The following is a 576,716-nucleotide window of genomic DNA, read 5'->3' as shown; positions in this document are numbered from 1 at the left end:
TTTAAATGTTTTATTCTGCCTTTTACCTTCCACATGGTTAATTCGAACTTAAGGCCTCTCATAAGTAGATACCATTTTTACTTTTCTGATTCCTCACCTGTAAAATGAAGACAATAGAAAGAATTATTTCAAAAGACTGTTGTTAGGAATAAATGTAAAACACTTAGAACAATGTCTAAAATATGGTAAGTGTTCAATAAATACTCTATTTATAGTAATATCTCCAGCTTCGTGTCCTTGCAGTTCCTTCTCAAATGTAATTCCATTAACTCCATGTCTTTGTGCAAGCTGTTCTCCCTACCTGGAATGCCTTTGATCCCTTAGCAAAACACTATATATTTCTTAAGATCAGGCTCAAATGTGAAACCCTCCCAGGTAACAACCAGAAGAATGAAACTGTATTCCTACCACAGGTCTAGTCATAGTTGTACAAATTTTCTATGCATTTGTAGTAATAGTGCCACAAGACTGGAGTTAGAAATAACGTTTATTTAATTTGGTATCTCAAAGCCTAGCCTACTGACATAGAGCACTCAACAGAACATACTGGATAAATGGTATTATTTCCTCATTCGTGTTTCCTCTAGCGGGGGAAGAGAGAATAGATATTTTCTTGAACCAGTCATAAAATACATACAGAAATGTATTCATCCAGCAACAGTTAAATTAGAAATTATATGATACTGAAGAAATGGAATCACCTCATTTATTCTGTCCTATGCTTGCTTCCTCCACCCCACTTCTTTACTAAACAACGTATCTTGGGCATTGTTGATGGGGGGGGAAGTCACATGAGTCCTGCAGTTGATAATACCTTAAATCTAATTTACTGATGCAACATAACTGTATTCATAGGTAAATAAAGAACTATATTTTAGTCCAGGCATGGTGGTTCACGCCTATAACTTCCTAACACTTTGGGATCCTATCTCTACAAAAAATTAAAATATTAGCCAGGCACGGTGGCGCACACCTATAGTTCCAGCTACTCAGGAGGCTGAGGTGGGAGGATCACTTGAGCCCAGGAGGTCAAGGCTGCAGTGAGGCATGATGGCACCATGTACTCCACCATGGGCCACAGAGCGAGCCTGTCTCAAAAAGCAACAACAAACCATATTTTAAATAAAATATTACCAGGGATGAACTAGAAATTTGGTGTAAAATGTTAAGATACGACATTCTCTCTTTCAATAGTCTACGAGTTTCTCAACAGCAAAACTCTTGTCTAATTTACTTTTTAGCTTAACATCTGAAAACCCAGCATCTGGTACATAGCGAGCACTTGACTTTGACTTGGTGGCATGATCTTTGGGTTGTTCTTTTTTTGAGTAGTTCATTGATTTCCACCTGCCTATCTCAGGCCAAGCTACTTTCTCCAGCCCTCATTCTGGAAAGAGGAAAAAAATCTGATTTTATCTCAAATTCTTCTTTTTTGCATTTTTCTTAGCCACACCTCCAAGATAAACTGAAGAATGGCAACAACAATGAATTTTTAGTCAGAAGTTTGAGTTTCATGCAAGCTGATATGCAGTATTTTTATAGGCAAGATAAAAGTATGCACAGTAAAAAGGAAATACACATTCAAATTTCAGAGAAGTTAAAATGTGAAAAGAGACGCTAAAATGTAAAAAAAGTGCATCTTAGATTCAATAAAATATGACACTAATGATAAACACTAGAAAAAGTGTTTTCTCCCTGCCTTCTTCTAGTTATTCAAATTTCCATAGTGTATATTTAACTTTGATAATGCAAAAATGTTTAATTTTTAAAATTAAAGTTGCATTTAATTTTAAAGCAGCTTTTTAGGTGTAGGCCTACTCACTAAATTAACAAACATTTACAGAATTGTTGTTCTTATCCTCTGAGACACTATGTGTTAGTCTGTTTTCACCCTGCTGATAAAGACATACCCGAGCCTGGGCAATTTAAAAAAGAGGTTTAATTAGACTCACAGTTCCACGTGGCTGGGGAGGCTTCACAATCACAGCAGAAGGCAAGGCAAGTCATACTTTATGTGGATGGTGGCAGACAAAAAGAGCTTGCGCAGGGGAACTCCTCTTTATAAAACCATCAGGTCGCACGGAACTTATTCACTATCACTAGAATAGCACAGGAAAGACCTGCCCCCATGATTCAAATACCTCCCACCTACCCCTCCTACGACACTGGGAATTCAAGATGAGATTTAGGTGGGGACACAGCCAAACCATATCATTCCAACCTGGCCCCTCCCAAATCTCATGTCCTCACATTTCAAAACCAATCATGCCTTCCCAACAGTCCCCCAAAGTCTTAATTCATTTCAGCATTAACTCAAAAGTCCACAGTCCAAAGTCTCATCCGAGACCTGCCCATTAGCCTGCAAAATTAAAAGCAAGTTAGTTGCTTCCTACATACAATGGGGGTACAGGCATTGGGTAAATACAGCCATTCCAAATGGAAGAAATTGGCCAAAACAAAGGGGCTATAAGTTCAGAATCTGGCAGGGCCGTCAAATCTTAAAGTACTAAAATGATCTCCTTTGACTCCATGTCTCACATACAGGTCACACTGATGCAAGAGCTAGGTTCCCATAGTCTTGGACAGCTCTGCCCCTATGGCTTTGCTGGGTACAGCCTCCCTCCTGGCTGCTTTCACAGGTTGGCGTTGAATGTTTAGTTTTCCCAGGCACAGTGCAAGCCGCTGGTGGAGCTACCCTTTTGGAGTCTGGAAGACAGAGGCCCTCTTCTCATGGCTCCACTAGGTGGTGCCCCAGCAGGGATTCTGTGTGGGGGCTCCAACCTCACTTTCCCTTCCACACTGCCCCAGCAGAGGTTCTCCATGCGGGCCCCACCCCTGCAGCAAACTTCTGCATGGGCATCCAGCCATTTTCACACATCCTCTGAAATCTAGGCAGAGGTTCCCAAACCCAATTCTTGACTTCTGTGCACTTGCAGGCTCAACACCACGTGGAAGCTGCCAAGGCTTGGGGCTTACACCCTCTGAAGCCATGGCCTGAGCTGTACCTTGGCCCCTTTTAGTCACAGCTGGAGGAGCTGGGATGCAGGGGACCAAGTCCCTAGACTGCACACAGCAGAGGGACCCTGGGACCGGCCCACGAAACCAATTTTTCCTCCTAAACATCCAGGTCTGTGATGGGAGGGGCTGCCACAAAGGTTCTCTGACATGCCCTGGAGACATTTTCCCCATTGTCTTGGTGATTAACATTTGGCTCCTCATTACTTATGCAAATTTCTGCAGCTGGCTTGAATTTCCTCTCAGAAAATGGGTTATTCTTTTCTATCCTATTGTCAGGCTGCAAATTTTCTGAACTTACATGCTCTGCTTCCCTTATAAAACTGAATGCCTTTAACAGCACCCAAGCCACCTCTTGAATGCTTTGCTGCTTAGAAATTTCTTCCGCCAAACACCCTAAATCATCTCCCTCAAGTTCAAAGTTCCACAAATCTCTAAGACAGGGGCAAAATGCTGACAGTCTCTTTGCTAAAACATAACAAGAGTCACCTTTGCTCCAGTTCCCAACAAGTTTCTCATCTCCATCTGAGACTACCTCAGCCTGGACCTTATTGTTCATATCACTATCAGCATTTTTGTCAAAGCCATTCAGCAAGTCTCTAGGGAGTTCCAAATTTTCCCATATTTTCCTGTCTTCTGAGCCCTCCAAACTGTTCCAACCTCTGCCTATTACCCAGTTCCAAAGTCGCTTCCACATTTTCAGGTATCTTTTCAGCAACGCCCCACTCTACTTGTACCAATTTTCCATATTAGTCTGTTTTCATACTGCTGATAAAGACATACCCAAGACTGGGCAATTTACAAAAGAAAGAGGTTTAACTGGACTCACAGTTCCATGTGGCTGGGGAGGTCTCACAATGCTGGTGAAAGGCAAAGAGAAGCAAGTCACATTTTATGTGGATGGCGGCAGGCAAAAAGAGCTTGTACAGGAGAACTCCTCTTTATAAAACCATTAGCTCTCATGAGACTTATTCACTATCACGAGAACAGCATGGGAAAGACCTGCCCCCATGATTCAGTTACCTCCCACCAGTCCCTTCCACAAGGGACCATATCATACTACGTCTCATGTTGCTTACTTCATACATTTAAGAAACTGTATAAATATTTTTAAAATAGTGACATGCAATGATACATTACATATATATATCACATATATGATATCAACATAACATGCTGACTACATTATTATTTACCTAGAGCAGTTGCCTCATTCTACACAGTGCTTTTTAATGCCAATAGATGTATTAATAAAGTATTAAAGTCAAAATAATTTCAGCATAGAGTAAATCATACAATCCACTTTTATGTCATAATAGTACCATTATAGTGGTGAGACGGCTACATCTATTTACAAATATCAAACTAGCTGACTATGCTTTGATGAGCTTTATTTTCAATTTTATACTTTATTAACTTAACTGCATTCACTCAGGCCTGCTAATCTAGCAAACCGATAAGAAAGGTGTGTTTAAAAACAAAAACACTTTTCCATTTCTCAATCTTGTGGCAAAAAAAAAACCACAAAAAATAAACAAAACACCTTTCAGCATACTCCTTCTATTTTACCTAAGAAGGCTTCAAACCATCTTAATATTTATAATAGTTCCCATTGCATCACATAAATAGCAGTTATCCAAAGAATTTTATTCTTAAGTTTATAGAAGGCTATATTCTTGACAGAGATGCCTAAAACAAAAGTGACTTACCCTTAAAAAGAATATGATGAAAGCCATGTTTTAAGCAAGGGCCTGATGCCTAATTTTATGTAGAAATAATACAAATGCCATTTCAAACAACAGTTACATAAAAATCTTTCGAAAAGAAATAACAGGGCCAAGCACAGTGGCTCATGCCTGTAATCCTGAAACTTTTGGGAGAACAAGGCGGCAGATCGCTTGGAGGCTAGAAACTCGAGACTAGCCTGGTCAACACAGTGAAATACCATTTCCCATAAAATTGTATTTCATTTAGCATATATAATTCCAAAGAAAATGCAGGAAGATCCTATCTTTTTCCTTCATAATTCAAGTTCATATTACATTGAAACAGATTAGAAGGTGATGATATTCATCAGGTCATGGATGAGTGTGATGTTGATCCTGGGGAAAAAATGACAACTTACTTATCTAAATGGGCAGTATGGCATGGGTACTTAGAAAGAAGTGGTAAATTTTAGGAGCAAATATGAATTCACCAAAAAATTATGTCAGACTAAGGTCATTCTTTGAAAGGGATCATGAACTTTTTGTAAATTTTGTTCACTATGCTACAAGGCACTTGATGATAAACAAAATCAGAGTTTCTGCCCTTTCCATGTAAGAGATCAAGGCCACATACAGTTCTAACGTCTATCTTCACACCTCTATGACCAGGAAAGAAAGCCCCTTCCCCACACCAGCTCCAGCAGAAATATCCCAAAAGAGGATTCTGGCCCAGTATGGATCAGGTTATGGATATTGTCAGAAAGCCAGGTCTACTATCAGAAGGAAATGTGTGAAAAGGTGCTGGTAAGTTAAAGATGAGAGCCAATACAATAACCAAAGGGTGTTAATTAATAGAAAGATTATAGTGGTGTAAACATACTGTTCTATACTCAGTCCTGCCCAATCAGTTTTTTAAGTTTCTTAGGAAAACATACAGAAGGAATAGTAATTAATTGTGCTGATCAAAAAGTTTCAGAGGGAAGAAGTAATGTGTCCAACCAAAAATAAGTATAAAGACCTGCACCCAGGTTTAAAAAAAAAAAAAATCAGGCTGGCCGCAGTGGCTCACACCTGTAATCCCAGCACTTTGGGAGGTCAAGGCGGGCAGATCACCTGAGGCCAGGAGTTCAAGACCAGTCAACATGGTAAAACCCCATTTCTACTAAAAATACAATAAAATTAGCTGGGTGTGGTAGCAGTTGCCTGTAATCCCAGCTACTCGGGAGGCTGAGGCAAGAGAATCACTTGAACCCGGGAGTCGGAGGTTGCAGTAAGCCAAATTTGCACCACTGCACTCCAGCCTGGGTGACAGAGAGGGACTCTATCTCAAAAAAAAAAAATCAAACACATCAAGATGAGGAGGGGGAAAGAAACATTGTGTAAGCTAAATACAAGTGAAAAATATCTGAGTCATAAAAATGAACGTAACTTCATGCTATTTTAATGAAAGCTTAACATCTTAGGATCTTTAATGAAAGCTTAGGACAAGGCAGGTCATAGTTCTTTTCTAGTGTGTCAGTGAGAAGACACTTTGAATGCTGGATTCCATTTAGCACTGCCTCTTTAAAAGGTGGAGAAATAAAGACTGTCATATTCAGGAAGCAATAACTGAAAAAATACAGAAACCTAAAAACCATGTCACATAAAACTAACTTGAGATACTTTCCAACTCTGAAAGTAAATGATTCTATCAATTGAAAAAGGCTTCTTTCGGGAGATTGTCATGGGTATATCTGAGGAAATTAGGAAGGCTCGGGAGGTTTTAAGAAGCTAACAATGGTATGTTTTGTTGTCCTTTTAGTTTTCTCTTAGCAAGCATAGGAATGAGAGCTACCTTTTATTTACTGAGCACTGGGTAAGATATTTTCTCCATTAATCCTCACTTAACTGCTGAGTGAGTGAGTAAATACTACTATCTCTGTTCTACTGAGGTTCAGAAAGGTTAAGTAAATTGACCAAGGTCACAGATCTGGCAAATGGCTAACTGAAAAATTGAACCCGTATCTGACTCTAAAGACTATTCTTTAACACTATGCCAAACTGCCTCCATAATAAACATCAAGTTGCTGCATATAAAAATGTTCATTTTTGCAAATTATAAAATACATGCAAATTAAAATAATCTTTCAAGACTATTTTGCATCTGTAAAGTAGAAAAAAATTTAAATATCCCCTAATGATGAGTAGGTAATTAAGTTAGCATTCATTCATGGTATTGCAAATTGGCACAACTCATGAAAAGTAATACATCAACCTGTGTAGTTTAAGAATACCCATGGTTTCCACAAACACTAAGGAAATTCATAAGCCTCCATTCATTAATCCTATTTCTGGCAACTTATTCCCAGGAAGTTATTCGGCAGAGATGAAAATGTTCACTTGCAAAAATACACAGTATAATCCATAAAAATTCCAGAGGCAGTCTAGATGCTCAATAGCTAACAGTAAAATAAACTAAGATATAGCCACACAGAGGAATATTTATATATTTCTTTAAAAGTATAGTTATGAAGGTCATGTATAGGGAAATATAGGAAAGAGGTATGCTTTAAATGAAAATAGCAAAACATGTACATTATAACTATGTAAAAAATGCACATAAATACAGAATAAAAGGAAATAAAAATAAAACAATTATGTGTATTATGGTTATAACATTATGAATGATTTTTAATTTTCTTAAATTGTCTTTAATGTTTACACTCTATAAACTGTCAAAAGCAGGTGATGATAATGATAGCATTTTTTTAAGTTTCTGAGACTTGCTTTACCTGTACATATAGGAGGTATAAGTGGTCCAGCTCCTAAAGAGCTCATAAATACACTAAAGATAACATTTCATTTGTAACAAAAAGAATTTGTTATTTAAAACGATAGTAACCACAGCCCCCAAGAAATGAGCATCTCATTTGTTGTTGTAGAGTCAAACAAGTATGAGTGTCTACTATATATGTCAGTCACGGTTCTAGTCACTGGGGCTATAACTGTGAACAAAACAGACAAAAATTCTTGCCCTTGTGGAACTTACATGCTAGCAGTATGTATATACTGCAAACATATACAAAAGACAAGATAAATATGTAAAATATATAGCATATTTTATAGTGATAAGTACTAAGGAGAAAAGTAAAGCCAGGAAGGTAGACAGGATGTTATTTTAAATTGAGTGGCAGGGGCCAGGCACAGTGGTTCCTGCCTGTAAGCCCAGCACTTTAGGAGGCTGAGGTGGGAGAATCACTTGAGCCCAGGAATTCTAGTCCAGCCTGGGCAACAAAATGTGACCTTGTCTCTACAAAAAATAATATTAGCCAGGTGTGGTGGCATGTGGCTGTAGTCCTAGCTACTTGGGAGGCTGAGGTAGGAGGACTGTTTGAGCCTAGGAGGCAAAGGCTGCAATGAGCCAAGATCGTGCCATTGCACTCCAGCATGGGTGACGGAGTGAGACCCCGTCTCTAAATAAATAAATAAATAAAAATAAATTGAATGGCAATAGAAGGTCTCACTAAAAAGATGTCTGAGAAAAGACTGAAAGAGCACAGAGAGTAAGCAATGTAAGTATCTGAGGAAAGAGCACTTCAGGCAGGGGAAACAGCAAGTACAAAAGCCTTGAAATAGAATGCCTACCCAAGGATGCCAATGTGCCAATAACAGGTACACACAATTAATTAAACAACCTGTAGTCAGTTCCCCCTAGCAGACCACAGATAGCTCCACAGTCCTCAGAACATTGCTCTGGGTCTGATCTGCCTCAGTTGGGTTCAGTACACAGCTACTTTGGCTGGCAAATTCTTCAGTGCTTTTTTTTTCCATCCAAGGTTGCTTAAGCATCTCTTTTCTATTTTGAGGATCCAAACCGGGCCAGCCCATATAACATCTACTCATGGGTCACTGTAAGGGTCTCAAGCAGCCCTAACCCCTCACATGACTCATGCTTGTACTGTGCAAAACACCCAGTGCGCCTGTGAAACTGAGAAAAGTCAAGCCAGCCTCTTCTAGAGCTTGATTGGAATGGGGGCAGATTTAGGGAAGGAAAGCTGAATTTTGAAGTTTACAGGAAAGTTGTAGAGGAGTTAGCAGTAAGGTAGTGCAGGGAGTAAGAAGCTACAGATATAAGGACACCCAATGGGTAAAGAAAGGCCCAGCAGCAGGCCACAGGGCTGAGACTCAGGACAAAAAAAAAGTCAAGAAATTTCCAGTGTGGGAATGTCCAAGAAACTTCTAAATAAAAGCATTTAAGTTGTTCACTATTCTGGGATATAATCCCTACCACTCCTCCCAAATTTTCAATAAAGCCCTACTATAAATATCTGCTTTGTGACTGATTCTTGAGAGAAATCAAGGCAGACACCAAAGAGACAGGCTCAAGAGACAAGATATAAGTACCTTCTCAAATAGAGCAGAAAATGCTCCAAAGGAAGTGAAGTAAGGTGTCACTAAGAGAAACACAAGCTCCCTGAAATTCCTCAGAAATATTTAGGAGAGGAAACTGTGTTCCCACCATTTACAGATGGGGGCTTTTAAAAGCAGGAAAATCACCCCATAAGCAGGTGGATTTTGGTATACCTAGCTAGATTATACCCAGTCAAGCAATGAATAGGTAAAATAATAAAGGGATTTAAATGCATGCTTCAGAAATTTTAAAAGAGGTGATCATCATTTAGATCATCTAGAGTAGCTAAATAACACTTCATGGATGCCTTCAAGGATGACAAGAGTTGGAGAACAGGGATATCACAGAAAGATATTCCAGATATGAGTAACAGCATGAATAAAGCTCCAAAGCCAAAAATGAGTGTGGCCTGTTCAAAGAACAGTGTAGAAACTGGCCTATTTGGAACAGAGAGTACCCGTTGGCAGGCAATGGCATATAAGATTAGCCAGGTAAAATGAGACCAGATTGAGGGAGGCTCTGAAATCCAAGATGAGAAATCTGAACTTTATTTGACAAGCACTGATAAGCAGCGAAAGAAACTGCTTTGTTCTGTTCTGCTTTTTGAAGATAATAAAATACTGTGGCTATACAGACAGGTAGCATTCCCTGTCTTCTAAAATTGGCCCACTGATTTCCCACTCCCCAGGTCAGGTTATATATGCTCAGGTACACATTACTTCTGTGAAAAGAATGTTTCTGTTCATGTTGGTACTAGGCATCTCCAACTGCCTGTCAATTACCCTTAAAAGTTCTTCAACTATCTTATGTCATTTATCCTCTCCATAAACACTGTTTAACCCATGACATAGCCAAACTAGGGAATTAAAGATGACTCAGTTCATGCCCTTAAGAAACTTAGGATCTGATGTAGGCAAAAGCCAAGAAAACAAACTAATACAATACAGAGTGGTAAGTGCCAAAGTAAGGGATTCCTAGAGCAGTAGTCTCCAACCTTTTTGGCACCAGGGACCAGTTTTGCAGAAGACAATTTTTCCACAAATTGGAGTTGGGGTGGGAGATGGTTTCAGAATGAAACTGTTCCACCTCAGATCATCAGGCATTAGATTCTCATAAGAAGTGTGCAACCTAGATCCCTCACCATGTGCAGTTCAAAACAGGTTCACGCTCCTAAGAGAATCTAACGCCGCTGCTGATCTGACAGGAGGCGGAGCTCAGGTGGTAATGCTCGCTTGCACAAGCAGTGTGGCTGGGTCCTAACAGGCCACCAACCTGTACCAGTCCTCAGCCCGGGAGTTAGGGACCCATGGCCTACAGTATCATAAAAGCAGAGGACACTTACATCAGTTTGGAGATCAGAAAAAGATAGAAAACACCTAAGACAAAGTGTTGACTGAGTCTTGAAGAAAAAGAAGTATCAGCTGGGCAAGGTGGCTCACGCCTGTAATCTGCCCACCACTGAGGTGGGCAGACTGCTTGAACTCAGGAGTTCCAGACTAGCCCAGGAAACATGGTGAAAATCTGTCTCTACAAAAAATACAAAAAAATTAGCCAGGCGTGGTGGCAGGCACCTGTGGTCCCCGCTATTATACTTTGGAGGCTGAGATGGGAGGACTGCTTCAGCCCAGCAGGCAGAGGTCGCAGTGGGCAGTGACCACTCCAGCCAGAGCGAAAGAGACAGACCCTGTCTCAAATATATAAATAAATATATATCAGAACACGAGGAGACATAGTGGGGATGACAGTGATTGCAATCGGACTGCAAAGGCTAGGCAGAGACTGTCATACTTAGAGACTACAAGTTAATTCCTTATGGCTGGATGAGTGGGAAAAGTAGGCAAGGACCATACCATGAATACAGAAAGTTTGTATTTTAGAGTAGATGAATGATTTTAATGAAGGAATATTACGATCATATATGAGCTTCTTAAAAAGAGCTCCAGTGCCAGTGGAAGATGGATTGAAAGGGCACCACAAAGTTTCTTCCTATCATAAATGCAACAAAAATCTGATAAAGGATGCTGTAACAGTCACTTTATTCCAGTTATCCACTCCTACCCTCTTTCTAGGCTTAACGCACATCCTTCATGAAGCCTTCCTCAACCCTTTCCAAACACATTAATCTTGTCTTTCTCAGAACTTCTAACACACGTCTACTTGTACATTTCTTTCTCCTATCAGTGTTTAAGTTTCTCTTCCCTAACAAGAAGGTAAGCTCCCTGAGAAAACAAGTCATATATTTCTGTAATACACACACACACACACACACACACACACACACATCTTACAGCTCCCAGCATAGTAATATAACATTCTGAAATAGACACTTCCTTTAAATAGCCCTCTTTATCCATGAGTACAAAGATTCTGCTTTCCCCATAAATAATAAAATAAAATGTAAGATTAGGCAAACTAAGGTGAAAAGTTAGCATAGCAGTGGTGGGATCAGGAGTGAATACCAGGTGATCAGGAATGAATACAAGGGAACTTTCTGGGGAGAAGGAAATGTTCTAATTTGTCATAGGGATGTGTTACAGTGTATTCATTTGTCTAAAAAAATGTATAACTAAGATTTGTACATTTCAATGTATATAAATTTTATCTAAAAAAACTATAAAAATAAGGGGTGAGAGGCAGGTTGATATAGATGAAACAGGAATATAGAATGTTGCTGGTACCCCTTGGGTAAAGTGTATTGGGCAATCCTTGTATTATCCTATTTACTTTTTATACGTGTGAAATTTTCCACAATAAAAGGTCAGAAACACACACACATATGAGATTTAACTAAGTGAAAAAAATTACATCAACGAAAATTAAAAATAATCCAGAACATTTAATTACTCATTCTCCTAATGTTTGGAACAATGTTACACTGTAACTTTTAAAGTGATTTTTACTAGCTCTATTATCTGTCCAATTTTAAGGAAATACATATTCTAAAACCAACCTACTATTAACAACATAGACAAAAGAAGGCCAAGTAGCCACAGTTTCCTTAATTAAGCATCAGATATTAAAATTAATTAGTTCTGTTGCCAAAGGTATTCAAAAGGCCAGTCAAATATAAAGTTAGAATCCTCTAATCTTCAAACTGTGATACCAAAGGTGGTGACTGAAAGATATTCATAAGATTCTAGAAGTACAATATCTACAAAAATACACTCAATGCCATTTTTAATGGTTTCAAAATAGTTCAATCATTTCATCTCAACAATTTAAACTTCACAATTCTCTGCTCAGAATCTGCAATCTCCTCCAACAAAATAATGTGTAAAATAGAGGTTTTCCCCACTCATCCCAATGCAAAAGACTAATAATAATCTTTTGTTCAGTACATCTCCTGCTAAATAATTTAATCCCCACAAAAGCTCATAACATTTCTCAAAAAAAAAAAAAGGTTTTTTAAGGCATTTTACAATGGCAAATGAGCAGCTAAAATTATTTAATAAGACAAATTCTATTATATTATTTTACTTCTATCACTACTGTTTCCCATTAGATTATGTTCAAAATTTCCCTTACCAATTATCTACGGTCTTATAAACTGGTTTGTAGTTAGGTGGACTGTGACTGGATGGGGGATGAAAATTTCTGGGGCGCTAATAATGTTCTGTTTCTTGATCTGGGTGCTGATTACACGGGTGTGTTCTACTTGTAAAAATTCTTCAAGCTCTACACTTATGTGTACTGTATGTATGTGACATGTATGTGATACTATATCACATATACATATAAATGCGATACTTCAGTAAAGAAGTTTCTTTTTAAAAAATTATAAAAGTAATCCAGAACTGGCAGGGCCGTCCTCGAGTCCCCTCCTACATAGTAAAACACTTGTTCTATGCCCTGAAACACTTCTTTGCAAAAACAGAATTCAAGTTAAAGGACCTAACATCTTCTTTCTACCGGCATGTTCCCAGGTAACAGGTAACTTCTATTTGCAACTGGGAGTTTATACAAACCAACAGAAAAACTTGCTTTATATTTTCCCAAATTAATCCTTTTAAAATCAAACTGAATAGAAGAAAAATGAGTAAGCGCTGTATTGCCCAGCCTATGCTGCAAATCATTTTCAACTCTGTTAAATGGATTTAGGAAGGAAAAGAAAGATCATCACTTCAGACTCTAGTAAGATAAAAACAGAAGGCGGCTAGAAAGAACTTAATGGAAAGGGTACTATAAACTAGAAGTCTACTTGTCAGTGTTTTAGTGCAAATTTTACTACTAATTAGATATTGTAGGCAAATCAAACATGGGAGGAAACAGTACCTGCTCAGAGGAATGAATAAAATTAAATTCATGAAAGTAGTATGTCAAGATTTAATACGAAATATTCAATGACTGGCAAGAACGCTTGGGAAGTAGCCTTTTCTCATTCACTTGTCCAGCAAATAAAAATTGTATGTATGTGACATACATACCTGTATGTCACAACCATAATTCAGCTCTCTTTTTTCCTTTCTCTGATCTGATAGCCTCCCAAAGTTAAATCTACGTAATGAAATTCTCTCGCGGTGGAAGCAGTGGAGTGTCATTAAAAAGGAGCTTGATCCTCACCTAAAGCACACTCTCACCTTTCACCTACAGAGCCCTCTAAGTCCGACAGACCCGATCCAGCCTTTCCGGGATGAAATGCCAGGGCGTTCACCGACCAAAGGGTTCACCGACTCCAAGGGGTCACCACTTTAGATGGCAATCTTGCCAAGTGGACCGGGAATAGTTTCACAGGAGCCACCCTCGCGACTTTCAACAGCAGTTACTCTGGAATCGAGCCAAACCTCGTCCAAGTGACTTAAACACCAGCCTCCAGCCTGGCGAATCCAATCCCCATCCTCAATCACACATCCACGTCCCCAAAACAAATCCTTCACGGTCTGTCTGGAGATGAGATGGCAAAACCAGAACACACCCAGAAAGTTGACACAGAAGGGGGTGATGTCGGGAAGGGGGTGGGGGACACACCGTGTCCCCCTCCCACCCCCAACTGGAGGCTGCTGTCTGGGGGCTGGTTGGACGCCGGTTCGCCCGCGGGCGCAGAATTCGCACTCCCGGGGTGGAGCGAGGTCGCCGGACAGGCCGGCTGGGATCGATGCTGTCGCGGCGGGGACTCGCGGACACCCTGACATTGGAGCCCCATGGCAGTCGCGGTCGGCCCTCTCTCCGCCTCACCCCGTCGGGCAAAGGGACCGGTCCGCCGGGCGGGGAGGGAGACCGCGCGGGGAGCGACCGCTCGGGCCCGGGAAGGCGGCTCGGCTACGGGCCTTCTTACCCGTGCAGGCCGAGGGCGCGGCGCCGCCTGTGGAGCAGACAGAGTAGCAGGAACGCGGCACCAGCTAGCGAGGAGTTTCGCGCCGTCAAGTACTTGCTAAAGGCCGCCATGGCACTGCCGGTACGAGACACCCGGCGGAGGGGACGCGGCGGCGGATACCTTAGCGCAGGAAGCGCGGGGGAGACTGGGAGGAGAGCAGAGGGCGGGGCCGGCCGCGCAGGACCGCCCCCTGGCGCGCGCCGCCGCGCCGCCCGCGCTCTGGAGCCCACTTTGTACTTCGGCTCGGCGGGAGCGCGCCTGGCAGCCTCCGAGGGCGGAACAATTCCCGGGACGCGCTCTGCGCACGCGCGGACCCCCTCAGGGTCTCCGGAAACGCGGCGCGGAGACGCTGTTGCTACTCAGCCCTGCTAGGCGTCAGTGCTGCCCCTCCCTCACCCCTACTCTCCCACCCTTCGCGCGCACACCCCGGCTTTCACAAGAACTGGATGAGCGGGCCCGGCCTGCACCGAGGACCTAGTGGGCCCTGCCTCTCCACTCCCGCGGTGATGGACCGTTACCACCCTCTTAAAGGAGCCCAGGAAGGAGGCGGGCGGCCCCGTCACACAGCGTGTAGGGAAAACACAGCACAGCGATTTTTAGGACGAAGCCAAACAATCGGAACTCCGCAGTGTAGGGAGATGTGAGGAAAATGAAACAGATCAAAGAGCTTTTTCCAAGCCAGTGTTTTCCAAACCGCGGGTTATAATCTCTAGCGCATTGTGAAATCGGTTTGGTAGATCGGGATCATCACCCTAAAATTGAGAATAGAGCAAAATAGAAAGTTTCACAGTACATCACGTAGTAAAGGATTTGTTTGGAGAAATTTTGATTTCAGTGTTTTACAAGTATGTATCGCCAGCGGCGATGTAAAATGTATTTATGCAGATCTGGTAAGAAAAAAAGTTTGAGAAACACTGTTCTTTGCAAAGGGACATTCAGAAGTAACAATCGTGCGTTGTATTAATGCTGGCCTCACTCCCAGAATTAGAAGGGCTTTGCAGATTACAACATTCTTCTCCTGTCTGGCCCAATGATACAGGAATTGTTATCCCCAGCATTGAGCCTAGCATATATACAGTAACAGTGAATCGCTGTTTTCAGCCGAGGAAACTGGAGGAAAAAAAGCAAGTGTGTCCGAAAATAAGCTCATAAAACCTCGCGTAATGCACATACATATTAAAGTAGCCTACAAAGTGGTGGTGCTGTGCCCTAGGTGTTTTCTCAATGTAAATGAGCCGTTGCCTAATACAGGTTAAAAGGATCACAAAGACGAGGTACAATAATGGCAGGCGTGTAGAGGTGATCAACAGTGAATTCTAAACTATGCAAAAGTGAAGCTCCTACTAATTCACTATTTGTCAGGTGAACATTTTCATTACCTGGAGGGGCCAAGGGTCTTGGCCCTCTGAAAGTTCACTGAAAATCACTGACATGAGGCAGATTAATAGAAGAAAAAGAACGTGTATACATGGGAGCGTTCAGAATGGAGACCCAAAGATACGTGGAAAATTGTCCATTTTTGTGTTTAGATTCAACAAAGTATGAACAGCTATGTAGAAATGTGATTGGACAAAAACGGTATAATCCAATGCTAATAGACTGAGTGGGGACACCCAGCAAGGCCGGTCCAGATTCTTCTTGCCCTTCTGAGCACCATTCCTTCCTTCTCGGTATGGGGCAGGAATGGAATGGAGCTCTTACGGCCTACAGTCAAACAAGGCAGGTCAGATCATTTCTTTATGGCCAGATGTTACAGAAAAAGGTGGAGGGAAAATTAGCAAAACATGTTTAGACTTTTATGGCAGGCTTTAGGGGATAGAGGTTCTGGTTTCTACGTCTTGCCTTGAGGAATAGGGATCCTAATATTTATGGCTAGCCTGGGGAAATACGGGACTGAGAGACAGGAGTGCCCCCGTAGGGCAGAGAAGAACTTTTGCTACTGAGGCCTTCATTTTGGAGTATTGTGTTGTGAGTCCCAACGACCTCACATAATTTACATAATTGGGTACGCCTGGCACAAATAACACAAAGATGAACAGATCATGGAGATCATATTCTCCAGAGGCTGTTAGAGAAGAAAAACATGTAAAAAAAAATCAAGTATAAATGTGGTAAGTACTATATTAGAGATATGAACAAGGTGCTATGGGAACACAAACACAAAAATATTTAGTTTTGTCTAAAGCTTTCAATTAAGGCTCAAGGCTTGACAAAGATGATTCTGTAGCTAAATTCTAAAGGACCAAAGGAGTCACTCAGGAGGACAAAAGAGGAAATTACTAATTCAGTAATAAATTGCAAAGTGCTAGAAAAGAGTTGGGAACCTTATGAGAAAGTAACGGTATCATCTTAGAGTTGGTAACAATGAAGGAAGTACAAGCAAGATTAGTCTAAAACAGTCTAGAAAATAGATTTAAAAACATTCAGAGGAAAGATAGAAATGACCCATTGACAAAACATTCTAAAATGTGCCCTTGTTCAAGAAGCATGGGAGATGCTAAAAAATTACATGAGTTATTTGAGCTCAAATAATTTTAGCTATTGATAAAGCCCAACTGACAAAAATCTCCAGGACCAAATCTGTAACCCAATAAGTTATTAATTTGCTACAGCAAAAGACAGTATACAGCAGAGAAATTGTGGCCATGTCTCAAAAGAAAAAAAAAAAGGAAGAAATAAGAGTCATTATAGTATTTAGAGAAGAGAGGAGTTTAGGTAAAATCTAAATAAAGCAGTGCTTGATAGGCTTAAAGCAGATCAGATCTGTGTGTAATATCAAAACTGGACTGAGAAGCAGATTCAAGATTCTAGTTCTTAGAAACATACATTTAAGGTTAATGTAGAATATTGTTTCTGAAAATCTCTTGTCTGAACGTCTGCACTGGAAATTGAGACTGCTTCTGTAAGTCAAAGTGACTCAAAGAGTTCAAATCTGCCAAGCAAAAAAGGGATGTTCTGTTCTCACTGGTAGAATCTCAGAACAACAAACTTTCTAACAGGATTTCAAAGAACAAAATTCCTCGGTACTATGTCTTCTGATAATTAACAATGCAATTTTGCAAGTTCACACTTCGTAATATTAAATAAGAAAAACAGAAAATGTGATTTTATGGGCTCTGATTTCTAAAGAATTTGAGCTATTGAGAACAGGGAGGCAGGGCATAGGAAGTTAGTGAATCTAGAAAGCCTCTGGAAGAAATGTTGCGTTAGCCAGCCTCCAAGATTGTCCCTGGTGATCATGGTGTCCTAATATTGATGCCCTCGTGGAATTTCTCTCACATCAGAGCTGAGTTTTGTGATCAAAAGAGTATAATGAAGGTGATGCTATGTGACTTCAAAGGCCAGATTATAAAAGGCACTGTGGCTTCTGCGTTGGTCTCTTGGATTGGTTGCTCTTGGAGAAGCCAGCTGCCACAGAGAGCACTCAAAGTGCCCTGGAGAGGAATTGAGGCCTCCCACCAGGAGCCAGACCAGCTTGCCAGCCATGGAAGTGGGCCATCTTAGAAGCAGATCCTTCATCCTCAGTCAAGCCTTCAGATGACTGTAACCTCATGAGTAATCTCAAGCCAGATAGCTCAGCCAAGATGCTGCTAAATTCCTGACTCATAGAAACTGTGGAAGGTAACGTGTTTATTGTATTAAGTCACTAAATTTGGGGGTAATTTATTATGCAGCCAGTGTGATTTGAACCAAACCTTGAAAAACAGATGGAAAAAAGAGGGTTCAGAAGAAGATACAAGAGGAGCAAAGATGCAGAGACCAAAGCAGATTGAGGAATGTGATTAAGTCTGATGCAGATGGAGGCTGAGGGAGGCACGTGAAATGAGAGAAAAGTTTGAAACGTTTAACTGAAGTCAATTTATGAAGGGTCTGAAACACCAAGCTAACCAGGTAGGATTTTTATTCTGCAGGTAGAAAGGAGTATTGCAGGTTTGGGGAGAGGGTAGTGACTTCAGAATTTATTTAAGAAAGATCATGCTAGTGGCAGTGTGTAGAGTGGGTTGAAGGAGGAACTATCAAGCAGAGGGACCAGTTTGGACACATGAAATAGTCTAGGTAAAAGGTAATGATCACCTGAGTCAGGGCAGCACAGATCACATAGGAAGAAAAGGACTTTGTGAGTTCACATAAAATGGGAATAGGTGAAATAATTAATTCATGGGAAGAAAACGTTTACATTGATTCTGATATTGCCTGACTGAGTGTCTAAGAGGATGATACTATTTACCCAAGATCAGAGACACGAAAATGGTACATGCTTATCAGGAAAGGTAATGAGATGCAAACAAATTCCTTACTAGTTTCTCATCACCAAGATAAACTGCAATAGCCTTAGCATCTCACACAAACCCAGTGATGATACAAGCTCTGCCTACCTCTCTAACTCCTATCTTGGCACTCCTCCCCTCCTACAGATATATTCTACCCCTACCCCAGGAGATAGATGCCTGCTATTCACTTCTGTAGTCTTCTCTTGAACATCCTATTCCTTCTACCTGAATCCCTTCCTACCCTAACATCCTCATGTTCAACTCAGTTTATCCTTTAAAACGAAGCGTTCATGGTCTCCTACTCCGAACAGTCATCTCTGAACAGTCCCCCCTAACCCCTTCACCCCATTGCCAAGTTAATTATTATCTTCTTTGTACTACTACTGTTTCATATATAATTCTATTAATATGTAGTAGGGTGTCTTGGGAGGCAGATCTTAAATTTTTTTAGAGAACTGCCAATCATTTCTCTGGGAAGGTAAATACTTCAAGTAACTGAGAACAAATCATCTTTGCTTAGAAAATAGTCACTTGAAAAGCCCCTTTTACTGATTAGAAATGGAAGGAGAATAGGTACCCAACTGTACCAAGGAAAGGACATTCTGACAAGGCTGTTTCTTCAAATAGCCCTAGTTAACCCAAGCTGGCATTGGGGAAGTTTGCACAAGAGAGCCTCCTGGGAGGAAAGAGATTGAGATCTCAACCTCTTCCTTTTTGAGGTTCACCATTGCTAGACTTTCTGATAGACTCAGATAGTCCTGTCTCACTAGCTCAGGGTCCCAAAGAGGAACTCTTCAGAAGGAATGGAAAATCTAGGCCTGATGGCCACAGGGAGAGCTGGTTCTTGCACAGTACATGGCTAAGCCTTGAAGGCCATCCCAATTCGGTTACCTAGGAACTACCCATGTTTTTTGAGAACGATGTCCAAGCATAGGGAAAGCTTGGGAGTCGAAGCTTTCAGCTTCTCTGCAACTTATGCAGCCAGGATATCAAGGTGTGGGGCCAAAAGTGACTTTACTTTAAAAGTTAATCCACCATGTAACTTCTGACTAATCCCGAGTCCAGGAATGCCTTCAAAATGTCTAGTTGACATACCACTCTTTATGTAAGAACAACTATTCATTATAAGTTTCCCCCAAAACAAATACTGATACTGTTGCAAAAATCACAGACCACGACACCCATGGCCATTTACATATTCCTTCCAGAGCACATATACTTTCCCCAAGATATTAAGCCCTGGATCTGGAAAGTTGCAATGCAGAGATCTACCTGTACTATCGACCTGTGGCCGCCAGACCACACTTCTCTTTGTAAACTCCCCCAAATAAATCACCTTATGCTGATAAACTGGATTTGTCTGCCTCCTTCTTCAGTTTGTTGGCTCCTTTGACATGTGGGGGTCACTTTGCCTATACCGCCCTTTCCCAGAACAGCAGGGGAGCAGAAAGACTTGGGACTGAGGAGAGCCAACTTGCAATGCCAACACCAGCTAATGGCTAAAGGTTTTTGGTAGCCTCAAACCTCCTCGACAGACTACTTGGAAGCTTCAGTTCACTCTTTTGTCTGGAAACAAGTCTAACTTCTTTGGGCTGGATAGCTCCAACAGTTTTTAGTAAATTAAGTGAGAGAGGCAACCTCAAAATTTCCTAATAAAGATCTCCTAATAAGGACCCAAACTGGACAACTAATTGGAAAAATAAATACCATGTGATTTTTACCCCAAACTGTTGAATTAGGTCATAACAATTAAGAACACATATGCCACACAATTGTACTTTTTGTTTCTTTGGGGTAGGTATATCCCTGGGCCCTGATACAGTGTGGGTACATAGCAAGTGTTCGGAAAATGTGTATTGGCCTGAAGAAATTGATGTTGAGGTGCTAAGAGGAATGCCCCGTGGATGCCTCAAAGGTAACCAGAAAATTAAATTCTAGTGCTGAGGAGAAAGATCACTGCTGAATATTTATTAATATTAATTAACAGCTTATTATTAATATTAATATTAATATTAATTAACAGCTTACCACGTGCCAGGAACTAGGGCCAGTGATAAGGAAAACAGAATAGTCCTTGCCTGGAACAACCTAAAAGGGAAACAGACATTAATCAAATAAATAAATTCCAAATATGATGCGTTTCAAACAAAGATTTAAAATATATATATGTAGATATAGAGGTCTTCCATATACAAAATAGATGGAGTCTTAGAAATGAATAAAAATTTTAAAAAGAATAATGGGCAGGTGAGAAGTGGGATATAATCCTCCAAAACGTCTACATTGGAGGAATGCAGGAAGGAAAAGAAGCTAGAAGAAGAGTGAGAACAATGAAAGAGATAACATGGCATCTGGGCGCAGTGGCTCAGGCCTGTAATCCCAGCACTTTGGGAGGCCGAGGCAGGTGGATCACTTGAGGCCAGGAGTTCAAGACCAGCTTGGTCAACATAGCAAAACCCTGTCTCCGGTAAAACTACAAAAATTATCTGGGCGTGGTGACCTGCACCTGTAATCCCAGCTACTTGGGAGGCAAGGCAGGAGAAGCTTGATGAACCGAGATTGCGCCACCGCGCTCCAGCCTGGGTGACAGAGCAAGACTCCATCTCAAATAATAATAATAATAATAATAATAATAATAATAATAATACTGGAACCCAGAGGCATGTGGATCACAGACTCAGGATAAAAGGAGTTTTCAGGAGGGTATAGGAATGTTAATTGAGACTGCCAGTATTAGAGATGAATTCCTTAGTGAAGCCTCTTCTGTGCTCCCTTTTCCTCCCAGCTGTGTCCGCATCGCATCCTGCTGAGGCTTCTGCCAGAGCTCCCATAGTGTTCATTTAAACTGCAGTAACCATCATAAGGGAAAGAGGCAAATCTTATTTTTCTTTAATCCTACATAATCTGAAAAAAAAAAATTGAACACACACCTTGTACTCCAAATAAAATAAAAAGGATAAATTCAAAATTGCTCAAAGAATGAATTTTTTTAAAGGAAAAAAAGATACCATAAAAATACTAGAAGAGAAGATAGAAGAATTTTTTATGATATATTTATCTTATAATCTTGGCATGGGGAAGACCTTTCTAGGTATTAAAATCCAGAAGCCATAGAAAAAATAAATAAATAAATTTCACGACTTAAATACATTTTTTTCATGGTTACAAACAACCTATAAACAGGGTAGAAAGAAAACTGTAAGGGAAAACTGCACTTATTTTTATAGATAAGTGGTTAACTTTTCTAAAAGTACCTTAAAATTAGTAGGAAAAAGGCCAAAAGCTAAATTTTAAAAATGAGCAGAGAATATGATACAACTTACACAATAAAAAAATTAAAATGGCTCTTAAGCATATGAAAAGATTATTCTCATCATAGAGATATAAAATAAAACTACACTAAAAATCAATTTTTATCTGCCAGATTGGCAAAGACCCCAAAGTTTGGTACCACTGTGATTTTTAATTACTAGTTCTGAGAGGCAGGTAAATAAATATGAACTCCAGAAGAACAACTGGGCAATAGCTTTAAAATAGTTACAAATGCATGTACCTTCTGGCCTAGAATTCCACTTCAGGGAATTGACTCTGCAGATGTATTCTCACATAAGTGAAATGTCATAGTATAATGCATCTTTGTAAGAGCAAAGAATTGGGAACTTTTCTAAATGTCCATCAATGGAGGTCTGGATAAACAAATATAATGGAATATTATACACTCATTAAAAGAATGAAGCAATTTTATATGAACTGATATGATTTTCAAATATAATATTAAGCAGAAAAAAGCCAGTTGCAGAAGAATATGCAAAGTTTATCACCATTTGTAAAAGGAGCTAGTGGGGGAAAGTAATATATACTTATTTGCTTATAGATGCATAAAATATCTTTGGAAAAATACTCATGACATGGATAATGTTACTTGACTGCAAGAAGGATAACTAAGTGAGTAGCGGTAAGGGGTGGGAAGACTTCACTGAATAAATTTGTACCTTTTAAGTGTTTAACCATGTGAATATATTACCTATTACATCAAAAAACTTTTTTAATGAGGTGACATTCACATAACTAAATGAGCTATTTTAAAGTGAACAGTTTGGCAGTATTCAGTACATTTACAATGTGGGGCAACTCCCACTCCTACCTAGTTTTAAAACACTTTCATCATGAACAAGAAAACCCTGTACCCATTAAGCAGTCACTCCCCTTCTTACTCGCCCCATAGTCCCTGGCAGCCATCAATCAGCTTTCATCTCTATGGATTTACCTATTCTGGATATTTCACATAAGTAGAATTATACAATATGTGTCCTTTTGTGTCTAGCTTCTTTCATTTAGCGTAAAGTTTTTGAGGTTAATCTATGTTATAGCATTTATTAGCACTATACTTCATTCCTTTGTATGGATGAATAATTTCATTGTATGGAAACATCACATTTTATATCTGTTCATCAGTTGATGTACATTTAGGTTGTTTCTACCTTTTGGTTATTTGAATAATTCTACAATGAACGTGAAGGTACATGTATTGGGGGGTATATAACTAGGAGCAGAATTGCTAGGTCATATGGTAATTCTGTGTTTAACTTTTTAGTTTAAACTTTAAAAATTTTATGTTTAACTTTTTGAGGAACTACCAAACTCTTCCACAGCAGCTCAACCATTTTACCTTCTACCAGCAATGAATAAAGGTTCTAATATCTCCACATCCTTGCCAACACTTGTTATTTTTCATTTATTACTATTATTATAGGCATCCTAATTGGTGTAAAGTGAAGTGGTGTCTCATTGTGGTTTTGATTTTCACTTCCCTAATGACTAATTATTTTGAGCATTTTTTTCATGTGGTTATTGACCATTTGTATATCTTTGGAGAAATGTCTATTCAATTCTTTTGCCCTTTTATAGAGTTGATTTTTTGTTGTTGAGTTGTAAAAATTCTTTATATATTCTAGATACTAAACCCTTATCAGATATATAATTTGCAAGTATTTTCTCCCATTCCGTAGTTTGTCTTTTTGCTGTCTTAATAGTGTCCTTTAATATTAAAAAGTTTTAAGTTTTGATAGAGTCCAATTTATCTATTTGTTTCTTATGCTTTTGGTGTCATACCTGGAAATCTATTGCCAAATCCAGGATCATGAAGATGTATCCCCTAGGTTTTCTTCTTAGAGTTTTGTAGTTTTACCTCTTTCATTTAAGTCTTTGATCCCTTTTGTATCAATTTTTGCATATGGTGTGAGGTAAGTGCCCAATGTCACTCTTTGGCATGTGGATATCCAGCTGTCCCAACAAAGTTTGTTGAACCAATTACATTTGAAAATAAAATTTAAATATGAAACAAAAAACCCAATCTTCTCAGGCTTTTCCACTTTAAGAATTATGTCAAAGTTCTGGGGTCTCATACGTCTCTAGGGCATTATGGAGACTGTTCCATTTATTAATCATCTGTCTCCACTAGCTGTGACCGAAGTGTCATTGCCCCAGCCTTCATGGTTCCTTCTACGTCATGAAAGGGGTATGAAGTTTTGGGGTGAGGCTGAGATCTTCAGACTTATGCATTCAGCTGACCTGTGCACCATTCAGCTAAAGAACCCCTCTCTCCTCCAGCCTCTGTCAGGCTCTTTTTAGTTTCCGTGAACCTCAGTTTCAGTTTAAGCTTTGATAATCAAAAGTCAGGAAGCCACCTACCAACCCCAATGAAGGCGAAAAGAAGCACAGGCCTTTCTCTGAATGGGAAAAGACAAGGGGAGAATTTTGGAGAGAAAATATAAAACCGATATTTCAAGAAATTATCCTGCTACTTGTGGATTGAGAGCCAACCTAAAAGGAATTCAAAAGTAAATAAAATAGTCCTACCCTCTTGAAATGAATAATCTACATACCAAAATAATAATAACCAAACGGGTCACTGTAATAAAAATTGTGCTGGATATATAATCAAAGTACTAAGGAAATCTGTAAGAGAGTGAAACTTCCGAGCTAGGGAGTTGCAAGGAGGCAAGTTTCTGGTGACACGCATTTACTTTTATATTTATATTAATTTTGGTTCTCTTGTCCACTGTGTGCCACACTTGCATGCTCAGTTCCATTCATTTGTAAAATTTTGCAGTTATAAAGCAAATTGTAGCCACTATACAGTGTTGTCCTATTCAGCAACTCAGTGCTCAGCCATCCATCTGTATATGGAGTCCATCTGTATATCCAATCAACCAGACACAGCTCCTAGAGCTTGATAAAGCTTAGGTTGACTGGTTATTAATTGCAGTAGCACCGTTCCCATTTTAGGACCAAAGTATTGCCTTGAACCCAGCTGTGACTGGATACTTTGCTGAGCCTTATCAAGTCTCCTTCTCAGAAATAGAACTTTGCATAATACCATGCCCAGGCTGAGATGCTGCTCCCCACTGTCCTCGTGTCTTAACTGGCCACTATCTGATTCTGGATTCTGTACCACTATGTGCTACCCACCAGAGTGGAAAATTGCCAAAATCTGATGTGTCAGAAACACCACAATGATGCCATAAAGTTCTAAAATAAAAAGCTATGAAAAACCAATGTAGTCTTTATTATTTCTGTTTGTATAATTTTTAAAAGTTGTAACAAGTAAAGTTTCACCAACATAACTATATGGTAATCATACATTTCAGGATCAGAAAAATGTAAATTGGGTTATAATACAATGTGGGTCTAAATTAATTCATACTATATTGTCTCAATTGCCTATGTTATAAAATGTATCAATGATCTATCAGTGATCAATCTTATTAGGGAGAAAAGACTGAAAAAAAAAACAGTTAAAAAAAAAGATGACTTTTTATTTTAATTTTTAACTTTTGTGGGTATATAGTAGGTGTATATATTTATGGGTTACGTGAGATGTTTTGATATAAGCATGTAATTCATAATAATCACTTCAGGGTAAATGTGGTATTCATCATCGCAAGCATTTATCCTTTGTGTTACAAACAATCCAGTTGTACCCTTTTAGTTATTTTCAAATGCACAATTAAATTATTTTTGACTATAATCACCCTGTTGTGCTAGCAAATACTAGATCTTGTTCATTCTTTCTATTTTTTTATACTCATTAACCTTTTCCACTTCCTCCCCTCCTACCACCCCCCAGATGATATACGATTCAGTGTAAAAAGGACCATAGGCAAAAATGCCTTAGAAGTTATAAAAAGGAACAGATTGATAAGGGTAGAATTAGTATAAGGAAAAGAAATAGCATCGGAGTGTATAACAACATGAATGTGGTAGCCGACTTTATCAGGGTCTTGTTGCAGTTTAACATAGGAGAAAACCTTGTATTCTCTGCCTGATTCCAGGCTTAAGTTCCTCCATCCTTGTCTTTCATTGCAATCAAAACTCCTTTTATAATACACAAATATGATCATGTCAGTCTCTCATCTAAAATTCTTCAGCTACTCTCCATCACATTAAGAATAAAATCCAAACTTCTTAGCATGAGAGTATGCTTTTCTTGGTGTGGTCCTAGCCTAGCTCTTCTGCTTATCCAGCCATATGGATAATTTATCGTCTCCATATGTCAGGCTCTGCCCATTCTTTGCATTCTGATTTTTTTGTTTGTTTGTTTTTTGAGATGGAGTCTTACTCTGTCACCCAGGCTGGAGTGCAGTGGCGCAATCTTGGCTTACTGCAACCTCTGCCTCCCAAGTTCAAGCAATTCTCCTGCCTCAGCCTCCCTAGTAGCTGGGATTACAGGCACCTGCCACTATGCCCAGCTAATTTTCCTTTTTTTTTTGTATTTTTTTAGTAGAGATGGGGTTTCACCATGTTGGCCAAGCTGGTCTCAAACTCCTGACCTCAAGTGATCCCCCCACCTTGGCCTCCCAAAGTGCTGTAATGACAGGCATGAGCCACCGCAGCAGCCTTGCATTCTGATTCTAATAACCTAATCTCTGACTCTGATCCTGGTGTATATTGTCTTTCAAGACTTGGCTCAGTGAATGCTTTCTGTTATGTTTTCTCTAACTTTCTCTACCCTCAAGTCAAAATAAAATCTTCTTTGCTCATCTATAATAGAAATGACAGCTCTGTATTGTACTGGTTTATTTACTTAACTTCTGCATCTCTTAGAGAGTGAGTTCCTTCAGGAAAAGGTCTGTAAGTTTTTTCTGCAAAGGGCCAAGTAATAAATATTTCAGGCTTCATGGGCCAAAGAACCTCAGCCACCACTATTTGGTTCTGCCATTGTATCATGAAAACAACCAAAGATGACAGTGTAAATGAATTGGCATTGCTGTTTTCCAATAACACTTTATTTATGGACTCTGAAATTCAAATTCCCAATAGTTTTCATATGTCATGAAATATTATTTTTTTGTTTGTTGTTGTTTTATTGACCATTTAAAAATGTAAAAGCCATTCTTAGCTTACAGGCCACACAAAAACAGAAGGTAGGCCAGATTTGGTCCACAGGCTATAGTTAGCTGACCATCATCGCTTTAGGAGCAGGAATGAAATGATTGTAAAATGACTACCAAAAACAAACTCAGGATCCAGAGTTCCTCAGTTTTCAGTCTAGCCTGGTGTTCCTGATGAGCTGGATAATATTCACATACACAAATCACAACCAGTTATAAGATATAATGGTTGAGAAAGCCCCATTTATAATAGAAACAAAAATATAAAATGTTTATAAAAATATAAAATAAACTTACAAAAAATGTTCAAAATCTATATGAAGAAAATTATAAAACATTCCTGAAACACAGAAAAGTAGACTTGAGCAAATAGAAAGACACCCCGTGTACTTGGTAATCCCAGTACTTTGGGAGGCCGAGGCGGGCGGATCACCTGAGGTCAGGAGTTCGAGACCAGCCTGACCAACATGGAGTAACCCCGTCTCTACTAAAAATACAAAATTAGCCGGGAGTGGTGGTGTGATTCCAGCTACTCGGGAGGCTGAGGCAGGAGAAACCCTTGAACCTGAGAGGCGGAGGTTTCAGTGAGCTGAGATCAGGCCATTGCACTCCCACCTGGGCAACGAGAACAAAACTCCATCTCAAAAACAAAAACAAAAACAAAAGGATGTTTCAATATCATCAGTATGTCAGTTCTCCCTAAGCTAATTTATAAGCTTAATGCAATTTTAGGGGAAAAAAATCCTATGAGGGTTTTGTTTTGTTTTGTTTTGTTTTTTTATGAAGGCAGACAAGTTCATCCTAAAGTTTATAGGTGAAAATAAACATCAAAGAGCAACCGAAAAGGAAGGGTATAGCCCCACTGGATAGTGAAACATACTATAACCTTTTGCCTGGAATCACCATCTTCCAGTCATTCACCAAGATGATGAACACAAAGTGAAAGAGGAGAGGCACCCAATACATGTTCTTCAGGCTTTTTAGAAAACACAGCATTGCTCCTTTGGCTACACACATGCAAATGCAAATCTATCAGAAAAGTGATATCATAAACATCAATGAAATGGGCACTTGTTCAAAAAGGAATGTGGCACAAATGTTACCATGCCATAACCGGAAATCTACGATGTTCTCAGGAAGTTGTTGACATTGTTGTAAACCAACAAGTTAAGGGCAAGATTCTTATCAAGAGAATCAGTGTGCGTACTGAGCACATTATGTACTCTAAGAGCTGAGATAGCTTGCTGAAACGCAAGAAGGAAAATGATCAGAAAAAGAAGGAAGCCAAAGAGAAAGGTATCTGGATTCAACTGAAGCACCAGTCTGTTCCACCCGGAGAAACTTTGTGAGAAAAACTGGAAAAGAACCTGAGCTGCTGGAACCTATTCCCTATGAATTCATGGCACAGTAAGTGTAAAACAACAACCACCACCACAACAAAAACCCACCGGACTGTAAAAAACAAAACAAAACAAAATACTGTAAAGACTTTATCATTAAAACAGTGTGGAACTAGTACATGAATAGACAGATCAACAGAATGGAAAATCTAGAAATGAAGTCAAGTGCATATAAAAATTTACTATATAATAAAGGTAATATCCCTTCTCACTCAGGCAAATATAATTGTTTATTTGTTTTTTTTTTAAAGAAATGGTGTTGAGATCGCTGCATAACCATTAGAAAAAAAGTTAAATTCCTTCCTCAGACCATACACAGGAATAAACTCCACATGGATCAGAGATATAAATGTGGAAAATAAAATTACACAAGTACAACAAGAAAGCATGGGTAAATACCTCTGTAACCTAGATATCAGAAAAACTTTTCTATTACTAAAAATTCAAATGCACTAGAAGAAAAACTGGATAAACATAATTATTAAAGATGTCTAAACTTTGGCGTGCCAAAAAGCATAAGCAAAGTCAAAAGGCAAATAACAAACTAGAAGAAAACATTTGCAGCCTATACTGCAAATTTAAAACTCAGCATCTCTAACTTATAAAGAACTTATAAAACTTAAGGAAAAAGATCAAAACTCCTACAGAAAAATAGGCAAGTGACAAGAACAGAAAATTTACAAAAAGAGATACAAAAGCTGGTCTTTAAACACGTTGGAAGATGTTCAACTTCACTCCTAATAAAGAAATGCAAAATAAACTATACTAAAGTCAGTTTTCTACCCACAACATTAGCAAAAAAATTCAAAAGCTTAATAATGGCTGGGCGCAGTGGCTCACACCTATAATCCAAGCACTTTGGGAGGCCGAGGCAGGCGGATCACCTGAGGTGGGGAGTTCAAAACCAGCCTGACCAACATGGAGAAACCCCATCTCTACTAAAAATACAAAATTAGCCAGGCATGCATGCCTGTAATCCCGGCTCTGGAGGATGAGGCAGGAGAATTGCTTCAACCCAGGAGGCAGAGGTTGTAATGAGCCAAGACTGGGCCATTGCACTCCAGCCTGGGTGACAAGAGCAAAACTCTGTCTCAAAAAAAAAAAAAAAAAAAAAAAAAAAAAAAAAAAAGCTTGATAATGTTACTATGTGGCAAGGTATGGAGAAAACAAATACCCTCATGCATTGCTGGTAGGAATGAAAAGCAATTGAGGGGAATTTGGCAACACAGATTCAAATATAAAACTATACAGGCAATTACCCTAGAGTGCTACCTTTTGGAATTTACATATACTAGGAAGTAGATACACACCCAAAACTACAAAAATGCAATATGCACAAGACTATTTTGAAATAGCATAACATTGAGCACAAACCAACTCTTCAAGTATAGTACACTGATTAATCTTTTGTATAAACACACAATGAGTTCTATGCAGCTATACAAAATATAATAGGGAAGGTTTCTTTTCTTTTCTTTTTGTTTGTTTTTTTCTTTCTGTCTTTTTTTTTTTTTTTTTTTTGAGACAGGTTTCGCTCTGTCACCCAGGCTGCAGTGCAGTGGTGCAATATCGGCTCATTGCAACCTCCACCTCATAATAGGGAAGATTTCTAGGAACTGAAATGAAATAATTTCCAGGAGGTACAATTAAGTTTTTTTAAAAAAGCAAAAGAGCTTATGAAGGATACTAACTTTAACATATGAAAGAAGGGAAAATAAAGATATATACATATATTTATTTAACTTTGTGAAAAGAAACACTAGATGAAAAATCAGGTAACAGTGAAATTTGTGACCTACAAGGGGTTGAGGAAATAGAGTGGAAGGGACATAAAAGAGTAACATTTCTCTGAGACTATCATTTTACATAAGCTTGACTCTTGGAAGCATGTTTACATTCTACATATTCAGAAATTAAATTCAATGGATAAGAATAAGAAGAAAAAAATGAAAAACTGAAAGCAAACCACAACAAATGAAACTGATTTTATTTCAAATTAATACCATAGCCACACTGGAGAGAAAAAAGAAAAGAAGAGAGCCAAAGATGGAAGAGAGGAAATAAGGAAGGAATCCATGTAGCTTATGGACATAATATTTGATTGTACATCCTCAGTTTTGTGCAAGGTTGTGGATAAGGAAGAATTACACATGAATCCTGAACTCATTATAGTAGACTTGTTTATCCAAGTATTATGGGCAAAGTAATTCTTAAACTGTTTTAGAATTTTATTTTGGATTGATCAAATGAGCAAATGTATTGATGTTGTTGGGATCTAGAGTTGTCACTGAAGAAGAAGGGACAAAAAAAATATGGAGTAGGAGAAGACCTAAAAGAACCCTGAGGGGGATCGATTACACCTGGAAACCTCAGATGTGATTGTATAATTTGTAAAATATGTATGTGGTATGTGTATGTGTTTATATGTGATAAGTATGCATGTATATGTACTTATAGGTATACATTTGTATACATGTGTATATACATTTACTTATTTCTCTGTTCTGTCCATTGAAAAGACCAAGAAACAAAGAAAGTCTGGTAACAATGATCATACCTCATACCTAGATCTTGGTCTTTTAACACCACTTACCACTAAAAGGAACCAGGGTTCCTCAAAGAAGTGGCTAATTCCAGGGATGCAGCAGGGTAGGTATAAGACGAATATTCAGTTACATCAGAAAATAAAAAAGTTGATTAAAAAATCATAAGGGCATGTCACAGGAACACAGGAGTCATCTTGAAAGGGCTCCCTCCTGACCAAACCTGAGATAATTTGTACACCAAAATAAGTCCAGCAACAAATTATAAGCCATTGAAGAAATAGAAATTAATGAGTTCATATCTACAATAAACAAACAGACAAATAAATAATAGTGGAGAAAAGAGGTCTCTTGATTACGGGTGAATGCAAGGTCCAACTGGTAAGGAAGGAGTGCAAGTTGGAAAATTATTATTTTGTGACAATCATAGTGGAAATTGAATCAGGCACGACTCATCAATGGGTGATAAAGCTAGGAGGAAATTTTGATGAGGAACAGGTTATTTTCATAATCTTAAATTAGCTGCTGACAGACAACTGCTTATTAGTTACAATAGAGAAAACATGGTCATTTTACAATGAATAAATTGGACAAAATCTTGACTGGTCAGTGCAAATTAACATCACCAATGTAGGAAAGATGGATATCTCATGACTCTCGACATCTATGCAAGATTCCAGCCTAGAATGCATAATATGAATCTCATCATGAGGAAACATCACAACAACCTAAGGTGAGGATCATTTTGTTTAGAAAGGGAGGAAGTACTATATTCATAAAAAAATCAATGTCATAAAAGGCAAGGAAAGGAAATGGAAATGTTCCAGATTAAAGGAGGCTAAAGAAGTGACAATTAAAAGTAATAGCGGACCCTAAACGGGGTTTTATTTTTCCCTAAACGAGCATGAAGGGAGTAGAGGACATTGTTGAGGACATTATTGGGTCAATAACCAACAAAATTGGAATACTATTGGTAGGTTAGAGTTTTATACCAATGTTACACTTGCTGAAATTGCTAACTCTACTGTGATTATATTAGAGAACATTCATATTCTAAGGATATATACACTCAACTTCTTAGGATGAAAGAGGCTTCAAATGGCCCTGAGGAAAAACACACACATATATAAAAAGAGCACACACATAAATGATAAAGCAAAGGTTAAATATTTATAATTGGCAAATCTGAATAAAGGGCACATGAGTGTTTGTACCATTGTAAGCTTTGTAACTTTTGATAAATTAGAAATTATTTCAAAACAAAAATATTTCTTTAAAAAATAGAAAATTTAAAGACGTATTAAAGAATACCCATACCAGCCTTATTCATAACATCCTAAAACTGGAAACACAGTCAGTATCCATCAACAAAAGCATGGGTAAACAGGTTGTGGTATATCCAGACAATGAAACCTTACTCAGCAAGTAAGTGAGTTGCTGAAAAGTACAGCAACATGAATGAATCTTACAAAAACTGAGTGAAAGAAGACAGATAAGCAGACACACACTACTTGATTCAATGAATACAAAGTGCAAGAATAGGCAGAATCAATGTATGATAAAAGAAAGTGGTTGCATGTGGGAGTGGGGTAAAATCCCCTAGAAGGTGGCAGGAAGGAAATTCCTTGGGTGACAAAAATGTTCTATATTTTCTTTGGGGTGGTGGTTTTATGGGTGTTTACAAATGTCAAAACTCATCAAACTGAATACTTAAGACCTGTGCCTTTTATAGCATGTAAATCATAACCCCAATGAAATGAATGAATGAATGAATGAGCAAACAAGCTAATCATTTTTTAAAAAGAAAGATCTTAAAGATAAATTCTGATGGATAGAGTTGCATCTACTTAAACATCCTTGGAATTTGTTCCAGTGTTAAGATCATTTACTTGTAAACTTACGTCCTGAGAAGGACCTGAAGTATCTAAAAATATGAAAGAAAAAATATCTTAAGAAGACCTAGGGTATCTGAAAAATGGAAGGAAAATAATTTATCTCAAATGTCTCTCAAGCAACCTTTACCATAGTTAAGAATGCCCTGTGGGATTTGCAGTTAATTTCAAAACACAACTAACCAGTATGTAACTCAGAAAGATGCCTATGTTGTTATACTTGAAAGATTTCTAGATTTTGCTGATTGGAGATTGTGCTTCATATATATAAGGAGTGGCACATTCCTATAGGATTGGGGCATGTTTGGGCACCATTCCGTATTGGGAATGTTGTCCTGGTCTGCCCACACTGGGCACCAGGGCTACGACTATACATGCTAGCAGGTTCAACCAGGCTTGGGTATCTCTCTTAAACAGTATATGAAATAATTCATTTTACTCAAGCAATAAAATGATTAGTTCATGTCCTTAATCCGTTTTCTGCTGCTTATAACAGTATACCTGAAACTGGGTAATTTATAAGAAACATAATTTATTTCTTACATTCTGGAGGCTGGGAATTCTAAAGTCAAAGGAAGACATCTAGTGAGAGCTTTCTTGCTGGTGGGGACTCTGAAGAGTCCCGAGGTAGCACAGGGTATCACATAGCAAGAGGACTGAGCGTACTCACGTGCTAGCTCAGGTCTCTCTTCCTCTTCTTATAAAGCCACCAGTTCCCCTCCCCTGATAACCCATTAACACATTAATCCCTGAATCCATGAACAGATTAATCATTCAAGAGAGCAGTGCCCTCATGATCGATCCAATCACCTTTAAAGGCTCTACTTCTCAATACTACCACACTAGGAATTAAGTTTCAACCTGAGTTTTGGAAGGGACATTCAAATCATAGCAGCTCAGAAACATGAAACTGCACAGTGGTAATAATGTAAGTTTAAATATCTGTGCCGTATTTCAAGGATTCTCAGCTATCATCACACTATAGTTTGACAGTGAGCTGCAGCTCCTCTTTCTCTAGGTGCTGGTGAATCCTTCAGCGGGGAGGCACGAGGGTGGTGTCATCCCCCAATCCTGTGGCAGCTCCACCTCTTATGTCAGGCTGATACTCTTGTTCTCCTGTTCTCTTTTGCCTCAGAGTGCCACACTGGTCTAGAGAGGAGGGTGCTTCCTGTCACCACAGCTAATATACAAATTCCAGAGGTTCTCATTCTCTTCAGTTCCTCAAAGTTCAATTTCAAAGACACATATTTTACTGATGACTTTTCTTTTTTTTTTTTTTTTTGAGACAGAGTCTCACTCTTGCTTAGGTTGGAGTGCAGTGGCGTGATCTCGGCTCACTACAACCTCCGCTTCCTGGATTCAAGCAATTCTCCTGCCTCAGCCTCCCGAGTAGCTGAGGTTGCAGGCACCTGCCACCACATTGGACTCATTTTTGCGTTTTTAGTAGAGACGGGGTTTCTACTATGTTGGCCAGGCTGGTCTCGAACTCCTGACCTCAGGTGATCTGCCCGCCTTGTCCTCTCAAAGTTCTGTAGTTACAGGCATCAGCCACCACGCCCAGCCTCAGTGACTTTTTTATTGTTCTGGATGTTGTGCGTCTATTTACAACTGATGAAATCTTTGCAAAACAAGAACTTCCATAAGAAAATCTTTGAGACAGGGTCTTGCTCTGTAGCCAAAGCTGGAGTGTAGTGGCACCCAGGAAACTCCCACTCCTGGGCTCAAGTGATCCAACCACCTCAGCCTCCAGATGCTATGACCTTCTGTCTGCAAGTTTGTCTACAAATCCTTACTAAATCACTGCTGCAGCCAGAGTGGGAAGGTTTTATTTCACAGCTCTCCATGTCATAACGTGGAAAGTAAGTATTATCTGGGTGGAGTCCTCCCCCAGATAAACAAATGCCTTTCCCCTCTAACTCAGCACTGCAGCATCTGAGGTCAAAAGTGATATGTGTTTGTTTTTTGTTTTGTTTTGTTTTTACACATTATCCATGCCACACCCAGCCATAGTTGGGTTGCAGATTGATCTGAGCACGCACTCTTGAACAAAAACACCAGGAAGTAGAAAGAACAATGGGCTTGGAGTCATGAGTCTGAGTTCCACCTCCAGCTTTCTCATAAATGACTGTGTAATTTTAATCTTTGGCTCTCAACTTCCTCATGTGTGAAATAAAAGGGTCAATACTGGTTACCTCTGGGAATGGGGATTGGAATCATTGGCTACTGAGAGATTTCCAATTTAGACGTTCAAGACTGGGCTGGACAAGGACTTACAATGGAGATAGTAGACAAAGCCCTTCCATACTCACACATGCAAACACCACTGAGGGAGAGTCGTTTTTCAGATTACACGGTTCTCTACCGTTAACCAAAAATGTGGGTGCATTACTTTTATACATTTAAAAAATTCTAAAGAGTTATAAAATATAACACTTTTGAACAAGTTGACTGCTAATCTCCTTTCTGGTTTGAAAATGTTATTGTAAGGTGTTGGGCAGGGTGAAGGAATTCACTCCAAGGGGCTGTAGAAGGGAGTTTTAGGGTGATGGTACTGTTCTGCATGATACCATGGTGGTGAGCACATGACTTTGTGCATTTTGTAAAACCTACCGAACTGCGTGCTACTACATATGAGTACAACTACATACTACCAACGAGTGAAATTTACTATATCCAAGATTTTTTTTTTTTTTTTTTTTTTTTTTTGAGACAGAGTCTCACTCTGTCACTCTGTCGTCAGGCTGGAGTGCAGTGGCGCGATCTCGGCTCACTGCAACCTTGGCCTCCCAGGTTCAAGCAATTCTCCTGCCTCAGCCTCCTGAGGAGCTGGAATAACAGGTGCCCGCCACTACACCCAGCTAATTTTTTTGCATTTTTAGTAGAGACGGGGTTTTACCATATTGGCCAGGCTGGTCTCCAACTCCTGACCTCATGATTTGACCTCCTCGGCCTCCCAAAGGGATGGGATTACATGTGTGAGCCACTGCGCCCGGCCTATATCTAAGTTTTAAAAAATATATCAGGCTACCAGGAATCCCAAGATGGAATGCGGACTATGACAAATAAATGTAACTGTATACCACAACCGCATGGGGTGGGGGTGGAGCTGACCTAAGTAATTTTGGAGAACAGTGTTTTTACTGAAAACTGTTAGACTACAGTCAAAAAGAACTGAATAAAATCAGTGTATTCTCCTTACGTTTCAGACAAGAATACAGGTTAGCAATTCTGATTCTGGTTCAGAATCACAGGTTCATGATTCTGATATTATTTTATAGGTATAGTAGGGTTGAACACAGAAGTAAATAAATTGTAGATAATGGAAGTCATGTTTCCCACTGTCAGAGAAAAGAAGTTACAAATCAGCAGAAGAAGAATGGCTAGAATGAACCCTGTGGTGCTAGAATAGGGTCAAAGATAACAGTAGGAACTCATGTTGATTGATTGATAGATGATGTAGAAATAAAAAGAACTTTCATTTACCATACCTGGAACAATTTTGAAACAAACTTAGTAATGATAGTATTGGATTATAACCCAAAGAATACAATAAAAATTCATTAGTCTACACTGATAAAAAATTATGATTGAATAAATAAATGGGGCAAAGAAAAAAACTCTTTCTCACAGAAAAATTCCAGCATTCCAAAGAATAAATGTAGATGGAATGAGTGCAATAATAAAAAAAAAATTTGAACATTTCAGTAATAATTATTGTGGTTAAGACTCAGGGATGAATGCTAAAATTACTGGGCGAAATTTTAAAGAGAAACAGAATAGTAGCATAGCCTCAAAGTATCTTCCCCAAAATATATATCAAATGCTGTGGTAATTTTAATGTCCAAAAATTCTTTGATATTCCTCCCTCCAGGCAGTGTAATTTATTTACCGAGCCCTTGAGTGTTAATTGAAGTTAGTAACTTGTTTCTAATGAATAGAATATGGAAGGAAAAAATAGTAATTTTATAGTAGAGAAACCTGGCATGCACCACCTTAGCCAAGTGATCAAGGTTAAAAACACCAGGAATAAATTGATGAGCACATGTTGATATCATGTGTCCTTGATATGATGCAATGAGACCAGTACTTCATCTCCATGGCATTCCCCACAAAAGTCCATAACTCTAGTCTAATCATCAAGAAACATCAGATACACTCAAATCAAGGGATATTCTACAAAATACCTGACCAGTACTCTTTAAAAGTGTCAAGTTCATGAACAACAAGGAAAGACTGAGAAACCATCACAGATTGGAGGAGGCTGAGGAGTCACAGTGGCTGAGTGCAATGTGGGATCCCACTGGATCCTGGAGCAGAAAAAGAGCATACGTGGAAAAGCTGGGGAAATTGAAATGAAGTCTGTGGCTAGTTAGTAGTGCTGTACCAATGTTGATTTCTTGGGTTTGATAAACGTGCCATACTTAGATACAATGGTAACATCAGGGGAAGCTGGATGAAAGGTATACAAGGATTTTCTGTACTATCTGCAACTTGTCTATATATTAATAGCTAAAATTGTTTCAAAATAGCAAGTTTATAAAAAGGTTATGATAAAATGTCTTCAGTGCCACAATAAAAAAAAAAGTGTCTAACCAAGAGCTTTATTTTTGCGTCCTGAAATCAGGTAAGAAACTAGCATAAGTAGACAAATCCTTAAAAAAAAATTAAATATAAAGAAATATAGATGAATACACACTTTTTTCTTGAAATACAACATCACAGGCCTATCAGCAAAACCTGGGAAAATAGCCTGCAAATCACATGAGACTAGAACTAACTACTTTGCCATTTAGCTTGCTTTTCATATCTTTAAATGAACCTCCAGAGATCATGTGGTTCCAGGCCAGGGAACCATTTCATTCCCATCCAGGCCCATGGGCTCAAAGGAAAACATTAACATTAGTACAAAGTAACTCAATATGATTTCAGGTATTTTTCAGAGGTAGAAATGTTTAATGTTATATTTATGTGACTATAAAATTAAGAAGAATTTATGTAAAATTGTTCTATAAACACACACACACACACACACACACACACACACACACACACTTCCATTCACATTAGGAACAGTTTGTGGAATGAGAGGCAGACGAGAGGAAAGGAGATGAAGAGGAGCTTCCTATATCACTGCGTGGGCACTGACTTGATGGTGACCCCTGCAGGGGGTCCTAGAAAATAAGGTTGGATGAAGTGTTTGCTGGAAGCTCCTGAGAGTAACAGCAGTCTGAGTCCTAGTGAATGATGAATGTTAAAGTTCAGTAAGTGAGATTTTGTTGTCAGGTCCAAGAGGCGAAAGGGGAAAGATGAATGATAATCCCAGCTTCTGTTTATAGTGGTGTATCTCACTTTGTTCTCACAATAGCCCTATGAGATAGACACTATTCTTTTTTTTTTTTTTTTTTGAGACGGAGTCTCGCTCTGCCGCCCAGGCTGGAGTGCAGTGGCCGGATCTCAGCTCACTGCAAGCTCCGCCTCCCGGGTTCACGCCATTCTCCTGCCTCAGCCTCCCGAGTAGCTGGGACTACAGGCGCCCGCCACCGCGCCCAGCTAGTTTTTTGTATTTTTTAGTAGAGACGGGGTTTCACCGGGATAGCCAGGATGGCCTCGATCTCCTGACCTCGTGATCCGCCCGTCTCGGCCTCCCAAAGTGCTGGGATTACAGGCTTGAGCCACCGCGCCCGGCCATGAGATAGACACTATTCTTATCCCCTTTAATAACTGGGGAAACTGAAGCTAAGAGACATTAAGGAACTTGCCCAAGCTCACACAGCTAGTAATTGAGGAAACAGGATTGGAATCTAGGGTTCTATTGGAATCTATTGTTTGAGTTCTTAACCACAGTACAGAGTCTAAAGTTGAGCAGACACAACAACCAAGAAGGAAAGGATAGGCAGAAATAATGTGAGAGAGTTTAGCATTTGCTTCAAAAACCTGAGATCCATTTTCAATGCTGCTAGGACTGGTTTCCAGGTTTAAAGATTGGAGGAAACAAAGAAATAGCCATGGAGACAAAAACATGAAAGTGTTTCTCTCTGGCTGTCTCTCTGTCTGTGTGTGTGTGTCTCTCTCTCTTTCTGTCTCTCTGTCTGTGTCTCTTTGTCTCTCTCACACACACGCGCACACACACACACACTCACACTGTAGTCTCATAGAGGAAATGGAAATGGAATCACTACAGGTAACCACATACACCTGCAGAATTAATTTTAATGGCAAAAACAGCAATTACTTTTGCACCAACTATTTTTATTTGCTCTTTCAGATCCATTTGCCATCTCTTTGGCCCTCTGCACTGTGTCCCAGGATCCTGACCTTTATCAATAGCATTAACCAAGTCTGCAGTTGGGTTCGGCCAATGGGAAGCACTGGTAAGAGACTGGAAAATGGGAGGACAGAAAAAAGCTGATGGACTTATTCCCCTGATTGTCTCCTCGACTAGTGATAATTTATGCATTCCTATGCCAAAGGCCACGGTTCCTGCTGGGAAGTCCTCTTCCACTAGTACAGCTCTCACTGGTCTCAGTAATCTCTCCCTCTCCTGACTTTTCCAGTTTAGAAATGGTAATGGCCTCCTGCTGTTGCTAGCCCCGTGGAATTCCACCATCTCTTCTAGTTTTCATGTATCTTGTCACATGTCTGTGAACAGGACTTTCATTAATTGCCTCCTTTCATGGTTCTCTTTCCTGCCAGGCTCCTGACTGATAAAGCAATTAAAAAGGGAGTAGGATGGCTCTAGGAAACAGAACATATGGATAACCCTCTTGCTAGGGGGAATATTGAGACAAACATTAATCAGACTATGGAATGGAATGCCGAAGAAAAGCAAGGTTCAGGGGGATACCCAAGGCATTTAGTGGCTTAGGTAATAGTAAGCACAAAGATTGCATGGCCTGGGATGTCTCATCACACTGGAGAGCATATATAGAGAAAAGGACAAATGTAAGGCACTGAATGCCAGACACAGGGCATTGGTGGGAAATCAGAAAGTGTCTATTGCATTTTTAAAAGAGTCTCTTAGGTCCTATAGATACAAGACAGACATGCTTGAAAATTAAACACAGAGCCTGATTGGAAACACTGCAGAGTTGAAGGGTCCTTTTGATCTTCAGTCTAACACTCTCCGAATGGAACTATTTTGGCTGGAATGCAGTGTCAATAAAATGCACAACACTTTAGGTCTCTTGTACTAAGTTACAACATCGATAGGAAAGGAGTAGGAACCTAAGACACATGGTGGAGACATTTGAGCAAAAGAGGTGGGGCTGAGAACTTTGAATCCTCATGTCCCCTGAACATTCCTTGTCAGCACAAGCATTTTCTTCTCTGCTCTCTGAGGGAACCAGACTCCTCCTTAATAAAAATCTGCCAATGGCTACATTTTCCCATTTAACTTGTCCATTGGGCTGGTGGCAAAAGCCAAACTGGCCTTGGAATATGAATGTGGATTTTTTCAAGCTTAAGTAGGTGATGATGTCATTTGCAGTCTGGCACCTGGTGTGCAGATACTGACATGGAAAATGCTTTTTCTCCATTTCTGTTAGCAAAGGTAATCAGAAACAGTTTACTTTTACAAGGCACACCATCATTGTTTTATTTCAAGGCTATGTCAACTATCTATTCTGTCATAATAGAATCCAGAGGATGATAATATTACTGTCTCACAGATTATCATACTGGTCCATTACACTGGTGACATTATGCTAATTGTGCCTGGTGAGCAGTAAGAAACAAGAACTCTAAGTTGCCCTTGTCAATTACATGTATGCTAAAGAATAGACGAAAAATTCTGACAAAGTTTAAAGGTCTGAAACACCAGTGAAGTTTCTGTGGGTCCAGTGGTTGAGGCATACTAAAATAACTGCTCCAAAAGTTAAAAACAAGTTGTTATACCTGGCATCTTCCATCACAAAGAAAACTCTTTGCATTTCAGAGGCAACCTACACCATATTTGAGCATCCTTCTCTGACCCTGTAAGCAAGTGACACACAAGGCATTCAGTTTTGAGTGGTGTCCAGAGCAAGAAAAGGCTCTGCATCAGGTTCAGGCTGCAGGGCTAATTTCCCTGCCACATTGGCCTTGTAACTTTATAGGATCAATTGTATTGGAAAGACCTCTGTCAGATATAAATGCTATAATAGGTCTCCTGGTTGATTAAAATAATGCCAACCTGGATATACCCTTCTTTCTGAAACTTAAACTATTCTTACTGAATATATATATTCAACTGAATTTGACTTTGTGTGTGTGTGTGTGTGTCTTCAATTGCAATCTTCTTTCTTTCTTCTCTGCTCTTTCTTTTTTTGAGATGGAGTCTCACTCTGTTGCCCGGGCTGGAGTGCAGTGGCGTGATCTCAGCTCACTGCAACCTCCACCTCTCAGCAGGTTCAAGTGATTCTCAGGTTCAAGTGATTCTCCTGCCTCAGCCTCCCAGGTAGCTGAGATTACAGGCATGCACGACCACACCTAGCTAATTTTTGTATTTTTAGTAGAGACAGGGTTTCATCATGTTGACCAGGCTGGTCTTGAACTTCTGACTTCAGGTGATTCACTTGCCTCAGCCTCCCAAAGTGCTGGGATTACAGGGGTGAGCTACCATGCCCAGCCCACAGTCTTCTTTCAATCTCTTTTGGATCTTCCTCCTTCTCCCTCTCTCTGTCTTTCCCCCTTTCTCCTCCTCTTTCTCTTCCACTTTACTCTTTCTCTTTCTGAGTAAGTATGTACTGAATATATATTATGTGTCAGAGATTGTGCTAAGCATGCTATTCTTTGAGTTCTTTAGTCGAGGACTTACAACCATCTACAGTAAGACTTTTCTTTCTTTCTTTTGTTTTTTGTTGTTGTTGTTTTTGTTTTTGTTTTGTTTTGTTTTGTTTTAGATGGAGTCTCGCTCTGTTGCCAGGCTGGAGTACAGTGGTGCGATCTTGGCTCACTGCAATCTTTGCCTCCCGGGTTCAAATGATTCTCCTGCCTCAGCCTCCCAAGTAGCTGGGATTACAGATGTGTACCACCACAACCAGCTAATTTTTATATTTTGAGTAGAGACGGGGTTTTACCATGTTAACCAGGATAGTCTCCATCTCTTGACCCCATGATCTGCCCACCTCAGCCTCCCAAAGCGTTGGGATTACAGGCATGAGCCACCATGCCCAGCCTACAATAAGACTTTTTTAGACAGACTCTTTTCTTTAAAAAAAGGTCACAAATCTCTCTATAAAGACCCATATTTTCTCTGTTTTCAGATTTTAGGAGAAGGCACAGTTGTTTTCATCACTTTGATTTAAAAAATGGTCCTCTTCTGAGAGAACTACCCTCTTCCATTGAACTCTCATCACTGGGAAAGATGTATTTATGGAACAGGAACAGAGGGAAGGTACAATCACATGCCCTCTGGTGACCAATGGGATGGCAGATGTCAACATCAGATTCCCCTTATCACAAGCACTCATTTTAAGGTAAGATGGATAGAATGCTTCAAAAAGTAAAGCAAAATGTCTAACAGGATAGACTAGGGCTGTGCTGCAGTAATAAACAACTTCAAAATCTCACAGATCTAAGACAACACATATAATTTCTCGCTCATGTCATATGTTTTTTGTTGACCTACTGTGGGCACCATTCTGCATGATCCTCACACAAGGACTCAGGCTGATGGAGCTTCATCTACAGCTTTTCAGGTCACTGTGGCAGAAGGGAAATCCATGGCAGACAGTGCATTGGCTTTTAAAGGCTTCCATGGGAATGAAAACATGTCATTTCCACATGCATCCTATTGGTTAAAGCCATGTTGAGTTTAAGAGGGAGAAGAAGAATTCTATTATATGCTTCAGAGGAGAAACAGAAATGTTGTTAAATAGCACTAATTACCACTGAGGCAGGAGAATAGGGTCTGAAGGCAAAGAACCTAAGGCCAAGTCACACTGACTTCCTAGAACTAAATCTAAAGAAAAAACCCCAACTTCCCATGCTCAAGTAATAAAAGGACCAAAGGCCACTTTGCAACCCCTCCCTCCCCCACCGTTTTCTGTGTGGCAGATGAAAAATTGAAAGTACTTCTGATTGGTCCCCTCCCACAACCAATCAGGCTGGTTGTGAGCCAAGTCTTCATTTGCATAGCACTATAACTTTGTAACTTGACTTCAACCTCTGATTGGTCTCTTTCTGCAACCAATCAGATGTTTGCACAGGATGTAACTCTGTAACTTTTTTTGAGGAAAGGGTCCAAAGATTCAAGGAGGTAAAAATATTAGAGTGAATGTATTATGTGTGATCAGAGAAGCTGGCACTTGACAATGTTTCCTAGGAGGACCCAGGGGACACCTCTTTCATAAAGGCAATGAGGAGTGCAGTGCTAAGGAACACTTACTATCTGAGAAGCTTTATGATAACTGTCTTACATAGGCTGGGGTTGACAGGAGAAGATATTGCTGTGGAATTGAGATTCCTAGTATCAAAGGGATGACAGGACCTGGAATGGAAGAGGCCAAACGACAGCCCTGTTAGAGTGATGTGGACTTAGCTGTTATGACAGCTACTACAAGGCTAGGGTAGGATTCAGTATGCCTTGACCCTGAAGAATCTGCAGCAATGCTTGACAAGTCAGAGCATTCTGATGAGGGCAACAGAGAGTCAGCCAAAACGTTACTTACTCTTACTAAGTTGGTGCAAAAGTGATTGCATTAAAAATAATGGCCAAAACCAGCAATCACTTTTGCACCAACCTACTACAATAGGAGGAATACATCAAGAGCTGGTGAACAGAAACGTTTACCAGTTTTCACTTCAGAAAAACAGAGTTCTTCACCCAGTTTCCAGATAAGTTATTTCACAGACCTGGAGCCCACTCATTGAACAAGAGATGGGTCCCCTTAGGAAGGATTTTGCAATACTACTGCAAGGATATATGATAAACATTCCCCGAAAGGACCTAAGACTATTTATCAGCATCACTGTGAACCTGCAAAAAGAAAATCCTCAGACTTTTCAAGAACTGTTGTATATAAGGAACATGGCTCTGTGTTGATTCTGAATCAAGGGACCTGAAATACCTTTATTATCCTCCAGTTAGAATGGGGGCATAGAGAAGCCAAGTGATAAATGCAGCTTTAGCTAAAGTGTTTCTCATAATGGGTTCAGTAGATCTGTTAGATCTAACCCTTGTCTATTTCTCTGGTTTCTGAATATGCTGTTGGGGTATGGATAGTTACTAACTGGCAGAACCTTCATATTTTTCTCCAACCTACAGAGTAAGAGCCATCATGGTAAGACACTTGCAACTGTCTTTCTCCCGAGCCAAGTTAATATGTCTAAGTTATCATACATATGGGAGGACTTGCAGAGATTAGCAACACCATTCAACACTTTAAAAGTGCAGGAGTGGGCTGGGTGCCATGGCTCATGCCTGTAATCCCAGCACTTTGGGATGCCGGGCTGAGTGGATCACCTGAGGCCAGGAGTTCAAGACCAGCCTGTCCAACATGGTGAAACCCTGTCTCTACTAAAAATACAAAAATTAGCTGGACGTGGCAGGGTGCGCCTATAATCCCAGATACTCAAGAGGCTGAGGCAGGAGAATTGCTTGAACCCAGGGGTGGAGGTTGCAGTGAGCCCAGCTCATGCCACTGTACTCCAGCCTGAGTGACAGAGCGAGAGTCTATCTCACAAAATAAATAAATAAATAAATAAATAAATAAATAAATAAATAAAAATTTAAAAAGTGCAGGAGCATTGATATACATTATATTCTCAACCAATTACCCAGGTGACCCCTACAGGAACTCTATGGACCATGGTAATGAGGGTGAATTTAACCAAATGGTGGCTTAAATCAGGTCTGCCACATCAGAAATGGTGTCTTCTAGAAGAGAATAAGACTGCTTTTGGCACTTGGTAGGCAGCTATTGATCTGGTGAGTTTGTTCTTTCTTAATTTCCATCAGTAAGGACCAAAGGAGTTCATTTATACATAGAAAGAATGGCAGTACATATTCGCCATTTTACCTCAGGTTTTCATTAACACTCTTGTTCTCTGTCACAACATAGTCTGCAGAGATCTTGGCTATCTTGACATTCTACAGACTATAACTGTGATCTATCATATTAATAATATCATGCTAATTGGACCTGATGCACAGGAAGTAGCAAATATTCTAGCAGCTTTAGAAAGACATATGCATGAAATCTAAAATGGCTGGTCCAGGAGGAAGATGATATCAGGGATGGCCTCCAGACTAGCTGCAGCCATAAGGACTATAGCAGTGAAGGGAGTGGAATTTATTAGAACACTTTTTATGCATTGCTGAGACCAGCTCGTTCAGGGAGACCATAACCAAGCGGTGCTAGAAGAATTAAAGACACACACAGAAATATAGTGTGTGGAGTGGCAAATCAAGGGACTCACAGCCTTCAAAGCTGAGAGACCCGAACAGAGATTTACCCACATATTTATTGACAGCAAGCCAGTGATAAACATTGTTTCTATAGATTACAGATTAACTAAAAGTATTCTTTATGGGAAACAAAGGGATGGGTCTGGCTAGTTATCTGCAGCAGGAATATATCCTTAAGGCACCGATCACTCATGCTATTGTTTGTGGTTCAGGAACACCTTTAAGTGGTTTTCTGCCCTGGGTGGGCCAGGTGTTCCTTGCCCTCACTCCGGTATACCCACAACCTTCAGCGTGGGCATCATGGCCATCATGAACATGTCACAGAGCTGCAGAGATTTTGTTTATGGCTAGTTTGGGTGCCAGTTTATGGCCAGATGTGGGGGCCTGTTCCCAACAATGCATGACTTTATATCCTCTCCAGCCCTCTTAGGCATCACTGCAGTAACCAGTTTTGGAGAGGCTTCAAATAGTTTTGCACAAAAATAATCTGATAGTATTTTACCTGAGCCTACTACATTCTATAACTGTTGCTTCCTGCCCTGGAGATTCTTTAATAATGAAGTGTGTGATACCGGTAGGAAGCCACTTGCCACCACGAGCCAAATGGAAATGCAAGGTAGTTACACTAATGGTGCAAAGCATGCCCAATATGATTGGAAGCCAGTGGAGAAATGCTTTTCTCTCTCTTCACTCAGATGGGCAATTTTAAGATGCATCTCATAAGTTAGATCCTCAGAAGGTCTTCGCAGGATTGAGCAACAGTTGTCCATAATGGCTGCCAAATCAATAATGCATCATGAAATTGTTTTTTGTTTTTCCTTCCATATTTCACTCCTCCAGACTCTCACTCCTCCTCCTTAGAATACTTCTTAAATAAACTACCTGAATGCAAGACTGGCTTTTGGAAGACTCAGGCTAAGATGATTCTTCATTGTCATTGTCTGTGTCACTCCACTTGTTCGGGGGAATTCTATCTTCTATGGCCATGTGATCTGAATGGGAACTGCTATATTCTTAGACACCTTTATCTCCTTGGCCACAGTAGTTGGTCAAGGGATGAACATGGGACACAAGATGGGGCAAGTAGGGGGCTTCTCCAGATTTTCTCTATTTGGAGCTACTGGGAAAAATAGCCTTCCTTTCTAGTTACAGAATTGTAAGCGTGTAGGTTTTTAGCCACTTGTGGCATATTGTCCACAACTTGAAGAAATTGGTCTGAGAGAATAGAGCTGACATCAGAAAAAAATGGAGGGAAGGTACAAAGTGATAATCCAGAATGGCCTGCATCAATTATTCATTATCTAGCTACATATACCCTTCACGGTCATACAGCAATATATCTGTGTGTAGGTGGCAGTAAGTTTCTCTTCTTGTAGACGTTAGTTTAACTGAATTTCTTTCACTTGTAATTCAAAGGTGTTCATAGGTAAGAATTCCTTCATGGGAATTATGTTTTATTTGTAAATAAATTTCGTGTCTGTCCCTTGCTTCCATGAAATAATTTTACTTGTACTTAGTAACTATAAGTAAATTTTACTTGAAAAGTATAGCCATGTCTGAAAAACATAAATAAGAAACATACAGAGTTGAAAAGCAGTGTGGGCTTTGATATCAAACAGACCTACCCCTTCTAAATTATGTGACCCTTGAGCAAGTGACTTAACCTACCTGAGCCTTCACTCCCTCATTTTTATCGTAAGTGCTCAGGGCAGGACAATAGAAAGCATCTTGGGTATTTCAAGCAGGAAGAGATTTAGTACAAAGAATCAGATTCTTTAAAAATTATTTGCCCAGGAGGAATAAAAGTCTGGGAGGCCATCATTCACTATCACATTATAATGCTGCTGCTGTTATTCAAATATCAGAAAACTTCAGAGACCCTTGTCGAACTCAGAGCGGAAGATTGCGTAACATTGACAACGTTTACTTAACATCTTTCACCCATGCAGAATAAAAGTTGCTATTTTCCTCACACAACTATGTTTTATGAATGCCTGATCCTATATTTGAATTTTTTTCTTCTGTTAAGTACCACAATGGGTTTGGTTTTACTAAGGTAAACCCAAAATTGAGTTTGTGAAAGAGTTCAAGAAATGGAATTGTTCTTCATAATAGAAGAGTTTGGAGTTCTTCAGACCATCAAGAAGGGAAGGGGTAAGGATGAGGAGGAAAATGAGAGAAACATGGAGAGAGGAGAGAGCAAGGTTGTCAGTAGCCTGGTGCATGTGGGATGCAGCAGGGAGCTCCAAGAGCTTATAGAAATAATGGTTACCTGTTAGTGTCTTTTTAAAAAATGCCACATGGTACATCCAGTTCTAGATCCTTGAGGAATCACCATACTGTTTTCCATAATGGTTGAACTAGTTTACAATCCCACCAACAGTGTAAAAGTGTTCCTATTTCTCCACATCCTCTCCAGCACCTGTTGTTTCCTGACTTTTTAATGATTGCCATTTTAACTGGTGTGAGATGGTATCTCATTGTGGTTTTGATTTGCATTTCTCTGATGGCCAGTGATGATGAGCATTTTTTCATGTGTTTGTTGGCTGTATGAATGTCTTCTTTTGATAAATGTCTGTTCATATCCTTTGCCCACTTTTTGATGGGGTTGTTTGTTTTTTTCTTGTAAATTTGTTTGAGTTCTTTGTAGGTTCTGGATATTAGCCCTTTGTCTGATGAGTAGATTGCAAAAATTTTCTCCCATTCTGTAGGTTGCCTGTTCACTCTGATGGTAATTTCTTTTGCTGTGCAGAAGCTCTTTAGTTTAATGAGATCCTATTTGTCAATTTTGGCTTTTGCTGCCGTTGCTTTTGGTGTTTTAGACATGAAGTCTTTGCCCATGCCTATGTCCTGAATGGTACTACCTAGGTTTTCTTCTAGGGTTTTTATGGTATTAGGTCTAAACCCATTACTGGGTATATACCCAAAGGATTATAAATCATGCTGCTATAAAGACACATGCACACGTATGTTTATTGCGGCACTATTCACAATAGCAAAGACTTGGAATCAACCCAAATGTCCATCAGTGACAGACTGGATTAAGAAAATGTGGCACATATACACCATGGAATACTATGCAGCCATAAAAAAGGATGAGTTTATGTCCTTTGTAGGGACATGGATGCAGCTGGAAACCATCATTCTTAGCAAACTATCACAGGAACAGAAAACCAAACACCGCATGTTCTCACTCATAGGTGGGAACTGAACAATGAGATCACTTGGACTCGGGAAGGGGAACATCACACACTGGGGCCTATCATGGGGAGGGGGGAGGGGGGAGGGATTGCATTGGGAGTTATATCTGATGTAAATGACTAGTTGATGGGTGCTGACGAGTTGATGGGTGCAGCACACCAACATGGCACAAGTATACATATGTAACAAACCTGCACGTTATGCACATGTACCCTAGAACTTAAAGTATAATAATAATAATAAATAAATTTAAAAAAAAGAATAAAGTGTTGGGAAAATAAAAAACAAACAAACAAACAAACAAAAAAATGCCACAGTTAAGGCACCATCACTGCTTCTAGTTCCCACCAAACCAACAGTAAGTAATGATGGTATGGACTATTTCAAACTACTCAAGTCCTGTTGTTAAATACAGGCTCAGAAAAGTGAAGTGGCCCACTCGAGGTGTCAGAGTGGCAAATGGCAGAGTCAGAACACACACCCAGGCACTTGGCAATAACACTAGGGAAGGTGTCAGACTTTCCGTAAATTGTGAAATAAAGGTTCAAGCATATTTAGCAGGAAAAGCTTCACATAGAAAAGATGTTCCAAAATACAGAACCAAAGCTAAATAATTTCTGTGAGCACATCTACTGAAAAGAAAATGTTAACAAATCAAGGAGCAGTTAAACTTCTTATAGCAGCTGAAAATAATCATCATAGTCTCTCATAGACACAACTCTAAAAATTAAATAGAATAAAAGAAATGCTACTCATTGAAAATCTTAATAGACCCAGTAAATTTTTATTTTATTTTATAATATTTTCTTTTGATATGGAGTCTTACTCTGTCACCCAGGCTGGAGTGCAGTGGCTCAATCTAAGCTCACTGCAACCTCCGCCTCTTCAGTTCAAGCAATCTTCCTGCCTCAGCCTTCTGACCAGGGAGCTTTTTAGTCATCAAATACTCAATTGACTGCTTAGAAAGTTCAAATTGTTATATTTATAATTCTCATATTGACTGCAAAGGATTCAGAAAGTATAAAAAGTTATTATACTAATCCTATAGCATTTTGACTGCCTTTTGCCAAATTTATTGTATATATTGACTTGTGATATATTGACTTGTGATATTGTTATGTATGTACCTGTCTCGCTCTGTCGCCCAGGCTGGAGTGCAGTGGCGCGATCTCAGCTCACTGCAAGCTCCGCCTCCCGGGTTTACACCCTTCTCCTGCCTCAGCTTCCCGAGTAGCTGGGACTACAGGTGCCCGCCACCTTGCCCGGCTAGTTTTTTATATTTTTTTAGTAGAGATGGGGTTTCACCATGTTAGTCAGGATGGTCTCGATCTCCTGACCTCATGATCCACCCATCTCGGCCTCCCAAAGTGCTGGGATTACAGGCTTGAGCCACCGCGCCCGGCCTATGTACCTGTATTTTCCCTTCCACTGGATTAAAGTTCAGCTTTGCATTTCTGCAAACTGCCTTGTAAATAATAAGAAGTAAATATATGCCAAATTAAATTGATAGTCTAGCGGTACTAATAATGTGTAATGGAAGAGATTAAAACCCAAGTTATCTTAGTAATTTGACACTTGCTTTGAAAAGTGTAGGAATGTGTATTATTTCTATTATGAAATTAAAATATAATTTAGGAAGCCCTGAATTGATATCACACCTTTCTTCCACGGAGTCTGTTGCTCATCATGGCCTTGGAGGGCCATGATAGTTTAAGAAATAGATGGTCATTGCCAAGCCCACCACCCTTCTACCCACCCATGGCCCAGAGAGAGGAGTTCTCAGCTCTTCATCTTGCTTTGAAGGGAAATGTGGCTTTTGCAGCTCTGTGGAATTTCTTTTTTTCTTTAAAACTTACATATAAAACATATTTAGAGAGAGAGAGAACAAAGAAAGAAAGAAAGAAGGAAGGAAGGAAAGAAAGAAAGGAAGGAAGGAAGGAAGGAAGGAAGGAAGGAAGGAAGGAAGGAAGGAAGGAAGGAAGGAAGGAAGGAAGGGAGGGAGAGAGAGAGAGAAATAGATTCTAAAAGTAATCTGTTCACTTCCAAAAATTTGGAAACTATAGTATGTATCAGGTATGAAGAAGGAAGTGAATATAACCTCTATAAACTAACTTTCTAGTCTTTTTTTCTTGAGCATTTTTTTCATGGTCAAGATTACACACTGCACATTCTACTTGGTAACCTGCTATATATAGACATATATCTATATGCATTTCCCCACCATTTATGAGAATTGAAGGCAGTCCTTAGTGACACAGATAAACATCTAAAGTTGGGTTAGGGTGACAGTTCCCAAACTATGGGTAATGATTAAGTGCAGATTCATAAGTTAGACATAGGAGCTTTTAAATGTAAAGTTCTTTGGAAGATTAGCTATGCATATTTTCCGTGGACAGGAAAATGGAACTCATCTGTGTTTGAGGCCATGGCTGACACACGCAGCGTACTTCTGTACCACCAGGTGCATGACAGCCAGAGAAATGGCAACAGGTGGCAGGAAGTGGGTGTCAGTGGCTCCTGGTCAGGTGGTAAGTGCTTTGTGCAACAGCATGGGTACAGTCCTCTGGCCTCTTTCTTCTTAACTGCTCCACAGCAATTATGTTCTCTTGACACGTTTGCTCTTCCTCTTTTTTTTCTCACCTTGCTCTCTCTCTCTCTTTGCTTTGTATTCTGGAGTCGCCTCACATGCTATGAAATCAAAGGTCTCCTTCCAGGCCACAGGTGTGTTTTATTTGCTGAGGACACTTTCTAGACTTCCTGGAATGCCAGTTCCAAGAGAATCTCATTTGTTCCCTAACACTCACCTCTCGGGATGGCCACTTGCCCCTTCCATCGGCTAAGTGAATGCGCCATTCTTCACTCTGGAACAAGTCTGCCTGAGATGTTTCAGAGAGAGCAAGATTTAATCTGCCCAGATCTGGTTCCTGCTACAGGAAAAACTCAGTTCTCAGGGATTCATCTGTGCAGCTGCCACTCTACTTCCTGTTCCTGGCTGCTATCAAAGTCATTCACAACAGACATTGTTTTTTTAAAAAAACTGGTTCAGCCTTTGAGCAATGTATCTGCTCCTCATGTGTGTGCTTTAGGGCTGGGTGGGCCAGTAATTCCTCTTCTCTCCATCTCTTAGGGACTTTGGAGAAAGGCCCGGCCTTTTTACTCTAACTATACTTAGCATTGCCCCCGCTGCAGGCTCTGAGCCGCCATTCACACCTAAGAGTAGCTGTCCGCGTTGAGTGGAAACTCCCTCTGAGTTAAGAAAGCTTCTTCTCTCCCTCTGCGACGGCTTTTAGAATTTTCCTGGTACATCTGACACGGCTGGGTCTAGGAAGCACATTAAGTCCCACAATCCACCCGAGTAGTTAGGGTCTCAAGACATTATCCTTTGTTGCAGAAACATCCACAGTAGTGCAGAGATTGGCATCCACTACAAGCGAAAGGCTGGTTTCAGAAACTGTCTCTCTGAGTGATGAAGTTAAGGTGGTAGTGTTGCTTCGGATAAAAAATGGTTATATTAACTACCCTTTATTGAGCCTCTAGGATGAGTCATGTGTTATTTAATTTAATCATTTAATTATTTCTTTTTAATCATTACAGTAACTATGTGAAAATAGGTATTATTGATCCTAGTCAGAACTGAATAGAAGCTAAGATAGAGTGAGTGACTTCTCCAAAGGTACAAAACTAGTAAACGGCAAAACTGGAATTTAAACTCAGGTCTGCTTGACTTCAGATCCTAGCTCAGAGGCACCATGCTAACAGCCTCCCACAGAGAAAACACCGAGATAAACTCCACTGGAGTAACAGCATGGGTCACATCGTTATGAAACAGGGCATTTGGAATTTGCTCTAAGCAGTCAATGATTTACAGAGTCCAACTACATGCAAAGTACACTGTCAGGTCAGTGAAGGACAAGGCAAATTATGATGAGATCCTTGCCCCGACGTTAAAGAGATGACATCAGACTGAATGCCGAGTGAAAATGCAAGTGTTAAAGAGCAACATCAGTAAGCAAAAGATACCACAGGTAACTCATACAGAGAACTTACTATGTATCAGATGCTGTTTGAAGCACTTTTTTTAAACTCTATTTTTCGATGTAGTAAAAAATACTAGATAACTTATCATCGTTTAAGTGTACATTTCAGCAGAATTAAATACATTCACATCGTTTTGTAATCATGACCACTATTCATCTCCTGAACTTTTTTGATCATCCCACACTGAAACTCTGTACCCATTAAACCATGACTCCCAATGTCCCCTTTCCCTGAACCTCTCCTGACCACTATTCTGCTTTCTGTTGCTATGTATTTGACTATTCTAGACTCATCACGTAAGTAGAATCATACAATATTTGTCCTTTTGTGTCTGGCTTATTTCACATAGCATAGTGTCTTCAAGTTTCATACACGTTGTAGCACGAATCCAAATTTCATTCTTTTTTAGGAAGGAATTTCCTTTGAAAGAAGGAATTCATCAATGGATAAGGAGATAAATAAAATGTCAAAAATTATATAAACATATGTAAACAAAATGTCATATATGCATTCAACTTTTTAATCATTTATCCATTGATGGACCTTTGAGTTGTTCTAAACATCTTTATAAGAATTATCTTAGGCCAGGCACAGTGCCTCACACCTCTGATGCCAGCACTTTGGGAGGCCAAGGGGGGCAGATCACGAGGTCAAGAGATCAAGACCATCCTGGCCAACACGGTGAAACTCCGTCTCTCCTAAAAATACAAAAATTAGCTGGGCGTGGGTGGCACGTGCCTGTAGTCCCAGCTACTCAGGAGGCTGAGGCAGGAGAATCGCTTGAACCCAGGAGGTGGAAGTCGAAGTGAGCCGAGATCGCACCACTGCACTCCAGCCTGGGCAACAGAGCGAGACTCTGTCTCAAAAAAAAAAGAAAAAAAAAAGGAATTAATTTAACCTGTGAGATGACTGTCATCATTTTCAGATGAAGGAACTGAGGCTGAGCTATACCAAAGAACTGGTCTAGTAAGTGATGAGTTTGAATCCAGAGGCCTCCATAAAGAGCCTGAAGTCTTAACCATTATGCTCTGCTCTCCATATATATACATATATATATATAGGGAGAGAGAGAGAGATGGAGTCTCACTCTGTTGCTAAGGCTGGAGTGCAATGGCGCAATCTCAGCTCACTGGAATCTCCGACTCTCGGGTTCCAGCGATTCTCCTGCCTCAGCCTCCCAAGTAGTTGGGATTACAGGCACCTACCACCACGCCCGGTTAATTTTTGTATTTTTACTAGAGACAGGGTTTCTTCATGTTGGCCAGGCTGGTCTTGAACTCCTGACCTCATGATCCGCCTGCCTCGGCCTCCAAAAATGCTGGGATTACAGGCGTGAGCCACCGTGCCTGGCCCATCCCTATATTTTTTAAGTGACAGGTATAGATTACTAAACCTGTATGTTGTAAGGATGAGGAAATCCCAGCAGGTCGAATTGAGATAGGAGCTCTTCATGGAGGCTGTGGCCCTGCATCTTAAGAGACATCAAAGATTTAAACAGACAATGGGCTGCAAGAGCCATGGTGTGAAGGGTGGGGCAGGACTTGTCTGAGAGGAAGGTTATGTAAGGGCCTGCAGGACCAGCCATTTCCCAAAGAGAGACCACATGCCAAGCAAAACACCTACTTAAAAAGTAAAGCAAGCAGCTGCCCAACCACCTCCCTACAGACTGCTTGGCAGGAAACAACCTTGTCAAGACTCTGCTTCCTCAAAATTAGCCACCAGGTACAGTGGATTAAAAGGGTTTTGAAAACTCAATACATATTTTCCCTGAGACCTGTCTATACCGTGAACTTTATAATCAAATGACATTTTAAGTGCACTAGAAGGACTGGGAAACATGTCATTTATTTTTAAGCAGCACAGCCTACAGACAGTTCCTGTTTCCTTACTTTATATTTCACTGAATTATGCATCAACATCATATAATCACAATCCATCTTTTCACTTTTTTATCTCCTCAGTGATTCTTTCTGCTGAGGTCGGAGTGGGTGAAGACAACAAGAGCAGTTAAGAATTTGCCTAGAACCACTAGTATTCAAATGGTAGCACTTTGAGGCTTTAGGACTGTCAACTGCTTAAAAGCAAAACCTCTGCCTCCTTTATCTCTGTCTCCCTCTGAGCCTAGCAGAAAGTAGCTGCCCAGTGCTTTGAAAAATATAGTCTCCTGAATGGCATGTGCAAACCAAAAAATATCTGAGACAGGTCTCAATCAATTTTTTTTTTTTTTTTTTTTTTGAGATGAAGTCTGACTCTGTTGCCCAAGCTGGAATGCAATGGCAGGATCTTGGCTCACTGAAACCTCTGCCTCCCATGTTCAAGCAATTCTCCCTGCCTCAGCCTCCTGAGTAGCTGGGATTATAGGTGCACACCACCATGCCTGGCTGATTTTTGTATTTTTAGTAGAGACAGGGTTTCGCCATGTTGGCCAGGCTGGTCTCAAACTCCTGACCTCAGGTGATCTGCCCGCCTTGGCCTCGCAAACTGCTTGGATTACAGGCGTGAGCCACTGCGCCCAGCCAGGTCTCAATCAGTTTAGAAGTTTATTTTGCCAAGGTTAAGGACACACACCTGGTAGACAGGTCTGTGTCTTTCTCCAAAGATGATTTTGAGGGCTTCAATATTTAAAGGAGAAAGAGCAGATATTGAAGAAAGAGGAATACATTTTTAAAAGGTGTGGGTAGATAAGAGACAAACGGTTACATTCTTGTGAGTCTTTGATCAGGTCTTCACATGTGAGGGAGTAGAGGAATAGTCACTTATGCATTCATCGAGCTCAGTGAATCTGCATTTTTACATAAGATAAAATAAGCATAGGGCAAGAGGGAGCAATCAGACATGCATTTGTCTCAGGTAAGTAGAGGGATGATCTTGAGTTCTGTCCTTTGACCTTACCTGTGAAGATAAACTATCAATCTACATCATCAGGGTGAAATTTGACAACTGTTTTAGAGTAAAGATCTTGGGGTCCACAAGGAATTTCCTAGTGGGGGCAAACTGTGAGGGAGGTATGTAGCATTTATCGTTGAATGAGAAGCAGATTTGTGTGAAGCAGTTCCCATCTTGACTTTTCCCTTTGGCTTAGTGATTTTGGGGTCCCCAGATTTATTTTCCATTCACACATGAAATCAAAAGACAAGGACTTCTTGGAATGAAGAAGCAGCAAGTCCCTAGTTTGGACTTGGCCACCTGATGGTGTGGTAACAAGCAAAGGCCCTTAATTCCACTATCCAGAACTTTCTTCTTCAATACAAATATTGTCTAGTTTAAACTCATTTCCTGAAGAATATTATATAAATAAGAAAGCAAAAAAGTCATGAGGAGGCCGGGCACGGTGGCTCACACGTGTAATCCTAGCACTTTGGGATGGTGAGGCAGGTGGATCACTTGAGGCCAGGAGCTAGAGACCAGCCTGGCCAACATGGTGAAACCTCATAACTACTAAAATTACAAAATTAGCTGGGCTTGGTGGCACATGCCTATCATCCCAGCTACCTGGGAGGCTGAGGCACAAGAATCATTTGAACCTGGAAGACAGAGGTTTCTATAAGTCAATATTGTGCCACTGCACTCCAGGCTGGGTGACAGAGCAAGACTGTCTCAAAAAACAACAAAAAAAGTCATGAGGATAGCACATGGTATTAATACATACATGTTTGTATTAAAACCATTTATTGTGTTATCATAAAAAGGAAGTAAAGCTAACTCTTCAAAAAATGGTCACATCTTTAGGATTACACCTTTTTCAATGTGGGTAAAAATATTCTTACGAGGAAGTAGGGAAGTTAATATGGAAAAGGCTATCTATAACATTTAATAATGACAATACATGACAGATTTTTAAATTAGTTTTTGTTTTTTAAATTGTGAGTTAAGTAAATCAATTCACATTTAATAACTCAATTTTTAATAGCCCTTATAAAGAACATTGGAGTTGACTTCATTTCAAGGTAGTCATGATGGTAAGTGACACTGGAGAACTTGGAGACTTCTACCAGAAGAGATGCATTTCAGGGACTTCGGCCAGACTGAGGTGTCCAGTGAGTGACGATTTGCCCAGAGATGCAAGCGCTTGCCCTTTATACTTGCAGTGCTTTTCCTTCCCAGTACCTAACACAGTGTCGGCTGGTCAACCCACAGAACAAAGTTCATGCCTTTATTTTAGCTAAACCTCTCTTTACATTCGGTACACTAAAACAGACACATGCACAAACATAAAAGCTACAAAATAAAGGAAGCAAAAACTGATAGAATCGAAAGGAGAAATAGAAAAATCTATTGGAGTGGAGACATGAACACCATTCTCTCAACAAATTGACAGAACAAATAGAAAGTCATCAAGGATATAGAATTCAACACCATCCACCAGCCAGAACTAATAGACATTTTAACACTCCATTTAACAGAAGAATACATATTTTTTTTCCAAGTATCCATGGCACATTTACTGAGATAGTCTATATCCTGACCCATAAAACAAACCGAAACAAATTAAAAACAATTGAAAACACATAAAGTATGTTCTCCAAAAACAATGGAGTAAAGCTAGAAATGAAAAACATAAAATTAAGAAGAAAATCTCCAAACACTTAGAAACTAAACAACATACGTCTGTGTAATTCATGAGTCAAAGAAGAAATCACATGCACAAACATAAAAACTACAAAATATGGAAAACAAAAACTGACAGAACTGAATGGAGAAACAGACAAATGTATTACAGTGGAAACATTAACACCATAAACAAATAAACACGTTCATTGAACTGAATAAAAATGAGAGTACAACATATCAAAATTTGTAGTACAGAGGTAAGTAAGTACTCAGAAGAAAAAGTTTGTTTTTCCTAATACATGTATCAAATGCATATATTAGAAAAAGGGAAAAGTCTCAAATCAATAATCTAAACTTCTACCTTGAGAACCTAGAAAGAAAATAGAAAAATAAATCCGAAGCAAACAGAAGAAAAGAAATAATAAAGATAAGGGCAGAAATCAATAAAATTGAAAACAGAAAAGCAATAGAGAAAAATCAATGAAACAAAAATACTGTTTCTTTAAGAAGATCAATAAAATAGGCAATTCTCTAGCAAGACTGATGAGAAAAGGCACAAATTACAACCCATATTAAGAATGAAACAGGAGATCCGTTACATATTCTACAGACATCAAAGGTAGTGAGAGGTGAAGCCAGCTGGACTTCCCGGGTGGAGTGGAGACTTGGAGAACTTTTCTGTCTAGCTAGTGGATTGTAAACACACCAATCAGCGCTGTGTGTCTAGCTAAACGATTGTAAATGCACCAATCAGCACTCTATAAAATGGGTCAATCGGCACTCTGTAAAATGGACCAATCAGCATGATGTGGGTGGAGACAAATAAAGGAATAAAAACTGGCCACCCCAGCCAGCAGCAGCAACCCGCTTGGATCCCCTTCCATGCTGTGGAAGCTTTGTTCTTTCGCTCTTCACAATAAATCTTGCTGCTGCTCGCTCTTTGGGTCCATGCCACCTTTAAGAGCTGTAACACTCACTGCAAAGGTCCGCAGCTTCATTCTTGAAGTCAGCGAGACCAAGAACCCAGAAGGAACCCACTCCGGACACATCTTGGTGACCCAAATGGTACTATTGCCAAGTGGTGAGTAGCATCGGACCTCTTTCGCTTGCTATTCTGTCCTGTTTTTCCCTAGAATTTGGGGGCTAAACACCGGCACTTGTCAGCCAGTTAAAAGTGACTAGTGCGGCCACTGGACTAAAGACACGGGTGTCAGGCTTTCTGGGAAAGAGCTTTCTAACAACCCCCGACTCTTTGGAGTTGGGAGTGTTGGTTTGCCTGGAACCAGCTTCTGCTTTTCCTGTACTTCTGGGCTGAACCGAGGGTCGACAGAGGAAAGCCATTCAACTCCGGGGTCCCAACAAAAAGTTGGTTGACCCTGTAGCCATGAGCGGAACTCTCAAAGTCACATCACCCGAGTGAGGCTTGCCCAACCTATCTATCCTGACCCTTGCCTCCTGGGTCCTAATGCCTGTCAGACAAACTTCCTCTCGCCTCTCTTCTCCAAGGCTAGTACCACTTCTAAAAACCACTCCCTGTCTCTGGTGCTTTTCTAGTTTCTCCTATAAGAATGATTTCTAGTATAAACTTCAGGAATCTGCTCCCTTCATTAGGCACCCAGGCTCACTAGTCAGAAAGACATAATATTTGCCCAAAACCCCGTCAGGGGGGGTTTCTATCTGGAATTTTAGGATCCCTCCTCAGACTAGCAGGCCTAACAAAAGCTATTCCTGAAGGTAGGATATGGGGAGGCTCAGAAATTATATCCTTCCTATTCATATGAGGGGAAGTGAGGACAAAAGGCGTCACTCTTCCAACCCTGGAGATTCCTTCCCTCCCTCAGGGTGTGGCCCTCCACTTCATTTTTGGGGCATAACGTCTTTATAGGACAGGAGTGAGGTCTCAGTACTAACAGAACACTTAGGACTCTAACAGGTTTTCGAGAATGTGTCGGTAAGGGTCACTAAATCCGACCTTCCTCAGTCCTCTTTGGGGTCTAAGAGGAAAAGTAATGTTTCTGCTGCTGCGTCGGTGAGCGCAACTATTCTGATCGGCAGGGTCCAGGGACTGTTGTGGGTTCTTCGGCAAGAGGGGGATCTGCTGCTGTGTCGCTGAGCACAACTATCCCCTCAGCAGGGTCTAAGGACCGTTGCGGGTTCTTGGGCAAGAGGAGTTTCTGCTGCTGCGTCGGTGAGCACAACTATTCCGAACAGCAGGGTCCAGGGACCATTGCAGTTTCTTGGGTGGGGTGAGGGAAAACAAACAAACCAAAACTGTGGGTGGTTTTTTCTTTCAGATGGGAAACACTCAAGCATCAACAGGCTCACCCTTGAAATGCATCCTAAGCCATTGGGACAAATTTGACCCCCAAACCCTGAAAAAGAAGCAACTTTATTTTTTCTGCACTACAGCCTGCCCCGATATTCTCTCTATTCTAGGGGAAAATGGCCACCTGAGGGAAGTATAAATTACAATACTGTCCTGAAGCTTGACCTTTTCTGTAAGAGGGAAGGCAAATGGAGTGAAATACCTTATGTCCAAGCTTTCTTTTCATTGAAGGAGAATCCATAACTATGCAAAGCTTTCAATTTACATCCCATAGGAGGACCTCTCAGCTTACCCCCATATCCTAGCCACCCTATAGCTCCCCTTGCTACTATTGATAAGCCTTCTCTAATCTCCCCCACCCAGAAAGAAACAAGCAAAGAAATCTCTACAGGACCACAAAACCCCCCAGGCTATCAGTTATGTCCCCTTCAAGCTGTAGGGGGAGGGGAATTTGGCCCAACCTGGTTACATGTCCCCTTCTCCCTCTCTGTTTTAAAGGCAGATCAAGGCAGACCTGGGGAGGTTTTCGGATGATCCTGATAGGTATACAGATGTCCTACAGGGCCTAGGGCAAACCTCCGATCTCACTTGGAGAGATGTCATGCTATTGTTAGATCAAACCCTGGCCTTTAATGAAAAGAATGTGGATTTAGCTGTAGCCAGAGAGTTTGGAGATACCTGGTGTCTTAGTCAAGTAAATGATAGAATGACAGTCAAAGAAAGGGGCGAATTCCCTACTGGTCAGCAAGCTGTCCCCAGTATGGATCCCCACTGGGACCTCGACTCTGATCATGGGGACTAGAGTCACAAACATCTATTGATCATGTTCTAGAAGGACTAAGGAGAATTAGGAAAAAGCCCATGAATTATTCAATGATGTCCACCATAACTCAGGGAAAGGAAGAAAATTCTTCTGCCTTCCTTGAGCGGCTACAGGAGGCCTTAAGAAAATATACTCCCCTGTTACCTGACTCACTCGAGGGTCAATTGATCCTAAAGGATAAGCTTATTACCCAATCAGCCACAGATATCAGGAGAAACCTCCAAAAGTGAGCCCTGGGCCCTGAACAAAATCTGGAGGCATTATTAAACCTGGCAACCTCGGTGTTCTATAATAGGGACCAAGAGGAACAGGCCGAAAAGGAAAAACGAGATCAGAGAAAGGCCGCAGCCTTAGTCATGGCCCTCAGACAAACAAACCTTGGTGGTTCAAAGAGGACAGAAAATGGAGCAGGCCAATCACCTGGTAGGGCTTGTTATCACTGTGGTTTGCAAGGACACTTTAAAAAAGATTGTCCAACAAGAAACAAGCTTCCCACTTGCCCATGTCCACTATGCCGAGGTAATCACTGTAAGGCACACTGCCCCAGAGGGCAAAGGTTCTCTGGGCCAGAAGCCCCCAACCAGATGATCCAGCAACAGGACTGAGGGTGCCCAGGGCAAGCGCCAGCTCATGTCATCACCCTCACTGAGCTCTGGGTACATTTAACCATTGAGGGTCAGGAAATTGACTTCCTCCTGAACACTGGCACGGCTTTCTCAATGTTAATCTCCTGTCCCGGACAGCTGTCCTCAAGGTCTGTTACCATCAGAGGAATTCTGGGACAGCCTCCTCAGTTGTAATTGGGAGACTTTGCTCTTTTCACATGCCTTTCTTGTTATGCCTGAAAGTCCCACACCCTTATTAGGAAGGGATATATTAACCAAAGCTGGAGCTGTTATCTACATGAATATGGGGGAACAAGTTACCCATTTGTTGTCCCTTGCTTAAGGAGGGAATCAACCCTGAAGTCTGGGCATTGGAAGGACAATTCAGAAGGGCAAAAAATGTCCACCCGGTCCAAATCAGGCCAAAAGACCCCACCACTTTTCATTACCAAAGGCAATATCCCTTAAAGCCTGAAGCTCATAAAGGATTGCAGGATATTGTTAGACATTTAAAAGCTCAAGGCTTAGTAAGAAAATGCAGTAGTCCCTGCAACACCCCAATTCTAGGAGTACAAAAACTGAACGGTCAGTGGAGACTAGTGCAAGATCTTAGACTCATCAATGAGGCAGTACTTCCTCTGTACTCAGCTCTACCCAAGCCCTATACCCTGCTCTCTTAAGTACCAGAGGAAGCAGAATGGTTCACTGTTCTGGACCTTAAGGATGCCTTCTTCTGTATTCCCCTGCACTCTGACTCCCAGTTTCTCTTTGCCTTTGAGGATCCCACAGACCACACATCCCAACTTACATGGATGGTCTTGCCCCAAGGGTTTAGGGATATCCCTCATCTGTTTGGTCAGGCACTGGCCCAAGATGTAGACTACTTCTCAAGTCCAGGCACTCCAGTCCTTCAGTATGTGTATGATTTACTTTTGGCTACCAGTTTGGACGCCTCATGCCAGCAGGCTACTCTAGATGTCTTGAACTTTCTAGCTAATCAAGGGTACAAGGCATCTAAATTGAAGGCCCAACTCTGCCTACAACAAGTCAAATATCTAGGCCTAATCTTAGCCAGAGGAACCAGGGCCCTCGGCAAGGAAGGAATGATAGAATGACAGTCAAAGAAAGGGGCGAATTCCCTACCGGTCAGCAAGCTGTCCCCAGTATGGATCCCCACTGGGACCTATACTGGTTTATCCTTGCCCTAAGACATTAAAACAGTTGCAGGGATCCCTTGGAATCATCGGCTTTTGCCGAGTATGAATCCCTGGATACAGCGAGATAGCCAGGCCCCTCTATACTCTAATCAAGGAGACCCAGAGGGCAAGTACTCATCTAGTAGAATGGGAACCAGAGGCAGAAACAGCCTTCAAAACCTTAAAGCAGGCCCTAGTACAAGCTCTAGCCTTAAGCCTTGCCACAGGACAAAACTTCTCTTTATACATCACAGAGAGAGCAGGAATAGCTCTTGGAGTCCTTACTCAGACTTGTGGGATAATCCCACAACCAGTGGCATACCTAAGTAAGGAAATTGATATAATAGCAAAAGGCTGGCCTCACTGTTTATGAGTAGTTGTGGTGGTGGCTGTATTAGTATCAGAGGCTATCAAAATAATACAAGGAAAGGATTTCACTGTCTGGACTATTCATGATGTAAATGGCATACTAAGTGCCAAAGGAAGTTTATGGCTATCAGACAACTGCCTGCTCAGATACCAGGCACTACTTCTTGATGGACCAGTGCTTCAAATATGCACGTGTGTGGCCCTCAACCCTGCCACTTTTCTCCCAGAGGATGGAGAACTAGTCAAGCATGACTGCCAACAAATTTTAGTCCAGACTTATGCCACCTGAGAGGCTCTCTTAGAAGTCCCCTTAGCTAATCCTGACCTTAACCTATATACTGATGGAAGTTCATTTGTGGAGAATGAGATATGAAAGGCAGGTTATGCCATAGTTAGTGATGTAACAGTACTTGAAAGTAAGCCTCTTCCCCCAGGGACCAGTGCCCAGTTAGCAGAACTAGTGGCACTTACCTAAGCCTTAGAACTAGGAAAGGGAAAAAGAATAAATGTGTATACAGAGAGCAGATATGCTTATCTACTCCTACATGCCCATGTTGCAATATGGAAAGAAAGGCAATTCCTAACCTCTGGGGGAACCCCCATTAAATATCACAAAGACACCATGGAGTTACTGTGTGCAGTGCAAAAACCGAAGGAGGTGGTAGTCTTACACTGCTGAAGCCGTCAAAAGGGGAAGAAGAGGGGAGAACAACAGCATAAGTGGCTGGCAGAGGCAGAGAAAGACAAATAGAAAGAAAGAGAGAGAAAGAGGAAGAGACAATGATGGAGCCAGAGGGAAAGTCAGAGAGAGAGAAAGAGAGAGACAGAGAAGGAAAGACAGAAAAAGAGAGAGATAGAAGTAGTAAAGAAAAAACAGTGTACCCTATTCCTTTAAAAGCCAGGGTAAATTTCTGTCTACCCAGCCAAAGCATAGTCTTCTTATGTTGTGGAACTTCAACCTATATCTGCCTCCCCACCAACTGGACAGGCACCTGCACCTTAGTCTTCCTAAGTCCCAACATTAATATTGCCCCAGGAAATCAGACCCTATCAGTGCCCCTCAAAGCTCTAGTGCATCAGTACAGGGCCATACAACTAATACCCCTACTTATAGGTTAGGAATGGCCACTGCTACAGGAACCAGAATAGCAGGTTTGTCCACTTCAGTATCCTACTACCACACACTCTCAAAGGATTTCTCAGACAGTTTGCAAGAAATAACGAAATCTATCCTCACCCTACAATCCCAAATAGACTCTTTGGCAGCAGAGACTCTCCAAAACTGCCAATGCCTAGGCCTCCTCATTGCGAAAAATGAGGACTCTGTACCTTCTTAGGGGAAGAATGTTGTTTTTACACTAACCAGGCAGAGATAGTACGAGATGCCCCCCGGCATTTACAGGAAAAGGCTTCTGAAATCAGACAGCGCCTTTGAAACTCTTATACCAACCTCTGAAGTTGGGCAACGTGGCTTCTCCCCTTTCTAGGTCAAGTGACAGACATCTTGCTATTACTCGCCTTTGGGGCCTGTATTTTTAACCTCCTTGTCAAACTTGTTTCCTCTAGGATCGAGACCATCAAACTACAGATGGTCTTACAAATGGAACCCCAAATGAGCTCAACTAACAACTTATACTGAGGACCCCTGTACTGACCTGCTGTCCCTTTGACTGGCCTAAAAATTCCCCTCTGGAGGACACTACAACTGCAGAGCCCTTTCTTTGCCCCTATCCAGCAGGAAGTAGCTAGAGCAGTCATCGCTCAATTCCCAACAGCAGTTGGGGTGTCCTGTTTAGAGGGGGGATTGAGGGGTGAAGCCAGCTGAACTTCCTGGGTTGAGTGAGGACTTGGACAACTTTTCTGTCTAGCTAGAGGACTGTAAATGCACCTATCAGCATTCTGAGTCTAGCTAAAGGATTGTAAATGTACCAATCAACACTCTGTAAAAACGCACCAATCAGCGCTCTGTGTCTAGCTAAAGGATTGCAAATGCACCAATCAGCACTCTGTAAAAACACATCAATCAGTGCTCTGTGTCTAGCTAAAAGATTGTAAACACACCAGTCGGCACTCTGTAAAATGGACCAATCAGCAGGACATGGGTAGGGACAAATAAGGGAATAAAAGGTGGCCACCTTAGCCAGCAGCAGCAACCTGCTCAGGTCCCCTTCCATGCTGGGAAGCTTTGTTCTTTTGCTCTTCACAATAAATCTTGCTGCTGCTCACTCTTTGTGTCCATGCCACCTTTAAGAGCTATAACACTCACCATGAAGGTCTGCGGCTTTATTCTTGAAGTCAGCGAGACCAAGAACCCACCAGAAGGAATCAACTCTGGATGCAGTAGTATTCCCTAATTATTTAAAAGTCTATATGCATATTAACAAGTCTACATATGTAAATTTGACAAATTAGATGAAATGGACCAATACCTCAGAAAATACAAACTACCACAAATTGCTTATATGAAATAGATAATTCAGATTTGTAACTATGAAGGAAATTGAATTTGTAATCTTAAAACTCCTAAAAATGAAATCTCCACATCCAGATGGTTTCACTGGAGAACTTTACCAAACATTTAAAAAAAGAATTAACACCAATTCTATACAATCTTTTCCAGAAAATAGAAGAGGCATGAATATTTCCCAATTCATTTTAGGAGGTTAGTATTGTCTTAATACCAAAACCAGGTGAAGACAGTGCAAAAAGAAAACTAAAGATCAATATCCCTCATGATATAAACACAAAAATCCTTAACAAAGTATTACCAGTTGAATTCAGCATATAATTATCTCTCTGACCAAGAGAGATTTATACCAGGGTTGCAAGGCTGATGCAGTTTTTGAAAATCAATCAGTGTAATTTATCCCATTAACAGGCTAAAAATGAAGAGCCACATGCATATCAATCGATGTAGAAAAAACATTTGACAAAATCAGCACCCATTCATCATAAAAACACAGAAAAATAAGACTAGAAGATAATTTCCCTAGCATGATAAAGAGCATCTACAAAAAAAAAAAAAAAAAAAACCCTACAGCTAACGTTATACTTGGTAAAAACATGAGGCTTTTCTCCTAAGATCAGAAATAAGGCAAATATGCCCACCCTCACCAATCTTACTCAAAATAGTGGCAAATGTTAATAAGAAATAAGGCAAGGAAAGAAAATTTAAAAGCATTCAAATAAGGAAGACATAAATAAAACTATTTCTGTTTTTAAATTACATGATTGTCTACATAGAAGGTGAAAAGTAATCAACAAAAATACTCCAAGAAATAAATGAGTTCAGCAAGTTTGCAGGATATAAAATAAATACACAAAAATCAACCGTATTTTTATATACTAGCAATAAACACAGGGACACAGAAATGAAAAATACTTGTACTATTTATAAATTGCTCAATAAAAATGAACTACTTAAGGTATAAATTTAACAAAACATAAACAAGATCCTTTATGTTCCCAAAACTAAACAATGCTAATAAAAAAAATCAAAGAAGATCTAAAGAAATGGCAAAACAGATCTGTTTCAGCCCCTCTGAGCCAGAGGCCTCTTGCGCAGTTCCTGGACTTCACCAGGCCTGAGTGCATGCCCTTGGCTTTGTTTATAAACATTTGGGGATATTTTTGAGGTAATTTGATGTAGTTCCATGGTTTTGAACTCACAAGTCCCTTAAGTCCCTGTTAAAAATGCACATTCTTCCAAGATTGCTGAATAGGAACAGCTCCAATCTTTAGGTCCCAGGGTAATCAACATAGAAGACAGGTGATTTCTGCATTTCCAACTGAGGTACCAGGTTCATCTCACTGCGACTGGTTGGACAGTGGACAAGTCAAAGCAGAGCAGCGCATTGCCTCACCCAGGATGTGCAAGGGATCAGGGGATTTCCTTTTCCTATCCAAGGGAAGCCGTGACACATGGTACATGGAAAATTGGACACTTTCACCCAAATACTGAGCTTTTCCAAGGGTCTTAGCAAACGGCACATCAGGAGATTATATCCCACACCTGGCTTGGTGGGTCACATGCCCACCGAGCCTTGCTCACTGTTACTGCAGCAGTCTGAGATCAACCTGTGAGGCAGCAGCCTGGCAGGGGGAGGGGCATCCATCATTGCTGAGATTTAAGTAGGTAAACAAAGCAGCCCAGGAAGCTCAAACTGGGCGGAATCCACTGCAGCTCAGCCAGGCCTGCCGCCTCTGTAGACTCCACCTCTGGGGCAGGGCATAGCTGAATAAAAGGCAGTAGAAACTTCTGCAGACTTAAATGTCCCTGTCTGACAGCTCTGAAGAGAGCAGTGGTTCTCCCAGCACAGTGTTTGAGCTCGGAGAATGGACAGACAGCCTCCTCAAGTGGGTCCCTGACCCCATGTAGCCTAACTGGGAGCCAACTCCCAGTAGGGGCCGACTGACACCTCATACAGGTGGGTGCCCCTCTGGGACAAAGCTTCCAGAGGAAGGATCAGGCAGCAATATTTGCTGTTCTGCAGCATCTCCTGGTGATACTCAGGGAAACAGGGTCTGTGGTGGACCTCCAGCAAACTCCAACAGACCTGCAACTGAGGGACCTGACTGTTAGAAGAAAAACTAACAAACAGAAAGGAATAGCATCAACATCAACAAAAAGGACATCCACACCAAAACCTGATCTGTAGGTCACCAACATCAAACACCAAAAGTAGATAAAACCACAAAGATGGGGAGAAACCAGAGCAGGAAAGCTGAAAATTCTAAAAACCAGAGCGCCTCTTCTCCTCCAAAGGATTGCAGCTCCTTGCCAGCAACAGAACAAAGCTAGACGGAGAAATACTTTGGTGAGCTGACAGAAGAAGGCTTCAGAAGGTCAGTAATAACAAACTCCTCTGAGCTAAAGGAGGATGTTTGAACCCATTGAAAGGAAGCTAAAAATCTTGAAAAAAGATTAGATGAATGGCTAACTACAATAAGCAGTGTAGAGAAGACCTTAAATGACCTGATGGAGCTGAAAACTATGGCACAAGAACTGCATGACAGATGCACAAGTTTCAATAGCCAGTTCAATCAAGTGGAAGAAAGGGTATCAATGATTGAAGATCAAATCAATGAAATAAAGCAAGAAGAGAAGTTTAGAGCAAAAGGAGTAAAAAGAAATGAACAAAACCTCCAAGAAATATGGGACTATGTGAAAAGACCAAATCCACGTTTGACTGGTGTACCTGAAAGTGACAGGGAGAATGGAACCAAGCTGGAAAACACTCTTCAGGATATTATCCAGGAGAACTTCCTCAACCTAGCAAGGCAAGCCAACATTCAAATTCAGGAAGTACAGAGAACACCACAAAGATACTCCTCAAGAAGAGCAACCCCAAAACACATAATTGTCAGATTCACCAAGGTTGAAATGAAGGAAAAAATGTTAAGGGCAGCCAGAGAGAAAGGTTGGGTTACCCACAAAGGGAAGCTCATCAGACTAACAGTGGATCTCTCTGCAGAAACTCTACAAGCCAGAAGAGAGTGAGGGCCAATATTCAACTTTCTTAAAGAAAAGAATTTTAAACCCAGAATTTCATATCCAGCCAAACTAAGTTTCATAAGTGAAGGAGAAAAAATCCTTTACAGACAAGCAAATGCTGAGAGATTTTGTCACCACCAGGCCTGCCTTACAAGAGCTCCTGAAGGAAGCACTAAACATGGAAAGGAACAAACAGTACCAGCTATTGTAAAACCATGCCAACTTGTAAAGACCATCGATGCTAGGAAGAAACTGCACCAACTAACAGGCAAAATAACCAGCTAACATCATAATGACAGGATCAAATTCACACATAACAATATTAACTTTAAATGTAAATGGGCTAAATGCCCCAATTAAAACACACAGACTGGTAAATTGGATGAAGAGTCAAGACCCATCAGTGTGTTGTATTCAGGAAACCCATCTCACGTGCAGAGATACACATAGGCTCAAAATAAAGGGATGGTGGAAGATCTACCAAGCAAATGGAAAGCAAATAAAAAGCAGGGGTTACAATCCTATTCTCTGATAAAACAGACCTTAAACCAACAAAGTTCAAAAGAGACAAAGAAGGCTGTTACATAATGGTAAAGGGATCAATTCAGCAAGAAGAGCTAACTATTCTAAATATACATGCACCCAATACAGGAGCACCGAGATTCATAAAACAAGTCCTTAGAGACCTACAAAGAGACTTAGACTCCCACACAATAATAATGGGAGACTTTAACACCCCACTGTAAACATTAGACAGATCAACGAACATTAGACAGAAGGTTAACAAGGATATCCAGGACTTGAACTCAGCTCTGCACCAAGCAGACCTAATAGACATCTACAGAACTCTCCGCCCCAAATCAACAGAATATACATTCTTCTCAGCACTACCTCACACTTATTCCAAAACTGACCAGATAGTTGGAATTAAAGCACTCCTTAGCAAACTTAAAAAAAGAGAAATCACAACAAACTGTCTCTCAGATCATACTGCAATCAAATTAGAACTCAGGATTAAGAAAGTCACTCAAAACTGCACAACTACATGGAAACTGAACAATCTGCTCCTGAATGACTACTGGGCAAATAACAGAATGAAGGCAAAATAAAGATGTTCTTTGAAACCAATGAGAACAAAGACACAACATACCAGAATCTCCAGGACACATTTAAAGCAATGTGTAGAGGGAAATTTATAGCACTAAATGCCCCAAGAGAAAGCAGGAAAGATCTAAAATTGACACCCTAACATCACAATTAAAACAACTAGAGAAGCAAGAGCAAACAAATTCAAAAGCTAGGATAAGGCAAGAAATAACCAAGGTCAGAGCAGAACTGAAGAAGACAGAGACACAAAAAAACCCTTCAAAAAATCAATGAATCTGGGAGCTGGTTTTTGGAAAAGCTCAACAAAATTGATAGACCACTAGCAAGACTAATAAAGAAGAAAAGAGAGAAGAATCAAATAGACACAATAAAAAATGATAAAGGGGATATCATCACCAATCCTACATAAATACAAACTACTGTCAGATAATACTACAAACACCTCTATGCAAATAAACTAGGAAATCTAGAAGAAATGGATAAATTCCTGGACTCATACACCCTCCCAAGGCTAAACCAGGAAGAAGGTGAATCCCTGAATAGATCAATAACAGGCTCTGATATTGAGGCAATAATTAATAGCCTACCAACCAAAAAAAGTCCAGGACCAGATGGATTCACAGCCGAATTCTACCAGATGTACAAAAAGGAGCTGGTACCATTCCTTCTAAAACTATTGCAATCAATAGAAAAAGAGGGAATCCTCTCTAACTCATTTTATGAGGCCAGCATCATCCTGATACCAAAGCCTGGCAGAGACACAACAAAAAAAGAGAATTTTGGACCAATATCCTGGATGAACATTGATGCGAAAATCCTCAGTAAAATAGTGGCAAACCAAACCCGGTAGCACATCAAAAAGCTTATCCACCACTATCAAGTTGGCTTTATCCGTGAGATGCAAAGCTGGTTCAACATACCACAAATCAGTAAACATAATCCATCACATAAACAGAACCAACAACAAAAACCATATGATTATCTCAATAGATGCAGAAAAGGCCTTCAACAAAATTCAACAGCCCTTCGTGCTAAAAACTCTCAATAAACTCGGTATTGATGGAACGTATCTCAAAATAATAAGAGCTACTTATGTCAAACCCACAGCCAATATCATACTGAATGGGCAAAAACTGGAAGCATTCCCTTTGAAAACTGGCACAAGACAGTTGCCCTCTCTCACCAATCCTATTCAACATAGTGTTGGAAGTTCTGGCTAGGGCAATCAGGCAGGAAAAAGAAATAAAGGGCATTCAATTAGGAAAAGAGGAAGTCAAAATGTCCCTGTTTGCAGATGACATGATTGTATATTTAGAAAACCCCATCATCTCAGCCCAAAATCTCCTTAAGCTGATAAGCAACTTCAGCAAAGTCTCAGGATACAAAATCAATATGCAAAAATCACAAGCATTCTTACACACCAATAACAGACAAACAGAGAGCTAAATCATGAGTGAACTCCCATTCACAGTGGCCACAAAGAAAATAAAATACCTAGGAATCCAACTTATGAGGGATGTGAAGGACCTCTTCAAGGAGGACTACAAACCACTGCTCAACGAAATAAAAGAGGACATAAACAAGTGGAAGAACATTCCATGCTCATGGATAGGAAGAATCAATATCGTGAAAATGGCCATACTACCCAAGGTAATTTATGGATTCAATGCCTTTCCCATGAAGCAATCAATGACTTTCTTCACAAAGTTGGAAATAACTACTTTAAAGTTCATATGGAACCAGAAAAGAACTCGCATTGCCAAGACAATCCTAAGCAAAAAGAACAAAGCTGGAGGCATCACACTACCTGACTTCAAACTATACTAAAAGTCTACAGTAACCAAAATAGCATGGTACTCGTACCAAAACAGAGATATAGACCAATGGAACAGAACAGAGGCCTCAGAAATAACACCACACATCTACAACCATCTGATCTTTGACAAACCTGACAAAAACAAGAAATGGGGAAAGCATTCCCTATTTAATGGTGCTGGGAAAACTGGCTAGCCATATGTAGAAAGCTGAAACTGGATCCCTTCCTTACACTTTATACAAAAATTAATTCAAGATGGGTTAAAGACTTAAATGTTAGACCTAAAACCATAAAAACCCTAGAAGAAAACCTAGGCAATACCATTCAGGACATAGGCATAGACAAGGACTTCATGACTAAAGCACAAAAAGCAATGGCAATAAAAGTCAAAATAGACAAATGGGATCTAATTAAACTAAAGAGCTTCTGCACAACAAAAGAAATAACCATCAGAGTTAACAGGCAACCTACAGAATGGGAGAAAATTTTTGCAATCTACCCATCCAACAAAAGGCTAATATCCAGAATCTACAAAGAACTTAAACAAATTTACAAGAGGCAAACAAACAAGCCCATCAAAAAGTGGGCAAAGGATATGAACAGACACTTCTCAAAAGAAGACATTTATGCAGCCAACAAACACATGAAAAAATGCTCATCATCACTGGTCATCACAGAAATGCAAATCAAAACCACAATGAGATACCATCTCACACCAGTTAGAATGGCGATCATTAAAAAGTCAGGAAACAACAGGTGCTGAAGAGGATATGAAGAAATAGGAACGCTTTTACACTGTTGGTGGGACTGTAAACTAGTTCAACCATTGCGGAAGACAGCGTGACGATTCCTCAAGGATCTGGAACTAGAAATACCATTTGACCCAGCCATCCCATTACTGGGTATATATCCATAGGATTATAAATCATGCTACTCTAAAGACACGTGCACACGTATGTTTACTGCAGCACTATTCACAATAGCAAAGCCTTGGAACCAGCCCAAATGTCTATCAATGATAGACTGGATAAAGAAAATGTGGCACATACACACACCATGGAATACTATGCAGACATAAAAAAGGATGAATTCAAGTTCTTTGCAGGGACATGGATGCAGTTGGAAACCATCATTCTGAGCAAACTATCACAAGGACAGAAAACCAAACACCACATGGTCTCACTCATAGGTGGGAACTGAACAATGAGAACACTTGGACACAGGGCAGGGAACATCACACCCTGGGGCCTGTCATGCGGTGAGGGGCTGGGGGAGGGATAGCATTAGGAGAAATACCTAATGTAAATGACAAGTTAATGGGTGCAGCAAAACAACATGGTACATGTATACCTATGTAACAAACTTGCACGTTGTTCACATGTACCCTAGAACTTAAAGTATTTTTTAAAAAAAGAGCAACGGCAAAACATAGTGTGTTCATGGATTGGAAGACAACTTAATAAAGATATTGATTTTCCCTAAATTAATATACAAGTGTAATGTAATTCCTATCATGGTAAGATGTTTTTGTTGATAAATGTTTTGTTGATAGAGACAAGATTATCCTAAAATGTGTATGGAAAGGTAAAGAAAGTTGCATAGCTAAAATTACTTTGAAAAAGAAAAATAAAGTGAAAGGGCTGGGCGCAGTGGCTCATGCCTGCAAACCCAACACTTCGGGAGGCCAAGGTGGGTGGATCACAAAGTCAGGCGTTCAAGACCAGCCTGGCCAACATAGTGAATCCCGTCTCTACTAAAAATACAAAAAATTAGTCACACATGGTGGTGGGTGCCTGTAATCCCAGCTACTCAGGAGGCTGAGGCAGCTTGAACCCGGGAGGCGAAGGTTGCAGTGAGCCGAGATCGCGCCACTGCACTCCAGCCTAGGCAACAGTGAGAGACTCTGTCTCAAAACCTAACTAACTAACTAAATAAATAAAGTGAAAAGATTCAGTTTACCTGATTTTAAGACTTAATATAGAGCTACAGTAATCAAACCTGTATTGTATTGGTAGAGAGACAGACACAGAGATTAAGGAAACAGGATAGAGAACTCAGAAATACACCCACAAAATAAGCCCAACTGGTTTTTGACAAATGTACAAAAGCAATTCAATGGAGGAAAGATACGCTGGAGCAACTGGATAGACATACATAGGCAGGAAAAACAAAACCACACCTTGTCCTACATACCACATTGTATACAAAAATTAACTCAAAATGGATCATTAACTTACCATGTATAAAATTGTACAACATATAGAAAAAAAGTAAGAGGAAAATTTTGGAGTTTAGAGCCAGGCAAAGAGTTCTTAGACTTGACACTAAAAAGACAATCATAAAGGAAAAAACTGATACATTGGACTTTATCAAAATTATAAACTTTTGATCTGCAAAAATATCATATTAAGAGGAAAGACAAGCTACATAGTGAGAGAAAGTATATGCAAATCAGATATCTGAAAAAGCACTAATATATAGAATATGTAAAGAAAAAACTCAACAGTGAAAAAAAAAACCAATTCAATTAGAAGATGGGAAAAATACATGAAGAGACATTTCACCAAAGAAAATACACAGATGGAAATAAACACATGAAAATATTTTCAACATTATTAGCCATTAGGAAAATGTAAATTTAGACAACAATGAGATACTACTACATACCTATCAAAATGGCTAACATAAAAAATAGTGACAAGACCAAGTGCTAGCAAGAATGCAGAGAAACTTAATTACTCATACATTGCTGGTGGTGATGTAAAATGGTACAGCCACTTTGGAAAACAGTTTGGCAATGTTTTAAAAGATGAATCATGCAATTATCATACAACCCACCAGTTGCACTACTGGGCATTTATCCAAGAAAAATAAAAACATTCACATAAAAGCCTATTCAAAAATATTAGTAGCAGCTATATTTGCAGTAACCTCAAACTAAAAACAATCCAGATATCTTTCAAAGGATGAATGTTGAACAAATTGTGGTACATCAATACCATGAAATACTACTCAGCCATGAAAAAGATTGAACTATTTATACACTCAACAACCTGGATGAATCTCTAGAGAATTACGCTGAGTGAAAAAATATAATCCTAAAAGGTTACATTCTTTATAATTCCATTTGTATAAATTATTGAAATAGCAAAATTATAAAAATGGAGATTGGTGTTTGCTAGAGACTGGAAAGAAGAGGGTGTGGTGATAGTAGAATATGAAGGATCCTTATGATGATGGAACTATCCTGTATTTTGACTCTAGTGATGGATACAGGAAACTACATGTGGGATAAAATTGAACAGAACAAAACTTGTACACATGCACACACACAAATGAATACAAGTCAAATTGGGGACCTCAATAATATTGGTGCACTGTATCACTGTAAATATCCAGGTTGATACTGTATTACAGTTTTGAAAGATGTCAACATTGGGGGAAACTGCATAAAGGATACATGGGATCTCTTTGTATTATTTCTTACAACTTTGTCCATCTAAAATTACCTCAAAGTAAACAATTTAGTCAAGAAAGTAATAACTTATGATGGGGATGTCAACCAAAGCACCATGCTGCATGCTTACTGAAACTGCTTATTGATCAAACACGTGCCTTTAGGAAGGGAAACAGACTTAGGCAGCCCACCTACTATTATCATAATTTTTTGTATTTTTTAATTAAATTTTAATTTTAGGGTAAATAACAATCTTATGGGACCACTGTTGAATATGTGGTTCATCACTGACAAAAACGTCATTATACAGCTGAGATGGTATGGCTGTGTTCCCACCCAAGTCTCACTTGCATTGTAGTTCCCATAATCCCCTCCTGGTGGGAGGTAACTGAATCACGGGAGTGGTTACCTGCTGTTCTCCTGATAGTGAGTTCTCATGAGATCTAATGGTTTTATAATGGGCTTTTCCTCCTCTTCGCTCTGCACTTCTCCTTGCTGCCACTATGTGAGAAGGATGTGTTTGCTTCCCCTTCCACCATGATTGTAAGTTTCCTGAGGCCTCCCCAGCCCTGCAGAACTGTGAGTCTATTAAACCTTTTTCATTTAGAAACTACTCAGTTTTGGCTGGGTGCAGTGGCTCACACCTGTAATCCTAGCACTTTGGGAGGCCGAGGCAGGTGGATTACCTGAGGTCAGGAGTTTGAGACCAGCCTGGCCAACATGGTGAAACCCTGTCTCTACTAAAAATACAAAAAATAGCTGGGCGTGGTGGCACACTCCTGTAATCCCAGCAAGTCGGGAGGCTGAGGCAGGAGAATTGCTTGAGCCCGGGAGATGGAGGTTGCAGTGAGCCGAGATCACGCCACTGCACTCCAGCCTGGCCGACAGAGCAAGACTCTGTCTCAAAAAAACAAAAACAAAAGCAACAAAAAAAACTACCCAGTTTTGGGTATGTCCTTATAGCAGAGTGAGAACGAACTCATACAGAAGTGAATGACTGTACTAAAAGTAGTACAGCACAAAACCTGCATACTTTCTAATGAAAAGTATATTTATAAATTGGCCTTTTTCATAATATATTATTTTCACCTTAAATATATGTTTCATGGTGCTCAATAACAATTTCTCCTACTTTTGCATTTCAGAATATAGGTGTTTCTAAGCTTTTAAACTATTGGAGATCATGAGAAGAACCTTATAAAATCCTACTTAACATTTACCAAAGAATTTGGTCATAAACCACTTTTAAAATGGCCTCCATTATTCACTGTAGCTTGTTTAAGTGGCTTGGATACAATGTCAAGAGTTTCTGAGGCTTTCCTCTTATGCATCATTGATATGGTTTAGCTCGGTGTCCCCACCTTAATCTCATCTCAAACTGTAAATCCCAACATGTCGAGGGTGGGAGGTGATTAGATCGTGGGGGCAATTTCCCCATGTTGTTCTTGTGATGGTGAGTTCTCATGAGACCTGATGGTTTTATAAGGGACTCTTCCCACCTCGCTTTGCTCTTCTCTTTCCTGCCACCTTGTGAAGAAAGTGCCTGCTTCCCCTTCTACCATGATTGTAAGTTTACTTTTTCCTTTATAAATTACCCAGTCTTGGGTATTTCTTTACAGCATTGTGAAAATGGACTAATACAATCACACGCATTGCCTGTAATTGTAAATTGTTCACTGACATTACTGTATTACAAATTGTTCAGTCACATTACTGTATATTATTCCATTGTGTGAATATTCCACAATGTATTTATCTGTTCAGTCCTTGATAGGCATTTAGGTTCCTGGAGTTGTTTTGAAGAGTGGGTGGTACATATTGAACATTCACCAACTGAGCGCTCCGAGGGGACCAGCACCTAGGTGAAAAAACAAAAGCCTTCCTCATATGCCCTTCCAGCCAGTATACTCTGAGAGTAACTCAAATATTACTTAATTTTTAAAAGTAGTATTTGACTATTAGTTAGCGTTGTTGAGGTCAGAAGAGATCCTGACGCCATCCAAAAGCGAAATATTCTCTTCTCCAGCAAGAGTTGTGCCAGAAAATAATTTGCTATCAATGAAAGTAGATCCCCATTATCTGGAAGAGAGCATGTTAGCGCTTTGAAATCACTTGTACAGGGGTACGGGTGAGGCCTCGCTGATGAGTCAGTCTCTTTAAATCACTGAGAAAGGCTTCCTATGAGAATGGGTACAGGACCCCTGGATCTCTGAAGGTAGCTTCCTTGAAAGGGTTCACCTTTATCTCTACTGTCCAAGGAAACAGGGCGTAATCAGACCCTTTTGACTTGAAGGTTTAAATAGAAAAAGTAGCCAACGTTTATATCAGTGTTTTTCAAACGATGGGCCTTGAATCACTAATGGACCACCAGTATTTAAAAAAAATAAAATGGCAGAATAGAATAGAGGAAGATTATAGGAATGTCGATCATATGTAGTAAAGGTAAGTTTTGTGATACTTTTGTTTCAAATCTATGTATATGAGTGCCTGTGCCCATGTGTGTATACTGGATTGAGTAGATATATTTCTCACTGTGGGTTGAGAAAACTGTTCTAGGTGGATCCATAGGAAGGCAAGAGCATCAGGGTTCAGGTCTGACTCTGCTCTTCTCGGGCTGGTGATGTCCTAGAATGTGGATTTGCCTGTAATTCGAAAATGTTGCACCCTTAATGCCACAACATTCAGAGCACTGGAGAGGTGAATACTGATTGCCCTTGGCTCTGAGGGCATGGGATCATGCTCTCCGAAAGAACTAAGAAAACTGTGTAGTAACCTGTGTCAGCAAGGCCTCAGGTCAACAGTGGATAAACATCTGCTGTGGGATCATGCAGGTCTCACTCCATGTTGAGGGTATAGTGGGACAACTGTGTGAAGCCTCAGGTGGAAATCAGCCTGATCCACCCTTTACAACCTTGAAAGTGCCTGGATTCTCAGACTTTTCAACAAGAGAGATAATCCTTGGAGGAAAATACTGAGCTTCCTGCTTATTCAGCAGATGAGTGCTTAGGCAATTTCTTGGAAAAAATAAAATGATATGAGCGTATTTTCACTCTGAGATTATGAGGCTAGTTATACTCAGGAAATGTTCAAGATACAGTTCTATCTATCTATACCTATCTGTCCATTTACATCTATCTATCTATCTATCTATCTATCTATCTATCTATCTATCTATCCATCCATCCCTCTATCCATCCATCCCTCTATCTATCTGTCTATCTATCTATCTGTCTATCTATCTATCTATCTATCTATCTATTTCCTACCTACTATATCTATCTATTTTCCTACCTACTGTTTGCCTACTTACTAAGAAAAATTTAACAATGAACTCTAAGTACTGGCATTACAGGCAATTTTCACATGGTTATAAGAACAGATGCTCAATAAATATCTCTTGAATGAATAAGTGAATGACATTTCTTCTGTGTGCTTTATGTTTGATTCTAAACTCCATGAAAACAGAGACTATGTCTATTTTTGTTTGATACTGCATTCCTAGAGGCTACATATAATAGGATCTCAAAAATATTTATTGTTTGAAGAATATTTTTAAAATTTTTTAACAGTAAATGTATTACTTTTAAAATCAGAAAGAATACTATTATACAGCCATCCATTGGTATCTGTGGCGGCTTGGTTCCAGGACCCCCTGCAGAAACCAAAAATCCAAGAATGTTCCTTATATAAAATGATATTGTATTTGCATATGACCTACACACATCCTCCCATATACTTTAAATGATTTCCGGATTATTTGTAGGACCTAATACAATGCCTACACATCACTTTACTCTCATGGTTTCAACACAATGCTCAGCATGCTGCAGATTCAAGTTTAGCCTTTTGGAACTTTCTGGACATTTTTTTCAGAATATTTTTAATCCTCGGTTAGTTGAATCCATGGATGTGGAAATCACCACTATAAAGGCTGTACTGCATTATAGTATATCAGATACTACACCATACAAAAAATAATTATAAGAATAACTAAAAATGTTTATCTATAAATTGAGGATTGGTATTTCCAAAAGACAAATACATCACCCTGACTATCTCCTTAGTATTGAACTATTCCATCAAGAAACCAGGAGGACTGTCAGGGAGCAGAGCATTCTACCAGAACACATAAGCCATTCATAATTGGAGCTCCTCCAGCAATTTTCCCATCCCTATTATCACTTTTCTCTTTTATTTTTGTCTGGAGAAAATAATATTTAAATTTTAAAAATATAAAATAAAACATTTATTCTAGAGTGCACACGAAGAAAAATCCCAATCCTCTGAGCATTCTCTTCTTTACCTATTCACATAAAAACAAGACGTCTCAAGCCTCTGACCTTTATCTTCAAAGCCCAGTGTGAGTTGAAAAAGAGACATTATACTTTTTTGCACTCTAGATTCAAATGTTTGAACTGTCTGCTTCATTTTAGTTCTGTTTAAAAGGAAGCTTCAGGTGTTTATAATACAAAAGATTTGAGGAGAAAAAACCCAAGTCCTCCATGTTTAGATGTAAGGAGATCCTATCACACTTTAGATCCTTTACCACGTTAGAGTTTCTCAAATGTGAAGTCTTCCTCTCTCCCCGTCATTCAAGACAACACACCTTCTTGTTCAGATAAATCTAGAAATGAGTTATTTAACATTATTTCTCTTCTTGAGCCTTACGAAGTGACTTCAAACAGATTAGTGTCAAAAGAATGCTGCCTCAGGATTAAGCAACAGTACATGCCTGACTTAATCAAATAGAGCCACCCACTGATAACCTCTGCCTCAGATTTAGAATCCCTTTTACCTGTCCCCTAGATTCTTTGATTATTTTTTAAATCATTCTGAAAATTTGCCTAATAGTTCATTGGGAATAGTGGTAGGTGTGGAAGATGGGAGGGCTGGCAGGGAAGGTGAGTTGCTGAAGTGTTCCTATACAAAGTCCAGATCCTCTTTGAATCACAGACTAGGAAGAATGTGATCAACAGCCTAAAACTCTCAATGAGGAGGGGAGAACGGACTTCTCAGGACAAAGGGCAGGAGGAGCAGAGGTGAACTGATTGATCTTGTCTGGTAATTATGTTCCTTCCAACTCCCATGTTATACAACGAAGGGGGAAACAGTGCTGATTATCAAGGGAAGAATATATACAGCTGTGCTAGGTTCAGGAGTTTCCTATGACAACATAAGCTTTGATAAATATATGTGTGGGGGGGTGTGTCTATCTATTTGTCTATTATTGATCTTCCTATCTACCGTCTGCCTACTTACTTATCAAAATGTAGCAATGAACTCTAAGTTTTACATATATATATAATATATACATATATATCACATAGTTCCCGAGACAGGCTTGAGGAGCACTTGTCTATTTCCTCAATGGCAACAGGACTAATATAAAAGCTCCTAGTTGCTGCCAGTCAGTTCTTAGGGTCTCTCCTGAAAGGCAGGATTTGGCTCACACAATAGATGTCATTTGAATAGGGTGCCCATGTCAAGGTGCTTAAAGTACACAGAATATGAAATAAGAACTCACGTTTAACTTTTGGCTGCCTTTGTAGGTATTCAAATGGGAAATGAAATTAGATATTAATGTCTGGACTCCTGGTCCCTGCAGGTGGGCATGGGAGAGTGAAGTTTGCCTGAAGCAATAGATTTGGAGGCTAAGGAGGTCCAAAGCCTAAGTCTTGGTTGAGGCAGCCTTGAGAAGCAACGCGTAGTTAGTACCAGCTGCAATGCTTTAGGTTGCAAGTGTCAGCCCGGTGCAAAGTGATAGAGGAGTGGTTAAGTCTGTGGGTTTTGAGCCAGCTCTAGATTCAATCCTAGCTTTATCACTTAAACTAGCTGTGTGACCTGGTCAAAATATTTAAGCTCTTTGTATCTTAGTTTTCTTATGTGCAAAATGAGGAAAATAGTGAACTTGATAGGTTTGTTATAAGCTGTAAATACATGGATTTATTTAAGGTCCTAGAAGAGTGCCCAAAACTCAGCTCAGTGTATGTTAACAAGTAATAGAATTCTCTACTCAAACTGACCCGAACATTTAGAAAATGTATTACATATTTCTCTTAACAGGAAGCCCAGAGGCAGAGTGGGCACCACGGTTGATTGACTGCGCAGGATGACATTGTCGCCGCCTCTCCATTCTGCCATCCTAATGGGGGCTTCGTTTTCAAGCTGATAGCAAGATGGCTACAGAAGCTCCTAACATCACATCATGAGATAGGATGTGTTTCCTTCTGTGGCTTTCTTTTAAAAGAAAAAGGTAAGTCTGGGCACAGTGTCTCATGCCTGTAATCCCAGCACTTTGGGAGGCTGAGGCAAGAGGATCACTTGAGCCCAGTAGTTCGAGACCAACCTGGGCAACAGAGGGAGACCTCATCTCTACAAAAAGATTAAAAAATTAGCCACGCATGGTAATGCATACCTGTGGCCCCAGCTACTTGGGAGGCTGACGCTGGAGGGTCACTTGAGCCTGGGAGGTAGAGGCTGCAGTGAGTCATGATGGCACCACTGTACTCCAGCCTGGGTTTCCTCCTTAGACTTTTAAATCCTTATTGGCCAGAATTAGTCTTTTGGCAAAGGGAGTGAGTTTCCCTTAGACCAATCAATTTCACCTCTGAAGCTGGGGGTGGGATCAGCTTCCTCTCACTGCTTGGAAATAAGCGAATGTCTGAATGATGTTGCAGTTCCATCAACAACCATCCTGAAAGGGGTGGGAAAATGGTAGAGAATGAATACTGAGTAGCCAACCAATAATGACCACTACAACTATTGTAGACAAAGACTAAGAACTGAGAGAGGATGGCACAAGACAGTACAAGAGGCAGAGCCTGGAAAGACCCATTGAGGTAATTTCCTGTTTAAAGAGCCTGTCCATGGCCATCATGCTTGCAATTCCAGCACTCTGGAAAGCCAAGATGGGAGAATCCCTTGAGTCCACGAGTTTGAGGCTGCACTGAGCTATGATTGCACCACTGCATTCCAGCCTGGGCAACAGAGGGGGAGACTGTGTCCCAAAAACAAAAATCATAATGAGCCTGGCCAAGCCCACTGATGGGGAGAGAGTTGTGGAGGACAGCAAATACCACCCTAGTCCCTCATTAATCTTTCTTTTGTGGTTGGAAAGGAATAGGATTATGCTAAATTCACTTGGTGGAAAACTTTAACCCACTAGGAGCATTATGAATAAGATGGAATGATGTCAAGAGCTATGAAGTGTCTGAGATTTTACCCTACTTGCAATCTAACGAGTTAGCTTGTCATAGCTTCACAGATACTGGCAGAAGACTCGAGACTCCTGGGTCAGAGTTAAAGGCCTTATTACTCACAGTAATAACAGTAGCCAAAGTATGAGGATGTGTGCTGGTTTGCCAAGCCCCAATTCCCACAGGGTAATGCAAAAAGAGCCAGGTGTTATATGATGGATTACATCACAGAGGAGAAACCCTAAGCTCCAAGAATCCAGATATTTTTACAATGGGGGCCGGGCTCAGTGGCTCATGCCTATAATGCCAGCACTTTGGGAGGTCAAGGCAGGTGGATCCCTTGAGGCCAGGAGTTCTAGACCAGTCTGGGCAACATGGCAAAACCCTGTCTCTGCTAAAATACAAAAATTAGCCAGGTGTAGTGGCAGGTGTCTGTAATCCCAGCTGCTCAGAAGGTTGAGGTATGAGAATCGCTTGAACCCGGGAGTCAGAGGTTACAGTGAGCCAAGATCGTGCCACCACACTCCAGCCTGGGCAACAGAGCGAGGCCCTGTCTCAAAAACAAACAAACAAAAAAAACCCAAATATTTTACAATGAAATATAAGCCTGTCTACTCTTTTTCCCAGAAGCAAACATTATCTTTATTACACTGAACTGATTATTAAACTTGTCTATCTATACTCCCTGGGTTCTGTCAAAATTTCCCATGAATATGCCACTCCATCGGCCACTCTGATTAATCTGAACAATAGAGGCTAAGAGCAAATCTGTTCCATTTGTCTCATATAGCATTTAATTAAGCTATTATCAAGAGGACTCAAATCAGCAGAATGAGGCCAACCTACAAGATTGACCTTCACCATGCTGCCCAGGGTGCCAGACCGAGGCAGCTGGACAAATCCAATGAATCATCAGGGTCTGCTTTAGAGAGTCACGTGGCTTTCTCCGTAAGTTTTTGTACTGGTCTTTCCACTTGGCCTGAGACATTAATCTAGGAACATCAATATGTATCAGTGATTGCATAGGCTCTGTCTTGGACCTCAAAATGGAAATCTAGGGCAATTATATTCATAACAACCCTGGCTACTTGAGGTCAACCCAAATGCCTTCCAGGAAGGAGGCAGTAGTGTTGATCACTTAAACTAAAGTCAGGCACTAATTTATACCATGTTTTTAAACTGACTCCTGACATATGGATAATTATATACTGGGGACACATACATAACAAGGGATACAGTTATCCCTCTGGGAATCTCTCCCACATAGCCAAAAGTAGCCCTTTTTTGGGAGAGATATCTGTAGTTCAGAGGGCTATGTGATCTACTGGTGGTGCTTCTTTAAACATTTGAAGATTTCTTATGACCATTGCTAAGTCATAAGTCAATGTGTTTTCAGAAGGCAGAGAGGTTAATGCCTGAGTTCTATACAAAAAAGTGCAGTCCCAAGGGTATACATCATGTCCATGAAAAAAAAGTGTTGTTTATAATTGTTGGGGGGTCTCTAGTGGAACCTACATCATCTAGGTGAGAGGCTGACATGCCTCCAACATGACTTTTTGGCCAGTTGGTAAACTTTAAAATTTCCAGTTTAGTTTAAATGAATGAGTTTAGTCTTTGTTTTTAGAAAGACTGCCTGAGGGCAGCCGGTCCAACCTGTCCTGTTTTTCCACACCACCACCTGGGTGGCCTTTTTCCACCAGAGAAAATGACGGAGTGACAATTATGAGAAGGAGCTAGGAAAGACATCTGGAGGTGTTAGCAGATGTTTTTGTGGGAGGTACGGGAGCTGGGACCATCCGCTGTTGTTTCTGATAGACTTCTCAGTAAGTTTAAAGGAAGTGGCAGTCAAATCACAATCGGAACCATCTGGCAGAGGATTGCAGACCCAGCAGGCAGTTCCATTCAAGGACCTTCCGACAGTTTGGAAAAGCCTCGTCAGAGTTTTCCTTCATGAGAAAGGCTCCAGTGGTTGTTCTGGAAAACAAACATCATCCGAATCCCCCTCTCTTTTGTGTCTCTCAGGGTCTGAGGCACTCCTGTCTCAGGTGCTGTTGATCGTTTTGCCCTGCTTCCAAACTGGTGCATCCAATTCTAGTAGGTGCAATTCACCGTTTCTCAATTGTCCCCTAATCACACCCAGACCTTTGTTCAGAAGGTTGGACATTTTTATAGAAGTTATAGAGGCCCGTTATAGCCCCCACATTGGCCTGTGTGAGCCACTCACTGTAGGGGGATTTGGTGAGCATGTGCTCATCCAAGTGGCAATTATCATTGTAATCCAAGTCAATCCAAATAGAGAATACAGACAGCTGAACCAGAACTAAGCGGAACTCTCCCAGCCACCAGACTGGTGTGGGGTTGCTGTTCGGGAAAAGAACGATGCATCATGGCCAGGAATGATCAGGGAAACATCTCACATTTTCAAAATACGTCTACACAGCCGTCCACTCCTTTTGTCCTGGTTATTATCCAAAAAGCCACCAAGAGGAGATGATCTCTCTCTGGGGACAGCTGCCTTCATTAACCAAACTGCCTAACTAAAGTGGACCAAGAGAAGGTGAGGGAAGTAGAGTCAGATATCTTTCTGATTCCTCAATTTTTGAAGAGACCATTCCAATGCTAAATAATACCGAATACCTATGGATGGTAAGGGGTTTGGAAGGTCCATTGAATATCTGTACCATCAGTAGCAGAGGCCAGGGTAGAGAGGGAGGGAGGGACCAGAGGGCAAAAGGGGAGAGAGACTCTCCAGCAGTGAGTCTTTCAGTTTACTTTCAGTTTAGATAACATGGTGGCTGCTCATGGCTCAACCAAATGAAGTCACAATGCTTTTGGCCAGGCCAGTGCCTTCTATTGGGCAGCAAGGTCCTCATGTCTAACACCTTCTATTTCAGCCTGGGGACCTTTTGACTTAGAGTCACAGCCACACTGTTATCTGCCTAGTGTCACCAACTTTATGTCACTTTGCACTCTTGGGCTTGACTCACACAGGGAGCCTGCAACTCTTCAATTCCAACTCATAACTGGCAAAAAAATAGAGAACCATTTCATGCCTACCTGATCATAACATTTGGTCAACATGTTCACTACTGATTACCAGAGACTCCCCACAAAAAGTTTTTATTGACCTATGAGGCCCTCATCGTTCCTCTTTCACTTATCAGTCTACATCCTATAGTAGTTACTAACGCTGTCAAGAACTGTGAACATTTTGCTGTACTTATAATCTAAACTGCCACAGTTTCACAGATGCTGGCAGAAGACACAAGACTCCTAGGTCATAGACAAACAACGTTATTGCTCACAGCAATAGCAGTAGTTAGATACTGGCATTTGTACCAGTGCCCTAAGCCCTAATTGGCACAGATCAATGCAAGCAGAGCCAGATGCTACCTGCACATGTAGTGGATTGTGTTGTAAGAGAGAAACCCTGAGCTTAGGAAACCATAAACCTTTTATAATGGACAGCAGGTAAACACGCACCTTTGTTCCAGGGGAAGACACTCTCTATCTTCCAAAGTAGTTTGCTATACAAATATCCTTAAAAAGATAGTTCATAACAAAAGTGTCAGTCATCATGCTTGTAAGATGTGCAGAAATATAAGAGACCCAAGGAGATTAGTCTTTTAATAATGAATTTTAGCAACTACTTCTCTGAGTCACACCATTCCTCATAAGTCTCTTGTGAATCACAGTCTACTTTCCATTCTTGTTCTTCATAGATGGGAGATGCAATATTGGTAGAGGAAACAAAGCCAGCAATAGGGGTAATTGATAGGGGACTTTAACAGAGAGAGGCAGCAGGTATTAGAAGATTTATTAGTTAAAAGGTTTTTTTGGTTGCAAATGGCAGAAATCTACTGTGGTTAAAGTAAATAACAATAAAATTTATCACAGAACTATAGAATAGCACAGAGAAATAAAGAAAAAGTTGGACAATTTGGTCTTTAGGAGAACAGGAACCAGAGCAGATCCAGGAATCTAGATTGAGGAACTAATAAACAGTCTCTGGGTAACCCTGTTAAGATGATCCTAATGTCATTTACTCTTGTGTCACACTGCTCAAGATTCAAATTCTCATAGGACAGCATCTGATTGGCCACACTTGGGCCACATGCCCAGTGACAGATGAGAAAGAATCAAAGAGAATGCCTCTGAAAGGCCAGGCTAGGCCACATGCTCTGTGTGTAGGGGTTAGGGGTTGGAGCAAGATACCGGAGTTTTTTCCTATTTCAGAACCATAAGGTAAAATAAGGAAGGAGCATATAATAGCCATTAATAATAATAATGGCTATTATTTTTTAGTTACAGCCATTAATGGCTCTAAAGAATGCCATGAATGGCTATTACTAAAAAGTCAAGCCAGGCATGGTGGCTCACGCCTGTAATCCCAACACTTTGGGAGGCTGAGGGTGGGGGGTGGATCACCTGAGGTCGGGAGTTCAAGACCATCCTGACCAACATGGAGAAACCCTGTCTCTACTAAAAATACACAATTAGCTGGATGTGGTGGTACATGCCTGTAATCCCAGCTAGTCGGGAGGCTGAGGCAGGAGAATCACTTGAACCCGGAGGCAGAGGTTGCAGTGAGCCGAGATTGCACCATTGCACTGTAGCCTGGGCAACGGGAGCACAACCCTATCTCAAAAACAAACAAACAAAAAAATGTCAAGAAGTAACAGATGCTGGCAAGGTTGCAGAGAAAAAGGAATGCTCACATACACTGCTGGTAGGAATATAAATTACTATAACCATTGTTGAAAGCAGTTTGGTGATTTCTCGAAGAACTTAAAACAGAACTACCATTTGACCTAGAAATCCCATGATTAAATATATACCCAAATATGTTAGGCCATTCTTGCATTGCTAGAAAGAAATAGCTGAGACTGGGTAATTTATAAAGAAAAGAGCTTAATTGGCTTACTGTTCTGAAGGCTTTACAGGAAGCTTGATGCTGGCATCTGCCCAGCCTCTGGTGAGGCCTTGGGAACTTTCAGTCACGGTGGAAGGTGAAGTGGGAGCAGGCACTTCACATAGCAGAAGCAGGAGCAAGAGAGAAACAGCAGGGGGTGGAAGGTACCACACACTTTTAAATGACCACATTTTGTGAGAACTCAACTATCACAGAGACAGCACCCAGCCATGAGGGACCTGCCGCTGTGATCCGAACATCTCTCACCAGGCCCTGCCTCCAGCACTGGAGATTACAATTCAACATGAGATTTGGGTGGGGACAAATATACAAACTATACCATCAAAGAAATGTAGATCTTTCTGCCATAAAGACACATGTACATGTATGTTCATCACAGCACTATCTATAGTAGCAAAGACATGAAATTAACCTAAATGCTCATCAACAGTAGACTAGATTAAAAAAACCTGTGGTCCATATACAGTACTCCATGGAGTACTATGCAGGCATAAAAAGAATGAGATGATATCCTTTAAAGCAACATGGATGGAGCTAGAGGCTATTATCCTAAGCAAACTAATGCAGGAACAGAAAACTAAATATCACATTTTCTTATAAGAGGAAGCTAAACATTGACTACATATGAACTGAAAGCAGTGAACAATAGACTCCAGGGCCTACTTGAAGGTGTAACATGGGAGGAGGGTGAGGATCAAAAACCTCCTATCGGGTATTCTGCTTATTACTTGGATGATGAAATAATCTGTACACTAAACCCCCACAACACGCAACTTACCTATACAACAAACCTGCACATGTGCCTCCTGAACCTAAAATAAAAGTTAAAAAGAAAAGAATGCCATTAACAGTAGAAGGGGGAGAGAGTGGTATTGGGCAGAGAAAAACAACAGATGTCCTCTGTGGTCACCACTCCTACACTATCCTTCCTCCCAGTCTGGGATTTCGTATCTTGATTTGAGCACATCTGTAGGAGAAAGGAAACTAAAGGCATTGTTAGTGAACATTCATGGGAACAACAGCCCAGACCAGAGTGGGTAGTGTCCTCTGGCCACCAGAGGACAGGGAATGCAGGGAGACAGAAAATGGCTGGGCAGAGTCCTTGGACATTAATCACTGGGTGCTCAAGGCCACCTGGGGCCACTGGAAGGTACAGCTGAAGCCTGAGGCTGAGAAGTCTCATTAAATACCACCAGCCTCTCACCAGAGACCATGGAGAAAATCTGCAAGGTGACCAGGTTTGCCATTTGGGGCCTGTGGCCCATGCGTCAGGAATAGGCAAGAAGCTAACTGTCCTTCCTCTCACCCAGGGCCACTCAGGGGAAACAAGCATGGTCTAGAATATCAAGCTCACAGCACAGGTTGGGAGACGGGATTAAGAGTGAGGTGTGTCAACAAAATTCTGAAACCAGATACCAGCCAAGGACTCCTAAAGGCAAGCTGCCTGTAGTAGAGTCTGAAGATCTATTCTGAGGCACCAAAGCCAGAGAAGGGAGGCCTTTGTAGAGGAAGGAAAAGAAAAAAGTTGATTTTGAATACATGATAACTCCAAACATATAATGATTTTTTTTTTTTTTTTTTGAGACGGAGTCTCACTTTGTCACCAGGCTAGAGTACAGTGGCATGATCTTGGCTCACTGCAACCTCCATCTCCCGGGTTCAAGTGATTCTCCTGCCTTAGCCTCCCAAGTAGCTGGGATTACAGGCGCCTGCCACCACCCCAGGCTGATTTTTTTGTATTTTTGGTAGAGACGGGGTTTCACCATATTGGCCAGGCTGGCCTCGAACTCCTGACCTCATGATCCACCCTCCTCAGCCTCCCAAAGTGCTGGGATTAGAGGCGTGAGCCACCATACCTGGCCATGATCTTTTTTTCCTGTGCAAGAATAAGAGCATCAGGTATGCAGGCAAGTGATATGACTATATATTTTATATTGAATTATATGACACTATATATAATAAATTATATTATGTTAAATATAATATGGTATGTTATATGAAACTCCTGTTGGCCCACCTTGGATCTCCATGCAACTGCCATGGAAGTTACGTAGAAAGTAAGGCACAAAAGGAGAACATCTTTGCTGTTCCACGGTGTTCATGGAGCCTGTCAACATAGGTTCTCAGTCACAGTGCTCCCCACATGGGGCGTGGCTCACAGAATAAAATCTGAGAACTGTGAACAGGAAAAACTGAGATCTGGAAATCATCTGCAGACCATGGTTCAAGATATTAAGCTGTCATAAGAAAACACGTAGGGCTGGTCTGTAGGCCCTTATTCGTAACTGTATGTAGCCAGCGTTTGTACCTCATCCTTGTGTAAGAGTGAGATCTACCTTCTTGACAACCTGGCATTTAATCCAGGCTGGTTTAAAAAAAAAAAAACAACTTAGTAACCAAATCAAATGTCCATTTTCTGGGAAATGGGTAAACAAACTATGGTCCATCCGTACAATGAAATACCACTTAGCGATTAAAAAAAACAAACTACGGATTCACACAACAGCATGGATGAATTATGTTCAGTGAAAGAGGCCAGACAGAAAGAACTACACACTTTATGATTACATTTATATGAAATTCTAGAAAAAGCAGAATTACAGTGACAAAAGGTAGATTGGTGTTTGCCAGGGATGGAGAAAGTGTTAACGCTAAGTGGCACAGGGCAACTTTTGAGCGTAATGAATATTTTCTATGTTTTGATTATTTGGTGACTTTTTATTGTGGTAAAATACATATGTAGCATAAAATTTGCCATTTTAACCATGAAGTGTACGGTTCAGTTACATTAATGACATTTATAATGTTGTGCAACCGCTATTTCCATAACTCTTTCATCACCCCAAACAGCAGCTCTGTGCCCATTAAGTAATAACTCCCCATTCCCTCTTCCCCCACATGATTTTTATTGGATGTAAATTAAACCTTAATAAAGCTGATTCTACAAAGTGTACTGTCTCTCTCCAGTCCCTGTGATAAATGTCCTCCTCCTAGGTGAGGTCATTTTTTTTTTTTTTTTTTTTTTTTGAGACGGAATCTCGCTCTTTCACCCAGTCTGGAGTGCAGTGGCCGGATCTCAGCTCACTGCAAGCCCTGCCTCCCGGGTTCACGCCATTCTCCTGCCTCAGCCTCCCGAGTAGCTGGGACTACAGGCACCTGCCACTTCGCCCGGCTAGGTTTTTTTGTATTTTTTAGTAGAGACGGGGTTTCACCGTGTTAGCCAGGATGGTCTCGATCTCCTGACCTCGTGATCCGCCCGTCTCGGCCTCCCAAAGTGCTGGGATTACAGGCTTGAGCCACCGCGCCCGGCCAGGTGAGGTCATTTTTATAGCCTTTTATGCAGCAACACCCTCTGGACTCTCCTCTGTTCTCTGGACCTGAGTGCCCACGTCGCTGGCAGTCCTGCCCTTCCCAGAGCGTCCACAGATTCTACACACTCATGGTGTCCCCAGCTTGTTTGAGGACTTATTCTTTGGCCCTTGCTCTGACAGCAAGCATCCTTTCCCGCTCTCCAGCTAATCATCTCTCAGTCTTTTCACCCAGCCCCACCTACCAACATCTGTCTTTGGCAACATATACCCAACACACACACACACACACACACACACACACCACACCCCATATCTCTTCAGTTAGTCTTTTTACCCAGTTAGACTTTTTACCTAGCCCCACCTACCAACGTCTGTCTTTGGCAACATATACACAACACACACACACACACACACACACCCCGCCCCGTAATGACAGCTTCTCCCTTCAACAGTGTGGCATGGCCTGTTTCGTGTCTTTTCCACTTCCAGGCCCCTAATCCTCTTACCTTTAGCATTTTTCCCTCCCTCACAAGTCAGCTAAGTCCAACCTGGATTTCTTACTTGTATTCTTAAACAGTACAGACTGACTTCAAGGCCAGGTAAAGAGAAAGACATTGAGTTTTCTTTTAAAAGACAGGAATCCTCCTTATGTCAACCTTTCTATGACACTCTACTAATCATGCACCTCCAAGGACATGGAGCTGGCATCTTCCCAGTGTCCTGTCCCACTGATGTCCAGCAGTGGCCTCAGAGCTGACTTGTTGGTCCTGTTGTCCTTTTCAGGTGAGAAAGTAAAATGCACCTCTTCCTTTTGGCTCCCCTTCTCCTCCTTCTCCAAAAGATACGTAACCAATCCTTTCTCTCTCATTTCTCCCCACACTAAGGGCAAGGGTGGTCCTAAGTTAAAAACAGCATCCCGGCCTGGTGTGGTGGCTCACACCTGTAATCCCAGCACTTTGGGAGGCCAAGGTGGGCGGATCACCCGAGGTCAGGTATTTGAGACCAGCCTGGTCAACATGGCAAAACCTCATCTCTACTAAAAATACAAAAATTAGCCAGGCGAGGTGGCGTGCACTTGTAATCCCAGCTATCGGGAGTCTGAGGCAGGAGAATCACTTGAACCTGGGAGATAGAGGTTGCAGTGAGCCGAGACAGAGCCATTGTGCTCCAGCCTGGGCAACAGAACGAGACCCCAACTCAAAACAAAACAAAACAAAACAAAACAAAAAAATGGCATCCCATCTTTTCACAGGAGGTGCTAGAAAGCTGCTGCAGGGTAGCTCAGACAGTGGTCATGTGGGTTGGGTCCATTTCTCATTTTGTGAGGCCTGAGGGGACACAGTCTGAAAGCATGAGGTTAGGGAAAGATATTAACACACTCAGTAATAGAAACACGAAGCTAGAGGTCTGCAGCTTATGTGGGTCAGGATACTTCAAAGGGGGCTGGACCAAGGCTGCCCACTCTGGCCTCCTCCATAGTGTTTGAAGTATTGAACCCTCTCCCCACACAGCTCTGGGGAACTTGCAAAGGCAACTGTTAACTCCATCAGCGTGTGCAGGAAGAGCTCCTCTTCCCCTTCAATGTCCGAAGGAAAAGGTACTGCTGCGGTTAGGGAAGTAATCTTGGAATAAGACTGACCCTTGTGGACAAGTAGCAGAGTTTCCTTGAGAGTTGGGTTAGAAGAAGGTTGGAAGAAAGATCTAAGGACAGGGAGTCATGTTAGTGACCATGGGGCACCCATGAAGAACTTCTTATGAAGTAATTTAACTTCCCGAGTGCCTTCTGAAAAAATCACATTTAACCCTCAGTTTTAGTCCTCTTTCCCCACCATCCTATGTTATAATTCCCTTCAATTCAATGACAATTCACCCTCTCCCTACTCCCTCAAAATGAGTGATGGTATTATGGAAAATGAAGGGAGCATATAATAAACAAAGTGTGGTTTCCTCCAGACTCAGCTCAACTGGTGCCTGGTTGAAGGGCCCTCTGCAGGGAGGGGATTACGCCTAGGAACTCCAGGCAGGTAGCAGCCATGAGGTAACCAGAGCTCCACAGCAGAGGGGATAGAGGGAAGACGCACATGAAATTGAAGAGCAGCTCCCAGTAGGCATCTCTGGAACACTAGATGAATCTTTCCAAATGCTTAGAGAGGAATGTAAACTTTTATGGAGGGGAAGCTGATATTTGGGCCATGAGTGGATCAGATCTCGAATTTCACTCCTCTCCAAAGAGAAGGGAGCAAGGAGTTGCCATGTATTTTTCAAACTCTGGGTCACATTTGAATGACCTTGAATGTTGAGGTCTGTTCACTCAAGACTCAAGAATGGAGTCTTCAGTGAACAGACTTCACTCAAGTAAGCCTATACAAAAGCCACATTAAAACAAAACTAGAAAGCAACAAGCTGAGGGAGATGTTCCCATGATGAACAAAGGGTGGTGCCCTAATGTGGAGAGGAGAGTACCCACAATTCAGTTAGAAAAGCCAACATAACAAAAAAGTAAAAATGATCGTATATGGCCAAGGATAAACCAAAGAGAGTTTATTTACAAAAAAACTATTTATGTAGTTGTGATTTTGTGAAACTATGTAAGTTACCTATTACCTGTTAGCTCCAGGTAGCAGCCCCAATTATCACTTCTTGATCTGAAAAGATAAGAGGAGGGAAATGTCACTGGAGCTCAGAGGGAGAGCAGGTCTGGTCAGAAGATCATTGAGCTTTGTTCTAAAGATACAGCCCGTCAGAGGCAACCTCACAGGGAGGCACCTAATGAAATAAATACTTTGAACTGAATCCCTTCCTACCTCCAATCTCCTGCCAGGCTTTCCACTGGCTAAGCCCAGCTCGGAGCCCAAGGGCACAGGCGCCATGCTGATGAATCCCAGACAGGTCCCACTTGTAGGGCAAGAGCAAGACGGAAAATGGAGAGAGTGAATGTGAAGTGGCAAACAGGATACTCAGCACAGGAGGAAAGAATTTGAGTATGCAATTCACAGAGGAAGAGATACCCTTGGGCTTACTGGCCACTTGAGACTAGCTCAATCTCACCAGTCAGGAAAGCTCAGATTCTGAAGTCAGACTGCCTGAGTCTGTCTGTTCTACTCTTAGTTATGATGTAATCTTATCAAGTCTTGTTTTCATCCGTTGTAAAATGGGAGTAACAATAGTATCTACATCATAGGGTTATTGCAATGATCAAGTGGAGAAAGGCATGTAAAGCCCTGGGCAGTGCTTGGCGTGGAGCAAGCAAACAATACATGATATATATATCTTTTTATTTCAAATTGGTAAATGATAAAGATCTGTAGTACTTGTTATGGGCAACGTTATAGGGCAAGAGGCAGTCTCAGAAACTTTTAATGGGAGTATAACAGGTATGTAGTCTTTCAGTGGGGAGGAATAATTTGACTGTACTTATTATAATTCAAAATAGGAGTAAACAATTCCATGTCTAATAATTTATCTTACACAATTACCTTCAGGAATACACAAAAAATATATGCACAAAGATGTTTAATGCTAGATTACAATTTGGAAATAACCTACATTGACATAATGAAACTCTGTGTACCAATTTGTGTTGGCTATCTGTTGCTGTGTACAAATTATCCCTGAAACTTGATAGCTTAAAAACGGCAAAAATTTATTATCTCACAGTTTATGTGGGTCAGGAATCCCTGCATGGCTTCGCTAGGTACCTCTGGCTCAAGGTCTCTCATGAGGTTGCGGTTCTACTGTTGATCAGGGCTTTGATCTCCTCTGAAAACTTGATGGGGGAGTGGAAGGGGAAGATACAGACACACATATGTGTATTTTATTCCTGCATTGTTCTCCCCATATGGTTTGGGTGGGCATGGGCATCCTCTCTTCCCATTGGAGTGGTAAGGTCTATGTTAAGTGTTTGGACTTGGAACAGAAGGGACCAGAAGAGGCCCTCTGTCTTGCCTTGATCCTAGCCCATTCAGGCTAGTCTAACTTAGGTAAGGAGCTCGTCCTTTTTTTGAAAGGAAATGTAGTATTTGAAGCTGATGCTTGAGCCAATTGCATGATTTGCCTTGCCTTGCTTCGTTCTCTGTGAATATATTTCCCCCTGGTACCTTAGGAGAAGGGGTTGGCAGCCAAAATAGAGTTAAGACAATCAAGTATTCCAGCAGTTCCCAGCTAAATCTGTATCTCTACCTGTCACACCCTTCAAACACATGAAACTACATTCGTCATGAAGACGTTATCATGGCCCTTTTGAGTCTTCTCTCCTTGAGGTCAAACACTCCCCATTTCTTATCATTTTCCCTCAAATAAGGTAGGTTTGCTATCCCTAATAATTTTGCTCACTCTCTAAAGCATGTGTATGATGAGTGAATTCATTCATTCAATAATGAATGAATATTCTAATTTGTGAATGTCCTTCTTCAAACATTACCAGGGCCTGGTGGCACTTTAAGAGCAGTGTACCAGTTAGCATGCTTGAAACTACACAAAGAAGAAAAACTAACCTCAAGCTGATTTAAACAATATAGGAATCATTCGTTCACAAAACACGGAGCCCAGAAGCTGTAGAGATCCAGCAGAATTCGGAGAGTTTGACACTGTGGTAAAGGTTCTGGATCTCTATTTCTATGATACTGTTGGCTCAGCTTTTGACCTAATTTTCAAGCTGGGGTTTTTCCTCTTAGCAATGTACCTGCAGCTATACTATTCTTACCAGGCTCACTTATGCCCACCCAGAGACCAGAGAGCTTCCCATTCCCACAACCACCAAGCCAAAGGAGCTTTAGCTGGACTGGACTGACATAGGCCACCTTCCCAGTCCTGAACCAACCACCCCCTGTGCTGTTCAACTTGGGCTTGGGGAGGTGCATATCCTGGAGCCAGGACTGCTGCTAAGAGGATAGGACTTCCAGGCCTTCACATTCCCCCTGTCCCACTCTTTCCCAGCACCCAGAAGTGGGAAAACCTCACCCAAACCTCCTAGCTGGGAATATCAATTCTGTTAGGGGGAGCAGAAAGGGGACTTGATTCTTCCGCCATTTATTCAGCCAGTGTTCCGTGAGGACTGAGTGCATGCCAGACACTCTCCGGTGCCCTGGAAAGACAGCAGAGAACAAAATGGACAAAGGCCCTGCTCTCATGGAGGAGAGACAGAAAGAAAACACACAGAAATAAATCAGGTAGGGTAAGAACTACCAGGAACCATGAGGGTGCTATTCTGTGAGGGTTGACGAGGAGACTTCTCAGGAAAGGTGACATTTGAGAAATGCTTTGGAGAAAATAGAGAGGGAACCATGCAGGTAAGAGGATGAAGAATGAGGGCTGGGGGACCAGGTAAGCACAAAGAGCCTGAGATGGGAGTGTCCTTGCAGTATCTGAGGAACAACAAGGTGTGGGGTGAAGGGAGGGTGAGAAAGGGGTGAGGGCTGGGCGTTTGGGGCCGGGCAGGCCATGGCAAGAATGGTGAGAATGAGAGCAAGGGAGGAAATCAGCCTGGTCTTCCGTGGACAGGGGCCTGGCTTTTCAGCTGTGGCTACACTTAGTGGCTATGCCACTGCCACCCCCACCCCACTGCTTCCTTGCCACAGAGCTTACATCCCATGCAAGGCTGAAAATACCACTTAGTTGCCCTGCAGTTGGGCATGAGGAAGTGACTTGCAATCCATGTCACATAGCTTCTCTTCAGGCAGTTTGCAAAGAGGACAGACGGTGGCCAAGAGCAGTCAGGAGGCCCTTGCCAGATTCTAGGACAGATGCCGGTTGTGTCTGATTAGTGATAATGGCCATAGGACAAGAGATGAGGGTGGGCTGAGACAGAGAGGACAGAGATGAAGCAGAAATGAGAGAGGGATGAGGAAGGGCAGAGCCTGGAGCAAAAGCCATGGTGTGGTTACAAAAATGAGTTTCCTGATGTGGTGGCCCTGCCTGTCATAGCGAGAGGGAAAGAGCTCCTGTTTTTGGGGAACACCAGAAGGCAAGAATGGAAAGAAACCAGACCCAATCACAGCTCTGGTCGTGGCATACGCTATTTGTTCTGCCGAGGGTACCCTTTGCCTGGCAAACGCCTGTTTTTCCCTGTACTCCTCTTCTGTACTGGACTGCAGGTAGGCTCCTTAGGGACCAGCTTAATGCTTTTTGTATCCCTGGCTCTTAACATAAATATGTATATAAATATTAGTTTATATTAATATAAATAGGTGACTATCAAATGAGTGCTGAATGAAATACTGATAATGAAAAAAAGGAACAGGTAAAAAATGGTAACGAAAAGGGGTGAAATTGTGAAATATTTAAATTAGGATATTGAGACATTTGTAAATATTGGTGGAAGAGATGAGGCTGTACTTGGAAACTCTTAGAAGATTCTGTATGTGGAAGGAGGATATTTAAATCTTTGAGCTAATACCAAATATGAGGAGGAATTGTAACTATTAACCAAGAAGAGCCCATGAAGAAGGGTTCAGAGAAAACTAAGTGAGACCATACATTAAGTTCAAAGTCTGAGCCCACAGATAACCTGAAGGTCAAGAAATCATGAGAGTAAATCTGTCAGATGTTCTGAAAACATAGCACATTCTGTGATGTGATCATACAATGCAATCGTGAAAATCTTGAACACTCAAGATCTATTTTTCCAGAGGAATCAACATAAGGGCTGCATGCTTAGCCTGCATGACGTATAACATGGTAGTTTCATGGTACTTTTCTGGGAAATGATCTTTCAGCTAGGCCAACGGCAATGTTTCATGGTTCCAATTCCTCTTTCTCTGCCTTAGGACAACTTGGGGAAATTAACATTACACCATATAATGCTACTTTAATTTTTACCTTTTCTCAGCTATCTCATAGTGTGTTCCAACATTCAAGGTAGGAGAATCTGGGGCCTCTCCTTTGCCCCGTCTTCAGCCATCTGGCAATGTCTGGAGACATTTTTGTTTGTGATGACTGGAGGGGTGCTACCGGCATTGACTGGATAGACACCAGGGGTGCTGCTGAACACCCTGCAATGCACAGGACAGCCCGCCCACAACACAGAACTCTCAAGGCCAAAATGTCAATAGTGCCAACGTTGAGAAAGCCTGCAGTTTCTCCTAAATGCACAGCACAGATATTGTAGCAACTGCCTGGCTGGCCAGCTTTGAGATTTTGTGGTTTTGGCCGGGCGCAGTGGCTCAAGCCTGTAATCCCAGCACTTTGGGAGGCCGAGACGGGTGGATCATGAGGTCAGGAGATCGAGACCATCCTGGCTAACACGGTGAAACCCCGTCTCTACTAAAAAATACAAAAAAACTAGCCGGGTGAGGTGGCAGGCGCCTGTAGTCCCAGCTACTCGGGAGGCTGAGGCAGGAGAATGGCATGGACCCAGGAGGCGGAGCTTGCAGTGAGCTGAGATCTGGCCACTGCACTCCAGCCTGGGAGACAGAGCGAGACTCCGTCTCAAAAAAAAAAAAAAAAAAAAAAAAAAGGTTTTGTGGTTTTAACAAATGTAAAAAAATGGGAAGGATTTTCTTTTCTTTTCGTTTTTTTTGTTTGTTGGTTTTTTTTTTTTTTTGAGATGGAGTCTCGCTCTATTGCAAGGCTGGAGTACAGTGGTATGATCTTGGCTCACTGCAACCTCCGCCTCCTGGGTTCAAGCAATTCTTCTGCCTCAGCCTCCCAAGTAGCTAGGACTACAGGTGCATGCCACCACGCCTGGCTGATTTTTGTATTTTTAGTAGAGATGAGGTTTCACCATGTTGGCCAGGGTGGTCTTGATCTCTTGACCTTGTGATCCGCCCACCCTGGCCTTCCAAAGTGCTAGGATTACAAGTGTGAGCCAATGTGCCCGGCCAAAAAATGGGAAGGATTTTCTTTGTTTCCATTTTAGAGGTTAAAATGAGATGTTATCAATATCTCTCATATTGTACTTCAAATTGTATCACACCTAAAGTCCCCTTCCAATGAAAGGCTTTTCAGGTGCTTTTTTCAGGACTCACACCACTGTTTACCAAGTGCTTAGATGACATTGCTAAAGGGCTATAAGAACAGTGAAGGTTAAAAGCAGGTGGCAATAGACACTAAAATCCTGCCCAAAGTCACAGTCGTGGGTAGCGTGAAGTAGGGGTGTGTTGGGGCTCAGAAATCAATACCTCAAAATGAAGGCCTCGGAAGCACCGTAGAAGCAAAACCTTTTCCTGCCCTTCCGCCCTGTCAGTGCTAGCCCCTGCGCTAGAAACTAGGATCCCTCTGCCCCCAAGGCAGGCCATAGAAACCAGAACCTTTTCTCCCCAAAGCTAGTCATAAAACTGAAAAATACTACTTTAATTTTCCCTCCACTTTTCTGTATAAAAACAGGCTATGAATAAACTATCTGACCCACCTTGTTTGACTATGGGTCATGTGACCCCCCCATTCCAGACAGGGTCCTGCCCCATACCCAGAAGGAAGGAATGCTGCTCGGGAGGCCAAGAAGAATCCAGACAGACAGACTTTGCTGGGCGTCCCCATTCAGTCTATTAGCATTGGATCACACTCTTTTCGTCTCCATGGCTGTCCATACTGTGCTGTGCCTAAGCACTAAAACGGTCAGTTTCCCCGATATCTCTGAGTCTTCTTTCCGAAGGCGCCCATGTAGACATGTTACATAGATGTGTACGCCTTTTCTCTAGTTAACCTGCTTTTTGCCAGTTGACTTTTTCGGAGAACCTTCAGGGAAACGAGGGGAAAGCTCTCCCTCTGCTCCTGCAGTGGCTGGCCATCAGTCCCAGCTTCACCTGCCCGCTCTGCCACTGACCAAGTCACTGGCCCTTGGCAGTTCCCTCTCCGTGCTTCAGTTTTCTCTTCGGGAAATGAGGATTGTGGTAGAGGGCTTACCTCTTTGTGGTGCGAATGCACATGTGACAAAATTAGAGCAGCACCTAGTGTGTAGAAAGCTTAGTTACCAAGAGCGTGGGCATTTTCATGTACGAACCAAGGTGCTGCTGCTGTGAGGAAATAGCATAAATATAATTTATGTTTTCTTTGGCTGGCCAGCTTTAACTTTTTGTGGGTTTTTGTTTCGTTTTGTTTTGTTTTTGAGACAGAGTCTTGCCCTGTTGCCCAGGCTGGAGTGCAGTGGCACCGCAATCTCAGCTCACAGCAACCTCTGCCTCCCAGGTTCAAGTGATTCTCCTGCCTCAGCCTCCTAAGTAACAGGTGCGTGCCAACGCGCCCGGCCAATATTTTGTATCTTTAGTAGAGACGGGGTTTCGCCATGTTGGCCAGGCTGGTCTCGAACCCCTGACCTCGTGATCCACCCGCCTCAGCCTCCCACCTCGATTTCCATTTTTGATGTTACAATGAGACTTTATTGTTATTTCTCATATTACACTTTATATTTGTAAATTAATAAAACAAATTACATATATTTGCTTTGTAATTTGCTTTATTAACTTACAAGCAAAATTACTAAAAGTTATTTTTATTAATAGCCGTGATTTTTCAAGGAATCACTAATAGTTATGACAGCAGGAAGAGCAATTCCTGGGACCAGAGGCGTTATTCTGTATTTGTTGTTTCTCCCAGTTCTGTAACATACCACAGGAGGGCACCAAAAGATTCCTTTTGAACACAAGCGCCAGGCTGAAAGTTTTGTTCTGTAAGCGGTACCAAAATAGTCACAAGATGGTGCTAATACATTCCTTTTGAAAACCTAAGTGGGCAGTCTCGGTTTGGTTATTTAAATTATATAAAAACTAATACTGCAATTATCACTTTAATTAGAACAATGCAATTCATGAGGTCAAGGGCAAACTTTTCGATTCAAACGTAGACCAAATAGTCTTTGCTCTAGATCTAATCATAGGAAAGGTCTTGAAGTGAAAGTTTCTGTCTCTATTAATCAAAGTTTTAACAAAAAATGTATTTTTAACAATCATACTTAACAGGTGGCGAGTTAGCAGCCCTATTTCACAGGAAGGATGGGGCTCTTGGAATCTCCTCTAAAGAACAGAACCTAATACCTTGAGGACTGTCTGAGCGGGGAGCTGCCTTGGGGAGTTCCGGGTTCTTTTCATTACAAGTTTACTCCTCAGCAAATTAAAGACTTGCTGGAAGAAAAGTAACAGGGCATCTCTAGAGTCCTGGATTTTGTTCAAAGAAGAGCACGAAACATGATTTTAGACAACAAAAATAAAAGAGCAGGACTCTGTCGTGACTTTCCCTCTGAGCCTGAACTTACCTTCCCATGGGGCGGGATGGCCCCCAGCAAGTGGAGAAGAATGAGGCTGAGGGACACATTCAAAGCAGAATGTGTACATAACTTTTAAGAATATGATACAACGGCCTCAAGAACAGGAACTTGGGGTCATACAGATGTCCTAACAGGAGGAATCAAATAGTGGCAGCTCCTTCAAATCTGTTGGTTCCTCTACTATTTCACTTTCTCCTTTTTGTATTTATGTAGAGAATGAGAATGAAAGACTTGAGAATGATCATGCAATAATGAAGTAAGGAAAAGCCCTGAAGTCAGGAATGAAGGAATCCCACTTTTGTTATGTCAAAATTGCCAGAAGCCTAGGCTAGAAGCATGAGGGGGAGGAGAAAAGAAGCTAAGAGGGAGAAGGAGGCAATCAGGATTGAAAAACCACTCTAATCAGCAAGGTCTTAGCGCCCTCCCACTCGAAACTCATATAATTCTCAAAATAACTCTACCAGTTTGAAAGGGAAACTGAGAACGTGAGAAGGTAAGTCACGCAACTAGTAAGGGGTGGAACCAGGAGTCAATCCAGATAGCTAAGAAACGCCAAGTATGTGGAATTTTAATAAAAGCTGACCACGAATCATCCAGAACCTTTCATATTTACTCTGTGTCAGTTGTTGTCGGAGGAACATACAGAAAACAGGTAATTTGCTCTTCATTGCTGTGACTGAGGGGCAGTGACCACGGAGGATACAGATAGGACTATAGTCTCTTCCCAGGGGAGGGAGTCTGGCCCCAGGATGCTGGGTGGTTTCCAGTGGAGGATGGAAGAAGCGACTTCCATGCTCCAGGCTGCGGCCTGCCCAGCAGACACTGCCTGGCTCCCTCCAAGGTGGTAGTTTGCCTCTGTTGCTTATCGATGTGCTATAAAAAGAAAAGCGCTTGTAAACAACTCGAGTGCATGAACAACTTAATTAAAATCATTAAAGTAATAGCTTGTGAAAAAAGTAGTAAAACTAATTATTATAAAGTAGCTGTGTGGGAGGATGAAAATTGCTGACATTCTTTAGGTCTAAACTGCTCTATCTGGCACAGAAAACACAAGACAGTTTAACCATATCCTCAGAAGGGATCTGAGGTTCCCCTCTCCCAGCTTAGATTTTAATTCTCCTGTTTCTCAGTTTTTAATTTCCTCCTTGGCAACAACCACACGCAAATGACCCTCCAGTGGTTCTCATTATGACTTGTCCCTTCTAGTCAAACATCTGACTTTTTTTTTTTTTTTAGAGGGAGTCTTGCTCTATCGCCCAGGCTGGAGTGCAGTGGGATGATCTCAACTCACTGCAACCTCTGCCTCCCAGGTTCAAGCAATTCTCCTGTCTCAGCCTCCCAAGTAGCTGGGATTATAGGTGCACCCCACCATGCCCAGCTAATTTTTGTATTTTTAGTAGAGACAAGGTTTCACCATATTGATCAAGCTGGTCTCGAACTCCTGACCTCAGGTGATCCGCCCGTCTTGGCCTCCCAAAGTCCTGGAATTGCAGGCGTGAGGCACCGCGCTCAGCTGCATCTGACTTTTTTTTTTTAACTCAAATAATTATAAAAGTTTGGAATCTGAGAAGCTCAGGGCTGAAGGAACCTGAAAACCTGCTGGTAAAATTATCTGTAGGATGCATGGCTCCCTTTGCAAACGTTCCCAGAGTGTTGCCACTTGATGGTTATCCAGCCTTTGCTGGAGCCCTTTCAGTGAGGAGGAAGTGACCGCTGTGGTAGCTCCGGCTGCTGTCGAGTGCCTTTTTGTTTTAAGTTACACTCAGTCCTTTTAGTGCCCCAGTATTCCTCGTTCTCTGCTTCAAGGCCATAGAGAATAGGAAAACTGCCCCTTCCAAATATTTGAAGGAAGAGCGATGTCAGCTTATGCCTTCCCAGTGTCTAATTCAAGCACCAAACCAGCCAGGTGTTCCACGCACAGGAGCGCAGCTCCAGCTGAAAGGCCCCACAGTTTGCCTAGGCCCAGCCATGTTTACCTGAGATGGGCAGATGCAGCCCGGCTGAGAGCAGGATCAGAGTCTGCTGAGAGGAGCCACAGTCGGAGCTGAGGGAAAATCGGTGAACATCAAGCCCAGGCCTAGAATAGGGAACAGAAGGACATCAGACTTGCTAGCTCAGAGTGTCAAAAGTAGAGAGAAACAGAAAGAAGCGTCCAGAAAGGCAGTTCAGAACTAAGACCGTGAACGGTCAATTTGTACAGGAGCTCGCCTCTCCGGAGTGAGTCACGCACATCTCATGGCCATGCAGAGTGATAGCCGCAGTCAGACAGACACCTGGTAGTTCTTCAAGCATTCATTGTGTGACAGGCTTTTGCTACTCCCCTTATTAGCCATTCTATCATCTTTCAGATCATCTCATAGAATAACTGGTCATTAGTAGGTGGAACCCATCTGACACTTTTGGGTGATGGACTGAGAGGTGCTTAAAAATGTATGTCAGAACACACAGCAGACTTTCTTTGCTCAGGAAAAATCACTTTAGTGAACCGTCTTAATTATGTAAACATAATTTGATATAGGATGGGAGTTAGATCAAATTACAACACTGCACAGCCAATAACTTAAAACAAAATACGTGACATCCCTGTGTTTAAAAGTAAACTGGTCACTCTTAACCACTTGTCAGCTCTCTTTGCAGAGTTCCCTGACAACATTTCCACTTCATTTCACCGCCCTGAGCTCCTCTTTCTCACTTCCCTTCTGGCTTTCAGCCTTCAATTCTTTTTTTTTTTTCCTTTTTTTTAGGTTCAGAGGTACGAGTGCAGGCTTGTTATACAGGTAAACTCATGTCATGGGGGTTTGGTGTACGGATTATTTTGTCACCCAGGTACTAAGCCTAGTACCCAATAATAATTTTTTTTTTTTTTTTTGAAACGGAGTCTCGCTCTGTCGCCAGGCTGGAGTGCAGTGACGTGATCTTGGCTCACTGCAACTTCTGCCTCCCAGGTTTAAGTGATTCTCCTGCCTCAGCCTCCTGAATAGCTGAGACTACAGGCGCGTGCCGCCATGCTCAGCTAATTTTTGTATTTTTAGTACAGACAGGGTTTCACCATGTTGGCCAGGATGGTCTCAATCTCTCGACCTCGTGATCCACCCACCTTGGCCTCCCAAAGGTGCTGGGATTACAGGCGTGAGCCACAGCACCCAGCCAGCTTTCAATTCTTGGTACTTTTCATGTACAAATTAAGTTAGCTTTGGAGATTTCATCTTTCATATCCAAGTTCTTTTGCTAAACAAAAGGATAGTCCTCTCTATGAACAATTCTATTTCCATCTTTAAAATTAATGTTTTTAGGCCTATTACATAAATTTTCTGTACTACTTGTGTAGAATTTTAGAATCTTAGTGCTAAAAGTAAAATTAGTGCGAGAGATATTAATTGATAACTGAGTCTATTTGTGTTTTTGCCAAAGAGTGAAAAGACGCGTGTCCTCTTGGATCCTTCTCATAACTGTCTATCACTTCATGTATGATTTCAGCTCAATATAATTCAACAGTATTTATGGAGTCCCATTTAGTCCTAGACACGATACTAAGTCACTTTGGGAGATTGCAAAGAGCAGTAAAATTAGCTTCTGCTGCTAAGAAAAGGATATCATTTACCCAGAGAAAAGGCAGGACAAAATGCAGATGTGAGAGTGGGGGTGGAGAGAGATAATTAGATAGTTTTAAACATGTTTCAGTAGCACTCAATACATATTTTTGAGTGGATGAATAAATGAATGAAAAGGCAATGGTGTGAGAATTTCAAAAGGCAATTGGAAATTCCAACCTCAGAAGGATAGTCAAGGAACGACCTGCAGAGATATGATAAATAATGGCCAGGTGTGCTGGCTTTTGCCTGTAATTCTGACACTTTGAAAGTCAAAGGCAGGAGGGTCAGTTGAGGCCAGGAGTTCAGGACAAGCCTGGGCAACATAGTGAGACCCTGTCTCTACAGAAAAATAAATAAACTAGCCAGTCATGGTGGTGTGTGTTTGTAGTTTCAGCTACTTGGGATGCTGAGGGTAGAGACTCATTTGAACCCAGGAGGTCAAGGCTGCAGTGAACCTTGATCAGGCCACTGCACTGTAGCCTGGGTAAAAATGATAAATGATGGGCTTGAAGGTTTACATGAGGTTGTTCAGTACAGTGTGAGAAACTGAACCAGCCAAGTCTAGAATCCCTGGAGATACTTACAGGAACAGCCTGAGCAAAGAAAAAGACTACACAGGAACCATCAGGAAAGAGAAAACAATCCATCAATAGAGGTAAACACAGAATCACAAGAAACTAGAATAGAATAAGATGGAGAAAAACTTTCTTCTTTGGTGGCCATCAAACCAGCTGCTTCAGCAGAGGAAGGGGGAGTAGAAATCAGAGACAGGGTAGTTTTATTTATGCAGGGAAGGAAAGAAGTGGGTGGTGTTGGCTCTGCACATTGGAGGAAGAAATGCACAGAGCCAGAGAAGACTTGAGCAGGGCTGGAGGCTGACAGGAAGGAGTTACTGCAGCTGGGAGAGAGGAATGGGCTTACTGATGGAGCACCAACCTGCTGGAGATCAACCGTCAACTGCTGAATCCGTAACAGTTGGGTTCTCTGTTGCCGGAGAGGTTTTAGCCTTGGAAAGGAATGGGGCATTGTGTTCTCAGAAACAGTAGAGGGGGCTAAGAAGAGTGTGTTTTGAGGGGAGAACAGGGAAATTGAGAGTGAAACTGTCCTTCCCACGATCTGTTAGAGTGAGAGAGAGCCAGGTAGGGCTGTTGTCCTTGGAGAGTGTAAAAGTTTTGAAAAGGCAGCAGAAAGTCAAAAGAGATGACCCCAAGGAAGTAAGGAAGGCAGGTGTTCTTACCTAGACTGACTACCATTCATTCACAGCAATAGCTAATATTGGAGTTCTTATTTTTTCTAGGTGCTTGAACACAGAACATCTCACCTAACTCTTAGCACAATCCTTAAGTTAAGTTTATTAAAATTCCAGTTTTGAGATGAAGAGACCAAAGTACAGAGACGTTGAGGTGGGGGTGGGGTTGGAGATTATACCACTATGGAGCTGGGCTTCAAAGCAGGTTGTCTCACTCCCAAGCCCATGCTCAAATCTGTCTCCTACTCTAGGCTACCTAATCTTCTCCATCACTTCTTATTATATTATGTTCTTATTATACTTACTGTATTATGCTCGCTCAGCCCTGTTCATGATTCCTCAACCCTATTTCCCACTCCTGGCTATGGGCCTTCTCAGGGGCTCTTCTTGTATCAGAAACATCCTGCCTGCCCAGCAAACCATTCACTCCAAAACCTCTTCTAGGATTTCTCCATAGGTACTATTTCTGTGATGACTTATTTGTTTAAATAAATCTGAGATCAAGATTCTCTTGCTCATGCATACAATGCATTGCAATCATACAATGCTCGTGTGACAGATGCCACTAGCTTTCTGGTCATTGGATGCCTACGCTTATGGATACTTTTGCATCTACCCTGATGTCAGCACCTCCGGGGGAAAAGGATTGTTTAATCCAACTCTTCCTTATCGGTCTGTATTCTATGACGTTAGTTAATAAATGCCGTTGGCAGACTATGATGCTGTTGCTAACAGATGTCCATTTATTCATCTTCTCTATAAACTCTAGTATAGTGGCCAAATTCAAAAGCCTAAAAACTTCTATAAGAATTTTATTCAAGAGGTCACTTTTCCTAAAATTTGACTGTTTTGTCTGCTGAACTCATATATTTCTAGGTATTTGGTAATTCCACCTTGGTTGCTTTATCTATACTTTATATACTTCAATTGCTCCTGAGTTGCAAAGCTAGCATTTCTCTGCTTCCTCCCTAGTCCATTTTTTTTTTGAAAGGTACTAGATTTACTTGGCTCTGATTTCCCCAGGTATCTTTATGATTCCTAGGAGCCATCCAAATGCTGCATGAAGGCAGTATTAATCACTGCAGCTTTTTCTTCCCACGCAGGAGTTGTCTTTTCTTGAGTTATCTTAATTTATTGGAAGGGAATTCCTCATTGCTTTTAATTTATCACTCTCTGACACTGTTTCCATTTCTGGTACATTTTACTGGCGTCATGAAGGCAAGACCAAAAAATTAAACTAAATTAAAATAAACCCGAGTTTAATGTTTCAAGTTCCTAGATGTTCCTCCTTACCCACAATCACTTTAAGATATTTAAAGAATCTTGTATCATTGAGGTGTTTTCTGAGGCTGTCCTTCCATCACTGTTTACTTTTTTTTTTTTCAGTTCACTGGTAAAGCCTCTAAGTATTGTTTCAAATGCCCCCACCCTTCTCTTCTTTTTAAGTGTGCTGGTTTTATAAACCAGGAACCTTCTGTTTTCCCATGGTGACATTCAATCATCGTCTTCTGTGTGATGCTTCTTCATTTATTAGTCTGAGCAGTTAATTCATTTCCTGGACACAGGATTTATAACAATCTTTAATTTGCCTCATTATCCATTTTGTTCGCTCAATCAACCCTTTGTAATAGTATCATGTTTTTCTAATCCTACTTAGCATCTTCATTCCACTTCATTCTACGTAATCAACTCTCCCTCTTCTTTTGAATGACTTAGCTGGTGTGGTCTTGTTTGCCTTTCTCTCCATGATTTTAGCATCTTGGTTGATTAAAGAAGAACCTCCTCTTAGCTTTCCGCCTATTGATTTTTAGGACTGAAGTAAAAGACAATTTAATTCTGGGCTCACAGCACATCATCTCTTGTGCCCATAATCATGCGTGACAAACTCATCGACTTAAAATAAGCAGATTCTTATTTTTATAAAACAATCATACGTTTTTTCTATCCTTTCCTACTAGTTATAGGGCATTTCATCCCCTTAGGTCATCTCGATAGTCATCAAAATTATTTTTAAACACCTTTTCATGTTTTCCTTTAAAACATTTCATTTTCATGAACACTTTCTTCTTGGTCTTAAAACATCTGCATTTGCTGATTATTTGTGTTTTATGTGTTTCTTCTTATGTTTCTGATGGAAATATTTTGCTAATCTATAGAAGCTTAAACTTCTTCTTTTTTTCTTTTGGATGGGGGTACCTTTTTCTAAACTAATGATGCAGTCATTCTTATCTGGAATTCATCATATTCGTGGCATAATCTCAAAGACCTTCATGAATAAAGAGAGCTGCCTTGGAGTTAGACACTCCGAGGCATGAAGGGGTTAAATTATGAGCACAGTGACGGCGACTTAACAATAAGGCGGTGATGGAACCCGGAGAAGCCAGCATTCTTAAGTCACTTCTCCCTTCCCTCTTGCCCCGCCCCCGCCAGTTCATCTCTTTTGTTGCCGGCTAGCTTCCTCTGATTGTAATTAATTCTGTATTCCTTCCTGCCCCTCTGTCTTGGCTAATTGTTCTTTCCCACACTACGGGGTTTTAATTTCCTCAAGTTATCGCCTTATCACCGGAGTTTACACTTCCTCAGCTCTTTGGGGCCTCTCTGCCGCTCACTACTGACTTTTGGTGATCCTGGGCCCACCGCTCAGTTTCCACTGTACCTTAGTTTGCCGATCGCTGAAGTGGGACTGTTATTTCTCCCACTTCTCCCAAGGCGGCTGGATCAGAGTCCAGTCATTTTAGGACGGTTTTGCCAGTTAAGAACTATGTCTGAGCTCTGTGGTGATTTTCATGGACTTTCCAATGAGTTCCACTAGCAAAGCTGGAAGCTCCAACGATATGCCATCATTCTCTTCCCCAGATGACTACATTCCCCCAAACAGCCTTTTGGTTCTGTTTACCCTTATTTTTAACTTTGAAAGGAAATCTAGCAATAAAAATTCTATTTTGCTCTGAGTGGTACATTCACTGACAAGCAATTTTCTCCATGCTTTAAAAATTGGAGTGACATTTTGAGCAAACTCACTGTCTCAGAAAATGTCTTCACGACATGGTGCTGACTTAGGAATCCCGTCAAATGCACAGACTCATCAATTTTCTTTACATTAGTTTCAGAGGAGAATCTTAATTTTCTAAAACTACAATCCATGCCTTCTAAAAATCTCTTGTCATTATCACATTGTGAGGTGAGGGAATTCGATATTAAATATATACCACTTTGCATTAATTCCAGGGTGTAAAGAGTTAAAGGGAACACACAAACCCAGTGTTACTGTTTTGATTCATTTTGCTCTTACAGGATGGATCCTTCCTTTTCCTCTTAGTGCCTGGGGCTGGGGAATGAAGTGTCCTCTGCCTGAGGAGGTGGAGTGGAGGCCTTGGTTTTAAGACCAGGGTTCTGATTACACCTGACAGGGCCGAAACTTGATGCCCGCAGAGCTTACGGGTATCTTATCTTCTTCCACCAGCCAGGATCACAGCAGGAATGTAACAGAAGTTGTCACCGATTCAGTTTGTATACGCTTAGTATGTAAACAAAAAAGCAAAAACAAAATTCTCTTTTGTTCTCCTCGAAATTAGCTCCAGGGTGAGTTCTTTCCATCTGTTAAAAAATATTGGTCAACCCCGAGAGTTTTGTTCTCAAGGCTAAATCTTAATGCTCCTGCAGAGAGTCTCATAGTTGAAGAATAATCACATTTAATAAAAAGTCTGCCTCAGAGAAAGATTCACAGGACCTGAGCCATGGCAGTGATTTTGTGGTATTTGGATTCGTGTCTATAAAAATATTTGTACACCAGATGGTGGATTGTTCAACGCATTCATCCCAAACCAAAAGATTTTTTTTTTAAACTCACACACACCAAACACTGTGGGGGTTGTGGGGGGTCATTAATTTTTGTCCCAGTCATGCTGCATGAGTAATGGTAAAGGCAACAGCTAAAACAATAAGATTACTGTGTTGAATTCTTAATGCATTGTCAGGTATAAAGACTTCAAGTAGTGCTAAAAATATTTTCTCCCTCTGAACAACACATACCTTACGTACAACTCACTTTGACAGTTTACCAAGTGTACATATTTTCTAAAGCAAAATCATCCTGCTGATGGAGGAGGCTATATGGGGTGACCTACACAAGACTGGATTGTGAAGCATCCAAATCAAACATGAAGCCAACAGCCTAGGGCCCCAGTGATTCATCCAACATGACTTTTTCTCTGCAGGTTGATTTCATTTTTAACAGTCAATTCTCAACTAACTACTCTAATGGATGCGGAGGTATACATGACAAAATCAAAACAGGATAACAGAAAACTAACTATGCAGTGTCTAATGTTGGTGGGAGGGTTGTCATCTATGCCCCACACCATGGCCACTCCATGGATCTTGGGTGTTCATTTGTTGTTATGTTACAGCAAACGTGGACTATTTCCTGAAGGAAATCTGGTCCCTCCCCGTGGGTACACTGTAGTCTGCCTCCTTGAGGACGTAGGTCTATACAAGTACCTGGCTGGTTAGGAACCTTCACTTTCACAAGTGGATGCCAAGTTCTTAGGTGTAGATCTGCATCTAATCAGAAGTATAGAGTTTCAGCTGTTGGGTACCTGCCAGACAATTTATCCTTGACTTCTCTGCTGCTTAATTCTTATGGAAGTTTGATGGGAGAAAACAACATTTAGGGAGAGATGCAGGCCATCTTTTCTTTTTTCTTTTCTTTTCTTTTCTTTTCTTTCCTTCCTTCCTTCCTTCTTTCTTTTCTTTCTTCTTTCTCCCTTCCCTTCCCTTCCTTTTCCTTTCCTTTTTCTTTTCTTTCGTTCTTTTTTTTTTTTTTTTGAGATGGAATCTCGCTCTGTCTCCCAGGCTAGAGTGCAGTGGCGGTGATCACAGCTCACTGCAGCCTTGACCTCTTGGGCTCAAGCAATCCTCCCGCCTCAGCCTCCTGAGCAGTTGAGACTGCAGGCATAAGCCACCACGCCCAGCTAATTTTTACATTTTTTATAGAGAGAGCGTCTCCCTATGTTGCCCAGGCTGGTTTTAAATTCCCAAGTTCAAGCAAGCCTCCCACCTTGGCCTCCCAAAGTGCTAGCATTACAAATGTAAGCCACCACACTTGGCCTTCTTTTAGGTAGTTTAGATATTTTAAACTTTATCTGTGGATCAAGTCAGATAATAAAAGAACTTCATTTCTGAACTGCATCATGTCATTACCTCGGATAACTGAATTTTAAAGGACTTCACTTTGTCGTTAGGCCCTAAGTTGAAGGCTCCTTCAGTGATACCATAAGAAACGGCTATTGGAAACTCATCTGCTTTAAGTGTCATTCATGACATCAGTGTCCCTTTTGAGGCCATATGTAAGAAACATCTTTCAGGTCTTAAGGCTCCTGAGCCCCTGATATGTGTGCTATAAAACATCATGAATCCTGTAACTGGTCTGTTTTCTTCATTGCTCAGAGCCAAATTTGTGATCCCCCTCCAGAAACTACTTGAGTCTTTATGGTTGGAATTTCCCTGTCTTGAGTGGTTTTATTTCTTGTTTCACTTTACTGCGCTGCTTGCATTTTTCTCTTTGCTCTAATTAATTTCTTTTGTTTCAATCATATTGCATGATTTTTATGTTACCTAAAATGCATGTCAAATGAGGTGGCAATTTGAAATCGTTAAATCATCCTTATGGCATTTCCTGAGCAAATAGCAATAAAAATATACCTTTGGAGTGTCAGGGAGGAAAAATTTCTCACCCATCTCTGGGTTCATGGCTGAGGCATTTGTAACAAAAGACAGATTAACAAAAGAAAAGCATATAAATTTATTTCGTATGTAAGTTTTATATGGCATAGCTTCATAAATGAAGATCCAAAGAGACAGAGAAACCTGTAGGTTTTATGCTAAGTTTGATGAATAAGTGGAGGATTGTGGAGATGATTAGACAAAAGCTGTATGATCTAATGCTAATAAACTGGGGGGAACTTAGCAAGGCTTGTTTGTTCAGATTCTTCTCTATGTCTCTGTGTCTTCAAAGATGGGGTGTTTCTTCCCCCTGGCTACAGGGTGGGCACCTCTGGAAAGAACGTTTTATGACCAGCTTCTAAGAGAAGGGCAAGGGGAAGGTGAGAGCCACCTTCCTGCCTCTAGGGTTTTCTGAAGTGCCAGCGTGCCATATTTTGGGGTAGTGTGTCCTAAGCCTTCCCTACAAGGGGATACTCCCAAAAGTATAAATAATTTGGGGAAAAATGTAGGATGTTTTAATTATCCCAGGTAATTGGGAATTTGATATACAATAACACCTTAATGAACAAACCCTCAGGACAAATCTAGTTTTAATTAATTTGACTGAGTTGCAGAATAAATTGAAGGACATGCTGATCTCAGACAGGAAGGCACCGTCACTGCTGGAAAATGTTCCTTGAAAAGGGCCCGTCTGGGCCAAGGACTGAAACCAAGGCCTGCTTCATCTGAAAAAGTGAAGGAGGGAGGGAATTCATTCCCCCTAACACAATTTAATGCTTCACCCCACCTTTAAAAAATCTTGTTTATAGTATTATAATGCTTAAATTTAAGTAAGCCGTAACATAATCCTTCTATCCATCCTTGATGATGGAGCTTATTTATGAAGATAAAGTCTACCAAATACATTCAACAATGTGCCCAGCACTGGGGATAAATCAATGAGTCAGAATTCCTGTCCTCAACACCTGCTTTGAGCCCTTTTCTTTGTTCATTCATTCAAACAGTATTTGTTAAGTATCTGAAGGGAGGGCTATAACTGTGGGAGGGCATCTAAGTTACAATGGATGAGGGGCAGCAAAAAAAAAAAAAGCCCACCTGAGGAGGTGGCATTTAGATTGAAGTCATAGGATGAGGAGTTGGCCAAGAGACAGGGAAGGAAAATACAGTCCTGAGGAAGAAACAATGTGTGTGAAGCCCGGAGGTGGGGAGGAGACCCTGGGGGCGGCTGGAGATCCTTGTGGGAGGGTCATGGGGTGAGAGGGTGCTGGGTGAGGTCATGATACCAAAGGCATTTCCTCTTCTCCCACATGGTCTCATGGCCACACCTTTCACCTCCTCTAAGCCTTTGCTCCACCCACCTTCTCAAAGAGGCCCTGTCCCTCCCATCTCAATTGCAACACCCCTTGCTCCAATTAGTTTCCATTGCATCTATCACCTTCTAACACAGAAATAGTATGTTATTGATTCATTATGTTTCTTGTTCGTCTCCCCCACCTCACTCCTACCTCCTTCTAAGCTTCGTGGAGGCAGAAAGTTTTGTCTGCTTTGTTTACTGACCTATCCCCAACATCTAGAACAGGGCCTGGCATTCCGTAGGTCTTCGATCAATAGCTGTTGAATGGAATTGAATTGAAAGTTGATGAATGTTTTAAGCAAGGATGTGGCCTTATCTTATTTAAATTTTTTGAAGGTAACTCGAGATCCTGAGCGAAGACAATGTTTTAAATCCAAAAGACACTTTTCTGAATTGCTCTGTATCAACTCTGGAATCTAAAACCAAGGTTTGGCTAGCCAGATGTTAAGCTTCTGCCCAACCTTTCCTTCCAAGTTACCGAGTAGAGAGAGGGAAAGGCACAACATGGTTATTGTGGAGGCTTTAGGCACAGGGGTGAGAGCCCCAGAGAGAATGCCACCCACCCTATGCAGTCAGGTCAAGCCAGAAGCGCGGACTGTGTGCATGCCTACCAGCAAAGCCCAAAACAACTAGGATCAATTAAATGGCAGGTGCAGAAGTGTGTTTGTGTCTGGATTCTCCTCCTTGTTGGAGCTTGCTACTGCCTTGAGGAAAAAACTGTTGACTTTTCATATCAGGTTTAAACAATTTTTATTTTTAGGCTTCACTCAAACGTAAAGCAATTTGTACTGGATAACTCATTTTAAAGAAGTCTGTTGAGAGAAATTGCCTCAGGATGGGGCGCTCAGATCCCATTAAGAGGAGATTTATTGGTTAGCACAGGCTTAGAAAAGGTTGATTCATTCATTCGACAAATATTTATTGAACATTTTCTATGTGCTTGCTGGAGAGTTAAGCATGCAGTCCTTTTATAGATTCCTTATAAAGCTTACCTTCCAGTTGAAGAAATAACATATGTGCACAAGAAGTTAAATAGAGAGGCAACAATGCAAAATGTACCCCAAGGCAGCAAGTGATTAAATGCGAAACAGGTGGTGGAGACCAGAAGCACTGTAGACTGTCTCCCAAATGCCAGTCTGAACAGTTTTCAGTACCTCCGACAGTCATACAATTTTTTTTAAATGATTTTTTTCCTAAAGCTAAGTGAATTACATTTAAAGAACCAAGTGTTATTCTGATATTATGCCTTTCGTGCTTTTTGATTAGTAAATGTCTTTTCTAAAACAAGATATTGTGATGGTGGTAGTTGTTTTTTAAGTTCTCATTTGGCAGAGTAAAAAATTGACAATCAGATGTTGTATTTTATTATTATTTTTATTTTTTATTTTTATTTTTTTTTGAGACAGAGTTTTACTCTTGTTGCCCAGGCTGAGTGCAATGGCACAATCTCAGCTCACTGCAACCTCCGCCTCCTGGGTTCAAGTGATTCTCCTGCCTCAGCCTCCTGAGTAGCTGGGATTACAGGTGCCCGCCACCACACCCAGCTAATTTTGTATTTTTGGTAGAGACAAGGTTTCTCCATGGTGGTCAGGCTGGTCTCGAACTCCCGCCCTCAGGTGATTTGCCCACCTCAGCCTTCCTGTACTTTATTATTGTTTTTAAAAGTTTTACTAGTCCATTTCAACCCCCCTCAAGCTACAAACTGCTGCTATTGAGGCAAACAGGATTGCAGCCAGGAGGGGCTCGTGGACTGGCATGGTAAACCGGGTGGGTTTTTCATGCTCAGGATGGAGGCAAATAGACACCCTAGATTAAGTAAGTCACAGCACATTTTTGTGGAGTTGAATTTAATCAGATTTTATGTGTAGCAAAGCCACGGATGTGACAATGGGGACGGCGGGTGGGAGTCGGTGAAGAGCACCCCCTGCAAAGGGCATGCACAGATGACTCCTGAGAAATCAGGTTGAAATTTGGGGAAGATCGTGGAAAGCCTTGAATATCCAAGTAAGGACATAGACTTTGGAGATATGGACAGAATTTTATTTTATTTTTTCAGTTTTTTCCTTGAATTCTGAAATATTCCCTGATGGTCAGCATTTTAATGAACTGTTTTAAAGCAGACCAGTGATTTGAAAAAATAGTATTTTTTTTTTTCGAAACAGAATCTCGCTCTGTTGCCCAGGCTGGAGCGCAATGGCATAATCTTGGCTCACTGCAACCTCTGCCTCCCAGGCTCAAGCGATACTCCTGCCTCAGCCTCCCGAGTAGCAGGGATTACAGGCACCCACCACCACACCCTGCTAACTTTTGTATTTTTAGTAGAGATGGGGTTTCACCATGTTGATCAGGCTGGTCTCGAACTCCTGACCTCAGATAATCCACCCACCTTGGCCTCCTAAAGTACTGGGATTAGAGGCGTGAGCCACCACGCCCAGTCGAAAGAATAGTATTTTTAAAAGATTAAACTCAATGTAAACTACGGACTCTGGAGATAGTGATGTGTCAATGTAGGTTCATTGACTGAAACAAATGTACTGATGTGGGATGCTGATAATCGGAGAGGCTGTGTGTGTGTCTAGGGACAGGAGACACACAGGAACTCTTTGTACTTTCTGCTCAATATTGCTGTGAACCTAAAACTCTCAAAAAATAAAACCTATTGTAGAAAGGATTAATCTGGCAGCTGAGTGCAAAATGGATGGGGGGTGGGGCAGATCGAGAATATAAAGTCGCAAGATACAAAATTAGGTACAAGCATCTGTCCTGGAGCTTGAGATTTATTACCTACATGACAAATCCACCTTTAGTAGGGAGCGACTCCAAAGGCAGGACACCCAGCCAGGAAGCAATTGTAATGTCCCAGACCCAAAATAAGCAGGGCCTCGAACAAAGTATCAGCAAAGAAAATGGAAAACAGAGAATGAGTTTGGACATGAACAGGAAGGAAACCCCATGGTACTTGATGATTAATGAGGTCTGAGGGAAGCGAAGGGTGGGCAGAATGACCACGGGGTTTGACCAGCTGGGTGATAACTGTGCTGCAGTAGAAATAGGGAAATCAAGACAGAAAACTCTGGGCAGTGGGGGAGAGGGACACGAAACGGGGGAGGAGTTGTCTTTGGGTTAATGGCAGCCCGTCTCTGAGGAGGTGGGAGTCAGTGAGCAGCATTTCCTAAGTGCCAGGCACAGTGCGTATCCCCAGCATCTGTATGGAGGTCTGGGGTGGGAATGACTTTTTAAAGCGGAGAACCTGAATCTAAAGAAAGCAGCATCCTCAACAGGAGGATATTTTCAGTCCTATGACGTTTTCAGTTCTGTTCTACTATTGGCCCCAAGAAATCTTAGAGGAATAGAAAACTGTATTATTTGCTCCAAGAGTCAGAATAAAGACAGGAAGCGGTGGTTGCTGGTCACCTTTTCCGGGAGTGGCCCCGAGGATGTTTACAGGAAAGATTCCTTTCTGCCCTTTGACTTGTAGGACTGTCAGACTAGAAATAGGGACTCTAGCGTAGAAGTTGAGCAGATTCAGAGAATAGGTGAAACCAGGGTGGAACTCCCCAAGACACAAAGCACCCTTGCACATCCTTCAAAAAGAGAGAGAAAGAAACTGTGGCAGGGGCGAGGAGAATCTTCCTTAACATAGGAAGACATCTCTGTTCCTTTCTCCTCTTTGGCCTTGCCCTTTTCATTTTCCCCTTTCCCAGACTTCCTTCTATCTTACCAAACAAAAATATGAAGTGAGCATAGGGACAGAATAAAACCTGTAAAATAAATGTTTTCCCCAAATCACAGGTTATTTTTAAAAACCAGCCAATCATGTAATTGTTGCTATTACAGTTACATCAGGTGAAATTATAGTATTTACCAAGACCACACCTAATTTTTTTTTTTTTCTAAGACAGAATCTTGCTCCATTGCCCAGGCTGGAATACAGTGGTGCAATTACAGCTCACTGCAGCCTCAAATTCCTGCACTCAAGAGATCCTCCCACCTCAGCCTCACAACTAGCTGGGACTCCAGAGATGCACCACCACATCTGGCTAATATTTAACTCTTTCGTAGGAATGAGGTCTTGCCGTATTGCCCAGGCTGGTCTCAAACTACTGGGGTCAAGAGATCCTCCCTTCTTGGCCTTCCAAAGTGTTGGGATTACAGGCACGCACCACCACTCCTGGCTACATGCCTAATTTAACATGAGCTAGAGTTAGGTTTGGCCATCCCTAGTGTTCAGGGGAGTTGTAGAGTTAGCCTCAAATGCCAGAGTGCAAGTCCTTGCCCATCACTCCCTCATGGGGTAACCATGGTGGAGATGCCCAATTTCCTCATCTCAGAAGTGAAGATAATAGCACCTACCTCATAGAGTTGTTGTGAGGATTGCACGAGGAAACCATGGAAAGGAATTCGTAGAGTACTTAGAAAGGCAGTAAGTACAGGGACAGTTTTGGGTTTCATGGGACTTGAAGACTATACAACTTTGGAAGCCCTCTTTAATAAAAAGAAGATAAATCTTACTTTTGCAAGTTTTATATGAATATGTGACTATGTGAGCACATTGCTCAGGTCCTCCCCTCGCCCGCACACGAGGTCTAGAAAAAGCTTATTAAAGTGAGACGTCCTGAAGCTTAAGCGTCACCAGCTTCAAGTTCAACCCACCTCTGAATAAATGCTTCCAATAAATATTAGTCCTTGCTGTTATTTATTTATTTAAAAAATGTTTATGGAGCACTTACTATGTGTCAGGCTGTGAGCTTGCAGCTAGAAGCTGGGAGTGTTGCACATCTGGAAATTCTATGCCCTAGCTAAGGGAAGGTCACTAAATATCAAAGCAAACCAAACTCCTTATCTAAAGAATGTGGTTTGATTTGACAAAACATCTCAAAGCTAATAAATGGCTGCGAAGTACTTCGCAGACCTGTTTAACAGAAACATTGCACCAATGGAATAGATGAGCTATTTGTGGTTATTATTTTATTTTTTCATTTAAAAAACTGTGATAAAATGGATCTAACATAAAATGTACCATCAACCATTTTTAAGTGTACAGTTCAGTGTTATTAAGTACATTCATATTGTTCTGCAACCATCATTACATTCTCTCCAGAACTCTTTCTTTTTTTTGAGACAGGGTCTTGCTCTGTCACCTGGGCTGGGAGTGCAGTGGCATGATCTTAGCTCATTGCAGCCTCAAACTCCAGGGCTCAAGCAATCCTCCCACTTTAGCCTCCCTAATAACAGGGACTATAAGCACGTATCAGCACGCCTGGCTAATTTTTGCTTTTTTTTTTTTCTTTTTTTTTTGTGCAGATGAGGTCTTGTCATGTTGCCCAGGCTGGTCTTAAACTCCTGGGCTAAAACAATCCGCCCACCTCGGTCTCCCAAAGTGCTGGGATTACAGGCCTGAGTCACCGTGCCTGGCCAGAACTCTCTTTATCTGACAAAGCTGAAATTCTGTTCCTGTTAAACAATAACTTTCATTCCGCCCTCCTCCAAGCTCACAGCAAACCACCATTCTGCTTTCTGGCTCTGTGATTTTGACTACTTAGAGTAGACAAATACTCTAAGAATAGTATTTATATCTTAGATCTATAAGTATCCACTCATAGAGTACCTCTTATAATTGGAATCATACAGAATTTGTCTTTTTGTGATTGGCTTATTTCACTTAGTATAATGTCCCAGAATTCATTTTTGTTGAAGCAAATGTCAGAATTTCCTTCCTTTTTAAGACTGAATCATAGTTCATTGTATGTATATATCACACTTGGCTTATCCATTCATCCACCCGTGAACATTTGGGTTGCTTCCACATTCTAGCTATTGTGAGTAACGCTGTTATGAACATGGGTGTTCAGTAGATGTTATTTTTATGTTGCTTTAGAACACCTATGTCTTTATGATCACTGATTAGAATGTACTTGGATTATCGCTTTCCTCTGCTCACATATAAATTAAATAAAGCAGTCAAATACCCACAAACCAATCATCAAACTTAAGTTTGGAGAAGTCCAATGGGTTCAGGGACCTTTGAACTAAAACTTAGAAGATTTGGCTCCTGGTTCCAGCAATGCAGTCAGTGTTGGCTAACTATGTAATATGGTGGCAAGTTATTTCATCTGCTGGACCTCAGTTTCTTCACCTGTCCTGTGAGTGATTTGGACAAGGGTTTCCTTTCTAGGATGATCAGCTCAACTTGGCTTCCCAAATCAAAGAAAATCCTGTGTCCTTGGAAACCCCTCAATCCCAAGAAAACTAGGATGATTGGTCACCCTACCTTTCAACAAATATGCAAATCTGACGCCAGATTTCAAAGACATGTACTACATTTAAATGAAATTAGGCTGTTTATCTCTTCCCCACCCCCCAGGAAACATCAAAAGGGAATTCAGCAGCCTAGTCAGACTAGGACAAAATTCCAAATGTGTAATTTTTAACAGCCTTTTTTGGAAAGTGCTGATTTTAGATCCTGTTAAGAAGTCATCCCCCACAAATATTCTGGTTAGGGAGGTTTGTATGTTAACGATTAGACAAGAGCTGTTAACATTTCAGCTGAGCAACTTAAAATATTTCTTACTTTTAATCACTAGTTTGACTTCTCGTGGAACTAACTGTAAAACAGGTAGGATTTTTTTTTCCCCTCAAAGTGCACACTTCTATGTCACAGAGGGAAACCAACAACAATAAACCAACTAAATAAAACTAAGTTTGGCTCTGTCTAATCTACAACTGAAAGGAAAGATCAGCCTGGAATATGCTGAAACTCCCCTAGTCTTACACAGGAATGTGCTGATATGCCTGCCTGAAACCCCAAATAAGCCCCCTTGTCTGGAAAGATGATCCAGCCAGATTCCAGCAACCTTCAGCAAACAGGCAGGGCTGGTGTGAATGAAGTCAATGAAGATTCAGGCGGCTGGGTGCGGTGGCTCATGCCTGTAATCCCACAGAGTCAGTGTGGGAGGATCGATTGAGCCCAGGATTCCAAGATCAACCTGGGCAACATAGTGAGACCTTGTCTCTACAAAAAAAATAAAAAATTAACTGGGTGTGGCAATGTGCGCCTGTAGTCCCAGCTACTTGGGAGGCTGAGGTGAGAAGACAGCTTGAGCCCAGGAGGTCAATGCTGCAGAGAGCCATGATTGTACCACTAGACCCCAGTCTGGGCAACAGAGCAAGAACCTGTCTCAAAAAAAAAAAAAAAAGATTCAGGAACTGTTAATTTCTAGAAATGAAAAAGTAGCCTGATTTATTTGGACAAAAGCAGCACTTCAGCTTAATTCTTTTGGTTGCATATTTGTAGATTATTTGAGGCTATAAGCCTAGGTCTGTGGGCAGTTACAGTGCATTACTGATTTGACTGGATCTTGACAGAGGGCCTAAAAACAATCACAGGCCTACGAGTACGACTTTCTCCTTATAAACACAGACATGAAAAGACAATTCCCTGTACCAAGTATTATTATTACTATTATCATTATTATTATTATTGTTATTACTGTTTGAGACAGGGCCTTACTCTGTTGCCTAGGTTGAAGTGGAGTGGTGCAATCTCAGTTCACTGCAACCTCTGCCTCCTGGGTTCAAGAGATTCTCGTGCCTCAGCCTCCCGAGTAGCTGGGATTACAGGCACCTGTCACCACACCTGGCTAATTTTTGTATTTTCAGTAGAGATATGTTGGCCAGGCTGGTCTTGAATTCCTAACCTCAAGGGATCCACCCACCTTGGCCTCCCAAATCACTGGGATTACAGTTGTAAGCCACCATGTCCAGCCCTGTATCAATTATTATCTTCTATAGGCAATGGTTTAGTGACCCCTTTTTATGGTCTATCATAATAAAATCTCTATTTATAGATCAGAGTGTATTTTATAAAACCTATTCACACATATATCACCCAAACCTCATACATTAAGATAATGCATGTAAGCTGAGATATTATTCTCCTTGTTTTATAAATGCAGAAATAGAAGCCTAGAGAATTTAAGAGTCTTGTCCCCAGACACAAAATGGGTAAGTGGCTCAAACCTAGGTCTTCTGAATCAAAATCAGGAGCCTTCACCAAAATGCAAAGCAAAATGCATTGTGCTTTTTAAATATTACTCCTAGCATTTTTGCAATCTTTCTTATGCTATCATCTAAGATAATGATTAACAGGCATTTAGAGAGAATGTTAAAGTAAAAAACTATTTGGCAACACACAGGTTTAAAGGACTAGCAAGAGAAAGAGGAGCCAGCAAAGGGGTCTGAGTGGTGGTCAGGGAATGGGTGGAGGACTGGCCAACTCAGTGCTGCCTCTTAAGCGGAGGGAAAGGAGAGAGAAAACTTCATCTGTAAGTGTCATAAATGAGAAAGACCTGTGGGTTCTGTGTTCAGGGAGCTACTGATGACTTCAGGGAGCACGATTCCCCAGAATCATGGAGTCTTGGGTTCCGTTAACCCCAATACTTATTCATGGCCTCCCAGATGGCCACTGCTTGCCTAATGCAATGACTCTGAGAGGCGGCTTTCTGAAGCAGCCTTGTGCTTTTGAACATCTTTGACTCCCTGGAAGTTCATTCTTAAACCAAGTGGCTGCTATGTTTTAAGTGATACTGTTGTAAGTGTTAGGCATCAGAGTAGTAAACAAAGTGTTCAAACTTACTGCCCTCAGACACTTACCTTCCAGTGGGGAGATACATTTGATTTTATTTTATTATACTTTAAGTTCTAGGGTACATGTGCACAACGTACAGGTTTGTTACATATGTATACATGTGGCATATTGGTGTGCTGCACCCATTAACTCATCATTTACTTTAGGTGTTTCTCCTAATGCTATCCCTCCCCAAGCCCCCCACCCCATGACAGGCCCCAGTGTGTGATGTTCCCTGCCCTGTGTCCAAGTGTTCCCATTGTTCATTTCCCACCTATGAGTGAGAACATGCAGTGTTTGGTTTTCTGTCTTTGTGATAGTTTGCTGAGAATGATGATTTTCAGCTTTGTCCATGTCCCTGTAAAGGACACGAACTCATCTTTTTTTATGGCCACATAGTATTCCATGGTGTATATGTGCCACATTTTCTTAATCCAGTCTGTCATTGATGGACATTTGGGTTGGTTCCAAGTCTTTGCTATTGTGAATAGTGCTGCAATAAACATACGTGTACATGTGTATTTATAGTAGCATGATTTATAATCCTTTGGGTATATACCCAGTAATGGGATGGCTGGGTCAAATGGTATTTCTAGCTCTAGATCCTTGAGGAATCGCCACACTATCTTCCACAATGGTTGAACTAATTTACAATCCCACCAACAGTGTAAAAGCGTTCCTATTTCTCCACATCCTTTCCAGCATCTGTTGTTTCCTGACTTTTTAATGATCGCCATTCTAACTGGTGTGAGATGGGGGGAGATACACTTTAAACAATAAGAAGGGTAATATCAAGTAGGAACAAGTATTTTGAAGAAAAACAAAGCAGGGGTGATTGTGGGGAGACAGAGGGTCTTGTTTCTTAGGGAAGTTTTCTTTGAGATGATGCCATTATGGAAGATGCCCTAATGAGAGGAAGAAGCAAGCCATGTGGATGGATAACTAGGGGGAAGAGCATCTCGGGTAGAGAGTACAAAGACCTTAGGCAAGGAGAAGCAGGAGGAGGAGAAAAGGAAGTGAGATTTTCCAGAGCAACTAGAAAAGTGAAGTTGTCATTTACTGAGATGGGAAAGTCTATAGGTTTAGGGGCAAAAGCTCAGGAGCTCAAGTTTTGACACATGGGCTTCACACGTTCATTAGACATCCAGGAAGATGTGTTGAGAAGGAGATTGAGGTCTGTCTGGGGTTCAGGGAGGGGGCCCATACTGGAATTTTAATGTTTATGACTTTGCACATAGCTGGTACATAAAGCCACAGACCAAATGAGATATGGCTGGAGAAAGGATGAGGTCTGAGGCTGGAGCCCTAGGCACTCTCCCATTCAGAATTCAGGAAGCTGCAGCACCCAGCAAAGGAGATTGAGAAGGGATAGTCACTGAGGTTGAAGTACCTACAGGGAAGGATGACTCAGAAACTAATGAAGCAAACTTTAAAGAAGAATGCAGGGCCAGGCAGGACCACGGTGTGGTGGCTCACACCTGTAATCCCAGCACTTTGGGAGGCCGAGGTGGATGGATCCCTTAAGGCCAGGAGTTTGAGAGCAGCCTGGCCAACATGGTGTACCCTGTCTGTACTAAATATACAAACATTAGCCGAGTGTGGTGGCACACACGTGTAATCCCAGCTACTTGAGAGGCTGAGGCAGGAGAATCGCTTGAACCTGGGAGGCAGAGGTTGCAGTGAGCCGAGATCACATCACTGCACTACAGCCTGGGCAACAGAGTGAGACTCTGTCTTAAAAAAAAAAAAAAAAAAGAAGGAGGGGGGACATCTCTGCTCTTTTGTCTTAAGTTTGTTGTGAACCTAAAACCACTCAATAAATAAATAAATAAATAAATAAATAAATAAATAAATATGAAGAAGAAGGAGGAAGGCAGCACCAGATTTGTATGATGCTACTAGGTCAAGTAAAATGAGAACCAAGAGCTGGTCACTGGATTTGGCAATGTGGAGTTCATTGGTTATACTGACGATGGAGTTAGGGGGATGTGGAAAGATGGGGAGGAAACCCTGACTGGAATATAGTCCAGAGAAAATGAAGGAAGAGGTGGTGAAGACAGCAAATATAACAACTTTTTCAAGGAATTTTGTCACAATGAGAATCAGAAAAAAGAAGCGGCAACTGAAAGAGGATATGTGAGAGAAAGGTGTTGTTTGTTTCTTTGTTAAGGGTGGGAGATATCACAGTACATTTGCATGTTTGTCTGAATATTCCAGTAGAAAGAGAGAAATTGATGCAGAAGAGGGGATGATCATAAGAGCAAGGTCATTGCATGGGGGAAGAAGAGACACAGGGCCCAGGTGAGGGCTGGCCTTGGAGAAGAGCATAGTTACAGAAGGAGCCCTGCATTGTAATAGGAGGGCAGACAGCATATGAGGATACAGATGTGGACATTTAATGGACTTAGTGGTGCATATGTGAAGCTCTCTTATTATGCTCTTATTTTTTTCAGGAAAATAAGAAGCAAGCCCAAGAGTTAAAAGCAAGAGGGCTTTAGAAGAGAGAAGAATCAGTGAAATAATCTCTTGAATGGAAAGAGTGAATTGACTGAGGAAATCAGCTGGAATTGCCAGGCAGCATGAAGGGTTTGAGATCACTTAAAATTTGATGTTATTGTTGGGTCTTTAAGATTAAGCACAAAACTCCAGACCCCACTTTGCTCTTACCCCTCAAATGTAGTCTTCTTTAAGACATAACAGCATCATTATTTTATTTGATCTGACAAGCATTTGTGTTGCACCTATCCAAGCCTCTGGTGCAGAGGTGCAGTCAAGGGCACGTTCTCTCCAGGGACAGACTGGTCAGTGGGTAGAGACAAGAGAGAAAGAGAGAGAGAGGGAGAGAAGAAAAGGTTGATTCCATTGGGAGTTTTGCCTTCATCCTCCATGAACAGAGGGAAATCAATACTCACTGACGGCAGCAAGCTCCCTTGAGAAGGAAAGACATTAATAACTGGGAAATGTGGCTTAGATTTGACCTTTCACTTATTGAACAGCAGAATTAGACAGACTTACCCATTCAGACCCAAGCCTTAGTGAACCCTCCCAGACCTCTCCAAAGGAGGCTTCTCTGAAACTAACAGCATGGAGGACATAGGTCAGGAAATGAGTGGCTCCTTGTAGGCGCTTGCTGCCAAGAGGAGAGAGGCAAGGAAGGTGTCCCCATCTGGTGCAGGCTCAGTTCTCCTTCCAAAGCCACCAATCAGGTATGTTATTCCGTCTGGCAAGAGTGCAGTAGAAAAGGGCAAGTGGGAGAGTACAAGGAAACCAGGAATGTAACACTAGTTCATGTCCCCACATAGAAGAAAACAGCAGGCATGAGGAAGAAAGGTTCCCTCTCGTGAATTGAAAGTGAGGTCTTGGACCCTGGAAGGCTGCCCTGTCCCATGCCTGGGCCTTTGAGTCCCCCTCTCCTGCCCCCCTTTATCACTGAAGCAAGCACCAAATAGGTGAGAGAGTGAGAAATTTGAGGGTATAAACATAACATTGATTACTATGTTGGCCTTTGAAATCTGAGCTAACCAACGAGGAAAGTGAGAGAGCAAAAAGGAAGTAGGATTAATCAATTGGAGGCTCAACTGGGGTCAAAGAATGGTTGACTCAGAGGTATTAAAGGGATGGTGCTGGAAAGATCACAGCCTTTCACATATTTGAAAATTACTATGGTGATCCTCTTGAGTCCTTTTTCTCGGATTAAACATACTCAGTTCCTTTAGTGGTCCTCATAGGGAAATGTTTCCAGTATATTTGTAAAGAGCATGTTTGCTTTCTATTGTGCATGCTCCAGCATGTGCCTTTGAAAGGGTGCACCTGGACACTACTACATGGCTTCATCCAGCTGGGGGTAGGCATGGAGTGCCCATCTTCTCGGGCCTTAGACGCCCTCCTTCGCCTGGGACAGGAAGCTGAGGATCTCCTTCCTCTTCACTGTTTCCCTGCCCCACGAACTCAGCTTGAGCTCTTTGTCTACTGCAACCCCTGTGTCTGTTTTGCCTGGGTATTGCTGCCAGGTGAGGACTCCACCACCCCATAATTAGGCAGTTGTGGCAGTTTTCTGGGAACCTCATAAACACCGATATTAAATAGCAAGGACTGGAGGAGTGATTTATCTGTGGGTCATTTGAACTCTTACTAAAATTCTTAATGACATTTTTATTCATTTCTTGATCATTTAGTGTTAGTCTCAGAAGTTTTTGGTGGTAAAGGGAATGTGTCTTTACTCATATCTATTTATTCAGCAACCACAAATGTTTACTGAGAGCCTTCTAAAATGTCAGTACTGGGCTACAGACATGGCCCCTGTGTTCATGAAGTGTGCAGCATAGGATCCAAAAACATCCCTTTGTTTTGTATTTTTGAATAAGGGAGATCTCCATTTACATAGAGACCTAAACTTATCTATAGGAGTTTCTTCTTCTGCCCTCTGGTTGTAACAGAGGAATTGACTCTCATGTCTTCGAAAGCCAGGCTCTTTATTTCTACTTTGGGACCTATTGCCTCTCATTCACTCTTTCTCTCCTGCATCATCCATCCCTCCCTCTGCTCATATTTCTCACCTTCAAAATCCCCTTTCCTTGTCCCACATTCTCCCCTCTAGCTACTGATCTATTCCTTTGTACTTGTTCACAAAAAAAAAAAAAAAAAAAATCATCTATGCATAATGTGTCTGCAGCTAGAAAAAGCGGGGACATGTTTGGAACAGCTGTGAGTGTTACAGCCGAGGGCTGATAAGCGAAGAAGAGCACTTTCCAGAGTGCAAGGCACTGACATCAAAGCACTCTGCAAATATTTTGATAGGAGGCAGCTGTGTTATAGCAAAGAGGGCCCTGACCTCCCCTCTCAGAGGGCCTCTGCTGAGTCCCTCTCGCTGTTGTGATCCTGATCAGGTTACTTAACTTCTTTGAGCCTCAGTTTCCTCATCTGTCAAATGGAAATAGTTGTGGCTCTCTCATAAGTTTGTTGTGACTATGAAATAGGGATGCTTGAAAGTATGAAACAAATGTTAGGAAGTATTGTACAGCAATAGTCTCCTTTAAAAGAAAATGGTTAACCCCAGTCTGTCTGGGTGCCCCTGCAACAAGAGCCTGAGTCAATGGCTCTCCTGTTGTACACTTGGGAATGTGATCCCAGGGAGCAGGACAGAGGAGGAGGAGGAGGGGAAGGAGGCAGTCCAGTGCAAATTCGGGTCACTAAGTTGCTCAGGGCTGCAGGCAACCTTGACCCACACAACCTCCTGAAGAAACTTATGAAATGTGTCTCAGAACTGTCCACCCTGGGAACAGAAAGGGGCAGCATTTACCGGAAGGTTCCCATTACCATCTATCACGGGTGGTCCACGAGCACTGACTCCCCTCTCTTCAGGGTTACACACACATAAATGCCAAGTGGACACCAGAGAGCCTCAGGGGAGGAAGTGAAAGGTAGAAGGTGCAGAAGGAGATAAGGCCATGTCAGGTTGTACCTTTGAAACGGGCTCAAAATGGGATCCTGCGCAGTGGCTGGACTAAGAAGTGAGACCAGGAGGATTTGAAATGGTGCACAAGATACAACCCCATCCCACAGAAACAAAAACCAAAAAAATGATGACATGACTTGGCGACTTGGCTTGGGTATTTTTAGCAGGGATTATGTGCCATCTCTGTAGAAAAAGAGGGTAGGCCTTACATATTAGTTTTTAACCTGTTTTTCTAGACACTGTGTGTTTCTGCAGAATTAAGGAATGGAATCTCAAATGCCTCACCTGTCTTTTTGCATCAAATTGTAATCAGAGCCTGCATGACCTAACTGAAAGACACCCAGACCAAGATTTTGGGGAAACTGCTCAAAGTCTCTGAAGCACGGGGTGGGGAAGGGGGGTAAATTGAGAACCTCACTACTACCATCTTTCCTGCCTACTTTCTAGTGTTTTGGGGGCTTTTGTGGGGAAGGGGAGAGGAGGTTCATAAAATAACATATGAAAAAAATTTTTATAAATGAGGAAGGATTATTATCATTTGGGTATTATTAAGTATTGATGATTAAAGTCTATTTCTCCCCAGGATTGTACCACAATCAAAGTAATTTGAGTTCAGTTGAGTGAAATCAATAAGCCTAGAGCACATACTTTGTGCCAGGCCCTGTGCAATCCATTAAAGATACAAAGATCCATAAAGAGGAGGGACAGAGAGTAATGTTAATTCTTGGGTACTAGGCATGACTGCTATTACAGGAAGAAAAAGAAGGAGCATCAGTGCTTTGCTAGGCAGAACTGTACAGAAACAAAATTTTGCTTTTTCTTGCATTAAGTCTTGCTTTATAAGGCCTTTCCCATTATGAAGATTATAACTACCCCCTTATATGTCCATTTAGTACTTTTGAAATTTTGTTTTATATTTAATGTATAGCTTTTAAAATCTAACTTTTAAAATTGATGAGTTGTGGACATATAACTTTATTTTTTCAAATGGATAGCCAACTTTTCAACACCATTTGTTAAATATCTTATCCTTTCTCATCCTTTTGAAATGCTACCTTTATCTTATTTTACCCTTACACGTGGTCTTTGGTCTGTGCCATTGATGTATTGTCTCTTCCAGCAGGAATTTAACATTATTTAATTACAGTAGCTCTATAATTTGTTTGATAACTGGTAGGTAAACATTACTCCCATTTTTCTTTTCTCATTTTATTGATTATTCTCATGTATTTACTTCTCTGGGCAGTGTTTATCACTGCTTTATATTCCATTGTAAAATCCCATTGGAGTTTTGGTCATGATTTGCCCATATTTTCTAGAGGAAATATTATTCAAAGTCACATATTTAGAATAAGATAAAAAGGAAGTGATCAGATGTTTGAAGAGAATGACAATATGAAACCATTGTGGAGAGTGGAAGAGCTAGTCCATCAGATTGTCCTGTAGATGAGGAGGCAACCAAGTATTTATAGTGGCATCAATCTGCAGTTTAGGTGATTTTCATCAATGTTCAGCTACTCAGGAGCAGGCCTAAAGAATGATTTCGTTGGTCTTACACTGGGATTGGGTTTGGCAAGACAAGCATAGCAGAAGGAGAAAGGGGCACACACAAAAAATGAAGGTACTTTTATTTCTTTGTCTTCCTTTCAGTAAAGACAGAATAAAAATAATTGTGTTTTTCTTTCACCAAATAATAATATATATGAATAAATAAAGAGAGGTGTAACATTTTTGTTTTGTTGGGTTTTTTTTTGTTTTTTTTTTTTTTTTGGTTGTTGTTGTTTTGTTTCGAGACGGAGTCTCGCTCTGTCGCCCAGGCTGGAGTGCAGTGGCTTGATCTCGGCTCACTGCAAGCTCCGCCTCCCGGGTTCACATTATTCTCCTGCCTCAGCCTCCCGAGAAGCTGGGACTACCGGTGCCCACCACCACGCCTGGCTAATTTTTTTGTATTTTTAGTAGAGACGGGGTTTGTTGTTGTTTTAAACATCTTTATATAATGAAAGCGTTAACTAGTGGACAAGAAAGCTAAATTACAACTGAACTTCATATTGTATAAATAATTTATCTTGTGTATATATATATATATTTTTTACCATGTGACACTTGAGATATTTTCTTTTGACAGGAGAGCACTTTTGGTGTAAACCCCTATTTTTTGAGTGTGGATATTTTCCCCTAACATTTTCTCTCTTTGGAACTAAGCATTCTCAAATGTGTTCCCAGGGGAATCTGGAAATGTTGGTGCATATCCATTTGGCAGTTTGGAGGTTTGTTAGAGTGTGGGAAAATTCAGAGGTTATTTTCAGGTTATGACATCTGAATATTTCTTTGCAGGTCCAAAATACAGTTTATTTTTAATACTGTAAAGATACCATAGTCTTGATCCTCATTTTGAGAAGAAAATGCTGCCATCTTTAAAGAAATATAGCTTGAAATAAAATCCTGAGTTGCAAAATGAAGACCTAAAATTCAGGTGAAACGTAACAGTCTATTAATATTTAAAATTGCCTATTGGTTTATTATGTTTTCCCTTACTTAGGCAAGTAAAGTTAAGAACTATTGAAGTTCACGGCCATGAGGGCACATCCATGGATATCATAAAGCAGCCCTTGTACATTTTCTCTCTCTGCGAATCCAGCCTTCGGCAGGGTGATTAACAGCTTCAACCTGGGGAAAGAATGCAGTCTTTCTTCTGGGGCTTCCCAGACCCAAGACCCTCCCCATCCCCATCACAGCTCTCTAAGCCCGACTGCCTTTGAGGTGGGAAAAGACTCAAAGAAATGTACCAATCCTAATGATACTCAGGGCCCGACTACTGTAGGGAAGCAGAAATGATGCCTTGTAAATTGGTTATAAAATGGCCTTGTCCAAAGGCATGTGACTGCTGTTTGCATAGTTCCTGTCAGCCTCAGAAGGTTCTCCATATTTCTTTCAGCCATGGGAAGCCAGTCTCACGCAATTCTAAATGAGTCGTTGTTCCAGTCTAGACTCTCACTGAACCAAAATGTGGTCAGGCGGGGTGATTGCCTTTTTCAACAGTTGCCAGCAACCTCACATTCAACTGCTCTGCTCATGTTTCATATGTATGGTTAACCACAACTTATTCTTTGAACTTTGAGGTAAGACAGTGAAAATAAACTTGAACCATCAATGTATTCTTAGCACATACCACCAATTAGAATATTCACATTTCAGATTCTGATTCCTTTTGTCACTTCTACTCCCACTCTCTCCATTCAATCATAAATCCAGTCAATTTTACCTAAAAATATATCTATTATGTTCATCCCCCCCACCATCTATTGGCACTGCCAAGTTCTTGATTCAAGTCTTCCTCACCTCTCATCAGGTCCACTATAAAAGCCTAATAAATAGTCTTGTTCATCCTTCAAAAATATACAGTTGCTTATAATACCTCTCTGCCTAATAGTTATCTATGGCTCATCTGCCCAAATGGTCTGAATTCCTTCAAGTTCTGAGCCTTACCTGTGTTTCTTGACCCGTCTTCTGTCATTCTCTCATTGGTGCTTTGCGCTCCTACCACATAGAACTGCCTTCACTTCCAGTGCTGTTCTCTCGGCCCAGAGGTGATATTCAACATATTTAAAGAATAGAAACTGACCAATCAGAACAAACCCCATGACCACTCAGGACTGGCACACTAGAGCATCCTGGTGAATATCGGTTGAGGCTGCCATTTCCAGCACTGTGGCTTTAATTCTTTCCCCGGCATGTCTGCAGATCCTTTACATGGTCCACAGAGGACCTTTGAGGAGGGGCTAGGGGTGAGGGAACAGCGTTATTTAGAAAGGTTTAGGGACTTATACATGATTAACATTTTCAGTACCTGTGTAGAGACTGAAGTATTTGCATAGTAGGCACTATTTGCAGAACCTGAAATGACCTCTTCTGTTTTTTGAGATATTCTCAAAATAACCACCGCTTCATCTCTGGTTGCTCTGTAAACACTTTTGCCTGCTTCTGTTTCTCAGAATGTAATCAGCAAGAGACATCTACCTCTTACATAGGCTCACCAGCAGATTGGCTTTTTTAACCAGGCTCCATCTTTTTATTTCCATGCTGACTAGGAATCATTATGTCCTGAACTGCCCTAAAAGTACAAGGAGAAATTCCAGTATCTTGTCTAACAAAAAGAAAATAATACATGCTTTTCTTCAATCCAGATCATGACTGTTTGAACTAGTCATCGTTAATCAGATTTCCTGCATCAGCAACCTTAAGAAATTGTTATCAAGTTGCTACTCAATGCAAAACACTAACCTGGCATTGAGGGAAATTTAAAGCAGTAGTAGGTCCAATACCTGCTCTCCACTGCTGCGGAGCTAAGACATGAACAGCTGCAGTAATAACTTTGATTTAAGCAGTACCTTATGTGTTGCTATCAAATAATAAACACTGTAGTAGTGAAGAGGAGGAAATGACCTGTCTCTCTCCCAGTTAGGCGAGGCTTTCTGGAGGAGCTGGGTCTTGAGCTGAGCATCAAAAGATAGGTAAAGGCCAGGTGTGGCGGCTCACGCCTGTTATCCCAGCATTTTGGGAGGCCAAGGCAGGAGGATTTCTTGAGCCCAGGAGTTCAAGACTAGCCTGGGCCACATAGCGCGATCCCATTTATACAAACCAATAAAAAATTAGCCAGATGTGGTAATGCACACCTGTAGTTCCAGACACTCAGGAGGCTGAGGCCAGAGGATAGCTTTAACCCACGAAGTGGAGGCTGCAGTGAGCTGTGCTGGCGCCACTGCACTCCATCCAGCCTAGGAGACAGAGTGAGACTTTGTCCTCCCATCCCCCAGAAAAGGTGGGTAGAGTTTCAACAGTGTTGCAGCAGAGTAACCAACATATGCCACAAGCTTAGAAAACACAAAGCAAGGTAAAGCAGAGCCTTGACATCAAAATGAGGTTAGAAAAGTAGCTGGGGTCAGACTGCAAAAAGAATTGTATCAGGAAGAGGCATTTGTGTTTTAGACCACAGGTAGATCCCTTAAGTTTTGTTAGGCAGAAGCTTAACATAATCAAAGCAATATTTAAAAATATTAGGCAGTGGCAGCTGGCAAGCAGAGTGCTGGGAAGTAACACAGCATAATAGAAAATAGCAGAGCCTTAGTGGTCAAGCAGTGGGTTTGAGTCTGGCCTCACCACTTTCTAGCTGGGTGGGCTTGGACCACTTACTTAACCCCCAAATCTCCACTCACTCAACTATAAACGTGAAGATAATAATATCTGTAGGGCTGTTATGAGAATAATATTTCACATTTATGAGCACTTACTATGTATTCACTCACACTGCACTGAATCCTTTACATCTGTGGTCTCATTTAACCCTTATGTCACTTCTTTAAAAACTGTGGTAAAATATACGTAACATAAAATTTGCCATTTTCACCATTTTTAAGTGTATAGTTCAGGGGTTTTAAGTATATTCGCACTGTTGTACAACCATCACCACCATCCATCTCCAGAACTCTTTCATCTTGCAAATCTGGAACTCGGTACCCATTAAACACCAACTCCCCGTTCACCCCACTCCCCAGCCCCTGGCACCACCATTTCACTTTCTGTCTCTATGAAGTTCACTTCTCTGGGCATTTCATTTAAGTTGCATTATACAGTATTTGTCCTTTTGTGACTAGCTTATTTCACTTAGCAAAATGTCCTCAAGGCTCATCCATGTTACAGCATATGTCAGAATTTCCTTCCCTTTTTTTGGCTGGGTACGCAGGAATTTATTAATGTTGTCTGACAAGGTCGGGCTCCCTAGGTCCTTCCCTTTTCAAGGTGTCTGGTGTAGAAACGATGAGGAGGGGAGATTCTCAGTGTGGTGGAGTACTGTGTGGCAGGGACTTCCCAGCAACTAAAGGCTTCTCTCTTCCTCTCATGCTCTTGCTGGGGCTGGTGGTCTGGGGGCTCTTACTTCTTGGAAGCCATGTGGATCTTGAAGGTTATCACTTTGTTGCTGCAGCCAAATTCATTGTCATACCAGGAAATAAGCCTGACAAAGAGGCCGTTAAGGGCAATGCCAGCCCCAGTGTTGAAGGTGGAAGAGTGGCTGCCACTGTTAAAGCTGAAGGAGACAGCCTGGTGCTCAGCGTGGCCCACGATGCCCCTGAGGACCCCCTCCGATGTCGCTTCACCACTTCCTTGATGTCATCATATTTGGCTGGTTTCTCCAGAGAGCAGGTCAGGTCCATGACTGACACATTGGCGGTGGGGACATGGAAGGCCGTGCCAGTGAACTTCCTGTTCTGCTTGGGGATGACCTTGCCCGCAGCCTTGGCAGCACCGGTAGACACATGCAGGGATGACGTAATGGAGAGCCTCATGGCCATCACACCACAGTTTCCCAGAGGGGCCATGACAGTCTTCCGGGTGGCAGTGGTGGAATGGACTGTGATCCTGAGTCGCTTCATGATGCCAGAGTTGTCATGGATGACCTTGGCCGGGGGTTAGGCAGCTGGTGGTGCAGGAAGCATTGCTGATGATCTTGAGGTTTTTATACTTCTCATGGTTCATGCCCATCACAAACATGGAGGCATCAGCAGAGGGGGCAGAGGTGATAACCCTTTTGGCTCCACCCTCTAAGTGAGCCCCAGCCTCCTCCATGATAGTGAAGATGCCAGTGGACTCCATAACATAATCAGCACCAGCATCACCCTGTTTGATTTTGGTGGGATCTCACTCCTGGAAGATGGTGATGGGATTTCTGTTTTCAGCCTTGATGGTGCTGTGGAACTTGCTGTGGGTGGAATCATACTGGAACCATGTGATTCCATAGTAGACCACGTAGTTGAGGTCATTGATGGTGATGATACCCATTTTGCCAGAGTTAAAACCAGCTGTGGTGACCAGGCGCCCTGTATGGCCAGATCCATTTACTTGTTTCAGGGACTGGCTGGTGCCTCACTGAAGACTGGGGCGTCCATTGACGGGAGGAGCTAAGAGGTTGAATTTCCTTCCTCTTTAAGGCTGAGTAATATTCTACTGAATACTTTACATCACTGTTTTATCATGAGAAAACTGGATTTAGAGAGGTTAACTCATCCAAAATAACAGAATTGGTAAGAGGAAGAGCTAGGATTTGGGCCAAAGCAATCTGATTCCACAGTGCACCCTCATTTCCCTTGCATATCCCGATGCATGTAGGTTAAGGGCCTAGCACTGCACCTGGATCAGGATGGCTGTTGCAGAAAGGCATTCTATTGTTTTTAATTATCCAGCACCTCTTCCACAGCTTATCCTGGTAACACAATTCCTCTTTTCCTTGAGAAACTCTGTCTTTGATTGTACCCTCATCCCCCCCCATTACAAGGGGCAGAAAGCTGAACATGTTGCCCAGGCCAAGAAATCAGAGCCTTCCTTCCCTCCCCATTGCAGTGACAGATTCAGGAATAGTCACATGGGTGCAATCAGAGTCCTCCCTGGTGCTATGAGGAGATTGCGAGTCAGGGGTTGTAGGTGTTCATTTCAAAAACTTAGCAGGGAGATGGCAAGAAAGGTGGAGTCCTGAGCAACATCTGATCTAGACACGTCTGAAGCCAGTTGTCCCCATCAACTTCCCTACAATGTGATTCCTGGTTTTTGCTTTTAAGCTAATTGGAATTGTGCGTCTGGAACTTGCAAAAGAAAGAAATCTGACTAATTCACTAGATCAAAAGGCCCTCATGGGAATGGAAAGGAAAAAAACTAACAAGAGGTATTGTGAAGCTGTGTGACGTGAAAAAGAGGAAAACATTGAGAGTCTTTCTGAGATTCAGATACCTGGTAACCAAGAATACTGCTATTACTGAGAAGGTGGAAGAAGTTACTACTTTGGGTAGAGCTAAAAGAGAAAGTTTCTGATACTCCCAGGAGTCCAGACTACTAGTTAGTTTCCAAACGTAAAATGCCCAATCTCACTTATGTCTGGTAAGCACTTCATCCTCTTCCAGAATCTCAAACTCATTAGTGTGTCCAAGGTCTGATTGGGATAGGGCTTTTGGACTCTGATCTTTATCCCCAACCCTGCTCAGTAACCTGGTATGAATTCTCCTTCCAAATATAATGTATTCATTTATCTGTTCATTCATTAATTGAACACATGCTTGCTTATGTGTACAGAGGACCTATATGCCAGGTATTAAGCCTATATGCCATGGTAGCTATATGCCAGGTATTATGACAGGTACTAAGAACAGAGTGATGAGAAAATACATATGGTCCCCTATCTTCAAGAAGTTTGTAATCTAGTGGAGAAATCAGACATAGGATGGATTATCACCCACATGTATATAATTAAAAATTGTATTACATTCTATGAAAGTAATAGCGTTTAATAAGAGGTGTACGGGGGGATCTAATTCAGGTGGAGGAGAGTAGGATGATTAAGGGATAGCTTCTCTGGGAAAATAACATTCAAGCTAAGGTCAGGTCAGATGAGGTCAGCACTAAAATGAAAAAGAAAGGTGGAAACCAGAGGTGTTGTTCTCACCCACCCATAAGAAACAAGTGATTCACCCACCAGGAATGTGAGACGGAGAGGCTTGAAACTGGTTTCTCTAAAGTGGAGCTGCTTAAGGCTCTTAGAGCAGGGACTGGCAAATAAATTAAGTATTGTAGGAACCTCACTGCCTGTTGCCCAGTCACCTCTCTGTGACTCTGCTCATGTATTCATCCATTCACTCATGTGTTCAAGAAATAGTTATGGAATACCCACAAGTGAAGGGCATTGTACTAAATGATGAGGCTTCAGGAGAAGCAAGACAGCCTCCAGCCCAGCTCTCAGCAAGAAGGAAGAAGTACAGGTGGGCCCACCTTCAGATAGCTCCAAGAGATGCTAAGTCTTTCCCTTAGGGAATCTGTTGCACACTGGCATATGTGCATGCTTCATAAGACTTCTATCTCTAGGCCCCAATGCCTAAAAGACTTGTACACTTTTTTCTTTTATAATTCAGAGTTAAATCTAGTTCTCCCAGTAGAGGCAAAGGTCCTCTCGACACATAAAGCTAAGAAAGAGATCACATGGGACAACATGGCAGGCTGACACCAAACACAGTGTGGCTGCCCAGTCCCTCCAGATAAACATAAGGAAAGGTCATCCAAACACAGGAAGACAGCCGCCCCCTTCCCTTTTCCTTTACCCCCTCCCCTTCCTCCCTCTGGCTCCCTTATCCCCAGAGGGTGGACCCAGCCTTTCCCAAAGTTTATTCTGAGAGCTCCAGGCTCCCACAGTGGAACGTGCTGTGGACATGGGAATACAACAGCCTAGCCAAAAGGGAGAACCAAAAATATAAACTGAGATATTTAATAGATTTCTGTTCCCCCCGCCCCAACTACCGAAAAAGTTGTGGCAGAAATGTCTGGTACTACTGTTTTTACTGTCCTTGATATGTCAACCCTTCCTAGGAGGTGGTCTTCTAAAGTTTATCACATTTGTCAGCAAACACTTCACAGAGAAAAGTTAAGCTCTTTCTTAGGATTTCTGTGCCACTCACATAATCCACTAAACAAATGCAATAAATGTTAGGGAACAAAGTCCAGAAAGCCTTGCATTTCAAATGCCAGCGACGAGTTTAACAAGAGTACAAGTAACACTACAACTGAAGGAAAAAAATTAGAAGGCTGAATTTCCTCTAAATTCATGATTGGAATTTTGTAAATAATCAGGAATCCCAGAGTCCATAAATAGAAAGTCATTTTATCTTTTACTGACAAAATGATATGCTGATCAAAACAGTGGTGAGAACATAAGCTTTAGATTTTACTTGCCACTTATGAGAAAAAAGCATTAATACTGCAGGATTATTTACCTTGATGATTATAAACCAGCATTTGTGATGAAATGTGCAGTACTAATTTCAAAACAGATCCAGTGTTTGGAAGCAAAGCATAATGGTGACCTTTCTCATTAGCTGTTGCTCAAACAAAGATATGTTCCAGCAATATCCGATGCTTCCTTCCTGCCAGGGCCTCCACCCAATGCAATTTAAAACACTTGTGTTCCATCCAAACTAGAGCTGAGAATGTGGTGTTATAGCTGAGCTTTAGTAGCATTGTGTTTGTAGTTTATTATTACTTTCTAAGTTTTTAAATGTTTTGTTTCCATAAATTTATTGCCATGAGTTGGGTTTGCAAGATTAAACATGTGAAACCATATAAATGTACTTGTTATATACATATTTACTCTTCTACTTTTCCATCTTTCTATTTTTGTGTCAAATAGCATTATAGGTCCTTAAGCGTAAGAATAGAAATATAACTCATTTCTCTTTGGTAAGTGTTTTAATGAATATATTGCAGGCAAAAACAAAACCAAAAACAACTTTTAAGGATCATGCCTATCTTGTTTTGTGTAAAATGCTATAAACACAAATGTAAGGAAAGAATGTGAGAAACAAAAAGAGAGAAATTGAGAGACCACTTTAATACAGGTAATCCTCATGTCTGTCACGTCCTATGCTCCTGCAATCGTTAAAAGTTGAAAATGGTCAAAGCCGAGGCAATTTCCCATGAAACAATAAGTAATGAAGAATTTAGATGCTGAGCAAAGACCCAGTGCTCTATCTCTATAGAAAGACCATAAACACTTAGTACAGCTATAAATTATGTAGACCATTTATATTTTCTATAATGAGTATAATATGGTAATAGAAAAAAATTAAAGGCACATTATTTAAAATAATTTTGCCTCTTTATACTTGTGCAGTATAAAACTTTCTAAAGTATATGTACATAAGTTAGAAAGAGATACACACTAATCAATCCCATGAAAGTGTATTCCGGATGGTACACTGTCACAATCTATGAGAATGACAAGTATTTAGAGTATCAATATTTGCCGCTGAATATTATTTCATTTAACTGTAAAAATAAGCCAGCAAAATTCTTTTTATCATTACCATTTTGAAAATGGCATCTCAGAGAAAATCAAAATCGATAGCTTTCTCAGAAGGAGCTTTATTGGCTCATGGAACTGCAGTTTAGAGGTAGTGCTGCCCCAGCTGGCTGGATTTAGAGGTTCACTACGTTATTTGGGCTCCAAGTTCAGCACCTCTAATGTTCTCTCAGCTCTGCCCTTTTCTCTGTGGTCATCACATCCTCAGGCCAGCTCCCCTCATTGCTGCAGCCGTTCCAGGCTTCCCGTGCTCATACCACATGCAACTCAGAGGAAGAGGGAGTCCCAACATTCCCAACAAGAACCCCGAAGTTCTTGACGAGACACTCTATGTCACGTGCCCAGCTCTAACCAATCAGTTATTGAGACCAGGGAGATGGGTGACTGACTAGCGTAACCCCCACTGGAACTATCTGCCCTTCTTTAGCAATGTTGCTAAGAATGGAAGATCCCCTTGTCCCCAGAGAAAATCTGGGCACTACTAAGAAAAAAGAAAGGGGAATGGGTAGTAGAACAGCAATAAGTGACTGCCCAGTTCAGGACTTCATAGGAGTCATGAGGATCAGATAACATTACGATAGAAAGCAGTTTGCATAGTGCCCAGCTCACATAAGTGCTCAAGAAGTGTTAGCTGTTGCCCTTGGAGGCATCACTAGAATGCTGCTTTTTAACGCTCATTAGCCATTACATAAAATCTTAAGAATTGAATAATATGTGTGACAAAAAAGTACTGAGACTTTTAAAGAACTCATTGGAACACGTACATACCATGAGTATTGTTATAAAGCAGTCTTTCTGAGAGAACAAATGAGCTGTCACATGCTGCTGCCAGGCTCGGCGTGTTGTTTCACCTCTGCGATGGGTGTCTGCAGCTGCTGTCTTCTCAACATCCCTATTTTGCTTGGGAAAACTTCCTCTCACCCACCCCTTTGACACTGGAAAGCCTGTCAATTACAAGACTTCCCTCTCCTCCGTGTCCTCTTCCTCCAGGGATGGTCACACAAATCAGACCTGGCCAAAACTTTCGCCACTCTCATTCTCCCCCCACTATGTCTCAATAGATGTCTTCACAGACAAAATGAGATCCATAAAAAGCTGTCTGCAAATATAAACCATTTTCTACTACTTCTCTCTTCTCAGAATAACAAAGTTATGATTCCTATTTAAGTTCCATTCAACTATCTGAGACTTGAATCTCAGTCTCTCCCAACTTGTCAGAAATATGCATTATCAGTTTGCCCTGCTCTAGCTTGTGTCTCTAATCTCACTAGGCTGGATGTCTCTCTGTTTGCCTCTCTAGAGCAATTTTGCATCCTTGTCTACCCAGCTCTGTGTTGGGGGAGGCCAAAGTCTATATAAACTGTATCAACAGACTTCTTTGTCCTCTACTTTCTGGTGGGGTTTGTCTATGGGGAAGCCCCAGCAAGGTACTTGAGAGAAAGAAGAGCGTGAAATAAAAGTACAGTAGTTCCCCCTGATCCGGGGGATATGTTCCAAGACCCCTAGTGGATGCCTGAAAGCAAAGATAGCATTAAACCCTGTATATGCTATGTTTTTCGTATATGTACTTGCCTATAACTTTTATCTTATAAATTAGGCACAGTAAGACTTTAACAACAATAACTAATAATAAAGCAGAACAATTATAAAAAATATGCCAGCATCACCACTCTTGTGCTTTGGTGCCATTATTAAGTAAAATAAGAGTGACTTGAATACAAGCACTGCCATACCACCTCAACAGTCGATCTGCTAACTGAGAGAGCTACTAAGTGACTAGCGGGCAGGGAGCATATACAGTTTGGATATGCCGGACAATGGGATGATTCACGTCCCAGGCCGGATGGAACGATATTTCATTGTGCTACTTGGCATAGTGCACAATTTAAAACTTATGAATTGTTTAGTTTTGGAATTTTTCATTTAATATTCTTAGACTGTGGTTGACCATGGGTAACTGAAACCCTGGAAAGAGAAACTATGGATTAGGGGAACTACTATATTTATTCCTCTGCCTTCTTCCCAGAAAAGTCTTCTTGGATTGGCTGTTTCTTTTGACCAAAGTCATTGTCCTCTCAAGACAGCCTTCTTCCAGGTTCTGGTAATTGCTCTTTCCCCTCATCTTTTCAAATCTATGGTAATTGTTCCACTGTTTCTTGCCTCAGAGTTCTCTACGATCCTGTTGGTTCTCTATATTGTAACTGCACTGTTGTAGGTAGCTCCTTCCTCAGATATCCCAATGTGGAATTAGAAGATTCCACAATGTGTGGAGTTAGAATTTCACATTAGAATCAGAGTAGGTATTTCATCTGTTTCCTGCTGGCTGATACATTCTCCCTCTCCAATGGATTCATTGTGTCAACATATAAGCACACGCAAGTATCCAAGATTCACAGATCATTAATCTTTTCCTGATATCCAGTTTTTTCTAGTCTATACTCTAAATTACTTCCTAGATCTTGTCATCAATTAGAATTGTTCCATTTCTGAAATCTTAAACTACAATTTAAATTGTACAATGTCTGAGTACAATCTTCTTATCAATGTGTGTTTTTAATTGCATCAAAGTCACTAAGCCCCTTGATTCTTCTTCTACTTCACCCCAATTTCTCAGCTTCCTCTAGTTTTTATTTCCTTCTCTAGGTAGCCTAAAAACAAAGCCCCATCCTTTCAATCTTTCTCTTGCTTAACACTCTCAATTTCATTCTTCCTCATTCTTCTATATACCCACTTGGCAAAATCCCAATCCTGGTGAACCCAATTACCCACCTTCTCTAACCTATACCTGATACTGATGAAGGTAGACCAGACATTGGTACAAATTGGTATCACTATTCTTTTAGGAGCTCCAACCTTACCTCCGATCCTTCTAGTTGGCCCTAGTCAACATGTTCTCCCCTTCCCCTAGCAATACAGTTTCAAACCTTCTTCTTGAACTGAAAGGAGGGGTCTACATTTGTCATTTTACCTTTCTCACCTCTTTTCTCACCTTAATTCACTTCAATATCTTTTGGTTTCACTCTGTTCACTGAAGTTGCTTTTGCCACAGTTAGCAATAAATTCTTAATTTCTCAAAATAATTGAATTTTCAGCCTTTGCCTTATGTGGCCTCTCAAGGGCATTTGACCCTGTTGTCTGCTTTCTTCTCAAAACTCTTCATTTCTTGCCTTCCAGGATAATATTATTTTCTCAACTGCACTTATCTCTTGAATATTAGTATTTTCCAGGATTCCATCATTTTCCCTCCTCTTATCTTGTCATTTAATGATCTTGACATTTAGCCCTCTGCTCATCTTATCTAGGTGTTCTTATTCACTGCCAGTGGTCACTAGCATGAACAACCTATACTCCTATCATCACTAAGTCTAGCAGCCAAATTTTGCTCCAAAATTCTAAAGTAATATATCCAATTGCTGGCCAGGTGTGGTGACTCACACTTGTAATTCCAGCACTTTGGGAAGCCTAGGTCAAACAATCACTTGAGCCCCTGAGTGTGAGATCAGCCTGCTCAACACAGCAAGACAGTGTCTCTACAAAAAATAAATTTAAAAAATTAGCCAGGTGCTATGGCACATGCCTGTAGTCTGAGCTACTTCACTTGAGCCTGGGAGATGGAGGCTACAGTGGGCCACAATGGCACTCCAGCCTGGGTAACAGAGCAAGATTCTGTCTCAAAAAATACATACATATATATTTATATTACATATACACACGTCTGTGTGTGTGCGTGCACATATATGTATATATAATTGCTGATCCTTTTGGCTGTATGTCTGACCAATACCCACAACTCAATATGTTCCAAATTAAATGATTAATATTATCCATTCCACACTCTGCCCAAATCCTTCTCCTTTATTGAACAGCACCTGTGATATGTGAAATACATATTTGGTCTTCAGCCTATTTCTTGGCATACAACTCCTAAAATCCTTAGAAACTCTACATTGACATCTTTTTACACAGTAATGATTGACCAATGGCTGGCAGTCCCTAGATAGCTTCTGGTTGGGGGCTGGTCACCAGAAAGACCAACCCACGATTAGAGGATTGGGACTTTCAGCCTAACGCTCTAACTGGGAGAGGGGAGAGGGGCTGAAGGCAAAGTTGATCACAAGTGGCCAATGGTTTAATAAATCATGCCTATGTAATGAAGCCTTCATAAAATCCTTGGAGGACTAAGTTTGGGAGCTTCCAGATAGCTGAACACATGGAAGTTCCTGGAGGGTGGCACACCCATGGAGGGCATGGAAGTTGTATACCCTTTCCCTCACACCTCCCGCTATGCATAGCTTCATCTGTATCTGTATTCATCTGTTCTCACATTGCTATAAAGAACTGCTTGAGACTGGGTAATTTATAAAGAAAAGAGGTGGGTTGCTTCCAAGGTGGCCAAATAGGAACAGCTCCAGTCTACAGCTCCCAGTGAGATTGACACAGAAGATGGGTGATTTCTGCATTTACAACTGAGGTACCTGGTTCATCTCACTGGGACTGGTTGGACAGTGGGTGCAGCCCATGGAGGGTGAGCCAAAGCAGGGCAGGGTGTTGCCTCACCCGGGAAGCGCAAGGAGTTGGAGGATTTCCCTTTCCCAGCCAAGGGAAGCAATGAGTGGACTGTACCTGAAGGAACAGTACACTTCTGCCCAAATACCATGCTTTTCCCATGGTATTTGAAACTGGCAGACCAGGAGATCCCCTCCCATGCCTGGCTCGGTGGGTCCCATGCCCACGGAGCCTTGCTCGCTGCCAGCACAGCATTCTGAGATCAACCTGGGACACTAGAGCTTGGCAGGGGAAGGCACGTCTGCCATTGCTGAGGCTTGAGTAGGTGGTTCTATGCTCACAGTGTAAATAAAGCAGCAGGGAAGCTCAAACTGGGCAGAGCCCACCACAGCTCAGCAAGGCCTACTGCCTCTCTAGAGTCCACCTCTGGGGGCAGGGCATATCTGAACAAAAGGCAGCAGACAGCTTCTGCAGACTTAAATGTCCCTGCCTGACAGCTCTGAAGAGAGCAGTGGTTCTCCCAGCATGGCATTCGAGCTCCAATAACAGACAGACTGCCTCCTCAAGTAGGTCCCTGGAGACACCTCCCAGTAGGGACCAACAGACACCTCATACAGACAGGTGCCCCTCTGGGATGAAGCTTCCAGAGGAAGGATCAGGCAGCAATATTTGCTGCTCTGCAGCCTCCGCTGGTGATACCCAGGCAAACAGAGTCTGCAGTGGACCTCCAGCAAACTCCAACAGACCTGCAGCTGAGGGGCCTGTCTGTTAGAAGGAAAACTAACAAACAGAAAGGAACAGCATCAACATCAGCAAAAAGGACATCCATACCAAAACCGCATCTGTAGGTCACCAACATCAAAGACCAAAGGTAGATAAAACCACAAAGATGGGGAGAAACCAGAGCAGAAAGGCTGAAAATTCCAAAAACCAGAACGCCTCTTCTCCTCCAAAGGAACACAACTCCTTGCCAGCAAGGGAACAAAACTGGATAGAGAATGAGTTTGATGAGTTGACAGAAGTAGGCTTCAGAAGGTCAGTAATAACAAACTTCTCCAAGCTAAAGGACCATGTTCTAACCCATTGCAAGAAAGCCAAAAACCTTGAGAAAAGGTTAGATGAATGGCTAACTAGAATAACTAGTGTAGAGAAGAGCTTAAATGACCTGATGGAGCTGAAAACCACAGTATGAGAACTTCGTGAAGCATACACAATCTTCAATAGCCGATTGATCAAGCAGAAGAAAGGATACCAGTGATTGAAGATCAAATTAATGAAATAGAGTGAGAAGACAAGATTAGAGAAAAAAGAATGAAAAGAAATGAACAAAGCCTCCAAGAAATATGGGACTATGTGAAAAGACCAAATCTACGTTTGATTGATGTACCTGAAAGTGACAGGGAAAATGGAACCAAGCTGGAAAACACTCTTCAGGATATTATCCAGGAGAACTTCCCCAACCTAGCAAGGCAGGCCAACATTCAAATTCAGGAAATACAGAGAACACCACAAAGATACTCCTCAAGAAGAGCGACCCCAAGAAACATAATTATCAGGTTCACCAAGGTTGAAATGAGGGAAAAAAATGTTAAGGACAGCCAAAGAGAAAGGTCGGGTTACCCACAAAGGGGAGCCCATCAGACTAACAGTGGATCTCTCTGCAGAAACCCTACATGCCAGAAGAGAGTGGGGACCAATATTCAACATTCTTAAAGAAAAGAAGTTTAAACCCAGAATTTCATATCCAGCCAAATTAAGCTTCATAAGTGAAGGAGAAAAAAAATCCTTTACAGACAAGCAAATGCTGAGAGATTTTATAACCACCAGGCCTGCCTTACAAGAGCTCCTGAAGGAAGCACTAAACATGGAAAGGAACAACTGGTACCAGCCACTGCAAAAACGTGCCAAATTGTAAAGACCACTGAAGCTATGAAGAAATTGCATCAACTAACAGGCAAAATAACCAGCTAGCATCATAATGACAGGATCAAATTCACACATAACAATATTAACCTTAAATGTAAATGGGCTAAATACCCCAATGAAAAGACACAGACTAGCAAGTTGGATAAAGAGTCAAGACCCATCAGTGTGCTGTATTCAGGAGACCCATCTCACGTGCAAAGACACACGTAGGCTAAAAATAAAGGGATGGAGCAGCTATTGATTGGAATAGTTTCAGAAGGAATGACACCAGCTTCCCTTTGTAAAGGGTATTCAATTAGGAAAAGAGGAAGCAAATGAAAAGCAAAAAAAAAAAAAAAAAAAAAAAAGCAAGGGTTGCAATCCTGGGTCTCTGATAAAACAGACTTTAAACCAACAAAGATCAAAGGAGACAAAGAAGGCCACTACATAATGGCAAAGGGATCAATTCAACAAGAAGAGCTAACTATCCTAAATATATATGCACCCAATACAGGAGCATCCAGATTCATAAAGCAAGTTCTTAGAGACCTACAAAGAGACTTAGACTCCCACACAATAATGGGGAACTTTAACACCTCACTGTCAATATTAGACGGATCAACAAGACAGAAAATTAACAACGATATCCAGGACTTGAACTCAGCTCTGGACCAAGTGGACCTAACAGACATCTACAGGACTCTTCATCCCAAATCAGCAGAATATACATTCTTCTCAGCACCACATCACACTTATTCTAAAACTGACCACGTAATTGGAAGTAAAACACTCCTCAGCAAATGTAAAAGAACGGAAATCACAACAAACTGTCTCTTAGACCACAGTGCAATCAAATTAGAATTCAGGATTAAGAAACTCACTCAAAACCACACAACTACATGGAAACTCAACAACCTGCTCCTGAATGACTACTGGGTAAGTGATAAAATGAAGGCAGAAATAAAGATGTTCTTTGAAACCAATGAGAACAAAGACACAATGTACCAGAATCTCTGGGACACATTTAAAGCAGTGTGTAGAGGGAAATTTATAGCACTAAATGCCCACAAGAGAAAGGAGGAAGGATCTAAAATTGACACCTTGACATCACAATTAAAAGAACTAGAAAAATAAGAGCAAACAAATTCAAAAGCTAGCAGAAGACAAGAAATAACAAAGCTCAGAGCAGGACTGAAGGAGATAGAGACACAAAACACCCTTCAAAAAATCAATGAATCTAGGAGCTCGTTTTTTGAAATGATCAACACAATAGGTAGTCCACTAGCAAGACTAATGAAGAAGAAAAGAAGGAAGAATAAAATAGATACAATAAAAAATAATAAAGGGGACATCACCACTGATCCCACAGAAATACAAACTACCATCAGAGAATACTATAAACACCTGAATAGACCAATAACAGGTTCTGAAATTGAGGCAATAATTAATAGCCTACCAACCAAAAATGTCCAGGACCAGATGGATTCACAGCCGAATTCTACCAGAGATACAAAGAGGAACTGGTAGCATTCCTTCTGAAACTATTCCAATCAATAGAAAAAGAGGGAATCTTCCCTAAATCATTTTATGAGGCCAGCATCATCCTGATACCAAAGCCTGGCAGAGACACAACAACAACAAAAAAGATAATTTTAGGCCAATATTCCTGATGAACATTGATGTGAAAATCCTCAATAAAATACTGGCAAACCGAATCCAGCAGCACATCAAAAAGTTTATCCACCAAAATTAAGTTGGCTTCATCTCTGGGATGCAAGGCTGGTTCAACATATGCAAATCAATAAACATAATCCATTACATAAACGGAACCAACAACAAAAACCACATGATTATCTCAACAGATGCAGAAAAGGCCTTCGACAAAATTCAACAGCCTTTCATGCTGAAAACTCTCAGTACACTAGGTATTGATGGAACTTGTCTCAAAATAATAAGAGCTATTTATTACAGACTCACAGCCAATATCATACTGAATGGGCAAAAACTGGAAACATTCCCTTTGAAAACTGACAGTGGACAAGGATGCCCCCTCTCACCATTCCTATTCAACATAATATTGGAAGTTCTGGCCAGGGCACTCAGGCAGGAGAAAGAAATAAAGGGTATTCAGTTAGGAAAAGAGGAAGTCAAATTGTCTCTGTTTGTAGATGACATGATTGTATACTTAGAAAACCCCATCATCTCAGCCCAAAATCTCCTTAAGCTGATAAGCAACTTCAGCAAAGTCTCAGGATACAAAATCAATGTGCAAAAATTATAAGCATTCCTATACACCAAGAAGAGACAGAGAGCCAAATCATGAGTGAACTCCCATTCACAATTACTACAAAGAGAATAAAATACCTAGGAATCCAACTTACAAGGGATGTGAAGGACCTCTTCAATGTGCAAAAATTATAAGCATTCCTATACACCAAGAAGAGACAAACAGAGAGCCAAATCATGAATGAACTCCCATTCACAATTACTACAAAGAGAATAAAATACCTAGGAATCCAACTTACAAAGGATGTGAAGGACCTCTTCAAGAAGAACTACAAACCACAGCTCAGTGGAATGAAAGAGGACACAAACAAATGGAAGAACATTCCATACTCATGGATAGGAAGAATCAGAATCATTAAAATGGCCATACTGCCCAAGGTAATTTATAGATTTAATACTATCCCCATCAAGCTGCCAGTGTCTTTCTTCACATAATTGGAAAAACTACTTTAAATTTCATATGGAAACAAAAAAGAGCCTGCTTAGCCAAGACAATCCTAAGCCAAAAGAACAAAGCTGGAGGCATCACACTACCTGACTTCAAACTATACTACAAGGCTACAGTAACCAAAACAGCATGGTGCTGGTACCAAAGCAGAGATATAGACCAATGGAACAGAACAGAGGCCTCAGAAATAACACCACACATCTACAACCATCTGATCTTTGATAAACCTGACAAAAACAAGCAATGGGGAAAGGATTCCCTATTTAATAAATGGTGCTGGGAAAACTGGCTAGCCATATGTAGAAAGCTGAAATTGGATCCCTTACTTACACCTTATACAAAAATTAACTCAAGATGGATTAAAGACTTAAATGTAAGACCTAAAACCATAAAAACCCTAGAAGAAAACCTAGGCTATATCATTCAGGACATAGGCATGGACAAGGACTTCACGACTAAAACACCAAAAGCAACCACAACGAAAGCCAAAATAGACAAATAGGATCTAATTAAACTAAAGAGCATCTGCACAGCAAAAGAAACTACCATCAGAGTGAACAGGCAGCCTACAGAGTGGGAGAAAATTTTTGCAATCTACCCATCTGACAGAGGGCTAATATCCAGAATCTACAAGAAACAAACAAACAACCCCATCAAAAAGTGGGCAAAGGATATGAAGAGACACTTCTCAAAAAAAGACATTTATGCAGCGAACATACATATGAAATAATGCTCATCATCTCTGGTAATCAGAGAAATGCAAATCAAAACCACAATGAGATACCATCTCACGCCAGTTAGAAAGGGGATCATTAAAAAGTCAGGAAACAACAAATGCGGGAGAGGATGTGGAGAAATAGGAACGATTTTACACTCTTGGTGGGAGTGTAAATTAGTTCAACCATTGTGGAAGACAGTGTGGATCAATGATCTAGAACTAGAAATACCATTTGACCCAGCGATCCCATTACCGGGTATATACCCAAAGTATTATAAATCATGCTACTCTAAAGACACATGTACACGTATGTTTATTGCAGGACTATTCACAATAGCAAAGACTTGGAACCAACCCAAATGTCCATCAATAATAGACTGGATAAAGAAAATGTGGCACATATACACCATGGAATACTATGCAGCCATAAAAAAAGGATGAGTTTATGTCCTTTGCAGGGACATGGATGAAGCTGGAAACCATCATTCTGAGCAAACTATCACAAGGACAGAAAACCAAACACCGCATGTTCTCATGCATAAGTGTGAGTCGAACAATGAGAACACATGGACACAGGCAGCAGAACATCACACACCAGGGCCTGTTGTGGGGTGGGGTGCTAGGGGAGGGATAGCATTATGAGAAATACCTAATGTAAATGATGAGTTGATGGGTGCTGCAAACCAACATGGCACGTGTATACCTGTGTAACAAACCTGCAACTTGTGCACATGTACCTTAGGACTTAAAGTATAATAATAATAATAATAATAATAGTAAAAAAGGTTTAATTGACTCACATTTCCAGATGGCTGAGGAGGCCTCAGGAAACTTACAATCAGGGTAGAAGCAAAAGGGGAAGCAAATAACTTCTTCATACGGTGGCAGGAATGACCCAGCTAGAAAGAGCAGGGAAAACTGCCTTATAAAAGATCTCATGAGAATTTACTCACTATCATGAGAACACAATGTGGGAAACCACCCCCATGATCCAATCATCTCCCTCCCTCAACATGTGGGGATTATGATTCCAGATGAGATTTGGGTGGGGCCACAGAGCCAAACCATAACAGCATTCTTTGTAATCTCCTTTATAATAAACCAGTAAATGAAAGTGTTTACCTGAGTTCTGGGAGCCACTCCAGCAAATTAATCAAACTCAGAGAGGGTAGTGGAAACCTCAACTTGAGCCAGTCAATCAGAAGTTCCAGAGGCCTGGACTTGTGACTGTTGTCTGATAGGTGTGGCAGGATGTCCTGGGGACTGAGCCCTTAACCTGTGGGATCTAATGCTATCTCCAGGTTGATAGTGTCGGAATTGAATTGGAGGACACCCAAGGATTGTGATTGTTGTGTGAGAGCAGAGGAAAATTCAGTTTGTTTTTCCACATTTACCACATTATATTCCACTTTCTCAGTCACTGGAACCCAACTTTTGAGATCATCTTTGACTCCTAACGTACCAATTCATTTGATCACCAAAGACCTTGTTTATTCTATTTCCTTCTTAATTTTTCTGAAATCTATTCATCCTCTCTGTTTCTTCTGACCTCACTTTTTAAATGTATTTATTTTTGAGACAGGGTCTCACTCTGTCGCCCAGGCTAGAATGCAGTGCATGATCTCAACTCACTGCAGCTTCAACCTTCCAGTGTCAGGTGATCCTCCCACTTCAGCCTCTCGAGTAGCTGGGACTACAGGTGTGCATCACCACGCCTGGCTAATTTTTGTATTTTTTGTAGAGATAGGGTTTCACCATGTTGCCCAGGCTGGTCTTGAACTCCTGGTCTCAAGTGATCCTCCTGCCTTCGCCTCCCAAAGTGCTGGGATTATAGGCATGAGCCACCATGCTCAGACTAAATTTTTTCTTATTTTCAATCCTTAGTATATGTTATGGGTTGAATATTTGTGCCTTTCCCAAATTTATATGTTGAAGCCCTAAACTCCTAATGTGACTGTTTTTTTAGGCCATAATTACAGTTAAATGAGGTCATAAGAGTGGGGCTGGTAGGATTGGTGGCCTTATAAAAAGAAGAAGAAATCTTTCTCTGCCATGTGAGGGCACAGCAAGAAGGCAGCCATCTGCAAGCCAGGAAGAAGACCCTCAACAGACCCTGACCATGCTGGCACCCTAATGTAAGACTTCCAGCCCTCATAACTGTGAAGAAGTAAATTTCTATTCTAAGCTACTCAGTCCATAATATTTTATTAGGGTAGCCCATGCTGACTAAGACAGTGTATTACTTGCTGTCTCCTAGAACAAGTCATGTTCTTTCAAACTATTTTGTCTCTGTGTCCTCGCCTTTCCACCAACTGCTCACTGGGGCTTGACTGTAGTTTTTTTGTTTTTTGTTTTTTCCCAGAATCTTTTTCTGTCGTCAGGCTGGAGTGTAGTGGTGCAATCTTAGCTCACTGTAACCTCCGTCTCCCGGGTTCAAATGATTCTCCTGCCTCAGCCTCTGAAGTAGCTGGGATTACAGGCACATGCCACCACGCCCAGCTAATTTTTGTATTTTTAGCAGAGACTGGGTTTCTCCGTGTTGGCCAGGATGGTCTCCATCTCCTGACCTTGTGATCCACCCGCCTTGGCCTCCCAAAATGCTGGGATTACAGGCAAATGTACTTCTTTTTCTCTGCACCAGTACATTCCTTCTCCTTCTTCATCTGCAAACACTCACTCATCTTTTAGGAATCAACTTATGACTCACTTCCTCCAGAATGCCTTCTTTGACTCTTCCAGGCTGATATTCTTCCTCCATATATCCATAGCTTCCTGAGCTTAACTTTATTACAGCTCTTATCATGCTCTAGTATAATTCCCTATTAACTAATTTGTCTCTCGCACTAGCTTGCAAGACCTTTGAGACTGGGACTGTATTTTTTTTTAACTTGTATCTGCAGGAGTGAACACAGCACTCAACTCATTGTTGATGCTCAACGTGTATTTGTGGAATGAATGACTGAAACTCATGACTGCCTCGTTCCATACTCAATCTACAGTTAACAAAACACACTGTCCAACTCTATTCATTGCCTTTTGACACAGCTGGTTGTGAATGTGCGACTCTCACTCATGAAATTATGAACAGCTGGAAGACAATCATTTTTATGTTTTGTTTTTGTATCAGCCATGACACCTCACTCTGTGCCTTGTACATGTTATGTAGACAATAATTTTTTTGTTAAAGAAATAAGTACAGTTGACAAAAAAGCTAATGTACTCTAAACCTTCATTAACAGATGTTCAGTGTAAAAAGAGTGTTTGTACTCCTAATGACTCTTATGTGGATCAGATCACATCTGAAGTATTGTGTTCAATGCTGAGCAACAACCAAAAATTCCTTCCTTCAACAAATGTTTATGGAGTGCCTAGTCTATGTCACTACCTTTCTTCTGTGCTCAAGGCTTAGAAATCAAAGAAACTTGGGTTTTGCCACTTAAACTGTGTGTACCAGACAGGATTGGCTAGATTTTGTTACAGAAATGAGCAATCTCGAACTATCAGTGGCTTACCACCTCCTAGTTTTGTTTCTCATTCATGCTTTATGTCCATCATGGGCTGAATGCGACTTTACTCCACACAGTCTTCACTCCAGGACCCAAGCTTCTTCCATCTGGAGCACTGCTGATTTCACAGCAGACAGAAGGCATAGCCAACCGGGCATTGGCTCTTAAAACTTCTGTCCAGAAGTAACACACATCATTTCTGCTCACATTTCATTGGCCGAAGTCAGTGCTATGACCATGCCTGGATTCACACAAAGCGGGGCAAATAGGGTGAACAGTAATATAATCAACTATACTATGTGACCTAACCTGTTCAAGTCCCCATTTTATCATTTGTAAAATGATAATAATAATCTCTGCAATGAAGACTGAGGTAAGGATGCAAACTAACGTATATAAAGTGTTTGGCACGTTGTAATCTGTCAGGAAATTGTAGCTATTTCAATTTAAATTCTATTTAAAAGTTTAAAAATTCTGATATTCAGCATAAGAAATTACTGTAAGTAAAGCTCTCTAAGCACTTAACAGTCAAGTAAATTAGTTCTCCCTTCCTTTGAATTTTTTCTCTGAAAGCCCGCTTAAACTGTCTGATTTATGTTTCCAGCCCCGGTTTGATGTTTTTTTTCCCATTTCTGCCTTTCAACTTTTTGCCAGAATCAACATAACCTATGAAGAAATTGATTGGGTGAAAATTCTGTGATTTATTATTCATTTTTTTCATGTTCAAGATCTGTTTTTCAAACAACTAAGCAACTGAGTACAAGACCATTTTTCACACTTTATTGCATCACTAGAAACTAGCTCTATTCACCATCCAGAAAATTTCTGGGTACCAATAAGGATGTTTGGAAATGGGACTGGGACTTTATGCTATAATTTTATAGTATCCACTGATTTTCTAAATTTATGGCTACATTTTAGCAGTATTTATTTTTAAAGGCACCTTATTTGTTTGCTAAACTTCATACCATTTTCTACCAAATTATGCAAGAGCAAAGAGCATGATGGTATGACTTAACATACAGAGTTACACAGATCCTGGTAATATTGCTTCCAGATTCATCCACTGAAAACTCAGTGCAATAATAATTTACTGCTTTTTCATTACTCTCCCTGGAATGACTAAAAGAAATTCTAGATGCAGAGTTGAACATTCTTTCCATGAGATAATCGATTCTAGTTTTTTTTAACTATTTGGTAACCATTCGAGTTATCAAATATCAAATGCATAATTATCTAAAAAATAATTATGCAATTGGGGGCATTTTAAAATAAGTCTTTGAAATCTATTGTATACCTCATTTGAAGTGAGGGACAGGAGTGGTGCTTGGGAACGTGGGTAGCACCTTCCAAGACTTCTCTAAACCACTCAGCAGCCCTGTGAGCCACGTGTGCATGGCAACCAGGTTTTCCCTCAGCAATGTCATCTCGTGTAGAATATCCTTAATGACTGTGCAGTGTTTAGAAGATAGAAAGCAATGGTACCCAGGTGGCCATTCAAACTAATGGCTGGCTACTTGCTACAAAAACAGAGAGCCACCCTGTTTATAAGTTCATTAAAATATACTCAATAACAATAAAAAATCTTACAGAGTTGGCATTGGCAGTTTAGAATAATGCGTTTCTGTATTTTTTTTCCTTAAGGTTAAAAAAAGGTTGCTGACTGTTGGTCTATGTCTTTACTAAACTTTATAACTTGGTATTTATCTATAAAGCTCTAAATACTAGGGCCAAGACTGTCAAGAGAGTAGGAGGGAAAGACATCCTTCCTTACTAACAGAGGGAGAAACACTAATTTGAACTAGACTTGAGTTATTTAGATTCACTCAGATCTAAAGTCCTCATTTTTGCCTGGAGACAACCACATAGAGAGGGGAATCATCTTAATCAGCTTAGGCATAGCCCATTCTTAGTCCTTCTTCTGCAGTATGAAGCAGTCCATAGCTCTCTAAGCTGCCAGGCTTACCCTCTCATCATCCAGAAGAAAACCTCAGGGCCGTGGACCTCTAGGCAGAAGAGAAGAGGGTTAGAGGCCCTGACAGATACTATGGGACTCTCAAATCTCATTCCCTCCTTTTTTACTTATCTTCCATTTTTGCTACTTACTGGAAAAAATACACTTCGACCATGTGCTATGGCTCATGTCTGTAATCCCAGCACTTTCAGAGGCCTAGATAAGAGGATTGTTTGAGGCCAGGAGTTTGAGACCAGTTTGGGCAACATGGCAAAACCCTCTCTCTACAAAAACTACAAACATTAGCTGGGCTTGGTGACATGCACCTTTAGTCTTAGCTGCCTGGGAGGCTGAGGTGGGAGGATCACTTGAGCCCAGGAGGTCAAAGTTGCAGTAAGCCAAATTGCACCACTGCACTCTGGCCTGGGTGACAGAGGGAGACTTTGTCTCAAAAATAAATAAATAAATAAATAAATAAATAAATGAATGAATAATAAAGCACTATCACGTAAACCAGTGGTCCCCAAACTATTGGATTACAGAACCACCATGGAACTTTTCTGAAAAAAGACAAGGTTGTGGGCTCCAGCCCAGACTTACAAGGTCAGATTCTGGGTGATAGGGCCCAGGAATCTATGTTTTTAAAAAAATTCCTTGGTGATTCTGATTGGCTGCCAACTTCAAGGACTATGGAGAGAATTTCCAGCTGTGGGCTGCCTTGATCTCTGCCCTTGATAAAAGGGCTCAACCTATATAGTTTGAGTCATTTTGGCAATTAGAGAGATCTGGTCAGAACTGTAGCTCTCCCCACCACCCCTCTGCACTGCCCCGTCACACCTACAGCATGCTATGGTAGATGCTGAGGAGTGCAAACAAAGAATGTCCCGTGCAGGAGTCTCAGTGATTGCATGTCCATCATAATGACAGTCCTAAACTATCACATCCCCAAGGGAAACAAATATTCCCCAGCAATGCTGTCAAAACTGCACTTTTTACTCAGAATTGAATTTCACCCACCCTGGCTGCACTCTGTCCTACTGTTTACACTTTATAGCATTTGCCCAACTTCGTGTAACTGCTCTCTAATTGATTTTATCCAGAACCCCATTTTCCTTAAGTGCTTGTAAGCAGTACCTACTGGGGGAGAAGTCTGTGTGCACATAATTCAAATTCTAGTCACCAGTGATAACGCTATTATGTGTGATTGCAATTCTCTAAATTCTTTCAGCTTATTTCCTGCCACCAGAGTAACGAATGCTTTGATATGTTCCTGAGTTTCTGTGATGCTCTGCCATGAAGTCCTATAACTCATCTCACTGACGGTGTTGATCTCAGGGTTAACTTTACGTGCTGGGCTGTTCCCAGCAAAAGAAGCCTCCAGCGCACATCCCTGCCTTGTGCTTGCCCAGCAAGTTATGATAGCACAAGGGCCTTAATTCCTTCCCTATCATGCTGTCATGTTTGGCAAACACAGAGACTTAGTGCAATCTTAGAAAATTATGAATCTTTGTTTTAGAAAGGGAGTTTACATGTCTATATACCTGTACCAATGTGAGTATTTTACAAACGCATATGTGTGAATACAGGTATATGTCTATAGGAGTGTGTGTGATACTAAGGTGCATGTATACACCAACATACCTTAAGATGCAAATATTCCACTGCTTTTTGTGTCTCAAAGAGCAACATTATGACCATTTCTTTTTTTTTTTTTTTTTGAGACGGAGTCTCACTCTATCGCCCAGGCGGGAGTGCAGTGGCCAGATCTCAGCTCACTGCAAGCTCCGCCTCCCGGGTTCACGGCATTCTCCTGCTTCAGCCTCCGGAGTAGCTGGGACTACAGGTGCCCGTCACCTCGCCCGGCTAGTTTTTTGTATTTTTTAGTAGAGACGGGGTTTCACCGTGTTAGCCAGGATGTCTCGATCTCCTGACCTCGTGATCCACCCGTCTCGGCCTCCCAAAGTGCCTTATGACCATTTCTATATCTAATAATCACAGTTGTCACTTGTGGAGATATAATTAGCTCTTGAAAGGGTTGAAATGGCTCTGTGTCACTGGAAGTGATTATTCACCATTGGGAAGTGACTCCTAGATATTCAAGATTGATGGCAGAGGTGGCACAAGAGAATAGAACGGAGGATGTCAGTCTTTTCTGCTTACACCACCATTATTCCATTTGTGAGGTCATTTGACAACTCCATCCTATCCTCTTAGTTATGTGGACCATGTAATAGTTTGAGAATTGAGTTGTAATTTGCAGAAAAGAACCAGGGTAAGCTCCGGGCATTCCACCATAAATCCTGACCACAGCCAGCTATTACACATCAGACATCAAATTTCCCTTGTGCACTCACCGTTCCTGGCCTTTGCTACAATTTGGCTTTCATCCATGTATTCATTTTTACAGCCATGCATTTCATTTCATTCAATAAATTATTATTTCATTCAATAAATTATTGCGCACTTTCTACATGTGGTACTGTTCTTTACTGTGTTCTGCCAGGATCACTCTTCTCCTCCTTCAGAAATTCTATTCATCTGTCCGTCTCTTCTAGTTAGACCTAATTTTTCCTCCTCCTTCCATCTCTTAGCACTTGTGCATTCTGGTAGATTTTTAAATTTTTAATTTATTTTTACTGCATTTTGTTTGATAATTAGTTTTTTGGTCTGGCTTTCTTCTCCCGCTGAAGAGGAGTTCTTGGAGGACAGGAAGATGGTCTGAAGCACTGTGTCTCCCACCCAACCTGGCACTGCCTTTTGCAGGTAACCTTCCACTGGAAAAGTCTCTTGAATTGAAAAGTGAGTGAACTGTTAAGGAACCTAGAGAGGAATATGGAAAGGTTGGAGGCTTCCAGGGATCTCACTTGTGTCCTCTTGTTAATCTCTCCCATGGGCATATAAGCTAGCCATCATGAGTGTAGCAGACTCATGGAATTCACCATTAAGAAGTAAAGAATTTAATTCCCCTGAATTGTACACTTATAAGTGGTTAAATGTAAATATTATGTTACGTATATTTTATCACAGGAAAAAACAAGTACAGAAATATTTTGCTCTGGAGTTGGGGAAATAAAAAACTAAAAGAACAAATAACTTGCAGGCACTAGCAGGAAGGGAGGCTGTTTCAGGAAGATGCTGTTAAAAAAAAAAAAAAAAGTTGGAACCAGATTAGGGAAACCCTTGGCCCAAAAGAGCAATGCTCATCAAAGTCCCAACAGAATGAATAGAAAGACTTTGAGGAAAAAACTCAAGGCATAGTGAAAACCCAAGTCATACCCCTAAAGGCGTTACTCAGGGCACTGGAGCGGAAATGGGGGTAGAGGTGGGGCCCAAGGATAAACAGAGAAATTTGGGCTAGAGAAGAGAGTCTATGAATATACTTATTTAGTGAATCACAGAACAATGAAGCATCAGTATGCATTCAACCAACATGGGCCAAAGGCCTACTCAGGCCACTTTTAGCCATAGAAGAAGAGATGCAGTCACTTCTTCATGGAGCTCCATTCTACTTGAAACGGTAAAAAGATAAATTAGTGATTTTGATATGATCTGAAAATCATTGTAACAGAAATTGTGTGTTAAATGCGATGGAACATACTGGAAGGAGAAATTAGTGCCACCTTTTGGGAGTCAGGAAGAAACCTCATGGAGGAGATGACATTTAAATCTGCTCTTGGAAGTAGAAACTTGTCAGAGAAGTCAGAGAAGAGAGGCAGGGCATTCCAGGCAGAGGGTCTAGCACAGACAAAGGGGCATGGAATCACACAGCAAGTAAAGCATTGCTTCATACTATAAGCAGCTGTCCACTAATCTGCACAGAAATACTAATGCTGTTGGAGATTAACCATCTGGAGGACCTTCACAGCTGCTTGTTGGGAACCACTGTGTTAATGGACAAGTATTACAGTGAATCTAGCCAAAAGGATCAAAGAAGCTAGAAAGTAGGACACTGTCGTCTGACACCTAGATGAATGTTAGCCAGATTAATAACAAGTTGTTAGTCACTACTTTGATTCCTTGCAAGTGTAAATTGATCAATACCAGGTTATTCTCCTATGCATCAGATGTTAGTACTTTTCCTAATGATCACTGAAATCACATTTGTGCATTTCTCTAAACCAAAGGAGGAACAGGAGTTATACCAGGGGAGAAGCCCTATGCTTGGAGCTGTTAAGCATTTGCTTGTATTTATTGACAGTTGGGTTGAAAACCCATCTTTCCAGGCTGGCATGCATACTTAGTAATTAAAGCGGGATTTTATATGGCTTGAAATATTTTAATGTGAATGTATCCTGAGGGACCTCAGCAGAGAGTCTGGTTTAATAAATTTAATAACTAATTAAGACATCCTCAACTTCAACCTCCATTAGGTTAATTTTTTAATGAGTCTCAGAATGTCTCTCAAGACATTTCTTCCCTAGATGTGGTGAGAAACACACATGCATGCATGTGCACTAGCTCTAGATTTTAATCTTTGACTTGCCAGGTACTAACTGTGTAACCTTGGTAAAATCACTGAGTATCTCTGGGTTATTCTTTCCTTCTCCATAAAAAACATGTTTAAATGAATCTCATTTCATGAATCTCAAACAGTCTGATGGCTTTGTGCAAGTAGTAGAATTAGAATTGGGTATGTTATCAGTATGCAGAAACATTTCTTGAAAGAGTTTTTTAAAGTTAAAATTAAAATTTAATAATAATTTTTTTTTTCTAGAGAAAGGGTCTTGTTCTGTTGCCTAGGTTGGAATGTAGCGCCATTATCATAGCCCACTATAATCTCCATCTCCTAGGCTGAAATTATCTCTATGCCTCAGCCTCCTGGGTGGCTAGGACTACAACTTGTGCCACCACACTTAGCTTTTTAAAATTTTTATTTTTGTAGAGATAGGGTTTTGCTATGTTGTCCAGGCTGGTCTCAAACTCATGGCCTCAAGCATTTCTCCAACCTTGGCTTCCCAAAGCTCTGGAATTACAGCCATGAGCCACTGCACCCAACCTACTTGAAAGGTTTTATTAACTGGCCAATATACCAACAAAATGTGTAGATAATCCAAAGCTACTGAGATGTGTCTATTTTTCAAAAACTACTTAGCCCCTTTGCTTCTGAGGGTTTGAATTGTTTTCCCTTCAGTAGCTATACCTTGGAGGACCCATCAGAAAGTGATGGAGACTATCTCTCACCAATCTGCCTCCCTCCAATAAAGATCTTAGACTTAGGGAAAAGCAAATCACTAGCCTATTCTTCTTCCTTTCTTTCCTCCCATCATTGTGTCAGACCAATCCCATCATGGAAAATTTACCTTGATGGAGAAGCAGGAGGGAATTGCAGAGAAAGGGAAAGAGGAAAATTAAAATATTAACTTCTTCGTATGCTAAAATAGAATGGTCTTCCTCATTCCCAGGCAGACTTGGGTAGTATAATCCTCTATTTTTTTTTCTCTTCCACACTAATGGTGAGTCTGATCCACCTACAAAATAATTGGTACTTTCAAAAAATAACTTTTGGAATATATTTAAAACACTCTTTACATATACTTTTCATAATATATTTAAAATAGTAAAAATAATATATTTTAAATGGAGCATGATCTGAGGGAAAATAAGGTCTGAACTGTCTCATTCAGTACAGCCAAATGTTGATCATCCAAATCCATGACAAACCTGCCTTTCAGTTTCTTTGTGACATTACTCCCTCCCTCTGCGTATTTAACTCATCTTTAAGAATGAGAAGTTGGCCTGCTTTCCAATTTCCTAGGAACAAGATCTTCCGAGAATGGCAACACTATTTTATTTAAAGTCCATTTGAATTCCCAGCATTTTAGAGAATCCATATTCAAATGTTAGAATAAAAATACATTCCGAAGTAAGATGAAAAAGTGCACTCCGCTCTAGAGCCAATGTACTATTTGGGAAAGTTCCTGCTGTGTCGAAACTGGTTAGAAGCAGGCCTGTTTTCCTTTGCAGTGTTCATAAAGGCCTCAGTAACAATCTGGGGGTCATAGCTATGGGGAGTTACACCCATAGGCTGGAGAGTGCGAAGACACTTAAGTCATATTTGTTAGGTAAAGTAAGCCGGCCCTTTGCAATGCCCAGGAGCCGGGTGACACATTTTATAAAAAAGAAATTAAGGAACATACAGGATGAGAACTTTTTCCAATATGCTGGTAATAGGAACTACAGTGAATGGAGAATTGGGACACAGGACGTTTTTTTGTTTTGTTTTGTTTTTGAGACAGGATCTGGCTCTGTCACCCAGGCTGGAGTGCAGTGGCAACATCATAGCTCACTGTAGCCTCAAACTCCTGGGCTCAGGCAATCTTCCCACCTCAGCCTCCTGAGTAGCTGGGACTACAGACACACGCCACCATGCCCAGCTAATTTTTGTATTTTTTAGTAGAGACGGGTTTTGCCATGTTGGCTGGGCTGGTCTCGAACTCCTGGCCTCAAGTAATCTGCCCGCCTCACCCTCTCAAACTGTTGGATTACAGGCATGAGCCACCCATCCTGGCCCCAAAACTTTTTTTTTTAAGGTTGAAAACCCTCCTGCTAATCTTGTAGCTCTGTTTCTACCCAAATGCCCTGATTTGTGATAGAAGTTGAGAATTCTAGGTCTTTGGAGTAACAAAAAACCCCAAACCCAAAAATTGACCTAATTTTTAAAGCATAATCAGGAAATAGGAAACTTTCTACCACTCCAACATACCTTTTCTTCCTCGTTGCTTTCTAACACATTTTCTCGTATGCTTTTTTTTCTTTCTTTCTTTCTTTTTTAACCCTTTTCCTTCCTTTGTTTATGACATTTGCCAACTGGAACTCAGTAACCCTACTGGACACTAGTTTAAACCAACTCTGGGTCTAAGAAGACTGCCAAGCAGCACCCATCCTGAACCTGAAGGCATGAAGAATTCTGCTGTGTTTTGCTAGGCTCGATTTATACACAGCTACTGCTCTTTTACTGTGTAAAGCATGCCTGAATTAAGCATACAGGCATCATCCATCCAAGATTCACATTTTTGTTCTGTTACCTAACAAAGAGGAACTCCTGACCATTCTTCAACATATTAGGGCAACAAAGTTTACTCCCACACATCAGCCTATCAAACCATTGTCCTTACATGGTAGTGATGGGAAGGTAGAAATCATGGTAAACATCCCTAAAACCATTTCAATTTTCCCTTCCTTCTTAGTAAGATGTTTGTAAATGTAGCCATGGCAATAAACAGTTGGCTGGAAAGGTTAAATGCATCTTTAGAAATCCTTCCAGCCAGCAGTTTCCAAACATGGTTCATGCACACCAGACATACTTGTGGAGCTTGTTTAAAAGTTGGCTTCTCATCCACTTAACAAGTACTTTCTAAATCGCTAGGCTCAGAGTTCTAGAATGCTGTTCAAGTAAGTAGTTCATAGACAGCCAGGTTTCAGAATCCCTGGTAGATTAATCCAGGCTTACCCACTTGCTCTAAATGCCACTCTTTGGGTGAGTAGATGACAACTGAGTTTGAGCACTATGGCCTCTTAGAGAGGGTCAGGATTCAAGGTGAAGCTAGAGAAACCAAGACCCTTCAAAACAAACTGGTGATTTCTTTGAACAGATCTCCAGGTGACATTGGCAGACCCTGGTTCATGAGACTACAAAGGGCCTGAGCTTGAAGCCCATGGAGACTGGACAGCTAGCTGAAGCCATGCTCCAGCTGTTGTTGTTTAAATAACCTTTGCTCCTGGAGAGTGGAGCTGGGTGGTGGGAGCGGAGAGTTGGCAAAGGACCATTGGCCTGTTCTGCTAGAGGCTTCCTAATTGCCCAGGCTAGGTTTGTTGCCCTTTTGCTGTGTTTTCTTGGTATCCCAATCCCTGCCCCATCAAATAGCATTTATCACAGTGTATGGAAATAATAACTCTCTATTTACTTGTCTTTTTTCCACATTAGACTCCATTAAGGTCTCTGTGACCACCATATTGCCAACATCCCAGCAATAAGCACTCAGCTGGTATTTGCCGAATGAATAAGTTTTGTAGCTTAGTTGGATTCAACTTGGTTAGAATTTTCTCTGTAGGATTTAAAATACATTTACTTTGAAAGCAGCTCATGTGCTTTGCAATTTAAAACAGAGTCCCACCTAAGAACAAGAAACATTCACAGTGATTAGGCCCACTAACCAAATCTAGCTGGCCTGTTTTTGTAAATTAAGCCCCTGGAACACAGTCATGCTCATTCATTTATGTTATCATTGATAGCTTCTATCACAATATGACAACAAAGTTGGTAGTTGCAATGAAGACCCAGAGACTGTAAGACCTGCACACCTGAAAATATTACATCTGGTTTTTTACAGAAGGGTTTACCAACTCCTGCCCTAGAATCATGTGGACCTGACTGTGTGACACATTGGGCATGTTGCTTAGCCTCTCTAAATCTTGGTTTTCTTATTTGGATAGTGGGGATAATAATGGCATCCTGTCTTACAGGGTTCTTTTTTGGAATAAATAGGATAATCTCTATAAACCTGTCCATAGTGTTCAGTAACTATTAACTGTTATTTTTATAGCTTTAAAAATTTTGCCTACATTCTTTCTTGTGTCTCTTTTTTTTTAATGCTACTGCTCATCTGCTCTTCAAATTTTTAATCAAAATAAAGCCAGAGAGTTCCCTAGCCTTAATGGAGGCACTGACATTTGAAATAACTTAGGGTTCAATCAGGTTTTGGTGACTATTCAGTTTCTTAGAAAAAAAAGACTAAAAACTTCTCTAGTTCTATAAAAAAAATCCAAGGCAAGATCTTTTAGATGTTTAATTAACATGCTGTGATATGAGATGTTTGTTTTGCACAAGTTTCAGTCATAATAGACAGAAGTAGGACTTGACTTCTTACACATTTATCCCCTAATTGTGTATCTATCTTACATATTATTTCAATTGCCTCTGAAACCAAAAAGCCACAGCAGTTCTATTAAATTTCTTTGAAAAATGCAGAGGGTGGAGTAGTGTGGGAGGAAACACTGAAAATATCAAATGGTTTTTTGTATCAAGAAAGTTCTGAGTGATAAATAAGAGACCAAGCCAAGAATTTCCAAGGGATCTTTTACTTAACTTGCAACTTTGATTGCTGGAAAGCTTACTGATCACTTTTGTTAAAATAAATTGCTTAAGGCCTTTAATCAGAAAAACGTCCTGCAGAGTAGCTCATGCAAAGGAGGAGAGCATTCTGACTCATTTAATATTTTATTTACCTATTTGTCATTCTGATCATGGAGCTTAAATGGAATTACAGTTTACCCTTTAGTATTCAGGATTTCCAAAGTCTTGGCATTAATCAAGACTCTGTCTTACAGGAAAGAACAGCAGTAGGCAACTCCTACTTTCACTCCTTCAAGCACTCATATATCCATCTGAGGAGCTACCTGCTTGGTCACAGGGTCCAACTGACCATAGCAACAGGTATTTACAGTGTTCGTTAATGTATAAATCTATTCTCCAAAAGTTACACTGCAGTCTGGATTTGTATAATTGGGACATTTACATGTTGAGTTAGAATCTATCTACATTGAAGATACTTTTTTCTGGAATTTTACCTTCAACTCCAAGAAATAAGGTCACTCTGCTCTGGGTCATTTTGTGTCCTCCAAGAAGCAGTCCCCAAAAAGGAATTAGACACGCATAAGATTTACTGGGGAACAAAGCCCATGAAGGATATAGGGGCAAGGGAGCAGGTAGGAAAAGCCTTCAGACTGTGACGCAGGTTTGACCTCCATGGAAGGAGAGAAGGGGAAGGAGAATTGTGAAGAAGGAACCTCAGACTGCAATGCAACTCGCCGCAAGTCTCAGCCAGGCCAGTGGAGAGTTCCAGAGCTGAGATTATTCATCAGAGGAATGTCATGTTAGCCATAAAGGACCCAGCTGTAGTACTTCCCATTTCAATCATTGGCTTGGACCAGCCTAGGTAGACTGTGACCTTGAAGTGAATGCTTGGATGTATTCAAAGATGCAGCAGCTGGAGACTGTTGGCTGCCTACCTCCTTGCACCTGGTTCTCTAGAAGGGAGATCTGAGCAATACACTTTCATGGTCACCACAGTCTAGCCTTTACCTCACAGATCCCCTTCTCCACACAAGTTCAAGGAGCAGCTCCACCATGGTTCCCATAGTTCTCTCTTCCTGAAAAGAATCTTAGAAAAAGGAGGTTAGTGGGACAAACTATAATCCCATCTCTGCAGTTAGTCTTTTTTTTTTATTATTATACTTTAAGTTCTAGGGTACATGTGCACAATGTGCAGGTTTGTTACATATGTATACATGTGCCATGGTGGTGTGCTGCACCCATCAACTCGTCATTTACATCAGGTATAACTCCCAGTGCAATCCCTCCCCCCTCCTCCCTCCCCACAATAGGCCCCGGTGTGTGATGTTCCCCTTCTTGTGTCCAAGTGATCTCATTGTTCAATTCCTACCTATGAGTGAGAACATGCAGTGTTTGGTTTTCTGTTCTTGTGATAGTTTGCTGAGAATGATGGTTTCCAGCTGCATCCATGTCCCTACAAAGGACACAAACTCATCCTTTTTTATGGCTGCATAGTATTCCATGGTATATATGTGCCACATTTTCTTAATCCAATCTGTCACTGATGGACATTTGGGTTGATTCCAAGTCTTTGCTATTGTGAATAGTGCCGCAATAAACATACGTGTCTGCAGTTAGTCTTAGAGCCAAAGTGACACTCACCCTCTCCTTCCTCTACTATCCAGGCTAAGTCTCCCTTACCCTCAACCTTTACTTCAGCAGGTGTTGGTGGCTCTCCTGGTGATTTAACCTTAACTCTCTTCTCCGAGGGATCTGAGCCTTTGGCATTCATAGCCTTCCTACACCAGGACTGCTGTCTGTGCTCTTTCACAGTTATAGTTGAGTGAGGGATTATCAAGAGATCCCCAAGTAGATAACCCGGGCTCATCCCTGACCCCATTGTCTAAAAGCAGCTCCATTTCTCTTGCTGATCAGGATTTATTACTCCTGCCAAAATGGTGGCACTTCTTGCCTACTTGCCTCTGGACACAAAGGTTCCAAAGTGTCTGGGTAGAAGCTGTACCTTGTACTTCAGTGGAATTCTTTGCTCTGTCCCCTTACTTCAAAGGAAGTAAGAGAGTACTTCCTTTGGGGACCAGAACTTCGAATCCTGCAGAGTCCAAAATTACCAGAGTGAATCATCGGGAGTAATGGTGAGTGACACTACTGCTGCTTCCACCTTTTATATTCTTAATAGAGGAGATTCAGTCTCATAAAGAGGTCCTCTGTCCTGAATGATGACACTCCATCTGTAGGATATTGCCACCAAATTGGCACTTGAGCTGCATGTTCAGTAGGCCATTCCAATGTTCTAACGAGCCGCTGTTACTGGTCATTGCCCATGAGTCTGTTTTGTGGTACACAGTTTCTAAGCTGGCTCCTAATAATCTTCTCTTACTAGTATTGGTGTCCTTATGTAATCCCCTACCCTTGAGTGTGGACTGGACTTAGTGACATACTTCTAACAAATAGAACAAAGCAAAGGTAATGGGACATCACTTCTGAGATTAGCTACAAAATAGCTCTGGTTCCATCTTGCTTGCCCTCTCTTATTCTCTTGCTCAGTGTCATAGAAACCAGCTGCCACATAGCAAACTGTCCTATAGAGACCCATGTGGTAAGCAATTGAGGGAGGCCTCTGGCCAATAGACAGCAAGGAACCAAGTCTCTCAGTCTAACATCATGTGCGACACTGAATCCCGTTAACAATCACATGAGAGGGCTTGGTTGCAGATCCTCTCCCTCAGTTGAGCCTGGAGGTGGCTCCAGCTCAGCCAGCATCTTGGTTGCAGCCTTGTGAAAGCCCCTGAGTTGGGGGGTCCAGCCAAGCAACACCTGGATTTCTAACCCACAGGAACTGTGAGTTTTGTGTTATTTCAACTCCCTACATTTTAAAGTAATTTGTAATGCAGCAACAGATGACTAATAGATATTCCTATTTGGGGCCATTCTCTTTTCTTCGCAAAGTGGGTATTCAAGTACACTGCGTGGCAGCTATGCCCACTGGGGAAATTTGCTTTCTTTGCTGTCTTTCTAGTTCATCTCTGAGGGTAGCAGTAAGGAAGCTGCTGTCCATTTTTTACTTGCTCCCACATGCCAAGTTCATCTGTCCATAACCTAAGCTTAGGCTTTTTCCTTCTGTTTAAGTTGATCATATAGGGATCCCTGCATGGCATAGGTGCCAACTGAGGGAGAGGTGCTGGTGTAGCTGTGGCCATGAGGTCCTGGGCCACCTGCTCATGAAGTTTATTTGGCCCTCTGGTGCTGCTTGGGCTGGATACTGGATGTACCAGTTTCATGTTTTAATGGACTATTGCTGGGAATGTCTGACTTTATGATATGGCAGCACCAAAATAACCCAACTCATAATGGGTAGTTTTGGGTACCTGGTATCCCATGGTCACACATTCTCTGTCTGCCAGGGCACAGTTACACACATCAAGAGTTATTTCTCAAAAAGTGCATAATGTTTCACTGCAGATGGCATAGCAATGCTCTGCAACTTCAGGGGCCTTCATTGTGAGTCTCTTCCTGGGACTTACCATCAACTCCACTTTCCCGGCACCAACATGTCCACCACTACAGCTCTGCCAGAAGTTATGGCCCAAGCAGTAGGGCTGCTTGTACTGGACCTGTTGCAGAGCATTTTTTTCTACTCTGGACCCCCAGGAAAAGCTGGCAGCCTTCTATGACACTGGAATATGGGTGGTGCAATATTCCTAGGTGTGAAATGTGTGACTTCCAGAACCCAAAAGGCTCATCAGGCTCTGTGCTTCCTAATGAGTAGAGAAGGTAAGATGCAGTGCTCTATCTCTTGCTTTGGAGGCAATCCCAGGACACCTATGATCACTGGACTCCAAAAACTTTATTGAAGTGTCAGATCCCTGAATCTTGATAGAGTTTATTTACCACATTCCAGAGTGCATGTATCTAACCAAGGTCTCCAGCATGCTGACTGCCTCTTGTTTTTTCGCCTGATCAGCATGAAGTTATCAATGTCATAGTGTTTTGAGGGAAGTCTGGATTGTGCAGCTCTTTTTCAGAATATTTTATGACAAACGATTAGGATAGTTAACATAGCCTGGAGCAAAACTGTAATATTGTTGTCCATCCCATTGATTTTTTCCAATTTTCATGTATGTTGATCTCAATTTTATAATTGGGGACTATGAAAATGACCTCTATCTGGATTCATGGGCCCAGTGGACCCCCCAATAAACGGAGCTTCATCAGGACTCTAATTATAAGCTCATGCACTTACCTATTATTTATTCATTTGTTTATTTTATGTCTCCCCAACTAGAATACCAGCTCTTTGAGAACCATGATTTTGTCAGCTTTAGTCCCTACTATACCCCCAGCACCTTTAACAATGCCTGGCATCCAGTAGGTGCTCAATAATTGAAGGAATCTATTTCATTATTATTTTAATTTGCATTACTTCAATTATGAGTAAGATTGAATTTCTTATTCTGTAAACTGCCTTTTCCTTACCATCATTGTTATTACAAATATATTAATAGTAATAATAATAATATATTTTGCTCCTTCTGTTTCTGAGCACAAGCAATTACCATCTCAGAGCAGACAAAATGGCTGGTCCTATCCTGAAAACCTGACTGTCTCAGGGTGAACTTGGCAGTGGTCTTGATTACTTATAGACTATCAGTATCTCCTAACTGCTTATGTTCCTTTAGCATCCTGTTATCAGCTATAATGAGGCACTTACACTGCATTATAATCACGGTTTAAACTTGTCTATTACTTCCCCTAGATTATATTCTTTAAAGGAAGGAATTTTGTCCTTTCATCATACATAAACAGAACCTAGCACAATGCCTGACAAATAATGGTATGTGAATAAGTTAATTACATAAATGCTCACAAATCAATCAATCAAATGAATCCAGTCAGGGCTAAGCAGCAACTAACAAGTTTAATTTAGGTAAAAATGGAGAAATCCTAGGTCACTCATTACTCTGTAGGATATGTGATGAAATAGCTATTTCTTTAGAAATAAACTTTCCCTCAAAATAGAAAAGAAGAAAAAATACTATACAGTTTGAGAGATTTAAAAGTTATTGCACCATTAAAAAAATATAACCTTCTTACATTTGTATATGGATGTGCCTTTATATGCATATTATATATGTATAGGTGTGTGTGTATATATATACATGCATACACCAATAGTCATTACTAAAGTTTAGTTAGGCTTAGCAGGAAGACAAATAGAAGTTAATGGCTCAGGGATTTGTCTCTCTCTATATATATCATGTATCATATGTGTGTGTGTGTGTATATATCTCTCTCTCTTCTTGAGCCCAGAAGTTCAAGGTTACAGTGAGCTATGATCAGCCTGGATGACAGAGCAAGACCCTGTTTCTAAAAAGAAGAAGATAGTTATTTGATAATTTAAGAAGATCTAGTTTAATAAATATGCCAGTATATTCATTCAAAAAACATTCAACCAATACTTAGTGTACTTATTGAACTCTTACTATGTCCCTGGCACTACTCTAGGCACTTGAAAGTATTAATGAGAGAGAAACAGAGAGAGGCAAAAACCCTTACCCATGTGGAAAAAAACAATAAAGAGTAAAAATTATGCAGTATATTAGACAGTGATAAGTGCTGTGGAAAAAAAAATTGAGCAGAATAAAGTGGGTTCAGGGATGCCAATGTGTGTGTGTGCTGAGGGGATGTGGCAGGAGTAGGGGAGGGTGAAAGTTCCTGGAATGGTAGGTGTAGGAGAAGGTAGAAGCTTGCAGAATAGGATGATCAATTAAGCTTCGTTAAGAAGGTAAGATTTGAACAAAAACTCAAAGAAGAGAAGAGACTTAGTAAAGTGGATATTTTGAAAACCATGTATTGAATATTGTCTATGGGTCTTGCCATGTAATACAAATATTTAAATTAAACTAAGAGTTTCAACAGCTATATTCAAAATGATATCTGAATTAAGACAGACACACTTAATTTTAAAAATACATGTATTACACAGAACTATAATGAAATTTACTAGTTCTTTTTTTTGTTTATCAGAAGAAGTTTATGTTTACCGTGTGAAAGTAATGAAGAGAGCTACAGAAAGGGGAAAAAAGTAATAGAATAAATATTAGCACCACCAATATGCCAAAAAATGTAGTTATTTCATCTAGCAGCTTGAGCATCCAAGGTCTCTTACTATGTAGTGAAGACTGAGGTGGTTCAAAGGAATGCAATAATACAACTATTATTTGGGAGGCATTGGCTATTAGATATGCTCAGTGTTAAGCCTTTTTCCTGGATTATTTCATGTAGTGATCTCAAGTAATACTCATTTTATGAATGAGAAAACTGAGTCTTGGAAAGGTTATGTAATTTACCCATGATCACACAGTTAGCAAGTGACCAGGTCAGGATATGATTCCAGATTTGTTTGGCACTGGAGTCCACTATTTCATTATTTATGTTATGCTACCTCTCCACAATGTTTTATTGCTACATTCATGTATACAATGGAAGATTAAACATAGGTGAGTTAAATTTTCACTCACAACTATTATTTGGAAGGCATTGGCTATTAGATATGCTCAGTGTTAAGCCTTTTTCCTGGATTATTTCATACAGTGATCTCAAACAATATTCATTTGATGAATGAGAAAACTGAGTGAGAGAAAGAAAAATGAAAATAGGATTTGACAATCACATTGCACTTTTACCTGATCCCAGTACTTAACATAGGTCACTCAAGTATATTCATGGCCACAATCCGTATGCAAGACTTGTGACACTGTAGCCTTTGGAAACCAAAACTGTAGACCACATCTTAATTGAGAACACACCAGCAATGACTTTCCAGAATTTGGGATTACTAACACACCTGTTGAGGATCTAAGATGGCTCCAAGAGGCCCCAGTTTTCTACTTTAACAGTCCATAGTGTTTTGAGACTCCTATGTAGAAAGGCAGAAAGAAAATGCTAATGAGGCAATTGTCCTATTTCTAAGCTATGGGAGTAATTTCAACTTAAGATACAGAGTTGCATAAGCCAAAGATGAGCAAAATCCTGAGGAAGGCATGATAGCATAACAGAAAGATCCCTGGATTGAGGGCAGATCTGACTTCTTGTCCTGGCTCTAACTCATGTGACCTTGGGCAAGTAAGTCACTTCGCCTCATTGAGTCTTGGTTTCCTCACATGTAAGATGTCTGAAGTTGTAAAGCTTTAAGAATGCCAATGGGTGTGCTTCCTCTAGGAGATAATGATTGGTTTTCGCAAATAGTTGATTTGTGTATGTGTCTCTGGAACGTGAGGGCAATCAGAAAGTTTGATTCAAGGCACTTAGGATGGAAAACTTCAGTGCTAGAGAGGCTATGAATACTAAGAGGTAAGTTACCATGAATTTAATAAGGATGGATTAACAGGTACTCCACCTGAACAGTTTTCTTTAGAACCAGAGTTATGGCAATGAGTTAGTTCTCCCAGCCTCTCTCTGTGTTCTGCACCCTGAACCCCAAAATAATGCAGGTGAAAAGAAGCAAAGGCCATAGTTTGAAGGGGCTCAGTTCATGAAGGGGGAAGGAGAGAAGGGATGGAAGAGGTAAGGAGTTAGCTCTTCAGTTAGCACAGTGAGCACACTATTCAGGAAAAGTTAGTCCCTGTCTATCATGAAGAGAGACTCAGAACTTCATTCAAAGCTCTGATAACTCCCCAACATGATTTGGAGGTGAGAGAATATTCATTTGTTGAGAGGAGTTTCTGGACTAGCATGGGCCCCAGGAGTTCCTAGTCTTTTTGTAATCAGGAAGAAACCAAGGAATAAGCATGCCATAGAAGGAACAGAATGACAGTGACCAGTGTTCATTCAATACCTGGCTTTTGAGCCTGGCTGACTCACTGCTCTGGACATGACAGTCCATTTGCCTGTCATTTTCTATTTTCCTGCTAGCATTGCTAGAGAAGGGCCAGCTCTTCCTCTTATTGCAATTGCCTGAACCCTAAGTGGGTTTTGGTTTCCTTTAATCAAATGCAGCTTGGCCAGAAAGAACACCACCATGTGCCTTGCCCTGCTGGCTCATACAATAGGCCAGAAACAAAAGCAATGTTTCTTCCTAGTCTCCCTGCATTCACATGCTTGTTCTATGCCAAGTCTATAGCAGCTGCTAGAGCGGAGGGGCACCAGATGCTCATGGATTTTTGGACTTTGGCTCCCATGAACCAAGAAACATTTCCTCACCCTCCTGATTTTGGTGCTCCCCCATTCCCTCTGGTGAAATAGCCCCCACAGCCCCTCACCTTGTAGAACCCACTAAGGTGACCAGCACCCCCACCCTTGAAGCAGGGTGATTCAGACATTCAGCAATAGGTCTAAGGAAAAAGTCACTGGAGTCTGGGGAGCAGAAGCAGTAGCAAGGCGGGAGACCCCCCGCAACTGATAGATAAAAGCACCTTGGTAGCTTTTCCAAATTGGTAATGTAGAACTGGGTAAGAACACACTATAGAGGGATGATCAGGGCATTCCAGGCAATAACTGCTGGTTTATTTCTTAGAGTTTCTTCAGTTCTGAGTGGTTGCCCCTATTATCCACTTTCCTTCCCAAGGCATGTCCCTGGAAAGGATTTGCTGGAAGAAGGATGGTCTGAGACTGGACTGCCCATACTCATGTGTTAGGCTCCATGTTCTCAAGAGAAAATTGAAATTGGAGGGGTTAAAATATCCTATCCACATGGCTTCTGGAGCAGGGCCAGAGCCAAGGAGGAAGCAAGCCCATCAGGAATGCGAGGTCATGCCTGCCAGGGCAGCTTACAGATTCAGCTCACAGGGAAGCCAGACCCGGTCAGCAATGCCAAGGCAGAAGGGGAGCCAAACTGGGCACTGAGATACCATATGGTGGGCCAGAGGTCAGAAGGCAAGTTAAGATTCTGAAGCCAGAGATGGAGCTTCAACGAAGCGAGTCAGGAAGGACCTAACAGAAGTAGGGCAGGGCTGGGATGTCTGGGGAGTGGCATAGAGTTCGTTAAGATGTAACTGGCAAACTGCCATGGCCCTTCTGTGCATAATTAATACACTCCTTTTGTATTCTGAAGCAAAGTCTTAAAGTATCAGTTTCTCACCAGGCTTGTAACATACAGGCCAGGGCATGCTGGGAATAGTAAAGCCTTGTGCCAAAGTGAAGGGGAGTCACCAGAGTCAGGGGCAAAGCTAGGGCAGAAGTGGCAACCTAAAGGAGGGGGTCGCAATAAGGGACCAAGAGTAAGCAAATGCATAGAAAATATAGCTCCATTTCACAGATGTCAAAGTCAAAGCAACAACTAATACAGGAGAGTAGCATAAGGGAATGGCCTCAGTGGCCTTGGCAAAGACCGGAGATGGGGTGAGATGGAGGATTGTGACACACAAAGCTAAATCATCCAGGGAAGTCTATCTAATAGGAGGTGGAGAAGAGCAAGAGATGAGCAGGTGACCCAGCCCCAGGTAATAAGGCAGGCCGAGATGATGCAGAGAAAGCAGATATCAGCTTGATGGCAGAATATAGGATGGAAGTCCCCTGAGTGAACTCAAGAGCCCAAAAGAGGCAAGTGGAAGGCTGCCATAAATGGGCATCCAGGGGCATTAGGGAGAACCACTGCCCGAACACACCGAAGCATCTGTGTCTTAGGTTTTGGCCTGTGAGCCAAAGACCATTTCTAGACCCCAACTGACTAGTAGGGGAGGGCTGTTGATGTTCTTCCCAAATGGAGTCTTCTCAGTCTTGGGACGGAAGGTGCAGGCTTTGGATGGTTGAGCACCAACCACGAATAATGGAGATGAGATGAGAATTAACACAGAATCTAATGCAGAAAGACTCAGCGAGGAACCAAAGAACTCCTGAGCCTCAACAAGAATTGTGCTAAATCATGGAAGAAATCAAGGGCTGCCATAGTCAGATGGCCATTCTACCGCCATCTCACTACAGCTACTGCCAATATGCTACTGCCAAGATTGTGAATAAGTTTGTTCTTTCTGGAGATCAATTTGGCATTACGTACGAAGAGTTATAAAAATATACCCAGCCTTTGACCCAAAACTTACACTTCTAGGGATCTCAACTAGGGAAATAGGATTGATGCAAGCTCAGCTTTATTATAAGGATGTTCACCACTGTGTTATTTCTACCCAGAGAACATTGGGAACTATACAAGCACTCAATGATAGAGAACTTTTAACTGGCTAAAGTAAGGAACTTCTACAAAATGAACTATTATGTGGCCACATTAAATCATGCTCTTGAATGGCATGGGAAAATGTTTATATTATAAAATGCTAAGTGAAAAATGACAGAACAAACCAAAGTACACAGTGGCATATATGGAATAATTTCAATTTTGTGAAAAATTTACATATATCCACACAGGAGAAAACATTGAATGAAAGGGAAAATATCAAGGTATTAATAGTCACTATCACAGATAGTGATATTATATATTATTTTAGAATTCTAACCAATTTTCTAAAATGAATCTTGTATTATTATAAGCAGAAAACATAAACATGTTATGTAAAACCCAAGGGGAAATAGGGAAGGGAATGTAATTTACTACACTGAAGGGCTCTGCTGCCTCATTTGGTATTTCATAATTATGCATGAGTACATGGTCTGCATGATGTCTAACATTGTTAGAGCACTGCATTTTCTGATTGCAGATAAAAACCAGATGCACAAGACCCCAAACCTTTTTTTTTTACTTTTAAGTTCAGGAGTACATGTGCAGGTTTGTTATATAGGTAAATTTGTGTCACAGCGGTTTGTTTTACAGATTATTTCGTCACCCAGGTATTAAGCCTACTACCTATTTATTTTTCTTGATCTTCTCCCTCTTCTCAACCTCCACCCTCCAATAGGCCCCTGTGTCTGTTGTTTTCCTCTATGTGTCCATGTGTTCTCATCAGTTAGTTCCCACTTATAACTGAGAACATGCAGGATTTGATTTTCTGTTCCTATGTTACTTTGCTAAGGATAATGGCCTTCAGCTCCATCCATGTTCCTGCAAAGGACATGATCTTGTTCTTTTTTATGGCTGCATAGTATTCTTGGTGTATATGTACCACATTTTCTTTATCCAGATTACCATTGATGGCCATTTAGGTTGATTCCATGTCTTTGCTACTGTGATTAGTGCTGCACATGAATATATGTGTGCATGTGTCTTTACGGTAAAACGATTTATATTCCTTTGGGTGTATATCCAGTAATGGAATTGCTGGGTTGAATGGTAGTTCTGTTTTTAGATCTTACAGAATTGTTTTCCAAAATGGCTGAACAATGTGTAAGTGTCTCTTTTTCTCCACAACCTTGCCAGCAACTGTCATTTTTTTGACTTTTTTGTAATAGCCATTCTGGCTGGTGTGAGATGGTATCTCATTGTGGTTTTGATTTGCATTTCTCTAGTGATCAGTGATGTTAAGCTTTTTTTCATATACTTATTGGCTGCATGTATGTCTTCTTCTGAAATGTCTGTTCATGTTCTTTGCTCACTTTTTAAGTGGGTTGTTGGTTTTTTTGTTGTAAATTTGCTTAAGTTCTGTATAGATGCTGGATATCAGACCTTTGTCAGATGCATAGTTTGCAAACATTTTCTTCTATTCTGTAGGTTATCTGTTTACTCTATTGATAGCTTGTTTTGCTGTATAGAAGCTCTTTAGTTTAATTTCCATTTGTCAAGTTTTGCTTTTGTTGCAATAGCTTTTGTCATCTTTGTCATGAAATATTTTCCCTTTCCTATATCTAGAATGGTATTGCCTACATTGTCTTCCAGGGTTTTCATAGTTTTGGGTTTTACACTTAAGTCTTTAATCCATCCTTAGTTGATTTTTATATATGGTATAAAGAAGGGGCCCAGTTTCAATCTTCTGCATAGGGCTAGCCAGTTATCCCAGAATCATTTATTCACTAGGGAGTCCTTTCCTCATTGCTTGTTTTCGTCAGCTTGCTTTGTCAAAGATCAGATGGTTATAGGTGTGTGGCCTTTTTTCTCAGCAATCTGTTTTATTCCATTGGTCTATGTGTCAGTTTTTGTACGTGTTCCATGCTGTTTTGGTTACTGTAACCCTGTAGTATAGTTTGAAGTTGGCTAGTGTGATGCCTCCAGCATTCTTCTTTTTGCTTAGGATTGCCTTGCTTATTAAGGCTTTTTTATGGTTCCATATGAAGTTTAAAATAGTTTTTTTCTAGTTCTGTGAAGAACATCATTGGTAGTTTGGTAAGAATAGAATTGAATCTATAAATTGCTTTAGGCAATATCACCTATTAAATTATTTTGATTCTTCTTATCCATGAGCATGGGACGTTTTTCCATTTGTTTGTGTCATCTCTGATTGCTTTGAGCAATGTTGTGTAGTTCTCCTTATAGAGATCTTTCACCATCCTTGTTAGCTGTATTCTTAGGTATTTTATTATTTTTGTGGCAATTGTGAATGGAATTGCATTCCTGATTTGGTTCTCAGCTTGACTGTTGTTGGCGAATAGGAATGCTAGTAATTTTTGTATGTTGATTTTGTATCCTGAGACTGCTGAAATTGTTTATCAGCTTAAGTAGCTTTCAGGTCAAGACTATGGGGTTTTCTAGGCATAGGATCATGTCAAGATCCCAAATCTTAACCTTACTTCTAAACTACAAAATCTTCTTAATTTTGTTGAGATGTAGCTATACTTGACCTGCACGCATAACACAGTAAAGCCAAATGAGACCCAAACTTGTTATAGTAAACACAAATAAGTGTTTATTACTTCATTATGTTCAATTATGGAGACAAAATTACATTAAATGAGATCAGTGTTATAATAACCTATGTACATTGATTTATAAAGCATGTCCGAGCTTCTGCAGCAGGCAAACTGGAAAAGGGGAAGCAACAGAGCTGAGGTAAGAAGGTCTGGCCAAGCAATAGTAAGGGACTTTCCAAGTGTTAATGTCTAAGAGGAGAGTGTACATTCAGAATCTCTGGATTGTTTCCAGGAAGTCCAGTTGGATGGAATTCGGTAGCGGCAGATGGTGGTTTCATGGCCTGGTTTTTCAATGTTTCAAGAATAGAGATGCATTTACCTTAGTTAATGGGGGTGCAGAACTAGGAAGCTGGCATTGCAGGGATACACAGGAGGATGTAAGGAAGTCAGGAAGCACTCAACAGCTGCACAGCTATGCCTCACAGAGACCAGAACATCATTTACAACATAGAAGCTGCTTTAGAACACAATGCAGTTTGAGTTATCCTGTGGCCCTCAGACACCAGCATCAGCTGCCCTAATGCTCTGCCACTTTTATGATGATGCAGCTGTTCTTGTCTCTGTTTTACTATTCCTGCCACTACCAGCCAACTTCCTTCATTTTTGTCTCATGGCCTCAGCTCACTAATGGCACGTGCTACCACATGATTTCTTTCTCTGTGTGTCTTTCCAATCTCTCTAACTATTACCAACAGCTGGGCACCCATACCCCAACAAAGCATTCTATTTAAACTCTCCAAGACAGAAGGTCCTATTGATGCTATTGATTATTCTTTCCTTCATTAAGTAAAGCTTCCTTGCCAGATTACTCCATAGAACACTGACAGGCCTACGGATGAGCTGCTTTTGGACCAGACACCCAAATTTGGTTGAATCAGCTGAGGTTGGGATATAGGAGCTTGTGACCAGCTTTCTTCAGAGTTGCTCTGGGCATTCCAAAATTGAAAGTGTAAGAAATCCCTCTCCAATGCAGAGAGTCCATCAGATTTGAGGCAGGGCCCCTCCAGGGGTAAGAGTAAGGAAGGGATCTGTTTTTAGAGAAATGAAAGCTGGTTTGGTTGTCAGAATCATAGTCTCAAAAGGGAAACTGAGTCAGAAACCACTCAGATAGACAGGGCAAACACGGCAGAGAATGGGAAAAGCCTACCATATAATGCACACTTGAATGTCCACGGCTCACCCCAGGCATAACAGATTTTAGGCTTGTGATGACATGGCAAGTGGTGGTAGATATTGGTAGATGGACTTACTAAACACAAGCAAGTCTTACTCAGGACTAGATCAGAACTAAGCCATTTTGAATCAACACATGGAATGCCTCTAGTCCTCTACAGAAATGCCATAGAGACTTTTGCATTATGCAGGGAGAACACTTTTCCTCTCTGGAAAGTTTATTCTTCAGTCAACAAACAGTGAGTCAGAAAATGCTTTCTGAACTTTTGACTTGAGAGCTTTCAAATTTAGGCTTCCAACACAGATTTCTATTCCATCTTGAAAGGGCATTTTAGTATTTAATTTTTTTTCTTTATCATGTGTATTAGTTTCCTGTGGCTGCTTTAACAAACTACCACAAACTTGCATCACTTAAAACAACAGAAATGGATTCTCTCACAGTTCTGGAGGCAAGGCAGGCCCATGCTCCCTCTGTAGTCCCTAGAGATGAATCCTTCCTTGCCTCTTCCTAGCTTCTGGTGGTTGCCGGCAATCCTTGGTGTTCCTCGGCTTACAGGTATATTGCTCCCATTTCTACCTCTTTCTTTATACAGCTAACTTCCCCTTGTGTCTCTGTTTTCTCTTCTTGTACGGACAACAGTCATTGGATTAAGTCCCACCCTAATCCACTATGACCTCATTAGAACTAATTACATCTGCAAAGACCCTATTTCCAAACGAGATCACATCCTAAAGTTCTGGGTAGACATGCATTTTAGGGGGACATTACTTGATCCACTATAACATGTCCAATCTTTGGTCAAATTAATACTAGAACAAAAATTCTATGCTTTTCCTAGTCTCTGTTGGATGAGTTATATTCATTAATTGTATTTCTAAAATGGATACAGGTCACAGAGATGACTGAAACTGTGAAACCTCAAATCTTTGACCAGCTGCCCATTACTGGCAGAGCTCCAAAGAATCTAGGCAAAAGGAACAGACATCTAGTAAAAGAACACTGCTTATGACTACTTGGGAGTTTGGCCCTAAACCCCACTGACTGCCCCCACCCCGCCTTGTTCTAGAGATTTGTGCTGAACCACTTGGCCTGTGTTCTACATACCTGAATGAAAACAAGAAAATATCTTCTTGCAGACTCAGAGTCAAGACTTTATGATTTTCCCTGGTGACAAGAGCTCAAAAATGACTCACCCAAATGAAAAACACCCCAATGGAAAGAAAAACTTGATCTGTCTACAGTGGGAAGCAGCAGACACAGAGGATAAAGATGTGGGTTTTTTTAGTCAAATCTGACATGAGTTCAGATCCCTGGTTTTGCCACTTACTAGCTGGGTGACCTCATTCAAACTAATTAGTCTCTTTAAGTCTCAGTTTCCTCATCAGAGCAATGGAGATTGTAATATCTTCCTTATAGGCAATTGTGAAGAGTAAATAAGATAATCTATGTAAGACCTTACCACATGGGAAGTGCTAGCTATAATCATTACTAAGGCCTCGAACAACTGGCCTAAACTGCCCCTATCAGGCCTGTTGTCTCCTGGGCCTTGCCCTGATTACCAGTGGAACTGCCTAAAGCAGAAGGCTTTCCCCTGTGGGATTCCCCCTAAGACCCTCTCTCACTAGCCCATGAGAGAGAAGGTCTCCAAAGAGGGAAGGCAAAGAACACTGTAGTATCAGCTAGAGTTTCTAACTTACAGGTGACAGACTGGCAGCTCTCAAGCCAGATTCCACCTCCCTTTTTTTTTTTTTTTTTTTTGGCCTGGACAACTTTAAAAATTTGGAATTTATTGACCACATTAAAAAATTCAGAAATGTTCTATAAAAATCCAAATTTCTGGCATAAAAAATGGAGAGACCAGGCAATATTGAGCATAAGTTCTCCTGTGACTAGAGTACACATTTACTGTATTGTGCAAATTGGCACACTTCTGAGACCGAGAGGAGGGTCTATTAATAATTTTACCTGAACAATTAGTGTTAACTGAAATTGTCCAGGGCAAATTAGGAACAGTCACTTTAACCATGACCACAGTGGTATGGAGCTAAGTAGGAATGGATGCTTCCTGCAGGAGGTCTTGTCTCTCTGTTTGTCTAAGGTTTTGAGTTTTCAGCTGCTATTTTAATACTTTGTCATATCATACCTAACACTTGGTTGTCCATCACCAGAATCCAACATCCCTGATCGGGGCTTATATCATCATCTTCCTTCTCTAAAAAAGAAAAGGTATGGCGTGAGTTATCAAATCAGTGCATATACTGGACTTCATTCCGGTGCTCTCAGGGGTTCTGGTAAGATTTCCAATCCGGCAAGACTACCTATGCAATGTTGGCAACACTCTGTCACCATCCAGTGCCTATTAACTAGTCCTTGCTGCTCTTATAGGGCATATATCATTGGGATAATGTCACATGTGTCATAGATACATTGCAAGCTTTTCATCTCCTTCTCCTTCTTCTCCTTCTTCTTGAGACCGAATCTCCCTCTGTCACCCAGGTTTGAGTGCAGTGGAACAATCACAGCTCACTGCAAGCTTGAACTCCCAAGCCCAAGCAATCCTCCTACTTCAGCTTCCCAAGTAGGTGGGACCACAGGCATGTGCCACTATGCTCAGCTAATTTTTTTTTTACTTTTGTGGAGACAGGGTTGCCCTATGTTGCCCAGGCTGGTCTCAAAATCCTGGGTTCAAGCACTCCTCCCATCTTAGCTTCCCTAAGTGCTGAGATTACAGGCATAAGCTACTGCGCCCAGCCAAGATTCTTTTTTTTTTTTTTTGAGATGGAGTCTCGCTCTGTTGCCAGGCTGGAGTGCAGTGGTGCGATCTCGGCTCACTGCAACTTCCGCCTCCAGGGTTCAAGTGATTTTCCTGCCTCAGCCTCCTGAGTAGTTGGTGGTGCATACCACCACGCCCAGCTAATTTTTGCATTTTTAGTAGAGATGGGGTTTCACCATGTTGGCCAGGATAATCTCCATCTCCTGACCTCGTGATCTGCCTGCCTCAGCCTCCAAAGTGCTGAGATTACAGGTGTGAGCCACTGTGCCCGGCCCAGCCAAGATTCTTGAAGTGCCTTCTGAATCATAAAAGGATTGGTTTGAGAGGATCATAAATCAATTCTTTGAAAATTCTTAATTTACAGTCTCCAGCCAATGAATGAATTATGTTTCAAAAAGTTTGCTTTTAAGTCTAGCATAAAAAACCTGAAAGGTATATTCCTATAGAAGCAATGTTGCTTCCCTATTCCACACACAAACATACACAAAGTAAAATAAAAAGTAAACCATAGAATATATGAAGATTAATATTGTTAAATCTGTTTCTGGGTATTGGTTAAATTGGAACTCTGTATTTATGTAAGAGAAAGTATCTCCTAAGCACTTAGTCTTAAGAAATTCTGACCCAAGTTCAGTAGAAGGGAAGTAACTTATGAAGGGGTTCTGGGGGATTCTCCTTCTCTGCCCATTTGTATGTGCAAAGTGTTTATTCATGTAATATTTGTAGGGTAGGTACAATCTGTGTAATAAATATCGAAGCTCTTCATTATCAAGAATATTTGATGAATACAGAAAATGTCATTCCTTGATTAAAATGGATTATTTAAAACTTATTGGGAGGAATAGAACTAACGACCTACAGCTGGTGGGTATATTGGAGAGAGTCCTGCGTGAGGAGATAGGTGACCCTGCTTTGAGTTCAATCTCTTCTATTAACTTGTTGTGTAATTTTGAGTAAATAGTTCACCTTCCTTGAAATACAGGTTTCTTAGTAGCTGAATAAGGATGATAACAATAATTCATATTTCACAGACTTGTTTTGAAGGCTGAGATAATGTGTGTAGCAGAGCTTTGTATACTGTGAAATGCTATAGAACCAAAAAAAATAATGCTTATTGAGCTCATATTATAAACTAAGCAGGGTGATGGAATTAGTATTATTAACTAGCCACCAATACTAATTGCAATGGCAGCAACAGTATCCCTAAAACTGCCATACTAACTCTTCCTCTCTTAGATACAAATGAAGAGACCAGGGCATCCCTTCAACTCTGAGCAGAAATGAATCAATCTCCTCCCACTGAAAATTCTTTACTTACAGAGCACTAGGCTTGTAAACATCCTGCCTTCTCATTTTAATGACAATATTACAATGGATGTGATGCCTTATCCTGGGCCACACCCCAGAGTAGGAGTGATATTGACTCATTGTGACTTGTGAATATTAGGAAGAAATGCCCCACTTAACAAGTTGGATAATGGCAATTTTCAGCCACAGTTGGACTAACATTTCTACAGGGAAGGGAAGAGGATGGTCTTGGTTCCAACTAGAACCCATCAGTGCTGTTATTATTTAATTCCTATAATTCGAATGGTGTTGCCTTATGTGTTACTTTGCTAGGACTGCCATAACACAGTACTGCAGACTGGGTGGCTTAAACAACAGAAATTCATATTCTTACAGTTCCAGAGGCTAAAAGTCTGACATCAAGGTGTCACCGTGGTTGGTTTCTTCTGAGGACTCTCTCAACTTGCAGATAGATGGCCATCTCTCCCTGTGTCTTCACATGGTCTTCCCTCTGTGTGTGTTGGTGTCCTAATCACCTCTTCTTATAAAGACACCGGTCATTGGCGAGGGGCTGCATGCACTAATGACCTCATTTTAATTGAAGTACCCCATTTGAAGCCCATATTTCCAATATAGTCGCATTCTGAGGTACTGGGTGTTAGGACTTTAACATACGAGTTTGGTAGAATGGAGGTGGCAAACACAGTTCAACCTATAACGCATTGTTAGATAAATCAGTAGTCTACTTTGTTCTCAAGAAATTTTCCGTAAGGTGTGATCTTTGTGTCCTTTATCTTTTCCTCTTCCCCAAAGCCCTGTCTCCACTACCAAAAACTACCTTCAGTTTTCATAGCACTTCAGATACTGATTCATGAATACAACATTGTTATTGGCATCTGGCAGCTCCGTTTCACTGACTTGGTGTTCAAGAAAAGCTGTGTAAATTAAAATGCCAGCTCTTGTGAAACATCTTCACAGGGTACTTCTGGAATCCACTGTCCCTTGATCCACATCCTATGCTTATATTTTTTGACTCACTAAGCAACTCCAAGGTCTGGATAAGACCACTTGCCTACTGGTCTACTCATTTCCTTGGATTCTGTTTTTTTAGTAGGCTTGTTTTACCTTGTAGTCATTTTTCCTGAATGGAGATCTTTTTCCCCTCTTCTTGGTTCTTAGTCATTACCCAGGAGGAAGTTACTAGAAGTCAGATTGCTAAGCAGTATTGTCTTCATCAACTCACAGAAGAGATCTAAAGCACTTCTCACCTTGCAGCCAATTCGCGCTAACTCCTAAGCAAGGCAACTTCCTGTCTGCATGCCTTGTTTGCCTTTCTATCTGTTCTCCACCCTGAGTCTACTAAGCTGATGGTTTCAATGACATTATGTAACAGGTATTTCATCAGTTTTTTGGCTAGTAGGATATATGGTTATGTCTGTGACCTCATATATTCTAGTACCATGTAGCTCCCAGACAAAATTTAATTGCATTCATGAGTATCCTAAACTGAATATGTCATCAAGAAGAATAAGGTAAAGGGTGTCAATACATCAGTGACAATCAATATTTTTGAAGCTCTTTGAAGTAAAAGCATTTATAGACATTTCTAGACACCAATATTATAGAATTATTAACTCATAGTACTACTTTCTCTTGTGTTTTCCTTCTTCTAGTTTAAACCACACGTTGTCAGCTATTGAGATAATTTCACAATAAAATCATTTAAATTCGAGTATCTAAATGGTTGGATGATAATAGTTCTTATAATGCTATAAAATGTAATGTTATCTTGAGTGAATTTAAAAACAGGTTTCTAAACCAAATATTTTCCAACTTTTACAAGCAATCACTTCTCAATTCTCTGGCAAGCATGCCACAGGCAGCCACCCCTATATAAATATGTAGTTGGAAAGATAAACACTCATTGAAGTCACTAAGTCACTAGTGGTAACATTGTTTCTCAGAGAGTTCAGCAGTACTTGCTCAGTGGGTAGATAAAGAAAGATTAGTAATGTTTCCAATGGGCTCTACTCCTTCCTAAAGCCAGCCAGCCTTTTCCCTTAGAGAAAAGCCTTAATGTGTGCATGTGCGTGTGCGTGTGTGTGTGTGTGTGTGTTCCAGATGCCTGCAGACAACTTTCTACTTCAAGAGCAACCCAAGCTCCTCATTGGTTCTGTGTTAAACCATCCATCGTTTAGGGCCATTAATTTTTAGTAACAATAAATTGGACCTCCAAAATTATACAAGTAAATTTGTAGAACAAATTTCATATTTCAACATGTTAGTATAGCTCAAATATTTACTCATTAAACTAAGAATGATTGAGGCAGGTGCTCCCGTTTAATTTCATAGGTTTACAGAGATTTTGAAACATTGAGATTTTAAAACATTAGTGTAGAAAGGGCCCTGGTCTTGGTTCCAGTCTAGTCAGGCCAATGACTAACTGTAATCCCTGGGAAAGCTGGGCTGGGATTTCCTTATAAAATAAAAGAGAATGGGTCGGGCGCGGTGGCTCACACCTGTAATCCCAGCACTTTGGGAGGCCAAGGTGGGCGGATCACAAGCTCAGGAGATCTATACCATCCTGGCTAACATGATGAAACCCCGTCTCTACTAAAAATACAAAAAATTAGCTGGGCGTGGTGGCATGCACCTATAGTCCCAGCTACTCAGGAGGCTGAGGTGGGAGAATCACTTGAACCCAGGAGGCAGAGATTGATTTTATCAGAAAAACAGATCTCATTTTGTTATAGGTATTTTGTGAGGTTCATAGAATACACAGGTTAAGGGGAGCAGTATTTGTTTTCTTATCTAGTCAGCATTTGGTGAATTGATGAAAGAAAAAACAATCACAGAAAATGTTCACCCCTCTACTTTAAAGAAGGAAGGAAATAATTTAAGATTTTTTTTTTCATTAGAGACGTTTTATTAGAATACTAACAAGGCCATGGGGATTTGTTCCCTTTCCCTTACTCTAAAACTTTGGCTGATTGGGTTGTTCTGATTGTTTGGCGTGATTCCAACATTTATTACTGATGTAAGTACACCCTTGGTAGCATGGGCAGGGTCAGGCTGTGGTTGTCTACTAACCTGCCCCTGAATGTCAGGAGGTTTGCCTGAGGACTCCCTGGACTACTTCTCCTGCCTCTACGGCACAGGGTGATCTTTGACAAACACCCCAGCCAACGCCGCAACTATCCTTTATTTACCCGTTGAAAGTAACAGAGGCAAATGACCAGAGGCCTCACTTTTACTTCTATGATAAAATTGTGTTCCTTGGAAGAAGCATTCTTCCTTAAGTTACGAAGGCCTCTAAACTAGCAGAGCCCAGAAATCCAAGAAAGGGAACCACGCTATGAGTAGGACTTTATAATGTAAGATCCTTGAGTTACTTACGGCTCTTTCAGATAAATATTTGCTGAAGTCATGAAACTTGTCATATGTTAGTATATTGGTTACAAGCAGCTAAAGTAAAATCATTCTCAAACAAAGTAATGTGGTTCTCTTATCTGATTAAAACTCTCAAAAAGTTAACAAATTAATCTTTTCAAAAGATAACTCTAATGTTTGGGTATATGTATTGTTATTTTCTTTTTTTTTTTTTTTTTTGAGACGGAGTCTCGCTCTGTCGCCCAGGCTGGAGTGCAGTGGCGCCATCTCGGGTCACTGCAAGCTCCGCCTCCCGGGCTTACACCATTCTCCTGCCTCAGCCTCCCGAGTAGCTGGGACCACAGGCGCCCGCCACCTCGCCCGGCTAGTTTTTTTTTTTTGTATTTTTTAGTAGAGACGGGGTTTCACCGTGTTCGCCAGGATGGTCTCGATCTCCTGACCTCGTGATCCGCCCGTCTCGGCCTCCCAAAGTGCTGGGATTACAGGCCTGAGCCACCGCGCCCGGCCCCTGTATTGTTATTTTCTTTAAATCTTTCATTTGTTGATGAATTCCAAGTACTTTTCCAAGGGCTGGAAACACAGCGGTGAACAAAGCAGGCAGAGTCCCTTCTTTCATAGAACTTAATATACCCATACTAGTAAGGGGACATTTAAAAAATCTGTAAATAAACTAATAAATCTATATCAAGTCAGTAGAGGGATAAGTGCAGAAGTTAAGCAGAGTAAGGAAGACAGGGAGTATCAAAAAGGTGGGTGCTATTTTTATGGAGGAGTCAAGGAAGATGTCAATAATCTGGACTATTTGAGGAGATTCCAGAAGGGAGCAAAGAAAAGGGAGCAAGGAACAAGTCACACAGATGTATGGGAAAAGCCAATTCCAGGCAGAGGAAACAGCAAAGTCAAAAGTCCTGAGGCAAGAAGGACTTTGGGGTACCTGGGGAAAAGAAAGAAGGACAGAGAGTCAGAAGTAGAAGAAGAGGAGTCATTTCCTAATATCTTTTTCTAAGAGAGGTATGGTCAAACTTAACTTCATGTTAATGTCAATTTTTATAAAGTCCAGCAGAAATTCTTTATTGAACTTCTTCTGTGTCTCAGCTTTTCATTTATAAAATGGGCATGATAGGCCAGGCACGGTGGCTCATGCCTGTAATCTGAGCACTTTGTGGGGCTGAGGTGGGCGGCTCACGAGCTCAGGAGATCGAGACCATCCTGGATAACACGGTGAAACCCCGTCTCTACTAAAAATACATTAAATTAACTGGGCGTGGTGGCGGGCACCTGTAGTCCCAGCTACTCAGGAGGCTGAGGCAGGAGAATGGTGTGAACCCGGGAGGCGGAGCTTGCAGTAAGCCAAGGTCGCACCACTGCACTCCAGCCTGGGCGACAGAGCCAGACTTCATCTCAATGATAATAATAACAACAATAATAATGGCACTTCATAGGTTATTGTGAGGACTGAATAATTTATGAAATGTAAAGTATAATTACAAGTGTATCATTAGCACAATAACTAGCCATTTATAGTTTACTAGCATGGAGTACACTATAAATGGCTAGTTATTATTACTACCACCATAATCTTTTTATTCATAGTAGTATCAATAATTGCATTTTTAAGGCTAATATTATTTTTGGCACTGACCATAAATTATTAAGGGAGTTACCTTATACATGTTACTAAGACATCAGATAGGGTTATGGTATGTGATGGCTCAAGCACACAGGTTTATATCATCAAAGTCTTATGAGAAAGTTTAAAATACATTAAAAGTTGGAATTTGAAATGTAGTAACTTAATCTGGACATAACATGAGTATGATATCCTTATCTATATACTCAAATATTTCTTTATTTTTGTCAGTCTTAGTTTCCTGTTCTCATGACAGCACAGAATTCTTGGATGTTGGTAATGTCTTTCACATTCATTTCCAGCATGAGGTCTGAATTGATGCCTTGTTTCTCAATTACACCCATCATGGAATCAAGATTAATAACCTGCTTGGTGAGTTTTGTCCACTTTGGAATCTGGAGGCTTTGTACTCACTGTGGCCTGTCAGGCTCTGAGTCGTTCTTTTTACGTGCCCCAGCAGTGAGGTCAAGGACAGCCGCAGTCCAGGGAGTCCAAGGACTGCCTGCCTTGGGGCCACCATTGTAGGTTTCCATTATTTCTTCCCCTCTTCCAGGCATTATTCATCATGGTTGAGAAGAATCTGAGAGTGGATTTAAAATTCCCTGATATATCCCCTGTGCTCAGAACAATGTCTGGCCACATTGGAGGTACTCAGTAAATATTTGTGGAATCAATAAAAATACAATAGACATGATGGACAATGTGGGTCCCTCTTATACAGACTGCTGTTCAAGTATGGCAGAGGGAAGATCACCTGTCCATTCTGCTCCCCTGTGGGGCTGGGCTCCTACCTCCACCAGCCACATGCAACATGCACGTTTGTGATCAGCCCCTTCACCTCAGGGAACAGGATATCTGGGATAGACTTTGCTTTAGTCATGAGGTTTTTGTGACCATCATATTTGGTTCTACTAGATACAACCAATTTAGCACAGTTTGTGATTTAAAAAAAAATCACACTAGAAGAATTTTTACTTCTGGACCTACTGATCATTCCCTCAGCATCCCTCCAGAAAATTCTTAGTGGGGACCCATTCTGGATTAGATACAGACCTAACTAATGTGGTAGTGTGGAACTTTCAATCTAATTAGCATAAACACTGCCAAAAACCATGGCACCAAAACCACAAGTGCCACAAGAATAGTATCCTATGTACAATATGATGTCAAATAGGGTGACTAATTTTCTTTCCTTCCTGTTTTTTTTTTTTTTTTTTGAGACGGAGTTTCACTCTTGTTGCCCAGGCTGGAGTGCAATGGCGTAATCTCAGCTCACCACAGCCCACACCTCCGGGGTTCAAGCGATTCTCTTGCCTCCGCCTCCCAAGAGCTGGGGCTACAGGCAAGCGCCACTACACCTGGCTAATTTTTTGTATTTTTACAGAGATGGGGTTTCTCCAAGTTGGCCAGGCTGGTCTCAAACTCCCGACCTCAGGTGATCCGCCCACCTCGGCCTCCCAAAGTGCTGGGATTACAGGCATGAGCCACTGCCCCCGGCGGATGACTAATTTTCACTGGAGAGAACAGAACGGCTTCAGAGCAGGGGCAGGATTCTCTATCATGGAAGGAATGAAGAATATTTCAATAAGCAGAGTGGATATGTGTTAATATATACTGTATAAAATAATACCACATCATCTGTCATATATGCTTCATTAATGCAGTATCCAGTTATGCCTTTGATTTCTTGTTTGTGTGTCTGTTAGTCCTTATCCTCCAAAACCATGATCACAAGCCACTTTAATGAAGAAACATTTAAAGGTAAAAAACCTAGTTGGCTTATAAGGATGATTCAGGGCACATGCTGAGTCAGTGTTAGAGGATGTGGTGGAGATATTGCCCTTTATTTTTTAGTTTCTTTGCCAAACACAGCCACTTGTCCCACATAGCAGATGTTTGACATTCACTCTTTCTCAGTTAATAATCATATTTACTTATAAAAATGACCCAGGTGTGGTGGCTCGCACCTCTAATCCCAGCACTTTGGGAGGATGAGGCAGGAGGATCCCTTGAGGCCAGGAGTTTGAGACGCCTGGGCAACACAGCAAAGACTCCATCTCTATGAAACATAAAAATAAAAGTAGCTGGGTGTGGTGATACGAGCCTGTAGTCCCAGCTACTCAGGAGGCTGAGGTGGGAGTATTCCTTCAGTCCAGGAGTTCCAGGCTTCAGTGAGCTATGACTGTGCCACTGCACTCCAGCCTAAGCACAGAGAAAGGCCCTGTCTCTCTCTAAAAACAAAGCAAAAACAAAAACTACCATCTTCCTTTGAGAATGTTTTCAAATATATTTCTCCTAACGAAGAAGGGTGAAGAATATGACAGATATGTAATCTTTTTGAAAAATATTTAAAGGGAAGATGACATTAAGTGATTTTTCCAAACTCCCTTTCCATAATTTTACCCATTAATCAGCTAATATTCAGGGAGTGCTTATGTGTCAGCACAGTTTGAAAGGTATTCTTAGTAGAGTTGGTAAGTGTTACTAACATATATTATATATAAATTCAGTGTTTTGTTTTCCTCCAAATATGATATGATGTGTGATCCAACATCTAGATAAATGCTTTATTTTGGTTGTGCCTTCCCCCACCGTGTTGATCAGTCCCATGACTCAAGGAGCACCTAATGGTAAGAAGCAGGTGGCGTGGTTAGGGACGTGCAATCAACTAGCATCTACTGAGCACCTGCCATGTGCCGCGGACTGTATAATAGCTGATGTTTTGAGTAATTTATTTAGTTTGCTGAAAGTGACAATCAGTTGAAGACAGAAAAGAGTGGGGGAAGTTTTAAAGTTAAGCACAAAATGTACTTTTGTTTTGAATGGGAGAAGAAGGGTGGAGGAAGACGGCCGACAAAACAAGTTGAAGACCTGAGTCCTGACTGGAAGGAGTTCAAAGTGTCCACCTGAGAAATGTCTAATTTAACAAGGACAGAGAACCTGCTCCCTGCAGGAGGGTACAAAAGGTGACTTTTCCTCTAAGTCGCTCCGCCTGCCCCGCTGCAAGTCAAAAGGGCGGCCGAATGAGTAAGTGGTACAAGAATGAAAATTCTTTAGGGTAACTTTAGGCGGCCCGGGATGCTGGGACAATTTCAGGCCGGGAATAGCTGACCGCTGCCTTCAGCGCGCGAGCTACAGCCGCCCCCACCTGCCGCGGTCGCAGACCCCGCCCCCGGGAGCGCAGACCAGGCCAATGGGCTGGGCTCCAGGGGGCGGGGCGGGCGGCCGGCGCGGTTGTGGGGGTTGCTGCAGGGGCGGCGGCCGCTGTGGTGGTGGTGGTGGTGGTGGTGGTGTCTGTGGCTGCGGCTGCGGCTGCGGCTTGGCCGGGCGTCCGCGGGCCGTGGGGGATGGGGGCGGCGAGCTCCAGCCCTCGGCGGTGGAGGCGGCCGTAGGTGTGGGGCGGGCGTCCGCGTCCGGGACGCGGGATGGAGCGCCGTGGTGAGTGTGAGGAGGTGGCGCTCACTTCGGCCGCGGCGGTCGTGGCTCCTGGCTGTAGTCCGCGCGGGCGCCGGCGAGTTGCCGTCCAGGGTCCGGCCGGGGCTAGGGGCGCGCCCGGCGAGGCAGGCGCGGATGAGCGGGAGGACGCGGGCGGGCGCTGCAGGTACGCCGCGGACCCCGGGTGCGCGCGTTCCGAGTTGGGCAGCCGGCGGGCAGCTGGGGAGAAGCTGGCCGGGTGGACTTTCCTCCCCTTCCAGGACTCCCCGAGCGTGTCTCAGCCCCGCTAGCCACCCGCCCTCATCGCCTCACTGCGGAATTCACGGGCTCCTTTACCCTTCCCCCATTGGTTTCCTTCACGGGGTCTTCAAGTCCGTCTTTCTCACTTGGGATCCTTTTTGGAAGTTTGGTGACGTTTTCTGAAATTTCAGTCTGACATATGTAAAGGCCGAGTAAAACAACAGACATTTCATGTTCCATATTTACTTTTTCTTATTGCACTTCACCTCACCTAGGCCCTGGCTATTAGGGGAGATCTAAGGTTGTAAAACACCGTTTTGCGCATTCTCACTGTGTGCCCCTTCTAGAGCGTCTCTGTCGTTCCCTCCCACCCTACTCCTCCCGTTCTCGCTCCCCGCTCATTACTGCCCTTCCACCTTTTCCCAGCCATGGCTCTAGGGCAAGTCGTGTGCTCTGCAAAATCGGAAGGGACAAGCTGGGAGATTGCAGCTACCACCTGGAGAGCGGACCCCGGTGCGTTTGTTTCCCTAGGTGTCCCAGGACCGGATCTGTGATAGAAACTTGGTGTTCCCGGGGAAGGTCTTCCCTTGGTTTAAACAGAGCAGTCAAGGACGTTCCTCCCTTGTCTTTCAGCCCCTCTGATAGGTCCAGAGTTTATTTCACCTTTTCACCACCACCACCCCTCTTTAAAGACCGAGGGTGGCGTTCCACATTGTGTTTTTTGGATCTTTGACATTCTCTATTTTCTAAAGATGGATCTTTTTTGGGCGAGGGGTGGAGGGGTTGGGGGGGAGGGGAATGTTAGGAGGTGTTTTATGAAAGTTCCAAGTAGCTTTTTGTTCTACATTTACCTTTTTCTTTATTATTCTTTGGGAATTAGCTTCACTTCCTCCTCATTCAGTTTGGGAGAGGAGATTCCTTTTTCAAGAAAAATACTTCAAAATTAGATATGAAAGTGAATATTCAGAATGAGTGAATCATGACAAAATTATGGGAGTCTTGGAGATTAGGTCCCTTTCTGTAGTGATTTCTTTACACAGTTTGCCAGACATGCCATTTCAAAATGCCTCCTTGTTACAGGAACTGTGTAAGTGAGCAACCCTGATGCTTAAGCTTCATGAGCTTTACGGTATATACAGTTCTTGTCTCATGATTCTGAGAAGAGTTTAAGAGTGAACTTGAAGAAAATAGAATAGGCCTGAGTAGAAAATGTTTCAGTCCCCCCAAAAATAGAACTTTGGCTGAGATGTAGAAAAGCGCTGCCCAAGAATGCATAGTGGTTGGTCATTACTGCTCCCCTCACCTCCTTAAAATAGAATATCCACCTCAGTTGTAAGCACCTTCACTTCCTCGCCTTTTAAGGCTCTTGACCTAGGAACATGAGCTTTTATATTTTATAGCCACTGCTCTTGGTCCCGGGGGTTAGCACCACATTGAACAAACTTCATGCCCAGAAGTTACCCTAAAGAATTTTCATTCTTGTGCCACTTACTCATTCAGCATTCACTAAGAAAATTTAGTCTGATCCCATTTTGTGGTAGACAGTCCTGTAGAACCTTTGCATCTTGGGTAGCAACAGACAATACTGATGGGGCCCAAGGTATAATATCATGAGTTTCCCAAGTATGTTGAATGTCCTATGGGAAAGTAGAGGGATGCTTTATATTTAGTGGAGGAAATGAAAGGCTTCTTGCAATTTCCCCCACACCTACACCACCAAGGCATTCCTAAGCAACCGCTGAAATTCTTTTGTCATTTAAGATTAGGTTCATATTCTCTAGAATTTTATGTAAATGTAATCATGCCAAAGATATACAGTGTGTGTGTGTGCCTGGCTTCCTTCATTTAGCTTAATGCTTGTGAGATTCATCTATGATTTTTTGCTATGTCATGGATATTTATGTTAAATAGTATTCCATCATAAGGCTGTACCACAGTTTATCTGTGGATGGAGATGGGGTTATTTTGGTTTTGACTATCATGAAAAATTGCTATGCATTTATGTGCAAGTTTGGGGTGAATGTATGTTTTCATTTCTTTTGGATGCATGTAAAATGAGAATTACTGGGTTGTATGTTAAATGTATGTTTACCTGTGTAAGAAAATGCCAGGCTGTTTCACAAAGTGACTGTATACCTTGTGTAGAAGCATGTATTACAGTTACAGTTGCCCTACATCCTCACCAACAGTTAGTATTTCAGTCTAGCTGAAATTAAAATTTCTTGCGACTAGTCAGTGGTATCTCATAGAAGCTGAAATTTGCATTTCCCTGATACTAATGGTATTGAGCAGTATTTCATGTGCTTATTGCCCAGTTGTGCATCTTCTTTTGTGCAGCGTATGTTCACTTCATTACTCATTATTTTATTGGATTGTTATTTTATTTTTATGGAATTGTAAGACTTCCTGATATATTTGGTTACAAATCCTTCGTCAGATGTTTTCTCCCAGTTTGTGACTTGCATTTTATTTCAACACTGTCTCTCAAAGAGCAGAAGTTTTGAATTTTTTTTGTTCAATTTTTTGTTGTTAGTGTATAGAAATAAAATTGATTATAGTGTGTTAACTTTGTATTCTGTGACCTTGATAATATTCATTAATTAGACGTAGTAGCTAATTTATAGGCTTCTTGAGGTTTTTTTTAGGTACACAAACATATTGTCTCTGAGTATTTTACTTCTTTCTTTTTAAATATGAATGCATTTTATTTCTTTCTCTTGTCTTACTGTACTGGCTAAGAGCCACAGTAACAATATTAATCCTGATCTTAAGGAGAAAACCTGTAGGTTTTTTGTAATGCCTTGTATCAGATTTTATCAGATTGAAGAAATTATCTTCTATTCCTACTTTGTTGACTGTTTTAATCATGAGTGGCCATGGAATTTTGTCAGATGCTTTTTCTGCATCTTTTGAGATGATCACATGGTTTTTTTCTAGTGAATGTTAAACTAAGCTTGCATTCCTTGGACAGACCCTTCTTGGGCATTATGTATTATCCTTTTTATATATTGTTGGATTTGACTTGTTAATACTGTGTTAAGAAATTTGTTGTGTGTGTGTGTGTGTGTATAATATCTTTGTCTGATTTTGGTATCAGGGTAATGTTGGCCTCATAGAATGAGCTGGGAAGTGTTCTTGTCTCCTCTATTTTCCAAGAGTTTGTATAGGATTATTTTATCTGGTTCAGTGAATTTTTTAAGTGAAGCCCATGTAGGTGTCGTTTTCTTTGTGGGAAATTTTCAATAATGAAATCAGTTATTTAATACATGTAGGGCTATTCACATTTTCTATTTCTTGTGTCAGGGTTAGTAATTTGTGTCTTTCAAAGATTTTTCCATTTCATCTCAGTTTTTAAGTTTATTGGCAAAATTGTTTGTAACATTCCCTTGTATTCTTTTATCCTTGTGTCTGTAGGGTCTGTGCTGATGTTCTTTCTTCCATTCATATTAGTGATTTGTGTTTTCTCTATTTCTTGATCAGTCTAGCTAGATATTTAAGAAGTTAATTGATTTTTTTCAAAGAACCAATTTTTGGTTACATTGATTTTTTTCTATTTTCTGTTTTCTAAATCATTGATTTATGTTCTTATCATTATTTACTTCAGCTTACTTTAGGTATAATTTGCTCTTTGTTTTCTAGCTTCTTAAAATGGAAGCTTAGATCATTGACTTTAGACATTTCTCTTTTACAATAAAGCATCTAAAACTGTGTATTTATCTAACCATGACTTTTACTGTGTAATCTCCACATTTTGAAATGGGTTTTCATTTTCATTCAGTTCAAAATATATTAAAATTTCCCTTGTGGAAATTTGACCCATTGGTTATTTTAAAGTTATATTTTATAATTTACAAATATTTGGGGATTTCCTGGTTATCTTTCTGTTACTAGTTTCAAATTTAATTTTTTTTTTGATCAGAGGACATACACTGTGTGATTTCAGTCCTCTTAAGTTCATTGGGACTTCTTTTTATCATCCCATATATGGCCTATCTTAGTGAATATTCCGTATACATTTGAAATGAATGTGTATTCTGCTGTTTTTTGGTGGAATCTTCTGTAAATGTCTATCAGGTCAAGTTGATTGACAGTGCTATTCAAGTCTTCTATGTCCTTAGTGATCCTTAATGATTTTCTGTTATTCTATTACTGAGAGAAGAATGTTGAAATCTTAACTGTCGTTGGGGATTTGTATATTTTTCCATACATTTCTCTCAGTTTTTTTCTCATATTCTGCATCTCTATTTTTAGGTACAGATACCTTCAGGATTCTTGTCATTGTGATGAGATGACTCATTTATTGTTATGAAATGTTGCTTTTTATCCTTGGTAAAATTCTTTGATACCTATATTATAGAGCTACTTTGGCTTTCTTATGATTAGTGTTTGCATGGTGTGTCTTTTTCTGTTGTTTTACTTTCCATATATCTGTGTCTTTATATTTCAAGTCTGCGTTTTAATAGGCAAAATATAGTTGGGTCTTACTTTTTTACTCTGAGAATCGCTGCGTTTTTACTGGGCTGTTTAGATTATTTATATTTAATGTAATTATTGGTATGATTGGATTTAAGTCTGTTACTTTGCTGTTTGTTTTATTTGTTCAATTTTTTTGTTTCCTTTTTCTTCTTGTCCTGCTTTTTTTGTTGTTGTTGATTTTTTGAAATTCTGTTTATGCCCACTATTGGCTTAATTAACTTTATCTCTGGAGATTTTATTATACATTTTTAACTTACAGTATACCTTCAAACAATATTACACTACTTTACCTATCATGTAAGAACCTTACTGTATACTTTCATTTCCTCCTCCTTTATGCTATTGTCATACATTTTGCTTCTGTATATGTTATAAATTCCACAACATATTATTACTTTTGTAAAAAAATTATAAAATGTGCCTGTTCTGAAGCTTTGTTGGAGTGTGGCTAGAGTACAGTTTTCACTAGAGCTAGGTTAGATGTAATATGAGGCCTGCCCTGGGATCTCCCCTGGGGTGTTCAGTAGGTCTCTCTACTCTGGCTGATGAAAATTTGGAGTTCTTCCAGCCCTGTGGGAAACCTGGGAATTGTCCATCTATAGCTTTCTGGAAATCCTTTGCCAATCCTTGTGGTGTTTTGCTGTATACATGTGCATCTTAGTGTTCAGCAAGATAATTAAGAAATTCCCTATGCAAATTTCTGGAGCTCTTTTTCTACATCCATAGTCTCTAGTACTCTGTCCTACAGATTCTGGTGACTCCAGTCTCTTGGAACTAAGATCTCTGTCTCTTCAACTTGTTAAGAGTGCCATGGTCAAGAATGTGACTTGAGGCAGAAAGTTGGGGTAATTGTGGGGCTCACCTCATTTGTTTGTGATCCCATCTCTCAGAGGTGGCGGCCCCGATCCCAGTGCTATGTGTAGTTCAGTGTCTGAAAACAATACATATTTTCTCTATTTTTCTAGTTGTTTACTACAGTGGAAGAGTATGTCTGTTTGTATTTATTCCTCCATTTGAAATATCTTTTATTATTATTATTATTATTTTGAGACGGAGTTTTGTTCCTGTTGCCCAGGCTGAAGTACAGTGGTATGATCTTGGCTCACTGCAACCTCCACCTCCCGGGTTCAAGACATTCTACTGCCTTAGCCTCTTGAATAGCTGGGATTACAGGTGCACACCACCAGGCCTGGCTAATTTTTTGTATTTTTAGTAGAAATGGGGTTTCACCATATTAGCCAGGCTGGTCTCGAACTCCTAACCTCTGGTGATCAGCCCGCCTCGGCCTCCCAAGTGCTGGGATTACAGGCGTGAGCCACCGTGCCTGGCTGCATTTGATATATCTTTTAAGGATATTTTAATCTAGAGATTTTTCTTTCCAACATTTTTCCTGCAGTTTATTTGTTGAAGAAATCATGTTTATCCTATAAAATGGCCCACAGTCCAGATTTTTCTGGGTATACACTATGGCATAAGTTAACATGTTCCTAGATCTTATAGCTTTTTAAAAAGTGGTAGTTGGATATAGAACAGGGTGTTTCACCTTGGCACCATTGACCTTTTGGGCTGGATAATTATTTGTTGGGGGTGAGGGCAGTCCTATGCATATGGGAAGTTTAGCAGCATCCCTGGCCTCTACCCACTAGATGTCAGTAGAATCCCCCTCCCCAGTTATGACAACCAAAAATGTCTCCAGATACTGTCAAATGTTTTTAGACCCATGTTCTGCTATGAAAAGTAGGCTACCTAAACTACAGAATTGTCTTCAGGAAGATGAAGCAAAATTAACAATGCTGATAATGTCACCACTGTGGATAGAAAGAATACTAATCCATTCAGTCTGGTACCACAGACATTTTGAAGAGAACACATGAGGAAGATGTGGGGAATATAAAAGTTAAGGCTGCACTGAATGGCTGACTTGAACAGCATCATAGAGGATGTGAATTTCTGTTTGAGAAAGAAAAATTACTAGAGGCAATAATAATATAAATGGTAAAAACACAAGTATTTTTAAAAAATTATATGTTGCTTCCAGAAATGTTTTTCTGCAACTTGTTGAAAAACTTAAGATATTGGACTGCTATGGTAGATACACTGATGGTTTTACTCTTTTTTTCTGAACACTACAATTTTATCATAAGCTAAGAATTTTAGACTTGCAGAAAGGTATTATTGCATCCATTAATGTGCTTTTCATATTTAAAGTGTATTCGTGTGATAAATTACTTCAAACAAATTCAAGTCATGGGAGATTAATACAATAACCCTTTTAAATTAAAAGTGAACTACCATTTTTGCAAATATTCCCCAATGTCATCATCCTCTGGATGAAGGATGGCAGATAATGTATTTTTTTAAAGGTTTAAGAGGAGGATTGAGATTGAGAGACTTCTCAAAATTTCCCTTAGGCAACCTTACTTATAGTTTATTTAACCATCTAAGTAACATTCCTTGATTCCCGAACAGCCAGCTATTGTGACTGTGTCAGGTCCTATGCACAGTAGTTGGCTGTTTTGGGATGGTTTAGAGGTAGTTCTGGTTTGGGGGGTGTTAAGAATAACCCAGAGCAGATATGAGGGGCAGACTTTACTTCCTTGAGCTCCCTGAGAGTTGGCCAACCCCACTCTCCTTGGCCTTCAGAATTCTTTCTTCATCCCCCATTGATGTCCTTCAATTTTGAGTCATCAGTGGATGAGTGTCCATGGTGCATCATTCTCTGGTGGGATTTGAAGGAGTGTTTGTTTTTTAGGGGTCTTCAGTACTGCTTGTCATATTAGTACTGTTAGGTTTGAGGCCTAATGGAAAAAAATTTTTAAATTAAGTCTGAAAAATAATTGTGGAAGCAGGTAATCAAGTAGCCTTGGATTCTTATATTTATATTTTTAAGGTAACAACCTCAGAGCCTAATTAGCTTCATTTCCACCAGAACTGTTTGCATGTGAGAAGTGACCCTCTTTCCTTTCTCTATCAGTGGGTAGTCTCTGTCACCTCTGTTTGTCTCTTTTATCTTCCTTATCTCTCTCCATCTCATTTTCTTTTTCTGCTTCCCCTTGTCTCTGCATATTTCTTCTTTCCCTCTTGTCTTTCTTTCTCCTTTATAGTTGTCTCTCTTTCCTTCTTACACCTCCCTTTGTCTCTCTTTCCCTGATTTTCTTTCCCTCCTTGTGAGCGCCTTTCTCTTTGCCACACCCCCACCTCCATCCATACACCCTTTCTCTCCATCAGGAACTTGTTCATGATTTTGTCAGTGATGCTTCCAGTTCCATTTTAATCAGCAACACAATCCTCTTTATTAATCCAGTTCCAATTAATCCCTTATTAAGGGAAATGGTGTATAAGTGCAAAATAATATGTTTTAAAGTAGACTTAAGAGGGTGTTTGAGGTTGAGGGACTTCCTCAAAAATTTCCTTCCAAAAACCTTACTTATGATTGAATCGTAGTTGCACTGTTCAGCCTCCTCTTGGCCTGGGGACTCCTTTGTCTCCTCTTATTAGTTTGCTTCAGTTCAGGCATCATTGGTTTCCATGGTGAGAGTCTTTGGTGCATTTTTCTTTTTCAGCACGATTAGAAGGAATTTTGGTTTTTGAAGTTTGCTGACTATTTGTGGCAGGACCTTGGACTATTATTTTGGGGGTTTGAGGGGAAAATCTGTGTAAGTTGAGTCCAAAAAATCCAGTATCGTGCCAAAGTAACCAAGGAGCTAAGTTTTCTTATTTATCTTTTTTAAGTAGCACCCGAGGAGCCAAATTTGTTGTATTTTCTTGGCATTGTTTTTCCTGTAAGGGTTCAGAGATACGTATACGTAAGGGGTCCCTCTTCTCTTTCTTTGTCAATGAGTTTTTCTCTTGCCCCACTACCCCACTTTTGGTTCTGTCATGCTCACTTCCTTTTCTGTTTGTTAAGTGGGTAGTCTTTCCTTTTATTTTTCTTCCTTATTTTCTCTTTTTGCCTTCACTTGTTTCTGCCTTCCTCGGTTTCCTCCCTTTTCCTGTGTCTGCACCTCATTTTCTTTCCACTTCTCCTCAGCACATTCTCCTGTGTCTTTTTCTGTTTCTCCTCTGTGTGGTCATTTTTCTGTCAGACCCCAGCACTACCCACATTCTCCCTCTCTGTGTTTTTTCCTCTGTTTCTCTATTTCTTTCTTTCTGAATGTTCCAGCACTGAGATAAGTGCCATCGCTTGTTCCAGCGAGTGGTGTGATATGGGGGCCGTGTGCTTTCTAGCCCTGCTTGCTATAATTATTCCATCTTTCTCAGACTTTTTTCTTTTTTTCTCATTATGAAGTGAGTTTGAGAGTGCAGCTAAGAAAGAAAGGACCGGGCACAGTGGCTCACGCCTGTAATCCCAGCACTTTGGGAGTCTGAGGCAGGTGGATCACCTGAGGTCAGGAGTTCGAGACCAGCCTGGCCAACATAGCAAAACCCCGCCTCTACTAAAAATACAAAAATTAGCTGGGCGTGGTACTGGGCACCTGTAATCCCAGCTACTCAGGTGGCTGAGGTGAGACAATCAGTTGAGCCCAGGAGGCGGAGGTTGCAGTGAGCCTAAATCACGCCATTGGACTACAGTCTGGGAGATAGAGCGAGACTCTGTCTCCAAAAAAAAAAAAAAGAGATAGGCCTACCCTCCATAGAGGGCAAAGGGGCATAGTAGATGGCTGGTTTTGAGGTAGTTCATTCTTCATTCAGACGTGTGGCGCCCTTCCCCAGGCCCTAACCCCTGGAAGAGGGAGGAAAACAGCGATCCACAGAAGTGCCTCATAAGAAATGTAGCTGCTCATCTGGCCATTAGCCGCATCTAGTCCTCAGGTGACTTTTCTCTGAGTCGCTCTCCCTGCCCCCTGCAAGCCAAAAGGGCGGCCGACGCAGCCCGTCACACTGGGACTGCGAGCGACCGGGCGCAGCTGACGGCCGCAGCTGACGGCCGCGTTCTGCGCGCGAGCTAGTTGCAGCCCCGACCTGCCGCGGTCGCCGGCCCCGCCCCCGGGAGCGCGGGCCAATGGACTGGGCTCCAGGGGGAGGGGCGGGCGGGCGGTCGGCGGGCCTGTGGCGGTAGCTGCAGGGGCGGCGGCGGCTGTAGTGGTGGTTGTGTCTGTGGCTGCGGCTGCGGCTTGGCCGGGCGTCCGCAGGCCGTGGGGGATGGGGGCGGCGAGCTCCAGCCCTCGGCGGTGGCGGCGGCCGTAGGTGTGGGGCGGGCGTCCGCGTCCGGGACGCGGGATGGAGCGCCGTGGTGAGTGTGAGGAGGTGGCGTTCGCTCCGGCTGCGGCGGTCGTGGCTCCGGGCTGGGGTCGCCCGCGCGAGCGCCCGCGAATTGCCGTCCAGGGTCCGGGAGGCCCGCGGAGGGCCCCGAGCGGAAGCGGTGGCGGGCTGCACTGGGACGGGTGCCCTCGGGCCAGGACTGGAGTCCTCGGGGAGGGTCCGGCCAGGGCTAGGGGCGCGTCCGGCGAGGCAGACGCGGACCAGCCGGGGAGGACGCCAGCGGTGGCCGGGGCAGACGGTGACGATCGTAATGAAAGTTAGCACACGGCGCGTACTACGGGTCCGCCTGCTGTTCTGAAGACTGCACATTTTAACTCTTTTAATGTTCAGAACAGTCCATGATTGTTCGACTCGGTTTTCACACGGGAAACCGAGGTTAAAAACCTGCCAATGCACACAGACTAGTGGTTGGCAGCGTCAGGACTAAACTCAGGCGCTTTTGCTCCGGAATCCGTGCTCCTGACCACTATGGGTCTGTGTTCTTGCCTGGATTCCAGCCCCGCTCCCACCTGCCCTGACCGCAGCCCTCACTCCAGTTGGGCTCTCATTCCTGAGATATTTTAGGATTTCCGTGGTGCATTTTCTCCTGGTCTCTGTCTTTTGAGTTTCGTTGAGAGTTTCCCTCAGTCTCAGAGGTTTGTCCCGGTTCAATTGTGGACGCGTTTTGGGGTTTGACAGTTTTAATTAAAGAAAGTATTTTTTTGGACGGGTTAGTTGGAGTCGGGCGTTTCAAGGTGGAGCCCTCGTGACTGACGAGCCTCTTGTCTCTCTCTGTGTTGATCTTTTTAAAAGTATGTTTCTCAGAGGGTATTGGCCCGAAATCTTTTCGGAGGGCAGGATGTTACCTGCTAATGACAGGAGCTGAGCTCTCCTTCCCTTCTCTCCATCTGTCTCTGTGATTGTATCTCTTGTCTATCGTTTATCTTTTGTCCGTCGTTACCAACGTCAGCTGTCCATTTTGGTTGCTCCATTCTTCTCTCTTTATTTAAATTCTTGGATGAGGAACTTGCTTTTTGGCAAAGGGTAGTTTTGGCTGGTCAAAGGAGAGCCCTGCCTGCCAGGAATGCTAGACATTCTGGAGGCGTGGGGTGCTGGGCAGCTTCCTCTTTTTAAAGCGTGCTAGGTTCAAACTGTACAGAAATGAAGTGCATGTGTATTGCATGCTTTCCTTTAAAAATTGTTTACATAGTATTGATAAAACTGTTTCTCACATGTCCCTATTCTGTTTTTGTGGAGAGTGCTTTTTGAAACCATAGTTAAAGATTTAATCATCATTTCAGAATGAGCTCGTCTCATCTTTTTAGCATCTTTAAGTAGATTCTTGCCAAATCTGAAATTGTACTGAAATAGCAGATTTCTGAAATATCTGGCAATTTTTCCTCAAGAAATGGTAAAATGGGAAATAGTAAGTATAGATATTTGGGGCAGTTTTACACTTCATTTAGAGAGCCTAAAATGAAACTACTGCCATAATGTGCATTTGGCAGGGGGTATGTGGGGCAGCAGACATTTGATTGACACAGGCTCCTGAAGTTGTGGGGGATAGGAAGTTTGTGTCTACATTTCTAATGCACACATTACTTAGATTTACAACATACGATGAAAGTGGTTTTGCACGGTGATTTTCTACTTGCTACAGAATTCTTTGAGAAGTGGATAATACATGTTTTTAATATTGTTGGTTTGAAGTTGAAAGAGATGCACCAGAATTAGTGTGTCACAAATATTTTGCACAACAGTCTATTTGCACAGTTCAAATTTCACTTGGAAGCATTTTAGTAGGTTTCCACAGAGTCAGTTAAGTTTCTCCAATTGTTTCCAGTCCTGTATTTCTTGCTCACAATCCACTAATGTATTGTAGTGAAGCTACATCTTGTTCAAAAACAATTTCCCACAATGAAGCACTGCTAGTAATAATGGCTTTTCTTTATGGTTCATCTTTATGATGAACCAGGCACTCTGCTAAGTACTTTGCATGCATCATTACCTAATTAAGTTGCCAGTTGCAGTCTGTTAGTAACTACATTTTATGTTACTGCCAACAAGAGAATATTCATTTTAGCACATGAGAAAATAGTGTGTATGATCTTGGAAAGTGTATATTGTCCCAGCTTCTCATTATCATAGTTCATTTATGAAAGCTTGGGTTAAGTTTGTTATTTTAAGCATTTTTTCAATTGTAGTGTTTCTTTTTTTACTCTGGAATATGAAAAGTAGTAATATATAACAAAATCAGCACATTAATCATTATAATGCTGGCTAGAGGTAAGGTATCATTCTTTTTATAAGAGGTGAAGAGTTCTTCCCCTTGCCATGTGTTTGATGATGTTGTTGTTGTTTGTTTTTTGCAGATTTTTAAAGTCTTATTTAAAAATGTTCCAGCAGTTTTGAAACACTTTAAAAGTTTAGGTTACTATTTTATATGTAGTTACTTAAGTAAATTATTTCTGCTAAAATAGGTAAATTGTTTTAATGTCTTTAATTTTTGTAGCCATCTTTACCAGTGACAGTGACCAATTCTCTAATTTACTAAGCTTAAAAGCTGTCATAACTAAACAGAATGACTTTATTAGGTAAACTGCAAGAGTGATGTTTTGTTAGGCTAATAGGCATTTTGGTTAGTGATTTGTAAAAGAGCTGCCCAAACAAGGCACTTTGAATTTTTGTTTTGTTTTTGTTGATGGGAAAGAAGACTTAGATATAATAATAATGCTCAAAAATTGCCCTAGATTCATTTTAGAAATGATGCACACATTTAAGGATTAATGTTAGATAGTTTTGAAACTGGTTTAAATGTAGAAGTTAGATTTTCAGAAATAATTTGAGATTATCAAAAGGACAATGAATAAACTTTAAAAATTATAAAGTGTGGGGTCCCCAGTTTAATAATCAGGAGGAGCAATAATAGAAATCCAACTTTGATTTCAGTTTTATGTGATCTTCCCTCAGCTTCATATGCTTTTATTTTTGAAACATACCATTTTAGAGAGTTTTTAAAAATATATATATTTTCACTTCGAAACATTGCAACAACCCAGAGTTATTTTTGTTTCTATAAAAATTAATTGAAACTTTATTAAGTTTATAAGCCTATCTGCAGATAGTTCTAAGTAGTTCATTCCTCATATGCCAAGCATTCTGCTATGAGCAGAGAACACATGGTTAGCAAACGGACGTGGTCTTGATTTCCATGAGATTATAGTCTAGCTAGGAAGAGGTGATCTATTTGAACTGTGGTATAAGCAGTGATGAAAAGTAGAGGATACTATAGAACATCTCACAGGAGATTCTACTGTGGTTTGGTGGTAGTGGTTTTGTGGGGGATGGGGATGGTCCGGGAACATTTCTTTGAAGAGGTAAGCTTTGAGCTGAGATCAGCACGAGTTAACAAAGGAGAAGGAATATTCCCGGCAAATAGAATTACTTATAGACAGGACCCTGAGCTGAACAGTTGGTGTTTTTCAAACTGTAGGGTCATGAGCTGTTATGTGTGTGAAACCAAGTTGGTGAGTTGCACCCAGCATTTTTAAAAATGAAATGGGATGGAATTTTAAAAACCTCACATACATCACATGAGCCTTACCCAGAAGCCGTGCCACACACAAATATGATACCCTTAACATGTATATTGGCTCATTATGTGAAATTATTTCCTGGTGAGTGTCATCGTAAACAAATACTGTTGAAAGAATGAGAAGGAGGTGTGTGTGGCAGGAGTGTTGAGAGCCAGCAGGTGTGTCTCCATATAACATTGCACAGGTAGGTAGGAGCTAGATCTCATGTTGAGCCTTATAAAGCATGATAGCTTCTCACTTGTCCTTTGGAAGGGTTTTCAGCAGAGAAACGACGTTATGAGATCTGTGTTTGAAATGTTCAGTCCATTTGTGATGAGACAAGAATGGTTGCAGATAGATCGTTGGGAAAGTAGTATAGTAGCTCAGAAAAGAAATGATGGTAATTCGCTAGTGTGGTAGCAGTAGAGAGAAGTGGATTGATTAGAGAACCCTGTAGATCAGAAAGAAAAATAAACTATGGAGTTGGGTGAGATATAGGAAGGAGTAAATGATACAATAAAATATCTTACATATGACTAGAAACGGATATTGCATAAAACTTTCTAGTGGGCCAGGCGTAGTGGCTTATGCTTGTAATCCCAGCATTTAGGTAGGCTGATGTAGGAGGATCACTTGAGCCCAGAAGTTTGAGACCAGCCTGGGAAACATAGTGAAACTGTGTCTCTACAAAAGAAAAATTTTTTCTTTTTAGCTAGCTAGATGTGGTGGTGTGTCCCTGGAGTCCCAGCTACATGGGTGGCTGGGGGGGGGCAGATGGCTTGAGCCCAGGAGTTTGAGGCTGCAGTGAGCTATAATCATACCACTGCACTCCAACCTAGATGACAGAGTGAGACCCAGACTCAACCCTTCCCCCCACCGCAAAAAAAAACCCAAAAAACTTTCTACTGTAAATTTTATAGAAGTCCTTAGTCATCTACCATTTTTAAAGTAGCCAAATATTCAAGACAAAATACTTGAAAAAAGTGTCAATAATAAAGTGTGAGTTAATTTAATTTCTCCAATTATTTCCTTTTTGATTTCCAGAGATACAAACAAGATTAGAACTTTTAACTCTGGAAAGGTAAAATGAGAGTGAAGAAGACAATAACTATGATTTTCTTGAGTTCCAGCTATGTGCCAATATTAGGCGTTTTAACATATGAAGTCTTATTTTGTGATCCCTTTTAATCCTCACACAAGCCTATAAATAAAATTGTCCTGGTCACCTATCTAGAAAATATTAGAGCTAGGATTCAAATCTAAATTTTTCTCATACCAAAAGATTACCTTTTTACTACCATCCTGAGATTATAAAAAATATTGCTCTGATAATCACACATTTATTTATTTAACCAGTCAGGGTATGTCAGATTAGTGGACACCCTTGTAACTTGTTTTCAACAAAGAAATATCCTTGATGAGACTTGGTAACCCAGGATGTGTCGTGTGTGTGTGTCTGTGTATATGTATGTATATGCATTATTAGGAAAAACCAACTGTAATTGAACTTTTATGTTCTCGACACTTCTGTATCATTGTGTCACGTAATCCCTACAATAATCTCCTGAGATAGGTGTTGTCAGGATGTTATTCCCATTTTATAAATGAGCATACTGAAGTAAAGAGATGAATAGATCATATGATAAGTGACAGAGGAGGATTTTAACAACAGGTCTTTCTTTTTTCAAACCCCATATCTCATCTTTATTTTTGAAGGTGATGTCATGGAAGGAGAATATGACCTTCTACTAAGTGATGTTTCAGAACAACTTTTACAATTAAATACAATTCTGTACCCTAGGAATCAACAGGGAGTTATTAAGAGCATGGATTTTGACTTCAAGGCAGATACGGGTTTAAGTCCTAGTTCATTATCAGTTGAGAGCTTAGACAAAGTTTTAACCTCTAAACCTCAGGTTCCTCATTTGTGAAATGTAAAGAACAGTGGTTTGCATGTCAGAGTTGTTAGAATTACTGGCACTTAATAAATGCAAACTGCTATTATCAATAATACAGTGAATGATGATTGGTTTTTAAAAATTTAAAAATAGGATACCAAGGTGGGCTGTTGTTGAAAATCTAGTGTAATATTTCCCTGGCTGATTTAGTATTTGTGTTTTTTTCTCTCTCCCCGCTTGTTTTTGTTTTGTTTCTTGCCCCCTTAAGGATTTCTGTTTTTCTGACTGTTACATGAAAGGATGATTGCTCACAAACAGAAAAAGACAAAGAAAAAACGTGCTTGGGCATCAGGCCAACTCTCTACTGATGTTACAGCTTCTGAAATGGGGCTCAAGTCCTTAAGTTCCAACTCTATTTTTGATCCGGATTACATCAAGGAGTTGGTGAATGATATCAGGAAGTTCTCCCACATGTTACTATATTTGAAAGAAGCCATATTTTCAGGTTTGTCACTTTTCTATTAGCATTCTTACTGGATAGTTCGTAAAATTTTAAATGCTGGCCTGCAGATAAGTTTGTACACGGTGGTAGGAATAGGGTATTCTGCTTTAGAGATTTTAGGGCTTTTTTCCCCAAATCTTTGATGGTTACAATGTAAACCATTTTATAATTAAATAATAGTCTAATACATAATAGAAACTTTAGTGTGAGGGAATAAGAATACAAAAAAGAAAAATATCTTTGATTCCTGTGGTTGGGTCCATTTGACGTAGGAAAACTTGAGATCATTGGGATTTCATCCTTTTTGTTAATGGTAACATAGTGCATTGATTGGTCTTAAATAAGCAGACTAATGTTTATAATTTACGTTGTTGACACTGTTACCTAGTTCAGCTTTCCACATTTTAGATGAAGTTTTGGTATCTAAAATGACTGCGCTTAAGTGATTTTTTTTTTTTTTTTTTACAAAAATCAGACTTAATTCTGTTTTGCTGATCTGTAACATCTTGAATTAAGGGCTAATCACAGAATTATCTGTCTAGTTAGAAATGGATAATGGAGCATTAGACTCTGTTCTCCTAAAGTAAAAGATTGTTTATCTCTGACTTGTTCTTAGTACCTGTCTTTCAATGTTTAGCACCTCTTAGGTCTAAATTTGATGACAGTGATAATTAATAGTTACAAAAACAGCTCCTATTCTTTTGTGATAAATGGCAGTTTCATTTCCATATTCATGGTGGTATGTCTAGATATAAAAATGAAGATTCTCAGTGTTACTTATATGAGACCTCCTGGGGCTTTATAGAAATTTGTAAGATTTCAATAAATAGTTCTATGTATGTATGTAAGTTAAATACTTATTTTCTGATGGACATTTTGAAAAACTAAAATTGTATCTTGTGCTTGTACTAAATTTAAGAGTTTATTTCTAATCTGTTATTTTCAGGTTGAAATGCCCAAAATGACTGGAATTGAAGCCTCAAAGTTTTAGTATTTGAGTTTTCCTTAAAACAGCAATCACATAAGTGATTCTTTTGAGACTGTATAAATATTATTAGAAAAGTTGTTCATATTCCCATTCATTTTAATAGCTTCATTTTGAAGTCTGATTGTGGATGATTAAATGGCAGTGAAGTTACCTAAAGTTATTGTGGAAAGATACCCTGAGTACATTAAGTATTATAATGGTAGCAAATTTGCCAAAATGATTAATTTCCCATTTATTTAAAGAAGCATAGCTTTGTAATAACAATTTGTTCTCAACTAGTTTGATTTTTTTAAATTTACAAACAAAATTTATACTTCTTGATACACAGTTCATTAACTGGGTTAATTTTTAAGGTGAAATTTAAAATGATGTATTAGTTGACAAGTCATTTACTTTGATTTAAGGTATAAAACCGTATTTTATTTAATACACCAATTTAAATGCATTTTTATTCACATAAATAAGATTTCTAGTTAGGATTTCTATTTGTTTTTAGTTATTTTTCTTAAGAGATTTATATCTCTTAAAAAATCTTCATTTTATGTAATTATGCTTGTGTCACAGATTTAAAATGATAGTAATTTAAAACAAGTTGGACTACTTCTTATCTCCAAAAAACATTTTTATAGGAGTTTTAAATTGTGAGCAGACACTTCAGAGAATACTGAAGGATGGGGACTGAAAGTTGATCCTAAGTGAGAAAAGAAAAAAATAAGATACAGAAAGAGACTACCCCTTGAGGTAAAAGGATATGTATGGAAATATATTCACTGAAATTTAATTTTGAGAATTCATAAGGACATTATCAAAAAGTTTGCAATTTATGGTCAACAAATTAATTACAAAATGGATAAACTGTTTTTTTGATAACCAACGCAGTAATATGCAATGGCCAGAGGATGTTCATTATTTACCTTTGGGTTGATTTTAATGCTTAGTCTTCAATCAGAATTAAAAGGATATATGTATGCCACGTCAGGATGAATTTTGAATATAACAAGAATTTGGTTTTTTGGTCTTTGAAATACTGTTATCAAAATCTATAAATAAGCAAGTTAATTTGAGTTGATGGAACCTTTTTGTTTTATAAACATAAATGTACCTCATTATAAAAGATAAGTAAAATGCTACATAATATTGTGCGTGTTTTTAATTTTGATGATTTTCAGCTTCTTTAGAATATCAGACTATTCCTTATTTACTTAACAAAAGTATTACAAAGATCTCGTGAGATGTAATCTTCAGGAAAGGTAAAATGTTTAAAATGCTCTATTTAAGATGGTATTATTACATGTATCCCTATAGTCATGAGCCCTGCTTTTCATCTCTGGGTGTTGAGAAATATCCCTGGACTTCTTTTCTGTGGTTATCACTGCAATGTTGAACTGTGGCCAGACAGCAAAGAGCCGTTTCATTCGCTGTTTTTCTTTTAAAGTGGAAGAGCCTTGTCAGTAATTTCTCAGTAACCCTCCCAATATTTTGTGTATTGCCTCCTTAAGAGGAAGATGCCATATTTTTGGCATTGTTTATTACCTTTTAATTCACATTTGTTAATTGTTAAGCCAAAAAGGCAGCTCTTAAGAATAAAGAATGTAGATATACAATTAAATCATCTTTTGGTTTAATCAGAATACCATTTTCTCTGTAATAACTTTTATCTGTTAATACCTTTATTACTAACTGCAGCAGTAATGTGCAGTCACTTGACTTTTACCACAGATGTTTAATCATAGGTTGAGGCTAGTCTTACATAAACAGCTTCATGATTGGTTTATGGCTACATTTTACCTTCTCCAAGTAGTTAGAAATGATATATAACTGTATATGGTGCTTTTCATTTTACAGAGTACTTTGTCATACAGACAAGTTTAATCACCCAGTCCCCTCAAAGGCAGGTACCTTTAGCTCTGCTTCACAGATGAGATGTATGTATAACTTATGTGATTTCATCAATGTCTTGTTGCTGATAAATAATGGCCAGGTTATACGATTTGGTTAAATTGGTAGTAAAGGATGGCAGCAAAAGCTCTGAAAAGAGAATCAGAATCTAGGTTCTAGGCTTAGTTCTACTGACTAGCTTTGGAATATGGCTTAATTCATTTAATTTTTTGTTAAGAATGAGGCACTTGTGCCAGATGTTATCAGTTTTACGAATCTGCAATTCAAAATTTGATTAGAGTTGGAGATTATTATGCATTGTTCTGAATGTTGGCAGTTTAGACCTAAGAAGACAGCTCAGTATTTGTTTTCAAATTATATGAAAACAAATTAATGAAAATTTCCTGAGAATATGAAGCTCATATTGTAATTGTCATTGAGGAACTGATTAGAAAAAATGTAAATGTCTGCCAAAGAGCTCTGTACTCCCAACAGGGTTAAGATATGTATATGGTTTATCTCTAATTTTCAAATTTACAAATATAAATAGCTTAATGTGGAAGATTAGAGGACTGAAAATATTCTATTCTTGCTGGGGTAAGTTAAGTGACAGAGTTTGGTAATTCTCTTTCCACTACTTAACCGCCAGGAGGAGGTTACCTTGTAGCCTTATACAACTAGCAGATGTGGAATTTGAAGTTTTAGATCTCTGTCCAGTGTCATTAAGATACATTAGGAATAATTGCGGAGTAAATGTTCTATCTTATATGAAAATGCTGAAGGCAGTCAGTTATGCATATGCATGTTGTGTTTAATTATAACACTGTAGATTAATATATGTGCAATATAAGTACCAATTCAGGTTTATGGTTTCCTCCCCGTGGAATAATGTGTTCTAAATTCTAAATAACAGACTCATATAAGTGCTTTTCAAGTTTATATAATAATTTTAAAGTCTGTCATTGTGACATACCTCCCCATTTTCGTGTGGAATAGCATTCAAGGAAGCTCAAATTCTGAGAATATGGAAAATGTAAAGGCTTTTTAATTGGGCTAGAAAGAATAGTATAAAATATCTAATTGTTCTGCTACTCAGTGCTTGGAAATATTAACTGCCATTTTAAAATATATTTGAGGGAAAATAAATAGTCTAATAATTTCTTACAGCTTTTTTGTTATATAGTACTATTTTAAAATGGATTTTTTGGTTTGTGACTATCGTGCCTTGTTTTTGTTTCTTTTTTCTTTTTTTTTGGCTTGGTTTTTAAATAGGCTGGAAAGGAAGATAAAAATGTAAGACCAATTTCAGATGAACTAGTCAAGTTCTCTTATTTATTTATTTATTTTATTTATTTTTTTGAGACAGAGTCTCGCTCTGTCGCCCAGGCTGGAGTGCAGTGGCATGATCTCTGCTCACTGCAAGCTCTGCCTCCTGGGTTCACACCGTTCTCCTGCCTCAGCCTCCCGAGTAGCTGGGACTACAGGCGCCCGCCACCACACCCAGCTAAGTTTTTGTATTTTTAGTAGAGACGGGGTTTCACCTTGTTAGCCAGGATGGTCTTAATCTCCTGATCTCGTGATCTGCCCCCCTCGGCCTCCCAAAGTGCTAGGATTTCTCGTGAGCCACCATGCCCGGCCAAGTTCTCTTATTTTTAAAAGATGCTTTCTAATTTAAGAGTGTATCACCTTTATATTATTAAAAAAATAATAACACTGACCTCATAAGTGATAGCTTCTGATGAATTGTTTTTACAGGACTATAGTCAGAAGTAGTATGTTAACTTTCTAAAACAAATTTTATTGAACAGTTAGGTTGAATAAAAAGTTTTTATTGAATTTTTTATTAAATGAGAAGTTTAATACCATTAAATAATATATTCTATTATGAGAGGTTCTGCATAAATTTACAAAGTCTTCATTGAAATCCTGTCTTGTGGGTTAACTCAGTTCTTTTCCCAGGGAGAATATACAGGAGGATGTGTAAATTTTTTTTTCAGACAAATTGCATTGTTACTTTTACCACTGATGCCTCTTATGTAACTTTACAGTGTGCCAGAAATTTTGTGAAATATTAGACACATTAAGCTGCTAGCCTCAGATGTGTACTGCTCTATATTACCCTAGAAATAAATCTTTTTAGAAGTGATTTCTAATGGATATCACTTAGAAGTTAATGTGAATGTTAATAGATCATTGTTTAGTGACTAGAAGGTATGAAATGAATCTTTGAGAAACGAAGTATGAAATACAAATAGCTCATTTACACCTGTGCCAGTTCTCAGTGCATTAGATTCCTCTTCTGCATTTGCCTAGAATGGTTTATATCATTTAACAATGTTTATAGTAGTAACTAGCGTATTCACTGGAAGTTAAAGCCTGGTAAATTGCAGATCGCAGAGTACTTGTCATTAAGCTTAGCTTCTTCAACCATGTGCCAATATATCATAGTGATTAGGAGCTCAAATTCTAGACCCAGGATACCTGAGGTGGAATCCTCATTCTGCCATTTGCTAGTCGTTTGTAGCCCTGGGCAAGTTATTTATCTTCTTCCTTTATGCTTGTTTCCGTGTCTATTAAAAGGAGATAATGGGGGTTTTGTGACGATTAAATGAGTTTATGTGTGTAAAACTCTTAGAATAAGCATTTTCAAATGTCAGTTGTTACTATTTTCATAATCCCCGGTAGCTGAATAAAGTAAGTTGCTGTTTCTCGGGCTTCACTTTCATCCTGTAACTTCAAAAGTCATCACAGCAAAAGGAGTTTCCTAGTGATAAGTTCTGAAACATTTTTTCTCCTGAGGTTAAGCTGAATTAACAAGATTGATTTTCAAATTATTGTCAGGTTTTTTTTTTAATGAAAGAAAACATCATGTTTTTTTCATTTATTTACTTAAGCATTTCCATGAAGTATTGGCAATACAAACACTGTGGTATTTTGTTAATGCATGAGAACAAAAATTGGAGCTGGCTAATCTGTCTTCACTTGATAAGTGGAATGAAGCAGAAAATAAATGACTCAGATGGGTGAAATAGTAAATTAAAATTCAGATTACTGTATTACAGAGTGAGTAGATAAGCAAACATTGGGATACAGAAGTTTTACTGTTCTAGACAACTAGTATTAAGACTTTAGTTGAATTTTATTATATTCACATCTATAATAACTTTGTAGTATAAATTAAATTTCATTACATTTACAATGTGAACACTATGGCATTTGAAAATTATCTTGTATTTAGTTATATGACTCAATTAAGTACTATAACTTGAGAGGTGTAGAAATTTTTAATAAAACATATCCTGAATGACTTTCTTTTTCAGATAATTCACCAATTTAGATATTACGCAGAAAATGAAATTGAAACTTAAATGTAATGTCTTTTCTTCCTTAGTCAAAATACTGTGGGATCTAGCTATAAATGTATTTGTTATTGAACATGATTGTATGTGAGGCAAACCTGTTTTCAAAGGTAGTTTGAATGGCTTACAGAATTACTAGTAGTAATTGCCATTTATGTATATTAAGACTATAAAGTAGCTTTATTTCTATTTATTTGATATTCACAACAACCTTGTAGGTAAAACAGGTATTATCAATTGTGTTTTTACTGAGGATGAATCTGAGATCAGAGAGGCTAAGAGTTTTGTATGTGTTCTTTTCAAGGAAGAAGCTGATCAAGGGTTGGAACCCAGGTTTCTCTATCTAAATCTATTGTTTTTTACTGCATCAAGCAGCCACTTTCTTCAGTTTTGGTAAAAATGGAATTTTCTTTAAACCATTTATGGCACAACTAGTTGAGGGCTTGCTGATTTATGAAGTTCCAACTGAAATATTATTAGGACATGCTCATGACCTCGTAGTTTACCCTTCTGCCCAAATATATAGGAAAGTTTATGAACCTTTGTGATTAGCATTTTCTTTATTTAGTCATCATGTTCATTTCTGTTTATTTGTGGGCTTCAGAAGGGTATTTAATTTCAGGAATTGGAATTCTTTATAGTGCAACTGAAGGAGCTTCTGAAACTTCTTACTAAAATAATTCTGATGCCATTTTTTAGTATGTTAGTTGGGGACAACTTCAAGATCTGTTTATTAGGGCTACCCTGTAGGAAAAAAAGGAATTGCAAGTTTGTAGATCATTTGTGCTGCCACCAATTATTAGAGTGTTTTGCAGTTGCAGTGATTTTTTTTCTTTTATTTTTCTTGAAATCCAGGGACAGATTGGATACAGTGATTTTTAAGAAAAACTATAGCAGGGACTCCCAGGACCTTTTTACGCTGTTAAAAAAAAATTACTGAAGATCCCAAAGAGTTTTTATGTGGGTTGTATCTATTAGAAATTAAAACTGAGAAAGTTGAAAAGCATTTAATAATTTTAGAAATATATGGATTTCTACATGTTTAATTTCCTTGATTCTGAGAAGACCACAGTATTACTTTGGTTTATGTAGGCATTTAGGCCATTGGTATTTTGTAGTTTTTGCCCAACACTAATTTTGAGTATTGATGGTTGTTGTTGGCACTCTGAAAATCAAGCTCTTTTGGCCTGAGATTTAATGTTTCCTAAGTATATTAATACCTGAAAATTTTATTGTAAAACATTAGAACACGGGATAGAAATAACTTTTTCTAAGACTAACATTTATTAGGTTTCAAAAAGAGGGCAGTGTAACTCTCTGTGATGAGAATCTCTCCACCTTGGTTTTGGTTAAGTCAGCAGAAGTACTAGCATACACCAGCTTTAGTTAGTTATATATGTGCCAAATAAGAGATTTGGCTGTACAAAACTGGGGAAAAAATAGCATATCAGGAAGGTTCCATAGGCTGGGCGCAGTGGCTCATGCCCGTAATCCCAGCACTTTGGGAGGCCAAGGCCGGTGGATCACCTGAGGTCAGGAGTTCGAGACCAGCCTGACCAACATAGTGAAACCTTGTCTCTACTAAATACAAAAAAAATCAGGCGGGTGTGGTGGCAGGCACCAGTAATCCCAGCTACTTGGGAGGCTGAGGCAGAATAATTGCTTGAACCTGGGAGGCGGAGGTTGCATTGAGCCAAGATTGCGTCGTGGCACTCTAGCCCAGGCAACAGAGCGAGACTTCAACTAAAAAAACAAAATAAAAGACAAAAAAAAAAAAAAGGAAGGTTTTATGATTTTTTTACACCTGTTCAAATTATATTATTTTCCCAGAAGTTTCCTTTATTTCATATCTACTAGATTTCATTTCAGAGCTAACCTATATCATTAACCTATTTCTACTGCTGCATAAAATATTACGTTGGTGCAAAAGTAATTGAGGTTTTGGCTATGTATACATATATATAATTTTTTTTAGTGACCAAATCCACGATTACTTACTTTTCCACCAACTAAAAATAGTTGCAAACATTTATGAAGGGCCTACTGTGTTCCAGCCACTGTTCTAAGTGCTTTGTGTGTTTTAATTCATTTAACCCAATAACCCTGTGAACTAGCTACCTTACCTTCTTTTTATAGGTGAGGAAACTGAGGCACAGAGGGGCTAAGTAACTCACCCAAGGTTTCTCAGCCATGGAGTTAGAATTCAGTCAGGCAGTCTGGTTTCAGAGACTATGCTTTTCAACCACTATACTGTATTGCCTCAACTAAGTAAACCTACCAAACTAACATTACCAGTTATAAAAAAGAGATAATAGTGATACTTATTAAATTAAGACAGTTATTTAAACTGCATATTCACATTTTCCCTAAGAATTACAAAAATTGTATATCAAGCTTTAAAATTATGTTTATGGGGAAAATTTCAACAACACATAAAATTCCTAAAATATTTTACCTACTTGTATTTCATTTTAAAAATAGATTTTATTTTTTAGAACAGTTTTAGATTACAGAAAAATTGAGATAATAATACAAAGTTCCCATATAGTCCATACACTGTATTAACATCTTACATCTCTTAGAGTTATAGAGCCAGTGTTTGATAACCAGTAATAATGATGCATTATTATTAACTAGTGTCTATATTCAGATTTCCATAGATTTCCTCTAATACTCTTTATTATCTTCCAGGATCCTATCATATTACATTTAATTGTTTCTCCTTAGGTCTTCCTTGGCTGTAAGCTTCTCAAACTTTCCTCATTTTTATTTTAAGGAATACTGATTAGGTGTTCTGTAGGATGGCCCTTGATTAGATTTTGCCTGACATTTTTCTCCTCATTAGACCGGGGTTATGGGATATTGGGAGGAAGATTACAGATGTAAAGTGTTGTTTTCATCACTTTATATCAAGGATATTTACCTTGAACATGATTTGTCACTGTTGATGTTGACCTTGGTCACCTGTCTTCAGTAGTGTTTGTCAAGTTTCTCCACTGTCAGGTTACTCTTTTTGTCCTCTTTTCCATACTACACTCTTTGGAAGAAGTTAGTCCACATAGGTCATATGTAAGAGAGTTATGTTTCACCTTCTTGAGAGCAAAGTATTTGCACACATTTTTTACAGTTCTTTTACACTAGAGATTTGTTTCTTTTCCCCTGTTTACTAATGTATTCAATCATTTATGTCAGTATGGACTCATGAACATTTGTTATGTACTTTAGGTTATAATCCAATATTAGTTTATTTGTTGCTCACATAGTTCCAGCTTTGGCTATTGGAAACTTTCAGTTGGTTCCTGTGCACTTTTGACATGCCCTCCTCACTGTAGGGTGTTTTTTGTTGTTTGTTTTAGTTTTTTTTTTTTTTAAAGTTCTTCCTTCCTTTCTGGCATTACAAGATGCTTGTTACTTATCTTGAACATTTCTACCCTGGTCCTAGAATCAGCTATTTCTCTAAGGAGACCTGGTTGCTTTCATTGGAGAATAGTATTAGAAACCAAGATCTGGGTGCTAGGTGTGCTTGTTGCTACTGTCATTTCTTTTAGGCCCTCTCAACTAACAAAGAAATATATATATTTTTTTTTACATATAGATATTTATATAGACATACATATTTTATATGTACATTTTCATGAATATATTTATACATGCATACATATGTGCACATACATTTGTATGTATATATGTACATATGTGTATATATGTTTAAATATATACACATAAATATTTCTATATGTAGTCATACAGAAATGTGTATAAAAGATATAAATATGTATAAAAATATATACTTATATAAATAATATAGATGACTTGATACAGAAATATGTGTATATACATACATGGGTCATAATGAGTATGACCCATCACAGTATTCAGTATTACATTGAATGAAATAATATCCTTTTGTTTTTAATAGTGCCTAGCACATAGTAAGTGCTTAATAGATATTAACTCTTATTAAAAACCAATGCTGTGTAAGTTTACAGAAAGGAAAATTATATAAAAGTACCGTACTTAAAGTAGTTGTCTTGTCAGACTTTTGAGGATTACTTCAGGGGTTAAAGGTAGGGTGATTATACTTTCTGATTTACTTGGGATGAAGATCATAGAATGTGATTGTTGTGCTAGCATGACTGTGAGTAGCATCCCCCTTTCCACTAGCAAAAGTATTTTGGTTTGAATGATAAATTATATAGTCATCTTATTTAAGGGGTAATAAAACTGCATCTCTCTGACCTAGAATGATGTAAATGAGTGGAGTAGGCTGGGAGAAAATGAATGGGCACTGAGAAGAAACTCATCTATCTAAGAGAGCAGCACTGCTCTGTTCCAGCTACTGTGGCCAAGGAGGAATGTGGCCCTGAGTGTAAAAGATTTTGATTTTTCAGAAGTAGGCAAAATCTAGAATTTGTGTAATGATCCCTCAATTTTTCATCATTGGCAACTAATTCAGTTTTTCTAAAAAGCACAAAAACTCATTAAAGGTCTGTACATTTTATCATAGGTAAATTATATCATAATTTTAAAAATGTGTAGGTTAGATGATGATCTTTATATGCCTGAGTTACTGGATATGTTAAATAAATATATGATAGTAAAAGTATAAGACAAGGAAAACTTACCTTATAAAGTTGTCTCAAGGGAAGTCTGGAGCATATATTAAAACTGAGAAAACTGAAAAATGTAGTACTTAAATTGACCATAACTGTGAGAGCCTTTGAAATCCTTAATGAATTAAAATGACTAAGGATTTTCTGAAGGCTTTTTAAATTGTATGTAATTGCAACAGTGAAGATAGAAATGAACGTATAGTAGGCAAAAATTGTGTAACCAAGGCTTCTACTTGAAATGTGCTTCAGGTGATGTTTTGTAGTTTAGATTTGTGGAACTTTGCTCTGGAAATAAATTATTTTTTTTTCTTTTTAAAGACTGTTTTAAAGAAGTTATTCATATACGTCTAGAGGAACTGCTCTGTGTTTTAAAGTCTATAATGAATAAACATCAGAACCTCAATTCTGTTGATCTTCAAAATGCTGCAGAAATGCTCACTGCAAAAGTGAAAGGTAAGGAAGATATAGTCAAAGTGGGTTGCTGTGGGCAAAAAGGAGCCAAGTGATATATTTTAGTTTATAATGAATATATAGCCAATTCCTCTCATTGCATTTGTATGATGTATGTCAATAAGGAGTTATATATACTTTGATATTGAAATATTCCCACTAAGTCACACCTAAAGCTTTCTTCTTTTTAAAAACTAACTTTATTTAGCAGCAAATACTTTAAAAAGACTAACTTAAACCGAACAATTGATGTTTAAAATTTGAGTTTTTTATGAATGAGTGCATGCTCTTTCGAGGTGATTAGTGTACGAGAAGTCTTTGTTATGTGAGGACAATTGGTGTTGGAGAGTGGTAATCTCTAGTGACTACTTAAAAGAGGGAATCAAATGCAGAAAAAGAAGGCTTAATTGGGACCTTATTTTAAAATGTGAAAATGAAATTAAAATTATAAAATAAGTTTATCATATATATGTATGGGTGTGTGTGTATCTATAGCATATAGATGCTAAAACTTAGCATGAAGAGTTGGACCATTATCCTCTGATGAAATGACTTGCCACTCAAAATTGTGAAAATTATTCTGGGTTGCGGTATATAAAAGAAAGATTGAGAACGAAGTGAGTATTTGAGAAGAAATGAGACAGGAGGCAGGGAAATTAATTAGGAGATTGTTAGGAATAATGGGCTAGATGAGGGTTGAAGCTGAGGGCTTAAGCTGGGTGTGGTAGTGGTCAAATGCGATTTGTTATATAAGAGGGAATGAATGTCAGTTTGACAGAACGACACAGGTTGAATGTTAGTGGTTATGGAGAAGTTCGGTGTTGAAGATGTGGACTTGGGAATTGTTGATGTATAGGTAGTGGAAAAGGATGACATCAAATGAGTATGCAGAGTAAGTAGAGAACTGATGTGAGATCCCAGGGAGAGAGAGAAGATATAGAGGAATTGGAGAAACACCTAACAGGTAGGGAGTTGGACCTACAAGGAGGTGACATGGAATTTTAAAAGTGCAGGGTTTTAAGAAGTTATTATCAGTGTTAAATGCCACCGATAAGGTAAATGGATTCAAAGTAATAAAACTACAAAAAGTGACCTTTAGGTAGCAGTGATGTAGCAGTCAGAGACAGACAAGGTAACAGCAATCCTGTGACCAATTCTGTGATAGAGGTATGCCTAGGCACCATGGGAGCACAGAGTGAGGAACTCACTCTAGGCTGAATGAGGAAAGGAAACTCTCCTTTTGGGGAAAGGGATTGCCTGTCCTGAGTCAAAGGTCAAGTAGGCATTAACTGGACTGGGCTGAGTGGGAATGGGGCTGCAATACAAGAACTCTGGGTGAGAAGAACACGATGAGATTGGTGAACAGGATCATATTCGGAGAGGCTAAAGGGCATGCGTCAACGGATGAAGCAGGGGAAAAAAAAAAAACCTTGTCTACAAAAATGTAGTTCACATACTTAAGGAAACCACCCCACCCAGCACTTTTTGACATAGATTTATCATGTTTGTGTGGTTTCCTTATTTCTGTATTTCAAACACTGAAAAAAATGTAGATGATTTTAAATGGGAAACATGAATAGCTTCTTCTGTCCTGACTTTCAAAAATGTGCTTAGTAACCAAATTTGTTTCTAAATAGATTGTTTACAAGTACCATTTAACTTTACTTAGATAGGGAAATTTGCGTCTATAGATAGTAAAATTTCCATGCTTGGAAATAGCAACCTAGTTCAATTGTTGTCAGTAGCTATTGTGTGCGGTCAGGATGTCCTGGGGAAGGAGTGCGCCTGTGTCTAGTTGGTGTCCACATTCCAGAAACAAACTTGAAGAGAGTGCTGTCTCAGATACCTTGAAGATCTTTTTGTCTTTGAGGAAAAGTAATTTTCTGAATATTATTTTCCACTATTATTATCTTTACACTTGGGATTATTGTTACTCTTTTACTTCTGTGCTGGATGACATTTAAAAGGGGAAGATTATTTTGTTGTTGGGAAACTTCCTCTGTTTCAGTAGGACTCCATGAGACTAGAACACTTTAAATAATTGTGTTTTCTTTGTGTTAAATTTGTATGGTTTATAATAAAACTTCTTTCCCTGCCCCAACTCTTATTTTGAGGCCATTTAAAAATATCATTGATACTCCAATTGAAAAATATTCAGCGACTTGAATAATTGAGGTCAAATCAACTTAATTAATTATTTCATTTAATGGCAATTTAGTTTTCAAAACCTGGAAAGGCAGAGAGTAGGTAGAAACCATTTTGAGTATCTGTTCAGTGCCAGCCAGTCTAAGTGCTTTAAAACCTATAAATGTACAGTAGTAGCTATTTCAGAAAGGAAAAGTTTTTGGGACAGAAAGCTGTCTGGAATATGGGGATCCTTTATATTAGTTAAGATTTGAGTCTTTTTGTTTAAGAGGTGGCATCTCACTCTGTTGCCCAGGCTGTAGTGCAGTAGCATGTTCATAGCTCACTGTAACCTTAAACTCCTGAACGCAAGCAATCCTCTCACCTCAGCATCTCAGTTAGCTGGGACTACAGATGTGAGCTGTCACTCTCCTAGCTGATTTTTAAATTTCTAAAATTTTTCACAGGGACAGGGTCTTGCTATGTTGCCCAGGCTGATCCTGAACTCCTGGCCTCAAGCAATCCTCCCACCTTGGCCTCTAAAATTCTGGGATTACAGGCATGAGCCCCCACACGGGGTTCATCATTGAGTGTTTTTTTTGAGACAGTGTCTCACTCTGTTACACAGGCTGGAGTGCAGTGTCATGATCTCAGCTCACTGCAGCCTCTGCCTCCTGGGTTCAAGCAATTCTCCTGCCTCCGCCTCCCGAGTAGCTAGGATTACAGATATGTGCCATCACACCCGGCTAATTTTTGTATTTTTAGTAGAGATGAGGTTTTACCATGTTGGCCAGGCAAGTCTCAAACTGTTGACCTAAGGTGATCTGCCTGCCCTGGCCATCGAAAGTGCTGGGATTATAGGCATGAGCCACCTCGCCTGGCCCCATCATTTAATTTTAACTCTGTGTATATTTAAAAAACAGCAGTGACTTAGGTATATGATTAACTTTAAGACCTTAAGTATGAAATGCATTTTTTCAAATCTACCAAACAATAGAAAAAAATACAGAATAACTTTAGAATCAGGGATGTGGAATCGTATTTGTATTACCACAGGTTTGAATGCATGAAGTGTGTCTGCTTCCTCTGTATAAGTGAGAAAAAGGAATCTTTACCCATATTTTTTATTTTAAATGTGGAGTTTACCTTCTAATAACTTTTAAAAGAAAAATCTTTAGTTTTTTTCCCATTCATTCTAGTAGTGATTTGCATTTCCTGTGTGTCCTCCTGTTTCCAAACAGGAAATTAAGTCTGACAAAATATTTGCAATATGGTAAGAGAGATACAGCCTGTTTTTAAAGGAGATAAAGGTATCTTCAGAACTCAGTAATTTATTATGTACTATTTGTTTTCATTATTTTCAGTTATTTTGGTCAATCTTATTTCTAATATAAATGAAAGTAACCCTTAATTTAGGTTTTTTATGTTCTGCATTTTACCCTATATTTAAAAATTGGTAAACAAAAAAGAAAAATAAGTCTTAATTATGCCTTCAAGATTGTAGAAGCCTTATACTTCTGTTTTGAAAACTTGATTTTATTAATAGGCAGTTCACACGGAATGCAAATGGTATAAAAGGGTATTGAATGATGAAGTTTTTTTGTTGCCTTTGACCGTTAGTCACTCATTCCTTTACCTAGATAAGTGACAACCTTTATTGGTCTCTTGTGTGTTTTTTCAGAGATATACATATACAAGCACATACACGGATGTGTTGTCTTTTTTAACCTCCTTTTTACACAGATGGTAGCGTTCTGCTCCTTGTTCATTGTCCTGGTTACCTGCACGGAAAGGGTTTCCTCATTCTTTTGTTACTATTTGTTTTTTCAAAGCTGTATGGTAATCCCTTATATTGATGTACTATAATTTATTTAACCAGTTAACTACTGATGGATGTTTGGATCATTTCCAGTTTTTTTTCTTTTTTTTTTTTTTTTTTTTTTGAGGCGGAGTCTCGCTCTGTCGCCCAGGCTGGAGTGCAGTGGCCGGATCTCAGCTCACTGCAAGCTCCACCTCCTGGGTTTACGCCATTCTCCTGCCTCAGCCTCCCGAGTAGCTGGGACTACAGGCGCCCGCCACCTCGCCCGGCTAGTTTTTTGTATTTTTAGTAGAGACGGGGTTTCACCGTGTTAGCCAGGATGGTCTTGATCTCCTGACCTCGTGATCCACCCGTCTCGGCCTCCCAAAGTGCTGGGATTACAGGCTTGAGCCACCGCGCCCGGCCCCAGTTTTTTTTCTATTACAAACAATGCTTCAATAGTCATGCAAATTCCTAGATGAATAATTGCTGAATCAGCAAGCATGTGTGTTTATATTTTTTGATATTACCAGATACCCTCAGTATAGGTTCTGCCCTTCTGATAGCAGTGCTGAAGAGGCTGATTTCCTGTACCTTTGCCAACAGACGTGGTTACAAAGCTCTGTTATCCAGTGTGATAGTGAAAAGTGGTATCAGTCTAGGTTTGATTTGCATTTCCCTCATTTTGAGTGCAATTGAATATCTTTTCATTTGTTTCAATACCATGTTTACATCCTTTTATGTTAATTGACCTTTTATCTGTTTTTCTTTTGCTGGTAGGTCTTCTTTTATTATTGATTTATAGAAACTCTGTGTAAGTAAAATTAGCCTTTAGTCTTTGATTAATGTTGAAAATTTTTTTTACTTGATTTTTCTCTTTTATTTTTGCATTAACATTTTTCAGTGTTTTTTATGGTTTCTGGGTTTTAAGTATCAGGAAAGACTTCTCTGCTCTGAGATTATAATAGAATTCTTGAATGTTTTTTCTTCTGATGTTTCATGGTTTCATTTGTTGAAGTTAAGTCTTCAGAAACATTGTAAAGTATCTAAGCGTCTGGTAAGTTTTAGCAGGTAATTCATCTTTTCGCCACTAATTTGAGGTGTCATCTTTATCATAAATACACTACATTCTCACATATATCTGTTTCTGGACCTTATTCTGTTTCATTGATTTGTTCAGTTGTATGCCCAGACCATTCTGTTTTTATTGTAGTTTTTGTGACATTTTAATATATGGTAGGGATAACTTGTTTAGAATTTTATTTTTTCCATGAAGATTTTTGAATTGGCTGTTTGGTTCCAAAAAATACCTACTTTTTTTAAATTTATAGATTAAATTAAGGAAAATATACATACTTAGTATTTCTATCCAAGAATATAATATGTACTTTATTTCTTCAAGTTGTCTTTTGTGTTCCTCGGAAGCAACTTAAAGTTTTCATTAGGTAGGTCTTGTAGCTTTTTTGTTTTTTTCCCTGTGTATTTTATTCTTTTTTTCCCCCCCTTTTCATGCTTTTCTTCCATTGTATCTTTTAATTGATGGTTTTTGAACTGTGGGCTCTAACTCATGACATCAAGTTAGTGGATTGTGACCAGCATTTTTTAAAAATGAAAGAGAATAGAAAAGAAAAATCAGAAGCAACACTTATTATATAAAACTTAAGTATGTGTCAGAAATGTTATAGGTGTTATATAACTGATTATTATTATTATATGTGTATAGAATACTCAGTCATGATGCAATATGTATTTTTTCCCAAGGTTGTGGTAAAAAAACATTTGAAAGTTGCTGCTCTGATAGGTTGGATGAATGAAAGCTATTCATGTGATTTCTTGAAGAGATACTAAATGTGTCTTAGGGCTTTGTATTGTGATTTAATAGGGAACTCAAGGGAGGCAATTATTTAAACCTTAAGCAACATTTTAATGAGCTTTTGAAGAACTATTAATAGAGGGGATGGAGTGGAGACAGAGACACCAGTCAGGTTGCTAAATAGTTCAGACTAGAGGTAAAACATGGGCTTTTAAATTAAATCAGTGGCAAATGGGGATGGAAAGGAGGAAAAAATATTTTAGAGGCATTTTTGAAAGTGAAGCTAATAAGCTAAGGATTGTATGGAAAATAGCAGGTGGAAAGTAGGAGAAGAAATATATCAGCCTATTAGAAATGCAAATTGAGCTCGGAGGTTAAAACTAGACAGGTAGTTTAGGAATTTGTTCCCTCAAAGGTATGGAAGTGGATGAGATTCTGTAGGGATAGTGTATATAAAGAAAGAACTATAGAGGCTAAGTAGAGAAAGCTCTATGGAGTACAGATTGTCTACAGATGGATATTGAACAGAGGAAGAGAGCTTGTGTTTACTGAATCCAAGCACTGTACTCTGGGTGCTTCACACTTGTTTTCTCAGTCATTCCTCTCAATAATATGCTGTTTTGCTTATGAGGAAATTGAAGTTAGGTAATGTATCCAGACTAACACATAAAGTAGTAGAAACCAGATTTAAACTCAGGGCTGAAACTCCAAAGCCTTATATTACTTTTATATCACCTCTCATTTTGCAGATATGGAAACTGAGGCATAGAGAGAAGTTTGTCCAAGTTTTGCATATATATTAAGTGGTAGTGTTGTTGAAACTTGCAAAAAGGTTTAGTAGCTTGAAGACTTACAAGAAAAAAGACCTCTAATTTTGACTGATAGGAGGTTATTGTTGACAGTGTTTTATGTTATTATATGATAATAATAGCTAACATTTTTGAACATCTTCTATGTAACAGTCTCTGTTCTAAGTTCATTTAATCTTCACAACAGTTCTTGAAGTATGTAATTATCCCCATTTTATAAATTAGGAAACTGAGTTACAGAGGGGTGAAGTTATGTAACATTGTAAGAGAGAGAGTTAGGATTTAACTTAGGCAGACTGACTTCAGAACCCATCCTCTTTACCAGGGGCTGGCAAACAGGCTGGTGGGCCAAATCTGGCCAGCTGCCTGTTTTTGTAAATAAAGCTTTATTGGAACACAGTTAGTCTTATTCATTTATGTATCATCTATGGCCCCTTTCAACAGAATTGAGTAGTTGCAACAGACTGTATGGCCTGAAAAATGTAAAATATTTACTACCTGGTCCTTTATAGAAAAAGTTTTCCAGTCTCTGATAACCATTAAAGTGGGTGTAAAGCCAAATCTTGAATGTAATGTTAACTTGGGAAGAAAGGCAATACAGGCCATGGCATGGCCTATTTATAGGAGTTCAGTAGTGAAGAAACGGTAAATGGATTGAATGGTAACTTTAAGGAGAAATATGGCAAAATGAACATTTTTTTCACATAGGAAAGATTTGAGTATGTTAGTAGCATAAGAAAAAATGTCAGTTGAATAGGAGATAATGAAGCTGTGAGGGAGGAGTAAAGTTGGTATAGGGTTTTGGGGAATGTAGGAAAGAGTAGGAATATTTATTATTGGAAAGGAGCCAAAGACTTTTCTTTGAAACACTGAGCAGGAGCAAAAAAGATAATTATATTAGATATTAGAAATATAGGGTTGTTTTGAAGTCAGACAAAGGCATTAGGAATAGGAATTTTCATTAGGTGGCTATAACTTCACTCAAGTAGGGATGAAGATAAGATGGCTCAAATGTTGAATTGATTCAATAATTATTCTTTTCACTACTCAACGGTTGTTACAATTATTATTTTTTAATCTCCCCGTCATGTTTGGTGTGATAAAAAAATATAAGAAAGTAAGAATAATTATACAATTTTGGATAGTGTTATAAACTATTTTTTTAGCAGGTTAAAGTTAGGGAATACAAGTAGGATTTACATTGTTGATGGTATTATGTCATAAAGTACTATTTAAAGTCTACTTTACAATGTATTTTTATAAACAGCTTTATTGAGGTATGATTGTATAATAAACAATGGTACCATTTGAAAATTCTGACATATGCATCATACTCCTGTGAAATTGTTATCATTCTACCTGTATCTCCTGGTCCCCCCTTTCACGAATTTTGATATGTTGTTTTTTCATTTTTATTCTGCAAAATCCCTTTTTTTAATTTTTTGAGATGGAATCTTGCCCTGTCACCCAGGCTGATGTGCAGTGGTATGATTTCGGCCCACTGCAGTTTCCTGCCTCAGCCTCCTGAGTAGCTGGGATTGATTACAGGAGTGCGTCACCACCCCCAGCTAATTTTGTACTTTTAATAGAGATGGGATTTCGCCATATTGGCCAGGCTGGTCTCGAACTCCTGACCTCAGGTGATCCTCCTGCCTCGGCCTCCCAGAGTGCTGGATCAGAATACTTTTTAATTTCCTTTTTTCTTCTTTGACACCTGGGTTATTTAAAAGCGTGTTATTTAGTTTCTAAATATTTGGAGATTTTCCGGAGATCCTTCTGTTGCTTCTGATTTAATTTCATGTTATCACAAAAAATATTTTGCCTCATTTGAATCCTTTTAAACTCATCAAGACTTGTTTTATGGCCTGTAATATAGTCTATCTTGGTATTTCAGTGTGCATTTGAAAAGAACATGTTAGGTAGGGTGTCATATAAATGTCTTGTCAAGGTGGTAGATAGTGTTGTTCTAATCATCCCTATGCTTACTTATTTTCCATCTACGTGTTCTGTCAGTTATTGCGAAGGGTTATTGAAATCACCAGTTATAACTGTGAATTTATGTGTTTTTCGTTGTGTTTTTTAAAGTATTTTCAAACTCTGTTTATTAGGTACATAAATATATGGAGTTATGTCCTTTTTTTTTTTTTTTGGAGACAGAGCCTTGCTCTGTTGCCCAGGCTGGAGCACAGTGATGTGATTTCAGCTCACTGCAACCTCTGCCTCCTGGGTTCAAGCGATTCTAATGCCTCAGCCTCCCCAGTAGCTGGGATTACAGGCATGCGCCACCATTGCCTGGCTAATTTTTTGTATTTTTAGTAGAGATGGGGTTTAGCCTTGTTGCCCAGGCTGGTCTTGAACTTTTGAGCTCAGACAGTCTGCCCACCTCTGCCTCCCAAAGTGCTGGGATTACAGGCATGAGCCACCGCGCCTGGCTGTTATGTCCTTTTGATGAATCGACTCTTTCATAATTGTAAGTGACTCTTTTTATCCCTGGTAATGCCCTTTGTATAGAAATCTTTTTTTTTTTTTAAATAAGAAACAGTTTTGGTCTGTCAGCTAGGCTGGAGTGCAGTGGTGCAATTATAACTAATGTCAGTCTTGAACTCTCGGCTGCAAGTGATCCTCGTGCCGTGGCCTCCCAAAGTCCTGGGATTATAGGCATGAGCCACTGTACCTAGCCTATTTCTTATGTTTTATCTGAGTGTGTTTTAGTTGTTTCAGGTAGAAGTATAATCTGTTTCTCTATCTTGGTCAGAGTGAAGTCAGAATATTTTTTAAATGCCCATTATTTAAGAACCATATTTGCAATGGTAACTTTTTCTTTTTGTTTGTATCAGTGATATTTCGAAGAATCTGATGAAGGTTATGGATCTTAGCCTCCCACCTGCCAATTTACAGAGGCTTATTATGCTTATAAAATTTTAGTTGCAATTTCGTGGAATTTATAGGCTTGAAGTTTAATTCACTCCTACCTAGGAATTCTTGCTTTCCAACTCTCATTGCGTATTAGAATTACATGAGAGAGCTTGCGACAAAATATATTCTTCACCACATACCTGTGAAATCTGAATCTTTCATTAGTGGGACCCAGACTTTGTTTTTATTAACAAAACTCCCCAGGGAATTCTAATGTGCAGCCAAGATTAAAAACGACTCTGTTTTAAAGCAGAGGATGACTACTACTTCAAAAGATTTCTCTTCCTTCCTTTTATTGGCAAGAATACTAGGGAGGAGCTATATAGGGAACCAGTTACTCTTTATACCCAGTCAAAGTAGCACCGATTACTTTTTAAAAATTGCCAATTCCACCTTCAGACTTTGTCTTGGTAAACTGTGTTTGCGCTTTTAACAAGAGTGCATACAGAAGTTAAAATAAGAAATCTTTTTCGGTTGTGTTTCATAATTTGCTTTAACAAAATGCAAAATATTAGGATATCGCTATTGTAAACAAAAGGCAGCTGTATGTCAACATGGACCTCAGAGCCCAAGAGCTTGTTATAAGAAATAAGGCTGTAAGTAAATAGGAATTTTAATTTTCTAAATCACTGGGTTTTTTTTTTTTTTAATGTGATATGCTTTGTTACAGGTTTTATGTTGTATCAAGTATATGTATGTGTATATATATATATGACTTTATTGGTAATTCATTCTAAAAAATGTACCTCATATTGCCTTCAGTGAGCTACAATGTGTTTGGCTGATTTTAAAATGCCAGAAAGCAGTAAGGAAGAGAAAATAGCACAGAACACTCTTAATAATTGAGAGGTGTGGTATAACATGGACTCTGTGACTCCAGCACTGATTGATTTCACATGGCGTCAGTTTTTAGATGTGTCAAATTATGTAATCTATGGAGTAGTTAGTTTGGAATGCTGCTTTTATGCAAGCTGATTCTTTTATATGAATTTCATAATGAAGAATTTGAACATCATGTCCATTTTGTATGTTAGGCTTTTCAATTTCTGAATCTTCTAATGCTCTTGAACTAATGATGAAGTTTTAAAGGATTAAATAATTCTGTATAAATCTAGTTTAAAGCATGTTTTTCCTTATTGTAACCAACTTTTCCTTACAGCTGTGAACTTCACAGAAGTTAATGAAGAAAACAAAAACGATGTCTTCCAGGAAGTGTTTTCTTCTATTGAAACTTTGGCATTTACCTTTGGAAATACGTAAGTAGAGGACTGTCATTTAAAGCAGCTGGGCCTAGGTGTCTTAGTGAGAGTGTGTTGCATTATCCAGTAAGATACATGGGAAATGAAGTATTAAATGGTATTAAATATCACAACTTTGGAAAAACTACCTTCTGTATGGCCTTATTACTATATTTGAAGGTTTTTTTTTTTTTTTTTTTGAGACAGAGTCTCGCTCTGTCGCCCAGGCTGAAGTGCAGTGGCGCGATCTCTGCTCACTGCAAGCTCCGCCTCCCGGGTTCACGCCATTCTCCTGCCTCCGCCTCCTGAGGAGCTGGGACTACAGGCGCCCACCACCGCGCCCGGCTAATTTTTTGTATTTTTAGTAGAGGCGGGGTTTCACCGTGGTCTCGATCTCCTGACCTTGTGATCCGCCCGCCTCGGCCTCCCCAAAGTGCTGGGATTACAGGCGTGAGCCACCGCGCCCGGCATTTGAAGGTATTTTTATAGCTATTTAGAAGCAACATCCATTTGCAAGTGACTGTGGTTTATGTGAACAGATTCCTAGGGGTTTATTTCTAAGGTTCTTATTTTTAAAAAATTATTTTAGATAACACGTTGAATGTAAACCGTGTCACAAAGAAGTGTAATGACTTGTCTTTCTTTTTTTAACCTCCCTGGATAGCCTTACAAACTTCCTTATGGGAGATGTAGGCAATGATTCATTATTGCGACTGCCTGTTTCTCGAGAAACTAAGGTAAGCTAAGTTTGTGTGAAAGCAAAGTCTTTTAATGTTTTTAACCTGATATTTCAACTATTGCCTAATCTTAGGCCGGGGGTAGTGGCTCATACCTGTAATCCCAGCACTTTGGGAGGCCGAGGTGGGTGGATCATCTGAGGTCAGCAGTTTGAGACCAGCCTGGCCAACATAGTGAAGCCCCGTCTTTACTAATAATACAAAAAATAGCCAGGCGTGGTAGAGGGCACCTGTAATCCCAGTTACTCGGGAGGCTGAGGCAGGAGAATTGCTTGAACCCAGGAGGCAGAGGTTGCAGTGAGCTGAGATCACACCACTGCAGTCCAGCCTAGGTGACAGAGTGAGACTCTGTCTCCAAAAAAAAAAAAGAAAAATTGCTATGAAATAACAGAATATGAGGAATGTATGGATAATATTTCTTTAAAGGTTTATGGTAGTAATATTTTTAATTGACTAAACTTTTCTGCTGAATGCAAGCAAAATATGTAAAAAAAAAACTGCATCAGGGACCTGTGTTGATCATTTTCTGTTAAGGAAGATCAAATCCAAAAAGAATTTCAACAGATATTTGGGACCGGGTATAGTGACTCATGCCTATAGTCCCAGCACATTAAGAGGCCAAGGTGGGAGGATCATTTGAAGCTAGGAGTTCAAGACCATCCTGGTTAACATGATTGAGACCCTGTTCCTACAAAAAATTAGCCAGGTGTGGTGGCACACACTTATAGTCTCAGCACTTTAAGAGGTCATGGTGGGAGGATCACTTGAGGCCAGGAGTTCAGGACAGGCCTGGTTAACATGATTGAGGCCCTGTCCCTACAAAAAATTAGCCAGATGTGGTGGCACAAGTCTGTAGTCCCAGCTACTTGAAAGGGAAGCTGTGGGGGGGTTCACTTGAACCCAGGAGTTCAAGGCTGCAGTGAGCTGTGATTGTGTCATTGCTCTTTAGCCAGTGAGACTCTGTCTCTAAAAAAACACAAAAAAACAAAAACAAAAATCCCAAATATATGGAAATTTGCCAAGGACTTATATTATTATAAAAACTTCACGTCCTTCCTAAAATTATATAAAATAAAAATTACTATCTAAGGCGTTTGTTATATGTATTACAATATTGCCAAAAATTATGACTGATTCTGAAGCCATCCATTGACAAATGAAGGCGAATGATGAAAAGTTTTAAGATGTTTAAATATTTTGCTATTATTCATGATTATTCCTAAAGTTTATCTTTTCAAACTATTGCTACTACCTCAGAAGATAACACAGTTTATCTGTGTGGCAAGACACTGAACAATTTAAATTTTAGGTGTGAATCGTATTTCCTGTTTCTGTACCTTTATTGTGCATACATATGATACTAATTCTTAACAGGAAAAAATACTTTTTTCTTTTTTTTTCTTTTGTACTCTTTTTTGAAGGTTTTAATTTGTTTTAGAGATTGGAATAAAAAAGCTATGATAATATATAATCCTAATAATAAAATTACTTTGACCAACAGTTTTGAAAAATATCCTTTAAAAATAATAGCTGCAGCCTGGGCGTGGTGGCTCATACCTGTAATCTCAGTACTTTGGGAGGGTGAAGTGGGTGGATCACCTGAGGCCAGGAGTTTGAGACCAGCCTGGCCAACGTGGCGAAACCCAGTCTCTACTAAAAATCCAAATATTAGCCAGGAAGGGTGACATGGCACTTGTAGTCCCAGCTACTTGGGAGGCTGAGGCACGAGAATCTCTTGAACCCGGAAGGCAGAGGTTGCAGTGCGCCAAGATCATGGGCGCTGCACTCCAGCCTGAGTGACAGAGTGAGACTCTGTCTCAAAAATAAATAAATAAATAAATAAATAAATAAATAAATAATAGTTGCAGGCTCGCTCTCTCTATATATTTGCCTCATTTGAATATATATATATATATATATAGCAACTGTGTATTACATATATATAATATTATATATATATATATTTTTTGAGAATGAGTGAGAACTCTTTCACCTGGGCTGGAGTGCAGTGGTGCGATCTCGGCTCACTGCAACCTCCACCTTCTGGATTCAAGCAATTCTTGTGCCACAGCCTCCCAAGTAGCTAGGACCACAGACATGCGCTACCACACCTGGCTGATTTTTGTATTTTAGTAGAGGTGGATTTCTCCATGTTGGCCAGGCTGGCCTTGAGCTCCTGACTTCAGGTGATCCATCCACCTCAGTCTCCCAAAGTGCTGGGATTACAGGTATGAGCCACCACACCTGGCCTGTTGCAATATATTTAATAGTGGTCACTATGTACCATGCTCTGCGCTAGGCCTACATCATCTTAATTCTTAAAACAGTCTTTTGAAAGTAGTGTTCTTACCCCTCTTTTACAGAAGACCAAACAAAGTTAGGTGAATTTAAAATATGTAGCCCAGTGTCATACAGGTAATAATGGAGCTGGACTTCAGACCCAGGTCTCCTTGATCATTTTTGCATTGAATCCCTGTATACCCTGTACTACCCAGCTTAAATCGATTAAATTTGTTTAAGATCTCAAAGTTTTGGTAAATGATGTTTTCCAGCACAGTGCAATAAAGTAGCACCAGCCACATGTAGTTCTTTAAATTTAATTATAATAGTTAAATAAAATTAAAAATTCACTTCCTAGTCGTGCTAGCCACTTATTAAATGTTCAAGTAGCTACCTGGAGCTATTAGCTACTTTATTGGACAGTACAGATATAAAACATTTCCATCATCATAGAAATAGTTTGTACTAAACTATCTAACAGACTTTCGGAGACATGCTTATCATATAGTAAAATGATAAAAGATGACTGGAAGAGACAGATCTGTGTCTTCTGTTTAGATAGCAATCTGTTTGCATTGCTTCTCTAACTTCTTGACTAATATTTTTATTATCTGCAAAATTTAAAGTTTTGAATGGATTCATTAATGTTAACTAATGCTGTTAGTAACAACAGTGAGGTTGTTCATTCTTGGATCTTGGGAACTGCTGTTGTAAAAAGCTGTGAAATTCTTATGAAGTGTTCTGGCGCTTGAGCAGACTTCTCAGGCCCTTTAAGTTTTAAATACTTGAAATTCTTTAGCAGGAATTATGTCAGAGTAACAAATTGGGGCAAAAAATTTCTGAAGCAAAGATTTGTGTTCCTCTCTAATTTTAAATTTATCTTTTTCCATGTTATAAGTCGTTTGAAAATGTTTCTGTGGAATCAGTGGACTCATCCAGTGAAAAAGGTATTTATAACTTTTCACAAACTTCTTGTAGTTACTTTCTATAGATGTCCTGGATTAATCTCCTCTTGCCTAGTAACCTAGTGTATTCATTTTTAATGCAAAATGATATATGAAGTTTTACATATAAAGCTTAAGGGAAATAGCCTGCTAGAGTAGATATATAATATGAGATATAGACTGATCAAGAATTATGTAAAGCTTTTAACTTGATGAATAATAGAAATATATTTTAAGACAAAAATACATTACAGTTTGAAACCATTTTAAGTTTAAACTCTGGCCTTTTAAATTGTAAATTTGTCACTTGTATTTTTTAAAAAAAACAGTTTTTATTGACTAACATCTTAGGATCTGAGTGCTTCTTTGTTTAGAGTTATGATGTGATCACATTTAACATATACTTACCTTGATATTTTTGTTTTCAGGAAATTTTTCCCCTTTAGAACTAGACAATGTGCTGTTAAAGAACACTGACTCTATAGAGTTGGCTTTGTCATATGCTAAAACTTGGTCAAAATATACTAAGAACATAGTTTCATGGGTTGAAAAAAAGCTTAACTTGGGTGAGTTGCCTTTTAAAGCATCTGATTTAGAGTGTAATAATTAAATTGTTTCTAACTCATTTTTTACAGATTATGAGTAATAGAATTCCAAATTAGTACCTGTTTCATTGTAGTGAATAAAACCATTATCCAGAAAAGACTCTTCTTACACTAGATGTAATTATTGAATATTTACTGTGGACCAACTACTAGACCTAGGGACACAAAGACAAATAGAATACTGTCTCCGCCTTCAAATAAGTCATACTCTAGTTGGTAAAAAGAAATGCAGTCAGATAATATGGTCAGGAGATAATAGCAACAATAGATGTATGAGTAGAAGGCAATGGAAGCAGAGAAAAGAAACATTTTAACAGCTAATATTTCCCCAGTGTTTTACAGTTGTCAAAATGTTTTCATAGTCATTATCTTATTTACTTCATACAAAAACCCTGAGAAGTAAGCAAGACACGAATTGTTTTTCCTATTTTACAGCTGAGAGAGACAAGACAGGAGATTCCCTAAGGTCATATAGCAGATTTGCTTAAAGTCATATAGCATAACTGGAAGAATATAGAATCTATCCAAAGTCTATGCTCTTTCTACTATATTATTTGCTTATAATAGAGAATGCTAATCAGAATCACCTGAATAGTCTTGTAGAGGGTCAGTACACAAGCCTAGGTCCTATCCTTCAAAGAGGTGAAATGAAGGCAAATATATTCTGAAAAAGTTTGCCAGTTGATTCTGATGAGCACTCACAATTACGAAATGCTGCGTTAAGAACTGTACATGGTGGCTTATGCCTGTAATCCCGGATATTCCTGAGACTGAGGCTGGAAGATCACTAGAGCCTGGGAGTTCGAGACCAGCCTGGGCAACATAGTGAAATCATGTCTCTTAAAAAAAAAAAAAAGAAGAAGAAGAAGAAAGTATTGCTGTGTTATATCTTGATACTAGTATTTGTGATAACTTCTTAATTGTGGAATTACAAGTAATTTTAGAATATGGGGGGGGGAAATAAATTGATTTTACCTTCTGATACCTTCTTTGAACTTTTCAGAATTGGAGTCCACTAGAAATATGGTCAAGTTGGCAGAGGCAACTAGAACTAACATTGGAATTCAGGTAAGTGTTCTGTGAACTTCTAGGGTTCTATAATAAGAAACTACTCATGAACTCCCAATAATTTGCAAAATCAGAATATTTCAGTTAATATAGGAAAGCACTTAAATGCTGATCATTTTATTGACAAAATTATTTTAAGTTTAGATGGATGTCCATTATGAAAAAATCTAGGAAATATACTTTTTTTTTCATCTTAATACAGAGTCTCACTCTGTAACCCAGGCTGGCGTGCAGTGGCATGATCTCAGCTCACTGCAACCTCTGTCCCCCTAGGCTCAAGCGATCCTCCCACCTCAGCCTCCTGATTATGTGGAACTATAGGTGCCCACCATGCCTGGCTAATTTTTGCATGTTTTTATAGAGATAGGGTTTCACCATGTTGCCTAGGCTGATCTCAAATTCCTGAGCTCAAGTAGTCCGTCCCCTTGGCCTCCCAGAGTGTTGGGATTACGGCGTGAGTCACTATTCCTGGCCAGAAATTTACAATTTTATCCAAATACTGATTGTCTTGATAGCTACTACTTTTGCTAACCAGTTTTATAATTAATTAATTTTCTTCTATATTTTTCTCATAGTCATGTTTATGACTAGTTATTTTTCTGGGGGCAAAAGTCTAAACTTAGTTTCCCTTTTTGAAGAGTAGTGATGTGTTTGGAATTCTAGTGCCATTTCTATTGTAAAATTTACTTTTCAATTTTAAATTTTAGGAGTTCATGCCACTGCAGTCTCTGTTTACTAATGCTCTTCTTAATGATATAGAGAGCAGTCATCTTTTACAACAAACAATTGCAGCTCTCCAGGCTAACAAATTTGTACAGGTAAAGATTAATTTATATGTGTAATATGCTTTTTCGTTAAACAATGGCATGCCTTTAGAAAATTGCTTTTTTCTTTTTCCATTTTAAATACCCTTCACAGCCTCTACTTGGGAGGAAAAATGAAATGGAAAAACAAAGGAAAGAAATAAAAGAACTTTGGAAACAGGAGCAAAATAAAATGGTTAGTATTAAAATGGAGTTTCATATACCTATTTGTGAACATTTAAAATAATCTGCAGTATATACTGACCTTCCTTGCTCTCATTTTTCTAAAATACTGTCTTAACTATCTTGCTGAATATGCTAAAGACATTTAGCATAAAGACATTTAGCTGAATATGCTAAAGACATTTAGTTCTGTAGGATTTCTTTCATATTCTGTGTTTAATACTCTTTGCGACGTAGCTTGAAGCAGAGAATGCTCTCAAAAAGGCAAAATTATTATGCATGCAACGTCAAGATGAATATGAGAAAGCAAAGTCTTCCATGTTTCGTGCAGAAGAGGAGCATCTGTCTTCAAGTGGTGCGTTAGCAAAAAATCTCAACAAGCAACTAGAAAAAAAGCGAAGATTGGAAGAGGAGGCTCTCCAAAAAGTAATGATCTTTTTCTTTTTTATTTGCAAGTTGAATTAGCAGTAATCTGCCAGGAGTTTTGTGTCAAAGTTCTGTGTCTGCCAGGACTGCCTGGAAAGGCGTGTTAAAAGATGGCTAAGCCCATCCCCCAGAGTTTCTCATTCAGTAAGTCAACAGAGGGGGCAAGGCAGGTTACATTTTTTAACAGACTCTCAGGTGGTGCTGATGCTGTTGGTGAGGATCCACATTTTGAGAACCACTATGCTGAGAGCTGAATTTTGGAGTTTGTGAAAGAATATCTTACTGAAGGCAGTAGTTTAATAGATATTTTACTTGACAAGAAAGTTCACCTTTTAAGCAAGTGTGTGTGTATATGTGTACTAATTCAAGCACCTGATAGCAGGGATAGGCAGAAGCTTTGTATTATTGATGAAGTGTAATTTTACGAACAAAATTCTATAAGATTATATGGAATATAGTAAATGTAAATATAAAATGCTATTTCAAATAGGAGCAAGTATTTTATAGACAAACAATATACTAATTATAAATTGTACTTGGCTATCCATTAAAATCAAGTGCCTTTGAATCACGGACCAGAACAGATTAAGTTTAGAAGTACTATTTTGAAAACAGAATATTTCAGAATTTTCAGTTATTTCAACTTAGCTTTACTATAGTAAATATTTGTTTAAAATATAAATTCTAGTGGTTTTCTTTCTGTCATATTTGTGAAGGTAGAAGAAGCAAGTGAACTTTACAAAGTTTGTGTGACAAATGTTGAAGAAAGAAGAAATGATCTAGAAAATACCAAAAGAGAAATTTTAACACAACTCCGGACACTTGTTTTCCAGTGTGATCTTACCCTTAAAGCTGTAAGTAATTTCTTCAGTATTTTGAAGGCAAGAAGAAAAGACCATCAGGCCAGGCATGGTGGCTCACACCTGTAATCCCAGCACTTTGGGAGGCTGAGGTGGGAGGATCACTTGAGCCCAAAAGTTTGAGGTTACAGTGAGCTATGATTATGATTACCCACTGTAGAATGGGTGATCAAGAAAGAGAGAGAGAGAGAAGGAAGGAAAGAAGGGAGGGAGGAAGGTAGGGAGGGAGGGAAAAGAAAGAGAAGTCTCTGTATCTGCAGAAGGGGAAGGTATGCCTTATAAGTTACAATTCTTATGGGATTTAGATTCTGAGATTAATAAAATGTGTTGAGTTTGCAGATTGATTTTCAGTTTTTCATAGTGATGCACAGTTTGAATTTCTTTTGATCTGCCTTTCCCCATGTTCTCTGGATTAATGATTTGTTTGGTTAAAATTGAAGTCTGAGTGTTTAAAATTGCCTCTAAGCCACCAGTTTTCTTGGCTTTGCTGACATAATTGTTTTGACCCTTGAAACTTCTGTCAGTGCTCTGAGTTATATTCTTCAGAATTGGAGTAAATTAAATATTAAAATTGAACCAAATTATTTGTTTGGAGACAAAGCATTCTGCCCTGAAGTATTTTTATTTACTCTTTAAAATGCTTTTTGTAAAATTAATTACATATAAAACCTTTTTTTCCATGTATAGTCCGCAAGTTTTAACCGTTATAAATTTGTGTAAGTACCACCACAATCAGGATTCAGAACAATACTGTCACTTAAAAATGATTCCTTCATGCTACTTACTTTGTAGTCCAACTCTCTGCCCACTCATAACCCCTGGCAAGTACCAATCTGTTCTCTGCCTTATTAGTTTGGTCTTTTCCAGATTGTCATACAAATGAAGTCATATAGTATATAACCTTTTGACTGGTTTATTTTACTCAGCATAATGCCTTTAAGATTCATCAATGTTATGCATGTATCAATAGTTTGTTTCTTTTTATTGCAGAATTCCATTGTGTGACTGTACTACAGTGTTTATCCATTCACTAGTTGGACATTTGTGGTGTTTCCAGTTTGGGGTGATTATGAGTAGAGCTACAGAATATTTTCTTATACATTCTTGTTGAACATAAGTTTTCTTGTCTCTCAAGTCAATACCAGGAGTGGGATTACTGGTTGGTGTGCTAAATGTATAGTTACCTTTTTAAGAAACTGCCAAACCGTTTTCCAGAGTGGCTATAATATTTTTCATTCTAACTGGCAGTGTCTGAGAGTTCTAGTTGTTCTGTGTCCTTGACATGTATCAGTCATTGTTTTTAAATGTTAGCTGTTCCAATAGGTGTGTTATCTAATTGTGGTTTTAATTTGTGTTTCTAAAAATGATTAACAATATTGAGCATCTTTTCAAAGGCTTATTGACAATCTATATTTTAGCTATTTTAAAAATTGAGTTGTTTATTTTCTTGTTGAGCTTGCATATATTTTCTCTCATTCTGGAGCTTCTCTTTTTATTATTTTAGCAGTGTATTTTGGGGAGCAAAAGGTTTTAATTTTGTTGGAATCCAACTTATCAGTTTTTTCTTTTATGGGTCATGCTTTTGGTTATATCTAAGAGTGCTTCACCTAACCCAAGAACATAAAAGTTTATCCTATGATTTCTACTAAAACTTCTGTAGCTTTACATAAAGATATATGATCTGTTTTGGGTTAATTTTTGTGTAAGATTTAAGGTACAGGTTGTTCATTTTTAGCATATGGATGTTATATTAAAATTATACCCATAGGATTTTACTTTATCAGAGTGACACAGAGAGGTCAGTGCTGTTGAAAGAAAAACTTAGGACTTAAATTTCCCAAGAGAAGGGGACACATCAGTCCACGCAGGGCCACAAGGGAAATACTGGGTTTGGCAAGCATAAGCAGGGATGAAAGGAAGCTGAGTAGAGTTTTTGTTGGGGTTTCCTCAGGAAAGGCAAGGTAAACTGTTCCTCAACAGTTTGGCTAGTGTGGATTTCCGTGGACTTTGGATCATAGGGATGGTTTCTAGTTGTGTTGTACCTGACCCCGGGGTGATTTAGGACAGATAAAATAATTGGCTTTGTATGTAAGAGTTAGAAAAGGAGGTGGCTGGATTTATAGACTGGAGACTTGTTGCTTTGCACATGAAAGCTGTGATCCTACCTGAGCCCTTGGCTATCTCTAGGAATTAGCTAGCCCAGGGAGAGTCAGTCTCTCACTGGCCAGCATGCTTTTTAAGATGTCAAAACTGCATAAAATAGAGAAAATAAAAAACATGGTAAATGCAGATGTCCACTTGTTTTGATACCATTTGTTGAAAACACTATGCCATTTTCATTAAATTGCCTCTGCATCTTGGTAAAAATCAGTTGGCCATATTTGTAGGTGTCTACTTCTATATTTTCTGTTTTGTTGCACTGAAGTACTTGCTGTCTTTTTTTTTTTTAATACTTTAAGTTCTGGGGTACATGTGCACAATGCGCAGGTTTGATACATAGGTATACATATGCCATGTTGGTTTGCTGCACCCATCAACTCATCATTTACATTAGGTATTTCTCCTAATGCTATCCCTGCTCCAGCGCCTAATCACCTGACAGGCCCTGGTGTGTGATGTTCCCCGCCCTGTGTCCAAGTGATCTCATTGTTCAATTCCCACCTATAATTGAGAACATGTGGTGTTTAGTTCTTGCTGTCCTTTTTGTAAAGCCCCAGTGTCTTGATTATTTTTGCTTTACAGCAAGTCTTAAAATCAGGTGCATAGTGTGGGTCTTCCAGCTTTATTCTTTTATAGAATTGTTTGAGTATTTTAGGTCCTTCGACCTGCCTTAAAAATGTTAGAATCAGCTTGTCCATATCTCCAAAAACTCTTGCCAACATTTTGGTTGGATTTGGTATTAAGTTTTAGATCAGACTGGGGAGCATTGACTGTATATGTAGCATCTTAGCAATATAAAGTTGCCAACACATGAACATACTATGCCTCTCCAACTACTTAGGTCTTTGATTAAAAAAAAAAAAAAAATCAGCATTTTGTAGTTTTCAACATACCTTTAATAAGTTGTGTTAGATTTAATCCTGTGTATGTATGTGTTTATTTGGGGGGGCTATTGTGAATGGTCTGTATGTACACATAAGTGCATATGTATAGATTTCCTTTATTTAAAATTTCCATTGTTAATTGGTTTGGGGGCTTTTTTGTTTGTTTTTGTGTTTTGAGACAAGGTTTTACTCTGTCACTCAGGCTGGAGTACAGTGCCGTGATCATAGCTTACTGCAGCCTCACCCTCCTGGGCTCAAGTAATCCTCAGCCTCCCAGGTAGCTAAGACTACACGTGCATGCCACCATGCCCAGCTAATCTTTGTATTTTTGTAGAGACTGGGTTTTGCCATGTTTGCCCAACCTGGTGTCGAATTCCTGGGCTCAAGGAATCCACCCACCTTGGCCCCCCAGAGTGCTGGGATGACAGGTGTGAGCCACCGTGCCTGGCTGTTTTAATTGTTAATATTTAGAAATATACTTGATATTTTGTGTGTTGGTCTTGTATTTTGCAGCCTTGCTAAACTCACTTATTTGTTTTAGGATCTTTTTGTAGATTCTTCGGGATTTTCTACATAGAAAATTATGTTACCTGCAAAGGGGGACAGTTTTATATCTTCCTTTCCAATCTGTATTCCTTTTATTTCTTTTTCTTATTGCCCTAACTAAGGCTTCTAGTACACTGTTAAATAGGGGTAGTGAGAGAAGACATCCTGGCCTAATTGTCCATCTTAGGGGAAAAGCACTGTCTTTCACCATAAAATATGGTGATGGCTGTAGGTTCTTTGAAGATGCCTTTAATCTGGTTAAGAAATTTCTTTTTTCTAGTTTGCTGAGAGTTTTATCATGAATAAAGGTTAGATTTTATCAAATGTTTTTCTGCATTATTTGATACATGTAGTTTTGTCTTTAGCCTGTAAATATGGTGGATTATGTTGATATTTGAGTGTGGACCTAGCTTTGCATCCCTGGAATAAGCCCCTCTTGGTCATGAGGAATTGTTTTCTTTTATATATTGCTGGATTCAATTTGCTACTTTGTTGACTGTTTTTTTCTTTTTCTCTCTGTTAGAGAAAGATTGATATGTCTAAAAAAACTGTTTTTGTCTGATTTTGAAAGTGTAAGGGTGATTCTGGCTTCATAAAATGAATTGGGAAGTGCTCCCTCCTATTTTTTCTGGAACAGATTGTGTCAAATTTGTGTTATTTCTTCTTTAAAAGTTTGATAACATTCCTCTGGTGAAAGTGTCTAGGCTTGGGATTTTCTCTTTTGGAAGTTTTTTTTTTACTACGTATTCAGTGTATTTTGATATAGACCTATTCAAGTTAGTTATTTCTTCTTAGGTGATTTTTGGTAGCTTGTGGCTTTCATGGAATTGGTCCTTTTTATCTAGGTTGTTGAATTTATGTGCATAATGTGTCTTGTAGTATTCTCTTACCTTTTAATGTCTCAGTGGGCTGTAGTAATAACCTCTCTTTCATTCCCGATACTGGTAATTTGCATCTTTTTTCTCTTTCTCTCTCTTTGGTCAATCTGGCAAGAGGTTTATAAGTCTTATTATCCTTTTAAAAAAGAAATAGCATTTAGTTTCATCAATTTTTCTTTTTCTCAATTTTACTGATTCTGCATTTTATTCTTTATTTCTACTTTCTTTGGGTTTATTTTGCCTTTTAAAAAAAAGTTTCTGAAAGCAGAAGCTTATGTTGTTTATTGAGACCTTCCTGTGCTTTTCTGATACATTTAGTTCTTTAAATTTTCCTCTCCAAGCATTGCTTATGTATATCTCACAAATTTTGAAATTTGTATTTTCATTTATATTCAGTTCAAAATATTTTCTAATTTCCCTTGAGACTTCGTCTTTGATCTGTGGATAATGTAGAAGTCTGTTGTTTAATTTCCAAGTATTTGAGGATTTTCTGGATATCTTCCTGATACTGATTTTTAGTTTAATTCTATTATGGTAGGAGAAATACTTGTTATTATTACATTTCTCTTAAATCAATAAAATAAGAAAAGTAGGGAAAAATCAAAACTAAAAGCTGTTTCTTTGAAAAGATCAGTGATGAATTTTCCATGTGCACATTTGAAAAGCATGTGTGTTCTGTTGTTGACTGGAGTGCTTTGTAAGTATCAATTGGTTCCTGTTGTTTTAAGATGTAATTTATTTCTTCTGTATTCTTGATGATTTACCTTTTGCTACTTTTATCAATTACTGAGAAAGGAGTTTTGAAGTCTCCAACATATGGTGTATTTTTAGTTCTATCAGTTTTTGTTTTATGTATTTTGAAGCTCCATTGCTTACACAGTAACAATTATTATATGATCTTGGTATATTGATCCTTTTATCCTTAGAAATGTGTCTTTTTATAGTGATAAATTCCCTTACTTTTTATTCTACTTTATTTAATATTGATATTTTATTCCAGTTTTGATTATTTTGAATGTAGCGTATCTTTTATCATTCTTTTAATTTTATCATATTTAAAGTGAGTTTCTTATATAGCATATAGAGAGCATATACTTCTGTCTTGATTTTTTTTTTTTTTAAATCTATTTTGGCACTATCTTATAAGTGGAGTGTTTAAACTATTTATATTTAAGGTAAATATATGTTCAGATTTAATTTTATCATTTTATTTCTTTTTCATTTATGCCTTATGATATTTTCGTTAATCTATTTTCCTTTTGCTGCCTTCTTTTGGATGAATTGATATTTTTCTAGACATATATTTTAATTTGTCTACTGGGTTTTTTATTATGTATCTTCATATACCTTTTTAAAAAAAAATTGGTTGCACACATCTGTATTATTAAGAAGTTATAGTAGCTCAGGTTATATTCCTAACTTCTAAGTGTTTTCTGAAGAAAACATTGTAAAGGAAAAATAGTGTGGCTGCTCATAACACCTCCCCGGCACCAGTGTCATAAATTGAATATTGCTTGCAATGGTCTTGGATTCACTGTCAATTGAATATTGGGTTGCCTGGCCCATGGGTCCAATTACCAGAATGATTTTTTTCGCCTTTGTCCTTATAAAATGAGAAAAAAGTTTAACAAATGAACCAAAACTGAGATTTTGTTTGGTAGAACTCTCTCCCTTCACTTCTCTTGTTCTAATGACTGCAGTGTCTTTTTCAAGAGAATATGGCTGTTACAAACCATTCCTGGCCAGCTTCCAGTTAGGAAATTCAATTTTTATCTATTTATATAACCTGAAAAAATCTCCCTCTAATTATCATTTAGAAACTTGCATTGCCTTAATAACCACAATGGTTGCACGTAGACTTCCATTATTACTTTTTACTTTTGTCTACAGTTACTCTCAGTGGAGCTAAATGTAAAACTACATCGGTTGACCAATGAAAAACTGTGTTTGATTGTTTATGTCATATGGAGTCAACCAGTTAAGCAGCATGTATCAAAACATAATAGTTTTTGAGATCATTTAACATTGTAAATTCTCATTAGAATCCCACAATCAGTGCAACTTACTTGAACTGAGTTGCTATGGACTGTTTATCACCCCCTGCAAAATTAACATGTTGAGATCCTAATCCCCACTGTGATAATGTGATGATATTTGGAGGGTGGGGCCTTTGGGAGGTGACTAGGTGGAGCCCTCATGACCCTTTCCCTTCTATCATGTGAGGACACAGAGAGAAAAGAGCAGTCTATGCACCAGGAATTGAGGCCCACACCAGACACTGAATCTGATAGTGCCTTGGTCTTGATCTCTCAATCTCCACAACTGTGAGAAATAAATCTTTGTTGTTTAAGTCACTCGGTCTATGGTACTTTTGTTGTAGCAGCCTGACGTGACTAAGAATGTACAGATGTAGTAGTACATATATGAACTCTGTCATATATGAAAATGGATATTGTGTCATTAAGATACAAAATAAGCATTCTGGTAAAAAACAAAAATTATCTCTTTCATGGAACAGAAATAGAAGTTCTAAGATTACTAGTTACCTGAAAAAGTAGTAATGAACTGTGAAACACTGTTGAAGAAGCTGAATATTTAATGTGGTTTCCAGAGTTATATGAAAATGCTAGATCCATTTAAAACATGTGCTAGGACAGTTCAGCCTAAAATAGATTATTCTATAAATAGCCAATTTAAAAAAAATGGTTGCACACTTATCTGTGTTTATACATACACTTTTTTTAAGTCTACTTAGAATTAGTTTTTTACCACTTCAAGTGGAATGCAGAAGCATCACCACCTAGAAGTTCCTTTACCTAATCTGGGTTGCATTTGATATATGTAAATTACATCCATATACAATGAAAACCTCACCAGACTCTCAAAATTTTTGCTTTTAAAAGTCATACATATTATAAAGAGGTTAAGAAGGAAAAAGTAGTCTATTATTTACTATTTCTATTCATTCTTCTTGCATTCTAGTGGTTCCATCTTTCCTCTGGTAACATTTTGTCTAAAGAACTTCCTTTACCACTTATTTTATAGCAGGTCTGCTTGTAATGGATTCACTTGGTTGTGTTTCATATGAGAATGTCTTTATTTCATCTTCATTTCTGAAGGGCATTTTCACTGGATATAGAATTCTAAATACAGAAACCAGTTCTTTCACTGCTTTAAAAATATTGTTCCACTGCCTTATGGCATCCATAGTTTCTCATGAGATACCAGTAATCATTTTAATTATCATTTCCCCAATTGTGGCATGTGTTTTTCTTTGGCTGTTTTTGTGGGATTATTATTATTATTTTTTTTTGTCTTTGGTTTTTATCTGTTTAAGACGTATCTAGACCTGGTTTTTGCTGTTTTTTCCTTTTTTGGATTGATTGAACTTCTTGAATCTACAAGTTTGACTCTTGAAAAATTTGAGAAGTTTTCAACTATTGTTTCTTCAATCTGTTGTTTTTTTTTTTTTTTGGTAGTATTCTTTTTCCTCGTTCTCTGACACCCAGTGACTCAAACATTAGAGCTTTTGTTAATCTTCCGCAGCTCTGGAAGTCCTTTATTTTTTCCCCAAAGCTTTTTCCTCTTGGTTGTTTATACTGTTCTGTTGATCTGTCTTCAAGTTCACAGGCTCTTTTCCTTTGTTATCCCCATTCTCCCATACAGTTCGTCCAGTAAATTTTTTGTTCTGGATACTTTATTTTTCAGCAATAAATTTTCCTTTTGTGGCCGGGCGCGGTGGCTCAAGCCTGTAATCCCAGCACTTTGGGAGGCCGAGACGGGCGGATCACGAGGTCAGGAGATCGAGGCCATCCTGGCTATCCCGGTGAAACCCCGTCTCTACTAAAAAAATACAAAAAACTAGCCGGGCGAGGTGGTGGGCGCCTGTAGTCCCAGCTACTCGGGAGGCTGAGGCAGGAGAATGGCGTGAACCCGGGAGGCGGAGCTTGCAGTGAGCTGAGATCTGGCCACTGCACTCCAGCCTGGGCGACAGAGTGAGACTCTGTCTCAAAAAAAAAAAAAAAAAAAAAAAAATAAGAACGGAGTACTGTAGTTCAGCACTTCTGTTTTTATAGGATTGAAAAAGTGAAAACAGTCTAAATAATAGTTCTTTGATTGGAAGTGTTTTCCGCATGTTTTTCTCTGAAGAGTTTAGGCAGTTGTGATCAGACCATCAGGATACAGAGATGAGGATCCTCAGAAACACATCCATCTCCTAAAATTGTGAACCAGTTGGGGCATGTGGTTTTTGAAGTCACTTTTGAATTTTTCAGCTAAAAGCCAGTTTTGCTGGAAATGATTACTCATAGATATTAGATTCAAACTACTTTTCTCCCTAATCTAGACATTATGCAAAATCAGGCATCATAGTATGCTCAGAGTGATATTCAGTGTTGTATGCTTCACTGTATGGTATTTTTATTGATGCAGTCATTGAAATAAATGTATGTTTTATAACATTCTGTATCTCATGAGTTACTCTGCCTTTTGTCTCTGTGTCCATAGGTAACAGTTAACCTCTTCAACATGCAGCATCTGCAGGCTGCTTCCCTTGCAGACAGTTTACAGTCTCTCTGTGATAGTGCCAAACTCTATGACCCAGGCCAAGAGTACAGTGAATTTGTCAAGGCCACAAATTCAACTGAAGAAGACAAAGTTGATGGGTGAGAATTAATATACAGACAAAATTATTTCAAAATATAAAACACTTAATTGTTAAAGTTTCTGTCTAGTACAAGGAAGTGTCTTTTCTAACTGACAAAATTAACTTAAAAATTTTCTGAGTTCTTTAAATATTATTTTATGTTATCGAAGTAGTTATATTTAAGGAACAGATATAATTCACTAACAGTAAGCCTTTCCATTTTGACACAGACTTCTTTTATTTAAGAATTAAAAATCATTTGGGAACATCATATGATGGCCATACATGTTTTGAATGTCCACAGAATTTAACCTATGTTTTCCACAGAGGTCATGCTAGAAAAGTTAAACCATGCCATGAGTTATTAACTATACTTCTGCTGTTCCTTCCCATGTTTCCACTGTAATAAGCACAAATAATTAAAAAGTATTTGCATCTCCTATAAGAAGCTGAACCATGTAGTATGATTTGTTTTTAATATTTAGTTTGATTCATCTGTGATTGTTAAATTAATAGATTTTTCTAAACACAGAATGGAATAGACTGATTATTAGTTATTCTCTGGAGTGTTGAGTTTTGTTTTTTGTCATTGTTGTTTCAGAAATGTAAATAAACATTTAAATAGTTCCCAAACTTCTGGATTTGGACCTGCCAACTCTTTAGAGGATGTTGTACGCCTTCCTGACAGTTCTAATAAAATTGAAGAGGACAGATGCTCTAACAGTGCAGATATAACAGGTAGTTTTCCACACTAAAAAGAGTGCTAATTTATAAAAGGTCAGATTGTTCGAATGTGATTGTTAAATTAATTTTTGCTCTGGAATTTAAAAATCAGGCCTTAGATTGTAAATTTGTGAGATCTTATTCACAGTTGTTATCATGGTTCCTTTCTTGAAGTTGATAATTGGTTATTGTTAAAGAAATTTGAATTGTCTCACTTGATAGAATGTCAGTATTTTACCTTATGAAATCCACCTGTAGCCAAGTTTTGACTTTGTTCTTTTTATTAAAGGTCCTTCCTTTATAAGATCGTGGACATTTGGGATGTTTAGTGACTCTGAGAGTACTGGAGGGAGCAGCGAATCTAGATCTCTGGATTCAGAATCTATAAGTCCAGGTACATCAGTATTTAAGTCTAGCAATGAAACTCATTGAAAGATCAGTCCTTTTTTGGGTATTTTTTGACTACCGTGCTTTTATAGTGAACTTTCATACATAATAGAGAGGAAAGTGTACAATTTAAAAAATAGTTTTTAAAAACCCCTCATATATTCACCACCCAGCCTAAGAAATAGATGGTTATCAGTATATTAGAAGCCCCTGTACACACCTCCGTGGTAACATTGCCGTATCTCCCACCAGAATAAACCATTATCCTGAAATGTTTTAAAAATATTCCCTAGCTATTTTGAATGTTTCTAGTACCTCTATCTGGTGAAGTTTTGCTCTCTTCTGAATGTTATACAAATTGAATTACACTATTGTGACTTCATGTATTTTTTTTAAGATCTATGTGAATGTAGGTAGTCATCTTTATTTTCACTGCTGTATATTCTGTGACTCTAACTGTCATCTTTTGGATTGTTTGGTACTTAATTGCTATAATAAACAATGTGATTTTGCTATTTCTGTGCCTGCAACTACTTATTCTTGTTAATTTTTTACAAATGTGCTTTAAGATACTTTGATACAGATTATCTCATGGTCCCCAGAGAGAAACAGAGTAAGCATTTTGAATTCTCCATTAGTGGCTTCTAAGAGGGCGATTTGCCTAGGTTATACAGCTAGCAGTAGAAGAAGGTAGCAATTGAACTCATGAGATTCTACATCCAACATTCTTCCTTTACACCTCTACCAAAGACTGCTCCAGGCCCGTTCTTTCTGGCAACGTTTCTTTTCTCTAGGATCTTAATAGATAGATTATAGGATTTAAGCCATCTCAGATTCCAAGGCCTTTTTCTTCTCTTACATATTGCAGAAGTTTTACTGATTTAGATAAATCTCTTATATTTAAAGTTAGAAAAATATTTTCACGCAGCACTGTGTTTATAGGATGATTATCACCTGCCACTTTGCTGCCTTCTTTAAAAGTAGCACTGTTCAAGGAACATTCTGGAAATGTGAGCCTAATATTGAACTGAATATTTGTAATTAGCTTTGTAACAACAAACTGGTTCTAGGTAGCTCCAGAAATTATGACCCAATCTAGAGCAAGCCCCATATTATTTAGGATCCCATAAAACTTAATGTGGTAAAGACAAAATTTTAGAAACCACATCACCTGATAAATGGGTGAAAACCTGGGAATGCCTTGCCTGGAAAAAAGGAAAATTGGAGACCTGTCAGCTGTCTTCAAATACTGGAAGTGAAAAGGGATTAAAGTTAGAGTACTTGTTTTCTCCGTTTGGGAAAAAATATGACCAAGCCTGGGATTTATAGGGAGGCAGTTTTCTGTTCAGTAATGTAAGAAATGCATTTTACATTTAGAATAGTTATAAAATGGAGCAATACAACTTTGTGATTTATCAGTCATTGGGGGCACATTCAAAGTGAAAACTAGATAGCTACCTTTAAGCATATTGTGGAGAAGAATCCTTTGGTGAAGAGGATGTTCTTTAAAATCATTTGTAAAGGCTTTTCTAACTCTGAATTTGAAACTGTTAAGGCCTTGCATTAAGGTGAATTCTTCCACTTAGATGTAGGCCTGTGGAGAGGGAGTAAATAAACCTCATTCCCAGTTGAGCTGCTTCCAAACATGCTTTGATACATATGCAGTGTCCTTTGCTGACATAGCTTGTATACTGTGGTCTCAGCTCCCTGCCAGTATCACTGGGCTATTGTTCCTGGTTCCCAGTCTGCCGTCTTGCCAGTAACATAAATGTGATGTTACTGTTGGGTTGTTGTATTCAAAGATTTTTGTATCTTTTAGAAAGCTTTTGGTTTAATCGTATACATTTATAACTTAATTCAGCAAACATTTAACGACAACTTTACTGTTGTGCCAGCTACTCTGTCACATGTTAGGTATTAGACATGAATGGAAAATATCAGCTATACTTGTGAAGTTTACCATATCTAATACTTACCATCGGAAGTTGGCAGTAAAGTGTTATTGGACTACATGAGCCTCAGTTTTAAATTTGTTCAGGAAAGTCAGATTTGGTTAAACATCTTTTCATTTCCAGGAATGAGTATCAGAATTCCCTGTTACCCAGAGAATGAGAATAGAAGCAAATTTTTACATTGAAGCTAATAAAATAGTATGACTTTTGTTAATTCAAAAGTGTTTTCATTTCCTATTTCAAAGATCCTACAATGAATGGTCAGGTAATTGTATCCACAATTTTCTTTTAGGAGACTTTCATCGAAAACTTCCACGAACACCATCCAGTGGAACTATGTCCTCTGCAGATGATCTAGATGAAAGAGAGCCATCTTCCCCTTCAGAAACTGGTATTGTATTTACCTGAATTAAGTCCCACTAAACCAGCTGAATCAGTAGCACTGCATGATATTAGAAAAATAGTATAATTTTAAAGAATCAATACTTTCTTGTGTATTAAACAAAAAAAATTCACCATGACTTAAATATATCCCAACAATTATGTAGAAGTACGAGTTGATAATGTATTAATTAAATGTTACAAATACAAATATTAGAATAGGCAGCAAAACTACTGATGTAAAATGTATTGGCATGGTGCTAAAATAACAGGCTAGATATCATGTGTTTTCATAAACCTAATACTATGACTTAGTGTTAAAAGGGTTGGGGTGCATAAAAAATTCTAAAAACCTCCTTCAAAAGAAACAATGCAAGAAACCAAGCAAGAAAACTAAGTAAGTGTACTTCTTGAGGATAAGGAAGTTGTGAATTTTGAAGGATAAAGTTAAATCAGTTACCTTAACAACTTGAATTAGAGGCGTATAAATTCGTTTTGTACGTTTAATGCCTACAGATACCTGGTTTGGCATCATTTCCTAAATTAATGGAATATGTGACTTCCAGTATAGTATTAATATGTAACTAGCTGATATTAACTATAATTTTATAGTAAATTAAGAAAGCTTTGTCTGTAATGCAGATAATGCTCACACTCTAACCTCACACAGCTATTTTTCTTTGTTTATGGGGACTTTTTCTAATGCCTCCTATGACACCCTTCCCAGCTCTATGAAAGAACATGTTAATAATAGTGTAAATATGCTGATTCTGAAAACATTATGCCATGTTGTTATTCATAGCAATGACTTGGTGACGACTTTTACTCATAGCTAAAATGCTTGATAAATGTGCCTTTTAAGAGATCTATAAATTGGACCTATAAATTGGATGCTAAGCAGCTATTTTGATATTACAGATTCAAAGCTTTTTATAATATATGAACGATTACAGGGTTTAAAGATTATTCAAAATATGGTATCACATGGTATAATTTTTCTATCATTTTACAATTTTTATAAACTATTTCTCTCGCAAGGACCCAATTCCCTTGGAACATTTAAGAAAACATTGATGTCAAAGGCAGCTCTCACACACAAGTTTCGCAAATTGAGATCCCCCACGAAATGTAGGGATTGTGAAGGCATTGTAGTGTTCCAAGGTGTTGAATGTGAAGAGGTAAGATCTTTGTGGAATTGTGTTGGCCCTTTTATGCTTTTTGTTTTCTACTTTTTTGTTATTAATTTTACTTTTTAGGATCTTTTGCAAATATATGTTTAATTGTTCTGCAGTATGCCTTCTACAATTTTATGTTTTGTTTTGTTGTTAAATCTTTCAAATACCACAAGTAATACCGCTTAAACTCACTTTTGTTGTGTTACCCCCCACCTGCAGTTTGCCCAGTTGTGAATAGTTTTAAGGTTAACCAGTTTCAAACTATCATTTTCTTGTAGTGTCTCCTTGTTTGTCATCGAAAGTGTTTGGAAAATTTAGTCATTATTTGCGGTCATCAGAAACTTCCAGGAAAAATACAATTATTTGGAGCAGAATTCACACAAGTTGCAAAAAAGGAAGCAGATGGTATCCCTTTTATACTCAAAATATGTGCCTCAGAGATTGAAAATAGAGCTTTGTGTCTACAGGTACATTATAACTCTTAAAATTTTAAAAAGCATAAATGCCTGTGTAACCTAATGAAAAGGAGACTTTAAAGGAAAATAATGTTCAGGGGTTTTGTTTTGTTTTGTTTCTGAGACAAGGTCTCACTCTGTTGCCCAGGCTGGAGTACAGTGGCATGATCACTGCTCACTGCAGCCTTGACCTCCCAGGCTCAAGCAACCCTCCCACTTCAGCCTCCTGAGTAACTGGGACCACAGGCACGTGCCACCACGCCTGGCTAATTTTAAAAAAAAATGTCTGTAGAGATGGCGTCTCCTTATGTTGCCCAGGCTGGTGGTCTTGAACTCTAGGCTCAAGTGATATTCCCGCCTCTGCCTCCCAGGCACCTGGCCAATGCACAATCTTTAATAACTAAATTTTTTCAGATTTCTACAGAAAATGTTACCTCATTTGGCCTTGAATAGTTTTTTCTAAAATACTAATAAAATTTGAAATAGAATGAAAAGATTGAAAATCAAATATATGTAGATTTAGCCATTTGCACTAAAGAATTTTGCAAAATTTTTTTCTTTTCTGTTGAAGGGAATTTATCGTGTGTGTGGAAACAAAATAAAGACTGAAAAACTGTGTCAAGCTTTGGAAAATGGAATGCACTTGGTAGACATTTCAGAATTTAGTTCACATGATATCTGTGACGTCTTGAAATTATACCTTCGGCAGGTAAAATTTTTACCCTTGAAACCCACCATTAAATTAAAAACAGCAAAAATCTGATTTGTATTTTGCTGATATTTGCTATACGTGTTTTTTCATTGGCATAGACGGTATGGGTGTCTTGCTGATTATTAGTGCATGGGTCAAAGAGTATATTAAATATATGTACAGTTTAAAGAAAAATAAAAACAAACTCATCTCCCATCACCCACCTTAAGAAAATAGAATATTACTGTACCTTATAAAAAACCCCCACGTTCCTCTTCCAAGTTACATCCGCCTAACTCCACCAAAGAGGTCTTTAATAATCATAACTCTCTCTCTTTTCTTAATAGTTTTAATACATGTTATTTATTCCTAAACAATGTATTGTTAACCTTTGGAAAATTGACTTGAAAGCATAAATCTAGCTGTGTAAGGCAATCCCAGTATCCACACAGTTATATGAAGTAAATAAAACAGTGTCTGGATCGTAGGCTGGCTTTGCCTTCGTTGATATTTTAAAATAGCCATTGTGATAGGGTAGTGGTCAAGATCATGAATGTGTCCTGGGAACACGTAATTTACTACATTTGGACCATCTGAAAGGACTGTCCTGTAAGCTGGGTACTGCACATTCTAGCGGGAATATGGTCAGGGAGTAGGCTGCTCTCTCTTTTTTTTTTCTCACTGTTATACCTGTAGTTTGCAGGAGTAGGTCCAAAGACCTACTTGGTGGGACGAAATAAATGGCTTTGGTAGCATCAAGCAGCAGCTCATGGAGGGATTGCAAAAACTTAATCAGCACATTGTCATGAGACAAGTACAAAAAAAGATCTGAGCCAAGCTTAGCTGATACTCTCTGTCCTCGGGTGAAAATGAAGAGATAATGTCAGAGAGAAAGCGATGATAGTCCTCAACATATCAATCTCTGCAGTTCTGTTGCTCCCAGCTGGATCCTTTTAAAAAATTTTTTTTAAATTGACATGTAATAATTGTACACATTTATAGAGTACACAGTGATGTTTTGGTATATGTGATGCATAGTGATCAGCTCAGGGTAATTAGCCCAGCCGTCATCTCAAACATTTATCATTTCTCCATTTGAGGAACATTCAACACCCTCCTTTTAGTTATTTGAAAGTATGTAATATATTATTGTTAACTACAGTCATCTTACAGTGGTATAAAACACCAGAACTTACTCCTCCTTATCTAGCTATAATTTTGTACTGGATTTTTAAAAATGTGGTAACTAGCTGCCATCCTGGGATATCTCTTCCACCTTCTCCTCATTTTTGAGGAAATGCCTGTCATGTCTTCCCTTTTTTTGTTGTTTTTGTTTTTGTTTTATTCTCCTGTTTTGGTCATGCCCATACTTGAGCAAGGTAGAATAGGAGTAAATATTTAAAACCTTATTTATCCACGAATGTCTTTATATTCTACTCTCTTGAATGGAAATATCATGGTGTTGATAGTGTGGAAGGTTGTAATATTCTAGGCTGAAAATTATTTTTCTTCAGAAATTCAAAGGTTTTTTTTGTTGTCTTCACCTAAAATCCTTCTCATTTCTAACTCCTTGTATGTGGCCTATGATTTTGTCTCTGAAAGCTTGTAGAATCTTCTTTTTTTCCCTTTATCCTAAAATTGTATAAGTTTGTGTTTCGATGTGGGTATATTTTATCCACTATTCCGGGCACTCCATGAGCACTGCCAATCCTGGTTAGTCCTTTAGTTTTTGGAACTTATCATTTTGCTGCTCATTTCTTCCCCTCTATTTTCTCTTTGCTTTCCATCTGGAACTCTTATTTGGATACTTGACAACCTGGACAGGTTCTCAAGTTCCCTTATCTTTTCTCTATCATTCATTTCTTTTTTTGTTTTCTTACAACACTTTCTAAGAGATTTCCTCAGCTTTATCTTTCTTCCTTGCTGTCAACTATTTCATTCCTGGTATCATGTTTCAATTTTCCAAAACTGTGGTTTTTGTTCTTTTTGCAACTTTCTTCCTTTTTTAATGACTGCAGTATCTGAGGATATTTATAGTTTGTTTTTTTTTTTTTTTTTATAGTTTAATCCTTTTTTTTTTAAAGGATTCTTTTCTTGGCTTATTCTCTAGCCTTGCCCAATAGAAATATAATGTGAGCCACATATTACAATATTAAATTTTCTAGTAGCCACATAAACAGGTGAAATTAGTTTAATATTTTACTTAAACTGAAAATACCATTTGAACATTTAATCAGTATTTTTAAATTATTAATGAAATAATTTTACCTTTTTTTGTTACTGAGTCTTTAAAATCTGCTATGTTTTGTTCATTTAAAGTACATTTCAGTTTAGACCAGCCACATTTCCAGTGCTCAGTAGCCGTATGTGCCTTGTGGCCACCATGTTAACAGCACAGTCCTAGACCTTTACGTTTGTTTTTTTTTTTTCCTACTCATTTTGATTTCTGTCTCCGTGGTTGTCTGCTTAAAATGAAAGAGTTGAAAATTGAATCTCTTTCGAAGCTCCTGAACACATGAAGTCTTTGAAGACTTTGAGCTTTATTGTAGGGTGATGTAGGCGGACTGTTTGGGAAACACTTGATGCCTCTATCGCTATAGGTTTCTGTTTATGGGGGAGTCTGATACCCCAGAGAAGAGTCTTTTCTTGCCTAGAGTGTGGTGCCAGTCCTGTAAGAGCCAAGCAGGCTAAGAAGGTCTCAGGATCTCTATGTTTAGAACGGCATGTGTAGCCACTAAATCCCAGTTTTCAGATAGTTGCCCATCTGTCCTTTGTGTTTGACATTGCCCATCCAGAGACTCTTTGTTTTATACTGCCTGGAGAAGAAATCTTGAGACTTCTCGGAAAGAGGCTGCTCAGAAGAGTCAAGTGGCAACAGGGATCTACAGATCTTAGCCATCTCAGATAGCCCACGCTCCAGCAGTTTCAGAAGACCTACTGCTGACAGTCCCTGAGTCTCCTTAGGATTCTGTCAGTCATGTTGGTTCACAGTTTGAGATTTCAGCTTTCTCAGAGCTGCTAAGTCAGTACTTGTTCATTTGCTCTTCAACTCTTCAGCTTATGAAGTCATGCTTTCGTCTCCTCTCTTCTTCTCGCACTCCTGTGGGCTTACTGTATTTTAGTGGGATTGCAGGGAAAGAAATTGGGTATAATTGTTGAATCTACCATGTTAGCCCAGGAAACTACTGGTGTATCTTTAATCACATTTTACAGGACTCTTAGCTGAAAAATGGAGGCCAAGTAGCGTTGAATGACTATAAATCTCGTAATGAATCGTCCTTTATCTCTTCTAGCCAGGCAAGGAGAGGAAATGAATAGGGTCCAATACTATCAGCTCTCATTCTGTCTCAGGAATATTATGTGATGGAGACTTTCTTGTGAGAAAGCATGTTCCATTCTTAAAACAATGTTAGAGAGTAGCCTTAATGCTACTCATTTACTGTGTAGGAAATCTGCAGCTCCAAGAGGTGTTAAGTGACTTCCTTCAGATCCCAGAGTAGTGTGGGTAGAAATTGATTTCAAGGCTGCCCCTCTCTAGGACCAGCAGAGGAAACTAGAGAAAGGGGCACCTACCTCACCACTGACAAAATAGAACATCAGGTAGTAGTTAGAGGTACCCTGTGTTTCATCACAGAGCAAGTGGAAACATTGAAATTCGGTATGACACCGGGCAGATCAAAATGGCATGCCCTTTGTTAGTTTGAGAAGGTACTTGTTCTTTTGAACTATTTATGACAATTCAAGGTGTGTTAAAAAATTAGATAAATAAAATGTTGACAATGTTTTCTTGCTGTTTCTCTCATATCAAGAAAATTCAGTTTATTTGCCTTTTTAATTAATTTGACTTATTTTATGCATTATCCTGGGTTTTATTTCAATAAAACAGTTGAAGATCATACTAACTTTGGGGGAGTCATGAATGTAATTGGTATAGAATATATATCAGACTTGTAAAATTCCATCATGCAGCTTTAGGTTTAGTTTTACTGATTATCAGTTAAGTCATTTTTAATACAGATACAATTTATGATGATGATTCTAGGTTTACTTTATAGACCACATCTGTAGCAAACATTTACATTACTAAATGTGGATTGACTTTAAATCTTCTTAATGTAAAGGGACATCCTAAATCGTTCTGAAACTGTTAGTAATAGTTGATTATTAACAGAAAAAAAGAGTACTCACCCCAATGTAATTTTATTTCTTTAGCTCCCAGAACCATTTATTTTATTTCGATTGTACAAGGAATTTATAGACCTTGCAAAAGAGATCCAACATGTAAATGAAGAGCAAGAGACAAAAAAGGATAGTCTTGAAGACAAAAAATGGCCAAATATGTGTATAGAAATAAACCGAATTCTTCTAAAAATCAAAGACCTTCTAAGACAATTGCCAGCATCAAATTTTAACAGTCTTCATTTCCTTATAGTACATCTAAAGCGGTAAGAATTTTATATAACTAGAACATTCATTAATGGGCAATTGATTTTGTTTTGTTTTGTTTTTAATTGTGATAAAATCCAAATCCACATAACAAAATTTACTTTCTTAGCCATTCTTTTTTTTTTTGGGGGGGGAGACAGAGTCTTGCTCTGTCGCCCAGGCTGGAGTGCAGTGGCAAGATCTTGGCTTACTGCAACCTCCGCCTCCTGGGTTCAAGCGATTCTTCTGCCTCAGCCTCCCGAGTAGCTGGGAATACAGGTGCATGCCACCATGCCCAGCTAATTTTTGTATTTTTAGTAGAGGCAGGGTTTCAACATACTGGCCAGGCTGGTCTCAAACTCCTGACCTCATGATCTGCCCACCTCAGTCTCCCAAAGTGCTGGGATTACAGGTGTGAGCCATCACACCTGGCACTTCTTAGCCATTCTTAAGTGTTAAGTGTGTTCATATTGTTGCAGTGTTACTTTTAAAATGAACATTTCATCTCCAATCTGTGCAAGGGAAGGGGAGACATTGAAGATATATGTATTTGCAGCCAACATGGTTCCCTCAGATGCCTCCTGTGTGCCAGGCTCTGGCTGGCTAAACAAGGATGAAAACACAGGGCTTCAGCCATCTGTTGGTCTCATCAGCTGCAGGGACAGATCTGCAGACAAGCAGAGTACAGCATCATTGTTATAACAGCTATGTACAGCATGCAGAGGAAGATTGTGTGGTCAGGGCATAAATCAGAGGAGATAGCCCTTGAATCAGACTTACAGAACCAAGTAGTATCTTGGTGGGCAAAATGACACAGAAGAGCATTCCAGGCACAAAGTCACAGACATGGAGACACAAGAGCACATTGTGCATCTGAGAAATACAAGTGAATTGGTTAGGCTGCAATACAGCAAGCAGTAGCAGAAACTGAGCCAGCTAGAGGCCTGATAAAGTTTTGCGTGCCTGGTAGGTGCACTGACCATCTTGCTTCGGTACGCACTAAAGAATTTTGAGCTAGGGATTTGACAGGCTCAGATTCGCCTTTTAGATATTTTGGCAGCAATATGGAAACTAGGTTGAAGAGGAGGCCTTTATTACAATTCAGATCTCCTTGAATAATCATAGAAATAAAAGGTGGTAAGAGCTTCAAGTGAGGCCAGAGGAGTGGGGATGGTGTTGGAACTGAGATCTTCAGAAGGGAGAATCATCTAGACTTGAAGACTGGAGATGGGTAGTGAGAGAACTGACAATGTTGTTTAGGTTCCCAGTATAAGGACTTGGGAGGATATACCATATACTGAGATGGGAGCAGTTTTTAGGGGTATTTTTTCTTTCTGCTGGTAAAACTGTAGTACTTCCTTCTACTTGAAATTTATTTCAATACTGTGAAACTGTGAAACTTTATTTGGCATGTGGTCAATATTTTAATCAAATAAATATAACCTTTTCCTAGACTTTTTCCCCCTAGTATTCTTATGCAGCTCATTTTTCCTCCACCCTCTCTATTCCATAGTAAACTACAGTCAAGGAACTCTAATAGGCAAATCTTATGCAACTTTATGTGTTCTACTTTGCAGGGTAGTAGATCATGCAGAAGAAAACAAGATGAACTCCAAAAACTTGGGGGTGATATTTGGACCAAGTCTCATCAGGCCAAGGCCCACAACTGCTCCTATCACCATCTCCTCCCTTGCCGAGTATTCAAACCAAGCACGCTTGGTGGAGTTCCTCATTACTCACTCACAGAAGATCTTCGATGGGGCCCTACAGCCGCAAGATGTCATGTGTAGCACAGGTGTTTTTTCACCTCAGGTTGATCAAGGCTGTTTTCCAAAGCCTCTGTTATCACCAGAAGAAAGAGACCCTGAACGTTCCATGAAGTCACTATTTTTTCCTTCAAAGGAAGTGAGTTTGACCTTTATGGAATTATATTAGAACTTTGTAATGTTTATGTTAATAAGTTAAAAATCTTTGAACTCTTTATTTTGAGGTTGTATTTTACTTCTTCCATTTTAAAAATTATCTTCCATCAACAGGATATCCATACTTCAGAGAGTGAAAGCAAAATTTTTGAACGAGCTACATCATTTGAGGAGTCAGAACGCAAGCAAAATGCGTTAGAAAAATGGGATGCATGTCTCAGTGGTGAGTAGCCATGTTAAAAAAAAAAGTTTGCTGACTTAAAACTGCCGGTAGAACCATGATTAAAGTCAAGGTGAGGGGTGATGAGGGAAGCCAGAGAATGAAGCTTTGTTAGTTAACAAATCTTGACTAGCCATTGAGAAAGTTGCCTTTTAGTGTACCTTGCATTTAAATGAATGTCATTCTTCATAAAAGTCTTTCTTGTAATAAGGACATCTTGGAGGTCATAATGTTTTTTGTGTTCCTTCTGAATTTTGTTTTCGTTTCTGCATTTTGCCATCAGCTAAAATCAAGGTAGAAATGTGTTGAGCAATGTGATATTCATTAGTATCTTCTGGTTCCATAATTCAGTGCATTGAACTAACTGTTCATATGGAGTCAAACTAGACTCTTAAAAAAATTTAGAGTCCTCCTTTTTTTTTGACATGCTTTTTACCTGTGGCCTACATTTAACCCATTAAACACAGAGATGTGTATGTATTTTTTATTTCCTTGACTACAGTCATTTTATTCACTTATTTTCTCTTTATAATATTAGTTGCTGTCATTGCTAGTTGTTAAGCTGGTGAAAAAGCTTCCATTTATATTGTCATTTCTACATTGTTATAGCTAAATTCCAAGTTTTTACATTGCAGCCATATATGTTAAATTTAATGTGTAATCAAGTATCAGTGAGCATAGGGTCTAAAAAGGAAAGGAGTGACGGACATGGTGGCTCACACCTGTAATCCCAACACTTTGGGAGGCCAAGGCGGGCGGATCACCTGAGGTCAGGAGTTTGAGACCAGCTTGGCCAACATGGTGAAACCCCATCCCTACTAAAAATACAAAAAATAGCCAGGCATGGTGACGGGCACCTGTAATCCCAGCTACTCAGGAGGCTGAAGCAGGAGAATCACTTGAACCCTAGAGGCAGAGGTTGCAGTGAGCTGAGAATGTGACAAGTGAAATTCTTTCTCAAAAAAAAAAAAAAGAAAGGAACTAACATTTACCAGGTACCTGCCTGTTCTGTGCTAAGCACTGTGCTTATTTGTTTGATTCTATTTGATCATCATAATAGTTCTGTGCTATAAAGAGCATTATCCTCATTCAGCCCATAACCAACCATCTGAAAGAGACTAAGTAATGCCAAAGATTGTGCTCCTAATACATTTGAACCCAGTTCTGATTGCTAAACCTAACCTTTTTCACTATCCCATGAAGCTCTTAGGAACAGTAATGATAATAAATGTCACTTTCCAGTGTTTATTACATACAACATAATTTTAAGCACTTTTCCTAGTAGATCATTTAGATCACACAGCAACATAGATACACATAGGAGTCTTTTTTCACAGATGAAGACACATAGCCACTGGCAGTGGCTAGACAGTGATTGCCTAGCCCAGTGCAGAAGTGGCAGGCAGGGCTGAGCCAGGACCCAGGCAACTGTGCTTCAGAGTCTGTACTCTTCTCCATTATGCTCTAAGTTTTTCCCTCAGAAATTTAAGAATATACATTGGTGCTTACAGTCCAATTGCAAGGAATCAGGTCCCTTAGAATGCTCTATAAATGTGTGGAGGACCCGGGAAAGCAAATCAAAAGAGCTTTGGCCCGGGTGTGGTGGCTCACACCTATAATTCCAACACTTTGGGAGGTCGGAGTGTGCGGATCTTGAAGTCAGGAGTTCAGGACCAGCCTGGCCAACATGGTGAAACCCTGTCTCTATTAAAAATACAAAAATTATCTATACATGGTGGCAGGCACCTGTAATCTCAGCTACTCAGGAGGGTGAGGCAAGAGAATCACCTGAACCCAGGAGGCGGAGGTTGCAGTGAACCAAGATAATGCCACTGTACTCCAGCCTGGGTGACAGAGTGAGACTCTGTCTCAAAAAACAAAAGCGAAACAAAACAAAAAAAAGAGCTTTGGAACCCAGGGAAGAGAGGCCAGCAGTCCCAGGTGTAGAAGAAGGTCAGATGAGATGACAACCAAAAAGTTACTCTGGTGGGTACCTGTCTGCAAACCACTGCCTAAAAGATGTGGGTGAAGGACTGGGTGGCAGGGACAGGATTGCATGCTCTGCTTGGGGCCGGCTGCAGCTCAAAGTCAGGATGGCGTTGAGGCACGGAGTTGGTGGATGTGTTTCGGCAGTGAACAGAAAAGCAGGAGAATGGAGGGCTGGAACATTCCTGGAATTGGAATTTTTTAGGATAGATGCAGGAACTGAGGCTTTTAAGTGAGAAAACATGGACTATGGGTTCAGACTGTAGAAGAAAGAAAATCTGGGAGCAGATGGGGAAAATGGCATTTTTTAACTTAAAAGCATTCAGCCTTCATTTGACAGAATGGATGTTATGCTTTATTAGTTAATCAGATAAGGAGAGCATCTAAGTAATCTAATATGATATGTTCTCACTGGGTTGAGTGTAACTGAAAAGCAGATTGAGTGAGTTGGCAAAATCCTTGGGATTCAGGGCACAGTTACATCTGGTTGGTGTGTAAATTAGTGCCACTTTTCTGAGGTTGATTTTCCCATGTCTACTTGTTGACATTGTGATAGTCTTTTGACCCAGAAAGTACTTGTTCATGCACAGCACTTAAAAGGAAGTTACTCAGCAAGTGTTTTTTGGTATTTTGTAGCTGTTCATATTGATTTAAATGAGTAAAAAATTTGAACTTTTAAATTCAATATACACCTTTAATACTGTGCAAATGTTTAACTCCTCTGCATAGATAACTGAGAATATTACTTTAGAAAAAATATGTAAGACTTGTATTGTCTTGATACAGTGTTCATCTCTCTCATTCAGACTCTCTTATTAACCATGTGCCATGAAGTTAAATAGATTGCTTTCATTTTCAGACAAAGCACAGTTGCTTCTAGACCAGGAGGTTGAATCAGCATCCCAAAAGATAGAAGATGGTAAAACCCCTAAGCCACTTTCTCTGAAATCTGATAGGTCATCAACAAACTGTGTGGAGAGGCATACTCCAAGGACCAAGATTAGACCTGTAAGTTTGCCTATAGATAGACTACTTCTTGCAAGCCCTCCTAAGGAGAGAAATGGTAGAAATATGGGAAATGTAAATTTAGACAAGTTTTGCAAGAATCCTGCCTTTGAAGGAGTTAATAGAAAAGACACTGCTACTACTGTTTGTTCCAAATTTAATGGCTTTGACCAGCAAACTCTACAAAAAATTCAGGACAAACAGTATGAACAAAACAGCCTAACTGCCAAGACTACAATGATCACGCCCAGTGCACTCCAGGAAAAAGGAGTGACAACAAGCCTCCAGGTTAGTGGGGACCATTCTGTCAATGCCACTCAGCCCAGTAAGCCATACACAGAGCCAGTCAGGTCAGTGAGAGAGGCGTCTGAGAGACGGTCTTCGGATTCCTACCCTCTCGCTCCTGTCAGAGCACCCAGAACACTGCAGCCTCAACATTGGACAACATTTTATAAACCACATGCTCCCGCCATCAGTATCAGGGGGAATGAGGAGAAGCCAGCTTCACCCTCAGCAGCAGTGCCTCCTGGCACAGCTCACGATCCCCAGGGTCTCATGGTGAAGTCAAGGCCAGACCCAGACAAAGCATCAGCTTGTCCTGGGCAGGCAACTGGTCAACCTAAAGAAGACTCTGAGGAGCTTGGCTTGCCTGATGTGAATCCAACATGTCAGAGACCAAGGCTAAAACGAATGCAACAGTTTGAAGACCTCGAAGATGAAATTCCACAATTTGTGTAGGGTTGTCAAATTTCAGGGGTTTTTTGTTGTTGTTATTGTTGTTGTGTTATTTTGTGGTATTGTGCTTATTTTGTGAAAGAGTGTTTTGACAGGGCCCCTTTTGTATAGGACTGCCAAATCATGGGTTTTGCCTTTTGTTGTTGTATCGTATTATCCTCTGTTGGTAATACTGAATGGTAGAATGTTTTGATAGGGTCACATTTGTGCCTCACTGGAATTATCTTTAAATTCTGTATTTTTGAAGTTGTGAATAAGATAGGTGGATTCATATTTTTTAAAGTTCAGTTGACTTTCCCCACCAAATGGTCCATTTGAATGCATCCCTAATATATGATAATAGTTCTCAACTAATAGGTGCAATTTGGGAAAATCAGGTTTATTTTTTGGAGTGAAACTATTATAAGTGCTTATTTATAAAAGGAATGTTTCTGAATGCAAGTGCCTAAAAAGATTTTGTTGGTATGAATATGTTTTTTCACATAACTTTATACTGCATCTTTTACATTTGTGCTTTTTTAAGATACATATGTAAGCTCTTATTTTTCAATTGGCAATTCACTTAATTTTTAAATGTTTACATAATGGCCAGAAGGCTTGGAAATCTGTATTTAATTGCATTTTAATTAATTGCCAGTTTTTACATGTGATAGTCAATTACATTGTATAAAGAAAATGCACTTAAACCTATTTCTAAATTATATAGTTCAGTTATGTTGTATTTGGCATTAGATGGTTTTAATACATTTGATAGTTTTTTCACCCCTTGGCTTTATTTTATATAAACTTTTGTTATTCAGCAGTTCTGAACTTTTTGGTATTTTATAAATGGTCCAAAAAATGCGTGTTTCAGAAGTTTTTAAATTCAGTGCATTTCCTCTTGATTTGTCTGGGTTAAAACCATTCCTTTTGTATGAAATGTTTTGACTTATGAATCATTTTATGTACTTGTTCTACCTGGATTGTCAACCATTGAAAGTGTATATTCCATCCAAATCAAGCTAAAATTTATTTAAGTTGATTCTGAGAGTACAGGTCAGTAAGCCTCATTATTTGGAATTTGAGAGAAAGTATAGGTGATTGGATCTGTTTCATTTATAAAATGTCCAGTTTTTAGGACTAGTACATTCCTGTTATTTTCTGGGTTTTATCATTTTGTCTAAAATAGGATGTAAAAGGGACAAAAAATAAGTAGACTGTTTTTGTATGTGTGAATTATATTTCTACTAAATGTTTTTGTATGACTGTTATACTTGATAATATATATATATATCAACTTGTTAAATTATCTCAAGTTCTCGTGGCTTCTTTTCAATTGTTGCCTATTACAGTATGAGAGTTTAAGGTTATTAACCATTGGCTTAGAAGTCAACACCTGGGATCATACATCCCTTGACTACAATGTGGAATGAGTTTTATGGAAACTTGTTTTATAGTTCTATGTGATGTGAAGGTCTAGGGAGCAATAACCAGCCCTTTTTTTTCCTGAAGCCTTGTTTTTAGTCCTCATTGTACAAAATATAAAAGAATCATATTGCTGTGAATACCTAAAAAGAAAATTAGAGCCGATGTGTATTGAGCCTTCTCTGTGTGCCAGGAACTTTGCCAAGTTGCTACATGGATTATTTTATTTCAAGTCCAGAGCAACCTGTAATGGGTGGGTAATCATGTTATTTTTTCTGTGTTACAGGTAAGGAAACTAAGGCTTAGTTAAATGACTTGCTTCTGTGTTCCACAGGTGGAGTCAAATCTCAAACATAGGGCGGTCAGATTTTGATGGTTAGTGCTCTTAATGACTATGATTACTAAATGATATCTGGTAGTTTTTAACAATAGAAAATGCAACTTTAAAAATTTTTTATTGTGGTAAAATACACGTAACATTTACCATTTTTAAGTATATTGTTTGAACCATTTTTCAGCATATAGTTCAGTGGCATTAAGTATATTCTCATTGTTTTGCAACCATGAGCACCTATTCATCTCCAGAACATTATCATCATCCTATACTAAAACTTAGAAAATGTACTTTTAAACTTCTTCAGTTTTCTTTTAATATATGGAGACAACCCAAAGGTTATATCCTGTAATAAACTCACTTCTCTGTTTTCCCTCACAGCTCAAAAATGAGAATTTCACTTTTGGGTCCTTTCTGCCTTTAGGGTTCCCTGGCACTTTGTCCAGCTTAGAGCCTTAAGCCTCTAGATGCTTTCTAGTTTCCTGGGGCTCTGAGGCAAGTATCTCTTGAGAAGAGGTTGCTATTTCTAGAGTGTCCACAGTGTGCAGTGTGTTGTGCTAGCTAATAATGTGGTGGAAATCATTTATCCAGAAGTTGTTTTATGCCACATGGAAAGATATGTGAGCAAAGGGAAGGGGCAACAGCGGGAGCCCTGTTAGTGCTACCAGAACACCAGGAAGCCTTGTGGGAGGTGTATTGTCCAAGGTTCTGAGAAGTCATTTCTGAAGGGTTGATCATAACTTCCCTAGCCAAGTTTTACCTACAGAGAACTTAATTCGAATTTATGAGTACAGTATGTTAAATTACTTTTAGTGTACCTTAGGCAGTGTATTTGTTTTGATACAAAGACTATATGATCCCTGAGACTTGTTGCCTAGTGAACTCATAAACAGATAGAATTGTACCTCAGTTATTTGGGTGATTTAAAGATGGTACTATGGCTACACTATTCCTAGCTATCGTTATGTTACTTACAGTATTTATACAACTGGAAACACCTCTTTAAATGCCAACCATTGTATATTGTTAAATAACTTACAGTCTATGGAATTTTGTGGGTTTTTCTTTCCTACAGGTAGGAAATTATGGTGATGTGTTGATATGATTATATATGTAGACTATTCAGTTAACATCTAGGAGTTAGCAAAGTTGCTACATTCACAATCAGTATGTAAGTCAGTTGTATTCCTGGATATCAACAACTAACAGAAATGAAAGTTTTTAGAAAGATCTCTTCAATATCATTAAAAAATACAAAATACCTAAGAATAAGTCTCACAAAAGATGTACAAGATCTTCATGGAGAAAATGTTAGACCATGTCAGGAAGCATTTAAGGAGATCTTAAATAAATGTAGCACTCCATAATGTACACAAATTAGAAGCTTCAGTCATGTAGAGATGTTAATTTACATTTGTAGATTCAATGTAATCCCAGCCAAAATATTTTTTTGCATTATTACCTCTATCTACTGTGTATTTCCTTAAGACAAGGGCATTCCTACATAACCATAGTACCACCATCAAACTTAGGATATTGACATTGACATCATAATGATATCTAATCCATAGGCCACATTCAATCTGCTGATTCTGATTGCCTCCGTAATGTTCCTGTGTTCCAGCATCCCAATCCAGGACCACATAGTGCTTTTAGTTGTCCTATCTCTTGTTTCATTCAGTCTGGAACAGCTTTTCAGACTTGTCTTTGACCTTGACACTTGAGGAGTATTGACCAGTTTGTAGAAAGTTCCTCAGTTTGGGTTTATCATTAGTTAAGACTCATAAGATTTAGGATAGACATTTTTGTCCAGTACTACAGAAATGATGCTGTATACTCAAATGTGTCATGCCAGGATGCACACAATGTCAATTTGTCTTATACCTGATGCTATTAATTTTAGTCACCTGGTTCAGATAGTATATACCAGGTTTCTCCATTGTAAAATTAGAATTAGGAGGTACTTTGTGAGGAGATTCTTAAAGATTGTAAATGTCCTGTTTCTCATCGAATTGTCACAGACTAGTTTGAGTCTATTGACAATTCTTGACTGAACCAGTTACTATGTTGACTGTCAAATGGTGAGTCCATGGCTTCTGCCTTGGTTGGCATCCTACTACTGTATTAAGTGTCCTCACACTCAGCCAATCTACTCTGCATACATAAAATAAGCATGCAGTTCAGAAAACAGATTAAACAACTAATAGATTAAACTTCTGAGTTACAAGCTTTATTTGAGTTAATCTTCAGCCTTAATTAACAAAAAACTGTACATGACATGAAAACATGTCTCAGGTTTCTGGATACAGTTCATGCCCATTCGTTACAGGATGTTGTAAGTTGTCCTTTTATAGTGTTGACAGGATTGGAAACAAGGGATGAACAGTGACCATTACCAATGAGGCATTGCTCATTGATAAGTGAATACAGCACTGAAATTTAAAAATCAGGCCGGGTGTAGTGGTTCACGCCTGTAATCCCAGCACTTTGGGAGGCCAATGTGGGTGGATCACGAGGTCAGGAGTTCGAGACCAGCCTGACCAACATGGTGAAAGCCCGTCTCTACTAAAAGTACAAAAATTAGCCGGGCGTAGTGGTTTGTGCCTGTAATCCCAGCTACTCAGGAGGCTGAGGCAGAAGAATTGCTTGAACTTGGGAGGCGGAGGTTGCAGTGAGCCGAGATCACGCCACTGCACTCCAGCCTGGGTGACAGGCTGAGTGAGACTCCATCTCAAAAAAAAAAAAAAAAAAATTAAAAATCAGGATGACTATAACACAGCCTGACTATAAGAATGGCAAAATCTTATTTACAGTTGTAGACACAGACCTGATATACAATAGTTGCCATCTGCCAAATTCTCTGTAGATCATTTTATACCAAAAATTTGCTTTTAGAGATCTGCTAGCAAAATCAGAAATTTTCTGTATCAGTTATTTTAATCAAAGTTGTAAGTTCATCTAGTAATTGCCAAAAAAAATCACTGGAATAACACAGGAGACTAGGACGGGGAACCAAGGTCTACGTATTCTCCATCTCCAAGTATAGATACATAAGTCTCATGATTAAGATTCAATGAGAGTTTTAAATGACTTTTTGTTTTAAAACTGGATCATAAATGCAGCAGTGTGTATATATACATGTATCATTTAAAGAATGATTATAAAATGAATTCCCATTTGCCCTTAACACCCTTATCAGGATGTTAGGGAACCACCAGAATGCCCTTTCCTGATCACATGCCTTTCTCTTCTCACAGCAGGTGTAACCACCATCTTGAGTTTTATGTTAATCCTTCCTTGGCTTTAAAACAAACAAAGCTACCTGTACAATTGTAACTATAGTTTATTTTTCCTTTTTTAAAACACTATTTTACTGGGTATTTATCCTGCAATGTATTATTATTCCCACTGTTGATGGGCATTTAGGTTGCTTTCAGGTTTTCTTCCTGCTATGAACAATGTTACATTGAAAACTTAATCTACTTTTCCCTTCATTCACTTTTTTTGTTTGTTTTTTGTTTTTTGTTCTTGACACATAGTCTTGCTGTGTCACCCAGGCTGGAGTGCAGTAGCGTGATCTCGGCTCACTGCAACCTCTGCCTTCCTGGTCCAAGCGATTCTCTTGCCTCAGCCTCCCGAGTACCTGGGATTACAGGTGCACGCCACCACACCCATTAATTTTTGCATTTTTAGTAGAGACAAGGTTTCACCATGTTGGCCAGGTTGGTCTCAAACTACTCACTTTGAGTGGTCCACCTGCCTCGGCCTCCCAAAGTGTTGGGATTACAGGTGTGAGTCACCGCACCTGGCCCTCCACTTTTTTTAAAAACAACAACAACAACAACAAATATGCGGTGTGGTGATCATCTCATTTAATCTTTACTTAGGCAGATGTGATGGTTAATACTGTCAGCTTGATTAGATTGAAGGTTACAAAGTATTGTTCCTGGGAGTGTCTGTGAGGGTGTTGCCAAAAGAGATTAACATTTGAGTCAGTGGGCTAGGGAAAGCAGATCCACCCTTAATCTGGTGGGCACAATCTAATCAGCTGCCAGCGAATATAAAGCAGGCAGAAAAATGAACAAGAGACTGGCCCAGCCTCCCAGCCTACATCTTTGTCCCATGCTGGATGCTTCCTGCCCTTGAACATTGGACTTCAGGTTCTTCAGTTTTGGGACTCGGACTGGCTCTCCTTCCTCCTCAGCTTGCGGATATCCTATTGTAGGACCTTGTGATTGTGTAAGTTAATACTTAAGCTCTCCATATGTGTGTGTGTGTGTGTGTGTGTGTGTGTCCTATTCTGTCCCTCTAGAGAACCCTAATACAGATTTTGGTATTGGGAGTGGTTCTAGAGGAACAGAATATTAAGGATGGAGTTCTTTCATTGGTTTGGGGTTTCTGCAGTTGGCTGCTTAATATTTAGACCCCAAAATGCTAAGGACTCTCCTTCTAATAGTATGGAGAACACTGATAGTCCTTGGTGTGAACTGTTTAGAGAGTTATGCAAAATAAATGCATTTGACACTCCTGATTCATTACTCATGAGAGTCAAGGAGTTTAGTGACTCTATGCATAATACCTTTCACCATATGTGGAGAACCAAGAAACATAATGAAGCTGGTTGGTTGTTCCTCTGTTCAGTGGACAAAGTGATGAAAGAAAATTATGAACTCAGAGATTCTGTCTCCCAGCTTTAGAAACAGATACTGAGCCTCAAATCTGCTAAGATTGCCCTGAGTGAGAATCTTACCTCCTGAAGAGCAAGAGCTGAAATTGTGGAAAAACAGACACAAGCTCTTATCATGTGAGTGGCTGACTTGTAACAAAAGATGCATGCACCAGGTGTCTACTGTTAAAGTGAGGGCATTTACTGGAAAAGAATAGGACCCTGAAACTTGGAATGGGGTTGTGTGGGAGGATCCTGATGATACTAGGGACACTGAGTTGTGGAATAGATTTGCAAGATCAGAACCTGCGTCTTTGAAGAGCCCTGTAATTGCTGTAATTGCTATTCTCTGTATGTCAGATCTAATGATGGGGACTGCAGTCACTCAACTACAAAATTTAAATATAGTGGGAATAATTGGATCCTGGGGTGGCGGGGGCCAAGTGGTGACACTCAACCATCAAAGGCAGGGTGGGCATAGTTACCGTAATGGATAGCAGAGGCAAAGCGGCAATCAGAATAGTCTGACTCGTCTAGAGCTCTGGCCTTAGCTAATTAATCATGGTGTTCCTAGAAATGAAATGGATAGGAAGGCTACTGCATTCCTACTTAATTTATACAAGCAGAAAATTTCTAGGTTGAATGGACAAAAGATTAATTTGAATTATAAAAACAGAGAATCACAGCCCCTCAATCAATTTCCAGACTTCAGTCAGCTTACAGACCCAGAACCCCTTGAATGAAGGGGAGGCCATGTCCCATTGAGGAAGGACACCACTACATTACTGACAATTGATGCAGTGACGCTTTCTCCCATCCTTCCCCAAAGAGATCTCCCGCCTTTTACCAGGATAACTGCACTGGGGAAAAGGAAATGATCAGACATTTAGGGGACTAGTGGACTGTCAGCTCTGAGCTGACACTGATTCCAGGAGACCCAAAATGTATTGTGGTCCGCCAGTTAAAGTAGGGGCTTATGAAGATCAGGTGGAGTTCTGGCTCAGGTCTGACTTACAGTGGGTCCAGCGGGTCCCCAGACTCATCCTGTGGTCATTTCCCTAGTGCTAGAATGCACAATTGGCATAGATATTCTTAGCAACTGGCAGAACCTCCACGTTGGCTCCCTCACTGGTAGGGTGAGGGATATTATAGTGGGAAAGGCCAAATGGAAGCCATTACAGCTGCCTCTACCTAGAAAAATCAAAAACAATATTGCATCCCTGGAGGGACTGCAGAGATTAGTGCCACCATCAAGAACTTGAAAGATGTAGGGGTGGTGATTCCCACCAAATCCCCGTTCAACTTTCTCATTTGGCCTGTGCAGAAGACAGGTGGTTCTTGGAGAATGAGAGTGGATTATTGTAAGCTTAACCAAGTGATGACTCCAATTGCAGTTGCCGTACCAGATGTGGTTTGATTGCTTGAGGAAATTAACACATCTCCTGGTACCTGGTATGCAGCCATTGAAGTGACAAGTACCTTTTTCTCCATTCCTATCCATAAGGCCCATCAGAAGCAATTTGCCTTCAGCTGGCAAGGCTAGCAATATACCTTTACTGTCCTACCTCAGGGGTATATCAGTGCTCAGGCTTTGTGTCAGAATCTTATTCAGAGAGAGCTTGATTGCTTTTCGCTTCCGCAAGATATCACACTGGCCCATTACATTGATGACATTATGCTGGATCCAGTGAGCAAGAAGTAGCAAACACACTGGATTTATTCGTAGGACATTTGTGTGCCAGAGAATGGGAAATAAATCTGACTAAAATTAAGGGAACTTCTATCTCAGTAAAATTTCTAGGGGTCCAGTGGTGTGGGGCCTGTTGAGATATTACTTCTAAGATGAAGGATAACTTGCTGCATTTGGCCCCTCCTACAACCAAGAAAAAGGCACAATGCCTAGTGGGCCTATTTGGATTTTAGAGGCAACACATTCCTCATTTGAGTGTATTACTCTGGCCCATTTATCGAGTGACCCGAAATGCTGCCAGTTTTTAGTGGGATCCAGAACAGAAGAAGGCTCTGCAACAGGTCCAGGCTGCTGTGGAAGCTGCTTTCCCACTTGGGCCATATGACCCAGCAGATCCAGTGGTGCTTGAGGTGTCAGTGGCAGATAGGGATGCGTCTTGGAGCCTTTGGCAAGCCCCCATAGGTGAATCACAGCAGAGGCCTCTAGGATTTTGGAGCAAGGCCCTGCCATCTTCTGAAGATAACTACACTCCATTTGAGAGACAACTCTTGGCCTGTTATTGGGCTTTGGTGGAAACTGAATGTTTGACTATGGGTCATCAAGTCACCATGCGACCTGAACTGCCTATCATGAACTGGGAGCTTTCTGATTCCTCAACCCCTAAAGTGGGTCATGCATAGCAGCATTCCATCATCTAATGGAGGTGGTATATCCGTGATCAGGCTCGAGCAGGTCCTGAAGGCACAAGTAAGTTACATGAGGAAGTGGCTCAGATGCCCATGGTCTCTACTGCTGCCACCCTGCCTGCTCTACCCCAGCCTGCACTGATGGCCTCATAGGGAGTTCCCTATGGTGAGTTGACAGAGGAAGAGAAGACTAGGGTCTGGTTCACAGATGGTTCTGCACAATATGCAGGCACCTCCCCAAAGTGGACAGCTGCAGCACTACAGCCCCTTTCTAGGACATCCCTGAAGGACAGCAGTGAAGGGAAATCTTCCCAGTGGGCAGAACTTCCAGCAGTACACCTGGTTGTGCACTTTGCATGAAGGAAAAATGGCCAAATGTGTGATTATATACTGATTAATAGGCTGTAACCAATGGTTTGGCTGGATGATCAGGGACTTGGAAGAAGTTAATCTCAAAAGAGATTAACATTTGAGTCAGTGGAAGAAGCATGATTGGAAAGAAGTGGAAGAAGCATGATTGGAAAATTGGCGACAAATTTGAGGAAGAGGAGTGTGGATGGACCTCTCTGAGTGGCCAAAAACTGTGAAGATATTTGTATCCCATGTGAGTGCTCACCAACGGGTGACCTCAGCAAAGGTGGATTTTAATAATCAAGTGGATAGAATGACCCATTCTGTGGATACCACTCAGTATCTTTCCCCGGCCAACCCTCTCATCGCCCAATGGGCCCATGAACAAAGTGGCCATGGTGGCAGGGATGGAGGTTACGCCTGGGCTCAGCAACATAGACTTCCACTCGCCAAGGCTGACCTGGCTGTGGCCACTACTGAGTGCCCAATTTGCCAGCAGCAGAGACCAACACTGAGCCCTCGATGATCAGCCCCATTCCTTGGGGTGATCAGCAAGCTACCCGGTGGCAGGTTGATTTATTGGATCTCTTCCATCATGGAAAGGGAAGAGGTTTGTCCTCACAGGAATAGACACCTACTCCAGACATGGGTTTGCCTATTCTACATGCAGTACTCTGCCAAGACAACTATCTATGAACTCATGGAATGCCTTACCCACCATCATGGTATTCCACACAGCATTGCCTCTGACCAAGACACTCACTTCACAGCTAAAGAAGTGTGGCAGTGGGCTCAGCCCCATGGAATTCACTGGTCTTACCATGTTCCCCATTATCCTGAAGCAGCTGGGTTGATAGAGGGGTGGAATGACCTTTTGAAGTCACAATTACAATGCCAACTAGGTGACAGTACTTTGCAGGGCTCGGGCAAAGGTCTCCAGAAGGCCGTGTATGCTCTGAATCAGCATCCAATATATGGTACTGTTTCTCCCATAGCCAGGATTCACGGGTCCAGGAATCAAGGGGCAGAAGTGGAAGTGGCACCTCTCACCATCACCCCTAGTGATCCACTAGCAAAATTCTTGCTTCCTTTTCCCACGACATTACATTCTGCTGGCCTAGAGGCCTTAGTTCCAAAGGAAGGAATGCTACCACCAGGAGACACAACAACAATTCCATTAAACTGGAAGTTAAGATTGCCACCTGGACACTTTGGGTTCCTCCTACCTTTAAGTCAACAGGCTAAGAAAGGAGTTACAGTGTTGGCTGGGGTGATTACCCAGACTATCAAGATGAAATCAGTCTACTACTCCACAACAGAGGTAAGAGTATGCATGAAACACAGATCATTAGGGCATCTATTAGTATTACCATGCTCTGTGATTAAGATCAATAGGAAACTACAACAGCCCAATCTAGGCAGGACTACAAATGGCTCAGACCCCTCAGGAATTAAGGTTTGGGTCACTCCACCAGGAAAAAAACCACGACCTGCTGAGGTGCTTGCTGAAGGCAAAGGGAATACAGAATGGGTAGTAGAAAAAGATAGTCATCGGCTATGACCACGTGACCAGCTAAAGAACGGGGGCTGTAATTGTCATGAGTATTTCCTCCTTTTGCTAAAAACATGTTGGTGAATGTATACACTTGCACTAAGAAAGTATCTGTATTTTGGCCAGGCGCGGTGGCTCACGCCTGTGATCCCAGCACTTTGGGAGGCTGAGGCGGGCGGATCACTAGGTCAGGAGATGGAGACCATCCTGGCTAACACGGCAAAACCCTGTCTCTCCTAAAAATACCAAAAAAAATTAGCCAGGCGTGGTGGCCGGCTCCTGCAGTCCCAGCCACTTGGGAGGCTGAGGCAGGGGAATGGCGTGAACCCGGGAAGCGGTGCTTGCAGTGAGCCGAGATGGCGCCACTGCACTCCAGCTGGGCGACAGAGTGAGATTCTGTCTCAAAAAAAAAAAAAAAGAATCAAAGAAGAAAAACACCTTTTCCTTTATCATGTGACATAAGATTTATTGACTTCATGTCAGCATTTAAGCATTGTTAACTTTATGTAATAGTGTTTGGGTTGGGGACTGGTACATTTCCGGTTGAACGAAGGATAGTTGCATTATGTTAGGTGTAATTATGAACTTGTTATTGTCTTTATTTGAAGATTATGTATGATCTCAGGAGTTGTGTATGGGTTCAAGTTGACAAGCAGCAGACTTGTGATGGTTAATACTGAGTGTCAACTTGATGGGATTGAAGGACACCAAGTATTGATCCTGGGTGTGTCTGTGAGGGTGTTGCCAAAGGAGATTAACATTTGAGTCAGTGGGCTGGGGAAGGCAGACCCACCCTTAGTCTGAGTGGGCACCATCTAATCAGCTGCCAGCGAATATAAAGCTGGCAGAAAAATGTGAAAAGGAGAGACTGGCCTAGCCTGCCAACCTACATCTTTGTCCTGTGCTGGATGCTTCCTGCCTTCGAACATCAGACTCCAAGTTCCTCAGTTTTGGGACTCGGACTGGCTCTCCTTGCTCCTCAGCTTGCAGACATCCTATTGTGGGACCTTGTGATTGTGCAAGTTAATATTTAATGAACTCCCCTAATATCCTATTAGTTCTGTCCCCTCTAGAGAACCCTGACTAATACAGCAGGTATTCTTAACTGCCTTTTTCAGACAAGCAAATAGACTTCAAAGAGGTTAAATAACTTACTACAGGTTATATACCTAACAAGAAAGGGTGATAAGACTTCAACTCAGGTGTCTTTATTATAAATTCTGTATCATTTCTAAATTCCTTCATCTTCATTTTTAGGCCAGAGCTGCTATAAATCATATACTTTCAGATTGTATTTTTTCATTCTAGTTGCAAGGAAATCGAAGTTTAGGGTTATCACATCCCAACTCCAATGTCATTTTTAGAGTGTATGTATAAAAGTTTATTCATTTAATTAAAACCTTTGTGTCTAAAATTGCTGAAGTTGTTCTGGGTTGCAGTGAGTTTTGTAGGTTCAGTTTTGTTAATGAGAGAACAACACAGCAGATGACAGAATTAACAAGTCCACCCCTCCACCCTCTGTCCCAGAAGAACAGTTTAGAAAACGGTGCTGTGATGGAGAGCTGTTGAAGACATAAGCGTATGGAATAGAGCTTGAAGGAGATCACTTAGCTTCTACTCATAATCAGGAAAAGGGTCAGCAATCCAGGTGAGAAATAGGCCCTCCATTAAGCCACCCTCTGTGGGGATGATGACCTAAATTCCAGTTTATTTTTAGAAACACAATTGACAGGGATTAGTGACTCACTGTGAATGTGGAGTTGGGAAGGATAGAAAAAGGGATGCTTCCTGTGGAAACCTGAGGACAAATAGCTTAAGTGAAAACAAGGATTCCTGGCTTCCTTGCTCCTTTGGACAGAAGGAGGTTAAGGTTGGCAGTTTTCATCTTAGTGTTCTAGAAGGAAGCCATTTATGATTAGGACTGTTTTTAAATACACTATCTTCTGATGTGGTGAATTCCCTCAAAACTGGGAAGCGTTAAGTCAAAATCTAAGTAACCATCTACCATGATTATTATTAGGTAGGAAACTGAGATAGATGGTCTGTACAGTCCTTTCAAGTTCTGAGCCTGAGTCTATGCCTTTGAATTTAAAATGAAAGAGATGTTTCTAGGTGCTGAAAATCTGAAATCACTGCATTAAGCAATTGCCGTATTTTTGTTATGTCACTGTTATGAATGTCAGCAAGGAAGCATTTAAACCCCATTACCTAGGAGACCTCTCTAGAGTGCTGGGGGGAAAAATAATTCTATCAAAGTAAAAATATCCTTCAGAAATTAAGGTGAAATATAGATGTTTTCAGACAGAAAGGAGAATTAGTTACCAGCAGCCTTACACTAATTGAAATTCTGGTGGGAGGTAAGGAAAATAATCCCAGATGGAAATACAGAAATGAAGAAAAGGATGAATGCAAAATTAGCCAGGCATTGTGGTGCATGCCTGTAATCCCAGCTACTTGGGAGGCTGAGGCAGGAGAATCGCTTGAACCTGGGAGGCGGAGGTTGCGGTGAACCAAGATCATGTCAGTGCACTTCAGCCTGGGCAAAAAACAGAAAGAAAGAAAAGGATGAAGAGCTCTAGAAAAGGTAAATATAATGAACATCAACTGTTACAAAACAATGCTAATACTGGGAAGTGTAAAATTTATGCAAAACTAAAATACATGACAGCCATAATGGAAAAGGCAAAAAGCTGGAGTTAAAGTGTTATGAAGTTCTAGCACTGTCAAGAAAGTGGTAAAAGCAATAATTTGTATTAAAAATACCAAGATGTGTTTTGTAACATCAAAAAGAAGTTAAAAGAGGGGAAAATAGAATACTGGGGTAATTCAAAGAAAGGCAAGATTGAAGAAAAAAGGTAAATGAAACAGTGGGTTACATAGAAAGTAAATAGTAGGATGGTAGATATAAACCTACTTAAATTAGTAATCACGTTAAATGAAAATTGACCAAACATTCTGAGTATTAACCTACTGTCGTTGCACTAGGAAAAAAATAAAATCTATCTACATCCTGTCTTGAAGAGACACGCCTTAAATAAAGGTGCACAGGAAGTGCAAGGATGGAAAAGGACACAACTTGCAACCAATGAAAAAACTGGTATAGCCATTCTAATGTCAGATAACACAGATTTTAAGTCAAGGAGGATTACTGGAGATAAAGAGAGATATTCCATAATGATAAAGAAGTCAATCAACAAAGAAGATTTCAAAATTCAAAATAAGATCATTTCAAAATATATAAGGCAAAAATAGACAGCTAAAAGGAAAAATGGACAAATCCATAATCATAAGGGTTACTTTAACACACCTCTGAACAGAAAATAATAAAAATCAAACAAAAAAAACAAAAAATAAAAATCAAGACCGCAGTTAACAACCTTAACCTAACTAACACACAGAGAACACCGTCAACCATGACAAAATTCGTATTTCATTTAAGCTCATATTTAAATTTTACCAAAGTTGACAATAAGCAGGCCATACAGAAGGCCTCAAAACATTTCAGAGGGTTGAAATTATTCAAAATATGCTCTCTGACCTTAGGGAAATTATACTAGAAATCAATAACAAAAGATAACTAGAAAATCCTCAACTGCCTGGAGATTAAACAGAACACACTTCTAAATGATCTGTGGATCAAAGAAGAAACAACAAACACTAGAAAATATTTCAAACTGACCAGTAGCGAAGATGTGCCATATTAAAAATTGGCTGCAGCTGAAGCAATGCCTGGAGAGAGATTCTTAGCCTTCACTACATGTCTTGGAAGATTGAAAGGTTAAAATCAATTAAACTTTATCTTGAGAAGCAAGAAGAGAGGCTGGGCAATGTGGCTTATGCCTGTAATCCCAACACTTTGGGAGGCCGAGATGGGTGGATCGCCTGAGGCATAAAGATTGGAAAAGAAGAAATAAGAGACCAGCCTGGCCAACATGGTGAAACCCGGAAACCAGTAAAACCAAACAAAATTAAAGAAAAATAATAAAGCTAAGGACTGATTCTTTGAAAAGGTTAAGAAAATTGATAAACCCCCAGTAAAACTAATCAATAAAAGAAGAGGAAAAATAACATCATGAATGAAAAAAATATTACTAGAGACTACAAACATTGAAAGATATGATGATATAATGAACAACTTAACACAATTTGAAAATTTGAATAAGAACAAAATTAAGGACAAAATAAACTGACAAAAAATCTGGAGAGTCCCCATGTACTAGTGGAAATCGAATCAGTTATTTAAGACATTTCCACAAGCAAAATGTAAAGCCTCACCAGTGAATCCTTTCAAACATTTAAGGAAGACATTACCCCAATCTTATGCAAGTTCTTCTAGAAAATAAAAAAAAGAGAATACTTCCAAACTCTAAGTTCATCCTCACCTTGATGCCAAAACCTGACAAAGACATCACAATATACAGAAAAGCAACTCTCAGTATATCAAAAGAATTAATTGTACATATATTACTACCAAGTGAGGTTACTTCTTTGTGTGTGCAAAAGTAGTTTAACATTTGAAAAGTCAATCAACATAATTTACCACATTAATTTTCTTAAAGGGAGAAAAGCATAGCTATCTCAATAAATAAATGCAAATTTTAAAAAAGATTTTATAAAATTCAACAGATACATACGATTTTTAAAAATACTCTTAGCAAACTGTAAGCTATGACTTCCCTAAACTGATAGAGATACACTCTTCTGCAGACTACTTAGTGGTAAAATATTTAAAGGTTTGGCCCTGAGATTGGGAATCACACAAGAATATCTACAGTTACAAACTCTATTCAACATTGTACTAGAGATTCTAGCCATAAAATAAGGCGAGAAAAAGAAATGAAAGGCATAAAGATTGGAAAAGAAGATATAAAATAATCATTGTTTGCAAATGATGTAATTATTACAGGGAAAATTAAAAAGCATTTATAACCTATTAGAATTCGAATTGGAGATGAATTTAGAAAAAAAAACGGCCGGGCGCGGTGGCTCAAGCCTGTAATCCCAGCACTTTGGGAGGCCGAGGCGGGTGGATCACAAGGTCAGGAGATCGAGACTATCCTGGCTAACATGGTGAAACCCCGTCTCTACTAAAAATACAAAAAAAAACCTAGCCAGGCGCGGTAGCAGGCGCCTGTAGTCCCAGCTACTTGGGAGGCTGAGGCGGGAGAATGGCGTGAACCCGGGGGGCGGAGCTTGCAGTGAGCCGAGATCGCGCCACTGCACTCCAGCCTGGGAGACACAGTGAGACTCCGTCTCAAAAAAAAAAAAAAAAAAAACTGCTTAAAATTCAGTATTCACAAGTCACTTATATATTAACACCAAACAGGAAATGGAATTTATGAAATGATATTATTTAAAATAACATCAAAACATCAAATACTTAGGAAATCTAAGGACAGCTGTATAGAGATGTACATCTGAAATACACAAAATATTTTTGGCATAAATTAAATAACCAAACAGAAGAATATATCATTTTTGTGGATTGAAAGGTTCAGTATTATAAAGATGGCAGTTGTCTCCCAAGTTGATATATACATTCAACCAAGTCTTATTTATTCTTGTTAAGTACTTTACAAATGTGCTTTGAGGCACTTTGATGTAGTCTGTCTCATGATCCTCAAAAAGGCAGAGTAGATGTTTTGAACTCTCTTTTAGTGGGTTCAAAGACTTGCCATACAGCTAGTAAGAGAAGGTAGCACCCGAATTATATATCTTTGTTGTAAGTTACTTTTTACTTTGACATTCTTTATTTTTCACTTTATTATTATTATTATTATTTTGAGACAGAGTCTCACTCTGTCGCTCAGGCTAGAGTGCAGTGGTGTGATCTCAGCTCAATGCAACCCCTGCCTCCCGGGTTCAAGCGATTCTCATGCCTCAGCCTCCCGAGTAGGGTTACAGGCATGCGCCACCATATTCAGCTAATTTTTGTATTTTTAGTAGAGACAGGGTTTCACCATGTTGGCCAGGCTGGTCTGAAACTCCTGACCTCAGGTGATCCACCTGAGGTCTCCCAAAGTGTTGGGATTACAGGCGTGAACTACCGCGCCCAGCCTCTTTTTCACTTTATGCCACAGACTATTCCAGTCCTATTCTACCTGGCTACATCCTTTCCTCATAGGATCCTTCCTCAAAGGATCCCAGAGATCCCTTGGGGAACACACTGTTGGATTTACTCACCTCAAAATCCAAGTATTTAAAAAAAAAACTATGCATGCTACATATTATGGAAATTTATTAATTTAAATAAATGCCTTGAATTTAAAGTTAGAAAAAATTTTCCACCCAGCATTGGAGTTTGCAGACTGATTGTCAGACTTTGTTGCCTCCTTCAAAACTAGCACCATTCAAGGGACACTCTGGAGATGTGAGATTAAATATTTAACTGAATATTGTAATTAGTTTTGTAACAACAAAGTGGTTCTAGCTGGCTCCAGAAATTAATGCCTAATCTGGAGAAAGGCCTACATTATTTTGGGATCTTGTAAGACTTCATGTGATAAAGACAAAAATTTTCTAGCATGAAGGAGTTGAGTGGGTTGTGTAAGTTACACATTCTTTTGGTTACCCATTGAATAAGTCTTTTCTTTCCTCACCACTTTCCTCTCTTTTAAGTTACGTATGATGCTGAAGAGGGATTTTTTTTTTTTTTTTTTTTAAAGCTCATAAGCTTATTTGGGCTAAGCTTTTATCAGATAAGGCTCCTCATAAAATAATGTGTCCAGCACTGTTCAGAGCTTCCCCAGTGTTACCAACCTCCCTTGGAATTACACTGAAGTTGTCATTGGTCGGATTACATTTGAAGTATAATCTGTAATAATTAAATGTGTAATTTAAGAAGAATGTAGACATATACCAGTTGGCAGTGATGATGGAGCACTGAGAACTTATTCAAGAAATGTTGAGGAACTATAATTAACAAAATTTTAGTGACCTATTGTGAATGTAGAATTGGGACGGTGAGGCTGGAGTTGGACAAGGTAGGGAAGGGCCAGAACCTGTAAACCAAGTTACATGATGAATAGGTGAAGGCTGGAGGTTCCTCTCCTGGAAAAGAGGAAACTGGGGACATGACGGCTGTCCTCAAATACTGCAAGCAAATAGGAATTAAAATTACACTATTTATTTGCTCCTTTGGGAAAAAGATATGATCAAAAGCTAAGATTAATGGAGAGGCACATTTCTGCTTTATATAAAGAACTCATTTTACAATTGGAACACATGATCTTGTGATCTATCAGTCATTAGGGACACACTCAAAGCAAAAACTACGTGACCACTGTCTTAGTCTGTTCTTGCTGCTATAACAAAATACCACGGCCTGGATAACTTATAGACAACAGAAATTTATGTATGACAGTTCTGGAGGCTGAGAAATCCAAGATCAAGGCACCAGCAGATTGGGCGTTTGGGAAGGGCTTGTTCTCTGCTTCCAAGATGGCGCCTTGCTGTTGTGTCCTCACATGGCAGAAGGGTGAATGCTATGTCCTCACATGGTCAAAGGCGGAAGGACGAAAGGGGCTGATGGCTGTGTGAAACCTCTTCTATAAGGGCATTAATCTTATTCGTGGGGATGATGATGCCCTCATGACCTAATCACCTTCTAAAGGCCCCACCTCTTAATACTATCACTTTGGTGATTAACTTTCAACATATGAATTTTGGAGAGACACATTCAGACCATAGAAACCACCTTTAAGCATATTGTGAAAAAAAAATATTTTTGGGGAAAGGAAGTAAAAAAAAAAACCTCATTCCCAGCTGGGCTGCATTCAAACATGCTTTGACACACAAGTGTCCTTTGCTGAAATAGCTTACATCCTGTGACCTCAACTCCCTGCCAGGATCACTGGGCTGTTGTTCTTGGCTTCCAGTCTCCTATCTTGTTAGAAACAGAAATGTGATATTACTATTGGGTTGTTATATTCAAAGATTTTTGTGTCTTACATAAAGTTATGGGTTGCACTGAATACATTTATTTATAACTTAATTCAACAAACATTTAATGACAACTTACTATGTCCCATCACTATACCAGATAATAGACATGAAATAGCAATTAAAAAACACTCCCTGTCCTTGTAGAGCATAGAACATAACACTATCAGAAGCTGGCAGTTAGTGAGTGAGTGCTCTCAGAGAGTTCTATTATCAGATTTATTTGGAAAAGTCAGATTTGGTTAAATACCATTTTTTCCCAAGAATGAATAGCAGAATTTCCCTGTATAAAAAGCCCAAGATTAGAAGCCAATTTTAAATTAAAGCTAAAATAGTATGACTTATATTATTCTGAAAATGTTGTCATTCCCCATTTCCAAAATAATACAATGAATAATCAGAAGAGCTGTATCCATGATTTTCTTTTAGGAGACTTTAATACAAAACTACTGTGAACTTCACCTAAAATATATCTTCTGCTGCTGGTCTAGATCTGAGTGTCCAGTACAGCTGCCAGAAGCCACAGGTGACTATTTATGTTAAATGAGTTAACATTATATACAATTTAAAGTTTAGTTCCTCCGTTGCACTAGCGATATTCCAAGTGCTCCATAGCCACATGTGGCTGGTGGCTTCCATATTTGACAGTGCAGCTATAGAACATTTCCATCATGGCAGGAAGTTCTGTTGGGCAGTACTGATTGAAAGAGGGCCCATCACATCCAGAAGCTGGTCCTACAGCTGGGGAGCAACAACAAAAAGTATTTGATAAAGTTTAATGCCCATTCATGATTTAAAAACAACAACAAACAACAACAACAAAACAAACAAACAAAAAAAACTCTTAGCAGTTTGTGAACAGAAGGGGCTGTCCTTAAACCAGAAGATGACTTTCTCACTGAACCACTTGAGTCAGAGCATCTCATGATATCTTAGGAAGATAGTGTAACTTAGAAAATGGCCACTTTGCTGTGTATATACCAAAGGCATCATAATGATTTAAAAATATCCCAACAGTTGTGTACAAATATGGGTTGACAATGTGTTAATCAAATGTTACGAATACAAGTATAAGCATAACCGGCAAGGCGGTGGCTCATGCCTGTAATCCCAGCACTTTGGGAGGCTGAGGTGTGTGGATCACCTGAGGTTGAGAGTTCGAGACCAGCCTGACCAACATGGTGAAACCCCATTTCTACAAAAATACAGAAAATTAGCCGGACATGGTGGTGTGTGCCTGTAGTCCCAGCTACTTGGGAGACTGAGGCAGGAGAATCACTTGAACCTGGGAGGTGGAGGTTGCAGTGAGCCGACATCACGCCACTGCACTCCAGCCTGGTGACAGAGCAAGACTCCGTCTCTAAAAAAACCCAGCAAAACAAGTTTATCTGATGTATATTGGCATAGTCCTAAAAGAACAGACTATAAATTCTGCCATGAAGCAAAGTCAAGTAAAGGATATGTTGTATAAAGTTAAAATTCTTTTGAACTTCTGGCTCAACAGTTAAGTATATTGGTCTGAGTGCTCACAAGGGGCTGAACTAGACTTCTGAAATTCAGGAGCCTTATTTGACAGTGGCCTGCCTTCAGCTCATCATGTGCACATATGTGTATGTGTGTTTTTTACTTTATTAACTGTAGCCATTTTATTCACTGTTTTTTTCTGTATGGTAATTTTTCTAGTTGTAGGAATTCTTAGGTGCTGGTGAAAAAGGCTACACTGCCACTGCAGTTCTACATACTAGTAGAGCTAAATTCCAATTTACATTTCAAAACAGAGCCCTGTATGTTATCTTTGATCTACAATCTAGTATCAGTAATCACAAGGTCTAAAAATAATGGCAACTAAAAATCAGTCACTTCCTACTTGCTCTATGCTGGACATTATGCAATGTGTTTCATTCCATTTTTCTTATTTCCTTTGTATAATAACTCTGGTATCTAAAATAGTATTAGCCCCATTCAACACATAGTCCAACAACCTGAGCTAAGTTGCCCAAATAATATGCCCAAATCATGCCCAATTGTTCAATCAGGTTTGAACCCAGTCTGATTTCTATATCTGTACTTCTTTCGCTGTCCCATGATCTAGGACTCCTGATTAGGAATCATAATAATAAATGCCATTTTCTAGTGTTTATTACATACAAGATAATTCTAAGCATTTTTCTCAGTAGGTCATTTAAACCACACAGATACACATAGGATTCTTTTTTCACAGATGAAGACACATGGGGCAGTGGGATTGCCTAGCCCAGTGCAGAAGTGGCAGGCAGGGCTGAGCCAGGACCTGGGCAACTAGGCTTCAGAGTCTGTGCTCTTCTCCATTACGCTCTAAGTTTTTCCCTCAGAAATTCAAGAATATACGTTGGTGTTTATAGTCCAACTGCAAGGAACTGGGTCACTTAGAATGCTCTACAAATATATGGAGGACTTGGGAAAGCAAATCAAAATAGCCTTGGAACCCAGGGAAGAGAGGCCAGCAGTCCCAGGCATGGAAGAAGGTTAGGTGAGACAACGACCAAAAAGTGACTCTGGTGGGCCCTGGTGCTCAGGACCAGCTGCAGCTCAAAGTCAGGACGGTGGCAAGGCACGGAATTGTTGGATGTTTTTCAGCAGTGAACAGGAAGGCAGGAGAGTGGAGGGCTGGAACATTCCTGGAACTGGAATTTTTTAGGGTAGACACAGCAAAAAATCATAGAGTTTGAGGAACTAAGGGTTCTGGGTGACAAAACGTGGACCATGGGTTCAGACTAGAGAAGAAAGAAAATCTGGGAGCAGGCCGGGTGCAGGTGGCTCACGCCTGGAATCCCAATACTTTGGGAGGCCAAGGCAGGTGGATCATCTGAGGTCGGGAGTTTGAGACCAGCCTGACCAACATGGGGAAACCCTGTCTCTACTAAAAATACAAAATTAGCCAGGCGTGGTGGCACATGCCTGTAATGCCAGCTACTGAGGAGGCTGAGGCAGGAGAATCATTTGAACCTGGGAGGTGGAGGTTGTGGTGAGCTGAGATTGAGCCATTGAACTCCAGCCTAGGCAACAAGAGTGAAACTCTGTCTCAAAAAAAAAAGAAAAGAAAAGAAAAGAAAATCTGGGAGCAGATGGGAAAAAATGGCACTTTTAAACTTATTCAGCCTTCATTTGACAGAATGGATATTATGCTTTATTAGTTGATCAGTTAAGGAGAGCATCTAAGTCATCTAATATGATATGCTCTCACTGGGTTGAGTATAACTGAAAAGCAGATTGAGTGAGTTGGCAAAATCCTTGGGATTCAGGGCACAGTTACATCTGGTTGGTGTGTAAATTAGTGTCACGTTTCTGAGGTTAATTTTCCAATGTCTGCCTACTGAAATCCTGATAGTCCTTTGACTCAGCTACTTCACCTCTTTGAATTTATCTTATGGAAATGCTCAAGTTTTCATGAACATATCTTCAAAGAAGCAAGTTTTAAAAGACTAACCATGTTTGAAGTTATTATGCTAATCTAAATACACGCAACCATATATATATACAAAGTGTACTCTTTTTTCCTTATGTCACATGGGCAATGTGCTGATGTTGTAACAAGGTTTGAGGGAGGCACATTTTACACATGAGCCTGACACCCCAATCATCATGCTTATGAACTACAAGAGGTCTTCAAAGAGTACCTTTAATATAACTTTAGAGATCTGTACCTCTGTCAAAAAGTCAACAGGTTTTTTTTTCTGCTAAGCAGAAGGAAGTATTCACTAATGCGTATGTATCTTTTAGACTGAGAATAATTTGTTTAAAAAAGTATATAACCCGGCTGGGCGCGGTGGCTCACGCCTGTAATCCCAGCACTTTGGGAGGCCGAGGTGGGTGGATCACGAGGTCAGGAGATCAAGACCATCCTGGCTAACATGGGGAAACCCTGTCTCTACTAAAAATGCAAAAAAAATTAGCCAGGCGTGGTGGCAGGCGCCTGTAGTCCCAGCTACTCGGGTGGCTGAGGCAGAATAGCGTGAATCTGGGAGGCGGAGCTTGCAGTGAGACGAGATTGCACCACTGCACTCCAGTCTGGCCGACAAAGTGAGACTCCGTCTCAAAAAATAAAAATAAAAAAATTATGTAACGTATCATTTGAAAGTGATTTCATCTGTCCAACCAGTCAGGCTTTCTTATTAAGCGTCACACAAATTTGGTTATGGTACGTAAAGTGACAACCCTTTCTTTCTTTCTTTTTTTTTTTTCAGATGACATTATATACTTATTCAAAGACAAAGAGCTCAAAACATCATTCCTCCCCCAAATGAAAAATGTCTGGGAAATTTCCTAATCCATTTTCTCTGAAACCCAATTGGGAAGCTAGCCACCTTGAGTTCTATACTTGAAAAGCAAAGACTAGGTCTGTAAGTCTGCCTGTATGTAGACAACTTCTTACAAGACATCCTAATGAGAGTAATGGCAGAAATAGGGGAAATGAAAATTAAGACAAGTTTTGCAAGTGTTACTCCAAAGAATCCAGAATATTTCCATTTTGCCCATGGTAAAACTATCCAAGGAAGATTAAGTAATTTGGATTGGTCAGGATGTGAACCTAGGCTGGCCTGGCTTCTAAGTCTGTGATTTTTCTGTTATCCCATGACATGGTGTACACTACAAGAAATGCTGATCTTAATAACATAGCTACCTGTATTGAGAATTCATTAGGTCAGGTACTCTTCTAAGCACTTTGTTTCTATTCTCACTCAGCAAATTTTAGTGAGCTCTTTATTGATTTACAAGATTATGCGTCTATGAACTCAGTTACACTGGCTATTAATTAAATTCCCCTCAAGTTTGGTTTGTAAAAAATTAATTGACGTTCATTCTTTTTTCAGAAGACACCAGGTTTTTAGCCTTGGATCAAGATATCTAAAAATAAAAAATAAAAATTCAGTAAAAATCTAGATCTTGCTCAGCTCCAAATTCTTGAACTGCTTTCAGAGTACTGAGAACATTGTAGCCCAAACATGCAATGGCATTTTATAAGCCTCATGAGCTCTAAGGACTAAGTTCTGATTTTTTTTTTTTTTAAATCTTGTCCAGATCCCTATCTAAGGGGTCTAGGGAGTCATGCCCTACAAACCATAAATTCTCATCAGATGGATTTTATTTAACCCTATATATTGTGACTTACTTTCCAACCTGACTCTGGCATAACATTATGAGACAAGGAAGAAAATAAAAATATTTTACTCCAAAACATGTTTATTTGCCATATCTTGAAATGGCCCTGCAAAGCTGTCTTTCATGGGGGAAAATTTGCATCTGTAAAGAATCTCTATAAACATAGCTAGATCTTTTACTTCCAGGCCCTCCCAATCCTAAAGAGATTAACTGAAAGTCTAGCACTTCTTAAAGATCTGAGTAGGAAACATTTCATCTGTTATCTCTAAGGGCAGCGACTGTAAGACTTCAAAAGACCCTTGGTCTTCACAATCTTTTATCTTAACCTGAACATTTTCCTTCTATTAACCCCAGTCTTTAGACAAACTCAACCAATTGTCAATCAGAAAATGTTTAAATTCACCTGTAGCCTGGAAGCCGCCTGATTTGAGTTGTCCCAACTTTCTAGACGAAACCAATGTATTCCTTAAATGTATTTGATTGATGTCTCATACTTCCCTAAAATGACTAAAACCAAGCTGCGTCCCCAACTACCTTGGGCACATGTTCTACAGACCTCCTAAGGACTGTGTCGTAGGCCATGGTCACTCATATTTGGCTCAGAATAAATCTTTTCAAATATTTTGCAGAGTTTGACTCTTTTTGTTGACAGCTCCTTCTTAGCCATATGCACATCACTACATATTGTGTTTTGGAATTTATAAATACTAAATGCTAATTTAAAATTTTAAAGGTTCCATTGATTTTTTGCTGCCATAAAATGATCTATTTGAATCTATCTTCGATAAAGTACAGTTGTCAAGCTGCTTGATGGAACCAGCAAGAAACAGCTTCACTTCCTACAGTGGAACCAAGTGCTTAAGCAGAGTAACAGTGTTTCTGACTATCATGGTTAAAAAAAAATCTCTCCAATATAAATTATAGGGTGGTAAAAAGAGCTGAAAGATTTTGTTTTGTTTTGTTTTTTAACAGTTTTTATTTTCCGAATGACAACAGCTTCATTTTCCAATATTTTCTGTAGTACACAAAACCTACCATCTGTATTTATATATTTTTACACCAGAATTTTCATTTTTACCAGTTTTTACTAGTGATCATCAACTGGATTGCACAAAGAAGATATATTTAAGGCTCTTTCTGAATCGTGTGGTTTAGTTAAAAATCTCACAATATGTTGATAGTTTGTCTTTCAGGACTTGGGCTTTGACATACGTAAATTTAAAATTTCCAGTCAAATTCAGTGCTGACAATTTGAGTGTTTTATGTAACAGTGAAAGAAATTCAGAACTGAATTAAAGATTAAAAAATTAAAGTGTGCATACAACAAAACAAAAACATTGGAAGAGAGGTGAACTATTGTTTTAAAACTATTGAACCATATTCCAAATAATATGACTTCTTAGGACCTCACAATTTAAAGACCAGCTTAACTGTATTTATTTTTTTATAAAAATAACACCATATAAAATTGTCAACAACTGAAAATATGGACATAAAAATAAATACAGTAGTTTTAAGATTTTTCACAGTTATATAAAACATTTAAAAATTATCAAATATTTATAACATATCAATTACATATAACACACATATGTAATATAACACACATATACATATGTAAGTAACTTCATTTGTGGACAGTGCACAAATTGTTAAATAGTACAGAAACCAGATTTACTTTAGCTTGTTTCTGAATAGTTCAGTAAGTCATGTTATTTGGAGTATGATAGGGGTCAGCAAACTATAGCCCATAGGCCAAATCAGGCCTGCCACCTGTTTTTGTAAAGTTGTAAATAAAACTAAAAACTCAAAAAGAATCACCAATAGGATGATTTTTACCTAGGATGATTTTTGACTAAGAACACAGCCATGCCCATTTATCTACACATTGCCTATGATTGATTGCTTTCCTGCTACAACATTAGAGTTGAGGAGCTGGGACATCTTTACTCTCTGTCTCTTTAAAGAAAAAAGTTTGCTGATCCTTGGATTTGATGAATGAGTAATGCTGTGAGATAAATATTTCACTAGCTATTTCAGTAAGTGTCTATTTTACATACAGGAATTCCCACTGCTGGGTTTTCACTAATACGTCTAAAATAGAATATAAGATGGACCAAAATAGCCTAACTGTCCACATTAGTATATGCATATGCATTTTATATTCATTTGTACTAAATTTGCTTTGTATGACCATGTCATAGCTATTATTCTATACATATAGATAAGGTTTGCAACCTACTTCAGGGACTCATGGCTCCTCTGAAATCGTGGCCTCTTAGACTTTATTCGAGTCTGTGAGCCATATGCTTGGTTCTAAACACTCTGAACCATATTTCCCTTGGCTGTGAGATGAAATACATGTTATGGGAAGTTGTATAAGAGTTCTAAATGGCATTAAGAACTAGAGGGATATGAATAGCTGCTCTCTTTGCCCTGAAGTCTTGTTTTTAGGTCTCACAATGTGAAATGTAAAAAGAATCCTATTAGCTTATAGAACCTTAAAGAGAAAATCATGGTGACTAAGATTTACTGAGCTTCTGTGGTGCTGTGCACTCTACCTACATTCTCTCATTTTGTCTGCACAACAAACTTAAGAAACAGGTTGATGCATTATCCCTGCTTTACAAAAGAGAAAACTAAGGCTTAATTAAGACCCTTGTCCAAGGTCACACAACCGGTAATTGACAGAGCCAGAACTCACACATAGAATTGTCCAATTACTGGCCGGGCGCGGTGGTTCAAGCCTGTAATCCCAGCACTTTGGGAGGCTGAGACGGGCAGATCACGAGGTCAGGAGATCGAGACCATCCTGGCTAACACGGTGAAACCCCGTCTCTACTAAAAAATACAAAAAGAAAACCTAGCCAGGCGAGGTGGCGGGCGCCTGTAGTCCCAGCTACTCGGGAGGCTGAGACAGGAGAATGGCGTAAGCCCAGGAGGCGGAGCTTGCAGTGAGCTGAGATCCGGCCACTGCACTCCATCCTGGGCTACAGAGCGAGACTCTGTCTCAAAAAAAAAAAAAAAAAAAAACCAATTGTCCAATTACAAAGTCAGGGCTCTTAATCACTATCTTACTATTAAATAATAGGTGCTAGTATTTATGTACTTTAAAATACCTTCACATGAGGTCATGGATATGTTAATTCGTTTTCTTTAATTATTCCACATTGTATTCATAAATTACAGCATCATTTTGCACTCATAAACATATACAATTATACATTATAATTTATAGATATAGTTGATTTACAATTTAAAAAAAAAACCTTCACATGTCTTTTAACATAAGACCATCGAGCTAGAGAATATTATGGAATTACCTGGTAGACTGATGTCTCTGCTTCCCCTTACTGGCAGAGCTCAGTGGGAGCCTCACTCCTTGCTGCCATTCCTTCCTTCTTGTGGAGTCACCCTTTCCTATTCCCCAGTATCCCCAACCTGCATACCCAGATGAGTCACAAATCCTGCCTTTGAGGTTTCTCTGGCATCTCGTCCTCTGTACAAACCTCAGCCTGTAGACACTTCCAGTTTCTGAAGCCCAATAAACAAGGATAGATGCTACTGTCCTACTGTGGAAATCACTCATCGGGAAGGTGACTTACTGCAAACGGGCAGAGAGAGATGGGACTGATGGAAAAGGGCAATCACAGAGAGCTCTAGGGTCCGCCGACTGCCAGAAGTCTTCCTGGTGGGGTGCTTGGGACTCTGTGAGAGACAGTGTCTGAGGGCTTGGAGATCTCTTCCAGGTAATCTGGCTTTATGACTTGAAGACCCAATTAAAAAGACCTAAGGGCAATGGAAAATGTTTCAAACGGGGCACAGTGGGGCAATGACTATTTATGGATACAGGGATGCAGACGGTATGTTTGCTGTGGTGAATTTTCAGTGTGGAAATCCCAAAAGCAAATGAAATAAGATCCTCTTTTTCAGTTTATTTACTTGAGAAATTGGCACTTCGGCTTTCTCAGGCCCAGCTGGCCTCATGCCACTTACATTTGTAACCTCTGCAGTGTTTTTCAGAAATGCATGGATGGTCCTGTAACATAAAATCTAAAATGTAATTTTATCTGAGGGTGGAATGCATCACAGCCTAAAAGGTTGGCAGCATCCTTAATGGGCAAACAACACTGGCAGCATCCTGATAGAGAAAAAAGTGACAAGAATGCCCGCTGCTCCTACAATTCACTATTTAACACCGTATTCGAAATATCAGCCAGTACAATTAAACACGTGAAAGAATGTAGAGGCAAAAAACTTAGAAAGGAGTAAACATAAAAACCCAAAGAGAATCACTGACAAACTACAAACAATTCCAGAACTCAGGAAAATGCTGGTATACACCTAGGTCCCAAGTTGACTAGTAGCACCCAGCGGCCATCTTGAAACTGTCTCCCTGGCCCTCCTCCTCACCAGAGACAGATAACTGTCTTCAGTTATATTCTCTTCAAGACCATGTCCTCAGATTATCCAACAGAATCTTCCTGAACCAATATAAAGAATATAGTAAGCTGCTTAAGCATTCTTCCTAAGCAGCCTATTTAAAAAAAAAAAACTCAATGGAATTTTTGGCATGTTTATCATCTGAAAGCCACCAGCTGTACTCAGTTTGTCCCCTCTTCTGTGACAGTGCTGGTCCTACCTGAGACTCTTCAACTTGTGTGAATTAGGTCTTCCAAGCATTATCAAAGGAAAAGCAACTTTCCCGGGAAGGGTGGTTGCAGTAATCATTGTGCATATGTCTCTTGCAATAATACTTAAAATCAGATGGTGCTGACCCACTTAGAAACAAGGATTAAAGAAATCTGCTTAGAATTGAATTGAGTCCACCCCAGCAACTTGCCAAGAGAAATGCATTCCACAGAATGCCCTTCAGAGAACCTCTCATTAGCCAGACTGCAGACCTTTGATTTCTTTTCATTTAATATATGACTGCCTGGAATTCATTTAAATGTGGATGCGATACATGTTCATACGTATGTTCATAGCATATTAGTTTAGTCTTTTATTTTTCCTGGACAACATATGCAGTCTTATGTAGGACTTAGTCATCTGTAGCTCTAACCTAAATTTTAAAAGTTGTATATTTTTAATAAAAAGTATATATATTCTAGATAATTTCTTTGTAAATTTGTATATGGTTTCAAATACATCAGAATTTTGAAAAAGTAAAGCATTGACTTTTAAACTGGAAACTTTTGCTGAGCCTTTAATTTAGTATTACAAAAAAAATGAATAGCAGAATCTGTTACTTCTCCTACCAACCAGATACAATAGAATCTGCCCAGAAATGTCTCCTTGCTTTCCCTAACCTCTGTCAAGTTTGTGTTTATTCTTCTGTCTATACATTTGTTTCTATGTCATATTTGATGTTATCTATCACTAATGTGCTTTCTTTAAAATGTGTTCTTACTATGTGTCTTATTGCAGATGGATTTACATCAGTATATCTCCCATAGACTGAAAATTCTCAGAAGGAGAAGGCTGTTTGTAGGATTTAACACAGCGGCTTTTAATCTTGGTTCTGCATTCAGGTCATCTGGAGAGATTTTTATAAATTCAGTTGCCTGGATGCTGCTCCTGAAGGTTCCAGTTCAGTTCAGTGGGTGTGTGGTAAGGCCCATACTTTAGTATTCTCAAAAAGCTTCACAGGTAGTTCTGACACATGGCTAAAAGTTGAGAGGCATTCTTTTAATACCGTGCTCAATTCTATCCATAAGTAGCCAGCATAATTGTCTGGCACATAGACAACCCTCAAAAACTGTTTACGTAATTGGTAAACTGGTTTGAGATGAAGCTTTATGAGATGTCTTCCTTCACTGGAGCAGCCTTGGCAGAGTCATTGCATCAGATAAGTCCAAAGAGACTGAGTAAATAAAATGCTGGCAAAGCCACAGCTACACTTGTTTGAGTTGTGTCATTTGAGCCCACCAAATTATTGACTTAACCCGGACAGGCCCAACCTATTTTGTAAGTTAAGAATGTATATGTATATATTTTGTAAGGAGATTCTGGTTACTAACAATGTAAGATTGCAGAAAGAATATGCCTTTGTTGTCATAAAACATCCTTTATGTTTATGAAGTCTTTTCCCTTGAGTTAAAAATGAATAAATAGCTGTGCAGTCAAATGAGAGAGTCACATAAAATATTTCAGAGTTGTTATGTGATTCAATAAGTGAAAATTCCCCCACATTTGCATGTTCGGTTTTGGTGTGTTGTGCTTGGTGATGTAATAGAAGCCAGTGTTATATTTTCTTCCTGTAAACCAATTCCACTTTCCCTCCAGCAGTGATTGGTTTGTAGTGATCCTAAAGCCGTGAGAATTAACTGGACTTGGACGAGAGAGCCTGAAGGCAAACCCTGGTACTTACTCCAGTGGAAAACTGGCCTGTCTTTCTGATCTCCTCTGGAGTGCTTCTCAAATGCTAGGTGCATGCATCAGAGCCACCTGAAAACCTTGTTAAACATTCAGATTCCTGGGCCTCACTCCCAGAGGTTCCCGCTGAGTAGTTCAGCCATTGGAGCCTGGGAATCTGTATGTTTAATGGCCACTCCAGGTTGATGCAGGGGATGTGACACCAGCAGAAAGATTGCTCTGGGGTGCATTTTGTTTTTTCTTACTTCCAGTAGCTGAAGGAAACTGATGCAAGGGCTTAAAAACCTAGGCGGGAGTTTGCTTGCACTAGGCATGTCTTAGACTATTTTATTTAAAAGAGGTTTTTTTTAACAAATGTACTTGAAACCTAAAGAACCTTATATGCCCCTTGGAGACATTTATTGCTGGCTGAGATTCAGTCTTGGAGCCAATGTTTTCAAATCCAATTAATTAAACTGTTTTACCAAAGCTGTTGGGAATGTTTTCACAAATCTTACCCTTTAATCTGAATGAAAATAGGATACAGACTTCACTAAAACAGCTTCACATATAATTTGCAATCTAATCAAGAGAGATTAATATTAAGTAACCTGACAACATCCTCTACAGTGGGGAGCAGCTGATAAGCAATGTTGTGAAAGTGCTCAACTGAAGGCAATCCAGGCTGTGGGCCTCTGTGGGACAAGAGGAGGGAGGCGGAAGGCAGATGGCCACTTCCAGCGTCCGAGCACCTGTGAGTTTCCCTGCTCCAAGGAAAGGAACCAGTGAGGAGGACCCGAGGCTAGCGGCTTCCCCTTCTGTCTGCCTTTAACTTTTCTAGTCTTTCCCCTCTTCACTCCTTCCTCTCCATTTTTTCCTTTCGTTACTTTTTCTCAGAAGTGTGAGTAAAGTCTGAGCCCCAGGTCCCCGTGAAGGTGGTTCCTTTTACAAAGATGGCTGGCTGGTGATGCATTTCACCTGCAGGCTCCAGTCCAAAAGGCCCATCTTCAGGGTTGAAAGCACCAAGCAGTCTGCAAAACCAACCTGATCTTGTCCTTTCTTTGGATGCTTGCAGTGGTAATTAAAGTCTACTGTGATAATTTCTGAAACAAGGAGAAAATAGGAAATCAGTGCTCCTGGAACTGAATTGGAACCCCAGACTAGCTGCCAATGTGTGGATGAATCACCAAAAGGTCTCGGAGCTATTTGCCTTCTATCAGCACAGAGGGAGGTTAGAATGGACATTAGTGAAAAACAAATGACTCAGTTTTCCTTTTTAACAAATGCTGAATTACAGCTGCCTGTTTTCCCTGTTTTAAATAAAAGGGATAAAACCACAACTGCCCAATGGCAGTCTAGAATGAAGGGCTAACAACTGCTTCCTGCGTTGGTATCCGTGGAAAATGGGATGCTTCCCTACTTATACATGCACTTGGCAACTTTTTGCAGAAGCTGATGACATTACGTACCAGGAAGGGGAGATAAAAGTCAAAGGAAGATTCAACCATGTATTTCCTGCTTTGTTAAAGACTCGTGTAATGGGACAGAAAGAAAAAGCCTGTGTTTCCGCCCCAACTTTTCTATTGGCATGCTACGTGACTTTGGCAGGTCATCCAGCTTTTTGAGGGTGTTTCCTAATCTGTGAAATGAGAATAATACCTGCATCACAGGGCAGTTGTGAAGGACAAGCCAGCTAGTGTACCTGAGTTAATGCCTTCACATTTTAAGCCTATAAAAATGTAGAGTTATCTTTGCTTCTGTGAAGGTATTTAGAGGGGTGACAACAGTTACTCAATCACAGAAATGAGGCAAGTGAGAGGAGAGGAAACTTTTCTTGCATTTAGAGAAGAGATAATAAGTGTTTGAGTGGACATACCAGTTATCACAGATTTTTTTTTTTTTTTTTTTTTTTTTGAGATGGAGTCTTGCTCTGTCGCCCAAGCTGGAGTGCAGTGGTGCAATCTCGGTTCACTGCAACCTCCGCCTCCCGGGTTCAAGTGATTCTCCTGCCTCAGCCTCCCGACTAGCTGGGATTACAGGTGCCTGCCCCCACGCCTGGCTAATTTTTGTATTTTTAAGTAGAGATGGGGTTTCACCATGTTAGCCAGGATGGTCTCGATCTCCTGACCTCGTGATCCGCCTGCCTTGGCCTCCCAAAGTGCTGGGATTACAGGCTTGAGCCACCGTGCCCAGCATCACAGATATATTTTTATATGTAAGAAGATGGACCTCCGTTTTAAAAGTTCAATCATGTCTCACTTGAAGACAATCATGTCCTCAAGTGAGTCAATGATTTCAAGACATTAAGTAGTAAATGCATCAACAGTCAGCATTTCTCATGTAAGTAATAATGCCATCGTTTAACACTTCCTTTAGACTGAGCACCATGATAAGTGCTTCCTTTCATATCATCTCATTTAATCTCAGCTGTCTGAGGTAGGAGTTCTCAACAACCACTATTAACAACTCTATGCAACAGATATTATTATTTTCACTTTACATATAATAAAACTGATAAAAATGGAAATTTTAAAAGCTTTCCCCATTTGGTATACCTCATAAGCAGTAGAATAGGGTTTAAAGCATAGGTGTAGTGCCCAGTGGTGTGGTTCACATCTGTAATCCAAGCACTTTGGGAGGCCAATGCAGGAGGATCGCTTAAGTTCAGAGACCAGCCTGGGCAACATAGTAAGACTTAGGCACAATGGCATGTGCCTGTAGTCTTGGCTGAGAGGAGAGGATCTCATGAGCCCAGGAGGTCAGGGGTACTGTGAGCCATGATTGTACCACTGCACGCCAGTCTGGGTGACAGAGTAAGAGCTTATCTCAAAAATAAATAAATAAATAAATACCAGGTGTGTCTGACTCTAAAGCGTATGTTCTTAACCACTGTATTAGTTTGTTCTCATGCTGCTAATAAAGACATACCCAAGATTGGGTAATTTATAAAGGAAAAAGGTTTGATGGACTCACGGTTCCATGTGGCTGGGGAGGCCTCACAATCATGGTGGAAGGCAAAGGAGAAGAAAAGACACGTCTTACATGGTGGCAGGCAAGAGAAATACCAAGCAAAAGGGGGAAAAGCCCCTTATAAAACCATCAGATCTCGTTAAAACTCACTATCATGAGAACAGCATGAGGGTGACTGCCCTATGATTAAATTACCTCCCACTGGGTCCCTCCCACATCACCTGGGGATTATGGGAACTACAGTTCAAGATGAGATTTGGGTGGGGACACAGCCAAACCATATTGACAACCAAAAAAGAGAATGGAAGCTGTACTATCTATAATTGGAACAGAAGTCTAGTCTCTGTGACAAGTTGACCTACCCTATTACTGACTAGCTACATGTCTTTGGGTAAGTAAATTCTGAGCCTTAATCTCTCCTGAGTTGGGGGGACATAATGTTTTCTGGCCCACCTTATAGGTAATTGTGAGAATCAAGTGAGATGGTACATATGAAAGTATTTTTGGATACCATAGAAAGGAAGGGCTTGATTAAGAGTTTCTTCAACCAGAAAGGGATTGGGGGAAATTTTGGTAAGTAGTATAGAAAAAGAAAAATAACCATTAATGCCCTATCTGTAATAGTCTTTTCATTATATAGTCAATCATCTAAAGAAGTGTCTTCTAAAGTATGGCCTGACTATTAGTGCTGCACAAGAAGATTTTAAAAGGTACATGAAAAATGTATTTTAACAGCTCTGTGCTCTTTCTAGAAGTATAATAAACCTGTGATTTCCCAGATTATTGTTTAGGGTTCAGCTAAGTATAAAAAGTGAGTCAATGCCAGGCACAGTGGCTCACGCCTGTAATCCCAGCACTTTGGGAGACCAAGGTGGGCAGATCACCCGAGGTCAGGAGTTTGAGACCAGCCTGACCAACATGGAGAAACCCCGTCTCTACTAAAAATGCAAAATTAGCTGGGCATGGTGGTGCATGCCTGTAATCCCAGCTATTTGGGAGGCTGAGGCAGGATCATCGTTTGAACCCAGGAGGCAGAGGTTGCAGTGAGCCGAGATTGTGCCATTGCACTCCAGCCTGGGCAATAAGAGCGAAATTCCGTCTCAAAAAAAAAAAAAAAAAAAGTGAGTTAAACCAGGTGCAGTGGCTACATCTATAATCCCAGCACTTTGGAAGGCCAAGGTGGAAGAATTGCCTGAGTCCAGGAGTTCAAGACCAGCCTGGGCAACATGGTAAGACTCTATTTTTTAAGTGAGTCAATTGAAAATCAATTAAATATAATAAAGTACTGGTGTTCCATGGATATGGGAAACAGTAAAAGTGGAAGACAAATGATTCTAAGAAGCACTGACAAAAGCCTGCTGTGTTTGAAAACAAAGGCTTATCTCAGAGGTGTTTGTCAAGGCTATCTCCGACTGATCTCTACTGATCTCATTTTGTCTTCAACAACAGTAATAATGATCATAAATAAAGAGGCCTGTTGACATTCTCCCCAAAGCTCACCCTGTGCCCCCACCCTCTACTCTGGTTGAATGCACCAACCCCATAAAGAAGGCAATGGGAGCCAAAGAGTTGTTTTATTTTTATTTATTTATTTATTTATTTGAGACAGAGTCTCACTCTGTCGGCCAGGCTGGAGTGCAGTGGTACGATCTTGGCTCACTGCAATCTCCATCTCCCGGGCTCAAGCAACTCTGCTGCCGCAGCCTCTCAAGTAGCTGGGATTACAGGCATATGCCACCATGCCTGGCTAATTTTTGTATTTTTAGTAGAGATGGGGATTCACCACTTTGGCCAGGCTGGTCTCGAACTCATGACCTCAGGTGATCCGCCTCAGCCTCCTAAAGTGCTGGGATTACAGGCGTGAGCCACCGCGCCTGGCACTGAAAGGTTGTTTTATTCCTACCCTAAGAAATACAGTTTTTTATCCCATATGACTTACAGGATACAAACCATGGCTGCACCTTCTATACAGGGCATGAGTCTCTACTCTGAAAAGTGAGAATTTCCGAAAAGTCTTGATCCAGCATCTTTCAGAGGGAAAGCCTAAATGCTCTGGAAAAGGTTTGTAACAGCCTTGCTGGGATTAGCTCCTCAGCTCAGGCCCAAGGGTCTGCCGTTCCCTAGCTGCAACTTGGCTGCCGAAGGTTGAAAGCCAGTGATAACCATTTTACAGAAAGATTTGTTTTGCCTTTGATGACAGGGCTTTCACTTAAGACAGCCTCTCCAGGCATCGTTGAGAAACCAGTGTTGACCTGATGTGACCTCTAGAAAAGCAACGTAGTCTTCTATGTTATGGGACTTCCATGGCCATGTCTAAACTTTCCCTGAATCTAATCTAGCAGCTTAAGCGGCAGCCGAGAGAAAGATGAAGACGTATCACTGATTAAGAGAAAAGGCCCTTCGTGTATTTACTTGAGGTGCTCCTGGTTTAATGCAGACATTTTCTGTCATCATTTTAATAGCAGCATCCAGACTTTTAAACCTCTGTAAGGTCACATAGCTAAGAGGCAAATATGAGATCGCAACCCAGTTTTGTCTGGTTCCAAAGACCACGGTATTCCACAATACCACAATACTCACACTCGCATCTTTATCAATGAAGTGGTATCGAGGATCAGCACTTTAAAAATAATCTACTTTCATAACAGAATAAAGAGGGTCAACGTTTTTGCTTCACCTTCAGGGACAGAAGCCATTTGGAGACCGTTCATGGGGGCTCCTGGGATGATTACTGGGGGTCCACTCGGGCCCTGTTACTTCCATGGCTATCCTTGTGATTGCTAAAATGACCCTGCGGCATCCCACTGGGGTGGAGCTGGAAACGAGTCCATGGCAGGGATGAAGGCTGACACATGAGGCAGAGCTAAGGATATGGACCTCTTCTCCATTCTCCTTCCCAGCTCCAACATGTGTGAAGAGAGGAGGAGACTGAGGGCTGGGGATGGTGTGAGCCGGGGAGGCGGGAGGCGATGTGCAGCTGTTTGAAGAGAGAGGTCTCTCACTCAAGAGAGGTTTCTCTCCCTTTGACACATTTAGTTGAAGGAATCTGACAACAAACCACAGCTTTTTTTGTCAGGCTGAGTAGGCAAGAGCCATGTGAAATATTTTCCCACGCTGCTTCCACCTCCTCACAAAATGCTGCCTAAGTAGTTTCCATTTTCCTTTTGTTTTCCCCACGCTCCAGGTCAAATGGTAACTGAAAAACCAACATCATTTTCGGTCATTGTTTGGTTTTGCCGTTTAGTGGATAAATTGGAAAAGTGCTTCTCCTGATCATTTGTTGGTTGCAAGATTGTACCAGGAGGCAAGCTCTGTACCTGTTGTTGAAAGTTATTCAGGCACATGCAAGTTCCAGGTCTGTGGAGATTTTACTTCTCAACCTCCTGATCACAAATTCTTGTAGTCAGGGGCCAAGGCTTCCTTCAAAGGAAGGCAGTGTAAGGAAGCACACACTTCCATGCAGACACTCAAGTTACTATCATTCAACTTATTCATAGTAAATGCATCACTACAAAGGCGTGTGCTGAGTTAATCTGGGTCCCTAATTCCAAAAAATTATTATTGGCACTAGAACGTCTCTTTCCCTCTGTTTTTTAAGTTTGTCACTGGGTTGGGTTGCTTGCTTCTGACCATAGCCTTTTGAAATGCCCAACTCTCAATACGCAACCACAGCCGAGCTCGGGATGCCTTGAGATTCAGAGTGACAGATCTGGCCCTGAGAATGAAGCTTCTCGGGTGTTATCACACTCTGTACTCGGCCGGCAATTCACTGTGGCTCATGTGATAACAGCCCAGACTCATGGTCTGCTATGCAACACTCCTTGACATTCCCCTAAAACTCTGTTATCTGGCAAGTACTTTGCACTTAATGCCCAGAAAATGTAAAATCTCTGGACTCCTGTGGGTTTTCTGGGTGTCAAATCAGCAAAACTCTAAACAGCTTTGGAAGTGAGTGTATAAGATGTGCCTGGAATAACAACCTGCCTCTCACTTTTGATAACAACTGGATTTAGCTTTATTCTGCGAAAGCAGAGCCCATCGTGCTGGGGCATACTCCACCCCACCCCCGGGCCTCCCTGGACTCCATGAAGACTTCCCAAAGGTGCCTGGCCAGATAGTTTATATGAATACATTCCCCGATCTTTAGTTTCCATATGTGCAGTCACCCCAAATTGATCTGCCTTTGACAGAGCTGGGGGTGCCAGAAGAAGCCCCAAAGCAGCTGAAGATTGAGAAGAAAGTTGGTTCCACTGCAGGACCCAAACTCGACCTTGCTTTTCCTGGGGCCAGGAGACCTCTGAATGGATTCAGCTGTCCTGGGCCAGAAGAAACGGTACCTGGGAAAACAATTTCCAGAAAGCATTGTTCTTGGTGCTAATTATTGGGTTAAACCATCAAGCTGAACTGAATAACATTACTCTTTACCTGTCATTTGCCAATGAATTCAATGAATATAATGGTGAGTGTATGTGTCTGAGTGAGAAGGAAGGGGGAGTTGTCTATGAATAATTTGTCCCCCTAAGATCTCTACACACTGTCTATAAGTTATTCTTCCATTGTAGATGGCTGACTAAAGTGCATTTTGCTTTAAAAATGATCAAAGGAGAGCAAAGGTAAGATGAGGCAATGAATCCGCACATAAGATTTCTCATTATCTCACTTAATCCCCTTATTGACCTCCTGTGCACATTTAAGTTAGAAGTCATGAGGATGAGCACCATCAACTCTCAGCCTCCACTCCCTCATTGAATCGTACTTACTTCCTGGCCTCCTTTCCTGCAGTGTCTGTGGAATGTAAGGTGCCCCTTCCCCTGCCCAGGGCTAAGCCCACCTCCTCCACTTCCTTGGAGATCCCATCAATCATCCCCCAGTAACTTTAGCATCTCTCTTTCAACCAGCTGTCTCCCACACATTAACGTGGTTCAATCTTTCCTGTCTTCAGGGAGAAGACCTCCTGGACCCAGTGTTCTTGTTCCCTCCAGCTGCTGTGGCCATCACTCTTCCCTTCACAGTCTGGCCACTGGAAACAGTAGCTCCCATCTCCAGGGTCTTGTTCTTCAACCTTCTACTGTCTGGTTTCTGCCTCCCATTAAAACTGTTCTCCCAGAGGTCAGTTGTCAAATCCAATGGGCAGCTTTCAGTTTTTATCCTTCTAGGCCTTTCCTGAGCCATTTAGTACTGTAGACTGATCCTTCCTCCTGAAACATCCTCTTTCTGTGGCTCCCAGGGCACCCTCTTTCCAGACTTTTCTCCATCATCTCAAGCTCATCCTGCTCAGCCTCCCTCACTGGATTCTCTTCCTTCACCTGCTTAAAAATAAATAAATAAATAAATAACAGACTGTGATTGAAGTATACATACAGAGAAGTGCACACATCGTAAGTTCACAGGTTGATCATTTTCACAAACAGAACACTCCACGTAACTAGCACTCAGATCAAAAGATGATGTGTTTCCAGCACGTTTAGCAATGCCCTTGTGCCTGTTCCAGCCACCAGGCCCCCCGAAGAGTAACTACCATCTTGACTTCAAGCATTAGAGCTGAGTTTTACCTGTGCTTGAACTTTGTAAATGTAGGCTATGAATGCTCTGTCAGGCTTCTTTTGCTCAGCATTATGTATGGGAGAATTATACTTTTGTAGATATAGTTTATTCATGCTCACTGCGGTGAGAGATTTGGCTGAGAGAATATACCATAATTCATTTATCCATTCTTCTGTGACAGATATTTCCAAGTTTTGCTATTAGAAGGGATGTTGTGATGAACACTTGTGAACCTGCCTTTTAAACAGTCAGTTCCCTAGATTTCCATCTTAGACCTTTCTGCCTACATAGTCCCCTGGAATATTTGGAATGTTTGGAGGAACTCTGGAATATTTGGAGGAGCTGATGGACAAAGATTGTTTAGACGTAAAAGCAGTAAGTCTCTTCTCATTCCCAAGAAAAACTCATGAAAATGTTTAAGTGAGTATTGTTTTTGTAAATAGTACTATTTTCATAAGCTAAACTTCAATATCTACATGTTAATCCAATAGTAACAACAACCTGAAGTCCAAAATTATTACAGGCAAAGTGAAATTAGTACCAGCTGGAGTGCAAGATTTTTATAGGGAAATTCAATTAGTAAAACAAAATTGATTTCTCAGCTGATGAGCCCAGTGATTCCACAATACCACTAAGTCCTTTAGTTCTATTAGTTTGGTCATTAATTTCTGCTCCACAATAATTAGTGATGAGGGGACCTCTTTTATTGTGTAAATTTTCCTAGCAATGAAAGGTAGAAAATTGGGCATGCCATTCTTGCTACAATGACCAGCCAAATCAAAGCAATATGCAGTAGAGCCACACAGCTTACTAATAAGACCATGTCAAGTAAGAGAACAGTCAAGATTGATTAATAAGTAAAATTGAGCTGTAGGCATTTTAGGTAAAAGAGGTAAAAGTAAAGTTCTGGAATTACATTTGCATCAAGTTTGTAAAGTTTTTTTAAGTGTTTTGTTATTCAATAATTCAGAAATTATTTTCATTTTGGTATAATTATCAGAAAAAAGTATGAATTTAAATTTACTGATATAGTTAGTAAGCTACAGTAATAGATATTAATTTTATTCTGTCTTGAGGAGGCAGGGGGATATGCCTTACCGCAAATCTTATGATTTTAAGTTTTTTCTCCTCTAAAGATGTTTTAAAATATGCGACTTTTGGAGACTTTTCTTCTGGAAAAATTCCTCTTCTCTGTGCCAAATGGTTTTGAAATAGCCATCACTTCTCTCTGATGGTAAACTATGTAATATTGCTTCTATTTTTGAAAACAAAGGAAAAATATTTTTACAGTTTCACTTTGAGGCACTTTAGAAAGAATTCTGGTAATGCTGAGTGAACAATAAATAAATTTTAAACAAAAGGCCGATTCAAAGTTGGAAACAAATATTTCACTTGATTAATTGGCCATAAAAGGATTTGGAGAATCAGTTGATACCATTTTAATGTTTTTATAACCTATGAAAGCACTTCCGTTCCAGCTAGTAATGTGCAATGGTTGATGTATTTTGAACTTACCACACATCTTCCTACTTGGCTTGACACTGCTTAGCAAGTTTTTAAAACTTGTGAGCCTTGTTTTGGCCGGGCGCAGTGGCTCACGTCTGTAAGCCCAGCACTTTGGAAGGCCGAGGCAGGTGGATCACAAGGTCAGGAGATCGAGACCATCCTGGCTAACACGATGACACCCCATCTCTACTAAAAATACAAAAAATAACCCGGGCGTGGTGGCAGGCACCTGTAGTCCCAGCTACTCGGGAGGCTGAGGCAGGAGAATGGCGTGAACCCAGGAGGCAGAGGTTGCAGTGAGCCAAGATCGTGCCACTGCACTCCAGCCTGGGCGACAGAGCAAGACTCTGTCTCAAAAAAAAAAAAAAAAAAGAAAACTGTGAGCCTTTTAAAAATAGATGCAAGAATTGCTAATATTGGGTATTTTGTATTTCTTTTACTTTCTTAGAAGATACTCACGACAGTAATCTCTTCTCCTTTAAATTTTGCAGCAACTCCATTGGATTATGTTAGTATTTATAATACTTATATTATTATTGCAATCATGGACCTATCCAGTATCTGAATTTTATTCAGATACTATGGAAGCCAAATTTGAACTAATTTAGGCAAAAGGAGGTTTTATTGAAAGGACTGGAGTGTCTTACTGCTAACCTGCCTGAAGAGGAGGGGAGCAGCTGTGTCCCAAGGACAGCTGGAACCAGGGACTCAGCTGCAACTGGAACCCATGCTCTCTACCTCGTCCTCTCTGTGCATTCCCTTTGTTCTCTGTTACTGCAGATCAGATTTCTCCTAGTGGTGGGGAACACAGCCTCAGGTCCTCTGCTAGCCTATGTGGCACTTTTATGCAAAATAGAAAAGGTGCTTCTCTGGGTGGATGCAGCCTTGTGGTTGTATAGTTTGGTGAGCAGAAGATGCCTTTGTGAAAGGAAAAAGATATCTCCTTTGCTAGGATGCAGTCCTGTACCTGGGTCCCAGGCTTGTTTAGCAAAACAAGTGAGATCCAGTCCCCAGTCTTTGCTTAGGCCCCTACGTACACAAACTGAACCTAGCCACCCAGCATGGCCTCTAATTTCTCATCACTTCTGTACTTCTGTAATGATTAACCCATGCTTCTCACAGATCCACACCCCAAGTTTCTGTGAATAGGCCCTGATTGGCCCAGTGAAGATCATGTGACTACACATGACCAATCCCTTTGGCATTAACAAGCCTACTGCAGACTCTTCCCTTGGCACTGGAGTCACTCCTAGAAAAGAGCAAATCTTGTGAGCCAGGCAGCCAACCTGCTGGCAGCTTCCACTCAGCCTTGGAGTTTTTTCTATGTGTAACTTTCATAAACTGAGGCTGATTTATTTATTGCACTATCATCTCATGAAATATTATTGCATAAGCTGAGGAAACATATTATTCATGATGATTGGAGTTTCAAGTTTTAATTGCACAATGATTTAGTTTTGAGGTTGGTAGGAATAAATTCAAATTTAAAAATCAGATATTTTTCATCTTACATTATGAAGTCCCAAAACTGCCTTTATACTTGTGACATAGATTCATAATGTCTTCTCATTCCACCTAAAATCACTGTTTCAAATAAATACGTGTCTAATGATATATTTTGGGACATTCTATTTTCTTCAGCTTGTTGCAAGTGAATTAATGGAGATCTTTTGGTACTGGTTTCACTATCAAATTTATTTCCACTCCAAAATTACAGTAATTTCAAAGTAATTTTGTCTATATAATTTTTCCATAGCTTTTTTTTCAAACAGAAACTTTAAAAAGTTATAAATTACTTCTCTCCACTACTGAATTTGTGTTTGCAGAATAACTGATATAAGTAGCAGAATGCCTCTTCCTAGTTCAACCCTCAGGAATAGAAGTGAGAAGATCTTGAAAACTTCACCATTTCCCTTGACTTCTTTGTACTTCTGAATGTAAATGTGAATTGATATGGTCTATCACTTAACATCACAACTCTCAATCCATGTGCAGGGTCCTAGCTCAAAACTACTGCCAGGACCACATCAATTTCATACCTACCCTGATCCATTTGTGTTAATGGTGATAACTATGAGAATGAAATGTGCAGTTATCAGTGTCATTCTTGACTCACTAGGTATATTCTCAGAAATATATGAGAAAACTGAACACAGCTTTTAGTTTGACATAATTTTTAAACAACTGGAGTTACCGTGAGAGAAAAATCCTACCAAATATCTATAATATTGAAAGAGTAAAAAAAGAGTTAAATGTCCTTAACCTCATTAAACATTAGGGACATGCAAATCAAAACCACAGTGAAATACCGTCTCACACCCATTAGGATGGCGATGATAAGAAGAAAAGCAGAGCACAGCAAGTGTTGGCCGGGATGTGGAGAAGTTGGAACCATTGTGCACTGCTGATTGGAATGTACAATGGTGCAGCTGTTAAGGGAAATAGTACGGTAGTTCTTCAAAAAATAAAGTTATACTATTTGATTCAGCAATTTCGCTCCTAGGTTTATACCCCAAAGAATTGAAAGCAGAGACTCAGATATCTATACCCCTAGGTTCATAGCAGCATTACTCACAATAGCCGAAAGGTGGAAAAACCCAGAAGACCCTGGATGGAGGAATGGATAAACAACATGTGGTCTATACTGACAGTGGGATATTAATTGGCCTTAAAAAGGAAAGAAATTGTGGCCGGGCACGGTGGCTCACACCAATAATTCCAGCACTTTGGGAGGCCAAGGCAGGCAGATCACCTGAGGTCGGGAGTTTGAGACCAGCCTGGCCAACATGGAGAAACCTCATATCTACTAAAAAAAAAAAAAAAATTATCTGGGCTTGGTGGCACGTGCCTGCAATCCCAGCTACTTGGGAGGCTGAGGCAGGAGAATCGCTTGAACCCAGGAAGCGGAGGTTGTGGTGAGCTGAGATTGCGCCATCGCACTCCAGCCTGGGCAATAAGAGCGAAACTGTATCTCAAAAAAAAAAAAAAAGAAAGAAAGAAAGAAAAGAAGTTCTGGAACTCTGACACATCTGCTATGGTCTAAATTATGTGTTCCTCTAAAATTCATAAATTGAAATCCTAACTCCAAAGGTGATGCTATTAGGAGGTGAGGCTTTGGGGAGGTGATTAGGTCATGAGGGTACAACCCTTGTGAATGGGATTAGTGCCCTTATAAAAAGAAGCCCAAGAGAGACCCCTTTTCCCTTCAACTGGATGAAGTCACCCCAAGAAGGTACCATCTACATGTCAGGAAACAGGCGTTCACCGGACACCAAATCTCTTGGCACCTTGATGTTGGACTTCCCAGCCTCCAAAGCCATGAGGAATAAGTTTCTGTTGTTTATAAACCACCCAGTTTATGGTATTTTGTTATAGCAGCTCAAACAGATTAAGATGGCTTGCTACAACATAGATGAACTTTAAAGATTACGCTTTTCTATGATTCCACTTAGATGAGGTACTTAGAGTAGTCAAATTCATTGAGACAGAAAATAGAATGGTTGGCAGGGGCTAGGGGGAGGGAACACTGGGGAGTTAGTGTTTAAAGGGTACAGAGTTTCAGTTTTGCAAAATGAAAAAGTTCTGAAGATGGATGGTGCTGATGGCTGCATAACAATATGTACGTATTAACACTACTCAATTGTAAAATAAGGTTCAAATGATACATTTTATTTCATGTATGTGTCAATCTCAATAAACAGATTTGTTCAGGCAAGAACATTGATTAGATGGGAATAATACTATTAGAGCATCATCAATTGAATATTAACAAAGTGCTCATAGTTTAACTTTCTCCTTTCTAGCTCAATGAAGAATGGACCATTTTAAAACTATGACAGAACGTTATTTATATAGCTGATGTGTTTGGGAATTGGAAGGAGGCATATTCCTTCACCAGCTGTAGCTCCCCTTCAGCAATCTCATATACTCTCCAAGTTTCTCTTTCCTGGGTCACCTGTTTAATCACTCCCAGGACTTAATCTTCCACCTATATGTTGACCACTCACAAATCTATGTCTCCATCTCACAAGCTTATTCTTGACTCCAGACCCAAGTATTCAACTGCCTGCTGAATATGTGTGGTCAGATGTCATAGGAACTTCAGCTTCAGTATATCAAATGCAAACCCCTGTTCTCCCCCGCTGCCTCCTACTCCCCACTGGCTTTTCTCTGGCATTCCCTTCTCAGTTATCAGCACCTGGTGGTCAAGGTGCTCAAGCCCCAAACTCCATCTAGCTAACTTCTGCCTCTTCCTTACCACCTTCTTCCAGTAACTCATCCAGCACTGCTGTGTCACCTTCCTTCCTATCCCTCCAGTCCCTCCCCTTCTCTCCATCATGGCTGTCACTGCATGGTTCAGGCTCTCTGCCTCCTCCGAAACCACTCCCACGTTGCTGCGAGGTGAACTGACTACCCTTGGCAGCCACTGGATTAAAATCTTTCGTCACCTTCTGCATGATAAAACCCACACCCTTTAGCATGTAACAAGGTCTTAATGATTCTGCCAGACTTTGCTTGGGGGTGGCCTGCACTTGCGGGCCACTCCAGTCACTTCATAGGCGCTCAGTAAATCTCAGTTGAATCAGTCATCATCATCATCATCATCATCATCAATTTTTCAGTCCTGTTCCTGTCTCCTTTTCCGCATCCTCCATTCATAGCCTTCACTCCAGCCATGCTTCACTTGTGGTTTTCCTGGGCAAGATAAGCTATTCCTCCCTGTCTTTGCAGAGTTTAAATGACTCACTTGTTCAAGGACCCACCATTGTCATGTGGACCCTGAGCAAAGTACTTAATCTCACTAAGCTTCATGTTCCTCATCTGTAAAACAGCAAACAAGAACCTCACAAAATTGTAGTGAGGCTAAAATGAAATAGCATATGCAAAAGCAGTTTATAAATCATAAACTTACTCTAAAATGTTATTTTGTAATTCTGCAAGCTTGTCTTAAATGCCATCACCTCCAAGGAGCCTTTTTGCCTTCGTACGCAGAAACCATCTCTCTCGTCTTGGAAGCCCCACCATGCACAGCCTGTGGGCCCTCATCACACTCCTTGAGTTATTTGAGTTCAAGTCCCATGTTTACAACCAGACCACAAACTCCATGAAGTCAGCATCCATTCCTGTCTGTGGTTCTCTCTCCACCCCTATCCAGGTCTCAAGGGTCTAGAGTCTTTCAAAGAGAACACGTTCTGAGATTCGAGGAGGCAGAGACAAAAAGTTCCATAGCAAGGTGCCAGGGAGGCTTCTGTTTGGGGTGTCCCTTCGGACCACAGATCCCTCACCTGGTGATGAGTCAACCCAGCACCACCCCACTGCAGGGCTGGGTAACGGGCCCACCTGCTGCCTCTCCTCGTGCGGGCACCCCAGTCAGACATTGCAAGTCGATCACGGCTCTGTCCTGCTGAGCCTGGAGTGTTCCAGTGCCTTTCCTGTCAGAGCTCCAGGCAACCACTACTAGTTTATCAATTTTAGCCCAAGAGATAAACATCATTACCCTCCAGTAAGCTCAGAGACAAGCCAATAGCTGTCCTGAAGTCATTACAGAGCAAGATAGAAGACTAAAAGAGGGAGGAATCATTTCAGATCTGCCAAGTGAGTTGATTGGACTTAAAGGGCCAGTCAAACCCTGGCTGCCGGCTCATGGCAGGTTCTTGCTGAGGACAAATGCCCAGCCTATATTTATGCAAAGAGATTTTGTTCCAAACTTAAGGTCAAAGATATCTAAAGACATCCCCCTCAGGAGCCCCTCTCATGGAGGAGAGTGCCTGAGGGTCTTGGTTTCCCACTGCATCCCCCACCTCAATTTCCCTGGTGCCCAGCCACTTGTGTCTTCAGGGTTCTCTTTCTCTCACTAAAAACGAGCCAACGCAGTGTCCGGGCTCCTCTCCCCAACAAAGGGCTTATGCGTAATTAAAAAGGATTATGCTTTGAAGGGGAAAAGTAGCCTTTAATCACCAGAAGGGCACAGTGGCCGGAGCGGGAGGCGCTCTTAGCGGCGTTTATGTCCTTTGCTGTCTGGGGGACCTCAACTCTGACCAATCTGGTCTTCGTGTGGTCATTAGCATGGGCTTCGTGAGACAGATACAGCTTTTGCTCTGGAAGAACTGGACCCTGCGGAAAAGACAAAAGGTAACAGTTACTGTCTGTGGTTTAAAAACGAGGTGTGGAGCAAATAAACAGGTTGGAAGTGTGGAGTGGGGTGGTGGGGCAGGGCCGGGGGTCAGTGGGCTTGTCGCCGATTAGCACTGAAGCCGTGTTTAGCTGGATGGCCGCTCTGTGGGCCCCTCTGACGGTGCCCTTCCCGGGAAGATGTGTTCTCTGTCCTCAGCCACATGAAAATCTTTTGCCCACTCTGCCTGTCAATCTATTGCCTGCCCACCCCTCCCCTACCCCCGGTTTTACACCTGCCCGTCCACTCTACCTCCCTCTAGGGCATCCACACTGAGCAGTGGGAAGAACCTTAAGCCCTGAAGAGCAGGCCAGAGGCAAACAAGAACTCCCTCAAATAGCTTCCCAGCTTAGTGAGGGCTTATTTCATTGATTCTCTAAGGCACATTGTTTTTTTCACATGTTAACATTTTGAAATTGGGATGCAGCTCACGATCAAGTCACAGTTTAACTGGACGCATTTTTTTTCTTTCTTAGTGGTGCAGAAAAATAGCAGTGCATCTTACAATTGACTGTGTCCTAGATTCTGTGAGACGCAATACATTATTAACCATCACGCACATTTCCTGAACTCTTTCAATGAGCAGACACCAGGCTGGGCTAGACTGGAGCCCTAAAAGCATAACACAGATTCCACCCTGCACTGGCTTCTGTGCTGGCTGGGAAAACCCAAAGTATGTTTTGAGACCAAGAGCAACGTAAAGTAGCACAGGTGGAATATTCCATAAGAAGTGCGGGCAAAAGGTGCCGGAGATCAGAGAAGACCAAGACTGTACATGTAAATGACAACTGGCTTTGTGCATTTTTTTCTGGGAAGGGATAAGGCGTGACTATAGAACTATAAAGAAAGAATGCACTTTGCTACAGCCTTGCAGAGTCGTGCAAATGCCAATGACTAAAGGAGCTGAAAGAGGAAGGAGGGGATAAGGGGTGGGGGCTGCATAGGGGTGAGATGAGGACCATGGGAGCTGCAAGCCACTGGAGAGCTCAGGAGGAAAGGGAGGGAGACCTGCTTTAGATGAGAAGAGAACAGTATTTGTTCCAAATCTCGGTTCAGAATAAGTTCATGTAGGTGATGGGGCCAACTGGAACAGGTGAAGGCCTACGAATGAGTGTTTCAGAGAGGGTCTCCTTAGAGTTGAATATGAAAAGGTGTTAGCTGAGTATAGAGCTGGTACCTGAGAGAGTAAAAGAAAACTCTAAGGTATCATGGAGGTAGCAATTGCAGGACACAGCTCCCACCCCTAGGGCTGAGAGAACCAAGGGAAGAGAGAGGAATTATTAAGACTTGGAAACATCAATGTGAGGTCTGTGGAGCTGACATTAGGACTTGGGAGCAAGGCGTGCATCGAGGCTGCTGCTGGGTCTCTGAGCCTGACCTCGGGTCCGGACCCCTGAGGAGAAAGCCCTGGCAGGTTGGTGCATGTAGAGCCAAGGGACAATAGCTTAACAAGCAGCATAAAAGAGAGCAGCACGGGACACACTTCAACCATGCACATAGACGGCTCCAAAGCCTGTGGGTAGCTAGCCCAGGATGCAGGGAGGCTGCAGGGGGAAGAGGCAAGTTAGACCTGGCTTGTCTGGGAAGCGCCATTGTCCTCAGGCCACTTTCCTCTGTCAAGACTGTTGCTGAAGTTATCTGTTGTCCCCAGGGGCCAAGTGTTAAGAGTAATCAGAAACTCAGTCCTTTCTCCTAGGAGCTTCCCTTCTTGCATGAAAATCCTGACAAAACTGGAAAAAACTCACGATTAAATTTTATTCATGTATTCATTCTTTCCTCCTATCAACAAATAATCTCCAGGCACTGTGCTAGGTTCATGGGTATACAATGGCAACAAGGCCTCCCAGCCCCTGCCTATGTGAGGCGTCTGTGGATTGTGGAGGAAAATCCAATATGCCATTGTTCTCTCTTTCCTATAAGAAATTAAAGCTCTCAGTTCATGTTATTCTCACTGTGCTCTCTGTGACCCTCAAAGGGGGTCACATGATAACTGAGGACTGTAGCTGCTGGCCTAAAATGAGCCCATTCCTGTGGCGTTCATGTCGCTGTGACAGAGAATAACCCTGTTTTCAGAATGGTCTGGTGCCCTCCCTCTCAATCTGGCCTTTCCCTGGTGTGGGCAGCTCCTGCTCAGGGACTCTGCCTTCTCCACAGTGTGCTCCCAAGGAGATAGAGCCACTCAGGCTGAGGGCCTTGGCCGGGCCACCCCCCAGGGCTGGGCCTGGTCTGGGCTGGCGTTCACTGGATGCCGTCCCGATGGCCTGGAAATTGAGATTTCTGTCTGGCATGCCTCCCAGTGGCTCCCCATCTGCTACCACATTCCAGGAGCTTCCAGGATGTCTGGGTAAGACAGAGGCACCTCCCACAGTTTCAGTAGCTCTGAGAGGGATCTGTGGCTCCTTCCTAAGCTTTCGGTTTTTCTGGAAACTTCTGCCTCTAGAAGATGGTCCCTCTAAGAAAAGTACAACCACCCAGCCCATAATTCAGCTCCCAGGTTTTCCCTCAAACCTCCATGCCTCCTGTAGGCAGAGCAAGAGTAAAAACAGATACCAAATTTCCTCATTCGTCAGCTCCCAATCCCTAAGGGCATAAGATGAAAATCTTCAGATCTCTGCTTTCCTCCCTCCTTTTTTTTCTTCCTCTGTTAAAGTTTGTCAAGTGTTACTAAGTGTCTGGCACTGTACTAAGTGCGTCACCTCCCTGAACCCTCCCAACAGCTCCACGAGAGAGGCCTCTCTATGATCCCCACGGTACTGATGAGGTCACTGAGGCTCCAGAGAAGGATTGGTAATTGGTGGTGTTGGACCTGGGATTCACACCCATGCTGTGTGACCCAGGACAGGCAGGCATGGCCGTTATACCACACCAACCCCCATGGATCAAGATCTGTCCAATAGTCTGGTCACTGATCTCACTAAGACACAGTGACCACATAATTTATCATCCAATCAGGGCAGTTTTGAAAGTGAAAGGGAGTACTATTAATAATTGCACTGGGACAATAAATGTAAACTAACACTGGACCTGGCAAACTGGGATGCGTGTTTGCCCTATGCCAATGTGAGCTAGACAGAGCCACCGCCTTCATGGAGTTCAGAGTCAGGCAGGAGCGGCTCCCGTGTATAATTACTATGCAGCACAATATGGGAGCCGTGGAGCAGAAGGAAACACAGGTGGGAGTGAGGAGTAGGTCTGGGAGCTCAGAGGAGGCATGATGAGGAGAGGATGAGAGAAGACTTCCCAAGGAGTTCATCCTGATAACGTGCATTCCCAACGACGAGAGCTCTCTCTACTGCACGAGACAAACACACATCCGCCTGTGTCGGCTGTGGACCGGGCGCTGCGTCAGGGAGGGTTTATGAAGATCACTAGGTGGGTCTCTTGGTGTCATCCCTTCATCCCAGCTTCTGGGTGAGGACAGACATCTAGGGGAGGCCTGAGGACTCATGAATGTGGGGTGCTAGTCATTTTTTGGACACCACACCCCTGAGCACCTGGGGACAGCTGTGGCCTTTGTCCGGGGCCCAACATCAGGCCCAGAATGTGGCAAGTATGGAGAGGCTGGGCACCAACTCCAGTGTACCCAGGCTCTGGGTCATGTTTGTCCAGGCTAAGAATCCTGTCCTTGTTCTTGGTGCAGAAAGAAAAATCATGGGGCTCATTTTAGGCCTCGGCTGCCTTCTGTTAAATTGAAAACAGAGCAGGAAGGAGGAAAATGTAACAGGCTCAGTTTTAAAACAACAAGCACAACTGTGCCCTTGCCAGAAACCCTCCTCCCCATGTCGACTGAATGGTAAAGAGAGGAGGGGAGGTGAGAGGGAGAGACAGAGAGAGAGAAAGGAAAAAAAAGAGAGAGAGAAGGAAAGAAGAAAAAGAAGAAAGAAGAAAGAAAGAGAGAGAGAAAGAGAGAAAGGAAGGAAGGAAGGAAGGAAGGAAGGAAGGAAGGAAGGAAGGAAGGAAGGAAGGAAGGAAGGAAGGAAAGAAAGAAAGAAAGAAAAAGAAAAGAAATAAAAGAAAAAGAAAGACAGAAGGAAATACCAGTTTGGGAAAAAAGAATTTTCCACCAGCCCTTCTGAGCCTTGGCTGGGCTTAATTAAAGTTACAGACATGTGTAAAGGGCAGGGTGGGGGGAGTCTGAGCTGCTGAGAAAACATGTTTTTAATTATACTGTGGAATTTCTCCCTGGGGTATGCCTGTGCGCAGTTGAGCGTCAAGGACAAGGATGCCGCTCTGGGGCGGGGGTGCTGAGCATGATTTTGGAAGCGGGCAGAAGAGGCTGTTGCGAAGACCAGACCTGTCAGGCTAGGAAAAGAATGGTTGGTGGTCTTTGACCAGGGAGTGACATGTGAAATGCAGCACCTGCCCCCACCCCCTGCCAAAAAAATCCAAACACACTCTCACAGAGTTAGAACAACAGTGACCTCTCAACAAATATTTTTTAAAGATTACCAGCCAACCATTACCTAGATCAGTGGTTCTCAGCCTTGGCTGCACATTGGAACTACCTGAGAAGTGTTAAAAAGAAGAACCCTGAGGTCCCATGCCCCAAGATTCTGATGTAGTTGATCTGGGGCATGACCTGAGATCCCGGTATGTTTTCAGCGCGCAGCCACATGAGAAGTGATGACCTAATCAACAGGGGTGATTATTTGAGGGATGGGGACTATAGGCAGAAAACAACAGCCTAATTCAAGGATGAGAAGAGGGCACAGGTGAGGTAGGATCAGTCCCAGGGCCAGACGAAGAAGGAAGGAAGAAAGGAGGTGCTGATCCTGCCCCTACTCCTGAGAGGAGGCCTTGAAGTCACCGTGCCTTGTGGAGACCACATTCTTCAAAAATACAAGAATGAGTGAGTGAGGGAGTGGGTGGATGCCAGGAGTGTGCGTGACAAGCCTTGCAAGGGAGGATGACAATGCACTAGCTTGGTTTGGAAATTTTACCCATGGGACAGGCAGGCCAAGCTGGCTGGTCCCCTCCCTGGTGCATAGCCCTCCCTCTTTACATATGGAGCAGAGGACGGTGTGTGGCTGGTTTCTTAGGAAGCCCCGTGGTTCCAAGCCAGCAACTGGGCAGTTCTGAATCCAAAAAGGAGGGAGACGAACTAAGTGGAGGGCAGGCCTACAAGGTTGCAGATAATCTTAATTCTGTCTCCTTCCTCTTCTGCCGTTGCAACATCCCTGTGATCTTGTGACAACCCTGTGAGGCAATAACAAATGGCTCACGTTTATTGTTACCTCATGCCATATTGTGCTTTCGTGTTTAACACGGGTGTCCCATTTCATCCTCACGACTGCTCTGGGAGATAGGTCCTGGTATCACATCCGTTTCACAGATGAGACCGTGTGGCACAGAGGAGTTGTGTGGGTTGCCCAAGGTCACATAGCTAAGATGGAACAGGCTGGATAGTAACCCCAGTTACTTGACCTCAGAGTAACCCTCTCTTAACCCTGAGTGTACACTGTAGGAAACATGAGTAGTCCCATTTCAGAAAGGAGAAAACTGAGACTCAGAGGTTAAGCAAGCCCCAAAGTGGTTGTTAACCCAGATCTTCCCACTAACTCCCAAATCAGCATCAGTGTTTAACAAACCAGACCACTCCCAGATAGATGTTGCCGCATGGAAGACAGCCAGTCTACTTGATAGAAAGCCAATATTGCAAGCAATTGTCTAAAGGAGTCAACTGTGTTGGATTTGAACTGGATGTCTCATTTCTTTGGTGAAGACACCGGGAACAACTTCCAGGTTTCATCATTTGCTCCTATCACTCAATGTTGCTATCTTGCCAAACTTGTTTCCCAGCCCTACCCACTGACGGAATGATCCAGAATGGAAGGCAAGACACCAAGGTATATGCCCCTGGGGGAGGCTGTTTCTTAAATCTACAGACTGTTGGTGATCAGAGCCCTGTGTCACCAAAGGCTTTGGTGGAGAAGCTTCCTAAACCAGTCTTGACAAAGGCTCACTCATTCCATAGATATTTATTGGGCACCTATTATGAATCCTGCCCCATGTGGGGTCCTGTGACAATGACAGATGAGGTTCCTGCCCTCAGGAAGCTTACTGCCCTTGAGGGCTTCACTTACTTGGAGGAGTGATGACCTTCAAGTGCAGTGTGTGTTAAGAAAGGGAAGTCCAGGGCCAGGCACAGAGGCTCACGCCTGTAATCCCAGCACTTTGGGAGGCCGAGGCGGGTGGATCTCAAGGTCAGGAGATCGAGACTATCCTGGCTAACAAGGTGAAATCCCATCTTTACTAAAAATACCAAAAACAAAAAAAATCAGCCAGGCATGGTGGCAGGCACCTGTAGTCCCAGCTACTCAGGAGGCTGAGGCTGGAGAATGGCATGAACCCGGGAGGCAGAGCTTGCAGTGAGCCAAGATCGCACCACTGTACTCCAGCCTGGGTGACAGAGTGAGACTCCGTCTCAAAAAAAAAAAAAAAGAGTGCCTCACAAAAAATCTATACTTTTCTTCCCATATTGTGTGCGTGTGTGCGCGCTTCCTCCAACACATCCTCCCTATACATATTTTGAGCAAAACATCTTGTAAAAAGTTACAGCTACATAATCACCACCTGCCCGCAAATAGTTTTGCTTTTTCTTTCTTCAATGCATGATCATTTTACCCCATCAATTTATTTTTTAGTTTCTTATAATCTGGTTGCCAGCAGGCTGTTTTTTAAAAAGCAGAACATGGTTTGTTCTTACTAGCAGGAAAGGAGCATGTATTGAGCCTCTGCTATGGTGTCTTTTATTTTGCTGAGAGCCTATTTACATTTCTTTGAGAGGAAAACAACAAAGGGTTACATGAAAGACCATGTGAATAGCCCCTAGCTGATCTATTAAACTTGCTATTCCCGGCCAGCTGCTTCAGATCTCCTTCAGATCTTAGGTGTTTCCTTCCTAAGGTCCCTGGAGTAAGGGTTGCATAGAACTATTCTACTCTCCAATTCACCTGTGCCTCTCCCTCTTCCTCTCCTAATTCCACATCTCCAACCCCCACCCCCATGTGCAATGCCACAGGATGTGGACTGCCACAGCCACTGGATCTGCTTTTGGAGTCAAGAGTCCTTAAGCTCCAAATGGAACCAAAGTTTAAATACCAACTTTCAACCATACGTTGACATCAGCAGCCTCTTCCAATGTAAAAACCCATGGCCATGTGCCCTGCTTTGTTTCTTTAAGCAATAGAAACTGTTGAAGGAAACATGTTGGTAGGCCTGATTTTTGTTGGCTTTGCTATGGATCACAGTCATTTATTCACTCATTCATTCATTCATTCATTAAATGACCACATTTGCAAGGGCAAGGTAATGGGGAGGGCGGGAAAGGACATTGGCCCCAGAAACAGGAGGCTGGATTTTGGTTCTGATGCTGCCACTGCTGATGTGACACTGCACAGGTCACCTGCCTCCTCTGAGCCTCTTCCTTTATCTGCAGAGTGAGTGGTGACAGAGAAATCTTTGCTACCTGTTAAATCAGCATTACCTGGGAGCATATTAGAAATGCAAGCTCTGGTGGGGCCATACTGAACCCAAATCTGCATTCATGTGCATAGTGACAGCTAAAATGCACTGAAGCAGAGGATCTTGATGATCCTTTATGAAAGTCTCATGCTAATGCAGCTTTCTAAAATAGAGGCAGAGTAGAACCCAGATGGACACAAAATCTGATTGATATAATAAAACAAGGTAGAAGTTGTATGGTGGGGAGGGGGTAAAAGAAGGAAACTGTTTAGGTAAATATACCACAACCAAAGTCCTACTTCTCACACGGGCTCTGAGGATGGGTGTGTCTGCTCTGGTTATGTTTTCTATAATCTCTTAGCACCGCTGAACTTTCTCTCTTTTTGTTTTGTTTTTCCAGATTCGCTTTGTGGTGGAACTCGTGTGGCCTTTATCTTTATTTCTGGTCTTGATCTGGTTAAGGAACGCCAACCCGCTCTATAGCCAACATGAATGTAAGCATAGCAGGGTAGCTTGGGTAAGCCCTGGAGAGATATTGGTCTGGGCCTTTTGTCTAGAAAGGTCTTGGGGTGGGGGGGGGTGGGGATCTGATCCGCTTATCATCATTTCCTGTCTATGATGCATATGACAGATGTATCAATGTTACACAAATTAGAATTTTAAAGAAAATGTTTAGAGACAGGGTCTCATTCTGTTGCCTAGGCTGGAGTACAGTGTTGGGACCATGGCACACTGAAACTTCTATCTCTTGGGCTCAAGTGATCCTCCTGCCTCGGCTTCCAAAGTGCTGGGATTATAGGCATGAGCCACTGCTCCCAGCTAATCTTTTGTTTTTTGTAGAGACAGAGTCACTACATTGCCCGGGCTGGCCTTGAACCCCTGGCCTCAAGTGATCCTCCCACCTCAGCGTCCTAAAGCGCTGGGATTACAGGCATGAGCCACCTTGTCCAGCCCAAATTTTCATGTTTTAATCCTAAACATTCTAAGCAAATACTTGTGTGTAGTTACTAAGAGACTGTGCACTTATTCCTGTTTGTTTTGTTTTTTATTTTTTATACCTAAACTCTCTTGTTTTAAAGAGAAGAGATTTATAGATGAGTTCTGTAAAATATTTCAGAAATCTGTATAGAGGATATGTTATACATGATGCCAGAGAAAAATGAGGAAAAGGGATGCTATACAATTGTACTGAAGAAAAATTTTATTTCTTGGACCCCTGAGGTGTCTGCAGACCTGAAAGGAACCTAGTGAGAGCCTCTGTTACACTCTGCCCCTGTGGGAAATGCTTCACCTGGTTTCTGGCCGTCTATGCGGCTAATGTGGAAGCCTAAAGCATTATGCAAAGCTGCCCAGTCCTCTATTCTTGATCTTCACCCTCTCGTTCATGAGTTTCAGGCCCCAGTTCTGAATCAGCCTCCTATCCATCAGACTCTTCCTTCTTTACCTCTCCCCAAGCAGCCCATATCCTGCAGCCCTACTGCATGCTTGGGGGTAGGTGCTCAGTTCACCGTGGCTGAAGGAATAGATGAGCCTATGCTCAAGCAGCAGCAGCAGCTGCGTGGAGGCTTCTTGAACTAACACTCCTATGCCCCTCTCAGCACAAAATGATGTGTCCCCCCTTGCTTCCCCTTCACATTTCCACCCATGCCTATTACAACAACTGTCTGTCTCCCCACTACACCGGGAGCTTGAGAGAACAGGCCATGTCTCTAGCACCCAGCACAGGGCCTGGCACACATGAGATGCTCCTGCTTCTTAAATGCTGAGAATGAAGGAGGACATCAGAGGGGCCCGGGCTCCTTCCCAAAAAAGCCAACTCCTAGGTCTGCATCCTGCTTGGGCTCCATGACTAATCCCGTCTTGTCCTCATTTTCTGTTTTAAAGGCCATTTTCCTAACAAGGCGATGCCCTCAGCAGGAATGCTGCCGTGGCTCCAGGGGATCTTCTGCAATGTGAACAATCCCTGCTTTCAAAGCCCCACCCCAGGAGAATCTCCTGGAATTGTGTCAAACTACAACAACTCCATGTAAGTCTTGAGATCTCTACCATGCAGGGGAGGAAGCTGCACACTCCTTCACGTGCTGAAATGCACACGTGCGTCCACAGAGCATGGAGCACTGGAAGAGTGTTCTTGTGGCTTGCCGAGCCCCTAACTTCTTAGGAGCAGAGCAGGTTTCCTCTCTGGAATATTCTGTTAACTGTCAGGGCACTTGGGGAGAAATCTCCAAGCTAAGGCCACATGCACACAATTTCTTGGTCCTTATATCCCCAAAATGTGACCTGGAGTCCGATGGCAGCCCACTGCAGAGATATGTCCACTGCCTTCTGGTCATTGACCTGCTTGAGTGGAGTGAATCATTGTAGGAGAAAACCTCAGTTCCCTCATGCTGATCAACCTGGACAGATCTCTCTTTAAAAGCTTTCTTGGACATCTAAGGGCTAGGAAAAATGTCAGGGAGCATTGAGAAGATAAATGAAGTCAGGTTTACAAAGTGAAGTTTACTTCCTGGGAGAAAAAAACAATTTCCAAATCTTCTGTCGTAACTGCTGTCGGCCCCCTGGAGTGGTGAGATCTTGGAATATGGCTCCGGTGCAGTGGCTCTTCACTGTGGGCCTGCAGCCCATTCTGAAAAACTGATGAAAACCAATGACCGCTCTCCCAAGAAAAATGGGCACATGCCAAACATTACACTGTACATCTGATTTCAGGGAATTGTGGATGCCAGGTTAATAGCCTCTGGTCTAGGGTCAAAACTCAAGTCGAATCCCACAGGAAGAAGGTCTGTCTTCAGAATTCCCTTTCAGAGCATTGGCAGAACATCATGGGAACATATCCTAGAGACAGAGGCTTAGGGTGGGGACAGGGCCATTCCTCACCCGCTGTGCTGACCTTAAGCAGCATCTTGGACAGCCCACACCTGAAAGCCACCAGCAAGGGCCTGTTGGGGAGCAGGCTTTACCCTACCTGTATAAACACCAGGCTAGGTGAAAACTGAGATACCTAGTTACTTTAGTTTTTTCCTTGGAGGAGCTCAGTATGATTCTTCCAGGAGAAGCCCACTTTTAGACTAAAAAGGAAAAAGAGTTTGATAGATCAACCTAATGATTGGAGGTAGCCTTCCCCACTGTGAACAAACTATGACTGCATGTGCCCTACAATGGCAGAGTTGAGTAGTCTGTAAGTCTGTAATTTTTATGTTTGCTGACCCCCAGATTACAGGATGATAGAAGAGGAAACATCTGTCTTCCTAGCAAAGTCAAGGAAATGGCATTTAGTAGGGCTCATATTCCTGCAAGCACTGCCTTGCAGTTTTAGTTTACAATTGCACTTTCAGCTTAAGAAACACCTGCCTATCCAGAGAGATCGTATGGGGTCACATGTGGGATCAGGGAGGCCTGGAGACAGCTCAGTGGAGGCTGCATGGAGCTTTGGTGGGAATGGCCCTAGCAGTGTCTATAGATGTTATTGGCGAAAACTGAGGGATGGGAGTTGGAGAAGGGGGCTCCAGACTCTAGTTGTATTTGGCATTTGAACCCAGAAAGTTGGGTTTCATGTTTCACACACACATTATGGTTGAAATATTGGCTTATTCAAGGCTCTTTTGCTTGCAAGGTACGGAAACCCATTCAAGCAATCTTAAACCCCTGAAGGAAATGTATGATTTGGATACTAGACCTTCTCACAGAGCCAAGGGCAGCAAGGCAGGGCTCAGGAGGGGCAGGCCAAGACCTGGGGAGCTGTCAGGAGCTGCTTCCTCAACTCTCATCCATCTGGGCCTGCATGGCCTGGCCTCTGTATCTACTCCATTCACCTCTCTCCATGGACCAGTCTCCCCAGCTCCTCAATGCACTGGGCTGCCACCGTTCATGCAGTTCACAGCACCTCGGCTTGGGCAATCAGAAGCCCATCTCTGAACACCATCCGAATCCCTGGGAACAAATCGGGTTGATCCAGCTTTATTCTCTCATCAGCCTTGGCAGAGGCGTGCATGTATGTGTGTGCCTGTGTGTGTGTGCAGGGAGGTCCCTGTGGATGAAGCATGGCTGTCAGAGCCTACCCGTGTGAATGGGTGGAAGGACAGTTCTCAGAAATCTGGGTAAAAAGTGGAAAAAACCTCCAGTGATATCTACCAATGTCACCCTGTTTAAGGCTTCTCTGGGCAAGAGACACACAGAGCATGGGACTGAGAGGTGACCAGGCCCTGCCAAAACTGGGAGACTGAACAGATAGTGAGATATTGCTGTCAGTTAGCCTATATGTACAAGGAAGTAAAATTACCTCTTTCTCCTACCTTGGCAGTATTATAAGGATACTCAGTGTAGTAGCTAGTTCAGGCACATAAATCTTTAAAAATAGCATGAGATATTATTACTATTAGAAGAATAACAGCTATTTCCTTATTAATGAGGCTTTGTCCTTACAGCTTGGCAAGGGTATATCGAGATTTTCAAGAACTCCTCATGAATGCACCAGAGAGCCAGCACCTTGGCCATATTTGGACAGAGCTCCGCATCTTGTCCCAATTCATGGACACCCTCCGGACTCACCCGGAGAGAATTGCAGGTAAGCGGGACTCCAGTGCTCTCAAGCATCACTTGCCTTACCCATGGAGAGACTGAAGATATGGGAAAGAACAGGGTGATTTGGTGAAAAAGATACTAGCGGAGGCAGGAAGGGATGGGGTCTGGAGGCAGCTTGAGCATCACCTTGATGAAGATGCCTCTTCCTCCACAGAAGCCTGGAAGGTAGGAAGTTGGGAAGGAAGGCAGGAAAGGTCTCATCCAGTTAAGTCTAGAGATAGAAAGAATGCTAAGACAGATGGTGCTATGGGAAGTATGAGGTCAAGGACTAGAAGCAGGGGAGAGGAGTTTGCAGAGTTTGGTAAAGATATGGTGCAATTCTCACAGAGTTCTAGAGAGAGAGCTAACCAGGAACATGAAGAAGCAAGGCCAACTATCATTAAGGAGCCAGGGAGGTTGGAGATCATGTATCATCATGATATAAATACGCATAATTGTACTATTTCTCCCAGTAATATTTACCATCCAGGCACTGAGGCAGTGCAAGTGGAGAGTGGGTGATGCAGGGCTGGGGGTGTGTAGGGAGGCACCACGGAAGGTCAACAGGCAGGGGGCAGAAGGCAGGCACTGGACTACATGCATCAGGTCCAGGCTGCACGAGGAAGGATGAGAAGGCAGAGGTACTGAAATGGACTGGGAGAAATGAAGAGGCAAGGGAATAGAAGTTTCAATGGGTGTGATGACCCTGTTTAAGTGATTGAGAAAATGAACAAGATAAAAGAGTTGATGGCTGTGGTCAGAAAGTGAAATATGTGAATTCAGGATTTCGAAGGCAAGGTGGGTGATGACTGGCCTCCAGATGTGGCCAGGGTGAAGTGGAGCGCAGGTGCAGGTGCATGGTGAGGGCAAGGAGGAAATGGGAGGTGAGGGTGTTGGCCCCACATGGACACCATGGTTGTGCAGGAAGATGGCAGGAGCTGGGCACCAGGGTGGGAGCCACCAGGAGTCAGGAAGAGCGAAGAGGAAGGATGAATGGGCTCCCTCTCCTGTGTCTCCCCTCCCCAGGGAAAGAACAAGAAACAGCCCGAGAGTAACAACTCCAGTGTGCCTTTACAAAGTGTGAGTGGGTGTTGTGTGCTGTCACATGTGTAGTAGGCTCCTCTGCAGATGGCTAGAGGGACTGGAAATGGCCACTGGAGCCCACTCGTAAGAGTGGAGGAAATGAGAGGTCGTGAGGAAGTAAAGCTCCCCGGAAATCCAGAGGTTACTGCAGCCTTGTGGGTGGAGCGTGCCCTCTGAGAAAAGGCTGCTAGTCGGGGGGAGATTGCTGAGGGAACGGGGCTCAGAGGCTGCGAAGGCGGCCGTTAGGGGCTTCTGGGAGATGTATGCTCCTGGGATGAGGGGGTTGACTCTAAGGATGACCTTAGAGGTTGACAAGATGAGAAAGGGGTCACCAAATGGTCTACCAGGGGAGTGGGAGAGGCTGTATCGATAGAACAGCTTCTGCTGCAGGTTCCAAACAAGAAATGTGGGAGAATGGTTGAACTCAGCCCCGGAGGCACCTTCCTCTGTGTGCGTGCAGCTCCTTCAACACTTAGCCAACTTTCGATGCTTCCTGTGAGCCAGGCACTGGGCTGGTCTCTGGGGATGGAGAGATGAGTCAGGCGAATGCCAGCCCTCAGAGGGCTCACAGGGCAGAAGGTGAGAGATGAGTGAGCAGAAAATGACCACAGCGCATGCGCGGCCGGGTGGCGGGAAGTAAGTAGGAGATTCAGGAGCACAGGAGAGTCAACGGGGGAAACTTCTCCGAGGAGAATCTGATCCTCCTCCCATCCAGCTGCCTTCTGAAGCCTTCTCTCCCTATCCGAGTGAGAAAGGACAGGCGTGTGACCAGATTGGTGCATCAAGATGCTCAATTACGTTCTCATTGTTTCAAACTAGTAAAGCATAGACTTTATGTAGTCACTTCTACAAACTGCATTATAAACACTCCATTCTTTGCTGCCCTGGATAGAAAAGTTTGTTTTAGTGAGCCCAAGTTTGAAGAACGTTATATGGTATGAGTACAATTACCATTTTAATAGTAAGAAACCCCCCTTCCCCTAGGCACCAACCAGAAGGTGTTTTGTTTTGTTTTTTTTTTTTTCCTAATTTAAACAAACAGATGCAAACGTGGGCTGTCCAGCTCCTGGCGGGACGACATACCTCATGCATCCAGTGGGTTCGATGATGAGGCAGACATTTCACTTAAGTGTCTGATCATCAGATTGAGTCCTGCTGGGAGGAAGTGTGAAGGAAGTAATTTCAAACCACAGTTTCTCTGTGACTTTTACAATGTGGATATGAGAACCCAAATCACTATTTCTTAACCCCAGAGCAGGACTGGTTTTGAGTCGGTATGCAGGCGGTTCCTTCTGCCGGCTTCAGGCTTTGAGAAGTCCATAACGGAGCAAATCTGGGGACAAGGGCTCAGGAAAGGCTGGCCACGGCCCCGTGGGAATGGAGGCTCTGCAAGATCCCTGGCCTTAGAGGCTGTGAGAGGGGACAGGGATCCATCCCCAAGTAAGGGACACAGTCTCTGAGGAAATCCCAGGCCAGGGCCTGAAGGGCACTGTCAGGAACAAAGACTGTTTCAGTCTGTCGAGATTCACCGGGGCGCTGCTCACTGTGAGCATGGACCCATCAGGCCAGTGCTGTGGAAGAGCCCACCTTGGAAAGCAAGCGGGTGGGGGTGGCGGGGCTGGTGCTGGGCGTGCTGCTGCACAGCCACCTGGGAAGGCATGCCACTGGTTGACCCAGGCAGAGGTTTTCTTTCATGGCAAACCTGTAGTACTGCATTCTCAGCAGGGAGGATTAATGGTAAAAGACCAGGCATGGAGCCCCCTTCCCTCTCCCTTGAAGCGAGCTCTGTGGTCTCTCAATCATCTTTAAAACACCTTCCTCCCGGGAGCCTCCTACATTCTCCTGGCTTCCCTCCCACCCCCACCCTCAGCTCCTGGGGCCTCAGCAGTCCCCACCCCCCAGCCTCTAATCTTCCTAGGGAAGGGAACAAGAAGAACCACATTTTAAACGAAATTTATTTTTCTTTCCTCAGGCTCCCAGTTCACATTTCTCCCTCAGGAGTGTAGGGAAGCTTCTGTCTGGTATCGACCTCCTCTTCGCCCGGGCCCCCACCCTCCTCAGGTGTACCGGGAGCCAGCACGCTCCCCCTTCCCCCCAAGGCCACAGCAGCCCTGTCACCTGGGTGGTCTGGCATGCCAAGCCTGGGCAACATCGCTCCCAGCTTTTCTTGTTTTGCCCCTTCTCCCCAGCAAGATATTTGTATGTAAGGTCAGGTGAGTGAGTTAAAGAATAACGAAGAGATAAACAGTCAAATGGAGTCCTGACTCTCAGGTCAAGACAACAGTTATTTACTGAATGCCTCATGTCATTCAACAGACATTTATTGAGACTCTGATTTGATGTCAGTCTTTAATGCTGGTGTCAGAGAGAGGTGACTTCAAGGGCTTGCATCTGTGCACTCAGCATTGCTAGGTACAATGAGGAGTATAATAAAAGCAGGAGCCATAGCCTCCAACTCTCAAGAGATCTCCCATGTATGTGTCTGCATGTGCATGCGTGTGTGTGCATGCATGTGTGTGTGTGCATGTTGTGCGTTCATGTGTGTGCGTGTGTGTGTTGGGGATGGTGTTGGTGGAGTGAGAGTGTACAAGGCTGTATATGAAGGGGTAATTGGGAAAAGAAGAGTGGAGCTGGCACCCAGCGACAGGAGGAAAAGTGGGAGGCTGGGTTTGGAAGACAGCCAGATTTATGTTTTTGAAAAGGAGGGAAGACTAGAATAAAAGGGAGCAGCTCCCCTCAGAGCCCTCTTCTTCCCTTGGGGCCTTGTGTCCAGCTTTCCCCAAAGTCCTCAAATCTTTCCTATGCAAAGGGGAGTGACAGTGGGCACAACTCTCAGGGCGCCCATTACTGTGAGAGAGGCCACTGTGCCACTGTGTGGTCAAACTTCAGGACTGGCTTCCCCTGCCCTAGCTGCATGGACAGGCCTGTGGGGTTGGCCCAAGACCCTTCCAGAGGAAAGTAGCTGCAACATGAATCTGGATATGGTGCTGTTCAGGAAAAGGCACAACCTGGGGATGAGAAGGGTGGCTGTCCGGCACACAGGGGCAGGCCTCTTGGCCACTTGGGGAGGGGAGAATTTGAAGAGGGAGAGAATGGAACACTGTGGAATTGGTACCAGGAAAGAACGGGGACACGTGATGGTTAAAGTTAGTTCGAGAAGAACTGGGAGATAAACAGTCACTCATGCCCCTGAAGAAGTCAGGGTGAAGAGATTGGCATTTTCACACACTCCAGTGCTTTCCCTTCATGTTGAAGTCCGTTCATAGACACCCAGGCCCGTCAGGCTCTTCTCTGGCCAGAGCCTCATGAGCTACAGCACTAGCGGGGTTGAGGCAGGATATTTAGCAGCACCCCTGGCCTCTACCCACCAGCACCTCCCCAGTTGTGACACCCAGAAATGTCTTTAGATCTTCCCAAATATTCCTTGGAGGATGAAATTCCCCTGTTTCAGCTCCCCAGACCCACCTCAATGAGAAGCACTGTCCTAGACCAACCCCACAAAGCATCTGACACCCCCACCCAGCTCTGGCTAACTTTTTCCACCTTCTTACTAAATTGGCCCTGGAAGCCAGCCGAGGAGGAGGGTGCTTGTGTGAATCTCCCAGGAAGGGTAAGAATATTAATTTGATCATAACAAGCATTTATTGAGTGCTCTCTGTTTTGAGGCCTGGGAGCTAAGCACTTCACATTCCTTACCCCGAGTCAACAATCCTGTGAGGGAGATGTGGAAAGTGCAGACACAGGGACAGGCTCAGTCACTTGCCCCAAGGTCACCTTAACTGTTAGGTGTTCTTTATGCCTCCTTATAAAGAAACCCTGCTTCCCACAGGTGTTGAGAGGAGCTGGAGGGAGCCCAGGCATGTGCCTGGCTCTCCTCTTTCTACATGGAGATTTTCCTGCCCTCAATAGCCCCAGCTCATTTCTCTTAGTCCACGACAGTGCCCTGGGCATCTCAGCCCAAGCTGAGATGATAGAAACACCCAGAAGGGTCCTCTACCCTGTGACAGCTGCAGTGTGGGAAAAGCACGTGTCTCCTCCAATCCTAGACCAGGGCTTCTCAACCTCAGCATTACTGACACTTGGGGCCAGATAACCCTTTGTGTGGGGGAGGGAGGAGTGTCTTGGGCCTTGCAGGATGTTTAGCAGCACCCCTGGCCTCTACCCACTAGCACCTCCCCAGTTGTGACACCCAGAAATGTCTTTAGATCTTGCCAAATAGTCCCAGGAGGATGAAATTCCCCTGTTCCAGCTCCCCAGACCCACCTCAATGAGAAGCACTGTCCTAGACCAACCCCACAAAGCATCTGACACCCCCACCCAGCCCTGGCTAACTTTTTCCACCTTCTTACTAAATTGGGCCCAGCTGCTTCAGCAGTCAGTGTTGTGACTGTGTTGGGGGCAGCCCACTGGCAAGAGCCTCACCTCTAGGGGCTCCCAGAGACCCCAAGAACAGAGTCTTCCTCTGAGAGTCGAGTTAGAAGTGTTCCCAATCAACTCTAGCTGTTTTCCCTTTTTTGACTCATTTCCCCTTCAATACCCTGTTCTTTCTCTTATTCATATGTAGGAAGAGGAATACGGATAAGGGATATCTTGAAAGACGAAGAAACACTGACATTATTTCTCATTAAAAACATTGGCCTGTCTGACTCAGTGGTCCACCTTCTGATCAACTCTCAAGTCCGTCCGGAGCAGGTAGGTGGATGTCACTGGCTGGTGGTCCCTGGAGGGGAGGGGGGAAGCACCCAGCCTGAGAAAGGCAAGAAGCATGTTGACTTTATTCTTTTTTCTTCCTTGTGTTCACATTCAGAATCCATCACTTAATGCCTTGTATTTAGGAAAAAACCGGGGGATCACTTGAGATCGTGATCATTTTCATCATAGGACTCAAAGCTGCACACATCCTAGCAACTTTAAAACATCTCAGGTGTTTATAACTGGAAGGAAACGTAGGGATCATGGGGTACAACCTCCTCTTTATAGATGAGGAAACAGGCGTCTATTCATTTATTACTCAAATATTTAGGGACAGTTATAGGTATTAGAGCACAGTGTGAACCAGACAGGCAAAACCCCAGGCCGAGGAACTTCCATTCCAGTGGGGCCACAGGCAGCGCTCAGGTAAGCAGAGACTCTGCTGTGTGACTCCTGGCTGTGATGGCTGCTGCAAGGAAAATCCAGTAGGGTCGGGGGTTAGAGAGGGACACAAGGGCAGGTTTAAGGGGGATGCTCAGGAAGGCCTTCCTGATGAGGTGGTATTTGAGCAGAGTCGTCTGTTAGCCACACAGTGAGAGGAGCGTTCCGGGCTGGGAAGCTGCCAGCACAGTGCTGGCAAGTGCTGCGGTGGCGTCCCGGGGCTACAGAACCTGAGACGCTGCAGAAGAGCCCACCTCTGTTTTCCTGGACCACTTCCTTCTCAGCACCAGGAAACTCCTTCTTCTATCCCCCGGCACATTTCTGACCTGTGTATACAACCCCAATTTATTTTACCCCTTTAAATAATCTCCTCTATTTATGTAGAGCATTCTTACCACTAATTCATGACTTGCACGTCCCTTAGCTCCTTTACTCCTCACAACAATCCTGAGATGGGTCAACAGAGAAGGAGGCTTGGGCGTCTGGTGCTGGGGTGATTTGTGCACAGTTACAGGGCTAGAAATTGTCAGAGCCAGATGGAATCCAGGTCCTGTCAATCCTAATCCAGTGTTTCTTACTCCAGTCCAGGGGCTCTCAAAGCCCAGAGACCAGCAGCATCAGCAATGCCTGGGAGCTTGTTAGGAATGCAAATTCTCAGGCCCCACTCCAGGCGAACTGGGTCCAAAGCCCTGGGATAAGGCCCAGCAATCTGTGCTTCACAAGCCCTCCAGGTGATTCTGCAGGCTCAGGTGTGAGAGCTGCAGCTGTCCTCTGGGCCTTCAGGGCTCCCCGCCCAGCTTCTTCGGTGTGATGAACACAGCAAGAATGCAAGATCTGCAGCAGCTGATATACCAGACACCCTCCCGACTCCCTCCTGGCTGGGTCTGGTCTCTCCAGACTCCAGGAGAGAACGAGACATAAACACAACTTCAGAGCCTGTGTCAACCCTGAGATCAAGGTCTGCACAGGGTGCTGTCTGAGTCCAGAGGAGTGAGGGACCCCACCCCACCTGGTCAGCACCGGCTCCTGGAAGCAGGTTCTCACACTGGTTCCCTGCACAGTGAAGGAGCCCATACCTGCTTTTCTGGCTTCTCAGACCCTGAGGTTTTCACCGAAACTAGACAAGGGGAACCCAGGGTCAGCCTGGAGGCAGGGTGAGCTTGGCGCCTGCAGTGCCCAGGCCCTGGGGTGGTGCGGCTCCTGCCAGGCCCTGTTTAGCTTCCTCTCCCACCCCCACAGAGGGGGTGCTGTCGGCACCGATTGCTCATTTTCCCCTTTGCTTTCTCTTCAGCTCGTAAAACTCAAGTCCTGACAATGCCTGTGATGACTTCCAGTTGGTAATAAAAGGGAGATGAAGATAAGGACAGGAATTTCGGGGAAATTTCTTTCCAGTTCCTTACTAACGTGACATTTGGATCTCTAGCGCTGTGCTTCTGGCATCAGTGCCAAGGCCTTTCATGTGGGAGAACAGAGGCTGGGGTCACCAGGTTGTGCCTTTATTTCGTATTGCTGGCTCTGATGAGCTCATGCTCTGCTGATTAGCAAACCCTGAGCCATCTGCACTTCGCAGAGGCACGTTCCAGCCGACCGGGCCCTCTCTGCCCACTTCCCAGGATGCTTTGCCTCGTGGGCTCACCTGTCTTTTAGCTCCTGATCTGTATCTCCACCTCCATCCCGCTCCGGGGCTCCTTATCAGCACTGTTCCCAGAACTGTCCATCACCATGGCAACATTCTCTCTGGGCGCTGTCCAACATGGGAGCTCACCTCTGTGTTGTTGCCCATGCTCATTGAATGTGGATTTGTGTCCTTTACCATCAGGACTGGATACCCCTCCTGGTCCTTTCTGCCTGGGGTCTGAGCACAGCTCAGAAGGAACCTCACCATCCCCACTCTCCATCTAGGGAATTAGAAGATGACAGGGGCTCAGTTCTCTGGCTCACCCCAACCCAGTAAACTGGACATGCTTCAAGGCCCAGCTCAGATGTTGCCTCCTCAGTGAAATAATTTATAAACCTACCCTTCTTTGTCCTGCCTTCTCCCTCTTCCCTACTCACTGGCGAGCTAACAGGTGATGGTTAAGCTCTTTGTTCAAATCTCACAAGGCCACACACTTAGCTATGTGACTTCAGGCAAGTTAATTAACCACTCTATGCCTCTCATTTCCTCATTTGTAAAATGGAATTAGCAAAAGTGCCTACCACCTATGGCGGTTGAAGTTAAAAGAAATAATATATGTGAACACTTGGAAGGGTGCCTGATACATAGTAAACACTCAGTAAATACTAGCTGCTTTTAGTAGCTATTCTTCACACGCCCTCTTCAGTGCTCTGGTTTCACTGTTTTATGGGTCCCTGAGATTGAGAGGGTCCACGCTGACTCCTGGTGAGCTGTGACCTGTGCCTCGTATGGGAACCAGGCTGCCATGTGTAGTCTGGGCAGTGTAGGAGTTAGCAGAGCTCAGGCCTGTTCTGCCCTCCAGCCCAGAGAGCCGTGTTGTTAGAAGTCATGGGCAACTGTGGTGCCCCGGGAATCTCATGAATTTGCCCATGGTACTCAGGGTCTTCCACTGCTATGGGAGTCCAGGACTCCAGGAGCCAGTTAAGGTGCTGGGTGGCCACGGGTCGCTGGCCAAGGTCCGGGCCTCTCCCCTGCCACCTGATCCTTGAGAGGCCATCATGAGGGTTGTACTTCAAGAACCACTATCCTTGAGCTCCCCAGGAGCTGCAGAATGTGCGCTATGCAGGGTTTAGGGGCTCCAGACAAAATAGGTGCAGAGTGTCTAGTTAAATTCGAATTTCAGATAAACAAGTAATTTTTTTGAATAATTATGTTCTATTTGTACCCAATTTGGGACATATTTGTACTAAAGATTATTCATTTATCTGAAATTCAGATTCGACTGGGCATCTGGTACTTTTGTTTGCTAAATCCAAGAGCAAATTTGTTCTAGCTACTCCTCAACCCCACCTTCAGGGAGGAAGCCTTGATGGTACTGTCACATCATGCTATAAGAAGGAAATCCCTTGAATTGTAAATGGCACCCTGATAAAGGGAGGTATCGGGATCGTATTGGTTTCCTGTTGCTGCTGTAACAAATGACCACAAACTTAGTGACTTCAAACAACACAGATGCATTATCTTATGGTTCTGGAGGTCACAAGACTGAAAGTTAGGGAGTCAGCAGGACTGCATTCCTTACTAGGGAGTTCTAGAGAAAAATCCATTTTCTTGCCTCCTTCAGCCTCCGAAGACACTCTACAATCTTTGGCTAGTGGTCTCTTCCATCCCAAGGCCAGTGGGGGCTCATCAAGTCTTTCTCACATCACATGACTCTGTTTCTTCTGCCTCCGTCTTCCACATTTAAGGGACCCTTGTCATTACACAGGGGCCACCTAGAAAAGCCAAAATATTCTCCTTATTTTAAAATCAGTTAATTAGTGGCTTTAATCTCATCTGCGATCTTAATTCCCATTGCTATGTAACATAAGGTATTCCCATGTTCTGTGGGTTAGGACGTGGCTGTCTTTCCTACCACAGGGCAGTTTCTAGCATTGCCTCTTCTCCCTGCAGTTTGCTCATGGAGTACCGGACCTGGCGCTGAAGGACATCGCCTGCAGCGAGGCCCTCCTGGAGCGCTTCATCATCTTTAGCCAGCGACGCGGGGCACAGACTGTGCGCTATGCCCTGTGCTCCCTTTCCCAGGGCACCCTACAGTGGATAGAAGACACTCTGTATGCCAACGTGGACTTCTTCAAGCTCTTCCGTGTGGTAAGGGAGGGGTCTGGCTGCTCACCAATTGCAAGGTGATTCTTGGGGCAGCAGAGCCTGACGAATTGACCTTGGGGAGGGCGTGAGCCTGGTGTTCCGGACAATCCTTGCAAAAGCTCCAGGCTCCCAGGACTCAAAAAATCACAACTGATAGTATTTCTAAAACAGTGGCCCAGGGACCCAGAAGTCACTATGAGGTTCACCATTAGGTATGTGGCTGTGGCATGTTTCTGTCCACTCTAAATGTGGGGGGAGTCCCCTTCACCTCCTCTAGCAGAGTGGTAAAGGAAGGAGGAGGCCTGGTTTGACTCCCTGACCTGCTATTTCCTAGCCAGGTGATCGTGGTAAGATATTGAACCTTTTCTGGTCCCAGTACTTATCTATAAAACAAATATAATACTTTATAGAGTAGTAGGAATTATATAAGAAAAAGTATATGCAAAACATTTCATAAATTTTAATAAATGAAGGCACCATGCTTCTTCCTCTGGAACTGGTCTCAACCTCAATGGTTGGTGTTTCTAGAGAGAAAAAATGACAGAGAAAGTTTGATAGTCTCAAAAATTTGGAAAGCCCTGATCTAGCTCAACCCTTTGTTCTAGAACTGCATCCCAGACAGACTGCCTGGGACCTGAAAATACCTCCTCCTTTGCTAGAAGGATAAGATGAGAAGGAATGAGATAAAGGAGGTGTAGAGCAGAGGTTTTCATACTGCAAAGTGCATAAAAACCATCAGAGAAGTTGGTAAAAGATGCAAGTTCTAAATCCCCACCCCCAATCACTCTGATTCAGAAGAACCAGGCTGGGCCCAGAATCTATCCTATTACCTTTGGCGATCCTGATGAAGATCATTGTAGGCCACACTTTCAGAAACACTCAAAATTAGAATCCTTCAGAGAAGGTGGCATGTATAATATTTCTAGCATGAAATTATGTTTTTGTGGGGGTTTTTTTGCCTACCTTTTAATGTCTAGAACTGTGTTTTAGGGAATGTCAGTCACTAAGAACTTGATTGAAGAACTGTGTTTTGTCCGTTTTATGACTGCTCTCTCAAGTCCCAGGAAACCCACTCTCAGTTTGTCTTAAAAAGCAAGCTGAAGGCTTTTAAAAATGAAGCAACATAAAATAAGACCCCTCAGTTTCTGGCAGAGTCCACTCTTAATCCCTTTCAATGTGTGACTTTCCATGGAAGGTTACTCTACAATTTTCCCAGCTCGTCAGGGTGGGGCCCCAGAGTGAGTATGAAGGGTCAGAACCTACGGATGCCACCATCAGTGAGAGCCCAGGACCCCAGAAAAGGTTTCTTGGCTCACCACACTATAGGAAGAATAAAAAGCCATGTAGTCCAAATGTCTCTACTGAAAGTTTCAAAAAGAACCTGATTTTAGACATAGACACGCTCCTTGACTTGTTTTCAGAATCAGACAGAAGAGTGAGGCAACAAAGGTCCCTTATTCCAGGCAGCTGAATACCAGCACAGCCAGGAGTCCAGTGCTGGTGTTTGCAGAGCTGCCAGAGGCTCCCTCTCCGGCGTCCAGGGCCCTCATGCTCTGCAGAACGGGCAGAATGAGCAAGGTCTGTGCACCTGGGCTTTGCAGGCAGGGCCCGGGCACCCAGGTTCATGCAATCCTCTTGTCACCGTGAAGGGAACAGGGTCATTCTTCTCTTCTTGAAGTACCTTGGCCATCAGTATAGGTAAATTTACCTCCCCGGACATGACCACTAACTCTGGGATGTCAATGCCACAGATAGCAGGGTAAATGGGCACCTGGGTAAAACTTTCATCAGCAACTAGAACCAAAACTCAGGACGCTGGCTTCTAAATGTTTCTTTATCAGACAAGAAAGACCAGAAAGTCTTTCCTTACGCCTTCACATACTGCCTTGGCAAATGCTAGCATTGAGAAACCCTGGGCTACCTTGACCTGTCGCCTTTGCAGACCGCAGATGGGTCCTGGGGGCTTGCTTTCTCCGTTTCTGTGTGCAGGCACTCAAACCTGCGCCGGGCATCTGTGAGGGGCCGGGCATTGTGCTGAGGCCAAGGCCCCAGATGTGAACCTTCCACCCTCACTGAACTCACAGCCAGACCAGAGACAAGCAAACAGGACATTTCACAGCAGTGCAGCCTAGAAAGGGCCAACACCAGCAGCATTTGCCCCATCCCCCCACACACCCCCACTACCAGCAGCAGTCTTTAAAAGCTTCCCCAGTGATTCAATGTGTCCTACAAATGCCTGGCCCCCACCCCCAGAGATTCTGAGTCAGCTGGCCTAGGGTGCAGCCTTGACTTCACTGTGTTAAAAACCTTCCCAGGTAAGTCCAATGTCCAGGCAAGACTGAGAATCACTGACCTAGAACTTAAGAGTTTGATTTACAACCTCGATCTCTATAGACCACGCATAATAATAGTACCCCACACACCTCTGAGGGTCCAAAGAACTTTCATTTGATCACCCATGAGACCACTGTGGTGTGGAGATGCTTTCTCTCTCCTGTTCTGTTAACAAAGCTGGTGAGCGACAGAGCCTGTAGTGGACCGGGAGACTGCCCAGAGGGGAAAGCCCTGTGGGGAGCCGGCCTCAGTTAACCTCCGAGCACCACCTCTACCTGCTCTCCTCTCACTCCTGCTTCAGTCTCCTCGGTGGGGAAAGATCCAACCGACGCAGGACATATGTAGTCTTCTGGTGCCTTTAAAATGTGCTTTTCCGTTTGACAAACGGATTACACTAAAAACAAAAATTTACCAAAAAAAAAAAAAGAAACCTGAAAGAAATATCAGGCATTAAAATGGGACTTTGCCTTTATTGCTCCTGGACCCATTCTATTTGGGTTTTCAGAAAAACAAGCCTGAGGCAGGCCCAGAAGGGCTCAGGGCAGACCCTCCGACCCTCTGGGAGGAGCATCAGGCAGGCAGGGGCTGCTCCGGGGCCGAGGAAGGGGCTCCGCCGGGACGCGGCTGTTATTGCAGCTGTTTGGCGCACAGCCATGCTTAGCTGCAGTGCAGGAATGCTGGGCCTTCTGTTCTGGGCTGTTTCTCATACGCACGTAGGCCAGTGTATAAATAAGGTTTTATTAAATGCCAAATGAGTTCTCATTAACAAAGAAAGAGGGAAAATCTCACTAAACCACTGTAACGGCACCAGCCCACTTTGAGTAAGGAGCTGGGGCTGTGGGTGCAACCTCGGAGACGTGGGAACTTGTGGAGCCCGAAGAATCGGAGGGGGGGCGCTGGGGTTAGTACCCACTGAGACCAGCTGTGTTTTCTCTGGGTTCCTTGGAGATCAGAAGTGAGTGTTGTCATCTTCAAACAATCCAAAGGTAGTACCCATGGCCTTACTACATCCCTCCCACACCATCCCACCCATCCCCACACGTACACTCACGCACTCATTTGCACACTATCGCACACGTTCACTTGCAAGTGCGCACACGCAGATTAACCTAGGTGGTCTGGGAGAGAAACGAGAGCCAAATGACTGAATTTTCTCCAAGAAAATTTATTAATAGCCACTCTTGGTTTCACCTGAAGGAGTTTATCTTCACCTGCGGCCTTTGCAGGTTTAACGCCCCCAGCTTGAAACCCAGAAGCTCAGACCTGGGCCCAAGGTATTATTAGTGCCAACACTACCTGAAACGTTTCGCACCTCATAAAAAATGGTGTGTCAGTTTCGGGTGAGAGGTTGGGACGCTTCCCATCTGATTTGGCCCAAGGCATGCATGCCCCTCCTCCTCTTCCCCCCTCTCACCCCCTCCTCCTCCCCCCTCCTTCTCCCCCCCCTCCCCCTCTTCCCCCTACCATCCTTCCTGTTTTCTCTCCAACTCTGGTGCACAGCTTTGAAATCTTGCTGAGAAGCAAATCTGTCCCTTCTGCTTTGAATGTTTATTTGTGGAAGTTCGGCAGGGGAACCGAGGCGGGTGCCAAGACCTGCCACGCTGCTGGGAAGTCTGAGTCTCCCCCTCTTCCCCCTCCTAAATGCCTGTTGATAGAGAAAAGTCAGCCTCCTCGGCATTTGGGTTCACGGTTTTCCTTTGAAAATGCTTCCAGTGTGGCATGATTCAGCTTTCTTTTCTGTCCCCCAAGCACTGCTCTGTTGCCATTTTTACTATCTGATTGCATTTTATCCATGTCTTTTTGACTACGGAGTGGCTGGACATTGACTTCCAGGAAGAAAAGGGCCCAATCTTGGGGTTCCGACTACATGCGCCTATCAATGTCCTGTTTAGTTCTGGGCTCTGCTCCCTGAATTCCTGAGTCACTGGGGAAAGGCATGGGTGGACCGCCCCCTGCCCAGTGAGAGCTGCCAGTTGCTGCTCTCCTGGGTCATTCGTTGCAGTTTGTTAAATTTTCAACTATGCATTTCAATTTTCGGATGGATATTGCTGCGTCAAGTATCTGGGAAACCCCCACATCTACAGGATTTCACAGTGAGGTCCCACTAATGATGTGACTTCATGACTTCCTCTTTCTTTCCAATTTTTCCCACTTCTCCCTGAGGGTTTTGGGAGGGGAGAAGAGAAAGGAGTGATGCCCGAGTGCCAGTACCGGGGAACAGCAGGGCTGTTGGGAGGAAACAAAACTAAGTCAGGAAGGTTTTTGTTGTTGTTGTTGTTTTGGGGTTTTATGAAAATATTCAAGTCACAGGAAGTATATTTGATTCATAGCATTAGTATTTTTTCTGCCTGCATCTACAAAAATCTGTACCTATTACAATCAAAATATCCTCTGGGTGAACGGATTTCAACAAAGAAGAAATAAAAATGAAATAAAAGAGAGGCCCCTTCGTGCACATTGAACCTATTGGCTCGATTGTCACTTGCTTGCCTTGATGTCTTTTCAGCTCTAGGCAGGCAGTAGGCCAGGGCTTATTTTCATGACAGATCAGATGTTGCTTTTATGGATTTACAAAGAAAGAAATACTGAGAGGTCAAAACTGAAGTCACTTAAGACAACAGCAGGCCCCTGGGAAGGCTGCCATTGAGGGATAATGAGTCCTGGGGTCCTGGCCTTTGTTCAGGAAATACGCACTGGGCGCCTCCAATGTGTGCCCCAATGTGTGAGGCGTCAGGTTCTCTCCAGGGTCAGTTGGTTTTAAGAAGGGTTTTGGCTTCTGATATGTTTTATCTCTACAGAACAGTAGCTCTTAACCTTTCTTATGGATTAGGATTACCTTCGAGAATCTGACTACAGCTCTAGACCTGTTCCCTAAAGAAACCCCAGTTCACGTGGACACACAGGATGGGGCTCATGGAGCAGCTGAAGCCAGACCCCAGGTTAATAGCCTTTACATAAAATGTTTTTCTACCTACCTCTAATATGCATCCTTTACGAAGAGGTCTCAATATACACAGATTCTTCCTTAACTTTGTTTATGAAGTAATCAGCATCCTCCCTGCCCCCTTCAGCATCCTCCCTGCCCCTGAGCACAGGATCCAATGGCGTGAGGACCACAGGCCTGGGCAGCTGCTGGGGCATACAGGCATCTCTTAGTGTCTGAGAGACTGGGCTCTGGCTCTATGTTGGCTCCTAACTTGCTGCCATTTAAAGGAAATCTTAGCCTCACATGTGTAAAATCGAGAAAATAAGACTTGTCCTACATAGCTCATGGAATAATAATGAAATTCACATTAGAGAAAAGATGGAAAAACACTTTGAACAAAAAGCATTTTGCTCTTATGAAAGCAAGAACACAGCCTCTTTTGAGAGGCCCTTTGTTCCCCATTTCTCCTTCTTCAGACCCCCCCAGACCAGGAGAAGGTCTGTCTCATGGAGTGACCTTTTGGCTGCCCCTAGATTCCAAGCTCAGTTTTGCTTTCATTAACCACAGATACTGGGACGGACAGAAAAAGACCTAGTTTCTGTTGAGCCACAGAGAGTCCCATAACTTGTCTGTTCACATACCCGAGAGCCCACCCTCTAGTTGAGACTCTCAGTTCCTTCTCATTCTGGGAGACTGTGTGTCTCTGTGACCTCCTGGTAGAGACAGTTTGGCATGTCCCCCAACCCCCCAGTGATTGAGTCTGAATTCTCCACTGATGACGCATTTCCTAGTGCTCGGGGTGTCCCCTCCTGGTTGCCCCCTCTCCACTGAAGCCGGCTTCCTCCCTTTTCATTTGATGCTTAACAACTGTCAGGTTGCAAGAAACATGCTTCAAATCCACATTCTCCCAGTTGCCTAGCAACAACTTCCCTCCCGGATAAATGTGGGTTTCCTGTAGCTCAGCCCAGGACTGAACACAGCAGCACACACTTCTGTCCACTGCTTCAACTGCTTTTCACCTCTGGTCTGCATGCCTTCAAGACTGCAGCTCATCCCTCCCTTCAGAACCTTCCATGGCCCCCAGAGGCCATGTCTGCCCCAGAAAGACACGTTTCACCTGAGGCTACTTATTTACCCTTGTGTTAGGTATATCCTCAACTTAGAAATTAATACTGTTTCCAGATTGTCTTCTTTGAATCACAGAAAGTAAAACAACAAAACATTCAATGCCTAAGACATTTCATATGCTGGTAGAGTGACGTCTGTTTGATGAACACATTTGATCCAAAGCATCAGAAATACTATGCAAACAAGACTTTTTAGGAGATGATAAACGTGTCTGTTCTACCTTAAGAAAAAATATTACACAGTCCCAAAGGAGAGACATGGTTTTGATCCCAGACAACCCAAGCAAAGGCCTCTTAGGGCCAGAATCTTCTTGGCTGCTGCCTAGGACCTTGTATCAATTTCTTAAGCACAGGATCAAGGCCTAAGGGCCCCTTAGACTGACCTCAGTTAATAGAGGCAGATCCCTTCACAGCCTTATCTTCCTTAAGAGGTCTAGTCTGACCTTGAACTTGGGTTGGCAGTGCTTGGTCAGTTGTGATGTGTGACATGGAAGAGTTATTTTTTACTTGGAAAATTAAGAGAACTTGTTTGGCATAGGAAGTGTGTGTGTGTGTGTGTGTGTGTGTGTGTGTGTGTGTGTGTGATGTTTGTCATTTTGATCTGTGACCTTTTTTTCCAGAAATAGTTTCACAGTTCCATTCCAACTAAACTTACAGTCTCTTCCTGTTCTTTGACAGAAACAATTCATGTGAATTTGAATAGATAATCGGGGAGGGGGAACCCAAAGAAGAGGAGAGCCCTGGGAAAGTTACTTTATGATTTATGGCAACCTCAGTCAGGTAACTGTGAACAGGTACATATGGAGGGCTCCCTCGGGACCAGGCAATATTCAGAGATGTAAGGTGTGAGGACTGGACCCTCATCATTTACCATTCCCACTAAAAAGAGCTGGGAAGGAAATTGTAGCTGTAGCACTAGGCACATAGCTGGAGCTTAGTAACTATTCGGTGAATGAATGTTATTAAATTATTAACAAGATGGAAAAAAGAGTATTAGCCACACAAAAATGCACTCAAGCTATTGTTTCTCTGTTCCCTTTTCCCCAAATTCCTGGTCTTGCTCTTATCTGGCTGTCTCTCTAAGCACTCTCTTGCTGACTCTCCTCGCATTCCTTTCTCCACCTGGAATTCCTGGGCCCTCCCCTTTTACTCACAGACACTGTCTTCACTCTCACAGCCATCAGTTTGTCTCTTTACAAACCTTAACTCAAGTGTCACTTTCCCATCCCCAGGTGAAACTGACTGCTCCCTCCCTGTAAGTCACCATGATGCCTGCTAGATACATCCCTCATGGAACCTGAAACCTCAATAGACACGGTCTCTTTCCTACTCTGTTATAGTTTATTTACTCATTAATTACCACAACACATATTATTGAGCACCTACTGTGTACCATGCCTGAAGATAAAAGACACACAAAATAAAACCTATTCCTATGCTTGATAGTCTAGTGGAGAGACAGATACATTAAAAAATAACAGCAAATCAAAATAAAAGTGATAAATAAATGCACTGAGAAAGACAGGAATAGCTAGGAGGGGCACCTAACCCATGGGGAAGGAAAGCTGGAAGAGCATGGTGATGGGGGAAGAAGGCTTTCTGGAGAAGGTGAGGTAGTTTGAAATGAGTTGACTCTGGCCAGTAGGGGTAGAGTGAGAATGGGGTGAGATGGGGTGGGCTGGTCATTTTGATCCATTAATCCCCAGAGTGATAGGACTAGTGGCTAAGGACTGCAGGCTTTACAGAAGCCTACAAAACTATTTGAGATTTGAAGTTTTTTGTTTTTTTTTTTAATTGGCTCCAAAAGAAAATGAAGGCACTTTAGAATTATAATGAATGAATATTAAGTGAATGTTTAAGGAAGGTAATGTTATTCAACTTCATTGTTAAATTCAGTGATAAAAGGCCCTTGAGTTTCATTCAGTACAGTTTTATTATACCATTGATGAGAGAAAACAAAACTGATTCCTGGCCGGGGCCACTGTCAGCGTGCGATTTGCATATCTTTCCCCTGTCTGCTTGGGTTAGCTCCAGGTACTCCTGTTCCCCCCACATCCCCAAGATGTGCCCATTAGCGGCAATGGTGTTTCTGCATGATCTCAACGTGAGTGAGTGTGGGTGTGGGAGTGAGTGCCCCTGCCATGGGAGGGCATCCTGTCCAGGTTAGATTCCTACCTTGTGCCCTGAGCTGCTGGGATGGAATCCAGCCACCCATGACTCTGAACTGAAATAACTGGGTAAATAATGATCTTACTTTTTAATTAATCTTTAAAAATGTATGTATAGTTCACATTTATTTAAATATTTAATATTAGAAGTATTTTAGTCTTTATTTTGAAGTTTGGTGATTTATTGTAACCAGAAACAAGCTATAGAAACTTAATTTTGGGCCAAGTGCAGTGGCTCACGGCTGTAATCCCAGCATTTTGGGAGGCCGAGGCAGGTGCATCACTTGAGGTCAGGAGTTCAAGATCAGCCTGGCCAACGTGGTAAAACCCTGTCTGTACTAAAAAATACAAAAATTAGCCAGGTGTGGTGGGCACCTGTAGTCCTAGCTACTTGGGTGGCTGAAGCAGGAGAATCATTTGAACCCGGGAGGCGGAGCGGTGAGCAGAGATCGCGCCACTGCACTCCAGCCTAGGCAACAGAGTGAGACTCCATCTCAAAAAAAAAAAAAGGAAAGGAAGAAAAGAAAGAAACTTAATTCTGGTTTATATCGATTAACCTGTGGTAAAATTGGTTTCATTATAGCCATTTCACTTAGTTGCAGTTTCCAATAATCTATGGATGAATTAAGTGAGGATTTACTATGTTCACAAAATGTTAAATTTCAAAGCCAGTTTACGGTTTACAAACATTTTAAAGTATTTTTAAGTATCAAAACTCACTTTACAAACATTTTTAAGTATTCACAATGATTGCTTACAACTTATACCAGATAAATCATTAAGTTATTCAAAGTCAAATAATTTCAAAAGTAAAAATTAAGAGCTTTTAGAAAAATACACCTACATAGACATAGACCTATAGAAAGAGAGAGATATGAGTAGCTATGGACACAGATGCTTTCAAAGTGTTCATGTGATATGGGGTGGAGTTTCAAGATCACAGTGTGCCTGGGGCCTGCGGAAGTAAAGGAGAGGGGATGGAGAGAAGATTGTCCACATGGCCATGGGCAATCTCCTGCCCACACTCAAGTGAGAAAGACAGACAACAAATTCAGAAAGAAGAGGAAATAATCAAAACTGATGGGTGCTTGTGACTGATTACTTATGCCCAGCCTCCCTGGAAACATGAATGTGGCTGTTCCTTAGTTTGTGCCTCTGGGCTCCTAGCCCCTCTTAGATGCCTTCCTATTATCTAGGACCTGGTTGCTTTTTCTCTGCACAACCTCTTTGGATTCCAGTCTTTGATACCAGCTTCCTCCTAAAGTAGCCTTTCAGATGTCCCTTGGTTACCCTCTGCAATCTAAGGGCTCATCCTACCCCACATTGTTTAGACAATGAGATGGGAAGAACCAATGATGACTCCCAGACAGAAAGTGGTGCCAGCAACAGAAAGGGCACACAGGTGCAGAAGTTGGTTTGGGGGAAGACGATATGGTCAGTTCAGGACATGTTGGATGTAGGTAGATGCCCAGCAGACAGTTGGATATGTAAGTCTGAAGCTCTTGGGAGAGGTCTGGGTTGGAGGTACAGATTAGAAGTCATCAACAAAAAGGAAGGAGATTAGATGATAAAGGAAATGAGACTATCCGGAGAGTGTGCAGAGTGAGAGGAGGAAGGGAGGCCCTTGGGAACCTCAGCACTTTAGGGGAAGGTAGAGGCACAGTTGCTGGTGGGAAAGGCAGAGAAGTAACAAAGCAAACCAGGCAAAAGCAGTGTCACAGACAACCAGGGAGCAAAAGGACATGATCAGAAATGTTGAGAAAAGCAGAGAGGTCTGAAAAGACAAGAACTAAAAATGTCCATTAGACTTAAAAACCAGGAGAAAACTGGGGTGTTCTTAGTAGCATCTTAGTAGGATGGTGAGGGTAGAAGCCAGGGAAGTGTTGGTGAGGAAGTGAAGTCACTGAATGTGGACTATGCTTAAACGAATGCGGGAATGAAGGGTGGAGGAGAGAGGATAGACTGTAGTTAGGGAGACATAAGGGGTCAGAGGTAGATTCTTTCTCTCCTGTGGGAGAATCTTGGGCGTATACACAGCATGACAACAGTGATGGGAGGGCTGGTGAAGCCTCAGGGAGACTCTTGAAGGTAAACCGCATGAAGGGAGAACCTTGTTTCATTCATTGCTGTGCCCCCAGCACCTGGCACAATAGTAGACACTCAATACGTATTTGTCAAATGTGGGATTTTATCATTCAGAAACTGCACCTGGCTGTGAGTAACAGAAGTCAGAGAAGCAATGGCTTTCATTTTTCTCCCCATGCACAGTCTGGTGCTGGGTCCTCCAAGAGAGGTTTGGAACACCACAGGTTTCCTCAGGACCCCAGGCTGCTCTGTGTTTCCCTCCTTCATCCCCAGCATATGCTCGTCATCAGGTGACCTCAAAACACCTGAGCTGCCTCCTTCAGTCCATCCATGTTGCAGGCAGGGGCCAGGCAAAGGGCAGAGGGGCCTACTTCAAAAGACCGTCTCCAGAAACCCCAGCCTGTGACTTCTCCTGGTGTCTTTTTGGTTACCATTGTGCCATAGACTCACCCTGTATACATGGGAGACTGGGCCAGGCATGATCACTTTTAGCAAAATTGCATAGATAAGCATCAATCTTTGTCACTGTGACACAGTCTAGTCACTCAGTGCCAGGCAAGGTTAATGGAATGGGTTCGTGTGTGCGTTATTCTTGTGGTCTTTCTTATGCTTCATGTTATTCATTTATTAGGACTCTTAGGCAACAGGATGTTAAAAATGCAGAGGAGATGCATGCTATGATCTGAATGTTTACATCCTCCCCAAAATTCATATGTTGAAATCCTCATCCCCAAGATGATGGCATTATGAGGTGGGGCCTTTGGGAGGTGATTAGGTCATGACTGGTATTAGTGCCCTTGTAAAACCCCAGAAAGCCAGCTTGCTTCTTCCACCATATGAAGACACAGAGGGACTAGAGGCAAGGGGACTGGCAAGAAGGCCAGTTCTTTTTCTATGCCTATTTTGATGAAATAGTCTAGAAGGGAAGTGAACAAAGGCAGTCCTAGAGGGGAAGAACAAAAAAGATAGGATACTTCCTTAGTATTTGCTCACTCAACAATTTATTTTTGCATACACACTAAAATCTTTTTTTATTATTAAAACTTTGTATTATAGGAAAAAAGTATCAAAGTAGAGTGAATAATATAATGAGCTCCCATGGACCTATCACCCAGCTTCAACTATTATCAATATTTGGGTGTTCTTGTTTTAACTGTTCTCCACTTTTTTTTCCTAAAGTTTTTTTGAAGCAAATCACAGACAATATATCAATTCACCATGTATACTTCCCTATGTATCTCTAACACATAAGAACTTATTTGTTTTAATAAAATCACAATGCTATGATCATACCCAACAAAATTTACCATAATGTCTTAATAATACCTAATACCCAGTCCGTGTCCACTTTCCCTCAATTGTTACAGCTAGTTTGCTCAGATTGGAATCAAAATCCACATGTGGCCATTTTACTGATATGTCTCTCAGGTCTCTTTTCATCTCTAATAACCTCAGGGGAGACAGGAGGGAGGATGGGCAGGACTTAGTGATAACTTGCTTATTGACACACAGTTTTGCCGGCTTGCTTCCTCCCTTCCCACCCACTCTTCGCAGCCCCACCCTTGTATGGAAAAAACAGAAATTAAAGTGCTTTGCCCAGCACCCACTGAAGCTATTTCCAAGGAGTTTGAAGAGTACTCCCGGCAAGACCAATGCCTCGGTCCAGTGCTCCGGTCAAGGAAGGGAGATGCTTCTCAGTGGTGTAGTGTCAATAGCAGCTTAGCTGTTCTTTCCTCTGGAAAATTCTACCCATCTGCTTTGTAGCTCTCATACCTAACAAAGCCTTTCATTTCACAATTAGAAAATAAGCCTGAAATATGAATGCTTCCTGAGTGTACCTACATTTATTCTAGAGTTTCAAGGTCAAAAAGAATACAAGGACTTCTGCATCTACAGCAGAGAGGAGAGGGGCGAAGACACACAGCTAGATATGAGAACCTGGCTGGTCAAAGCCTAACTCCACCTGTTTGTCAGCTTTGCTGCAAGTTAGATCAGCTCAGTGATCATGTAGGAGAACCATGCTGGCAAATAAAAAGCTGAGGCTTTTGGTCCCCAGAAACTTGGAGGAGAATTACAAGTCCAGCTCGTTAAAAGGCGCATGCCCAGTGCTCACTTCACGCCTACTCAGGAAGCACGCTTGAGTTTGAAAACCACTGACTTTACACTTCGAACTCAGTCCTGCACGACTCCTCTAGGATCAGTGATTCCATCAGTTTTGAAACATGAAGAATGAAGTCAAACAGGACGTGATCTTGGTTTCCAGAAAACCAGATGTTCACATCAGGCTCTGGGGCTTGGAGGTAGCACACTTGGGGGTTTCCATATCCCCTGCCGAGGTGGCAAATGCAGGAGCAGTGCTGAGTTCGCATGGGCTGGGGTTTCCTGAACACTGCTGGCAGTTGGAGAATCTGCAAGGGAACTTCTCTGACGCCTGCCAGCAGCTGCTTTAAAATAAAGGTGATGTAGCTGGTCAAATCCTCCATGAGAGAGCAGTGTTGAATGAAGGAAGAGACACAACCTGCCTGAAAATGGCACAAAGGAAGACAGATGTAAACAGTGACGAGAAGACTGCAGTGTCTACAAAGCTCCGAGGTGAACAGATGGGCACCCCAGGCCCTCAGCACTTCCTTCACACTCTGTCAGCTGCTCTCTGTTTTCCTTCCTCTAGGAATCTTGTTTGGTGTCGCTAAAACAGCAATCAGAATCACTTTGAAATAGTGAGAGTATTTAATATAACTATGAAACTATCTGTGATTGACAAGCACAGCAGGGAGACTTGGCATGAGAGCCTTTAATTTGTCAATTAAATAAAAGAGTTTTGTTTCTAAAAGTAATCTTGCAGAAAAGGTCCTGCGATCAGAAAGAAGGAGAAGGGGAGTTTTCAAGCATATAGGAGATCAGATAGTGCTTATGTGTGTATATACCTACAAACATATATATATTTTAAAAATTGTTTTACTGTCAATTACAGCTTCCCACACTCCTAGACAGCCGTTCTCAAGGTATCAATCTGAGATCTTGGGGAGGAATATTATCTGATATGTCACCAAGAATTCAAGAGGTGAGTAGCCTGATGGTAGTAATTATAATTTCATTATGTCTTTCTACCATTTACCCCTCTTATGCCAAATAATTTAATTGTATTTCAAACCTGTTCAAGGAAAAGCACATTTGATCTTTCCATCTAGCGATTTCAAAGCACCTGTTCACATCCCAAATTATCTGTGCTCTTAGGTAAGAGGCAGAAAGAAAGGAACCACCCTTCTGATTTCACATCAAAAAAGAAATGCCACTGGCCATAAGCAACTTGCCTGGTGTGGCACAAATCACCAGAGGACTTACAGTTGAATCTACGTCGTTTCAGTACTGAAGTGGTTCATTATTCTCTTATAGTCTTTAAATTCAAATAACATATACTGCCAATAATAATAGCATACACCTTTATAGCTTACAGGCACTCTTCTTCTAAGCGTTTTACCTATGTTGGCTTATTTCATCATAAAGAAAACAATTGACTTTTGTGTCATTTTGTAAAAAGATGTGCACATTTTAATTAACATCAGGTTGCACAAGTACCCTCCCATACAGAAATGGATTCTTCCACGCAACAAATGAGAGGTGCTGGGGATATGATGACGAACAAGCAGATTTGGTTATGGCCCTATGGGAAAGAGAGATGGGAAAAAAGCAATTCTCTTCAAGGGTGATGAGTGTTACGAAAGGGAGGGAAAAGTCGAAACAGGTTTTTTTCCAAACTTTTCTCCCTTCATTATTCGCAGCTGACTTGGGCTCCACCAACCTGGAAAATTGCATGGTTGCAATCTGTCTTTATAAAACTCATCTCAACCTGGGCCGAGTATGCACACTGATGTGTGGGAAAGTTAGAGAAGAGCCCATTGTACTAATGCTCACCTGCTACAATGAGAGTCTCTGTTAAACAGTCTTTTCTTCACAGCATTAAAAAAATTCATATCAGTACAATAAGGTTGAAATTGATAGAGAACGTAAAAAAATCCCCAAGGTATATCAACACTCTTAGTTCTGAGTAGGGGGTTCCAGAAGGCTTCTTGACTGTCTAGATAGCAAGTCTAATCATTTGTGAACTGGGTTAAAGCAGAAGGCCCAGTTTATATTAATTGATATTACACCATTTGACCTGAGAACAGCCCCTTCGTCTCTGAGTGCTTTGACTAAATGAGCAACATAATAATAGTAATAACCCCTTACAAGATTGTCATAAGACTCACTGTTGTTGAAGCAATTTGAGATTTTGACTTTATTGAAGCATAGATGGTGATTATAGGCATGACTCACTATGTGGATTCTCCCCGGGCCCATCAGTTTCAGAGGGCAAGTGTTGGCATGTGGACAAAGAGAGGGATGACAGGTAAACATGGCTTATTGCAATGGGGAACTATTTTCAGTCTCAACTGATTGAATCCTAATGGTTTTATAAATTCCCCAGTACCACTGAAAGCAAAGCAAGTAATAAGGTATGTTTTAGGAATAAAAGCAGCATTATTTTAATTTTGTATTTTCCCCTAAAGCAAAGCCAAATGGCATTATGGAAACCAAGCTACTGGCAACTCCACCAGCCTTCTCCTGAGTTCTTGACAATACAGATCTACCCTCAAAGGATGAGGCCAGCAAGCCCCACGGGTGCCCACACGGAGAAGAGAAGGCCATCAGCCTCCTCTTAGCTGGCACAGAATTGAAAAAGTGTTTTTCTAGGAATGAAGACTTCATCTGTTCTATATTTGCAGAATTTTAAAACATGCACACATGCACACACACAGAGGCACACACACACAAGAAAACCACAAACCACACATTTCAAGGAAATGGAAGAATTCATTGGTAAAATTAAGCTAATAAGATTATTTTCCAAATATAAGAAACTAAATTTTAGACTATTTAGCCAAAGAAATTTGCTCTGATCTTGCCTTTCTACAACAGAACCATTCCCCAGTCATTTTATTTTCCCCCTTTTCTCCCCAGTATCGCCATCTTGGTGGGACAACAGAACCCAAGAACTGGCTTAACAGTAAAATATTTTCTGCATTTGCCCAAGGACACATTCCCAAGGAATTCAAATAAAGGACACTGGAAGAGGAGAGGCTGTACTACAGTGCTCTAGGGGTCACTCTATGATTGTTGTTGTTGTTGCTGTTGTTGTTGTTTTGAGATGGAGTCTTGCTTTGTCGCCCAGGCTGGAGTGCAGTAGCGCGATGTCTGCTCACTACAAGCTCCACCCTCTGGGTTCACGCCATTCTCCTGCCTCAGCCTCCTGAGTAGCTGGGATTACAGAAGTCTGCCACCACGCCCGGCTAATTTTTTTGTGTTTTTAGTAGAGACGGGGTTTCACCACGTTCGCCAGGATGGTCTCGATCTCCTGACCTCGTGATCCACCCGCCTCGGCCTCCCAAAGTACTGGGATTACAGGCATGAACCACCGTGCCCGGCCACTCTGTGATTGTCTTTAAGGCTCATCCTAGTATTCTCCTAGTCCCTAAGTAGATGGCTGTAGGTTTTGTTTTTTGTTTTTCGCAGCTGGATTAAGGATTGCTGAGAATATGGATGTTTTCTTTTAAATGTGGAAGTCAAACCCAAACTTTGGAGCGTTGGCCTCACGGTAGATTATGACTCTGGCTGCCTTAAAATAACCCGAAGCCTTTGCCTTGCCCCAGTTTATCCGTCGGCCGAGTATGCAGGACTTGCTGTGGGTGACCAGGCCCCTCATGCAGAATGGTGGTCCAGAGACCTTTACAAAGCTGATGGGCATCCTGTCTGACCTCCTGTGTGGCTACCCCGAGGGAGGCGGCTCTCGGGTGCTCTCCTTCAACTGGTATGAAGACAATAACTATAAGGCCTTTCTAGGGATTGACTCTACAAGGAAGGATCCTATCTATTCTTACGACAGAAGAACAAGTAAGTTTTCTGAGTTCTGCTTATAAATTGGACCCTGTTGTTGGTTAAGTTGATGGTGTAACACTTCCAGGTGAAACCAAACCTGGGGTTGCATCTATCTTGTCTTGTTGAGTGGCCTTAGGCAAAGAGACTTCTCCCAGAAAGTCCACTTCCCCTTGCAGAAAGGGGGCGTTGCTTATAAGCAATTCTGGACATGAACCACAGAAAGAACTGAGGCCCACTTGGAAAGGGAACAGAGGGGCCATTTCCCACTGATGGAATTGAACTAGGGCTAAGTTCAAGAGGAAGAGAATGATCCGCAATGAAGCAACCCAGAGTTGCAGGCAAAGCTCAGGTCAGAAGGGCCCTGGCAAGTAAACACGGCTGTGGGATGCTTTTACAAACGCATTGCAGTGAAAATCTATGTGTGTAGTACTAAATTACATTCCGAATGGCAAATTCCTGGCAAATCATCTTCCCCAACTTTCACTTTTTTTTTTTTTGTCTTCTATGGGGTAAAGGAGGGTGGGGTGGGGAAGAAATGTAACTGGGTGCCCCTGTAGTTAAAAATTGAAAAGAGGCAGCAAGGGACATGCCAAAAGTAGTAGGATTCTAAGATAGCTACACACAACAAAGCAGCTAAGCAGCTAATTGAAGGGAAATGACGGAGGCTCAAGCTGAGATTCCAAGTAGGGGGCTTTGTTTGGCTTCTCAGTCCCTTTCATCTGAGAAAGACCTCAGTTCCTAGCAGTAATCAGAGGCAGGCTTCTCAGCCTCCTTCTTCTAAAGCAGAATAAACCACAGGGCAAGCCCCGTCCTTTGTTTCTCTGATGAGGCCATTACTGAGAGGCACTGTGGCATTTTGCTACTAATGATGAGCTTGTTATTGGTGGGGTACAGCCTATTAATTTAGGTTATTCGTCAAATCCTCCAGCATGGGGTTGAATGAGACATGTGATGTGGATACACTAATGACTATGTTGAGTTACAAGCAATGGGGAGTTTCTGTAAAATCTGTCCCTTCTCTCCTGGCAGCATCCTTTTGTAATGCATTGATCCAGAGCCTGGAGTCAAATCCTTTAACCAAAATCGCTTGGAGGGCGGCAAAGCCTTTGCTGATGGGAAAAATCCTGTACACTCCTGATTCACCTGCAGCACGAAGGATACTGAAGAATGTAAGATCCCAGCTGGGCTTGCCCTGTGTACCCTGGACCTCCCAGAAGTGTGTGTGTGTGTGTGTGTGTGTGTGTGTGTGTGTGATGTGCCTTCCTGGTAGCACGTCTCATGTTTGTTTTTTGCTAAGTGGACTCTTGCATTTCCTCCCCCATCCACAGTCATCGCTGGAATGCTTTGCTTCAGTGCCCCTGCCTGGGCCCTCCCCTCTGTACTGCAGCCTACAATGAGGTTTTCTTTCCCACTGCTTGAATTATATCCCTAATGGAAGGGTTCACAGTTCTCTGAATCCTGGCTACTCAGAACAGATAAAGACAGGGAGGAAGGGAGGAAGAGTATTTTCTCCCAGGGGGTCCAAATCTAGCTTTAACAAGGGAGGTTCCGAGAAAATAATACCATCAATATGACAGGGACTTCTGAGATACTAAGAAATTAGATTCTGTCAGCCCAGGAGGTTGGGAAATGGTGAATTGTTCTGGGAAATGGCAATAGACTGAGAAAATAAAAACACTTCCTTAAAAAGCCTTTCCCTAACACTAAGTGACAGGGGCAGAAAAGACACAACCAAAAGTTCTCTCTCACTTTTCTCTCTGTTCGTGTCTCTGTCTCGATCTCTGTCTGGTTTTAGGCCAACTCAACTTTTGAAGAACTGGAGCGCGTTAGGAAGTTGGTCAAAGCGTGGGAAGAAGTAGGGCCCCAGATCTGGTACTTCTTTGACAATAGCACACAGATGAACATGATCAGAGTAAGAGGGGGTTGGAGGATGGGGAGGGGAGGGGAGGAGGAAAGGGTGGGGGCAGGAAAGTTCCACTTGTTTCCTTTTCCCAGCAAAGAGTTAATCGCTATTGGAGTTAGATCAAAATACAAGCAGGCCCCAAAGGCCCTCATTCCAAGCAGTCACCAAGTGGGGTCACTGACTTTGGATGAGAAATATGTTTCTTGAATTCTGGGAGAAGTCTAAAAGCTTCCATAAGACCAGTGGTTTCCTGGAGTTTCCTGCTTTTATGAGTTCACTCAAGAGCCTCAAATTCAAAGAGGCATCTCCCCAAGAGGCCAGCTCTGTAACTCCGAAGATCATTGAGTGTGTTTGTCTGGTCTCATTTTCAACTTTGCAAAACCAAGACAAGAGTTCTATATAGCAGGGACACTCAAAAGAAAACAAAAATATCCATAAGCAAAAGAAAGCTTTTTATATACCATTTTCAGTGCCCCCCATCTCCCTTGCCCCTACACATCTTCCCTCTATTCTAGAGACCCATGGACTGGGGGAATGCGATAAAGCTAGGTATGCCTCATAGTGGAACAAGCTCACTCGCTCTTTAGGGAGCCTTAGACTCTCTACCCTCAATCACTAAAAATTAGAAATGGCTGAAGAACAAGACCAAAGATCCTGTGGAATTTCTAAGCAGTGACTGTATTTCTTCTTCCCAAGGATATCCTGGGGAATCCAACAGTAAAAGACTTTTTGAATAGGCAGCTTGGTGAAGAAGGTATTACTGCTCAAGCCATCCTAAACTTCCTCTACAAGGGCCCTCGGGAGAGCCAGGCTGACGACATGGCCAACTTGAACTGGAGAGACATATTTAACATCACTGATCGCACCCTCCACCTGGTCAATAAATACCTGGAGGTAAGGGGCTGCAAGCCCCATAGTGGGCCCCTTGAAGATAGCCCCATGAGTGGGACCAGAGCTCCCTTAGCAAGTCAAGTGGTCTTGAACTTAAGCTTTCATTTTCCCCACTGAAGAAACAAGAATCCCTACATCCCCTGTGCAGTTCTCATTCTCTAACAGCTTATCCATACTTAAAACTTATCTATGCTGAAAACTGTTTCTTCTTCACATCTCCTACCTTCTCATGCTGGGCTCCTCCTCCTGTAGCCCCCTTTAAGCATCTGCGTCTGTCCTCAACCCTCTCCTGTCTGCCATTGCTTGAGTGGCCATCTATGGCCAGTGTCCCCTTAACCCCACGGTCCCACTGTTTGCAGGATGCTCCTGCCCCCAAGTTCTACAAGCACATCAGCCTAAACACGTCCCCTCCAAAAACTGTATGTTCTCTTTGCCCATAAAACATATCCTCCTCCTGTATTTCCTATCCTAACTAACATCATCAGTGTTTGCCCAAATTCTCAAGCGAGGGATTTCAGGGTCATCCCTAATTTTCCTTCTTCACCCTCCACACAGCAGCTGTCACTTACTGAGTGTAACTTTATGCCAAGCACTGTGCCAAGTGCTTTTACACACATTTGCTTCATTTAATTCTCACAGCTCCATGAGGCTTGCACCATTGTCATTGCCAATTTGCAGATAAGAAGCCAGTGCTTAAAGAGGTTAAATAAGATCCTTGCATGACCATTAGGAGAAGCAAACAGGATCCAGCTCTGGAGATGCCTGAGTTCAGAGCCTGCCCTTCTGATTTCTCTTACCAAGCTTTGTCTCCTCTCCCTCCTAAATATCTCTCAGCTCTGCCTCTTGCATTCCAGGCTCTCTGAGGACTAGAGGCTTTGTCATCTCTGCACCAGCCCATTCCAAAGGCTTCCTCCCTGGACTCCAGGGTCCAGCCTCTGTTGGCCCAGGCATTTCTCTACACTGGCACCAGAGTTATGTTCTGCAATCTTGCTTACATTGCTCTCCGATTTAAAATCTTAATGATTTGACCCCCAAATAACATAGGTCCCTTCCAAATCTGTCCTTCCCCACCTTCCCAGCCCTTGCTCACTGCACACCCTCAAGTCTGCTACCTGGCCCTTTCACGCCCACAGGCATTCCCATTCCATGAAGTCTTGGGATTCTACCCTTTGCAAATGCTGTTTTCATTGCTCATTTATTAGAGCACTTTTGGTCACAAGCTTTTTGCTTAAACAAAAAGAAAGCATTTATTGGTGGACATAAATAATGAAGTTCAGGGGGATCCAAGAGTTGGAAGCCACCATGAGCCCCTGTGTCCTTCCACCTCACTTTTCTACTCGTCTCTGCTCAGCGTCAGCCCTAGCCAAGCTCTCTCCTCTGCTGGTGCCCTACCTGCTTACAGCCCTTAGCAGTCATCTGTACACCAAAAATCCCCTTCCCATAGCAGAAGCATGCTCCTAGAGAGTTTCCCTGTCAGTCTGGCTCCTGTACCCACCCCTCTGTACTCTGACTGGGAGGCCTGGGTCAGCTACCCACCGCAGGGCCATTACTATGAGCAGGATTACTGTGAAGTGGAGGAATATATTTCCCCAAAAGAAGAAACGCAAGGTAGAAAAGTGTATGTCTACCAACGCCTGAAATGACTGTCCCTTTCCTCATCTGCTGAGCTTCTACTCATTCATTCTTTGAGACTCAACACTCAGCTCTCAAATGTCACTTCTGCTTTGACGGAGGTTTAGTCATTCACTCCTCCGTGCTTCCTGGCCCTCTCTTCACACCTCTCTCGGACCCCTCTCCCAGCTAGATTAGAGTTGGCTGTTGACATATCCATCTCTGGCTGGGCAGCTATTTAGAATCTGGGAGTTATTTAGAATCAGGGAGTACATCTCAGTCATTTTCAAATTCTTGCCCTCATACTTCCAGTAAATGACTCCATCTAAGGGCAGATCACTCTTGCCCATGGGCCAGATCTGGGTCTGTGTCATCTAGAACTGTTGGAAGGTAGGGGCTTCTGCGAGCAATAGGAGAGGGAATAAACTCAAGGGCCCTCGGGAGCATGCCCTCTTGTCTCAGACTTGTAAGTCCTGAGGATAAGCGAGGAAAAGCCTAGCTCTATCTGTCACCTGGTGCTCTTGAGGACTTCCTGTTGCCCTGGTGCCACCACAGTTTTCCAGAGTGTATGACCCTCTCTCTCCAAACTCTGGAAGTGGCAGCACAGGCTCCCCAGTGGCCTTTCAGAAGGTGCCAGTCATGGCGGCAGCACCAAACTGCAGGCAACTACTAAGTGATCACCAACTTGTCTGAAGACAAGAATGACCTTGAATGCTTTCTATAAAACAGGACTTTTAAAAAAATTTTAAATTTTCTTTCTTTATTTTACCTTAAGTTCTGGGATACAAGTGCAGAATGTGTAGGTTTGTTAAATAGGTATATGTGTGCCATAGTGATTTGCTGCACCTGTCAACCCATCATCTAGGTTTTAAGACCCACATGCATTAGCTATTTGTCCTAATGCTCTCCCTCCCCTAGCCCCCCACCCCACCCCAACAGGCCCTGGTGTGTGATATTCCCCTCCCTGTGTCCATGTGTTCTCATTGTTCAGTTCCCACTTACAAACAAGAACATGTGGTGTTTGGTTTTCTGCTCCTGTGTTAGTTTGCTGAGAATGATGGCTTCCACCTTCATCCATGTCACTGCAAAGGACACAATCTCATTCCTTTTTATGGCTGCATAGTATTCTATCGTGTATATGTACCACATTTTCCTTATGCAGCCTATCATTGATTGGCATTTGGGTTGGTTCCATGTCTTTGCTATTGTAAACATACATGTGCATGTATTTTTATAGTAGAATGATTTATATTCCTTTGGTTATATATCCAGTTATAGGATTGCCGGGTCAAATGGTATTTCTGGTTCTAGATCCTTGAGGAATCACCACACTATCTTCCACAATAGTTGAACTAATTTACATTCCCACCAACAGTGTAAAAGCATTCTTATTTCCCCACAGCTTCACCAGCATCTATTGTTTCTTGACTTTTTAATAATCACCATTCTGACTGGCATGAGATGATATCTCAATGTGGTTTTGATTTGCATTTCTCTAATGATCAGTGATGATGAGCTTTTTTCATATGTTTGTTGGCCACATAAATGTCTTCTTTTGAGAAGTCTCTGTTCATATCCTTCACCCACTTTTTGATACGGTCGTTTGTTTTTTTCTTGTAAATTTGTTTAAGTTCCTTATAGATTCTGAATATTAAACCTTTGTCAGATGGGTAGATTACAAAAATTTTCTCTCTCATTCTGCAGGTTGCCTCTTCATGTTAATGATAGTTTCTTTTGCTGTGCAGAAGCTCTTTAGTTTAATTAGATCCCACTTGTGAATTTTGGCTTTTGTTGCCATTTCTTTTGGTGTTTTAGTCATGAAGTCTTTGCCCTTCCCTATGTCCTGAGTGGTATTGCCTAGGTTTTCTTCTAGTTTCATGATTTTGGATTTTACATTTAAATCTTTAATCCATCTTGAGTTAATTTTTGTATAAGGTGTAAGGTTGGGGTCCAGTTTCAGTTTTCTGCATATGGCTAGCCAGTTTTCCCAACACCATTTATTAAATAGTGAATCCTTTCCCCATTGCTTGTGTGTGTCATGTTTGTCAAAGATCAGGTGGTTGTAGATGTGTGGAGTTATTTCTGAGGCCTCTGTTCTGTTCCACTGGTCTATTGGTCTGTTTACAAAACAGACTCTTAAGCATCAACCCAAAATGACTGGCTTGGAATTTCCAGGGAAGAGGCCTGGTTATCTGCATATTTACAGACCTATTAGATTTGTGGGACCTTGGAGTTCCTTTGTACAGTTACTCAATTAACATCTCCCTCCTCTCATGGTGACTCTACCTGCTAAGCCCTTATTCCCAGGCCCACCACCATCCACCCACTGCTATTATAACATAAGCAGGACCTGTGCCGGGGGTGTGGATGGAGGAGAGAGACTCTATTGCTTTATTTGTGCAGCATGGAGTTCAGTGGTTCTCACAATGTTTTTGTGAAGTACTATGAAGAATACACCTTGTCTACTTGACATTTGTATCATGACATAAATGGCTTGTTTTCCAGAAGGATTATTTTTTCCATGCAGCTTGTACCTAATGCAGCCCCAGGCACCCAATAGATACTCAAAACACATTAGTTGCTTAAATGGTTAAGAATTCAGTCTCTGGACCCACACTGCCTGGGTTCAAATTCCTATTATCTGTGCCCAGTTTCCAAATCTATAAAATAGGGATATTAACAGTACTTAACTAATAGGCTTGTTAATGAGAATTAAATGAGCTAATTCGTGCAAAGCACTGACATATAGTAAGCACTTAATAAATATTAGCTTTTTAACAAAATACAAGCCAAAAAACATTGCTCAGGAGAGAAAATGATGTTAGTGCCTCCTGTAAATAGGCCTCCAAGCTGGTGTTCCTGTAGGAATCACAGAGCTGCAAATCACATCCTCCCTGGCCATCAGGGCTTCACGAGGGCCTCTTAGCAGAGGGGTATGATGGGGGCAGAAGCCCAGCAGCTGTGATAAGGTTGTTTCTGGTCTTCCTACCCTTGGGTGGAGGAGGAGGAAAACAAGGGAGCAATGAACAGAAAGGAAAAGACAGCAGGGAGGAAATGTGTGAGGAAGAAACACGTCACTGTGACTTGTCCTGGAATTTTCTGCTTCTGTTCTTGTGTTTTGGGAAGTCTGGAGAAGACTTGGAAATCATTCACCTCCCCACCCTGAGGATGGCTTAGTAGCAGACAGGCCATGAAAACTCTCTGCTGATGGCTCTAAAGGTCTCTCCAGGGCAGGAAAGCAAGGATGTTGCTTCACTGGGCTGCTGAAGGCCTGCCTGGGGACTCTGAGTAGAGAGTATAGGCCCCTCCCAGGAGGGCGGCCCAAGCACCATGCTGGCATTTCTGTGGACCATGGTCTGGTGTCTCAGACCCTCTCCACAATGACGACTGCAATCTCATTCACCCCATACATACATTCTGTCTTTCCTCTGATCCCCTCCCCTTAGCAGGAGGAAATAAATGGAAGTCAGACGGCCCGGTTAGAAGGGAGGCGGTGGAGTAGGAAAATAGATGATGGTGGTTTGGGGAGCCTCACGTCACGCATGGGGAGACATTCATTCTCATGGGCCTTCCAATCACCCTCTTCTCCATATCTGAGGACACAGGACAAATGGATACAGGCAAATATCTTAAACTGGTATGTGTATTCATTTATAGTTCTAATGTATTCAGATATATTTTGCTTCTGGAGAAAAGCACAATTAGAAAAATTAATACATTATTCTTCTTATTATCCTTCAGTTAAAACAAACATACACATCCCTCCCCTTTGTATTTTTTGTTTAGCAAAAGATTAGGCCTGGCACAGATGAAATACTATTCAGAGTTCACAGTGTATTTTCATTTCATAATATATTTGATTTTCAGGTCTTGAATTTCACATCAGGAAGCTGAATTCAGCCAGATTTTAATACAAAAATACCTCTGATCAAGGCATAAAATTGTACTTTAATCAGTAACCACTGTATTTCTCTAAGCTGTGAAAAAACACGTGTTCATTAACTTCTTTTTCCTCTGCTGTCAGCACAGTCAATACACGTGCATAACTCCTTATTATCGACGTGGTGATTATCTTGCTGATGAATTCTCAAAGGCCAGAGTTTTGGACTATTTTTTCTCTGCACCTTGCATGTTCCTGGCCACATGCCACCACCACCCAAACAGAATGGACTCAGGGAACGTATTTTTCAGGATAACCTAAGAAAAAATAGGATTAAGAAGATAAAACTGCTGATCATGTAATGTGCTTTAGAGTCAGATGTATAAATATTTGCGAATTATCTGTCCTATTGCTTTCTTCTATTAATTTATTGATTCTAGATGTGCATTGGAAGGCTAGGGAGAAATCAGGGGATTGTGAGAAAGAGCACAGAAGTCTACATCACACAAACAATCATATTTCAAGGGCCATGAACTAGATCCTAAGTAACTCATAGGCAATGACCTCATTTCATGCCTCTAAGAAACATATAACTGGCCTGAAGAAGGAAAACATGGGCAAGGGGTAGGCTGGGGTCATAGGTGAAGGTCCAAATAGTAATCAATGGAGCTCATAGGGTGGACTGATATTGAACCTGCTATGAGCCAGCCACCTGCTGGCCACTTTTGCATTTCATCTCATGCCATACTCCCAATGACCTGCCTAGTAAGCATGGTTGTCATTTTATAGAATTAAAAGCAGAGACTCAAAGAGGTTGACAGTCTAACATAATACAATAGCTGAATGGGGGATCTGGAATTCTAACCCAGAGCTGCCTGACTCTGATGAGAAAGCTCTTTCTGCTATCATATGCAGCCCACGTTAATAGGGGTTCAGTAAGTATTGTCTGGATAAATTATATAATGAATCCAATGAAGGCAGATATTATTTTGTAATATGCAGCATAATAGGCACTATTATGATTAGATTTTTCTGCTTGAAAGTAGCTAGATTAGAGTAGGAAACCAAAAAGATGTGAATTCATTCAGTCATTCATGCATTTGCATGGATTGAACTACCCACACTTGAATAAATGCTGTTAATCCTTGATTCCTTGGAAGCTCACATGGGAGAGATAAGTGTGTCGTTAAATGATGCCATAATAGTGGTATCTCAGAGGACTGGCAGAACATAATTCAATCTGATAGAGTAGAAACAGATTGTACAAATCCAATTCAAAACATTATAAATCCTCTAAGCACTGTCAATTCTTCCTCCAAATTATCTCTGAAATTCCTCCTTCTTCCCCATTTATGGCCTCTGTTTACAGAAGCCTGTACTGTCTCTTTTAGCTGGTTGCCAGGCCTTCAGTCTCTTGCTGTTCAGCTCCCAACTGCTTCCAGCAAGATCTTTCTAAAACCCCAGGCTTGCTATGACTTAGCACCCACAGCTCCACAGTGACTCCTCATTGCTGTTAAAGTAAAGGCCTTGGCCGGACGCGGTGGCTCAAGCCTGTAATCCCAGCACTTTGGGAGGCCGAGACGGGCGGATCACGAGGTCAGGAGATCAAGACTATCCTGGCTAACACGGTGAAACCCCGTCTCTACTAAAAAATACAAAAAACTAGCCGGGTGATGTGGCGGGCGCCTGTAGTCCCAGCTACTCGGGAGGCTGAGGCAGGAGAATGGCGTAAACCCGGGAGGCGGAGTTTGCAGTGAGCTGAGATCCGGCCACTGCACTCCAGCCTGGGCGGCAGAGCAAGACTCCGTCCCCCAAAAATAAATAAATAAATAAATAAATAAATAAATAAATAAAGTAAAGGCCTTCCCAGTCTAGCCCTTCACGCTTCTTCCATGTTCTATGGGACTGCCCCAGGCTTCCCACCTGGTACCACTGAACCTTTCCATCCTTCCCCCATTTGACTGACTGGTCAACACCCACACCCATGCTTCGGGACTCAGGTCCTATGTTTCGGGCCTTCTTCTATGCACCATTCCTTTCCCTGTAGCCCTTGATCATGATTTGTTTATACGCTTCTGCACCTTCATGGCCCTGAACCCCTCAAGGGCCGAAACTACCTTACTTTTCCTTTTGACTTCCCAACTTACCTTAGTGGAGCTGTAGTCACATAGAGTAGACACTCATAACTGATGCTCTGGGCTGTAAAGGTTAAATTTTCCAGCTAAGCAAGGAAGAAAGATGGTTTCAGGCAGGAGGAAGAGCATAAGCAAGCGCAGAGGTGTGAAGCTCAAGAGAAGTGGACGGGCTGGGCAGAGGTGTGGCTGCAGCATCAGGGGAGAAGCAGTAGTGCCTGGAGTCAGCCGGTATGGCTTGCAAAAGCTTCATCCTATGCGTGAAAGGACACCATCTCTTGCACCAGTGGGCTCTGTGATTGGAGGCAACATTGCTGTTTCATTGCCTGAAAACTGAGGATGATAACCCGAACTGCAGTTCAAGTGGCATTCACTGGTGCGGCTAAAATGGGTGTTTGTGGCCAGAATGTGGTCTGATTGGTCAGTGCCCAGCTCTGTTGATTATCAAATGTTTTGAATATAGTAGCGCCCATGTGCCTAAGTTGTTGGGATGATTCAACAAGAAACTTTGAGAGCTCAAGTGCCCTGCAGTTGTCAGCCAGGTGATTCTCTTCCTTTGGACCCAGTTAAACATAGGCGTTGCCTAGTGGCTTTGCCCCAGTGTGAATCTTTGTGCTCCAACTCGATCTTTTTATTTGTTTCAGTATTTAATTTGTTTATTTTAGAGACAGACATTTTTTAACAGCTGTGCATTTCCTGTCCCTTTGTTTTCCAGTCGTCATGTGTTTCCTTACTCTCTGTGGGTGAATGTTTCAGATGTCTGTTTGCGGTGCCCAGCGTGCAAGATAAAATTCATTGCGGTGCCTTCAGCCTCTAACTTGCCATTCCAACCAACACAGCCCAAGGCTATTTTATCCAGTGGCTTTTTCCATGTCGTGGGAAATAAATCTTGAACGTTACTGTTTAAATTTGCCAGGAAACTCATTCTGGGATGTTTGCCCACATCCATTGGCATTTCTCAGAAGGAACCCCAGGTGTCTACCTTGACACCAGCAGGGCCACTCGAGCCCTCCATGGGCATTCATCGTCCACTTTGTTCTCAGCCTGAGTTTAGGAGTTACAGATGTGAGAGGCGGGATTATACAGCCAACATCTCTAAGGGGGACGTGGCTCCCTTACCCTCGAAGACCTCACTCCTAGCACGTCCTGGGTGTATTAGTCAAAACATGTCCTCTTATGCCACGCCAGCGCAGGGTTGCTCCCCACTTTGATCATCAAGTTTAAACAAAAAGAAAGATTTTCTTTCTTTCTGGGCCTCCACTGGACATCGTTTCCCACCTGACAGATAATTTAATGTATCTATGACCAAATGTGTTTGAATTAGAGACAGAGAGGTCACAGTGAAAGAAGGAAGCCTGCTGCTACTGCAGCTTGTCCTCCCAAGGAGGTGTTTGATTTAGCTGTGTAAACAAATGACTGCATTCTCCAGAGGTCCTGAGCACAGCTGCCTGCGCTGGAGAGGGCTCAAACCTCTTCCACCAGGGTGAACTCTGCTTCCTGGTCAGTGCCAGCAAAACAACCAACAAAGAGCTGTAGGACTTGAGTGGACTTCAAATGGTAGTGGTCCTGCCACTTGGGCTCAGCCACAGCAGTTAGGAAACTAAGGGGCGGGAGGAAAGCCCTTTTCTTGCTTTATTGCCATTGGCTGTCATAGGGCATTATCAAAGAGGTTCTCTTTGAGATTCTGAGCTCTGGCTATAACATTTGCCCAGAATCTGCCTCTGAGGCCTCAAGACACTGTGTTTTTATTCAACAAAGACGCCCTTTGATTTCTTTTCCCACTAGTGGTGCTAGGTTTGAGCACCTTACACTGGCCAGTTCTTGTCTACCTACATTCTTCCCTAACGTTCATGATTGCATAGTTACTCTTAGTGTGGAAGCAGACAGCTTTTGCACATAGACTCCACGGCCTTAGCCTCCTAGAACCTACTATGTTCTAACTTATGAGCTAATCAGATCAAATATATCAAAATCAAAAACCTCTGCTGAGAGTTTATTCATTCGTCTCTGTCTCCCAAACATACTTATGTACACATGTGCACTCATATACATGTCCATTAGCCAAGATTTTGACTTCAGGGATCAAAGCAACTACCGATAGGGAATGAGGTCACTTGCTGCAAGGCAGGTGGCTTCCCCATGAGAATACCAGGCTACCTCATGACTCATACTTCAGAGGGTGACCCAGGAACATCTGATTCATGTCCAAAGCAGCTTCTACAATTGCTCTACCTTGACCTTGGGAAGACGTGGGGAGGATGACATTCAGGATTAGCTTTATAAGGCCTTCCTGTGGGCGGAGTTGTCTGACTTTCACCTAATGACCGACAAGCAGCTAGCGAGCATCAGTGGGTGAGGACCCACCCCCTCTCACCTCCCCTACTGCCCAGCTGGGACATGGGCTTTGGCATCTGTCCATAGCATTGTTCTAACCAGATGAGGTGTTATGGATCAGCTCAGGATGGGATATGTTCCCAGACACATTATTTAAAGAAAATAGCTCCCTTCCTCCCCTGATAAACAGCTGTCATGGCTAAAAGGTAACCTGGCTGGGGCTTAAAAGTCTGTTGACTTTCAAGATACTTTGCAAAAACAGTCATAAAAATGGTATTTATCAGGTCCTCATTATTGGTGAGACGGTTTGGTATACTACAGTGGTTAAAAACACAGAATCTCTCCAGAGGTTTACTTTGCTTAGTCGTGCCTCCTAAGTGAACTTGGACCTCCTAAGGTGGTTGTGAGAATGAAATGGGTGAATAAGAGTAAAGTCCTTGGGCCAGTTTTGGCCACGTAGTAAGCCTTCAGTAAGCATCTGCTTTTATTCCTACAGGGAGGCACATGTAAGCCTTCACAAACACCATCTCATGTGATCCTTAGAACAAACCTATGAGATAGGGCATAGCTCAATTTTGTAGGTAGGGAAACAGAAGTCACACAATTAGGAAATGGCAACAGGTCTGTTAGACTCTTAAACAGTATGCTACACCAATTTGCAAGACAAGGAAGACAAAGCACCTTTGAAAATGGGTCAGATGTTTTAGGGTAAATGAACATTTGAGAATCTTTTAAGTTTTTTTCCCTCTAGAGATTATCAAGGTATCAATCTAGGGGGATGCATCAGGAAACATGACTATGAATCAGCTGCCTGATAAACCAGCCAGGATGGAGCCCACGTCATCACAGGAGTCAGCAATGCCACTGAAAACATCAGCTGCTTATTCCTGTATAGATTTCCCCCTTAAGACATGAAAGGGGAGTTCAAAGAGAATGGGCCAGATAGCTCTGAGAGTCATCTTACTAAAATGTATTTATTTTTACTAGCTTTTTTGTTTTAAGAGTTATACTGTCATTAGCACCGTAGCAAAAATTCACGTTTTATTAATTTCTCCTGGTTTATCATGTGATTCTAAGGTAGGATGCAGAGTTATATTCAAAACACACAAACCAACTCAACTCAGTAAACATATATCGAGGTCCTGTCATGACAAAATGCCATTCCAGAGACCATGGTGAACAAGCCATGGCCCCAGCCTCAAGGAATTTACTGTCTCTGGAACTGTGCTGGCCAATACAGTAACCAGCAGCCATGCAGGGCTATTTCAATTTAAATTAATTAAAAGTAAAAACACAATGCCTCAGATGCATTAACCATATTTTAAGTGTTCAGTAGATATTTGTGGCTCCTGCCTGCCATATTGGACAGGGCAGATATAGAACAATTCCATCACTGCAGAAAGTTCTACTGAACAGTGCTGCTCTGGGCAGAAGATCTTCTTGTTCAGGATGTTACACCCCAGCTTGAGGCTAGAGGGTGGCTTATCCTCAGAGTAACAATAGGGAACAGTGGCACTCTGCAGGCTCAGCACTGAAGACATGGATGCAGGCTCTGCTTCTGACCTAGATTGACCTTGGGCAAGGCCTTTTGCTCCTCTGATCCCAATTCTTCTCCAGCCAAGTAAGAACATCAGACCACAAGCCCTCCAGGGCTCTGTCCAAATGCCCCACGACTGAGTGAACGGGTAGAACATTCTATGTGTGTGTCACAACGTGAAGAGCAAAGACTTTCATCTCCCCAAATAATTTTGTTTTTCATTTTAGGAATTAAATTGCAGATTAACTCTAATTGCCAACACTAAACTTCTCTATATGCAGTTCTAAATTTGACAAACCAATTAAAATGAGATTATTTTACTACTTATCTTTGTAGAACATTGAGGTCTCCCTAAAGGTAATTTAAATGCATATTTTTAAAATGTATTCTAGCAGTTCAGTTCAGAAGCCCCTGGCCCAATCATCACACTGTCAATCCTTTGTCGTCGAGCAGTGTGGTCGGGTGGGTTAGGTACTGACAAACACTGTATGCCAGGCCCATAGTCGGAGACTGTGCTAACGGTCTACATATTAGATCCCACCTACCCTCGCCCTCAACAGACCCAAGCTATTAATCAAATAGCAAATCTTACATTATTTCTGTCCAGAAGAAACAAACACTTCTTGAGAACTTTTGGGATGTGACCTGTTTAAGTCCTACATCTCATTTAAGGACTGGTCAGTGTTAGGCTGGGCAATGCCTGTTGGTGAGAGAATCACTGCCTAAAGAAAATTAGCCATTTCCCTTAGCTCTATGGTGGGTGACTACACATACTGGTATTTCTTAAAGAAACACCAATTCCATTTCCTTTTAACATAATTATTAATATCTCATTAGCATGGTGTCACTTAAGCCTGGGCCCAAAGAAATACCAGTTCCATTTCCTTTTAAGGTAATTATTAATATCTCATCAGCGTGGTGTCACTTAAGCCTGGGCCCTTTAGAATTTTTCATGTACCTGTGTTCCTCTGCCCATATCAGCTGGAACACTAATAGTTTTCTTTGTTTTATTCCTTTTTATCTAGAAGACTAAGAACATTACATGGGACCCATCCCCAAGGCATGGAGGCTGAGGTGGGACAGTTTAGTTCAGGAGGCCCAAGAAGTGTGGGTGTGCAGCCCCTTGTTCAAACACAGCCTCTGAATTGCCGGAGGCTTCCGGTGCATGCTCTGAGGCGCAGGTGGGACTCGGGAGTCAGGGGTTTTAGTGAACGAGTTGGGTTTGCCTGCTTCTTCCCAGTGCAGTGGAGCTTGGTTCTGTGGTCAGGTCCTTATGTCCTATCCGCCTTTCTCATTTCTTTCTTTCTTGGGTAATAGCTGTGGAATCAAATGAACTGGGGTTTGATACCTACTCTACCACCCTGGGGGACTCACTCAGCCTCCTTGAACCTAAGTTCCTGGGCTGCCAAGTGAGGATAAGTAGTAATTGCTGATCCGCCTACTTGACAAGACAGTAGCGAGGGTGCCGAGTGCCAGGCTGTGGATCCAGCCTTTCCCACGGTTCCTGGTGTGGCAGTAAGAACTCTGGGCCTGCAGGTGAAATTGGGGAGGGAGTCCCAGCTCTGCCACTGTCTCTCTGTGTGACCTCAGGGGGGTCTTCTCAACAAAATAAGATATTTTATAAAGCTCAATTTCCTCTTCAGTAAAATGAGGATTCCTGGTAACTGACAGTTTGTGGCGATGAATCTGTTGCTTAAAGCCTGCAGTACGTCAATAGCCCAGTCTTCCTGCTTGCTTTCCCCCTTCTCCACTACCGGTGATCACAGTCCGATCCCATAGGTGATATCCCTGCTTAAAACCCTGCATTAGCTCCTATGGCTCTTTAAGGCTTGCCCAGAGCTCCCCTGGTCTTAGCACTGAAAGCAGGTGTCTGGGGAAGCCCTGTGTTCACACTACTGAGTCCCGCAGAGCAAACCGTCTGGTCCCACCCTCCTTTCTAGTGCTGCTGTCACACTCACCTCCCTTGACCCTACATTCCCTTCTGTGCCTTGCAATTACTTGGGGAGCTTTTTACAAGATATGGATGCCCTGGCCCTGCCACTAGAGATTCTGATTTAATTGTTTGGGGTAGGGCCTGGCATAGGTATCTTTTAAAGCTCCCCAGTGGTTCTAAAGCACAGCCACAGATGGGAACCACTGCTCTATTCCTGTAGGTCCCCAGATACCTCATGTGCTGTTCCCTGAGCCTGAGCTGACCTTTCCCCCACTTTCCTCTCTTCAGCTAATTCCTGCTTATCCTCCTACTCAGGAGGCTCTTCCTCCAGGCAGCCTTCCCTGATACCTCCAGGAAGACTTAGCTGCGTCCCTCCGCTGGGCTTCCCCAGTACACTGGGCTTGCTTTCATTAGAACCTGATCCTTCACATTATGGTTGTTGGTTTACTCCAATCCTCTCCATCATTAGCTCTCAACTTTCTTTTAGGAAGAGATGTTTATCTTTCCTTCTTGTATTTCTAGAGTTGACCAGGCTCTGGCACATTGCAGACTCTCACTATGCATTCAGGGAACAACTTAATCAAGACAACACCATCTGACCTCTTGTGAGTTACACGCTAAGAAAGAAATGTCAACACCAATAGCCCTCGCAATGATAGGAACAAGAGGTTAAAGATAAGGAAATAGACGCAAGTAACAATATAAGTGCTTTAACAAATCTATACAAGAGGACAACCTTCATATTCAAATTTTTAAACATTCTTAGTTCTGCTCTTTTGTGGGTAACGGTTTTTTTTTCCTCTTCCAGGAGAAGAAAAGAGGCATATTATAGAAATTCCTCCTCCCCCGGCATTACTTGTCATACAATTGTAATTGGAAGTGATTTCCCTGACTAAGTCATTTTGGCTGTCTGTTATTTTCTCTCTTCCTCCTTGCTCTTCCCTCAGCTGGCTATCCTGTGTGTTTGGAGAGAGCCAGAAAGGTTCAATGCTAGGAATGTTTCTCTCTCTCTTTAAAGCTCTTTAATCGTCAGTCTTTCTGATCTTCAAAGCAGGCTGTAGCCAGTGTGACCCCACTCCCTCGCCTCCCCATGCTGGGGAGTAAAAGCCTGGAGTATTTTTGTCATTTTGAGGACTTGCATATTTGGACAGCCTTGGACATCTGGAAAGTGTGGTCCTCACTAGCTCTGCAGGCATAAGAGCACGTCAGCATTTCCAAGCTCTCTTGCACCCCTACATCTGGACACATTGAAAACTTAACACCAGACTCTGGAGTTAAGCAAACATTAAGTTTATAGGCCTCCTTGCATTTGACCATTTCCTGGGGCAGCAGCTCTTATCCTCTGCCTTTCTGTGTGTGCAGTTGAGTCTTTGCAGTTGGTCCTCCTCAAACTCTCTCAACTTTGTGACTCTCTGCAGTGCTTGGTCCTGGATAAGTTTGAAAGCTACAATGATGAAACTCAGCTCACCCAACGTGCCCTGTCTCTACTGGAGGAAAACAGGTTCTGGGCCGGAGTGGTGTTCCCTGACATGTATCCCTGGACCAGCTCTCTACCACCCCACGTGAAGTATAAGATCCGAATGGACATAGACGTGGTGGAGAAAACCAACAAGATTAAAGACAGGTGATGTTACAGGAAGGGCTCGCTGTGTTTCTCCAAAGTCAGTGGGAAATTACATTTGGTAGAGAGAAAGGGATTGAGACTGGACTTGGCCTATAAATCAATAAAATTAAGTTAAATTTAAAAAAAAGATATTTTATAAAGCTCCACAAAGAGTCCTTGAATGAAAGCAATTACAGAGTTACGTTGTGGCTAATATTCAAAACTGAGATTTAAACTGAGGACTAGGAAGTAGAATTAGATCCTTTGGAAACATTTAAGATAAAGGTTTTAAGAGAATGCGTTCCAAGTCACCCTGTGGTCAGGAGGTGTGAGTGAGCTGTCCGAGCCCATTCCCATCCTTTGTCCCTCTGTGTCTTTTCAGGTACTGGGATTCTGGTCCCAGAGCTGATCCTGTGGAAGATTTCCGGTACATCTGGGGTGGGTTTGCCTATCTGCAGGACATGGTTGAACAGGGGATCACAAGGAGCCAGGTGCAGGTGGAGGCTCCAGTTGGGATCTACCTCCAGCAGATGCCCTACCCCTGCTTCGTGGACGATTCGTGAGTCCGAAGTTTGCGACCCTCCTCCATGACATGCTAATGGGGGTGCTGGGGTGGGCTGGGGTGGGCTGGGGTGCTCTCAAGCATTCAGTGGCTTTGGAGAGAGCCCCAGGGAGCAGAGCCAAACTGGAGAGCATGGAGCTCTGACTGAGGAACCTGCTTCTCCCAAGCTCCAGGCAGGCACAGATGAGTCAGTGCAGTGGTGGGAAAGGGAAAAGAGATGGTGTTGTAGCTGGAAGAGGGAAGGGGAAAATTAAAGCAAGGGAAGTGAGGCTCGGGGAGGGGACAAATTCCCCACTGTATAGTATGTTTGGCATGTGGAAGGGTTCTGGTCAGAATGTTTGCCCAATGATTGCCACATCAGCATTCATTTTGGACTCTGCATGGCCAGTAGGTCTGGTTCCTGGGAGCCCTAGAATAATGCAGCCCCTTCCCTAACTAACATTTCCATGATGTATGCTCAATGACGAGGCAGAGGAATGTGTTTGATGAGCTCAAGCCCCGCCTCCCTGGACACCCCCATCCCAGGCCTGCATATCTGTTGACCAGCAGCAAGCCAAGCAAGCAGCCTACTGTTTTCGCTGAACATGGATTTGGGGGGTGGTAGAGAAAGGACCGGGGTGCAGGGTTGGAGGGCTCATTTGTCATTACAGATGGGGTCAGACACACTACCAAACAGCCGTAGACACCTACAATTGAGTTCACCTAAAACTCAGTGTGGACACAGGAAGCCCTCTTTTAATAACTGTCCAGTGGGTTTTCTAGCCTCAGCTCTACAGAAAACTTGAGATAACAGTGGCCAATCTGCAGTTAGTTTGGGTTTGGACAATAGGCAGAGCTAGGAAATGGATCCAGGGGCAAAAGCCCAGGTCCACTGTGGGATCAGAATGGGAGTGGCTCGTGGGGAAGTGAGGTGGGTGTGGGGAGGCAATAGGGTGCTAGGTCATTTGGTGTGGGAGAGTCCTCTGGTGGCCAGTCCCAGAAATGCAGGCTTTACGAATGTATGCTTCCCTTCCTGAAACCCTCCCATGCTGGAATTGGGCCCTTCCAGTGACAACACACAACAGTTTTCAATAGATAATAATCCCAAGGGCTTTACTAGCACATGAAACACAGGGAAAACATGTGTGAAGTTCACAACAAAGTCATTCCAGTATATCAAATCTACGCTGTTTGCCGGGTGGATATACCAGGGTCTAGTCCACCTGTGCATGACTGGTGGTGGAGCCAGTGTCTGTTGGATAACTGATTTATTGATGGATCATTTGCCTTCTGAAAGTGCCAAACTGATTAGTTATTTTGTGTATCTTTTTGTGTAACTAGAGTTTGACCTACCAGGGCAGACTGTGCTGGGGTGGCTGACCCCTTGGGGAGCCAAGTTATTGATCTTACCACCACCACTTGCCCTTGTCAGTGCTCCACACTCTTGGGTTTCGGTGTCAGCATGTAGCTATCTACTCAGATCCCATCCACATCATCAACTCTGCAGTCTTGTCCTTGCAAGGCCTTAAACAGGGGAGATCTTTCACATAGAGGATATAATTTTATTGACACATTTTACTTGCAGAGCATTCACCTGGGCTAACCAGAAAGCCAGCACTCTGCTATAAACAAAAAATAATGCTTCAGGGCTAACGTGGAATGTATTAAAAGATTCCAGCCCATTGAATGTCCAGGGGAGGTTTTCCTGTTTTCATTTCCCTCCATCTGGGCTTTGTTCTCAACACATTAATTCAACAAACATTTATTCTGCATCTACCAGGTACAGAACACTCTACTATTCTGCTTCTCTCCTCTTGGTTTAGTTTCATGATCATCCTGAACCGCTGTTTCCCTATCTTCATGGTGCTGGCATGGATCTATTCTGTCTCTATGACTGTGAAGAGCATTGTCTTGGAGAAGGAATTGAGACTGAAGGAGACCTTGAAAAATCAGGGTGTCTCCAATGCAGTGATTTGGTGTACCTGGTTCCTGGACAGCTTCTCCATCATGTCAATGAGCATCTTCCTCCTGACGATATTCATCATGGTAAGCCAAATGGAGAAGGCCCAGAAAATCTTGAATACTTTGGTTCCTCTCCCCTTTCATCCTGTTCATGTGCCTGTATTAGACATCTGGCCACCAAAGAGAGCGTGACATCTAGCTTCCCAGTCCTTCCTTTTAGCCAAGGTGGGAGACACTCAGAGAGACGAAATCTCCCGAAGGAGCCACTGTATCACAGCATCCTCCCATCTCCCACTTCCTGCCCAGGGGTCCATGGTCCACACAGACTTTCCAGTCCCATTCCACGACCATCTGGAGAAGCTACTATTAGCAGAGCCCTGCACAGGGTAATAGTGTAATTAAAGTAGTCTTCTGTTTCCAAACACAGAAGAAATCAGTTCAGGGAGTGTTTTCCTAGGCTTACAATTGTAACTACTGGCTAGAGTTGAAATGGGGAAAGGCTTTTGCCTTTCCAGTAGCAGTAGGGGAGGAGATTTGGATTATTTACTAATCACCATCATGGTCACCTCCTACATGGCTTCACCAAAAAACATTCTGCTGCCTGAAAAATCTCTAAGACCTCTCTCTCTTTAAAGGATGGAATTTGGAGTCCATCCTTTCTCAGTGATAAGGAGTTTTTATAGCCACAGGCAGCTTCCATTGGTCTGTCCTCTGCAAACTCGCAACTCCTCTGAGAGCTAGACTTGGAAATGAAACATTATTTTGCAATATGTTGCTATCCTTCGTTTTTAGCTCCTCCACCGTAGATCATTGTTTGTACTTGTTAAATGATAAGGATATAAATTTAGGTCATTTTTTATATTTTATTGGATGGAATTTGGTATAATTTTTAGACTTCGGGCTTTGCAGGCTCCGGAGATGGATGGATTGAGCTTGTTCTGCTTCTTCCCCATCATGATATGAAGTGCTGCACCACACTAGGCAGTGTGTGTAGTGACCACAGACTGGCTGAGTGTCTCCCATCCCATGCCGGCCCATATCAGGTACCTACCTGATCCACAAATATTCCATTAGATCCTGTTCAAACAAAACATCTCCAGTGAAGCCAAATCTTGCCCTTTCTCCTTACAGTAAAATGTACTAAATCTGAAGGTTTTGTCTTTTTAGTGTGGATCCGTGATCCAGTGATCTGTGGCCTTGGTTATGCCCTGTGCTAGAGTCCTAGCACAACAAATGCTAAGGTAGAGGTCATTCTGCTCAAACAACCTGACCCCACCTGGATGTGGCTTTACATTTGCAAAGGGTACCAAAGTTCTAAGAGATGAGGGGAGGAGCTGAGCCCCTTGTCCTCATCTAGGGTTCCCTTGTTCTTTCCCATCCCTCAGTCTGCTCCTTTTCCCAGTACCAACATGTTTGTGTCCTCAGAATTAAAGGAGTAAAAATGTGTAAACATCTGACTAGCAACAGCCATGAGACTTTGCCTGCCTTGTTGATAAGCAGCATTGAGATCTGCCCTCGTAAGAATGGGCCATTAGGTCTTCAAAGCTTTCATGATGTGAGGTAAAAAACGTTCACCAGGAGTTTCATGCACAAAAGGGTTTCTCTTTGTGGGAACTAGAACATTGTTCCAGTGATGACGGAAACAGAGCTTTCCACAGCAAAACAGGGTTTTCCTTTGAATGACTCTCCCACCTTTCCCTTGTGTCTTCCTCCCCACCTCAGCAACACAGGAAAGAAGCTGGAAGCAGGGACAATGGGAAGGTCCCTTTGTTATTCAAGCTATTAGAAACAAAAAGAAAAGTGGCCATCAGAGGAAGCCACAGCTGGTGAAACTGTAGGGTCACAGAGTGAGTTACACCTCTGGCTTAAGTCAGTGAAAAGTCCTAGAAGTTTGTGGTCCTAGAAGTCCTAGAAGTTTATGGGACTTTGTTTTGAGCAAGGATAAGAAATTGATTTCAAGGCCGGGCACAGTGGCTCATGCCTGTAATCTCAGCACTTTGGGAGGCCAAGGCGGGTGGATCACCTGAGGTCGGGAGTTCGAGACCAGCCTGACCAACATGGAGAAACACCGTCTCTACTAAAAATACAAAATTAGCTGGGCCTGGTGGCACGTGCCTATAATCCCAGCTACTAGGGAGGCTGAGGCAGGAGAATTGCTTGAACCTGGGACGTGGAGGTTGCCGTGAGCCGAGATCGTGGCATTGCACTCCAGCCTGGGCAACAGGAGTGAAACTCCGCCTCAAAAAAAAAAAAGAAAGAAAGAAATTGATTTCAGGCCGGGCGCAGTGGCTCATGCCTGTAATCCCAACACTTTGGGAGATGGAGGCGGGCAGATCACTTCAGGTCAGGAGTTCCAGACCAGTCTGGCCAACATGGTGAAACCACGCCTCTCCTAAAAATACAAAAATTAGCCAGGTGTGGTGGCACATGCCTGTAGTCCCAGCTGCTCAGCAAGCTGAGGCAGGAGAATCTTTTGAACCCAGGAGGTGGAGGTCACAGTGAACCAATATCGTATCACTGCACTCTAGCCTGGGCAACAGAGCAAAGCTCTGTCTAAAGAAAATAAACATAAAAAAGAAATGGATTTCATTCTTCTGAGAACTGCAACAACTACCTTAAAGTGATTCCATCCAAAAGCCACATGTTCAGCCATGGACTTATTTTTATGGAGCTGCGTGTGGGTGACACACAAAATCAGGAGCTCTGAGTCCTAATCTAGACTTGTATTTAGATTTCCTCTGATTTGGGTTCTGGTTAAGCATGGGTCTCTTCTGTGCCCCGCGCCCCCCCCCCTTGCCATTTGTTTTGTCTGTTTTCAGTCTGTTCTGTCAGTACCCACAGGCAGGAGAGCAGAAAGGAGAAATGGCAGCCGCAGCAGACAAAAGGCACGTTCTTTCCACTCAGCTCTCGCATGCCCGTCACAGATACTGCCATCGGTCTCTCCTTTCTATGAGAGGAACCCAAAACTCCAGCGAACTACTGCCAACTGATCAGAACTCATTTAGGATGTGGACCTATTTGTTCCTTTATGTTCCTGGGAAGAGCACAGGATGAGTTCTATGTACTCACTTGTGTGTTCAGAGAGTAAACTGCCTCATAGGATGCCTCCAGCAAAGGATAACCAAGAAGGTCTAATACATTTGACAATCTCAGTTTATCTTATAGTGCAATTGGATAGCAGTTCCCCTAGTGAAAGTTGCTAGTTTGGTCCTATTTTCTACATAGCCAAAGTGGTTGATTCATTGGTTAATGTGAAAGTTACTGAATACTGCCAGCAGGTGCTAGGAAATGTATTTGTGTGATATTCATGGATGGGAAGGATCAATTCACTTCCAAGTGATTTGGATTAATTACTGATGTTTTCACCTGTGTGGGTAGCAAGTCTCAGAAAATCAAGTACAGATGATGGTATCGGGCAGGCCAGGCCCCAGGCAAAATGTTGAAGCTCCTCTGGAGTCCCCTCCCATCTCCCTCTTTTGTTTCCCATATACCTGGTTTATCCAGGGCCCTGGAGATGCTCCAAGACGCCCTACCCAGGTCTTCCTCCCTTGTCCCAGCCATATTTCTCCACATTACCACTCTTCTCACCGAGGATTTGCTTACTTAACACTTAATAAATACTATTAAAAGAGAAACTTAGGCACATTAAAATGTTAAAGAGTTGATTCCAGCAAACAGTGATTCACAGGAGGCTCCAGATCACAAGTGGTTCAGGGCACCTCTGAGGGATAGGGAAGCAAGACAAAGAAAAACAAAGCAAGTATTTGATTGGTTCACATGGAAAGTGCCTGATTAGAAGTAGTGGGCAGTTTGTGACTAGTTAACTTTCTCTGAGTTGGGTTTTGGTTTGCTGATGTAGGAACACAGAATGCTGGGGCCGTTTCAGCCTAATGGTCTCCCAGTTAATTTTTTTTAACATTACTGATGACTGATAGGAGTCTAATGTGTTACTCTTCCCAGGGAAAATGGCATTCCCAGGATTAAAGGAACTCAGCGCATGGAGTGTGCATTGTAGAAATTTAGACAGTAACAACAGGCTCGTGGGAGAGAGCCCTTTAGGGCAGAGTGAGAAGGCGTCCGGACAAGGGCAGGCATTACTGACGCGTGGCCTCTTGGTTTCAGCATGGAAGAATCCTACATTACAGCGACCCATTCATCCTGTTCCTGTTCTTGTTGGCTTTCTCCACTGCCACCATCATGCTATGCTTCCTGCTCAGCACCTTCTTCTCCAAGGCCAGTGTGGCAGCAGCCTGTAGTGGCGTCATCTATTTCACCCTCTACCTGCCACACATCCTGTGCTTCGCCTGGCAGGACCGCATGACCGCTGAGCTGAAGAAGGCTGTGGTGAGGCCCTTGGGCTGGCCCCTGTCCTATGACACGTTTCCTTGGAAGGGTCTGTAGCAGTCCTGAAGACCCAGCCTGCCCTTTAAGGGCATCCACTTTGCCTTTGACCTAAGGTTAAAAGGTTCATGTGAGGCTAAAAGGTACAGGGGCAAAAGTGGGAGCAGTCCTCACCCTGAGCGATGCAACAGTGACTCCTCACCACACCTGCTTGATGCATCTGCCCTAGAAAGTCATTAAAAAACCAGTTCAACTCATGGGTCCCTTGGTTTACTCACAAGAGAGAGCTAGCAGCGCATTTCACTGGTTTTCCTTTCCCACTCTTTGAGAAGAATCAGAAGGGAAGGAGCTCGCCACTTTACTCTCTGTCTAAAGAGATGTTTCCATTAATTAAAAGTTTTTGTTTTGCTTCAGAACAAACTTGGAGTATTTCCACAAGTAACTTTAACATGCTCTACGAGTGCTTGCAGAAAGAAGTGCAGAAATGAGACTGTCCACAGAGTCAGGCTTGCCGGCCAGGAGAGGACTCCAGAAACTGACTTCTGATGGCCTGAGAAACTTCCTAGTTCACAATTCCCAGACCCAGACAAAGAGCACTGTCTTTTCTCTAATTGTTTTCAAATGGGCCATTTCCACCCTCTAATCAGCCTCTGGCCCTGGAGGGTGCAGTTCCCCTCGTCCTCCGGAGTCTCCCTGTCTCTGTGCTGTAGAGTCGAGAAGGGATGACCACCTGCCCTCGCTGGGAAAAGACAGAAAGTCTGACTTGTTCTCACGACTCACACTTATTAGGCCCCAGAGGTGTCAGGGCATCTGCCTTTCATTTCTTAGGTTAAATAAGAAATCAATCACTGCCATTTATAGCACCCAATTTTCTAAAATGATCACAATGGATTAGTGGCAAGAAATCTTTATGACTCATCTGTGGGCAGAGCTGGGCTATTTTGGTAATCCTTGAGTAGGCAGATGGAACTTTGAGGCCACTTTCTTGGGTACATAGATCACTAGGAAGCTATAGGTCTCGCAACTGTGGGTTAGGGCTGGGCTGAGAATTGTTTCATGTGTTTTGTGACTGTACAGCTAGAGACTCTCTTGTTTGCAGAGAGACACTCTGAACTCCCCCTAGCTGTCTAGAGAAAGACTGCCTTCACCCCTCCTGAGGTGACCTTACACTGGGAGGCAATGGGGACCCTCTTTTGGCCCTCCCCTCTACCTTGAGGGCATCTGGGTGCTGTTGCATTGGATAAAAGGCACTGCTCATTTTCTGTGCCCTCTCTGCCTCACTGTAGAGCCTGCTGTCTCCGGTGGCATTTGGATTTGGCACTGAGTACCTGGTTCGCTTTGAAGAGCAAGGCCTGGGGCTGCAGTGGAGCAACATCGGGAACAGTCCCACGGAAGGGGACGAATTCAGCTTCCTGATGTCCATGCAGATTTTGCTCCTTGATGCTGCCGTCTACGGCTTACTCGCTTGGTACCTTGACCAGGTGTTTCCAGGTAAGCATCCCCCTCTATAGGGTAAAGGTAATTGAGTTCTTCAGATCCCCAGCTCTCTCCATTCATCTAGTTTAAATTTCATTGCTTCCAAGCTCTTTGTCAGAACCAGCATTTGAAGTTTAAATCTAGAAGTCAAAAATCCACCAGCAAATCCTACTGGCTTTACTTGAGAAACAAATCCAGAATCTGATCTCCTGTCACCACCCAACCTTCCCAATCCCAGCCTCTTCCTTGCACTACCACCTCGCATCAGTCCATTTTCCACACTGTATTCAGGGAGATCCTTTCAGAATCAAGGTCATATGGTGTCAGCCCTCTCTGTCAAATGCCTCCACTGGCTTTTCCTCTTGTTCAGAGTAAAACCCGGTGTCTCAATCCTGGCCTCCAAGATGCTTCATTATCTGGCCTCCAACTTTCTTCCTCATCTCATGATTTTCCCTTCTCCTCCATGTTCCTCTGCTCCAGCCACGTCGGCCTCCTTACTGACTGTTTAATACACCAAGTGCATTTCCTCTTCAGGGCCTTTCCACCTGCTGTTCTCATGCCAGAAGCACGTTTCTCTCCCCCGAGCCCCCAATCCGCCCCTCATATCTGCAGGCTTGCTTCCTTACTTTGTTAAGGTCTTTGTTCAAATGTCACATTATCACAGGGATCTTTCCAGACTGAAGAGATCTACATATCTATGGCTCTATAAACAACATTCCTTCAGGGTTCCCGTCCCCTTACCCTACTTTATTTTGGGGAACATTCTTCACCATCTGATATGATGATGTATCTTATGCATGTATTTACTGACTCTCTGCCCTTAGTAGAAATGAGCCCAGAGGGCAGGCACGTGGTCTATTTTGTTAACTGTGACAGTCCCAGTGCCCAGAATAGTGCCTGACCTTTGGTGGCACTGAATAAATATCTAATTAATCTGTAGCATGGAAAATCATCTTTTGTAAATTGGCTGTTTGCACAGTCGTGTATTTACTTGGTAGAAAATCAAATTTTCCTTCAAATTAGCATTTTCTGCTCACTAGAGCTGCCTCACCTTCATCTGAGTGGTCTCCAAGTCAGCCGACAGCCTTCTTGTGCTATAGCAGTCATGCCTGGCTCTTGATGCTGTAGCCAAGAGCAGGCAAGGGACGGTGAGGCTGGTCCAGTCCATGAGGAGGGACAAACCCACAGCTCTCAGATCATCTCAGGGTAGCCTTTGTTGGCAGAAATAGGTAGGCAGCCACCCTCAATAGGAGGAAGGCCTCTAGACTGGGTCAGGAGGCCTGGGTTTGCATCCTAGTGGCATGGGTGCATTCGTTTACTAGAGCTGCCATAACAAAATACCACTAACTGGGCGGCTTAGACAACAGCCATTTATATCTCACACCTCTGAAGGCTAGAAGTCCAAAATCAAGGTGTTAGCAGGGCCATGCTCCCTCCGAAACCTATAGGTGCTTGGCCACTCCTTGACTTGTAGATGTACCCTTCTGATCCTTCATTTGCACATGGCATTCTCCCTGTCTTACATGACCATCTTATAAGGACATCAGCTGGACTGGATTAGGGGCCTACCTTGCTCCCATGTGACCTCATCTCAACTAATCACGTCTGCAATGACCCTGTTCCTAAACAAGGCCACATTATGAGGTACCTGGGGTTAGCGCTCTGGTGTCTTTTTTCTTGACACCACTTCTGACACCAAATGTGTGTTTTGGTTTTTGTTGTTGTTATTGTTTTGGCACCAACCAATTCTCCTATATTAATGGGTTGTCCAAGAATTCAATTGAATTCTGACACTATCCAGAATTCACACAGACCCCAAGGGTTCAGTCCCATAAGACTGCCCCTCTTCAGATGCCAGCTGGAAATGTGGTGCCCAGGCTACCCACACTTTTGCCAAAGTCCTATACTTACAATCACAGCTTTAAAATGAAGGATATAGCTCAGGAACCGCCACATGGAAGAGAAGCACGGTATGGGATTGGGGGCAGAGCTTCTATGCTTTCTCTAGACACACCACCCTCCCAGCACCTCAAAGTGTTCAGCAACCCAGAAGCTCTCCAAATCTTGTTGTTCAAGAGTTTTCATAACCCTGTCTCCAGCTCCCTACTCCCCTACTGGAGGTTCAGGGTTGGGACTGAAAGTTCCATTCTTCACATGTCTGGAGGTCGAGGGTTGGGACTGAAAGTTCCATTCTTCACAAGGGTCGTCTTTCTGGTGACCAGTCCCAAGAAACTGCAGCTATCTTGGGGCTCTATCCTGAGTCACATCATTAGCATAAACTCAGATGTGGTGGAGGAAGGGGCTCATTATGAATAAAAAAAGACACTCCTTTCTGCCAGGAAATTCCAAGGGTTTTAGGAGATCTGTGCCCTGCACAGGAGCTGGGAACAAAGACCAAGTATATTTTGTATTATGTCACAGACCCCAACATATCTTTTTGGAGGGAGACCAAATTCAACCCATGACGGTGACTTTGAACAAGACACTTGAACTTAGTCTGTTTTTTCTATCCTACTAGACTGTTGGAAAGAAATATAATAGATGAAAATTAGTTGATTAAAATTGAAATTTGTACATAATTCAAAAGTTTTATTTTAGCCAAGCTAAAGCTTTCATTTATTCACCAGCTATTTACTGAGCAGCACATGTGTGTGAGGCTCAGCAGGGCCAAGTTCCGGGAATAGAGCAGTGGAGATAAAGATCCAGACCTGCCCCGAGGAATAGACAGTTCAATGGCAGCAAAGGCCATGAAACATATGGTAACTCAAAAAAAGCTGAGACCATGATTCTACAAAATCAACATTTTGTAGGGAGCAGAACTTTCAAAGAGAACTGGACTAGAAATTTGGGGGTCTTTTTCTTGGAACCCTGGTGGATCCAGCAGAATGAGGGGTTGGGGTGTAGAGTTAAAAACAGTGACATTAGAACTGGATTACCTGTGTTGGAATTCCTACATTTCTGTTTAACTCTCTGTGACCAGGGGCAACTATCTGTGACCAGGGGTAGATGGCTCAAGCGCCGTGTGCCTCAGTTTCCTTTCTCACAAGAATAATATTACTACCTACCTCCTGGGATTGTTTTGAGGTTTAAATTATTTAACACATGGAAAGCACTCACAGCAATGCCTGCCACAGAAAGAATATCCAGTACATGTTAGTGATGATCACCATTATTATTATCTGACTCCTGGAAAAGGACTTGATTTAATAATCTCATGAAACATTTTTTGGGAAAACTAATGTCAACCAAGATTATTGGTCTTGCTGTTGCTTATAACACCCCAAAAACATGACCGTGTGGATAAAAATATGTTGGAAGGAGAAGTCTTTCTAGGAGCCTGAGAATAGCCGTGTAATGATAACTACAAATATCTGTAGTTACAATTTGAGGTAGATAAACTCTGGATCTTATAGAACTGCGGTAAGGTAGGATAGGGAGACTCCTTCGACCTTCTCTGTTTATTTGTTTTTATTTTTAGGAGACTATGGAACCCCGCTTCCTTGGTACTTTCTTCTGCAAGAGTCGTATTGGCTTGGCGGTGAAGGTGAGTCCTTTAAAACACAAATCTGAATGTTTGAAATCAGCTCCTTGGGCTCTGTGCAGGATGCACATGGGTCACAGAGGTGGCCCTCTATGTAAACGGTGTGATTCCTGATGAGTCAGCTGCCTTCTGGGACTCTGCCCCTTGATAGGCATTGCAGCGTCTGGGAGCCCACCTTTCACGAGTCGCTGGGCCCTGTGTGATCATGAATGGCTGATCATGGATAAAGCCCTGTGTCCTGGACACTTTGTCCAGTAGACTAAATTGCCCTATTTAAAAAAGGCCAAGCCACTTCAGGGTTCAAAGAACTTCTGCAGCTTTTCAGTATAAAGCAGAAATCCAGGGAATCATGAAGGAACCTTTGCATTCGTCTCCCACTGCCTTCCTCGTGCCTTTTCATTCTTCTCTGCCTTTTCCAAATATAAGTAAGTTTATTCTCCCAAGATGCAGACGCCCCCTGGGGCTGAGGCAGAGCTGTTGATCTTCACCGTAATGCCTCAGATTCTCCTGGTGTTGATCTTTCTTAGGGGTGGGGAAGAAGGCTGAAAGGGCATTTGCCCACAACACATCTTAGGTAAAAGGCGCCTTTACTACTGAACCAAACTGGAGGCCTAACTAGAGAAAGTTCTAGAAGCAGGGAAAAACAGACTCTTTTGTGAGGTTTGAGAAAGCAAAGAAATTCCAGAGTGTGAGCGGGGGGGCGGGGGGGCTCCCCTAGAGCTGGGAGGTTCTGCAAGCGAAGGAAGTACTCTCCCATCTGTTTGTTGCTCACCTACCTGTTCTTTACTTTGTATTATTGGGCCTGGGCCAGGACTTATCCTGTAAGCACTGAGATTGATGTTTGTTTTCTCTAGGGGATTAGTCTAGGGCCTTTAAAAGGCTTGGCCAAGTTTTTTTGGTTTTTTTTTTCTTTTGTTTTTTTGCTTTTGTTTTCACTGGGTCAAACAAACGGCACTTTAACAGCTCAGGATTTTTTCATTGTATTGGCTTATTCATCTTGTCTACCTATGAACTTGTTAATTGTTTACTATAATAAAATTATCATATAATAAATGAAAAATTTCAGCACAGGGGTGTATTCCTGGAATGTTTTTAATGTCAATGAATATCAGGGCTTGTGGGCATTTTTTTTTTTCTCTACAATCCCAACAGATACTCTGCCTCTTAGGAAAAAAAGAAGTCATAAGAAAAATATGCTCCTTTAAAAGTGAATCACAAATATGTTTGCCAACGGGAGGCAAATATTTTTCACCTGTCTCATAGGCTGGACTGAAATGGATTTCTAAAACTCTCCAAAACCAGAAAAGAGCTGAGGGTCTCTACCCAACCTCCCTCTTTTCACAGATTAAAAAATAAAAAATGGAGCCCAGGAGACAGCCAGTATCTTCCCCCATTGGTCACTTGGGACAAAATCTGGAACTTGCACATATATTGCCTGGCAGGAAACTCATTCCAGTGATTAAACTCTTTAAGAGGATGTTTCCTCTTGCTATTTCATTACCTATTTGTGCAGTTTGATAGCTAGTAAAGTGATCAAAGGAACCGTGGGGCATAGATTCAAAAGTCCTTCAGGAAGCAGAAGTAGAAGAACAGTACTAGATGCGGCAGGTCCCTGACCACCAGGCCCACTACCTGCCGCTCCAGCACACTTCCTGCACGTTTTCAGAGGGCAGGGGACAGAGGGGCCCTGGGTGGCTGTTGCATTGAGAAATCTCGCCCTGCTCTTGTGTGTGCACTTGAGGCCGAGAGCCCTTGGATGCTTGGTGACAGTGGTTTCCTCCTGTCCCTGCCTTCCTGTCTGGCAGACTGACTGGTCCTTCTGCTTCTCTTCCCCTTCCAGGATGTCCTGATGTCTTTTTAAACCAAATGCCAAGTTTGCCAAAAAGTGTCTGTGTGTGTGTGTGTGTGTGTGTGTGTGTGTGTGCAATGTGTGCGTTTATACCACACTTCACAATTTGTCCAGGCTTGTATTAATACCATCACCAGGCTCAACCCTGGTGTTAATTCCAAGATACTTAAATGCCCATCTAGGTGAATTTCTCAGGTAAACCATTTCTCAAGCTGTAGTTTAAGCTGGCTGGCCGTCATAGCACTTTGAATAGACTTTGTTTATGTTTTTGTTTTTTGAGACAGAGTCTCACTCTGTCGCCCAGGCTGGAGTGCAGTGGCGCTATCTTGGCTCACTGCAACCTCCGCCTCCCGGGTTCAAGTGATTCTCCTGCCTCAGCCTCCTGAGTAGCTGGGATCACAGGTGAGCACCACCACACCCGACTAATTTTTTTATTTTTAGTAGATACGGGATTTCACCATGTTGGTCAGACTGGTCTCAAACTCCTGACCTTGTGATCTGCCAGCCTTGGCCTCCCAAAGTGCTGGGATTACAGGGGTGAGCCACCACATCTGGCCCCTGAATAGACTTTTACTCAAGGTTCGCCATGACTTTCACATGTTTTGGATTGGAGTAAAATGGACCAGTGGTGGGCTAAAGAAAATTAACTCATTTCAAATTCAAAACTGGTTTTCTTAATTTTTTAAAAATCACAATTTCTGAAACTGTGGGCTCCTCCTGGCACCTTGAGAGGAGGAGGTGAAACTCTCCAAGTCTGAAGCTCCTGTTACAAATCTTCCTCTGGGACTGGCAAAGATTGTGCGATCATGCTTGAGTACCTCACAGCCCTAAAGCAGGTCAGAGGCTGGCTAGGAAACTCATTTGCTCCCCGTACCTCTCCCCTCCTTTCCTGCCTTTGCTGGTTCTCAGCTCCTGGAGGTAGAGTAACAATGGCTTCTGATTGGTGCAGGGTGTTCAACCAGAGAAGAAAGAGCCCTGGAAAAGACCGAGCCCCTAACAGAGGAAACGGAGGATCCGGAACACCCAGAAGGAATACACGGTAAAACCCCAATAAAGAATGCACAGCAGAGGCGAGGAAAAGGCTCTAAGCACTGCAGAGGGCCAGAGCAAAACATCTCATGGCAAGGGTGGAAAGAAGCCCAGGAAACTGACTCTCTCTGTTGACAAGTGTTAAACCAGATCGCTTCTCAGAGGTCCATCTGCATGTGTGTGGAATGAATGGTTCAGCCCAGACATTAGCGCATATTTCCTGGAGAAAGCAAATACCAACTATGTAGTGTGCCTGTGCCCTTGTTAGGCAAATCCCAAGTGGGTTGCACAAATGTGCTGACTTCCGAGGATTTAGCAAGAACAATAACTTTGGTCACTGGGACTTAAAGCGGATATGAGCTATAAGGAAAGACAAAAATAAATGCTTCTGTGTCCAGGGGGAAAGAGACTCCAGGGGAGCTGACTACACTTCACTTATGGCTTACAAATCTAGAAGGCCATTCATTGAAACCATCAGAAGCCTTTCCTGACAGTGGAAGTTACCTAATAATCCCTAAACTGATGGCCCAGGTTTACAAGTTGTGTTTTTCCTGGCTTTTGCTGCCCTCATCTTCTCTCTTAAACTAGTTCTGTATTTTTCCCAAGGCTTTTCATTCCCTAAGCATATGCATTTCTCTGTGGCCAAAATGCTCTGGGTTTAGACAGGTAGCACAGCCCCCGGGCTCTGCCTGACAGGGCAGGAGAGGGTCTGGCTTTTATCCCTCCAGCCCACCACTGCCCACTGCAGTACACCATGCCTCTGGGCAGATCCTCCTCCCACAGTGGAAAGTCGAGGCTGAAATCAGGAGGCTGGGGACTGATTCCACCTCAGTTGCAGGCAAGACCAGGCGGCACAGACAGAAGAAACAGTGGAATTTCTCCCCCTAGGGAAACAAATGCTTAGAGCTACAGTATTAAGATGACAAATTAAGCTGTGCCATATAGGGTGAAATGAAGCAGTGAGAGACGGGAGGTCAGGGAGAAGTGAGAGCACTAGGTGAGGGTCTGCAGTGGAGGGGGCATGGGAGGAGGAAGGAGGGGAGTGGGATTTGAGGGATGGTGATGGGGAGGCATGGACTGCCCTACCCACCTAATTGGAAAACTCTGGGAGTTCTGAGGAGCAAGAAGACTTAGTCAAAGTCAACTCAAAGATTCAAGCCAAGGTGACTAGGAGAATGGCGGTCCAGAAAAGGTCATGGGAGAGTCTGAAAGCAGATGTTGTTTTGGGAAGATGAAGAGCCTAAGCCGCTTCCAGAAATTCATGAGGAAATGCCCCATGGACTGTTGGCAATGAGGGCCTAGGACCAAGGTTGAGCTTGGGGCCAACTCTCCCTATAGACAGTGAGTGCACTCTGATGAGCATGGGCTCTGGGTTCAAATCCCGACTCTGCCACTCATGCCTATGTGTCCTTAATAGGAGAGTTGATGTCTCTGTGTCTGAGGTTTCCTCGGCTATGGAAATGTGCCTAATAAATGTTTACACCTTAGGACCGTTATGAAAGTACATTGAGGTAATTTGTGTAAAGCAGTTGAAGCAGTGCCTAGCATATAGGAGGTGCTATATAAATGTTTGATGCTATTATTACTATTATTATTCTGCAGTCTACAAGGGCAGGTGATGTTACAGGCAGAAGACAAGGTCTGGAGAAAAAGCCCTGGGGCCGTGTAATTAGGCATTATGTTTACATCATGTTCATTATTTTCTCCCAAGACTCCTTCTTTGAACGTGAGCATCCAGGGTGGGTTCCTGGGGTATGTGTGAAGAATCTGGTGAAGATTTTTGAGCCCTATGGCCGGCCAGCTGTGGACCGTCTGAACATCACCTTCTACGAGAACCAGATCACCGCATTCCTCGGCCACAATGGAGCAGGGAAAACCACCACCTTGTGAGTCTTCCAGCAGAGAAGCTGGCTGCCGTGCTAGCCTGTCATTTCCTGGCTTAGTCTTTCCCTGTCAGCGGCTGTCTCCTCTTTCCCACAAAGTTTAGTGACAAATATTTGTGGCCCCAAGAATGTGTAAAAGCTTGCTGCAGTATTCAAAGCTCACTCATATGTATTCTCTTGAGGGGGAGGTAGAATAAGTTTATTGCCCCTTTTGTGTGCCGGGGAAGTGGACATTCATTCAGAGAGTTGAAGTGACTTTCCTGAGGCCACCGAGTTGTCATGGCTCAGTGGGGGCAAAAGCCAGGCACCGCGGTTGCCTCTTGTTTCTCACACCTTGAGTCTTTCCCCCATCCCAACAGTCCATGGTGGTGATCAAGTGATGGCCACTGTCATCACGTGCACGGAAGTATTGAGTCCTGCTATTTCCCTATTTCCTTTCTCTTTGCTTTGCTTTCTTTTTTTTTTTTTTTTTTGAGACAGTGTCTCACTCCATTACCCATGCTGGAGTGCAGTGGTGAGTGCAGTGGTGTGATCTTGGCTCACTGCAACCTCCACCTCCCAGGATCAAGCGATTCTCCCACCTCAGCCTCCCAAGTTGGTAGGACTACAGGTGCATACCACCACACCCAGTTAATTTTTTTTTTTTTTTAGTAGAGACAGGGTTTCACCATGTTGGCCAGGCTGGTCTCAAACTCCTGACCTCAGGTGATCTGCCCACTTCAGCTTCCCAAAGTGCTGGGATTACAGGCATGAGCCACCACACCAGGCAGAGTCCTGCTATTTTCAAGGAAAATTCCTTTTCCTGCCGATCATTAGGCAGGCTTCAACATCAGCTGATGAGGGTTAGTGGTAGTTCTGGAGAAAGTAAAAAAAAAAAAAAAAAATCAGTCCCTAGAGGGGCCTGTGGAGTAACCGCCTGGCAACAGAAGGTCAGGGCACGGAAGGCGAAGGGCTCTGCGTGGACTTGTCAGCTCCGCAGGCGTCCCACTCTCCTCCAAGGGACCCGAGCGCCATCTGCTGAGAGGAGAACAGGGCCCGCCATGGTTTCCCAAGGAGCAGCAGACATGGACCTCGCAGGGGGCAGTGAACCCACGTGACACAGTCTTCACGTCCTTTGGAGAGCCCCAGGAAGGAACAGCAGTGTGTACACCCTGTGATGGAATGTTCTCTAGGGCGGTTCAGTGTGAATGGAATGTGCGGCCGGTGCCATTCTATTTGGTTCTGTTTCCCTCTAGTGGTTGATCCGCGGAGATTTCAGCTTCTCCATCAGGACAAGTTCAGATAGCCTGAGATGGTATCAGAACTCAGGGACAGAGCTGGGTGTGGCGGTCCTGCATCCATCTGATGTCTCTCCATGCTAACTGATAGGGTCAGAGAGCTGGAAGCAAAGTCCAGCACCCCAGGGCTCCGCAAAGGCAAACACATTACTTCATCAGCTGCTGACATGCAACTTCCCCCGGGGGTTAAAACAATGTTTAATACTAACGGTGATCATATTTTTGAGTTTTACTTTATGCTGGCTCTGTTCTAATGTTGTAAGTGTATTAACTCATTTAAGCCTTACAACAACCAGGGACATGGGAGTCATAGTTCCCATTTTACAAAAAAAAAAAAAAAAAAAAAAAAGCCCACCGTTGCTCTTGGGCTTTTTATGTTTTGGATCCAAAGCTGATACTGATGGTGGTAATTCCCATGCCTGGCTTCCATCAGTTAATCAACAAATGCCTAGGACTGCTTAGTTATCGCCTTCATCAAGACCTTAACTGGCTTTATGATGATGACACCTGGCTTTTCAATAGCCATGACTGCTCACCCAAGAGGCAAAGCCTTGAGTCATGCACCAAACACCTTTTATTGATCCTCTCCAACACCAGGCTCCGTGATGGCTGAGCTGGGGATACCTGTGACTGCACATGAACATTCTGAGGCTGGGAATCCCAGAGGCCCTCAGCGTTGGCCTGGGAGCCCCAGGAAATAAGTAGCAGAGAAGGACGGCCGAAGTGGCCCTCTGCATCAGGGCCTGGATGCACACGCTGGTGCTAAGGGGGCCCCACAGCTAATAGCAGTTTGGGTTTGATTGACAGCTCAGGCAGGAATCCAGTGAGAGTTCTCACTGAACACAGTGTGGGGCGGCCCTCCTAAGGCATGTTGCTAAAGGCCATCTCTTCTGCCACTGACTCCTGTGTTCTGCAGGTCCATCCTGACGGGTCTGTTGCCACCAACCTCTGGGACTGTGCTCGTTGGGGGAAGGGACATTGAAACCAGCCTGGATGCAATCCGGCAGAGCCTTGGCATGTGTCCACAGCACAACATCCTGTTCCACCAGTAAGCAACGCAGGAACTGAGACCTCCCCATCCCGTCTCCTCACCTCTGCCCCCCAGCACACTTTTCTAGAGCCCAGCTCAGGGGTGCTGGGCCTGGGCACAGGCAGAGATACAGACTCTTATTTGGTTTTCCCCGTGTTTAAGGTCCTTTGTCCTACTTGCAGTGAGAATTGTCCCTCAGAATATGGGACTCTGGCTCTGCTGCTCAGAGCTGAGGGCTCCCCCCCTCAGAAGGGTGAGGCTGCCTTCACTCTGACAGAGCAGCTGATTGATCCCCGAGCCCCTTCTGCAGCCCTGAAGTACTTCCTTTCAGGGACCAAAGACAGGAGGACCACTGTTCCTTTTTCCTGTGTAAGCCACGGCATGAAAGGCAAACTTTTCAGGGGGCTTTTCAGTTACTTTTTTCCCCCAATAAGGTATCTTTTATTTCTTATCTAAGAAGCTATGCGTAGTCATTGTGAAAGAAAAAAAAGGAAGGGAGGAAGGAAGGGAGGGAGGGAGGAAGAAAAGGAAGGAAGTAAGAAAGGAAGGAAGGAGGAAGAAGGAAGGAAGGAAGGAAGGAGTGAAGGAAAAAAGAAAGGGAGAGAGGGAGGGGATGAAGGGAGGGGAGGGGAGGGAAGAAAAGGGAAGGGGAAGGAGGAAGGAAAGGGAAGGAGGGAGGAAGGAAATATAGGTAAACAAAAAATCGAAAATAAAAGTCACCTGTAATTTCACTACTCAGAGATAACCACTGTTAACATATTGGTATATAATTTTTTAGAACTTTCTCCTATACATGTATAGATAGATAAACACATATACTTTAAAATCATAAAGAATAGTAAAACTATGCATACAATTTTATAACCTGACATTTTTTTCAAAAAAGGATTGCTTTTTTAAACATAAGATATCATGAACATCTCTCATGTCATTACATATTCTTCTATAAAATAATATTTAATATTTACAGACTATTCCATTGTATGAATGAACCATGTAAGCCATCCTCTTATTAACTATTTAAGCAGGGTCTGCTATTTTTGTTTTGTATCATAAACACCACTGCAGTGAGCATCTTGATTGCTAAATCAAGAATACTTGTCCTCAATTATTTCTGTAAGATCGGCTGCTAGAAGTGGAAGTGCTGAGCCATTGCTTTTCTCGTTGTCCCATCCTCCTAGCCTCACGGTGGCTGAGCACATACTGTTCTATGCCCAGCTGAAAGGAAAGTCCTGGGAGGAGGCCCAGCTGGAGATGGAGGCCATGTTGGAGGACACAGGCCTCCACCACAAGCGGAATGAAGAGGCTCAGGATCTATCAGGTGCTGGGAGTTGGATGGAGACAGGGCCACAGATGGCAAATCCATGACTTCCCAGTGCACCCAGGAGGCAGGGGAGGCTTGGAGCAGGAGAGCTTCTAAGGGTGGGAACACCTCTGTGAAGTTACCCAAAAAATCTAAGAGCAGCCCCCAGAGCATTATCCCTGCAGAGCAGTGTCTCACAGCAGCCTGGGTTTTATTTGTCCTGAGGTTGATGTGTTTGAACAGTCTTCAAAGGGTCTGATCCAAGGAGGCGATGGTTGCCCTTTCTGCATTTACAAAGCCTCAACAGTATTAGGGCTTTGAACGCTATGAACATCTAAGAGGCAGCATCAAACCGCTGCTGGATTAGGGTGCCCCCACAATGCCACTGGCCCTGGGCCTTTCTCGTCCCCACCCTCCACAGTCCCTTAACTCTCCTATCCTTCTTGTGCCTCCAGGTGGCATGCAGAGAAAGCTGTCAGTCGCCATTGCCTTTGTGGGAGATGCCAAGGTGGTGATTCTGGACGAACCCACCTCTGGTGTGGACCCTTACTCGAGACGCTCGATCTGGGACCTGCTCCTGAAGTATCGCTCAGGTAACAGCCACTGCTCAGTCTCCTGGGCTCTCACTGTGGCTCTACCTGTGGTCCCCACTCTCTCACCTGGCATAGCTGAGTACAGGAACCACCATGGCTACACTTAGAAGGGGGTTTGTCAGTGACTTGGTGAATCTAAGTTCCAACTAAAGCCTCCTGAGGTTTTTAAAAATATAAACAGGGAATCATTGATGAGGCAACCTATTTCCGAAAATATTTTAGAAAATTCTCTCAACCTGCAGCCCTTCTGTCTGAAATGATGGATGCTACTCTAGGTGAAAGTCCTCTCTGACCATGGGGACCCAGGTCACCTGCAAACATACCTAGAAGCTCCATAGCTGTCAGATGACCACTCAGGACCAGTGTGAAGGTGACCTGGTGGGCATTCGGTGCTCCAGAGGATGGCCGCAGATGGAAGTGGCTCCTCTGTCATGGCACCTCTCAGACAAGGGGCTCAGATTGGGAGACACAGCAGGCAGAGCTGAGTGCTCATAGAGGTTAATAGCATGGTTCAACCCCATGATCAAGCCAGAGCTTTCCCCTCACTCTACTCACACAGCATTGCCCTGTGCCTTTCTCTGAGGGTTTGTCATCCTGGAATCCTCATTGCTGTTTTCTTCTTCAAATTTTTTTTTTTTTTTTTTTTTTTGTGAGATAGAGTCTCGCTCTGTCGCCCAGGCTGGAGTGCAGTGGTATGATCTCCACTCACTGCAAGCTCCGCCTCCCAGGTTCACACCATTCTCCTGCCTCAGCCTCCCGAGTAGCTGGGACTACAGGCGCCTGCCACCATGCCTGGCTAATGGTTTTTGTATTTTTGGTAGAGATGGGGTTTCACCGTGTTAGCCAGGATGGTCTTGATCTCCTGACCTCAGATGATCTGCCCACCTCGGCTTCCCAAAGTGCTGGGATTACAGGCGTGAGCCACCGCATCTGGCCTGCTGTTTCCTTTTAATGACATCTCCAGTTAGGGAGAGTATGCACGTGTGTGTTCTTTATGAAGATTATAAATATAAACGCAAAGCTTAATGATCCAGAAAATGTATGTATGAAACTCACTAGATGCTGACCATAATACATAAGCCCCTAATATGGAGATTTATTTGAATCAGATCCTATGCTGGATGCAGAGACACTGTGTGTGGCAATGCCTTACAGTATGTAGGGTGCTATGAAATGTTAGTTATTATTGTCCTAATATCCTGGAATTTGCTGCTGAATTAGTTCCCTTGGATTTTTTTTAGTTAATTCCTGATTTTTGCAACTATGTAGCCAGGAAATTGCTGTACACCCTTTACCAACCACACCTAACCCAGGGCAGGGCTGGTGATTGCCCTGGCCCCTACCTTGCAGGCAGAACCATCATCATGTCAACTCACCATATGGACGAGGCCGACCTCCTTGGGGATCGCATTGCCATCATTGCCCAGGGAAGGCTCTACTGCTCAGGCACCCCACTTTTCCTGAAGAACTGCTTTGGCACGGGCTTGTACTTAACCTTGGTGCGCAAGATGAAAAACATCCAGAGCCAAAGGAAAGGCAGTGAGGTAGGTGTCTGCCCAGGGAAGGACCCTGGCCTGGGTGAGAAGGAGCACACAGCACGGGGCTGCCACTCCAGACAGGGCTACTCACACAGGCTCTCGTCATCAGAATCAGTGTCTTTGTTCTGGGACCATTTGCAGAAGATTTCGATGAACATATTCTGAAGCCTCCTCCTACAGAGATGCTTTAGCCAAAATGAAACAACTAGCTTTAAATGGTCTGCAATTATTACATGCCAGATTACACACCAGGATCCCAAGCTTCAGATGTGGTTTGGTGCAACATAGAAGTGAGTGTCTTATTTTGTAAGGTTAGGCTGTTCTAAGAGCAATTGGTTAAACTTCGTTCTTTTTTCATTTCAACATTCATATTCCCTAATTAAACCTGAATTTCAGTGGTAAGTGAAGACTAAGAGGAGGCCTCCTTGGGTGCTATAACATAAAAATGATGAAGCCAAAATATACCAACCAACGGAGACCACTTCAGCACATCAGACCCAGTTTTATGTCTGTGCTGCCAAGTGGACAAACTGTGTCATCCTAGGCAAATTATTTAATTCCTCCTTATTTTTTTTCCAGTCCAGAGGTCTTTTTTTTTTTTTTTTTTTTTTAAACACCTAGTATGCCATGAATTCACAGGGAATAGGTTCCAGCAGCTCAGGCTCCTTCCCATTGGTTCTCACAAAGTGTACTTCTCTGGGTGGAGCAGGCTGGCGCTTCAGTGGAACCCAGGTACCTTTCTCTTTGGCTTCTTTCTTTTTCTGATCATTTTCCTTCACGCGTTTCAGGAAGCCATCTCGGCTCCTAGAGTGCTTAATGTGCTCAATACGCACATTAATTCTCTTGGCAAGAATCTTGCCCTTAACTTGTTTGTTTACAACAATGCCAACAGCATGCTGGGTAACATTGTAGACTCTTCCAGTTTTGCCATGGTAACACTTGTGGGGCATTCCTTTTTGAACAGTACCCATTCCCTTGATGTCTACACCTTTCTTATAGATTCACATATACGTGGCCAAAGAAACAACTCCATGTTTTCTAAAAGGCCTAGAGAACATATATCGGCTGCCTCTCCTCTTTCCCTTTGTGTTCGTCATTTTGGCGAATTACTGGAAGATGGCGGTTCTGGCTGAAAGGCCCTCCTTATTTTTTTTAATTTTTTTTTTCTTCTTCACATGTTAAATGAAGCTGATGACCTCTGCTTCTGCTTCTTAGGGATGTGAAGATAAATGAGATAAAGTATTATAAATGTGCTCTGGGCTTCTTAAGAACAGGCATCGCTCACATTCAAATGGTCACGAATATGACATGGCAACATTATTTATGCCTCTGGTTTAAGTGTCTGGCTGCTGCTGGGGTTTCCTGTTTCCATCCACAGCGAGGCAGGCGCAGAATGTCTCCCACAGGCAGAACCTACAGCTGCCACATAATTGAAGACAAGCCAAAGGGACCCTTGGAGGTTCTGCTGCTCTCTGTGCGTGACTCACACACTCTAGGATAAAATCAAGCGACTACACCCTCAGAATGCTCAGATGAATTAACAGATTAAACAGTGAAGAAAAAAATGTGTTGACTACACTTGGCAGTGAGAAATAAATAAAGCAGGCAGTGACAGCAGCCAGCATCAGGGAGAGGCTGTCACTGAAGGGATGTGTATCTTGTCAGTCATCCTGTCCATCTGTCTGTTGCAGGGGACCTGCAGCTGCGCGTCTAAGAGTTTCTCCACCACTTGTCCAGCCCACGTCGATGACCTAACTCCAGAACAAGTCCTGGATGGTAAGGACTGGACGGGCCATACTTGGGTTCCTGTCTGGCAGCCATCTCCCACTATTGCTGGGTGTGTCCTGTTGTGATGCATTTTAATGGGAGCAAAGAGAACACTGTGTACTTCTCAAGGTCACACAGTTGTTCTTTCGCTTTGAGCTTCTTTCTCCTCGTCCACCTTCCTTCATTCCCAAAAGGATTTTAAAAGACATGCACCTAAGGGCCCTCTCCCTTTAATTAGGAATACACTCTGCTCTTACCCTTAGTAAGCCTTCATTCCTGGGGTCTCCCTGCCCTGGCTCCAGGCCACATTCCTTAGTGTGGGGAGAGCTTCTTTAAATGTGTGACATGGCGCCCTCTAGTGGAAGCATGGTGATGCACGGCTCTTCCAGTGAACTTGGGGAGTCAGATTGCATGTGTGGATGGCAAGTCTGGAAATAGCATACACTCCTATTACACTCCTGATTCTCCCCTCAGCTTCCCAACTTTCCAGTGAGTCTCCCTTTAATTATGATGCACTGAAGCTCTCAGGGGTGCCCCCATCTCCAGGGAGCTGCAGTAGAGAGGCTATCCCCTCTCTATGTGAGAGAACATGTGAGAAGCAGATTCCCACACAGGAGCAAAACTAAGCTTATGTACTGATACAAGTTAATGAATGGGAAAAGTACCTGCTTATCAAAGAAAAAGCACATTTTTCTATTTAGCACAAACTTTTTCTAAATGTTAAGAATTTACTGATTGAAGTCCGGTGAAGCAAGAGAACCGGACAATATTTGTGTCGTCCGATCATTACAACTGGAGGGAACATGCCCGGAGAGCTGTCGTCACGGTTCATGCACCTGCCTTCTCTTTACACTGAGAGACCCTGTGAGGAACAGAAAACATCTTTTTAGGATGACACTTCTGGGTCTTCCTCCTAGCCTGCCTTCCTGTGGTTATCTATCGCCCCACTCTCTGAATCTTGGTCAAGAAGTTTATATTTGTTTTAAATTAATTCTAATATGTTAAGTTACTGTGATTTGCCAAAACTGGGTTGGAAACAAGGCCTGAGTGGCTGAATGATTCTTTTTTTTTTTTTTCAATTACTTTATTTCTAAATGAAGATTTTCTTTGTATAGAATCGGGATGCCGTGAATGGTGGGAAATGCAGTCCATAGTTAGGCCTCAAATAAGACAGGGAAAATCATTTAATCCTCAGCTCCTTGAAAGTCTTTTCACTCAAACACACCCACACACCACACACACACTCACGGACCTCCCTCCCAGATGCCCAAAGCCCTGCTGACCTACAGAGCTACTTCTGGAAAGGCTGACACATGCCTAAGACACAATTCCTGGGAATCCAGCAGCTTTGGGTTCAATTTCCTTCCTAAGAGAACAATGAACATGACCCCTGGAGAGCAATTAGGGCAGAGCTGCTTCCTTAACGTAAAGGACTCTCCAGCCTCCGTATGAAGTCATCCCAGAGCTAAAGACAATCAAGTCCAACTTGCAGATTTGACATAAAGAAGACTTCCAATCCAGCTAGGCAGAAGGATTTTGGTTGAAAGCCATGAAATCCCTTCATATGGATCATTTTTTAAACAACAATAAAAGAACCTACTGGGTGTCCTCAAGTCTGAGAGCTGCTTTCTGAGAGTTGTGTTTTGAGTCCTGGAATCCCTCTCCCTTTGACCTGCCTCTCAAGACAGTGTGTGAGAGAACTCTCTCTTCAAGTGTATGTAAGTGAGGTTTTTACAGTTAGATTTTTAATTTTAAGGTAATACACACTTGTACACAAAATTCAATTCTGAATGCATACATGTGTCAGATAAACAGTTGATACCTGACACTTGTTCACAGTCCATGATATGCACCCCATATCCTACCCCCTCCCCCAGCTTCTCCCCATGGCTTCTCAACCCCCCTCTGCATTTCCTGTGAGCTGAGGATTCAGTTTTGTTTGTGGAGGCAGGTGCAATCCCAAGAGAAACTGTGCAGTCTTCTGAGAAGTTAGAGCAGGCACGGGTGTGTGATTTAGGGAAGGCGCTTCTCACTCAGCTTGGTCACCGGTTCCAGGTTTGTGTCTTGGGCAAGTCCCCCATAGCTGAGGACAGACCAGAAAAATGAAAACGACTTTGACTTAGCCCTCAAGTGTTCAGTGAATGAGAATGAAAAACAACCATGACTAAGAGATTTCTTACCGAGATGATGTAAATGACAACAATAGCAGCCAGCACTCACCTAGGTGCCAGGTGTTTCTCTAACTGCTTTGTGCAGTTTAACTCATCCGGTCCTCAAAAACAACAATGAAGTGGGTACCATTATTTTCCCCTTTTCACAGATGAGGAAACTCGAGTGTGACCCACCCAATGTAACATAGCTTGAGGGGACAGAACGTTTGGTTGAACAGAGGAGGAACTGGCACAGGAAAGTTGCATGACTGCACCCCCCGCCTCGCCCCCAGGTTGCACAGCTGGCTAGTGGGGAGGACTCTGCTTCCATTTCCCTCTGCCTCTCAATGGTGATCTCAGGGCCAACTAAGCTAAAAACAGACTTGATGGAGCATCAGTCCTCTGAAAGAGTCACTGCCGAGATACAAAATGCCTCTTCCTCAAAGGGGAGGTGGAGAGAAGTAGGAAACCTGGGTAACCTCACCATCTTCCAGGTTCTGGAAAACAGAGCTGGCATCAGTCTTTTTTCTTGTCCTAGGGGATGTAAATGAGCTGATGGATGTAGTTCTCCACCATGTTCCAGAGGCAACGCTGGTGGAGTGCATTGGTCAAGAACTTATCTTCCTTCTTCCAAGTAAGAATTTCAAGCACAGAGCATATGCTAGCCTTTTCAGAGAGCTGGAGGAAACGCTGGCTGACCTTGGTCTCAGCAGTTTTGGAATTTCTGACACTCCCCTGGAAGAGGTAAAGTAGAGATTCCAGCTGGTTTCTGTCAAGTGCCAGAAGTGGTGGTTCCTTGAAAAAGTCTAACATTAGAGCAAAGTTGTGTAAAAGCAAAAAGCCATCATTCCTCACCCAAGCATAGCAACTATCTTTATTTTTGGCATACTTCCCGCTTCTCTGTATGCATACATATTTTATGTAGTTGTGGTTACTGTGTGCTTACGTTTTTGCATTTATAGAAGACGATGTTCTTAGATAAAGAGTCATAATGGGTTTTCTTCCCATTATGAAGCAATACCCAACAAAACGGAGCTTGGGTTAGATTTTTCTGAGAGTAGGAATGACTAAATAAAATTCTCTCTTTTTTTCTTCTTGACAGATTTTTCTGAAGGTCACGGAGGATTCTGATTCAGGACCTCTGTTTGCAGGTATGGTGCTGGAGACTGTGGCTTGTCCCCTTCCTCTCCCCCCTCCCAAGTTCTATCTTGAAAGTCTAAGGGGCTGGGTGCGGTGGCTCATGCCTGTAATCCCAGCAATTTGAGAGGCTGATGCAGATGGATCACCTGAGTTCAAGACCAGCCTGGCCACATGGTGAAACCTCGTTTCTACTAAAAATACAAAAGTTAGCTGGGCATGGTGGCGCGCACCTGTAATCCCAGCTACTCAGTAGGCTGAGACAGGAGAATCGCTTGAACCTGGGAGGCAGAGGTTGCAGTGAGCAGAGATTGTGCCACTACACTGCAGCCTGGGTGACAAGAGCAAAATCCGTCTCAAAAAAAAAAAAAAAAAAAAAAAGTCTAAGGAAAAAGTCATGAAACAACAAAGAAGGCAAATATTCCTCCATAGTATCTGACTCCCCAGTAGTAGGCACTTTGCATCCTAGATGGCTTTGAGTGACAAAGGAATAACAGACTGAGTTAGGTCTGGGTGGGGACACTTGGGATGAATGAGGATTCTTATGGAGGTCAGCTTGGTAGCTCCGTCCCTCAGCTTCTCATGCTGGGTCCCCAGTCCCTTGTTCCTGCCACGTCATCGTTCTCATCTCCTCCTGTCATCTCCAGCAGGCCTCTGATCCATCCCTGTCTGCATGAGTGACAGCTGGCAGAGTCCTTAGCGTTTATTAAACACAACTCAGATGCCAGTCTCCTGGCCCCTTTGAGATCAACATAAAATCATTTTGAACCCTTATTTAGTGGTCTATGGGCTTTGAAAACATGGGGACCAAAATTCCTATGGATTCTAGAAGTCTCCCTTCTACATGTGTCAGCCTGGGCACCAACTAGCTCCTTCCATAAACTTTTAACAAACCCACAGCCACACAAAGCATCTGTGAGTGTAGCAGAGTTTACGGCAGAGGGTGGAGGGTGGGGAGATAGACATGTGACAGGGTTACCTGCCACACAAACAGAAACTACTCCTGATAGAACACGAGGCGTCCATCCACACTGTAAAATCCTCCGCTGGTGCAGGCAAAGCTTTGCAGCGATTTTCCTTTGCTGCCCCTGGGTTCCTAACACCTCCTAAAGCATGAGTTACCTCCTTCTTCTCAGTGTGGCATATTTCAATGTTTTCCTGTTGGAGTGTTTCCTCTTTATGGGGATTCTGGAATGAGCTCTTAACATAACTTGGTTTTCATCTTTCTTCATAAGTGATCCCAAACATCTATCTACTATGCCTAGAACTACCAATGGACACATATACCAGCCCAGATAGGCTTCAGCCCATCCCAGTACATCACGTGGTGGTCAAAAGATGTAGTCATCCTGGCAGAGTGGGGGTGGAGCAGGAAGCAGTTCTCTCCAGGGGGCAGGAGCAGTTCACCACATAGCCCAAGTTCTTTCAAGCTCTGCTGACACAGAAGTTGAATAATCTCAGCTCACCCAAAGTCAAAGACTTATATTAACCAAGACCAGAATGAAAATATGCTAATTTATATCAGAAGCTTTGCTGGATTCAAGAGTTAGGGCCTTGTACCTGTGCCAAATATTCCGTCTTGATAAATAGGCCCTCTCAGAATAAATTACACATCAGAGGACTGTTTAGTCAGCATAAGCGTAGAACAGGATATTCCAAAGATACAGTCAAGGGGAGTGGGTAAGAGTGTAGCTTCTGGAGTGAGGCCGACCAAACATCAAACCTGAACTTCATAATTTGCAAACTTACTGGCTTTGGGTAAGTACTTAGCCTCTTTGTACCTGTTTCCCCATCTGCAAAATGGAGATAATAATAGCATCTACTTGTAGCATTGTTGAGAGGATTAAATGAGTTGATGCTTGCCAAGTTATAAAACAGTATACGATCGCTGATTAAAAATTAGCAACTCTAGACTCAAGGTTTACAAACCATCTTTTACCTCAAAGCACTTAACATCCACTGTCTTATCTGATTATCACTGTAATCTCATGAAGCGGGTAGGGCAGGGGTCTGCCGCCTCTGGGCGAACTGAGCTCACAGGTTGGAGGGTTTGCCTAAAGTCACCCAGGCCGCTGGGTCTCACTCTCTGGTCTTGGCTCTCAAATCTGGGATGCTCAATGCCACACTCTCAGCCACTTTTCAGAGGGCTAAGTACATTTATTTTGAATTAACTCAGTCTTAGAGGATGTCACTTTCTGACCTTGTCTCCAGAGTTTAAAGGAACCTGTAGCTGTGCATTGGGGTCACACATTGCGTGGCATGGACAGGGTCTGTGGCTGACTGCCACGGTTACTACTTGAGACCGTCATTACAGCAGTTACTACGGTTACTGCCTGAGAACGTCATTACAAGACTGAACGAAGGGATGAACATAGAAATGATAACAAAAAACCAAAGTAACTCTTTTAAGGAAAGGCTAGCATCGGGAAGAAGAGAAGAAGAAAAGGTCTTCCTGCTTCTAGTGAGTAAAGGCAACCCCCTAAGCTTCTGCAGCCCGTCGTTATTTATTGGGTAACAAGAGCAAGGAGCAGGAGGTAACGATTGGTCAGCTGCTTAATTGATCACAGGTTCATATTGTTACTGACAGGTTTCAATTATGCCTAGTCATCAGAAACATTTGTGCAGCCTCCAGCAAGGGTCAATGCCTCTTCTGAAGGGGTGGCTCACAGTCAGTAACTAGAAAGCAGCAGATAACCAGGGACAAACTGGCGATTCTGAATAGGCCTGGAACCCTTAGCTCTGGCCATGTCAGTGGGCTCCAGTCAGGATGGAGCCTTCGGGGAGAGATCAAAGCTCAGAGGTTTGAGATGATATCAGCCAGCAAAAAGGAGGGGCAGCAGGGATCCTCCCAGAGGGAGGGCCAGCCATAGCAGACATCAAATCTGAGCCCAGATCAGGAGAAGGAGCCGGCAGAACTGGGGCTCTGGCACCGAGAACTGGCAGAACTTCGCCCCTCTGATTGCAGGTACCAGGGCTGGGGCTGCCACCCGGCCTTCACATTCCCAGGCCTGGCACATCATAGGTAAATGTAGTTGAAAGGATGACTGAGCTGACCCAATTCCCTTTACAACTGTCCTTGTCCTGGGGGGCTTGAGGAGGGTTAAGAAAGCAGCTAGGGACCAACGAACAGTCCTCTAGGCTCTCCGTGTCCAGCAATAGTTGTTTGGCAAATGAGCATTAATCAGTGACTATAAACTATAGCTTCAACATAACCGACAATTTGCAATGGTTTCTAGAGCATGCTCCCATGTGTTATCTCATTTAATTTTCAAAACAATCCTGTGAAATGTTCCTTTTTTTTTTTTTTTTTTTTGAGATAGGGTTTCGCTCTGTCACCCAGGCTGGAGTACAGTGGCTCCCACCTCCACCTCCCAAGTAGCTGGGACTACAGGCCCACACCACCGTGCCTGGCTAATTCCTTTTTTAATTGTTTACGGAGACAGGGTCTCCCTATGTTGTACAGGCTGATCTGAAACTCCTGGGCTCAAGCAATCCTCCCAGCTTGGCCTCCCAAAGTGCTGGGATTACAGGCATGAGCCACCATGCCTAACCTCACTTTCATTTTACAGATGAGGAGTCTGAGAAAACTCAGATTTAGGCAGATTGAGTCACTTCCCCAAATTTATGTATCTTGTAAGAATCCATATTCAAACCTCAGTCCCCTAACTCTTAGTTCATTAATTTTTCTACCAGTTCTCAGTATACTCTAAGAATTCAGAAAGAACCACATTGACTCTGATTTTTCATTTGTTTAAGTACACAGGTAATAGGTGAATGTATTTTGTTGTTTAAAACTTCATATAATACACAAAAGGCTAAAGTCTCACTTCTCACTTCCTCCCCCCTTTCTATCCAATTCTCCTCCCCAGCTTCTGCTGACAGTCGGTGGGCATTTTTGTGTGTTTGTTTTGTTTTGTGCTGTGCTGTGTGAGAGGGAGTCTTGCTCTGTTACCCAGGCTGGAGTGCAGTGGTGCAGTCTCGGCTTGTGTAACCTCTGCCTCCTGGGTTCAAGTGATTCTCCTGCCTCAGCCTCCTGAGTAGCTGGGATTACAGGTGCCTGCCACCATGCCTGGCTAATTTTTGTATTTTTGTAGAGAGGGGGTTTCACTATGTAGGTCAAGCTGGTCTCGAACTCCTGACCTCAAATGATGCACCCGCCTCAGGTCCCGAAGTGCTGGGATTACAGGTATGAGCCACCGTGCCCAGCCAGTTTTGTTTTTTTTATTAACTAAGTTACATATTTTAAACCTCTCCATGTCAATGCTTTTAGAGCTATTTCGTTCTCTTTAATGTTCATAGAGAATTTTAAGGCAATTTCAGGTGAATCTATATAATTTCTCTGTATAAGTAATTTACACTGGAAAGTAGACTTTTATAAAGATGATTAAGCTACCAACCTGGTATTTCATTGCTGACTTAAATGAAGAGAAAAACCAATGCTGTAAGGAAAAAAAAAATGGCATTAGAGATCCAGACCTCACAGGCATCTTCCAAATTATTAATTCAATCTCCCAAAACAGGCGGCGCTCAGCAGAAAAGAGAAAACATCAACCCCCAACGCCCCTGCTTGGGTCCCAGAGAGAAGGCCGGACAGACACCCCAGGACTCCAATGTCTTCTCCCCTGGGGCTCCAGCTGCTCACCCAGAGGGCCAGCCTCCCCCAGAGCCAGAGTGCCCAGGCCCACAGCTCAACACAGGGGCACAGCTGGTCCTCCAGCACGTGCAGGCGCTGCTGGTCAAGCGATTCCAACACACCATCCGCAGTCACAAGGACTTCCTGGCACAGGTACTGTTGTCGGTCGGTGTGTAGCTGAGCTCAGTGGCTCCCCTCCCAGCCTTCCCCTCCTCTCCTGAGTGTTCCTGCACACATGGGTTCTAATTCAGCGAGGAGCACCCTCTTTAGATTCTGCCGGCTTTGTTTCCTGCTTTCCAAACCCTTATTTTGATTCTTGGTAACATGAATCTTCTTTGTAAGTTGGACCTCCCTTAGCAAAGAAAATAGAGTAATAGTGAAAATGTTAATATTGTTTTTATATTTACAGTGAGGGGTAAAGTCATGTTTTCATTTGTTGTTGCAGTGACCCTACATATCAAAGTCATTGTCCTCTTTTTTCTTTTAATTTTTTTTTAATTTAGAGAAAGAAGCTCTGGTTCAAAGAACAGCGAGTCATATGACTCGCTCTTTGAACTGCCCTTCGGCATCTGGCTGAACACTGGGCTCATTCAGATTCTTCAGTGGCCACCAGAACATTCTGTTTTCTTCTGCACATCTTAGCTTCGCACACCCTGCCTATTATGTTCTCCCAGAAGCCCAACCCTCTCCACCAGGGGCTGATTAGGAGGCTGCAAGATAAATGTTTAAAAGAATGAAGATGTGTGTGCACGAGCGCATGACGTCTCCATGCCACAGTCATGTTTATTCCACGTCTATTCTCCCACAGATCGTGCTCCCAGCCACTTTTGTGTTTTTGGCTCTGATGCTTTCTATCATTATCCCTCCTTTTGGCGAATACCCTGCCTTGACCCTTCACCCCTGGATGTATGGGCAGCAGTACACCTTCTTCAGGTGCGCAGACTCGGAGTCACCATTCTCCTCCGTGGGTTTGGGGCGCCTGGGTCACACACTGCTTGAAAGGGCCCTGACCTTCCCACTTCACTGGGACCTTCACCAATGAGGGAGGGGTCTTGGGGCTCCCTGCAGAAAGGAACTTCATGTATCTGCCTCTGCTTGGAAAGGTGATCCCAGTGGATAGGCAGGCAGGACTGCTTGGGAAGGACGAGCAGGGAAAGGAATGCAAAGCTTGGGTGAGTGGGTTGAAGCGCCATCTTTTTGAGGCATAGGTGACGTGCCATCAGACCACTGCGAGTGTTTGGGCAGCGTACGGCACTCCCAGGAGAGCTAGTGCCATCCCAAGGCAGCATTCAGTGCCTCCAATACATGCCTGGCACACAGCAGCTATCCAGTAAAGGCTCTGAGTTGCATGTTGTTGGCACGTGTCTGCTCTGTCCCAGTCACATGTCTCACTCTGTCTAGCATGGATGAGCCGGGCAGTGAGCAGCTCACGGTACTTGCAGACGTCCTCCTGAATAAGCCAGGCTTTGGCAACCGCTGTCTGAAGGAAGGGTGGCTTCCGTAAGTCCCTGTGCGCCCCTGTCCTAACAAGACTAGCTCCCCTGGGAGGACCAGACAGTGGGGTTCAGGATGGCAGGCGTTGGGGAGACCCCACTCAATCCTGCTCCTCTGGTCACTTCCATATCTCTGACCAGCACCCCCCTCTACCTCTCCTTCCATACTTGTGTGCGGGGGCATTCACTGCCTCCTAGGAAGCCCCCGCATCACTGGACAGTTCTATATTTCTCAGCGTAGAAGTTCTATGTTGAGTTGACAGATGATTCCCCATAACTTATTTGAAAGGCTTCTGAGTGGGAAGGGAGGGAAATGGGGTTATGCTATTGTGTAATTGGGCCTTGAATGGCAAGAGTGACATAGTGACCAGTACCCCGTGATTGTTATGAGTCTGGAGAAGGGAGTTAGCGAGGGCCGTTGACATCCACCAGGAATCCTAAAAGTTCAATATAATTTTAACTTTTCTCACTCAGTCTTTTTCAAAACTGTCAATACGGACGAAAATAGACTAATTTCAAATTCCTCTTTTGGTTGCTGTGTCTCTCAACAGCTAGAGCTGCTAGGAGGAAAAAAGGGAGATGAATGGTCCACAGCTAGAGATGCTTATTCCCCAGCCCCACACCTAGTCAGTCAACAAAACCCTAGTTTTGATATTGCTTGAGCAGAAACCAGCCTCCAAGAGAATAAGAAAGGACCTGGGTCTAAAGAGGAGGAGGAAAGGGTTGGGCACTATTTCTTATGCCTAGGGATTCATCATCAACTTTGGGGCTGATTGTGGAATATTTTCTTGTCTTCCATGAGGGAGTACCCTTGTGGCAATTCAACACCCTGGAAGACTCCTTCTGTGTCCCCAAACATCACCCAGCTGTTCCAGAAGCAGAAATGGACAGAGGCCAACCCTTCGCCGTCCTGCAGGTGCAGCACCAGGGAGAAGCTCACCATGCTGCCAGAGTGCCCCGAGGGCGCCGGGGGCCTCCCGCCCCCCCAGGTACCTGACCCCCAAACAACAGGGCCCCGGGTCTGCCTGCCACATGGGGACTAGGAGGAATCCCTGGTGTCTCCTGAGTCTCTCGCAAACTAACATTTCAAACTGGCAGTTGAGTAGGGGACTAAACCAAACTCCCTGCGCCCTCTGGGAGGGGCTCCCCACAGGGCACTGTGGCTTCCAACTGGAGGAAGCCACTCACCAAATGCTTCATTTTCCACCAGATACTTCCTATTCCATCTAGGAGAAAAATGTGTTTAAGCACTAAAAATATTATACAAGTCATATGTGCTCATTATATAAAAATTAGAAAACACAGATACGTCAGAAGGAAAAAAATCATCACTTGGATATAATCACCAATAATGTTTGGTTTGCAGCCACCCAAACAGATGGAATTCAAAATATTGTCTTGAAATCTGATTTACTGCATAACTTACTATGAACATGCATCCATGTCAATAAATAGAATCTGCATCATTTTTAATATCTGTATATTATCCCGTTGTTCGAATTTCCTTTTTTTTTTTTTTTGGAAACAGAGTCTCACTCTGTCACCCAGGTTGGAGTGCAGTGGTGCAATCTCGGCTCACTGCAACCTCTGCCTCCCAGGTTCAATTCTTGTGCCTTAGCCCCCCGAGTAGCTGGGATTACAAGCATGCACCATCATGCCCGGCTAATTTTTTTGGTAGTTTTAGTAGAGACAGGGTTTTACCATGTTGGCCAGGCTGGTCTTGAACTCCTGGCTTCAAGTGATCTGCCCGCCTCTGCCTCCCAGAGTGCTAGGATTACAAGCATGAGCCACTGCACCTGGCCTAAACTGATCTCCCATTATTGGACACTTAGGTTTTTTAGTTTTCACCATTATAAGCAATGCTATGATGTACATTCAAATACAAATGTATTTACACACTTATTAACAGTCTTAATTAAGAAGCTCTCCATATGCTGTGTCTCTAACATCTGCAGGTATGTACACAAATACATGTGCAACCAGCGTCCGTCTTTTGCAGGGACATTAGTGATCTTGGCTCTGAGCAGCACCCTGTCCTGGGAGTTCTAAAGTCCAGAACAGATTACAGTGAGCATCTCCTGGGGGATTTAGAGACATTGAAGAAGGCTGTGTCCCTGGTTGATAATGGGCTTCCCAGTTGACTTGCCAGGGCTGGGCCTTAGACGGCCCTGTCCAGTGATTTGTCAATGAATAAACAGTTCCCAAAGAGGCTGTGAGTGTGGTGGGACAGCACAGGTATGGGACATGGAGAGCCCTGGGTGGGCTACTTGACCTCTCTGAACCTTAATTTTATCACCTGTGAATTGGGAATAACTGCTTATTTCATAATATTATTATGAGGATTTAATGAAATCATGTGGGCAAGGAATTATTTAGAATTAGATTCAACTCAAGTGATGACAACCCTAAACTAACAGTGGATAAAACAAGACACAACTTGTTCCTCACTCATCTAAAAGTCTACATGGGTGGTGCATGATGTTCTATTCTGTTTCTCCTCCACACTAAACGGCCTCGGCCCCATCAGCCAATGTGGCAGGAGCTGTCTTCCAGGCAGCGGAATGGAAGAAGGATGAAGCAAAACAGAGGGCAGAGTGTGCACATGTGCTATGTTTAGGGAAGGTTTTCTGAAGCTCCCACATAGCACTTCCACTTACAGACCCAAGAAAAAAGCCTGTGGCTGAGGCAGCAGGGAGGAGCAAATAATGGGAGCAACTAGATTTTGCCACCGCACCTATCACAATCTGGCTTATAAATGGTGTTATACCAAGAACACCCAATCCCTGCTCTTTTTATATTCTAAAGCATGTATCTTTATATTTCTTAAGCAATATATTCTCTCTTTGAATCACAGCTCATTCGCTGCATCATAGGGATTCCAAACGAAGGACCCGAGGAGCTTGTCTCAGTCCTCTGTGCCCCAAGAGGAAGCTTTGTTTGTTTGCTTTGCTGTCAGTGCTCAGGGCCCCTGTGGCTGCCTCCACTCAAAACCCTCCAGCCTCAGGACACCAAGGCTGTGATATTGTACCCTGAGCTCTTGGCCAGGGCGAGGGAGCGGAGGCCAAGCCTACCTACACGGTGTTTCATTTCCTAAACGAATCCTTACTTCCACGCTGTCTGTGCAGCTTAGAAACTTATTTTCAGTAGTGTTCGTCCTTGGTCCCTGGGCAAAATGTAACAGCCAAAGTTCTGGAAAAAGGCAAGCCAAAGTTCCTGCTGCAATTTTCTTTCACTTCTGCATTCCCTCACTATTATACATGCCTTCCCTTGGAGCAAAACTGAATGCCACGAATATGCACAGGAGCAGCACGCACTCTTTCTCTCTCTCTTTCTCTCTGTCACTCTTTCTCTCTTTCCTTCTCTGTCTCTCTCACTCTCTCTCTCTCTTACTCTTTCTCTCTCAATCTCTCTCTCACTCTATCTCTCATTCTCTCTCAATCTTTCTCTCTCTCTCTTTCTCACACACACACTCACAAACCCACACTCTTATTCACATCTGCTCACCCTAGCCACTCAAACACAGTCCTTATTCAGCCTGGAATAAGTCCAGAGGGTGTGGGCCTGATTCAGAGGCAATCAGTTGTTCTCATCTGGGAAGTGGGGCAATATGGTCTCCAGGGACCCTCCCTGCTCTAACATTCTTTGAATGTGGTGGGTCCTGAGGTGGAAGCACTGTGTCCCTGACTTCTAGAATATGTGGAAATAGGGTTACACAAATATTTTATTAGGCAGAATTTTTATAAAACAATTTATCGTAAGCTATCCCAGCCAGCAGCAATTGTTCCAACCTGGATTCCACCAGGGGAGCTTGGCAGGTCTTCTAAGTGCCATTTTCAGCTTGAGAAGCAGGTGACTGAGTGAAAAGAGCAGGGAGGAGACAGAGGCAGACTTAGCTCCTAGGCCCTGGGCCACCCACCTGCAAGTTTGCAGCCCAGTCAGTGCAAGTCAGCTAACTGTTCTGAACCTCAGTTTCTCTGTCTGTAAACTAAGTTAAAAATTCTTCTGTCAAAGGGTGTCAGGATGAAGTGAGATCATGTATACAGGGCATTTAACATAGTGCCTGACACACAGGGAGCATTCGGTATGCCAGCTCTCCTCCTGGCAGGGGAGAAAGAAACAAGGTGAAAAGAGTGAATTAAAGAAGAGGCAAGTCAAATGGGAAAACAGGGGAGGAGACAGAAAGTGTATAAAAAGGAAAGAATGGTGCGTAATAATGGCCATGTAATGCCACCAAAATCCCCTCAACTACTTCTGGGCAGCACCCTTGACAGAGTGAATGCTTTTACCCTGGGTCATGACTCACCTGTGAAGTTGGCTAATAAGAGAAACTAAGTGCAATGTGTTCCCAGATTTGCAGCAATATTGCCACCTGGCGGACAAACCCATGCACCTTTGAATTTTCCAAAATCTTTCAATGTACTAGCTTCCAGTCCTAGATGTATTTTGAAAGTGATTTGTAAATTGTAAGGCACTATTCAAATTCTTTCATTAATGTCACAAATCGACTGTGTCAACTGTATGCCACGCACTATTCTGGGTGCTGGGGACACAGCAGCTCATAAATCGGGCAAAGTCCCTGCTCTCACCAAAATGATATCGTGCGGGGGATGACAGATACCATACATAAACAGATCCACCAGGAGGAAATTCTCAGATGGAGATGAGAGCTTTAAAGATAACACAACAGTCTGTGACAATATAGAGTGACTGGAAACAGGAACATTTCTCCGAGGAATAGAATTTGGACTGAGTAAGCCATGAGAGGGTCTGGTAGAGTTCCCAGGCAGAGTGAACAGCCAAGCACAAAGCTGTGCCGGGGAGAGAGAGTTGCTCGCTGAGAGACAGGGAGGGGAGTGCGGCAGGTGAGCTCAGAGAGGGGCAGAGCCACACACGTCAGCCACATGGGACTTGGTAGTGAGTCGAGATTTGATCCTAGGGTTTATGGGAGTGGATAAGTAAGCAAGGTGACTGAGGTGCTCGGGTTTATATTTTTATAGCTCAAGCTGGCTGCTGGGTGGAAAACGGAAGTCGGCAGACAAAGGACAGAATCAGGCAGACCAGTGTGGAAGTTTCTCTAGTGGTCTAGGTGGTGGCTTGGGTAGGGTGGCAGTATTGGAGCTGGAGAAACGCAGATGGATTGGAGATTTATTTTGGAGTGATGCCATCCTGTCTTGTCAATGGATTGGAGAAAAAAAGAGGCATCAAAGATGAGTTACACATCGTTGAAGTGAGAACTAGGGAGATGCCAGTACTTTATTTAGTATTTTCACAGCAGCTGAATCCATAAACAATTTTTGGAGGAGAACAAGCAGTTTCACAAACTGCTTGTAAGTCCTCAGGTTCCAAAGTAATTAATGTGGGTGTCTCATTACCTCAGAGAACACAGCGCAGCACGGAAATTCTACAAGACCTGACGGACAGGAACATCTCCGACTTCTTGGTAAAAACGTATCCTGCTCTTATAAGAAGCAGGTAAGAAGAAATCCTTTTATGCTTTTTATCCTGGCTCCCTGTAGAAGATATTACTAGGGACAGAAGAAAATTTTCTCTCACAATTTATCTATGATCAGGGCAGTGGATTTTTTTCTTTTTTATCTAATTCAAACACCTCATTCAACATAAAAAAGCAATTGAGGCACATACAAGTAAAATGTAACTTAAGATTAATTCTTTTTGTTTGTTTGTTTGTTTTTACGTTTAGGGCAAGCAGTCTTAAATTTTAACCCACATATTATTAAAAGTTGTATCAGAAAACCATAGAAGTTATTCAAAAATGTAGCCACATATTTTAACTAGTTAAAAGAGAGAGTAAAAATTTAGAGGGAGGTGGAGGAGTATAGGGGAAAAGGTAGAGGAAAAAGAAAAAAAGAAAAAAAGTAAGAGGCAAAAAAGAGAAAGGAAAAAGATAGGGTGGAAAATAGGCAGCAGGATAGTATCTGAATCCAGCACAGGCCAGGGCGAGCCAGGTCAGCTGCAGCTGTCATATTCTAACTGTGAATTATCTGTTATCACTGCACTTTGAGATGCCAATGAACTTGTCAACAAGTATCTAGCTCTCTCGGCTCTCCAGCTGTTCTTATCGGCCCCACCCAGAATGGAACAGCTTTGAGAGCCGGTATCAGAACAAGCAGCTTGACAGGGGCACGCCATGCCAGGAGAGAGGATCCTAAGGAAGTGTGGTCCAGTCCACACAGACTCTGGAACTTTAAGATAAAACCTCCTGTCTAACTTTAGTAGGACTTTCTGTGGCTTCACCTGCCAGAGCCCTGAATGAGGGATAAATTGACTTAATTAACTAGAACACACTGCAGATGGTGAAAGCACTTAGTAAATTAAAGAACGCCATCCAAGCCCCAAAATAAAAGCAGAGTAAAGAGAATGCAATAAACAGTAACCATCTCAAACTTAGTTCTCAGCAGCAAATCTGCAGTATGAAATTTTGGGTTTTGTGCGTGTGTACTGAAAGGTTGATGACAATGACAGTTCATGGGATTGAGCTCTGGGGTCCAGTGTTTTCCCATTTTGTCATTTTACCCTTGATTGACCGAATGTCAGTGCCTTAACTTTGGGCTGTGGAGTGAGTCAGAACTCCCCCCAAGGTGTGCAGGTGGTTGTTAGAGTCTCATTTGTGCAGAGTGGAAGACAGGAGGCTGCAGCCTTCATTCCACACTGACATGGTCGTTGCCATGTGTTCTGGATCCAGATTGGGCATACTGACCTGACGTATGACCTGACAACAGGACCACTCAGAAAGTCCAGCATGCGTGATATGATTTGGAGAGCCAGTGGTGGAAATCATAGGTCCTTTCTCTGCATGTGTATTCAGGCAATGTCCCAGGGCTGGACGGCTTCCACATTGCTTGGATATCAGAAAATGCAAAAATGCCCCTGAAGACTGAGACTTCAGTCTTCAAAATGAATGTTTGGGAAGGAAAAGTTAACAGCACTGCTGTACTTGTGGTATTCATTGCATTATTTTGTTTTGGCTTTCAGCTTAAAGAGCAAATTCTGGGTCAATGAACAGAGGTAAGAAACTATTTTTATCAGAATTAAAATCTCAGCTTGATTCATTGTTGAAATAATCGCACACTTTTAAAAGGCACACCTCACAGCCATGTTGAAGGGCTGTTCAGTATGTGCTCAGGAAGTCACAAGACACATCCTGAAGAATATGTGTCTAGGGACATCCCAGACTCAGAAGACACTCAGTGGTGTCTCTTCTTAGAGGATATAAGTGGGGGTGGCATTCCCTGATGAGGCGTTTCAGAGCATTCTCACCCCAAAAAAGCTTCTAAAACCTCTGAGTATATAACAGTTTATAATACTCCAACAAGAGAGCCTTGTAGTCTAAACCCAGGACACTCCTTGGCCCATTCCTTTTAAGCTTCAGGGAGTGTGGGCCAGCCCCAGACCCACCCCATTCCTGAGGCATCCTGGAGGTTGAAATGATTCCAGAGGTTTGGAGCCTCATCAAGGGGGACTCTAGGAGCCTGCTGCCTCCCAGCCTCCCTCAGGAACTGCACCTCCAGAACAGGTGTGGGGCTGGCGTGGATGTGCTTTCCTGAGCAGATTCTAGACCATACACATGAAATCTGGCTTTCAGGATTGCTCTCCAGAGGGACCTGTGGGGCCTCAGCTGAGACAGAAAGTAGGAGTGAGGCAGTGATTCAAGGCCCTGAGAAAGAGCTCCTCCTCTGCTTTGTGTGACCAGCTAATTCATTCTGTTCTGTTGAGTTTAGCTTTTGCTCTGCCTTTGAAGGGTTTCAGGCCAGGGAGTGATGCACTCAGATTGGTGTTTCTGCACAGTCACTTCAGACTTGCAGGCCAGTACGGGAGATGGAGCCCAGGGCCAGTGAAGAAGCAGAGCACAAGTCCAGGCAGGAGAGGCTAAGGGCTTCCCTGAACAGGGGTGCGGCACAGAAGCCCCAAGAGACAGGGATGACAGGATGAAGATGGGTCCTGTGCTGCTAGAAGTAGCTGCAAAGCACAGGGGTGGCACAGAAAAGGAGTCCTTGGCTGGGGTGGGAGGAGATGACATGTGAAAGAGGACCTGGAGTTGCCTGAATGCTCCCAAAGAGAAAGGTGCCAAGGGGAGCTAGCAGCCCTGCAAAGGCAGAGACACACAGGCAGTACGGGCCACGAGGAACTCTGGAGTGACTCGATACGTCCAGAATAGGCCACTCCAGGGAAGGGCTGAGGAAGGATGAAGTTGGAAAGGGGCACAGACAAGATGCAGAATGGCCTCAGAGGCCAGGATGAGGGTCTGGACTCCTTCCTAGAGGCAGCAGCAGTGGGAAAAGAGTTAAAAGTTGGTTTGTAAAATGGAGCCATGTTGCTTGCTGGTTCAGGCAATTCCCCTGAAAGTCCACATTTCCCTACAAAACCCGAGAGAGCTACTACTAGTAGGCATGAAGTTCGTGGTGCTGGTCTGAGGATTTCTCGTTCCCTCGCCAGGTATGGAGGAATTTCCATCGGAGGAAAGCTCCCAGTCGTCCCCGTCACGGGGGAAGCGCTCGTTGGGTTTTTGAGCGACCTTGGCCGGATCATGAATGTGAGCGGGGTATGTAAACAGACTGGAGATTTGAGTAGGATTTTTGACTTGCTTAATTGCCATGAACTACAAACTCTCATGAGCGATAACAGGAAAAAAAAACAAAAACCCTCTTGTTTGTTTGTTTACATGGTTTTTAGGGCCCTATCACTAGAGAGGCCTCTAAAGAAATACCTGATTTCCTTCAACATTTAGAAACTGAAGACAACATTAAGGTACTTGACCTGTGTGTAATCTGCTCTGGAGCTGAAAATTCACCTGAGCTGGTTATTTTATTTGTACTTTCCCACCTTCATTGAATTCCATCCCTCCTCCTGCTGGAATCTAGCAAGGAATGTCTTCCAGCTACCAAACCCTTCCAGCTTCTCAAATTTCTTTTCCTTCACTGATTCTTCTTTAACTAGCTGTTAGTGCAACGTCTCAGATGTCCTCTCCACCCTCTAGGTGTGGTTTAATAACAAAGGCTGGCATGCCCTGGTCAGCTTTCTCAACGTGGCCCACAACGCCATCTTACGGGCCAGCCTGCCCAAGGACAGGAGCCCCGAGGAGTACGGAATCACCGTCATTAGCCAACCCCTGAACCTGACCAAGGAGCAGCTCTCAGAGATTACAGTGTAAGCCACCACGGCTCCAGCCTCACCACTTTCTTGTCACCTTCTCCACTCTTTCAACATCCCAAGAGAATTCTCACCACTGTGAAGTGCTGGTTTGGATGGTAATGCTGTTTAGTCAGGCACATATGAACATATGACTTTCAAATAAGTGCCTCACGCCTCACGTGCCAGACCTCTTGGTCATTCTTTCTCCCCCATATTTATGTGGAAAGTAAGTTTACATTTGGTTCCATTCCCTTTTGGCTCTTGATAGCAATTTTCTGCTGGAGCTTATACAATTATTATCTTTGTTATGTGCAAAGCAGCTGCCAGGAACTGGCAAAGTTCAGTAAACCTTTCAGCTCCTTCAGAGTAATTATCTTAGATTCCAAGAATTTCCTCAGAAGAGCATACTTTGGAGATGTCGACAGAGCTTTGCTACCCTCACGCTGAGGCTCTTCTTGCACAGTTTCAGCCAGTGGAGACAGTGGTCTTGTGCGTTTTGTACTATGTTCACTCTATTTGAGGCCTACATGGAGGAGGGGTTGATAGGAGTGCCTTTGTTAGTGCAAACTTCTGCAAGGTTGTGGCGTTCTGATTTTACTATCCTAGCACATGCTGAGTGCCAGTGAACATGCCCAGGGTCATCCACTAAAACCTGGGCCTTGGCTCCTTGGTGTCTTCCTCTGAACACCCTAGGGCCCTAGACTGTCCTCTGTTAATTCTCACTCAGCCACACTTTCGTGTGTCTCCTTCCAGTCATTTGTTCTAAGCTTACTACGTGTATGGATGATATGATCTGTAGTTTTATCAGGGCAGTGGCTACCACATAGGATACCTTTGTGGAAATTAGTAAAAGTGCTCTTTTCTGTAGGTGGACACTGTCCCATGCCAGGGGTTATGTACATAAAGTTCAGGCTGGCTTTACCCTAACTTATCCCTTAGCCAGATGCCTTCTATTTGGTTGAGGAAAGGATAAATAGAACCAAGCCCCTGTACAACTTACCTGCCCTCTTTTCACTTAAATTTACATTATGAACATTTCCTTGTGTTATGACGTACTTCTTGAAAATGTGATTTAACAAGATGATTATTAACAAAAGATAAATCTCACAGACCATATGTCTGTCAGCATAGAAAATTCAAGAGGCTCTATAGACAGATTATTAGAGGTAATAAGAGCATTGCAGTACATAAGATTAATATAGACATATATTTCTATACACCATAAAAATAATTAGAGAATATAATAAAAAGAAAGGTTGTCTAGAAATATTCACATGAAACAGAAAGGCAACCCACAAATACTCATTTAACCTTGATCCATATGGATTAAGACAGTTTAGAGGAGTGATAGCTTCAGGGTAGTGAAGGGGAACCTGGAGGCCACCCCTGGGTGGGCATAAGGCCTTCCCAAAGCCTGACTTTGTATCTTCTGCTCCTTCTGCTCCTTCCTCTTCATCGCCTTCTCCCTGTGTCTCTGGACCTGCTGCAGGCTGACCACTTCAGTGGATGCTGTGGTTGCCATCTGCGTGATTTTCTCCATGTCCTTCGTCCCAGCCAGCTTTGTCCTTTATTTGATCCAGGAGCGGGTGAACAAATCCAAGCACCTCCAGTTTATCAGTGGAGTGAGCCCCACCACCTACTGGGTGACCAACTTCCTCTGGGACATTGTAAGTGTCAGTTTATAGCGCCTCCCTCCCCTCCGTGGGCCCAAGGTGGAGCTTGTGTGTGCTCTGAAGGACCAGACCGAGTGGGGAGGGGTTCTCACGGTGCCAGGGCTGCTGAAAGGCACTGGGCCAAGGGCCTTGTGTATCTGCTGTCCCTTGACATCTTCTTAGAAAGGCACAGAACTAGGAGCCCAAAGCTAGGAAAGGCTGTGGGGTGCAGCTTAACAACTGGTGGATGGGGGCTCTCTGTGTCCTGCCCCAAGGGGCCTCCGGCCCCTCAAATAATCGCTGCACTGCAGGCATGAGCCTGGCCTTCCTGGAATCAGTCTGGCTCTGAGAAGGTAATACGAAGGGGTCTTTCACCCCAAATCTGCTTCTCAAATCCTGCCCCACTTTCAAAAGGGTAAGGGTAAAACTTCCCCTGTGGTAGGGTTACCAGATAAATACGGGACACCCAGTAAAATTTATTTTCAGATGATGAATAATTTGTAGTATAAGCATACCCTACTTCAAATATTGCACAGGACATATTTACACTAAAAACAAAACAAAACAAATGGTTGTTTATCTGAAATTCAAATTTCATTAGGCATCCTAGATTTTAATTTGCCAAATCTGGCAACCCCAGCCAGTGGCCAAAGTAATCAGACCTTCACTATATCAGCCACCACTACAGTGAAAAATGAAGAAAAAATATTTATCAAATCAATAGCACACTATCACCTTCCTTACATCCAAGGTTGGTGGGGGTAGGGAGGGTCTGCAGGCTGCAGGGTCAAAGGAATTGGTAGTAAAGACCTAGTTATAATGTAGCAGGGATCATTATGACATCAATCCCCGTCTATTCTAGGTGTCTTGAGTAGTGAAATCTTAACATTTTAAGACCAACATGAGCCTCCACTTCATGTAATGATAAGATATACCAACTGATGGAGACCAACACCAATGATCTTCTCTTCCATGGCTTTTAAAAATGATGGTGAATATTAGAATTCCTGAAGATATGATTTCTGTCTTACTCAGCTTAGTAAGCAGCTATCACTTAACAATACAAAACCAGAAATTATCAGTAGCAACTAAATTATTTCCTCTCTCTTCTGTCTACACGAGGAAACACTCATAAATCCATGGGGAGGAGGTCAGAGCCTGAAAGCCTCTCTTTGGATAAGAGCATCAATTGCAGGTGCCACATTGGCCCTGTGATTCTAATATAAAAGGAGCTAGGCCAACCAGCACTGAAAAGGTACTTAGAAAAGTGCTGGGGCTTTTAATTTTACTTTTTTTTAAAGATGAGAAATAGAATTTACACTTGGGGCTGGCCTATGTGTGTGTGTGTGTGCGTGCACGTGCGGTTACAGGGATCTCTGAGCCTTCGGAGAGAGATGTAGCTAGGATAGAGTGGACATCTGAGGTGGGAGGTGATACTAGCTGGCAGGGCAATGAAGGGGTAGAAGATGGCAGGCACCATGTTAGCAGATTTTCGGATGCTCCAGAATTTTAAAGCTGGCCTGGAATCTGACCTCTGTGATCTATCATTTTGGAACTTAGTACTGCCTTTAGCCAGTGGCAAAAAAAGTTGAATGAAGAAAAAAAATTATTGCTTATGTCATTCGCTTAGCACATATACGATGTTTTAAATTCTTGTATGTGTCATCTATTTTTCTTTACTTTAAAATTTTGAAACAGTTACAGACTTATGGAAAAGTCGCAAGTACAGTTCAAACCTTTTTTTCCTGAGTCATTTGAAAGTAACTTCTCAAGAAGATGCCCCTTCCCATTTGTTTCTCTCTTCCTGTCTCTCTCTCTCACACCCCTCAGCACCTCCGATGTGTACCTCCTAGAAATGAGGACACACCCCATACAACCACAACACAAACTGTCAACATGAGGAAACCAGCTCTGATGTGTCACCACCACCTAATCCTCACACCCCACTCCTTTTTTGCCCATTGCCCCAGTGATGTCTTTCAGAGAAAAGGATCTAGCTCAGAATCATGCGGAGCATTTGATTGTGCTGTTTCTTTAGTCTTGTTCAGCCTGGAAGAGTTCTACAGTCTTTCATTAACACTCATGGTCTTGACGCTGTTGAGGATTGCGGGCTGGTTATTTTGCAGAATGTCCCTTGGTCTGAGCTTGTCTGAGGTTTCCTCTTGCCCAGGTTGAGGGTGTGCTTCTTGGCAGCAGTATCACCGAGCAGATGCTATGTTCTCACTGCATCCTATCAGGTAGCTTCTGATTTCCATTTGTTCTGTTACTGATGATGTGCAATTCGCTCACTTAAGAAGGTGTCTGCTGAGCTTCTTTACTGTAAAACTACTCTTTTCCCCTCTATAATAAATACAAATTTCTGGTAGAGGTACTTCAAAGATATATAAATATCCTATTAATTATACAACTTTCCATTTATTCATCCATTTATTTATCTCTGTATGCAGTCATGGTTCCTGTGTTAATCAATGGACTATGATCCGAGACTATCATTATTTATTTTGATATTCACATTATCCTCAGTGTGGTCAGTGGGGGCCCCTTGAAGCTGGCTTCTGTATCGTCTTGACTCGGGTCCTCATTCCCCTAGAGCTCCTCCGTGCTCAATGGCACAGCAAGATATTCCAGGCTCATCCTTCCATTATCCCCAGTCCTACCCTCTCCCCAAGAAGCCCTGGTTCCTGCCAGTGGGAAGTGGCCCTCAGAAACCAAGATCTGTGTGCTAGATATGTTCATTGCCTCTGGAGCACTATTGGTCCCAGGCCTTCTCAGTGATAGAACTAGGGAAGATATGGATGTACACACACAGGTATGCACACACCTCCCAGGCCTTCTCAGTGATAGAACTAGGGAAGATATGGATGTACACACACAGGTATGCACACACCTCTATCTGTAGTTCTCTATCTACCTACACATTGAACACTATGAGCTCACCAAAACCAACTCCACAGGGCTCGTTCTAGTTTTTTATCTTTCCACATCTGTAACTCCCTTCAGTAGTGAGACGCTGGCTTCTCTTACTCCCAACTCATTTATCTACCGGAGCTATACACCTGAACATCAACAGTGCTCAACTCTGCCACCATCCCTTCCCCATGTGGATGCCGTCCTCTCCCTGCTCCAGCTGCCTCTGCTGCGTGCAGGTCCTCCTCGTTCTGCTCTGGCTCTGATACCCTGCACCAGATCAGCCTCCTATAAGGATATCTTTCTCATCCCATTGAGGCCCCCACACCCCACACCAGGTTGCCTTCTGAGGAAGCCCTTCTCTGGTTCTTGCCCTGCTCCTGACCACTGTGGCTCCTCCCCTAACCCCACTGTTGCTGTCCCATTTCTGTGCCCAGTGTAATGGCTGTAGGACTAAATTGTTTTAAAAGGGTATCATTATTTATTTGAGTTTTGTGAAGCCAGGAACTAGGCTTTAAGTTTTTCTGAATTCTGAAGACATGCTTAGAAGAATCAACAAAACTTTATGACCAATTAGAAAGTGAGAGACCAGGCAGAATTTTGTAATTGATCCTTTCAAAAGATACAAACTGAAGGTTCCTTTGGCAGGGAGGTAGGGTGCGGGCTGGGGTAGGAGGACTAGTGACAGCTTAACATATGTTTGCCAACCAAGAACTGTTTAACAAGCAAGTCGAATCAGAATCCCGGACCCTACAAACTGGAGGAGCCTGGCCCCACCCCTCATTTTGCAGAGCTGGAAGCAGGTCTGAGAGGTTAAGTGATTTTCTCTCCTCTTCTCTTTCTGAGATGAATTATTCCGTGAGTGCTGGGCTGGTGGTGGGCATCTTCATTGGGTTTCAGAAGAAAGCCTACACTTCTCCAGAAAACCTTCCTGCCCTTGTGGCACTGCTCCTGTTGTATGGGTAAGCCGTTTGGGCCATTAGCTAATGCCTCTGAAGAGAAACCCGGTGGTGGGGGTGGGGGATCATCTCCTGACAGAAAACCTGGGCTGTCCTGTGGTGGTAGCACCCGCAAGTTTAGCTTCCAGCCCCAGGTAGGGTCTGAGGCTGATAACCAGGGATCTGTCTAGCTTCTGTTTCTGACTCCACCGACAGAGGTATCTCTGAGGCCTGGTCCGGTCAGCAACAATGAGAGAAGTCCCACATGGTCTGAATCTTCTACTCAAACTGAGGCCTTGACCAAAACCTGGGGGTCAGCCATTCCCCAGCTCCTCACCCAGCTCTGACTCTCACTCATCTGTGGCCAATCTGTCCACCTCAGCATCCCCATGTGAACTGGCCAAGAGTTACCGCACACAGTAGCAGACTCTGACCAAAAAGCTCCTCCTGGGTCAGGGACAGAGGATGACACAGGGGTTACATCAGCAGAGTTACAGGGCCCAGCATTCAACTTTCTTTCCCACATGTGTAACTTTGAATGAGTAATACATCCATCTGGGCCTCAGTTTCCTCATCTGTAAAATGAAAATAGTGATCCTGGTCCTTCCTCTGTGGGCCAGTAGAGCCTTGCCAGAGCACTGGTCTCCACATATCTCTCTTGGAAATAGAGAATTTGGGAACCAACCTGACTGTAAGCTGTGAAGATGAGCTCGCTGGGACCCTTGGCTGGGCTTTGCTGACCCAGGCTAGAGTGGGAGGTGTTGCAGGGTGGAGAACCCACCTGTGAGTTGTATAGGGCTTTGTAGTTTACAGAGTACATACACAGTTAGCAGCCCATTTGCTCCTCACAAAACCCCATGAAGTGGTCAGGGCAGGCATCATTATCTCCATTTAAAGTTGAGGCACAGAGACCAACAAATAGAGTATCTCTCTGGTCCCCTGGGACTCTGGCCAGTTCACACATATCACCTCAGGTGTAAGGGTAGTGCATTATATTTAGATGTATTGCAGATGGAATGGAAAGTAGAACTCCATTGCTCTGAGTTGTCTCATTTCACACAGATGGGCGGTCATTCCCATGATGTACCCAGCATCCTTCCTGTTTGATGTCCCCAGCACAGCCTATGTGGCTTTATCTTGTGCTAATCTGTTCATCGGCATCAACAGCAGTGCTATTACCTTCATCTTGGAATTATTTGAGAATAACCGGGTGAGCATCACTTTCTTGGCTTTTGTGTTTGATCAGTAGGATAGCAGAATATGTGTTGGTCAAGCAGAGCCAGGGGCAAGTGTCATACATGTAGCAGCTGAATGCAGATGAGTGCCACTTTCTTCCTCCCCACCCTTGACCCCCCTGCCTGCCTGCCTGCCTGCCTTCCTTCCTTCCTTCCTTCCTTCCTTCCTTCCTTCCTTCCTTTCTTCCCTCCTTCCTTCCCTCCCTCCCTCCCTCCCTCCCTCCTTCCTTCCTTCCTTCCCTCCTTCCTTCCCTCCTTCCTTCCTCCCTCCCTCCCATCCTTCCTTCCTCTTTCCTTCTTCTCCTCCCTCCTCCCTCCTTCCCCACTCCTTCCTTCACTCTTCAGTTCTTCCTTCCTTCCTTCTTCCCTCCTTCCCTTCCTCTTTCCTTCTGCCCTCTCTCCTATTTTCCTTTCTTCCTCCCTCCATCCCTCCCTCCATCCTTCCTTCCTTCTGCCTTCTTTCCTCCTATAAACTCCTTTTTCATTTCTGTGCTCTGAGTGAAATTGTTTTCTGTGTTTATTCTGCAAGCAAAACTTTATTCTTGCAATAAACTTTAAGCTTTGCTTACTCTTTCAGAAAGGTTTCCTTAGGGACTTTGGGTGTTGGGTTTTACACACACACACAATACATTCGGGTGATTTCAAAATCTAAAAAGAATAAAGAGGCATACAATAAAAAAGTCTCCTTCCTACCCCTGTTTCCCACTCACCCAGTTCCCTTCTCCAGAGGCAAACTCTTATTTGAGCTTCCTGTGTGCTCTGGAGACACATCAGCAAATCCCCATACGTCCTTTCTCCCACTTTCTTATGGAAATTGTAACACTCTGACATATACTATTCCTTGGGCAAGTTATCTTGAGGAAGAGATTGGGGATTCTCCATGCTGAATGCCTCACTTTTATGAGCTGCCAAGCCCAGTTGTCCCTTCCATCTGACCTCCCCCTGTCCAGAGACAGATGGCCAAACGGAATCATAAAAAGAGGCAGGAAAAAAGAAGGCAGTCGCTGCAGGGCTGTCTTTACACTCCACACTCCCAGTCCCCACCACTGTGTCTGAGTCCTGGCTGTGGCTGTCCTTGGAACATTTGCCTCCCCACGTGTCTGTGTCCCCAGGCGCCTCAACCTTTCTTCTCCTCATTAGCTCTTCCCAGTTCAGAGGGTGGGACCAGCCAGCACATCTGCACTGCTGCCCTGCGGCGCCCACCTCCACCCGCCTCTGGGCCCCGCTGGGGAACACAGGACAAATCTGTGCAGAGTCTCCACCGTAAACCGCCCAGACCTGTGGCCCCTGAGACTGACTCTTTCCAGATCTTGTTAGGGTTTCTGTGGCCGCTAGGCAAGTAATGAAGCCTCATCTGTCCTATGAATGATAAGAAATTCAGCATGTCGGAGTCAGACTCCGGAAAGCCGGGGGATAAGAACACAACCCCAGCAGATGGCCAGAGCCCCCAGGTGATTGAAAACGCTGCTTTGCGGAGCTGTGTTTGTCATAGCCCACTAAGTCTTAAGAGAGTGTTCCTTCAGAATAATTAAATAGCAGCTTAAAGCAACTTAGAACATTTTCCCCTCTGCGGCTGCACCCATTTAGCCAACATTTGCTAAGCACCCGCCTGCAAAAAGCTGGTATTTTCATGTAAATTATCAGATACACAGCTGCTGCGGAAACCCCCAGTATCCCACAGGAGGCTCCCCAGCTCCCAGCAGCTGCCGCCCCTGCACAGTCAGGAGGTCTTTACCAGCTGAACACCATGTGCTGGGTGTGCTGATATAAACAAGCATGGCCCACTCATCCTGCCCTCCAGAGGCTTCCGTTCCAGTCCGGAAAGGACCTGCCCACCAAGTTTGCAACTGATATAAGCCACAGTGTATGATCCTCCATAATACAGTGTGTGACAGAGCATCAGAGGAGCGAGGCGGATAACACGCTGCAGGCCAGAGGCAGTGGGAAGAGCCAGGCTGCAGGGGCTGGGGGAGCCGTGGTGGAGGAAGTCCAATTTCAGCCTGTAGATTTCTTTCTTTCTTTATTTTTTTTTTTTTGAGACGGAGTCTCGCTCTGTCGCCCAGGCTGGAGTGCAGTGGCCAGATCTCAGCTCACTGCAAGCTCCGCCTCCCGGGTTCACGCCATTCTCCTGCCTCAGCCTCCTAAGTAGCTGGGACTACGGGCGCCCGCCACCTCGCCCGGCTAGTTTTTTTGTATTTTTTTTTAGTAGAGACGGTGTTTCACCGTGTTAACCAGGATGGTCTCGATCTCCTGACCTCGTGATCCACCCGTCTCGGCCTCCCAAAGTGCTGGGATTACAGGCTTGAGCCACCGCGCCCGGCCAGCCTGTAGATTTCTGTTAGCCCATTTAATAAATAATGAAGTGCCTACTCAGAGCTAATCATTCTGCAGGTATTTAGGAAGAACACAAAAATAATTAGGACTCAATGCCCACCCTCCAGGGGCCCCCTGACTAGCAGAGAAAGTAGGCAGATTTTTAAAAAATTAATCATGGGAATGTGATAAGTGCTGGGAGAGAGGAATGGATACTTTCTCATGGGAATCTGGGAAGGCTTATAGGAGAAGGCACTCTCTGAGCCAGCTATCTAAAGAAGAACAGGAATCTTTCAGAAAGCAGAAGAAAAAAGAGCATTCTTTCCTGCTTGGAGCAATAGGTAACAGCCTGCACATGCCCTGGCCTAGAGGCCAAAGAGCAGTGATTCCAGAAAGAGTGGGCAGACAGGGGGTAGGCAGGGAAGGATGAGGTAATGTGGGCACAGGTGTGGAAGCTGGAGAGAGAGGAGGTTGTGGGACAGGGATGAGCCAGATGGAATGGACAGCAGTGGCCCAGCCAGGAGCTATGCTGTCCTTGTACCCCTCAGTGTCCCTTCTATTTTCTCAGGGGAGGCTCTGCCCAACATGCCAAGTCTGACCACTTGAAAACAAGTCCCTGGCTTAACACAGACCCCAGAGAGAGTCTCCAGCCCTCCTCTCCCTAGACAATGGTAATTGCCCCATGAGGGGCTGAAAAGCAGAACTGGAGATGGCTCAGGGCCTGCTGTCCCCCTGCAGCTGTTGTTAACAAACGCCTCAGAGGGCTCCTGTTGTTTCAAAGTGAGTCTGCAGGGAGAGCTCCCTAAGTGGACAGCAGGAGAGCTGCAGCTTCTCTGCACATTCCTGCTGTCACCCCCCGAGTCACCTAGGGGAAGGGTAAGGACAGTAATGCAGGTTCCTCACCATTAGCTTCAGTGCCCACATGGTACTGAGCATAGTAAATGTTTAGAAGATGCTGCCTGGCTAGATGAAGGGGCAGCTCCTGCCCACTAGACACTTGCAGGGAGCCTCAGTCCTTGATTGGCCATTTAATTGATTAGTTCCTTGGCCTGGCCTGAGGCACTGCTTATATGTACTTCATGACGTCCACAGCAAACCCATTATGCTCTGCTGGACAAATCCCTCCAGTGGCCAGTCTGGCTGCAAGGACTCTCCGTCTGCAGGCCTTCCCCTGTGCTGTCCTGTGAGAGTATCTGGGCCCCACCCTGCTGAAGAGAGGGGTGGGTGGGCTTTGCCCCATTTCCAACAGTCCTAATTCTCTGTTTCAGACGCTGCTCAGGTTCAACGCCGTGCTGAGGAAGCTGCTCATTATCTTCCCCCACTTCTGCCTGGGCCGGGGCCTCATTGACCTTGCACTGAGCCAGGCTGTGACAGATGTCTATGCCCGGTTTGGTGGGTGGTAGCCAAGGCCTGTGGAGCATGGGCCCTGGGTCCAAAGCTGGGTGGGCTACCCGGGAGGGCTTCTGCATCAGACTGCGGCAGGGGCTGGTGCTGGGAGGGGACCTTGTTGGGCTGGAAGAGTCCTGCCAGCTAGAGGCGATTAGGGTGCCTCTGTTTCCGTGGCTAGGGAGCCACAGGAGGGATGGAGGGCAGCCTAGAGGCAGGTGTTTGGCTCTTGCTCAGTTCCCACACAAGGCCTGGTCTAGTGGGCTATGTGCAGTGGCCAGGTCTGTGGGGTGAGCCGGGGCGGCTGAAGTGGACTCAATTCTTGTTGATGCCCAGGTGAGGAGCACTCTGCAAATCCGTTCCACTGGGACCTGATTGGGAAGAACCTGTTTGCCATGGTGGTGGAAGGGGTGGTGTACTTCCTCCTGACTCTCCTGGTCCAGCGCCACTTCTTCCTCTCCCAGTGGTACGTCCATGCCACACCCTGGGGTCAGTGGGCAGCTCAGGCCACCCGGGACTGGACCTTACACCCACACAGTTATCTCTTTCCTCAGGAGCCCCACTCCACGATGTTTTTTTTACATTCTCAAAGCCTGGCTTTTCTCCAATAATACAAGTAGGGAATCGGGTTAAAATGGCACATTCAAATACGTGAAGAGCATCCTCTTTAAAATATTTAAAATGCAGTGCTATTAATTTCAATTGCTGATATTTAATCCTTCTCATTTAATTACCAAATGTGTATTTTGATTAGATGATAGTATTGCAAATAACAATGGTTACGGGATATCCAAAGTACTAGGAAATAGACTAATGTATTTATGAGAGAACGGACATAGCAGGCCCCTTTGCTAATTAGAGATTTGGGAGCATGGGAGTAACATGGGAGCCATGTGGAGGGGTGCAGGCAGTGATCATGCCCTCCCACCCCTGGAGGAAGGTGGGTAGCCGCCAACCCTGACTCTTGACCAGGGCTTCTCAAATGCCAGGTTAGCTGGCAATTGCCATTCTTCCGCAGGCTCTTCCTGAAGCTGGGTAGGCCCCTGCCTCACTCCCCTCTGCAATCCCGGCCTACCTTTATTGTCCTTACCCAGGGGCCTGAATTGCCAAGCAGCAGCCCTTCCTAGCAAGCTTTCCCCGATAGTGTTTTGTTTCTTAACTTTTCCTCCTCTCGGGCTGAGTGTGGTCACCTGTAAATAGATTCCAAGGACTTGATTTTATGTTTTGATCCACAGGGAATTGATTTATTGGAAATGAATCTGCCTCCCTACTCACAGGACTGTGAGAGGTGAATGAGATCACAGGTGTCAACACATTCTGATGAAACAGGATACACAAGCAGTTCTAGTTATGGGAGACAGTGTCAGGAATTGTTGTCCTTGGCACCCTCAGCCCTTGCAGACCCTCTCTGCAGCCTTGGCCACACCTTTTAGAGGCCTTTGTGTGGGAGAGAGCGGGTCAGGAGGTTGACTACCCAAATTGACTCATTAGCTTCAAACTCTGATGTCAGCACATTTGAATGAGTCCTGCCTGCTTTAGGACCTAAAGAGGACCAGAGAAGTACACCATAGTCCCTGGCTTCCAGAAGGTCAGGGAGACTTTCAAAGAAGAGGCTGTGTCTTTAAGGACGGGGAAGATTCCATTTGGTGGGGCAGGAGGAGGAGGACATTGAGGGACTGGAAACACATGCGGAGGCTGGGAGACGGGAATGACCAATAGGACTGGGAACAAGGGGGAGATGCCAATTGCAGACAGACGAGTTAGTGCAAGAGGTAAGTGAGAAGGGTAGGTGGGGCTGGATTGCAGGGCTGTAACTACAGCTGCAGAGGGAGGGCTTCAACCTCCAGCTGATGGAGAACCACAGGTTTTGAGGCATGAGGTAGCCTGATGACAACTCTGTTTTGGAGAGGTGGAGTTGGCAGGGCAGACTGGAGGAAGTGGAAGGCTCGGAGGTTAGTAACTACCCCTTACTGAGTGCTTGCTGTAGAGGAAGGGTTTTACTCCTGACGGTGCTCCCAGACCCTGAGTCTTTACTCTGTGCCAGGCACTGTGCTGAGTTTATCTTCAGCACAATCCTGTGAGACAGGTATTGTCACCCCCCTCCTCATCACATGGTTGAAGGAGGCAAGGTTCAGAGGTCCAATGCCCAAGATCACACATGAGGGGGCCAGGACTGGAACCCACGGCTGACTCTGGACATGAGCACTTGACCTCTCTACCTAATGCCTGATGTCTCTCCTGCTGGGAGCCCTTTTTAGAATTTAAGTCTTAAAGGATGGAAGCCCAGAAGGAAGCAAAAGCAAGGAAATGAAAGAGAGGTCCAATGGAAAGGACAGTGCCAAGGATACTGTACAGCCAGCCCAATCCTGACCCCTTTTCCTCATCTAGGATTGCGGAGCCCACTAAGGGGCCCATTGTTGATGAAGATGATGATGTGGCTGAAGAAAGACAAAGAATTATTACTGGTGGAAATAAAACTGACATCTTAAGGCTACAGGAACTAACCAAGGTAAGGGAATGGGTATGAGTTTGGAGGTGCTGGTTAGATCCACAGTTGGCATGATGTTGCTGTTTTCCTTCTATAGATAGATCAATTGATATGCTTATGCAAGCAATTTGGTTTCCTAATTTTATGTGGGGTCATCACCTCTGTGTTACAGCTTGTCTTCCAAGAACATCTAATTCCAATGTGTGTTCCCTGCTATTCATCTCAGGCAGTGACACAGGGCCTCAGCGAGAATCACTCCAGCTGAGCATCACTCGCTTTTCTGTGTTCCGTTTCTACAGAGCATGGGTCAGCTTCGAGATGTCTCAGTACTCACCGCACCTCTGTGCCTGCCCATGTCAATATGTAACCTCTTAGTGCTGGTAGTTTTCTCCTAAACCATCTTTGCTCTTTGTTCCCTCTTCCCCTCCTTGCTCTAACCCTGTCTCAGTTCTAAGTCTGGTTTCTTCGTATCTTGCAGATTTATCCAGGCACCTCCAGCCCGGCAGTGGACAGGCTGTGTGTCGGAGTTCGCCCTGGAGAGGTGGGTACTCTGCAGACCACGGGTGAAAGGCTTCTGAACATCAGCTCTTGTGCCTGCCTCTCCTCCCCGTAAGGCAGAGATATTCAATAGGAACATAATGCCATAATGCAAGTCACATATATGATTTTAAATCTTCCACTAGCCACATGAGAAAAGTAAAAAGAAAATAGGTAAAATTAATTTTACCAGTATTTTTTATTTTACTCAATATATCCAAAATATTATCATTTTCAACATGTAATTAATTGAAAACCTTATTAATGAGATATTTGACAAGTTTTTGTTGTTTTTAAGTCTTTGAATCTTCACACTCAGGGCCCATGTCAATTGGGACTTAGATGTGTTTCAAGTGCTCAGTAGCCACACGTGGCTCGTGGCCTCTGATGCAACCCAGGTCTAAAATGCCTCCCCCAGCTCACACACTTACCCTAGGGTCTGACATTTTAGACCTTCTTGGTCTCTAGGGCCAGGCTAGCTCTGTGTTTTCTCCTAGTGCTTTGGCCTCCTGGGAGTGAATGGTGCTGGCAAAACAACCACATTCAAGATGCTTACTGGGGACACCACAGTGACCTCAGGGGATGCCACTGTAGCAGGCAAAAGGTGAGTGTCCTGCTCCTCCTGTCTCAGGGAGTCTCTCACAGGTCCTGGGCATTGTCCCTCTCCCAGAATAGGAAGGGTGATCATCAGACCCTATACTAGGGTGGCTCTGAGGCCCTGAAAGATATGTACAGAGAAGGAGGCCTCCCAGAGAGCGTGGCCCAAAAAGCCCAACAAATAGACCCACTGAAAAATTGAACTGAATTGTGATGGTTAAGAGATTCCTCTGTTGGGATGGATTCTTGGAAAGACCAAGGAAGCACTAAGTGTGTGGTTCTTAATCGCTTAGAGGTCATGGAACCTTTTAAGCATCCAATGAACATTTGTAGCCTATTCCTATAAAAACGCACCATTGCTTCCCATTACCTCCCTCCACACATTTTTGAAAAAGTTTCAGGGAATTTACTCAGCCCTGGGTCACATTTATGATCCCGCAGGAGCTCTTGGATCCCAGGTTAAGAACCCCTGTGATGAAGCATCCTTCCTCTGGGTTGAGTTTCCAGATAGGGGCTCATTCATGCGCCCTTGCGGTAGCTTAACCTGCATTGGCTATTTGTAGGCTGATACTTGGCTTTGCCAGACCAAGGAGCATACAGGGAAAACTGGCATGTGTCCTTGGATTCTGGAGGGTGACTGCTGCTCTCTGTAATAAAATGTGTTTAAAGAGACTGGTCCCCTACGGGCAGGACAGAGAGGATGAGCTCTCTCTTGTTTGCCTCTTTCTTGGCTGCAGGAAAAGCTTGAACAGTAAAACTTCAGCACACACGGTAGAGGTGCCCAGAGGAAGCCTCTGCCCTGGTTTATAAGTGGAGTTAGGTGCTGCTGACATCTGTCCAGCATCTGCTTGACTGGGGCCTCTTTCTCTCCCCTGAAAGCCATCCTCAGCGTGGCCCAATGCCCAGTGGGCAGGAGGAGTCCTGAGCATGCTTCACTGGCTCAGATAGGATGAATCTGGTTCTTTGGCCTCTACAGCCAGCCCTACTGGGTTTACAGAAAAGGGACAGGCAGGGGTGAAGCCAGGTCATGGCTGAGTCTATCTCAACAGATCCAGCTTCATCTGCAAGTGACCATGCAGGTGACTTCCTGATGGTGACAAAAGGAGTCATGGCAGGGTGGAGGAGGGGAAAGATATCATAGAATTTTCCATGAGCACATTTATGAGACATAAAGTTACAACTGTGTCCAAGTAAGGCACAGTCTGACGTCCAGAAGGTAAAACTGAGCTGGACGCTAGAAAGAAACTATAGGTTTAAGACACAGAATTGGGATGATCTGGTAGGGTAGTGCCTGCTAATTTGGAGACGTACCCTACTTGTTTCTCTAAGTAGTTTTAATTGGCCCAGCCCATGCCTTTGGAGGCTTTTGTCATTGTGGGGAACTGCAGTAGTCTCTCTCTGTACCATCCTGTATCATCCATCCTTTATTCATAGACCCTAAGCTTTAAGAAGAAAAGGATGAGATTAGACTAAATGTCTATGTGTAGTTTATTTTCCATCATGGCAATATATTTTTTAGTGAGGGTGAATATTTTAGCCAAAGGGAGTTGGTGGAACCCAACTCACTCTACCCCTTCTCCCTGCAGGCCCCTGGCTGAGGGTAGTTATCTGACTGGCTCCTCTTTCATTGCTATCTTTGCCAATAAATACAGATAGAGAAGTTTACTTCCAACGGGACAGATCCATCTTTTCTAGTTACTTCCCAAATGTCTGAAAAGTATTGAAAAATCATGAATCATTTTCTTAAACCTGATCTTCCCTCTGTTTTTAAACTCACATGTGAGGTGATCTGATCCAAAATGAAAGCTGACTTACGGCATAATAACCGGGATTCAATTAATCCTAGACATGGAAACACGGAAGAATCTGACAGGATTCAGTTTCTAACCGAAGGGCCCCTGTTTTGATTCCCAAATATTGCATGCATTTCTGAAACCAAATAGCAGAGAAGCAGCAGCTTCCTTTTCCCATTGGCAGAAGCCTCTCCAGCCATAGCTCTATGATCATCCCTCCACCTCCTTGAAGGATACTCACTAATTGCTTTTTTTCTTGCAGTATTTTAACCAATATTTCTGAAGTCCATCAAAATATGGGCTACTGTCCTCAGTTTGATGCAATTGATGAGCTGCTCACAGGACGAGAACATCTTTACCTTTATGCCCGGCTTCGAGGTGTACCAGCAGAGGAAATCGAAAAGGTAAAAAATGGTTTGTTGTGGCCACATAGGAGTCTGGTTAATTACAAGCCTGTTTCATGAGAGTGCATTCTCTTGGAGATAAGAAACTGAAGCATGCTATTCATTCATTCATTCATTCATTCCAACAAATGTTTACTATATGTCTACTGTGTGCCAAGTACTATTCTAGAAACCAGGGGCATAGCAGTGAACAAGACAGACAAAAAAAATCCCCACTCTCATATCTAACAAAATGATGTATGCATTTATCCTTTGACTCAGCAATCACACTTCTAAGAGTTTATCCTGAAGATACATCTCCCACAGTACAAAATGAATATATACAAGGTGATCCATTGCATTTGTAATTGCAAAATGCTGGAAGTTACCTAAATGTTTAGTCATTGTAGATTGGCTGAATAATTTATGGTACAGGCACACAATAAAGTCTTATGCAACTATAAAAAAGAAAAAGAAAAATCTCAATGAACTGATATGGAGATATTTCCAGTAAATACTGTTAAATGAAAAAAAGCAAAGTGGAAAACAGAACATATAGAATGCTACTTTTTATGTAAGAAAGAAGGAAAAACAAGAAAGTAGACATATGTCTGCTTACCTTTGCAAATAGAACATAGAAAGGATAAACCAGAAAACAATGAATTTGGTGATCAACAAGAAGAAAATGGGAAGAAAGAAAAATGGGAAGGAATAGTACTTCTGGGGATATATTTTTGTATAGTTTTAACTTTTGGAAGCATGTCAATGTTCCACATATTTTTAAAAAATTAGTAAGGATGCGAAGGAGGCAAAAATGAAAACAAAAAGAAAACCTAACACTGACAGCAAACTAAATAAAGTAACCCAATTTTATTTCAAATAAATATCATAATCCTGCAAAAGGGAGATAGAGCTAACACAAACAACTGATGAACACAGTGTTTGACTCTCTATCCTCATTCTTGGGCAGGGTGGAGTCGGGGAGAAGAACTACAAATAATTTCTGAGTTCTTTTTAGTTTGTATTTTATAGTGGTATAGGCAAGGTGATTCTGAAAATGTTAGATGTGTTACAGGATTAAGTAAGTTAATAAATGTTTTGATGTTATTAGAACCCAGAATTCTCAGTGTGGAAGAAGGGACTTACAAATATGGAAAAGGGAAAAGCAAGAAAGAACTGTGAGGTCATGGATTGGAACTGGAAATAGCACTGGGAATTCCGGAATATTTATATGCTTGTGTTTGTGGGTGCATGCAGGTGTGTTCATGTTTCACGCACACAGGCGTGTATATATACACGTATATTTGCTTGTGTATATCTGTCTTCTGAAAGGGTCAAGAAGCAAAAACACCCCAGCAGCCATGAGCGCACTGAGTGCTCAGACTTTTGTCTTAATAACATTCCCCACTAAAAGTAAACTTGATTCCTTCAATAAATGATACATTCCAGGGCTGGAATGGCATAGGTATAAAATGAACTTGGAATATCTTATGCCAGAAAGTAAGGAAGTGCTTTAAAAAAATAAATAACAGGTTGGGCATGGTAGCTCACACCTGTAATCACAGCACTTTGGGAGGCCAAGGTGGGAAGATCGCTTGAGCCCAGGAGTTCCAGATTAGCCTGTGCAATATAGGGAGAGCCTGTCTCTGCAAAAAATTAACAAACAAATTAGCTGGGCCTGATGGTGTACACCTATAGTCCCAGCTACTCAGGTGGCTGAAGTGGGAGGAATGCTTGAGTCCAGGAGGTTGAGGTTGCAGTGAGCTGTGATCAAGCCGCTGCTCTCCAGCCTGGCAAACAGAGCAAGACTCTGTCTCTTAAAAAAATAATGATAATATAATTTTAAAGAAATAAACATATCTCTGTACAGATTGCTTACTGGTTACAAGGGAGAAACATAGTAATTTTACAATGGAGAAATTAGACAGCACCTTAACTGGGTGATCAAAATTAACCATAAGGGGCAGATGGACATCTCATGCCCAGAGATGCGATATCCTGTGAAGGACACAGTTTCACTTATGTAGAATCCAGATTGGAGACATGTAACCTGAATCTTATCATAAGGAAACATCTGACAAGCTCCAAAGAAGGAATATTCCCTTTCTTTAAAAATAAAAAAGGAGACTGTATTCTTAAAAAATATGAGAGTCGTAAAAGACAAGGAAAGAGCTATGGAAATATCTCTGATCGCAGGAGGCTAAATAGACACAATGACTGAATAACAGACAATAGACTACATCTTGTGCAGAAGAGAAAAAAAAAATGATAGAAGGATGTTATTGGACCAAATGACAAAACTGAACTCTGAACAGTAGATTAGGTAAATGTATCATAACATTAAGTTTACTGACATTGATAATGTACTGTGGTTATGTAAAAGAAGATCCCTATTCTTAGGAAATATGCCCTGAAGTATTTAGGAATGAAGGGCTGCAATGAGTAACTTTCCCTCAAATGGGTCACAAAAGATTGTGTGTGTGTGAGAGAGAAGGGTTTATTAGTTAATAATTCTATGAACTATTTTTATTCTTACATGTTCGTGTGAGTTTGAAACTATTTCCAAATAAAAAGTTAAAAATGGAGCTTACATTCTAGTGGGAGGGATAGACAATTTATAGATAAATAGGTAAAATATCCAGTGCATTAGAGAGTGAAAAGTCCTCAGAGAACAGTAATGCAGGGAGTGTTGGGGCAGGGTTTGCACTTTGAGGTAGGGTGGCCCCGGGAGAGCCTGCAGAGGAGAGGACCTGAGTGAGGAACTAGAGGTGAGAGAGGGAGCCACGTGCACACCTAGGGAGGAACATTCCAGGCACAGGGGACTAATACAGAAGGCAGAAGCATGGTGAGCTTGTCTCCAGTGGCTTCCCTAGATCCCTTCCTGCGCATGTGCACACACACCTGGTGTCTCTGTCATCGTTCCCTCGCAGTCACGATCTGCCAGTATTCTGTTTATTTTGACTGTCACCTCCCCGCAGTCTGAGGACAGTGGCAATGGCTGTGTTCACATTGTTCTCCAGTGCCTGGTTCAGTACCCGGCGTATGGTCAGTGCTCCATAGGTATGTGTCGGATGCACAAGGCTTTGGGTGTGACCCTCTTGAGGGGTGGGATCAACAGGTCTGGGACTCACCATCTTCTCAAACAGACCCTTCCTCCTCCACTGCTAGCCGTGGTCCAGGACGCTGGGCGAGACCCACTGTCTTGCTGTTTGTAAGGCTGAAGGCCATTTCCCAGGGGGCTACACCCAACAGGTGCTGAGCTGACCGGGCCACCCTGGGATCCAAGACACAGAGTGAAGGAGCCCCTGTCTGGTGCCTGAAGCACATGCCAGAGGACAGGAGCCAGCAGGAGCCTGTTTCAGCCTAGCGAGGGCTTTCATTCTGGAGGCATGAGATCTGGGAGCCCAAGGCTTTGAACTGGGGGAGGTTTGGGGTGTTTGCTTGTATTCTCCAAATGGCATTTCTTTCTCTTCCCTAGGTTGCAAACTGGAGTATTAAGAGCCTGGGTCTGACTGTCTACGCCGACTGCCTGGCTGGCACATACAGTGGGGGCAACAAGCGGAAACTCTCCACAGCCATCGCGCTCATTGGCTGCCCGCCCCTGGTGCTGCTGGTAACTGCGGGCTTGGGCCGCCCCAAGGGCTTAAACCAAGTGCTGCGTCTCTCGTCTCTCGGGTTGGGGAAATAGGTTCTGGGTCGGCAGATTTAGAAACTGCAGCAATTCGGCTTTAGTCTGGACTGTTTCCTGTGTTGCTCATTTTGAGCACTTAGCCCAGTGTTTGGTTCACACAGCTCTGGAGAAAAACAAGTCATGGCACAGCCTTGACTTGGGACTGTGCACATCCTGCGTTCCCGGGATGTCTCCTGTGGGCCATGGGCTCACAGCTGGGAAGTTTGGCCGGTTCGGTGGCGTGTCAGTGTCTGGTCCCCAAACAGGAGCACTGAGCTGGGTCAAAGGCTCTTGAGCCGGGCCAGGCCTGAGGCCATGCCCACGCAGTCCAAGGATCATGAGGGCACAGGGCACAGGGCACAGGACATAGCAGGAACCAGGAAAGTGAGCTGAGTGATCTCCCTGCCTCCCGACAAATGTATTTGCAGGATTTTCTTTTTTTGAGGAGAATTCTGTCATTGCCTTAATCCACTTTAATCCCCTCGTGGGCTGAAATGGGCCCAGGGTGGACACCATGCTTCTTTATTCTTTGATCCACCTCCTGCCTTCTGTACCCTACACGAGGGTACCCCAGTCTTGCTCAAGTGAGGGGAGTGACTGTGTGCGCCGTCTGTCAGCTCATCCTCCTCAGGGGAGCCAGCCCAGGGGGAAGCAGTAATCGGAAGGGCCAGCTCCCAGCCTGTGCTCCCTAACCTTCTCTCCACCCACCAGGACGAGCCCACCACAGGGATGGACCCCCAGGCACGCCGCATGCTGTGGAATGTCATCGTGAGCATCATCAGAGAAGGGAGGGCTGTGGTCCTCACATCCCACAGGCAAGAGATTCCCAGGGCTGGGGAAGGTGGGTGGGAGTCCTCTCCTGCTCACCTCCTCTCTCCTGCTCCACAGCATGGAAGAATGTGAGGCGCTGTGTACCCGGCTGGCCATCATGGTAAAGGGCGCCTTTCGATGTATGGGCACCATTCAGCATCTCAAGTCCAAGTAAGCAGATGGCGGGGCGTGCGCCTTGTTGCCTCTGTGGATCCAACCGGATCCTGTGTTCTCCATTGACACTTGGAAGAGTCCTGCTGCCCTGTCATCCCCTGGGGCAGAGGCAGGTGGTGGCTGGGCCTCATTCTCCAGCAGCAGATGGAGAAGTCCATTATGCTGATAAGAAACTCCTCTATATTGGCCTAATTTCCTGTGGTCGAAGACTCACCCAATTCTCTGGATGGGGTGTCTGATCAGGACACATGCAGAGCCTGGCTGGGACAAGGGAGGGCCACTACCACTGCCTCAGGTATTCCACCACTTATCCCAACAGATCCAGGACCTGTGGCTTATTTACTAAGAGTCCACTCCAATGTAGGAATGGTTAGGAGACCAACTGGCCTGAGGACCTGTTTTTGTTTTTGTTTTTAGAATATTGTATGCTTTTGAGTTTGAAAAAAGACCATATGTTATACGACAAACCAACAACGCCAGTAATCTTGAGTAGGATTATCCTTACTCCGTACCCACACATTGTAAACTATTGTAGATAATTCCTTATTATTAAGAGTTTGTGCTGGGCGCGGTGGCTCAAGCCTGTAATCCCAGCACTTTGGGAGGCCGAGACGGGCGGATCACGAGTTCAGGAGATCGAGACCATCCTGGCTAACATGGTGAAACCCCGTCTCTACTAAAATACAAAAAAAAATTAGCCGGGCGAGGTGGCGGGCGCCTGTACTCCCAGCTACTCGGGAGGCTGAGGCAGGAGAATGGCGTGAACCTGGGAGGCGGGGCTTGCAGTGAGCTGAGATCCGGCCACTGCACTCCAGCCTGGGCAACAGAGCCAGACTCCGTCTAAAAAAAAAAAAAAAAAAAAAAAGAGTTTGCATGCCAAAGCTAACAGTTTAAGATTATCAGCATATTGCCATGCTCATTCACATTCTGATAAGCTTTATAACCTAGAAAAGAGCAGAGTTACAATTATTTAACAAACACTTATTAAGAGCTCAGCATATAAGTCACTAAGCTGGTTGGTGGAGGAACAGCACATAACCCACCTTATCTATGCTGAGGTGCGTAATCCTGATGCACCCACAGGAGGGTGTTGCACAGAAAATGTCATCCTTTCATATGTGTCAGAGCAGATAAATGACTGAGAGAAAGGTCTAATAGATTAGCTGCTTGTGGCAAGTGGACATTTGACCCATGATTTATTGAGCAACTACAGCTTGGACACTGCATAGATATCTATAGAAATAGCAGCATGTCAGGTCACCAGACCTGTGTCAGCAACTTCCTGTGTCCAGCTGCTGGAGAAAGGGAAGTTCTCCTATTCCTTTCCCTCTAACTCCTCAATATCTGCATGATAGAGGAGGTGAGAGAGGAGTGTTGCCTGTGTGGAGGGATGATGAGTTTTCTGGAGCTGAAAGGTGAACAGCATCTTACTGCAGAGGAGAACAGCCCTAGACCATGGAGGGAGCTTTGGAGTCAGTTATGACTGACACAGGATACCAAGGCATAGGGTACTGACACCCGCTAGCTGTGCACACACTCTCTGGTGGACCATCCCTCATCCAAGTGAGGGTAACCAGCCATCCTGCTGAGGGAGGAAGAAAGCACCAATGGCCCGGGCCCTAGCAGCTCCATTTGCTTCGGGAAGCTTCCTCAGGGAAGTGCTGCCTTCCCGAGCCTTTGCTCTCACCTGGCCCATCAGCCCTTACCACCACTCAGTATGCACTGGTTCATGTGTCTTTATGGGCGGTCTTGGGATCCCCATACTGGGCTAAAACTACCTTTGATGGCTGGGTGCAGTGGCTCACACCTGTAATCCCATTACTTTGGGAAGCTGAGGCCGGCGGATCACCTGAGGTCAGGAGTTCGAGACCAACCTGGCCAACATGCTGAAACCCTGTCTACTAAAAAGACAAAAATTAGCTGGGCATGGCGGTGTGCACCTGTAATCCCACCTACTCGAGAAACCGAGGCACAAGGATTGCTTGAACCCAGGAGTTGGAGGTTGCAGTGAATCGAGATCACACCACTGCACTCCAGCCTGGGCGACAGGGCAAGACTCTGTCTCAAAAAACAAAATAGGCTGGGTGCGGTGGCTCATGCCTGTAATCCCAGCACTTTGGGAAGCCAAGGCAGGCGGATCACTTGAGCTTAGGAGTTTAAGACCAGCCTGGCCAACATGGTGAAACTCTGTCTCTACTAAAAATACAAAAAACAAACAAACAAACGAACAAACAAAAACCGAGTGTCGTGGCGGGCGCCTGTAATCCCAGCTACTCAGGAAGCTGAGGCAGGAGAATCGCTTGAACCCAGGAGGCGGAGGTTGTAGTGAGCCAAGATCACGCCACTGTACTCCAACCTGGGCAACAGTGAGACTCTGTCTCAAATAAATAAATAAATTAATTAATTAATTAATTTTAAAAAATAAAATAAAACTACCTTTGACTTCAGCAAGTACGATTGTCCCACATTACCATGCAGACATTTGACCTCTAAAAACTGGTATCAAATGATTTCTCCAGGGACTACCATGGTTTTTCTCTCCTAGTTTTCCTATGTACCCAGGTCTATGATATGGGCCTTTAATCTCCAGTATTTCTTTTTTTGTTGTTCTTGTTTGGGGTTTGTTTCTCGTTTTTCAGGTTTTTTTGAGACAGCATCTCACTCTGTCACCCAGGCTGGAGCGCAGTGTCATGATCGTAGCTCACTGTAGCCTTGACCTCCTGTGCTCAAGTGATCCTCACGCCTCAGCCTCCCAAGTGGCTGGGACCACAGGCATGTGCCACCATGGCCTGCTAATTTTTGTAGAGACATGGTCTTGTTGCCCAGGCTTATCTTACACTCCTGAGCTCAAGTGATCCTCCCGCCTCTACCTCCCAAATTGCTGGGATTACAGGTGTGAGCCACCAAGCCGGGCTTAATCCCCAAAATTTGTGATGAGTCTACTCCTTATTTTGGGATTACCTTAGGCCCAACCACTAACAGAGGCCTGTCCTGCACTGTGTGCATCCCCTAGATTTGGAGATGGCTATATCGTCACAATGAAGATCAAATCCCCGAAGGACGACCTGCTTCCTGACCTGAACCCTGTGGAGCAGTTCTTCCAGGGGAACTTCCCAGGCAGCGTGCAGAGGGAGAGGCACTACAACATGCTCCAGTTCCAGGTCTCCTCCTCCTCCCTGGCGAGGATCTTCCAGCTCCTCCTCTCCCACAAAGACAGCCTGCTCATCGAGGAGTACTCAGTCACACAGACCACCCTGGACCAGGCAAGTTTGCCCCGGGGCACCAAGAGCTGAGCAAAGACTGGCCCAGAACATCCAATGTGGGTTGGAATTGCCATAAGAGGGAGGCATAATATTCCTGATTTTTAACAAACTCTTGCCCTCTGTTTATTGGGGTAAAAGGTGGTATATCAGAAATTGTTTTCTAACAATATTTTGTAGTCATCAGGAAACTTCATTGAATTTTTTTTTTTTTTACATTATCCTTCCCTGTGATCCTATGGTGTGTTATTTCATTCTTGCTGGTTTGTGGTGGTGGTTTTTTTTTTTAACTCAGCTTTATTGATATGTAATTAACATACGATGAAACACAGGCTCTTGGGAGGCCAAGGCAGGAGGATCACTTGAGCCCAGGAGTTTAAGACGGGCCCATGCAACAAAGTGAGACCTCGTCTCTACAAAAAAAATCAGAAAATTAGCCAGGCATGGTGTTGCATGCCTGTGGTCCCAGCTACATGGGAGGTTGAGGCAGAAATATTGCTGGAGCCCAGGAGGTCAAGGCTGACATGAACTGTGTTCATACCACTGCACTCTAGTCTGAGTGACAGAGCAAGCCCCTGTCTCAAAAAAGCAAAACAAAACAAAAACACCAATTTTAAATGTACAGTTTAGTGAGTTTTGATAAATGTGCATTCCGTGTGTGGTTTTTTAAGATGTAATCACATTTTTTATTGCGGTAAAATATAACATAAAATTGACCATGTCAACCATGTTTACGTGCACAGTGCAGTGGTATTAAGTACATTTACATTGTTGTGCAACCATTACCACCATCCCCGATAGAACTCTTTCATCTTGCTTCAGTGAAAATCTGTGCCCGTTAAACACTAACTCGCCACTTCCTGCCCCCCTCGCCCTTGGCAACTCTGTTCTACTTTCTGTCTCTAAGGCTCTGACTACTATAGATACCTCATATAAGTGGAATCATACAGTATTTGTCCTTTTGTGTCTGGCTTATTATGTGAGGACTTAGCATAATATCCTCAAGGTTCATCCGTGTTATATCACATGCCAGAATTTCCTTCCTTTTCCAGGCTGAATAATATTCCTTTGTATGTATATGTGCTACATTTTGTTCATCCATCTGTTCATTCATTGATGGACATTTGGGTTGTTTCTGGGTTTTGTGTTTTTATATATGTTTGTTTTAAAATAAACATCTTTAAAGAAAGTTAAGTAAAGCAAGGAAAATGGAAACAGGGAAGTCTCCATTTAACCCCTGAGGAGCTGGCTCACCCACACCTTCTCATCAGCATTAAGCAGGGGAAGGCACGAGCAGGAGTCTGGGCCACATGCACACTCAACGAGGAGCCAAACAGGGATCAATGACTTTTTTTTCTTTTTTTAGTTAGAGGATTAGGATGCGCTAGCTGAGAATCTGCCTTGCCTTCATTACCCCAATGTCTGGTGCCAAAGTCCCTTGAGTCCTCCAGCAGGAACTCCTGTGGCATCACTCGGGAGTCTAGTCTAAGAAGATAGCTCTGACCAGGGCACTGGTGGCCAGGCTTCCGTGGGTGGGCCAGCCTCCCCCGGGAAGGACACAAGCCATACCAGCTGGGCTGTATGTGAACTGTGGAAAATAGAGAGCAAAGTGGGTAGGTGGGTGTAGGGTGCTGTTTTCTTGGAAATATCTACCTAATCTTGCTCTTCTCTTACTTCTAGGTATTTGTAAATTTTGCTAAACAGCAGAATGAAATTCACGACCTCCCTTTGCACCCTCGAGCTGCTGGAGCCAGCCAACAAGCCCAGGTACCCCTGCTGCTTACGCAGTCCACAGCTTGAGGCAGCTCCTCGGCTCAGAGCCCAGCTGGTTCATTGGGCTTGAGTTGCTTCAAGGCCTCAGATATGCCTCCTACAAAGAGTCCCACCCATACCATGGTCCCTACCAAGTCCCCACCACATCCTCATCACATCCTTGCTAAGTCCCTGCCACTGTCCCCCTGTTCTGTGCTGAAGAACTTTTCATTCAGTAGCTGTAGGGGTTCCTGTTGTAATCAGGAAACCATTTGGATAGTATGGGAGAGCATTTTTGAAAAGAACTTTCCCATGTTTTTCCTTACAGCAGAAAAGCTTGGATTTGGGGAATAAGGAGCAGAGAAGGTAATAGAGAATATTAGAATGTTTTGGCTGCTTGACATCTATGTCTGGACATGTGTTTGAGTTTCAAAGGAAGAGGCTTAATTGGCATATCCTTTCAGTGGCAGACACATTTGGTTAGATCAAGGAATAGCACCTGTTGTAGGAAAGAGCCTCTTAGCTCTTTACAAAAAATCAAGAAGATGGAGAAAGAAGCAATAAGAGGTATGTCTCCTGGCTTGTGACAACTCTTGGAATAGGTGCTTGCAGGTTCCTGCCCTGACACAGTGCCCAAGTAAAGAGCACACCACCCAAGAAGGAGAGAGCTAGAGCAAGTACCAGCATCCCAATGCCTTGGCTTAACCCTGGGACTCTAGAGGGATGAATTAGCCACTCTCTTCTGACTTACCTGGAGAGTAAATCAAATCAAATCAGGAAGCAAGGATATGCAAAAGCCTTATTTCCCCCATAAAGTTTTTATTCTGCCCAGTTTCTTGATTGCAAGAAAAACCAAATACAGCTAATTATTGAAACACTGCTGTCCAAAGCAGTGCTTGTGATGAATTTTTTTGCTTCCTCTTGACCAGCAGAGACCTAATGGCTACTTGGCAAAATTGACTTTGTCTTCCCACCCCTTACCTGCCAGAGGGCCCAGAAATGCCTAAGTAAAGGCTCCTTTAGATAGGGAAAGGTTGCTTTTACTGAGATCTTCCAGCCACTGATTCCCATTTATAGATCTGGTGATTGCTGTTGACATCAGTTGAAAATTATTTTTGAAAACCACTTGCAGTCATGAATCCTTTTTATAACTCTATAACTCAGAAGATATAATTGGGTAGCAAAATTGTTTCCCAGAATTACCCAGTGGTCTCCCCACCCCTTCCTGCATGTTCGCTCTTAAAGGACTAATCCCACATCACCTCTGGGCCAGGCAGAACATCAGGGGTGCTGATGTTCTATGATCTACAACAGTTAATTCCAAACTTTTACTCCTTATTGGGTGAGATCATTTTTCTATTGTGTTTTTTACATTTTTGTTCACAAAGATTAGAAAACCTGCAACACACTTATTGGCATATTTTAATGATAATTTTCATCCAAACCTAATTCTGACTTTACAACATACTATCTTTACAAAGGTTTGCAAAAATTCTTTCATATAGCATTGTATAGGTCTGTCATGAAATAAATAGTAATTATATTATTGTTTACATTATACCACCTCAAAATAATTTCCTTTAAAGTACCCTTCAAACAAGAAAAAGGTAATTTCTCTCAAGAAGTTCTAGAGAGAATTTACTACTTGCTCCTAAGCAAATGTGAGAACTTCAGGAAGTTCATCCGGCTGTTGGCTTGACAACTCCAAATTGTGAGCCAGGACCACACGGATATTTATCTAGAAATCAGCATGTTAGATTATCAAGAACATTTTTACTCTACAAAGGACTCCATCTTGGAAAACATGTTTTGGGATAAGGTCTTATGCAATCTTACACTCTGTTGTTAAAACTGGTGAGGGTCAAGGTTTTAATAAATTAAGTAGGTGACAGATGATCAGACAACTTAGAAACATCCTAAATAGGTTAAATTGTGTGACCATCGCATGTGCATTCCCAAATTAGGAACAACTCAGATCAATTTCTAATCCTTATTCTTACACTGTTCCAGTTCCCCCATATAATTTGTATCTTTCAATTAGTTTCAGAAGTTTCTGAAGTACCCTCAGCCTTGATGGGGATCCTCGCACCACCTCAAATCCTGTTCTCAGCCCTAAGTACTGTATTAGTCATCCTCTTAAGGGGATAGGTGATTTTAAATCAGATAACGGGATAAACCACATTTCATCTAGACTGGTCAGGCCTTTGTCCAATCCCCTCCTCACCCACACTACCCCAACCCCACAGCAGGCATTCGTTCAGGAATTCAACCCACACTTTGTAGCTGGAGACAGTGTGTCTCCAGTTAAAAAGGTCACCTTGGTGTCCACTTCTCAAGGAACATGGACACCTTTGTTAATCAAAGTACAAGCTTTGATCTGGAGCCTAATATCCTGCCTTCCAGCTCTCATCTTTCCCCTCCCCCAGTCACATTTTCAAGCTTCCCAGAGCCACCCCTACAGGAAGTGGTCAAGGGAATTCTGTACCTCAGGGCTGACCTAAATCAGGATTTCTTGGCTTTTAAGATAATGGTAACTTTCTTAAGCTAAAAAAAGCCCCCAAAGACCCCATAAGAGCCCTTGGAAACAGCACCATGGATGTAGCTTCCCTCCAGGATGTAAGCATGTATGCACACATCTCATATGTGTGAGTCTTTGTAACAAATGCCTGGATCTTAGAACCAGGGTGACCTGATTCATAGATTTCATAGAGAAAGAGAGAAAGATGGCCCATAACCCAGGTGATCTGACGGAATCACAGTGCCCTCAGCTGAGTGCCCTTCAGAGACTGATTGACAACTGTTTAGCTTTTGAAATCTAAAAGTAGTCACACCATCTCAGAAAACCAAGATGACGCGAGTCCATGTGATCTCATTCCACAGGACTGATCTTTCACACCGCTCGTTCCTGCAGCCAGAGAGGAATTCTGGGCAGCTGGAGGTGCAGGAGCCTGTGCCCATATGGTCATCCAAATGGACTGGCCAGCATAAATGACCCCACTGCAGCAGAAAACAAACACACTAGGAGCGTGCAGCGAATTCAGAAAGAGACACTTTCAGAAGGAAACTGAAACTGACTTGCTCACCCGGAACACTTGATGGTGAAACCAAACAAATACAAAATCCTTCTTCTCCAGACCACAGAGTTAGAAACCCCGGGCCATCCCACTAGCAGCTTTGGCCTCCATATTGCTCTCATTTCAAGCGGATCTGCTTTTCTCTGTGTTTGTCTGTGTGTCTGCGTGTGTGTGATTTTCATGGAAAAATAAAATGCAAATGCACTCATCACAAATTGTCCTAATCCACAGTCTCCCTGGTGTGCACCACCTAGTATAGTTTTAGACATTTTTTAGGTGGGTGCATAGCTCTTTGTCAGTCCCATGCACTTCTGTGAGTGTTATTGCCTCAGGACTGCTCATTCTGGCAAGATTCTGCAACACTAGGTTGGAAGTGAATGGACTAGTCTTAATGTTCCATGTCAAGTCTTTGTAGAGTTTGAAGAAAACACCCAACTAGTAATGCCTATAAACATTATCCATTGTCAGCTGAGTATTACCGACTTTAAGTTTCATGTCTATTTGCCCAACTTATTTGAGTGTTTACCTCACAGATGTAATTAGGACAGGAGACAAAGAGGCATGGACAGGTGAGAGTTGATCCTTGGTTGGACCTGAGATCCGACAGGACTTTGTAACCATTTGAAGAGTTCAGGACCTCATTCACATGCTGCTGTGCCATTTCCGCAGTGCTACCATGTGCATCTTCTGCAGTGGTGTTAGAAGGGAATGAAGGCCGGGCGTGGTGGCTCACGCCTGTAATCCCAGCACACAGCGAGGCTGAGGCGGGCAGATCACGAGGTCAGAAGATCGAGACCATCCTGACTAACACAGTGAGACCCCTTGTCTCTAAAAATACAAAAAATTAGCCGAGCGTGGTGGCACATGCCTGTAGTCCCAGCTACTCAGGAGGCTGAGGCAGGAGAATCACTTGAACCAGGAGGCGGAGGTTGCAGTGAGCCGAGATCGCGCCACTGCACTCTAGCTTGGGTGACAGAGCCAGACTCCTTCTGGAAAAAAACAAAAGAAAGGAATGAGCATGGACATCTAGTTCACATAAATGCTCACCAAGATTCAGAAAATAATCATTTTGAACCAAACGTTTCCAAAGACTTGTGGATGAGGAGAACAAGTGGGTTTCCTTGCCAGGGCAGTCTCCCTCCATGACCTAGAGATGGGCTTCTTCGTAAATGTGCTTTCATTATACTGAGGATAGACTCCAGAGTCGGGGTGAAGGAAGAGGGAAAGGGGAGAGATGCTGAGGCCCAGGAACTGTGGCTAAGAAGAGGATGAGGAAGAAAGTGAGCACAAGGTGCTAAAATTTTTATTTCAGCAAGAAGGGTCCTGTGCTCATTTAGAGGCAGACAGAGGGCAAGGGCTACACAACTTTAAGTCCTGCACACCTCCTGACTTGCCACTTTGCACCTACTAGATGCTAGGCAAATAACTGCCCATAGAGACTATACAACTAATTTGGTAGCCCCACCGCTTCATCTGGTTTTGACTTTTTCTTTTAACTTACCAATGACCAAAACTGTAAGACCATTTTAGCTAGGGCCAAGATAGAGGTTGGGAAAGCCCAGCACACTGCTTGCATCACACTGCTTGCATCACACTGCTGCACCCTGGCTGGTCTCAGAATTTAAATTAGCAACTACAATATCACAGGAAAGAAGACTACACTCTTTGGGGCTGCTTAGGAAAAGAAAAGAAAAAAAAAAAGACTACGTAGGGTAGGGGAGGTGGTTTAGCAGCCATTCTGTTTGGCTGTGAGAGTTTCGGAAAGGCATCATGAACTGGATAGAGTTGGATGCAGGTAAAATCTGCACACCCCCTTAAGGAAAAATCTCAGTGTACCTTTTATCTCCACTACACCTGAGGTCTGTGTCTTTTCATCCTGTTTTTTCCAGCTCCTGGCACACAGAATATGTTCAACTAATACCCACCAAACTGAAAACCTAGCAAACTATGAAAACCCAGCAAGAAAAATAGACAGAAAATAAGTGGGTCCAAGAAAATGATGCCTCCAAAAAGCAGCAAAGGGCAAGTGGAGCAGGAGGATGCCGTGCTTTAAAAATACCCACAGGCTGGACACAGTGGTTCACGTCTAATCCTAGCACTTTGGGAGGCTGAGGCAGGTGAATTGCCCGAGCTCAGGAGTTTGAGACCAGCTGGTCAACATGGTGAAACCCTGTCTCTACTAAAATACAAAAAAAAAAAAAATTTAACCAGGTGTGGTGGTGGGTGCCTGTAATCCCAGCTACTCAGGAGGCTGAAGCAGGAAAATTGCTTGAACCCAGGAGGCAGAGGTTGTAATGAGCTGAGATCGTGCCACTGCACTCCAGCCTGGCAACAGAGTGAGACTCTGTTCAGAAAAAAAACAAAAACAACAACAACAACAATAACAACAAAAAGCCACAAAGCAAGGAGGAGGCAGCAAAGCCACAGCTTGCTTGGGTTTGAAGAGGGTTAAAGCTGGAAGCTAGGCCCAGATCTCCTGAGAATGTGTGACTCTACTGAAAGATGCCCCAGTCTGTTAATAAGGGAAATTTATGAGGAAAAGGAGGAGGAAATGGAAGAGTCAGTTCAGAAAACATGGCCAGTCAAGAGATGCTCCAGGCATATGATGTGCTGCCAGAATTTCTAAGTTTCCAGTTCTTCTTTGGGAAGCTCAAGATTTTGGAATAGCTGGGATAAAAAGAGAAATCTCTTTCAACCTGAGTGAAAAGCCCACTCTAGCTCTCCTGAAGAGATGGGAAGAGAAAAATGGGGCAGAGAACCCATCAGCAAAGCTCTGGGCTTGGGGCACAGGGTCTCTGTGGCAGCCTGGGCACCTTCACTGTGGCCAGTGAGGAGGAAGTTCTGCACCAGCAGGCCTGCGGGGATTATGGGGCAAGGGAGGAGCTTTTCCTCTAGAAATAAAGCAGCCTCACCCTTGTAGGGTAGCTGTTTCAGGCACCAGAAGGACTCAGCCTGTGGGCCCCAGCCACCTGGGGCTTGGTTTCCTCAATGCAGCATTTCAATGCCTGAGCAGGTGCCCTGAGTTTAACAGTTCATGACTCATGATAACAGGGGAGGATTGCTCCACATTTTGTCCAAGGTGATTGTCAAGTTGGGGAAAGCATAAGTACTGGAATTTTCAGATTCATAAAGCCATAGGCTTGTAGAGTTGGAAAATACCTCAATACTCACAAATTAAGCCTTTGTGGGATTGTTTTGTTTCCACTGTTTTAATAGAAAAGGAAAAGCACATTCCAGAAAAATTCAATGGCTTGGTAGGCCATCCAGCCTTCCCTGCAGCCCCACTCCACTGCCGTCCTCCTTAAGTGGCTTCATTCTCCCAGGGCTAAGCATCCACAGGTCCCAGGGGACATGCCCACTGGACCCAGAACTCTGCAATTACCTGTCCAAATGAACTAAAGCCCACTTCTAGGGCCTGTGTGAGCTGAGTCAAGGCTGGTCCCGGATTGTGCTGGCTAGTGTCCACCCATGGCACACAAGGCCACTTGGGAAAACAGGGGAAGGAAGAAAAGGGGAATGAGCCATGGGAGAGTGGGCTGTGCACCACCACAGGCCAGTGTGGAACTCCAAGGAGGCCATGAAGATGACATTTGAACCCAGGGCATTATGAAGGTGGTTATTTAGCAGTTTGTTAGCTTCGTTTGTAACTTTAAGCATGAGACACAAATGGCATGAGGACCCCCAAGGCACTCTACTCAGGGCCCTTCCTGCAGCTTACCATGACACACACTCAGCTTCCTGAGCAGCTGCCTGATGTCCAGGCTCAGATGTGCACATCTCATGAGACATGCTTTGCCCAGACCCAAGCCGCCTTCTTGGTTTTATACTTTAGTACATTTCATAAGAGACCACAGATTATTGTAGCCAGATCCCACAGTCTTGAGTCATGGTGAGTTTCAGGGGGCACATTTCATTCATAAGACACTGCATAGCACCTGGTCAGACAGCATTCCAGGCACACAGCCTAGCCCTGGTGCAATTCTTGTTTTCCACCAGAGCTAGGCAGCCTCTTTGGTCTTGAACAATACTGATTGCCATGTTCATCCTCTTACAGCTGCCAAAGAAGCAAAGGAGTAAGGGGGAAAGGAGGGGAGAGAGGAAACAGTGCAGAAGAAGGTGAAAAAGCATCCACTACTCCATATTCTGGGGACAAAGCAGAGAACAAGACACAGGCTCTGCTTTCACGGTGTTAACATTCTAATGCAGCAGTCAGTACATTTTTTTTTCTGTAAAGGGCTGGATGGTGACTATTTCAGACTTTGCGAGTCATACAGCCTCTGGTTGCAACTACTCAGCTTGGCTGTGGTTCACGGAAGCAGCTACAGACAACATGTAAGGAATGGGCAAGGCTGGGTTTGGCTCATAAGCCATACTGTGCCCACCCCTGTTCTAGGAAGTAAACAGATTAATGTAAAGGGACATCAGAGACAGCTTCAGGTGCCTTTTAGGGAGCGCCCCCCCCCCCCCCGCCCAATTACCACTTGTTACATTTTCTGTTTTATAGTAGGAACTGCAAGTAACTCTAGTTTAGCTGGGACAGCAGATGTTGAAAGATAAGTTGAAGGTCAGAGAATGGGGACAATTTTAAGCTCAGAAACTATAATTTTAGATCTTCATTGAACTAAATCAACAGCTGACAGCAGCCAGCCTGCAGGAAGGTGTAACGAGCCTGGATTTTTACCTGCTTCTCCCATCAGCCGCACTTCATGTAACAAGATGTCTTATAGGTACAGCATCAAGTTCCACCTAAACCAACAGGAGCCTGAGGGCTCAGCTCCAAACATTCATGATCGTTCCCTCAGCTAAATGTCTATGGAGCTCTATAGAAACAAAACAGCAAGGTCAGTAGGTTGATCACTTTTAAAATGCGGGCTCTTGGGCAAAAATGTCAGGGAAGAGCCAGGAAGTCCCAATTTATTTGTAGTCCCCGCTTTGGAGAGGATTCCCTATTTTGGAGTGTTCAGTGGTATTTATCGCTATAAAGGTGTAGATGATGAACTTTGAAAACTACAGGATGGTAAGCAATTATAAGGTAATGTTATACTTTTTGTTATTTTAATTGTCCTCACTTTCTGAGATCCTGAACTGATTAATTTTCCTGTTTCAGTTGTAGGCATGACTCGTCTCCTGTCCTGAGAGGCTTAAAAAAAAACCTCAGACTCCTTCTCTACCACATTCTTCACCCCCTGTATTCTACCACTTGCCAAAATACAGCTTCCAACACCACAAGGTCATTCCCAAATACCCCTTTTGCCTTACTTTTACCACTGTCCTTTCTCTGATAGAGGCCTTTATTACTACTTCCTGTCTGGGTGATGTTCCAGCTCCAAGCCTGGCCTGGCCTCTCCCACATCCACTGATACCAGTCTGCTTCTTAAAATTCATCTCCTGAAGTCTGTTTGGTAACCACGATTGAATACTTACTATTAGCCAGGCACTGTGCTAACTGCCACATACAATAAGAGTCCCTAACACCACTCTGGTTGGGAAGCTGTCTCAGAAATAGATGAGGTCAATGCAGTAGGAAAAGGGAGGGAGAGGGGATGAGAGAAGGAGAAGGAAAGAGGAGGAGAGACAGATTGAGAAAATACAAAAGAATGCATTATAGGAGCCCAAAAGAAGCACACTCAACTAGCAGGAAGTGGGAGGGAGTAGGGAAGACCTCCCAAAAGGATCGTTCACTGAAGTTCTCAATGGTTCCCATAAACTGCAGAGTTAAGTGCAAAATCCTCACTTTGACATTAAAGGCCTTTTATGATTTGGCCCCAACTTACCCTTCCAGCTTGACCCCTTACCAGTCCACATATGAGTTACAGTCTAGCCAAACAAAACCCCTAAATTCAACCCTTATTTTCCTGTCCCTGTCTTTAACTATTCTCTCCCCTCTCTCTAGAATATCACTTTTCAAATTTGTATTCAGTGTTAACAACTAGTTATTTACATGAAGGTATTTAAAAAATTAAGTTAGTTCTATCTCACAACATACACAAAGATAAGCTCCAAGTGGATTAAAGTATTCTTTTTAAAAAATAAGAAGTCATTTTATGTAACAATTTTTAAATTGTGGAACAATCACAAATTTACAAGAAAGTTGCAAGTATAATATAATTTTTCAATCGTTTGACCAAAAACTGCCAACCTGAAGCCTCATAGTTTGTATAGTTTGTTTATTTCCTACAAACAAGTACATTCTCCTACATGATCACAATACAGCCACCAACAGCAGTAAATTAACATCCCTACCATCTAATCCTCAGACCCCATTCAAGTCTCAACAATCATCCCAATAATGTCCTCCTTTATAGCCAAAGGATCCAGTTCAGAATCACACATTGCATTGAGTTGGCATGTTTTTTTGATCTCCTTTAGTTTGGAACAGCTTCTCAGTCTTTTAACGATGACAGGTCAGTTATTTTGTAGTGTGCCTCAATGTGGGCCTGTCTGATGTTTCCTCATAATGAGATTTATGTTGTGTATCTTTGGCAGGAATATCTCAGAAGCAATACTGTGTTCTTTCCATTGCATCCTATTAGATGGTGTGCAATTTCAACTTGACCCATTACTAATGATGTTCACTTTAATCACTTGATTATGGAGGTGTCTGCAAGCTTCTCGTCCACAAGATGATTCTCTTTCCCTTTGTAATTTACAAGTATTTTATTTACATGTATCTATTTATGAATTCATGGCTTCCTATTATATTCAGTGGGTTTAATTCTTTACTATTTAGCTTAATGTCCAATTTGTCCCTTACTTAGCTAGTAGAAATCCATCAGATGGCTCTTGTGTCCTTTTGATGTGTTTCACATAATTCTTTGAGCACTTACCTGCTTTCTGGCACAACAAGATATTCCAGGTTTATCTCACCCATTTCCCCAAGGGCCCTGGTTCTTTTTAGGGAACATACTATTCAGAAGCCAACATCTAGGCTCTCTTAGTGGACAATTAGAGAATATGTATGTATGTATGTACATATGCATAGAAATAGATATACATGCAGTCATATCTATATTTATTTCTCTATATATTAATGTATACATCAACAATCATGAGGTTATGATGATACCTCCGATTCCAATACAACATCACAGCATTTACTTTCATTTTTTCCTTCCACATTTGCAGCTCCCTTCCCTGAAAAATTGGGTCCCAATATCTTTAATATATTTATACACACATTACTTATATGATCGATCCCTCTGGATATAACACATCTCCCATCTCCACCACTGTGATCCTGCCTACCTTCCCCAACAAGAATCTCACCTGACACTACCAGGGTTCTGACACCCACCCTTTCCTCCCCCTGCTCAGGCTCTGACTCCCCACCCTGGGCCACTCCAGCACACAGATACCCTCCTCACCCTGCCTGGGGTCTGGTTTCCACCTTCCTACATGGACGCCCTCCTTGCCTCGCCTGGGCTCTTACACCTGCTCATAGCCCCTGAGGCTCCCCTGAGCCCTACCTGGGTACCTACCCAGCTCCCTAACACCTAAGAGCCTTAAGAATGATTTACTCAGAAAGAAAGGAAACAGAAGAGGGAAAGGAAGAGTACCCAAGACCACTTTTGAAAACCAAAGTGGAAAATCATTAGAAGAAAATATAAGATACTGTTTTCATCATGTTGAGATAAGAAAAGTTTTCTTAATAATGTTGGTTGCTAACACCTAATGAGTGCCAGGGACTCATGGCTCTCATGAGTCAACTATGTGCCAGGGACTGTTTTAAGCACTTTATATATTTAATTACATAATCCTTACAGCTACGTAATAGGCAGGAACTATGATTATCTCCATTTAACAGATGAATGAATGGAAACCCAAAGAGGTAAACTTGACCGAAACTGCACAGTAAGCCATGGGGCTGGGATTTAAACCCACATGGTCTGGCTCCAGAGCTTATATTCTTACTCACTACTCCATACAGCCTCTCCAAAGACACATAACAAAACATGCGCGTGTGCGCACACACATACACACACACACACACACCCTGTAGGGGAAAAGATTTATTAATTTGAGTACATTAAAATGAAAAACCTCCACAAAACAAACCACACTCTAAAAAATAAAGACAGACTGCAGACAGGAAGAAATTATTTTCAGTGTACATAATGAACAAATAATTAGTATTCTGATAGATGTAAAAAAGACAAATAACCCAAAAGACAAATTAGCAAAGAATACAAATAGACACTTCACAGAAGGGGAAACTCAAATAGTCACTAAGCATGTGAAAAGATGCACAGCCTCACTAGTAATCAAGGAAATAAAAATCCAAATAACAATGGGATACTATTTCACACCTATTAGGTTGGCAAAAATCAGAAAGATGAATGCTACCAAATCTGTCATCATCATGGAGAATTGGGAACTCTCACTACTAGTGGGCATGTGTGAAGAGGGTCCCCAAGACCACCCTTATGTTCAGAGATGCATATACTAGAGGGACTCACAAGACATGTTCAGAGATATGCTAGAGGGACTTAGAAGATTCAGCATATAAGTGTACTTATGGCTAAGATGTATTACAGCAATGGAGTAAGAATACACAGCCAGATCATAAGGGAAGAAAACATGGAAAAGATCTGGTGGGATCCATGCACAGGCTCCTGTATGCTTTCCCCTCCCATGAGGGATCACATAGAGTACATTCATTTCCCAGTGGTGAAAATGCGGCAACGGGTGTGTGATGCTTCTGCCCAGGGAAGCCCATTAGAGACTTGGCACCCAAGGTTTTTATTGTGTCACATAAGCACACTTTAACTAGCATGTTTCAAAATTCCAGACTCCCAGAAGGAAAGGAAGGGCTCAGCATGAACCACATTGTTTCCACAGTCTAGGCACAGTAAACCATGCTTATCCATTAAAGAACAATAAGAACACTCCAGAAACCCAAGTTCCCAGATGCCAGCTAAGGGTTAGCCTTGCAAGCAGGCCCTTCTGAAAACAGCAGCTTTGGGTCTGCTATGATAACTATTTACTGCAGAGTGTCCATGGATAGGACCAGTTTGGACAGGATTTGACAACATCTAGTAAAGTTAAAGATGTACATGTCCACCAACCTAAACCTTTCTCCTAGGTCTACTCTGTCTTAGAGAAACTGGACATGTGCACAGGAGGATATGCTCAGGTGTGTTTCTTGCAAGCTTGTTTATAAAAGCAAAATATTAAAAACAATCTGAATGCTAATCAAGAGAAAATGAGTAAATAAAGTATGACCTGTTCATGCAATGGATGCTATGTAGTAACAAAAATGAACTACAGATGGGTAAGTCTCAAAATATAATGTTACTAAAAATATATAATGGCAGCAAGATCTTCCATGGTCATTCTGAGGAAAACTTTGATTTCCTCTACTGCCATCCTCATGTTACATTCCCTTCTCTGCTTTTTCTTACATTGTTAGTAGTTGTCATTTTGTCACATACCACATGTTTTTACTTATTTATCTTGCTTATTGTCTCTCTGCCCCTCTGGAATACAGAGGAGAAATTTTCATTTATTTTTTTATGGCTGTATCTCCAATGTCTAAAACAGTATTTGGCCATAGCAATTACTCAATAAAGTACTTCCTACCTGGGAAACACCATTCTGGACTTTGGCTTTGGGAAATAACTTATAACTAAGTCCTCAAAAGCAATTGCAACAAAAACAAAAATTGGCAAGTGAGGTCTAATTAAATTAAAGAACATCTATACAGCAAAAGAAACTGTCAGCAGAGTAAACAGACAACCTACAGAATGGGCAAAAAAATTCACAAACTATGCATCTGACAAAAGTCTAATACACAGAACTTATAAGGAACTTAATTCAGCAAGCAAAAACCAATTCCATTAAAAAGTGAGCAAAAGACATGAACAGATTTCTCAAGACATACAAGCAGCCAACAAACACGTGAAGAATGTTCAATATCCCTAATCATCAGAGAAATGCAAATCGAAATCACAAGTAGATGCCATCTTGCACCAGTCAGAATGGCTATCATTACAAAGTCAAAAAACAATAAATGCTGTTGAGACAGGAAAAAAGGGAATGCTTGTACACCATTGGTGGGAGCGTAAGTTAGTTCAGCAACTGTGGATTTCTCAAAGAACTTGGAACTACCATTTGACCCAGCAATCCCAATAAATCATCCAGAATGATTTATTTCTCAAAAGAAAATGAGTCATTGTACCAAAAAGACACATGCACACATATGTTCACTGCAGCACTATTTATAATAGCAAAGACATGGAATCAACCTAGATGCCCATCAACAGTAGACTGGATAAAGAAAATGTGAGATATATAGATATATATACACACACACACACACACACACACACACACACATACACCATGGAATACTACGAAGCCGTAAAAAAGAACAAAACCATGTCCTCTGCAGCAACATGAATGCAGCTGAAGGCCAATATCCTAAGAAAATTAAAAAGGAACAGAAAACCAAATACCACATGTTCTCACTTATAAGTGGGAGCTAAACATTGGGTACTCACAGACATAAAGATGGCAATAATAATAATAGACACTACTACAGGGGGCAGGGAGGGAAGGGAGAAAGGGTTGAAAAACTAACTATTGGATACTATGCTCACCACGTGGGTGATGTGATCAATCATACCCTAAGCCTCAGCATCACACAATACACCCATGTAATAAACCTGCATATAAACTTTTTAAATGTAAAATAGAGGTTGAAATTATTTTAAAAATAAGGTATTTTCTGAATTAGTAAGTGAAGTATGGTGCAATTTTTATAAAATTTAAAACATGTAAAATACTAAATATTATAGATACATGTGTATATAGTAAACAAAAAAATACTGTGACATGCATGAGGATTATAAACACCAAATTCAGAAAGTGATGGTCTATTCCTAGGTGGGGAAAGAAGGGGATGAGATCAGAGAGAGTTACAAAGGAGGCTCAACTGTATCTGTAATATTTAAATTTCTTAAAAATACGTGACACAAACATAGCAATACCTTAAGAATTGACAAAAAAAGTAGTGGGCACACAGGTATTTTTAAGATTATTCTCTATATTTTTATATGCCTGAAATGGTTCCTTTAAAAATATTATATCCCTGCTGGGCATTGTGGCTCATGCCTGTAATCCCAGCACTTTGAGAGAATCACCTGAGCCCAGAAGTTTGCGACTAGCCTGGGCAACATGGCAAGATACCATCTCTACAAATATTTTACAATATATTAAATAAATATAAATAAAAATTAAAATATTCTACCCAGAGCAAATATCTTACACCACCAGCCACCACCCCTGCCAACATCACCATCAAGCAGAAGCTGCCTTCGTTTCCATGAATATTCACAACCATATGTGCACAACTGTTCTAAATGACAACTTACTTCACTTCTCCCATCTCCCTAATGGACTGCAAAATCTCTGATATTGAATTTTACTCATCTTTGCATCCCTCACATGATCTTTCATGGTATCTTGCTACAAAATGCATTTTCATTAAATGCTGAATTGGGTAGAATAAAAATGTTAATTTGGGAAAGAGCAGACAGAACAGGCTACATAATTCGTGGGGCCCAGTGCAAAATGAAAATGTGGTCACCTTGTTAAAAAAATTAGACTTTCAAGAAGGCAGTAACAGAGCATTAAATCAAATGCAGAGCCCTATGAGTGTAGAATCCTGTGCAACTAAACAGGCCACACACCCACGAAGCTGGCTGACAACAGGCTTTGAATTCACAATTCACAGAGTATCAGAATGATTTAAAAGGATGGAATGTAGGGAGGCTGCTAGCTATGCATCCAAATTCATTATTTTCTTCTTCCACAGTAACAGAGTAATAACTCTGTGGGTGGTGTCGCCCAGGTAAGAGCTACATTTCTCAAGCTCATAGTAAGGTGTGGCCTTGTCACTAAGTTTTCTCTGGCAGAACAAAGTAGAAAGGATGTGTGCAAAGTCCAAGAAGGAGTGCCCCTCCACGCTCTCTTCCCCAACTCTGCCATCTGAAATGTGGATTTATGGTAACCCAGTTTCAACCATGAAAACAGCCTCAAGGACTCAGGATGGCAGAGCCACAAGATGGAAGGACTCTGGGTCCCTGAGCGTTTGTGTGGAGCAAGACTGCAGCACACTCCCCTCAGACCACTAGGTGGCCCAAGTTAGTGAGGGTCTCTGGCTACAGCAGCTGAGCTTGGGTAACTTAAGCGATAGGATGAAAATATTATTTTTTATTCATCCAACAGCCAGATATATGACCTTCCAGACTAAGTCAATGCTGTAACAGGCCTGCAGGCCCCTGTCGCTGGTGGCAGCAATGGGCCCTGGGCCAGCTCTGAGGAAGGAGCTTAGCTTAGACAGGGAAGTGAACTCAGCTCAGGTGGGACACACAGCTCTCTCCAGAGAAACTCAAGCAGCTGCAGAGGATGTTAAATTTCCTTGACAGAGCAAGCTTGGAAGTCCCACACGGAAAATATCTTACGGTACAGGACATGAAAGATGTCCCCAGAGTGCCCAGAATCCTTCCTGCCAGCCTGGGACGGGCTCCTCACCGACCATTCAGATCTCTGTCTCTGGGAGACTCAGTAAGCAGGATCACTGGAGCCGAAAAGCAGCTGGGCTGTGGCAGATGAATCAGGAGAAGAGACTATTTACACAGCAGGATTGAGACAACACAGAGTCATCTAGTTCCCACCAAGGCTCCAAACAGCTCCCAAGCCATGTTAAGCCCCAAATCCAACCAGCTACTCACTGGATAACATCCAGGGATCAAGGATCAGAAGTTATATAACAAGCACATATCCCACAATGCACGCACGCGCGTGCATGCACACACACACACGCGCACACACACATACATACATCTTTCTTTGGCAACAGGCCTTGGCTTTCATAACCACATTCTACTTGGATTTGCTTGGGAATTTTAACAGCTACAGTTAATGAATGTCTATGCCTCATATTCCTATTTCCATGAAAACTGGGCCAGCTAACTGAAGAGGCTTAGGCAGAGGGAAACTAGGATATCTGACCTTGGACCTTGCAAAACCAAAGAGGGATAGAAAGGAATCTGGAATTTGCCAAAAGATGCAGCTGAGAAAGTATTTTCAATATTTAGCATTTTCAACATATTTAACATGTTTTCCAAGAAACAGCCGGACTCCTCATTAAAGCCAGTAAAAAAGCCAAGGTTTAGGGAACTTGCCTGAGGTCAGCGGGAAACTCAATGCCAGAGCCAGGACCAGGCTCAAGTTTTAACGGCCCCAGTCCTGCTCCAGCTCGTATACATACCTCTTTCCCTTTTAATTAAAAAGAACAGCAGAGAAGCAGACATGTATCAAGCAAAGGCCAAATGGCATGTACTGCGTATACATGTCAGACTCTCTCTCAAAAACACAGTGTGGTTGCAGGGCCTAAAACGCTAGTGAGAAACAAATCTTGGAACTGTAACAGCAAGGTAGGATGGAGAAGGGGGTTGAAACAATGCTGAAGCCATATGCGGAGAGCCGGAGAGTGGCCATTCCCACCTGGAGGCAGGCACCCGTGGGGTTGTGCATACACAGCGAAGCAGAGAGCAGCAGGGCCAGGATGGAGGTGGGGAGCCAGGACAACTCGCCTTCATGATACTCCCTATTGGCATGGTTCCATGGAAATCTGATGAATAAACATTCTTTCATTCGACCTTTTGATTAAGTGGAAAAAAATGGCAAATACGGGCCAAGCTGGAAATAATAAAACAAAAGGATGTAAGAAAGCTAGAGAAACATGCACAGTGAGCCATTTGGAATACACACACTGCTGCTGACACACCCTGGGATTCTGAAAAAAGACTCAGTTAATGCAGGGAGGCGGACACAAGCTTCTTGTCAGGCTAAGGTTGAAAGGTCTGCCAAAGTAACAGGAGCTGGCTGTTTAGGGAAACTGCATCTTCTATCAGAGGCCTCTGCAAAAAGAAAGAACTTCAGGGGTGTTAATAAAGTTTCAAATGTGCAAACTCATGGGTGCACCATTTCATGATCTGAGTTCATTTTGGGAGAGCAAGAGATGAAAAGGGGGCTACATATGGTTGACCAGAGCAGAGGGAGGGGTGCTGGCCTGTTTTTAAGCCACAAAAGCCTTGGTTAATAGCAGAGAGAGGAGGCTGGGAAGAATCTTATCAAGGACTTCCTGCCTACCATGCCCACGTGCCACCCTTCCACAGGTATCTGTTGCCATGAACACTCACCAGCACCCACAACTTCCCTCTGGTTGACAGCCCAAAACAAGGCCTTCATTATAAAGCCTCATGGCAGAGCCTGCCAAGCCTCCCAAGAGCTGATGGGAGCATACCAGCTATACCTTTCCCAAACTCTTCCCCATGCTTGGCCCAGTTTTTGTCTGACCCCTGACCCTCACTGATGGTGTTGTTTGTGGCCTCTACCCTAATTCCTACCTTTAAGACTTGGTATGGTTGTTACTTGATCTTAGGAGCACTGACCCTTAGTACACCGACAAATGCCCACTCAGACCTCTCTCCTTTCTCCTTGAAAGTCCTGGGGTGAGGTACATGTTTTAGTTTCAGGTCCTGGGTTCCCCCACTCCCAGTGGTAGCCCACCCATCTGCCACTCTCACCAGTCCAACCCCAGCCTCAGGTGGGTGGCTCTGCAGAGTTAGAACAGGGCCACACTGTGGTGGTACCTCTATTTGTAATTTGTTCCGTATGTTATACCTAACTTAATCTTTAGTTAAATGTACACAGTTAATCTCATATCTTGGGTTTATTTCTTCTTTATTAATCTTATTGTCCTTTAGAGACCAGAATTTAAAAACCATCAATATTCAGGTTTTGTTAAGAAGACGTGCTCAACCCAAATAGACTCAAAGCTCTGGTGTCTCTAATTGAAGACCTTTGTTAGCTCTCAACTGTTTCTGAGCCCCTACTATGGGTCAAGAAGCATAGTAAGCACGGAGAAACCAAGCACAAGACACAGTTCCCAGTCTTGCAGGGCTCAATGTCCAATAGGGAGAAAGGCAGATACCCGGTGTTATGATTCAGGGTGAGTTTCACTAAGAGGGAGGAAGTAGAGGTATGCCTGATCCAAAGGAGATGATCACTAAACTCATTGTTAAGAAGACTAAAAGAATAACAAGGGGGAAGAGTAAGGGTGGGGGGAAATGGTAGAGAGAGTACACTAAGAATGGGGGTAGCATGGGAGTGATAGAGAGACCCTGGCAAGTTCTCCAAGATGTATCAGTATGGCTAGAAGTGGGGAGATGTGGGTTTGGTAGGTGCTTCCAGGGAAGATAGAAACAGGTTAAGCTATGTGCTGGTGCACCTTGTACACCATGTTAAGCCATTTGGACTTTATCCTGTGGTGTACCTTGGCTCTTACACTTTCATGAACATAAAATCACAAGGAGAGCTTGTTTTAACTGTAGGCTCCTGAACCCTACGTGCAGAAATTCAGATTCAATGGCCAGAGAGTGGACCCAGGAGTCTGCATGTTAATAATCCCTCCCTTCCCAGGGTGAGTTTGATGCAGGGGATGGTTGGGTGACACTTTTCAAACACAGCTGTAGGAGACATGGAGTTATAGGGGGGTGGCATGATCAGGACTGTTTCAGAAAAATCACTCTGGCAGAAACACCCTGTACATGCTCACTCAGCAGAGCCCCCTAATCCTTTGATAATCCTCCTGTAACCTTCTGTTGCCCAGGGGCTGCAAAGCTCAGAGTGGACTCTGAGAGTGACAGTTTCCTGAGAAGAGAGGCCACTGGGAAGGCCATGTCTGAGTGGTCCTGGACTGTTTAGTTTTGGCTGTTTTGTAGCCCAAAACCCAAGGCAAAGAGGGGTGCTGGTTGTGAAAGCATGAAAGCGCTGGGGCCCCAGGTCCACTGACAGGCTTATGGATTCTGGAGGACACAGCTAGGGGCTAGAGCCTGGAATGGATCCCTGTCTGGTCTAGCCAAGGCTGCAGAAGCTCCTGACAGGACAGAACCTGTGCTCATTTGGTTAACAAAGGCCCCAGGGGAATTTGGGTTCCGGCCATGTCAGCTATTTATCCCTGAAATGTCAATGAAAGCATCTCCTAGAGCTGAATTCACCCTGATTAATGTAGTCTAGTTTCCTGCAGCCAATACTGATAAATACATTGATAAATATTTTTACATGGGTTTTTGTAGCGACTGCCTTCTTATAACCTGGGGATACTGGGAATGGTCAGAAACCCAGGCTGGCTGACAGCACAGAAGGCTAGGTGATGTTATCCCTTCTTGTTACTCAAAACCTGCCCACACCAAATTCCAGGCCCTATCAGCACCCACCATCTTTCTCATCTTCCCATGCTTCCTCCATAGCAAGAGTCTCATCTCTCCCAAAGTTAGACAATGCTACAGAAAGTATCATTTTGCTTCATAATTTTAGAGCATGATGTCAGAGATCAAGAGGGCAAGAAACAAGTCTTGGGCTTCTTTTTTCTGGCTCTTGGTAGCAAGCAGCTACTCCAATGAGCAGGTCTGAAATGAGCAAGAGATCTCTGTATGGGTGGGGTGAACTGGGACTCACTTTCAGTCCCCCAGCCAATGTGCTAAAAACTCAGTTCCAAGGCCACCCAGTCACCAGTTATTATACTGGGACCACTTGTTGATTAAACACTTCCCAGATCACTTTGTGGCCTACGCTTAACATAATTGCCCTTTCACCAGCTGAATCCTGACTGGAACTTGCTGGTATTGTGCCCCCATTGACTATCTGGTGGAACAGCACTAAATATCTGTAGAAGAAAACAGAAAAAATCATCATATTCAGGTGCTTTAAACAGCCATAAGGAGATGGCTCAATTTAAGGTAGAGACAGGGACCTAAATTAAACATTTTGGCTTTTCCATGTCAAACTGCCTGTCAATTTATAGGCCATAGACATTTAAACGTCATATTTGTGCGTGTGTGGTCTAATGATATTTGTGTGTAGTTGATACCTAAAATATTTAAGAAACATCAACCTTATGTCACTAATTGAAGGATAAGTTTCACCCAGGTATCAAACGTATTTATAATTAATAAGGAGCTTCTAGAGAGTTGACCGTTTGGAATCTACTTTCAACACCCATGATCAGGCCAGGTGCGGTGGCTCATACATGTAATCCTATCACTTTGGGAGGCCAAGCCAGATGGATCATTTGAGGTCAGGAGTTGGAGACTAGCCTGGCCAACATGGCGAAAACCCATCTCTACTAAAAATACAAAAATTAGCCGGGTGTGGTGGCACGTGCTTGTAATCCCACTACTCAGGAGGCTGAAGCAGGAGAGTCACTTGAATCTGGGAGGTGGAGGTTGCAGTGAGCCAAGGTGGAGATTGAGCCACTGCACTCCAGCCTGGTGATAGAGCTGAGACTTTGTCTCAAAACAAAAACAAACGAAGATCAAAGCTGGAGATGGCTATCAAGGATACTATTCTACTCTAAAGAACTAAAGCAATAAAATCATTGCAACTTGTTAACATGAGGAATTGAGTGGCTGGGTTTAGTAAGACCCAACCAAAGCACCTGAGCATCTTGGTGCAGAGACCAAGAGGCAGGTGGGTCAGGACAATTCAGTGATGATCATCCTAAATGAGTGTTGCTCATGACACCCATGACACCTAGAGACAGGGATTTAAAACTGGCCCAACTATGGGGTGCAGTCACCATCCATTCGGATCTGGAATAAAGATACCTGAAGTCCCAAGATAACTTTAAGATCTAGGAATTAGTTTAAATAAGAATAAGCCTTCAAGTAGTCTCCAAAATGATATATTTATACATTTTATAGCTATTTTGTCAAAAGTGGGACATGTAAGTCGGACATGTAAGTCAGACATGTCTACATACAGGAAACTCATTCATGTCAATTAATTCTAGACATTATTACCTCAGCATTAACTATGAGGATTAAACTGAGGCTCAGAGAGATTCAAGATCATGTAACTGGTAAGTGGTAGAGTTGGAATTCACCCAGAATGGTCTGTCCCCACCCCCATCTTGTTTCTACTACACTTTCTTTCCAGCACACCATACCTATGACACCTGGGTTTACTGTCTTGTTCAAGAGACATGGCTGTTTCTCAGTCTTACAGTCAAGAATTTCCATCTGGGGTAAACAAAAATTACAACAAAAAACTCAAATTATTGGTCATGTCTGGCCTGCCAGTGTAGGAGTGCCCCCAATACCATCAAGGCCAAAATCAAAGATCAGGGGGCCCCCACTGCCATGCCTTCACCCTTCCCAAGTATTCTCAGCTTGGGGACCCAACTCAGAAACACAGAATAAATTTTCAGACACCAAATGGCAAAGTGAGTGATATGGTTTGGATCTGCGTTCCCGTGCAAATCCCATGTTGAATCGTAATCCCCAGTGTTGGAAGTGAGGTCTGGTGGGAGATGATTGGTTCATGGGGGCAGTTTCTCCTGAATGCTTTAGCACCATCCCTCTTGGTATTTTCCTCATGGTAGTGATTTCGTTTTTGCAAGATATGTTTTTTTTTGTTTGGTTGTTTTTGTTTTGTTTTTGTTTTTTGAGATGGAGTCTCGCTCTGTCACCCAGGCTGGAGTGCAGTGGCATGATATCAGCTCACTGCAACCTCCATCTCCCGGGTTCAAGCAATTCCCCTGCCTTAGCCTCCCAAGTAGCTGGGACTACAGGCATGCGCCACCATCCCTGGCTAATTTTTATATTTTTAATAGAGACGGGGTTTCACCATGTTGGCCAGGCTGGTGTCAAACTCCTGACCTCAAGTGATCCACCCACTTCAGCATCCCAAAGTGCTAGGATTACAGGCATAAGCCACCGCGCCTAGCCAAGATCTGGTCATGTAAAAGTGTGTGGCACCTCCCCTCCCCCCGGCTTTCTCCTGCTCTGGCCATGTGACGTGTGTGCTCCCTCTCTGCCTTTTCCCGTGATTGGAAGCTTCCTAAGGCCTCCCCAGAAGCTGATGCCACCATGCTTCCTGCTCAGGCTGCAAAACTGTGAGTCAATTAAACCTCTTTTCTTTATAAATTACCCAGTCCAAAGTATTTCTTTATAGCAATTCAAGAATGGACTGCTACAGTGAGTTTCAGGAGATCAATAGTTTCACACACACAAAGGCACACAGACAGCTGGGTTGCTCTTCATCTTAGGCACACCCAGTATTTTCTATGTATTTGGTTGGTTCCTTTCAGATATTATATTTCAGGTGGGTCAGTTGAGTCCTTCCTATTCTCAATTTGTCATCTCAATTTATAAATTATGACTGCCCCAAGCTGTAACAATTAGGTTGCAAAGCTGTGGCTGTGTAACCTACTCATGGCAAAACAGAGAAGGCTTAAAAGACATAACAGCAATGGGAGGAACACTAACATTTGTCAGGTTTCTATTATGAACCAGAAGCTTTCAAAATAATCCCATGAAGTAGTTATTCTTACCCTCACTTTTTAGCTGAGGCCACTCAAGCTTTGGGAGGTTGAGTGATCTGCCAAACTCATCCAGGTAATGAGAGGTAGAGCTGGGATTTGAATCCAGGTTTGTCTCTTTCTCTTTCTCTCTCTCTTTTTTTAAGAGACAGTGTCTCACTATGTTGCCCAGGCTGGAGTGCAGTGGTATGAGCATAGCTCACTGCAGCCTTGAACTCCTCATCTCAAGCAATCCTCCTGTCTCAGACTCCTGAGTAGCTAAGACTGCAGGTGTGCACCACCATGCCCAGCTAGATTTGTCTCTCTTAACATCAATATATTATCTCATTTAATTTAATTTAATTTACTATTCTTAATATTATGATGACAGTATTATTACCCCTCCTTTACAGGCAAAGAAACTGAGGCTGCTTATGAAAAGGGTTTGCCCTCTGGGACACTCAACTTAAGCACTTTTCACAGTCTTACAAAACCATTATTAAAACACAAATCAAGACTCCTAACAGAATACAACACAGTATAAACTCTTGAGAACCAACCTCTCACAATAAGCACTCAATCGTTTCACAGTTCCAGGGAACTATGTATAGCCCTCATGTTTTAATGGTACAACCTTTACCTACGTAGTGATGTAATGAGCCACCCCAAACGAACCAAGACCTCCAAATCAAGATCTGAAATAAAACTCAGGTCTGAAGAGAGGATTCTCGGAAGATAGCAGAGTAGGAAGCACCAGGAACCTATCTCCCCACCTACACAACAATTACAGTGGCAGGATCTGTCTGATGTGACTATTTTGGAACTCCAGTCTATTAAAAGGCTTCCAATTTCCAGGGGAAGGCTTGCATGGTAAAATGTGGTTAATTTTAGTCAACTTCAGCTCATAGCAGCTATCCATCACCCGTTCCCAGGGCAGGCAGCTGTGCATGTGTTCCTGGAGCAGCTTGCTGGCAACTAGTGGGAGGCAGGATAGACAATAAGGACTCTGTGCTCCAAAAATTGGGGATCTGTGTTCTGATTATTGATTGTTGCTTCTGATCTTGAAGATGCAGGCACAGGCAGGCAGCCATTATTGCTCCCTTTACCCTATTATCGCAAGTCCTTCCTCCTCAAGTGGAAGCAACTTCTGGGGGATTTAAAGTGCTGTGTCCTTTTTCTCCCTGCTTTACCCCTTCACTTTTCTCTTTTTCCCCTTTTGGGAGCCAAACATGTAAAGTCTGGTACATTCAAGAGCAACCACACACGCAGGGGGTTTAGAAAATGATTGTGGGCCGGGCGCGGTGGCTCATGCCTGTAATCCCAGCACTTTGGGAGGCCGAGGCAGGTGGATCATGAAGTCAGGAGATCGAGACCATCCTGGCTAACACAGTGAAACCCCGTCTCTACTAAAAATACAAAAAACTAGCCGGGCATGGTGGCGGGTGCCTGTAGTCCCAGCTACTCGGGAGGCTGAGGCAGAAGAATGGCGGGAACCCGGGAGGAAGAGCTTGCAGTGGGCAGAGATTGCGCCACTGCACTCCAGCCTGTGTGACAGAGCGAGACTCCGTCTCAAAAAATAAAAAAACAAAAATAAAAAAACAAAAAACAAAACAAACAAACAAACAAAAAGAAATAAAGAAAATGATTGTGCATTCCCAGGGCAAGGCGCGGGCTTAAGAAAGATCTGAAAAGACCTTCTTAGGTTTGCACTTCAGGCTGATCCTTGGCATAGAGACAGCCCACAACAATCAAAAACCAAAAATGAAAGTCAGTAAACCTTGGGGAAGAGTTAGAATCTGATTTCCAGCGTTACTGCGATATTAGATTCAAATGTTCAGTTTCAATAACAACAACAGAAAAATCACAAGGCATACAAAGAAACAGGAAAGTATGACTTCTTCAAAGGAAAAAATAAACCAACAAAAGCTATCCCTGAGAAAGACCAAATCATAGACTTGTCAGACAAAGACCTTAAAACAACCGTCTTAAACATGCTCAAAGAACTAAAAGAAGACATGGAGTCCGGGCGCAGTGATTCACACCTGTAATCCCAGCACTTTGGGAGGCCAAGGCGGGCGGATCATCTGAGGTCAGGAATTCAAGACCAGCCTGACCAACACGGTGAAACCTCATCTCTACTAAAAATATAAAAATGGGCGTTGTGGTGTGCGCCTGTAATCCCAGCTATTTAGGAGACTGAGGCAGGAGAATCGCTTGAACCCGGGAGACAGAAGTTACAGTGAGCCAAGATCATGCCACTGCACTGCAGCCTGGGCGACAGAGTGAGACAGTCTCAAAAAAAAAAAAAAAAAAAAAAAAGGTTAATATGTAAGTGTCGTGTGTGTTTTACCACAGTTTTTAAAACGCATTATTTTTAAAAACTCAGATCTGGAAGCAACTGATGTGTGTCTTATCATTGGCTTCTTTGGTTTCTGTTTAAGACTTTCTTGAATGCAAATAACAGAAACCAGTCTGAGTTAGCATCAATAAAACAAGGGTTTTATTGGAAGAATGAAATCCAAGAAACAGGACAAGACAGCTTGTAAGACCTCAGTAAAGAAATTTGAAGACCTTTCTTCTACAGCTTTGAAAGCTTACACGACTCCATTCCCAGTTCCTGGACTCAGTTCAAAATCTCAGAATGAGAATCCAATGGGTCCAACTAAACCAATCAGTTATAGTGGGAGTAGGGTGCCAGGACCTATCTGAGAAGTACAGTTCTCAGCAAGGAGAAAATAATCAGTCACCCCTAAATATCCATTCACAAAAATATATGGTAATTCCAAATTCTAAGCATAAGATTATAGTATGAGCAGCACAGCATGGTGGGTAAAACGCCATGTAAGAAGTCAGAAGATTTGATTCTCATGAATCCTCTGTACTGACCTTGGGCAATTCCTTCATCTGTAAAAGTAGGAGTTGAAGTAAATGATCAAATGTCTTCTAAAGTCACCCTCAGTTCTAAGGCCTTCTAGATGCTATTGTACTATTCACTTCAAGATGACTTTAGCACAGCTATCTGAAGAATGTACATGTTTTGATGAGCTCAAGGATCTGTTTGAAGCTTTTTCCTCAGAAATAAATGAGTGCAGTATCTCAAAAAGGTAAACATCCAGCTCTATGAAAGGAGGAAGAAAAACTAAATGTCTTCAGGGCTAGCCTCACTGATCCCATTTCTAATGGGATTTCTTCTATGCCTATTACTGTGTACACTGAATGTTTGTGTCCCCTCCCCCAACTCCCAAATTCACATGTTGAAATTCCATCCCCAGTATGATGCTATTAAGAGGTAGGACCTTTGGTGGGTGATTAGGTTATTAGGGCTAATCTGGGACTAGTGCCCTTATAAAAAAGACCCTGGAGAGTTCCCTCACTCCTTTTACCATGTAAGGACTCAGTGGTAGGATGGCTGTTCATGAACCAGAAAGCGAGCCCTCACCAGACATCAAATCTGTTAGCACCTTGATCTTGAACTTCCCAGCCTCTAAAACTGTGAGTAATAAATGTATGTTGTATATAAGTCACTCAGTCTATGGAATTCTGTTGTAGTAGCCCAAACACCTATCTAAAGTTCTGTTTGTCCTCAGCTCACCTAGCACATGAAATGACCACAACATCATATGGCTATTCTGGATTCGTGGTCAGTTCTTTATTTTTATCCTGCCTCAAGATAACTCTGAACCTGATTCAGAGGTACTGCTGGTATTTTCTTGACGGCAATCAACCAAAATAGAGCCCACTCATTATTAGAATAGGAATAATGAATCAAAGCAATTTGTTTCAACCATACACTTAATTTCTTCTCATATCCTTTGTATATTTCATAGTAATGATTCTATTCTGCACCAAGCACAGTACAATCATGCATTACTTAACGATGGGGATATATTCTGCAAAACGCATTGTTAGGCGATTTTGTTGTCATGAGAACATCATAGAGTGCACTTACCCAGACCTAAATGGAATAGCCTACTACACTCCTAGGTTGTTTGGTATAGCCTATTACTCCTAGGCTACAAACCTGTTTAGCACGTTACTGTACTGAATACTGTGTAGAAAATTGTAACACAGTGGTAAAGACTTACATATCTAAACAGCAAAAATACATTTTAAAATGATATGTTTGTATAGGGCACTTACCATGAATGGAGCTTGCAGGACTAGAAGTTGCTCTGGGTGAGTTAGTGAGTGAGTGGTGAGTGAATGTGAAGGCCTAGGACATTACTGAATAATACTATAGACTTTATAAGCACTGTACACTTAGGTGACACTAAATTTCTTCAGAAACTATTTTTCTTTCCCTAATAACAAATTAAACTTTTTAACTTTATAAACTTTAACATTTTTTAAACTTTTTGGCTCTCTTGTAATAACACTTAGCTTCAAACACAAATTGTACAGCAATAACAAAATTATTCTCTTTCTTTATATCCTTATTCTACAAGCTTTTTACTACTTTTTGAATTCTTTATTTTTTCTCTCTTTAAATTTTTTGGTTAAAAACTAAGACACAAACACACATATTAACCTAGGCAAACACAGGGTCAGGGTCATCAATGTCACCTTCTTCCACCTCCACATCTTGTCCTACTGGAAAGTCTCCAGGGGCAATCACACTCATAGAGCTGTCATTTCTTATCACAGCAATGCCTTCTCCTGGAATTCCTCCTGAAGGACCTGCCTAAGGCTGTTGATGGAAACGTAGTTATGTGGCACACAACTATACTTGAGGTTTTGCCTGAAACTAAATTAGCTCTCACCTGAAACACATTTACAATTGCTACACATTTGCCATTCCTGCCCACCTATCCCACAGCCCCTTTACTCTGCTCCACTTTTTCCCCATAGCACTTATCACCTTCCAATATGTCAAAGAACTCATGTCTATTTTTTATTGGGAGCTTTCTCCCACCAGACTGTAGGCTCCACAAGGACAGATATCTTATTGTGGTATAATAAAAAATACATATTTGGTATTTCTCCCTGCATCCTGGCACAGAGTTGCTAAAATCCTTGGAATTTTCTGAGTGATGGAAGTGTCTTTTTGTTATTCCTAGTAAACCTCTTTTGAACAAACCTGACTTTTTGTTAATGAGGTGACTCATGGTGGACCCCAAATAGCTTGAGGATGGGGGCTGGTTGCCAAAGAAGCCAACCATGTTATTAGAGGGCTGGAACTTTCAGCCCTTCTCCCAACCTCTGAGACAGAAGAAGAGCTGGAAATTGAGTTCAATCACCAATAGCCAGTGATTTAATTAATAATGCTTATGTAATGAAACGCCATATAAAAACCCTAAACAATGGGGCTTAGGGAGCTTCCAGATTTAACACTTTCATACGATGAGAATGCACCCCAGTTTCACCAGAACAGGGGCCCCTGCACTCCAGACCCTTCCAGACCTCAGTCTATGTACCTCTTCATCTGGTTGTTCATTTATATTATATCCTTTATAGTAAACTAGGATCCTATGTTCCTGAGTCCTGTAAGTTGTTCTAACCAATTATTGAACCTGGTGCTGGGGAGGTTGTGGGAACTCTAGATTTGTAGACTTCCAGGCAGAAGTGTGGGTAGCCTGTAGGCACCATTTGCAGCTGGCATCTAAAGTGGGGGGTGGGGATGCATTCTTGTAGGACTGAGCCTTAACCTGTGTGGTCTGCACTAACTCCAGGTAGTTAGTGTCAACATCGAGTAGAATTGCAGGACACCTGGTTGGTGTCAGAGAATCAAATTAGTTGTTGCTGGAAAAACAACAGATCCTCCTAGAAAAGTGCCTAGTACACAGTAGGCACTCAACTAATATTTGCTGGATGAATGGATGGATGTCACCTCCCCTACAGACTGCCATTAAAGTTCTCATTCTGATCATCATCTTCTGGACACCCTACTTCTTTCCTAATGGTTTCCTAGCAACTCAACAAATAAGTATTTTTGATGCCCGTGCAGGCATCAAATATGTATTTTTGATGCCAGGCACTGAGGTACCATCAGTAAGGAAGGTAGCCAGGAGGCATGGAGGATGCCACCTGACGCCATGGAGCTTAGTGCAGCTCAGAACTCCAGGGTTCCTTACCTAGCCCACCAGCGCCAGAAAGGGCCTTGCAGACAGGAGAGTCCTGGCCCTCTTTGAAACTCAGTCTTCATGGTTCACAGGCATCCTTCAGCCTCTCCCTGCATGCAGCAATAATGTAACCCCGAACACATACCTCTGAACTTCTGAAGCCTGAACTAAATTGCAAGGGAAAGACCGGCCCTGACAACACAAGGTACAAGAGTTATTTTCAGCAGGAAGCAGAGCTGGCCAAGAGTGCAGTCATCTGTGTTTTCAGCAAATGAGCCCTCCCTCCCCTACCTGCTGCCAGGGTATCCACAGCTAAAAGCCAGCTCAGTCCATCTGTGGCTTTGAGCTTTTCCATCTAACACCATAGGGAATTTTAAAGAAATTCCACTTATCACACAACATCCACAAGAACAAATTCCAAATGGATGAAAGACATTAATGTAAATGTGAAGCTCCCATATTACTAGAAGATAATATTATTGTCATCTGGAATAGAAGAGGCCATTCTAAACAGAATACAAAACACAAAGGTTATAAAGGGAAATTTAGGCCTATTTGACTAAAATTTTGAAAATGTTTAAGAACAAAAGTTGCCACTAACAATGTCAAAGACAAACGGATACAAGTGTCTTCAATATAGATAAATAGAAGGTTAATCATCATAATACATAAAAGGCTTCTACAGATTAAAGTCTTTGAAGATGAAGGACAGGAAAGAAGAGAATTTTATTTGAAAGAGTGGACAGAGGCAAAGAAAGGGGAAAAGAACAATGAGAGCCTCTTCCCTTCCACTTGATCCCCAGGCTGATTTTGAGGCCACCTACAAGAGGCATTAGCAGCAGAAGCTGGTGGGGACTACTCAGTCGAGAACTTATGAGATGCAGGATCTGAGCAGAGCAGACTGGGGACCCAGATGACAAAGGGCACTGACACACATTGAGCAGATGGTCCTCTCCCAACTCTGCCTGGATGCCATCATCCCATCTATGCCAACTAAGGACTGGAGACTCAGGAGGCACCTGGAGACAGCACCTATGACACGGACTTTGGTGTCTGGCTCCCATGAACTTCTCCAAGGTTCTGTGAGCAGCAGACACAAAAGGGTGGGAGCAAACGTGGGAGAAGAGAAACAGAGAGGTTGTCATATGGACTACAAGCACCAGATGGGCTTATGGACACATGTAAGGCACCCTTTGGGGGACTTCTGGAAAGAACTGGGGGACATTTTGAGGGTCCTGAGGGCTTGTTTTTGCTTGGGTGAAGGATACTGCAACAGGAAATGTCTGGACATACATATGTATGCATTTCTTTTAAAGTTTGGAAGGATAATGGTTGGGAGGGATAGGATTATAAGGGGAGGCAGGAAATTCCCTTTCTATTGTATGCAATTCTGGAATGTTTCTTTTTTATAAGGAATACATATGTATATAAAACTTTAGTAAAAACAACTTACAATAAGATAGTCCCACTTAGAAACAAATACACAGAATACAGCACTGGCTTTCAAGGATTGAGCCCTTCTCCTCAGTGTTGCTTGTGACAATATGAGTCCACAATGACATCATCTAGTGCATGCCAATACCTGTGACAGGGAATAAAGCGCAGAGCCGCAGGAGGCAAAGGAGCTTCCCTGGGCCCAGTTTCCAGAACAGAATCATGACCAAGGTCAAAAGCTGGCTGGGTGGCCAGCGTGGAGTGCCAGGGTTACCGATTACCTCTGGCATAGAGCCCCTGAACTTGTTCTGCCTCCAGAGCTCTTAGAGAAACACCTTCTTTTGTGGGCCAACACCATGGGATAAAAAGGGTTTCTCTCTCATAAATGCTTAGGTTACAGGAGAGAGATGGAACTGAAGTCTCACACCCTACTGCTCCCATGAAAATGTCCCATGTCTCCACTGAGACCTATGTGACCTGGCCCTGCTTTCCTCTCCAGCCTCATGTCCCACCCTCTGTGATTCTTTGCAGAGGACAATAATACAACTGGGAACAGAAGAATGAGCCAAGGGGCTGATGTGGTGGGAGGGGATCCAGATTAGAGAGGTGACAGTTTGGGGAATAGCGTGTGCCTGGTGTAAGCGTCCTCCCTGAACATCCGTGGGTTAGACACCATCAGCTCTGCTCCTGGACCACCCAGGATCATCTGAGGAAACATTACCACTTTGTGGAATGTTGACCCATTATGTGTCTATAGCACATACCAGACTGTGCACATTTTTGCCAGCATGGGCAGTAGCATTTGTCACAGTTACCTCTGGTTCTGGGCAAAAGATTCAATAAACATTTGCTGAATGAGAAAGCTGCTGGTCTGGCCTATCCTTTCAGGCACTCTCATGTCAGGCACAGAGCATTCTGGGCTGGGCTCTCACTTGCTCACCTGTAAGCTCCACATAGTTCTAGGGGACAGATGGTGGCAAAACTCCAACAAATAGCTGCATTTGCTCAAATATCTCTTCCTAGAAGAGAAACCTCAACACACAAAGATAATAAAATGCCGACGGAGGTCACTGAGGCCACAGACCCCTCACCCAGAGTTCTCAATGTGTTGATTCACCAGGAGCAAACAGGAGCCCTAAGGCCTGGCAGAGGAGAGGAGATGCACCAGAAATGGGAGTTCTAGCCCTGACTCCATCCCAAACCACTGTGACTGGGCAAATCTTGCTACTTCTCAGGTCCCCAGAGCCTGTAAGGTCTGGGTTTGGTGCTGGCTATGATCCTGGGAGTAGGAAGGTAAGAGAGAAGCTGGCCAATCTGAAAAGCACAAAGGCTGGGCTACACCCAACCTTGACCTCAGCTCTGGAGACAGCCCAACCCAAATCCTCCCACCTAAAACAAACTCACCTCGCATCATACATTCATATTGTGAGTCACAGGGCAAAAATCCCCCGAAGCCCCTTGTGGTTGGTGCTTTTTACAAACAAGCAAATTTATATTGGGCAGCTAGCTACCTTTCTTTGACAGGAAAGAGACATGCCTCCCCACCTCATTTCCCACAGTACAGATCTTGTCTGGACCTTATTTTTGCCAAGACCAGGCAATAACCAGCCCCGTGGTGCTGTGCTGTGTCACCAGCCTCAGCCTCCCTCCCCAGCACTTGAACTTGGAGGCAAACCCATGCCCTTTTCCTAAGATGCTGGAGTTGAGAGGCTGCCAACTGTATTATAAGGAAGATGGGAGCAATCTATTCCAACTGAGCTAACTGAGGTGGTGGGAAAGGTGAGAGTTTGTTGATATTTTTCCTCTATTCTATTAAATGCATAGGCTTTGGCATCAGTCAGACCTGGGTTCAAGTCCCAGCTCTGCCACTTACTAATTATTTGACTTTGGGCCAGTCACCAACCTCTCTGCATCTCAGTTTTGAATCTACAGAGTGGAGATATGACTAACAGCTGCCTTGAAGGGTTGCTATGAGGACTAAATGAAGCAATGCCTGTCATACATGCAGCATGGCACCTGCCTAGTGCACAGTAAGAGCTTAGCAAACTGTCTACAGCCGGGAAATTCTGGGCCCAGAACAATAGGGCTTATGTTTTTTATTTTTAATTTCCCCATGAACCATTGTAATTGAGCTTATATCAAGATCAAATCCTAATCCCACACACAGAATTCATGTCTTTTCGTGTCACCCCACCTACTACCCCATAGTTCCAGCTACTTTGGATTAAACAACTGAGAGCTCAGAAGTGTACAAATGAAAATCCACAAGCAAAGACTGGCCTGTCTCAGACCGCAGTGGCAAACACAAAGCCCAAGCGTCCCCACAGCTCAGATCTGCTGTTTCGTTCTGCCCTGGCAGTAAGCTCTGAAATCCGGCAGCTGAAATTCAAGTTACTCACTTTGAGCCTGCAATACCTCTGCCTCAGTGTTTTTGCTTATTCACAGTGAGAAGGGTTACTTTTTAATCTTGTTTAAAAAAAAAAAAAGGAAAGAAAGAAAACTCTCTGCAGCCAGCAGTGGGAGGAGTGAGTACCAGGAATCTGGGAGCACCTTCAGGATGCGTGATAATAGATGTCACCTGTTGGAGGGGAGTCCCGGGTCCCCCCGCCAGTTTGGGGCCAATAAACCCTACTGTTTTGTTTGGGTTGGCTTCGGTTTCTGGCATTTTACAAAACTAAAGGATTCAGATGAGGCGGGCAATAGGGCGAGTAAAGACTACCACCCCAAATGTAAGCTAGGGTCCTTAGCCAATGTTTTCCTGACTGGGTTAACAAATAAGCCAGTGATTAAGCACATTCTATTCTGTAGTCCAGAGAGGTCCCTCCCCATTACCCAGGTACATAAACACTAGATTACTAACCTCAGCCCCAGTCCAACATCACTTTGTTTGGGTCTGCTGCATGTGGTGGGTGGCAAGCCCACCTCCAACTCCAAAGCCACTGCTGAGACACCATCAGGACCCAGAGCAAAGGGAGGTGGGGCCCCGTTCTGTGGGACTGGCCCACAGGACTTGGTGTATGCTTGGCACTGTGCATACCACTTTACCTGCATTTCTTCAGTTAATCCTTACAACAACCCCATGCTGCAGAAACTGTTATTCATGTCCCCTTTACCTATGGGAAACGGGTAGCTCAGAGAGGTTAAGTGGCATTGCCCAAGAAATTGTCAGAAGCAGATCTTAAACTCCACAACCTGGTATCAGATAACACCACCTTTACCATTTTAGTACAAGTTAGGAAGACTGTGGCATTTCCAAAAATTGGGAGATTAGTGAGCAGTGGAGTTACCTGGGAAGGCTCAATGGGAGAGGGAGAAGGATTTGGAGGGACCCAGGGAAAGGGGAAGGGGAAGAGGCAAGAAACCCATGTGCAGTTAAGGAGTCTGGCATGTTCAGGAAACAGCAAAAGACCAAGCACAGACTTGGTTAGAGCAAAATATACTGACATCCCTGCTGTAATGCATCTATTCTCTAAACTAAAGCCTATCTGAACATGTATGAATGAGTGCTGTTAAAGACACCTGTGAATTGTAGCAGCTCTCATCAATGCCTCATGACCAGCACTCAGGCTGCCATCCTCAGGGAGGCATGGTGTCCTCCCTGTGACTCTCTCAGCCAACCTCTGCTGACATTCTATTTCCTTCCAGACCAGGGGCATTGCAAATGTGGGTGGCTCATAATGGCTTCCTCTAGACAAGTTCTTTAGACTCAAAATCCTTTTTAAAAAGAAGTTGCTCTTTATTTGTGCTTTGGGAATTCCACTGCTCAGATGGCAAGTTTAACTTCTCTCTCTGGCGCTGACAAAAAAAGATTGTTTTTGTTTCTAATAGGCTTCTACAAATCAAATATTTAATATTTCTCTTAAAATTGAGGTTATCTGGGTGACTAGTTCAAGAGACATTCCAGGTTGTCCTGACACAACTAGAGAGGCTGGCCACTGTCCAGCTGAGACACCAGCTCCTTGTTGGGGAAAGTTAAGCACACTGGAGTCAGCCCCCAACTCCCAGGCAGCATGGGTCTCTCCCTCCTCCCAGGTGCTCAGACCTCCTGAAATCTCTGCCTTTAACCTCGTATCATAACTTTCTGTGACCAAGCCACAATTTCATTCCTGGAGGTGAGGGTCATGTTTCATCTACTCTTCCAACAAGTATACATTAATGCCTTCTAAGTGCCAAGCAAATTGTTAGGCCTGGAAAACACTGCCAGCAAGGCTGTTCTGGTACTGGAAATGCCAGGATGCCAAGAGTATGTGAACATTGATGAGTATGCGTTCTGGAGCTAGACTCCCCTGCTCTAACACTGGCTAGCTAAGCGATCCTAGGCAAGTCGCTTAACTTCTGTGTATCTTCGTTTCCACTCTGTCTAATGGTGATAATAACAGGGCCACCTTATCGTGATGAGAGGATTAAATGAATCCAAATAAGTAAAGTACATCTATGGTTAGTACTCAGTAAGTTCTATGTACAAGGGTAAGTACAAGATGTTTTAGGAGACCACAAGAGGGGTGCATAACTCAGACTTGGGAGGGCTTCCCAAAGGATTCGCACTCTAAATAGGGACTTTAGAAATCAGTTAACCATCCGAAGGGGATGCAAGGACAGGAAGAAGAATGTTCCAGGTTGAAAGAACAGCACTTGCAAAACCATGAAGGCAAGAGTCCATGCTTTCTTTGATAAGTTTGCTTCGTTAAAAAAAACAAACAGCAATTCAGTCACTAATAACAGTTATTACAAAGTTTTTAATGTGCCTTCTATCCTTGAACTATTAGTATACAAACTGCAAAGAATGCAGATTCAGGTCACAGAGAACAAGTCTGAACTAAATCCATCTTTTAAGGTTCTACCAGCAAGATCAAAATGGCTCACAGTTCTCTTTTTATTTTCAATAGGAAACAAACATTTATGAACCTCCAAATGTTAGGTTAATTTAATGGCTTCTTAGAAGATGTTTGGTCTGAGGACTCTGGAAGAGAAAACACAGTGTAGTCTTTGTTTTTTACTCCTTACCACAGCACATTGCTTGTGGGAGGCACCCAATAAATTCTTTTTCCTTTTATACTCAAATGCACTGCATTTTAGTTTGCACACCAGTTTTTTAACACATGCTTTTGAAATGGTATATGTTTAAATGAATCTTGCCAATGCCCAGCACTTCTCTTCCCACTCACCTCACAAAAGGCAAGCCTGGGCCTGCCTCCAACCTCTTAGAGTAGCAGCTTATCTCCAAGATGACATCCCCACAGAGCTGAGTTTTATGATCAGCTATCAAATCACAGCATAAACTGAGAGCAAAGGTTGGAAAGACAATAAAAATAGAAACGAGGCCAAGCATGGTGGCTCACACCTGCAATGCCAGTACTTGGGGAGACTGAGGTGGGAGTGCCTCTTGAGCCCAGGAGTTCAAGGCTGTGGTGAGCTACTATCACACCATGTCACTCCAGCCTGGGTGACAGAGCAAGACCCTGTCTCCAAAAACAAACAAACAAGCAAGTCAGGTTTTACATGACAAGTCAGTTCAGAGAAGCAGTGGGACCTACGATTAAATTTCGATTTTAAGAAAACTAAAGGGAGGCCGGGCGCGGTGGCTCAAGCCTGTAATCCCAGCACTTTGGGAGGCCGAGGCGGGTGGATCACGAGGTCAGGAGATCGAGACTGTCCTGGCTATCATGGTGAAACCCCGTCTCTACTAAAAATACAAAAAACTAGCCGGGCGTGGTGGCGGGCGCCTGTAGTCTCAGCTACTTGGGAGGCTGAGGCGGGAGAATGGCGTGAACCGGGAGGCGGAGCTTGCAGTGAGCCGAGATTGTGCCACTGCACTCCAGCCTGGGAGCACAGCAAGACTCCGTCTCAAAAAAAAAAAAAAACTAAAGGGGGAGAAATTTTCCAAGCAAGCAATAATCCTTTTCAGAAGACTAGCAAAGCCTGTTCTTTATTAATGAATGAGGAACTGTGGTTCCTGAGATAATAGGAGGAAAGGGATTTTATAATTCATCAAAGTCAGGGATTTTCAAACACCTTTTGAAAGTTTTGTTCAAACTAAATATTACCAAGATATGTAAATAAAACACACCATGACAAAACTATTCTGGTTGAAGGCAGGGACTAGGCCCCAATATTGTTGTCTCCTAACCCCAGAACATATCTAAAACTACTAATTTTAGTCTAATAACCTCTTTTCCCTTTTATAGATGGAAAACCTGAAGCTGAGAAAAAAATAGATGACTTCTCCAAGGTCACACAACTAATTGCTAATAGAGCCAGGATAAGTTCCTAGGTCTACTTACCCCAAATTCAATGACATGCAGATGATATGAGAAATATACTTACTGATGTGGAAGGGGTGGATGATAGAAAGTGGATGAGACATGAGAGGAAGAGGGTCACCCTGTTGAATACACAGAGAAACAGGGCAGGACAAAGTCATGCAGTGGCTATTACAGGTTGAGTATCCCTTCTTCTAAATGCTTGGGATCATTAATGTTCCAGATTTCGGACTTTTTAAGATTTTGGAATGTGTGCATTATGCTTACCAGTTGAGCATCCCTAATCCAAAAATGCAGAATTCTAAGTGCTCCAATGAGCATTTCCTTTGAGAGTCATGTCAGCACTCAAAAAATTTCAGATTTTAAAGCATTTGGGATTTCAGGTTTTCAGATTAGGGATACTCAATCTGTGGCTGTCTGGGGGGCTCTAAGATGCCTACTTAGAAGACAGCATATCCCTTCTTCCTCTGGATTACTAGGATGCAATGATTTGTTTGCATATTCAAGTCAACAGGTATTAACTGAGTTTCTACTATCAGCTGCTAGGCAGTGTGCTGGACAGAGTTAGCAAACGCCAACCCACTACCACCACTATCGCAGCATTCACCACCCAGTACAGAAGACAGATGGGAAGCCCTTAACTAGAGCAAACATGATATGAGACAGCAGTCTGGACCTTCAGGGTAGCTATGCAACCAAATGGAGGAGGGAGAGAGATTGAGTCACTGGGAGAATCAAACAGTCCAGAAGAAAAGACATCTATGTAGGGTTTCCAAGGATGAGCTTGTCACCAAGAAGACAGGGGAAGTGGGGCATCTTGTTCGTAGAAAACAGAAACAGGTTTCAAACAGAGACAAAGGATATTCATTTGCAGTTTAAAGAGATCACCAAGGTGGCACTCTAGAAATCCACAGCATGAGGAGTCTTCTGCAATGGTTGAAAATGGTGGTTTTCAGAAGGAAAATCAGCATGGGGAGCAGGAGGGATAAAGCCTTCCCTGGCTCCCATGGCTCCCAGAAACTGCCAGAAGGTGGTATCACCAACCAAAACAAAACAAAACAAAAAACCAGTTTGGGAGGGAAAATAAGGAACCCTTCTTAGCTGTTAAGAGTTCAAGGTGCTAGTGGGAGCTCCAGGTGGAGATGTCCGGCAGCACAGGGCTGGGTCTGTGTCACAGCTTTAACTTCCCAAGGAAAAGCCCCAGCCTGATTCCCCTGTTGTGTACAGAGCTTGTTTTAGGCTTCTATTCTGAGGGCTTTGCTAAGTAGAAGGTACTGAAATTGTGTGTTTGTTGTTTTCTTTTTCTCGGGTCTATCTAAGTAGAATCCAAACCCTATCAGCTTTTCCCACAAGTTAGCTGGGGATTGCAGCAACACCCGAGAAACTGGCTTCCTTTATTGCATCTAAGCTAGGAAGCAAATTTATTTTAAGCAACAATAAAAATACACAACACTGAAAAAAATATAGAGCATCTGTCCAATTTAGTTCCATGCCATTCTTTTACAGAATAAAATTAGCACAATTTTGCAAGCAAAAAAAGTAAGATATGAAGAAGGTAAATGTACAGCTGCCTAAGCCAGGGTATCCTGTGATTATTCACAATTGAATTCAATCAACACATCTTCGCCAAGTAATCCATGGCACTGAAACATAACACTCAAAACCAGATGTTAAAAATATAAGTCTAAGAAATAGCACATTAACTCCAGGAGCAGATTACTAATTGATTAGGTAAGCAAAATACAAAAATAATGACAATTTACAGAAATATGTGACAAATGTCAACAGAAGCTAAACATCACAAAAGTACAGAGGTGGGATATATAATGTTTAACCAGGATAATAAAGAAACATTTCATGAAGGAGTGCTGCCATCTAAATTTAGCGTAAAAGGGAGAGCTAGGTTTCTATAAGCAAATAAAGGAGAGGCCAGCAAAGAGGAAGACAGAGAATGGACTCAAGACATGGTCATGGAAACCACTGAGATTTTCACAACACAAAGAAGAGAAGCCTTTGCATGGAGCACAGAGTTCACACATGGGGATGACTTGAGACCAGACTGGAGGGGTCTGAGGGCCTTCCCCCTGTTGGACTTTATCTGAGGTCATGGGGGCAATCCCAGAAGGGATTCTGAGCAGGAAAAGACATGGAGCATAGGAAGGGTGGGAGTCAAGACAAACTGCTAGACAGGACTGCCAACTAATCATAAGCCAGGGCAGAAAAGAATCAGGTCATGAGAGGGGCAGAGCAGAACAGAGGCAAGGGTGGCTTCATGAGGAAGAGAGCATTTTAGACAGGCCTTGAAGTTTGGGCTGCTTTGGATGTTGAGATCGGAGAGCAAAGTCATAGAGGCTGGAAAATGTGGCAAAGAAGGGGCAAAGGCACAAGGTCCAATTGCCTTAAATGTAGGGCATGAGTCAGGAGTCAGAGGAGGTGAGGAAGAAAGGCAGGCTGGGGCCATGAGTGCGGGGCTACCAAGAATTCGGACTTTACCCAACAGGTAGTGAGACTCCTTAAAAGTGACTTGCTAGATCAGAAGCTGTTTTTAGAAACATTTGATGATAGCTCTACTACTAAACATTTGCAGTATTCATGGCATTTAAATTTGGTAGTAAGCATGGTCAAGACAGGTCAGAAAAAGCTTCTTGGGCTGGGCAGAAGGGATGGCAAGATTCAAGCACAAGGCAGTGCTTACCTAAATTGGAATGTGGGCATTAGAAAGAGCAGGAAGGAAGTATGGAAGGGACATTGTGAGGGCCTGACCTGAAAGACTGAATGTGTTGTAGTGGTGCCATGTTTCCTTGTTTTCTTCATGTTTCCTGTGTCCTCATGTTGATATTTGCCCATCTGGTGTAACAGAGGAGGGGAAGTTGCAAGCTATGGCTTCAAGATTTTGAACAAACACCCTCATAGACCTTCTGCTTCTGTGAACTGTGAATGTTCAGCACAGCATAACATTTATATTGATGGCACTGAACCTTTCCAAGTTTAGGGATCCATACCTTTGTCTTTTTAAGAAATTTTCCCTATATACATACTTAAAGGGTACTCATAGGACAGTAAGAACTTCTAAAAACATTCTTAAATTATTAAACATATCATCTTTCCAGAAAGAGTATGGCCAGCATCAACCTGATACCAAAACCGGACAAAGACACAACAAAAAAAGAAAACTATAGGCCAGTATCCCTGATGAACATTGATCAAAATTCTTCAAAAACATACTAGCAAATTGTACATCAAACAGATATTATAACCCATAGTCAAGTGGGATTTGTCCCAGGGATGCAAGAATAGTACAATACATGCAAATCAATAAATGTAATCACATCATATCAACAGAATGAAGGACAAAAAACTGTATGACTGTCTCAACAGATGCAAAAAGAAGAGAGCACTTGATAAAATCCAACATCCCTTCATGATAAAAACTCTCAACAAACTAGGCATAGAAGGAATACACTTCAACATTAATGATATGGTTTGGCCTTGTGTCCCCACTCAAATCTCATCTCAAATTGTAATCCCCATGTATCAAAGGAGGTACCCAGTAGGAGGTGATTGGATCATGGGGGCAATTTCCCCCATGCTGTTCTCAGGATAATGAATGAGTTATCATGAGATCTGATGGTTTAAAAGTGTTTGGTATTTCCCCCCTTGCTCTCTCTCTCTCTCTCCTGCCACCATGTAAGATGTGCCTTGCTTCCCCTTCACCTTCCCCCATGATTGTAAGTTTCCTGAGGCCTCCCCAGCCATGCAGAATTGTGAGCCAATTAAACTTCTTTTCTTTAGAAATTACCCAGTCTCAGCTATTCTTTGTAGCAGTGTGAAAACAAACTAATACAGAAAATTGGTACTGAGAGTTGGGTACAGAAATAAAGAGAACTGAAAATGTGGAAATGACTTTGGAACTGGGTAATGGGCAGAGGTTGGAGCAGTTTGGAGGGCTCAGAAGAAGACAGGAAGATGTGGGAAAGTTTGGGACTTCCTAGGGACTTGTTGAATGGTTTTGACCAAAATGCTGATGGTGATACGGACAATGAAGTCCAGGCTGAGGTGGTCTCAGATGAAGATAAGGAAACTTATTGGGAATGGGAGTAAAGGTCACCTTGCTATGCTTTAGCAAAGAGATTGGTGGCATTTTGCCCCTGCCCTAGAGATCTATAGAACTTTGAACTTGAGAGAGATGATTTAGGGTATCTGGCAGAAGAAATTTATAAGGAGCAAAGCATTCAAGAGGTGACCTGGCTGATTCTGAAAGTGTTCAGTCATATGTGTTTATGAAGATATTATCTGAAACTGGAACTTTTACTTAAAAGGGACACAAAGCATAAAAGTTTGGTAAATTTGCAGCCTGACCATGAGGTAGAAAAGAAAAACCCATTTTCTAGGAAGGAATTCAAGGTAGCTGAAGAAATTTGCATAAGTAATGAGGAGCTGAATGTTAATAGCTAAGACAACGGGGAAAATGTCTCCAGGGAATGTCAGAGATCTTCATGGCAGCCCTTCCCACCATAGGCCTGGAGACCTAGGAGGGAAAAATGGTTTTGTGGTCTGGGCCCAGGGCCCAACTGCTCTGTGAAGACTTGGGACTTAGTGCCCTGAGTCCTAACCACTTCAGGTCCAGCCATGGCTAAAAGGGGCCAAGGTACAACTCAGGCCGTGGCTTCTGAGGGTACAATCTCCAAGTCTTGATGGCTTTCACATGGTGTTGTTCCTGCAGGTGCACAGAAGACAAGAGTTGAGGCATGCCAGCCTCCACCTAGATTTCAAAGAATGTATGGAAATGCCTGGATGTCCAGGCAGAAGTCTGCTGCTGGGGCAGAGCCCTCATGAAGAACATCTAATAGGGCAATGCACAGGAGAAATGTGTGGTTGGAGTCCCCACATAGAGTCCCCACTGGGGTACTGCCTAGTGGAACTGTGAGGAGAGGGCCACCATCCTCCAGACCCCAGAATGGTAGACCTGACAGCTCACCCACGTACCTGGAAAAACCTCAGGCACACAATACCAGCCCCTGAAAGTATCCATGGGAGCTGTACCCTGCAGAACCACAAGGGTGGGGTTGCCCAAGGCCTTAGGAACCCACCTATTGCATCAGTGTGCCCTGGGTGTAAGACATGGAGTGAAAGGAGATTATAGCTTTAAGATTTAATGAACGCCCTGTCGGGTTTTGGACTTGCATGGGATGTGGCCCCTTTGTTTTGGCCAATTTCTCTCATTTAGAACAGGAACATTTACCCAATGCCTGTACCCCCATTGCATCTTGGAAGGAAAAACTTGTTTTTTATTTTACAGGCTCATAGGCAGAAGGGAATTGCCTTGTCTCAGATGAGACTTTGGACTTGCACTTTTGGGTTAATGCTGGAATCAGTTAAGACTTTGGGAGACTGTTGGGAAGGCATGATTATGTTTTGAAATGTGAGAAGGACATGATATTTGGGAGAGGTCTGGGGCAGAATGATATGGTTTGGCTTTGTGCCCCCACTCAAATCTCATCTCAAATTGTAATCCCCGTGTATCACGGGAGGGACTTGGTGAGAAGTGATTGGATCATGGGTGTAGTTTCCCCCATGCAGTTCTCATGATAGTGAGTGAGTTATCACGAGATCTTTTGGTTTAAAAGTGTTTGGCAATTCACCCCTTGCTCTCTCCCTCCTCTGCCACCATGTAAGACGTGCCTTGCTTTCCCTTCACCTTTCACCATGATTGTAAGTCTCCTGAGACATCCCTGGTCATGCAGAACTTTAAGTCAATTAAACCTCTTTTCTTTATAAATTACCCAGTCTCAGGTATTCTTTATAGCAGTGTGAAAATGGACTAATACAATAATAAATGAGAAATTCACAGCTAATATAACAGTAAATGAGGAAAAGTTGAGAGACCGTCCTCTAAGAACTGAAACATGACAAGGATGCCCACTTTCACTGTTCCTATTTAAAATAGTATTAGAAGTGCTAGCCAGGGCAACTGGGCAAGAGAAAGAAATAAGTGGCATCCAAATCGGAAAAGAAGAAGTCAAATTGCCCCTCTTTACAAATAACATAATCTTATGTCTAAAAAGCCCTAAGGACTCCACCAAAAAACTCTTGGATCTGATAAACAAATTCAGTAAAGTTATAGAAAAGATACAAAATCAACAGACAAAAATCAGTATTGTTCCTATACACCAATAATGAAATAGCTGAAAAAGAAAGCAAGAAAACAATCCCATTTACAGTAGCTATGAAAAAAAATAGCTAGGCATACATTTAACCAAAGAAGTGAAAAAACTCTACAAAACACCGATGAAATAAATTGACAATGACATAGGCAAATGGAAAGATATCCCATGATCATGGATCAGAAGAGTTAATACGGTTAAAATAACCATACTACCCAAGGCAATCTACAGATTTAATGCAATCTCTATCAAAATACCAAAGTAATTTTTCACAGAAATAGAAAAAAACAATTCCAAAATTTGTATGGAACCAAAAAAAGAGCCTGAATAGCCAAAGCAATCCTGAGCAAAAATAACAAAGTTGAAGGCATCACACTACCTGAGTTCAAAATATATTACAATGCTATAGTAAACAAAAAGCACGGTATTGGTATAAAAATAGACACATAGACCAGTGGAACAGAATAGAGAACCAGATGTAAATCCACATATTTATAGCCAACGGATTTTTCACAAAGCACCAAGACTACACATTAAGGAATGGACACCCTCTTCAATAAATTGTGCTGGGAAAATGGAGCATTTATATGCAGAAGAATTAAACTAGACCTCTACCTCTCACCATATGCAAAAATCAACTCAAAGTGAATTAAAGACCTAAATGTAAGACCCAAAATTATGAAACTACCGTAAGAAAACATAAGGGAAACCCTACAGAACATGGGTCTAGGCAAAGATTTTATGGCTAAGTCCTCAAAAGGCATGCAACAAAACTAAAAACAGATAAATGGGGCTATAGTAAGGTAAAAAGCTTCTTACAGCAAAGGAAACAATCAACAGAGTAAAGACACCGAAAATGGGAGAAAATATTTGCACACTACTGGTACTAATATTTGATAAGGAACTGATATCAAAAATAAACAATGAACACAAATGACTCAACAGCAAAACAACAACAACAACAAAAAACCCTAATAATACCATTAAAAAGCAGGCAAAGTACATGAACAGAAATCTTTGAAAAGAAGAATACAAATGGCTAGGAAGTATATGAAAATGCACAATTCCACTAATTATCAAGGAAATGCAAATCAAAACCATACTGAGATATTATCTCACCCCAGTTAGAATGGCTATTATTTTAAAAACAAAAAATAACAGATGCTGGCAAGAATGTGGGGAAAAGGAATTACTGTACAGTGTTAGTGGGAATGTAAATTAGTACAGCCATTATGGAAAACAGTATGGAGATTTCTCAAAAAACCAGAAACAGAACTACCATACAATACAATTCAGCAATCCCACTACTGGGCATTTATCCAAAGGAAAGGAAATCAGTATATCAAAGAGGTACCTGCACCCCTATGTTTATTGCAGAAGTTAAAAAAGAATGAAATCTTGTCATTGGCAGTAACAACATGGATGGGACTAAAGGTCATTATGATAAGTGAAATAAGCCAGACACAGAAAAACAAATATTGCATGTTCTCACTCATGTGGGAGCTAAAAGAGTTGATCTCATGGAAGTAGAGAGTAGAATAATAGTTACCAGAGTATTGAATAATAGTTATCAGAGGCCAGGCGCAGTGGCTCACATCTGTAATCCCAACACTTTGGGAGGCTAAGGTGGGCAAATCACAAGGTCAGGAGTTCAAGACCAGTCTGGCCAATATGGTGAAACCCCATCTCTACTAAACACACACACACACAAAAATTAGCTGGCGTGGTGGCAGGTGCCTGTCGTCCCAGTTACTCGGGAGGTTGAGGCAGAGGAATTGCCTGAACCTGGGAGGCGGAGATTGCAGTGAACCGAGATGGTGCCACTGCACTCCAGCCTGGGCAACAGAGTGAGACTCCATCTCAAAAAAAAAAAAAAAAAAGAAAAGAAAAGAAAGTTACCAGAGGCAGAGAAGGGTGTGGGGTGGGGGGGTGGAATGAAGAGAGGTTGGTTAATGGGTACAAACACTCAGTTAGATAGAAGGAGTAAGTTCCAATATCTCATAGCAGTGTAGGGTGACTATAGTTAACAACATGTGTCGGATATTTCAAAATAGCTGAAATGGAAGACTTGAAATGCTCCCAACACATAGAAATGATAAATTTCTATGGATGATGGATACCCTAAATACCCTAACTTGATCATTACACATTTTATACATATAACAAAATACTACATGTACCCCATAAAAATGGACAAATATTATATTATATATTAAGAATTTTTTTAGAAAAGCATGTGGAGTGTAAAAAGCTGTTTTAAGGTGAGCCTCTAAGTAAACTCCCCCAGGTCAAGGAATAAAACATTAGTAGCACCCTAGTAGCAAACCATGGCACCTCCTAATTTACAACCTCACTATCACTCTAAGAAGTGACTACTGTTCACCGGGTGCGGTGGCTCACACCTGTAATCCCAGCATTTTGGGAGGCCAAAGCGGGCAGATCACAAGGTCAGGAGATCGAGACCATCCTGGCTAACACGGTGAAACCCTATCTCTACTAAAAATACACAAACAAAAAAAATTAGCCAGGTGTGGTGGCAGGCGCCTGTGGTCCCAGCTACTGGGGAGGCTGAGGCAGGAAAATGGTGCGAACCCGTGAGGTGGAGCTTGCAGTGATAGGAGATCATGCCACTGCACTCCAGCCTGGGCAACAAAGCCAGACTCCGTCTCAAAAAAAAAAAAAAAAAAAAAAAAAAAGAAGTGACTACTGTCCTGAATTTTGTGATTAATATTTTCTTCCATTAATTTCCACTTTTAACATATGTGTGCACGTCCTTCAATGCCTTAGCATAGTTTTATCTATATAAATGAAATTATACTGTGAGACTAAATCAAACGAAATAAAACAAATTATACTATAGTGCTACTGGATAGAGGACACATCAATGAAGAGAACAGAAAGACTAGAAACAGATTTAAGCATGTATATTAATTATACATGCCTACTCATATCCTTTTTCAAAACAGATGCCAAATGGGATAAATATTTAGTGTAAAAATTAAACAATGAAAAATTAGAAAACTTTAATAGACATTTCTTTTTTTATATTTATTTATTTATTTATTTTTGAGACGGAGTTTCGCTCTGTCTCTCTTCAGTGAGCCGTGATCACACCACTGAATTCTAACCTGGGCAACAGAGTGAGACCTTGTCTCAAAAAGAAAAGAAAATTAAAAATAGAACTACAATGCAATCCAGCACTCCTGCTACTGGGTGTGTATCCAAAAGAAATGGAATCTGTATATCAAAGAGATATCTGCACTACCATGTTTATTGCAGCACTATATATAATAGCCAAGTTATGAGATGAACCCAAGTGTCCAACAATAGAGGCATGGATTAAGAAAATGTGGCATATGGCCGGGCGCGGTGGCTCAAGCCTGTAATCCCAGCACTTTGGGAGGCCGAGACGGGCGGATCACGAGGTCAGGAGATCGAGACCATCCTGGCTAACACGGTGAAACCCCGTCTCTACTAAAAAATACAAAAAAACTAGCCGGGCGAGGCGGCGGGCACCTGTAATCCCAGCTACTCGGGAGGCTGAGGCAGGAGAATGGCATAAACCCGGGAGGCGGAGCTTGCAGTGAGCTGAGATCCGGCCACTGCACTCCAGCCTGGGCGACAGAGCAAGACTCCGTTTCAAAAAAAAGAAAAGAAGAAGAAGAAGAAAATGTGGTATATATACACAACGAAGAACTTTCAGTTGTAAAATAGAATGAAATCCTGCCATTTGGGACAGCATGGATGAGCCTAGAGGGCATCACGTTAAGTGAAACAAGCCAGACACAGAAAGACAAATACCTCATGACCTCACTCAGGTGAAATCTAAAAAATGAAAGAGTTGCTATCATAGAAGCAGAGAGTAGAACAGTGGTTACCATAGCCTAGGGAAGGGAGGTGAAGGGGGAGAAGCCAAAGAGGTTGGTCAACAGAAACAAAGTGACAATTAGATGGAAGAAATGAGTTCCGGTGTTCTATTACACAGTAGAGTGCCTATGGTGAATGGTAAGGTATTGTATATTACAAAATAGCCAGAAGACAGGCTTTTGAATGTTCTCACCACAAAGAAATGATAAATGCCTGAGGTGATGGACACGTTAAATACCCTGATTTGATTGCAATGCCACATATACATTTATGGAAACATCAAATTTTGCCCCTTAAATATGTACAATTACAATGTGTTAATTAAACATAATACATTTTTAAAAGAAATTTTTAAAATACTAGAGGAAAACAGGGGGAAATATTTGTGTTATATTATTGTATATTTCTAACTTACATAAAATGTTCAACGTATGCAATCTATAGAAACAGAAAGGTTTGTTTTTGCTTAAGACTAGGGAGTTGGGGAAAAATGTGAATGACAACTAATGGGTAAGGGGTTTCTTTTGAAGGGGTCTCCCTCTGTCACCCAGGCTAGAGTGCAGTGGTGCCATCTCAGCTCTGCAGCCTCGACCTCCTGGGTTCAAATGATCCTCCTGCCTCAGCCTCCCGAATAGCTGTAATTACAGGTGCATGCCACCACACCTGGCTAATTTTTGTATTTTGAATAGAGTAGGAGTTTTGCCATGTTGGCCAGGCTGATCTTAAACTCTTGAGCTCAGGTGGTTCACCCACCTCGGCCTCCCAAAGTGCTGGAATTACAGGCACGAGCCATCGCATCCAGCCAAAGTGTCTAAACTAAAAAAAAAAAAAAAAAACCTGTTTAAAAAGTAAACTTCCGGTCCCCAGGTCCCAAAGCCAAGATAATCCACCTAGCCATACACAGTTGCCAGTCTTTAATTCTTACTATACAAAAACTGTATTTGACAATGCAATATCTGAATATAGGCAAATATGAATATCTCAACTTAATATCTTCTAATACAGACAATTTTCTCATTGTGTTTCTTTTTTTTTTTTTTCTTTTTTTTTTTTTGAGACAGGGTCTTTCTCCACTACCCAGGCTAGAGTGCAGTGATGCAATCACAGCTCACTGCAGCCTCGACCTTCTGGGCTGAAGCGATCCTCCCACCTCAGCCTATAACGTGCATATAGCTGGGACTATAGGCATGCACCACCACGCCTGGCTAATTTTTTAATTCTTTGTAGAGACAGGGTCTTGCTATGTTGCCCAGGTTGGTTTCAAACTCCTGGGCTCAAGGGATCTGCCCACCTTGACGTCCCAAAGTGCTGGGATTACAGGTGTGAGCCACTCTATCTGGCCTGTATTTCTATTATAACACTGTCACATCTGAATTAAAACTGTTATCATAATAAACCTTTTACAACTTTGCTTTCTCAGTTGCCAGTTATTCAGGGAAGTTCTTCTTTTTGACAAGTGAGCCAGCCATTGGGAAATAGTACCATCCAAACCAGTTCCTTCACTTCACAAATTTTGTAATGTCATCATCATTGCCTATGCACTGGTAATAATGTTTTTTATTTATTTATTTTTATTATTTTTCCATAGGTTATTAGGGTACAGGTGGTGTTTGGTTACATCAGTAAGCTTTATTTTATTTTATTTTAGTTTAGTTTAGTTTAGTTTAGTTTAGTTTATTTTTGACATGGAGTTTTGCTCTTGTCACTCAGGCTGGAGTGCAATGGCGTGATCTCAGCTCACTGCAACTTCTGCCTCCCAGGTTCAAGTGATTCTCCTGCCTCAGCCTCCCAAGTAGCTGGGATTACAGGGATGTGCTATCACGCCTGGATAATTTTTGTATTTTTAGTAGAGTTGGGGTTTCATCACGTTGGCTAGGTTGGTCTCAAACTCCTGACCTCAGGTGATTCATCCACCTTGGCCTCCCAAAGTGCTGAGATTACAGGTGTGAGCCACCACATCCAGCAGGTTACATGAGTAAGTTCTTTAGTGGTGATTTGTGAGATTTTGGTGCACCCATCATCTGAGTAGTATACACTGCACCCTATTTGTAGTCTTTTTTCCCTTGCCCCCCTCCCACTCTTACTCCCAAGTCCCCAAAGTCGATTGTATCATTCTTACGCCTTTGCATCTCATAGCTTAGCTCCTACATATCAGTGAGAACATATGATGTTTGGTTTTCCATTCCTGAGTTACTTCATTTAGAATGATAATCTCCAATCTTATCCAGGTCACTGGGAATGCCATTAATTCATTCCTTTTTATGGCTGAGTAGTATTCCATCATATATATATATAGAGAGAGCACAGTTTATATATATCACAGTTTCTTTATCCACTCATTATTGATTGATGGGCATTTGGGTTGGTTCCACGATTTTGCAGTTGTAAACTGTGCTGCTATAAACGTGTGTGCAAGCATCTTTTTCGTATAATGACTTCTTTTCCTTTGGGTATATACCCAGTAGTGGGATTGCTGGATCAAATGCTAGTTCTACTTTTAGTTCTTTAGGGAATCTCCACACTGTTTTCCATAGTGGCTGTACAAGTTTACATTCCCACCAACAGTGTATAAGTGTCCCGATTACTGCATCCATGCCAACATCTGCTGTTTTTTTATTTTTTGATTATGGCTATTCTTGCAGGAGTAAGGTAGTACCGCATTGTAGTTTTGATTTGCATTTCCCAGATCACTGGTGATGTTGAGCATCTTTTCATATGTTTGTTGGCTATTTGCATATCTTCTTTTGAGAATTTTCTATTCGGGTCATTAGCCCACTTTTTGATGGGTTTTTTTTTTCTTGACGATTTGTTTGAGTTTGTTGTAGATTTTGGATATTAGTCCTTTGTCAGATGCATAGATTGTGAAGATTTTTCTCCCACTCTGTGGGTTGTCTGTTTATTCTACTGTTTCTTTTGCCATGCAAAAGCTCTTCAGTTTAATTAAGTCCCAGCTATTTATCTTTGTTTTTATTGCATTTGCTTTTGGGTTCTTGGTGATGAAATCGTTGCCTAAGCCAAGGTCTACAAGGGTTTTTCCAAGGTTATCTTCTATTTTTTTTACCGTTTCGTCTTAGACTTAAGTCCTTAATCCATCTTGAGTTGATTTTTGTATAAGGTGAGGGATAAGGATCCTGTTTCATTCTCCTACATGTGACTAGCCAATTATCCCAGTACCGTTTGTTGAAAAGAGAGTCCTTTCCCCACCTTATGTTTTTGTTTGCTTTGTCAAAGATTAGTTGGCTGTAATTATTTGGGTGTATTTCCAGATTCTCTATTCTGTTCCATTGGTCTATGTGCCTATTTTTTATACCAGTACCATTCTGTTTTGGTGACTATGGCCTTATGGTATAGTTTGAAATCAGGTAGTATGATCCCTCCAGATTTGTTGTTCTTGCTTAGTCTTGCTTTGGTTATGCAGGCTCTTTTTTGGTTCCATATGAATTTTAGAATTGTTTTTTCTAATTATGTCAAGAATGATGGTAGTATTTTGATGGGGATTGCATTGAATTTGTAGATTGCTTTTGGGAGTATGATCATTTTTACAATATTGAGTCTACTCATTTACAAGCATGGGATGTGTTTCCATTTGTTTGTGTCATCTACAATTTTTTTCAGCAATGTTTTGTAGTTTTCCTTGTAGAAGTCTTTTATCTCCTTGGTTAGGTATATTCGTAAGTATTTTATTTTATTTTTTGCAGTTATTGTAAAAAGGTTTGAGTTCTTGATTTGATTCTCTGCTTAGTCACTGTCGGTGTATAGAAGAGCTACTGATTTGTGTACATTAATCTTGTATCCAGAAACTTTGCTGAATTCTTTTATCAGTTCTAGGAGCTTTCTGGGGGAGTCTTTATGGTTTTTGAGGTAAATGATCATATCGTCAGGAAACAGTGATATTTTGACTTTCTCTTTACCAATCTGGATGCCCTTTATTTCTTGCTCTTGTCTGATTGCTCTGGCTAGGACTTCCATTACTATGTTGAAGAGGAGTGGTGAGAGTGGGCATCCTTATCTTGTTCCAGTTCTCAGAGGGAATGCTTTTTCATTTTTCCCCATTCAGTATTATGTTAGCTGTTGGTTTCTCATGAGGTATGTCCCTGGTATGCCGATTTTGCTGAGAGTTTTAATCATAAAGGGATGCTGGATTTTGTCAGATGCTTTTTCTGTATCTATTGAGATGATCACGTGATTTTTTGTTTTTAATTCTGTTTATGTGGTGTTTCACATTTATTGACTTGTGTATGTTAAACCATCCCTGCATCCCTGGTATGAAACCCACTTGATCATGGTGGATTATCTTTTTGATATGTTGTTGGATTCAGTTAGCTAGTATTTTGTTAAAGATTTTAGCATCTATGTTCATTTTAGCATCTATGTTCATATTGGTCTGTAGCTTTCTTTTTTGGTACGTACTTTCCTGGTTTTGGTGTTAGGGTAATGCTGGCTTCATAAAATGAATTAAGGAAGGTTCCCTCTTTTTCTATCTTGTGGAGTACTGTCAATAGGATTGGTACCAATTCTTCTTTGAATGTCTGGTAGAATTCTGCTGTGAATCCATCTAGCCTTGGACTTTTTTTTTTTTTTTTAATTACCATTTCAATCTCGCTGCTTGTTATTGGTCTGTTCAGGGTATCTAAATCTTCCTGACTTAAGCTAGGAGGGCTGTATTTTTCCAGGAATTTATCAATCTCTTCTAGGTTTTCTAGTTTATGCACTTAAAGGTGCTCGTAGTAGCATTGAATGATCTTTTGTATTTCTGTGGTATTAGGTGAAATATCTCCTGTTTCATTTCTTACTGTGGTTATTTGTATTTTCTCTCCTTTTTTCTTGGTTAATCTTGCTAATGGTCTATCGATTTTATTTTTCTTTTCAAAGAACCAGCTTTTTGTTTCATTTATCTTTTGCATTTTTTTGTTGTGGTTTCAATTTCATTTAGTTCTGCTCTGATCTTGGTTATTTCCTTTCTTCTGCTGGGTTTGGGTTTGGTTTGTTCTTGTTTCTCTAGTTCCTTGAAGTGTAACCTTAGAATGTCAGTTTGTGCTTTTTCAGTCTTTTTGATGTACGCATTTAGGGCTATGAACTTTGCTCTTAGAACTCCTTTGCTGTATCCCAGAGGTTATGATTGGTTGTGTCACCATCGTCATTCAGTTCAAAGAACATTTTAATTTCTATCTTGATTTTGCTTTTGACCCAGTGATCATTCAGGAGCAGGTTATTAATTTCCATGCATTTGCATGGTTTTGATGGTTCCTTTTGGAGTTGATTTCCAGTTTTATTCCACTGCGGTTTGACAGAGTGCTTGATATAATTTCAATTTTCTTAAATTTATTGAGGCTCGTTTTGTGACCTATCATATAGTCTATCCTGGAGAATGTTCCATGCACTGTTGAATAGATTGTGTATTCTGCAGTTGTTGGATGGAATGTTCTACATATATCCTTTAAGTCCATTTGTTCCAAGGTATAGTTTAAATCCATTGTTTCTTTGTTGACTTTCTGAATTGATGACCTGTCTAGTGCTGTCAGTGGAGCACTGAAGTCCCCCACTATTATTGTGTTGCTGTCTATCTCATTTCTTAGATCTATTAGTAATTGTTTCATAAATTTGGGAGCTCCAGTGTTAGGTGCATATATGTTTAGGACTGTGATATTTTCCTGTTGGTCAAGGCCTTTTACCATTATATAATGTCCCTCTTTATCTTTTTTAACTGCTGTTGCTTTAAAGTTTGCTTTGTGTGATGTAAGAATAGCTACTCCTGCTTGCTTTTGGTGTCCATTAGCATGAAATGCCTTTTTCCACCCCTTACCTTTAAGTTTATGTGAGTCCTTACGTGTTAGGTGAGTCTCTTGAAGGCAGCAGATAGTACGTTGAATTCTTATCCATTCTGCAGTTCTGTGTCTTTTAAGTGCAACATTTAGGCTGTTTACATTGAATGTTAGTACTGAGATGTGAGGTACCATTCCATCCATTGTGCTATCTGTTGCCTGCATACCTTGGTTTTCTGTTTTTGTTGTTGCTTTTTAAATTGTATTTTTCTTTTAGGTCCTGTGACATTTATGATTTAAAGAAGTTCGTTTTGATGTGTTTCCAGGATTTCTTTCAAGATTTGGAGTTCCTTTTAGCAGTTCTCGTAGTGGTGGCTTGGCAGTGGTGAATTCTCTCAGTATTTGTTTGTCTGAAAAAGACCATGTCTTTCCTTATAAATGATGCTTAGTTTCACTGGATACAAAATTCTTAGCTGATAATTGTTTTGTTTGAAAAGGCTGAAGATAGGGCCCCAATCTCTTCTAGATTGTAGGGTTTCTGCTGAGAAATCTGCTGTTAATCTGATAGGTTTTCCTTTATAGGTTACTCGGTGCTTTGGTCTCACAGTTCTTAAGATTCTTTCCTTCATCTTAACTTTAGCTATCCTGATGACAATGTGCCTAGGTGATGATCTTTTTGTGATGAATTTCCCAGGTGTTCTTTGTGCTTCTTGTATTTGGATGTCTAGGTCTCTAGCAAGGACAGGCAAGTTTTCCTTGATTATTCCCCCAAATATGTTTTCCAAACTTTTAGATTTCTCTTCTTCCTCGGGAATGCTGATTATCCTTAGGTTTGGTCATTTAACATAATCCCAGACTTCTTGGAGACTTTGTTCATATTTTCTTATTCTTTTTTCTTGTAGTTCCTCAGGCTGTACGAGAAGCATAGCAGCTTATGCTCAGCTTCTGGGGAGGCCTCAGGAAACTTACAATCATGATGGAAGGCAAAGGGAAAGCAGGCACGTCCTCACACAGCCAGAGCGGGAGGAAGAGAGGGTAAGTAGGAGGTGCTGCACACTTTTAAACAACCAGGTCTCATAAGAACTCTATCACAAGAATAGCATCAAAGGGATGGTGCTAAACCATTCACGAAGGATCCACTCCCATAATCCAATCACCTCCCACTAGGCCCATTCTAACACTGGGGATTACAATTCAACATGAGATTTGGGTAGGGACACAAATCCAAACCATATCACTATTTCCACAGGAGTTAAAGTATCTAGTTGACTAGCAACACTATATGGAGGTAATATTAAATAATCCCCAGCTGTATTTTGAGCCTTAGGCTGTATTTCTCTATTTACAGTTGAGGGCCTAATAAGAATTGTACTAGTTAACTCATCACTAGACATCGTTCTTTGCAGCACATATTATGTTGTAGCACATTTCTACTATGTTCTATCAACAGGAGAAGTTTTCATGATGACAGGAGGGTTTGTTGTCTGATTCTCACAATTTTTAGGTTACACACTCAACTTAATCTGAGACAAAATTCATTTTACAATTATATTTGTGGGCATAAACCTGACTTTCTGCAACATTTCCTTGGTTTATCAGGCATACCATAACAATACTCTAATTATCCTGATGCACATACAACATGAAAAATCATCTTATCAATAGGCTCCTCTATTTTACTAACAAAATATTAATAATTCTCATAATTTGAGAAGACTTTACTTCAAAATGAGAAGCCTCAGTAGTGGTGCTTTCATTACAGACTTTGAATGACCTTATGGCTGCCCACCCCCATATCATGCATTTGAAGAGCCTGCTTATATAAAAGCTTAAGAAAGGAAGGAATCAAAATCACATAAACAATTTCAAGCCAGTCCCATAACCAATAGGACTTTCTCAACAAGTGAGATGTTAGTAAAAATATTAAATAACTTAGTTGAAGTTAGCTTCCAATTTCAAGCCAGTCCCATAACCACTAGGCCTTTCTCAACAAGTGAGATATTAGTAAAAATATTAAATAACTTAGTTGAAGCTAACTTATAGGTTAAAATGCTTTATATCCCTATGGCATACCCATTCCAGTTAGGCTTCAAGATGCAGCATTACCTATTACAGAAGAAGTTTTGCATTTCCATGATCATGCTTTAATAATTATATTTTTAGTTATCCCTTTAGTTCTTTACATTATTTTATTAACAATTAAACTATCCCACACAAGTACTATGGATGTTTAAGAAGTAGACACGATATGAACTATTCTTTCTTTTTTTTTCTTTTTTTTTTTTTTGAGACAGAGTTTCACTCTTGGTTGCCCAGGCTGGAGTGCAATCTCAGCTCACTGCAACCTCCACCTCCAGGTTCAAGTGATTCTCCTGTCTCAGCCTCCCAAGTAGCTGGGATTTCAGGCACCTGCTAATTTTTGTATTTTTAGTAGAGATGGGGTTTTGCCATGTTGACCAGGCTGGTCTTGAACTCCTGACCTCAGGTGATCTATCCACCTCAGCCTCCCAAAGTGCTGGGATTACAAGCATGAGCCACTGTGCTCAGCTGACATGGCCTATTTTACCCACTATTATTTTAATCCTAATTGCTTTATCATCTTTACAAATTCTATTACTATACATAATGGATGTAATTAGTAACTCCTTCCTAACTATAAAAACTATAGGCCATCAATGATACTGAAGTTATGAATACACACATTACAAAGACCTAATTTTGATTCCTACATAATCCCTCTAACAAATCTAAACCAGGACAAGTACCACTACTCAATGTTGATAATTGAGTAGTCCTGCCTATAGAAATATCAACTCATATACTAATCTTCTCTAAAAATATCCTACACTCGTGAGCTGTTCCATCATTAGGACTAAAAACAGATACAATTTCAGGATGTTTAAATCAAGCAACCCTAACACCCACAAAACCAGACCTGTATTATGGACAATGCTCAGAAATTTGTGGATCAAATCACAGCTTTATACCTATTGTACTTGAATTAGTTCCACTAAAACACTTTGAAAACTGATCATCTGTTATAATGCCACTGTGTGAGGCTAAATAACCTTAATCTTTTAAGTTCAAGACTGAAAGTATTAATGTCTTCAAAATGAAACGCTATGACTAGACACATCAACATGGTTTATCAGTTATTTTCTTTTCTTTTTTAGACAGGGTCTTTCTCTGTTGCCCAGGCTGGAGAGCAGTGGCACAATCAGGACTCACTGCAGCCTCAATGTCCTGGGCTCAAGAGATCCTCCCATTTCAGTCAGCTGAGTGGCTGGGACTATAGGCGTGTGCCACCATGCCTAGCTAGTTTTTAAATTTTTTGTAGAGATGGGCATCTCACTATGTTGCCCAGGCTGATCTCAAACTCCTAAGCTGAAGTGGTCCTCCTGCCTCAGTCTCCCAAAGTGCTAGGTTTACAGGCATGAGCTACTGTGCCCTGCCGATTTATCACTATTGTTTCAATATTTCTAGTACTATATATTCTATCTCGATTACAAATTTTGAACTATATTAATTCTTTAAATCCATCACCAAAGAACATCAAAGCATCAAAACACCAGATACCTTGAGAAAAAAAGTGAACAAAAATTTATTCACTTCTTTCATTACCCCTACAATAATAGGACTATCTATTGTTATCCTAATCATTTCATTTCTAAACATCATGTTTCCTGCCCCCAATCACCTAATCAATAATCTATTAGTCTCTGTTCAACAATGATTCGTGCAACTCATACTAAAACAAATAACCATACGTAATATTAAAGAGCACATTTGATCTCTAATATTAATTTCACTTATTTATCAGTTAAACAAATTTACTAGGATTATTACCCCACTCACTCCCACCAGCCACCCAATTATCAGAAAATCTAGGTATAACTATCCCACTATCAGTAGGAGCAGTAATTACCTGCTTTCACCACAAAACAGAGCATTATTAATGGCTCACTTCCTACCACAAGGAACACCTGTTCCACTTATCCCCATGCTAGTAATTATTGAAACTATAATATTAGCCTTTTTATTCAACCCACAGCCCTAGCAGTACAATTAACAGTCAACATTACAGTGGTCATCTACCATATGCTTAATCGGTGGAGCCACCTTAATCCTAGTATCCATTTGCCCGGCAACAGCCTTAATTACATTTCTCATTACTTATCACTCCTGAATTTATGGTTGCCCTAATTCAGGCTAACATCTTCACACTTCTAGTTAGGCTTTACCTAGATGATAATGCTTAGTCACCCACCAGACCCACATCTACCATACAATTGCCCCTAGCTCTTGATCACTTCCCAGTTCTGCTCATAGCATTTGGTAATATGATTTCACCTTAATTCAATTATTTTACTATCCTTAGTTGTACTAACTGATACATTAAACGTATATCAATGATAACAAAATGCAGTCAAAGAAAACACATTTCAAGGCCACCACACATTAATTGTTCAAAAAGGCCTATAATACAAAATGATTCTCTTTATTGTATCAATGTAATTATTGGTGTCACCATTTTTATCCTTTGCTTCTTATGTCAATCGCAATTCCTTTTCTTTTTTTTAAGACAGAGTCTCACTCTGTCTTCCAGGTTGGAGTGCAGTGGCGTGATCTCAGCTTACCGCAGCCTTGACCTCCGGGGCTCAAGTGATCCTCCCACATGAGCCCCCCGTGGACCACCGTGGCCAGCTAATTTTTGTATTTTTTGTAGGGATGAGGTCTCCCTATATTGCTCAGCTAATTGCAATTTCATTTCACATCTAATCACCCTTTCAGATGTGATGCTGCTGCCTGAGAGTGACATTTTGTAAATGTAGTCTGACTATTTGTATACATCTCTATTTATTGATGAGGATCCTATTTTAGTATTAATCAGCACAAGTGACTTCCAATCAATTAGCTTTGGTATCAACCTGAAAAAGAATAATCAATCTTACATTAACCTTATTAACTAATACATTACTAGCATTACTGCTTATCATCATTGCATTCTGATTACCAAAATGAAATATCCATACAGAAAAATCAAGGGTATACAAATGCAGATTTGATCCAACAGCATCTTCCCAGCTATGATTTGCCATAAAATTTTTCTTAGTAGCTATAGTGTTCTGATTATTCAATCTAGAAATCACCTTCCAATTACCATTACCATGAGTATCTCAAATACACAACTCGAAACTCATACTCGTTATGGCACTAATTTTAATCCTTATCCTATCCTTAGGCCTAGTTTATGAATGGATCCAAAAAGGACTAGAATTAATTAAATATGGTTTTTAGTTTAAATTAAAACAAACAATTTCAACCCATTAAATTACATTTCATAATTACCAACATACCTTCATTTATATTAACATTATTCTAGCTTATATTGCATATTTAATACAGCTCTCAGTATACCAATCACATGTATTTTCATTATTATGTTTAGAAGGCATAATGTTATGATTATTTATTGTAAAATTATAATTTTTTATTTTTTGTTTCATTAAAAATTTTGTGTTTTGTTTTGTTTTGTTTTGTTTCAGACAGAGCCTCACTATGTTGCCCAGGCTGGACTCAAACCTATCCTCTCAGCTCAGCCCCCTGCGTGGCTGGAATTTACAGATATATGCCACTGCATCTGGCCATAATTTTAAATATTTACCTTATCCCACTCCATCCAAGTCCAACTTAACTACTTTCCCTAATAAGTATAACAAATAAACACCATCTCCCAAAAAAAAATCAGATACATGAAAAAGCTATATTTCTCAGTATTAATTTTTTTTTTTTTTTTTTTTTTTTTTTTGAGACAGGGTCTCACTCTGTCACCCAGGCTGGAGTGCAGTGATGTGATCACAGCTCACAGCAGCCTTCGCCGCCCGAGCGATCCTTCCACCTCAGCCACCTGAACAGCTGAGACCACAGGTGTGCACCACCATGGCTGGCTACTTTTTTGCATTTTTTGTAGATACAGGGTTTTGCCATGTTGCCGAGGTTGGTCTCTAACTCCTCAAGTGATTCTCCAGCTTGAGGCATCCCAAGGTGCTGGGTTTACAGGCTTGAGCCGCCACACCTGGCCAATATTAATTTTTCTACAAATGTTCTTAATCATGACATTTACTGCTACAGAACTAATTCTATTTGATATTATCTTTGCAGCAGCTCTAATCCCAACTGTAATCACTGTCACTTGATGGGGAAGCTGAAGAGAACAATTCAGTGCAAGACTTTATTTCCTGTCCTACACACTGATTGGCTGTTCAACCCTACTCATAGCATTAATCTATATCCAAAATTCCTCAGACTCACTAAATTCTTAAAGAACCGCTATTGAATTCAAACATGACCAAACCCTGATCTAATGTCTCCCATGATTAGCATACATAATAGCATTCCTAGTAAAAATACCCCTTTACCGCCTCCACCTCTGACTACCAAAAGTGCATGTAGAAGCCCCAATTGCAGCCAATTGCTAAAACTAGGAGGCTCTAGTATAAAATGAAATTTTACAATTTTAAATCCACTAACAGAATACATAACCTATTCATTTCTTATATTATCCCTAGGAGGAACTATTGTAACAGCTCTATTTGTTTACACCAAACAAGACTTAAAATCACTCATTGCCTATTCATCCATAAGTCTTGTAGCACTAGTAAAACTAGTCATTTTTATTCTAATGCCATGAAGTGTTACAGGAGCCACAGCCCTAATAATTGTCCATGGCCTCATGTCATCAATGTTGCTATGCCTCAAAAACTCAATCTATCAAGGAATCCACAGTTGAACTATACTATTAGCTCTCAAACTACACATATTACTTCCTTTAATACAACATGAGTACTGGCTAGCTAACTTATCTAGCCCTACCACCACTATGAACCTAATTGGAAAATTACTTGTGGTTATAGCATTATTTTTGTGATCTAGTTTTACCACTATCCTAATAGGACTTAATATACTAATTACAGCCCTATATTCACTGTACATATTAACATAATACGATGAGGAAAATATACACACCACATTAATAACATTAAGCCAGCCAGGCACGGTGGCTCATGCCTGTAATCCCAGCACTTTGGGAGGCCAAGGCAAGTGGATCACCTGAGGTCAGGAGTTCCAGACCAGCCTGGCCAACACGATGAAACACTGTGTCTACTAAAAATACAAAAATCAGCCAGGTGTGGTGGCAAACGCCTGTAATCCCAGCTATTCAGGAGGCTGAGGCAGGAGAATCGCTTGAGCCCAGGAGGCGGAGGTTGCAGTGAGTCGAGATTGCACCATTGCACTCCAGCCTGGGCGTCACAGAGAGACTCCTCAAAAAAACAAACAAAACAAAACAAAAAACATTAAACCATCATTCACATGAGAAAAATATTCTAATACTTATGTATTTCTTCTCCTATCACTCCTATCACAATCCCCAAATTATTCTAGTACCCATATATTGTAAATATCGTTAAACAAAACATTATATTGTGACTAAAATAACAGAAGCCTAAAACTCCTTATTTACTCAGAAAGTATGCAAAAATTACTAACTCATGCCTCCATGTAGAATAATATTGTTTTTCAATTTTTAAAGCATAGAAGTAGTGCATTGGTGTTAGGAGCTAAAAAAAAATGAGTGTAACTCCAAATAAAAGCAATAAATTTATTCTCTTCTTCTATCATAATTTCACTTACCATCTTAATTACTAACATTTCCTAAGATACCTCTTATCCTCACTTCAAGAAAACTATTTCATATGCTTTTGCTACGAGCCTAATTCCAATCCTAATATTTATCTATTCAGGCCAAGAAATAACTATTTCAAACTGACATTGGATGACTATTCAAATCTTAAAACTGACAGTCAGACAGAGGTCCACACTTCTAGAGGTGAAGTTATCACACACCTACAATGCTTGCAGAAGCCAAAGCACCTTCCTCATGGTTGCCTGGGCCAGCTGGGCATCTCTAGCAGGTACCCCCGATGAGAAGTGCACCCAGGCCAGCACTAGCAGCAGCCCCACCATCTGTAGTTGGCTCACCTGCTGCTGTACCCCACTGCCAGGTCTGATGATCCAAATGACAACTGCTGCAGCTGGCATGGCTGTCAGGCACACACTGGGTCAGGTCATCACTGGGAGCTTCAGAAGAGTAAGTAATGCTGAGCCGTCAAAGCCTAATGTCTCTAAGTAGGGCCCTCAGAAACCCAGCTGGCACAGCAGCAGCAACAGCAGCAGCAGTTTGGCCCTTGCTTCTATGAGATAAACAGTTTTTGGAGTGTGCCCAGAATCAGAGTGACATAAAGCTCTGTGAGGAGGGTTTCAGTAAGGTATTGAAACAGTGCAGACTTGCAGATGAATTAGCCTAGTCAAAAAATTCAGATTGAAGAAATGAAAAATCGGCTCACCTGACCAAGTTAATTTAGCATGAAAAATATAGTTGACAATAAAGTATAAAGTGTAAAACCATCAGTTAAACTTCTCTTTCATTAATAGCTTCCTTGCTTCAGAATTGCAATGGAAAAGAGTGTTCTTACTGTATACAAGTTCACTGAGATGGTATAGAATCTCGGGCTGGGCAAATGTTTGTGTGGCCTCCTTAAACCTGCCATTGTGGTGTTATTGTTTGTGAGTTAGTTGAAATAACGTGATTGTCTTTTAAAAAAATTTTTGTAGAGAGGAGGTCTCACTATGTTGCCCAGGCTAGTCTCCAACTCCTGGGCTCAAGTGATCCTCCTGCCTCAGCCTTCCAAAGTGCTCACTTACAGGTATGAGTCACTGCACCTGGTTGTGATTTTCTTAAAAAAAAAAAAAAAAAAGACACTCATCCCCAAGTTACATTACTTCTGAATGATATCTGTACTAGTAGCACCCTTCATCACATGGTCAATCATAGTATTTTTTTTTTTTTTTTTTGAGATGGAGTCTCACTCTGTCGCCCAGGCTGGAGTGCAGTGGTGTGATCCCGGCTCATTGCAAGCTCCGCCTCCCGGGTTCATGCCGTTCTCCTGCCTCAGCCTCCCGAGTAGCTGGGACTACAGGCACCCGCCACCTTGCCTGGCTAGTTTTTCGTATTTTTTAGTAGACGGGGTTTCACAATGTTAGCCAGGATGGTCTTGATCTCCTGACCTTGTGATCTGCCCGTCTTGGCCTCCCAAAGTGCTGGGATTACAGGCGTGAGCCACCGCACCCGGCCAATCATAGAATTTTCAATGTGGGCTGGGCGCGGTGGCTCACGAACTGTAATCCCAGCATTTTGGGAGGCCAAGGCGGGCGGATCACCTGAGGTCAGGAGTTCAAAACCAGCCTGGTCAACATGGTGAAACCTCATCTCTACTAAAGATACAAAAATCAGCCAGGCATGGTGGTGCATGCCTATAGTCCCAGCTACTTGGGAGGCTGAGGCAAGAGAATCTCTCAAACTCGGGAGGTGGAGGTTGCAGTGAGCCAAGATTGAGCCACTGCACTCCAGCCCAAGCAACAGAGTGAGATTCCATCTCAAAAAAAAAAAGAATTTTCAATGTGATACATACATTTAGACCCAAATATTAATTGATTCTTTAAATATCTACTTGTATTTTTCATCACTATACAAATTTTAGTTACTGCCAAAAACCTCTTCCATCAGCAGATGAGAAGGAGTAGGAATTACATCATTTTTACTTAGCAGATGATGATGATGACACAGCCAAACAGATGCAGATACAGCAGCCATCCAGGCAATCTTACATAACAGTATTGGATATTTGGGATTCATATTATCAATGGAATGATTTCTATTGTACTTGAACATATGAGAATTTTAACAAATTTTATTGCTCAACCCCAACCCTGATATTCCCACTGGGACATTCTCCCATGGCTCCCTATTGAGAAAACAAACTATTTTGCTTTGTCTCAGTAAATCTTCCCACTTTGTGATTCCATCATGGTAACCTGATTCCCTCCTTCCCACTAACTAGGGCAAAACAAAGGCACCTGGGCTCTGTCCTGATTCATATTCACAGCCTGCATTCAGTGTGGGTCATGTTCTCACTAACCAGAGTCTTCTCACTGGTCTCTTAGCATTGAGTCATTCTTCACTGCAATTTTACATACTACTTGCTGATTTATTATATTTGTACTCCTTCTTCATAATAACCACCACAGTGTAATTTTACATTTATTGTAATTATATGATTAAAATCTTCCTCTACCACTAGACTGTAAATTACATAAGAACAGGAACAATGTGTTTGCTCACTATGAATTTGCAGTGCCTAGCTCAGTACCTTAAGTATTAGACACTGGAGAAATATCTATTGAGTAAATGAATAGCAATTTAAAACATAGGGGTGTGGAGTTTTTTTGCCAATGGATTACTTTGAGTCAAGACTCTACCTTACTCAAGCATAAGAGGTTTCCCAGCGCCTCTCAGACCAAACCCAAAAAAGTCTTCTTGATGATGGTCCTCTGTTGCCACACACACGTTCCCTTCACCTTTAAGGGGTGCCACTGCTCCAGAAAGGTGCCGCTCTATCCAGTCTTCAGAACAAACTGTGGCAATTTCCACTCCTTTGCACTTGTTCATGTTCTATTCCAAATCATGGTTCTGTTCCTCCAAATCCTTAAGATGGTAACAGGTCATGACAGCTGTATTATTTTCAAGGGATTTAGGTTTCAGAAAAATCCTAGGAAGTCCTTTTAAAAAAAGAACCTTCAGGCCGGGCGAGGTGGCTCACGTTTGTAATTCCAGCACTTTGGGAGGCCGAGGTGGGCGGATCACGAGGTCAGGAGATTGAGACCATCCTGGGTAACACGGTGAAACCCCATCTCTACTAAAAATACAAAAAACTAGTCGGGCACGGTGGCAGGCGCCTGTAGTCCCAGCTACTTGGGAGGCTGAGGCAGGAGAATGGCCTGAACCCGGGAGGCAGAGCTTGCAGTGAGCCTAGGTCGCGCCACTGCACTCCAGCCTGGGAGACATAGCCAGACTTCCCCTCAAAAAAAAAAAAAAAAAAGAACCTTCAGCTGGGTGCGGTGGCTCATGCCTATAATCCTAGCACTTTGGGAGGCTGAGGTGGGCAGATCACTTGAGGTCAGGAGTTCAAAACCAGCTTGGCCAACATGGTGAAACCCCATCTCTACTAAAAATATAAAAAAATTAGCCAGGAGTGGTGGTGCACGCCTGTAGTCCCAGCTACTTGGGAGGCTGGAGAATTGCTTGAACCTGGGACACGTAGGTTGCAGTGAGCCGAGATTGCGCCACTGCATTCCAGCCTGAGCAACACAGTGAGACTCTGTCTCAAAAAAAAAAAAAAAAAAAACATTCACCTCTAGAGGGGCCAGGATCCATTTAGTGGCTTCTGAATATGGCAACATAAATGTAGCAGTTACACTAATTCCAGGAATTAAAACTTGAGATTTTAAATCCATTTTACCTTATTAAGAATAAAATGCACCAAGTGGTCTCTTAATAAAGTGAAATTAATTTTAATTCATTTTGTTTGTCTTGATAAAGCAAAAAAACTATGAATAAAAATGTGATCACTTCCTACAGCAATTAATTCATCTGTGAGACTTTTTTTTTTTTTTTTTTTTTGCTGTATGCTTTGTTATAAACACTTAAAGCTTGTGAGCTCTTGTTGGGCTTCCAGCAGTACATTATAATTTCAAAAGGGTTCTGTGATCAAATACATCAGGGAAACTGATGTATAGGGTATTACGGGACACACAAGGACACTGGTTTGTTTTGTTTTTATTTTTTTGAGACAGGGTCTCGCTCTGTCCCCCAGGATGGAGTGCAGTGGTACAATCACAGCTCACTGCAACCTCTGTCTCACAGGCTCAAGTGATCCTCCCACCTCAGCCTCCCAAATAACTGGGATGACAGACACGTGCCACAACGTTTGGCTAATGTTTAAATTTTTTGTAGAGATGGAGTCTCCCTTATTGCCCAAGCTGGTCTTGAACTCCTGGACTCAAGCGATCCTCACACCTCAGCCTCTCCAAAATGCTGAGGTTACAGGTGTGAGCCATGGCGCCTGGCCTGGAAGAGTGGTTTTTTAAAGGAAAACAAACAGTTGAATATCAGATCTGTAAATGTCAAGAATGAAAAAAAAAAAAAAAAGCAGTCAATGTTAGTGACACTGCATTTATACAGCACTTGTAGAAGCACTTTAAAGCACCTGAAAACAAAAATGTATTCCCAAAGATAGAAATGTTATCAATATTATTTATCTTTTCTAGACAGGAGAAAAATAACTTCCTAAAAGTGACTATATAATCAATTTCTGATTTACATTCCCTGGTTTTTCCCCCAAAATAAGTTTAGAAGATTAAATTTCCCTCCCTGAGAACTGTGGTGTTATGGCAAGGGTATCATTAAGTACAATATGTAGTAAATTAAAGCTGTACAGGCATTAAAAACATATAAATCATGTATAAGCACATTCAAGAATTTAAATTATCTATAGTATGGAAGAGTAAAGAATTTGAAGTTGAAGGATCTAGGTTTTGATCATGGCCACAATACTAATTACTGAGATTTTCAACAAATTACTTAACTGAGTTGTTGCAAAGAGCAAATGAGTTTACATATGCAAATCTTAGAAACATAACACGATGTCTGCTGTGAATTCATGTTATAAATTTACCAATGTTGTAAGAACTGGATTGTAATGGGGAAACAGTAGAGGCATTAATAATAGGAGCTGTCACTTACTGGACATTTACTAAGGGCTTTTCATGCCTCTTCATTAACTCCTCACACCTGCCCAATGTGGTAAGTATTCTATTTGGTGGAACCATGGGGACTTTCCATTTCTGTCGGTTAAAAATGGTCAGTTATCGCTGGGCACGGTGACTCACGCCTGTAATCCCAGCACTTTGGGAGGCCAAGGTGGGTGGATCACGAGGTCAGGAGATGAAGACCATCCTGGCTAACACGGTGAAAACCCATCTCTACTAAAAGTACAAAAAAAAAAAAATTAGCCAGGTGTGGTGGCAGGCGCCTGTAGTCCCAGCTACTCTGGAGACTGAGGCAGGAGAATGGCATGAACCCAGGAGGTGGAGCTTGCAGTGAGCCAAGTGAGCACCACTGTACTCCAGCCTAGGCGACAGAGCAAGACTCCGTCTCAAAAAAGCAAAACAAACAAAAAAAAGGTCAATTATGAGCAGTTTCATATGGTTCAAACTATCCTCTTGCTGGTTTAGAGAAACTGAAAGACAGAGAGACTTGGGTAAGATAAAAGAGCTGGTGCCTGGTAAAACTGAGGTTGGTAAGCCAACACCGGTTGATGTCAGCACCAACACTCTTGGCCAATATGTTATATAAATTCCCAGCATAGAGGCAAGTCTAATAGTTTAGCAGATGTAAACTCTAAGTTTTAATCAAGTATTGATTGCATGCTATCAGATAATATACAAACAATCAAGAAATGATACCACAGCAAATTCAGCATATGAATCAAATGTACACATTAATTAAAGCAGCACAAGCAAAGATGGCTGAATAGGAACAGCTCCAGTCTGCAGCTCACAGCGTGATCAACACAGAAGATGGGTGATTTCTGCATTTCCAACTGAGGTACCTGGTTCATCTCATTGGGACTGGTTCCCAAGGAGGGCAAGCCGAAGCAGGGCGGGGCATCACCTCACCACGGAAGTGCAAGGGGTCAGTGGATTTCCCTTTCCTAGCCAAGGGAAGCTATGATAGACTGTATCGGGAAAATTGGGACACTCCCACCTTAATACTGTGCTTTTCCCATGGTCTTAGCAAACAGCATACCAGGAGATTATATCCTGTGCCTGGCTCAGCAGGTCCCACGCCCACCCACAGAGCCTTGCTCACTGCTAGCTCAGCAGTCCAAGATCTAACTGAGAGGAGGCAGCCTGGCTGCCGGTGGGGGGTTGTCTGCCATTGCTGAGGCATGAGTAGGTAAACAAAGCGGCCTGGAAGTTCCAACTGGGTGGAGCCCACCACAGCTCAATGAGGCCTGCCCTGCCTGCCTCTGTAGACTCCACCTCTGGGGGCAGGGCATAGCTGAACAAAAGGCAGCAGAAACTTCTGCAGACTTAAATGTTCCTGTCTGATAGCTCTGAAGAGAACAGTGGTTCTCCTGGCACAGTGTCTGAGCTCTGAGAATGGATAGACTGTCTCCTCAAGTGGGTCCCTGACCCCCATGTAGCCTAACTAGGAGATACCTCCCAGGAGGGACTGACTGACACCTCACAGCCGGGTGCCCCTCTGAGACGAAGCTTCCAGAGGAAGGATCAAGCAGCAATATTTGCTGTTCTGCAGCCTCCGCTGGTGATACCCAGGCAAACAGCGTCTGGAGTGGACCTCCAGCAAACTCCAACAGACCTGCAGCTGAGGGACCTGACTCTTAGAAGGAAAACAAACAAACAGAAAGGAATAGCATCAACATCAACATAAAGGACATCCCTACCAAAACCACATCTGTAGGTCACCAGCACCAAAGACCAAAGTTAGATAAAACTACAAAGATGGGGAGAAACCAGAGCAGAAAAGCTGAAAATTCTAAAAACCAGAGCACCACTTTGCCTCCAAAGGATTGCAGCTCCTCTCCAGTAACGGAACAAAGTTGGATGGAGAATGACTTTGATGAGTTGACAGAAGTAGGCTTCAGAAGGTCAGTAATAAACTTCTCTGAGCTAAAGGAGGATGTCTGAATCCCATCGCAAGGAAGCTAAAAACCTTGAAAAAAGATTAGATGAATGGCTAACTAGAATAAACAGTGTAGAGAAGACTTTCCTAAATGACCTGATGGAGCTGAAAACCATGGCACGAGAATGACGTGACACATGCACAAGCTTCAATAGTCGATTCAATCAACTGGAAGAAAGGGTATCAGTGATTGAAGATCAAATGAATGAAATGAAGGGAGAAGAGAAGAGAAAAAAGAGTAAAAAGAAATGAACAAAGCCTCTATGAAATATCGGACTATGTGAAAAGACCAAATCTACATTTGATTGGTGTACCTGAAAGTGATGGGGAGAATGGAACCAAGCTGGAAAACACTCTTCAGGATATTATCCAGGAGAACTTCCCCAACCGAGCAAGGCAGGCCAACATTCAAATTCAGGAAATACACAGAACACTGCAAAGATACTCCTCGAGAAGATCAACCCCAAGACACCTAATTGTCAGATTCACCAAGGTTGAAATGAAGGAAGAAATGTTTAGGGCAGCCGGAGAGAAAGTTTGCGTTACCCACAATGGGAAGCCCATCAGACTAACGATGGGCCTCTTGGCAGAAAATCTACAAGCCAGAAGAGAGTGAAGGCCAATATTCAACATTCTCAAAAAAAGAATTTTCAACCCAGAATGTCATATCCAGTCAAACTAAGCTTCATAAGTGAAGGAGAAATAAAATCCTTTACAGACAAGCAAATGCTGAGAGATTCTGTCACCACCAGGCCTGCCTTACAAGAGCTCCTGAAGGAAGCACTAAACAGGGAAAGGAACAACCAGTACAAGCCACTGCAAAAACATGCCAAATTGTAAAGACCATCGATGCTAGGAAGAAACTGCATCAAGTAACAGGCAAAATACCCAGCTAACATCATAATGACAGGATCAAATTCACACATAACAATACTAACCTTAAATGTAAATGGGCTAAATATCCCAATTAAAAGACATATACTGGCAAATTGGATAAAGAGCCAAGACCCATCAGTGTGCTGTATTCAGGAGACCCATCTCACGTGCAAAGACACATATAGGCTCAAAATAAAGGGGTGGAGGAAGATCTACCAAGCAAATGGAAAGCAAAAAAAAAAAAAAAAAAAAAAGGCAGGGGTTACAATCCTGGTCTCTGATAAAACAGACTTTAAACCAACAAATATCAAAAGAGACAAAGAAGGCCATTACATAATGGCAAAGGGATCAATTCAACAAGAAGAGCTAACTATCCTAAATATATATGCACCCAATACAGGAGCACCCAGATTCATAAAGCAAATACTCAGAGACCTACAAAGATACTTAGACTCCCACACAATAATAGGAGACTTTCTCTCGGCTTTCGGCTCAGAGGAGGCCAAGGTGCAACTTTCTTCGGTCGTTCTGAATCCGGGTTCATCTGACACCAGCCGCCTCCACCATGCCGCTGAAGTTCGACCCCAGCGAGATCAAAGTCATAAACCTGAGGGGCACCGGAGGTGAAGTTGGTGCCACTTCTGTGCTGGTCCCACGATCGGCCCCCTGGGTCTGTCTCCGAAAAATGTTGGTGATGACATTGCCAAGGCAACGAGTGACTGGAAGGGCCTGAGGATTATAGTGAAACTGACCATTCAGAACAGACAGGCCAAGATTGAGGTGGTGCTTTCTGCCTCTGCCCTGATCATCAAAGCCCTCAAGGAATCCCCAAGAGACAGAAAGAAACAGAAAAACATTAAACACAGTGGGAATATCACTTTTGATGAGATTGTCAACATTGCTCGACAGATGCAGCACCGATCCTTAGCCAGAGAACTCTCTGGAACCATTAAAGAGATCCTGGGGACTGCCCAGTCTGTGGGCTGTAATCTTGATGGCCGCCACCCTCATGACATCATAGAATGACATCAACAGTTGTGCTGTGGAATGCCCAGCCAGTTAAGCACAAAGGAAAATATTTCAATAAAGGATCATTTGACAACTGGTGGAAAAAAAAATAATGGGAGACTTTAACACCCCACTGTCAACATTAGACAGATCAATGAGACAGAAAGTTAACAAGGGTATCCAGGAATTGAACTCAGCTCTGCACCAAGCGGACCTAATAGACATCTACAGAACTCTCCACCCCAAATCAACAGAATATACATTTTTCTCAGCACCACATCGCACTTATTCCAAAACTGACCACATAGTTGGAAGTAGAGCACTCCTCAGCAAATGTAAAAGAACAGAAATCACAACAAACTGTCTCTCAGACCACAGTGCAATCAAATTAGAACTCAGGATTCAGAAACTCACTCAAAATCCCACAACTACATGGAAACTGAACAATCTGCTCCTGAATGACTACTGGGTAAATAATGAAATGAAGGCAGAAATAAAGATGTTCTTTGAAACCAATGAGAACAAAGACACAACGTACCAGAATCTCTGGGACACATTTAAAGCAGTGTGTAGAGGGAAATTTATAGCACTAAATGCCTACTAGAGAAAGCAGGAAAGATCTAAAATCGACACCCTAACATCACAATTAAAGAACTAGAGAAGCAAGAGCAAATTCAAAAGCTAGCAGAAGGCAAGAAATAACTAAGGTCAGAGCAGAATTGAAGGAGATAGAGACACAAAAAACCCTTCAAAAAAATCAATGAATCCAGGGGCTGTTTTTTTGAAAAGATCAACAAAATAGGTACACCACTAGCAAGACTAACAAAGAAGAAAAGAGAGAAGAATCAAATAGACGCAATAAAAAATGATAAAGGGGATATCACCACCAATCCCACAGAAATACAAACTATCATCAGAGAATACTATAAACACCTCTACGCAAATACACTAGAAAATCTAGAAGAAATGGATAAATTCCTGGACACATATGCCCTCCCAAGACTAAACCAGGAAGAAACTGAATCCCTGAATAGACCAATAACAGGCTCTGAAATTGAGGCAATAATTAATAGCCTACTGACCAAAAAAAGTCCAAGACCAGACAGATTCACAGCCGAATTCTACCAGAGGTACAAAGAGGAGCTGATACCATTCCTTCTGAATTCCAATCAACAGAAAAAGAGGAAATACTCCCTAACTCATTTTACGAGGCCAGCATCATCCTGATACCAAAACCTGGTAGAGACACAACAAAAAAAGAGAATTTTAGACCAATATCCCTGATGAACATAGATGCAAAAATCCTCAGTAAAATACTGGCAAACCGAATCCAGCAGCACATCAAAAAGCTTATCCACCACAATCAAGTGGGCTTCATCCCTGGGATGCAAGGCTGGTTCAACATATGCAAATCAATAAATGTAATCCATCACATAAACAGAACCAAAGACAAAAACCACATGATTATCTCAATAGATGCAGAAAAGGCCTTCAACAAAATTCAACAGCCCTTCATGCTAAAAACTCTCAATAAACTCGGTATTCCTGGAACGTATCTCAAAATAATAAGAGCTATTTGTCATATTGAATGGGCAAAAACTGGAAGCATTCCCTTTGAAAACTGGCATAAGACAGGGATGCCCTCTCTCACCACTCCTATTCCACACAGTGTTGGAAGCTCTGGCCAGGGCAATCAGGCAAGAGAAAGAAATAAAGGGTATTCGGTTAGAAAAAGAGGAAGCCAAATTGTCCCTGTTTGCAGATGACATGATTGTATATTTAGAAAACCCCACTGTCTCAGCCCAAAATCTCCTTAAGCTGATAAGCAACTTCAGCAAAGTCTCAGGATACAAATTCCATGTGCCAAAGTCACAAGCATTCCTATACACCAATAACAGACAATCAAACAGCCAAATCATGAGAGAATTCCCATTCACAATTGCTACAAAGAGAACAAAATACTTGGGAATCCAACTTACAAGGGATGTGAAGGACCTCTTCAAGGAGAACTACAAACCACTGCTCAACGAAATAAAAGAGGACACAAACAAATGGAAGAACATTCCATGCTCATGGACGGGAAGAATCAATAGTGTGAAAATGGCCATACTCCTCAAGGTAATTTACAGATTTAATGCCATCCCCATCAAGCAACCAATGACTTTCTTCACAGAATTGGAAAAAACTACTTTAAAGTTCATATGGAACCAAAAAAGAGCCTGCATTGCCAAGACAATCCTAAGCAAAAAGAACAAAGCTGGAGGCATCACGCTACCTGACTTCAAACTATACTACAAGGCTATAGTAGCCAAAACAGCATGGTACTGGTACCAAAACAGAGATATAGACCAACAGAACAGAACAGAGGTCTCAGAAATAACACCACACATCTACAACCATCTGATCTTTGACAAACCTGACAAAAACAAGAAATGAGGAAAGATTCCCTATTTAATAAATGCTGCTGGGAAAACTGGCTAGCCATATGTAGAAAGCTGAAACTGGATCCCTTCCTTACACCTTATACAAAAATTAATTTGAGATGGATTAAAGACTTAAATGCTAGACCCAAAACCATAAAAACCCCAGAAGAAAACCTAGGCAATACCATTCAAGACATAGGCATGGGCAAGGACTTCATGACTAAAATACTAAAAGCAATGGCAACAAAAGCCACAGTAGACAAATAGAATCTAATTAAACTAAAGAGCTTCTGCACAGCAAAAGAAACTGCCATCAGAGTGAGCAGGCAACCTACAGAATGGGAGAAATTTTTTGCAATCTACCCATCTGACCTAGGGCTAATATCCAGAATCTACAAAGAACTTAAATTTACAAGAAAAAATCAAACAACCCCATCAAAAAGTGGGCAAAGGATATGAACAGACACTTTTCAAAAGAAGACATTTATGCAGCCAACATACACATGAAAAAATGCTCATCATCACTGGTCATCAGAGAAATGCAAATCAAAACCACAATGAGATACCATCTCACACCAATTAAAACGGCGATCATTAAAAAGTCAGGGAACAACAGATGCTGGAAAGGATGTGGAGAAATAGGAACACTTTTACACTGTTGGTGGTAGTGTAATCTAGTTCAACCACTGTGGAAGACAGTGGCGATTCCTCAAGGATCTAGAACTAGAAATACCATTAGAACCAGCCATCCCACTACTGGGTATATACCCAAAGGATTATAAATCATGCTACTATAAAGATACATGCACACGTATGTTTATTGTGGCACTATTCACAATAGCAAAGACTTGGAACCAACCCAAACGTCCATCAATGATAGACTGGATTAAGAAAATGTGGCACATATACACCATAGAATACTATGCAGCCATAAAAAAGGATGAATTCATGTCCTTTGTAGGGACATGGATGAAGCTGGAAACCATCATTCTGAGCAAACTATCGCAAGAACAAAAAACCAAACACCACATGTTGTCACTCATAGGTGGGAATTGAACCATGAGAACACTTGGACACAGGATGGGGAACATCACACACTGGGGCCTGTTGTGAGTGGGGGGAGTGGGGAGGGATAGTATTAGGAGAAATAACTAATGTAAATGATGAATTAATGGGTGCAGCACACCAACATGGCACATGTATACATATGTAACAAACCTGCACTTTGTGCACATGCACCCTAAAACTTAAAATGTAATAAAGAAAAAGTATAGACAAATCTTATTCAATCTTGAGTTCAGACGCTAGTTATATCGGGTGTCATTATAATATTCTGCTTTTGTTTATGTTTGAATTATTTATAATAATAAATGTTAATTGTATGTTACAGTGCATCAAAATGTGTTTGAGTAGTGGTGGTGATTGTGGGTAGCTCTTTCACTATAAAAAAAATTGATAACCCCCCCAAAAAAAAAAGCAGCGCAAGCTCGTTCAATGAACTCTTACCATCATTCATTCAGCCAACAAATATTTACTCAACATGAGGCTCAATTTCTAACTTTGTAGAAGGATCTTTTTTTCCATCCCTTTCCTAATTCTTACCATTTTACCAACTGGCTCAGCTCTCTTTTTAACAGTTATTTTGTCCCCGCTTACAATGAGAATCTCATTTTGCCTTTAATAATCTGATTCACTTCAACGAAAGTGAAAGATTGTTGAGGAAAGCTCAATAAATGTTCAATTTGTTCATACCGAGTCCACCACCGACACGTGAAACCTAATAGGGGTAAATAATCTCGACCACCTCTGAAGGGGTGGGTGATAAAAGCTTTCTGCGATCTCACCGGCTCAAGGGTCCTCTTTAATCTGAACTCATCTGGAGAACAACTGCCCTATGATGTTCTTATAAACTTGTTTTCTGTGCTTAGAACTTGTCTCTGGGTAGAGTGTACGCGTCTCAAGGGCAAAGACTCAGTCTTGTTCGTTGACTTCACACATTACCAGCAAATAGCGTGAATCAATAGACCTTTAATTAATGGATGAAGAAATATATTAGCAGTTTGGGAGAAGGTCCTTGAAGGCAGCGAAGCGAAAAGAAGAAGGGGGCGCTTGCGCACAAACAGCTGCTTCTGAGAACGAAAACTACGTAGTATTTCCGAGCCTCGGTGGCCGCTCAGGCTGCCCTTTAAAGAGACGTGTAGGAAGCCGGCTGCGGGGCGGCAGTGGGCGGAGCCACGACCCGAACGCCCGGAGACCGCACCAGGTGGAGGCAGTGTCTGCCGCACTCTGTCCTCTGACCACCAGGGGGAGCCCTGCGGCGCACTGCGCTCCGGGCCGCGCCGCCACGCTCTCTCGGCCCGCGCGCCCGCCGCGCACCGCCCGTCGCCACGCCCGCCGCAGGCTGAGGGCCAGTCACTCGCAGGCCGGCGTCCCGCAGGCGATTCGCGCCCCGCCCCTGCCCCGCCGCGGGACGAGTAACGGTTACGAAGCACTTTCTCGGCCGCGATTTCTGCTTAGTCATTGTCTACCAGGAAACAGCTCCCTCAATTTGGAGTCAGCTCTTCCGCTGCGGCCGCAGTAGCCGGGGCCGTAGCCGCAGTCACCGGTGCCTTCCTCTCCCGCCGCCGCCCAGCCGCCGTCCGGCCTCCCTGGGGCCCGAGCGGAGGCCAGGCTCCAGCCGCGCGGCGCCGGCAGCCTCGCGCTCCCTCTCGGGCCTCGGGCACCGCGTCCTGTGGGGCGGCCGCCTGCCTGCCCGCCCGCAGCCCCTTTGCCGCTCGGTCCCTGGGCGGCCGCTGCCATGGGTACCGACAGCCGCGCGGCCAAGGCGCTCCTGGCGCGGGCCCGCACCCTGCACCTGCAGACGGGGAACCTGCTGAACTGGGGCCGCCTGCGGAAGAAGTGCCCGTCCACGCACAGCGAGGAGGTGAGCGCGGCGACCGTCGCCGCGGGGCTCCCGGGGCAGGCCTTGGGCCTGGCCGGGCGGTTCCGGGAAGGAAGAAGCACCCGCGGGCGAGGGAGGGTGGCAGGGCCTTGCTCTCACCTGGGCGCCGCCCGCGGGAAGATGCTAGGGCCAGTGTCGGCGCGACCTCGGGTCCAAACCCGCTACTGAGGGGCAACGCGTTTAAAAAACTTAGCGGGTGCAGCTGCGCACTGAGTGACGCCTCTCTCGGTGCTGTAAGGCTGGTGGCAAAACTCTCAAACATCCTGGGTCCCTCTTCCTGGCACGGAGGTCACAGAGGGCCAGGACGTCGCTCCGTCCCTCTTCACATCTCTCGCTTCCTTCCCCCACCCTGTCCAGGTAAAGGAATATTTTCGGAGATTGTCCTTTGGTGCATTCGGATGAAGTAGTATTCATAGTACACCTAACTTTTAGAATGTTGACATTAGACTCTCTATTGCCGTGAAGCAAATGAGTAAGCACTCAGTTTTGGCTTTGGAATACCCTAAATACCCTGACTTTAGTCATTACACATTTTATGCATATATCTGTGCATCTATGTATGCTTTATCATTACACATTCTATGCATGTAACAAAATATCACATATGCCATATGCCCCATAAATATGTACAAATATCTATCAATTAAAAAATAAAAGTTTTGTAAAAACTGGAAAATAAAAAGACTAGTTACTAGTTAGAGGTGACAGAGATTAATCTGGAATTACAAACTTGTTACCTATTTGTTGGCCATTTCTGAGCGGATAGGAATCCACTGCACATTGTGCATATTGGCGGTATGGGACAATTCTAGTATTTAAAAAATAACAAAACCTTTAGATTTAGGAGCTATATGACTTTGGGAAAGTTAAAGTTGGGTAATAAAACCTTCCTCATCAGGTTGTTGTGAGAATTAAGAGGTAAAATATAAAAACGCACACCGTACAGGCATCTGTCTCCCTATCATCTGGTTTCATCAGAAAGATAAATCTTAATTAAAAGAAAAACCTTCCTAAACTATGTCGTATTATGATATCAGCTGTGTTCCTAGGCGGTTTCTGCTCTCTTCTATGAGATGTTGGTAACAAACCATGCAGCAGCACACGGCATCCCTCTGAGTTAAGTGCTGGACCTGTGCCCAGGCCTGCTGTTGGGGTCCGTGCCCATCAGGAGATGAGAACTCTTGCTTGTAACTTAAGTAGGAATCTGAGTCTGTACCATATTCTGTGTTTATGTTGCAGCTCAGTGTGTATGTTTTGTTTTATTTCAACCACCTACTTTGGTTGTTTCTCCCAAAGATAAATATTTCTGTATTCGGTACATAGAGTCTTAATTTCTTCCAGTACTGTTGGTGGTACATAAATACAGAATTTTGCACATATATTGATATTATTGGGTGAAATTTTACCTATCTCACAATAGCATACTCTAAAGTAGTGACTCAAAAGAGTTTCTGACTGCAAACACAGTAAGAGGTACATTTTACCTTGCAATCCAGGTAATAGTTGTATAATCAGTATATCTGAAACAGGTTTCACAAAAAGATATTAGCCCTTATTTTATACTCTGTATTCTGATTTTTTCTGTCTTATTTTAATTTTTAAAATGTTGATTTCTTGATGCTCGGAGTCACACACCACAGTTTGTAAAACATTGTTCAAAGGACTAATTCTGGTTTCTAGTGTTTTATTTAGGGCACTTCATAAGAGTAGGATAAAACTAAAGAAACTAGAAAACTTTTGAGGAAAACTTGAAGGAATGGCATCATACTGTAGGGAAACTATGACTGCTTGGTAAGAGCAAAAGAGGAGGCACATTTTGTTTCTATGTAAAAAGAACTTTGTAACATCCAAAGCTCCAAATTGGGATATACTACTTGGAACAGTTCAGCCTCACTGAAGAGATTAAAGAAACTAAACAAATCACTTATTTTTGAGAAAATGTACATGTTGAGTCGAGAGTTCATTTAAATTTCTTACAAGGTCTTTTCTAGTTCTAATTTTTAAAAAACTGTTATGACCTCTGTTCAGATTTTTTGTTTCACTGGAATTTTATGAAATCAAATAGCTTTTAAGTGGACCATTATAGGACTGTTTTGCCCACTTCTTTGTTGTAAGGCTGTTTGACTGGTTGAATCATGGTATTGAAAAAATTCTTATACAACTCCAGATCTAATGGTAGGCTAAGTTGTGGTGATGCTTATCCTCAGTGATATTGCGTGTGTATTATAAGAATGAAGAGAGCAGAGAACAAACATAAACATTAATGTTAATGACAAACATTAATGTTAATGACAAACATTAACCCAAGTACAAGGTTAATGTTTAGTCAATATAGCGAACATGTAATTTACAAGATTAAAAATCATTAGGCTTGTGATAAAGTCAATGAATTTCCTATGCAATTATAATGTTAGACTGTTTTATGATGTGTTCTGACATTTTGCAGAATCCAAGATTAAAGAAATTGTTTCAAGAAGAGGGTGAATACTATGAAAATATACGTACTTTCCTGAATTGAAGAATTCATTGGGAAAGCCTCAAGTGTGCAAATGAGCCGTCCTTCCGGAGGGAAATTTCTTAGAATTCTCCCATGTTTTGAACCAAAGCACTTCCGATAGAATTTTTAACCTCTAGTTGGTTCTGCTCTTTCAATGTTTACTAATTTTTAAGAGACTGTTATGACTTGTAATTCTATCGGGAATGATTATCAACTCATTTTCATCCACTGACTTAAATTTGATTATAAATATGCTTTACATAAAGATCTAGACCTTGTGATTTGAATTCAAGTGAATTGTTGTGAATAGCACATAAATTATTATTATGGATTGTGAATCTTAACATAGGTAGTTCTGTGCCCTTAAATTGATAAACCAGTTATGTCTTGTAATTGTGTGTACTAAGATATACGTAGTACAGTGGTTGTATCAATTTTTATCATAAGCAATCATAGTTCAGATAGTTCAGAAGTTTAGTGTCTGCTGTTTCTGTTAGGAAAGTGCTTTTGCAATTCAGGGGCTTGCCTCTAGTTACTCATTTGTGTTTTCATTGATTGCCCACAGAAGAATGCAAAACATTATGTCCTTGGTTATCTAATAAGGCAGTGATTTCAGACTGCCAGGTTTGGCCCATTAGTGGTCATAAATCAGTTCAGTGAGTCATGGACCAATATATTTTTTCTAACTAATATGTTAGAACCATTAGAGTGCCTGGCATGTTGTGAAAATAAATAACGTTTTGTGAATGTTTTGTTCCATTATATGTATATAGGTCTTTGCTCACTATGTGAATGTATGTCTTACTTTGGACTACTATCAAATAAGTCTGAAATACACTTTAATAAAGTATGTTTGAATTAATTTACAACATACTAGAATATTTGTATAAAATTTTTTTTGTTTAAGAAAACATGGAAGACAGGTTAGAGGTGCACCTAAATGTTAGGAAATGACTTCTGGACTGTCATACAAGTTGAGTTCTGCAAGATATGTCTATCCTGGTGGTTCTCAGACTTTAGAGTACATAGATAAAGTACTCTCCTTGGGATGCTTGCTAAAATGAAAGTCCAAACTGCTCCTGGAGAGTGATTCAGTGGGTCTAGGATTAGGCTCAGGAGTCTGAACTTTTAATAAACAGCACAGGTGAATCTGAGGTAGGATTTTCCAGCTACACTTATTCTCTAATAATTTAATTTGTTTGTCTTTGAGAAATGTGGCATAGTTGTGATATGAATTCCAGTCAGACAGCCTGGGCTTGACTCCAAGTTCCTCTGTTTATAAACCTTATTTTTGTTTCTTTATGAATGCCTTTTTTTTTTTTTTTTTGGAGGAAACAGAATTGCTCTGTTGCCCAGGCTGGAATGAAATGGCATCATCTCAGCTCACTGTAACCTCCATCTCCTGGGTTCAAGAAAAATTGTCCTTCCTCAGCCACCTGAGTAGCTATTACAGGCATGCACTACTATGCCCACATGATTTTTGTAATTTTAGTAGAGACAGGGTTTCACCATGTTGGCCAGGCTGGTCTTGAACTCCTCACCTCAAGTGATTTGCCTGCCTCAGCCTCCCAGAGTGCTGGGATTACAGGCATGAGCCGCTGTACCTGGCCTGTGAATGCTTTTATGTCTCAACAGTTTGCTTAAATTTTCACTGGTACAAAGAACACTTTAAAGTAATTAGACAACTGCTTTAGTTCAAGAACCTTTGAGAAACAAGAGTAGGGTGAAAACAGGCCTGAATTTATCTATGTTAAAGGAAATAAAAACCCTGTAGAATTAAAATTGGGGTTCATATGGTATTTCCTGTTGCTATCTTTTTTTTCCTGCTTATCAAATTAATATATTATTGTAGAAGTACAGAAAAGTACAGAGTTTGATTAACAGTTTCAAACTGCATTCGTTTTGCAGCTTCGTGATTGTATCCAAAAAACCTTGAATGAGTGGAGTTCCCAAATCAACCCAGATTTGGTGAGGGTAAGTGAAATGTGAATGCAAAAATCATGCAGGTCAAAAAGGAAGTAAAGTAAACAGGAAGTTAATTTCTTCAGTTTTGTGAGGGAAGTCAAATAGGCAATTAGCCATAAAACTCTCTGTGGTCGATTTGCTGAGACGGCACTCTGATCCAGTAGGCTTATGCATAAAACAGAAAATCTAGACTGTAGGCAACTGTTTAACCAGACAAGATACTAGGATTCTCATGCTTAATTCTCACCACGGTTTCCTCACTGTGGTTTCCTCACTATTAGTGTTTTATTTCAGTTTATATTTGGTCTAGTAGAGGAATGATTATCAGTTGTGATTGATTGATTGCTTTGGTAGACTCAATGTCACTAGAAGTAATTTTTCAAATATCAGTTTCCGATGAAACAGTAAGGAACTGTGTTCCATTAAATGTCAGTATATGGCTACTGTCATAAATGTTAGTGTTCAAAACCCTAAACCACTCTTTGAAATCTAACTCAGTTAAAGGCTCACAGCACATTACTTAGGCTACTTTAAAAGTATGGAAAAGGACATGTGCGGAAATACTGGTTCCTCTGGGCATACCGCAACCATGTAACTCTATAGCTACTATATAGACATTGAGTAATGGTTTTTTAAATCAATCTCTGTTTCTCTGAAATGACTATTTATTCTATTTATGCTTGACTTGTAAACACTTACTGAACCCCTGATATGTGCTGTGAAAGTGCTCAAGAATCATGGGAAAGCCTTAGCTGTTTACTTTGTATGCTACTGTAAATGCAAGTTAATACGTTTCTGATGTATATGTACTAATATTTTCTCATTATCCCTGTGCATTATTCATTAAAATACGTTCAAATGGCCTTTGCTTTTTTCTGTTTTACTCAGGAAAAAAGTTTTGGTTTACAATGCTTGTGATTACAGGCCGGGCACAGTGGCTCACGCCTATAATCCCAGCACGTTGGGAGGCTGAAGCAGGTAGATCACCTGAAGTCAGGAGTTTGAGACCAGCCTGGCCAACATGGCGAAATCCCATCTCTACTAAAAAAACAAAACAAAACAAAATAAATAAAGCCAGGCGTGGTGGTACGTGCCTGTAATCCCAGCTTGGGAGGCTGAGGCAGGAGAATCACTTCTTTTTAGAGTAAAATTATCTGCTGTGCTAGTGTTTCTGACTCCTCACATATGCCCCCACTGCTTGTTTTTAATTTTTTTGATCATGCTTCTTTGTAAATACCTCGTCAAAATGAGACAGATTTTCTCAGAAAACAGATACACACACACACACACACACACCATTTTACCTTTATGTCAGAGCTTTACAACCCTTGTAAAGCCCACCCAGACCTCAGGTAAATAGCTCTGTTGTCTTATAGGTTCTCTGCTTCTTTTAGGCATTATGGATAATAGAAAATTTTATAATTAATCAGAAGCATTAAATTTTGTATTTATTTTAAATATTGTGTTTATTATAGGAATTTCCAGATGTCTTGGAATGCACTGTATCTCATGCAGTAGAAAAGATAAATCCTGATGAAAGAGAAGAAATGAAAGTTTCTGGTAAAGTACAGTCTTTTCAATTTATTTTGTTACATAGTGGAAGCGATAGATTTTGTTAGGCATTAAAATAAGCCTTTCTTTGCTCAGACACTAAATGTGAGAAATTCAAAAATTATTTTTTAACATAATTTTACTTAAACTCCAAGATGGAGTTCTAAGAGGTCAATGCTGGCTATTATATAAGAGTCAGAATAGAACTTCAACTTGCTGTTCTTCATGATGGTGTCATCATGTCATGTAATTTATGTGTCAAACTTCCAAGCAGTAGAAAGATTAAGATGAAGGAGATGGAAAGGATAAAGGGAAGGCTTAGAAGCAGTGTCCACCCAAAGCAAGCATAAGCACCCCCTTCTGGTAAGATACTGGTAAGCAATGTCTGAGGTCACCTGCAAATATAAAAAGAAACCTGGGCAAGTTACATGGAGAGAAAGAAAATACTGTAACACCCACTCAGGAAATGTAGTGAGTGACAAATTCCAGAAACTGTACTATACTCAAGGAATACAAAAATGAAAAGATATGCCATCTCTGCCCTTACCTTACAGTTAGCATAGCATAATCATTAAAAGCTTGAGCTTTGAAGTTTCTGGGTATGCAGATTACAGGCTAGTGTAATGTTGGGCCAACAAAGACTTTAACCTCCCTGAGCCTCAGTTTTCTCATCTATAAAATGGGGATGTATCTGTTTCTCTGGCTTCTTTGTAAACTGGATGAAATAACAAAAGAAGCACTTAGCACAGTGCTTGCCTCAAAGTAAGTTCTAGGTAGCTATTGTTTGCTACCATGTTGTTGTTATTGTGGTTGTTGCTATTTTATTATTATTGAGATGGTTAATAATAATAAATTGCATGTAAGATGAGATAGGGTATTGTCTTTTTAATCTAACTATAGTAACTACCATTTATTGAGTCTTGCTTTGTGCCAGACACTGTACTTGGTACTTTATGGTTATATTTTCTCATTTAATTCTCAAAACAATCCTGCAAGGTAAGTCTGTTACCGCATTGCATTAGTGATATTAAATAACTTGAAGGTTGTCATACAACCAGTAAGTGGTTGAACCAGGAATCCACTCGGGTATGCCTAACTCCAAAACCCATTTTTTCCTGTTAATTTTACATTGCTGTTTGTGTTGGAAAGGACGTAAACCAACATTCTTTCTGAGGTTGACTGTAATTCATGATTTAGTTCCATCTTGGGTCTCTTAGAAGTTGTCTTCAGTTCCTACAGGGCTTGAGATTTCTTAATAGGTATCAAAATTCTCCCCATCTAAAGAGCTTTCCTCTTTCTACCTATCCAAAAAAGCCTCATCCTTCAGAGAAAGGAGGCCATTTCAGACGGCACAAATTCATGGACAGAGGAATAGTAGTGGGGAAGGTTTTCATAGAGTTATAGGGGCTAAAGTTAGACCAAAATAGTAAATACTGACTCTCATCTAGTAGAGAAGCTGGGATGGCTGTTCAATAAGGAGTAATCTCAGGGAAGCAGTGTTTTTAGAGACATCACCTAGCAGTAGGAAGGAAGGGACTCATATAAGAAACATACAAGAAAATGTGTTGCATATATCGGATGTCAGGCACTTTATATAAGGGTATTTCATTAGCCCTATTTTTCTCTGTTTCCTCTTTTGATTTTTTTCTTTTCTTGCTCTTCTGCTACTCTACCTGTTTGTCTATTGAGTAAATTTATTTTTTTGAACAGTGAGTTTACATAAATACGTACATATAAAGTTGAATTTAAATGAAACCAAAACCTCAATCTTACAAATATAGAAAATGACTCAACTTTCCTAGTAACCAAAGAAATGACAATTAATGTGGTCCTGGGTAGGTATGTATTGTACCTACTAAGTTTTTTTAAAAAATTTAATAATAGCATCCTATGTTGATAGAAGAGCAATTCTTAGTTGGTGGTGGTGTGGTAAACTGGCACACATCTTTTAAAGTATAACAAGACTGACACAAAACGTCATGTGCTTTGACTCATAATCACATTTCTAACAATTCATCCCTGGGAAATGATATAGTATAATGCTGAACAACAAGTTACTAAGATGTTTGTTTTGGCATTATATATGTGAAAATAGAAAACTGGAACTACTACTGGAACATTTACTAACCTAAATGTTCAATAAGTAGAACTCATTTAATAAATGCCACTCTTCAAAACTACAAAATAGTATTCAACCATTAAAAAATGAGCATGTAAAATTGGCTGGGCTCAGTGGCTCACGCCTGTAATCCCAGCACTTTGGGAGGCGAGTCAGGTGGATCATTTGAGGCCAGGAGTTCGAGACCAGCCTGGGCAACATGGCAAAACCCAGTCTTTACTAAAAATACAAAAATTAGCCAGGCATGGTGGCGCAGGCCTATAAGCCCAGCTACTTGGGTGGCTGAGGCATGAGAATTGCTTGAACCAGGAGGAGGTTGCAGTGAACCAAGATGGCACCACAGTGCGACAGAGAAAGACTCTGTCTCAAAAAAAAAAGTATGTAAAATTATACACTAAAAACACAGAATAATATTCAAGGCCACCCCTAAGTGGAAAAAAAGCCACAGAATACACAGAAGTCTAAGCAATAATTTGGGTGATGAGACTGGCCATTCTTTTTGGTCTTTCTACTTTTATAGGTCTTCCTCATTTCTACAGTAAGCACATGACTATTAGGATAAAAAAATTTTTTCCTGATGTGGTGCTGTAATCCCAGCACGTTGGGAAGATTGCTTGAGGCCAGGAGTTCAAGAGTCCCTGGGCAACATATCGAGACCCTGTCTCTACAAAAAAATGAAAAAAATTAGCCAGGTGTAGGGGTACATGCCTGTAGTCCTAGCTACTTGGGAGGCTAAGGTGAGAGGAACACTTGAGCTCAGAATGTTGATGCTGCAGTGAACTGTGATCGCACTACTGCACTCCAACCTGGATGAGAGTGAGACCCTGTCTCAAGAAAAAATTATGGTGATTCACACCTGTAATCACAGCACTTTGGGTGACTGAAGTGGGAGGATCCCTTGAGGTCAAGAGTTCAAGGCCAGCCTGGGCAATATAATGAGACCCTGTCTCTACAAAAAATTTTTTAAATTAAAGAAATTTTAAGATAACTAAATACTACATAGAAATATATTTAAAATATTTGTTACATAAAGTTAAACCAAATAGAAGAGGAAATAATGTTATGCCCTACTTCATATGACCAAAAACTGGAAGATAATGTCTGAAAATGAAAATGATTGTATTGGGAAGGTAGAATTGTGGACTCTTTTTTTTTTTTTTCAGTTTTCTTCTCATTACATTTTTTATTTAGTCTTTGTATATAGATTTTGGTTTATTGGAGAAAGTATATAATGTGCTCTATTAATGTTTTAAGTCATAAAAATATAAATTTCAATTAATTTAAGCTCCAATAGTTATCTAACCTGCTTCTAATAAATGGGAAATAAATATTTACTTTTTGTTTTGATAAACAGATATTTGTTGGCAACTAGCACATGATTTTAAAAGTACAGTGGAACTATACATTTATGTCTTAAAACTATAAAGTTATGTGACTGGGAAAGGAAAAATAATTCATTCAGGATTATCTGTCATCTTAGTATTATAGTAGTGTTAATGCTAGCATATAGTGAAATGTGTATCCAAATGTAGTAATCAGTTTTGTTTTCTTTGTTACCCAGCAAAACTGTTCATTGTAGGATCAAACTCTTCATCATCAACTAGAAGTGCAGTTGACATGGGTAAGCAAAAACTAAATTTTTTATCTTAATAGTGGACTTTAAATTAGTGTATGTGTATTAGTTATAACTTGTGTTTAGGTCCGGGTAAAAAGAAAATGAGTTGATTCCAATTTTACCTTTTAAAGTTCTAGCCTAGTTTCTTATGGCTTCTGTAAAATCATACTGACTTACGTAGGTCATACTTTGATATGCAAGAGGAACGTAAAAGGTGTAATGTAGTTAAATGTTCACTGTCTGTTGGGAGATAGAAGTTCTTAATCATATTCTTAGCCCTTTTAGTATTAGAGGTGAAATATCAAAACCAACAATGGCAAAAAAAAAAAAAAAATTCAAGTATTTTATATCTATTTTTAGCACTTAGGTTATTGTGATAATAAAAAATTCTTCCAGTATTTACATATATTGAAAACTCAAATAATTGGCTCTTTAATGTAACTTTAGAATGAATAATCATTTAAAATAAGCTCTTCAATTATTTTTATAGAAATTAAGAAGTTATCTACCTCTATAAATGTGGATTAAGACCAAACATTCAGTTTTTCAGTGTCTCAAGCTTATTCTTTGCTGTGACTACCAGTTACAGAATATTAGGTCATAATTCTTGTGATCATCCATATGCGATAGTAGTGAGCAAGTAGAACTGGAGAAGAAAATTTTATGAAGGTAAGGGAGCTACTAAAAACTTCTGGGACCTAGGAAACAAGAAGAAATTTTTTTCCCCAGAAAGAGGAGCATGTAGTAGCTGCAAGCTGCCTAGGAAGAAGGCAGGTCAGAGAAACCCACTTGTCTGCCACACAAAGCAAGTAGGTAAATGGGCACTTACACATTTTTGAAAGATGGAAATGTTCTAAATGAAAAGTAAACTATGAAATAATCTGTTATTTTGAAAACTAGTGAAGAATATGGACAGAATTCAGTGAGATACTTTGAAAACATTAGAAATATTTGTTTTTATGATGTAACAAGCGTTTATTCTCCTTGTGTTTTCCTTCCTATCAGCCTGTTCAGTCCTTGGAGTTGCACAGCTGGATTCTGTGATCATTGCTTCGCCTCCTATTGAAGATGGAGTTAATCTTTCCTTGGAGCATTTACAGCCTTACTGGGAGGAATTAGAAAACTTAGTTCAGAGCAAAAAGATTGTTGCCATAGGTACCTCTGATCTAGACAAAACACAGTTGGAACAGCTGTATCAGTGGGCACAGGTAAGGGATGGCAGGATCATGAGTACTCCGGGAAGAACTTGCCCTTTTCAGTCTTTGCTGCACACTGTTGAGCGTGATGCACATAGTGGCCATCCCTGCAGGCTGACTTTTCCACATGTGGGAGTTTTGTTTTGTTTCTGCAGGAGTTTTGAGGCAGGTTTTATCATTTGGAGTTTTTGTTTCTTTTTATTTAAATGTATCTCTGATTGAACTGAATGTTAATCCCAGTTAAAATGAGTGACAAAAATACTAGAAAATGTGTGTTAAAACATTTATAGCCAAATGAATTAAGGCCATTTCCTTCAGTTCTACTTATGTGCTGAAAACAATAATACCTAAAGAAAAACCTTACAGCCGGGTGCAGTGGCTCACGTCTGTAATCCCAGCACTTTGGGAGGCTGAAGCAAGCAGATCATGAGGTCAGGAGTTCGAGACCAACCTGACCAATATGGTGGAACCCTATCTCTACTAAAAATAAAAAAATTAGCTGGGCGTGGTGGCACATACCTGTAATCCCAGCTACTCAGGAGGCTGAGGCAGGAAAATCACTTGAACCCCAGAGGTGGAGGTTGCAGTGAGCTGAGATCGCGCCACTGTACTCCAGCCTGGGTGACAGAGCAACACTCTGTCTCAAAAAAAAAAAAAAAAAACCTTCTTTTTCTTTAGGTACTATTAGACCATGACTCTAATTTCCTAAGTAAGGGAACATTATATATAACAAATATTTTGCTGTTATTCAAAGATGTGTAAGACTGTCAGTTCATACAACTTGATATGGAGTGAGTGTCATAAATTAATTATTCCCCCTCTCTGGTCTAATAACCTACATTATTAGGAAAGTCACTTGCTAGCATTTTACCTTTACTCTCAGTATTTTTCTTTATTCCTTTTCCTTCTTCTTCAGCCTTCTCCTTTTCAGAGCTTTCAGAGTTTCTTATGGACAGGAAGACCTAGAGAATGTATTTCCCCTTCTCCTTGATGGTAGCCAGAATGAGGTCAAGAAACTACCGGAGAGACTTAGATGATTCAGAATGTAAATTAACCAGTGCAGCTGCTGGAAGCTGTCAGTTCTTTTCTTTCAAAATGTGTGTGATTCATAGCCATATTTTACACTTTAAATATATTTACTTGTATTTGATCCTCTACCTTTAAGACCTATTCCCTCTGTAGCTGAAACCATCACACTTAACAAACTAACAAAAAGCATGTTTGTTTTCTAGGCAGATGTATTAGATTGTTAAATGGTTCTAGCAGGAGACTTTTTAATAGTGTAGTACTGGGCCAGGCATCGTGGCTCACACCTGTAAGCCCAGCACTTTGGGAGGCCGAGGTGGGTAGATCACCTGAGGTCAGGAGTTCAAGACCAGCCTGACCAACATGGTGAAACCCGGTCTCTACTAAAAACACAAAAAATTAGCTGGGTGTGGTGGTGGGCGGCTGTAATCCCAGCTACTCAGGAGGCTGAGGCAGGAGAATTGCTTGAACCCAGGAGGTGGAGGTTGCAGTGAGCCAAAATCATGCCACTGCACTCCAGCCTGGGCAACAGAGCAAGACTCCATCTCAAAAAAAAAAAAAAAAAGTGTAGTACTATGTTGGATTTTTCCTCCCCCTAGTGGTACACTGCAAAATACATTTTGCAACATACTACATAAGGAAAAGGTAATAGGGAATTCCTATTCCCTATTACTACTAACCTAGGTTAGAAAAGCATATATTAATAATGATATTAATGTAAAAGTATTTTGTAAGCTTTAAGCACTGTGGATTGTGATTTTTCATATGTTCTAAAATTATGTTATTGCTTATTGCTTTCTATTTTTGGTATTTAATTTAGTAGTGATATCATGATTTTATTTTCACTTCTAGGTAAAACCAAATAGTAACCAAGTTAATCTTGCCTCCTGCTGTGTGATGCCACCAGATTTGACTGCATTTGCTAAACAGTTTGACATACAGCTGTTGACTCACAATGATCCAAAAGGTAAAACTGATATTTTCACTATAGAGATTGATCATAAGCTTTGTCTTACAAAAAGGCACTTGTTGATACATAATTTTAAGTGTGGACAGTGATAAAAATACAGTGTTATCTGAACTATTCTTAATGGTTAGCTCAAAACATACATGTCTTTATTTTCAGAAAACTTTATCTCTGTACCAATGGGGAAAAAAAAGTGAAGGGATCATTTCCTGAACATCTGGTCTTTTGAGGTTCACAAATATTAAACTACACAGAAAAGATCTTTTGAGACATTCTAAATAGTAATATATGTAATACTATCTAGCATAGCAAAGACTGGACCAAAAGGCCACTTGATTTTTTCTTTGGTTTTGAGATGGAGTCTTGTTCTGTTGCCCAGGCTGGAGTGTAGTGGCATGATCTCAACTGACTGCAGTCTCCACCTCCCGGACTCAAGCTATCCTCCTGCCTCAGCCTTCCGAGTAGCTGGGACTACAGGCACATACCACCACACTTAGCTAATTTTTGTATTTTTTGTAGAGACAGGGTTTCACCATGTCACCCAGGCTGGGCTTGAATTTCTGGACTCAAGCAATTCCTCCACCTCAGCCTCCCAAGGTGCTGGGATTTTAGGCATAAGCCACTGTGCCTGGCCAAAAGGCTATTTTATTCAAGGAGATAAATATCTGGAAAAAGTGGCACATGTAATATAATTCAAAACTTAATAAGCAACTTAGGATACGTAAGTAGGTATTTTATTAAGACATGTTTATATTTGATTAATGACAATGGCTTGTCTGTCTTTTATAGAATAATTTTTGCAACATTTTATAAGATAACTAGAAAGACTTGGAAGATAATATTGAACATAACTTGCAAAGATAAATGTTTCAGAGAGCCTGTATATTACTAAGTATTTTTGGCATAAATGAGAAATGTTTGTTTATAAGTGAGAAATGTCTTGTGAAAGTTTTAATTCTCGATGACATTTTTATAGAAGTTCTGATTTAATAAATATTAGAGGAAATTATATTTCATAGATAATTCCCACCAAAAAAATATTCAGCTTTTACTTCCATACCTACAAAGATGACACAATATCGGTGGGTTGATTCAGTTTGCTTATTTTAAGAATGCAATGGATAATCTATTAAAACTTTATACTATTTATTAGCAGTCTGCTTCATTCTCATTTCTTCACTGTTTCATCAGAGGAGGGGGAGATGGAGGAGAAAGAGTTTTAATAGTTATTGTTCCTTGAATGCCAAGCATCATGCCAAATGCCTCAGAGAGGTTATCTATAATCCTCACAACAACTGAAACTATACATTTTTTTAGTCAGGAAATAGAACCTCAGAGTGAAAGGAACTAGCCAAGGTCACCCAGCTGGCTTTGGGCAAAGTTTGAACTTGGCCTAAGTCTTGGATTATTTTGGAGCCTTTTCCACTATACAATCTCTCTGATTTGAAACGTTAGTATTATAATATTACAGTCTGAAAACTTTATCCATTTTCATTTAAATCATACCAGAATAAAATACAGTGACTTTTGCCTTCCCAGTAGAGCTTTCACAATCAAGTAAACTGATTTTTTAAGCCATTTTAGTGAAAAATCTAACAAATGTTATGCTGATTTATTCTGAACTGTAAGTCATTTAAATTTTAACTTTCCATATGTTGGCAGATGTCATGTGTCTGTTTACTTTTTGGAGGCTCTTCTAACAGTAATTGTTACCAACAGCTGATGATCCAGCCTGTACCCTCTTCTAGCTTCACTTGAAAAAAACTCAATCCTTTTTCTAGTAGGAAAGGAAATAGGAAGAGATTAAGGTGTCTAGTGTTTTATTTTCACATCTCTAAATGTTGACATTTAGAATGTGTGCTAATACGGCAAAATATGTTGCATATGTATATGAGGAAAGAGATTTAATCCTTTTTATATTTTTTGTATTACTGACATAATTTGATACTTGGTTGTCTTTTTTAATTCTAAGACTTTTGGTGAAAATGTATAGGCTTATCCTGCATTTATCATTAATGAACCGTCAGACACTTTAATCTATAATGAAGCGACTCTTGATTTAATTTGTCATGTTTACTGACTAAAGAGTTCAACCATAGTTAAATTTTAAAAGTATGTAGTTAATGAATAGCATAGTCTCTGATTTTGTGTCATATTTTTAATTTTTTTAAGGAACCAAACTGTAAAACATTTAACTCTGCTTGTCATCTAAAATAGAATTTTGTTTATAAATTCCCTGAAGGTCTACCCCTGTTCTAAAAATTACCCTTACTCCCCATAATGGGTTTATTTTCCATTACCCTTTGTACTAGAAGTGTAATAACAATTTAACTAGAGAGTAAAATTGTAAAGTAGATGATCTTGAATTTAGAATTTCCCTTTTTGTTCCCCGCCCCCCATTTCGATTAAATCCAATCTGTATTATATCTCTTTCCCTCAGGGTCCTCTTTGTTAGAAAATCTGATAAACAAATCCATATTAATGTTAATTTTCCAAGGAGACATTTGCATTCTATTTATGAAAACTATCATTTACTAGTGATGTGACCTTGGCCAAGTTACCGAACCTCTCTGCCTCAGTTTCCCCCCATAAAGGAGATAATAGTATCTATCTCATAGGGTTAGCATGTGGATTAACTAAGTTAATACATGTAAAGTACTCAGAAAAGTACCTGGCACATGAAAATAGCTAACATTGAGCGTTTACTATTAATGCCATTCAGGTATCACAGCAGTTCATTTGGGAGTAGGTGGGTCCTTTAGCACTCCGAAATCAAACTGTGAAGATGCTCACTTAATCCCTATCTGTAGGTTGCTTCTGACCCCAGTGGAATCTTTCCATATTGATTGATGCATATAATAGACATCTGAGCACCATTTGCCACCCATTGTTCTGGATACTAGAGATAAAGGACCAAGTCAGACAAAAATAAACCCTCATGGAATTTATACTCTAATGGGAGGAGACAGACAGTAAAATAAATGTTACATATGATAAGTGGTAGTATATGCTATGGAGATAATTTGGCTGAAGCAGAAAGAGTATCCAAGTTAATTGCTGTTTTATATGGTACAGTCAGAGAGGCCTCTCTACTAAGGTAATATTAATCAGAGACCTGCAGGAAGGGAGTGAGCCATGTGAATATCTGGAAAAAGTATGTTCAAGGAAAAGGGAGAAGCTAATTCAGAGGCCCCAAGGTGTGAATGTGCTTGAGGTTTTCAGGATACAGCAAGGAGGCGAGGCCAGTGTGGCCAGAGAAGAGGCAGTGAGGAGAGGAGTGGTGGGATATATATGGCATCAGAGCAGTCATAGAGAGCTTGGATATAAACTTGGAATATGCTGGGCATGGTGGCTCACACCTGTAGTCCCAGCACTTTGGAAGGCCAAGGCAGGGGATCTTTTGAGTCCAGGAGTTTGAGACCAGCCTAGGCAACATAGTAAGACCTCATATCTACAAAAATAATAATAATTAAATTAGCTGGCCTTGGTGATGCACACCTCTGGTCCTAGCTACTCAGGAGAATGAGGTGGAAGGATGCATTGAGCCCAGGAGTTTGAGGCTGCAGTGAGCTGTGATCATGCCACTGCACTCCAGCCTGGGCAACAGAGTAAGACATTGCCTCAAAAAAAAAAAAAAAAAAAGAAAAAAAAGAATTGGCACTGCGGCATTCTCAAGTTATCAACTGCTGGTAGAAGTGTAAAGCATAGCCTTTCTGTAAAGCAGCTGGCAATATGGCGTGTATCTAGCTTTAAGAATGTACTTGTACTTTGGCCCTTCATTTCACAGCCAGGCATGCATTTTAAAATGTTCGTCATCTGCATTATTGTGGCGGTTTGTTTCTTCCATATTTGGAGATAAATTTATGTGTAGACTTTTTTTGTAAGATATAGTTGATAACAAAAATTTATTTAAATGGTCTTGCAATGATTTGTATTCAAATGCTTAAAGAAAGCATTGCTGGTACAAATATTTCTATTTTTAGAAAGGGTTTTTATGGATTAATGCCCCAGGTGTCATCAGAGCCATTGATGTTTTCATTGTTTAAAACGTCACCTGTAAAATGGGCATTATTTATGTGTATATGGCTTTTTTTGGCATTCCTGATAAATGTATTATATAAAGTCTATACATTGGATAACACTAATATATTTAAACTTACAGAGTTATTTGTAATGGAAACCACCATTTTAATGTACTGTAATTAATATGGTTATAATACATATAGTCCTTCTGTCCTCCCATCCACACAACTTTGTGTGTGTAATGAACCGATTTTTGTTTGAAAATATTTTTTGTGGCCGGGCACAGTGGCTCACACCTGCACTTTGGGAGGCCAACTTGGGTAGATCACCTGAGGTCAGGAGTTCGAGACCAGCCTGACCAACATGGTGAAACCCCATCTCTACTAAAATACAAAAATTGGTTGGGTGTGATGGCACCTACCTGTAATCCCAGCTACTCGGGAGGCTGAGGCAGGAGAATCTCTTGAACCCGGCAGGCGGAGGTTACAGTGAGCCGAGATCGTGCCACTGCACTCCAGCCTGGGTGACACAGCGAGACTCCAACTCAAAAAAAAAAAAAAAAACAAACTCTTGTATCTCAATATTTTTAAACCATGGGCCTAAATAAAACTAATTTTGCTCAAGTTTTCTCAACCTAGGGAAAAAGAACTATGGTTCCATATTCAAAATAAATATAATAGACCCTTTTCCTAAGTAAGATTTTGTGGTTTACTGATCACACCATTGCACTCCAGCCTGGGCAACAGAGTGAGATGCCATCTTAAAAAATATATATATATATTTATATAATATATATAATTTATATATATTTATATATAAATTATATAAATATATATATAATTTATATATTATTTATATATATTTATATACAAAATATACATTTTTTTTAAAGAATGTTTATCCTGGCATTATTTTTATTAGCAAAACAAATGTTTTGACCAATAATAGGGAAATATATGATTATGATAGCTATATAATATAGTAGTGGGGAAATTATTAAAAATGATCTTTTCACAGACTATTACATGGGAAAATATTCACAATATAAGTGGAAAAAGATAATTAAAAAGGCTGTAACTACAGTATGATTTCTAGTTTTATAAGATACAGGTATACCCACACAGATACAGATATAAGATATAGAGATATATAGAGATTCAAGATATGGATGGAGATATATATATGAAGATATATACACATATACACCAAAAAAGTTGTAAGAAAGTGCATGACAATGGTGTATCATCTCCAATTGATAGGATTATCAGTTACTTTTTTTTCCTTTAGACTTTCCTGTATTTTCCCTGACTATACATTAGAATCACCTGGAGATCTTTAAAAAACTGTGATGTCTAGGCTGCACTCACCAAAAGTTATGAATTAAATAGGCTGGGGTACAGTTGTAGTTACTTTTTTAAATAACTGCCTGGGAGTTTCTAATACTCTGGTTCAGATTCATAGCACACACATGAAGGATAAGCATATTATATATTAAATTTTGAGGGTTTCTTTTGTTATGTTAAATGCTTACCTACATAGTAAAGTGCTTTTTTGTTTTCCAATTTAACACGCTGGAGTTTTGTTTGTTGTTTCTTTTAGAACTGCTTTCTGAAGCAAGTTTCCAAGAAGCTCTTCAGGAAAGCATTCCTGACATTCAAGCGCATGAGTGGGTGCCACTGTGGCTACTGCGATACTCGGTCATTGTGAAAAGTAGAGGAATTATCAAATCAAAAGGCTACATTTTACAAGCTAAAAGAAGGGGTTCTTAACTGACTTAGAAGCATAACTTACCTGTAATTTCCTTCAATATGAGAGAAAATGGAGTTGTGTAAAAATCTAGTTACTGCCTGTAAATGGTGTCATTGAGGCAGATATTCTTTCGTCATATTTGACAGTATGTTGTCTGTCAAGTTTTAAATACTTATCTTGCCTCCATATCAATCCATTCTTATGAACCACTTTATTGCTTTCCTTAAACTATTGTTTTCTAATTGAAATTGTCTATAAAGAAAATACTTGCAATATATTTTTCCTTTATTTTTATGACTAATATAAATCAAGAAAATTTGTTGTTAGATATATTTTGGCCTAGGTATCAGGGTAATGTATATACATATTTTTTATTTCCAAAAAAAAATTCATTAATTGCTTCTTAACTCTTATTATAACTAACCAATTTAATTACAATTGTTAAAACTGAAATACTGGAAGAAGATATTTTTCCTGTTATTGATGAGATATAACAGAATAACTGGAGTAGCTGGGATTTACTAGTAGTGTAAATAAAATTCACTCTTCAATACATGAATGGAAACTTAAATTTTTTTATGTGTCCTTGCTTATAGTTTAGCTGTAATGATGTAACCATGTATTCTTGTACCGTATTATCTCTTTTTATTACTTATAAAGACAAACCAAAGTAAATCTGAAAAGGAGACTAGAAGCTTTGAAATTATTGTTTGGGGGGTTTATAAAAGCAACTACTGTCACCTCCAGATTCTTTTAAATTATTGATCCATCCTTAGTATATATTGCTACTCATTCAAGAATCCTCAGTATTGAGTACTTACCATACGTTAGGATACTGTGGGCTCTGGAGAGAGGAGGGGGCATAGAGCCAGGAATTAAGGATCACTTGAGTAAAATGTGTGATATTTATTCCCCATTAATAACTGACTAGGAAGGACTAAAAGCCAGAAAGGGGATGAAAAAAAAAATCCTTAATTCAGGGCCAACATTATCTACTTAAACAACTTTGAGATATAGTCTTAACTATTTTAAAGCAGAATAATATAATTGAAAGTTTATTGCTAAAAGAGACTATATAGGTCATTTCGTATAATTCTTCCTTAGTTTCAGAACCACAAAATTTTAAATAAATAAGCTATGAATGTTGATGTACACTATAAATCTCCTTAATTCTATAAATTTGTGTCTGTAACCTGAATAGTTTGAAAACTTCTTTTAAAATCTCTTGTATCTCAGCCGGGCACAGTGGCTCACACCTGCAATCCCAGCATTTTGGGAGGCCGAGGTGGGCGGATCACGAGGTCAGGAGTTTGAGACCATCCTGACCAACATGGTGAAACCCTCTCTCTACTAAAATACAAAAATTGGTTGGGTGTGATGGCACTTGCCTGTAGTCCCAGCTACTCGGGAGGCTGAGGCAGGAGAATCTCTTGAACCCCAGAGGCGGAGGTTACAGTGAGCCGCGAGAGCGCCACTGTGCTCCAGCCTGGGCGACAGAGCAAGACTCCATCTCAAAAAAAAAAAAAAAATCTCTTGTATCTCAATATTTTTAAACCATGGGCCTAAATAAAACTAATTTTGCTCAAGTTTTCTCAACCTAGGGAAAAAGAATTATGGTTCCATATTCAAAATAAATATAATAGACCCTTTTCCTAAGTAAGATTTTGTGGTTTACTGATTGGCTAATTTGATCATTAAAATTATGTGAAATCTATCCGGGCACAGCTCCTGCCTGTAATCCCAGCACTCTAGGAGGCCGAGGTGGGTGGATCACCTGAGGTCAGGAGTTCGAGACCAGCCTGGCTAACATGGTGAAACCCTGTCTCTACTAAAAATACAAAAATTAGCCAGGTGCGGTGGCAGGCGCCTGTAATCCCAGCTACTTTGGAGGCAAGGCACGAAAATCGCTTGAACCCGGGAGGTTGCGGTGAGCTGAGATCATGCCATTGCACTCCAGCCTAGGCAACAGAGCGAGACTATGTCTCAAAAAAAAAGAAAAAATTATGTGAAATCATGTGATTTACCTGGTAAAACTTGTTTAGATATTGAGCTACTTAAGCCTTCTAGCCTTTATATTAATCGTAATGTTATTAAATATATATATAGTTCATCTTTACATTTGGAAATGCCCATTTTTTTCATATAAGTCCTGAAACAAGTGTTCATTTTATTTTAAATCTATACAGTGAACTGGCCAAGATATTTTAAGAGGGAACTTTAATATCCCATTTATTATTTTTATAACCCTGGACTTACAAAAATTGATTGTTTGAAGGGTTATTTTGAAAGTTGGGGAGAAAAACTTAGTTGCTAATGTATCTAAACTTCAGCTTTTTGGTGATCTCCTACACGCACCTTCAACTCTTCACAAAGAAGCAAGATTATAGATTCATTTTCTGAAGGGGATCGTGTATGGAATTTTTTAATAAGTTTTTAATTTTACCTCTGTACTCATGATTTTCTATTATTGAATAATCTTTTAAAACACTGATTTTTAAAGCTTTATATATAAGCTTTCTAAGCTGATGTTCACATCTTTTTTTCATGAACCATCAGAATATAGTGAACACTTTTCAAATGTTTAGGGACTTAATGTTTAAAAAGCCATAAAATAGAGTGGTAATACTACCAAATAATTACTTAAAACTGAAAGCTAAGTTATCAATAGTTTATATAACAGATGTTTTCTGAGAAGATGTGAATCCAGTGTGACCAAGGTAAAAAAAGTTTATATAATTGTTTTTTTTCCAGTAAATATGAAAAAAAAAAAGCTGTAGCTTGTTTATTACATTTCCAGAATACACTGGAGCCTTACTGTAACACAATGTACTGTAATTTGGAATTTGTTCTGTTATGAGTCTATCTTGAATTCCCATCCATGAAACTGTAGTCACCAAAAGCAGCAAGTATTTTCACATGATATAAAAGACCATATTGTGCTAGTATGTTAATAGAATATCCATTTAGGGATGGCCATCGCTAGAACTTGAATCACAAATAATAGCTAATAATTATTCATTTTTCAAAAAAGATCATTTGGATAGCAGCTATGTATAAAATGGAAAATAAAAAATTATTCTGTTTTGCATGAATAGTTCAGACTTTCCCATACCAGAGCCAAGTAGTAACTAAAATTAGGATCTTAATTTTCAATGATAAAAGGTCTAAGGCTTAATTATGCTCCTTTAACATTGTCTTTCTAGATTTTTCAGCCAGTATTTTCAATATTTGGGAATGTAAACAATTGATATATTTATTGTATGTTGGCTAGAAGTTCATCCTTCTGCAAAATATGCATTCGGAGAAATGTGAAGCTTGTTTTAATGAGGATTTAAACCATTTGTGTCATTTATGTTTTCATATTCAAATACACCAACTTAAAATTCTGAACCTATTTTTTTCATCATTAACTTCCTATGTTACCAGAACGTATACCTTTTTCCTGTAAAGTTGGCAATGGGATATGGCAGTTTTATTTTTGAAAAATATGTAACATGACTTTAATATTTTTATAGTTTTCAGAATTAGAAACATAGGAAGGGAAAATGTTTTAATTAGATAAGTCAACTTTTTATGTGTCAGTAGTGGTGTACTATAATAGCAAATTATAAAGCATTATTACATATTTATAATAATTTTTAATATTACCTACATTATGAATTTAACCAAAATAAAGTGTGAGTTGTATATTTTTAATTGGGTTTTTTCAATAACTGGAAGCATCCTGAAGCATTATATTGATTTTTGAACTATCTGAACTCAAACTAAGTATGATTTGAAAATAAATTAATAATTTAAAAACATCCAAATCATAAAGCTATTTATGCATTCATTCATTCCACAAAGATTTATTGAATGCCTACTATGTGTTAGGCACTGTGCTACAGATGGACACAGATGAAAAATAACTCCTATCTTCAAAGAACATATGGTATATTTGGGGGGAAAGGGAGGAATCTGTATATGAATAAGAGCAATAAAAGGCTGCCTCTGTTGGCTGGGCACAGTGACTCACACCTATAATTCCAGCACTTTAGGAAGCTGAGGCGGGCAGATCACTTGAGGCCAGAAGTTCGAGACTGGCCTGGCCAACATGGTGAACCCTGTCACTACTAAAAATACAAAAATTATTTGGGCATGGTGGTACATGCTTGTAATCCCAGCTACTTGGGAGACTGAGGGACAAGAATCACTTGAACCTAGGAGGTGGAGGTTGCAGTGAGCCAAGATCGCACCACTGCATTCCAGCCTGGGTGACAGAGCCAGACCCTGTCCCAAAAAAAAAAAAAAAAAAAAAAAGGCCAGGCACGGTGGCTCACACCTGTGATCCCAGCACTTTGGGAGGCCGAGGCAGGTGGATCAAGAGGTCGGGGGATCAGGACCATCCTGACCAACATGGTGAAACTCCCCTCTCTACTAAAAATACAAAAATTAGCTGGGCGTAGTGGCGTGTGCCTGTAGTCCCAGCTACTCAGGAGGCTGAGGCAGGAGAATCACTTGAACCAGGGAGTGAGAGGTTGCAGTGAGCCAAGATCGCACCACTGCATTACAGCCTAGCGACAGAGCAAGACTCCGTCTCAAAAAAAACAAAAAACAAAAAACAAAAAACAAAACTGTATCTGTTGATAGAAGTAATGAAAAGGATTGGGGCATGTGGAAGGAAATGGGACTGAGTAGCAGGTTAAGGATAAGAAAGACTTTCCTGAAGAAATTAGCTTTAGAGTAGGGTCAGATGACAAGGTGTGGTGGGCATTCCGGGCAGAAACCCTTGTTTGCCTGGTTTGTAAATATGCCCTTATTGAATGATGGAGCAGTTAATATGTAAACTTTAGAAGTTCAAGGAAAATACCTTCAAAAGCTTATTCTTATAGAAAGGAATGGCTTCTGTTGAGACAAAAGTAGGTTAAGTTTGGAAAAGTCACATGTTACAAAAAGATGAAAACTTGCTATCTCCTCTGACTATATCAGGATATGGTCATATGCAGTTCCGCTACCAGAGAAGTCAACAAAAGCTTTAACATGTTTCCTCAGCAATGACTAAATGTGTAAAATGTCATGTAAGATTTTGATGTGTCTGCTGGTCCATTATTTTAAGGTTCGTGTTTTACAATGAATATTACTTACTTTCATTCTTTTCCCTCTTTGCTCACTGTTGATTCTTGCATTCTATTCCTTTTAAGTTCACTTTTTTTTTTTTTTTTTTTTTTTTTTGAGACAGGGATCTCACTCTATTTCTTAGGCTGGTGTACTGTGGCATGATCATGGCTCACTGCAGCCTCAACCTCCCAGGCTTAAGCCATCCTCCCATCTCAGCCTCCCAAGTAGCTGGGACTACAGACATGCACCACCACACCTGGCTAATTTTTATTTTTGTAGAGACAGGATCTTGCTGTGTTGCCCAGGCTGGTCTTGAACTCTTGGACTCAAGTGATCCTCTCACCTCAGCCTCCCAAAGTGCTGGGATTACAGGCATGAGACACAGCACCTAGCCTCCTTAGTAATTCTTTACCAAAGGTCTTTAGGGACAGTAAACTTTCTCGATCCTGTTTGTCTGAAATGTCTGTATTTGCATTCAATCTTTGTTTTTTTGTTTTTGTTTTATAGAGATCAGTTTTCATTATGTTACCCAGGTTGGAGTACAGTGGTTATTCACAGGTGTGATCATCGCATACTACAGCACAGAACTCCAGAACTAAACAATCCTCCTGCTCCAGCCTCCCAAGTTGCTGGGACTACAGGCACATGCCACCACACCCAGCTTAGTTTGCACTCACTCTTAAATGATCATTTGACATTACAGAATTCTAAAAGTCCCCAAACACAATATTGAAAACCAGATACAACCCAAATGTCTATCAACAGCTGAATGGATAAATCCATTGTTGTATAGTCATACAATGAAATACCACTCAGCAATAAAAAAGAATGAACTACTGGTATACACAGTAACATGGATGAATTACAAAAACACTATGCTGAGTGAAAGAAGCTAGACATGAGTATATACTGTATTATTTCTTTTTTCAAGATGAGGTCTCACTCTCACCCAGGCTGGAGTGCAGTGGCATGATCATGGCTCACTGCAGCCTCAACCTCTTGGGCTCCAGTGATCCTCCCACCTCAGCCTCCCAAGTACCTGGGACTACTGGTGCATGCCACCATACCTGGCTAATTTATATATATTTTGTAGAGATGGTGTTTTGTTATGTTGCCCAGGCTGGTCTCAAACTCCTGGGCACAAATGATCCTGCCTCCTCAACCTCCCAAAGTGCTGGGATTACAGGTATGAGCCTCTGTACCCGGCCTGTATTATTTATTTTACTTGAAATTTTAGGAGAGACGAAGTTAATCTATAACTACTAGTTATCTATTGTTGCATCTGGATGACTTTGTTATCTATTGTTGCATCTGGATGACTTTGAGGCATCCAGATGCAGCAATAGATAAGTCAGGACTGCAGTCTCACCTGAAGGCTGGATTGAGGGTCGGTTTCTAAGCTCACTTGTGTAGTTGTTGGCAGGACTCAGTGCCTCACACATTGTCAGACTGAGTTCCTTAATTCTTCACTGGGTGTAGGCCAGAGGCCTCCTTTACTCAGTTCCTTGCCACAGTGTTCTCTCCAAAGGACAGTTTACAACATAGAGCTAGCTTCCTACAGAGTGAATGATTGAGAGACAGCAAGATAGAAGCCAGCCTTTTGTTAACCTAATCCTGAAAGTGACATCCATCATTTTTGTCATATTGGTTTCATTAGAAGTCACTAAGTCCAGCCCACATTCAAAGGTTTGAAGACCAGAAAATGGGATCACTGGACCATCTTACAGGTCAAACTTAATTTTAATAGTAATATTTTGTTTGTTTGTTTGTTTGTTTGTTTGAGACGGAGTCTCGCTCTGTCACCCAGGCTGGAGTGCAGTGGCCGGATCTCAGCTCACTGCAAGCTCCGCCTCCCAGGTTTACGCCATTCTCCTGCCTCAGCCTCCCGAGTAGCTGGGACTACAGGCACCCGCCACCTCGCCCGGCTAGTTTTTTTGTATTTTTTAGTAGAGGCGGGGTTTCACTATGTTAGCCAGGATGGTCTTGATCTCCTGACCTTGTGATCCGCCTGTCTCGGCCTCCCAAAGTGCTGGGATTACAGGCTTGAGCCACCGGGCCCGGCCTAATAGTAATGTTTTACATGTAACAATGCAGAATGACCATGAATAGTATGTATTTTTAGAAGGCTCATGCACTAAAACTGTCATCTTTTGGTTAATGCCTAAAATTCCAGGGAGCTTTGACCTTTCAGTTTAAGGATTTAATTAATAAAATATAGATTATTTAAGGTAAATTTCCTTTTGGGCCTGAGTAATAGTATTGGTTACCATTAAAAAATGTGGGAGTTGGGGCATTGACCCCCCTGCACAGTTGAAAATCCACAGATAACTTTTGACTCCCCCAAAACTTTACTAATAGCCTACTATTGACCAGAAGCCTTGCAGATAACTAGTTGATTAATACATATTTTATATGTTGTATATATTATATATTGCATTCTTACAATAAACTAGAGAAAAGAAAATTTTAAGAGAATCATAAGGAAAATATATTTACTATTCAGTGGAAGTGGATCATCATAAAGGTCTTCATCCTTGTCTTCATGTTAAGTAAGCTGAGGAGGAAGAGGAGGGGTTAGTCTTTCTGTCCAGTGGTGGTGGAGGCAGAAGAAAATCACTGCATAAGTGGAACCTCCCAGTTCAAACCTGTGTTGTTCAAGGGTCAACTGTATTGTATATACTATATTTACCTAAAATTAGATATACTGTATTTGCCCTAAATCCACTTCAGATAAAGAAGATAGGCAAAGAATAGGGCAAACCTGGTAAGCCCATGTAAAAACACTTTTTTTTGCCTATGGTAGATTTGTTGATAGACCAGCTCAATCTTCTTATATTATGAATATGTACTGACAATTTTCATATCTTATGTTTGTTTCTTGACCTTAGATTATATATGAGTTTGTTTTTTCCTTTTTCTTTTTCTTTACTTGAAAGGTCCATACTTGCAAGTGAATATTAGACATTGAATGATTTTCTAATATTCTCTCCAATTTTCTACACCTACTTCTGTCATCTTAATTTCTATTTCCATGCATTTGCTCACATTAAAGTTGTGGAGATTAAATGAGTGAATACATGTAAAGCATGTAACTAGTATCCAGCAGATATTAAGTGGCCAATACTATTATGATTGATGCTGCTGTTCTTTGATGCTTTGATCTCCGCAGCCTACATCCAATTGGTTCACTTTCCTTCTACACAATTTGTCTCCTCTTCAAATCTAGCCTTTCTCTTCTCTTCATCTTCTTACATAATCTCACTGCTACTTGGCCCTACTAAAATTTATTTTTGCTCTTCACCACGTTTGCCGCAAAAGTTGATCTAAACCATTTCCATTCTTCTGAGATGTATCACCTACTTCTTTTGGATAGATAATAACAGAGGCTATTATCTATCCAAAATCTTCTCTTCTTCACTCCACTTGAACATACTTGCATTCACATTCTCCTCTCTGTTTCAAATATCAACTCTTCCCTCCTGCCTCAAAGGAAGGTGCATTCTTTTCTGGCTACAGCCACATCTCTGTTTATTATCCAGTCCTTCAGTTAGCATTAGGCTGGGCTGCAAATAGAAAAATCTGTAAGTAACAGTGGCTTTTAACAAGGTGTTTTCCTCAGGTGAAAAATCTAGAAGACTCTTGAGGGCTCCTAGGGCAGCTCCACGAGTTGATTTTTCCATCTCACTGCTATGCCATCTCTAAAGCATGCCTTCATCCTTATGGCACAAACTTGCTGCCTGAAAACCAGTGAACCCAACTTTCCAGGAAGTAAAATGCACTTTAAAAGGCCACGAGGGCCTGGCGAGGTGGTTTACGCCTGTAATCCCAGCACTGTAATCCCAGCACTTTGAGAGGCCGAGGCGGGCGAATCACCTGAGGTCAGGGGTTCAAGACCAGCCTGCCCAACATAGTGAAACCCCGTCTCTACTAAAACTACCAAAAAAAATTAGCCGGGATTGGTGGCGGGCGCCTGTAATCTCAGCTACTCCGGAGTCTGAAGCAGGAGAATCGCTTGAACCCGGGAGGCGGAGGTTGCAGTGACCCAAGATTGCGCCATTGCACTCCAGCCTGGGCAACAGAGCAAGACTGCGTCTCCAAAAAAAAAAAAAAAAAGCCAGGGACGGCCTCCTCTCTTTTAGATGCCGTCCCTAAAGACATGCACACAATGTATACCTAATTGGCTAAAACGTAGTCACGTAGCCATATTTGGCTGCAAGGGAGACTATAAAATAAGCAATTTCAGCTGGGAAGCAGTGTGTCCACCGAAGTCTGTGTTCTGTGACTTTAAATAAAAAAATTGATTTTCTGTTATAAAGAAGTAGAGACTAGGTTTGGTGAGGCACTCATCCATCGTTTCTCACCTCCAACAATAATTTGCGTTTACTTATTTTTTCAATCCCCCATCCCCTCAAACATAGTTCTCTACCTTTTATCCCAAAAGATAACCAAAAAAACCTCTTGATTCTGGTCATTCTCTTCCTTTCACTGCAACAACAATAACAACAAAACCTTATTCCTCTCCTTTACAATTTCTTTAACTTTTTTTCTTTTCTGCTATTCCCAATCCCTAAACACCATCTCACGTTTAGATTATATAGCTTTCTACTTTGTCTCCGAGTTCCTGTGGGCACCTTATATCCCTTTTACCTCAACCAAGTCCTTAAATTTTATTTTATTTATATTTAGCGTCACAAATAATACACGAGTAAATATTGCCTTTTTAAAAAAAAGTACAAATACCTCAAACGTCTCCCTTGGATACACCAAGGGCTACATTAAGCTCTTTAGAACACAGAAATGAAAGAACGCCTCCCGGGTTCAAATGATTCTACTGAACAAATGAACGGATAGCCTCTCGGTGCGTTTTTACAATTCATGTGAACCCGTACGCTAAGGCCCTCTGTCACTGCGGGCTTCGCTGCCCCCATGAAGGTCTTTGCCAGCAAAAATCTGGCTTGTCTTCTACAGCTCTGAAGTGCACACTTACACCCAAGCCCGTTGTCTCTGACCGCCCTAGCATGAACTGGCTGGGCGAAGGCAGGGATGAGATTCTCGCGAGCTCTCGGATCTTCGCGGAAAACGCGCTCGAGACAGTTCTCTGACGCATTTCCGGAGCGCCAGGGAAGAGGGAAGTAGTGGTGGTCGTGGGGGAGCCGGAAAGATGGTGGTTACCAGATCCGCACGGGCTAAGGCCAGCATCCAAGCCGCGTCGGCTGAAAGTTCCGGGCAGAAGGTAGGAAATCCAGTCTTTCCTACTTCTCCCCGCTTCGCAGAGCGGCGCTCAGGCAGGCGGGGCGGCGCAAGGGTCCGCTTAAGGGTGCGGACTGCCAACAGAGGACCCCAGCTTGCCGCGCGCTTGGGTTTCCCAGGCCCGGTGCTAAGACTATCACGAAAACTAGCCCTCACCACTGTCTTTTAAGGCAGTTTTTAGTATGGAAGAGAGGTTAGATAACTTTCTTTGGGTCGTTCAACTCCTTAATGCAGAAGCATAGTTCAAGCTTTTTAAACCATACTGTTAACACGGTACCAAGGAGGGTTAATTTCGGCCACCATGCACAAGCCCCATTTAGGGGAACTGGAAAAAAAGCTTCGTTTTCACGTGGGGAGGCTGGCAGCTGTCAGCGTTACCTCCTTAAGGCGTGAGGAGGGCTGTGGTGTCGTCACTTGGTGACTCTTAGTGGCGTCAGTCGGCTGTCTCATTCTGACTCTGCGATGCAGGGAACGGAGCGGCGGCGATTTTTTCCTTACGTAAAGGTAAGGGCGGCTGATTCCATCATTGTGTTCCTAAACACATCGTTGTTCAGAGTTAATATTCCTTTTCTCCCCCTCCTGTAGGTGGGTCAGAATGTTCGTCTACCCATTATATTTGACTTTAAACAGAAAAATTTTAATTGTTCTGCTTCTGAAGTTATATCTAGGAAGGATGAGGCAAGTGAAGTAAATGCAGGGTTGGATCCAGTGTTTAAATTTTGATTTTTTTTTTTTTTTGATTCGGAGTCTTGCTCTGTCGCCCAGGCTAGAGTGCAGTGCCCAGGCTAGAGCCGTGACCTCGTCTCACTGCAACTTCTGCCTCCCGGGTTCCAACAATTCTCCTGCTCCAGGCTCCCGAGTAGCTGGGATTACAGGTGCGCACCAACACGCCCGGCTAATTTTTTTACTTTTAGTAGAGACGGGGTGTCACCATATTGGCCAAGCTGTCTGGAACTCCTGACTTCGTGATCCACCCGCCTCGGCCTCCCAAAGTGCTGGGATTACAGGCGTGAGCCACCGCGCCCTGCCAAATTTTGATTTTTTAAAAATCATGAGTTGGGCGGGTTTTGTTTTTTGTTTTAAAGGTAATCTTGTTTACTGGGTTTTAGCTTTTGGGGTCAGTACTTCATTTGCTTTGCCTTTGTTCCAGCCCTACCTAATTTACAGTGTGTTTTCTCTGGTTTGCAGAGTTCTGCTGCTAATGGGATTCAAGCGCATCCAGAAAGTAGTACTGGATCTGATGCCCGAACTACTGCTGAATCACAGACCACTGGGAAACAGAGTTCAATCCCTAGAACTCCTAAAGCTAGAAAGAGGAAGAGCAGAACTACAAGCTCACTTCCAAAGGGTACTGAACCATCTACGGATGGAGAGACCTCTGAGGCAGAGTCAAATTATTCTTCTGTGTCTGAGCACCATGATACCATTTTAAGGGTAACTAGGAGAAGGCAGATCTTAATTGCATGCTCCCCAGTGTCCAGTGTTAGGAAAAAGCCGAAAGTAACTCCAACAAAGGAGTCTTACACTGAAGAAATAGTCTCTGAAGCAGAATCTCATGTTTCAGGTATTTCTAGAATTGTGCTTCCCACAGAAAAAATGACAGGAACCAGAAGAAGTAAGGCTAAATCTCTGACAGATCCAAGCCAAGAATCTCATACAGAAGCTATATCTGTTGCTGAGACATCAAGCTCAGACATTTCATTCTCTGAAATTGCAACTAGAAAAACCAGGAGTATGCAGAGGAAATTAAAGGCACAAACTGAAAAGAAAGATAGTAAGATTGTACCAGGAAATGAGAAACAGATCGTGGGCACACCTGTGAATTCAGAGGATTCAGATACCAGACCAACTTCCCATTTACAAGCAAGATCTCTTTCTGAGATAAATAAGCCAAATTTATATAATAATGACTTCGATGATGATTTCTCCCACAGAAGTTCAGAAAATATATTAACAGTGCAAGAACAGGCCAATGTTGAATCTCTTAAAGAAACAAAACAGAATTGTAAGGATTTGAATGAAGATGCCAATGGAATAACAGATGAGGGGAAAGAAATTAATGAGAAAAGTTCTCAGCTGAAGAATCTTTCTGAACTTCAGGACACTAGCCTTCAACAGTTACTTTCTCAGCGACATTCAACCCCCCAAAATAAAAATGCTGTATCAGTGCACTCTAATCTGAACTCTGAGGCTGTAATGAAATCATTAACTCAAACATTTGCAACTGTGGAAGTAGGCAGATGGAATGACAAGAAAAAAAGCCCCATAAAAGCAAGTGACCTGACAGAGTTTGGTGATTGTGGTGGTAGTGATGATGAAGAAGAGTCCACAGTTATAAGTGTCAGTGAAGACATGAACAGTGAAGGGAATGTAGATTTTGAATGTGATACCAGACTATACACGTCTGCACCCAACATATCTCAGGGTAAAGATAATTCTGTGTTATTAGTTCTCAGCAGTGATGAAAGCCAACAGTCTGAAAACAGTGAGAATGAAGAGGATACTTTATGTTTTGTTGAAAATAGTGGCCAAAGGGAGTCATTAAGTGGAGACACAGAAAGTCTGTCATGTGACAATGCATTGTTTGTAATTGACACAACTCCTGGAATGAGTGCTGATAAAAATTTTTACTTGGAAGAGGAAGACAAAGCAAGTGAGGTTGCCACTGAGGAAGAAAAAGAAGAGGAAGAGGGTGAAAAAAGTGAAGAAGATTCATCAGACCATGACGAAAATGAAGATGAGTGTAGTGATGAAGAAGACTTACTAAATAGCACAAAGGCTAAACTGTAAGTTTTTCCTTTATAAGTTTTTGATACATGTATTTCAAGTGGTTACCATAAAAATATGAAATGTTAGCCTGGGGAATGAGAAAATCACTGCCTTGGGTTCTTCATGGAATAGCTCTTCTATCCAGCATTTCCCTTGTCTTTTTGGATACCTATTTTAGTCATATTTTTCCCAGCAGTCATAACTAAAAGTGCTCGTTTTGGTGACATTAGAAATCAATCTGTTGGATGCAGTGAGTGACTCATGCCTGTAATCCTAGCACTTTGTGAGGCTGAGGCAGGAGGATCACTTGAGCCCAAGTAGGTGTTTGAGATCAGCGTGGGCAATATAGGGAGACCCCATCTCTACACAAAAAATTTTTTTAATTAGCCATGTGTGGTGCCCTGTGCGCCTGTGGTCCCAGCTACTTGGGAAGCTGAGGTGGGAGGATTGCTTGAGTCCTGGAGATTGAGGCTGCAGTGAGCCATGGTTGTCCCACTGCACTCCAGCCTGGGCAATAGAGGGAGATGTTGTCTCAAAAAAAAAAAAAAAAAAAAAGGACATCATATGTTAATATTTTTGTATGTGATAAGAGCAGTAAGTGACTCATGCCTGTAATCTCAGCACCTTGGGAGGCCAAGGCAGGTGGATCGCTTGAGCCCTGGAGTTCAAGACTGGCTTGGGCAACATGGGAAAAACCCATCTCTACCCAAAAAAATAAAAATAAAAAAGCTGGGCATGGTGGAAAGCACCTGTGGTCCCAGCTACTGGGGAGGCTGAGGTGGGAGGATCACTTACTTGAGCTCAGGAGGCAGAGGTTGCAGTGAGCTGAGATCGCACCACAGCACTCCAGCATGGGTGACAGTGAGACCCTGTCTCCAAAAAAAAAAAAAAAGAATATGTACTCTCTTCTGCCTGCATTCTTTCACTCAGAATATTGTTTCTGTAATTCATCCATGTTACTGTATATACCAGTAGTTCATTCTTTTTTATTGCTGAGTGGTATTCCATTGTATGACTATACAACAGTGAATTTATCCGTTCAAGTAATGATAGACATTCAGGTTGTATCCTGAATGTCTATCAGCATTGTGAGTATTTTTCAATATTGTGAGTATTTGAGAACTTAGAGTTCCATAATGTCAAATGATCATTTAAGATTGAGTGCAAACTTACTTTGGGAGGCTGAGGTGGGTGTATCACCTGAGGTCAGGAGTTCGAGACTATCCGGGCTGCTGGGCGTGGTGGTGGGCACCTGTAATCCCAGCTGTTTAGGAGGCTGAGGCAGGAGAATTGCTTGAACCCAGGAGGTGGAGGTTGCAGTGAGCCAAGGTCATGCCATTGCACTCCAGCCCGGGCAACAGAGCAAAACTTGGTCTCAAAAAAAAAAAAAAAAGATTGAGTGCAAACTAAGCTGGATATGGTGTCATGTGCCTGTAGTTCCAGCCAGGGGACTACATACATACATTCAGGGTTGAGAATTACTGCACAAGAATGATTTCACTTTCCAGTAGAGGTTGATTATGCTTTCACCTACTCAGTGTGTATGGATAATTAGGGAGGAAAGTTACTGTCAGTCCAAGTGTACTTGCTTAAAAAGGACCCTTCCATAATATAAAGTAGAAATTATTACATAAATATAGCAGGAGCCCGGGTCAACTCTAGAAGATCCCAATTCAGTAGGTCTAGGGTATGACATTTGTATTTTTAAAACACTCCTGTGGGATGGATGCTCATTGCTGTTCGAGACTCACTTTAGAGATACTAGCAAATGCCCTTAGTCACCCAGGAGAAAACATTTAAGTTTTGATAACTTGGAAGTTCAAGAACCTGCCTTTCTCATTAGTTTTAGAAATGAAGATGTGTACATTTATTAACTCACTACCTATATATGAAGTTGAATCATCAGGTATATTCTCTTCTGTAATTTATAAAATCTCTTTATGAAATCTATTGGTATTTTATATGACCTTAATCTTCTTTTTTTGTTGTTGAGACAGAGTCTTGCTTTGTCACCCAGGCTGGAATGCAGTGATGCAATCTCGGCTTACTGCAGCCCCAGTCTCCTGGGTTCAAGAGATTCTCCTGCCTCACCCTCCCTAGTAGCTGGGATTATAGGCGTGCACCACCACACCTGGCTAATTTTTTGTATTTTTAGTAGAGATGGGGTTTCACCATTTTGGCCAGGCTGGTCTTGAACTCTTGACCTCAAGTGATCCTACCGCCTCGGCCTCTCAAAGTGCTGGGATTACAGGCATGAGCCACCGCGCCTGGCCTGCCTTAATCTTCTCTAAGAAAATCTGGAGAATAAATTTGGGTATGTTCCCCCAAAACCTTTTTGGTTTAATTCATTGTGCATCCAGAGTTTCTTCTAAATGACTTTACTAGATTGAAAATATCTATTTACAGGAGTTTAAGACCAGTTTGGGCAACATATTGAGACTCTGTCTCTACAAAAAAAAAGAAAAGAAAAAATGAGCCAGGTGTGGGGTGCGTACCTGTAGTCCCAGCCACCCAGGGAAGTTGACGCGGGAGGATCACTTGAGTCCCAAGAGTTCAAGGCTGCAGTGGTCACCACTGCACTCCATCCTGGGCAACAGTGAGACCGTGTCTCAAAAAATAAAATAAAATGATGAAAAATTTATTTATTTAGAGTTTTTTCAGGAATTCCTTGTAAAAATAATATGCTATTTTTTCTTCATCGTGGACAATACAAGGCAAGAGAAGAATAAGTGATTTTTTTAAATGCGATCTTACTTGTTTCCATTTTGATTTAATTACTTGATCTTTAAGTCATGATTTCTTTTTCAGTCTAAAGTTGACAAGCAGCAGCATAGACCCTGGTCTGAGTATCAAGCAGTTGGGTGGTTTGTATATTAATTTCAATGCAGATAAACTACAGTCTAACAAGAGAACCCTAACACAGATCAAGGAGAAAAAGAAAAATGAGGTAAGTTAATTGTGCTGTTAGGTTTTCACAGAACTAACCAATCACTTTTAGAAATTAGTCCTTGGTAAAAGATTTAATTTTCCTACAGTGAAACCACATTGGTGTAATGTGTTAGTTTTTTCCTTCTCTAAAAGAGTCATTTCTTTTTACAATAAAATCCTATCTGTGAATGATAATGCTTTAAAATAAATCAATACGTGGTCAGTGTTCCTCATCTTACACCCACCAATTATGATCCCAGGGGTTTTGTTTTCTTCCCTTTTCTTGCTATACTTTTAGTTCTTAAGTTCTTAACTAATGTAGACTCTGTTGAGAATCTGAAAGCTGTGAATGCCTGCCTCTTCCACCAGGAAAAAAAATACACATGTGCATATAAACATTTTACATATAATTTCAGAAGGAATTACTGTTAGGGTAACCTTACCCAAACCCTTAGCTTTAGCCAACACCTTACACTGCTTTCTCCTAAATCTGTATTTTCTAGCTTTGATGCCTCTCACTTGCACTTTCAGACCTTTAAATCCAAGTGTCTGTTTGTTCATTTAGATGTCCTCAGGCACTTGACCTCACTAATTCCCCTTTCCCTGCCTGAACCAGGAATCCTCTTTTTGTATTCTCTCTTCTGGCTAATGAAACCAAAATCTCTTTTCCTTTTGTAGTCTGTCGCCAAGCCTCTAGGGGAAGACTTTTTCTTTGCCTCCTCCTTTTTAAGCCACTGTCACCAGTTAGTACAGGCCTTTGTTTCTCATCTAGACTACCCCAGTGGCTTCCTTTTTGATCTTGTTTTCATCATCTTCTTCAAGCCATCCTCTGTACTTCTAGATTTCTCTGTCTAAAAACACAAATTCGGCTGGGCAAGGTAACTCACATCTATAATCCCAGCACTTTAGGAGGCTAAGGCAGGAGAATTGCTTAAGCCCAGGAGTTTGAGACCAACCTGGGCAATATAGCGAGACCACATGTCTCCTCCCTGCCCCAAAAAACACACCACACACAGATGTGACATAGTATTATCTTAAATCCTTCAAGGTACCTTTCTACCCCACCCAACTGTCATCTGCTCTATTCTTGCCACTGAAGACTACTGTAGTTGCCTGAACTTACCCTGCTTTTTCCCAAGCAAGTGCAAAAATAATTGATCGTTGCCCTTGGAGAACATTTTACCTCCAGTCCTTCCTCACAGCCCCTCTGTGTTTCCATAACTTCTAGCATAGATCTGATTCATTATTGATCATGTGATATGTTAACTTATCATCTTTTCTTTATATTCCTAAAACAGGGTTTTTCAGTCTCAGCACTACTGACGTTTTGGGCTGCATAATTTTGTTGTGAAATGTTCTGTGCATTGTCAGATGTTTAATGGCATCCGTATCTTTTGCCCACTAGATGTCAGTAGTATTCTTCCTTGTCATCACCACCAAAAATGTCTCCAGACATTGCCAAATGCTCCCAATTGAGAATCACTGTCCTTGAGCCTAGTACAGCACTTGAAACGCAGCAAACTCTTAATCATTTGTTAAGTAAATATCATGCCCCCTTTTATGAGGGATAGGAAAGCCTAGACGACTACCTATACCACACAGAAACTTCTAGGCCTGAACCTGAATTGGGTGACTGACAGTTAATTTCTGAGTTGATCATTTCAAATGTCAGTCCCAAATTAATGCTTGTAGTATATTCCTGTAAACTATTTTGAGGGCTACAGAGCAGTCTTATTTGGTTCTTGTACTGAGAAAAATACTAATTAAGCTGAAGTCCTTTAATCACACAGAGCTTTAGGAGAATATAATCATACTAGTCAAGTAACAGAAGTACAGAAATCATTTAGGAAAAGATAAACAGATTTGACTGCACAAATTTATTTATTTATTTTGGAGAAATGGGGTTTTCCTATGTTACCCAGGCTAGTCTTGAACTCTTGGCTTCAAGTGATTGTCCTACCTTGGCCTCCTAAATAGTTGGGATTATAGGCGTGAGCCACCGTGCCTGGCCTTTTTTTTCTTTCTTCTTTTTTCTTTTTTTTGGGGCCTGGGTGCGGGGAGACAAGGTCTCACTCTGTCACCCAGGCTGGAGTGAGTGGCACAGTCATAGCTTGCTGCAGCCTCAGGCTCCTGGACTCAAGTGATCCTTCTGCCTTAGCGTCCTGAGTAGCTGGGACTACAGGTGTGTGCCACCATGCCCAACTAATTTTTTTACAGTCAGGGTCTTGCTATGTTGACTAAGATGGTCTAAAACTCCTGGCCTCAAGTGATCCTCCTCCCTTAGCCTCCTCAGAGCACTGGGATTATAGGTGTGGGCCACTTTGCCAGGCTGACTAAAAATTTTAAAACTTATATATAAGTTTAAACTGTTGAAAAACTTATATAACATTCTGACATTATTTTAAAACCAATTTTATGTTTTTATAGCTTCTGCAGAAAGCTGTCATTACACCTGATTTTGAAAAAAACCACTGTGTTCCACCATATAGTGAATCAAAGTATCAACTTCAGAAAAAACGCAGAGTAAGTACAGTGACTTAATTAAAATGCTTGGATATGTTTAACTATATATTTTCAACTTATACAACATAACTGCACAATTAAACTGTATCTGATGGTCTATATATCAGTCCAAAGAAAATAATTACAGATTTCTAAGGGCTGTAAAATGTAGCACCATAAACACATTATGTATAGATTTTCACATCTTTGCAGCCACAATGGTGCATATATAAGTAGAGTTTTGTTTTTTTTTTTTAACATATATAGATAGATTGCTTCTATCTGCCATTTCAACTAGTTATCCAGAGAGCTTGGAGGAAAGTTGAGGATGGTACTCTAAAAATGTTACTAATATGGAGCACTCTGGCACATGGTAGGCACTAACTAAATATTTGTTGTATGAATGAAACAAAATTAAGTAACTTGCTAGGAGTTTTCAAAAGAATAGTAGTTTTTTGTTTTATTGTAGAAACAACACAAGTTTCTGGATCCTTGTATGAGTGGCTTTCTGAGACTCCTGGGTGACTGAATAAAAATGTTTACATATAAGCTCTAGAAATGAAGGTGTTTTTGTACATTCTCTTACTGCATCTAATCTGTTTTAGACAACAAAAATTGAAGTTGTGTGTTATTCTCCCAGCAAGTCAGCAGTTACTCTTTGAGACAGAAAATAGATTTTACGGAGCCCTCATTTATGAAACTGATAATCCTGTGCCTAATTTAGCAGAGAAGTCACTTTTTGTGATTTAATTCTTTTTATTTCTATGATTCTGGACATAAGTGCTTTCAGTAAAGCAACTATTTGTTTTTAATTCACAAAATTTTCTGTATGTGTTACTTCAGGGGAAATGAATTATAATGTATACTCTTAGTTGTTAGAATGTTTATTTTTGAAATCATAATTTCAGGAAGAACGACAAAAAACAGCAGGGGATGGCTGGTTTGGTATGAAAGCTCCAGAAATGACAAATGAACTGAAAAATGATCTCAAAGCACTGAAGATGAGAGCCAGCATGGACCCAAAAAGATTTTACAAGAAAAATGATAGAGATGGCTTCCCCAAGTACTTCCAGGTATGAAGCAAAGAGAATAGTGATGATCTGTGATTTTTAGTTTGGAAAGCACTACAGTGATCTTTAAAATTTACTCCTGAAATAGAGGATATTTCCATTGTGCATGCCTAATGTATGGACCATATCTGCATAGGCCATATAATAATGGCCATAACTCAATTCAGCCACTAACTTTTAATTTGATCACATTAGGGAGATCGTGTTACAAATGGTTACCAGGTCAGCTAAAACTTGCTGAACCTATAAAGTTCCCTATGTGAATATATGAATAGTACTAGCCTAACAGCAAGAGTCCATACAGGATGGAGGGGTAAAGAGGGTATCGTGTACTAATCGAAGGTGGTTTTTAAAATGTTTTCATCTGTTCAGATGTTACACCTCTGCTCAGAAACATTCAGTGATGAATTATGACATAGGATTGAGTCTGTATCCCTTCATTTAGCCATTAATAATCCATACCCAAACGAGTTCACCTGCCTTTTGTCATATAGCCCAACAAATTCCAACACACTTAGCTACTCAGTCTTGTCAGAACGTGTACATACCAGTCCCTGCATTATTTGACTTTGCATATCCATGGTTCTCGTTTACTTGGTGAAATTTTACCCATATAAATTCAAGCTAAATTGTCATTCTTTGTTAAATCTTCCTTACCTCTCTTAGGTACAGTTGGTCACTTTGTCTTCAGAGCATCTGTAGTGTTTTGTTTAGCACATGTTATGCTTTAATATTTTAGTTACTTTTTTGTGGAGCTTCCTTAAGACTGTGGGCTCCTCACTGCAGGAACCAGATGTTGTCTTCGTTTCCCTAACATGTAAGACAGTGCCTGGTGCATAGTAATCACTGTAAATTTTATTTAGTTGAGTGTATGAACAGATACAGAATGATCACTAAGTAGGCTAAGCTGGCAGCCTTTGTGATGACCTAGGAAACAAAATAGGTATGTAGTAGAATTTGTGTGTCTAATTCATTGATTTGGGAAATTAGAACAAAAAGTGTATATTATCTGTTCCACTTTTCTCCTTTAGTTACACTATGTATCATGAATTTAGTGTTTAGCAAAGAAATTTTGGATCTACTATAAACTACTGAAGAAACATAATTAGTAGCACCAGTGTGTGTGTTTTTTTTTTTTTGCTTTAAATAAGTGGCAAAATTTACATTACTATTAGTGTAATGTAAGCTTGTTCTTTCCATTCCTTTCTCTAAATATAATTAGAGCTACACTGAAGTGTGAAAGCATCTTGGCACTCAGGTAGCACATGACTTATTTCAATCAATTGTTCACAGATTGGAACCATTGTTGACAATCCAGCTGATTTCTACCATTCACGAATTCCCAAGAAGCAAAGGAAAAGAACTATTGTGGAAGAACTGCTGGCTGATTCTGAGTTCAGAAGGTAAAGGAATTTGTATTTATTTTATAATATGTATACTTTGCTTTAAAATATGTATAAACTTATAAAATTTCAGATAATTTAACTCATTTAAAATAATCCATAACGTATTAACATATGTATTTTTATGAAAAATAATTTAGTGCAAATCTCTCTAATGTGTGGTTTAACTAAAGACAGAGAGGCTCATACCTGCTTCTGCAGATACCACCCATCACATAGCCCCTGGAAAACACGACACTCATGAGAGAATGAGGGTGAAAAAAGCAATTAATGCCTTAGTATTCTTGAGAAAATAGTTTTTACCTAATGAATTCCTTGAAAGGGTGTATTCCACAGACCACACTTTGAAAACCATTGGTCAGTTCTAAGAAATATATCATACTGTGGATTTTCAGGTTAAGTGTGTTTTGCTCTAGTCCTGATTTTTTTATTTTTTGCTCTAGTCCTGATTTTTGTGTTTTTATCCATCAAAAATGTTTAAAGCATTTGATACAGCCTGGTAGATGGATATAGTGCATATATAGATGATATATGGATATAGATGATACATGGATATATGGATAGATAGATGGATATAGTGCATATAGTAGGAAAGTCTTCCAACTACAGTTGCCATTTTTTCTCCCTAGATTGCAAGCAAGCGCTATGAAGTCAGAGACTATACTTGTCTTGTCCACCAATCCATTCCCAACTTTTACCCCAAGATTATATTAACTTCTAATGTCTGATATATCAAACATAAAGTTCTGATTTTTCTTTTCAGATACAACCGAAGGAAGTACTTAGAGATCATGGCTGAAAAAGCAGCAAATGCAGCAGGAAAAAAGTTCCGAAAGAAGAAGAAATTTCGCAATTAAGATTTACCAAGCAAACTGCCACATTTTACATTGCCCCTTTATTTACTTATTAAAGGCGTTTTGAAAACTAACACCATCATCCAAATTAATTTACCGTAGACTGGCCCTGTTTGTACAGGAATTTCTATTTGGAAAAAGTTGATTTGAGAATCGATTACATGCCCTTAGAAAATAGGGGTGTCTAAAAGACCCACCCTGGTGTAGACTCTTTAAGGGAAAAAAGGAAAAAGAATCTCAACTATTTTAAGATAGCTGATGGTTTGTAAAGTTTTCAATGCTTAAAGAAAATTTAAAAGATAGGATAAATTTTGCTAACATGTTCAAAGAACTTTAAAAAAATGATCAAAGATATATAAACATTATTGTAATTAAGAGTTTTATGTGTGAGTGTGTCTGTGTAGGGGACAGGAGATGGTAGAGAGGCAGTGCCCTATTGTTAGCTATAAAATTCAGATCCAGAAAGTTGGGATACAAAGATATGAAGAATATGACCTAGAAAGCTTGGGCAGAAGAGCTGTTTTCCTTGCTTGGCAACTGAAACAGGAATAATTGGTTTTTATCCAGATTCAGTGTTGTGGTCCAAGTAAAACAGGATTAAACAATATGATTTTAAGTTGGCCAGGGGGTCTTTGAAGTTAACCCAGCTTACCTCTTTTCCAGTGGTACAAGTATGCACCCTGGCTAAGCTGGTTTCTGGCACCCAAGGAGTGTTGATCATTTCTGTTGATACTTGGTGAGTTGTAGCTTCCTTTATGTTACTATTCACTTCACCTCTATTTTTCCAGCATACTGCTTCCTTGAGATATCAGCAAATATGAAATCTTCTTTTTTAGAATAGTTTTGGGGTACATGTGTAGAACGTGCAGGTTACCTAGGTATACATGTGCCATTGTGGTTTGCTGCACCCATCAGCCTATCATCTACATTAGGTATTTCTCCTAGTACTATCTCTCCCTTAGGTCCCCACCCACAACATGCCCTAGTGTGTGATATTCCCCTCCCTGTGTCCTTGTGTTCTCATTGTTCAACTCCCACTTACGAGTGAGAACATGTGGTGTTTGGTTTTCTGTTCTTGTGTTAGTTTGCTGAGATACTTTCCAGCTTCATCCATGTCCCTGCAAAGGACATGAACTCATCCTTTTTTATGGCTGCATAGTATTCCATGGTGTATATGTGCCACATGTTCTTTATCATTCGTGGGCATTTGGGTTGGTTCCAAGTCTTTGCTCTTGTGAACAGTGCCACAGTAAACATACGTGTGCATGTATCTCTATAGTAGAATGATTTATAATCCTTCGGGTATATACCCAGTAATGGGATTGCTGGGTCAAATGGTATTTCTGGTTCTAGATCCTTGCGGAATCGCCACACTGTCTTCCACAATGGTTGAACTAATTTACACTCCCGCCAACAGTGTAAAAGCATTCCTATTTCTCCACATCCTCTCCAACATCTATTGTTTCCTGACTTTTTAATGATCACCATTCTAACTGGTGTGAGATGGTATCTCATTGTGGTTTTGATTTGCATTTCTCTAATGACCAGTGATGGTGAGTGTTTTTTCATGTTTGTTGGCTGCATAAATATCTTCTTTTGAGAAGTGTCTTTTCATATCCTTCACCCACTTTTTGATGGGGTTGTTTTTTTCTTGTAAATTTGTTTAAGTTCTTTGTAGATTTCTGGAAATTAGCCCTTTGTCAGATGGATAGATTGCAAATTTTTTCTCCCATTCTGTAGGTTGCCTGTTCACTCTGACAATAGTGTCTTTTGCTGTGCAGAAGCACTTTAGTTTAATTAGATCCCATTTGTCAATTTTGGCTTTTGTTGCCATTGCTTTTGGTGTTTTAGTCATGAAGTCTGCCCACACCTATGTCCGAAATCTCATATTTACTGCTTGGAGTCACAACCTAGTAATAGCAGAACTGACAGTAATATTCATAGTTGGAGTTAGGGAAGCATCTATGTCTGTTCTCTTTTATAAAAAACTACTTTTGTTTCTGGAGTATTATGTTTTGCCTTCTACTGGATAAAATAAGGACCTAGTATGAGAGAATTGTCTCCTTTAGTGCTTCTGGCCTTCTACAAATATCTGGATATTTAAATAATGGATGAAGTTATGTTTTGCTTTTTAATAAGCAAGTCTTTTGAGAAACAGGTTTTACTGACTTTGGCCTGTGTCACTAAACTCAGTTCACCTACTGGAACTTTTTTTTTTTTTTTTTTTGAGACAGTCTCACTCCATCACCCAGTGCCATCTCAGCTCACTGCAACCTCCACCTCCCAAGTTCAAGTGATTATCGTGCCTCAGCCTCCCAAGTAGCTGCGACTACTGGGTATGCCATTATGCCCAGCTAACTTTTATATTTTTAGTACAGATGGGGTTTTGCCATCCTTACCTCAAGTGATCCATCCGCCTTGGCCTCCCAAAGTGCTGGGATTACAGGTGTGAGCCACCGTGCCCGGCCAACTGGAACTATTTGAAGGCTTTATACCAGAAAAATGTAAAGAATATAAAGTGCTGCCACAGTCAGGTGTGCTGGTGAAAGAGACCTTCAAAATACCCCTGAGAAGATATTGAAAGATTTCTAAAAGAATGGTGTATTTATACATCATCTGGTTTCAAAATCCTTTTTTTTTTTTTTTTTTTTTGAGATGGAGTCTCGCTCTGTCACCCAGGTTGGAGTGCAGTGGCATGATCTCGGCTCACTGCAACCTCCGCCTCCCGGGTTCAAGCAATTCTCCTGCCTCAGCCTCCTGAGTAACTGGGATTACAGGCACCCACCACCACACCATGCTAATTTTTGTACTTTTAGTAGAGACGGGGTTTCACCATGTTGGCCAGGCTGGTCTTGAACTTCTGACATCAGGTGATCCACCTGCTTCAGCCTCCCAAAGTGCTGGGATTACAGGTGGGAGCCACCATGCCCAGCCCAAAATGTTCTTAAGACAAAGTAGATGCTGTAAGACTACAGTTGATAAAGGTGGGCTCTGGGCTAGGTTCTTAGCATCTAACACAATGAGTTCTGTGTTCAGTGTTCTGCTGTATGATAAACCAACTGCTCTAGAGAAACACCAATATTCCTCTTACTGAAACCTGGGAAAATGTCTATTTTGGGTCCCATAAGTAGGATGTCACAAAAGGAGTGGGGAGCGGGGAGGCTATATAAAAAAGTTCAACAAAACCTTAGTAACTGGTATACACATTAATAGGATCCCATTCTTAGAAACAGCAAGTTAAAGAAAATATCATAATGGGAAAAAAAAAGTTAACATGTACCAGGTATTCAGTCTCTCAGGTAAAGTGCAATTATTCTCATTGTCACATAGTTTTCGAAGTGAAGAAATGCTTCCAAGAAGTAGGGTCAATACCATGACCTATAATTAAATGTCATAAGCAGATCAGTGTTCTAGAGACATCTCAAATGAACTATGAAATGTAAAATTAGGTAAGTTTGTGCATAGAGGATTTCTAGGACGATATACCTTCAAATCAAGATGGCCCTGTAGTTCCTCAAGCTCAATTTTATCAATTCCAGTTACCCTCATTTCCAGTTCACTTTAGTGAATCACTATCATGGCCTTAGCTCATTGTTTGAGAATTCAGTGGTCAAGATTCTTAACTCAGACTACCCCAATCTGTTACCCTGTTAGCCTTTACTTCAGTTCTCTCCAACTTAGCCTTGGCTGCAATTTGGAATTACCTATGGTGACTTCAAAATGGCTGATGCCTGGGTCTCACCCCCCAAACATTGTGAAATCATGATTTCAAGCCTTTCAGCCACTCATTCTCTGAATCCTCTATCCCCATGAAGATACATTTTTCTCCCTAACCAATCTAGACCCAATTCATCTGTTTCTGTTACTCTCACCTCACCAATCCCAGTCAGGGAAACACTATTCTTACCAGTCTAGATTATTGAGATTCAGGAAAGTATAATGAAGCTATTGACTGTCAGCTGGGTTTTCACTGCTACTCCACAATCCATTTATTTCAAATATTTTCCACCAAATTCATTCATCCTGCAAGTCAGCTAACACAAATAATTGAGTCCTGTGCATTATATAAGCACTTGGGTACAGCAGGGAAGCTAATGCAGCCTCTACACCCAAAGAGCATGCAGGAGATACCAGACACTTCCATTCTCCCAGAACCCAACTTCCACGCCTAGCCTCAGCAAACTACTTACTCCTTCACTAAACCAGCCACGGCCATCTGATGAAGCCTGCCTTACCTCCTCATGGCCCCACCAGTCTAGAGAATCTTCCTACATACCTCCTTACTGCTATATTCCATTTTTTTCTCAGTCTTCATCCCTTCTAACCAGACAATGTCTTTTGACACTACTGATCTTCCCCTTCTTGAAGCTTGAGCTGCTCTACTTTGGTAGCAAGATCAGCTTTTCTGCTTCTCCTACCTAGTCTTTATTTTCTTACTCTACTCTGTCCATCACTTAAATTGTTGGTTTCCCTAATGCCTGCCTTCGTCTTCTTTCTCTATACTGTTTGACTTGAGTATCTTGTCCTCCCTCTCCTTCAACTTATGCTCTCACCTCTTCAGATGACCCCAGAGTCTCCATCCTTACATCTCTATCCCCCACCCTCTGTTGCAGACTCACATTTCCAATTAACTGTACAAATAAATTAACCATATAAAGTACTAGAAAGTTATCTCAAATTGAACATATCCGGAACCAGACACATCATCTTTCTGAGATGATTAAATAAAAACTAGCACTATGCCTTGCAAATAACAAGTACTCAAAGGGAAGCTACTGTTTCCATTTTCTCCTGCAACCTTCCCATTGAATAGTTTTAATGAGGCCATACTGCATTTTACTCTCTATGGCTCACCTCTGCCTAATGACACAAACAGAAACCCTACATTCAAGACCTGACATTCAAGCCCCTCCACAAAATGACACCACCACAGGTTTATATTCACTGCTTCCCTACTCATGCCCTAAACTTCACTTGTGCTACTTACTTGCCTATTTCTCTCTCAGCTCTTTTCACAGCCCTTTCTCTGGTTTGTAGGAAACTACATGTCCCAGATTCCCTTGCCAACTGGCTTCACAGTAAGACACTGACAAAAGACAGAGGGGCAGGGAGAGGAGAGAAACCAGCGTATTTCTCTCTGCCTTGGTTTGGGTTGCGGCCCCACCATGCTCCCAGCCCCCACCAGCCAGATGACTCAGGCTTCCAAGTTCTGGTAACACCATCTCCCACTGTCCCTCTGGCACTAGAGGTAGTAGAGTTTTCCTACTGTTGCAGTATCTGAGTTGCCAACACTTTCAGCATTTCTGTCACCTGTGGAACAATTCCCTATATTAAATTATCTACAGCAATGTGTTTTTCTGTCCAAACCTGACTGATAACATTTCAGCCAAACCAAACTACTTGATACTGAGCATTCAGTCAACATATACTGAGTTCCATGCACACCAAGTACCACGACAGGTTCAGCTTTTATGTCTTTGTTCATGTGGTTAATTCCACCTAAAATATCTTTCCTGCCTCCATTTCACCTAACAAACTAGTACTGACCTGAAGCCTATTCAGCAACCAATATTTTGAGCATCACCTCTGTGCAAGGCACCACACTAGGTGCTAGGGGTGCACAGGAAAGGAGGTCATCCTAGTCATCACAGAGCTGACAGTCTACATGCTTCAGAACGCCTTTTTCAGATTCTCTCCACTGATGTATATACTCCTATTTGCCTGTGCTTATTTTTACTCCACTTATTTCTATTTAACAAATGTCTATATAGCACTTATCGTCAGGGACTGTTCTAAGGACTTACACATATAACTTATTTTTATGTTACCCTTATGTACCTAAGTTCGTATGTACATATGTAACATTATATTTGTATATAATAACTTAGGCATTTGGTAAACCTATGACGTAGGTGCTATTATGCCATTTTATAAGTGAGAAACTGAGGCACAGAGGTTAACCTATGGTCACAGAACTAGTAAGTGTAAATCTCTGTCACACTTTTATTCTTGTCTTGCACTACAGCTATGTGCACACCTATTTCAGCATCACTGGCAGAAATTGCTGGACTTTTACTTTCTTCTGTAGTTACGGGACACTCGATTTTTGGCTGACAATGTGGCCACCTGGGGGAAAAAAGCTGTAATTCCCACCTTCCTATGGGATGTGAGTAGAAAGAAGTGGTATGTGCAACTTTTAGGAAGTGTCCTTCAAAGATGGATGAGGTTGGAGTAGGGCCCTTCTCTGTCCTTTCATCTCCTTCCCACAAGCTAGTATGTTGACCTGATGGCTCCTGTTATGTTGACCAGAAGCAGCCATCTTGGAGCAGGAAGTGGAAGCTGCATTTTGAGGATGGAAGAATAAGAAAGAACCTGGATCTCTCATGATTAAGTAACTGCTATTCCCTGGTAGCTGTCATTTTTACATGAGAGAGAAAAAGCCTTTATCTTGTAAAGTCCACCGTTATTGTGGGTGTCCTGTCACACTCATAGCTGAAACTGATCCTAATTAATGAAATCACCAATCCATGCTCTCTGTCCCTCACTAGGCTCAACTTTTAAGAAAATTCACTCTATCTCACTCATGTTTGTATTTCCTTCATGCATAGTTCCTTGCACAAACTACTACTCAAAAGTTACATGCTGAGGGTGAGTGGGTTATAAAATATAAACGGATGGATGCAGAAGGTCCCAGATAAGGAGGAAATTGGTATGAAACCGCTCCTGACCTCTGGTCTTTTAGAATCTGTATTGGTCATAGGCGACAAAAAGGTGGGAGTGTCTCATCCTTTAAGGCAGCTTCTGCTTTGTCAATACCTTCCCTGGGTCCTAGGTATGAGGTAGGGCTGTAAAAGAGAGCACAGAGAAACTAGGTCTTCCAACATGAACACCTTCAGTTGTCCCCTGTCTACCTTCATGCTTTTATCTCTGCCCCCTTCCCACTTGCCTCAGAAGGACAGGCATTTTTCTACCATTCCTAGGCTGATCCTTTCACCTGACTCCCAGAACATCTTTGCATCTTAACTTTCTCATCTATAAAATGGGGATAATTCACACTTCTTAGAATTAGGGGATAATTAAATGGTAAAGGTTAAATAAATTTTCTGGCATAAAGCAGGTGTTCAAAAATTGTTAAGTGATTCTCTTTTCCTCTTAACCCCCTTCTCCTCCAGAGAAAACGTGCTCCTTTGGTTCTTGGGGAAACACCTTTTTCCTGCATCTCTTCCTCTCTCTCCAGACACCCTTTCCTGGTCTCTTTGAAGGACTCATTATTTGCCTATACCTCAAATGTCTGTGCTGGGTTTCTGTCCTCTATACTCAGTCTTTTTTTTTTTTTTTTTTTTTTTGAGAGAGAGAGAGTGAGTTTTGCTCTTGTTGCCTAGGCTGGACTGCAATGGCACAATCTCAGCTCACCGCAACCTCCACCTTCCGGGTTCAAACAATTCTCTTGCCTCAGCCTCCCAAGTAGCTGGGATTACAGGCATGTGCCACCATGCCCAGCTAATTTTGTATTTTTAGTAGAGACAGGGTTTCTCCATGTAGGTCAGGCTGGTCTTGAACTTCTGACCTCACGTGATCTACCCACCTCAGCCTCCCAAAGTGCTGAGATTACAGGCGTGAGCCACCACGCCTGGCCCATCTTTTCTTACTGTACACTTTCCCTATACGATCTCATCTATGTCCAGAGCTTCAAGTGCCATCTGTACGATAATGAATTTTAAATCCCAAGCATAGATCTGTCTCCTGAGCTCCAGACCTTCTCTTCTTTTCCTTTCCTCTCCCTATACATTTCCCTTCCTATAATTCTCCTCTTTCTGATATTCTTTCATTCTATAAATACTTATTGAGAGCCTGCTATGTGTTTGGCATTGTATATCCAGCTGCCAGGATGCTCCACAGACCTCAAACTCAACATCTGCAAATCTGAACTCATTTCCATCCCCCATTCCCAAACCCACTTCTTGCTACTTTGTTTGTGGTCCCAGTGACTACTTCAGCACCCACCCATCTGCCTAATTAGAAATGGGAGTCATTCTGACTGCTCCCTCTCTCCTTGACATCCCTTAATTCATCAAGGCCCATCAATTTGGCCTCCCCTGAAACATCTCCAGTTTGTATACTTAACCTTCTCCCCAAACCACCTCCCTGGTTCTAGTCCTCATCATTTTCTTAACTAGATTATCTCCGATTACCTCAGACTGGTCTTCCAACTCACAGTTGTGTGTTATTCCAGCCCGTGATCCACACTGCAGTCAGACAGATGGTACAAAACACACATCTAATCCTACTGCTTCTCAACTAAAAACTATTCAGTGGTTTCCCATTGCCTTTAGGGTAAAGTCCACACTCTTCAACACAGTGTACAAGACGTCCAAGATATGATCCCTGCTGGAATCACTCTGAAAAGACGTATTTATATGTTTCTCCAATAGTATCAGAAGGAGTTCCTAGAGATGCTTAACAGATGGGCTCCTAATGGGCTTATTAATCACTGAGATTGGACATATAGTAGAGCATAAGGGGTCAATAAATGTTTTTTAAAAACCAAGTTTGAGAAATATTTAATGGATAAGCAGTATTACAGCTACCTGTCTGAAAGTGATCCAGGAACAGGTAGGTATTCTTTTTTCCTTTCTCTTTAGCATTGTTTTTTTATTTTTTTATTTTTTTTTATTTTTTTGAGACAGAGTTTTGCTCTTGTTGCCCAGGCTGAAGTGCAACTTCCACCTCCTGGGTTCAAACGATTCTCCAACCTCAGCCTCCTGAGTAGCTGGCATTACAGGTATGCACTACCACACCTGGCTAATTTTGTATTTTTAGTAGAGACGGGGTTTCTCCATATTGGTCAGGCTGGTCTCGAACTCCCGACCTCAGGTGATCCGCCCACCTCGGCCTCCCAAAGTGCTGGGATTACAGGCATGAGCCACCGTGCCTGGCCTACCTTTAACTTTTTTAAAATTAACTTTTTATTATCAAGGTAAGATGGGCTTATTAAGAAAAAACCTGAAACATTACATACAGGTATACAGTAAAAAGGAAGGCTCTTCCCTTCATACCACTGCTTCCCCCAACCCAGCACTACCCTAAAGTAACCACTGCTAATTGTTTGAATATCTTTCTAGAAATCATCTATGCATGCACAATGATAGGAGTAAACATACATAATTTCTACTGTTACTATGGGCATTATTTAACACAAATGGAATCTCATTTAAAATATTCATCTGCATATCTTATTTTTTCACATAATCTTGGATATTCTTGGATATAGCAGTATATATAGATCTCATTTTTAAAATGTCTTCATTGTATTTAATTCTATACATGTACACACTTTCTTTAAACAGACTATTACTGACGAACATCTAGGTTATTTCCAGTTTGGGAGCCATTACAAACAATGCTGTACTTGCTATTCATTTTATGATGGAGAGATAATTAAATGTCAATCTTTCTAACTATGCAAAAATTATAGAATATTAAAATCAGTATACACCACAACCAAGTAGCATCATTTCAAGAATGTAAAATGAGTTAAATATTAGAAAATCTGATAATATATCATGGAATATTAGATCAAAGAAAAATCTCCATAGATTATAGACAAATAGGGATAGGTATTTTCTTAATGTGATAAAACGTGTGTGTGCTCATGCCACACCAACCCCAAAAGCCAGCGTCATGCTTAGTGGAGAAGCATTTCTATTTCTATAATGACCAGGAACAAGTCAAAGAAGTCCACTATCACCATTATCATGAAAAATTATTTAACATTTTCTGGATATACTGTACTAGCTGATGCTATTACAAGAAAAATAATATTAAGCATAAAAATTAGAAAGGAAAAAGTAAACTTATAATTTGAGTATATTTCCAGGTAACACAACTTAGTCTAACTGAAAAACTATTTTTCCTTTTTTAAATTGAGATATAACTCACTTATCATAAAATTCACCCATTTCAAAAGTACATAATACAATGGATTTTTGTATACTCATAATTGTGCAACTATCACCACTACTTCCAGAACATTTTCATCATCCCAAAAAGAAACCCCATATCCATTAGCAGTCAGTCACATCACATTCTCCCCACTCCCAATGCCTGGCAACCACTAATTTACTTTCTGTCTCTATGGATTTGCCTATTTTAGACATTTCATATAAATGGAATCATACGATATGTGGTCTTTTGTGACTGGCTTCTTTCACTTAGCATGCTTTCAAGGCTCATTAATATTGTAACATGAATCACTACTTCCTTTCTTTTGCTGAATAATATTTCATCAAATAGGTATACCAGATCTTGTGTATCCAATCATCATTTGATGGACATCTGGATTGTTTTTACTTTCCGGTTATTAAAAACAATGCTAGCCGGGCACGGTGGTTCACACCTGTAATCCCAGCACTTTGGAAGGCTGAGGCAGGCGGATCACTCGAGCCCAGGAGTTCGAGACCAGCCTGGGGCAACATGGTGAAACTCCATCTCTACAAAAAATACAAAAATTAGCAGAGCGTGGTGGTGCACGCCTGTAGTCCCAGCTACTTGGGAGGCTGAGATGGGAGGCTCCCTTCAGCTCAAGAGGTCGAGGCTGCAGTGAGCCATGATCATGCCGCTGCACTCCACTGCACTCCAGCCTGGACAACACAGCGAGACCCTGTCTCAATCACCACAACAAAAATAATGCTGCTATAGATATTCCTGTACACATTTTTGTGTGGACATATGTTTTTAGTTCTCTTGGGGATATACCCAGAAGTGGAATTGCTGGGTCCTAACTCTAGTATTTAATTTTTTGAGGAATTGCCAAACTGTTTTCCAAAGAGGCCACACATTTTACATCCCCACTGGCAATGTATGAGGGTTCCAATCCTTGCCAATGCTTGTATTGTCTGTCTTTTTTATTACAGCCATCCTACTGGGTGTGAAGTGGTATCTTATTGTGATTTAGAACTGAAAAACTATTTTAAATAGTAAGATAATTTAATGAGATACAAAATTATTATTTAAAATATCAAAAGCCTTCTTATATATAAATAATGAGTTACAAAACATAGTGGAGGAAAGGATTCCAACAAAAAAAGATAAACTATCTGGGAATAAACTTTTAAAAAAGTCAAGACTTATATTTAACACACTCCAGAAGAGCACAGAAGGACTGAAAATGAAAAGGCATAGTTGTTCCTTATTTCCTCCTGCTGCTCTTACACAGGATGATTCAACATCCTAATTAGTTCAATTCTCCTTTCTTTCTCTCTCTCTCTCTCTCTCGACAGAGTCTGGCTCTGTCACCCAGGCCGGAGTGTTGTCACACGATCTCACCTCACTGCAACCTCCACCTCCCAGGTTCAAGTGATTCTCATGCCTCAGCCTCCCAAGCAGCTGGGATTACAGGCATGTGCCAACATGCCCAGCTAATTTTTATATTTTTTGTAGAGATGGGGTTTCGCCATGTTGGCCAGACTCATCTCAAATTCCTGGCCTCAAGTAATCCACCTGCCTTGGCCTCCCAAAATGCTGGGATTACAGACATGAGCCACAGCACCTGGCCCAGTTCTATTTTAATCTATAAATATAACATGACTCCAACAAAAAAACCTCCTAAAATTAGAGCCAGACTAGCTGTAGCTAAAGCTCATGTGAAAAGATGGTAAGGAATTGTGGTTTTACCCATAGACCCAGCCTTTCTGGGTTCTCATCCAGGCTTGTTGCTTATTAACTGCATATCCTTGCACAAGTTACTTAATCTCGCTAAGATGCCTCTCCTATGAAAGGGGATAATAGTATCTGCCTGGTAGGGCTGTCAGGAGGATTAAATGAAGATACATAGAGCACTGAGAATAGTACCTGGCATATAACAAGTGCCAAATAAGTGCTAACTATTATTATTCGCTGAGGAAAAATAATAATTCAAGAACGGGTAGAAAAATCTTTTAAAAAAAAAACAAAAGAGTAATGAGAGAGGACTGACCCTACCAAATGGCAAAACAGCACAGTTCTGGTGAATAAAAATTAAGACAGAAAAGTCAGTGGAATAGAGCAGATAATCCAGAAAACCATATGCAGAAGAGAATCCAGAAACCCATATGCATGTGGGAATTTAGAAAATTATAAATGTGGGGCGGACGTCGTGGCTCACACCTGTAATCCCAGCACTTTAGGAGGCCAAGGCAGGTGGATCGCCTGAGCTCAGGAGTTCAAGACCAGCCTGGCCAACATGGCAAAACCCCGTCGTCTCCACTAAAAATACAAAAATTAGCCAGGTGTGGTGGCCTGCGCCTGTAATCCCAGCTACTCGGGAGGCTGAGGCAAGAGAATCGCTTGAACCTGGGAGGTGGAGGTTGCACTGAGCTGAGATTGCACCACTGCACTCCAGCCTGGGCAACAGAGCAAGACTCTGCTTAAAAAAAAAAACTATATATATATATGTGTGTGTGTGTGTATATATATGTGTGTGTGTGTGTGTATATATATATGTGGCATTTCAAATGGCATCGTGTAGATAAGGAGTGTTCATTAAAAGTGATTTTGGGACAAAACTCCCACTTCACTCCTTACACAAAAACACATTCCAGATGAAGCAAAGATAAATAAAACCATAAAAATAAAGCCATTAAAGAAATAATAATCTGGCCGGGCGCGGTGGCTCACGCCTGTAATCCCAGCACTTTGGGAGGCCGAGACGGGTGGATCACGAGGTTGGAAGATCCAGACCATCCTGGCTAACACGGTGAAACCCCGTCTCTACTAAAAAAATACAAAAAAAAAAAAAATAGCCAGGCGAGGTGGCGGGCTCCTGTAGTCCCCCAGCTACTCGGGAGGCTGAGGCAGGAGAATGGCGTAAACCCGGGAGGCGGAGCTTGCAGTGAGCTGAGATCCGGCCACTGCACTCCAGCCTGGGCCACAGAGCCAGACTCCGTCTCCAAAAAAAAAAAAAAAAAAGAAATAATCTGAGTGTAGTATGGCCCCAAACCTTGAAGCCATAAAAGACTGATAAATCCCAATACATGAATTTCTGTAAGACAGAAAAACAAAACAAAATACCATAAACAAATCAAATGACAAAAAGACTGAAAAAGAATAATTGTAACATATATCACAAAGGGCTGTTTTCCATGATACCACAGAAAAATGAACACAACTCAAGAACAGATAAATCACAAGAAAAAAATTACAAATTATTCTCCGTATGGAAAGATATTCATCTTGATTCATAATAAAAGACATAGGCCAGGCATAGTAGCTCCCATCTGTCATCCCAGCACTTAGGGAGGTCAAGATGGGAGGATCACTTGAGTCCAGGAGTTCAACACCAGCCTAGACAACATAGAGTGACCCTCATCTCTACAAAAAATTTTTAAAATTAGCCGGGTGTGTCAGCATGTACCTGTAGTTCCAACTACCTGGAAGGCTGAGGTGGAAGCACTGCTTGAACCCAGGAGGTTGAGGGTGCAATGAGCTGTGATAGTGCCACTGCACTCCAATCTGGGCAACAGTATAAGACCCTGTCTCAAATAATAATAATAATAATATAAATACAAATTTTTAAAAATCAATATAAGAGACATGAATTAAAATCACAGCTAGAAACCACCTTTTGAGAACATGTGGGTTGTGGGGAAACAGGCACTCTCACACATTGCTAGGGAGAGAAAAATGGATACAATCTCTAAGGGGCAATTTGCCAATATATATTAAAAAATGTACAGATTAAGAACGCACAAAACTTTGAACCAGCAATTCAACTTTCTAGGAATCTATCCTACAGATAGATGTACCTGTACTTGTATACAATAATATAAGAACAAGGATGTTCACTGATGCATTGTTTGTAATAGGAAAATACTGGAAATCTAAATGTCCAGCTATTAGGGGCTGTTAAATCATTACCATACATATGTACAATGGAACAAGGCAGCTCTACATGTATTCATAAGTAAAACAAGCAAGTATAGCATACTACAATTTGTGTTTTTAAAAGGATACATATCACATGTATCAATAACACAGTTATTTATGACATATTTATGACAAAATATGTTAAAAATGCTGATATGGGCATAAAATAAATCTGAAAATATTTCCAAGAAACCATTACCACTAATGGCTTGCGGAGAGAATTGTGAGGCTGGCCTATAGGAATAACAAGGATGCTTACTTTTCCCTGTACCTTTTTTGACAATTTTGGATTTTGTATCTTTTGTGTGAATTACCTTTCATTGTTTTTTACGAGTTTAAGATTCCATTCATTCCTGGATTTATTTGCTAACCTTGTGCAAAGCTAACAGTTGTCAGAAAAAGATACAGTAACTCCTGTCTTGAGGAGCTGATGGGTAGTGGGCCTAGGACCTCTTTGCACTGGAATAATGGGGGAGGGGAGCAGGTGACCTTATCAGAAATGCAGATTCCTGGGCCCCGCCCCAGACGGACCGAAGTAAGAGTCCCAGAGTGACGGCAGAAATCCCCATTTTTGACGGGCTCCCGCTGGGATTCGGGTTCCTGCTCATCTGGAAGCCTCCATGCTGGAGAGGTAGCACAGCGCACGCAGGGCGTAGGCGCGTTTTCTCGTCCCTCCCTCGCAGCCACAATCCCGCTCGAGGCGTGCGGGTGTCACCCGAGACCCGGGCCTCCCCTGCACTTTCCTTTAGGCCGAAACCGCCAGTCCTCGCTTCGCTGTCGCTTTTCCTTCGCCGCCGCCGCCGTCGCTCTTCTCAGGACCTAGATCGACTGCCGAATCGGCTGAGCCGGGCCCTGAGCCACCGAGGCCCGGCGAGCTGAGGGGCTCGGGACCCTTCGAGCCGCTTAAGAGCAAAGGACCCCAAGAGCCGAATGCAGTGAACTGCGAGAGCAGGGAATGAGAGACAAGTTAACCCGTTTAGCAAAAAAAAAAAAAAAAAAAAAAAAGAAATAGGAGACATGACAGGGACAGAAAGTAGATTGTGAGGGGGAGGTATAAAAAAGCGTTACGACTCCGCCGGGACTCGAACCCGGAACCTTTGAATGCCTTCAGCCTCTAGAAGTCCAATGCGCTATCCATTGCGCCACGGAGCCACCTGTTGGAGTCTCAGCGCATCTGCCATGTTAAGCCAGAGGCGACGGCACCGCGCTCTTTCGACCGCCCCTCCAGTCGTCAGTGTCACCGAGACCCACCCGCCGCACTCAGGGCACTGCCATTCACCTCAAACGCAGGCCGCAGGCTCCCGGCCTCCCCGCAGTGGTCGCCCCTCAACAAGGTCGGCGACCCAGTTGAGCGAAGGGCGGCCGCAGTCCGCCGGTCCCAGGTGGTCGGTGTGAGGGCAGCCGCAACCCGGTCTCCTTCACGGTCCGGGCCCAGCCGTACAAATCACAGTCGCGCTTTTCCCTCCCCGGCTCCCTTCCTGCCCCAAGCGCCCCGCCTACCAGGTCTCTCCGGCGGCCGCTCCAGCCCGACCGGGACCCCAGAGTTGCAGGCCCAGGCCGGCCGTTGCACCGTTAAGCAGGGCCGGTGACGCCGGGCACTTACGTCGCGCCTGTGAGCGGCCGAGGCCGAGCGGCCGCCCCTCGGGCTGCGAGACGTAGGCGGCGACCCCTCTCGGGCCTGGGCTCTTCCCTCGCGGCCCGGGCCGGCCGGCGGCCAGCCTGGACCTGAGGCGGCGAGCGCCAGCCGCGGCGACGTCTGTGTGCGTGCTTGTGCATGTTTACTTGCGCGGGGTTCGGAAAAATGGGGTTTGGGTTGCATTTCGCTCCCCACAGACCCAGAGCCGAATTTCTGAGGTATCCGGGCTCTGGTGGACTGAGGGGGGCGACGCGCCCCGCGCCGCAGCATCCTCCGACAGCTCGTCTTCCAGCCAGCACCTGCCTCCAAGAACGCCGCGCAGCCGCCCGGAGCCCGCGCGCCCGGGGCCCGCGACTGCGTGGGCGGAAGCTGGGAGGGTGCCAGCACGCGTGGGAGCGCTAGGAGCATGCGTGTGCGGGTGCATGTGGCCGGAGGGCGCGCGCTCGAGCGCGGCCGCCGGGTTTTCTCGGTGGCTGCCAGCGGCTGGGACGGCAGAGGGCCTGGCGCCGCTGCCCGGAAGGGTGCGGTTGCCACGAATCTGAGAGGCAGATGGGTGGGGGCCTGCAGGTCTCCAGTGCCCGCAGTGATCCCCATCCGTAAGACCCCGAAGTCCTTTGAAATGGACTGTCAAAGCCGCGTGGTTGCTCTGCTACTGCGGCGGCGAGACCGAACGCCCGGCTCCCACTCTTATTAGCTCGCCGCAGCCCCAGCCCCGCCTAAGGAAGATTCGCAGGGCGTCCGCTGGGCGCGCTCTCCCGACTTGGCCACAGCCCGCTTCTGCACCAAACCCGCCAGCCGCGGCCCACTCTGTGCTCCACCCGTACCCGCCCCTGCCCAGCATCGCCAGGCCTCAGTGCGGAATAGTCTCTGGCAGAGTTCAAAGAGGGAAAGGGAACATCCGGGAAAAGTCTAGTGTGGTAGGGATTTTACGGTCTTATTTAACTTAACCCCAAGACAAAGCTGTGAGGCGGGTACATACCACTCTCCCCTTTACAATATAAAGAAGGGAAACTGCAGCTAAGAGAGGTTGAAAAACTTGTGTAGGGACACCCAGCTAGTGAGCGTGGAGAACTGTGATGAATCTGATATTTTGTTATGTTTGCAAACTAACGTGTTAGCTTTCACGGTTTCGTGAATGCTGACAGAACACACCAGACTTCTGAGTCAGAGATAAAAGACTATTACAGCAAAAGCAATAGCCAGAGTGTCGTCATGTTTGAGTTGGCTCTCTGGACCCCAATTCTCACAGGAACGAAGCACACGGGCCCAGATGCATGCTTACACACAAGATGGGTTGCATTACAGAAGAGGAATGCTGATCTTGGGGAACCCACCATGTTATAGTGAGCAGTAAGCAAGCCTGCTCTTTGTTCCATAGGGAGACATTACCTCATCCCTCAAGATTGCTCGCTGCAAACACAACGCCAAGAAATGGCCCAAGTAAAGCGTGATCAGGGTCTTGCATTCTTGGCACACCTAGCAAGAACGTGCAAGGATGCCGATTGTGAATCGCTTCTCCAAACCGTAAGTGGCAGAGCCCTGATTGGTGCCAGGCCTATTTAATTCTACTGTAATGTAAACAAAGTTTCTTGACAACATGGTAGATGTGTGTATATATATATACACACACACACACACATATATATATATAATTGTTATGCCCCTTTAATGAAATAAATGTCTTCACATTGCACGCAGGGAGAATTCTCACATGGATAAAATTAGCCCTTAAAATGGAATATGGTTTTAAATTTATTTAAACAAATCTTTTTTGAATTCTGAAATATGCCAGGCACTGGTGGCATCTCAGGGTCTCCACTGGTCCTAGGAGTTGCTCACAGCCCAAATGGGAGAAGAGATGCTCTGTATGCCTGTGGGAAAACCATACGGAGGAATTCTGCCTGTGGTATTGGAGCCAAATCTCAAATGATGAGGAGCCATTGATGCGATTAAATGACAATTGAGACACATACATAAAAATTCTGGAAAGGGAGAATTGGGAAAGAAACAATGTGCTAAGGAAAGATGTGTATGTGTTTAATTCCACTTAATGAATCAAACGAATAATTTTAGATATTTTATTCCACTAGATGAGACCCAGAAAAATCCTATATCATGGAAAATATTAGAGATACAGTGTTAGCAGAGAGTGTGGGAAAGCCAGGCTTTCCCTGTGCAGCCTCCTGTGAGCTATCAAGGTTGTACATTTTATGCCCTGCAATTAGAAGACTGGGGCCAGGTGCAGTGGCTCACGCCTGTAATTCCAGCACTTCGGGAGGCTGAGGCGGGAGGATCACTTGAGGCCAGGAGCTTGAGGTTACAGTGAGCTATCTTTGCGCCACTGCACTGCAGCCTGGGTGACAGAGTGAGACCCCATCTCCAAAAAAAAAAAAAAAAAGAAAAGAAAGTCACAGCAGAACAAGGTCAGGTGTGTGGTGGTTCTCTGAACAATTAACTTAAGCAGTTTATAGGTAGCAATGCTAGCATGTAAGAAAAATGAAAAGAGTATTTAGTTGCCATCTGGGGAGAAAGATTCAGTGGGTTTTGTCTTCCCCTTTTCTAATCTGGCTGAATTTTCTCAGGCTGTATGTATAGTAAACAGCCCTTATACAATCAGAGCCAGGAATTCCCACAAGTGAGAAAGCAACCTCTTCCTGCCAACAGAGGGAGTCAAAGCATGGTTTATAGCCACCTTCAATTGGGCTGATTTCTGCACATCTGCAGTTTGAGTTCGCTGAACAGCAAAGCCCTAAATTAAATACGACTTCATTTTTTTTATTTTTTATTTTTTATTTTTTTATTTTTATTTTTATTTCATTTTTATTTTTATTTTGAGAGAGTCTCACTCTGTCACCCAGGCTGGAGTGCAATGGTGTGATCTCGGCTCACTGCAACCTCCACTTCCCGAGTTCAAGTGATTCTCCTGCCTCAGCCTCGTTAGTAGCCGGGATTACGGGCATGTGCCACCACATCCGGCTAATTTTTGTATTTTTAGTATAGACGGGGTTTCCCCATGTTGTCCAAGTGGGTCTTGAACTCCTGACCTTGTGACCTGCCTGCCTCGGCCTCCCAAAGTGAGGTGTGAGCCACTGTGCCCGGCCAGCAGGATTATTTTTAAGTTACTGCGGTGGTTAGTGATTTCGGCCTTCCCAGAAGCTCTGGAAATCGACTATACTTCTACTGTATATATTTTCACTAGCTTTGCTTTACTCCAGAGGGATAAGGTTGCTGGAGTACCAGTTTTGTTCAATTCAATGAGTAGGGACAATACAGTTAGGCCTACTGTGGGAATAAAGTGAAAGTTTAAGACATAATTCCTACCTTCAAGGACACTGCAAATTTCCTAGGAGAAATACGATTTATGAATATGAAGCAATAAGCAAATGAAGCAAGGTAGCATGTGAAAAAGTGGCATAATGTGATTGGGCATTCCTACCAGTAAAAATTTTTTGAGTTTGGACCCCCAAGGAACAAGGATGCTCTATTGTACTAATTATAAAACATATCTAAAAATGAATTTTTAAAGGGTGAGATTTTTAAAAAAAGAACAACAAAAAGTGTGGTAGTAGGGGTTAAGAGTACAGCCTGTGGAGTCAGGACCCTGTCGTTCAAATCTTGGTTCTGCGTTTATTTGCAGGACATGATCCTTAACTTCTCTGCCTGAAAAATTATAAAATTGTTATGAGAATTGCAGTAGTTAATCCTCTCAAGGATTTATCTCAGTCCTGGCACATGTTAAGTGTGTAACAAATATTTGCTATTATTTTAGTAAGCAGCTCTTAATAAAGAAATCCCACATCCTGCAGAAACAAAGGACAGTACAGATACAGCATCAGCTAAATTTGTTGCAACCGGAGGGACATTCTGCAGCTCCCTACCCAACTCCTACTCAGCTGTACGTTTCATTTCTGTTACCAAACAGAACACTTAGCTTCTCAGACAGAAGACATCTCCTTCAGCTTCAATTCCTCACAGTTCTCTGTTCAAGAACCTTAGGCACATTTTTATTTTCATTTGCCTTACCCACCACATGGTTTCCCAAAACAAGGGTACCATCCACCCTTAAGGACTTGTGAAGACTCATTTCTTGTTAGATAAAATCTACTCACAACATTGAAATGAAGGCCTTTTTCATCCTAAAATCTACTCACAACTTTGAAATGAAGGCCTTTTTCATCCTAAAATATCTTAGTGCTGAGTGTGATTATTGAGCCAGGCCAATAGCCAAACCACATCAGATGGCCAGGCAGGAATAGGGGAAGGAAAAGAGAATTTTCCAGGATGAAGAAAAACAGAACATCAAGACAAAAATGAGGGTTGAATAGGTCCTTATGGAAGTACAGTTTGGGGTGATGGAAGATGTGTCAATAGACGAGGTTGGGAAGGTAGGATCCAGGCCAGGTATGGCAAAAGGGGTAGGGGCAGACTTGATTCAGGATAAGGAATGTGGCAATGGGAAAGGCATTTGGCATGAGAAAGGCTGTGTTTAGAGTGATTACTATAGGAGGGAATGTGCAGGCAGAATGGAATGGGGCCAGAGGGTCAGGGAGACTACTGCATCCTATTTAATTTGTATGATTTCTTCATCTCTTCAACAAGCTGTCTGAGGGTCTAGTTGTAGTGACTTTGGGGCATACAAAGATGAAAAACACATGTGCTTGGCTTATAAGCCTTATAGAAAGGATGATAGGCCAGGCGTGGTAGCTCATGGCTGTGATCCTAGCACTTGGGGAGGCTGAGGCGGGTGGATTACCTCAGCTCAGGAGTTCAGGACCAACCTGGCCAACATGGTGAAACCCCGTCTTTACTAAAAATACAAAAATTACCCAGGTGTGGTGGCACGTGCCTGTAATCGCAGCTACTCGAGAGGCTGAGACAGGAGAACCGCTTGAACCTGGGAGGCAGAGGTTGCAGTGAGCCAAGATCACAACATTTGCATTCCAGCCTGGGCAACAGAGCGAGACTCCATCTCCAGAAAAAGGAAAAAAAAGAAAAAAGAAAAAGAAAGGATGACAGTTACACAAACAGCTGTGCAGCTGTGATGTAAAGTAAAAAGGTCTTTAAGTGAGGTGCAGGTGTGATACGGGACTTCAGGAAAGAGAGAGATTACATTCTGAGAGGGAATTAAACAGGGAGGCTGCATTTGAAATGGGCTAGCTAATCTAGGACTGACTTGCATACAAGGAATGCTGTGGCTAGGGCGCAGGGGTAGAAACCAGATTTAGGGGTTATGAGGAAGAAGATAGGACAAGGCTGGGAAAATAATGGAGGCTGAGCAGTTCAGTGCACAGTGTTTAAAAAGGTGCCGCAAACTTGGTCTTGGTTGCAGCAGGTGCCGGTAAAGAAGGTCATTGGGATTCGGAGTACTGGTGACAAAGGCATGGTTCTGTGCCATTCGCCTGTTCACAAGAGGACAAGAATCACAGCTAAGGATAAAGGGAACATGATCTGGCCCCGACAGGGGAAGGCTTGGGAGGCTGACTGAAAGACTTAGACCAGTAGGGTGGTATTCAGAGAAGAGGTCTAGTCATGAAGGAAAACTGAGGCAGATGCAGGTATATCATGTCTAAGGCAGGCAGCACCACCAGTTCCAGATCTCATGGTGGTTGCCTAGGGCTGCTGACCAGGCTTCCAAGCCTAGTAGGGCTCAGGAAGGATGTAGGAATATCTTGTAAGTGGCAGTTACTTGTCTGCTGTTGAGATGGCCAAACAAAGGCTGAGCCTTACTTGAATCTTCAAGGCTGGTCAAGCTTGTCCCTGCACAAACAAAAGACCACATTCATTCATTTAAGCATTAAGACTAGCCAGGCTCTCCACAAGTCTCTTGGGACACTTTGGTGAAGAAGACAAATGCTGTCATTGCTGCCATGGACCTTGTAATCTTGAGCAAAGTCAGACAGCAGAGCATGGATGAGTATAGGAAATGGGATGAGTATAGGAAATGGGCTTGACTTAAGAGATACAGCTGAGAAAGTCAGTGGGACAGAGATCTGGAAGCGCTTTAGATGCAAGGCTAAGGAGCCTGGGGTTGAGCAGCCCCGTGTTACCTCCTCTGAGAATTTTCCCAGACATTCTTCTACAACCTAGTCTCTTGGTGGTGGGGAGGGCCTCCTGGGTTCCCAAAGTACTTTCAAAGCTCTATAATTTTCTGTGTGATTTTCTATCTCTTCTCCCAGACAATAAGCATCTTGGGGGAGTGGGAGGAAGGTGGGGGGAACACGTCTTCTTTTTCTTTATCTTTGTAACCTCAGTCCCTAGCATTGTGGCTAGCTCACAACAAGCAGCTTTGGATATTGACTGAACAAATGAATGAGTCCTGTAGGCAATAAGGAAGCTACTTGACTATATGCTTAACTTATCTTCTGCATTAGACCAGAAGATCTTGAAAGCTAAACATCCATGCTTTCTAGCTGTTTTGTAATTCTCCCCAAGGCTTAGCAGAATGCCCTGTACACAGTGGACACTCCATAAATGTTGCCTGAATGCCTCTGTGGAAGTAGAAGTTGACCTTCGGTGTCCTAATTCCTGCTTTCAGTGACCCAGTTTGGAGAGTAGGTCTTAAATTTCTTCCCCTCAGAATGACATCTCTGCCTTTTAAGTTCTCAACAAATTAGCAGGATGACTTCTTTTGGTAAGTGTATTTGGGAGGAAAGGCATTCTGAGCCCCACTCCTGGGCCTCACAACAAATAACCATCTATTAGAGCTTAGTGAATCTTAATTGTTTAGCTGTTGAAAATAATAATGAAGTAATAACACATCACACCAGGCACTTTTCTGGGTTCTTCATGTATATCAGACCTCACTTAATTTTCATAACAACCCTCTAAGATAGCAGGATCATTGCCCCATTCCCAGATGGGAAGGCAAACCACAAGGAAAGCAGCAGGATTGAATCCAGGTGCCTGTCCCCAAGTTCACATATACCCCGGACTGCAGCAGTTTCTCCTAGAAAAGAAATCAGGAGAGAATCAGCAAGCAACTGGGAGCAGACTTGTTAGACTAGTGGTCTTCAAACTCTACCACGCTCTAGAATCTTGATGCTCAGGATGCACCCTGAAGCCAGTTAAATCAGAATTTCTGGGGATGGGACCCCGGCATCAGCATTTTTTTTAAAACTCCCTAGGTGATTCTCATATGTAGCCAAATTTGAAAATAATGCCCTCTGCCCTTCTTGCAAAAATGCTGACCATGAACCAGGAGCATCAGCATGATCTGGGAGCAGATTAGAAGTGCAGGTTCTCGGGCCCCACCCTAGACCTGCTGAATCAAATCTGTATTTTACTAAGATCCCCTATGTGACTCATTTGCACTAACGTTTAAGATGCACTGGTTTAGGGCTTAGGTATTCGAGCTCTCATTATTCCACTTGGGTGTCAGTTATTAGCATAAATTTAAATCCTTAATAAGCAAATCTCAGAACTCCATCAAAAAGCTCAGAATCAATCTGATATATTGGCCCAAAAAAATTACTTCAGAGGAAACTATAACCTTTTACTTCTCATTGTGTGAGGGAAGTGAGGAAGAAAAGTTATATCGCTAATGGTGTCTAACAGAATATAGGTTCAGTCCAATCTAGAAGAGGCAGATGAGTAACTCCTGGCTGCTTTCCTTCTTCTGAGTCAGAAGGTTCAGGCCTACGACCTCAGTTAGGCAATGACCATACTTGAGTACCAAGCTGATTGATAAAGAAAATCCTCCAATCAGAGGTAGCTAAGCTTTCACAACTTCTGCTATTTCCCCAAGGTATGTTCCTGTTATGGACCCATAGGTGACACCAGCAATCCTTGTCCCAATTGAGATCTTGTTATTTGTCATTCAGCTTTCTGAATCTAACTAGATACATTGCCCACTTTTTAGTTTAGTTTAATTTGGTTTTTTTCTTTATTTCTTTTCTTTTTCTTTTTCTTTTCTTTTCTTTTTTTTTTTTTTTTGAGACTGAGTTTCACTCTTTTTGCCCAGGCTGGAGTGCAGTGGCACAGTCTCAGCTCACTGCAACCTCCATGATTCAAGCTATTCTCCCACCTCAGCCTCCTGAGCAGCTGGGATTATAGGCACACGCCACCATGCCCGGGTAATTTTATGTTTTTAGTAGAGACAGGGTTTCACCATGTTGGCCTGGCTGGTCTCAAACTCCTGAGCTCAGGCGATCCACCTGCCTTGGCCTCCCAAAGTGCTGGGATTACAGGTGTGAGCCACCACGCCTGGCACTTTTTAGTTTTTATTTGCCATTGCTTTTGTTTATTTATAACTAAATAACTGAAATTTGGAACTAGACTCAGAATGTATCCTAGTTCATCTGAAGGACATGGAGGTCCACTGGGATGCTCCTTGTTTCACTATTTCACTTTTTAGTCTTTGCCCACTTTTCCTTGAAATGATCCATTCTGTACATTTTATTATATCTCAAGACATCAGGTAGATAGTCACAACCAGTAGCAAATACACTGGCTGAAATTGCCCTCCTTGCTTAGAATGTCTGCCCTTGAATGCAAATTATTTACTTCTGGATCCCTGACGGTCTAATTGTATAATTGCAAATTCATTTGTAGAATGGTAAGGTCAGCATCCCTTTTTTTCTCAGATCTTCAGTAGTAGACTGTAAATGACCAGAAAGGGGAGGGCTACTTAGTTGCAAGTTTTTCAACACTAGTAATGGAGAGGTGCTATGGTTTGGATAGAGTTAGTTTGTCCCCACCAAAACGCATGTTGATATTTGATCCCCAGTGTGGCAGTGTTGGAGGTCAGACCTAGTCGGGGGTATTTGGGTAATGAGGCTGGATCCTTTATGAATGGCTTGGTGCTATTCTCATAGTAGTACATGAGTTCTCACTGTTGCTGGACTGGATTACTTCTCATGGATATGGATTGGTTCCCATGGAGTGGGAATAAAGATAGGATGGGCCGTAATAAAGATAGGATGCTCCTCAGGTTTTTCTCCCTCTTCACACATGTCCACTTCCCTTTTGATCTCCTTTGCCATGTTGTGATGCAGCACAAAAGCCCTTGCGGGAAGCAGGGCCATGCCCTTGAACTGCTCAGCCTGCAGAACTGTGAGCTAAGCAAACCTCTTTTCTTTATAAATTACCCAGTCTCCAGTATTCTTTTATAGCAATACAAAACAGACTAAGGCCAGGAGCATAAAGAGAGAAAGAGAGGGGCCATCCCTTCCCCCGTTTCTCTGGATGATCTTACTTGCTAGCCAAGGGTTTGTCATTTCTAAGCCTGTGGCAAACAATAATGATACATGGAAAGACCCTGTAGATACTGTCCTAACAGAGTCCATGCTAGAGCCTTGAACATGACTCATGTGGGTATTAAATGGATGGATGGATCAATTAATTCTTCAGGTACATTTATGACTGGGGCTGACACTGAGCTCATAGGTACTAACATGGAGTAAGGGCCAGAGCCCATTCCCATTGAGCAGGCTACCCACCACTCTGCTGGGCTGGTACCCACACTGTACCAGTCATTACAGATGGGACCTAGAATGTGAGAATGTGGCTCCATGTTGCAAGCCAGAAAACAAAGAAATGTTTAAAACCCAACCCGATATGGCTTACTTATAGGACTTATAGGACTTATTTTTAGGTTAGAAGGAGAGAAGTGGAGCCTGATTGGCTAGGAATCTTGAAGGGGTGGGACCCAGCAGTCTCTGAGCTGCAACAAGACGAATCTTGGAGCAGGAATAAGAATTTAAAGTAAGTCGAACTGAGAATGGATTAATATGGCTCTCTAGTAAATCTGGAGGCAAAATTTGGAAGCAACAGAGAAGTAAAAAGGAAGGAGAGACCAGGAACAGGAGCTGAGTGGGTAGAAGCTCATTGAAGTTTGGGGAAATGAAGAGGGAGCAAGAAGAAAGAAGGTGCATCAATTATATTCAGCTAAGTGAATGAAATGCAGAAAACACAAAACAGAGCAACTGAGGCTTAAATGAACTGGAGCTTTATTCTATATTAGGTAACTGTATTAGTCCATTCTCACATTGCTATAAAGACATACCTCAGACTGGGTAATTTATTTATTTGTTTGTTTTTATTTTTTATTTTTTCGAGACGGAGTCTTGCTTTGTCACCCGGGCTGGAGTGCAATGGCGCAATCTCAGCTCAGTGCAACCTCTGCCTCCTGGGTTCAAGTGATTCTCCTGCCTCAGCCTCCCAAGTAGCTGGGATTACTGATGCTGTCACGCATGTCCATGTGAAGAGACCACCAAACAGGCTTTGTGTGAGCAATAAAGCTTTTTAATCACCTGGGTGTAGGTGGGCTGAGTCCAAAAAGAGAGTCAGCAAAGGGAGATGGGGTGGGGCCATTTTATAGGATTTGGGTGGGTAGTGGAAAATTACAGTCAAAGGGGGTTTTTCTCTTGCAGGCAGGGGCGGGGGTCACAAGGTGCTCAGTGGGGGAGCTTCTGAGCCAGGAGAAGGAATTTCACAAGGTTAATCACTCAGTTAAGGTGGGGCAGGAACAAATGACAATGGTGGAATGTCATCAGTTAAGGCAGGAACTGGCCATTTTCACTTATGTTGTGATTCTTCAGTTACTTCAGGCCATCTGGATGTATACATGCAGGCTTGGGCTCAGAGGCCTGACATTTCTGTCTTCTTATGTTAATAAGAAAGATAAAATGAAATAGTGGTCAAGTGTTGGGTCAGTGAAAATTTTGGGGGGTGATATGGAGAGATAATGGGTGATGTTTCTGCTTCAAGAGGGATTAGGGGTGGCGTGGGAACCTACAGTGGGAGAGATTAAGGTTGTTAGAAGGAGCATTTGTCATATAGAATGATTGGTGATGACCTGGATGCAGTTTTGTATGAATTGAAAAACTAAACGGAAGACATAGGGTCCGAATAAGAGAAGGAGAAAAACAGGTATTAAAGGACTAAGAATTGAGAGGACCCAGGACATCTAATTAGAGAGTGCCCAAGGGAGTTCAGCATAATTACTTTTTTGGTTGGCAAGTTTTTAGGCTCTATCCAAGTTTTGGGGATGCAGTTCAAGTTGGGCTGGTGTCTGGAATGAGACTGGGGCCTAATAAAAAGGAGAGTCCATAAAGGAGCTTAAATGGGCTGTACCCTGCAGCATCTTGAGGACAGGCTCTAATTCTGAGAGGGGCAAGAGGTAAAAGTACTGTCCAGACCTTCTTAAGCGGGAGGCTGAGCTTGGTGAGGTGTGTCTTTAAAAGACCATTAGTCCATTTTACCTTTCCTGAAGATTGAGGATGGTAAGGGGTACGAAGGTTCCACTGAATACCAAGAGCCTGAGAAACTGCTTGGGTGATTTGACTGATAAGGGCCAGTCCGTTATTGGACTGTATAGAGGTGGGAAGGCCAAACTGAGGAATTATGTCTGACAGAAGGGAAGAAATGACTGTGGTGGCCTTCTCAGACTCTGTGGGAAAGGCCTCTACCCATCCAGTGAAAGTGTCTACCTAGACCAAGAGGTATTTTGGTTTCCTGACTTGGGGCATGTGAGTAAAGTCAATTTGCCAGTCCTGGGCAGGGGCAAATCCCTGAGCTTGATGTGTAGGGAAGGGAGGGGGCCTGAACAATCCCTGAGGAATAGAATAGGAGATGGAACACTGGGAAGTGATTTCCTTGAGGATAGATTTCCACAATAGAAAGGAAATGAGAGGTTCTAAGAGTCGGGCTAGCAGCTTGTAACCTACATGGAAGAGGTTATGAAATAACAACACAATAGAATGGGCCCGTGAGGCTGGAAAGAGATATTTTCCTTGGTCCAGGAATCGTTTGCCTTGTATGGGAAGAGATTGATAGATGGAAGTTTCAGTGGGAGAGTAGGTGGGAGTGACCGAAGAGGAGGAGAAAAACTGGCCATGAGGGACAGAAGTTGGAATGCTAAGCTGCTTCTATAGCTACCCATCAGCATAAGCATTGCCCTGAGGGATGGGATCTGATGCCTTTTGATGGCCCTTGCAGTGAATGACTTCAGCTTCCTTTGGAAGTGGCCTTGAGAAGAGTTTTTATTAAAGAGGCATTAATGATGGAGGACCCTTGAATAGTGAGGAAACCTCTTTCAGCCCATATAACAGCATGGTGGTGCAGGATGTGGAAGGCATATTTAGAGTCAGTATAAATATTGACATGTAGTCCCTTCGCAAGAGTGAGGGCCCGAGTTAAGGCGGTGAATTCAGCTTTCTGAGAGGTAGTGGGAGGGGGGCAGAGTGGTAGCCTCAATGATAGATGTGGAAGATACTATAGCATAGCCTGCCTTTGCTGGTGAGTGGCGATTAGGCCTGGTGGAACTGCCATCAATAAACCAAGTGTGATCAGGGTGAGGAACAGGAAAGAAGGAAATATGGGGAAATGGAGTGAATGTAAGGTGGATCAGAGAGGTAGTCATGGAGGTCAGGTGTGGTATCAGGAATAATGTGGAAGGCCAGATTGAAGTCCGTGCCAGGAACGATGGTAATTGTGGGAGACACAACAAAGAGTGAGTTTAGCCAAAGGAGCTGGAGGGCAGAAAGTATATGTGTCAGATGTGAGGAAGAAAATAGATTTTGGAAGTTATGAGAACTGTAGAGAGTGAGTTGAGCATAGTTTGTGATTTTGAGGGCCTCTAAAAGTATTAAAGCAGCGGCAGCCGCCACACGCAGACGTGACGGCTAGGCTGAAAAAGTAAGGTCAAGTTGTTTGGACAGAAGGCTATAGGGCACAGTCCTGGCTCTTGGGTAAGAATTCTAACCACACAGCCCTGCACTTTAGCTGTGTGTAATGAAAAAGGTTGGGATGAGTTAGGGAGAGCTAGTGTGGGAGCAGCTTTTAGGGCTGTTTTTAAGGAATGGAAAGAGGAGTAGGGAAAGGACTTAGGATCCATGGGGTCAGCTAGGTTTATCTAGAATAGAATTGTGGAGGGAGGTATTGAGGGATAGGAGAGTATATGGGTTTGGCACCATGGGGTGGATAGGCAAGACAATTTGGTTGATAAAGCACAGATCCTGAACTAACTTGTAAGACTTACCTGGTTTTTGGACAGGTAAAATGGGGGAATTGTAAGGAGAGTTTATAGGCTTTAAAAGGCCATGCTGTAACAGGCAAGTGATAACAGGCTTTAATCCTTTTAAAGCATGCTGTGGGATGGGATATTGGCATTGAGTGGGATAAGGGTGATGTTGCGGGAAGTCAGAGAACCTGAACGGAGGGATGAGCTGAAGCCATGGCAGAAGAACATAAATTGTGAAGATTTCATGGGCATTGGTTAGTTCCCCAAATTAATACTTTTATAATTTCTTGTGCCTGTCTTTGCTGCGATCTCTGAACATAAATTGTGAAGATTTCACGGACATTTATCACTTCCCCAATCAATACTCTTATAATTTCCTATACCTGTCTTTACTTTAATCTCTTAATCCCATCATCTTCATAAGCTGAGGATACATGTTGCCTCAGGACCCTGTGATGATTGCGTTATCTACACAAATTGTTTGTAAAGCATGTGTGTTTGAACAATATGGAATCTGGGCACCTTGAAAAAAACAGGATAACAGTGATTTTCAGGGAACAAGGGAGATAACCATAAAGTCTGACTGCCTGCAGGGCTGGGCAGAACAGAGTCATATTTCTCTTCCTGCAAAAGTGAACAGGAGAAATATCACTGAATTCTTTTCCTCAGCAAGGAACATCCCTGGGAAAAGAATGCATTCCCAGGGGGAGGCCTCTAAAATGGCCACTCTGGGAGTGTCTGTGTTATGCAGTTGTAAATAAGGGATGAAATATGCCCTGGTCTCCTGCAGCGCCCCCAGGCTTGCTAGGATTAGGAAATTCCAGCCTGGCGAATTCTAGTCAGACTGGTTCTCTGCTCTTGAACCCTGTTTCTTGTTAAGATGTTTATCAATGACAATGCGTGCACAGCGGGACATGGAACCTCATTAGTAATTCTAATTTCACCCTGGCCTTGTGATCTTGCTCTGCCCCCATTTGCCTTGTGATATTTTATTGCCTTTGAAGTATGTGATCTCTATGACTCACACCCTATTCATATACTCCCTCCCCTTTGAACATTGCTAATAAAACCTTGCTGGTTTTGTGGTTCAGGTGGGCATCACGGAAGCTGTCGACATGTGATGTCACCCCCAGAGACCCAGCTGTAAAATTTCTTTCTTTTGTACTCTTTCTCTTTGTTTCTCAGACCAGCCAACACTTAGGGAAAATAGAAAATAACCTATGTTGAAATATTGGGGGCTGGTTCCCCCAATAGGGTGATCAGGTTTTAATGGGATGGTAAGGGGTGCATCGTCTGTTGCCAAGGAAGGAGTAGAGGTGTCCTATACTTGTGTATTAAGGTGGGGAGATACAAGGAGAGGATGTGAAGGAGGCTTTGAACTGGGGGAAAAGGTGTCAACAAGGTATGGCTGTAGCCCAGGAATAGTCAGGAAAGCAAATAATTTAGTTAAAATGTCTCGACCTAATAAGGGAGCTGGACAGATGGAGATAACTAAAAAGGAGTGCATAAAAGAATGTTGTCCTAGTTGGCACCAGAGTTGGGGAGTTTTAAGAGGTTTAGAAGCCTGGCCGTCAGTACCCACAATAATTATGGAGGCAAGGGAAACAAGCCCTTGAAAAGAAGGTAATGTGGAGTGGGTAGCCTTCATATTGGTTAAGAAGGGGACGAACTTACCCTCCACTGTAAGAGTTACCCAAAGTATCTGTGATGGTCCTGTAGGCTTCTGAGGTGATTGGGCAGTGTCAGTCTTCAGCCGCTAAGCCGAGAAGATCTGGGAAGGAGTCAGAGAGCCTTGGGCCAGAGTTCCAGGGGCTCTGGGAGTAGCTGCCGGGTTGGACAGTCCAATTTCCAGTGGGGTCCTGCACAGATGGGACATGGCTTAGGAGGAATCCTGGGCTGCAGGCATTCCTTGGTCCAGTGGCCAGATTTCCAGCACTTGAAGCAAGATCCTGGAAGAATGCCTGGCTGCTGCGGTTCAGGCGTTTGGAAGTTCTTGTGTGCTGGAGATGTGGCTGGGGTTTGTCTCACAGTGGAGGCAGGGAATTTCAACTTAGAAATACTTTGCTACTTGGCCACCTCTACTCTATTACTGTACACCTTGAAGGCAAGGTTAATTAAGTCCTGTTGTGGGGTTTGAGGGCCGGAATCTAATTTTTGGAGCTTTTTCTAATGTCGGGAGTGGGTTGGATAATAAAATACATGTTGAGAATAAGACAGCCTTCTGGCCCTTCTGGGTCTATGGTGGTAAAGCATCTAAGGGTTGTTGCCAAATGGGCTGTGAACTGGATTGAGTTTTTATATTCAATGAAAAAGAGCCTAAATGCTAACTGATTTGGGAGAGTTTGGATAAAGAAAAAGGAGCATTACCCTTGGCTATGCCTTCAGCTCCAGGTACCTCTTTAAGAGGAAATTGTTGGGCAGGTTGGGGAGGGCTAGTCGTGGAAAGAAACAGTAAGCCGGACAGAGTGTGAGGAGGGGATGATAAAAGGATTATAGGGTAGGGGAGCAAAGGCTGAGGAAGAATTGGGACCTGACTCGGCCTGGCGAGGAGCAGCCTGGGGAGGAGGGGAGAGGTCACTTACGTTGTGATTCTTCAGTTACTTCAGGCTATCTGGATGTATACATGCAGGCTTGGGCTCAGAAGCCTGACAGACGCATGCCACCACGCCCAGCTAATTTTTGTATTTTTAGTAGAGATGGGGTTTCACCGTGTTGGCCAGGCTGGTCTTGAACTCCTGACCTTGTGATCCACTCACCTCGGCCCCTCAAAGTTCTGGGTTTACAGGCATGAGCCACCACACCCGGCCAGACTGGGTAATTTATAAAGAAAAGAGGATTAATTGGCTCATGATTCCACAGGCTGTGCAGGAAGCATGATGCTAGCATCTGCTTGGCTTCTGGGGAGGCCTCAGAAAACTTACAAATATGGTGAAAGGCAAAGAGGGAGCAAGCACTTCACATGGCCAGAGTAGGAGGAAGAGAGAGTGAGTGGGGAGGTGCTATACATTTTTAAACAACCAGATCTTGTGAGAACTCTATCATTATACAGTACCAAGGAGGGATGGTGATAAACCATTCATGAGAATTCCATCCCCATGATCCAGTCACATCCCACTAGGCCCCACCTCCAATGCTGAGGATTATAGTTGAACATGAGATTTGGGTGGGGACACAGATCAAAACCATTTCAGTAACAAAGTCTGGAACTAAGCCATTGTAGGGGCAGAAATGTGTGGTACCCTTTCTCACCCATCATGAGGCTCACAGCCAACAGTTTTATAACAAAAGACAAGTTAACAAGGGAAAAGCATAGCAAATTTATTTAATCAATGTTTTAGGCCAGGTGTGGTGGCTCATGCCTGTAATCCCAGCACTTTGGGAGGCCAAGGTAATAGAGGAGTTATTAAGAAATAATTTTTAGGCAGCTAGAAAGGGTGAGAGTTCTCGGTGGAATTTTCCTTTAATAAAAAGCAGCCCCCAAACCATTTCTTCTCTAACAGAAAGCAGCCTGAGAAGTAAGGCATAGATATGCAAACTAGGAACTTTTATATGTAAATGCAGACAGCTGTACCTGGAAGCCAGGTACATTCAGTATGGCGTCTCCCACCCTCTTTTCCTTGTCACCAGGTTTTTGGGTGTCACGGCAGCCTCCAGGTAAAACCACGTGTACAAGTATCATGGCCACCACCAGGTGGTGGCTGTATTTGCATAATAAAAGACTAGGGTAGGAGGGCCAGTCTTTTCCCGGGCTATGTGAATGGCATACCTGGTCAACCCAATCCCCTGAGCCCTATGTAAATCAGTCACCACCTCCTCAAGCCTGTACA

General features: G+C 41.8%; 6 protein-coding genes, 1 long non-coding RNA gene, 2 other non-coding genes and 3 pseudogenes across 19 annotated transcripts in view; 6 read left to right on the top strand and 6 right to left on the bottom strand.

Moving 5' to 3' along the window:
* The window catches only part of ABCD3 (ATP binding cassette subfamily D member 3), a 103,033-nt gene extending 87,794 nt beyond the window's left edge, over positions 1-15,239 (bottom strand). For 3 of the 4 annotated variants that reach the window (XM_025379096.1, XM_025379086.1, XM_025379113.1), the window contains exon 1: positions 14,384-15,239. In XM_025379096.1, coding sequence (XP_025234881.1) covers positions 14,384-14,493 — 110 coding nt within the window. In that variant the 5' untranslated portion in view covers positions 14,494-15,239. The remainder of the gene's footprint in view (positions 1-14,383) is intronic. The other variant, XM_025379105.1, reaches the window with a different exon arrangement.
* Positions 15,240-100,481: 85,242 nt separating this feature from the next.
* Positions 100,482-102,046, bottom strand: LOC112613077. The gene is made up of 2 exons (XR_003116913.1): positions 101,907-102,046; positions 100,482-100,803 (listed from the first exon to the last, which is right to left on the bottom strand). It is a non-coding gene; the product is annotated as an uncharacterized LOC112613077 (long non-coding RNA).
* A 29,813-nt stretch (positions 102,047-131,859) lies between these two features.
* Positions 131,860-132,765, bottom strand: LOC112629011 (annotated as a pseudogene).
* Positions 132,766-187,470: 54,705 nt separating this feature from the next.
* On the top strand, positions 187,471-282,134 carry ARHGAP29 (Rho GTPase activating protein 29). Of its 5 annotated transcripts, XM_025355298.1 has the most exons (26): positions 197,267-197,579; positions 203,329-203,565; positions 214,719-214,853; positions 225,470-225,566; positions 226,213-226,285; positions 229,464-229,512; positions 229,938-230,075; positions 231,118-231,182; positions 231,890-232,000; positions 232,101-232,181; positions 232,406-232,594; positions 233,311-233,448; positions 242,429-242,586; positions 243,169-243,305; positions 243,580-243,684; positions 245,922-246,020; positions 247,049-247,188; positions 247,464-247,652; positions 248,212-248,349; positions 252,544-252,776; positions 254,334-254,661; positions 254,793-254,901; positions 257,744-257,892; positions 277,678-277,774; positions 281,472-281,627; positions 282,099-282,134. In XM_025355298.1, the coding sequence occupies exons 2-25, from the start codon at positions 203,361-203,363 to the stop codon at positions 281,552-281,554; spliced, it is 3,246 nt and encodes a 1,081-aa protein (XP_025211083.1). In that variant the 5' UTR covers positions 197,267-197,579; positions 203,329-203,360; the 3' UTR covers positions 281,555-281,627; positions 282,099-282,134. The 5 variants fall into 5 exon arrangements, with proteins under 5 accessions (XP_025211060.1, XP_025211069.1, XP_025211051.1 ...); XM_025355275.1 differs by lacking the exons at positions 197,267-197,579; positions 277,678-277,774; positions 281,472-281,627; positions 282,099-282,134 and adding an exon at positions 187,471-187,633 and having other exon boundaries at positions 257,744-260,745; XM_025355284.1 differs by lacking the exons at positions 277,678-277,774; positions 281,472-281,627; positions 282,099-282,134 and having other exon boundaries at positions 197,262-197,579; positions 242,456-242,586; positions 257,744-260,745.
* LOC112616387 lies at positions 280,789-280,892 on the bottom strand. Its single transcript, XR_003117626.1, has one exon. It is a non-coding gene; the product is annotated as a small nucleolar RNA U13 (small nucleolar RNA).
* Positions 282,135-304,732: 22,598 nt separating the features above from the next.
* On the top strand, positions 304,733-433,196 carry ABCA4 (ATP binding cassette subfamily A member 4). The gene is made up of 50 exons (XM_025385846.1): positions 304,733-304,896; positions 312,801-312,894; positions 314,285-314,426; positions 316,825-316,964; positions 322,608-322,735; positions 326,748-326,945; positions 340,554-340,643; positions 343,270-343,510; positions 344,525-344,664; positions 345,291-345,407; positions 346,095-346,292; positions 361,135-361,340; positions 361,702-361,878; positions 363,684-363,906; positions 367,945-368,166; positions 369,450-369,654; positions 373,118-373,183; positions 375,979-376,068; positions 377,770-377,944; positions 380,135-380,266; positions 381,430-381,569; positions 382,007-382,144; positions 383,495-383,688; positions 385,374-385,458; positions 388,138-388,343; positions 388,702-388,750; positions 393,257-393,522; positions 394,178-394,302; positions 394,771-394,869; positions 395,665-395,851; positions 400,240-400,334; positions 401,856-401,888; positions 403,317-403,422; positions 403,554-403,628; positions 403,858-404,027; positions 405,502-405,679; positions 409,418-409,533; positions 410,572-410,719; positions 414,326-414,449; positions 414,780-414,909; positions 416,832-416,952; positions 417,410-417,472; positions 417,966-418,072; positions 420,121-420,262; positions 423,720-423,854; positions 424,623-424,726; positions 424,800-424,892; positions 427,909-428,158; positions 429,836-429,922; positions 432,788-433,196. Exons 1-50 carry the CDS (start codon positions 304,831-304,833, stop codon positions 432,791-432,793), a joined length of 6,822 nt encoding a protein of 2,273 aa, XP_025241631.1. The 5' UTR covers positions 304,733-304,830; the 3' UTR covers positions 432,794-433,196.
* Positions 384,300-384,782, bottom strand: LOC112633436 (annotated as a pseudogene). Its single transcript, XR_003121524.1, has one exon. The product of XR_003121524.1 is annotated as a 60S ribosomal protein L21 pseudogene (transcript).
* A 64,724-nt stretch (positions 433,197-497,920) lies between the features above and the next one.
* Positions 497,921-498,500, top strand: LOC112606233 (annotated as a pseudogene). Its single transcript, XR_003115615.1, has one exon. The product of XR_003115615.1 is annotated as a 60S ribosomal protein L12 pseudogene (transcript).
* Positions 498,501-503,188: 4,688 nt separating this feature from the next.
* Positions 503,189-526,320, top strand: GCLM (glutamate-cysteine ligase modifier subunit). Of its 2 annotated transcripts, XM_025354377.1 has the most exons (7): positions 503,189-503,791; positions 508,215-508,280; positions 509,747-509,831; positions 513,503-513,562; positions 514,562-514,764; positions 516,631-516,745; positions 522,368-526,320. In XM_025354377.1, exons 1-7 carry the CDS (start codon positions 503,666-503,668, stop codon positions 522,535-522,537), a joined length of 825 nt encoding a protein of 274 aa, XP_025210162.1. In that variant the 5' UTR covers positions 503,189-503,665; the 3' UTR covers positions 522,538-526,320. The 2 variants fall into 2 exon arrangements, with proteins under 2 accessions (XP_025210162.1, XP_025210169.1); XM_025354384.1 differs by lacking the exon at positions 508,215-508,280.
* A 6,403-nt stretch (positions 526,321-532,723) lies between these two features.
* DNTTIP2 (deoxynucleotidyltransferase terminal interacting protein 2) lies at positions 532,724-544,466 on the top strand. The gene is made up of 7 exons (XM_025405399.1): positions 532,724-532,847; positions 534,053-535,650; positions 538,442-538,580; positions 540,989-541,084; positions 541,972-542,136; positions 543,427-543,536; positions 544,300-544,466. The coding sequence occupies exons 1-7, from the start codon at positions 532,776-532,778 to the stop codon at positions 544,391-544,393; spliced, it is 2,274 nt and encodes a 757-aa protein (XP_025261184.1). The 5' UTR covers positions 532,724-532,775; the 3' UTR covers positions 544,394-544,466.
* A 14,893-nt stretch (positions 544,467-559,359) lies between these two features.
* TRNAR-UCU lies at positions 559,360-559,444 on the bottom strand. The gene is given in 2 exon segments: positions 559,360-559,395; positions 559,408-559,444. It is a non-coding gene; the product is annotated as a tRNA-Arg (tRNA).
* Positions 559,445-559,866: 422 nt separating this feature from the next.
* Positions 559,867-576,716, top strand: part of BCAR3 (BCAR3, NSP family adaptor protein) — a 280,076-nt gene continuing 263,226 nt past the window's right edge. Inside the window, exons 1-2 of the mRNA XM_025370948.1 lie at positions 559,867-559,947; positions 561,307-561,452. The gene's annotated coding sequence lies outside the window, so the exon portion shown is untranslated. The remainder of the gene's footprint in view (positions 559,948-561,306; positions 561,453-576,716) is intronic.

This window comes from Theropithecus gelada, chromosome 1, assembly GCF_003255815.1.
Source record: "Theropithecus gelada isolate Dixy chromosome 1, Tgel_1.0, whole genome shotgun sequence".
Taxonomy (NCBI): Eukaryota; Metazoa; Chordata; class Mammalia; order Primates; family Cercopithecidae; genus Theropithecus; species Theropithecus gelada.
This window is presented reverse-complemented; position numbering and strand designations above follow the sequence as displayed.

Excerpts from the sequence above, each read along its gene's own strand:
- ARHGAP29 (XM_025355275.1), top strand. The coding sequence starts at position 203,361 with ATGATTGCTCACAAACAGAAAAAGACAAAGAAAAAACGTGCTTGGGCA. Across the intron at positions 232,001-232,100 it reads AGGCTAACAAATTTGTACAG|CCTCTACTTGGGAGGAAAAA; the intron begins GTAAAGATTAAT and ends TACCCTTCACAG. Across the intron at positions 243,306-243,579 it reads TAACAGTGCAGATATAACAG|GTCCTTCCTTTATAAGATCG; the intron begins GTAGTTTTCCAC and ends TTTTTATTAAAG.
- DNTTIP2 (XM_025405399.1), top strand. The coding sequence starts at position 532,776 with ATGGTGGTTACCAGATCCGCACGGGCTAAGGCCAGCATCCAAGCCGCG. Across the intron at positions 535,651-538,441 it reads AATAGCACAAAGGCTAAACT|TCTAAAGTTGACAAGCAGCA; the intron begins GTAAGTTTTTCC and ends TTTCTTTTTCAG. Across the intron at positions 538,581-540,988 it reads AGGAGAAAAAGAAAAATGAG|CTTCTGCAGAAAGCTGTCAT; the intron begins GTAAGTTAATTG and ends ATGTTTTTATAG.
- GCLM (XM_025354377.1), top strand. The coding sequence starts at position 503,666 with ATGGGTACCGACAGCCGCGCGGCCAAGGCGCTCCTGGCGCGGGCCCGC. Across the intron at positions 503,792-508,214 it reads CGTCCACGCACAGCGAGGAG|CTTCGTGATTGTATCCAAAA; the intron begins GTGAGCGCGGCG and ends TTCGTTTTGCAG. Across the intron at positions 513,563-514,561 it reads TAGAAGTGCAGTTGACATGG|CCTGTTCAGTCCTTGGAGTT; the intron begins GTAAGCAAAAAC and ends CCTTCCTATCAG.
- ABCA4 (XM_025385846.1), top strand. The coding sequence starts at position 304,831 with ATGGGCTTCGTGAGACAGATACAGCTTTTGCTCTGGAAGAACTGGACC. Across the intron at positions 418,073-420,120 it reads GCCACTGTAGCAGGCAAAAG|TATTTTAACCAATATTTCTG; the intron begins GTGAGTGTCCTG and ends TTTTTCTTGCAG. Across the intron at positions 424,727-424,799 it reads GTGGTCCTCACATCCCACAG|CATGGAAGAATGTGAGGCGC; the intron begins GCAAGAGATTCC and ends CCTGCTCCACAG.